Source organism: Dama dama, chromosome 13 (assembly GCF_033118175.1).
Source record: "Dama dama isolate Ldn47 chromosome 13, ASM3311817v1, whole genome shotgun sequence".
NCBI classification, from domain to species: Eukaryota; Metazoa; Chordata; class Mammalia; order Artiodactyla; family Cervidae; genus Dama; species Dama dama.
The window spans coordinates 63,605,718-64,181,781 of record NC_083693.1 but is presented as its reverse complement, the minus strand read 5'-3'; the positions used below and the strand labels follow the sequence as shown (position 1 = coordinate 64,181,781).

The window sequence follows — 576,064 nt, the reverse complement described above, 5'->3', positions numbered from 1 at the left end:
GGCATGGCAACCCACTCCAGTATTCTTGCCTGGAGAATCCCATGAATGGAGGGGCCTGGTGGGTTACAGTCCATAGGGTCTCAAATAGTCAGACACAACTGAAGTGACTTAGCACACACAAAATGTGGGAAAACGTGCTTCTTGGAATCGATGAAATATGATATAATCCTCATTTAATAGATTAAAAAATCAGGACCTTGATTGGTTATGCATTCAAGATCACATGGAAAATGAGGACGTGTGGTTTTCAAACAGATCCTACTTGTTTCCGATCCACTACGTGACCCACCTCCCCGAGAGGTCGTGGAAGGAGAGAAAGTGAGAGGACCAGCCCTGCGGAGAGAGACGCACATGGATCAGCGTCAGATTGCTTATGGGATCGAACTTAGCCTCATGCCCCTTAGGGATGCTCTCACTGCAGTGAACGCAGGAGGTCACGGGAAGGTCTGTCCCTGTGCAGAGCGCAGGGCAGGGAAGGGACACTGAAAGGGCAAGGTAAGCCCCAGCGAGGGGAGCGAAGAACGATGGTGGAGACCCCCGAATTTCAGCCCGCCTGCTCATCACCTGGGTGGTTGCTGCCCTGAACCCATTAACAGAAAAGGAAACCATTTCTGAGGCAGATTGTCAACAAAATAGGTGTTGAATAACAATCGCACTTGGAAAATTGTGAAGCACTCTATGAATTGAATTTCCTAATACTACAAGTCAAAATACATACACCCAGGCTGCTGGGCAGTCTCATCTTAGCGTCCCTTCAAAAGAAACCTCAGTAGGAACTGGAAAGCAATTTAAATCTTCATTTATGCTAGTCCCTGGTAAAATTCTGAAAAGAGATTCAATGTCTCTCTTGCTTATTCTGTGTGATACAATGTGAATCTCTTATAGCATCACCTTAGTAGCTGCCTGGAAACGGAATTCAGGCTTCAAATTCAGTCTGTCTTCCTCCCTCCCTTTTTCCTCTTTATGAATTCCCAAAACAAAGGGGATGGAGAGAGGCGTGGGGAGAAGGGGACAGAGAGAGAGAAATCCTAGCCCACAATAGCCTTTCTCTTTTCTTCAATTCCTCCTATTTCAGTGGTGGTGGTTTAGTCGCTAAGTCGTGTCCATCTCTTGCGACCCCATGGACTATATCCTGCCAGGCTCCTCTGTCCATGGGATTCTCCAGGCAAGAATACTGGAGTGGGTTGCCATTTCCTTCTCCAGGGGATCTTTCTGACCCAGGAATCGAACCCAGGTCTCCTGCATTGCAAAGAGATTCTTTACCAACTGAGCTACAAGGGAAGCCCCATATTTCAGTATCTACCCCTTTTCTCTTGTATGCCTGTTTGGAAATAACTCAGTCTACATTTTCTTTGCCCTTCAAAATTCTGCACCCCATCGTCATTAGCACACCAACTCCCCCAGACCCAGAAGCTGCCCATATAGCGAAGGATGGGTTCCTCTTGTGGGTGAGTGTATAAGGAGCATGGTAATATTTTTTCTATCTTATAAATAACTATCAATGACCTCTTTGGAGCTTCCATGGTGGCTCAGCGGTACAGAATCCGCCTGCAATGCAGGAGCCTCAGGAGACATGGGTTCAATCCCTGATCCCTGGGTTAGGAACATCCGCTGGAGGAGGACATGACAACCCACTCCAATATTCTTGCCTGGGAGAATCCCATGGACAGAGGAGCCTGGTGGGCTACAGTCCATGGGGTCACAAAGAGTTAGACATGACTGCAGTGACGTGTGACCTCTTCACCTATCACATAGCAGCTATTGGATTCATGATTGGCAAGTAAATATAATGCAAAGGATAAGTTCTCCTGATGACTAAATATTACTATATACACACAAATATATGTCAAGATTCCCCCTCCCCTCAAAATTATCCCTCAAAAAAAGGAATTGCCTTAGGTCCTTACAAAATCTAGCATGTAACAGGAAGCTCTCTTCTTTAAAACATTAAAATACTGTTTTGAGAAGACATATTGGTCTGGAAAAATAAAAAATCAGTCAAAGCTAATTAGGGATGCTTCTAAAGATCCTGATAGAAACACCTTCTAATCACCTGATAGAAACAATAAAAAAAAGGAGACAGACCCTCAACACAGATTTGTACGGGGAAGGGCCTTACCGTTATGTGAAATGTGGTTCTTAAAAAAGCTTTTTAAAAACTGCTAAAGAGTAATGCATTTAGCAGGGCTGGGCACCAGCCAGGTCCCTACCAGTGTCAGGCATCCTGGATGCTCTCTGCATTCCTCTTGGGTTTTCACACCTAACTCAACATCGTGCTGGGGGAATGAGCTCACCCAGAGAGCCTCCCCTGAGGTCGTTTTTTTTTTTTTAAGATATTTTTGATGCGGACCATTTTTAAAGTCTATCTTAAATGTATTATTTCTTCTGTTTTATGTTTTGGTTTTTTGACCACTAGGCATGTAGGATCTTAGCTCTCTGACCAGGGATCGAACCTGCACCCTCAGCATTAGAAGGTGAAGTCTTAACCACTGGTCTGCTAGAGAAGTCCCATCCACTGACGTCTGGCAGTCTCTGCACTCCCTCTCTGGGGGGTGGGGGTGGACAGAACAACAGCTTTGAGATGTCCACCTCCTAATCCCCAGAATCTATAAATATGGTACCTGACATGGCAAAAGGGTCATTGCAGGTGTGATGAAGGGTTCTGAGATGGGGAGATTATCCAAGTGGACCCAATGTCATCATAAGGGGCCTTATAAGGGAGAGGCAGGAAGAGAAGAAGGGACAGCAAAACTGAGGTTGGTGTGATGCAACGTAGCTGTAGACCATGGGCCCAGAATGCAGCAACCTCTAGAAGCCGGGAAAGGCAAGGAAACAGACTTCCCCCCTCAAGCCTCTAGAAGGAATACAGCCCTGCCAGCTCCTTGACAGTGAGAGAGACCCTATCAAATTTTGACCTCTAGAACACTAAAATAATAAACTTGTTATTTAAAGGGGGGAAAAGGCAATGCATTTAGTACTTATGATGCAGAGGTTATGAATATGTGTCCACAGGAGGAATTGTCTCCTGTGTTTCCAATGACAGCATCACATATAGTTTCAAAAAAGGTTGCATCTCTACTGACATGGGCTGAGGTGGCAAACTGTCAGAGGACTCAAATGAATGAGGACAGAGATCCAGATGCCAACCAACCTCCAGCAGAGCTTGGATGAAATTGCTCCACGAAACATGGGAGTGGAAAAGAGCCAATTTCTAAATTAATACATCCTTTTATATAATGAGTGACTTTTAGATAGGAGGTTACATTAAAATATTGAATCTTATAAATACTCAACTATTTTATTTCTTTCTCTAAAAGTTTATATATTCAAGTTGGCCAAAAAGATTGGCCTTTGTTCATTTCTTTGGTTGGTTAATTGACTGGTTTTCTTTGAGGATGTTTTAAATATTTTCATTAGTAAAATGGGAAATTGCTTTCTATTTAGAGTTGCATATATGAATTGGGCATATATGGGCATAATAAGGAACAGAATGAATGAGCCTAGAGACTATATTTTAGTGTGAAGGGAACTAAACCTGCACTTACCTACAGTTTCAGGATAATGGCTCTGTATTTGTGACTTGAAGAGCAGTCGTTGAAACAGTTGAGACACACAAGGGCCAGGTGAGCCTCTTACCATTGTCAGTGGAAGCACGAGGCTGGGAATTCCTTCTATTTGCAAGACCTACAGAAGACTTTATTGGAGGGGGAGGGAAAGGTAAATTCAACTAGTGTTCTCTTTTCATCAGGTCTTTTTTTTAAAAATAAGAATGTTGTTATTGCTTAATACTTGGAAGAGTTCTAGGTATTTGCAGGTATTAGTAACCAAGACCCTTTTTAAAATTCTTATTGGAATAGAGTTGATTTACAACGTTGCGTTAGTTTCAGGTGTAGAGCAAAGTGAATCAGTTATACACACACGTATATCTACTCTTTTTTTAGATTCTTTTCCAATATAGGCCATTACAGAGTACTGAGTAGGGTTCCTTGGGCTATACAGTAGGTCCTTATTAGTTATCTATTTTATGTATAGTAGTATGTATGCATCAATCCCAATCTTCCAATTTATCCCTCCCCCACTTACACCTTGGTAACAATGGTTTGTTTTCTGTACCTGTAACTCCATTTCTGTTTTGCAGATGAGTTCATTTGTACTTGTATTTTAGATTTCACACATAAGCAGCATCTCTGATATTTGTCTTTCTCTGTCTGACTTACTTCACTCAGTCTGACAGTCTCTAGGTCCATCCATGTTGCTGCAGGTGGCATTATTTCACTCTTTTCTATGGCTGAGTAATAACTCCATTGTGTATATATGCTCTATCTTCTTTATCCATTCATCTGCTGATGGATATTTAGGTTGCGTCCACGTCTTGGCTATCATAAACAGTGCTGCAGTGAACATCAGGGTGCATGTATCTTTTCAGATATTAGGAGTAGGATTGTTGGATTGCTGGTTTGGTTTAGTTGCTGAGTCATGTTCAGCTCATGCAACTCCATGGACTGTAGCCCGAAGGTTCCTCTGTCCAGGGGATTTCCCAAGCAAGAATACTGGAGTGGATTGCATTTCCTTCTCCAGGGGATCTTTCCAAACCAGGGATCAAAACTGGGTCTCCTACGTTGCATGTGGTCTCCTGCATTGCAGGCAGATTCTTTACTGAATGAGCCACCAGAGAAACCAGGATTGTTGGATCATATGGGAGCTCTATTTTTTGTTTTCCAGGGAACCGCCATACTGTTCTCCATGATGGCTGTACCCGTGTACGTTCCCACCAACAATGTAGCAGGGTTCCCTCATCAGAGATTGATTCTAAAAAGAAAATGTCCCAGCTGTGACATGAAAGCCCTGGCTTTCCCAGAGTTCCTTAGAGAAGAGTGGGACAGAGCAGAAAGTAGAGAGTAATGACCCCCTCCAGTGGAGGCCTGAGTTCCCCGTTTGCCTTCAAAGATGTAACCAATGACCATTTACCCCTTTCAGTTCAATGTCTAAAGAATTTTTCAGATCAAGCATCAGCAAATTCTAATCCAAGCTACCCCTTACCTCTTTCCAGCAATTCATCATTTTTTCCTTATCATTAAGGAACTTTTAGAAATCTAAACCCAACTTGCTTTCCTCTCCACAGGGACTGGTTAGTGCTTCTCTGGATGACAAGAAGCAAAAAAGAAAAAAAATTTGAAGGGAATTTGTGGTCCTGTTTTGAAAAACTAAAATAAGAAAAATTAAGGAAAATCTCAGATTTAGCAACATTTCCACTCAGAATTCCCTAAAGAATCTTGATTCAAGGGAAGGGTTGACTAAAAATTATTTAGAGGCACAGTTGTGTAGTGTTGTGATTTTCTTTGATCCCCCAGCAACCCTTCGAGGTAAGCAGGGCAAGTATTATCTCCAGTTTGGAGATCAGAGAAGATTTAGGTTTAGAGAAAAATGAGAACTAACAAGTATTCGTGCAGTTCTCACAGTCGTTCGGTCCTATGGGGTGTGCCCTCTTTAATCAAAACCCTTCTCATGCAAGTTGCAGAAAAACCAGCTCAAACCAGTTTAAACAAAGGAACAAAACCAAAAAAGGGAATTCATTGCTTCATATAAGAAGTTCAAGGGGTGAATTCATCTCTCTCCACCCCTACCCACACTTGAACCTGCTCAGACCCTGCGGTCTCTTTCCTCCATGTCCTCTGTCTGCCTTTTGTCTGTGGAAAAACTTTAGTCAAACAATAAGTTTAATCAGAGAAGTGAGAAAATGCAGAAATAAAGGAAAACAGTCAAATAAGCCCAAATATTATGATGATAGTTTAGTCATTAAAGCAAAGTAGGTCTAAGACATTCAGTTCCTCCTCAAAGGCTATAGATGATATTCTGAGCCACACCCTGTGAGCTGTCTTATAGATACTGAAACCCCCACCAGTGGAAGAAGTTAGCTACATGATGCCCAGACTATAGCCATGACACGTTCTATTGCTAAGTTGCGTCCAACTCTTTGAGCACGCCAGGCCTCCCTATCCTTCACTAATATCCATGACATAAGCTGTCACAATTCTAAGAACTGGCCTTGAAGAAACTGGAACAAACCAACCCTGGAACTAAAGGTTAACTCTACTTAAAATAATCAAGATAATGCTCACTAGCCCACCACGTGACTAATTTCAAGATGACCGTCAGAGCTGAATGTGTTCTTTCTGCATATAGCCTCCTCCCTCGGTCTATATAAAAGCTCTTGCCCACCAATTGTCAGTGGCGGGGAGTCGGCCTTTGGACAGGACACACACACACACACCAGGTTACTGGCCTCTGAAATAAAGCAAATTTTTCTTTCCACCAACCTTGCCTCTTTGTTGCCTTTAGAGCGGCCAGAAGCCAGAATCCATTTTTTGTTTCTCTCTCTCTCTCTCTCTCTCTCTCTCTCCCCCTCTCCAACCCCCTCACTCCTTCAGTTTCCAACTTTATCGTTCTTTTGTTATTGGTTTCATTTGCAGGCAGGCTGTTCCCCAAGGAGCAGAGATGACCACCCCCAGGGTCAGATGTTGCCAGTTTAGCAGTCCAGTGGAAAGTAAGGTCCTTTCCCATCACTATTTCAATAAAAGTCTGGTGCTGGACCTCTTCAGCCCGGCCAAGTCCCATTTCTAACCCTGAACCAATCACTAGGGCTCTGCCTTGCACCAGTTGCTCCTGGGGTGTGCTCATCCCCCTTCCAGTCACATGACAGGAGCCAAGGGGAGGATAAGTCTCTTACAGGCAAACCAGATGCTGTAACCAGCAGGAGGCGGGATGGTTGCTGGGTAGACAGAGCCTACAGAAGTCTATTCCATTCACCAGTCTCATCATTCGGTTGAGAAAACTCAAGTACAGAGGCATTGTTCTGACTTGTAGCCGGGTCCCAGACTCCAGATGCCACGACCTCTTTGCACATTGGTGGAGACAAATCCATCAACATGCCTTAAGTGGGTGAACTGATACTGGAGCCATCTGCTGTTTGGCTCAAAGCTCATGTTCACTGCCAGAAATACGAGCTTATATCCATCCTACTATGCTTCACGTTGCTAGCTCATCTTCTACCAGTCATTTAGAGAGAATATATTCTCAGGCCCAGACTAAGTTAATGGTCAAGCTTCCTCATGCTCTTCCCTTAGATCTGCTAGGAGACAACAGGAAAGCCAGCCAGGCCCCAGCCTCCATTTCATCCTGAAGTTGGCCCTGCTCCCCAGCTAGTAGGAGGAGCTCAGTGTTTATCCTGTCCTCCTGCTTATCTCCTTGTCTCCATCAGTCTGCTCGTGGGTGTCTAATCAATAAGTGTGTGTGCTAAGTTGCTTCAGTCATGACTCTTTGTGACCCTATGGATTGTAACCCACCAGGCAAGGGATTCTCCAGGTAAGAATACTGGAGTAGGTTGCTTTGCCCTCCTCCAGGGGATCTTCCTGACCCAGGGATCGAACCAGTATCTCTGATGTCTCTTCCATCAGCATGCAGGTGAGTTCTTTACCACTAGTGCCACCTGGGGAGCCCAGATCTATTCAATACATCTCTGATCTATTTAAGGGACTGTTGTGCATGTGGTCTTAAACATATAACCATTTAATGAGTGCCAGAGAATTGATGCTTTCAAATTGTGGTGCTGGAGAAGACTCTCGAGAGTCCCTTGGACTGCAAGATCAAACCAGTCAATCCTAAAGGAAATCAACCCTGAATATTCATTGGAAGGACTGATGCTGAAGGTGAAGCTCCAAAACTTTGGTTCTCCTAATGGGAAGAGCCAACTTGTTGGCAAAAGACCCTGATGCTGGGAAAGACAGAAGGCAAAAGGAGAAGGGGGCAGCAGAGGATGACATGATTGGATGGCATTACCGACCCAATGGACATGAATTTGAGCCAACTCCAGGAGACAGTGGAGGACAGGGAAGCCTGGTGTGCTGCAGTCCATGGGGTCACAAAGAGTTGGACACGACTTAGCAATGGAACAACAGCAATTTAATGACAGTGATGGCACCTTATTTCTTTCTTCCCCAGAGTGACTAGTTCAGCACCCTGCATGTGGTTGGCTTTTGATAAGTGATTCTGACTTGCACTAGCCCTACTTTGGGGGTATCTTAAGGATGAACAGTCAATAGACTAAGAGAAGAAGTAATGGTAGGCATTACTCATTTCTCTAAATTTTCTGACCACAGATTTTTCCAGAAGCCACAGATTGCTCCAGAGTGGATGGGAACAATTTCATAAGCATTATATGGGGTATGAATTGCTCTTAGGGTTATTTTTCTAATCAAAGCATCTTTCAGTTGCATTACAGTGTATTTTTTAGAAAATAATTTCTCCAAATCATGTCCTTTCTTAGTCTAATTCCTCCCAATAAAAAGCCCCTCTTTCATATTTCTTTCCATTCTTTGAGGTCCTCATTTTTTTCTATAGATAGATACAGATGAATTAAATATATTTCATTTCCCTCAAATTTTAATGTGTCTCCTTTAGATTCTATCCCCTAGTTCAGGCTGAGAATAGGAAGTTAGAATATCCAGAGCATTAAAGATTTATCACCTCCATCGTTCTTTATGGAACTTCTCTTATTTCTAAGGAATATCTCATTTGCTTAGGTTATTTTGCAAACGAAAAAGGAATTAATATTTTCTGAAGCTCTGCATGAGTTTTCAAAAATCTGTTGGATGGTGAGTTTTTAATAACTCCAACTAATTACCCTTTTTAAGATTAGATGTTAGGTAGAAGTTCTTAGGTTTCCCTCCATTGAAAACTACTAATAAAACCAATTTATTATGAACAAAATGTGGTTTCAATATGATCATACCTCCAGGGGACAGCCATTTGTACAAGATTTTCTGCAATTCAGATTTGAGGAGATCTACAGTAAATCCTTTCAACAAAGGGATGTCGGTTGGAAGTACTAAAATTACATGAGCAGTTTTCCCCTTTGCTGAGAGCAATGGGCTGAATTAATGTGATATTTGTTTTCTACCCACTGGGTTCTAATGGTAATGAGAATGAGTGGGGGATGGGGGGTCGGTGGAAGATGAGAGCTACAGGGATCAGAAAGGCTTCGTTTGCTTTTATTACCTCTTCCCCACAGTGCCCTGGATCTAAAAAAAAAAAAACCAGAATGTCACACCCTAAGCACCATACTATGCTTACTTGAGTGGTAAAATCATCATGTAGGCAGGGTCTTGTAAATTATCCTGACTAATCCCACCCCAGGTCCATTTTACAGATAAGTAAACTGAGGATCACAGAGGACCAGAGCCTTGGTCTGGGTCCCGGAGAAAGTGACAATGTCCATCTTTCCACATCTCTAGTCAGTGTTCTTCCTGTGCTGAGACTCGTTGGTCCTCACTCATCATGCTTTGTCATCCATTTTGGGTGGTCAAGCTGAGGACAAGACCCAAAATACTCAGACCAAACCAAATGTACCTGTTCTCAAACATAAGCCTGAAACCACACTTACCATCAGAACTAGTCCAGACTGTAGCATCGTTCAAGGGCAATGACTCATATGGTGGAAATGAGGTGGGCCTCGATGGATGGACAGGGGTCCATGCACTGCAAAAGGAGACAAAGGAAGGGCGATGAAAGCCAAGGGCAGTGATGTTTCAGGAGAAACGCTTGCATGCAGCCTTTCTCCTTCCTGCTCTTTCCTTCTCCTCCCCTCTCCCCGCTCACCTCCCCTACTGCCTCTGCAGCTCCGGTGTATAGCGCACAGAGGATTGCTGAGGAAAGGGGAGGTGGGGATTTTCCTGTGACATCTACAAAACTGTCCTTTCAGACTGAGTACTCACTGAGGCAAAGGAAACAAATTAGTGAAATTATAAGCTGAGAACTGGGAAATTTTTCATCTTCAGTGCAGACCGGGGATAAAATCTTCCCTCAGCCATCTGCATATATGGTTTCACAAAAATGTAGTCATATATTATTCTGAAACTTATTTTTGTCATTTTAATTAATGTGAACATCTTTCCAGATCAGTAGGTAATGTCATTATTGTTGTTCAGTCGCTAAGTCATGTCTGACTCTTTTCGACCCCATGGACTGCAGCATGCCAGGCTACTGTGTCCTTCACTATCTCCCGGAGTTTGCTCAAATTCATGTCCATTGAGTCCAACCATCTCATCCTCTGTCGCCCCTTTCTTCTCCTGCTTCTTCACTGATACATTGATATCAATGTATCAATCAGAATTATTTTTTTAAATGGCACTAAACATTCCCTGGTGGCTAAATGGTAAAGAATCCGCCTGCAATGTGGGAGACCTGGGTTTGATCCCTGGGTTGGGAAGATCCCCTGGAGAAGGGAACAGCTACCCACTCCAGTATTCTGGCCTGGAGAATTCCATGGACAGAGGAGTCTGGCAGGCTACACTCCGTGGGGTTGCAAAGAATGGGACACAACTGAGACACACACACACACACACACACACACCATTCCACAAGCTTCCCACTGGCTCTCTCAGCAGCCTGGAGATTTGGGAGGACACACACACACACACACACACACACACACACCATTCCACAAGCTTCCCTGGAGATTTTGGGAGGACACACACACACACACACACACACACACACACCATTCCACAAGCTTCCCTGGAGATTTTGGGAGGACACACACACACACACACACACACACACACACCATTCCACAAGCTTCCCTGGAGATTTTGGGAGGACACACACACACACACACACACACCATTCCACAAGCTTCCCTGGTGGTTCAGTGGTAAAGAACCTGCCTGCTAATGCAGGAGAGTCGGGTTTGATCCCTGGGTCAGGAAAGATCCTATGGAGCATGAAATGGCAACCCACTCCAGTATTATTGCCTGGAAAATCCCAGACAGAGGAACCTAATCAGCTACAGTCCATGGGGTTGCAAAAGAGTCAGACACAACTTGGCAACTAAGCAACAGCAAAAAAAAATATGCCATGGTGTGAGGACTTTCCTGGTGGTCCAGTGGTTAAGAAGGGGACGTGGGTTTGATTCCTGGTTGGGAACTAAGATTCCACAGGCCACGGGGCAGCTGAGCTCTTGCGCTGCAGCGGCTGAGCCTGTAGGTCCTGGAGCCGGTGCCACAACTAGAGAGTCTCTGAGCCACAACAAAAGATCCGGCATGACACAGCTAAGACCCCGTGTACTGAAACTAAGACTCAGTGCAGCCAAATAAATTTTTTTAAAAATTTCACAGTGTGGATACATGGGAATCAACTCAATCTCTCCCTTTTCATGGATGTTCAGTGTTAATCAGATTTGCTATTGCAAAACACAAAGAATGCAGTGATAGAGCGCTTAGGCTCGTGCCTGCGGTAGAGACACACCAAACGTCAGGCTCCCTGGATTCCGTGGCTGTTGGCGACTTCGTAACCGGAAATGGAATTAGAATGGGAGTCCAAGTTAACTACTCCAAAACCCACTCATCACTTTGTATAACTTTGCTTCCTGAGTTTGTGGGTATGTCTTCCTTTTGAATTTGCATTTTACACTAGTCCTTCCCCTAATTTATTTCAAAGGACATCTCAAAATGTTAAAGGGGTCAGGAACCACTCTAACAGCGGCAGAAAAATGCTTCAAAAGTGCTGTGGAAATACTTAGAACAGGGGGACCATCACGTGATCACGGATTAAATGTCAGGTTTAAGATGACCGCTGCTTCTATTGTGAAACAGTGGTGAGGAAAGACAGTTGAAGTCCTGGGAATAAATGGATCCTGAAGTTTCAACCCAAGGGACAGAGAAACATGGCGGTTTCTTTCTCTGAAAGACAAGACATACCCTTGCCTTGTTTCATTAGTATCTTCACATCCCTTCAGTCCGTACTACTCTTTCCTTCTTCTTTCACAAATACCTGTTTTTTGCCACATTGGGATAGGTCTACAATTGTAAGTCAACCTTTTGAAGCTCTAATCCTAAGTGTGGACTTTGGAATACTTAGAAAATATAGATCCATATCCTGGCTGCAGTTGTTTACTAGTGATTGACACCCGGGAAATTCTTACCCTGAGTCTTCACTTTATCATTTGCAAAGTGGGGATAACTTAGATCTGACACCGGCTGCTGCAAGAGTTAAGTAAAAGTAATGATGAGCAAGTGTGTGATACACAGTAAGAGTTAATAATAGTCCTCTTCATTCTGGGTCAGCAGCTCAATGGAAACACAGACTGTTTCTTTCGCTAGTGTATTAAACAGTGTACTATGTACTTTATTGTTATAGCTTGTAATTTATTTCTGTTGTCCATCAATTTGTAGGATTGTCAAAAGGAGTTAATCCTTTCTGAGCACTTGGGAGCTAAATACTTATATCAACCCCATTTTTCAGGAAACCAAAGTCATGAAATGAAGAACTCACCCAAGACTAAAGCATTGCTGCTTCTAGGAGTGGCTGCTAGAGGCTGATGTCTGTAGGCAAGTTTTGTACAATTGCTCATGTGCTTTTTCCCACTGTGAAACATATTTTTAATAATTATTAGTTTATAATAAGGTAATGAAGAGAATAAAAGTTCTAACAAATCTTTTAAAAAATTTGTTCTGTCTCCCCCAGCATGATCAAGGTCAAATGTGATCTATAAATTTTGAGAGAGAAACCTTTAGGGTGAAAAAAGCAGCAAGACAAGGAAAGACTGACAGATAATGACACAGAAGATGCTGGCACTGGCAGCAAATTTCTTGGAACAGTTCTGTTTGAGGGTTGGTGGTGGGTATATCACTGATGCGCTCACTTAGATGTTAAATGCTGAAGACTTATTTTGTTTCCCCAAAGAAAGAGAGCTGGATATAAAGCTACTCTTCTCCGGGCCTCATTCAGATATCAGTGTCTTTAAAAAGTGATACTTAGGCTGTTTGTGATTATGTGCTAGTATGAATATCACCATGAAGCATTACTTTATGAATAAATCTGTTTGCATTTCAGATTATAGAGAAAAATTGGAAACCATCCAAAAACTGGGAAGAGCTAAGTAAATAATGATACAGCCATATGATAGAATATTTGCAGCCATGAAAAGATGTTTACAAACACAGGAAATTTTTCTCTAAAGACAAATGCAAAATTGTACACATAATTACATAAACATTTTGTTGAGAAAGATGGAAAGGGGCCAAAATGATGTAAGTACTGCATTTAGTATGGGCCTTTTTCTTTACGCTTTTCTGTAATTTCCTATAACGTGCATTTATTACTTATTAGAGGAGAAAGTTTAAAAGGGGGGAGGGGGAAATGTTTACTGAACTTTAGGCAGGATTTCAGCAGTAGAATGACATACCAGGCCTATCAGAATCTTTATAGCTCAGCTGGTAAAGAATCCGCCCACCTGGGTTCGATCCCTGCATTGGGAAGATCCCCTGGAAAAGGGAACGGCTACCCACTCCAGTATGCTGGCATGGAGTATTCTATGGACTGTATAGTCCATGGAGTCGCAAAGAGTTGGACACAACTGAGCCACTTTCACTTCTTTCAAAGAGTGCTTAGTAATTAAAAAGTCCATGAGTCTATTAGTAGCATGGCCCTTAGCCATTACTTTTTCTGGCAGCTATCTTTACACTCAGCTTACTGTCCAGTGAAATGCTTTCTTATAAACCTAGCATTCTAGGCTAGGCTTTTTCTCTCCATTATATATTTGTGCCATTGGATTGGAAAGAGAGATGAAATTTCATTTTCTTAGATTCTACCATAGTCCAAACTTAGGATGCTTTTAGGTATCAATGTTGTCTTCTCATTCAAGAGCTATTTCTTCGGGTGGCAGGTCATTTACAATTGTCTTAACCTACTACCAATATCCTCAGCCAGAAAATTTATAACAATGTCATGTAAGGTAAGATGGGGATATGCATGAGTGCTTAGTCGATCAGTTGCACCTGACCCTTTGCGACCCCGCGGACTTTTTTTTGATCCGAGGCTCCTCTGCTCACGGAATTTTTCAGGCAAGAATACTGGAGTGGGTTGCCATTTCCTACTTCAGGGGATCTTCCCCACACAGGGATTGAACCGGTGCTTCTGGCATCTCCTACATTGACAGGTGGATTCTTTACCACTGTGCCACCTGGGAAGGCCATCTGGGAAGACGAGGACAGAGCCTGCCTATTCAGACCTCCATGTGTCCACCAACGGTCAGCCTTTAGAAATGACCTTGGACAAACCCAACTTGACTAAATCCTAACCCAACCCCCATCTCCGTCTTATCCATAAAGATCTTATGGGAAAGTGTTAGATGGCTTTTTGAAATCAGTATATAAGCATTTCTAGAAAAATATGTTCCAAGATTCTCAAGAAGCCTGTGAATTTTCTCATTTTGACCAAGAGAAGACTTTTCTGTAATTCTATGGGGAATAGCATAAAGCAGCAGTTAAAGACAAAAGATTCAGTATTTAGATTAATTCCTTATCACTTTGATCAAATCAGAAAATCTGCTGCATTTAAACTTCTTAGAAAATGTCTGAAGATAAAAATGTCTGTGTTCTACATTAGGTCATATGGTGAAAATTCCACTGTTATTTAAAGTAAACTGTAATACATTAGAAGTTACTTTAAAGGATCCTTATCTAGAAGCTAAAAGGATAAATATTAGAGCACTTTTTATAGATCAAGTGGTAAAAGCACCCAGTTCAGTATTGATCAGCCATGTGGCTTTGAATAAACCACTTAGATCCCCGAGAGTCAGTTTTGTGTGTGTGTGAAAATGAGGGAATACCTAGCCTTTAGGGTTGTAATAAAGGTTAAATTAGGTGATGGATGTAAAAGTGGCACTAAATAATTACGTAGTGAGGTGCTTACCATGTGCCAGACACTCCACGTGCTTTCAAGGTTCACATCATTTAATCTTCATGCAACCCTAGATGATGGTACTTTTACCATCCCCATATATTTGAAGTGCTAAGATTTAAAGGACAGCAAGGAGATCAAACCAGCCAATCCTAAAGGAAATCAACTCTGAATATTCATTAGAAGGACTGATGGCTGAAGCTGAAGCTCCAGTACTTTGGCCACCTGATGCAGAGAGCTGATTCACTGGAAAACATCCTGATGCTAGAAAAGATTGAGGGAAGGAGAAGGGGGCGACAAAGGATTAGATGGTTGGATGGCATCACCAACTCAATGAGCATGAGTTTGAGCAAATTCCAGGAGATAATGAAGGATAGGGAAGCCTGGTGTTCCAGTCTATGGGGTTTCAGAGTCAGAGACGACTTAGCAACTGAATAAGATGACTTAGCAACTGAATAAGATGACTTAGCAACTGAACAAGATTTAAAGGAACAGGCCCAATCCACACAAAGAGGTACCCCAAAACTAAAGAACTCTAATGATGTGTCAAAACTAGTATACACTATAATGCCTATCATGTGTGAGAATTGGGAGGCTGACAACAGGCCATAAGCTTTGGTTTCCACGTCTGTAAAATGGGGTTAATAACAGTATGTGTTCTGCCCATGATAATTAGGATTGAATGAGACAATGCATGCAAAGTAGTAGGTTGGCCAAAATGTTCATTTGGCTTTTCCTGTAACATCTTACGGCAAAACCCAAATGAACTTTTTGGCCAGCCCAATACTTGGTCCAGTACTTGGTACAAAGAAAATACCAAGTGTCAGCTATTAGTCAGGGGCTCAGTTATTACTTTTAGTGAAACAGCACTTGAGCAATGATTCCCATTAGGTGAACCAAAGCTCTAAAATGGAAACAATTATGGCCATAATCTCCATTTTCCATGGGTAGGATTAAGTTCTCATAAGAATTATACAGGTTCCCACCTTTGTTATGTAACTGGACTCCATCTTGAACTTACTAAGAAATCACTTGTCCAGGGGCATGATATTATTCCTCCCACTCCAAACTGTTAAGAAGGAAGAATAACTGATTGTTTAATAAAAGAACATCTCAGCACTCAAGAGAGTGAACTTGGTCCTGACACTCCTAAAGCTTAAGAGTTAAGGGGGTGGATGATCCAAATGATGAACTGACAGGCAAAGTTTTTGCAAGGACAGTTATAAAATAATATTAACGCAGAACTTAAGATCTTTAACAGCTCTGTTTAGATCAGACGGCACTTTGGAAGGTGATTGTCACTGTGTGTATCCTCCCGCCATACCTGTTATTCCCGAGACTGGGTTTCCACCTTCTTTGTTTTCATATTCTCCACTAACCCCACTCCACAGTGATCATTACTTTGATTTAACTCTAGCAAATAATGAGGAAAACATTGTAGCAAAATAACCAAGACAAATACCCAAGGACTATCCAGTTCTATTCAAAGTAGAAACCTTTGGAAACTGCCATTTCACCACTGCTGGACCATCATGTGAACTGGAACAGAATACCAGTTGAAGCACTGCCATCTGAGCCAATGGGGTTCAATTGGCAGGGGTTGCCACGGATTGAGGAATGGAAAGAATCCCTATCTTTGTGACAGCCGTGTGCAGGGGGCTTCAAGCAAAGCAGCCAGCTGTGTGGTCAAAAATTGATTAATCACAGGGAAGTGAACAAGTAAGTGACTGTGCTGAAGATCAGGGCTTCCCTGGTAGCTTAGCTGGTAAAGAATCCACCTGCAATGCAGGAGGCCCTGGTTTGATTGCCGAGTCGGGAAGATCCCCTGGAGAAGGGATAGGCTACCCACTCCAGTATTCTTGTACTTCCCTGGTGACTCAGATGATAAAGAATTCTGCAATGCGGGAGACCTGGGTTCGATCCCTGGGTCAGGAAGATCCTCTGGAGAAGGGAATGGCAACCCATTCCCTTGCCATTGGGAGAGTAATTCCAATATTCAAGAATAATTATTCAAGGATAATTCCAATATTCTTGCTTGGAGAATTCCATGGAGAGAGGAGCCTGGCAGGCTACAGTTCGTGGGGTCACAAAGAGTCAAACACAACCGAAGTGACTGAGCACAAAGGAGGCAGGAATACAGAGAGAGGGGAAGCTAGAATGCACCTTGAGGAGTAGAAGCGGAGCTGGATGTAGATCAGTGCAGACCTGCGGTTTTTAATACAGAGAGATGAATGATGAGGAAACAAGCAGAGAGCTAGGTATTTCCTAACTGGACACTGAGGGGACCCGGCAGCAGTGAGGGCACGGTGACAGTGCATACAACACAGCACCCAGATCTCGGTTCCAAATGACATTCTCCACCAGCGTGAACCAGGACTCCAGAAAAATGGCTGATCCCAGGACTGCAGTAACGGAAATTCAAGATGGAGCCTGAGACATCTTGTGGTGACTCAAGTAATAAAGTGCTCAAAGAACCATGGGGATGTGCAGCCATTAAGGAAGGAAGTATAGAAATTCCTCAAAAAATTAGAAACACGATTACCATATGACCCAGCAACCTCCCTGGATATGTATCCAAGACTTGAAAGAGGGATCTCAAAAGAGGTATCTGTACACCCATGTTCATGCCAGCATGATTCACAAGAAACAATGGTGGAAACAACCCAAATGTTCAAAGATAAATGAATGAATAAAGAACATGTGGTAAAGCCACACAATGAAATACTATGCAGCCTTTAAAAGGATGGAAGTCCTGTCACATGCTACAACATGGATGAACCTTGAGGACAGTATGCTGAGTCAAATAAGTCACTCACAAAAGGACAAATACTGGATGGCTCCACTCATTAAGTACCTAGAGCAATCAAAATGATAGAAACAGAAAGTATGGAAGTGATTACCAAAGGCTGGGGGATGGGAGGGGGTCGGCAGGAAATAAAATTAGTGTTCAGTGGGTACAGAGTTTCAGTGTTGCAGGATGAAAAAGGTCACTATCTGCTGCACAATCATGTGAATGTACTCAGCACTACTGAACCTGAACACTTAAAAAAGGTTAACATGGTAAATTTAATGTTTTTTCACAATTAAAAAAAAAAAAAAACGAACCTGAGACTATGTCAAAAGAGCACAGAAGCCATCTTGAAAATTAGAGAGAGCACTGTGTAGAATCAAAATGAATCACGATCGTTTATAGATTACAAAACAGAATCCATGTTCCACAATGACATAAACAAAGAATAAACAAATGGAGGTGTGGAGAAAGTGCTTACACTAGAATGCCAAGTAAACACAGAAGCCACAGTTTAATTAGAAAATCACCATTTTGGCAAGAACTTATTCAGATAAGAATCATCCATAGATGCTAAAGCTAGAGGATAAATATTTATAAAGAACAGGATATTGACATAGTCTCAAAGTAGCTCCCCACAAAATACTGACTGTGGAGAAACCTTGGAAACATAACCAACTGTGAAAAATTAACATCACCAGTAATGGGAAAAATTGACTCTTATGTACTTTCTTATATAATACAGAGAACACAGCCTCATTTATTTCTCTGGTATTCCTGTCAAAAACCTGTAACCTGAATCTAGCCATGAGGAATCATCAGACAAATTCAGTTCAGTCGCTCAGTCGTGTCCAACTCTGCGACCCCATGAATCGCAGCACGCCAGGCCTCCCTGTCCATCACCAACTCCCAGAGTTTACCCAAACTCATGCCCATTGAGTCAGTGATGCCATCCAGCCATCTCATCCCTTGTCGTCCCCTTCTCCTCCTGCCCCCAAATCCCTCCCAGCATCAGGGTCTTTTCAGATGAGTCACCTCTTCCCATGAGGTGGCCAAAGTATTGGAGTTTCAGCTTCAGCATCAGTCCTTCCAATGAACACCCAGGACTGATCTCCTTTAGGATGGACTGGTTGGATCTCCTTGCAGTCCAAGGGACTCTCAAGAGTCTTCTCCAACCCCACAGGTCAAAAGCATCAATTTTTCGGCGCTCAGCCGAATAGTTGAAATAAATGTGAAGGAAGCTTTTCTTAATGGGCAATAATGTAGATATAAGATTCTGCTTAATAGTTAAAAATGCACAATGTTCTGAATCTTTCAAATTGCCAACATCCTCTGGATCATTGAAAAAGCAAGAGAGTTCTAGAAAAACATCTATTTCTGCTTTATTGACTATGCCAAAAAGCCTTTGACTGTGTGGATCACAATAAACTGTGGAATATTCTGAGAGATGGGAATACCAGACCACTTGACCTGCCTCCTGAGAAATCTGTATGCAGGCCAGGAAGCAACAGTTAGAACTGGACATTGAACAACAGACTGGTTCCAAATAGGAAAAGGAGTACATCAAGGCTGTATATTGTCACTCTGCTTATTTAACTTATATGCAGAGTACATAATGAGAAACGGTGGGCTGGATGAAGCACAAGCTGGAATCAAGATTGCTGGAGAAATATCAATAACCTCAGATATGCAGATGATACCACCCTTATGGCAGAAATTGGAGAACTAAAGAGACTCTTGATGACAGTGAAAGAGGAGAGTGAAAAAGTTGGCTTAAAGTTCAACATTCAGAGAATAAAGTTCATGGTATCCGGTCCCATCACTTCACCGCAAATAGATAGGGAAACAGTGGAAACAGTGGCAGACTTTATTTTTCTGGGCTCCAAAATCACTGCAGATGGTGACTGCAGCCATGAAAATAAAAGATGCTTACTCTTTGGAAGGAACGTTAAGACCAACCTAGACAGCATATTAAAAAGCAGAGACATTCCTTTGCCAACAAAAGTCCATCTAGTCAAAGCTATGGTTTTTCCAGTAGTCATGTATGGATGTGAGAGTTGGACTATAAAGAAAGCTGAGCACCGAAGAATTGATGTTTTTGAACTGTGGTGTTGGAAAAGACTCTTGAGAGTCCCTTGGATTACAAGGAGATCCAACCAGTCCATCCTAAAGGAGATCAGTCCTGGGTGTGCATTGAAAGAACTGATGCTGAAGCTGAAACTCCAATACTTTGGCCACCTCATGGGAAGAGTTGACTCATCTGAAAAGACCCTGATGCTGGGAAAGATTGAGGGCGGGAGGAGAAGGGGATGACAGAGGATGAGATGGCTGGATGGCATCACTGACTCAATGGGCATGAGTTTGAGTAAACTCCAGGAGTCGGTGATGGACAGGGAGGCCTGGCCTCCTGCAGTCCATGGGGTCACAAAGAGTTGGGCACAACTGAGTGACTGAACTGAACTGAATCTTTCTCATTAGACATCTTTCTTCCTACAATATGTCTGTCTCCTTAAAAAAAAATTACATATGGGAGATATTGAAAAACCTTGAGAATTTAAATCCTGTACATCTAGGTTAAAGTAGTATTTTTCTTATAACAGGATTTCCATCAGAAACATACATCCTTTGATACTTAAGTATGAAATTTAACCCAAACTATGAGTATATTTATGATTTGTGGTATATTTCACTACTTTTATTTCAATTATAATTTGGTATTTAATAGATAACTCTTTAATACAAAAAATCTTCTATGATAGCAAATGTCTGTCTATAAAAGAAAAGTTTTTAAATATTTGCAGGGGCAGGGGGAATCCTTTAGAGTCAAATGGTAATGGTGTATGTTGGGCCAAGGCCACAATGTGTTTCTGAAATAAATTACATTTCTCATAAGCCTGGTACACGAATCTGAAGAGAAATGAGAGCTCCAAAAATAAACAAGAACAGCAGTAGCACACTTAGAATAAAAACAGCTTCCCAGAGAGATTTGTTTCAAGCCTTCACTAGTTTCCAATGAACAATTAATAGTGTCTTTTGCTAGTGGTAAAGAACCTGCCTGCCAAAGCAGGAGAGATGTAAGAGATGGCAGGTTCGATCCCTGGGTTGGGAAGATTCCCCTGGAGGAGGGCATGGCAACCTACTCTAGTATTCTTGCCTGGAGAATCCCATGGACAGAGGAGTCTGGTGGGCTACAATCCACGGGGTCCCAAAGAGTCGGACACAACTGAGTGACTTTCACTTTCAAAAAAAATTACAATTGTGTAAAGGGAGGAAAAAAGGAAATACATATGAAAAACTGGATACTGAACATTAAAAATAACTTCAGAAAGTGATGTTCATCACTGTCTAGATTCATCCTTATGAATCCTTTGTGTATTCTCCACTTGAAATTATCACTCAGTATCAAGTCTGAGTAGGATCCACGGAATCCAGTAACAGTGTCACAAAAGAAGCACATACACTTGAGGTTCTCTTCAACAATGAGGAAGAGATGCAAAACTCTCCAAACTTCTACTACTTTGCTCCTCAAAATCACGTTTTAACTTCAAGAACTAAAATGAAATGGACTTGAGTAATGAAGGAAAAAGCACCAAAAACTAGAGTTGTGAGGGTGTGTGTGTGGTGGGGGAGGTGGGCGTAGAGATGGATGGGAGAGAGAAACAAAGATACCCTCACTTTCAGCAAAGTCCTCCATTTTTATTTTGACAATCTGGGGTATTTTCTCATAAACATAATTAAGGTGATTAGAGTGAGAGAAAAAGCACAAGGAGGAGAAAAACCTTCCCTTGATCCTCACCCAGGCAGCAGATCTGAAGGTTCCTTCTCTAGTTCCACGTATCGTCACATATCCATCCACTCTGTTAGATGCCACATGGCTGGATAAACAAGGGGTTGGGGTGGTGGGGAGCAACCACCACCCAAACAAGCAAACAATTGACCTCTCAATCACCAACCACCACTTACACCCCTTAAGTGGTAATGAGTTCATCAATATTTAAAGGACAATAACCTTATTTTATCTAAACCTCTAGAACCTTAAAACCAAAGAAAAGTACAGGATGTGACACTCACCCTTCCCGTCCCCACCCTATCTGCCCCACCCCGCCCGGCCCACCTTTACTGGCCACCACATAGGGTGGAAGCAGTCCTCTCTTAGCAAACTATTGTTCACGCTGTCCTTACAGCAGATAAAGTGCACATATTCCCCCTAAGCAGAGTGAATATAACTAAGGAACCAGAGTAGTACAGCAGTGCAGGTAAAAAAAAAAGTAGTTGAAATTTACAGCTTAAAACCTCAGACTGCACAATTAATCTAGTTCAACATACTTATTTTAGTATTGAATTAGTGGACTCTAGAAGGGTTCTAGATTCATTTAGTATCAAATGAATGAACTCTATGACGGCTAGGTTCCAATTCCACCTCTGTCTCTGACCAGCTATCTGACTTAAGCAAATCCCTTCCCTTCCACAGGCCCATTCATTCAACATTGAAATAAGTGTGTCGAACTAGATGAATTCTACAGTCCCATTCAGCCTTAATGTTCTAAGATTTTAAGTTATAAATTCCAACTATTAAAAGTTTGGAGGGCTTATTTCCCTATTAAAAGTGAGAGGGCTTTTTTTTTTGCAGAGATTGATAAGCTAATTCTAAAATCCATATGAAAATGCTAGGGAACCAGAATAGCCTAAATAATCTTGAAAGAGAAAAAAGTTGGAGGATGTACACTTGCTGACTTAAAAACTTGATGCAGTTAGTATTCAAAACAATCTGGTACTGGCATACAGATAGATGTGTGATAGATATCCACAGATATCTGATATCCACAGATAGATGTGGATAGATCAGTGAAACAGAACTGAGACTCTAAGAAGAAAGTCATATATTCATAGGCAACTGATTTCCAACAAAAGTGGCAAGAAAATTTAATGAGGAAATAGTCTTTCAACAAATGATGCCAGCACTACTGGATATTCAAGTGCAAAAGAATGAAATCGGACCCTTACCTCACATCATATATAAAAGTTAACTCAAAATGAATCAAAGACTTAAATATAAGAACTATATTTAACCACAAAACTCTTAGGAAAGAAATAGGCATAAATTTTTGTGACAATGGATAAAGCAATGGGTTTCTAAGATACAACACCAATAGTACAAGGAACTAAAAAATAAAAGATAAGTTAGACTTCATCAAAATTTAAAAGTTTTGTGTTTCAAAGGACACCATCAAGAGAGGGAAAAAAATGTCTACAAATGTGAAAAAATATTTGCAAGTCACATATGTTAAGGATTTAGTATCCAGAGTACATTAAAAAAAAAAAAAAAAACCTCTTTAACTCAACGATAAAAACATAAATAACCCAATTTAAAAATAGGCAAAGGATCCGAACAGACACTTATCCGTAGAAGATACACAAACAGCCAATAAGTACAAGAAAGAAGCTCAAAATCATCTGTCATTAGAGAAATGGAAATCAAAACCACAATGAGATACCTCTTCATACACACTAAAATGGCTAAAGTAAGATGATGGTTCATCAGTGCTGCCAAGGTCATGGAGAAACGAATCCTCATACACTGCTGGGAGGAATGGAAAATGGTCTGGCAATTTTTCAAAAGGATACGCTGAGTTACCATATGATCCAGCCAGTCTACTTTTAGGTATATGCCACTCTAGTTTGAAAACATATGCCCATACGAGAACTTGAACACAAATATTCATTCAGAGCAGCATTATTCATTATAGCCAAAAAGTGGAAACAAACCAAATGCCTCTCAACCAATGAATGAACTAAACAAAATGTGGTGCATCCACACGGAGTATTATTCAGCCACAAAAAACCTACTGATCCGTGCTACACCACTGGTGAATCCTGAAAGTTATGCCAGGTGAAGAGTCAGACACAAAAAGCCACACACTGTATGGTTCCATTTTTTTTAACTATCCAGAATAGGTAAATTCATAAACACAGAAAACAGATTAATGGTTGCCCAGAGTTGAGAAGTAGGAATGGGGAGTGACTGCTAATGAGTATGATGTTTCTTTTTGGGGTGATGAAGTGTTCTGGAATTAGACAGTGGTAATGGTTGCACAACTTTGCAAATATACTAAAAAAACTCAATGAATGTTACTTTAAGAGAGTGAACTTTAAAGGTATGTGAATTGTATCTAAAAAAAATTTTTAAAGGCAAAGGCCCTCTTTAGAAAACTGATTTCCTCACTTCTGTTTCAGGCCACCTACTGGTTCATGAAAATAAAAAAAAATTTGTAATATTTGACATTTATAATCCCACTGACATGAATCTCAGAATAAAATTTCTTTTTAACCAAATTATTTACAGATATCAATTGATGGTCCATTGTATTTAGTTTGCTTCTGAAAAATGATAATCTGAAAGTTCTTCTGAGCTCATGATTTATCTCAGAATCCTTTTTAAAATTTACATTTTTCTTAAGCAACTGAGACTTAACAAATGTCTTCATTTTAGAAATTTTAGTAATATTGTCATCTAGAAACAGGTGAAAACATTGCTCCTGCATTGACATTAGTTAGCACAGCCATCTTCAAGCAGTACTTTAAAATTTAATCCCCGTTCATAGGACAATAAAAAGACAAAGCAAGAAATGATTTTTCAATATCAGTACTGCAATGTAATATGTATAATCTGATGCTTTAAGCCATCAAACAAGTGCAGACTTTCTTTTCTCTGGAATATAAATAGATTTCTAGGCTTACTCTATTCAGCAGTAAGAGTTGAAGTGATTTTTTTTCAAAGTTCTACCAAAAAAAAAATACCCTTTATCTTCATCACCTGTAACATTGTTTTGTATATCTGGTTTTCAGCACCAGAAGGCTGTAAACTTTGCATTAGCAATCTAACTCACAGTAAGAGCTCTGTAAGTATTTGAAACAATGAAATATTAATTCTTGTCTGATCTCACTGGGTTGTACTATGCATAGTTCCATATAAGTTAAACAAGACTGATTCTTCTAAAAATGCTCAAGTGTAGAGAGAGGAGGGTTAAATAATTAAGAAGTAAATATCAAGGTGTGTCATGATCACGCTACATTCTAAAAAAAGCACCAACAGATTACAACACGGTGACATGATTTTCATTTTTAAGTTCAATGCAAATTGCATGTACTGTTTTTACTCTTAAACACAAGTGGTTTACATTGTATCAAGGCTGCTGGCCCCAAGAAAGACATGAACATAGAAAGGATGGTCTTGTCCAACTTCAGTATTATTTTTGTAGCAACGTGTATAAAATTCAACCACTGTTTGGGCAACCTTAGGAGAAAGTGAGCCTAAGAGATGAACACATTTACACCTCTTAATTATACTGTTACCTTATAAAAATGTGAGGTTCAACATTTGTTCCCCTGAAAGCAAAGCACTGAACAGTCTCCAATACAGTAACCAAGCTGTGAGTTAAGATGTGTTTAAACATATGTAAGACCTTTAAGACTAGCTTTTTTTCAATTACATATATCCAAATGACAGTTATAATTCAAATTGAACAACAATAACAGGAACAAAATCTTTATAAAATAAGAAATGGGGGAAATAAAAACTGACTTCTAAACCAAATGTACCCTATTTCACGGAAATGAATCACTGGGAAACATGCCATGGAGAAGAGAGGCTCCACATGAAGAAAACTGCATATAGGAATTCAAGAGTTACAGCACATACTCTTGGTTTTTCTGTTTTTTAAATACATAGGCCTCAAAAAACTGTTTTATCAGTTTGTTTTTTTTATAGCACATCTTTTAAAAAGAAATTCCTACTTTTCATTCCAGAAAATATAAGAAACTGTTTGCAAGAATTCATGCAAACATGCTTCTCTAAGGCCATGAACAGGTTGCTAAGTTGCATTGTTTAATTCAAGTAAAAGCCCTTCTAAAATAAGGGGTCTGTAAAGGAAGCCAGTTACCTTCAACTCCAAGGCCTATGCACTTGTAAGGATCGCTGACACTCTGAAAGCCAAAAGGCAGCATGCTCACTTGAGCATTAGCAATATGGTTTCTATTTACATTTTTAAAAATCAAATGTATGTTAAGTTTTTCTGGCAGATTCTTTTTATATGTTACAAAACGAAAAAGCAAAAGCTTAGAATAAGAATCCTTTTTTCTTAGAAAGGTCAAACAGATACTTTTTGACATCATGTCCTTTACACAATGGCATACTGTTCATATAAAAGGTCTCTTATCCTATAAAAATCTTGACAAAGGCAGCCTTCTAATCCAATGCGTCCAGTTTCCGTCTAGAAACCAAGTGGAAAAAAAAAAAGTTCTTTAGTACATCTTCTATCCATTAATATGCAGACATGATAACCAAAACATATTAACTAGGTTACTTTATGATTGATTAGGAAGTGATTGTTCTGATTCACAGAATATGAACATAATATTCCAGTCATGAATTTTACATAGACATATAAATGTCAGAGGATTCAAATAATAAAATCTACAATAAAATTATATATCACATCTTTGACAGTCCCTTTTGAAAGTCTTCAAGGTCATCATTATAAATTTAACTTACTGATTTCCAGTTTATAAAATTAACTCAATCAAGAATTACAGAATTCAAAATAACAAAATACCAGAAGTATTTGTTCACTTAGCCCTTCCTTACTAAAAACACACTTACTCTACGGACTGCCACTTGATTGTTGCAAACGAGCACACCTCCTACGAATTCAGCTTGGATCCCCTCCCGTAAAAGAACTTGTTTGAAGTCCGACAGTCTTGGTTCATTCATAAAAACAGACTGATGTCCAGGAACCTGAGGTAACGTTAAAGGGGAAAGAAGAATTTCAAACAGAACACCATCACAGAGTTGTACTGAATAAAGAGAAGTAACACATGATCTTGAAGATATTTTCTATTATCCTCTGAATTCCTTTGACAGATCATTTCAAGTCTGTAAATCACATTCCTAGTTGTTATTCTGAGTTTTACCTCCTTATTTAACATTACAAAGCCCTTCACATTTTCCAAATGTTTCACAATCAAGTTTATTAGTCATGCCTCGTAATAACAGAAAGACGTTCGATAATGTTACGCTTTTCACTCACCCACTTGCCGAAGGGGGTCAACGAGAGGGCCAGTAGGCAGAATTGAACTGAAATTTCATTTTCCAGATCCCAGTCCTTTGTATATAGTTCAGAGGGTAATTCTCCCTGGTCCCACTTCCACTGTTCTCCCCCCCTCACTGTGAATGTGGTGGACACCGTGGGTTTTAGAATCAGAAAGGCAAGTGGTTCAACGTAATGCTGCTACTTTGAAGCTGTTTTGGAGAGTGCCAGCTTTGGCGCAGAGAACTTTGAAGCTGTTTTGGAGAGTGCCAGCTTTGGCGCAGAGAGAAAAGTTCCTAATTCCTTCCTGCAATTTCAAGAGTTGTTCTAGAAGGGGATCTGATGAAAGAAGCCATCTCTTCATTCCTTATTGCACAGAAGGGCTAAAGATATCACTGGACAGTCGTATAAGACTCTCATGATGTGCTTTTAATATTATCGTACGTTAAACTATCTTACAGCTCTGCCAGTTAACTAGATATCTTTTGAGAACACGTAAACAAAATACCAAACTAAAACTATCTCTCTACTAAATAAAACATTTCTAACTGTATCAAAAACAAAAGTGGTTCAACTGAATAGGCAACATAGAAAAATGGAATTATAAATCTCCTAACTATAACAGAAGTAGATAGGTGACCCTCCCAATCATCAAACTTAACATTTAAAAATCTATTCTGGAAAAAACAAATCATAAAATAATTACGTGTCTTAGAAGAAGATTTGCTAAAGGGTTCTCTACTATTGTTATTCTCTAGCCATATTGGACACACACGCACAAGCACAGGGACATTATCTTTAGTAATTTTTTTAAAACTTCAAAATGAGTCTACATATGACACATTTTAAATGGTTAAAAACATAGAAGGGAAATTCAAAGGGTAAATTAAGGGAGAGAGGAGAGCAGCACATGCTTTTTTACCTCATGAGGTGGTAAAGGTTCCAGAGTAGGAATGATCTCACTTTCTTCACCTGTTTCTTTCTCATCGTCTCCGAACAGACTTTTCATGGCCTTCTGCTGTGCTATGACACTAGAATCTGAAGGCGCATCCACCTGCATTTCGGAGTCTTCTCCATCATCCTTTAGTTCTCCTTCTTCTAAAATAACTCCTGTGTCCACTTTGGAAACTCTCATGTCTAAGACACCATCTATCCAAGCTAGTTCAGCATCTTTTGCCTTACAAAACTGAAGGGAGCTGACAAGTGAATCTTTTAATCTCACCTAGATATGATGCAAAGGGGAAAAAGAGAAATAAAGCCCACAGAGTATAACCTGACAATTAAATATGACCTATTATTATAATTTTCTAACTTTAGTATTGTGTATTAAAGTTTAAAAATCTTTCACTCATCTGATCTTCACTGTAACTGGTAATGACCCAATGACCCATAAGATCATTAGGGCCCCTGTCTACTTTCCGAAGTAAAGGTTATTAACTTCGACTGCACACCGGGACCACATGGCAAATTTTCTTTTCTACTGATGCCAGGGTCCCACCTCCAGTGATTCTAATGTAACTGGTGAGACTAAGGCCAAAACAGTGAAGCCCCTTGACTCCCCCAAAGCTCTCCTGATGTGGAGCTGAGGTTGGAAACCACCAATAATCTCACCCCCTAGGACTTGCTGCTTGAAGGCCAGCACGCTTACCTGGTAGATGTGAGTTTCACTAGTGGCATCGACTGTTTCATGCAGCTTTGGCATGTATACTTTAATATCTTTCCCACCAAATGCACGACAGCACTCTGCAAGATCCTGACTGGCTTCTGGTGGTCCATGGACAATGATTAACTGGCGTGGTTTCATCTGATTGATGATTTTTTTAATGGAATCCCCATCAGAGCGTCCTTCATAGTCTATGTAAGTAACCCTGGCTCTGTAATTAGATGATTATTCAAGTTTCCTTTTCTGCTAAGTTCATTCTAAAATTAGGTTTTTAATAGCTTTTATCATCAGGAAAGAAATGTATCAACATGTAGCATGAGGATTTGAGAATATACCTGTGTTATATTGTTAACATGTATTATTAAGCTCTTAGCTATACTCAAGAATGTATACTAAATGATACTACTAGACAAATAAGCCACTCTGCTCTCTAATAACTTTAAAAAAATATATTGCAAAACGATCATTTGCTGCTGTTAACTGCACTAAACAAAAAGGGGAAAAAAGGTTCACAAATGGTATTTTTAAGACACAGTGGTGTTTTTAAGATATTAGTGCCCTAGAGGTAATTGAGTCAAGGTGTTTATTTTACTAAACAAGCTCTTAGAAAAATTAAACTTGTGAATTACACAAATTCACCTGCTACTTGACTTACTAAAAACACCAGAAAGAATGTTTCTTCATATAAATGTACAATGTGAAGTTTAACCCCCTCCTTACCACCAATTCACTTTGGCATTTCAATATCATTAATAAAGGGAAAAACTCCCATATATCACAAGAAGAAAAAAAATTAAGCACAAACTTCCTAGTGAATATTCAGAAATATCCTCTGAAACAATGTCAATTATGTAATTCGAGTACTTGAAAATTTTACTTTGTAATCTATTTGCAAAATGCAACAAAAGCACTTACTTTATTTCAATAGATTCTGTTGTAGAAATACACTTAGTAGGAACATCAGATAAATCCTGATCCATGGGTTCATCTCCATTTGTCAGGCCAGACTCTAATTTGCTTTTTTCTTCTTCAGTAGCTTGAAGTTCTGGCACTAAGAAATCCTCTGGTCTAAATAATAAGCCTCTAATTAGAAGTAGTAACAAGCAAGCTAACATTATTTAATATATACAACTAATTAGTAGATGGCCTAATTTTTAGACTCCTCACATATCTCAAGATTCAAATATACATTTGATCCAAAGTCAATGCAACTTCACAATGTCAGTAATCAAATGACAGCATATATTAGGTTCTTTGTGACCATCAAGTACACTTTAAAACACACCATGTGAGGCGTGAAAAGGCCCTGTCCAAACAGGTCATTCAAAGACCTTAGTGGCTGCTACAAGTACTACTGCAACCTGGCCCTTCCTTTGTTCCAGTAATTCATTTTCTATTTCTGTGGTTTCTCTTGTCAATTTTCAATCTTACAAATCTCAGATCTCCTTTAGGTTCCCTAAGATGCCCCCCCACCCGTTATTCCTTCACTGCCTGACGAAAGCAGAGGACTCTCCATTTTTGCTTATTACAGAGAAGACCAAGATACAAACCATTAGCTCCCTCAAAAGCCTTCACTTTTATTTCAACGAACTACTAGCACATTTATTTTTGAGTATCAGAGAGAGTTCTATGTTAAAACTAAAAGGCAAACTTTTTTTTTAAAACATTCTCTCTAATCTCGGTATTTATCCTGCCCTAGCCCCAAACCCTCTGACACTCCTCTCTGACAATCCAGGCCTCTGCCACCAGCACCTAGACCACCGCAGGAGCCCAGTATCTCTGACTGTAATCCATATTACACTGCAGCACATGGCCAGCTGTAATCCACGTAACGATGGCAAGCAGCAACCACTTAATGTGCATTCACTGCGAGTCAGGTGCTATGCTGAGTGCCGTAAAAGCACAACCTATTTTATTCTTACCTCCATTTTTAAGATAAGAAAATTGAAGCTAAGGAGCCCTGTCCATATGCTAAACAGACTGGCACTAATTAAGTGAAGCGGTAAGCAAACTCTCCAACACTGTTTAGATTGTTAGCTTTTTTCCCTACTACTTTAAAGGGCCAAATAAACAGTAGAATTTTCCTAATTAAACCCAAGGATGACCTAAGACCATATGCTCAAGACATCATTAAAGGAGAACAAAGAAGGTACAGGAGAGGGAGCTAGCTGTGTTGGGGTGGCGGGGGAGAAAAGGGAAACTTTCCAGGAGTTTGTAAGGCCAGACTCAGCAGCCTGAAAGCCTGGGGTAGGAAGGTGGAACAAGGCTGAAGGAAAGAAATGTGTAAACACATGACATGAAAAAGCTGAGTAGCTGTGAGGACCAAGATGGGTGGGGTTGAGGGGCAGTCAGAGGGAGGCCAGGAGGGAGGGGATACATGTATACATGTAGCAGACTCGCTTCATTGTACTGCAGAAACTAACAGAACATTGTAAAGCAATTATACTCCAATTAAGAAAAAGAGAAAAGGCTGAGCAGAAGGAAACTGAGAGAAGGCTGGTAGGAGAATGGAGAACACACACTAATGTAACAGAAATATAGAGAAATATAATAGGCAAGTAGGGAGAAACCAAACTATGAAAGACATCATGCACTATGCTAAGGCATCTGACATTTACTGATCTTTATTCAGGACAGTAGTGTTTTCAAGTCTGTGATTTGAACATATGATTTCAGTTGTTTCTCTAATAGTGGGTGTAGATAGATTTTCCACGGTTCCACTCATGGTATCTCATATTCCTCTTGAAACTAAAACACGTGTGCAATACTACCTGAAACATAACCCATTTCCCCAACTTAACATAACTCTAGCTGTCAAAAGTTCTTCATATCATACACCTTTTTCCAATGCATGTCCCTTGTGCACATGCTAAGTCACTTCAGTCGTGTCTGACTCTGCTACCCTGTGGATCACAGCTTGACAGGCTCCTCTGTCCATAGGACTCTCCAGGCAAGAATACTGCGGTGAGTTGCCATGCCCTCCTCCAGGGGATCCTTCCACCCAGGGATCGAACCCATGTCTCCTCTATCTCCTGCGTTGGCGTTCTTTGCCACTAGCGCCACCTGGGAAGCCCTGCATGTCCCTCACCTCTCTTTTTAAGTGGGGAGAGGGGAAAGAGTAGTGATCATCTTTTTAAAACATTGCACATACCTAAGTAATAAAACTATCAGTTCTCCTTTAATATTAGCTTTCTAGATGTTCCTCAACCTTTCTATTTTAACATTTTAAATTAAAAGTTTTCTGTATCTTTCAAGCTGAGATACTCAAAAACTACATACATGATAACCAGAAAGACAAAATTCACTGAGCTCAAGCGACAACACAGTTACTACCTCCAATCTAGAAGCAAGAAAAGCTTGTTTTGCTCACGTACTTGATAATTTCTCCATATTCATCCCATTTAATTCTTTCTTCTGGGGCAGGAAACATAGGATAAGACTTTTTAGCCTGCTTGAAGAAACTTCCTTTACGACTGCCTTCACCTTTCATCATCAGGTCATGCTTGGTCTTATGCGCTGAGGGCTGGTCAATATCTTCCTCAGCGTCACTTTCATCACTGGAATCTATGTCTGCCCTAAGGGAGTTTGTGAAAAGGTACAGATCAGCAAGTCCCCAAATGATTTTTAGTTAATATTTATAAAATTAATCTTAAATTAACAGTCAATATTAATTCAGTGATAATGATAGTATTATTGGACTACTATTTTGTGAAATACAGTGTAAACTGCCAATTAATAACAGGCCAATTAATAAATACATGTTAACATTAGCACTGAAAAGAATTTAGAATTCTAGCACCACTGGAAAGATGTATTGAAAGCAATAAAGTCAAAAGAAAATTTAAATATTTTCAATTAAACACTTTTGTGTAGAAACAAGTTCTCAAATTATATAAACTTCCAATCTGCCTGAAAACGACTTACTCTTTTGACTGCTCGAGCTTTTTAGCAGCTTCTTTCTTTAGTTTCTCTTTTTCCAAGTATTCTTCAAGTTCTTTCCCTTCAAGTTTCACACGTTTCCTCAACTACAGAAAAATAGCAGATAAAAGGAAGTATTAGTACTAGAAGGTAAGGCAGTGGGGTGTGAGAAATACATTACATCTCTAAATTGATTCATCATCTTTAAACTAAATTTTCCTCTGAAATATTCAAGTTTCTATTACGTGCAATCACAGGTCCTATTTAGATTAGTACTAAAATTGAGCTGTCACATTTCCAAGATGGGTTTAATTTAAATCAAACTGGTTAAAAATCACCAATCAGGCAAAGAAAATACAGAAAAGTATTTTTATAACTTGGTGTAGGTGAGATCTACAAATGACACAAAACCGAAAAGAAAAGGTGAATAAATATGGTAACGAGGGGAAAAAACTCTGATATTTTAATCTCATGAAATGAAAAGAAACTGAGAAAATTATCTGCAGCACTATTTGACTATCAGAAGCTACTTTTTCCTAAGAGCTCTTGCAAATATGTTAAGAAAAAGATGGTCCACACATCAAAACAGGACAAAATGATATACAAGCACTTTATAAAAATAAGAAACATGATTAATAGCCATGAAAACATATCCAATTTTACTAATAATTTTTGTTGTTGTTGTTTAGTCATTAAGTCATGTCTGACTCTTTGCAACCCATGGACTGGAGCCCACCAGGATCCTCTGGCCATGGGATTTTCCAAGCAAGAATACTGCTTGGGTTTCCAATACAGTGGGTTTCCATTTCCTTCTCCAGGGGATCTTCCTGACCCAGGGATCAAACCTGCATCTCCTGCATTGGCAGGTGGATTCTCTACCACTTGACCCAAATGATATTTGAAAAATACAAAAAATTTTAATGTAAAACCATCTTTTAATTTATGAAATTGGCTACAATAATTACTAATAGGGAAAGGTTACTTTCATCCACTATGGGAAAATTAGGACGACTATGTTAGAAAGCAATTTGTCAACATCTAAAACTAAAGATGTACCTATCCTTTTAACACAGCACTTCTAGGAAGTTATCTACTGAAACAATCACACACATGTGAGGGGAAAAAAAAGGACATGGCAGCAATGTTTACAAGAGTGAAAAACTGGACACAACTTTAAAATCCATCAGCATGGAATGATCTAATCAGTAGTTCTCAAATTTTCTGATCTCGTTTTTTTTTTCTCTTTGGCCACAGACCTTATTATTTGAATATCTGGAACAATCATTCTATACATCGGCTTCCCTGGTGGCTCAGAGGGTAAAGAATCCACGTGCAATGTGGGAGACCTGGGGTCAATCCCTGGGTTGGGAAGATCTCCTGGAGGGGGGTATGGCAACCCACTCCAGCACTCTTGCCTGGAGAACCCCAATGGACAGAGGAGCCTGCTGGGCTACAGTCAGTGGGGCCGCAAAGAGTCAGACACACCTGAGCAACTGAGCACAGCATCACACATTCTACTCCTATTTTATTTCTTACAAAACTCCACATTCCATACTGCTAAGTCGTCTCCCTCTCCGCTTTATGCCACATTTCCATCAAGAGGTATTTCCCCAAATCACCAATCTACCTGACTGTGTGTTGCTGCTGCTGTTGTTGCTAAGTTGTGTCTGACTCTTTGCCACCCCCTGGACTGTAGCCCACTAGGCTCCTCTGACCGTGAGATTTCCCAGGCAAGAACACTGGAGTAGGCTGCCATTTCCTTCTCCACTTATCTCTTTTTAAACTCCTAAAAATCACTGAGAACCCTGAAGAACTTTTGCTTTTTGTAGGTTATATTTATTCGTATTTACCATATCAGAAATTAAAATTGAGAGATTTTAAAAAATTTATCTGTTCATTAAAAGTAAAATCACTCATATCATGTTAACATCATTTTTCACAAAAGATTATAGTTTCCAAAGCAAAAAAAAAAAAAATAGCAAAAAGTATGGCATTATTTTACATTTTTGCAAGTCTCTTTAATATCTAGCTCAATAGAAGACAGTTGGATTCTCACATTCTGCTTCTTGCCATACATCATTTTGGTTAAAGTATATTTAGAAAATCCAGCCTCACGCAGAAGAATAGCTGGAAAAATTTTTAAATAGCCTTTTCATGAATATTCTTCTTTGATATTACATTAAAACTCAAACTGGTAGTTTCTTAAAGGCTAGTTGTAATGTGGAATCTTTAATCATACCCACAACTTCTGTGAAGTGAAGTCGCTCAGTCGCTCAGTCGTGTCCGACTCTTTGCGACCCTGTGGACTGTATGTAGCCCACCAGGCTCCTCCGTCCATGGGATTCTCCAGACAAGAATACTAGAGTGGGTTGCCATTTCCTTCTCATTAAAATTTACTGATTGATCTTACATTTTGACTGGATTTTTTACTTGTACATTACTTTGCAACTTCATCCATTAGATATTTGGAAAATATTAGTTCATTAAGTTATACAGATTAGTTCATTAAGTCACACAGTTAAGTTCATTAACTTATGAATATTAGTTCATAAATTATACAATATTACACAAATTTGACAATACTTTAAAAAAATCAACATTTGCAAATAACACCACCATCTCACCAGAAAAGTCATGTTGTCAATCTGACAGTAACAGGCTAAGTTTTCCAAAATGCTAATTTTCAGTTGAAAGTTTCAGTTTTATCAGATTGAGGCAAGAAATGCTGTCAATTGTTTTCCTTAGAGTCACAAGCTCAATTATTCTTTTTTGGGAAAATATTTGCCAAATACACAAGTCTGAATAACCATGTCATTTCAAGCAAAACTGGTGTTCCAGGAAATAAAGTAACTAGTTTAACTCAACAACTCAAACCATTACCCAAGTGATTTCTTCAAGACAAACATCGTATTGGGTTGGCCGAAAAAAGTCATTTGGGTTTTCTGTAAGATGTTAGGGAAAAACTCAAATAAACTTCTTGGCCAACCTAGTATGCAACACAAGTGCTTCTGTATACTTCCCGTCTTGACTCCGAGATTATTTTAAAAAGTTCTTTTTAAAAGGATTTAATAAGGTTATAACTTTATTAAAGTTTAATAAAACTTTGTAAGTTTAATAAAAGTAAATAACTTTTACTGCTTCATCAAGGATATGCTTAACTGCAACTTTATTTGAACGACAAGTGTATGGTGATGAAAAATGCAGTGATTAACCTAGCTTAGTGCCACAGACTTGATTTATGCTAAGGCACCAGCACTTTATCCACCACTGCTTTCACTTGTCAATATTGTAGGCACAGTAAAAGACAAATAACATCTTAGTATCACCATGAAAAACAATTGGTGGACTCCATAAAAGGGTCTCAGGTAGCCCCCAGGGGTCCTTGCACCATGCTTTTAGGAACCACTGGATTAAATAATCAAAGTACGTATACATAATGTATTATTAAAGAATCACTAGAAATAATTCAATCACTTATTCAAAAACATTTTAAAGTTTATTATACCAAGTATTGAATATGGTAAATCGGTAGCTTTCGTTAATAATATATTTCATCAATAATAATTTTCATTATTCAAAAATATATGGATAATTTGGTCCCATTTCTTTTAAAAAAATCATATAGATATTTGTATGTGAATAGAAAAAAAAATCTAGAACATACATGCTTCAAAAATATCAAATCTTGACAACAAATGCAATGTGTCTTCCTGGATGGGATTCCAAACAAAAAGGAAAGGCCATTGTTGGAGCAATCACCAGGAGTCAAGTGGAGTCAATGGATGAAATAGTATTAATATCAACAGTATGATATCAGTGCTTATTTCCTGATTTCAACTGATGTATCATAAATATACAGTCTTGCAGGAGCATGTTCTCATTTCTAGGTGATGCATACTGCTGTGTCTAGAGGTAATGATGGAATATCTGCGGCTTACTTTCAAGACAATATCTCACACTGTGTCTATATGTGTATGAAGAAGTTATAAGGCAAAGCCAATAAAATGCTGACAATTGGGAAATCTGGGTATACTATTTTTAACAACTTTTCTGTTAACTTTTAAATTATTTTACAATAAAAAGTAACAAAAAAAATTAAACCAAAATCAAGTGATTCTATTATGTAGAATGAAAGAGTGATTTACATGTTATCTCTGGCATCCCACATTTGCCTAGTAGTATACTTGAATATAAGTTCAATTTAGAAAAGTACCATTATTTTTCTGTAGTACACAGTTGGCAATTTATACAGTTGTCTGTCTTAACCACAAATAAACTTGAACAAAACATTTACCCCATGATTTAGCTTATGCCAATTGCTATAATAAATTTTACTTTCCATCTTATTTCACATAAGATAGCTAAAATTAATGGCTAAATTCAAAAGCAGATTTCTAGGATAATCAACCCTAAGATTGTTTCTTCCTAGTTCTTCACTGCATTGTCTCCAAGTTATTCCTTTTTCTTAATCAAATCTACTCAAATCCGTTAATCCTTATTCATTTACTGTTTTTGCTCTTTCTAAATGCATAAAATTTGACTCTAGAGAAGGATAAATGTAGATGAAAAAAACCATACATAGTAAACTCTTATCTAACATGATCAGAAGTCAGGTTTATTACATATTCACTCATCTGGTGTTTCATGAATTTAACCTACACATTTATTGCGGACCTTCCATGTATTAGTGGATACAAAAATACAAGATCCCTTTCTCATGAAAAAATAACCAATAGTAATGACAGCTAGGGAAAACAATGTGGTGGGTTTGCAACTGAGTAGTAGACTGGTAGTCAGAGAAGGCCTACCTGAGGAGGTGACCTTTCAACCGAGACTTGAGTAAAGGAGTAAACAGGTGCAAAGCTGTGAAGGAACATGAGAGGCAGAAGGAGCCCCTGACGCAGTGAAGCAGTGTGGAGCAGAAAGAAAGCAGAATGAGATACGGTCAGAAAAGTGGATGGAGATCAGGTCAGTGGGACCTTAAAACCCTGGGAAAGGAGTCTGAATTTTTTTCAAAGAGAAGGAAGTCTCCAGAGGGTTCAAGCAAGGGAGTGACATGAAATGATAAATTTTTAAAAGATGCCTTTGGGGGTTGTTCAATGATTACAGAGCTTGGGTTTTACAAGTTGAAAAGTTTTAGGGGTCTGTTGCACACCAGTATTCACACAGTTAACATTGCTGTGCTGGACTCTTAAAAATAGTTCAGATGGTAAATTTCATGTTATATGGTCTTAAAACAATAAAACAAGAGAGACAGAGACAGAGAGAAAGGAAAAGACATGTCTTTGGGTGCTACAAGAATAAAGCACTGCTGCTGCTAAGACGCTTCAGTCATGTCCAACTCTGTGCAACTCCATAGACGGCAGCCCACCAGGCTCCGCCGTCCCTGGGATTCTCCAGGCAAGAACAGTGGAGTGGGTTGCCATTTCCTTCTGCAATGCAGAAAAGTGAAAAGTGAAAGTGAAGTCACTCAGTCGTGTCCGACTCTTCGCAACCCCATGGACTGCAGCCTACCAGGCTCCTCCGTCCATGCAATTTTCCAGGCAAAAGTACTGGAGTGGGGTGCCATTGCCTTCTCCAGAGCATTAAGCGAGCATAAAAGTAAAAACAGTGAAATCAATTAGGAAGCCACTGCACAGCGCAGGCAAGACCCTTACCATGGGCCAGGATGACAGGAGTGGAGCTGGAGAAAAGCAGACAGATTTAGGATATATCTGGAAGTCAAGTCAATAGGAATTGCTCCTGGATTGGATATGGGTAATGAGAGAAAATTCCCAGGTGGCGCCAGCGGTAAAGAAACTGCCTGCCAATGCAGGAGACTCAAGAAACACAGGTTCCACCCTTGGGTCGAGAAGATCTATTGGAGGAGGAAATGACAACCCACTCCAGTATTCTTGCCTGGAAAATTTCATAAACAGAGGAGCCTGGCAGGCTACAGTCTAACGGGTCGCAAAGAGTCAGACACCACGAAGCACACACACATACAAACACAGTGACTAACACACACACAAGGAGAGAAAAGTAAGGAAATGAAAATAAATTTTAATAGTCTGTGCACTGGAAGTCTGAAAAGTGGTCACCCTTGGAAAGATAGGGAGGATAAGGAAGGGGGCATCTGGGAGAATTAGTAATAGTTTACTTCTGTTCTGAGTATAAGCTAGAGAGGTGTGTTCAATCTGTGAAAATTTATCATGCTGTTTGCTTACAATATACAAACTGTATATTATATGTATGTATTACATGTATGTATTATATGTCAATGTATGTTTTAAAATTATCTATACTTAGAGCTTGAGTAGGTATGTGGAAAGTGCTGCTATTCCATGAGATGAGGAAGACTCAGAAAAGAACAAGTTTGGGGGACAAGGAACAGTAAAAATTACTTTGGATGTGACAAAGGAAAGAGGTGATAGATAACGGAGAGAAAAGGATAACCACAGAAGAAATATCCCTAACAAGGTGAGAGGGCAAAGACCCTAGACCTAAGTATTACTTACCAAAATATTAAAAACCTAAAACATTTTCAGCTCAGAATGTCATTTTCTTTTTCAAACTTAAATCACTTTTCATAGTCTTTTATTAATTCCTCAAATGGCATACCAGTCTTCATTGTATTTCCAGTAATTCATATTTTCAAATTTAGTATTTTGTATCTGATGAAACTGTTTCAAGTTTTGAACTTCGTATTTTAACTTTATATTTCTAAGCTATTAAATAGCTCAAACGATAGTATGCATTTTACTTTGATATGCCTGCTCTAAATCTTCCCTCAACAATCCTGTTTTTATAGTGAACATATATCAGGTTTTAGTTACTATTTATGATTTTTTTAAGCAGAGTTAGGGACACAACTGAAGCAACTTAGCACACATGGGCTAAGCAGCGTTAAAGACTAAGATACCCTTACCATTTAGCTTTTCACAAACTAAACATTCCTTAAAATCACTGCTATGAAGACAAAATAAAAAGTAATCATCTAAAAGTATGCACAAGAATGGCAGCTATTAACTATTCAATATCAATTCACTTCAGTCATGTCCAACTCTTTATGGCCCCATGGACTATAGCCCACCAGGGTCCTCTGTCCATGGAATTTTCCAGGCAAGAATACTGGAGTGGGTTGTCATTTCCTTCTCCAGGAATCAAATCAGCATCTCTTGCATCTCCTGCATTGGTAAGCGGATTCTTTACCACTAGAGCTACTTGGGAAGCCCAACAAATGATACTGGTTTTGAAAAATTGGCAGACTTGATGTGTTGGTTACTAAGCAAAATGATCTCTTGGCTTCTGGATCATTTGACTAAATGTTGCTCCCGTACCAGGAGATAAGGCCGCAATGTGGATGCAAGACAGATTAGGCTATTTAGTGATGAGAAGGTAAGAGAATTCCTCCCTGACTGCTTCTACTTCTCAGTTAAGTTTGAAACAAGGTCAGGTATTTGTGGAGAAAGCAGGTACTGTCTTCCTGAAGAATGGGAAAAGCACTATCCCACAGAATGTGGAGTGCTGGTGTTGGGTGCCTGTCTGAAATGTGAGGTCAATAATGTGAAGGGAAATCTGTCCACACAGTGTATTTAACTCAAGTAATATCAGACTGCTTGTGTACAGGCACGAACTAAGCAAATGGTTTAACTAGAGTCTGCTAGGCAAGTACAATAAACAGAAAGAAGGGTAAAAGAGTTAAATATCTTGTAACAATATCTGTCTGAACATCTTGTAACAATCTATAATGGAAAACAATCTGAGAAAAAAAAATATGTATACATATGTAAAACTGAATCACTTTGAATCATTCATTGTAAATCACACTATACTTCAAATAAATAAATAAAAAGGTGTCTGCAAAATAATGCTGGACCATTGACCAGAAGATACAGCAGTGATGATTAAGTAGAAGTGATGAGGTTCATGAATTCAAAGTCCCCACAGGACCAAAGCATTGTTGGCATGGGAGTAGCAGAGAAAATCGGCTATGAAACCAGAGTGGTTTGCTTGATGGAGAGATCTGAAGATCATAACAAGGTTAAAGGTATGCCCATGGGAGTGGACAGCACGATCGTGGGAAGGGATGGCTGACATGGAGTAGAAGAAAAAAAATTAAGAAATAAAGTGTTGGGGCTTCCCAGGTGGCTCAGTGGTAAAGAATCCGTCCACTAATGTAGGAGACAGAGGAGATGTGGGTTCAATCCCTGGGTCAGGAAGATCCCCTGGAGGAGGAAATGGCAATCCACTCTAGTGTTCTTGCCTGGGAAATCCCATAGAGAGAGGAGCCTGGCGGGCTAGTCCATAGGATCACAAAGATATAAATAATAAACTGTTCAGTTCAGTTCAGTCGCTCAGTCGTGTCCAGCTCTTTGCAACCCCATGAATCGCAGCACGCCAGGCCCCCCTGTCCATCACCAACTCCCAGAGTTTACTCAAACTCATGTCCATCGAGTCAGTGATGCCATCCAACCATCTCATCCTCTGTCATCCCCTTCTCCTCCTGCCCCCAATCCCTAAACTGTTACTAATTTTAAAAAGAAAAGAAATAAAATGTCAAGGAACTGAGAGGGCCAAGGAACTGGGTAAATCATACATATGGATGCTAAAGTCATCACGAATGAAGTCCTGAGTATGAGTGGACAGGAAGGCTGTGAACCAGGGTCTAAAGTCACCAATGAATGACAGAGAATGACTAAGACAATAGTAAGTGTCTGAAACAAGAAGAGGTCAGCTTATTTTCAAGTCTGATGGCATGAACTACAGAGGGAAGAGAAATAGCTTGAAAGCTACAATGCAGAACAAAGACACCTATGCCACTCAAATACACAAAGCATGAAAGAGAAGGCTACTGGAAAAAGAAATCTTAGGAAATAGCCAGATTTCAATCATGGGGAAAATGTGAAAGGAATTTTTCAAAGAGTGAATGAGAATACAGTATATATGCATACTCTCTGTGTATGGTTCCAGAGGGTACCATGGAAGGGTTCGATACTGAGAACTTCCAATTAAGGAGCTCTGAAACGTGTGCTGTTAAAGCCCCTCTACTATCAGCCTGATAAAAATCCTGAAACAACTTGAAGTTTTATTTTTGGTCACTGACTGTTATAAACATCATGCATAACATATCCCCCAAACAATTTCAAGATAAGGTTCACACACAAGCACTTACCTCTATTTCTGTAACTTTTTCAGAAGGATTATCAATTAGGAAACGTGCTAAAGTCCCAGGAGTAGTTCTGTAAGTTAGAATGATCGAGTTTTTAGGGTCCTGGCACCACTGAATAAAGAGATCCCTTGAAAATCCACATTCCAGGTCAGGTTGGCTGGCAAGTACAACTTTAGGGCTAGGTACTCGAGCCAAGTCAGAAAGACCATGACATAGAGAGAGATGACGAAACTGAAATGGATTATTTCTTTTGTCTTCAAAACACCTCATCAACTTATCACTCATCCATTCTACCTAATAATGGGGGGAAAAGATGGCAATAATTAGAAAATACTGCATTATAAATTGAATGTATTCTACAATAGTTCAGGAGTTCAAGCTCCATCTTAAGTCTTTTTTCCACCAATGGTTGCTTAAATTTGTAACATGCTGACAAGTAGCTTATTTTCTGTTTCTATTCCCCAACAAATCTTCTCAGTCAAATGTTCATCCCTAAAAATCTATAATTTTACATCACGTTTCAGTTATGTCACCTTAAATCTTATTCAGAAGGTAGTATATAAGTCCTAAATGAATATCTTACCCCAGACATGGCTATTTCAAGAAAATGAGCTTATTCAAAAGGAAGAGAAAAATGAATTCTAACATTTATATCCTAAGAGGTGGGTTCTATTTCTATCCCTATTTTACAGATTGTGATACTAAGCATTAGAGAAGCAACCTGCCCAATCTCTAAAAGGGGAACAAAAACAGAACCTACTTCATAGGATATTTAAGGATTAAGTGAAATAATACATGTAAAGAATACATAACAGTAAGTGGTTGATTTTTAGTTTATATCATCATCATGATTATTATCATCAACCTTGACAGAAAAAGAAAATTCAAAGAGCATTTAAGATACTGTTTTCCATAAGTCCAATTTCTGTAGCAAACTTCTTTATTACACATAACATGAAAACAAACCTGGGACTTAGAAAACTCCACCACATTATAACTGACATTATTGAGGAGTGCCAATGAATAAACACCCAATCCAGCATCTTTAGTTCTCCAAATCTGATCAAGGAGTTGAGCAAGTTCCAGAACTCTGCCTGCAGTGTCCACTGCTATTAATACATTTCCATCACCTCGAAGTGTTTCCAGGACATTTGCTAGAAAATAAGAATGTAAAATCCCAATAGAACATAACAATATCTTGCTATAAGATTAAAGATAACTTTTATCTTCATGTTTTCACTATTAAGACTATGGTTTATAACAATGCCATTAACTATTTTTTTAATTGAAAAATTATAAGTCATGGTTTCTAACCCTTTCCACCCATAGTACACACAGAAAATGACATTTGTATAATATATTGGGAAAATCGGGCTAACAAGCCAAACACAATCAGCTTTGTATTTCCAGGTCACTCTGGTCTCACCTGCCTCACCTCACCTCTCACTTCCATGAATTTCATTACAAAACATAATTCCCAAATTTATACACACACACTTATACTTTAATACATACATGCTTTATATGTATGTATGCCTATAGAATAAAAGATAAATTAACATTCCTTCTTACAATAAAAGACCTTCTAGATGAAAATCTGCTTGGAAATATTCAGTCAAATCAAACTCTAGCAAAAATAAACAACAACAAAAATCCAAGAATTGAAAATCATCTTAGAGTAACATAGTATATATGTCATACTTTTTAAGTAGATAAATGAAGGTGGTGGTTTCAAACATGTTGAAATTGGAATCTGATTTACCCTGTTGAATTCCAATGCAGCTTACAAAAACAGAATAAAAGATAAAAGGGCTCAAGCCAGAGCAGAAGCAACCAGGGATGGCCTGGATGCATCTCTTTAGAACCAAGACTACTATATTAGAGTATAAAACACCCAAACACCAAAGTCAGCAGACTATGCACACCCTCATTTATCTCCTTCATTTTTCTGAGTATAAATGTTTTTCTAGTATTTATATGAGATCTTTATATGCTGTGATGTTCGCTAGACATCAAAATATGTTGTCTGATGTTCAATGAGGCCAAGGAAAGCTAGCTATGTGCTGAATAACAGGAAGAAACCAACCTTTATACCTATTCCACAAAAGTTAAATTCAAACCAACAAAAGCATCTTTTTGTAAAAATATTGATAGTTACATAATATTCTTTTAAAAACACTAGAGTTAGCCAATCTCTTATGACAAGAAAAATGTCAAGCAATCATTCATACAACCATGCACCTCCACAGCTCTGTAGAAAGGACCATAAGCAATACATACTCAGAAGCTGCTCATCTCTTTGTTTTCTCCTGGGCTGCACATAGGTAGCATTAAATGAGTCTGTGATAAGTAAGGAGGGTCTGCTTAGCATTTCCAGGGAACATCCATTTAAGTGGCTATAAGGAAGTTGAAGAACAGGAATACTTTGTATCACTTCAAATAAACAACAGCTTTCCTTACCAAAAAAAAAAAAAAAAAAACCACAAAACCCTTCTTTTTATAAGGCTTTTTTCCTCTTCTAACTATAACAGTATACATGCTCACTGATGAGAAAATCTAGTAAATTCAAAAAAGGAAAACTAAGCTCTTCCAAAGTACCATCACCCAAAGATAATCACCATAGTATTTTGGTGTATATTCTTCTAAGTACATATTTCTCTATGCATATATCTGTGTATGTATTTTATTAAAGTGGTATCTCATGTAGATAATTATATACTCAGTTTATATCCTAGTTTTCTCCCATGACATTAAAATCATTTTCCAAATCTAATTTTTAACAATTATAAAAGCTTTCTGTGTATTTATACAATAAATATTTGGTCATTTCCCTTTATTGGTATTTAGGTTACTTTTTTTGTCATTATAAATAATCTCTCAAAGAAAACTTTTGCAAAAAGCTTCTGTTGCATTTCTAATTGTTTCTTTAGGACACATTCCTAGAAATGTTTTTACTAAAATATACAATATTGCTAAATGGCTTTCCAGAAAGGTTTGACCCTTTTGAGAAAGCTCTCCCTTTTCCAGAAAGGTTCAACCAGAAACAATGACCAACTCACTAAATAATTCCCAGAAGAACACTACCATTTAAAAGCAATTTTAATGGTATTTAATTTTAAAAAATCATTATCATTTAAATTTTCTCTTTTTTGACTTTATAACTTATGTCCATTTGCAACTGGTATCTTTCTGATTGATTAATACCTTGTCTTATACGTCTTTGATCAACTTTATGGAAATATTTTCCCTAGTTTATAGGTCTTTTAATTTACTTCTTTTTTAAATTTTTTATTTATTTATTTTTGGCTCTGCTGGGTCTTTACTGTTGCACGGGCTTTCTTCCTCTAGTTGCGGGGAGTGGGGGCTACTCTCTAATTGTGGTGCAGGGCTTCTCATTGCTATGACTTCTCTTTGCTGCGGAGCACGGGCTCTACGGCACATAAGCTCAGTAGTTGCGAGAAATGGGCTCAGTAGTTGCAGCTCCTGGGCTCTAGAGCACAGGCTCAATAGTTGTGGTGCACGGGCTTAGCTGCTCCGTGGCCTGTGGGATCTTCCCACATCAGGATTGAACCCATGTCTCCTAATTGGCAAGCGGATTCTTTACACTGAGCCACCAGGGAAGCCCTGACTTAGTTTATTGTTTCAGACATTTTGAACATATATGTAATCAAATGTAGCAGAGTCTTCCTTTATAATTTGGTCCATTTCCTTTCTGCTTACCAAAGTCTTTTCCAAATCAAGAGATCAGACTCACCAGTATTATTTCCTTTTCTATTTAATTCTAATCCACCTGAAATTTATCTTATTAAGTGATAAAAAAAGACATAAACTGAGGTTTTTCCAAAAATGTTCAAATATCATTCACTCAAATACCCATTTTCTCATTAACCTGTAATTACAAGAGCCTAAAATTCAACATATTAGTCTTAAATGTTTCTTAATATGATACAAAAGATCTTAAGGATACTTATAATCTAATATAAAATAGTTATGTACTTAATGTAAAAAAATTACAAAAGAAACCAAAACAATCTTATAGAAATGCTGTAAGTACAAAATGAAGTTTTAAAATGAAATTATTGTGTCCCCTTCCCTGATAGCTTAGTTGGTAAAGAATCTGCCTGCAATGCAGGAGACTCCAGTTCAATTCCTGGGTCAGGAAGATCCGCTGGAGAAGGGATATGCTACCCACTCTTCTAAAAGGAGGTTGACTTTAAATCATTATATTAGATAGTATTAATAAATTTTATCAAAAAAAAAAAAAAAAACCCACCTGCAAAGTTCCTCTAAATAGCAAGTCAAGAAAATATAAAATATAATTTGATGTATAAAAGTTAATCTCCTATGCAACATCTCCAGAGAGATACTTGTTTTATAGAGTAGATATATGCATGTAAATTTCAAAACAATATCTTTTATCTCATATTAAACTTTTTCCTTACAATGCAAATAATTTAAGTAACTTTGAAAACATTCACTATTTGGTACTTTTAAATTGCTCTAGATTTCTAGTTTAAAGAAAACTTTGTTTTTAAATTTCCCTCCAAACAATGAAGCAAGACCAGCTACATTTCCATTAGCTTTTATCTTGATATACCTACATCTCCCTCTTGTGGTTGAAGTCAACTGCATAAACAATTTCTTCTTCTCCATCTTTGACTATTTTCCATATTGTTCCACCTATCATATGACCAGCTGGCAGAGGTGTGATAGACAAGCCATGTCCTTTACCTAGGTCAACAAGATAATGACAATAATCAGATTTCTTATTACAAGTCTAAAGAAAGGTTATTTATTATTAGCTATTCTTTAATAAGTAACATGCAATGATACAAAATTCAAAACTAAAAAGGCATAAGGTGAAAAGCAAGTCTCACCCTCCAGTCCCCCAGCTAACTCATACCTTCATGGAGGCACTCTCATAATTTTATTATGCATCTGTGCATAATATTTGTGCTTGAAAAATAAAAGGCTAGAGCTTGCCACTACTATTCAATAACTTAGTATGAACTAACAAACTTTATTGTTCATATTGTGCACATAAATTATGAAGTGTTTCCATCTTCACTAACCTCTAAATTGACAATTCAAACCTCATTATAGTAAAGAATGTATCCTTTAGAAAACTAAGTACCAGCCAAACTGCTGAGACCATTGTTACTTCCTGGCTAAACTTCAGAGTCCATCTGTGCACCATTTTTTCATATTTATGGTTATCATATTTATGAAAATATGTAAATGGTTCTCTCTACAGAAGATAAATATATACTTAGCGACAAATATATATATATATATATGACTTCCTATCCTAATTAAATGACAAATTTTTTTCATGTTCAATTCTAGAATTCAGTCATGTTCTACTCTGTGCGGCCATAGCACTTCATTTACTTCCATTACTCCATTCAGTCATCTGAGCTACTTTTCCTCCTCAATCTCACTGTGAGCTCGTTGGAAGACAATCTGACTACGTTACCTTTGTGCATTACATATAGTAAACACTAAGTAAGTGTTCCTAAATTAAACCTGAAAAGGAGGCCTGAGTTGTTACATTTTATTAGAATTTAGCCTGAAATATTTTAAAATTCAGATGATTTGGGGGAAGTTCACGGTTCCCTATGGAATAATGCTAATGTTTTATTCTTCAGACAATAGTGCCTAGAATTTTTACTACAAATTTTCCTTGTACTTTTCAGTAGTTCAAACACCATTAGTACAATTATTTGCTACTGGAAACATGTTTTACCTTTCAAATTCACAATCTGAGAGAATTTTAACTGTTGTATCTTATCAAAGGCTGCATCCACATCATCTAGGGTAAAGAGTGTAAAATCTTCTGTATTGTGTCGGGACTTAAAAAAAAAATACAAATAAAAGGTTAAAAATTATCACTGCCAGGGTGTTAAAACAGTTTTTTCTTTAATTGCTTAAATTACCTGATAAAGGTCATACATGAACATCTGTCCCATTTTATAAACGGGAATGGTTGCATAGATGGCGCAGTTCAGACCCAACTTTCCAACAGCATAGGGGAGGGCACCAAGATGGAGGGGGTCGGGATGAGACAACAAGACCGCATCGATCTGGTGAACATGCCTAGAACACAAGCAAGATGACTATTACTGAGTCTTGTTCCTAAAGGAAAAGGCACTATACTCAAAATTAATTTGCCAGTTCTGATTTCTCTCAGTATTCTGAGCTGAAGACGATGAAGTATTCTGGGCTAAAAGAGAGAAAGTGAAAGTGAAATCACTCAGTCATGTCTGACTCTTTGTGACCCCATATGCAACTGAGAGCTAAAATTACATTACCTATGAATTTCAATTACTACTACCCCTGTCCTACATAGAGACCAAAACTGTGGTATGAGTTGCACATAAATACATAGCATCTAGACACATTTTTTTTAAAAAAAGGAAGGAAAACAGTAGACACCACACGTAAACTGATTTCAAGAGGCTATCTTATATACTAATTAAAGTTCAAGAACTCAGGATTTAAGAAATTGTTAAGAAAAGGACATGTAAAAGGCCGCATATTTATTATGGATTTTTGTCTCAGCTTTTTAGCATAATGACTGACAGCATATTCATGATAGTGTAACTTGAGTCAATGAATAATATATTCTAATAACAAAAGAAATAAGAAAAAAAATTTTTGCTATAAGTTCTAAGTTTTATTTAAGTTCTTGTTCATTCCATAATTAGTACAATACTGCTAACACAACTAAATTTTTCTTTGATGGATTAGATCCTTTTGAATCTCATGGTCTTTATTCTAAGCACCATTCTCAAATGTCTAAGCATCAAAAGATTAAAAGAAAATAAGCTAATTTGATCTGACTGTAGAACTTTTACAAGGACAGTTTTCCTCTCTTCAAATTCTTATAAACTTAATTTTGCTCTTTTCTAAAATTAGGGTGCAAAAATTTCTACTGAGATCCATCGATCAAGTAACAATTAACTTAAGATTTTGCTGACTTTCAATAAACACAGCTTACAAGTCGATCAAAACTACGCAAATAAAAAGTCATTATTTGGTTCTTCAGTTTAAATAAAATTGCTTTGCTATCAACTAAATTAGAGCAAAACAGCAAACACTGTGTAACATCAAAATAGCATTACAACATAGAAAAGAAAAGTTGATTTCCTAAAAGTGTAGAAATATTAACAGTAACTTACTTCCTCAGGGAATCTATAATATCCATAGAAAAGTGCTCATCCCAGCCACAGTCCAATAAAAATCTAAACTCGTCGACTTGGAGAAGATAGCAAAGAGCAGATTCTTCTTGGACCCCAGAAAGGGTGGTTAATTTGATAATAGATGTCATTTTTTCAGTCCAACAACAACAATCCAAAAGGCTCTTTCAACAGAAATAAAAACATAGTTAAACATAAAAGCACAGTCATTTTAAAGACCTATCTCCATCACTGCTAAGTGTGAAGGTACAAACATAATCTTACACCCTCCTGTTTATAGAGTTCTTCAGTGGCCCCCCCAATGTGGTTTGATGAAAAGTAGTAGATTTTGGAATCAGACTGACCTGTATTTGAATCTATGCTTATATGGTTCTGAGCAGGTTAGTTAAATTTCCCCTCACATATGTATCCTATAAAATATGAATATTAATATATGCATTAAAAGGATGTTGGAAGATTTCAAATAATGTATAAATTACCTAGAATGGAGACTACCAAGTTTCTCAATAAATAAATGTAGTGTACTAGTGAACTTATTCTTCAATAAGTTCTGCTTATTGAAGCAGAATCTGCTCCTCCTTTATTTTGTTCTAAGACAGCAGTGATTTCACTGCATTACACTGTTATTAGCTTATGTGTCTTTTTCTACTACTAAACCAGTGGTCCTTAAATAAAGGACCACTTGACAATGTGATAAAAAGCTGTGGATCTTTCCTGCTCCCCTCAGTCCTTAAAAAAACAAAAAGGTCCATATACATGTAGCAATTCACATATTTTTCAGGGAATTTTGTTAAGAAGCCTTGCACCAGAATGTGAGCAACTGAAAACAATTGTAGTGTCTTATAGTTTGCACTTCCTGAAGAGAATCTGACACATAGTAGGTGTTCAAAACATATCTGATGGAATACAGTTGGGATACTTACTACATATTTCAAGAAGATACAACATGAAAACATCTATTGGGATTTAGGACCTAGAATTGTGTGCTACTATATAAATGTTAAAAACTATATAGATATTAAAAACATTCATTAGCAAAGCACAATTCCACAGCAAGATTTCAGGTCTTAGGTTCTTAAAATAAATCTGCCTTTTCTGGTTAACTATGCAAGTAAGAGAATTATTCATTCACAGTTATTTATCCTTAGAGTGCTTAGAAGAAAAGGGGACATTGGAAAATTCAAAAGTTTTCTAAGTTTTTAGACCTCCCTCTAACTAATGCGCCTTTTCATTACTGTTAATGTTACTCTATAGCATCTATTATTAAAATTATTATTATGTGAAAAAGAGAGAGAGAAGGTCCTTGCACATCTGATGATCCTTCAACATCTGCCCAAGGTCACAACAACAAATTAAGGTAAACTGCCCAGCTTTCTTAACAGACTGTCACCACATCTCCCATCCCTGTTTACTTCAGTCACAGCCAAAGACCCAAGACTCTGAGGGTGTCCATCACCACTGAAGTCCACCTAGTGGGACCAATTCACTACCTCTTCTGCCTTCCAAATCCTTTCGGTATTCCCTCTGGAACCATTACACTCACTGAGAATTTCACCCTCTTCTCTGAAGGTTTTCCTCATCTGCAAATCTTCATAGAAACCTAGCTCTTCTCAAATGATACCGTTTCTCCTCCAGCCTTCTCAAGAGGCCTTTTTTCTCCTGTATTCCCTGACCTCAAACGCAGGAAGCATGTGCTCCCTATTCATCACTGCAGCCTCCAGCCCACGTCTTCTCCTTCCTCCTGGAAACACTCTAGTCCCGCTGAACTCATGCTGCCCAGCCAGCTCGCTGTGAGCCTTTCCTGTCCTTCCTCATTAATGGAGGACTTTAGTTCCTGACACAGTCTTCCTCTGAGTAGCTTCTTCATTACTGACCTCTTCTCCCCTTGACTTTCTCAACTCCAATAATCTTCCTTTCACTTCAGCCACCCGGCACCACAGTCATAACCATGACCTTATCACGACCAATAAGCTGCAGCACTTTCAAAATTTCACCTTCAACTATCTCCCCGTCTCACTCCCACCTTCACTACTCTAGAATTCCCACTGCAAAAACCCCTTAGCCTCACTGTATCATCTCTAATTCACTGACTACTTTCTCACTGTCCATGACCACCTCCTGTCTCCACTCATGTTATATGGATCCACAAGCCATCATGATTATTTTGCAAATACTCAAGTGTTTTGCAGCTCTAGTCCTTCTCTGTACAAGTCTGGCAAAATCCTAACCTTCACTAACTCCAATCATGCACCTTGTCTTTTCAAGCAGCTCAATGCTGCCAGAGCGGGGCAAAAAACCAATCATACAACTATGCTATTTGCTCTTTAAATTCATGGTCAAAGATCTCAAACAGGCACTATGTCCTACCTACCAATCTGATTTTTCTTAGCAGGTTGACTTTCCATCTGAGACCACCATTTCACATCTCTTCTGTGCTCAAGCATCACACACCCTTCCCTCCACCCTACTCTGTTGATAATCTCACCTCATTCCTCAATCAGAAGACAAAAGTAATCAGACAGTAACTCCACATTTTCCAAATACCATAGCTACTACGTTAACCTATCTGTACGAGCGCTGTTGTGTCTCCCATCACACAGAACAAGTAGTGCAGCTCTCATTCAAGGCCAATCCTGTGTGTGCGCTCTGAATTCCACTCCTGTTTATCTTCTACACAACTTCTCCAGTCATCCCCTCTTTCTCCTGCGTCATCAATGGATCACCGATGTACCATTCCCGTTAGCATACAAAGATACTCTAGAATTTCCCATCTTAAAAGAACCCTCTCTCAATCCTACAGTCCCCTGCAACTGCTTTATCACTTCCACGCTCTCCTTTCACAGCAAAATTTCTCAGAATTATTTGTCCACAGACGTGTCTCTACTTTCTCATCTCCCATTCAAACCACTGAATCTGATGTCTTTCTCCACCATATCACTAGAAGAGTTTTCATGAAGGTCACTGACAAACCTCTATACAACTGAAGCCAGTGGACATTTCTGTGGTCCCAACTTACTGGAAATTGTAGCAGCATTCAATGAAATTAATAGCTCCATCCTCCCAGAAGCACTTCCTCTGATCCTCTGGGTCAACCATCTCCTGATTTTCCTTATATCTAACTGGCCATTCCTCACTCTCCTCAATTAATTCCTTCTTCTCCCCCAACCTCTATATGAGGCAGTGCTCTTCTGCAGGACTTTCTCTTTTCTCTCGAGGTAATCTTACAATCCTCCAGCTTTAAGGTCATCTGGTCTCTGATGGCATCATCCTTGATCTTTTACTTGTTTTTCACATCTAACCCATCAGTAAATCCTTCCTTTTTACCTCTATTCTATTTCTCAATTATAATAATTTCTCATATATTTCCTTCTATCTCCACTGTCACCAAGATCTCTAACTAGTCTGAGTTATTGTTTTCCCTTCCTAAAATTCATTCTTTCAGAGACATTTTCTAACCACCCTAAAGTCCAGCCCACCTCAGTTATATCCTATAATGTGTATTTTCCTTCTATTTTCTTCAAAATACATAGTATCCACCTGTACTTGCTGCTTATTTGATCACTTTGTCCAACCCCTTATCTCCTTTTAACCCCTACACCAGAATAAGGACTCCATGAAAGTAGAGACTTTTGTCTCTTCTGATTATATTCTAGCACCCCTACAGTGCCTAACACATTGGTGGTCAATAAGTGCTTCTTAAATGAATAAATGAAGATGGCTAGTCTTAAATGAGCTTAGTGCTATTTCCAAATCATTAACAGCTACCTTTTCATACTGTTCACGGGGTTCTCAAGGCAGGAATACTGAAGTGGTTTGCCATTCCCTTCTCCAGTGGACCACGTTTTGTCAGAACTCTCCACCATGACCAGTCCATCTTGGGTGGCTCTACACGGCATGGCTCATAGTTTCATTGAGTCAGACAAGGCTGTGGTCCATGTGATCAGATTGGTTAGTTGTCTGTGATTGTGGTTTTCATTCTCTCTGCCCACTGATGGAGAAGGAAAAGAGGCTTATGGAAGCTTCCTGGTGGGGAGACTGACTGAGGGGGAAACGGGGGGAAACAGAGGATGAGATGGTTGGATGTTATCACTGACTCAGTGGACATGAGTTTGAGTAAGCTCTGGGAGTTGGTGATGGACAGGGAAGCCAGGCGTAATGGAATCCATGGGACTGTCAAGAGTTGGACACGACTGAGCAACTGAACTGAACTGCACTGAACAGCTACCTATTTATATGCACTTCCTTTGGTTTGGGAGAGCTCTCTGAATGCAGGACCAGGTCTGATCTATGTTTGTATCCTTACTATATGAGCACGTCTTATACAGTGGATGTTTAATAATCACTGTTGCTAAAACAAATAAACTGAAATTAAAAATACATTGACTTAGTGTGTTCCTATTTTTAAGGGATGAGAAATACACAGATACTAATTCTCTATTTGAAGAAACGTGTTTATACAGTTTAAAATAGGACTTGGATCTCCCTGTCAAAAAGCTCCATGTACCACAATTATAATAGTGGCCTAAGAGAAATTCTTTTCCAACTTAAATCTACTTTACTCTCCCACTTTCTTTATTTAGATTATGACATGAAAACACAAAGCGTCTTACAGATAGAACCGAATGAGCTCATTTATAACTTCTGCAGACAAACTCAGACTGCAACAGATGAAAAGGTATTTTTATTATAATTGCTTATAATATAATAAAGCTGTATCTTTATTAGACACTCTTTACTTACTGGTATCTCAGTTGTATTTGGGATGAAACACCATGAATTCAAAGGAAGACTTCTTTACATATCTAAAAAATAAAGAAATAAGAGTCTCATGAATGTGGTATAATGATTTACATCTGTTTTTAATTTTGGTGTTTAACTTCTATGTCTTATCCTAAGGTAACAGCAGCAAGTAGAACACTATATGATCCTATAAAAAAAAAATCTTGGAAATAAGATTTTTAAAACTGACATTAATTTATGTTATTGAGAATCATAAAAGAGGTGGGATCTTAAATTATTCATTAAGGACTGGTAGGCCATGGGTAAAAAGAGATAAAGAGAAAAGGTATTCAAAACAAGAGAAAAACATGATTAAAAGCACAAAATAAAAACTTATTAGAGTACCAGTAACAATACTAGCCTGCCACAATTTCATGGAAGCAAAAAAATGAAAACGTCTTAATGAACAGAAAAAGGACAGCTAATGAAAGGCCTTAGAAACTCTGGACCTAATTATAATTGCTAAACAGAGAAGAGGCAACAGAGACATTTTAAGGTCAATTATCAAGTAAGATGTCATGATACAGGTAGTTCTGTGTATTTTAAAAAACTAGGTGGTATACATGACTGATTAGATAAAGAAGGTAAGAGAATACAGGGAGATTAAAAAAAGAGAGAGAGTATTTAGCAGCCCACTTCCTCCTTTCAAACGTACTGGTTCTATTTTGAGACTAACTTTCTTTAGCCCCACATGTACCTTATAACTCTGACACAGAATTCACTAGTTGTTATTTAAGTAACCAAGACTTGAAACTCGACATGTTGGACTCCTTCCTTTACTTCTTGGGCTATTAGACTGTTAGCACCTCCTGATTATTTCCCGCTTAGAATGCTTTTGTACATTTATTATTCTCTTTCCATTCATATTGCAAGCACCCTTACCTTACACAGGGTCTCACTACCTCAGAGTTTCTCTTGGCCTGCAGCCTTTTCTTCCTGCATCTCAACACAAACCTTACTGCGGGATTAATTTTCCAAAACACCCCTGAATATGATCCCTGGCTGAAAAATCTCTGAAGGCTTCTGTTTAAAAAAACAAAACCTGAATGCCTTAGCAGGCAACGGAGGGCGCCAGCAAGCTGCCCTGAGATCACCACTACCATCATCTTAAGGCCCAGCTCAAATCTAACATCCTCACTAATCCCTGTATCATTAGTCGAGACTAGAACAGCTCTGTCCAACAAAAATATCATGCAAGCCACAAATGTAATTAAAATTGTTTCAGTCACACTGAAATTTTACATGTGAAATTAATTTTATTTTACTTAACCCAATATTTCCAAAATATTATCATTTCAACATGTAATCACTATTAAGACATTAATGAGTTTGGTACTAAATCATTGTATTTTATGATTACAACACATCTCAATTCAAACCAACCACAATTTCAAGTGCACAACAGCTACAGGTAGCTAGTGGCTACTGTAATAGCCCAAGTCTAGACTCTAAAATCAATGCTTTGGACTGGGTTTGCCACTCCTAAAGTGCAAGCTAGCATCATACTATTTTCACGTTCACGTCTTAGACTTGATTTTAATGGCGTCACCAACCACTTAATCTCCCAGACTAAAAATTAAGTCACCCTCTGACCACCAAATTGGCTTCCATCAGTTAAACCCTATTTGACATTTCAGAAGCCTTTCTGACATCCTTTACTCTCCTGCCTCAGTGGAGGCACCCATTACCTTACCTGAATGACTGTAATTTCCTCTCATCTAGTTTTTCTGTTTCAACAAAGCAATCAGACAGACCATCCTAAAAAACAAATATCCTCGCGCCCCTTTCTTGTGATTTCCAGCTAACTACTAGGTCTGAACACCTTCCTTGGAAAGCAAGGTCCTTCACAAGTTTACCTTAATCTCCCTCTTGCTTCACCAACCACCCTTGCACTGCACGCTCAAGCCTGCTTTCTCCTGCTCTCCCTAAGTAAGCCAAAACTTCTCCAGTCTTTGCATCTTTGTACTGTATCCAGGGATGACCTTTTCCTGATCTTAGTACTCTCCTTTTGACTCTTAATGACCCAGTTCAAATATTTACTCCTTTATAAAGCTATTTTGGTGTCTCCAGGCGATGTTTTTCATTTTTAGTTAACACAAGTGGGCACAAAGAATATATGTTGAATGGATGTTAAATGAATGGGGGAAGAGTAAAATGAATCTTTTTTATCTCCAGTGCCAAGCACAGGGCTCAAAGCAACACAAATATGTACTGAACGGAATGAATCCTCACCATATAAATTCCTTCTGAGCGGGGATTGCTGACCATTTCACCTCAATTATCTGTCACAGCCACTCGTTCTCAATCAGGGCTGCATATGCTGATGACAACTAAGGGGAACCATGCAAAATCTAAGGGAAAACCAAAGAGTCTGGGTTAGCCCTGGAGCTCGAGTGAGAAAAGTCTCCTCTTGATCAGTTCCGGGAGAGCACTAGTTTCATAAAAAGCTCTAAGGTTCTAAAAAAAAAAAAAAAAAAAAAAAAAATCAGAGCACGGGCAATTGATAACGCACGTTCGCCTGGTCACAGGAAGCCTGACCCACCGGAGTTAAAATTATTCTGACCTCCTGTTTACCGTTGAGCATGTACATAGAGTGTTGATGCTGGAAGCACGCAAAGGCGATGCCGGGGTCGGGGGAGGGTCCGGGAGGGGGGTTGCGGAGACTGTTTTCAAAAGCATGGTAACGTCTTCAAGGTATCTGGAGTCGATTAACTAAAAAGAACGCCTGTTTTGTGCCCAGTAGCCTCGTGGTCTTTCAGTACGAGATGACGGGAAGACCCAGAGGAAGGGGGCCGAGAACAAGTTAGCCAAAAGGCTAAGGAACCGAAGCTGGCGTCGGATTAACTCCTCCAGCATCGAGAGACTGAAAGGGAGGCGGAAAGCGGCAGAAAGGAGGGAAGGAGAGCTTGGGAGTGAATCGTAGGAACTGCCACGAAAGACCGGGAGCTTTAGATCCACGGAGAAGTCACTGTCTTTCCCTCGCTGAGTACTTCCGCCAGGGACAACCGGGACAGTCGCACCCGAAGCCCTGGGGGGCACGTCCCCACGCGGAGACCCGGGCGGAGTCGGAGCCCGGCTCTCCCCGAGGGCCGAGACGCCCCCTCCCCCATCCAAAGGCGCACAGCTTTCTTCCGCCCCCACTTGCCTCTCAGTCCTCCCCCAACGCGGTCCACTGCCCTTCCCAACCCCCTAATCGAATCCACGTTGAAGAGCGAGAAAAGCTGACGTTGGTTCAGCAGCGCCGGTGACAATCAGCCAGGAGAAGCCCCTCAATGGCCGCCGCCATTTTGAAACTGAAGGCGACCCCGCGGAGGCGGGGAGACACAGGGTGATACCATCTTCGGGGGTCGGGGGGGGGAACTGGAAGAAGGGGGTGGCGCTTACACCGAGTCTCATCACCTGGGGCCGAAGTTTCATTTCTCAAGGATTTCTAACGTGTTGAAGCAAAAATTAAATATGAGAAGAATCGAGCAGTCAAAGGAAGAAGAGGTATGATTTCCCGGAGCCACCCCTCTCATGGACCGGACGCGGCTAATGGTGGGTCCCGAGGCCGCAGCTTCCGCCGGCGCGAGTGACTGCGCTCGCCGCTGTCCTTTGTCGTGGGGTCGTTGTTGGCTCCGAGGCCGCAGGTGGGTTAGGGGCCCAGGGCGGTCGAAGCGGGGAGACTCGCCGTTGTGCAGGCGGGGAGGGGGCACCTCTAGGAAAGCGCGCGGCGGCGGCGTGTGCACCGGCGTTGGGCTGGTCTGGGCCTCCTCGGGGCTGGAACGGCTTCCTGAGGTTTCTGGGCGAAGGAGACCGAGAGAGGAAACGAGCCGACTCTCTGGTGGGCGGCTGCGCTCATGCTTCCCGCCTGGCGCTTTTGGGAAAGGGTATTCTGAGGTTGTCCTAACTGGAAAACATCTTTAGATGTTATGGGACCGAAGGGGAAACCGGCCGGAATCAAAGCTCCCAGACTGAGGGATCACAGCTTTCTGGCTATATAGACAGCCTGGAAGGGGCAGCCTCTCCGCGAGCGTTTCCGATTCGCCCACGTTTCAGAGTTGTGTCTTCCTCTTTCTTCAGGATTGGAAACTAACCTTACTCTCTTTAAAGTCTTAAACCCTCCTGAGCCGCCAAGCCCCAAAATACACACTAAGTAATATTTGTTTTGATTTCTAGAGTGTACATGTCATTCAGTCGAGGTTCCGGTCCTCAAAGAGTTCAGTTTCTCCTTGCATCCAGAACTGATTTTTTTATATGTTAAGTCGACACTTTGGATCAATACACATAAATTGCTGTAAGGACTAATGTCTAACCATCTATGTTTTTCCGGTGTGAATTTAGGAGGACTCAACAAAAAGTCACACCATATACAATTTTCTTTATAGATGTTAAGCGGGAAAAACTGGGTTGAAGGAAAGGTAATAAGGCAAATGTTCTATCATGCTGCACAGATAATGCACTTTTTACGAACTGAAGGTGGGTGGCAACCTTTTATATGCACTGGGAAACCAAAAAATTCTCGTGACTCACTTTATCTCTATATTCGCTTTATTGCAGTGGTCTGGAATGAAACTTGTAATATCTCCAGTTATGCTTTCAGTAGGAAATATGAGGTAAAGCTAAGAGTAAGATTAATATACATGCTAACCTTTATACTTACTGTAAAAGACAGAAAAGCATGAATAAAGAGCACAGACCAAGGAGCCAGACTGCCCGGGTATTAATCCCAGTTCTGGCACTTACTGCTTCTGTGACCTTAGACAACTTGATTGTCCCTGGATTTCCTCGTCTGAAAAAAGTATACCGGCTTCACTGGGGTCATGGCATTAGTTAATACATGTATAGTAATGTAAGGATTACATGAATTGGAAATTATGGAAAGCAGTTAAGAACCATGCCTGACAGAGAGTGCTCTAAGAGTCAGCTCTTTCTAAAAGTAGGGAGAAAATTTTGGATCATTTTGGTATCAGAGGATACATGATCAGTTACTCAATTCCCTGAGTTCAGAAGATTAAAACCATTTATTTATTTATTTATTTATTTATTTTTTCAGGAATACCATAGCTATTCTCAGTTCTGAAGTAGAAGCAAAATTTTTCTTGAGAGTCTTCATATAAAGAAGACACTAATAATATGTACAGTGCCCTTGAGGGCACCCATGTGGATGTTACTCTTCATCCAAACCTAGACTTGTCTCATTAGAGACTGTCCCAGATGCTCGCTGCCCTCCGTCCATCAAATAGAGCCATCTTATGGTCTTGGGCCTATGACCACGAACCTGTCTACACTTCTCCTCCTATCCCTTCTCAAGGGGATCATTCTAGCTCACTTTCTTTAAAAAAAAGTTTATTTGTTAACGAAGGATAATTACTTTACAGAATTATGTTGGTTTCTAGCAAACACCTAGCTCACTTTTTATGTTCATCAATCATTGTCTTTCCAGGTCATCCACTTGCAGTGGCATATGCAGGACAAATTTTATGTTCAGTGTCACTGGTCCCAAAGCCCACTAAGTAGTAGACCATGCAATAGTAATATGAAATGCCTCTGGGACTAAGATTTGCCATTTATCTCTCGGGGATGGAAATCGCTTCCATCATGTTGAAAGTAAAAGTCTCTCAGTCATGTCCGACTCTTCAACCCCAGGGACTTTACAGTCCATGGAATTCTCCAGAATACTGGAGTGGGTAGCCTTTCCCTTCTCCAGGGGATCTTCCCAACCCAGGGATCAAACTCAGGTCTCCCGCATTGCAGATGGATTCTTACCAGCTGAGCCACAAGGGAAGTCCAAGAATACTAGAGTGGGTAGCCTATCCCTGCTCCAGTGGATCTTCCCAAGCCAGGAATCAAACCGGGGTCTCCTACATTGCAGGCGGATTCTTTACCAACTGAGCTGTCAGGGAAGTCCATCATGGTGATTGACTCCCACTCCGGGTTCTAAATGTACAGAATCCTTTTATCTGTCACTCCCACTGCCTTATCTGTAGAGTCTCTTTGAGAACTTGTATTAAGCAAGAGCCCATGAGGCAAGGTTCATCTTTTCTGGTCAGAGTAAAGACAGACAGAAATGCCTGCTGGCCCTGTTAGGGGAGTTCAAACAGTAATGGCTTATTAGCCCACAGCTGGCCACGGGCTAACGTCTTGGACCGAGAGTCAGCAATTACTTTTTTTATTGGTTCAGTGTTGTGTTGTTCTTCAGTCGCTAAGTCCGTGTCTGACTCTTTCCAACCCCCTGGGCTGCAGCACACGAGGGTTCCCTGTCCTTCACTATCTCCTGGTTGTTGAGTCACTCAGTCGTGTCTGACTCTTTGTGACGCCATGGCCTGCAACCCACCAGGCTTCCCTGTCCGTTACCAACTCCCGGAGCTTGCTCAAACCCACGTCCATTGAGTCGGTGATGCCATCCAACCATCTGATCCTCTGTTGTCCCCTTCTCCCACCTCAATCTTTCCCACCATCAGGGTCTTTTCCAGTTAGTCAGTTCTTCACATCAGGTGGCCAAAGTATTAGAGTTTCAGCTTCAGCAGGAGTCCTTCCATTGAATATTCAGGACTGATTTCCTTTAGGATTGACTGGTTGGATCTTCTTGCTGTCCAAGAGACTCTCAAGAGTCCTCTCCAACACCACAGTTCAAAAGTATCAATTCTTAGGTGTTCAGCCTTCTTTATGGTCCAACTCTCACAGCCATACATGACTGCTGGAAAATCATAGCTTTGTTAGACTTTTGTCAGCAAAGTAATGTCTCTGCCTTTTAATATGCTCTCTAGGTTTGTCATAGCTTTTCTTCCAAGGAGCAAGCATCTTTTAATTTCATGGCTGCAGTCACCATTTGTGGTGATTTTGGAGCCGCCAAAAATAAAGTCTGTCACTGTTGCCATTGTTTCCCCATCTATTTGCCATGAAGTGATGAGACCAGGTGCCATGATCTAAGTTTTTTGAATGCTGAGTTTTAAGCCAACTTTTTCACTCTCCTCTTTGACTTTCATTAAGAGGCTCTTTAGCTCCTCTTCACTTTACCTTCTCCAGGAGATCTTCCCAACCCAGGGATCGAACCCAGGTCTCTCACGCTGTAGGCAGATTCTTTACCATCTGAGCCACAAGGGAAGCCACTAACTCTTGGAGTTTGCTCAAATTCATATCTGTCCAGTCAGTGATGGTATGGTTAAATAACAGTCAGCTGTGCTGAGGGTTAAAATTGACACCTCTTAAGAAACTTACGACTGGTTGGAGAATAGATGACCCCTGGACTTCTCTAGAGATCTATATTGTCTAGTATTTTGTAGGTTAGTGCTTTCCAGGTTACATAATTTGGTTAAGGCACACATTGTTATTCCCATACTTGACTGGCTCAACTTTATAAAAAACAAGCAGCTAACTTGATCAGAATCACAAAAAGTTCCTGAGTGTTTTATTAAATAGGTCTTAAAGATCTGAATGCAAATAATGTTACTTAGGGGAGGTACAATGCGACGAAAACCACCGCCTTCTAGGAATAAGGTAATGTTGCTTACATTTATATGTCTAAGAACGATTTGCAGCAAACCACCTGGGGAATTTATTTCAAACATCTCATTTATTTACATCATAGTTTTCTAGATCTCTGATATTCAGACTGGAATCTGCTGTGTGTAATATTATACTCTATGAAAGCAGTGTATAATAGTTGTGTGACTTTTAACTTTGTGTCTGTTTCCTAACCCAGTGCCTCTAGTGAGTAAACTTTGAGAATTAGAATGTGTGTGATAACCAGTTTCTTAGGAGAGGCAGGAATCCAGTCTACATAATCCTTGCACAGTTGAGTGCTAAGATTAGAAACAGCTTCTTCCCAAACACAGCTACGCCCTTTTATTAGCAGTAATGTACTCTCTTTCTGGGATGTTGCCATGTCTTCTCAGATATTATATAGAATTTATTCATTATAGATTCATGTGCATACATATGTATTTCATCTTTAGATCCAAATTTTTACAGAAAATTGATGATTCAGCTGTGTTTCCATTGAATTAGTGCAGGTTCATTTTCCATTTGATGACTTCTAGTTCTATAAAGACGTCATCCTTTTCTGCCTTTTGGAAACTCTTTAAACACTATTTTTTAAACTGGGTCTTTGTTGTGCATGTGGGCCTTCTCTAGTTGTGCAAGCAGAGGCTACTCTTCATTGCGGTATACAGGCTGCTCCTTGTGGCTTCTTGTTACAGAGCACAGGCTCTTGGCACACAGGCTTCAGTAGTTGCAACACATGGGCTCAGTAGTTAGGTACACAGACTTAGTCGCTCTGCAGCATGTGGGATTTTCCCAAACCAGAGATCGAACCCGTGTACCCTGCATTGGCAAGCAGATTCTTAACTACTAGACCACGAGGGAAGCCCTGGAAACTTAAAAACTTAATAAGTCTTAAGTACCATAAATGTCAATGTCAATTTGGGGAAGGGTCTCTATGAGAGGCATTTCAATATAATAGAAAGATCTGGGCCTTTGGTATGAACCCGTGTTTGAATTCCAGCTTTATATGTAATACCTATTTGGTTTAAACTGTTTTCTTATCTGTAAAATAAGAGTAATAATTTTTCATGTTATATATTGGGCTGTGTGATGGCTCTGGTACCTAGTAGGCATTCTACAAGAGTAAGTTCCCTTCTCTCCATATCTTTTGTAGAGTCATTTAATTGATAGTCAGATCTACTGTGACATTATTCAGTATGGTTCTTAAAAAAATTTCTCATGTTTTCATTTCCTTTCTAAATTAGTTTTAAAAAATAGTTTTCAATAATTATAGCTTTAAAGAATTCTGCTTCTGACAATATTATTGTTATATTAGTTTTAACATTGTGAGCTGTGCTAAATCTAAAAATATTTTACATGTGTAAAAAGTTCTAAATCAATACTAGGAGGGTGAAAATGCTCAGCTTTTGCAGGTAGAATTAATACTGTCTCCATTCCTGTGATATATCAGATCACTGGTGGAACTTGAAGTAAAATTAATAAATTGACTTTAGTGCAATGTAATTTTCATACTCATCATTGTCATCTATGTAATCTTCATTAAGTAGATTTTAAGTAATATACTACATTCTGATGACAAATTTTAAAGAGGCTTATTATGCTTTTAAGATCTATCTCTTATATTTAGAGCTATCTTCCTGTTTCCGGTGTGATTTGAAAGATATTTCAAAAGTGGCTATATTTCAGGGGTTTTTTTTTTGTGTTTTTTTTTTTTATATAGCATTCATGATGAACTTACTTCAGGTTGTGCGTGACCACTGGGTACATGTACTTGTCCCTATGGGATTTGTCTTTGGATATTATCTAGACAGGAAGAATGATGAAAAGCTAACTGCCTTCCGGAACAAGAGTCTGTTATATAAAAGGTTGGTTTTTGTATTTTTTTAAACCAACAGTCAGCTTTTGGAAGTGTTCTTAATATCATTTGTGCCAAAAATAAAGAGAAGGGGTAATTCCCACTCCTCCAAGGATTTAGTGATACTATTTTGTAGTCTTGTTTGTTGTTCAGCCCTTACATAAAGCAGTATGATTACTTTTGCAGTGTAAACAAGTCTTTAGTTTCTGAACAGGCTATTTCAGATCTTTGAAAGTCTTTTATTTCAAGGTACATTTTAATGTAGAAACAGTTTTATACCATCTGATCAAAGCCTATTCTGTATGCAGCTTTAAAATATGTTACCATATACTGTCTTACTTAGTCCATGATGTAGCTGAAACCAACAGCACTAATGGCTTGAGGCGCTGGTCTCAACCAACACTCCTCAAGAGCTTTAGGCAGGATGGTTGGGTGATCAAATAGCAACTGGCAGCCACCTTGTCCCATTGTGTCTCTGGGGGTGGCTTATTTGGCAGCAGAGTTAGAGTTAGCATGGCAGGGTATCTGCCACTGGCGGTGATGCTGGGAAGGAGGAAGCTCACGGACAAGAGAATCGAGCAGCAGCCACAGGAGGTGTGTAGAGGAGGTTCATAGTTGGGGATTTCGAGAAAGATAAAATGAGCTAGAAAGAGTCTAAAACATTAAATGAACTCACTGAGAGGATAATTGCTTTCATATAGACTAATGAGAAATTACAGTTGTTAAAAAAAAAATTACAGTTGTTTAATCTGGAAAAATGAAATTGAAGAGGTGGTAAAAGGTTTAAAATCACAATAGAATGAATATTCTCAATCTAATAAAAATTTTTGAATGGGTCAGTTTAATACAATATAAAACACCAAATTCATATTCTCCTGACTTTCCCTTTTATTCTTTCATAAAAGTTTTCTTTACACTTTTGCTTCTCCTTTTTTTTTCTTTCTTTGCAGGGAATTGAAACCTAATGAAGAAGTCACCTGGAAATAATGGCTACAGCTGAATTACAGAATGTTCACATTTTTTAAATTATAAGAGAAATAAAGACACTCATTATTTAATCTGAAGAATTTAAAGTGTGCTCCTTTGTGTGCTGAAATAATCTCTCCTATTTCAATAACAGACATAGTGATTAAAAAATAGTCACCTAATCATAGCCCAACGTTTCAGAAATTTTTTCAAACCTTGTGCTTCAGAGGATCTCTAAAAAGATGGTAGGATTTTATTTGCTAAAAATCAATAAGCAAAAATATTAGTGACCTTGGGGTTAGCAAAGATTTCTTAAATATATGTAAAGCATGAGCCAGTTTTTAAAACCAAGACATACTTTATCAAAATTGAAAACTTTTGCTCTTTAAAAGACACTATTCAGGGACTTTCCTAGCAGTTCAGTGGTTAAGATTCTGTGATTCAAATGCAGGAGACATGGGTTCAATGCCTAGTCAGGGAACTAGGACCCCACATGCCATGCAGTGTGGCAAAATTTTTTTTAAAAAGACACTTAGGGGGAGAAGGGAGGTATGGAGATAGTAACATGGAAACATACATTACCTTATGTAAAATTCCTGAATTTTACATAATTTGCTGTGTGACTCGGGACTCAAGCCGGGGCTCAGTAACCACTAGAGAGGTGTGGAAGGGATGTTCAGGCGGGAGGCAACATGAGTGAACCTGTGGCTGATTCATGTTGATGTTTAGTAGAAACTAATGCAATACTGCAAAGTAATTATTCTTTAATTGAAAAAAAACACAAGATAGTGAAAATACAGTCACAGATTGGGAGAAACTTTGCAAAACATATACACAACAAAGAACTTATATCTAGAATAGGTAAAGAACTCATAAGAACCAAATTTTTAAAAAGCAAAAGATTTTTAACAGGTACTTCACTGAAAAAGGGATATGAGAATGGCAGATATGCATGTGAAAAGATGCTCAAAATCGGTAGTCATTAGGGAAGCACAAATAAAAACCACAGCAAGAAATCACTGCACATCTATCAGAATGGTTAAAATTAAGGAGACTGATCATACCAGGTGTGGAGCAACTGAACTCACTGCTGGTAGGAATGGAAAATATAGCTGCTAGGAGTTATGCCACTTTAGAAAACAGTTGAGCAGTTTCAAGATAAACATAAACCTACCATCTGACCCAGCCATTCTTTTCTGAGGTATTTACCCAGAAGAAATGCATACCTGCCAAAAGAAAACCTATATCCACACAAAGATGTCTACACGAATGTTCATAGCAGCTCTATTTGTAAAAGCCAAAAGTTACAGAGAACCCAAATGCCCATCAACCAAGGGATAAATTATGTTAATGGAATACTCTGCAATAAAAAGGGATGGTCTATTGATACAATATAGATGAATTTCTGAATGAAAAAGCTGACCAAAAGCACACACTTATACATAATGTTAGAAACTGCAGACTAATCTAGACAAAGCAGGTCAGCGGCTGCCAGGGAGTGGGCTCCAGGAAAGAGCTGGACAGGAGGATTATGTATGGGCATGAGGAAGTGGGTACAGTATGTTCATAGTCTTGATTGTGCTCATGGATTCTCTGTATACACACATGTCATCTGTTATATCCAGCTACCTCTTTTTGGAAAGCAAATTTTGTTTTTTGGTAAAATTGGATTTAGGGGAAGTGAAATAACAATGAAATGATAGTCTCTTGTCACTTATTCTTTTCAGAACTCAGGACATTTATGCTGACACATTTTAAAATGTCACACATTAGAAATTCTGTTAAACTATTTGGTTTGGGGTAACAAGATATAGGTCAGTTTTAAAAAGTCAGTGTTCAAGAGGATTTATCCATATGCAGTCTCGCTTGTTAACATGATTTCAAAGAAGTCGATTTAGAGAAAAGTTGAGCTGTCCAAGGTGACAGATGTTTCCTGGAAGAGCGTCTATCCCATCTCCTCTGTCTCCAGGAACTCTTTCTTGTTTTAACTCAGTAACCTCTCCCTCTACTACTGAGCTCTTCTAATACTTTGTACCCCCCAAAATGCTTGCATTTATTCACTACTTGGCACCAACCCTGATAAAAAGAGTAAGACTCCTCTGACCTTCAAAAGATGATCGTTCAGGAGCATATAACTTAGTCCTGTATATTGTAATGAGAGTTTTAAAGCAGGCAGGTGCCAGGTACAGTGGTGGCCTGCCAATGCAAGGAGATGCAGGAGATCCGGGTTCAATCCCTGGGTGGGGAAGATCCCCTGGAGAAGGAAATGGCAATCCACTCCAGTATTCTTGCCTGGAGAATCCCATAGACAGAGAATCCTGGTAGGCTACAGGCCATAGGGTTGCAAAGAGTCAGACATAACTGAGCATGCAATGCACCTGCCATTTACAGAATATTAGTGAAAACATATGGTCAAACCAACTATTATGATACTGTATAAAAGGTACCACATAGGATATAGGCACACACAAGAGCTCAGAACAGGGACAGGGAATTCTTCATTAGTTGAAGAGGAGGGAACACTTCCTGGAGAGTGTGTGTGATCTCTCAATTTTGATGAACAATGTGAGTTATCTTATGAAGGTCAAATTTGGGATATGCCAAATATTGAGTAGAGTTATCAGACAGGAAATGTAACAAATCTAATATCCAAATCACACAAGGCTTTAGTGGCAAAGCCAACCCCACAACTTGAATTCTGACTTCCAGGCACTGATCTTTTCATTTTATGCTGCTTGCTATTAATCACATGCTCAATATGTAGGGAAAGCCTAACGAAATAATTATTAGTAATTCAGCATTACTAAATATTGCCAGGTACTGTTCTATATGCTAAGGATTTGAACAAATCTATACAGTCATTTGGGAAAGTTTATTAATACATTCCAGTAAGGAATTAATCTGGCTTCCCAGGTGGTGCTAGTGGTAAAGAAACCTCCCAATGCAGGAGACATAAGAAACGTGGGTTTGATCCCTGGGTTGGGAAGATCCCCTGGAGGAGAGCATGGCAACCCACTCCAGTATTCTTGCCTGGAGAATCCCATGGACAGGCTACAGTCCATAGGGTCGCAGAGTCAGATATGACTGAAAAGGACTGAGCACACACACACAAGCAATTCATTCCGGAAGAGTTGAATCATGATCCTCCAAAACTCAAATCCATCCAGAACCAAAGACATTATTTGGAAATAGAGTCGTTGCCAATATATTTAGTTAAGGATATCTACTCGAAATTACCTTGGATTAGAGGGGAACCTAAATTCAATGATCAGTGTTTTATAAGAGGAGAGGTCACAAAGAGACACAGAAAGAAGAAGGCCATGTAAAGACAGAGGCAGAAATTGGAGTTAGGTTGTCAGAAGCTAAGGAACACCAGGAGCTTCCAGGCGCTGAAACAAGCAAGAAAGGACTTGTCATTAGAGGCTTCAGAAAGAGCAGGGCCCTGCTGACACCTTGGGTTCAGCTTTCTGGCCACAAGGACAAAGAGAATAAATTTTTGTTTTAAGTCACCAAGTTTGTGGTAATTTGCTACAAAATAGGAAATGAACACAACTACATATTTTTCTGAATTAGTAATACATTAATTAACTCAAAAATCAAGACTAGGAACTTCCCTAGTGGTCCAGCAGCTAAGACTCTGTGCTCCTAATGCAGGGGGCCCAGGTTTGATCCCTGGTCTAGGAATTAGATCCCACAGGCCACAACTGAATGTCCCACAGGCCACAACCAAGACCAGGTACAGTCAAGTAAACAAATATTTTAAAAAATCAAGACCAAAATTGCATACAATAAAATACAGTTGTATACAATACAATACATCCCACTCTTACCACCATTTGCCTAGACCCTTTCGCACTCAAACATGTAACCTCTGAGTTTTCTGTATATTCTTCCAGAGTTCTATAATGCATATACATGAAAAAATAAAAACAAAACATGTTTCTCTACACAGACATACATTTTCTTTAAAAAAAAAAAAAAAACAGAAAAACCTGTTTGCATATTCTTTTTCACCATGATTTGTTTCCCCAGCTAGGCTACAATTTCTAAAGAACACTATTTCCAATACAAGACTGTGGACTGTACATGCAGAGACACTTGACAAATGATAACCAAATCCTTCACTTGAGCACCTGGTCCTCAAGAGGAGTTTCATTTCCTTCCCTCCCATTGCCCCTTGGACATGGACTCACCAAGGTCACCAATGGTCTCTGTAGCAACACAATTTAGTGGGCTCTTATAAGTTCCTATGCTGCTGGACTTCTGGACAGCAAATGACACTAACTGCTCTTTGAAACATTTCCTTTCTAGGTCTTCCATAACATTACACCCTCCTGCTTTCCTCCCTCCTTAGCTATTCCTTTTCTACCCTTAGGGCTCTGCTAAATCCGCTTCCCAGTTTCTTCCTTTCCCCCAAGATGATTATATTCACTTTTGTGGTTTCAGTTCCCTTTTTTTATGCCAACAACTCCCCATTCTACAGCCAAACAACATATCTATCCATCCATCCACCTCAACACTGAATATCTCATAGATATTTCACATTCAACCAATATCTGCAAAGCATAAATTCTTTGTCTTTTTCTCTTCCCCAAAGATTCTCCTCCCAATTATTCCCCACCTCAGTGAATATCCTTCCTGCCACAGTGGCTACCTAGGGCAGAAACCCAGAAGTCTGACACTAACACTTCTCTCTCTCTCATTCCCCACTCTCCCACCAAGTTTGGTTGAGTCTCCCTACTTGGTGGCTTAGATGGTAAAGAATTTGCCTACAATACTGGAGACATGGGGTTCAAGTCCTGGGTCTAGAAGATCCCCTGAAGAAGGGAATGGCTACCCATGCCAATAGTCTTGCCTGGAGGATTCCATGGACAGAGGAGCCTGACAGGCTACAGTGCATGGGTTACAAAGGGTGGGACACTTTCATATTTTCAGTCTCACTTGCTAATTATCTCTCAAAATGGTCTCTCTCTATCACTAAGTTATGATGCTAGTCCAAACACTGTCACCTCTCCCAGGATTCCTCTGACAGTAATGGCTCTCTGCTTTGGCCAAACTGGATCATTCTAAAACACAAATCTGAGTCTGTCTCACCTCCTTGTAAAATCTTTTTATAGCTCCCCATTGACTGTAAAAAGCATACCTTCCTAGGGCTTCCTTGGTGGTCTAGTGGTTAAGACTCCATGCTTCCAATGTAGGGGACTTGGGTTCAATCCCTCACCTGGGAACCAAGGTCCTACATGCCTGTGATGCCAAGGAGAAGATTAAAAAAAAAAAGCACACCTTCCTTAACCTGGTTTCAGGGTACAAGACCTGCTCTTATCCTGCTCCTTCAGCTTCCCCCACCACTATATTGGGCTTTTCACCTCCCTCAATTTTATGCTTCCACTTCAGGGCCAGAACACTTACATCTAGTAACAAGGTGTCTGGACTTTCTAGTTGTGCTGTACTTTCTTCATGACTCACTTTCCCCGTGTGTAAAATAGGGATAATAATGCCTACATCAAACTTTGCTGTATTAAATTTCTTAACATATGCAAAGCACTTCGAAGAGTGCCCACCTGGCAGTAAGTCCTATGTAAATAATAACTCTCATTTTCACACACGTGGTCGGTATTGAGAGATGCAATGAGAATTTCTGTGGGGGAGGAGAAAGACATTAAATTACCGTAAGCAAATATGATAAAAAGACAATACAAATACAAAGTAAAAGTAGAAAACAAAAAGAACATAGAACCTCAGTGATCCTTATTCAAAACAAATCCCCAGAAGCTTAAGAATCCATCACAATGAGTGGGAAGGGGAGATGATCCTCCATACGGCAGGCGGCGCTGCAGCACTCCCCAGCTTGCGGGGATAACCCAGGGATGCTAGGATGCGCTACGAAGGTCACGTGCCCCTCATTTACCGCCCAGCGTTCACGCCTCGTCGCTCCACGTGACTCGCATTCTCGTGGATGATTGGTCTACGTGAGGCACGTGGGCAGGGCGGACCGTGGTGGGGCGGGGCGGGGCGGGGGCGGAGAGGTGGGGCCGGGGGCGGAGCTGGAGGGGGGTGGTTCGGCGCGGGGGCCGTTGGCTCCAGACAAATAAACATGGAGTCCATCTTCCACGAAAAAGTGAGTGTCCACGTTCGGTGGGGAGCTGTCCGCGGCGTGGTGGCGGGCGTGGGGCGCGGCAACACCGCCTCCAGGGGAGCTGGGTGGGGCCCGAGAGGCCCCCATCCAGATCTCGCCGGCGGGAGGAGCTCCCCCACGAGGGGAGCTTCACCGATGTCCCCATTGCACCCCAAGGCCCGTGCCCGAGGATCCGGAGGAGACCCGGTCCGGGGATATTTAGGAAGCCGGGAGGGGATAAGGGCCGGGCCGGGGGCGCCTCCGGGCACGAGAGAGGGGATGGCTTCAGCGCTTCCCCTCCACTTTCCGTGGGATTTCTTCTCCTGTCTCCCTCTCTCCGTCTCCCCGCATCCTAGCTAATCACCTCTTGGACATTTCCCTCTATCCTTCCCAACTTCACCCGACTCTGCCAGTCCTGGTCCTTGGAAGAATTAACTTTTCCTTCTCTGGTCTCCTCAGTTCTATATTGGAATCTCCCATACCCTTAGATCCTTGTCCTGCACTGGGTCCGTAAGCCTCCCGAGGCTGGGACCTTGGCTCGTCCCATGGAGGGCGTGACACTTCAGCGAAGTGAAGTAGGAAACCCGGCGCGCCTCTGCACTGGGAAGTCGTCACAGGAGTTTCTGTTACGAGATGTTTGGGTTTCGTTTCTTTCGGTAGTGGCATCTTTCCGGATCAGGAGGCCAGCTTTCTTGTTAGGTATTGAGGATGGGCAGGAATAATGTTGTTGTTGTCTGCCTAGCCCATTGTGCTTTGATTCTTCCATGACTATGCACTTGAAGATTAATGTTTGTGGCATGTGGATAAACTCGTCTTTTTTCGCATACAATTACCATTTCATTTGAGTGTGAATGAAACCTTCCTCAGGTCGGCTTAAACAGGTATCTTATTTCATAGTAGTTTCATGTTTGGAACGAGTTGCTGCTGAGGCTGTTATTTAGTAGGAGCAAAGAGGTTTTGTTTTGTTAAATACTTATATATCCATTTTAAAATGCACACACAGCAATCAAAGCAATAAGAGACAAAGGAAGTGCAGTATAAATTCAAACAAATTGTTATGGAATGCTTTTCTTTATAGAAAACATTTCAGAAAGTTTTTGTTTTGTTTTGGTGGATGAGGAAGGACTCAGTGTTTGGTTATCACTAATCTTTTCAGTTGACTGATGTATATGAATCTTGGACAAGAAATTTAATTTCTTGGCTAAGGAGATTGGATGAAAAGAACCTTGAGTGGACATATTTTTATGACTAATTTCAGAAGCTTTGGTGTAGAACCAGATGTTTCCCACTGAAAACTTAAAATTTTTCCACATCACTTTTTGAGGACCATGCAGTGTTTTTTTGTTTGTTTTTTTTTTTAAAACAATATTGATTGGTACCTCGTCTGGTTAGATTGCAGTGGAGGTAACTGCTTAATTATGATATCAGAAGAAGTTGGACACTAGCCTAATGATAATCCACTAAACTTAGAGAAGTCACCCTGAATTATCAGCCTGAATATAGGCTTAAAGACTCTTCAAGAACACATTTACCCTCATCACCTTACATGTACTTAGCAAATGAAGACTCTTCAAGTTCTTCAGGCATAGTTCAGAGGTAGGGAAAGCACCTATAACTATAGGACCTGTTGCCCATCTTCTACAGAGGCCATTTTGGGGATGTTTGAGCTCAATATGACATTTTCCAGAGCACTCCCTTCCCCTGCTCCTCATATAGAGCCAGAGAACCAACTGTGGCCGATAGGAATCTGTGCATGTAGGGATGTCTACCTGCAGAGAACTTTGTAGTCACTTCCTCTTGGAATTCTGATTTCCCCATTTTCAGAGTTGTCACTTTGAGTGCCCTTTAGTAAGTTGAAATGTAGACTCAAGAGTTGTTTATTGATATGTTCCCAGTATCTGGCACATAGTAGGTGCTCAATAAAAATCTAAATGAATCAAGAGTGTTCCTTGAGCATCTAAGATGATATGGTGCTGTTTATCTAAACAGTTTTTCTTTCTTTCTTTCTTTCTTTTTTTTAATTTATTCATTTGGCTGTGTAGGGTCTTGCAGCACATGGGCTCTTTTTTGTTGCTCCTCATAGTACATGGACTTCCTTGCCCTGGGGCATGTAGGATCTTACTTCCCCAACCAGGGATTGAACCCACATCCTCTGCATTGCAAGGCAGATTCTTAACCACTGGGCCACCAGGGAAGTCCTAAACAGTTTTTCTGTAAATATTTTAGACTTTCCAAGTCATTTATGTTCTCACATATTCGTGTGTGTGTGTGTGTATCTGTATGCTTTCCCAACCATCTAAAAATGTGAAAATCATTTCTTAGCTACTGGTGCAGAGTGAATATGGCCCAAGGGTTAGAGTTTGCCAGTTCCTAACTTAAACCCTAATGCTACATGGCCACCTAGTACTGGTTTTTTGTTGTTGTTTGGAATTTTTTTTGGCCGGGGGGGTGGTGTCTGGTACCTGCTTTCTGTCTTTATCACTTCTATTGCTGACTGCTCTCGGTGAGGTTATTTTTGTGCCATCTGAATTGATACTTTTATGCATTTACAACTGAGAATGATAACCGAACTTGTTGGGATTGCATTTAAAATTAGTGAAAATACTGGAAAGATGCTGAGCTTTGACTTTATGACATTCATGATGTTTTTGTTGTGTGTGTGAGAGACTGCTCTTTCCTAACCATCTTCAGGCTATTTGAGGTTTAAGAATCACCAAGTTCCAAATAAGTGGCTTAAGGAAGTGTTAATAGTACAAACTCTGCCTGGGTTTGAATACCACCTCTGCTGTTTGTAGTATCTGGTCAGTGAATTAGGTAGCTCTTGAAGTGAAATAGCATATCTTAATAGAGACTTTTTTGTTATTTGAATTTTTTATTAAGGATAACACATGTAGGAGCACAGCTCAATGAATTCTCATGAAGTGGACACGTGTGTAAATAATATTTACATCAAGTAATAGAACATTTACCTGCATCCTGTAAGCCCCCTATGTCCTCTTCCAGGATACCAAGGCTCCCTCCACCCCTGCAAGGGTAACCTCTACCCTGATTTATAACATCATTGGTTAATCAGTTTTGTCTGTTTTGAGATTTTGTAAATGGAATCATATAGAGTATACTCTTTTGAGTCAGTCTGGTGTTTAACACTGATTGAGTTACCCATTTTTTTGCAGGTAGTTGTGGTTAACTCATTGTTATATCATATTGTTATGTAGTTAACTCCTTGTTATATAGTATGTTGTTATATAGTATTTCTTTGTGGCTATAACATAATTTAGCCATTCTCCTGGGAGGAGCCTTTGAGTAATTTGCAGTTTGGTAGCCAATATAATAGGGCTTCCTTGATGGCTCAGATGGTAAGGAATCTGCCTGCAATGCAGGTAGACCCAGGTTCCATCCCTGGGTCAGGAAGATCCCCTGGAACCAACCCACTCCAGTATTCTTGCCTGGAGAGTTCCACAGACTGAGGAGTCTCGGAGGCTACAATCCATGGGCTTACAAAGAATCCGGTTGTAACTGAGCAACTCACTGTTACACAGTATGTTGTTGTATAGTATTTCTTTGTGAATATAGCACATTTTAGCCATTCTACTGTGAGGAGCATTTGCATTTGGGTAGTTGTCTTTTGATGTACATCTGTATGCATTTCTGTTGCTTATGGTATGTACCTAATGGTGGAATTGCTAGATCATAGGGTTGGTAGATGTTAAGTTGTAGTAGATACTCCAGATAGTTTTCCAAAGTGGTTATACTAATTTATACTTTTGTCAGTAGTATGGAACAGTTTTGATGTCTCTAATCCTCTCCAACATTTTAGTCATTCTGGAGTGTGTAGTAATAACATACTGTTAACGTTAATATGCATTCCTCTCATAGTTAAAATGAAGGTGAGCCCCCTTTTGTGTTTTTTAATCCATTGGCTATCCTCTTGTGAGTACTTGCTTGTCTTGCCCATTTTTCAGTAGAATATAAGTAGGACATCTGTTCAGTTCAGTTCAGTCACTCAGTTGTGTCCGACTCTTTGTGACCCCATGGACTGCAGCACACCAGGCCTCCCTGTCCATCATCAACTCCCGGAGCTCGCTCAAACTCATGTCCATTGAGTCAGTGATGCCATCCAACCATATCATCCTCTGTCGTCCCCTTCTCCTCCCGTCTTCAATCTTTCCTAGCATCAGGTCTTTCCCTCCAACCTACATGTTATTCGGTGGGAGGTGCTTTCTAGTAGTAGAAATACAGTAGAAGAAAAAAGAGGTGCAGACAAGTCCTCTCTCACCATCGTAGCTATGATTTGAGGGGTAGATAGTGCCTTCTTTAAGTTCAAGCTGTTTATTCAGTACCAAAATAAGAAGATAAACTTGTCTCAGCCACCTAGCTCACACTCAGACTGTCTCAATGCTGCATTCCTGAATTTTGTTCCCAGAAAACTAAATCAGGAAAAAGATGTGTCTTGCATGGTGTTGGTCTTTGGGGTCAGATCTGTTGTGTGACATAGCTCAGAATAAATTGCAGGATGTCAGACAGGCTGGGTTAAAGAATAGACTTTTCTAGGGAAATGGATAACTTAGAGCATCAGGGTTTTTAGCAGGAGAAGGTATTCTCCCAACTGTCATTATCCCTTGGAGTCCAACCTGGCGCTGGGTGCACGGGGAAGGACCGCATCCACCCATGAGTCTCCCTTCTTATAGGGAAACAGGAGAGCAGCATTGTTGAGGGGAGAAGGGTGATACTCAGGCTACTTAGTTGAGGGTAGCCTGGGTTTAGGTTTGGGTGCCAGTTGTGTGAGAAAGCCAGTTGCCAGTGCCCGAAGACCCTGGGGCTTGTGGAAATTTGAATTCTTCCCACCCCCATAACAGGAAGCCAGTGATCCCATGGAGACCTGAGCTTGGATGCAGTCTCGTTGCTGCCTTGTCTAGAAGTGAGCTCCAAGCATGATTTTCTGAGCAAGGGATTTTCTGAGCAGTGTGTGCCTTATCTTTCTTTAAGAGAACCTCATTTTTTTGTAGCTACAAGTCTCCATAAACATGGGACAGAATTTGTCTTACTGTGTCAGTTCTTGAGATTCATCTGTTCATGGATTTGAAATTCCATGAATGAACATTTAAATGTACTCATTAAATGAAGTACATAAACATCCCATGAACGAACATTTAAATCTTATTGAAAGAACAAATGTTCTAGGGATTAAATGTTCTTTTCAGCATTAGTAATTTACCATGGAATCTCCAAAAGTGAATTTATTTTAGCTACTGAAAGTGAGGGAGGCTAAATGTTTATTGTAATTTTTAGTAAAATATAAGATTTGATATAGATGATGTTTGTTTAATATAAATCATTGTTTTTGACCATATAATTGATCATATAATTGTAGTTACATTAGTGGTAGAGTTATAAAATAAATGTTGGCAAGTGGAAATGCCCATACCTGGGTTATTCATGGTTTCTAAAGCTAAAACTGTTTGGTTTGGCTGTGTTAAGAAGTTAATGATTACATATCTCTTTGGAGAAGATATTGTACAAATCTGTTTTACAAATCACATTTGAATTTTTTCTTTTGGAAATATTAGCAAGAAGGCTCACTTTGTGCTCAACATTGCTTGAATAACCTACTGCAAGGAGAATACTTCAGCCCTGTGGAATTATCTTCAATTGCACATCAGCTAGATGAGGAAGAGAGGATGAGAATGGCAGAAGGAGGAGTTACTAGTGAAGACTATCGCACATTTTTGCAGGTACCGATTTTAAACTCACTAAATCATGCTTCTTAAAAAATGTGGGTACTGTTTAGAAAGGGATGAGCTTCTCTTCCAATGGGGATCTGACTTGTTAATTATAACTCAGCTCTCGGCTTTGTAGATGGGAATGCACAAGATGTTATTTTAAATACACACACTAATGACACTTTACTCTTCTCTCCCGACCCTTAATGCCCGCCCCAACCACCTCTCCAAATTCAACAGCAGCCTTCTGGAAATATGGATGACAGTGGCTTTTTCTCTATTCAAGTAAGTAGTCACAAGCATGTGCTAAGTGTTGTTTATATCCCAGGCTCTGAGTTCAGGGTGTGCTTTTCACAGACTTTCATAGTCACTTTATTGATGTGACCGTCAGAAGTTCCTCCAGTACATTGAGTATAAGAGTATACGATTATCCTTTAGAATACTAGTTTTCTATATAGATAAACATGAAAATTAGGACAGTAGATTCTTCATTTTAGAGAAGGCCTTCCTTTTTCAAAGGAGGTTGGTAATTTGAATCTGTGAGCTAATAATTGTAATTCCAGTAAGTCACAGTATTTCAAAGGCTTCCCTCATGGATCAGCAGCAGAGAATCTGCCTGCCAATGAAGGAGACGCAGGTTTGCTCCCTGGGTCAGGAAGATCTCCTGGAGAAGGAAATGACAACCCACTCCAGTATTCTTGCCTGGGAAATCCCATGGACAGAGGGGAACCCTTTGCTAACCTTGCATTTAAATCAGCCTACCAGGATTGGATTCCTTCATTATGGTCTGTGGCTTTCGTCTTTTCCCTTTTTTGGAACTTATCGCTCCCCTTGAATTCTGTGGGTGAATATATATATGATACTCGCGAGACTGATTCTTTCATGTGTGGATCTTTCATTCCATTCCTAATACCTGTGAGGTGTATCCAGAGTTCTTTAGAACCTCTCTTGGGGGACCTGCAGATATCTCTGTATGTGTTCCCCTGTTCCGTCCTCCTGGACTCCTCGGTCACCAGCATTTCCAGCCAGGGCTTCACTGTGGATGGTTACAGGTAACAGCTGCTATTACCTGCTGTTACAGGTAACGGGCCCAGAGCAGGGGCCTGAATGGGCTCAGCGCTTGCCATTTCCTGTTTGTGCAGTGGGCACAGATCATTCACTTTTTGTCTATACTCATGCCTGCTTCACTTGCTGCTTTGTTGGATACCTTGGAGGGTAGGTGGTGAATTTTCAAAAATTTTCCTTTTTTTTCCTCCTCAGTTTGAAATAATCAGGTGTATCTTTTGGTTTCCTACAAATCACAAACCCACGATAAAAGAAGTTTAGACTTGATGAAAACTTCAGTTTAAATCCTCAGAAATAACTCATTTTAATAGATGTAAAATTATCATTATTCCGTATAGTAAGTTGACTGTCAGTTTGCTAAAGCAGGACTCATAGTAGCCAAATGAATGCAATGGACTTGCTTTAAGAGTAGCACTAACTGGATGGAATATACATCTAGATTTTGGAGGCAGTTCTATCTAGGAAATGTATGGTTCTCATACAATTCCAGAAACTTGGTGTAAAAGGTACTCTTTTAAATGTTATGTCTATATTGTTATATATGGATATTTGATGTATATAGTGATATATCCACATGCACACACACACACACATACACACATGCATGTGCACTTTAAAACCTGTAGCCTACTGGGGAAATTTATCTATGAACTAAAATTGTTTCTACAACTAACATGCCTTAACACTACTTATTTGGAATTTAAAAAAAACAAATTTTTTTTTTTTTTACAGGTTATAAGCAATGCCTTGAAAGTTTGGGGTTTAGAGCTAATCCTGTTTAACAGTCCAGAGTACCAGAGGCTCAGGATTGATCCCATGTAAGATTATTTTGCTTTTCCTATATTTGATTTTTAAATTTATACTTTCTTAAAGGGGAAAAATAAGTCTGGCCTGCTTTTGTTGTGATAGTCCCCATTTTATCCCCTCAGGTGTTCCTGGTTTGCCTTTCGGGGCTGTCTGTGAACATCTGTCCCCGAGCCTCCCTGACCCCTCCACGTGTGGCAGCGCAGAGCTGATCCTTGAATGGGGTGTGGTGCTGTTGTTTTTGTATGGCATCACCGATCTCCAGAGATTTATACTGTTTTGTAATTCTTAAAAAATCAGTGATTCTTAAAACTGTAAATATAATCCTAAGTCATCATAGGTCTTGTATAGTATTTTCTAATTGACAAACTAAATGAATATGATTCTAATATTTCAGCTTAATATTGCATATGTGCTTTTTCCTGTTTCTAGAAATGAAAGATCATTTATATGCAACTATAAAGAACACTGGTTTACAGTTAGAAAATTAGGAAAACAGGTAACTCTTCCCCTCCTTGCCTGTCTTTTTTCTCATTCTGTACCTCATTTGCAACTAAAGTGTAAGGGATTGGTGCCTTAAAGATGAAGAAACTCACCAGTAATGTGTATTTGTGGCCTGGTTACAATCTAGATAGATAGGACATAAGTAAAATTTCTATTTAAGACAAGACAGCCATATTTAGACATAAGTTTTTATGTGACAAAGATGTTCTGTCAGCTAACTTCTATTTTTCTTAGGTTTGTGTTAAGCATAGCAGTGTCACAAAGCCCGAAATAGTGTCCAGTATGAATAAAAATTTTCAGCCATGTTTGTTTTAGCTTAACAAGGTTATTCACATTCCAAAATGCCATGTAATACATGTGTCTACATAAATCATTTCTATTAAAAAAAAAATGGAATGTGTCTTGAGCAAGGTTTTTATAAGATCAAGAAAAGTACCAAAAGTGTTATTTTTAAAAATAATTACCAGTGGTCTTTGTATACCCAATACCATTTTTGAGACAATTTTTAATGTCCTTTTTCTCAGAATTTTGACTCTTTGAAAGAGGGTTACTGAAAACAGATGAATGTAATGAAAAAGAATGAATTATTGATACATGCAACAGCATGGATGAATCTCAAATTAATTATGCTGAGTGAAAGAAACTAGACACAAAGTACTATATACCATAGAAAAGAAAAGAAGAAAGTGAAGTTGCTCAGTTGTATCCGATTCTTTGCGACCCCATGGACTGTAGCCTGCCAAGTTCCTCCCTCCATGAGATTCTCCATGCAAGAATACTGGAGTGGGTTGCAGTTTCCTTCTCCAGGGGATCTCCCAACACAAGGATCAAACCTGAGTCTCCCACACTGCAGGCAGACTCTTTAATGTCTGAGCCACCAGGGGCTCATTATAGTGTTCCGTTTACATAAAAGCATAGAAAATGTAAACTGATCTATAATGACAGTGATTGCCTGGATGAGGGAGGCAAGGAGCAATGGATAAGGAGGATTACAAGGGGCACGGGAAACTTGGCAGTGACAAAAATGTTCACTTTCTTGGTGGTGGTGATGGTTTCATGGGTATATACATATGTTAAAACTTCAAATTGTACACTTAATATATGTGCAGTCTATTACATTTCAAGTACACTTAAATAGAGCTGTTGTTTGTTTGTTTGTTTGTTTTTTTAAATAAGCCAGTATGAAACAGAAAAGGAACTTAGGAAAGAGTACATTGAGTTAAATCAATACAAGATAATTCTGAAACAAAAGCCCTACTATTTTAAGTTTGCTGCTTAGAAGCAGCTTCATCTTAAATGGTCTCTCCTGGGTGGCAAAGAGCAAGTAAGTAAGTGTGGTTTGGTGCAGGAGAGACCCACCCAGGTAGGAATCAACCCTGGGAAAAACCAAGGCAGGACTCTCCCAAGTGTGTTTAACCTAGGGGTTTTATTTAAATATATAAAAATATGATCAGCTGTTCTTCACTTTCAAGATCTGAAGTCTTAGAGTCTGGAATTCCTTTGTATTGATTTGCATGTAAACTTACATTATTATTTTGAGAAATTTTATAAATGTTAGTTCTTCAAAATTGAATTTACACATTTCACATTATCTTTGACAAACTCAGCTTCCCTGGTAGCTCAGATGGTAAAGAATCTACCTGCCATGCAAGAGACCTGGGTTCGATCCCTGGGTTGGGAACTGCTGGAGAAGGGAATGGCAGTGCTGGAAATGTCAAATTATGGCTTATCATCTTTGGTTCTAATTTATATTTTTGATTAAAATTGTATTTTTCACTATAGACTCTTGTCTGAGGCCCCTGTGTAAAGAAAAAGATGAGAAAAATAATTATCATCTCTGGTAAAATTCACAAAAAGCATTTGGTGATGGTGCTGACAATAACTTCTGAAACTGCTCTATCTTGTGGGTTAAATTAGGATGCCCCTGAAATAGTGAACAAACGATGTTAATTACATGCAGTAGTCGTTCAGTGATCTCTTAAAAATGAGTTGGTGATTAAAAATTCTCTTCCTGGAATGTCTAGCCTTCTCACAATTAAAATATTCTGACCAAAAGTATCAGCAGTGGGAAAACTTCATAGTTGTCATTTTCCTTCCACATCAATATAATGTGATCAGGGTTTTGTTGGACTGTTCCTTTGAAAAAGATTTCATTATGGCTACAATAAGGATACTTTAAAATACTATCAGTTTCTTTTCTTTTTTGAAGGGGGGATTTAAAGTTTATGACTTAAAGCAGACTTTTAAAACATTTAATAGTGATAAAATTGCAACATTTTATTTCAGTTTTTAAAAATTGTATGATTTGGAGAAGGAAATGGCAACCCACTCCAGTGTTCTTGCCTGGAGAATCCCAGGGACGGGGGAGCCTGGTGGGCTGCCGACTCTGGGGGCGCACAGAGTCGGACACGACTGAGGCGACTTAGCAGCAGCAGCAGCATGATTTAATTACTTTTAAAAAATCTTAATTTGACATGTTTCAGTGTTTAAACAGTCTTACTAAGTTTAGATGGGTTATATCAATTCATAACATGTGAAACTTATTACTTACAATGTGCATTAACTTAAATATTGACAATTTGTTTTCCAGTGGTTCAACTTGAATTCTCTTTTGACGGGTCCAGAATTAATATCAGACACATACCTTGCACTTTTCTTGGCTCAGTTACAACAGGAAGGTAAGTAAAGACTGAACACTTTTTATTATCTTTTGAAGTAGCTAAATGAAACTGTCTCACTAGAAGTGAGTACAGCAACTGTGTAGCAACTGTCTCAATAGAAGTGAGTGTGGCTAAATAAAACCTTCTCTTTAGATGTAAGCCTAGCTAAATAAAACCATCTCTTTAGAAGTAAGTGTAACAATAGTTCTTTTGTGACAGAGGCAGGAAAATAATCTTTGTTTTACATGGTGAGCTTTAGGCTGTGATTTGAATCATCCTGCTCTTTCACTTTTCACTTTCATGCATTGGAGAAGGAAATGGCAACCCATTCCAGTGTTCTTGCCTAGACAATCCCAGGGACGGGGGAGCCTGGTGGTCTGCCATCTATGGGGTTGCACAGAGTCAGACACCACTGAAGCGACTTAGCAGCAGCAGCTCTCTTGGCATTCTTGCTGACACCTGGCCCTCCCCTGATGAGGCTGATTCCTTTGCAGACCTTCTATGTTATGGCTTTTTTGTCTTCCAGACCCCACATACCACAGAGCCAAGTGGAAGCTTAGGTATTCTTGTTCATCCTTACCCCTTTTGGGTCACTCTTCTTCCCTAAAAACTGCAGCTCCTTTGAAATACATATCACTAGAGTAAAGTCTGCCCCTTGCTCTTTTGCAGTCTTTTGAAGTCTGATCTTCCTTCTTTTCCACTGAAGATTTAAGATCTGACTCACTATCATGGCTCTACTTCAGCTCTTTTCATCATTCTTGGTGATTTCTACATCAAAAATCAGTCCAATCCAATCTCTTGCTTTTTATTTTCAAAGATCATTTTTTTCACTCTTGCTTGCCATTACTAATAACTGTACCACCTTCAAAATCTAATTATAAGCATCCTATTCTTAGACTATTGTCTCCTATCTTTATACCATATTCTCTCTGGTTTTTTCCTTTGTAACAATTCTTTAAACCATATTACAAGCCTAAACATTCCCCTTAGGTCCTTACTTCCTATATTACCCCACCTGTTTTCTGTAATCATCATTATAATTCATTATCATTCAGTGATTATCGCTATAACACACTGTTGCGCTTCTCAGCTCCTTTCTCTTTTGCCCTCCATTATACTTTTATGACAAAAATCCCAACCCTGGTTAAAATCCAGTCTTGGACTTGTCCAGTCCTTTCCCATCAGAACAGTTGAGCATGGTTAAAGATACAATATAAAATATGATCAATTTTGCTTTAAGTTTAGGATCACAAATTTCTAATGAGCCTTCAGTGCTACTTGATATCCCTACCACATTCTTGCAGTAAGCTCACCTACCACTTCCCAGGATGATGATTGCACAGCTTCTCCCTTCAGACCTCTCACCATCCCCTCCCGCTTCCTGACTCCTAGCTTATGGCCATCCTTTATATTCTACTATGGAAACAGGAGCAATTGAAAGAGAACATCCTCATTCTTCTATCAGCAGATCATCACCCTGCTTCTCTCTCTCCTGTGCTTTCAGCTACAAGAGCAGGTGAGCTGTTCCTCTGGGAACACTCTGGGGCTAGATCTCAGCTCCTCCCACGTACTCAGGATCTTTACTCCTGCTTTTGTTGCCCTACTCTCCTATGTGGTTTCCCGCTTTTATCTTATTTTCCCTACTGTAGAGAAATAAACTCTTTCTCTCCATTGATTAAAAAGAAAAAGCTTCTTTTAATGCCAGGAAACTCCAGCTGTCTCCCATTTTTACTTTCTCCTTAGAATCATCTCTAGTGTATTGTCTCCTATGCACGAACTCATTCCAGTTACATTGTGATAACCAACCTGTCACTGAAAACCCTCTTCCCAGTGTCTCCAATGATCTCCAATTTGCCAGTGCCAGTATTCAGTTCTCAGTCTTGCTTTGACATCATCTTTTTTGAGAGTATAGTTTAGTATACCCTCCTTTAAAGAGAATGAAACAAAATTTTGTTATCAAAAGTTTCAAACAAGTATAAAAGTATAGAAAACAATGTGATGGACCCTCATGTACCTTTTGCCAAACCTCAGCAAATATCTCATGGCCAGTCTTATTTTACCTATACCCTACCCACTTCTGTTTCCAGTTTATTCTAAGCAAATACTCATCATCTTAGCATCTTTGTAGATTTTTTAAATTAAAATCTTTAAAAGCAAAGACTCTTTAAAAATATACATGTAGCCACTATACTCTAATGACATATAAACATTTAATTACAATTCTTTAACAGCACCAACTAGTCAACTCAAATCTCTCACTGCCTGTTTTTGTTTTTGTTTTGTTTTTTTAAGAGCAGTGATAGCTTAGGTGAACAGTATGTTCCATTTTTTATCTCCAAAGAAGAGAATTCAGCATCAGGACTAGAGACGATGCTTCAGGCACTCAGAGCTTCCTATGGCAAAAGTTTTATGACAGTGGAAAAGGGTTAGGGAAAGCCTCTGACATGAACAGCAGAAGAGGGCAGAGAGTGCCCCACTCACGAGTCTTCAGTTAGCTCAGTCGCTCAGTCGTGACCGACTCTGCGGCCCCATGGACTGCAGCACGCCAGGCTTCCCTGTCCATCACCAACTCTCGGAACTTGCTCAAACTCATGTCCATCGAGTCAGTGATGCCATCCAACCATCTCATCCTCTGTTGTCCCCTTCTCCTCCTGCCTTCAATCTTTCCCAGCATCAGAGTCTTTTCCAATCAGTCATTCACATCAGGTGGCCAAAGTATTGGAGTTTCAGCTTCAGCATCAGTCTTTTCAATGAATATTCAGGACTGCTTTCCTTTAGGATTGACTGGTTGGATCTCTTTGCAGTCCAAGGGACTCTCAAGAGTCTTCTCCAACACCACAGTTCAAAAGCATCAATTCTTTGGTGCTTAGTTTTCTTTATAGTCCAACTCTCACATTCATTCATGACTACTGGAAACACTGTAGCTTTGACTAGATGGACCTTTGTTGGCAAAGGAATGTCTCTGCCTTTTAATATGCTGTCTAGGTTGGTCATAGCTTTTCTTCCAAGGAGCAAGCGTCTTTTAATTTCATGGCTTCAGTCACCATCTGCAGTGATTTTGGAGCCCCCCAAAATAAAGACTGTCACTGTTTCCACTGTTCTCCATCTATTTGCCATGAAGTGATGGGACTGGATGCCATGACCTTGGTTTTTTGAATGCTGTTTTAAGTCAGCTTTTTCACTTTCCTCTTTCACTTTCGTCAAGAGGCTCTTTTGTTCCTCTTCACTTTCTGCCATAAGAGTGGTGTCATCTGCATATCTGAGGTTATTGATATTTCTCCCAGCAATCTTGATTCCAGCTTGTGCTTCATCCAGCCCAGCTTTTCACGTGATGTACTCTGTATATAAGTTAAATAAGCAGGGTGACAATATACAGCCTTGACGTACTCCTTTCCCGATTTGGAACCAGTCTGTTGTCCCATGTCCACTTCTAACTGTTGCTTCTTACTTGCATACAGATTTCTTAGGAATCTGAGAAACCTTGCATACAAGTCAGGTGGTCTGGTATTCCCATCTCTTTAAGAATTTCCCACAGTTTGTTGTGATCCACACAGTCAAAGGCTTTGGCATAGTCAATAAAGCACAAGTAGATGTTTTTCTGGAACTCTCTTGCTTTTTCAATGATCCAATGGATGTTGGCAATTTGATCTTTGGTTCCTCTGCCTTTTCTAAATCCAGTTTGAACATCTGGAAGTTCACGATTCACATACTGTTGAAACCTGGCTTGGAGAATTTTGAACATTACCTTGCTAGCATGTGAGACGAGTGCAAATGAAACCAAACAAAGTTAGTCTTAGGCAAAATAGAGTGTCATAACAACTCAGCGTTTAAGGGGGGGGGAAAGTGTTATGTGACTAAGACAAAGCAACATAGGAAAAAACGTTTGTCCCTTTCTCCTCCTCAAGTGCCCCATACCCCTTTCTCCTCCTTGGGAGGAGATTCCTTGTCATCCTACCTAAGAATTAAATTCCTCAGTAGTCTTTTAAAATTTATTAGTATTTTATTTTTGGATGTGCTGGGTCTTCACTGCTACTTATGGGCTTTTGCTGGTTGTGGCGAGTGGGGGGCTGCTCTCTAGTTACAGTGCACGCCATTCTCATTGCATGGCTTCCCTTGTTGCAGAGCACAGGCCCCAGGGCACGTGGGCACAGTAGTGGTGGCGCACAGGCTCAGTCGCCCCATGGCGTGTGGAATCTTCCTGGACCAGAGACTGAACCCGTGTCCCCTGCATTGACAGGTGAATTCTTTAGTACTGGGCCACCAGGGAAGTCCTCTAATCTCCTTTTTGATTCTTCTTCTCTTTTTTTTTTAGTATAGTTAAACCAGGTTGAAATAAGGGTCATTGATTGCATTGGATTGCTGTGTCTCTAAAACCTATCTAATGGTTTCTTCTCTTTATTTTTTTTTCCTTATTCTTTTGAAGAAAATGGGTCATTTGTTCTGTTTCTCAAATTCTAGATTTTACTTGTTGCATCCTTTTTTTTTCCTCTGAGCCCTTGATGAGCAACAGACTGGTCCTTAGATCTAGAGACTTGGTCAGATTTAAGTTGATTTTGGGAGGACAGAAGACTCTTCATGGATGGTGTGGCACTAATGTCCAGTTGTCTCTCTTTTTGTGATTTGGGTAGCTGCTAATAATAAATGCCTAGTCTGTTGTTTCATTAATCAGATTTCCATCATTTCTTCATTTATTAGCTGGAGGACTTCTATACAAATAGACTTTCCTTTATCAACTATTTGGTTATCTTGAAGTATATAATTCATATAGAAAAAGCAGGATAAATATTTCTTGCCTTTTATCAGTTTTAAATATTTGCTCATAGTATCTTGTCTCCAAAGGTAACCAGTTGGTTTGTTTCTGTACTCTCATTGTAAACTAATCTATTAAAATCATAGTTCAGGGTTCCCCTTGGTGGCTCAGTGGTAAAGAATCTACGGGCCAGTGCAGGAGACACGGGTTCCATCCCTGGTCCAGGAAGGTCCCACATGCCGTGGCGTAACTAAGCCTGTGTACCCCCACTCCAGTACTCTTGCCTGGAGAATCCCATGGACAGAGGAGCCTGGCTGGCTACAGTCCATGGGGTTGCAAAGAGTTGGACACGACTGAGCCACTCACCTTGTTCTTCTTCACCACAACTCTTGAGTCTATGGTCTAGACTTGGAACCACAACTTCTGAGCCCATGAGCTACAACTACTATAGCCCATGCTCTAGAGCTGGTTCTCCACAACAAAAGAAACCAGTGCAATGAGAAGTGTACACACCACAACTAGAGAGTAGCCTCTGCTCCCCAAAACCAGAGAAAAGCCCAAGCAGCAACAAAGACCCAGCACAGCCAGAATAAATAAACCATAGTTCATATGTTTTAGTCTGTTGTAATTGCTGTTGATACTCAATATTGTTACATCCTGGATGAGTGGGAACCTTTTGAACTTGACTCTCAAGCTTTTGAAATGACCACTCTAGCCTTTTGAAGCCCTTTTTAGGCCATATAATAAGAATTTTCAGTCTTGTGTATTTCCTTCCCTTTTAGTAATGGTGATGCAAGATCACAGTCTGTGCACTGGTGTGCTTACTGCTACTAGGTTGGTTGTCATGTAGGTCTCTCCGGTTTACATGTAGGATCATTATGTTGTAACGTCTTTGATTTTATATACTTTTATCTCTTTTCTTTTATGCCTAAAACCTTTGTTCCTAACTATATCTTCCCTTTTTGAAATATTGTCTATACTACTCTTCCAAGCCACTATGCTCTAGTTTACTTCATATCATATTGGCTGCTTCTTTCAGATGCCTTTTGTGGATCTCTATCTAATGAAGTGACCAAGAGTCAGTCTTGGACAACTTCTTGACTGTGTGCCATCCCATTATTTTAAATATCATCTCTAAATAAAGTCTATCTGCCAGTAATTCCTTAGACTTTTATCTTTTGCCGAGACATCTACCCTAAACACCAAACTCCTAACTTTCTCATCTCCACTCAGAAGTCCAGAAAGCATTTCAATCTGAATAGGTTTACAAAAGACTCATTTTTTTTTCTCCCCATACTTGCTGTCCCTCAGACTTTCCATTTTCATAAGCCCCACTCTTCTTGCACATTGGTTCCTATATATTACATTGAGAAGGCAGCCTAGAGTAGTCTTTTTAAAATATAATGCACATTGTGGTATACTTGTACTCTTCAACCCTTCAGTGGCTTCCTAGCACACTTAGAATGAAATCTAATCTTGAATAAAACTCAAGATCCTCACAATGTCACCTCTGTAAAAAGCAGTTTCTGCCCTTCATGATGCTGTTCATGGAATAGCATGGGGAGCTAACATAGTGTCTCCACAACCTAGACAACAGTTTTACTGGCATAAAACCTGTTCAACCATCTGAACTCTGAGTATACTTGTCCTTGTGAAAAAAAGTGTTAAGTGTGTTATGATTTACTCTTGAGTTTTTCCATTAGTAGGCCGTTTAATCTTTTTTTAATTTCATTTTCTGTTAATGCTCATAAAGAATATCTATAATAAGCACCAAAGTTGAAGAAAATTCATGGTAGAAAAACTAAAATTGATCAAAATGACTTAAGTATAGCCCACCCTTATTCGGCTATTGTATGGAGTAGCCAGCTGAGAAAACCTTGGCTTTCCAGAATTGTATTAATTAAAAAATTACATTGGATGAATGTAATTTTTTCAAAACATGAACCACATCTTCAGCACCTTGACTAGAATTTCCAGGTCCTGTTTTCAGTTAGAAAGGGTGTGTGTCAGGGTCAGCTATTACACAGATGACTCATTTTACCTGTATTGCAGATTTTTACACACATCCTCTGATTGTATCCTCAAAGAGCGCTCTGTGGAAGGTACAGCATAATCTGTTTAACAGTTGAAGAAATCAAGACGTAGAGGGTAAAGTGATCAAGAGAGGCAGTTAGGCAACAGAAGCACCAGGGCACTAAAACCCGGGCTGTCTGAGTGCACACTCCTTGCTCTTCCTCAGTCCTTTCGTTGCCTTCCTGTTGTCCCTTATGGAGTGAGCTACTTGGTCAAGCACTGTTTTAGTATGTTTTAAGTATATTTCCATGAAAAGTGAATGTAAAGTTGCTCAGTCGTGTCCAACTCTTTGCAACCCCGTAGAGTCCATGGAATTCTCCAGGCCAGAATACTGGAGTAGGTAGTCGTTCCCTTCTCCAGGGGATCTTCCCAACCCGGGGATCGAACCCAGGTTTCCCACATTGCAGGCAGATTCTTTACCAGCTGAGCCACCAGGGAAGCCTCTTAATTATTGCCCCAGTCAGATTCTGCACAAATTACTAAGCACAAATTAGGTATGTTTCCATGTTCTTACTTAATTAGAGCCCTTTTCAGATTCAAATACTTCTCATAGTCACTCTGTGAGATGGCTATTCCCATTTTACAGGTGAAGAGGCTTAGAGGGACTTCCTTGGTTGTCCAGTGGTTAAGAATTTGCCTTGCAATGAAGGGGACATGGGTTTGATTCCTGGTTGGGAAACTATTAATAAGATCCCACACGCAACCGAGCAGCTAAGCCCACATGCCACAATGAAAGATCCAACTAAGACCAATTGAAGAAATCTATATATATGGAAGTGAGGCTTAAAGACCTTAAGTAATTTGTCATAGGCCACCCCACTGGTAAGTGTAAGAACCGTTATTTGGACCCAGGTCTTCCTCCCTCCTTGGTCTGCGGGCTTCCTGCTGTTGTGCTGCCTCTCTATCTGCTGTCATTTTCAATCAGTTTTGAATCGCTTGCTAGCTGTTGTAGATAATTTTTGCCTTTTTTTTTTAGGTTATTCTATATTTGTTGTTAAGGGTGATCTGCCAGATTGCGAAGCTGACCAACTTCTACAGATGATCAGGGTCCAACAGATGCATCGACCAAAACTTATTGGAGAAGAATTAGCACAACTTAAAGAACAGAGGTAAAGCTGGGCTTGTAGTGTTGGGTATATGATAGTATTTCATTACAAGAATTAAGTTTACATACTTACATTGAAGATGTGGTCCTTTTATTGTTGGTGGGGTTTTTTTAGACCTTTCTGTTTAAGTGTAGCTTATTGGTTTAACTTTGGATCAGTTCTCTGAATTATTTAAGTGTACTTCCCAACACAAATTCATATCACAAAAGGACCTTTGTATGATTAGACATTATCTGCAAAAAAAAAGTGTATGCTTTCAACTTACATAAACATCTTTGGTTTATAAATGCCTCTATAGCTAAAATAGAAGAACGGTCTGCAGTTATTTGTGCTTTTATTCTTTAGAGTCCAGAAAACAGATCTAGAACGCGTCTTAGAAGTAAATGATGGGACAGGAATGTTAGATGAGGATGAGGAGGACTTCCAGAGGGCTCTGGCACTAAGTCGCCAAGAAATTGACATGGAAGATGAAGAAGCCGATCTCCGCAGGGCCATTCAGCTCAGTATGCAAGGTATGGACATTCCAGCACTTACTTTATTTGTTGTTGAAGCAGTTGATTTAGATCAGTTTTAGTTCTTCTGGAAATTAATATACTATTGGTAGTTCTTTGACAGTCACTGCAGAAGCAGTAGCTATGTATAATCAGTTATTTTTTTTTAGATATTATTTAATACAAATAACTTTTGGATATTATTTAATACATGTAACTTTTTATGACTTGTGTTATATTAGGACTAGTTATATTTTTATTTCTGGCCATTCAGTTTGGTTATAATATTGTGCAAACAGTACTAAACGGAACTAATCATTGTGAGGTTAGTGGGCCCTTGCCCAGACCAGCTGTTTAAATGCATTCTAGTGGCTGTGAAGGAAGGTCTGGACAGAGACTATAAATTGATTTTACAAAACTCTGAAACTTACTGGCAGTGGAACTTTTAGCTTAAGCTCACTTTGGTGGGCTCACTCTTTTAGCTCACCACACCTCTTCCCCAACCCACTCACATCCCTCTCCCACCCCAGGGAATCCAAGTGGAGGGAAATGTCTGGGACGCTGCTCAAAGGGGCTTACTTAAAAAGTGTGACGGGTTTTCTTTTTGGGGGGAGTTGTTTTGTTTCTGTCTAATGTGAATTTGCCTTTTACTTTCTAATGAAATTACTCATCAATTGAATTCCTTAAGGATCTAAATAAAATTGGGTTTCTGTTAATATGAAGATTATCCTTTTTATGCTATATTTTATCCTGAACTGCTCATGCCTCCTGGCCACGTCTGAGTACCCTGTATGGTGCACAGGCCCATTTTGGATTAGCAGAGTCCTGCTAGGTTAGCCCAGTGGTGGACAGACACCAGCCTTATTAGTTTTAGATATTTTTGTGTACTTTACTCTTCTTCCCATGTCATTTCACAATTTGTGCAGAATCTGATTGGAGCAGTAATTTAGTAAGAACACAGAAACATACTTAAGTTGTGTCAGTACCCAAATGTTTGAAGATAGAGGAATACACAGAATGGGTTTATTTTACAATCATCCACTTTAAGTTACTTCTAGGAATTCTGTGCCTTCAAAAGTGTAGATTGATTTCTGGGACTTCCCTGGTGTGGTACATTGGATAAGAATCCTCTTTGCAATGCAGGGGACACGGGTTTAATCCTTGGTCAAGGAACTGAAATCCCACATGTCTCAGAGCAACTAAGCCCACAAGTGCTACAACTAGGGGGTCTGTGTGCCTCAAGCAAAGATTCCCCATGGTGCAAGGAAGATCCCACGTGCCATAGCTGACTCAATGCAGCCAAATAAATAAATTAATTAATTTTTAAAAAGTGTAGATTCATTTCTAATAAGAGCAAGCAAGTGTGGTGCTAGTTATTTCTCCTACCAGATGGTCGTTGAGCTTACCTCATGTCCACTGTGTCACAAATGGTAGTAGGTGTGGTTGCAGTGGGCACAGGTTAGATTGAACTACCTTATTCTGATTTTCCCTGAACCTTTCAGAGACTTTCTTACATTTACAGAATGGTACAGAATAGTTTTGAGAAGAAAACTTTTTGAAACCTCCTTCACCTAAGTATAAACACGTCATGACTTGGTAAATAAAACTGTTTTTTGTTGTGTTTTATTTGGTTTTCAGGTACTTCCAGAAATAGATGTCAAGATATCCCACAGACATCAGGTTCACATCCTACTTCAGAAGAGCTACGGAAGAAAAGAGAAGCCTACTTTGAAAAGTAAAGTAGTTGGCACCATATTAAAATTGCATATTTTCTATTTATCTTGGCTATTTTGTCTATTTGTAGACATATAGCTTTGACCTAACCATTTATTTTATTTAGAATTCTCTCCTCTTTAAAAAGACTGACTAGTGACTGACCCTATGAACATTTGAATGTAGTTTTTAAAAATTTATAGCTAATAAACTGAAATCAAATATAGTTTTAGGAGAAAACTTTGCCTCAGTACTAATTAAATTTTCATGAAATAGGGTGAAGGAAGTCTTGTAAAATTTCAGTCATCAAAAGAGAAATGGAATTGGATCAAGGCAAAAACAAAGCCCTGTGGTCCTTTGAATATACTTCTTGGTTACCTGACCAACCCTACAAAGTTCTCCTGTCAATTAATAGGAAAAACACCATTTGTCATAGGAGAACACACTCTCAAATAGCGCTGGTGCTTAGCCGCTCTGCTCGTTACCACACTGGGGGGTGCCACAGGCCCATCAGCATCGGGGGCGTGAGAGGAACTGTAACTCTCAACCATCAGCTCCTAGGACCTAACTTTGTGCCGAGCTATATAAGTGCTCTCAAAATAGAAATTTCACCCATATCATTATCCTTGCCAGTAACCGTCATTCACAGGTCTTCATCCCCTTTTCTCTTTTTTAAAGATAAAACTCCATCTTAGCATCACAAGATCTCTAATAGATGTTCACATCCTCTGATCCCAGCTCAGAGAACTAAGGCAGTGGCTGAGTCTGGCCTGTTATTTACTATATTTTCTCAATTCTAAGATGCACATATTTTCACATTTCAACATCTCTGCAATGCGGAAGACTCTTACACATCATATTTGGTAGTACTTTAGCTGTATCTAAAATGTTGGCGCATTTTACATTAGATGGTGTAATGAAGATAATATTTACCTTGTTTTCTGTTTTTTTTTTTAAGTCACAACTCAGAAGTATATGAAGGAAAGTTCTGATCAACTGACATCCTCTTAATGTGAGATATTTCTAGTCTTTATTCAGTGATAGATTAATGGATTTAATTCTGTATAAAAATCTCAAAATAGTGCTTATTAGTGCTTGTCACTCCCTTTACAATTTTAAAATTAACTTTTTTATTTTTGAAATATGATAAACTTCAAATTTATGTGCAAGTAGAGAAGCTAGCATAAAGAACCCTGATTTATCTGTTGCCCACATTTAACATACCAGCACACTGGCCATCTTGGTTTTTATGCCCCTGTCTCCCGTGCTGTTTACTCTTGTACCACCACCCCCCCACCCCAGGGTGGGGTTATTTTGTAATAAATCTAAATCATAATATTTCATCTGTATTGATTTTCATGTCTGTCTCTAAAATACATGGTTTTTTCTTAATATCACCAAATGCTTTTGTCACAAAATAATGGAATAAAGATCACATGATAATTATTAATGGTAGTTCTATAATATCATCAACTAACTAGTCAGTGCTAAAAACAGCTTTCAGTGTTTAACTAGATAAAAAATAATATTTTGGAAAATTTATCTTACAAGATATCTAAATCTAAAAAACCACAATCCTACCTTTAATAACTAATGATAGTGTTTTGACAGTCACACACTTGTAGTCACACAAATGCACGTATATTGTATATCACATGTTCCCATGATTGTGAATATTCTTTGCAAGAGGCTATGTTGTAGTTCATAAAATGTATGTATCACAATTTATGAACCTATTGATTTTTGCTGTTATAATTAATAATGCAGTGAGCAATCCTTGCATTGACTTTATGCCTCAAATCTCTCATCATTTCTTCTAATTATCCTGAAAATTTCAGATTACTAAGTTAAAGCGCAGGAACATTTTTAAAGCCTTGGTAAAGATTTCTAAACTGCTCTCCAGAACAGTTTCCAAGTGATACCTCTACCATGCTTTTCTGAGACTTTAGTTTTTTCCAGAATAAACATAGACATACTTTATAGAGAAACTGTTACATTCACAAGTACATCCAAGAAAAGGAAACCATCTTTAAAGTATAAAAACAAATCCCTCTTTTGTTAAAAAAAGTTTTTAAGATTTTTTGGATTAAAAATGTAGAACTTCCAGTAAATTAGATTTTTTATAGCACAAAGGATAATGCAGTAACTAACATTTCATAATGACTAAGTAAGTTATAACAAGCACAATGCTAGCTATAACTAATGCATATGTTCTATTCAATGTTGTGACCTTTTAAAAATGTCTGAGTCTCCTTTCTTATTGGGGGTAGTTGATTAGGTAAGAAAGTACAGTGATGGTTCCAGCTTCAGCTTCCTATTCCCTACCTCCTAGTTTGACTTTGGCAATACTAGTGGTAACTTGAGTAGACCTAGAGAATGTTTTACACAGTTGTTGCTGAGAAGAGTTAAGACCTAACTTCTTGGGGTTGCTTTTTAACTTTGGTTAGTGTTCAGAATCCTGTAGGACTCATGATTGAAGGAGCTGAGAAACTAATTTTTGCCTTTCACAGAATTCCTGATTACTAAACCTAGATGGGTCCTTGTCACAATAGCTTGTATTGTGGAGAACTTGGCTGTAAGGCTGTGGAGTCATTTCTTACTTCTGATCTTTTCCAAACTTACCCTGGTGCTAATTTGTTATTCATTGAAATTTATAGGTTGTTTTTTTTTTTTTCCTGTAGAGTATTTGAAGCTTCATACTTAATGTAGTAGCCACAGTTTAGCCACAGTGTTCATGGATTAAGCATGAAAATACTGTTGAAAGTCTACCTGTTAACAAATTTATATTTTATGAGTAGGCATTGCTAGCTGATACTTTCATAGCTGTGATATTTTTGCCCAGTGGTAATCTCCAAATCCATGGTACATATAGAACCCTGAGCAAAACTCTATTTTATCAGCTATATCATTGTGAAACCTTAATTCCCATGTTATGAACATCAAATGAGGCAGTGTATGTAAAACTGTTTTGTAAACTGTGAAGTAGCCTACGGATACACTTAGCATTATTGTCTTCTCCAGATGTAACTCTGATATGATGCTGATTCTTTCTTTCTGTCACTTAAAAGAGTGGTTCTTAACCAGGAGAGAAACAAGGGAGCCATTCCCTTCTCCAGGGGATCTTCTTGACCTAGGGATTGAACCCGGATCTCCTGCATTGCAGGCAGATTCTTTACCATCTGAGCCACCAGGAAAACCCAGTGTTTTCATAGTCATGGGTTACTGTGATTTTCTGATTACCTAATACTTGAACTACCACTTCAGTGGTGTGATGTAGTTTATCAGAGTCCAGCTTAAAAAACAGAAACTCCTTAGAGATTTTTTAAAATGTTTAACTGGAGGGTAATTGCTTTACACTGTTGTGTTGGTTTCTGCTGTACAACAGTGTGAATCGGCCATAAATATACATCTATCCCCTCCCTCCCTCTCAAGCCTCCTTCGGACAAAGCGGGCTCAGGATATCGAGTTTAAGAACACACTGCTTTAGCTGTGACCCTAGGACCAGGAAGCTGCCACCACAGTTGCCTAGACATGGGAACCTGCAGTCTGGCCCCCGCTGCTGCTGCCAGGAAGCAGGATTGTGGAACTGGCATCTCCGTGACCTTACTTGCCAGCAGAGACCCACCAAAGCTGCAGGAAGATGACTGTACCTCCTCTGCCGTGTATGTCTCAGGCGTGTGTTTAACTGGTAGCCAGACTGCTAACTTGAAAGCAGTCTAAGATGTGTAGTTTTCAGTTTTCCAGCCTTTCTCATGCTGAAGGCATGTTAGAAGGCACAGGGGGAAAGGATACTGATTTACTATTTGAATGTGTTCCATCTTACAGTGTCCCCACATAGGAAAGGTGTCAAAATACTCCAAGGCTGCCCGTTGATTTACTTCTCACTTTGAAGTAGAATGAAGGTTATCTCTCTAAAGGCACTGTCTCACCTATCACTCCCTTGCATTCTGAAATACTTTCTTGAATGGAGGAGGAGGAGGGCCTGGAATGTGCCTGACAGGATGTGCCAGGAATTCCTCGTACCTCACAGCCTGTCTTTTTCGTGGGACATTCCAGAATCAGAGTATGCTCGTGGGAGCCCACTGCCGCTGTGTCCCTTGTTAGCCAGGCTCACCAGCACCTGTGCATACATCAGTGTCTGGCTCAGAGGCCAGCAGGGAAAAACTGCAAGTGCCACTGGCTGAATTTGCCTCGTTGCTCATATTTAAAGCACAAGATTAAGAGGGGCCCTAGAAAAAAGTGTGCTATTCTATTCTGTTTTATAGTGTTGTATGTGTTAGTTGCTCAGTCATGTCTGACTCTTTGTGACCCCATGGATTGTAGCCCACCAGGCTCTCCTGTCCATGGGATTCTCCAAGTAAGAATACTGGAGTGGGTAGCCTTTCCCTTCTCCAGGGGATCTTCCCAACCCAGGGATTGAACCCAGGTCTCCTGCATTGCAGGCAGATGCTGTACCATCTGAGCTACAAGGGAAGCCCTATTGTGTTATTGGTCATTTAAAAATGCTGCTTCTTCCTGACTTCAGATTATACTAAAAAGCTACAGTCATCAAGACAGTATGGTACTGGCACAAAAACAGAAATATAGACCAATGGGACAAGATAGAAAGCCCGGAAATAAACTCATGTGCCTATGGGTACCTTATTTTTGACAAAGGAGGCAAGAATATACAATGGGTCAAAGACAGCCTCTTCAATAAATGGTGCTGGAAAAACTGGACAGCTACATATAAAAGAATGAAATTAAAATACTTCCTAACACCATACACAAAGATAAACTCAAAATGGATTAAAGACCTAAATGTAAGACCAGAAACTATAGAACTCTTGGAGGAAGACACAGGCAGAACACTGGATGACATAAATCAAAGCAAGATCCTCTATGACCCACCTCCTAGAGTAATGGAAATAAAAACAAAAGTAAAGAAGTGGGACCTGATTAAACTTAAAAGCTTTTGCACAGCAAAGAAAACTGTAAGCAAAGTGAAAAGACAACCCTCAAAATGAGAGAAAATAATAGGAAATGAAACAACTGACAAAGGATTAATTTCCAAAATATATAAGCAGCTCATACAACTCAATACCAGAAAAACAACGCAATCAAAAAGTGGGAAAGAGACCTAAACAGACATTTCTCCAAAGAAGACATACAGATGGCTAACAAACACAAGAAAAGATGCTCAACATCACTCATTATTAGAGAAATGCAAATCAAAACCAAGAGATACCACCTTACATTGGTCAAAATGGCCATCATCAAAAAGTCTACAAACAATAAATGCTGGAGAGGGTGTGGAGAAAAGGGAACGCTCTTGCACTGTTGGTGGGAATGTAAATTGATACAGCCACGATGGAAGACGGTATGGAGCATTCCTTAAAAAAACTAGGAATAAAACCACCATATGACCCAGCAATCCCACTCCTAGGCATATACCCTGAGGAAACCAGGGTTGAGAAAGACACATGTATTTCACTGTTCATTGCAGCGCTATTTACAACAGCTAGAACATGGAAGCAACCTAGATGCCCATCGACAGATGAATGAATAAAGAAGTTGTACATATACACAATGGAATATTATTCAGACATAAAAAGGAGTGCATTTGAGTCAGTTCTGATGAGGTGGATGAACCTAGAACTTATTATACAGAGTGAAGTGAGTCAGAAAGAAAGATAAATATCGTATTCTAACGCACGTATATGGAATCTAGAAAAATGATTCTGAGTAATGTATTTACAGGGCAGCAGTGGAGAAACAGACATAGAGAACAGACTTATGGACACGGGGAGAGGGGAGCAGAGGGTGAGATGTATGGGGAGAGTAACATGGAAACTTACATTGCCATATGTAAAATAAGTAGCCAATGAGAATTTGCTTTATGGCTCAGGAAACTCAACTAGGGGTTCTGTATCAACCTAGAGGGGTGGGATGGGGAGGGAGATGGGAGGGAGGTTCAAAAGGGAGGGGATATATGTACACCTATGGCTGATTCATGTTGAGGTTTGACAGAAAACAACAAAATTCTGTAAGGCAATTAACTTTCAAGAAAAAAATAAATTTAAAAAAACAGTAAAAAAAAAAAAAAAAAGAAATACCTTAGAGGGTGAGGTTGATAAAAAACAGAAAGTATCATTCATTAACCCATTAAAGAATTTTGTATTCATAAAAAAAAAATCTGCTTCCTTTAAAGATCCTTTTATGCATTTTTTTGAAAGCTATAGCTTCTTGCTTAGATTGTCAGCTGTTTATAAGTTTTGTTTTTTGAAAATTTTTAGCATATACATATGTATGTATATGAAGTAATTGTAAATTGATGTAAAAGCAGAAATAGTTCAGAGTTCCTTATCCTCTCCACCTAGATTTCCCAATTGTTGATATTTCTGAACCACTTTAGAATAACTTACAAACACAATTTTCCATTATATTTCTCAAAACTTAAGTACAAACACAATTTTCCATCATATTTCTCAAAACTTAAGTGTGTATTTTCTGAGTATAAGGACACTCTCCTACCTATTTACATCATAAACATCATGTTTAAATGTTTTAATGTGTGAATTGTTATGACATGGATTTTCCTTTTGAAAAAATACAGGGAGAACTTACTTTAATGCAGCAGGTATTACTGAAACTTGATAATGCAGGTTAAATAGCTGTTTTCATTTCTTTCATTCATAAAGTACTTGGTGACAAGCACAGGTTTAGGTGCTGGAGAAACAAGCAGGATAAGCTTTGTGCTGTCATAGTTTATGATTGTACAGATGGAGACAGGCAAAGGAATATCAGATGATGATAGTTTATACTGAAAATTAAATGAAAGTGTGAGAAAGGCAGGTGACTGCTTTAGCTCAAACAGTCAGGAAATACCCTGTGTCCATGGGGTTCACAAGGCAAGAATACTGGAATGGGTTGCCGTTTCCTCCTTCAAGGGATCTTCCTGACCCGGGGATCAAATCTGGGTCTCCTGCATTGGCAGGCAGATTCTTCACCATCAAAGCCACCAGCGAAGCCTCTGAGGAGATACTGAAGCCTAGATATGAATGACAGGGAGGAGCCAGCCATGGAAGGATCATTTTAATCTGCCCATAATTTGAGATGCTTTATCTTTTCAAAGGTGCTTATTTTCAGTGACTTCCAACAATATTAAGGACCTGTAAACCAACACATTTGCATAAAAATAGTGACTCCATTGGTACAGTGTGTTATCTTTATGGTGAAAGTACCTATCTGTTAATTTGTCTGATAAATGTGAATTTTCTATCTAGGTTTCCTGGGATCAGCAAGCACTGTGATGCTTTTCAGTAACTTATGTCAGACTGATTGCTCTTTCTTTTAAAAATTGAAGTGTAGTTGATTTATAATGTGTTAATTTCAGGTGGACAGCAAAATTATTGAGATATATATATATACATATATATACTTTTTCAGATTCTTTTCTGTTATAGGTTATTATAAGATATTGAATATAATTCACTATGCTATACAGTAGGACCTTGTTACATAGTTTATATATAGTAGTATATATCTATTAATCCCAAACTCCTCATTTATCCCCCCCTTTACCCTTTGGTAATCATAAGTTTTTTCCATCAGCATGATTGCTTTTGCCTTCTTTTGGGGTGTTCAAGCCAGTGATGCTTTTGTTTTGTGGAATCATTTATTTTCCATGGGAATGGTTTTTCTCATGGCATATTTATTCTTAGGTTTTGTTTTTTTAAATGTGCATTCACTCTTGAATGTTTCAGGCAGCAGCAGCAACAACAAGCTCCACCAGGACAGCTTACGCATCTGTGTGAAAAGTCGAGCACAAGTTCTGAAGCACCAGACAGTGATCTAGGTATGCCTCCTGACCATACATCACGTCTGTTACCTGCATGCTCTCTTTGACACACAGGCTTCATGTGATTTTTGGCTTTATAGGCTTTTTTCCTCCTCTCTTTCATTATACTGAAAAGCGTGAATGAATTTGTGATCTACTAAACTTTCTTGGATTAAGGAGCAGGCTGACTCCTTAATATACTTGTGTCTTTAAAACACTCAATGAATGATTTGCTTTAAAATTATAAGTAGTACTTGCAATGTCATAGTAATTAGTACATTTTCCAAAAGTTTCTCAAAGATAATGAATAATAGTAGGTGGAAAATAAGTTCATTTTACTACTTGGAAAACTGAAAACACTTGAGTGTAGTCTTCATTACAACATAGAAGTCTAGAATTACTTATTAGACCTTGGTTTAATAAATAGGTCTTGAACGTTAGCCAGTTATTGGTAGTAGAAATTGAGTGAAAAAAAAGCTGTATCCAACAAAGAACTTGTAAGTAGGACATAAAAAGAACTCTCAAAACTAAGAAAATAACTCAAAAAGATAGGCAAAGGATTTGAACACTTTACCAGGTATATGGATGAAAATTGGGCATGAAAATATACTCAATATCACTAGTCATTAGGGAAATGCAAGCTAAACTCACAATGAGATGCCGTTACACACTTATAAGAAAGACTTAAGAAAATAATTAAATTGACAATACCAAATGCAGGCAAGAATCAAAGCAACTGGGACTGTCATACATTGTTAGTATGAGTGTAAAATGGTACAAATCTGGAAAAATGCAAACTTAAATGTACACTTAACCATGGGATCCAGTAGTCCGACTCCTAGTATCTAACCAAGAGAAAAGAAAATTAGATTCACACAAAAACTTTCTGTGAATGCTTTAGCAGATTTTTTCATAATAGCCCCAAACAGGAAGCTACTTAAAGGTTGTCCTTCAGATGGTGAATAGACATAAACTGCTACATCCAAACAATGGACTGCTATTAGCAATAAAAAGGAATGAGCTGGTACGTTTTCTTACACATTCTGCTAAGTACAGCTAACAACCCTGGGCTTTTGCATAAAGCAAATATAAGCAGAATCTGAAAGGCAGAGAGAAGACAAACTGGCTGGGAAGCTCAGGACCAGAGAAAGACAGAGTAGTTAGTAGCCTCGATTTTCTTTTTGCCCCAAGAAAAGCCTACTCTGTGGAGTCATTGATCATAGAGAAAGCAAGGAAATTACAGAAAAACATCTGCTTGATTGACTATGCTAAAGTCTGGCTGTGTGGATCACAGCAAATTGTGGGAAAGTATTAAAAAGATGGGGATACAAGATCACATTACCTGTCTCCTGAGAAACCTATATGTGAGTCAAGAAGCTACAGGTAGAAACAGACAAGGAACAATGGACTGGTTCCAAATTGGAAAGGAGTATATCAAGGCTGTTTATTGTCACCCTGCTTATTTAACTTATGTGCAGAGTATCATGTAAAATACTGGGCTAGATGAATCACAAGCTGGAGTCAAGAGAAATATCAACAACCTCAGATATACAGATGATGCCACTCTAATGTCAGAAAGAGAAGAGGAACTAAAAAGCCTCTTGATGAGGGTGAAAGAGGGGAGTGAAAAAGCTGGCTTAAAACTCAGCATTCAAAAAACTAAGATCATGGCATCTGGTCCCATTACCTCATGGCAAATAGATAGGGGAAAAGTGCAAACAGTGACAGATTTGCTTTTCTTGAGCTGCAAAATCACTGCAGATGGTGACTGCAGCCATGAAATTAAAAGATACTTGCTCCTTGGAAGAAAAACTATGATAAACCTAGACAAACCTCTGGTGTCAGTGGTCACAGGGAGCCTGGACTTCTACCCAGAAAGAAGGAGGCATCCCTCTGGCTTCTTGCCTGGTTGATATCAGAAGAGGTCTATTGGAGAATCAAGTCTGTCACTGATTCGAGGCAGTAATGAGGCCATTCCCACAGTGTCAATGAGAAGCAGAAATGAGGCATTGCTATCCCTCCCAGTCAACGGTATTAGCTGGAAGCCAGAATTCTCACAAGTGTTCAGTGGTAGTAGTCACACCCCATATTTCCCACATCCAGCAGCACTCTTTTTCCTCCACTGATGCTCAGGTCACAGGAAGCCTGCTGAAAGAGGAGATTGAAATAAGATTCACATTCTTGAAATGTAATACCCAAAATATCCAGGGTTCACTTGAAAATCATTTGTCATATCAAGAGCCTGGAAAATTTCAAGTTGAATAAGAAAAGACAATCAGTAGATACCATCACCAAAATGACACTGATGTTAGAATTATCCAACAGGATTTTAAATTAAAAGCCATTATAAAAAATGCTACAGTGAACAGTGAACATGCTTGAACAAGTGAAAAAAATAGAAAGCCTTAGGAGAGAAACTGAAGATATAAAGAAGAATCAAATGAAAATTCTAGCACTGAAAAATAACAACTGAAATTTTGAAACTCAGTAAACAGATTCAATGAATGAAGGGACAGAGGGAGGAAGAATTAGTGAACTTGAAGACAGAGTAGTAGATATTACCCATTTCTGAGCAACAGAGACAATTAGACTGGAAAAAGTTAACAGAGCCTGAGACCTGTGGGGAAAATTTATTATATTTGTGTCATGGGAATTTCAGAAGGAGATGAGAAAGAAGATGAAACTGAAAAAGTGCTTATGGAAATAATCACTGAAAATCCCCCCAATTTGGCAAAAGATACCAGTTTGTAGATTCTAGAAGCTGAGCAAGTCTCAAACAATAAATCCAGAGAAATCCATGCCAAGATATGTCATAATCGTAACTTCTGAAAACTGAAGACAAAAAAGTAATATTACAACCAGCTAGAAGGACTTCCCTGGTGGTCCAGTGGCTAAGACTCTGAGCCTGGTTGACAACAAACTGTGGAAATTCTTAAAGAGATAGGAATACCAGACCACCTTACCTGCCTCCTGTGAAACCTGTATGCAGGTCAAGAAGCAACAGTTAGAATCGGACAGGGAACAATGGACAGGTTTAAAATTGGGAAAGGAATACATCAAGGCTGTGTATTGTCACCCTGCTTATTTAACTTATATGCAGAGTTCATCATGCGAAATCCTGGGCTGGATGAACCACAAGGTGGAATCTGGATTGCAGGGAGAAATATTAATAATCTCAGATATGCAGGTGACAGCACCATTATGGCAGAAAGTGAAGAGGAACTAAAGAACCTCCTGATGAAAGTGAAAGAGGAGAGTGAAAAAGTTGGCTTAAAACTCAACGTTTAAAAAACTAAGATCATTCGCATCCGGTCCCATCACCTCATGACAAATAAATGGGGAAACAATGGAAACAGTGACAGACTTTCTTTTCTTGGGGTCCAAAATCACCACAGATGGTGACTGCAGCTATGAAATTAAAAGATGCTTGCTCCTTGAAAGAAAAGCTATGACCAACCTAGACAGCCTATTAAAAAGCAGAGACATCATTTTGCCGACAAAGGTCCGTCTGGTCAAAGCTATGGTTTTTCCAGTGGTCGTGTATGAACTCTGTCTCCAGAGAGAAGAGATCTAGCTCCACCCACCAGACACCAGTTCCCCCAACCAGGAAACCTTGACAAGCCACTGGTCCAACTCCACCCACAGGGAGCAGACTCCACAATTAAGAAAAACCACAAACTTCCAGCCTGCAGAAGGGGAACCCCAAACACAGCAATCTAAACAAAATGAAGAGGCAGAGAAATATTTAGCAGGTGAAGGAAGATGGTAAAATCCCACCAAACCAAACAAAGGAGGAGATAAGGAGTCTACCTGATAAAGAATTCAGAATAATGATAGTAAAGATGATCCAAAATCTTGGGGGGGAAATGGATTTACAGGTAAATAGACTAGAGACAAGGATTGAGAAGATGCAAGAAATGTTTAACAAGGACCTAGAAGAAATAAAGAAGAGTCAGTCAATAATGAACAATGCAGTAACTAAGATTAAAAGAACTCTGGATGGAACCAACAGTAGAATAACTGAGGCAGAAGAGAGGATAAGTGAGGTGGAAGATAGAATGGTGGAAATAAGTGAAGCAGAAAGGAAAAAAGAAAAAAGAATTAAAAGAAATGAGGACAACCTCAGAGTCCTCTGGACAATGTTAAACACCCCAACATTTGAACAATAGGTGTCCCAGAAGAAGACAAAAAGAAAGGGCATGAGAAAATACTTGAGGAGATAATCGTCAAAAACTTCCCTTAAATGGGGGAGGAAATAACCACCCAAGGCCAAGAAACCTAGAGAGTCCCAAACAGGATAAACCCAAGGCAAAACACCCCAAGACACATATTAATCAAACTAACAAAGATCAAACACAAAAAGCAAATATTAAAAGCAGCAAAGGAAAAGCAACAAATAACACAGGGGATCCCCATAAGGATGACAGCTGATCTTTCAATAGAAACTTCGGGCCAGAAGGGAATGGGAGGACATACTTCAAGTGATGAAAGAGAAAAACCTACAACCAAGATTACTCTACCCAACAAGGATCTCATTCAGATATGAAGGAGAAATCAAAAGCTTTATGGAAAGGCAAAAGTTGAGAGAATTCAGTACCACCAAACCAGCTCTTCCACAAATGCTAAAGGATCTTCTCTAGATGAGAAACACAGAAAAGATTTATAAAAACAAACCAAAAACAACAAAGTAAATGGTAATGGGATTATACTTACCCATAATTACCTTAAATGTAAATGGTTAAATGCTCCAACCAAAAAACAAAGACTGGCCAAATGGATGCATTACAAAAACAAGACCCCTATATGTGCTGTCTACAAGAGACCCACCTCAAACCTAGGCACGGACACAGACTGAAAGTGCGGGCCTGGAAAAAGATATTTCACGCAAATGGATACCAAAAGAAAGCAGGAGTAGCAATATGCATATCAGATAAAATAGAATTTGAAATAAAGACCATGATAAGAGACAAATAAGGACACTGTATAATCAAAGGATCAATCCAAGAAGAAGATATAACAATTACAAATATAAATGCAGGAACGTAGGAGCACCTCAATATGTAAGGCAGATTCTAACAAATATGAAAAAGGAAATTAACAGTAACACAATAATAGTGGGGGACTTTAATACCCCACTCACACCTATGGCTAGATCAACCAAACAGAAAATTGGCAAGGAAATACAAGTTTTAAATGCTAACGATGAAATAAATAAATAAAATAAAAATAATAACAAAAAAATAAATGCTAATAATGGACCAGTTAGACCTAATTGATGCAGGGCATTTCACCCCAGAACAATGGATTTCATCTTTTTCTCAAGGAAAATTTTCCAGGATAGATCACATCCTGGGTCATAAATCTAGCCTTGGTAAATATTTTAAAAATTGAAATCATTTCAAGCATCTTTTCTGATCACAGTGCAGTAAGATTAGACATCAACTGCAGGAAAAAAGCTGTAAAAAACACAAACATGGAGGCCAAATAACACGCTTCTGAATAACCAGCAGATCATGGAAGAAATCAAAAAGGAAATCAAAATATTCACAGCAACAAATGAAAATAAAAACACAACAATCCAAAACCTATGGGATTCAGTAAAAGCTGTGCTAAGCAGGAGGTTCATAGCAATACAAGCCTACCTAAAGAAACAAGAGAAACATCAAGTAAACAACCTAGCTTTAAACCTAGAGAAACTAGAAAAAGAAGAACAGAGAACCCCAAAGTTAGTAGAAGGAAGTTCAGTTCAGTGGCTCAGTCGTGTCTCACTCTGCAACACCATGGACTGCAGCATGCCCTGGTTTCCCTGTCCATCACTAACTTCTGGAGCCTACACAAACTCATGTCCGTCACATTGGTGATGGTGCTATAGAAGGAAAGGAATTATCAAAATCAGAGCAGACAAATGAAAAAGAAATGAAGGAGATTATAGCAAAGATTTGCAAAACTAAAAGCTGGTTCTTTAAAAAGATAAATAAGCAAACCTTTAGCCAGACTCATAAGAAAAAAGGGGAGAAGAGTCAAATCAATAAAATTAGAAATGAAAATGGAGAAATCACAACAGACAACAAAGAAATACAAAAGATCATGAGACTACTATGAGCAACTATGCCAAAAAAATGAACACTTGGAAGAAATAGACAAATTCTTAGAAAAGTATAACCTTACAAAACTGAACCAGGAAGAAATAGAAAATCTTAACAGACCTGTCACAAGCAAGGAAATGAAAACTGTAATCAAAACCCTTCCAACAAACAAAAGCCAAGGACCAGATGGCTTCACAGCTGAATTCTACCAAAAATTTAGAGAAGAACTAACAGCTATCCTCCTCAAACTCTTCCAGAAAATTGCAGAGGAAGATTAACTCCCAAAGTCATTCTATGAGGCCACCATCACCCTAAACAAAACCAAACAAAAATGCCACAAAAAAGAAAACTACAGGCGTATATCACTGATGAACATAGATGCAAAAATCCTCAACAAAATTCTAGAAACAGAATCCAACAACATATTAAAAAGACTACATCATGACCAAATAGGCTTTATCCCAATGATGCAAGGATTCTTCAATATTTGCAAATCAATCAATGTGATACACCACAGTAACAAATTGAAAGATAAGAACCATATGATTATCTCAATAGATGCACAGAAAGTTTTTGACAAAATTCAATACCCATTTATGCTAAAAACTCCAGAAAGCAGACATAGAAGGAACATACCTCAACATGATAAAAGCCATATATGACAAACTCACAGCAAACATTATCTTCAGTAGTAAAAAAAGCTGAAAGCATTTCCTCTGAAAATCAGGAATAAGAAAAGGGTGCCCACTCTCACCACTACTATTCAACATAATTTTGGAAGTCCTAGCCACAGCATTCAGAGAAGGAAAAGAAATAAAAGGAATCCAGATTGGAAAAGAAGAAGTAAAACTCTTGCTGTTTGCAGATGACATGATCCGCTATGTAGAAAATCCTAAAGATATCAACCCTAACGATACCAACAGAAAATTACTAAAGCTAATCAATGAATATAGTAAAGTTGCAGGATATAAAATTAACAAACAGAAATCCCTTGCATTCCTATACACTAACAATGAAAAAACAGAAAGAGAAATTAAGGAAACAATCCCATTCACCATTACAATGGAAAGAATAAAATACTTAGGAATAAATTAGCGTCTGCCTACAATGCGGGAGACCTGGGTTCGATCCCTGGGTCGGGAAGATTCCCCCTGGAGAAGGAAATGGCAACCCACTCCAGTACTCTTGCCTGGAGAATCCCATGGGTGGAGGAGCCTGGTGGGCTACAGTTCATGGGATCGCAAAGAGTCAGACACGACTGAGCGACTTCACTACTACTACTACTAAAGAAACAAAAGACCTTTATATAGAAAACTATAAAACAGTGATGAAAGAAATCAAAGATGACACAAATAGATGGAGAAACATACCGTGTTCATGGATTGGAAGAATCTGTATAGTGAAAATGAACATACTACCCAAAGCAAGCTATAGATTCAGTGTAATTCCTGTTAAGCTACCAATGGTATTTTTCACAGAACTAGAACAAATAATTTCGCAATTTGTATGGAAATACAAAAAAACCTCGAACAGCCAAAGCAGAGAAAGAAGAGTGGAACTGGAGGAATCAACCTTCCTGACTTCAGACTATACTACAAAACTACAGTCATCAACACAGTATGGTACTGGCACAAAGACAGAAATATAGATCAATGGAACAAAATAGAAAGCCCAGAGATCAATCCATGCACCTTTGGACACCTTATCTTTGATGAAGGAGGCAAAAATATACAATGGAGAAAAGACAGTCTCTTTAACAAGTGGTGCTGGGAAAACTGGTCAACCACCTGTGAAAGAATGAAACTAGAACACTTTCTAACACCATACACAAAAATAAACTCTAAATGGATTAAAGATCTAAATGTAAGACCAGAAACTATAAAACTCTTATAGGGAAACATAGGCAGAACACTATCTGACACAGAATACTCTGTGATCTTTAAATCACAGCAAAATCCTCTATGACCCACCTTCCAGAGGAATGGACATAAAAACAAACATAAATGGGACCTAATTAAACTTAAAGCTTCTCCACAACTAAGGAAACTATAAGCAAGGTGAAAAGGGGGCCTTCAGAATGGGACAAAATAATAGCAAACAAAACAACTGACAATTAATCTCAAAAATATACAAGCAGCTCATGCAGCTCAATACCAGAAAAATAAATGACCCAATCAAAAAGTGGGCCAAAGAACTAAACAGACATTTCTCCAAAGAAGACATACAGAGGGCTAAAATACACATGAAAAGATGCTCAATATCATTCATCAGAGAAATGCAAATCAAAACCACAATGTACCATCTCACGCCAGTCAGAATGGCTGCCATTAAAAAGTCTACAAACAATAAATGCTGAGGAGGTTGTGGAGAAAAGGGAACCCTTTTACACTGTTGGTGGGAATGCTAACTGGTACACCTACTATGGAGAACAGTATGGATATTCCTTAAAAAACTGGAAATAGAACTGCCATATGACCCAGCAATCCCTCTGCTAGGCATACACAATGAGGAAACCAGAATTGAAAGAGACCCATAAACCCCAGTGTTCATTGCAGCACTGTTTACAATAGCTAGAAGATGGAAGCAACCTAGATGTCCATTGGCAGACAAATGGATAAGAAAGTTGAGGTACATAAACACAATGGGATATTACTCAGCTATAAAAAAAGAATGCATTTGAGTCAGTTCTAATGAGGTGGATGAACCTGGAGCCTATTATACAGAGTGAAGTAAGTCAGAAAGAGAAACACCAGTACAGTATATTAATGCATATATATAGAATTTAGAAAGACAGTAATGACAGTCCTCTATACAAACCAGTGAAAGATACACATGTAAAGAACAGACTTTTGGACTATGTGGGAGAAGGTGAGAGTGGGGTGATTTTGAGAGAACAGCAGTGAAGCATGTATATTACCATAGGTAAAAATAGATGACCAGTGCAAGTTCGATGCATGAAGCAGGGCACTCAAAACTGGTGCTCTGGGACAACCCAGAGGGATGGGACAGGGAGGGAGTTCAGAGGAGGGTTCAGGATGAGGGAACACATGTACACCCATCCCTGATTCATGTCGATGTATGGCAAAAACCACCACAATATTGTAAAGTAATTATCCTCCAACTAAAATAAATTAATTTTTAAAAAAACCCTAGACAGTGTATTAAAAAGTAGAGATATTACTTTGCTTACAAAGGTCTGTATAGTCAAAGCTATGATTTTTCCAGTAGTCATGTACAGATGTGAGAACTGGACAATAAAAAAGGCTGAGCACCGAAGAATTGATGCCTTCAAACTGTGGTGTTGGAGAAGACTCTTGAGAGTCCCTTGCACAACAAGGAGATCAAACCAGTCAATCCTAAAGGAAATCAACCGTGAATATGCTTTGGAAGGATGGATGCTGAAGCTTCAGTAGCGAAGAGCTGACTCACTGGAGAAGACCATGGTGCTGAGAAAGATTGAAAGCAGAAAGAATAGAGGATGACAGAGAATGAGATGGTTGGATGGCCTCCCTGACTCACTGGGCATGAGTTTGACTGGACTCCAGGAGATGGTGAAGGACAGAGAAGCCTGCTGTGCTGAAGTCCATGGGGTGGCAGAATCGGACACAACTGAATGTCTGAAGAACAATGGGGAACTGGATCCCACATGCCACAACTAAGAGTTTCCATGCTGCAAGTAAAAGATAGCCCCTGTGCCACTAAAAAAAAAAAAGATCCTGCATGCTGCAACTAAAAGCATAGCCAAATAAATAAATACTTAAAAAGAACAGTAGGAGGAATAAAAATATGTGTAAACACAATAGACTTGCCTCTCCTCAGTTTTCTAAATTATATTTGATGATTGCAGGAAGAATTATAACTGATTTGGTTTTTACTGTAAAATATAGGAAATACTTAAGGCAATTATAATCAGTGGAAAGTAAAGGGAAGTTAAAATTTTTAACTTTCATTTGAACTGGTACAGCCACTCTGGAAAATAATTTGGTAATTTATTTGGTAATTTAATTTCTGTAAAACCTGAACATACAGTGACAATAGAGCCATCAGTTATATTCCCATTTAATCCTAGAGAAATTAAAACTTCTATCCATGCAAAAACCTGTACTTCAATGTTCATAGCATCTTTGTCATGATAAAAACTAGAAAAAAGCAAGTGACCTACAGAAGGTGAATGGTTAAACCAACTGTGGTACATCCACCCCATGGATACGTCTCAGCATTAAAAAGAAACCAGGAACTTCCCTGCTGGTTCAGTGGTTAAGACTTCTGTGCTTCCACTCCTGGGGGCACAGGTTAGATCATTAGTCAGGGAACTGAGATCCTGCATGGCATGTGGTGGGGCCAAAAGAATTAAAAAAATTTTTTTTAACTTTTTAAGAAAAAGAAACCAGTTGTGGATACATGCAGCAGCTTAGATGCATCTCAAGGGCATTATGCTGAGTACAAAAAAATAAATCTCAAAATCTCATACTGTAGGATTCTAAGTGTGTAGCATTCTAAAAATGACAAATTGATAGAGTTGGAAAGCAATTTAGCAGTTGCCTGCAGTTAAGGGATGTAGTGGGGGCAGGGAAGAGAAGTGTGTGTGGATAGAAAGGGATGGCAGGAGGGAGATTTTGGTGGTACCGTAACAGTTCTCAGTCTGGATTGTGGTGGTGGTGGTGGTTATACAGATCTTCACATACAAGAAAAGACCATAGAACTATGCACAACTTTGTAAATACCAATGTCAGTATTCAGATTTAGGTTTGAGCTGTAGTTATGTAAGATTTAATTATTAGGTGGAATTTAGCCAGTGTACACAGGACCTCTTTCAACTATCTTTGCACCTTCCTGTGCATAAATAATTATTTGTTAAAACAAACTTTTCAGTAACATATGTATCATTGACAGACACAGTTAAATTTTCTTTCCCTTAGCATAATGCTTTTGTTTAAGATGCCATATTCAAAGGTTGCATACACAATTCATGATTTCATTTGTGTTGACATGCAGGAAAAGGCAGAACTGTAGGGCAGACCTAGGGATTGGGAACTGACTACAAAGACAGCTTAAGGGAATATTTTTGGTGCATGGAATGGCTCTGTCTGTATCTGAGTGGTGGTGATGGTTATACCACTTGGCATTTGTCAAAACTTGAGGAACTGTCAAAGAGTGGATGTTACCGTCTATAAGCTTTCAGAATCAACAAAGGAAACTATAGCAGTCAAGTAAACAGTTTCTGAGAGCTTACCTTTTGATGACTTTGGAAAATTTCCAGAACTTTCTAAGAAATATGTGTTTTATCCCCAACAGGTGATTCTATGAGTGAAGAAGACATGCTTCAGGCAGCTGTGACCATGTCTTTAGAAACTGTTAGAAGTAATCTCAAAACAGAAGGAAAAAAGTAATACCTTTCACAAATCATTTAGATATTCAATCTTTCCAATATTGTCCTGTGTGATTACAGCATAGGGTCCATTTTGGTAATGTGTCAAAGAGAACAATTTTCAACAGAGGAAAAAAGACTTAGGTGGTTTGCAAACAAAACAATGAGAGGGTGGAAAAATACATCAGTTGTAGGACTAAAAAATGATCCTGCAAACACTAGCCAAAGAGGCATTCAGCAATTAAAGAAATTTGAAATAGTTTTCTAAATGTTCTTTTTTCTTTTTTGAGTGTGCAATATCTAACATATCTAAAATTAGGGCATTTTTCTTGGATCTTTTTGCAGACCAACTAATTATAACTAGCTCTGGCCACAGAACTTTCCCCACACACTTTGTCGTCTTTTCCTCCCTTCTGCATAGGGAATCTGGCTCACTTTTATCATCTAATAGTTGCTCTTATTTCTCTTTAACCAAATTAACCTTGTAGGACAGTGTCTTCTCTGTATTGATAATAGTAGCGGTCCCAGGATAAGCTGTTTTCCTTCTGACTATGTATGGTGCACTTGGGTGGTTTCTCATCTTATTTTCTCTGATCACAGTTTCTCTGTGATTTTTCATTATTTTCTACAACTCTGTTGAAAGACGGTAATGTTTCTTGAGGTTTTTAAGCCCTCTGAGAAGGGATCATTATTTCACGACTCCAGTGCATTCCTGTACTCTGAAATCAGCTCTACACAAGTATTTGAGAGTAAAAGAATTCTGTCATGTGTGAGCACATGCATTCCCAGATGCTTTGTGGCTCTCTCCTCAGTTATGTCGGAACTTTAAGGTGTGTTGTAACCCTCTTTCCTGCACCCTGTTATTTCCTTTTCTTTTGAAATTGAGAAAAATAGGAGGAGCATAGTGCACACGTTTCCTTCTGTTACAAAACACCATACAGTGCCCACCGTGAATGTATGATAGATGAAATTTGGCCTTCAATTTTAGTAGCAGTTTCATTTTATTTTTCCTCTTGTGACTGGAGCTGTCCTGTTTACAGTTGAGTTATGAAGTGTGGATGTCTGCTTCTGCTGTACATCTTTTAGTAGGTATAGCTTGCCAGAGATAACCATCTAGAACATGAAAATAATTTACCAACAAAACTGCATTGAAATTTCTACTGTGACTTGATACTTGCATCATGTTTAAATAGCTTCGAATTACAGAAGTCACAGTTCTTAATAGATTTGTAAATAAGAAAGTCTTTAGTTTTGATAAACCTTCTTTAATTGGGATGCAGAGTTTCTTGCTGGGTCATTGCAGTGGGATGATTTTGGTGAAAGCTAACCATGTCTCTCTGAAATGGGCCTTTTAGATTCTCCCCTTCCCTCATTCTCCATCCTCCTTTGAAGCCCTTTTGAATGTTGAATTGCTCATTAGCTAAAATTTAAGAAGAAATTTCAGCTGACAACTTAGAAAATTAAAGTATGATATATTGCCATACCCTGTGTATGGCTATACACATTTTATCAGGGAATTTTTTGATGTAGGATTTATTGCTAACTGAAAAGAGATGAGAAAATACCTTTTATTTATGATTATAAAATAGCTTTTACTTAGAGACAGACTTTTTTTAAGTCATTATTTTGTGCCAAGTTTTATGAAGTTCCCCTTACATAAAATTAGACAGTTTTATTTTAAAATCTAAAGTTTTCTTTTGACAATTGAAAATGTTTCAGAAGAATTATAAACTTGTAGAAGTGCAAGGGATGTTGGAGTTTGGTACTACTCCCTAAGATTTACAAACCAAAATATTTTAAGACTGGACATTTCTATAGTTAACCCAAGTATGTTAGTCATATTTTCCATGGATATTTGACCTGTATCTTTTCTCATTGAAAAAAAAAATACGTTAAACTTTTCTTATTTGAATTGATGAACTACCTGATACAAAAATGAGAAAGCAAATATACATTGAAAAGTTTTAATCTTGAGAGTTTATAAAGTTCTTATATTACACACCCTTGCTAAAGCACTTAAAGGAATACAGAATGTTGACCTTCTTTTGTTAGGGTTTTTTTTAAAGCAGGGCTGAGCACACACTGGATATATTTGAATGTGTTTATTTAGTTGTGAAATGTTACATTTGGCAGGCAGATTCAGAATCACTAGTAAACTGCCATCTTGTGTGGATTGGCATAAATATTATTGAACATTTAGATTCCATTTCCTAATTGATTGGCCAGTATGTTAAGATGCCAATGCTCATAACCACAGTAAGAAAATTTTTAAGTTACACAAAGCTATAGTTTACACATTAGGTAGTACGGTTTACTTTAAACCACCTGCAAGTCAGAAACATTGAAATTCACCACAACTGTCCTGCCAAGAACTTTATTTATAGAAAGATTTCCATTCTGTTTTACCAATTGGGAACACCTTAATGTTTAATATTTAAACTATTGGTATCATTTTTCTAATGTATAATTTGTATTACTGGGATAAAATACGTACCATGGCAATGCTAGTGTTATAAGTGAAGTTTAAACAAGCTTTGGAAATAACACTTTCACACTGATAGATGTCATGGATTTAATAAGTAGTTATATATGTTTCAAAAATTCAGAGTAGTTAACATCTAATCTAAACCATCATTAAACATTTTTACAGTAATTAACATATGAATATTTCAATAATGCAAGTAGTTTGAAAAGGTTGCTGCAGGTAAACTGTATTTCACCTCTAGGATCTTGGCCAAATAATTTGCAATTCACAGAATATTTAAGATGCTTTCTTTCTTTAAAACTTAATTTTTCTTAATTAAGGCTTTATTCATGCCATAGTTAATGAAGAAAAACTCCAAACTAGTTGAGGAGCAAAACTACCCATACTCTACATTGTTTCATTTAATGTTAAGTCAAATAAAGTAAATTTTATGCCAGTAAGAGCCTAAGACATTTTCAATGTCTGCATGTTTGATACTGTTTTTAAATAGTATCACACTAGTGCCAAGATTTACTAAATGTCTTAAAATTGGCCCATTTGGAGGTGTGCAAATACAAAAAAGATTGATTCTCAGTGCACAAGCAAAAATGTAATGATAATAATTGAAATTGCCTAGATTGAAAAATAAATCTTAATGTTTTAAATTCTTAAGAGGATTCAATTATTAATATTGATGACTTCCTATTAGAAACTTTATCTGCAATTGGAGCCACCAATGGCCACTACTTTGAAAATTAATTGTTGCAGCTGGGCCCTGACAAGTATGGAGATATTACAGATGTGATCTTAATTAAGAAAAATCAGACTGGATTAATTATTTCAGCAGTATAAGTAATTTTTCATATTTTCAAAATAAAAACTGCTTCATTTCTGGTCCCTTTGTAACCAGCATCTTTTTTTTAAAGAAATGAATGAACTTACATTGTTTTTTAAATACACAAAATATTTTTGTTTCATTTTGCTTTCATGAATGAAAATATTATTGACATGGCTGTTTAATTCTTGAATTTTGATTTTCTTTTTGTTCAAGAAAACGTCTGCTATTTTAATTTTTTTTACAAAATGGTCTGGCATTTTTAAAAAGTAATGCTACTAACCACATCTAAATTATTGCAGTTGGCATGTTTAATTATCATAGTGTGTCAATAAATGTTTTAAGACTATGGATTCATAAGACAGGGAGTAGAAAGCGCTTGTGAAACATATTTGGAAATTCCTGATTTGTTTAGGAAGCACTTCACTTGTCTCTTGCTTAGTTCAAAAGTGAATATTGTCAGGAATTTTTTAAAGAGGAAAACATACATTTGAATGTGATTATCTAATTTCTACAACACTGGATGAGTAGGAATGCATTTTTGAAAATTACTGTTCTGTATAAGTAGCCTTTGAAATTCCAATAAAGAATTAAAAGCATCCTTCTGGCCACGACACAGGTGCACTGTGGCAGTGCCGTTTGCTCAGGACCAGCTCTGCAGCCCTTGTGCGTGCTCTCCTCTCTGAGTCGTTCTGCCGTGAATACACACACAGTCCTTCCTGTCTGGTCCTTAGAAAAGCCGGGCTTCCAAAGCACTGTTGAACACTGAGGATACTGTTGTTAATGTGGATGTTTGATGAGTTGTATTTTAAATATCAAAGATTATTAAATAAAGATATTGTTTGCTTTTTTTTACTTCTGTTTATATTTATCGTTAAGTTCATAGCTTTGCCTTCAAAGTGTGGTTGGAGCATTTACACCACTGAGCGCTTTTCAGAAATGCTAAGTTTCAGGCCACACTCCCACCTACAGAAACAGAACCTGCATCTTTAACAAGATCCCCGGGAGATTGCCACACAGAGTGAATGTGAGAAGCACTGTTTTATGGACATGGTGATAAATGAAGCTGGCTAGGGGAGCCCACTGATAACTCCATTCCAGCTAACTGCTGCCAGAGGGACCATTGTTACTGGATCCCCTGATCTTTTCTGAGAGGCTAAGAATTCCATATTTTTATTGGAAATCTGATTTTTAAATGTTAGCTTGATTTTTTTTTCCCCCCACCCTGAGAGCCAAACAACGCACACTAGTAACAGTTTTGAACAGTGCTGTTTTTCCTCACTGAACTCCGGACACCAGACTCTAACATTTGGCATCCACCTGATTCAGGGTCAAGGATCCTCAGGTTTTATGATGACGACTATTGATTTTAACTTTAATTAGGGCTGGGCACAAATCTTGAAACAAAAATTTCCACTTGGTGGCATGCGACCATCTTTTTAGTGTAACTCGATAGCCAAATGGCTCTGATCTCATCAACATCACCTATGGGCCCTGTGAAACTTGCTAGTTGATTTGAAGGCCCAATTTATGTCAGCTAAAAGCTTTTCGAAGATTAGGGACATTTGGGGTTGTCCTTATTCTGAAGATTTGCATATTTGGGGATCCTTTTAACCATTATGTGCCTGCCAAGCTCAATGCTCATCATTTTATAGGTAATTTGAGCCCCGCTGACCTTTTCAGCCTATACTCTTGACAGTTCCCCTTAAGGCACAGTGGAGCTAGCAGGCCTCATTTTAGGTCTTCAAAGAAACCAAATTCTTTCTCACCCCCAGGCATCCTAACACTCCCCTTGCTCTTTCACCTTTGCCCTTTTCATGTCCTTGTCCTTCAAGGTCATTGGCCACCCTCTGCTATGAGGGTGCTTTCTCTTTCAATTGACCACCACTCTTCGCTGGACCTTGTTCTCTCAAGATTGTTCCCGTTCTCCCTGGATCAGAAACCCACCCCACCCCACCCCCCAAAAAAAAAAACCAACAAAACCCTATGTCTCATGAACTATAAGAGAAAAACAATTCTGTGTCATTCATTCACTCACTCAAGAAGACCTGTGTGCATTCCTGGCATGATTCTGGGTTCTTGGAACAGAGCCATGAATCAGACACTCTGCTCCGCTGCTGCTTGCATTCTGATTGGCCCTGAGGCAGAGGAAGCATTTAAATTACTGACCACAACTTCATAACACGTTAAGGGCTATGCTTGCTCTGTGAGATACGAAGACAAAACAAGATGATGTGATAGCGTGTGACTGGGATGGAGGGCCTTTTCAGACTGGGTTCAAGGAAGGCCTCTGTAGAGGTGCCTTTCAGACACCAGGAAAACCAGGAGGCAGCCATGCAAAGGTGTGGTGCCTCTATACCTACCTGAGGAAACTGCAAGCGCAGTGACTGGGGTGGGGGTGGCTGCTTGTCTCTGAGGAACACAGAAGGCTGGAGAGACAGGCAGGTAAGTGAACAAAAGCTGGAGTATGTAGCATGTTAAGAGAAGTCTAGAAAGTGTAGCCAGATTGTTTGGTGTAGTAAAATGTAAACACAATCCAAACTTATCTTTGTAAAGCTGTACATAAGATTTTTGTTATGTACAAAAGCCAGCCCTCCCTCCCAGTCGCACATTATCATATCATCCTGTTTTGTCTTCGTATCTCACAGAGCAAGCATAGCCCTTAACGTGTTATGAAGTCGTGGTCAGTAATTTAAATGCTTCCTCTGCCTCAGGGCCAATCAGAATGCAAGCAGCAGCGGAACAGAGTGTCTGATTCATGGCTCTGTTCCAAGAACCCAGAATCATGCCAGGACTGCACTCAGGTCTTCTTGAGTGAGTGAACGAATGATACACAATTCTTTTTCTCTCATAGTTCATGAGACAAAGGCTTTATTTTTGGTGGGAGGGGGAACACTCTGACCCAGGGAGAACAGGAACGTACTCTAGCTTTTGTACGTAACAAAAATCTTATGTACAGCTTGACAAAGTAATTTTGGATTGTATTTACATTTTATTACACCAAATAGTCTGGCTCCACTTTCTACACTTTTGTAAAATATTCCAAGCCTCTTTAAAAAAAATTTTTTTAAAAGACCATTAACTACATCTTTGACTAAAGAACATTCCATGCCAGTGTCCACCTTGTTGTCATTGCTGTTCATTTGCTAAGTTGTGTCCAGCTCTGTGGGACCCCATGGACTGCAACACGCCAGGCTCCTCTCTCCTTCACTATCTCCTGGGGTTTCTTCAAATTCATGTCCATTGAGTCAGTGATGCTATCTAACCATCTCATCCTCTGCTGCCCCCTTCTTTTGCTTTCAATCTTCCCCAGCATCAGGGTCTTTTCCAATGAGTCAGCTTTTCATGTTGGGTGGCCAAAGTATTGGAGCTTCAGCATCAGTCCGTCAAATGAGGATTGACTGATTGGCTCTCCTTGCGGTCCAAGGGACTCTCAAGAGCCTTCTCCAGCACAATTTGAAAGCATCCATTCTTTGGCACTCAGCCTTCTTTATCCAACTCTCACATCTGTACATGACTACTGGAAAAACCATATTTTTTATTATATGAACCTTTGTAGGCAAAGTGGTGTCTCTGCTTTTTAATACACTGTCTAGGTTTGTCATAGCTTTCCTTCCAAGTGTCCACCTTAAGCAACCCAAAAAACTGAATTTTTAATACTCTAAGTATACTATCTCAGATCAGAATTTCTGGCAAGGCTCCCATTTACCACTTGTGCATTTTGTATTTCTTCGCATCTTACATTTATGCAATATTTGTCATCAATATCAGAAACTACAGTTTAGAAAACTTAGCACCATATTTTGTTTGTGAATCCACATTGTCAGTTGTAGTTATTCATATCTGAGTCGTTCCTTTTTGTCTTTCTCAGCCACTTACTTCTAGTCCAGGACACCATCATATCACGTATAACATGTGCCATAACATTGGACCTGCTCACCTGGCCTTTGGCCGCTCTGATTTGGAGCCAGTCTTCCCAAAGCTGCTTAGTTCTGTCACTCCAATTACCTTTAAGTGAGCCTTCATTAATTTCTGTCAACATGTTGTAGGGAATGATGATGTGTAAATATTGGAAAGGATGATGCCTAATTATTTGCTGATATGACTGTATGCCTAGAGAACACAAGGAAATTAACTGAAAAGCTATTGGAAATGATGAAGGATGTCAATAAGTCAACAAAAACCAGTAGCTTGCTTGTATACCAGCAATAGCATGTTAGAAAACAAGATGCAGAAGTACCAAGCTTAACGATGTCTAATCCTTGGAACATCAGATGAGTCACAGGTTCCAAGCTAAGGTAAGTGGAATGGCCCTTTTTTCAGCTCTCAGCAAATACTGTCACACAGGCTCTGGACAGCTCTGCTGGGGACCAGAGTCCTGCTGAGTCTCTCAGAAAATAGATCAGAGGGATTTGATCCCATGTTGTCACTGTCTCCGTTGCATTCCTGCCCTCTCAAAATAAGATAGTTTCTCCAAAAGCTGTATTTCTATTCTGCACAGGGAGAGCTCTGTCTCCAATATGGACACCTTCTCAGGGCCAAGGCAGATTTGGCTTTTTTTTTTACCAACCATCTCAAACGTCTTCCAGGGCTTCCACTTAAGTACAGAGGATTTCTGTGTGATTCCACATATATGAAGTACTTAGACTGATCAAATCCACAGAGACAGGAAATAGGATGGTGGCTGCCAGGGGCTGGGTGGAGCAATAAGGAATAAGGACTTACTGTTTAATGGGTACAGAGTTTCAATTTAGGAAGATGAAAAGAGTCCTGGAGATGGATGGTGATGTCTGCCTAACAATGTGCATGAACTTAATGCAACCAAATTGTATACTTTAAGATGGTAAATTTTATGTATATTTTATCACAAACAAAAAATACATAGGATGGACTTCCCTGATGGTGCAGTGGGTAAGTATCTGCCTGCCGATGCAGGGGACAGAGGCTCCATCCCTGGTCTGGGAAGATTCCCCATGCAGCAGAGCAACAAAGTCCATACACAACTACTGAGCCCACAGGCTGCACCTACCAAAGCCTGCGCACCTCTAGCCTGTGCTCTGCAACAAAAGAAGCCAGAGCAATGAGAAGCCCAAGTGCCATAATGAAGAGCAGCCGCCAGTCCCAGAACTAGAGAAAGCCCTTGCAAAGCAGTGAAGATCCAGTGCAGCCAAAAAATGAAAAAAAATTACATGGGATTGATTACTGTATTTACTTCCTTCCAAAATCCCACCTAAATTAAAGAAGAAAAAAAAAACAAACCCTCAGGTACAGAGAGACCAGCAGAAGAGATGAATTCATTGAATTAGATTTACCCATCATAGAAAAACCAAATATAACAATGACTTTGCATGCTACAAGTCTTCAGGAAATGCAGACATTGCCAATCCAGGGGTAACAGGGTCACACCATGTCAGGAATCTGTTTTCTGTATTCTGATGTTACTTACATGGCTAATGTATGTAACATCCTTTGCTATGTCAACTTACGGATCCAAGACAGCTGCTGTGGTGCCCATGATTACTTCTGCATCTCAGCAATCAAGATGCAAAAGGAGGGTGGAAAAGGGCCACGTGCCCTGTCTTTAAGGTTACCTCCTTGAAGTTGCACACACCACTTCCACTTCTTCAACATGGGCCAGAAGTGAATCACAAGACCACTCCTAGCAACAAGGTGGTTTTCATTCTGGGTAGTCATGAGTCTTAGCTTGGGCACCCTTGAGACAGACCTTGAGATAAGGGAAAACTATTTTTCAAAAAGTGCTCTCAGGAAAAAAAAAAATGTTCTCAGGAAGGAATGGAACAGGTGTAGGGGAGTGGGAAAGTGAGACAAGAAAAGGAGGTCAGGCAAGCGTGTAAGAGTAAACAGAGCCTCAGTCCTGCAGACAGGTCCAGAGGCAGTGTAGCCCCATCTTAGAGATGCTCCTCGGTGGGCATGGGAGTTGTGCCATTTTAACATGCTACATGAACAAGGTTATGTTTCAGCACTCTTGGGCAGAAGCAACGTGGTCTCTGGCAGTTCAAAGGCGGCCCTCTGCCAAAGAGAAACAGGTGCTGAGTTTTGGGAGTAAAAGTACCCCAGGAACAGGTCGTGCACAAAACTGGTAGAGGGATGATGGGATCAGGAGGAAAACTGGCATCTTCTGTTGTGCCACAGGTCCAGGTAAAAAGTGAGGATTCAAAAAAAAAAAAAATGAGGATTCATGCAGTGTGCACAAAGGGGAGAACAGACTTTGGGGAACAATTTGCAGTCACTGTCATTTGAGGTGGGGGCTCCCCAGTGGCTCAGACAGTAAAGAATCTGCCTGCAACGCAGGAGACATGGGTTTGATCCCTGGGTCGGGAAGATCCCCTGGAGAAGGGAATGGCTACCCACTCCAGTATTCTTGCCTGGAGAATCCCATGGACAGGGGAACCTGGGGGGACCCAGTCCATGGAGTCGCAAAGAGTCAGACAGGACTGAAGGACTAACACTTTCACTTTCTTTCACTGTTTGAGGTGATAGGAGATGTTAACTTTTTCTTTTTCTTTTTTTTTTTTTAATATGGAAAGTTGATACTGGAATGAGCAGAACTGAGGGAGCTGCATAGTAAGTATTAAACAGAAGGATGTCCCACAGAACACAGGACAGGCAGCAACAACTGTCTTGGAAGGTAGGGGTGAGATGTGGCCTGAAATCAGGAGGATTGGTTAAAAATACCTGAAAAACAGCTGTTTCCCTAGAGAGGGGACATTCATCAATTAAAAAAATTTTAAATAATTTGCAGAACTGAAAGACATGGTTTTAAAAAGGGTTTGCTAAGTGCCCAGCACAATGAGTGAAATGACAAACAAACCCACCCAGGGCACATCCTTATTAACTTCAGAGCATCATAGACAATAAGAGCCTACAGCTTCCAGAAGGAAAAACAAGGCCCAGAGAACAGGTCAGAGGAGAGGGAAACAGAGGAGAGGGAAACAGAGGACTCTGGGTAGAAGAAATGAGTCTAAGCAAATAATAGAATTCTTGATGCCTTCTTGAAAACAGAATTAGGAGTATGTTTTACAATTCTGTTGCTAACTTTTAGAAGGATTGGTGATTCTGTAATAAACAGAAAAGGGCTTCCCAGGTGGTGCTAGTGGTAAAGAACCTGCCTGCTAATGCAGGAGACATAAGAGATATGGGTTTCATCCCTGGGTGGGGAAGAGCCCCTGAAGGAGGGCATGGCTACCCACTCCAGTATTCTTGCCTGGAGAATCCCATGGACAGAGGAGCCCAGTGGGCTATAGTCCATGGGGTCACAAAGAGTTGGACATGACTGAAGCGACTTAGCACACATGCGGTAACAGAAAATTATGCAGCTCTAAAAGATGGAATTTGTTAATTTCAGGAAGAACAGGTTGAAAAATAAAGGAAATGTACACCATGTGTACACCATGTGTACACCATGTGACTCAGCCAATGAACAACACTTACGTAGGCATATAAGGTAAACTTCAATTTGAATTTTTAACTGGTAAATTAAAATTTTAATTTTACCAATAATTATGATGTCATTCTACTGGGAGCTCAGAAGGAAGAGAAATAGACACAGGTGGTAATACAAGAGTTCTAATCTTTTATTTTCTGTAACTGAGAGTAGGTAGATAATGTCAAAAATTATGAGAAAATAATGAGAAAATGGCAATATAAGGATAATATTTAGAAATTGAGAGGGAAAGATCAGACTAATATTTTTAAATTCTACTCTAAAAAGTCATTTTTTTTTTTCATTTATTTTTATTAGTTGGAGGCTAGTTACTTTTCAATATTGCAGTGGTTTTTGCCATACATTGACATGAATCAGCCATGGATTTACATGTGTTCCCCATCCCGATCCCCCCGTCCCGCCTCCCTCCCCATCCCATCCCTCTGGGCCTTCCCAGTGCACCAGGCCCAAGCACTTGTTGCATGCATCCAACCTGGGCTGGTGATCTGTTTCACCCTTGATAGTATACTTGCTTCATGCTATTCTCTCAGAACATCCCACCCTCACCTTCTCCCACAGAGGCTAAAAGTCTGTTCTGTATATCTGGGTCTCTTTTTCTGTTTTGCATATAGGGTTATCATTACCATCTTTTTAAATTCCATATATATGTGTTAGTATACTGTAATGTTCTTTATCTTTCTGGCTTACTTCACTCTGTATAATGGGCTTCAGTTTCATCCATCTCATTAGAACTGATTCAAACGGTTTTTTCTTTAACTAAACATTAAAAAAAAATTGGTTCTTTTCTTTTTGTATAAATAAACCTGTTTGGATGGTTTCTTCAGAACAAAGAGACTGCTCTCCCTAGGGAAGTATTGATGATGCTGCCTCTTGAGAAATGGAAACCAGTTTGCAGTTGGTAGCATTTTTTGGTTAGTTGTATTTTTGTTTTCTTTTTTTTAAAGAATCTTCTGTCTGTTGAGGTTACAAAAATCTTAAGTTCAGAATTTCAACTGGGCAGCCTAGCCCCCACCACAGGGAGTCATTCAGGTTCCTGGGCTGTGTCTGGTGTGTCTGCTGTGGCTGGGCTTGTTTTGTTACTCATTAAGTGGTGATGAATGGCCTTATTCCCTACAGGGGATTTTGGTAGGAAAAGGAGAGGTGTCATCAGCCCAAGCTTCATCAAATTTGTATGACTTTTGTACAGTAAAAAAATGTCAAATGTATGCAAAAATAAATGACTCCCCTGTGTATCCATCAGAGGATAAGATGGCATCACTGATGCAATGGGCATGAACTTGGGGAGACTTTGGGAAATGGTGAGGGACAGGGAGGCCTGGCATGCTACAGTCCATGGGGTTGCAAAGAGTTGGACACGACTGGGTGACTCAACAGCAACAAGAACAACAACATGTACTTACCCATCACCCAGCATCAATAATGACCCAGTCCTGACAATTCTTGATTCATCCACCCTGTCCCCATTTTTTGAAGCACATCCCAAACATCACATCATGCTACATGTGTGTGTGTATTAGTCCCTCAGTCATGTATGACTCTTTGCGACCGTGTGGACTATAGCCTGTCAGGCTCCTCTGTCTATGAAATTCTCCAGGCAAGAATACTGGAGTGGGTAACCATTCTCTTCTCCAGAGGATCTTCCTGACCCAGGGATCGAAGCTGGGTCACCTGCATTGCAGGCAGATTTTTTAGCATCTGAGCCACCAGGGAAGTCCATCATGCTAAATATATCAGAATCATACTTTAAGTTTTTTGGACCCTAGTCCATCACACTGAAAACAATCCTCAATAAAGAGGATTTTAGACATAGCTTCTATGTTAATACCTTAATAAATAATATAAAGGCATGTATTTTGTTTTCTGTATTAACTGCAATATCTTTATGGCATGACATGAATAAATGACACTCCAGAGAATTTACACCTCTAGGAAATAAGAGCTTGATTTACACCAAACTTTTCACTGTTATACAGGAACCCATTGAGGTCCTAAGTTCTTGTGACTCCTTTTCTCTAAACAATTCTTCATTCTACTCTGAGTAAAAGCTAGAGTTCTTATACTCGATTATCAGGCCCTATGTGACCTGTCCTCCCCTATTTGAACTTCTTGGTCCTCACTGCTTATCTCCTTTCTCCAGCCCACTCTGCTCCAGCCATCCTTGCCTTTTTGCTAATCCTCTAACCTGGCAAGAATTCTCCTGCCTCAGGACCTTTGCATCAGCTGTTTCTTTTGCCTGGACTGCTCTTTCCCAGATACTTGTCTCACTCTCTTACTTCCTTCAAGTGTCTGTTCAAATATCACCTTGCCAGTGAGGCCTGACCACTTTCGACGACATTTACAAGCGCACTCTCTCCCCTACATCCCTTCCATACCATTCTTACCCTGTTTAATATTGTTATTTCCCCCACAGCAGTCATCATCATGTAATACTAAATACATTTTCTCACCAGTTCCTTCCCAGTAGAATGCAAGCTCCATGAGATCAGCGACTTTGTGTTTTTTCTCCTGCTGTATCCCCAGTGCTCAGAATAATTTATTGTTGTTCAGTCATTCAGTCATGTCCAACTCTTTGCGACCCCATGGAATATAGCAAGCCAGGCTCCTCTGTCTTCTACTATCATCTGGAGTTTGCTGAAATTCATGTCCATGGAGTCAGTGATGCTATTAACCAATTCATCATCTACCTATGAATAACTTGCAGGTCACCTTTATGTCATACTTTTAAAACTTTACACTTAAAATAGAACTCACCATGTACAGGCACTGTTCCAAGCACTTAAAGATACTACTTTATTTAATCCTCAAAAAAATCCCAACCCTGTAGGCAGTACTATTTATCATTCCCCAACTTACAAATGGGAAACTGGTACACACAGAAGCCTACCCAAGGTCACACAGCTAATAAATCAAAGATCTAGGCAGTCAGACCCCAGTGTCTGCACATCTAACCCCTGGGCAATGATGCCCTTTAAAAAATATATACAGAAAACATTTAATAAACACTTCTAGTACAAGATACAAATTTTATTCTAAAAGCATTCAGATTTCAGGGAGGGCTACTATTCCTTGGACATGAACTTGGCAAACTCTGGGAGGTGGTGAGGGGCAGGGAAGCCTGACATACTGCATGCAGTCCATGGGGTTGCAATAAAGTCAGACATGACTCAGTGACCGAATAACAACACTATTCCTTGGTGCCATCATGTTTCAAACACTGGAGGCATTTCTAATGTTCCATTCACAAATAATGAAATCTGCGGTGTCCCCTGCTGTGAACAAAATCAAGGAGAAAGGTGCCAGTATATTAGGTTCTATGCTTAAAAGACCTGCAGACCTATCCTATTCTTTTCAAAGTCAAAAATGTGGCCCTCTCTCTGGCCAGGTAGTGTGGGTCCACGTAGCACTGCAGTAAATGCCTATAAGTCACGTGACCTTTTTTCCTCTAGGGAGGAAAGCAACCAAGTCAGGACACAGGCGTGTGCACCAACTCTGTAACAGGACCCTGGGAGGGGTGGGCCCTTGCAGGGCCAGTGTCACAGTACCGAACGAGAGCGTTCACATTAGAAGAGCATTTCTTCTGCATCAAGTTGCCCTGCTGTCCTCCGCAGAGTTATTTTGAAACAGGTAGTCTGTATTTTTAACTTCATAGGTTACAAAGCTGGACAGGCAGCAGAGAAAATTTCCACTATGAAGGTAATCAACACAAGTATGTTTGCTGCCTGGACACTTGAATTTGCAACCCATCCTTTCTGTGTAACTTTGGTTCCTACCGTAGTCCCCAGTACACAGTGGCCCTTGTCAGGGTGTAGAATAACCTCTAAAATCCACTTCTGATCCGGTGGAGGATCCCCGCCCAGTCTCCTCGCACCGCTGCCTTCGCGAGGGTAATCAGAATTAATACACTCGGGTTTCCCCAAGAATAAGAATCCACAGGGCTCCCAGGCTACGCCGACTTCGGGGGGCACCCACTGAGGGTCTGCTCTGCCTGAAACCCAGCTGCAGCTGGCGAGAGCGCCACGTCGCCGCGAGTACCGGTCGGTATTCCACCTGCGGCCAAAGCGGGCGGGCTACGTGGAAGTTGACCTTGCCCTGGGGCTGGAGGCTGCGGCCACAGCGGCCGCACTCGGTCCTCCGCGATCCCATGTTACCCTGCACCCAGGACACGTCCGGCGGCTCTGCAGGGCCTTTCTACCCTATCACGGCGCCTCTCTATGATCCATAGACGCGTTCCTAGTGGGTGTCATGGCGGCCGGCGTCGAGTTGGCAGGAGTTGCCCACGGAATTGGGGAAAGTCACTAAAGCAGCAGCAGAAGTGGCTTAATCCGGATGGTGGGAAGTCGTGAGAATGAGTGGAAGCCCACGGGGGTGACTGTGTCATTGGAGGCAGGCCCCTGGTAAAGTCTGAGGCCAGGCCTTTGCTTTTCTAATCAGAGCCCGGCGGTTGGTGGGAGCCCCCGAAACCGGCGTGGACTGGGAACCATTCCCCCTGTCGTGTTATCGATTCCTGAGTGTTGTGATTTGGACAGTCCTGCGGAAGCAGCGGTTCGAGGACATTTGGCAGAGTAGTCCGACGACGCTGGCCGCTTTTCTCGGAGCAGAGCGGACCTTCTCTAACCCGCAGCGATGTCGTCCTGGCTTGGGGGCCTCGGCTCCGGCTTGGGCCAGTCCCTGGGTCAGGTCGGGGGCAGCCTGGCTTCCCTCACTGGCCAGATTTCAAACTTTACGAAGGATATGCTGATGGAGGGCACGGAGGAAGTGGAAGGTAACAGCTGGGGCGATGGAGGGAGGGGTTTATTGGGACCCTGGGAGCGTCCGTTTGGTCCCCAAGTCCATCTGTCATGAGACGCAGACAGGTCTAGAGAAGTGTCCTAGAAGTGTCCGCCCTTTTTTCTTTACATTTCTCCTTTTGCCTCTTAAGTGATTTTCTCTAATGAGAGACCACTAGGGTTGGGGGAAAGAGTTAGGGTGTTTCTCCTTTGAGTACCCGGGATAGCTCACAGCAGAGTGAAACCGCCCTTATATCGCGTAGAGTTTATTTTTCTTTGGCTCATCCACACCCACCGCTTACTTTGGCCTTAACTTGGAGGCAGAACTGATTTTGATCCTCTTCCTTTATATCGACATGGTTTAAAGAATTATTTGTATTATGACACGTAGTCACTTTTTTTGGCGGGAGGGGGTTTCTTCGATTTTCGTAGCGTAATAAAATATTTAGTGGCTCTTACCCTTTTTTATTTAAATATATGTTAGTGAAACGTGGGTATGGTTTTCCTATTATATTTTTGCTTATTCTGATGGCACATTACAGCGTCTCAGCTAAGAGTGTATTTTCATGCCTAATTGCCTAATGCCTCCCATATGCTCAGGAGAGCAAGGAAGGTAATCCTGTTCTTCAGGTCCCTTTAGCAACCTTCACTCATTTTTGAAGTCCTCATTTTGTTTTACTAATTATAGTGACCAGGAGTTACATGGTAATTGATGATTAAGTTAATTGCTGTTTTGATTTCTTGATACTTCTTTCATCAAGTAATATTTAGATCAAAAGAATTCTTTAATTTCAATCTACGTCTGCCTCCAGAGAGGGTGGTCTTTTGGACGAGAGCAGTTCCTTTGCTAGTTTTTTTTTGTTGTAAATAAATTAGCATTCTGGTTTTATTTTTTAATACTGATTTAATTGAGTATGCATGTTTATTTGGTTGAAGTAGAGAAAGATAGTTTGATTTAGAAAGATAGTATCTATATTTAGGATTTCTGTGGGGTCTAAGAAGGGAAGAAGATTGGGTAGCTGCTATTAAATGAGTGTTGGTATCATTTAACTGCTTGGGGTACCCCTGGGGTGGGGGGTACATCAGGTGGGACAGATTGGGGTGGGAGTTAAAGGGATTCTTCCTGTGTTCAGGAAATGATCATGTGACATTGAGGGCTGTCAGAAGCAGAAAAGAGCTGGCTAACCTGGGGAATGCCTAGTCTCTCTTTGTTTCCTAGATAGGGGAAAACAGGTGACTATTGACCCTAAGCCAGAACCTGCGCACTTACCCCTCCAACTTGGATGTCCTACAGGCTTAAGGTGGGATTCATTTTGTTTTTCCCACCAAATGTGCTCCTGTATTCTCACTTTTAATGGTTTCATCATCTACCCATTCTCCTAAACTTAGAAATCTTTGTCACATTGTTTTGCCTCTTTTTTCTCCTACTTTGAATTGGTCACCTGATCTTGTTCATCTGGTGCCTGAAGTGTTTCTTACATTCGTCCTTTCCTTTCTTATTCCTCCTTCTTTAGTTCCCATCCCCGTTTTTGCTCCCACACATTATTTCTCTTTCATGTCCTGTCACTTGTTTTTTCCTCCTTTATTCCATATTCTGTTGTGTTACCAGTTACTTTTCTAAAAACAAATGTGTTTTAAAAATCTCTTGACTCTGTACTTAACGGGATAGAACTCAAATGTCTTAACTTGGGGAGACCAAAAACCTATCCTATCTGGGTTCAACCTACCTCTTTCAATCTTATCTCTTGTTCCCTCCCCCTTCTCTCTCAATAGCCACATAGATGCACATTCATATACACAAGCATGCTTGCACCCAGGGCTTCTGTACAGGGAACTTGGTGAGGTGCTGACAGAACTCCAAGCCCTGCATGGAAAGCCCTTCCTTTTTACCTCGTCCTCTACCCTCTTTGGGGCTTCCCTGGTGGCTCAGACGGTGAATCGTCTGCCTACAATGCGGGAGACCCAGGTTCGATCCCTGGGTCGGGAAGATCCCCTGGAGAAGGAAATGGCAACCCACTCCGATATTCTTGCCTGGAAAATCCCATGGACTGAGGTTCCTGGTAGGCTACAGTTCATGGGGTTGCAAAGAGTCTGACACGACTGAGCAACTTCACTTTCACTTTTCACTTTCTACCCTTCTTTGCCTGGAAAACAATTTTTCCTGCACGACCCTGCTGACATGTCAGGTACCTGGTGAAACCGTTGTCAGTCCGTGGCAGGTTGAGTCGCTTGTGTCTAACAGAACTTTGTGGATCTCTCTCTGACAGCTCTATTTTATTTATCCTTGTATTACTAGTATGTGTGGTACCTTCTTGGTGCACAGTACATGCTTAGTAAAAATTTTGCTAAGTGATTAAAAATCTGCTTTTATTGTTTTCTCTTTGTATTAAAATAGGACTTGCTTAACATCCAGTTTATTGATTTTATAAGTCATTTAAAAATAGGGTCAGAATGCAGTTCATTTATTCATTCAACAAATGTTTATTGAGTGTCTACCCTGTGCCGGCAATGAACAAGATAACAGTTTAGAATAGCACTATTGATACAACTTGAAAATTATCTGTAGTTACAATATCAGAAGGTTGCTATTCTACCAAGCACTATACTAATTTAGGAGCTTGGACTTGGACTTTTAAATCAGACATGGATTGAAATTCCACATCCATGGGTTACAGATTGTGGGGTCTTCAGCAAATTATTAAATACTTATCATTTAAAAAGCAAAGTTTTCTTATCTGTTAAAAAGAGATACCTATCATGAATTTGGGAGGATTAAATGAAAACATGAATGTAACATGCCTAACCTAACACTGTGCCTAGCAAATAGTAAGCATTAATAAATGATGGTTGTTATTTTTGTTTTCCCTCATTGAGGAAAACTTTTTTGGTCTGCATAACATCTCCACCTTATCCTTAAAAAGGCCATGTTCTGGGGAGAGGGATATGGAGGGAGGTCTTCGTGACCTTGTTTTTCTTTAATCTCTCTTTGAAACAGTTGCGGCTTCTAACAGTGACCTTCCTAAACAGATTAGATTATAATTTGTTCTCTTCTGAGTAGCAATTAGACAGTCTTGTCAGAGTTTCAAGCAATTTGTATAAACAACCACACAAGCATCCCCACCTAGTGATTTTCAAAACAAGAAGAGCGAGTTTGTCATTATTATTTATTGGATGCCACTTGTATTTTCTTTTGATTTAAACTGTAATTCAGAGAAGTTATTTTTATAGTATTAAAGGGCTGAGAGTAATGAAAAATATTAATACTTAGAAATCTAACTGTGTGGAGGTTGATTATCTGGCAGCATCAACGGCCATTTTGGTCCTCTAACTTTCCTTTTAAACAAAACAAGGCTGAGTTCATGCTCATTTTCAGTAACTTGTGTCCATGTTACTTGAAATAAGTTTTCTTTTACTGCATTTTTATTCTTTGTTTAAGAGGTCACTGATTTTTTTGGTAGTATTGGAAGCAGAAAAAGTTAATAAGACCTTAAACCCCAGTTGCATAAGAAGTTAGAAATATGTCATTGGGAATTCCCTTGGCAGTCCAGTGGTTAGGACTTGATGCTTTCATTGCTGAGGGCCCAAATTAAATCCTTGGTTGGGGAACTAAGACCCCACTGTGTGGCCAAAAAAAAAAAAAAAAAAAAAATTTTTTTTTCATCCTGTTTGCATACCTTTCATCAAAAATTATACTAATCAAACAGATTAATTTTCCATTACAAAATTTTAATGAATACTTCCAAGGGGTAAAGGTAGATGCTCTTGAATATAGAAGATAGGCAAAGTGACTTATATGACAGTAGACATCTGTAACAGTAGAGAGTAGTGATAACAATCAAATGATGTTTGTCTTCTGAATCTGTCCTCAGATCAACATACCATTCTGTTTAAAGCTCAGTGAAATTTATTTTCCTAAAGATGCCTGTTTACTTCACATGATGTTGACCATATATTCAGTATATACCATTTCTTTTGTAGCAGATTTACCTAATGCTAGGAGAAAGGAAGTTGAAGCCATTCATACAATCTTAAGATCAGAGGTAAGGAAACTTAAAGATTTAGATTTTTCTTTTTTGAAATCATGAGTTATTCACACTTTATTTCAGTCCTCTCTTTTTAATGCACTTTTCCTCTTTCCCTTTATCTTAGTTTTCTTCTCTTTTTTGAAGCTCTGTCATGTTCCTTTGATGAAGATACAGTTACTTGTTACTGTTCTTTTCTGTTAAATATTCCCACCTCTGCTTCTGAATGGTGGAAGAAGGAAATCTGCCAAATATAGAAACAATAGTTGGCAACAATTAATCATTTCAAGGATTTACAATGTTTTAATAGTGTGCTAAAACTGCAGTTGTACATTTAAGTGTAATGTGAAGAATGCATTTCTGTTTAATGTAGAGTTTTTAATTCCCTAACATTAAAAAGGTGTGATATTTGTATGCAGAGAATGTAGAATGTAAGAATAGCAAATTAATTTTACCATTTTTTTTCGTTATTAGTCAGTGCCTTGTGGTAACTAGCTCTGGTCATTGTACTTAATAGGGATGACAAAAACTTGAAAAGAGTTCAAAGGTAAGCCATAAAAAAAAATGAAAGGTTTTAAAATGGCATCTATTGTAAAGTACTAAAGACATCTAACCATTGGGTTGGCCAGAAAGTTTTTTAGATGGTATGGAAAGCCCTGAACGAACTTTTTGGCCAGTGCAATATTTAGCCTTTGGATAAGAATGGTGAGGGAACATGTAATAGTATTTCAGCCAACAACATTCTTAGAGGACTGTGGTAAGCATGTTTTCCCTTGCCAAGCCCATAAAAAAAGAAAATGAAATTTAAATATAAGAAAATACTTCTGACAACAAGCATCATTGAACTCTGGTCTCTATTACCAAGGGTTTCCCCGATGACCCAGCAGGTAAAGAATCCATGTGCAATGCAGGAGACACAGGAAATGCGGGTTCGATCCCTGTATATCAGGAATACCCAGGGAGGATATTGGGTCCTCCAGTATCCCCTGGAGGAGGAAATGGCGACCACTGTAGTATTCTTGCGTGAAAAACCCCATGGGCAGAGGAGTCTGGTCCGCTACAGTCCAGTGGGTCACAAAGAGTTGGACATGACTGAGCAACTGAGCGCACACACGTTAGATTACCAACGTAAGATTGTAAATTTGAAAGTGGAAGGATCTCTCAAGAGGGACTACTGAAGTTTTCTGCCTCAGTGTGTGAGTGTGCGTGCGTGCGTGCGTGTGTGCATGCGTGCGCTCAGTCATGTCCAACTCTGTCATGGACTGTAGTCTGCTAGACTCCTCTGTCCCTGGAGTTTTTCACTGGAGCAGATTGGCATTTCCTGCTCTAGGGGATCTTCCTGACCCAGGGATCGAACCTACATCTCTTGTGTCTCCTGCATTGGCAGGCGGATTCTTTACCACCACACCACTTGGGAAGCCCCATTCTGCCTCAGTAGAAGGTGGCAGTTTGGTGGCACTTAAGAGACCTTAGCTGTAATTACCTTGTTAGTAGGTGTTTTTGTGACATATGAACTTAATAGCTTCTTTCTTTGTAAGACTGAGATAGGAAATAGTTCCTATAGTCTCTAAAGAAATCCTTGAAAGAGTACTCACTGTGGGCTTTCCCAGAAAAATTAGATGGCAGAGATGTGTGCAGTGGCATTAATTAAGCTAAATTTGCCAGTATATGTTTGGAGTGGGGAATGGGGGTAGTAAATGGATTAACCTGCTGAATGAATGACTGCTCTGTATTGAACTTAAGGCGGAAGATAGAAATGTTCTGTCCCTCTGTTGATTTCAACTCTAGTCTCTGTCCTAGTGTTGTCCTTGGACAGTAGCAGGTATGATTCTAGTGTTCACAAGTATTTATTTTTGGTATAACATATCCCTAGTGATAGCCAAATTCCTTGTCTGGTGCTTATTCAGAGTACTGTGAGCTTACTCGAATACTAGAGGATAACAGACTGTTGAACTTCTCAAGAGCTTTATTTTCCAAGGTGATATTGACTGTACGTGACTCCTGCCTTCTCTCAGCACATAAACACTTCATAAAGGTAACACCTTATATGACTGTAAAAAGAAGGTGAACATATGATTAAAACCAGTAGGAAATTAAAACCAATAGAAAATTCTGTTTATTTAGAAAGCTTCAGTATAGACAGAGGGCAGTATATTTTGTAGAGGAAATTAGATTTGCTTACAGATGTTAATATTTGATATTGATTAAATTAGTTAGGCTTCCTGAGTTGCAAGTAATAGCAACCAACCTAAGCTAATTTAACCATCTTTGCCAAGAAAAATAGTCTTACCATTTACCATATGGATCCAATGGACTCTTAATTTTCCTGTTAAATTATTTTATAAGTAATTTACAGAAGAATAAAGTGATAGTGAAAAACTTCATCAGAAATTACAGTGAGCACTTAACAACAATTTAAATTTTTATTCCCTATGTTTCTGCTTTTAAAATCATGTGTGTGTGTGTGTGTGTGTGTGTGTGTGTGTGTGTATACACACATATGCATACATATAGTTTCCCAGGTAGCTCAGTGGTTAAAGAATCCTCCTGCCAATGCAGGAGCTTCAAGAGATTCAGGTTCGATCCCTGGGTGGGGACTATCCCCTGGAGGAGGAAATGGCAACCCACTCCAGTATTCCTGCCAGGATAATCCCATGGACAGAGGAGCCTGGTGGGTTACAGTCCATGGGGTTGCAAAGACTCAGACGCAACTCAAGTGACTGAGCATGCATGCATATAAACTTACATATGTTTATTAACTTACATATGTTTATTAACTTTTTTAGTGAAATGGACTGTTTCTTGTAAATACTGACTCCAGATTTCAGTTACATCTCTGATAGATTTAGATCTTCTAGTTCTTTTTCCTGACTTAGGTCATTTAAACCAATACTTATGAAAACTTTGATGACTTAGGATTTTGTTAAAAACATGACTGCTGCATAAATACAAAGTGCTTTAATTGTTAAATTTATAAATACCGATTAGAGTTATCAATCCACTGAGTTTTTTCAATTTTTGTCATTTGTTTCCTCCTGGTCACCTATGTATACATGTGTCTTCAGCATTTGTCCACACAGGGACTGTATCAAGTAACTGTTGTTGTATAAATATCATAATGAAATAATACTGTTATATGTCCATTTAACAAAATGGGATGGATGGCTCAGGTTTTTTTCACAAAATATTGTGAGATAAAATCTTATTGAATGATTATTTCATGAGAACATCATATTTCCTTTTTGTTCTTGGAAATACATTGTTCATTCCTCAGTTCTGAGTTTAAGAAATTCATGTAGGATATTGTTTTTCAAAGACTTGTCTGAGATTTTGCTTCTACAATCATTTTCACCATAACCATTAAACTGCAGAGTGCTCTTTTCTGTCTCTCAGCATTTATGTTCTTAGTTGTCTAATTGTGGAATATTTTCCTCAGTTTTCTTCTCTGTTGAAAAGTGAGAATGAATTTCCAACTATGTGAAATGAAAGTGGAAAAAAAAACCCCAAAACACTCAAAACAAAAAAACACTGCAAAGATAGTGTCTCCATTGGTTTTTCCTTTTTAAAAGATGATGTAGTACTTGGTTATTTCACTGTTATTTTATCATTCTCCTAGATGATTCCATCAGTCTCCATTTTCTCTTTTTTTAACATAGTTGTAAACAATTGATGAGTAATGATTAGTTCTTGTTGTTTAGTCGCTAAGTCATGTCTGACTTTTGCAACCCAATGGGCTGTAGTCTACCAGGCTCCTCTGTCCATGGGATTTCCCAGGCAAGAAAATTGGAGTGGGTGGCCATTTTCTTCTCCACATCTTTCCAGTTCAGGGATCGAACTCACGCCTCCTGCATTGTAGGTGGATTCTTCACCACTGAACCACCTGGGAAACCCTGATAGGATGATAATAATAGCAAAATGTTTCAAGGTACAGAAAAAACAAGATCATTATGACCTTGTGATTATTCTTAGATTTATAAGGGTGCCCAGTGTACCCCTATGGTAATTACAAAATAGAATCTTTTTGTTTGTTTTCTAAGTATATTGTTTTCTTTTTTTTGGAAGCTACTAAGAAAGAATGTTATAAATATCAGTCCTTAGGACTGCTCAAAAAACGAAACTCAAAAACTAGAATTGGTTTTAGTAGACCTTGATAATATAAGAAGGCTTAAGCATAATGGGATAATTAAGGATAGAAGTATGAATCTTATGGATTCCAAGGGCAGAAATTTTAGCCAGTCTTTTAGGAAATGGCTTCAACCAGAACTGAACGCGATCAAGAATCTTTCTCATTTTTATTCCTCTCTCTTCCTAAGTGAACAATGCAAAGAAATAGAGGAAAACAGTAGAATGGGAAAGACTAGAGATCACTTCAAGAAAATCAGGGATACCAAGGGAACATTTCATGGAAAGATGGGCACAATAAAGGACAGAAACAGTATGGACCTCACAGAAGGAGAAGATATTAAGAAGAGGTGGCAAAAATACATAAAGGAACTCTACATAAAAGATCTTAATAACCCAGATAACCATGATTGTGTGATCACTCACCTAGAGCCAGACATCCTGGAATGTGAAGTCAAGTGGGCCTTAAGAAGGATCACTATGAACAGAGCTAGTGGAGGTGATGGAATTCCAGCTGAGCTATTTCACATCCTAAATCAAATGCTATTGAAGTGCTGCACTCAATATGCCAGCAAATTTGGAAAACTCAGCAGTGGCCACAGGCCTGGAAAAGTCAGTTTTCATTCCAATTCCAAAGAAAGGCAATGCCAAAGAATGCTTAAACTACCATACAGCTGTACTCATCTCACATGCTAGCAAAGTAATGCTCAAAATTGTCCAAGCCAGGCTTCAATAGTTAGTGAACCAAGAACTTCAGATGTTCAAGCTATATTTAGAAAAGGCAAAGGAACTAGAGATCAAATTGCCAATATCCGTTGGATCATCAAAAAAGCAAGAGAGTTCCAGAGAAACATCTACTTCTGCTTTATTGACTACGCCAAAGCCTTTGACTATGTGGATCACAACAAACTGGAAAATTCTTCAAGAGATGGAAATACCAGACCACCTTACCTGCCTCCTGAGAAGTCTGTATGCAGGTCAAGAAGCAACAGTTAGAACCGGACATGGAACAATAGACTGTTTCCAAATTGGGAAAGGAGTACATCAAGGCTATATGTTGTCACCCTGCTTATTTAACTTCTGTGCAGAGTACACCATTCAAAAAGCTGGACTGGATAAAGCACAAGCTGGAATCAAGGCTGTCAGGAGAAGTGTCAATAACCTCAAATACGCAGGTGATACCACCCTTAGGGCAGAAAGCGAAGAGGAACTGAAGAACCTCTTGACAACAGTGAAGGAGAGTGAAAAAGTTGGCTTAAAACTCAAATTTAGAAAACTAAGATCATGGCATCCGGTCCCATCACTTCATGGCAAATAGATGGGGAAACAGTGAAAGACTTAATTTTGGGGGGCTCCAAAATCACTGCAGATGGTGACTGCAGCCATGAAATTAAAAGACGCTTGCTCCTTGGAAGAAAAACTTATGACCAACCTAGACAGCATATTTTTCCAACAGAGGTCTATCTAGTCAAAGCTATGGTTTTTCCAGTAGTCATGTATGAATGTGAGAGCTGGACCATAAAGCTGAGCGCTGAAGAATTGATAACTTTTGAACTGTGGTATTAGAGAAGACTCTTGCAAGTCCCTTGGACTGCAAAGAGATCCAGCCAGTCCATCCTAAAGGAAATCAGTCCTGAATATTCATTGGAAGGACTGATACTAAAAGCTGAAACTCTGATACTTTGGCCACCTGGTCTGAATAACTGACTCATTGGAAAAGACCCTGATGCTGGGAAAGATTGAAGGCGGGAGGAGAAGGGGATGACAGAGTGTGAGATTGTTGGATGGCATCACTGACTCAATGGACATGAGTTGGAGCAAGCTTCGGGAGTTGATGAAGGACAGGAAAGCCTGGCAAGCTGCAGTTCATGGGGTCGCAAAGTCAGACACGACTGAGCAACTGAATTGAACTGAACCTAAAATTTAAGTAATTTCTTCCATATTTTCCAATATCTTAAAAGATTGTGATATCTAAATTTATTGAATTATATTTTGAATATTTTCTGTACTTTTAAGTGTAGTTTTTCAAACAGTTCTACTAGTGGTTTTTAAAATGAATTTTTTAGAGATGCCTTGCTCAGGAGGCTGGGGTTCAGTCAGACAAGTAATGGGAGGCTTTGGCCTCCTACCTATATTTCAACCATAAGTCTTTTTATAAAGAGTTTCTTTGAAAAACTTGTACTGATGAAAAAAACAAAAAACAAAAAACTTGTACCTGTTCAGGGAAAACACAAAAGTTGAAACATGTAATCTAGGTCACTTATTTACCAGACATTTATTGCCTACAGTATGTTAGACACTGGGTGTACAGAGATGGGGAAAACACTGATCAGTGACTTTCTCTTAGCAGAAAATCAAGCTGAGCAGGGTTTTTTAAAAACAATTATGCATAATCTATTAACATGCTTATTGTACGTGTAACTTTAATTGGCATTGTGTTTTAAAAACCAAAATTCTGAGACCTACTATAGTACATCTTTTTTGTGCATGAAAGAATATGTTTTTTATAATGTCCTGCACATAACTGTTACTAACATGTTTTACTTTTAGTCTTTTTGTTGAAAACACTTTTTTCTTTGCTTCTAGAATGAGAGACTCAAAAAACTTTGTGCTGATCTGGAAGAGAAGCATGAGGCATCAGAGCTTCAGATAAAGCAGCAATCCATGAATTACCGACATCAGCTACAACAGAAAGAGGTAAAGGTTATAACAGACTTCATACTTACTTCACTACAGTGTATTTAGGATGGTTTCTAAGAGTTATACATCAAGCTGTATTTAGATCTGTGAAAATATCAAAAGGGTGTTGAAGTTAATAATTCCCAACTCAGTGTGATATCACTTAATTTAACAAGGACTCTGTAAGCTTTTATGTTTATATTACATAAACTAACCTTTCTGGAGTTTAATTTCTACTTTCCAGCAGAATAAAAGTCTTTGTGTAAAATATCTTCAGGCGTCTGTTGTTTATAATTTGCAATTTTATGAAACTTATTTCTCACCTATTTATCTAAATTGTTTTAAATCAGTGTGATTGCTAATAACATTTCTTTTTTAAAGAAAATGATTTTAACTACAAATGTTAACATATGCTTATTCATGTTTACTTGATTTTCCATGGAAAAACAGAAGATTAGGTATTTTATAGTTGACTTACCTTGTTCTGTATATTTTTTCCTCTTTAGTTTGATAGAAATGGTTATTTTGGAGGTAGGTTATCTTGCCTTTGCAGTGCCAATAGTATTATATAATTTAACCAATGTTACTATGAATCCTTAAAATAGAGACTGTGTACCTAGGTTTTGTACCTATGTACCTAGGTCATTGAATTCTCTTTAGTTTTAGTACATAAGTGGAATTCAGTAAATGCTTCTATTGAGCCATTTCTTGTTTAATTATTCAGATCATTGGGGTGTTGTTCAGTTTGTTGATTAAATGTTCATTTCTACAATCACTTTATATTTGGGTTTTAAAAATTTAGATGCATTGATTTCTAGTTCTTTTAGTGACATACTAAGATGAAAAAGTAAACCACATTAAAGATTAATATTTAAAGAACTTAAATCTGTTTGGAATTGGTTTCATAAAATACAATAAAAATGACAATACAATAAAACTACAATACAATACAATAAGATACAATATTACTACAAGATAAAATGAGTGTAAAAAGCAAATTTCTAAGTTCAAGTTAAAGTGAAAAGTCCTTTTTTTTTTTTAAGATTCAGCAGATATAAAATTACTCTGTCAAACTACTTTAAAAGTTTTTAAACCTTATTCTTTTAGTTTTCTGTACTTGTCATGGACTGGAGCAAACATTCATGACTCTGGTCCACAGACATACTTTGAGCGGCACTGACTTATACTCCGGTAGAGCGGTAGCTCCCACCTAGGGGTTTATAGCTGAATCATGAAAAATACACATTGTTAGATCTTCTTGGAGATTCTGATTTAGTGTACTGGGAAGGAACCCTGGCACTGGAATTTTTCAAAAATCCCATAGCTGATTCTGATGCTTACATCCTAGTTCAGAAAACTGTGGAAAATTTTGATGTTTTATTTTTTACTTGGATGCTGTTATCAGAGGGCAAATGAAAAATTCACGTTTAGGAATACATCTTTTTAAGTAGAGTTCGTACTTTTTACCTCTACAACTTGATGTAACTGTCTATTGTATGATGAGAACTTCCTTTGCATTATAGCTACATTTGAAAAGAACTGTTGATTTCATTACTTCTTACTAGAATCAAAGATAATACATACTTTAGATCTGCTGTTTTCTTTTTTTTTTTTCCCCTTTATTAGTTGGAGGCTAATTACTTCACAACATTGCAGTGGGTTTTGTCATACATTGACATGAATCAGCCATGGAGTTACATGTATTCCCCATCCCAATCCCCCCTCCCACCTCCCTTTCCACCTGATTCCTCTGGGTCTTCCCAGTGCACCAGGCCCGAGCACTTGTCTCATGCATCCCACCTGGGCTGGTGATCTGTTTCACCATAGATAGTATACATGCTATTCTCTCGAAACATCCCACCCTCACCTTCTCCCACAGAGTCCAAAAGTCTGTTCTGTACATCTGTGTCTCTTTTTCTGTTTTGCATATAGGGTTATCATTACCATCCTTCTAAATTCCATATATATGTGTTAGTATGCTGTAATGTTCTTTATCTTTCTGGCTTACTTCACTCTGTATGGGCTCCAGTTTCATCCATCTCATTAGAACTGATTCAAATGAATTCTTTTTAACGGCTGAGTAATATTCCATGGTGTATATGTACCACAGCTTCCTTATCCATTCGTCTGCTGATGGGCATCTAGGTTGCTAGATCTGCTGTTTTCTGAATGTTTGTTGCCTTCATTGTGATGTTCAGAATGCCCAAAGATGCAGATTGCTTCATATCATTTATGGGAAAATAAGATTTGCACATTTCTATAAACCTCAACTAGAGAAGGGGCTTTGATACGAAAAAGTGTCTGTTTACTATGACATCTGACATATTTGTATTTGGCTTTTCTTTGTCTAATTGCTTGACATTATACCTGTAGCAATAATGTTACTCATTGGCTGTCTCCTCAGGTCAGATTTTCCTTAGTTGTGGCAGGATATCTTTTGGACTAGCTTGAGTATTTTACAGAAAGCTTATTTTAGTTTTCTCTAGCTCACTCACTTTCATGTTTTGTGTAATCTCTCATTTGGAATGGATATGGCATTATGCTAAGTCCTGTGTTTGTAACTTCTTTTGGATGTTGACTTAGTATTGCCAGCCTTCAGTCAAAACTCCATTTGGCATATCACAAGTTTTATACAGTTCTCTTCCTGAATAGAGTTAGAAGATTTTCACTGGCTTCTCTTTGCCAAAGCTAAAACCAAGGCCTCTTTGAATACATGATTTCCTTCTGAGACTAATGGGCTAATTAATAATCTACAAGGCTTACTGTGAAGATCAGATTAATAAATCAAAGGTTTCTTTCAGCTGTTTTGTGTAGACCAGTACAAGTTATCTGACTCATGGTGCATTAGCCCAAATCCAACCATACACAATCAGGTTCAAAAGATTCTTCCAACAGGTGTTCTAAGGAAACTCAACAGTGCATAGACTGCCGAAGCTTTTATTTTCTCATCTCTTGAGGCTTGATAATCACAAACAGAGCCCGAAGAAATTGCCTATGCCAAACTACCTGATAATGTAGTATCTCCTGATGGTAAACTGATGTTTAACTGAGCATTTTGTTGCTTTAGTTGATGTATGAGTGGAATTCTTTTCCTCATACTAATCAAAACATTATCTCTGCTTTAACTGTGGTAATCATGTTTGTTTTTGAAATAAAAGTGTTATGTTGGGAAAAAAAAAAAGTGTTAACGTTGGGATGTTATAGACAACTTGGATTCAGTTGGTAGAGTACAACCATTGGTAATTATAAAATATTATAACTTTTAACATTATGAATATATTAAAGGGTCAGTATGATTATTTCACAGTGCTTTCTCTAAAATACGGATTATAAATATAGGTAGAAATCAGCCATCTTAAAGCAAGACAGATTGCGCTACAGGATCAGTTGCTGAAGCTGCAGTCCGCTGCTCAGTCAGTGAATTCAGGAGCTGGTGGTGTACCAGCAACTACTGCATCTTCGTCATTTGGTTATGGTTTAAGTCATCATGCTTCAGGTTTCCATGATGATGACATGGATTTTGGCGACATCATTTCATCACAACGAGAAATAAATAGATTGTCAAATGAAGTTTCAAGACTTGAGTCTGAAGTTGGCCATTGGAGGCATATTGCTCAGGTAGGTAGAATTTTAATGAATTTCTGAAAACTGAGTGAGTGAAAATGTTCCTGCTCTATATAGACGTTTTGGTATCAGAAAGAACCCTGGACTAGGAAATCAGAAAACCTGTATTCTATTTCTAATTCTACCAGTGACTTTTTTAATTGGTTTTAGTCAGGTCATCATTCTCTGAGCCTTAGTTTCCCCTTCTGTGCAATATTTGAAAGAAATTTTTTTTTTTAATTTAAAGCAAGAGAACTTTAAAGGTAAAAGTTACAGGTTCAGCCCTTAAAAGAGATAAAAACAGAGTTGCTGTGGTTGAACTTGCACCTTTTTCCCTGGAGTCCCTGAGACTTCCCTGGTGGAACTCGGAGCTCCAAGGCACCAGATTTGAAACTGTTCGCGTAGATGGTGATGTGAGGTTCTTGTTTGCATTGCTGTTAGTCGCTCAGTCATGTCTGACTCTTTGCGACCCAATGGACTCTAGCCCACCAGGTTCCTCTGTCCATGGGATTTCCCAGGCAATGATACTGGAGTGGGTAGCCATTCCCTCCTCCAGAGGATCTTCCTGACCCAGGGATCAAACTTGGGTCTCCTGCATTGCAGGCAGATTCTTTGCCATCTCAGCCACCATTAGTTATACATTAAATGAAAAAAATCTGATAATAGATTGGTATTACAAGACACAAAATATTTTGTGTTTTTTTTTCTCAAATATTAGAATAGATATTAAGTCCTTTGTATTTTGGACTGTAAACTTTCTTCCAAGAATCCATTTTTTGTCTTGTATATCAGATTTTATGTATTACTGAGGTAGCCATTGTACTCGAGACCTGAAATAAACTGAAATATTGCTCATACGGACTTTATTTTATCATTGTGGAGAAAAATAAAGTATTATAAGAGATTATTTTCTATCTTTTTGTCAGTGTAATCTTGTTATGTAAAGGAGAAAGCTTCCCAATTAAAATGATCTCCTTGCTTCCCAAGTTGCTGGGTATTCCTAGTACCCAAGATAAACCTTAGAGAGGATGATCTGTTAGTCCATCTTATTCCTAAAAGATGATAGTTCCTAAACTTTATATGTGTAAGAATAACCTGAGAAATTTGGCGATATTGTAGCTCCACTGTTACGAACCAGAGTTTCAAGGTTAGTATTTTGTAGGCTGTTTTAGGGTGATGGAAAATATAGTCAAGTAAGTACTCAGGTGATACTGATGATCTGAGGAACACATTCTAAGAAACATTGCCAAGGTAAGAGTTCATGTGGAAAAGATGGATTTTTGGTATATTTACTTCAGCATATCTTGAATGCCTTCTCTAAGACAGACCTGTACTGGGGTATTATGGTGAAAAAAGCATAATTGGGTCCATTTCAGGGGGCTTAATTTTCTAGTAAGGCATAATAAAAAAATAATGTTTGTATCATACTTTAATTTTTATGTTTCCCTATATACTAATCCAATACACTGTCTTTAATAACTATGTGAGGTATTTGTTACCTTTGTTTTGCAGATGAGCAAAGTAAAGGTTTAAGTAATACACTCACTGTCACAGTGATTTAAATTGTGCTTTAAACATGAATCTTTCAGCTCTAAGCCCTGTATTCTTCTTAATGTATTGTGTTCCTTCTTTTAATCAGAGAGCAACTTTTGGTTCCTTAGCATGCTGTGGTAAATGTTAATAAAGATAAAGGAGCAATACACAGCTTTGAATGAAAAGAAAATCATCCAAAAGCCAATACATTAATATTAGCATTGTTAGTAGTATTAATATTAGCATTAATATTAGGTAACATTCCATTTTAGAAATTACATTTTAGGAAACTGCTTGATTATCATCAAATTTAAATTTTGTTAAGTGAAGAAAAATATTCTGCGTTGTTTTTTTCTTATTTTGTAAAGGTATTGTCTTCCTCAATTAGTTAACAGACTCTTGAATAGTATCATTTATTTACTGTGTATTATTACTCACTGTCTGACTAGGTTCTTTAGAAGGTGCTTGGCAGTCTTTAATAAGAATTTGTCTGAGAAATGCCCCCCCATTTTTTCTTTTTTTTTTTTTTCCCCATTTTTTCTTACTTACGTTTCTTTTTCTATTTTTACTGAAGTGTAGTTGGTTTACAGTATATTAGTTTCAGGTGTACAACATAGTGATTCAGTATTTTTATAGATTATACTCCTTTTAAAGTTACTATAAAATATTGGCTGTATTCCCTGTGCAAATGCCCCTTTTTTTAAAAAAAGGTATCTTTTATTAAAGTTAGTTTTTGGCATTCTCTTTTATAAGAAAATCAGAACAGTTACTTTCTAATTCTGTTTTTCTGATCTAGACTTCTAAAGCACAAGGATCAGATAGTGCTGATCAAAGTGAAATTTGCAAACTGCAAAATATCATTAAGGTAAGGTGGATTGTTGAAACAATGGCTGTTATACATCTAAAATTTGCTTATTAAAAGTATAAGCCTAAATTAATAAAAGACTCATTTATAAAAGTATTTTATAGATTATGATATTCTCTTTGGGTTTTTTTTTGCTGTTTTTATATCTTCTCTTCTTTATGACACTTTTTTTTTAATGATGCTTTTAAGAATATAAAAATATATCTTTCCAAAGTCATTTCGTTTTGGACATTTATTTATTAGGTAGTTTATGTTTCATAAGTCTGTTTACTGTGTATCTTGTAAAACTGTTTATTGAAACAGTTCCAGGGTTACTGAAATTTCAAGGATTAGGGTTAAAGAACACTGATAGAATATAATGTTAATGTTATTTATTGTAAATAGTTATTTTCCCTTCATGGTGGAACTTTACTAGTTTGTATCAGTCATTTCCAGCTGTCCTGCCTTGGTCAAATTACTTAACCTTTACAAGCTTCTGATTTATCATCAGTAAAGTAGATATTATCATAATACCTCCCTTGAAGGATTGTATTTGAAGTTTAAGTGTAAAGTTCCTTGTCAGGTACTGGCACATAAGTAAGTGCGAAAGACTAAAAAATAGCTTCACTTGTCTTCTCAGGAAATTGAGGTTAATTTACAGGTTAAGATTCTTGGCTACAAGCAAAAAAAACCCTGTCTCTAGCTAAGTAAAGCATAAGAGAATTTATTGGAAGAAGTCAGGAATAGTCATTCCACAGGATTGAAGGGAAAATGGAGCATGTTAGTCTCAGGGAGGATAGAAATAGGGCCAGCATGAGAAATCTAGGTAGTGGGACACAGTGGACAGGCTCTCCAGGGTGCGGCTGTTATAATGCTTCTGGTCTAATCGGTTTCCTCCTTTGAAAGATGCTTCTTAAGATTCAGTTTCCTAGGGGAGAGAGAATGGTATCAACTAGGGTAGCGAGACATCTTGGTTGACAGTTTAGGGGTCCCGTCAAGACTGAGAGAAGGAAAGGCTGAGCAAAAAAACAGCTGTACTAGGGCAACAACAGGAACAGATTGGCCAGAGGTGGACACTGATGTCGGTGGACTGTGTCATTAGCAGGAGAGATTCATGGTCACAGATACTAATGAAAAAAAGATGCTGCTTGCTTTTTGTTTCAGTTGTTTCTTCCTGGTGCTCCCTCATTAAAAGTAGAAAAACCTCTTAAGGCCCAAGAAAGGGAAGGGTGGAGTCTTTTAGAATTATCCAGATTTGAAGCCTGTGTTTAAACTTTTTTCAGCCTTAGCATGTTTAGAGAATTATTTTTAATAATATGGATTTTTGCACAGCAGTGAAATAGCTTAAATTTATTTATTATAAATAAATGTGGTTAACTTTGTTCAATTTTTTTTTAAGGAACTTAAACAGAATCGAAGTCAGGAAATTGATAACCATCAACATGAAATGTCAGTATTGCAGAATGCACATCAGCAGAAGTTGGCAGAAATAACTCGTCGGCATCGAGAAGAATTAAGTGACTATGAAGATCGGATTGAAGAACTGGAAAATCTATTACAACAAGGTTATTAATTTTGTTATTTTAATGTATTAAATGACAAACCTAGCTGATATAAATTTGGTCTAAATTCTAAAGAATGAATAAATGACTAGTTCTCATTTGCTGGAAATTTGCAGTAGTACCACTATTGTTAAGATTCTGCAAAAATGAAAAAGTCCTTTGCCTTTGTGGTAAATAGTTATAACAGAGATTTCTTTGGATTGTTTGGTGTGTTTTCACTTTTTTTCAGACTCAGATACAAAGGCTTTTAGTATTTGATTTCAAATAACATTTTTCCTGGGGCTTCCCTGGTAGCTCAGCTGGTAAAGTATCCGCCTGAAGTGTCGGAGACCCCAGTTTGATTCCTGGGTTTGGAAGTTCCCCTGGAGAAGGGATAGGCTACCCACTCCAGTATTCTTGGGCTTCCCTGGTGGCTCAGCTGGTAAAGAATCTGCCTGCAGTGCCAGAGACCTGGGTTCGATCCCTGGCATGGGAAGATCTCCTGGAGGAAGTCTTGGCAACCTGCTCCAATATTCTTACCTGGAGAATACCCATGGACAGAGGAGCCTGATGGGCTACAGTCCATGGGCTTTCAAAGAGTTGGATACTACTGAGCTACTAAGCATAGCACAATATCTTTCCTCTATTTAAAAATGCTTTATTTATTATAGTAACTTAACTTTTTTTTTAAGGACTCTATTTTTTTAGAGCAGTTTTAAGTTTATAACAAAACTGAGGAGGTACAGAGATCTTGGTTATACCCCATCCCCCCACATGCACGGCCTCTCCCACTATCTACGTTACTCATCAGAGTAGTACATTTTTTACCAAGGCACATCATAGTCACCCACAGTCCATATTTATCTTAGGATTTACATTTGGTGGTGTACATCCTATGGATTTGGACAAATGTATATCATTGTATCTTACAGAGTATTTTCACTGCTCTAAAAATCCTCTGCTCTGCCTGCTCATTCCCCTGTCCCAGCCTTACAGCCATTCTTCTTTTCATTTTCTTCATTGTTTCTCTTTTCCAGAATTATCACAAAGTTGGAACCATATAAAAGGTAGCCTTTTCAGATGGACTTCATTCACGTAGTAATATACATTTAAATTTCCTCCATGTTTCTTAAAATAATTTTTTATTGAAGTATAGTTGACGTACTATTGTATTATAAACTTCAGGTGTATGTTTCCTTTATGTTTTTGTGTTTGTCTTTCCTTTATGTTTATGTGTATGTTTCCTTTATGATTTTCTGGCTTGATAGTTCATTTCTCTTTAGCACTGAATGATATTCTGTTGGTTGGATATGCCACAGATCTAAGTTCACCTACTGAACAGCTGAGTCGACTTAGCTTGCACGCATGAACAGTATCTTGGTGGTTTTCAAGTTACGACTAAAGCTGCTGTAAACATTGCTGTTCAGGTTTTTGTGTGGAAATAAGTTTTCAACCCCTTTGGGTGAATATGAAGGAGTATGATGGCTGGATCATATGAGAAGAATATTGTATTTCTTAGTTTTGTAAGAAATCATTAAGCTCCTCCAGGCTGGCTATACCATTTTGCATTCCCACACAAGCCGTAAATGAGAGTCCCTGTGGCTCCGCATACTTAAGAGCATTTGCTGGTGTTATTCTTCTAATTTTGGCCGTTCTAATAGGAGTAGTATTACCTCACTGTTTTTTTAACTTTTCATTTTAAGATCTTCAAGTTCTGAAGTCTATTGAATCTTTAGTTGTATATAGCAGGCTATTTGTCTCTTGGTACTTGATATTTAATGTGTCCCTGATTTTATATTTATGTCCTAGGTGGCCCAGGAGTTGCAGTAACTGATCACTCTAAAACCCAAGAGATGCAAAAAACTGTTCAAGTTCTACAGGCTGAAAAAGTAGAGTCTACAAAAAAAATTGAAGAACTTGAGAATAAAATAAAAGACATAAGTAAAAAACTATCTTCTGCAGAAAATGACAGAGATGTTTTGAGGAGGGAACAAGAAAGACTAAATGTGGAAAACAGACAAATACTTGAAGAATGTGAAAGTTTGAAACTGGAATGTAGTAAATTGCAGCCTTATTCTGCAAAGCAGAGTGACACGATGACAGAAAAGGAAAGAATGCCACAGAGTTTATCAGTAGAAGAAGTGTTCAGACTGCAACAAGCACTGTCTGGTATAAAATGTTTGGAACTTATTTCTGATTGGCGTTTCACTTCATACTAGTTGTTTTTAGAGGCAAACATTTGAATGATCAAACACTTCATGGAAATTAAGTATTAATGGAAATGACTGTGAAATTAAAATAGAGTTGTTTGTGTTGGATTCAGTGCTGGGTAATTAATAGATCACAAATAGAATATTTCTACTTAAAAGGGTTAAGAATTGGCTAGGTTTCTTGCCTTCCTCATCTTTTAAGTTTTTACGTGGAACTCGTTGACTTAGGGAGCTTCCTAGGTGGTGTAGTGATAAAGAATCTGCCTGCCAGTGCAGGAGACGCTAGAAATGCAGGTTCGATCCCTGGGTTGGGATGATCCCCTGAAGTAGTAAATGGCAACCCACTCTAGTATTCTTTTCTGGAAAATTCCATGCAGAGGAGCCTGGTGGGCTACAGTCCATGGAGTGGCAAAGAGTTGGACAGGACTGAGCGCACACACACCATTGACTTTGGAGCCCATGTAGATTTCTGAGAAATGTTTATATAGATACTTGTTGGGAGGACGTTACCAAACACTTCCTATAACTCATCAGGATCCAGACCCTCCAGTTAGAGAATGCAGTCTACCTTCTTCAGAAGTCTGTGTTACCTTTCAAAATGATCTGTGTCTAAGCAGACCTTAGAATTATAAGAGCCGTTGGTCTTCCACCACTTACCATGCTCATGATTATATTTAGTTATATGCCAGTGTTCTGGATTTCCCTGGTGCTCAGATGGTAAAGAATATTCCTGGAATGCCAGAGACTCAGGTTCTGTCCCTGGATCAGGAAAACTGCCTGGAGAAAGGAATGGCTACCCACTCCGGTATTCTTGCCTGTAGAACTCCATGGATAGAGGAGCCTATCAGGCTACAGTCCATGGGGTTTCAAAGAGTCGGACATGACTGAGTGACTAACACACACACACCCCACCCCCGCCACCAGTGTTCTAGGTTACAAAAAGTAAATATGAATGAAATAGGCCAAACACCTGTATTTGTTTATGCCAGAAAACATAATGGGAGGTCTTCCACTCAAAAGATACATTTTGTTTTTCACTCTCCTCACAAAATGAGCTGTCAGTTTATAAATTCATTCCTTCCTGCTCTGGTGGTTTCTAGCCCTTGTTTGCTTACAACCCTCTCCTCCCACCCCCCCCCCCCACCTGCTGTGCCCCTTCTGTATTCCTTATTTTGTTGTTTATCATGAGCTCCTGACCTGGAGTAAATTCAAGGTTATGCTTAAAAGTAAAGTGACCCTCCTCCCATCTTCCTTTCCCTACTTCGATAGGTAGCAGTTTCTCCCGAAAGAGAAAACTCAAAATCATCACCATGCAAGTCCTGAAGGTTCTCTTTCTTTTAGTTCCCTCTGCTGAATGCTCTTTCAGGATTGTGTCCCAGAGAAGCTCTAGGGTTTCTCATAGGTGCCTCAGTCTCGGGACAGCGGGAAGGCTGTGTGGTGGGGTCCTGGACTTCATTCGCCTTTGACTTCAAAGTAGCTCTGTTCTCAAAATTTATTTTTTAATATATTGGGTGACGTATATGGGTTTTTTTGCTTTAAAAACTTAACTGCTGTAGTCTTTCCCCTTTTTTACATTTCCACTGCCAGTGAATAACTTCAGCCAATCACACTTTCTTTTTGCCTTTTTAACCATAGCAGTCTCTCGTGCTCAGTCACTTAGTCATGTCCAACTCTTTGCAACCCCAGGGACTGTAGCCCGCCAGACTCCTCTGTCCATGGGGTTTTTCAGGCAAGAATAATGGAGCAGGTTGCCATTTCCTACTCCAGAGGATCTTTCCCATCCAGGGATTGAACCCACATCTCCTGTGTCTCCTGCATTGACAGGTGGGTTCTTTATGACTGCACCACCTGGGAGGCAGTCTCGGTGGAGCAGAATAACATAGTGGTTAAGAACATGACTGGGTTGGAATCCAGCTCCTTCACTAACTAACTGACCTTGGGCAAGTTAATTTACATCCCTATACTTTGTTTTATTTATCTATATGGTTGGGATAATCCTATTGCATTCATGGTGGTGGTGGTAGGATTTTGAGTTACTAGGTGTAAAGTTCTCTCTAGAACAGTGTCTAGCCCATAATAAGCATTATAAACGTGTTATCTGTTATTCTGTGGTTTCCATGATCCTTCTTCAATATATATTTTTCTGCTCCCAGAATGATTTTTCAGAAATGTAAAGTAGGTCACTCCCCTGATTTCGGTATTTTGTGGCTCCCTGTGAACTTCACTGTACAGTCTAAACATCTTAGTTGGACATACTATGTCTTTCATGATCTGGTCTCTGTCTGCCTCTGCAGTTTGAACTGTTTCCATTCTAACATTCTGAGTTTTAGCTGTGTTGAACTTTGTGTATTGCTCCATAAGCCAGTAATGTTATGTTTGAACTCTGTTGCCTTTGCCTGTGTTGCTTTTTCTGCGTGGAGTGTCTCCATTTCTTTTCAATAACTCTTTGTTGTTGTTGTTCAGCCCCTCAGTCATGTCCAGCTCTCCATGACACCCGGTACTGAAGCACGCCAGGCTTCCCTGTCTTTCGCTATCTACCAGCATTTGCACAAAGCTCATGTCCATTGAGTCGGTGATGCCATCCAACCATCTCAACCTCTGTCACCCCCTTCTCCTCCTGCCTTCAGTCTTTCCCAGCATCAGGGTCTTAGCCAGTGAGTCAGTTCTTCGCATCAAGTGGCCAAAGTATTGGTGCATCAGTTTCAGCATCAGTCCTTCCAATGAATAATCAGGACTGATTTCCTTTAGGACTGACTGGTTGGATCTCCTTGCCGTCCAAGGAACTTTCAAGAGTCTTCTCCAGCACATTTCAAAAGCATCAGTTTTTCAGTGCTCAGCCTTCCTTATGGTCCAACTCTCACGTCCATACATGACTTGGAAAAACCATAGCTTTTACTATACATGCCTTTGTCAGCAAAGTGATGTCTCTGCTTTTTAACATGCTGTCTAGGTTTGTCACAACTTCTCTTCCAAAAAGCAAGCGTCTTTTAATATTCTGGCTGCAGTTACTGTCCACAGTGATTTTGGAGTCTAGGAAAATTCTAATCTTAGTTCTTATACTATATTCCTGCTGCACAGGCTAATCAATTCATTGTGAAATGTAGTTAATGTTTTTAATCAAGGCAGTAACTTATGACTTATTCAGAATACAATTATAATTCTTTCTTATACTATTCTGTAAAATTGTCTTTTAACATAATTTTGGACTGGCATTTATTTTATGACTTCTTTGGTACAGTCAGAAACACAAAATAACAAAACTACGTTTCATTGTTGGGCTTGCTCATTATGCTTATAAATAATATTTTAATTGGATTCATTCTGAGTTTAATATAGGATATAATTATTAAGTTATTTCCAAGAATTTTAATGTCAGATTTGTTGTTTTTTACAGATGCTGAAAATGAAATAAAGAGACTGAGTAATTTAAACCAGGTAAACTCATTTTTAAGAGAGAAAGCTTTTGTCTCTGGTTTACCAAGAGAAAGTATTTTGATTATAATTACTTATTTTGTATTTTTTACAAATTCATGTGAACTTATCCTTGGAACTTTCATCTTATAATTTTATGTTTGCTGATTAGTAATGGAAACCTTTTACATCATAAATTGACATAACTTTAAAAGTTACATAATTGAAAAATGCAAGTATATCTCTTAGAAGATTAATTTGACAGATGTTATGTGTGTATAGACAGTGGTAGTAGATTTTGATTTCCCCTAAAGAATTCAAGGAGTTTTTTTTTTTAATGATTACGAGTTATTTTGTAAATGTATTGACATATTTTTTCAAATTAATAAAAGAAATCCTCTTTAAGAATGTCTATAAAATGATTGGATTCAGATGGACCAATGTTGTATGCTTATAATTTTTATATATTGCCAGAGAGTAGAAATGCACAGTTGTATCACTTGCCTGCTTTTTTGTAAACTTGAAATTTCTTATTTGAAAACATACTGTTTTAACGTTCTTCTAGGATAATAATCTCGCTGAAGACAATCTGAAACTTAAAATGCATGTCCAGGTTTTAGAAAAAGAGAATTCATTATTAAATCAAGAAAAGGTGGGTACAATAAAAATGGGGACAGAATTAAAATTGTAGATCATAACCAAGGGCCAGTTTTTAATCAGAATGGCATATTCAGTTCTCAGGAGTCCTGAGGTTAAAGCTGATCTCACTGATGCTTTCAAACCAGGATGAAGTACTTGGGCAAGGTTCAGAATATGAGAGGCTTTTCAGAGTTTATGTTTAGAGATAAGCCAGTAGGCACACAGATACAGTAGGCAGAAAAGATAGGTAAAGGCTCTGTGTTGGTTTTACATGAGTCTTGACAGCAGCAATATACACATGTGGGTTTAGAGTCTAGAGTGGCATACTATATTGTCTGTATACTACTTGTATGTCCAGAATGTGTCTGGTGTGGTTGACAGAAGTTTCTTCGTGGTGAGGGGCAAAGGGAAACATTCTCACTGGTAGAAATAAGTATACTGGTGGCAAGGATGGAATAAGATTCTGTAATGCAGTGTTGGGAATGGGGAAAGGTAACATTTTAATGCTTATACCACATGGGTGGTAAGTCTTTGGTTAAGGTAGCTTCTTAAATATAGAACAGTTGTAGGCTGGTATTATTTATTATTCTTTTAGGCCAGTGTCTCAACTCAATTTAAAATGTTAATTTTAAAATAGTAACACTTATTTTCTGATACATGTATTCAGCATAATACATCCTAAAAAACTGCAGACAGTAAAACAGGAGTATCCTTCACACTTCTGTTGACTGGCCTCTTCATCCGAGCCGTTCTTTTTCTATCAGTTTTTCTTGTATATCCCTCCAGACTGTGTCTTTGCATATATGGTTTTTATATATAAATATGGATAGGCCTCCCAGCTGGGGCTGGTGGTAAACAATCCACCTGCCAGTGTAGGAGATTCAAGAGATGTGAATTTGATCCCTGAATCAGGAAGATCCCCTGGAGAAATGGCATCATACTCTAGTATTCTTGCTTGGAAAATTCCATGGACAGAGGAGCTTGGTGAACTACAGTCCATATGGTTGCAAACAGTCAAACGCAGCTGAATATACACATCGTTTTTTAAAGCCCAGATATGCTAATATGCTAATATTATATACTGTTCATGCATACCTTCATGTTGTATTTTCACTGTCCTTGCACACGTAGTGTAATATATAGACAGTGTTTCTCAAAGGGGCGCTGTTGCCACTCAGGTGGGAGCGTTAGTTGTGGGCACTGTCCTGTGACGTGTAGGCTCCTTGCACCCACTTTTCTACCCACTAAATGCCAACAGTGTCTTCCATTCATTTTTAATTATTGCTTATGTTTCCTCTGTTCTTCTCGTCTTCCACTGCATTCTACTCATTCAATTATTCTTTTCTGTAACTGGTGGCCTAGGTGTATTTTGTAGTTTTCATATCTCTTACATGCGTTTGATAGGGCCTGTAACCTTCTTGTGATAATTTTGGATTCTATAAATAACTATTCCTGATAGCTGTTTCTCCTTTCTTTTAATGTTACATGATCCATTGCCAGTTTTGATTGAATTGTGTCTGCTGTGGGTCAAGGCTGTATATTGTCACCCTGCTTATTTAACCCATATGCAGAGTACATCATGCCAAATGCCAGGATGGATGAAGCACAAGCTGGAATTAAGATTACAGGGAGAAATATCAATAACCTCAGATATGCAGATGATACCACACTTAGGACAGAAAGCAAAGAGGAACTAAAGAGCCTCTTCATGCAGGTGAAAGAGAAGAGTGAAAAAGTTGCCTTAAAATTCAACATTCAAAAACTAAGATCGTGGCATCTGGTCACTTCATGGCAAATAGATGGGGAAACAATGGAAACAATGACAGACTTTCTTTTCTTGGACTCCAGAATCAATGCAGATGGTGACTGCAGTCATGAAGTGAAAAGACGCTTGCTCCTTTGAAGAAAAGCTGTGACAAACCTAGACAGCATATTAAAAAGCTGAGATTATTACTTTGCCAACAAAAGTCCATCTAATCAAAGCTATGGGTTTTCCATTAGTCATGTATGGATGTGAGAGTTGGACCATAAAGAAGGCTGAGCACCAAAGAATTGCTGTTTTTGAACTGTGGTGTTGGAGAAGGCTCTTGAGAGTTCCTTGGACTGCAAGGAGATCAAACCAGTCCATCCTAAAGGAAATCAACCCTGAATGTTCACTGGAAGGACTGAAGCTCCAGCTCCAGTACTTTGGCCACCTGATACGAAGAGCTGACTCATTGGAAAAGACCCAGATGCTGTGAAAGATTGAAGGCAGGAGAAGGGGATGACATGACAAGATGGATGGCATCACCGACTCAATGGACATGAGTTGGAGTAGGCTCTGGAAGATGATGAAAGACAGAGAAGCCTGGAGTGCTGCAGTCCATGGGGTGGCAAAGAGAGACGTCTGAGCGACTGAACAACAACAGTGGGTCTGCTCGCTGGTTAAGAACGCCAAGAATACCTGCAAAGTCATTACATTTTTAAGATGCACATGACAAAACATTTTACGGTTCTCATCTTAGAATTTTTTTTTTCTTGGCTGCACCACATGGCCTATGTGATCTTAGTTCCCCAACCAGGGATTGAACCCATGCCCTCTTCAATGGGTGTGCTGAGTCTTAACCACTGGACTGCCAGGGGCGTTCTTTTTGTTGTTCTTCTAATTGAACAGATAACTTTAGAAAGGCATAAGAATGCTGTTTCCATCTTTCAGTTGTAGTTCAGGAGAAACTTTGAATTGGAGGAGAATGAAATGGTAAGGCAAATGTTTCTAATATAGTTTTCATCGGTCTCTTTTGTAAGATATATATTAGACTATAGGAATTTGAGATTCTTATTTACTTTAAAAAGGATTCCATAGAAGTTTGCTTTCAGAAATCTCTGTCAGGGCTTCCCTGGTGGCTTAGTGGTAAAGAATCGCCTGCCAATGCAAGAGACATGGGTTCGATCCCTGATAAAGGACTATCCCATGTGCCTCAGAGCAGCTGAGCCCATGCACCACTATTAAGCTTGTATTCTAGAGCCTGGGAGCTGCAGCTACGAGTCTACACACTGCAACTGCTGAAGGCTCAGCGCCCCAGAACTCTTCCTGCCCAACAAGAGAGCCACCACGATGAGAATCCTGCACCCGGCAGTGAAGAGCTGCCCCCACGTGGCATAACTAAAGAAGAGCCCGTGCAGCAGTGAATGCCCACTACAGCCAAAAATAAACAAAATTGTGAACAAAAACAATTTCTGTCAATGAAAGACATCTTCACGGTGATAGTTTGTGACAGCATCATATTCAGTGATTGAAATAATGTTGAAGCATAGGGAACTGTCCCATGTCGGGGATTTTTGAGGAGAAGCATTAAATACAAATAGGACAGAACAGAAAATATACTTTAAAAGATCATACACGGGTTTATCTTTAGGAGTGTTAGGTTTGAGAGTGGGGAACCTAGTCTGTGCTTAGGTGAGGTGGTAGAGGAAGGAGAAGAGGGTTCTTTCTTGGGTCAAGAGAAGATTTTATGTTCTGACAGAAGCCAAGAATAAGGGAAACTACTTTTATGAGGGAAAAGAAGCCTTTTGTTTTCTAATTAGAGAGGACAAACTTTAGTGATTGAGTTTTGATATTTCCTGTTTTTGTTTGTGGCTGTTGGTGGTGATGTTAGGGAATGGAAGGGAGGAGAGCTAGAAGGCTTGGGACATTTTGGAAAGTATGTGTGTTGTGGGAGGAAAGGAGGAGACAGAAGGGAAGGGGCTGTGGAGTGGGATTGGGAATCCTCTCAGAAGGGAAGATTTCTGTGTAAAGGAGTTGGAGCTAGAGTACAAACTTACAGTTACTGTATCTTGTCTGGGATTATAGAAATGGTTTGGTTGAAGCCGAAAATAGTAAATGAATGAAGGCTGTGGCTTGTTGAATTTCATGTATTACTACTGAGATACTATTCAGTAATGTTTCTAACAGAGAACATCTAAAAATAGATTCCCAAGCTTTGCTTATATATGTATATTTTTAATCTTTTGGTGTCTCTTCTTCCAATTGACAGTATGTGGTATTTTTTTTTCTTTTATCATTGAAGGAAGAACTTCACATGTCACTTTCAAAACTGAATAATGAGTATGAAGTAGTTAAAAGTACAGCTGCAAGGGATGTGGATTTGGATTCAGAATTATGTGATTTAAGACGAAATTTGGAGGCAAAGGAACAAGAACTCAATCAGATCATTACTGAAAAGGAAATACTAATAGCTGAGTTAGAAGAATTGGATAAACAGAACCAAGAGGCTACAAAGGTAACTATATTAAATATGTTTTATCTTAAAGACAGTGAAGGAGTAAATTCTACTCAGTAGACTGAACACTGGGTTAATAAGCAATACTGATGTGATTTAATTTCTGTTATTTAACAGTATTTTAGTGATGCTCTAGTTCCAGAGGTGGTCACACTTCCTGTAAACTTTAGGTAGTGAGTATCTGACTCTGTATGCCATGTAGTCTCACCTGCAGCTACTCAGCTCTGCTGTTGTCATATGTAATGAACGAGCCTGGCTTTGTTCCATTAAAGCCTTGTTTACAAAAACATGCAGGTGTTGATTTGGCCTGTGGGCTATAGTTTGTTGTCTCCCTGCTTCCCTGTTTGAGTTGAAAATCACCAACGTATATCATCTATCTTCTTTGCTTTCAAGTTCTAACCTCTACAAAAATAGATTTGCTATAAGATAATTAGTAAATAACTTTGTTAGGAATTTTTAAAAAGTTGCTTTAAGAAGGATTAGAAATGTTTAAGGATTATTTTCCTATTATGTATGACATTTTTTAAAGTTTTCTTTAAGTATTAAAATGAGAGAATATTTAAAGTTACTCTCTAAATTACTTTTTGTTTCAGCACATGATTTTGATCAAAGATCAGCTATCAAAACAACAAAACGAGGGAGATAATATCATCAGTAAACTGAAAAAAGATCTAAATGATGAAAAAACAAGAGTTCATCAGCTTGAAGATGATAAAATGGACCTTACTAGAGAATTAGATGTGCAAAAAGAAAAGTTAATTCAAAGTGAACTGGTACTAAATGATTTACATTTAAGCAAGCAGAAGCTTGAGGATAAAGTAGATGATTTAGTAGACCAGCTAAATAAATCACACACACAAAATTTAAGTATCCAGAAGGAGAACTTTGAACTTCAGGAACATATTAAACAAAAGGAGGAGGAGCTTTCTAGAGTCAGGGATGAGTTAACGCAGTCTCTTAATCAAGACTCTGACATTAATTTTAAGGATAACTTACTTAAAGAAAGGGAAGCTGAAGTCAGAAACTTAAAGCAAAATCTTTCAGAAATAGAACGCCTCAATGAAAATTTAAAGAAAGTTGCTTTTGATCTCAAAGTGGAAAATGAAAAGTTGAATTTAGCATGTGAAGATGTTAGACATCAGTTGGAAGAGTCTCTTGCAGGTAACAGTCTGATTGCTGTGGAAAAAAATGCCATTGTGGAGGCTCTAAAACTGGAGAAAGAACAGTTAGAAGCAGAATTGCGTCAGGCTGAAAAGAGGTTGTTGGAAGAAGCAAGCAAGTATGAGCAAACCATTGAAGAACTGTCCCATGCACGCCATTTGAGCACCTCTGCGTTACAGTTAGACCATGAACGTTTAATTAAACTCAATCAAGAGAAGGACTTTGAAATAACAGAACTCAAAAAGAATATTGAGCAGATGGCAACTGATCATAAGGAAACTAAGAAAATTTTGTCATCTAGTTTAGAAGAGCAGAAGCAATTGACCCAACTTGTAAATGAGAAAGAAAGTTTTATTGAAAAGCTTAAAGAAAGAAGTTCAGAGCTTCAGGAGGAATTAAATAAATATACTCAGGCCCTAAGAAAAAATGAAATTTTAAGGCAAACCATAGAGGAAAAAGACAGAAGTCTTGGCTCCATGAAAGAAGAAAACAGTCATCTCAAAGAAGAGCTGGAACGACTGAGGGAACAGCAGAGCCGAGCTGCACCTGCGGCTGAGCCTAAAACCCTTGATAGTGTTAGAGAGCTGGGGCCCGAGGTGAGTCAGCTGAGTGTGGTAAAGGGTAATCTTGAAGAGGAGATAAAGCAGCATCGAAAGGTAATTGAAGACCAAAACCAGAGTAAAATACAGCTGCTTCAGTCTTTACAGGAGCAGAAGAAAGAAATGGATGAGTTTAGACACCAGCATGAGCAAATGAACACCACACACACTCAGCTCTTTTTAGAGAAGGATGAGCAAATTAAGAATTTGCAAAAGACAATTGAACAAATCAAAACCCAGTTGCACGAAGAAAGATCAGACATTCAAACAGAGAATTCTGATATTTTTCAAGAAACAAAAGTTCGAGGCCTTAATATAGAAAATGGAAGTGAGAAGCATGATTTATCTAAAGCTGAAACTGAAAGATTAGTGAAAGGAATAAAAGAACGAGAGTTGGAGATTAAACTTCTAAATGAAAAGAATATATTTCTAACTAAACAGATTGATCAGCTGTCCAAAGATGAGGTTGGTAAACTAACTCAGATTATCCAGCAGAAAGATTTGGAGATACAAGCTCTTCATGCTCGGATTTCTTCCACTTCCTACCCCCAGGATGTCGTTTACCTTCAACAGCAGCTGCAGGCCTATGCTATGGAGCGAGAGCAGGTGCTGGCTGTTTTGAGTGAGAAGACAAGGGAGAATAGCCATCTCAAAACAGAATACCACAAGATGATGGATATAGTGGCGGCCAAGGAAGCAGCCCTTAATAAGCTGCAAGATGAAAATAAAAAACTGTTTACAAGATTTGAAAGTAGTGGCCAAGATATGTTTAGAGAAACGATTCAGAATTTATCCCGTATCATTCGAGAAAAAGACATTGAAATCGATGCATTAAGTCAAAAATGTCAGACCTTATTGACAGTTTTACAAGCATCCAACAGTGGAAATGAGGTTGGAGGTGTTAATAGTAATCAGTTTGAGGAGCTCCTACAGGAACGAGATAAGCTAAAACAACAGGTCAAGAAAATGGAAGAGTGGAAACAGCAGGTAATGACCACAGTACAGAATATGCAGCACGAGTCTGCCCAGCTCCAGGAGGAGCTTCATCAGCTTCAGGCACAAGTTTTGGTGGACAGCAATAACAGCTCTAAGTTACAAGTGGACTACACTGGCCTGATCCAAAGCTATGAGCAGAATGAAACCAAGCTCAAAAATTTTGGTCAGGAATTAGCACAAGTTCAGCACAGCATAGGGCAGCTTTGCAATACCAAAGATCTTCTTTTAGGAAAACTTGATATTATTTCACCACAGCTCTCCCCTGAATCATCGACTGCTTCTCAGACAGCAGAATCTGTTAGAATAATTAAGTCTGATGTGTCGAGTGAGTCTTCTAAACAAGAAATAGAAGAGCTGAGAAGATCCCTGCAGGAAAAAGATGCGACAATTAGAACTCTCCAGGAAAATAATCACAGATTGTCTGATTCGATTGCTGCTTCCTCAGAGCTAGAAAGAAAAGAGCATGAACAGACTGATTCAGAAATTAAGCTGCTGAAGGAGAAACAAGAGAGCTTACAAAAGTCACTGAAGGAAAAAGACCTCTTGATCAAAGCCAAAAGTGATCAGTTACTTTCTTTGAATGAAAATTTCACTAACAAAGTGAATGAAAATGAACTTTTGAGGCAAGCAGTAACGAACCTGAAGGAGAGAACCTTAATTTTAGAAATGGACATTTGTAAACTAAAGGGGGAAAATGAAAAAATAATAGAAACATCCAGGGGAAAGGAAACAGAGTATCAAGCATTACAGGAGACTAATATGAAGTTTTCTATGATGCTGAGAGAAAAAGAATTTGAGTGCCATTCATTGAAGGAGAAGGCCCTAGCTTTTGAGCAGCTACTGAAAGAAAAAGAGCAGGTATGTTCTGGATGGTGTGTTGTGGAAGGAAGTTTGGGAGTGGAGGAGAGATTTTAGTGTGCTACTTTATTGATGTTATCTTTAAAGGGGAAGGTGAATTTGTTCATTTAGAAATATGTACTTCAAAGCATTGTGCTTCATTCTAAATAAATTTTCCTCAGAGGCATCTGAGGAAAAGTTTTTCCCCAGATTACTAGTTAGTTCCAATGATTTGTAGTGCTAGATTAATTTTTTTATGGTCTAAGTAGAAAAGAAGAGTTTAGAAACTGTTTTTCATTAAAAAATAGAAATATGTTACTGCAGTTTAATCACATTTTAGGCATATTTCAGTAACTACTGGCTTTAGAGCTTCTTGTATATTAAAGGAAGTTCTGTGGAATACATGCTACATCTTTGACAATGATCTGCAGTAAGAAATACATTTTACATTGTGACACAGTAAGCGTGTGTGTGTGGAACACTGAAGCAAAAGCTTCAGGAATTACTCTCATTACATGTGATGCTCTGTTAAAAACAAGTTCTGTATGACCCATTACATTGACTTTTATGAATTATTCACAGCCTGGTATTTGAAAAGCATTAGCCATGAATAGTACTTTTCACATAGTGAATTCAGTAATTATTCTAATCCTAGCTGTGTCACTGATGTGACTTTGGGTGTATTTTGTCTTTATTGGTTTGTTTATTCAACCATAAAATGAAAGGTTTTATATCGGTTAAGGTGTCAGCAGTTTTTGATACATTTAAATTTTTACATGCAGTTGATGTTAGATTTTGATAAGAATGTTGAAGACCTAGTACATCTTACTGTGATCAAAGCTATCAGTTCTTTTGGTGTAAGGCCTTTTTACTCTTGATTTCTATACTTAGTAGTAGAAATTTGGAAAAGAAATGAGGCAGAACAATGGAATATTCAAAACGTGCTTCTTGAGTGTTTACATGCTACCAGGCGCAACAAAATAATTTAACTTCTTTTGCCAATTAAATTCTCTTTTAAGAATCTCAGATTAAAGCTTGGGAATGCTTGATGTAGTTTTCACTTAATAAGAAAAGTCTTAATGTCATCTTCCCCTTCTTTGTCATCTAATTAAGTAAGTACACTGATGTGTTGAGGTGTGTTCCTCCTTTCAGGAGTAGCTTGTTAGCTTTTATGGTACTGGTCTGTAATCCATATTAAAAAGACTGTCAGGGTAGAAGCTTTCTATTGCTCATGAGCCAAATTTGTGTGTAATGATTAAGAGCTTGTAAGAGTATAATAGAGGAATGGAGGACAGTAGGTATTCATTTTTCATGTGTTTTTCCTATTGTATGATAGTTTTAGCATCTCATACAATTTATTTCATTGCCTTTTATAGATCCAAAGTTTGCAGATTTAATTAAGGTTCACCTGTCTTTCAGGAAGCTTTCCTAAGTCAGTTAAGTTGTACTTAAGTACGTATTGTATTGAAGTTAATTAGCATAAACTAATTTCTTATAATACCCTATATAATTGAAGAGTACCTTTATTATATATATTTTTGGGGGGGGGGGAGCAAATAATTTTTATTTTTTTAAATACACCAAAGAATCATGCAATGCTGCCAGCATTGTATGCAATCCTGGGCCACAAGTCTGCACATTCCTTTGCAACTGGTCCTGTGATGGCAGAACCTTTCATCTCGCCTTTATTGTTTACTATGACCCCTGCATTATCTTCAAAATAAAGAAACACACCATCTTTTCTCTGGTATGACTTTCGTTGTCTAATTACCACCGCTGGGTATGTCTTCTTTCTGAGCTCTTTCTGAGCCTTTCTTGACTGTGGCCATCACCGTGTCACCCACACCAGCAGCAGGAAGTCTATTCAGTCGTCCCTGACCCCTTCACAGAGATGATACACGGATTTTTGGCTCCTGTGTCGTCAGCACAGTTGATCACGGCTCCAACCGGAAGGACCAAGGAAATCCGGAATTTCGCACCAGAGGACCCACCACGTCCTCGCTTGAAGGCCGGAAAGGGACAAAAAGCCCTTTGTTATGTTTTTTAACGATTAAATAGCATTAAATAGCATTTTTCTTTAGGGAGAAAGCTGTGTTCTCAGCAGGAGATCTTCAGCTCTTTAATTTTCAAGCATTTTTACTTTTTCTAGTATGAAAAAAAATTTAACTGAAAAACTATTTGGAAAATATTGGCTCCCTTTTCCAGGAGGGGGTGTTGAGATAAAAGGAACAGATGGTTTTATGTTTTGGTTTTGATGATTTGCCTTGAGGGACGTGTAATTTATTCTTAAAGAAATGGAAAGTTTACATGGAAATGTAAAAATAATACCAATCTATTAATAGATTCAGACAATATGCATATTTCATACAGAGAAAAGAATGGGCTGTAAACAGGCTGACACTTCTTTGTGCTTTTTAGAATTCCAGCTATCATCTTAAATTCATGGCCCTGCTTTTGCAATGAAAGTCTTTAATATATTGTGCTTGTAAGGAATGCATTCAGGAATAAATTTTCACAGCAGTCTAGCAAGATATCATTCCTGAGTTGCTTTCATTAAACTGTTGCCAAAATGTTCTTTTAAAATAGACTGTGCATGTGAAATGACTTCCCTTTTTTCTCCTCTGCCAACAGCTTGGCACTGCTACTTCCCTAACAACAGTTGTGTATGCTTGATAAATGCTGGCATACACATGTGCGTGTGCGCACACACACACTCGTGGGCAGTTTGCGGGTTTGTGTGCACTTTGTTGTGTAGGATAGATTTGAGGAGATTGTGTCCTTTGAGTCCTTCTTTAAAGCATTTAAAACTCTTTCTTTAAGAATAGTTTTAGATTATTAAAAATGAATCAGGATTCGAGCTCTAAGATGAGACAGAAAATGAAAGCATGTTGTTTGCCAGGACACTGTGGGTTTATATAGATGTGTAACAAGTTGATTTGGAACACTGGAATTTCATTCTTTTCTCTTTTTTTGTAAAGGCAATTAACTAGCCCCATAAAATTTTGTTTTATGAAATGTCATGGCTCCATTCATAATTTTGTCTTGTTCCAGTCGGTATATACAACTTTCAGAGCTCTTGGATTTGGAAAGCTGGAAGGGCCCAGACTTTGAAATAGTGTCTTGTTTTCACTGTTTTTGTTTCGTTTTTGTTTCTTTTTCTTTTTTTTTTTTTAAACTAAAGCTATATAAAGCTTGTGGATTAAACAGAATAAATTTCTAAATTAAAAAAAAAAAGTTGGGGAGATAGTAGAGCCTTCCCGTAATACCTCACACTCAGGATGCCTTATTTTTAACATCATACGTTACTGTGGTACCTTGACTACAAATAATGAACCTATTTAGATACATTAATACTTTATTTGAAGTTTCTCAGTTTTTTAGCAGATATCCTTTTCTTATTCCAGGGTCCCATCCAGGGTCCCATCCAGAATACATTGTATTGAGTTATCATGTTTCCTTAGGCTCCTTTGGACTGTAATGGTTTCTCAGACTTTCCTTGTTTTTGATGATGTTGACATAGTTAACTGAATTTTTAAATTATTTAATGAAGAAATGTCTTTTTGAAATGTATTTTTCTTTAAAGCTAAAATTGTTTCTTTCCAAAAGGGCAAGACTGGGGAGTTAAATCAGCTTTTAAATGCAGTTAAGTCAATGCAGGAAAAGACAGTTATGTTTCAACAAGAGAGAGACCAAGTCATGTTGGCCCTGAAACAGAAACAAATGGAAAACACTGCTGTACAGAATGAGGTATATTTTCACTTTAAAGAAGCAAAATCTTAAAAACTGCTAAGTAAGAAAACTAAAAATTATCAAGTAAAATGAATTTCTCTATTAGCTGATTTTTATCTCAGTCTTACTCTGATGTGCTTTTGTAGGATTTTGATCTCCCAAAGTGTGTTGTTTCAGTTTTCAAGCAAAAACCATGATCTAATCATTATGTTGTATACGTAAAATTAAATTATACCTCAAGAAAAGAATAAGATTGCATATCGTGGATATAAAAAAAAATTTCCTGCCTGTAAAGTATAAAAAAAATATTTACTGAAAAAAATGGCCTGTCACAAAAAGCTTAGTACTTTGTAGTTTTATGTTTTAGTATAGCCAACATTGGGAATGAGATCTTACAAAGTAAACCTTCCATATTCAAGATGAGGAGAGAATTCCTCCTCATCCTCCTCCTCATTCAGGAGAATTTTTTTCCTAGCACAAATGTGTCTTGCAATATGAGAAATTAGTATGCAATTAATACACTTCAGTAATGGAGAAAAGATTTAAAAAACAAAGTGGCTTGTAGGAAGGAAAGGGGAGAGCTTTTAATGGAGGAAAAATAAATGAAATGTCCTCTCCCTAGGTTCAACATTTACGTGACAAAGAATTACGCTTAAACCAGGAGCTAGAGAGATTGCGTAACCATCTTTTAGAATCAGAAGATTCTTATACCCGTGAAGCTTTGGCTGCAGAAGACAGAGAGGCGAAACTAAGAAAGAAAGTCACAATATTAGAGGAAAAGCTAGTTTCATCCTCCAGTGCAATGGAAAATGCAAGGTAACTTTTTCATTTTTTTTTTTTAATGTTAACATTAACTGAACACGTCCTGAGTGTCAGACTCAGTAAGAATTTTTCATATTTTACCTCATTTTATTCTCACAGAATTCATTAGCTCTGTTTTACAGACTAAGAAAGTAAGGGTAAAGAGATTTAGTAACCTTCCCAATATCAGGGACATAAAGTACATGTGTAGTTCTCACACTTGGGTTTGTAACCCTTACCCATTTGGCATTCAAACTAAAGCTTCTCTGAATCTTAATTGTTATCCTGTATAATTCCTTCTCATCATTTTAGGAGGCTAGGCCTAAATTCTGACCAATTTAATTAGCTTTCCCAAGTTTTCCAATAACTAATTTATGTGATTTAATACCACCCCCTGCCCCAGGCCATGCACTGCAGCTTGCAAGGTCTCAATTCCTGGGATTGAACCTGGCCCCGGAAGAGAAAGCCTGGAATCCTAACCGCGAGGTCACCAGGGAACTCCGTGATTTAATTTTTAATCAAGTGATCTAAAGTTGGACCGAGTTTGGATGTTAGAATAAAAGATGTAACCTGTGAAGGCCTAGGTCAGTGTGAATTAACTCCAGGCTTACTAGAATTTTTGAGTGACCAGGTCCCTGCGTACATATTTTTCAGTTTTATTTCTCTCAATAAAAGTGGTTTTTTTTTTTCCTTTTTACAAAAAACATATTTTCCACTTCAAGAAAATCACATAAACCAAAAACAGTTAGAGCCACAGTCTCATTTATCCAGAAACACAGTGGGTTTTTTTGTGCCTTTGAATGCTTCTGTATATGTGTATATATATATTGTATATTATTTTCTTAAAGCAAAATGGTTGAGATCATACTGTTTATACTGTTTTGTAACCTGCTTCTGTCAGTTAATAATATGAATATCAGTACACATTAAGCTATGTGTTTCTGCAGTATCATTTATGGCTACATAGTATACCATTATTGTATTTGCCGTAATATCTTTAAGGCACTCATTTATTATTGATCCTTTAGAATGTTCCAACTTTTCAGAATTACTAAGAGTGCTGCTTTGATAACCCAAAATAGGCATTTTTGTGTTGATGATAGATTATTTCCTTAGTGTAAATTTTGAAAAATGGAAATTCTGGTTTGAGGGGTGTTTTTAAAGCATTTGAAATATACTGCCAAATAATCTTCCAGAAATATCGTGTCTGCATTTCTGTTAGTTGTATGTGCATCTTTTAATCTTTTTACTGTATATGATGCTGAGGGAAATACAAGGATATGGTAGATATTATCTCTGTCTGCAAAGACATTATAGGGTAATACTTCTGAGGGCAAACTCCTTACCTCTTTTGTTGGATATGTTATTGTACCTTCAGACTCAGAAGAACTTGTTTAAGAATGAAAACAGTGAGTGAACATTTGTGTATGTTTTTCACATTGGCAGAAAAAAACATCCTCAACCTGTAAAATTGGTCATCTTTCAATTTCAGGCCGTTATTTTCACTAATTAAAAGTAGCTAGTTTCTAAAAAAAGAAAAAAAAAGTTGCTAGTTTCTGCCTGTTTTCGTTTACCATTCATAATAACTGTCAAAATAGTCTTCCTTAGGTAGACCTGTGATCTTGTTGCTCCTTTTTCAGAACCACGGTAGTTTCTTCATGATTTGGGCCCAGGCTATCTACCTCCTTAGCCTTATTTCTCACTATGATCTGCATCCAACCAAACTGTATTACTTTTTCAGATAGAGCTATTTTCCTACTTTTTGTTACTTACTCTTTCTTTATAAAAAGAGTGGGCCTGATCCCTAACCGTTTTTTTGTTAATCTTGCTTGTTCTTCAAATAGCACTTCCTTCATAAAGAATTCTTTGGTTAGGCCCCCACACCTCAAGTCTAAAATCAAACCCTAGTGTGATGTTTGAGTCTCGGATAGAGCACTTGTATTTTACTTAGGAGTATAGGTAATTGTTGACCTGCTTTACACTTTCACCCACCCAGTGAAGTGTAAAGTTCCTGGGGGTAGAAATGATGCCATTTATTTTACACCCTTCCCACAGTGTACATTCTTACACATAGTTTCATAGATGTCCAGTAAATATTTGGTGTATAAGTAACTCAAATCTATAAGATAAGGTTGTGGTGTTTTGAACCCTTAACAATAGTAATATCTTGTATTTGTTAACATTTTGAATGATATCACAGTTCATTTCATCCTTACAATTGAGTGATTTGCTAACAGGCAAAGTTGCATAAAGTCCAGGGACAGAAGAGGGGATTTAAGTTAAGTCCTCTGCTTTTTCCACAAGAGGGTGCTGTTGGGTAAAGTTTCTTCAAAGTGAGCTGCTCTTAATTGGCTTTATTGGGCTGCTCTGAATAAGAATTTAACTGGCTGGGTATTGAAAACCTAGGAAAGGCTATCACAGTATTTTGTATGTAATAATTATATATTAAAGAAGTATCTCAGTGACATAAGCCTATAGGTGTTCTGTAAATCTCTTAGGGATCTCTTGATTTATTATTTGGAACAAGTGTAGGGATTATTTAATATAAACAGAAAGACGATAGTAAAAGTTAATTAACTCATAATTAGGGCAGTTAATCAATGGGATAGCCTTTGGAAATTTGTTAGTTCACTAGGATTGCGAGTACTAAAAACAAGAGTGTATCATAGAATCCATTGCTTGTTAGGTTGGGCTGGACAAAATGACTTCCAAAATCACTTATAACTTACCGGTAGAAGTTTATGATAAATTACACCTAAGGGTTTTAGCCTGGAAACAAAAGTTGCAGGCTATTTGTGAATTTTTCTTAGGTTGACATTTCTTGATCAGCACAATTCTGTTTAAAATGACTGCTGCTTGTTCAAAGTCACCTTCACATGAAGGATGACTAATTTAACAAAAGCAGAGAGAACAAAGATCAGCGGAACTCTTCAAGTTTGTTTGAAAGCTAACTTAAATTTAATGCAATGAAATGTAGGGAAGGTCAGATTCATAGAGATAGAAAGTAGAATGGTAGTGCCCAGGGGGGAGGGGAAGTTATTGTTTAATGGCCGTGGGGTTTCTGCTTAGGAAGAGGGAAAGCATTCTAGAAATGGTTGGTCGTGATTGTTACACAGCCATGTGAATGTACTTAGGACTATTGAACTATACACTAATAAGTGGTCAAAATGGTAAATGTTATGTATATTTTACAACACACAAAAAACATAGGGAAGAGGTTTCATCTTGTTAAAGTATCTGAATACTTTGACTATAACTTGCATTTAGTGCAGTAGTATGTAGGGAGGATATTTCATTTTGTTAAAATGTCCAGACAGTTAGAAACGGTTTTACTTTTATTCTTTCTGTTCAAAGCCATCAGGCCAATTTACAGGTAGAATCGTTGCAGGAACAGTTGAATGTGGTATCCAAGCAGAGGGATGAAACCGCGCTGCAGCTTTCCCTGTCTCAGGAACAAGTGAAGCAGTATGCGCTGTCACTCTCCAACCTCCAGATGGTCCTGGAGCACTTCCAGCAAGGTCAGTTGTATGGCCAGTCTTCCAGTGAAGAAAGTCATTGTACGGTTGACCCTTGAACAATGCATGGTTGCTGACCCCCCCACGCAATTGAAAATCCACACACAACTTGAGTCCCCCCAAACTTAACTCCGCTTTTTTTTTTTTTGGCTGCTGGTTGGCATTCGGGCATCTTAGTTCCCCGACCAGGGATTGAACCTGTGCCCCCTGCAATGGAAGCGTGGAGTCCTAACCCTGGACTGCCAGGGAATCCCCTAGCCGCCACACTTAACTCCTAATAGCCTACTGTTGACCAGAAGCCTTACTGATATCGTAAATAGTCAATTAACACATTTTTATATGTTGTGTATATTATATACTGTATTCTTACCATAAAGGAAGCTAGAGAAAAAATGTTATCAAAAAAGTCATAAGGAAGAGAGAATACATTTACTGTACTGTATTTATTGATACCATAAGTTATGTTACCTGTTTACAAGATGAATTGTTTGCCTGTTAGTGCCTACATCAGTATTCTCTTGTATGATAAGAAAAACACTGTAGATGTTATATATACTACTAACACTAGACATCAAAAATGAAATGTGTGAAAAAGAAATTCATATTTATAGGTATAATGATTCATGATTGATAATGAAGAAGCAGTGTTATTGCTTTATGATAGCCTAGCCTTTACACTAATAAATGGTTATAAAGTTTTTATGATATATAACAATATGGTCATAATCATAATATAGTACTGGAAACAGTGTTACGTTTAAAAAAAAAACACTTGTGAGGATAGCCTGATAGGCAGTTTTTCCAATACCTTATGGTATTGTGATTCTTTGGAAGCAAAGTTACAGAACACTAAGAACACTAACACATTAAATTTATATTAATTATCACTCACCTGCTGCCTGTGTTATGATAGATCTTCCTAACCTAGGGATTAGTCGTGTCTGGCTCTGTGACCCCATAGACTGCAGCACATGAAGCTTCCCTATCCTTTATTATCTCCTGGAGTTGATTCAAACTCATGTCCATTGAGTTGGTGATGCCATCCAACCATCTCATCCTCTGTCGCCCCCTTCTCCTGCCTTCAGTCTTTCCCAGCCTCAGGGTCTTTTCCAGTGAGTTGGCTGTTTGCATCAGTGGCCAAAATATTGGAGCTTCAGCATCAGTCCTTCCAATGAATATTCAGGGTTGATTTCCTTTAGGATTGACTGTTTTGATTTCCTTCGTGTCCAAGGGACTCTCAGGAGTCTTCTCCAGCACCACAGTTCTAAAGCATCAATTCTTTGGCATTCAACCTTCTTTATGGTCCTCCTCTCACATCTGTACGTGACTACTGGAAAAACCATAGCTTTGATTATACAGTCCTTTGTCAGTTGGGGGGGGTGAATCCACTTTGAAGAGTTAATCATCAATAATTACTGTCCTTTGAAATATTGGTTAATTTGTTCTTAGCTGTTCATCTATACTTTAACTGCATTTTCTCATTTGGGTGGAAAATACTTTTCTAGGCACTAATAATAGGACCTGGTACTGTGAATGGTACCCTGATAACCAAACACACTTTTTCCCATCTACTTCCCATCCTTAGATTTACCCCCTTTAGATCATTCACCCATCCATTTGTTAGTTCATACATTCAGTAATTACTGAGAATGAATGAACTGCTAGTAGGGAGGAGGTGGTTAGAGGATATGATGCTACTGAAGTAACGAAAGTCATAGTTTTGTGACTGAGCAAACTTTTACGTTTGTACATATGTACATATCAGGGTTACTCCTGTGGTTGAAATTTTGAATTTTAAATGCAAGAGTTCTGTAGGTCTGCTCTGTATAATACTAGAGTGGACATGTGTACAAGATAGTGTGATAGTGGCTGAGGCCATAGAGAAAGCTTTCCTAAAGAGGAAATACTGATATTTGAGTAGAGTTCTGAAGGAAAGGAAAGTTTGCAAGATCTGGAGAAAGATTTAAGCAGAGGAAACTGACCTCATTAATTTAATTCCGGTTAACATCACTACTAAGGCATATATAACTTTCTTGTTGAGACATTTGAGCTATTAATATTTTTGTTGTAATATTAAAGTTTCAAGTGGCTTAAAATTATAATTTTATCACACAGTTATAAAATGCTAATGTAACTTTTTTCTCCTCTTTAGAGGAAAAAGCTATGTATTCTGCTGAACTAGAAAAGCATAAACAGCTTGTTGCTGAATGGAAGAAAAAAGCAGAAAATCTGGAAGGAAAACTTGTGTCGTTACAGGTTGGTTAAAATAATTTACTCTTGTGAATTTTATTATTCACACAACAATTACTTGTACAATTTTTGCCTTGGAAATAATCTCCTGAACAATTAATTTAGTAAATGTTGTTGCTGGGACATAGCAGTGAACAGGATATTAAGAATTTCCCTCGTGTGACTTACAGTTTAGAATAGACACAGCAAACATGAGACTTCCATTTTCAGCACAGGTGGGCACCTTAGAGATCATTTTTTAAAAAATAGTGTATCATTTTGACTTTATAATTTTCTCTTTTCAACAAAATATATTGGGTACTTTATTTCACATGGATTAAAACAATGTATATTATCCCATTAGATTTTTTTCTTTTGCAAACTAATTCTTTAAAATATTTTTCTCTTTATTATTATTGCTGTATTTCATACATAAAAAATTATAAGAAGTAAAATGAACCTTCATGAAGAGATATGATACCAAGGTGACTTGCTTTTAGATGTAGGATAAACCCTTCCAAGTTGTAAGTAGACTCTGGTGATAGCTGGTGGAAAATAATAAAGTTTTATTTATGTGTCATGGTGAATATGCAGTTTGGGCTTATTAATCTTCTAAATATCCTTTAATGTTCTGAAATTTTTACTAAATGTTGAGTGACTGCAAAACAGTATTTACTCATTACTTTTTTCAACTTGAGTTTTATTATCAAAATGTCATGTTGATCTTCCAGAAAATGATCAGCATAGAGGTTGCAAATTCATCTGAAATTTTCACATAAATAGTATTGTAGTCTAGGTTTTTCTTATTATAAACTTACTCATATAATATCTAGCATCTTATTTTCATTAAAATATTCTAGTGTTAGGGCTTCTCTGGTGTCTCAGATGGTAAAGAATCTGCCCACAGTGCAGAAGACCTGGGTTCTTTCCCTGGGTTGGAAAGATCCCCTGATGAAGGAGGAAAATGGCAACCCACTCCAGTATTCTTGCTTGGAAAATCCCATGGACAGAGGACCCTGGTGGGCTACAGTCCCTAGGGTTGCAAAGAGTCGGACATGACTGTAGTGACTTAGCACACACACTAGGTTTGTGTTTTTTTTTTTAATAAACTTACTCTAGCATCTTATTTTCATTAAAATTTTCTGGTATTAAATAACTTCTATTTGAGTCATGTTTTATGATCATGTCTTTGAGATTGGGGATAACATTAATTTAGAGGATTGTGCAAAACAATATTTAGATAATATAGGAATAGCAATATAGCAAATACTCACATGCTCACCATCTTGTATAAGAAATAGAATTTCACCCATTGAAGTTCTGTAAGCATCCCTCCACATCTCCTCCTCTCCTTAGCACCTTTTATTCTTTTCATCCCTTTGTTTTCCTTTATGGTTTTATCGAATATATCTGTGTCTTTTTATAATACATTGTTTGGATATATTATAAAATATTTTCAAACTGTATGAATGGAATTCTAAACTGTATGTGAATTGAATTTTTCTGAGACTTGCATTTTTTTTTTGCCTAGTGTTATTTTCATAAATTTCAGTCATATAACATATGTTGGAAGTTTCATTATTTTCACTGCTGTATTCGTTGCATGAACATATAATTTATTTACCTATTTTACTGATAAAGGACATTTCCATTATCTGCTATACAAACAATGTGGTTATGAATTTTTCGACTCATTGGAAAAGACCCTGATGCTGGGAAAGATTGAGGGCAGGAGGAGAAGGGACGACAGAGGATGAGATGGTTGGATGATGTCACTGATTCAGTGGACATGAGCTTGAGCAAAGTCCAGGAGATAGTGAAGGACAGGGAAGCGTGGCATGCTGCAGTTCATGGGGTCACAAAGAGTTGGACACACACATGCAAAAAAAATGAAGAGTCGAACACAACTTAGTGACTAAACAGCAATGTCGTCTGGTGCACATATAAGAGTTTCAGGTGTGTATCTTGATTGGAATTGCTGGGTCATGGGATATATATGGGCAATTTCAACTTTACTAGATTTGGTGGCAAATTGTTTTCTAAAACATTTGTGATGATTTTTCTCCTGCCGGTAGTACTGTGTGTTCTTGTTCTATTAATACACCTCTGGCAACACTACTATTACCAGAATTTTTAAAGTTTTCGCCAACGTGGTTGGTTGTTGTTCGCTAAGTCGTGTCTGACTCTTTGTGACCCCATGGACTGCAGCTTGCCACGCTTCCCTGTCCTTCACTGTCTCCTGGATTTGCTCAAACTCGTCCGTTGCATTGGTGGTATCATCTAACCATCTCATCCTCCTGCCCTCAGTCTTTCCCAGCTTCTTCCTTAGAGAAGGGAATGGCAAACTACTTCAGTATTCTTGCCTGGAGAACCCCATGAGCAGTATGAAAAAGCAGTGTGGTTGGTGAGAAGGGCTATCTATCTTAAGGTTTTAATTTGCATTTCTAGTAGTGAGGTCTAGCATCTTTTAAAATGTTTATTCACCATTGGTGTTTACTTTCTGATCAGCTCTTTAACACATTAAAAATTTATTTCATCTGATGCTTTTAATTGTTTTCAGTGGGTCTAAAACATCTAGTCTGTTACTGTTATAAGTCCAGATCTTCTTTTTAAACTAATTTTATTTTTAAAAATTTAAAATGTAATATATATTTAGAAAAATAACAAATCAGAAGAAACTGAGAGGGAATTAGTAAAGATAAAAGTTGAAATTAATGAAATAAAAACCCAAAAAATGGTGAAATGAGTAGTGGAATCTATAATTTCTTAAAAAAATTATATTTATATTTTCTTAACTGTAAATGCTGTGAGGTTAACAAATTCATTTGAAAGATTAAATTTATACTAAATTTAATCTTGTAGATTTCAAATGTTAGGTTTTTTAATTTAAAATTTTTTGTGTCAGTCTCTTTGTGTATCAGTCAAGCTTCAGCCTGAGAAGCAGAACCAGTAGGATGTGTATGTGTTTACACATATGCACACACACACACACATACATACATACACATACATTGATGTATATACTCTATACAGGTTCACACATATGAGATTTATTATGTGAAATTGGTGATATGATTGTGGGGTCTGGCTAAATAAGTTGGAAATTTGCAGGTTTGATAGTATGGAAAGATCACATCATAGGCAGGCTGGAACTCAGGTGTGGGCCAAAGTCGTTGTCCACAGTTGGTCAAGAATGTAAATCACAAACAGGATGAACTGAAGTGGGCATGGGCTGAAGCAGCTGTCCACAGATAGAATTTGCTTCTCTTTAGTAGAGAAAACCCAGTTCTAGTTTCAAGACATTTCAACTGGTTCAGTCAGGCCCACCCTGATTATTCAGAATAATATGCCTTCCTTAAATTCAGCAGATTAGGAGCTTCTATTACTTTTACAGAATATCTTCATAGCAACATCTACATTACATTTGGATAACTGGGGACTAGCTTATCCAAGATGATACTACAAATGAAAAAGCTATCACACCCTGATTCAAGATGATGAGACTGTGATCTCACATTTTTGTGGGTGAATCCTTAGAATAACCAAGAAAATTGTGTAAAAGAACAATAGTGAGGAGGGACTTGCCTACTAAATGTCAGAATAGAGCCGTAAATCAATACCATATTGACTAGATATAGTAGAACAGAAGGAGAATCCAGAAATGGAGCCCAAGTAACATTTGAGAATTTAAAACTAAATCCTAAACTACTTTTAATTTAATGGGGGAAAGAGTAGATTAACTAATAAACAGTGTTGGCACAACTGGCTATTTATACTGAAGAAAATAAAATTGGACCCTATCTTATACTATATACAAAAATAAATTCCAGTTGTATCCAAGCAAGGATTTCTTAACTGTGAGGGGTGCTGGAAGTCTGGAGGTGTTCTTGGCTGTTACAGTGACTGGGTGGATCCTCTGGCAAGTGGGTAGGGGCCAGGAATATCAAGAGCACTTCTACTGAGAAATACTGTTTTAAAAGTGGTTGTTGTTCAGTCGCTAATTTGTGTCTGACTCTGCCACCCCATGGACACGCAGCACGCCAGGCTTCCCTGTCCTTCACTATTCTCCCAGAGTTTGCTCACGCTCATGTCCATTGAGTCAGTGATGCCATCCAACCATCTCATCCTCTGTCACTTATATCTTTAACTTTCATATTTTAAAAATATAAATGTTAAAAAAGAAAAATACTTTGCAAGAAAATCTAGAAGACCACATGTCCAGAGGCAGGGAGGAGCCTAACCTCAACTAAAACTCAAGAAGCAAAGTCGGACATGTTTGACTGTATTTGTAACACTGATGACAGAGTGTTCATATCTGCTATACAAGGTGCTCTTACAAACTAGCTTATAAAAGAAGGACTTCTCAATGGAAAAATGGGCAAGGTATGTGAAGATTTTTCCATGAGGGTAGTTCCAGCTGTCCTATAAACATGAAAAATGCTCAAATCCACTGGTATGTAGTTAGAGAAATAAAAGTTAAAGTAATAAAGAAACATCACTTTTATACCCATCAGACTTGCAAAATTAGAAAGAACATTTGTTGCTGTATTTCTTGACTTTTTTATCTTTTTCATAGTTTTTTCTCTTATTATTGTCACCTTTAAAATTTTTGTCACCATGTTGTCTTTTAATAGCATTCTCTCTCTTTTTATATATATATATATATATAATTCCTCTGAAAGAGACATAATGATGTTGTGAAGTGTGAGTTTTATCTTTCATACTTACCAGTATCAAATGAACTTGCCCAGGGTCAGAGAAATATAGCTTCATCAGCTGAAAGGGATTGACTGACTTTAAGCTGTCTTCCAGCTCTATAGTTTGTGAAGTAGGTTTTGCATGCTGCTTTTTAATGAACTTTTCTTTCTCAGGAACGTTTGGATGAAGCAAATGCTGCATTAGACTCAGCATCAAGACTTACAGAACAGTTAGATTTAAAGGAAGAACAAATTGAAGAACTTAAGAAACAAAGTAGGTTTTTTTCCTTTTTCTTTTTTCCCCTGCAATACCAGTGATGAATCAGGTGTAGTTTCCTGCCATGTGTTGGTGCAGTCGAGTGAGAACAACTTCTGTTAGAATGTGACTTCCATTTCTGTTCCCCATGATGAGTTTACTTTGATTTGAACACGGTTCCTAGAGAAACCAGTCGTTAGTTCTTCTGAACAGTGGGCTGTCCAGTTGTGCTTTCTGTCACCTTGTTGACCACCTGAGGGATAGATTTGACTGAGTCAGCTTGTCACAGTGTGACTTTTCCCTGTTCAGTCCATGTTCATCCTGCCTAAAGCTGTCTGCTATGTTAAAGGAGGCAGTGTTCTTAGTTAAAAGAGTAACTTTTTGTGGAATGAATGTCTGCCTATAAGTAGCGAGTTAGATTGCAGATGATGCTCTACATGCAGGCACTCATGTGTGTTTTTATGCTTGTGAGTTACCTCACAGGCCCTGTCAGTCCCCTGGGCTGAGTCCTGTGTTTAGGGTCATCAGTTGGGCCTCAGATAGCCAGGTGGTCATGGGGCTTTGTAAACTCTGGCTGCTGACAGAGATGGCATGTCCTCATTTAACCTCTGAGTTAATGGTCCCCAGGAAGTGGAAGCTATTCTGCGGCTGCATGTAGTAGCTAATGATTAAAGGTTATCGGAAGGGTGATGAGAACCTAGAAATGTATCAGCTTCCGGGAATGGGTTAGGAGCAGTAGTACCAAGGCATGTAATTAAGGAATTAAGAAGCACCTCTTAACATGAGGTAGAAATAGGCAAAAGTAGGAGATGGCACAGCCCCAACACTGGCAGACAACAGGAAGCGGTGACTTGGACATTAAGGAGGCAAGCAGAGAAATCACTGCATTGTGGACACCAAAGGACAAGCCAGATAGGTGGCCTTAAACAAGCAGGAGACAGGAGATGAGAGATTGTTGGGAATAAAAAAAATACTAAGATAGAGAATGTGAAGTAGTATCCTCAAGGTCACTAATCTGAGGCAGATTAGTGCCCAGCTAAACATCCTCTGTTTACTTTGTAAGATTTGGCCAGCCTTGGAACTCTCAGTGTAATCGAGGGGCTGGAAATGGACAAGGAAACAGTTATATATTGGGTCTACATGAGCATTTTATATAAATGTACTGTATTCTTTAGTCTTCCCATATTTTATTTACCCTTCACAAGAAACTAAAGTAGGCAGTATTAGTTAAGTTTATAAGTTAAAGACACTGAGATTTAAACTCTGCTCTTTTATCCTTGACCAAAGTTCATAATCCTTCCATGTTGCTCTATTTCTTGTCAGGAAAACAATTGTTTATAGGCTAACTTGTATTCTGTTCTATGTATATCTCCTTTGAAGATAGAATAGTATCCTCTGAGTTGTACCCTAAATATTGAAATGGTTGCCCTTACCCAGAGGCAGTGTTTATTTGGAAAACAGTCTAGTTAGGTTGAAGGCCAGTGTAACTGCAGCTTTACCTGGAAGACATATGGCAACCTGGAGGAAACACACTGAGCAGCCAAGGGATTAGCCAAAGAACTGATGTCTTCAGGTGGGGCTGGACTAATGCAGGCAAGAGAGCAGTATTCTGAACCAACTCCTTGGTCTGTGACAGTTCAGCTGTATGTCATGCTACTGTAATATTTAAGTTCACCTCCCCTTTTAGACAACTACCTGTGTTTTTCCCAGTAGATGATAAGATAGAAAAAAATGCTGTGACTTATTGTAGTCACAAATATTTTCAGAGTCCCTGCACTACTTAGTAATTTGTTCAGGCACCCATTTAAATCTTCAGTAGTAAAATATTTTTAGATTTTGATTGTAAGTGACAAGGCTTAGGTGGCCTAGGTCCCTATTCATGTAAAAAGTTACAAGTAATAATCATTGAAAATATACAGGACTCTGGGCTCATTTTGTGAGGCTAATATTAACCACAGAAAAAGTTCTAATTATGCTTATACAACTGCTATTTGAAAGGGCAGGCAAGAGGCCAGTGTTGCACAGACAGGAAGGGGGAGGGGGGCTAAAGGGACAGTTAGTTCTGTTATGTCTTTAAGTCATTCTTGTCATTTAAGCTCTTCTTAACAGTCTGTTTTCTTTTATTACCTAAGTGCTTAATATTACTTTTTTAGAGCTCTAAACACAAATGTGATTTTATTTTCTCAAAGCTGCACTTTTGATTTGATAATATAAATAAAACTTTGATTGGCTTGGTTGTTGCAAAAGAATCATTGTATATTTTCTTTCATAGATCATTAAGTACTTTAAATGTTGATTGATGTTGTAATACTGTACTTTATTTTTAACGCAAAACTTGGCCAGACAGCAAAAATATTTGCCAGGAGAAACAATTTTGAAAAAGACAGATTGGCTTTTGTTGCAAGAAAGTACATAGAGGCTTGAATTGTAGAGTCAGAGTGTTCTTTTATTTCTAAGCATCTGTGGACTGTCAATGATTAGTTGATATGCAGTTTCAACATTTAAACAATATTAGGAAACTCATTTTAAAAAGCAGTATTTTATTTGAAATGCTTATGTCACTGCTACCAGAGATGAGATAATTCATTCTGGTCAAACATATGAAAAGGGAGCTGTTGCTTATAACACCAGTATTAAAACAGATTGTTGATGGTTTCAGTCATTCTTAGAGGAGATAATTGTTAGTGCTGTGTATGTGCAATTGTGGTTATGAGTTCCGAGTTTTTACAGGCTTTGTGTGAAAAGTATGAAGATGCCTTAATTAGGTGTTAAATACTTAATGTGAACCAACTACTTGGCTTCATATTAGATGCTGTGTGAGATACTAGCTAGGATCCCCCCCTTCTCTTTTTTATAGGAACTTAGTTAAGGAAGTAACACCTGGCATAGATACACACCCATAGGTTCATAGTTTAAGACAGTGGTTCTCAGCTCTGGTCAGAAAGTGCATATTTACTTCTCCAAGAATCCCATTAAGGGTTAGGGACATTCCATGGAGAAAAGAAACCTGAGTAGACAGAGCTCTAGTAGTAAGATTTTACTCCCAAAATGTAAGTTCTTTGTCTTTCCCCCTCTCACCCCCAGCCCCACACACCGTGGGAACGTAACAATGAAAAGAAACCCTCAGATCCTGTAGGTGCTGTAATTTAATAGGTAATGTTGGCTGGTAGAAGAATTACTGCTTTCTTTCCTTTTAGGAATTTTTCTTTTAGCATTTTTTCTGAAAGTGTTCTTTTTCAGTGTAGGTCCAAAGACTTATTTCACATGGCATCCTAGATTTTTTAAAATTTTTTTTCAAACTTAAGACATTAGTCTTCTGTGAAGCAGATAGGATAATGTCTTTCATGAACTATTCTGAGTTGATCAGAGTTCAGAATTTCTATGGAATTGTCATTCATGGGAGAATGTACACCTGTGGAAACCTAGACTACAGCTGTACCATTAAAAGATATGTTACACTGCTATGTTCATGGACAAATTTAGCATTTTCTTTCTTTTGCTTATTGTTCTCTATCGTCATCCTTGAGATAAATTCCTGCTTAAAGTGAAAATGGTTGGATACAATTGAAATAGGAAGCACAAAAGAATTACTGTTTTGATAACTGTTATTCAAAAGGGTGGTGAATTTATGGTACACCAAGAAAAATAAGTTTTCATAAGCAGTGCAAGTTTAGATTCCAGCACCGGGGAAGGTGCCAGTTCTATAGCCGTATCTTAAAGGGCCCCATCACTGATTTTTTTTTTAAGGTTTTGTTACTGCTTTTTAAAAAAGTCTTCTATAGAAGAGTTGAGAATGGAAAATTTCCTTAGAGTGTTTTTTTAAAGAAAATCTAGAAGAATGTGTAAAATGAGCCCCAGTAAACCAACTGTAATACGAAGCATAAAAACATTTTAAAACTACAAATCTAAAAAGTTTAAACTGTTTTTCATGGAGCCACCTTTATGGTGCTGGAAGGTAGATTTTTTATTTTAAATAAAGACATTCCGTTTTCCAGGACATGATTTATACAAGAAAACATATAATGTCCTGTTGAACATAGGCCAGATACATTCCCAGACGCTTTGTTACCCAAACCTTTTGAGGGATTTCTTTATAGATGTTTTTGGCAGAAGTTGTGATTTTAGAGGAAACATATAAGAAATACCAGATGCAGTTTTCTGAGTTGCCATAAATAGTTAAAAAATTGTGATGATATAAACATCTGGGTGTACTAGAAAACGTCAAAATTTTTAATTAAGAAAAAAGTTTATGTCAATTAGGTAAATAATTAGGCCCTTTTCAACTTAATGGTTTTATTTCTTTTTAACTTTTTAATGGTTATATTTTTTAAATGTATGTCTCATTAGTTCTTCTAAGTATAAAGGGAAAAGCAAATTATGTAACTTTGAGAATTTTTGACTTAATGTGTTTTGTGTCTTTATATAGATGAGTAATTTGTAAGATAAATCATTTATTCTTTTTGTCCTGTGTTACATTCTCAGATAGTCTCCCTTCCCAGAGAAAAAGCAGTCATTCTTTTATTTATCACAGATTCATCGTTTTCTGCTGTGTACCAAGCACTAAAATAAGTGCCCAAGATGCAAAGATAGGGGACAAGAGCTCTACCTTTAGGAGGATAGTCACATACTTGCAACAAGCTATTTGAAAAGAAAGACAATCTATTCTACCTCATGATGGTGGTGTGGAAGGGTAGAAAAGGCTAGTGAAAGGTTTACTTGCCCTCACTTGAATGGCAAATACGTCCAGTGAAGCAGGCAGAGAGCTGGGAAGGAACATTCTAGACAGAGGGAGGAATTCATATGAAACAGCATCAGATCCGAAAACTGGCTGAAGATCTAGTGGACTAATTGTGTGTGTGTGCTGCACTGGTGTGGAGTGTGGAGAAGGCAGAGGTGGGAGTAAGCTGTTGGATCATGAACCCAAGTTTTAAACTGGGGCTAAAATATATTATAATTTAGTATAGTATAGCAAATAGGACTAAGTAGAGACAGGGGAATTGGAGAGCTGCTTATACGGGGCACAAGTTCTTTTCATCCAACTGTTGCCATGCAGGAAAATGGGTACAGGGTTGCTAAATCTTCAGATCTTTCAGAAGACAGACACCAGAAATGTAGACTTTGATATGACTTGTAATTTAAGTTAAAAAAAAAAAAATACCCTGTGGGCTTAACACACATTTCTTTATATCAGATTTAGTCCATGCTGATATTCCAACAGTGAGCTTTCAGAAATGGGTCTTGGTTTAGTCTGTAGCCTTCTAGAAAGCCATTTGTCATTAATATAAATCAGTACATATTAGTATACATTGATGGTGATATTCAGTAAGTGGCAAAATTATTATTATGACTTGACTGGTTACTGACCCAATTGAGGCCCTTTCTTTTGCAATATGATAGGTCTGTGTCATATTTAAAATTTTTTAAATTTAAAAATTAAATATATAACTTGATTCACAATAGTCAGTCTTTTAAAAAATTGTCAGTTTGTTTTGATATGGAAGAATGCATTACAAATTATCTGAATTTTAATTTAAATGGTTGAGAGAGGAAGGTGGAGAGGGAAAATAAATTTTTTTTTCTTTTTTTTAATTTCTTCAGAGTATTTTATTTCTTTTTTTTTTTTTTTTTAATTAGTTGGAGGCTAATTACTTCACAACATTTCAGTGGGTTTTGTCATACATTGATATGAATCAGCCATAGATTTACATGTATTCCCCATCCCAATCCCCCCTCCCACCTCCCTCTCTACCTGATTCCTCTGGGTCTTCCCAGTGCACCAGGCCGGAGCACTTGTCTCATGCATCCCACCTGGGCTGGTGATCTGTTTCACCATAGATAGTATACATGCTGTTCTTTTGAAATATCCCACCCTCACATTCTCCCACAGAGTTCAAAAGTCTGTTCTGTATTTCTGTGTCTCTTTTTCTGTTTTGCATATAGGGTTATCGTTACCATCTTTCTAAATTCCATATATATGTGTTAGTATGCTGTAATGTTCTTTATCTTTCTGGCTTACTTCACTCTGTATAAGGGGCTCCAGCTTCATCCATCTCATTAGGACTGGTTCAAATGAATTCTTTTTAACGGCTGAGTAATATTCCATGGTGTATATGTACCACAGCTTCCTTATCCATTCGTCTGCTGATGGGCATCTAGGTTGCTTCCATGTCCTGGCTATTATAAACAGTGCCGCGATGAACATTGGGGTGCACGTGTCTCTTTCAGATCTGGTTTCCTCAGTGTGTATGCCCAGAAGTGGGATTGCTGGGTCATATGGCAGTTCTATTTCCAGTTTTTTAAGAAATCTCCACACTGTTTTCCATAGCGGCTGTACTAGTTTGCATTCCCACCAACAGTGTAAGAGGGTTCCCTTTTCTCCACACCCTCTCCAGCATTTATTGCTTGTAGACTTTTGGATAGCAGCCATCCTGACTGGCGTGTAATGGTACCTCATTGTGGTTTTGATTTGCATTTCTCTAATAATGAGTGATGTTGAGCATCTTTTCATGTGTTTGTTAGCCATCTGTATGTCTTCTTTGGAGAAATGTCTGTTTAGTTCTTTGGCCCATTTTTTGATTGGGTCATTTATTTTTCTGGAATTGAGCTGCAGGAGTTGCTTGTATATTTTTGAGATTAATCCTTTGTCTGTTTCCTCATTTGCTATTATTTTCTCCCAGTCTGAGGGCTGTCTTTTCACCTTACTTATAGTTTGCTTTGTAGTGCAAAAGCTTTTAAGTTTCATTAGGTCCCATTTGTTTAGTTTTGCTTTTATTTCCAATATTCTGGGAGGTGGGTCATAGAGGATCTTGCTGTGATTTATGTCGGAGAGTGTTTTGCCTATGTTCTCCTCTAGGAGTTTTATAGTTTCTGGTCTTACATTTAGATCTTTAATCCATTTTGAGTTTATTTTTGTGTATGGTGTTAGAAAGTGTTCTAGTTTCATTCTTTTACAAGTGGTTGACCAGTTTTCCCAGCACCACTTGTTAAAGAGGTTGTCTTTTTTCCATTGTATATCCTTGCCTCCTTTGTCAAAGATAAGGTGTCCATAGGTTCGTGGATTTATCTCTGGGCTTTCTATTCTGTTCCATTGATCTATATTTCTGTCTTTGTGCCAGTACCATACTGTCTTGATGACTGTGGCTTTGTAGTAGAGTCTGAAGTCAGGCAGGTTGATTCCTCCAGTTCCATTCTTCTTTCTCAAGATTACTTTGGCTATTCGAGGTTTTTTGTATTTTCATACAAATTGTGAAATTCTTTGGTCTAGTTCTGTGAAAAATACTGTTGGTAGCTTGATAGGGATTGCATTGAATCTATAGATTGCTTTGGGTAGAACAGCCATTTTGACAATATTGATTCTTCCAATCCATGAACACGGTATGTTTCTCCATCTGTTTGTGTCCTCTTTGATTTCTTTCATCAGTGTTTTATAGTTTTCTGTGTATAGGTCTTTTGTTTCTTTAGGTAGATATACTCCTAAGTATTTTATTCTTTTTGTTGCAATGGTGAATGGTATTGTTTCCTTAATTTCTCTTTCTGTTTTTTTCATTGTTAGTATATAGGAATGCAAGGGATTTCTGTGTGTTAATTTTATATCCTGCAACTTTACTATATTCATTGATTAGCTCTAGTGGTAAAATAAATTTGATCTGATTACATTAAAAATATTTACATAAAGTCTCTTTCACATACACGTAGTAATTCTAACTTAACTGTACAAATAATCCAGTAGACTTCAGCATTGATAATTTTAATCATATTCCAGTCTATTAAAACTCAAGTTAATGAGAGTATACTGTATTCATAAAATTTTTTTGTGAGTTCTTTGCTAGGAAATGGAGTTTCAAAAATTACTTTTCATTCTGCAATTAATAATTATGGAACAAGAAAGCATTCACCATATACTCTCGACCTTAAAATTCTGTTGAAATGGTTGAAAAGAATTGAGTTATAAGACAAAGCATATGGTAATATGTCTTCAAATGTAAAGATATACAAGGTGCCTTTATATTTAAAAAATAAAATTTGCTGTTATAGTGAAAGTGATCTTGTATAAGTTGAAATTCTGTTAAGAAGACCATCAAATTTCTAGCTTTTGCTTTGATTATATTTAATTGACCAAAGAGGTTAAATCTCCTTATATTAAATTTATTATATCAGATTTAAATTTATTTTTTAGGTAACCTGTCCAAGTAAGACACCAGACCCAGCTTATTTACTGACATATCTGTGTGCTGTGCTTAGTCGCTTAGTCATGTCTGACTCTTTGTGACCCCATGGACTGTAGCCCGCCAAGCTCCTCCATACATGGGGATTCTCTAGGCAAAAATACTGAAGTGGGTTTCCATGCCCTCTTCCAGCAGATCTTCCCAACCCAGGGATCGAACCCAGGTCTCCCACATTGCAGGCGGATTCTTTACCATCTGTGCCATCAGGGAAGCCCAAGAATACTGGAGTGGGTGGTCTGTTCCTTCACCAGGGGATCTTCCTGACCCAGGAATCAAACCGGGGTCTCCTGCATTGCAGGCAGGTTCTTTATCAGCTGAGCTTCCAGAGAAGCCCCCCCAATTAACTAGATACTTGTAAGTATGAGCTCTGTATGTATTACACATGAATCTTGCTGGAGTGTTAGTCAGAGGTTCGCTTTCTGACACCCCTTTGTTTCAGTTTTTGAGATTCTGTTACCCATTTTAAGTTGAATTTGTCAGGGATAAAAATCACATGTGAAATTGTGTAGTGGGCCTGTGTCTTAACTCCTCCAGGAGTCACCCCACAGTTGTTTCAGCCCATCTTAAGAGTCTTGGATTCTGCCTCTGGCAATCAAAGACTACTGTGGCTGCTCAAGTCGCTGAATGGCCATCTCTTATGTGCAACCCCCAGAGAAGCAAGTATTTTAATTTAATGAGTGGGTTTCCCTATGGGACCACTGCACAGTATGAGGACTAGGCTCCGCCACTCCCCTAGATTTCTCAGTCACCTGAGAAAACCGTAATCGGCAAGGAGCAGTCTTGTCCCTTTATTCCTGGAGCAAAGCTCTCATATATTCTCCTCATCTTTATCCTGAAAAAGCTATATCTATAGACATACCTATAATAAAATCATATTTCTAACATTCTTTTCTTCCTTGTGTTGACTTATTGCCTTAGTTTGTAAAGATGACAAGGCAAAATGGAGGAAAAGTTATCAATGTTAGTGTTAACCAAAGTGATACATGTTATTGATGATAGTTACGCAGGGTTGAAAGAAGGTATTTTAAGAAATCATATGAATGAGTTCTAGTACTTTATATAGCACTTTACTATTTAGAAAAGTCATATTTAATCACTCAGTAGATTCTCTCAAAATCTCTTGAGATAAGCAAGCTCATTTTGCAAAATAGACAGTGAAGTCTGGCACTGGTGACAGGACCATGATTCATATTCCAGGTCTTGTGACAGGAGCATGGTTTCATGCAGGTCTGACTCTCAAGTCCTGCTCCAGCCACCTTTCTTTTCTCAGTGTGTGTTATTAGTCCTTCAGTTGTGTCTGACTCTCTGTGACCTCATGGACTGTAGCGTACCAGGCTCCTCCTTCCATGGTATTCTCCAGTCCAGAATATCAGAATTGGTTGCTATTCCCTTCTCCAGGGGATCTTCCCAACCCAGGGATTGAACCCAAGTCTCACACATTGCAGGCAGATTCTTTACTGTCTGAACCATCAGAGAAACCCTTTCTTGGTCAGGTGGCTGTTAAATAAACTTGAGTCTTGTCCAAGGGAGCTTAGTCATAAAATAGCCAGTGACTTTGTAAGGAGTGTGACCTAATTTTACAATGCTTTCTAAAGACAGTATTATAGTACAGTGTTACTAACTGCAAATAAAATGGAAAATTGTGATGTACTGATTTGTTGTAGTCACTCACATTTTTTTTTTTTTTTTTAGTCACTCACATTTTATGTTTACTTTTGATTTTAAATCAAGTGATGAAGACCCTGGCACCATCTCTCGGTATTACAAAGAGGCTCTGATATGGTTTTAGGATGTCAGATATTCAGAGTAACTCTTACCCTAAACCAGACCAATCCCAGTTACTTTGTTGCTCAACTTTATGAAGTGTACCCTGTCCCTGCCCTTTTTTCCCCTTCTAATTTCTAAAGGATTATTTTGGCATGTTTTTAGGTTATTTCACAGGGATACTGTGTTTGGCTATATACTCACTTCTGAATAACTGTATTTTGCCTGCCCATATGAATACAATTCTGATTTCAAATTGTGGTTTGAGTTAGTGTGCAGTTTTTGCGGAGAAGCATTGAGAATCTGATGGGAGGAGAATAGGTGTGCCTGGAGAAAAGAGCACATCTCTAGGGACCTTTGAGGTCAGTATTCAACTTTCTTTTCTAAATCTTTCCTAGTTAATACCACCCTTCCAACCCTTTCCCCTAAAGTCCAAGGTGGTTTTCTAGACTCAAGTATCAGTATCCACTTAAACTACTACTTGAATTTTAAATAGCCCTCTGCATGTTTTCAAGGATAGTCACACTCTCAGTTCTCTTTCTCACTAGCTCAGGACTAGCTTGTATTATGATAATGAAATTTTTAAGAAATTTGTACCCTCTTATCTTGGCCTTAAGGATGTTTTGAGGGCTTCCCAGGTGGTGCTAGTGGTAAAGAACCCACCTGCCAATGCAGGAGATGTAAGAGACGTGGATTCAATTACTTGGTTAGAAAGATTCCCTGGAGGAGGGCATGGAAACCCACTCCTGTATTCTTGCTGGAGAATCCCATGGACAGAGGAGCCTGGCGGGCTACAGTCCATGAGGTCACAAAGAATCAGACATGACTGAAGTGACTTAGCACACGTGCACGTGAGGATGTTTTGCTTATATATTTCAGAACACAGACCTTTCAATAAAAATTTTACCAGTATTAACTAATTTTCATCAAGGAATTTTACTACTTGAACTTTATTAAGATGGATTTCTTGATCAATTTTTCATAGAGCGAAGTTTAATTTTTCTAATTTATTTTACTGAAGTCATTTTTATCAGAAGCAAGGCTGTGAATTTTACTCTGAAGATGTCTAGTTATCATTCAATTTTCAGTTCAGTTCAGTTGCTCAGTCATGTACGACTCTTTGCGACCCCATGGACTGCAGCACGCCAGGCCTTCCTGTTCATCACCAACGCCTTGAGTTTACACAGACTCATGTCGGTTGAGTTGGTGATGCCATCCAACCATTCAGTTTTATCTTTTCGTTTTTAATGAGACAGTATAGTATAATGGTTATATTTTGGTTATACTCCAAAGTAGTGTTATCCATTAAAAAAAATACAATGTAAGCCAAAGTTAGAATTAAAAGCATTTTAGTAGCCTCATTTAAAAAGTAAAAGGATACTGTGAGATTAACTTTAATAATATATTTTATATAACCTGATGTATCTGGAATTAATCATTTTGAAATGTAATCAATATGAAAATCATTAGTTTTTAGAAGAAAGTAGATAGGAGAAGGGGAGTCTCAGAGAAAGGGAAGATGGGGGTCGGATAATTTGACCTTCTCTTCTGCCACCTTTCCATAGCCTGGGGGAGAAGTGGAGGAGGATGAAAGAGAAGACTGTGCTCCTCTGGCTCTTACTTTAGTTGAGGAATGGGATGGTTAATTCAGATCATGAACAAGAGGTTAACTTACTTGCTGTTCTTCCTCTGAATAGAGGACTAGAAAAGGCCCCTTCACTAGTAAAGGCCCACTTGACACCCTGATTTGTAGTGTATATGTGTCCATTAAGAATCTACGATGTCTTTTTCTTACCCAGACTTAAATAATAGTCTTGTTCTCTCTGTCTCTGTGTGTCTGTCTGTCTCTTAGTGTCCAAGCTTAAATTCTTCCCTGGAAACACAGGAAAGGAAACGTTTGTAGTAGATTTTCCAAACACAAACCTTGCTTTTATAATATGGTTATGACAACCATCTCTGTTTTGGTAAAAGTTAGCCTGTTATATTTTGCAGTTCAGATTTTGGCAATTTGGAAAAGCCACAGTCATTGCAAACAGTTAAACTGGACATTTTGTATATACATTTAGTACTGTAAATCAGAATTTTAGGCATTGTACAGACAGAATGAAAACATAAAGCAGATGAATCTGGCTTAACATGTAAGATTCAGAGAAAACTTCTTTGAGGAAGGGACTTGGGCACTGAGATGTGAAGGGTAAAGAGTTAGTGGGCAGTGCCAATGGAAAAGAGCTTTCCAGGCTGAAGGAAAAACATTTGCAGAGGTCTGCAGTGGGAATTGAGAGTTCAGAAATAAACCATACATTTCTGGTCAATTGATTTTCAACAAAGATTCCAAGAGGATAGTTTTTTCAACACTTTGCTACTGGAACAACTAGGTATCTGCACATATAGGAACCTTGGACTCTTACCTCACACCATTCAGAAAAAGTAACTCAAAGTGGATCATGGACCTACATTTTAGAGTTAAAGCAGTGAAACTCCTAAAAGAAAGCATAGGAAAATCTTCATGATACTGAGTTTAAGCAGTGGCTTCTTAGGGCAAGAAACATAATAAAAAATAAATTAGGCTCATCAAAATTAAAACTTTTGTGCTTCAAAGGGTACTGTCAAGAAAGTGAAATGACTGCCCACAGAGTAGAAGAAAATATTTGCAAGTCATATAGTGGATAAGGAAGCTTGTATCCTGCTACTACTAGGAAAATACTGCGTAACTCAAAGAGTAGGTTTGTAGAAAGAGGTCAAAGTCTAGTGTTCGGATGTGAATATTTCTTGATTTGAAAAGTTGAGCTCTACTGCAAGACATTCTCCTTTCATTTCTTTCAGAATGAAATTTGTAATCTAGCTTGATGTTAATAAGCATCTCTGTTGGCTCAAACTATCCATTTCTGAGGAAACAGGTGTAGACTCCGTGGGTCTGCTGAGAGTTCCTTAGTCTAGGAATCCATGGCTCCATGGCATGGTTGATTATGAACAGGGTCTCTCCCTGTTGTAATTTTAGACTTTGCTTTTAATACTGTTTAGATTCCAAGTGTTCTGCCAAGACTTTACACATTTTGCTTCCTTTTCAAATAACTAAGAATTTAAAAATAAAATAGTCCAAACAGCTTTCTAAATCAGTCAGAAGCTATATAGTACCTTGCCTAATCTGTTAGAACCAGTAATCTGAATTTTTTTGCAGTTTACCTAAGGATACTTTGCCCTGGCAGCTGCCTCCTGAGCCATGGTCTTGATTGTGTTAACTGCTTTTCTTCGTCAGCTCACCAAAAAAGAGTCCAGCCAGGAAAATGGAAAAAGGAAAATCTAAAATTGTCCTTTCCGTTTTTTCCTGTTAAAAAGTGGCTCTAGAAATGTTTCATGCAAGGAGGCAGCGGTGAAAAATCTCTTGTTTGCACTTAAGCTTCTGAAGAGAATGAAAACCTTTGGTTTCTAAATTTTCTGTTAAAGAATTAATTATTTTATTGGGGGTAAACAGTGTGAATTAATGCATACTCTGGCTTCTAGGTAATTTCTATACCAGAGAGCTTAATTCCCTGAGCCAAAGAAGAGATGGACGTAATTTAATATTCCTAATTAGAATAAGTACATATATTCAAAATTCAATAAAGATGTCGTAAATCTCATTTTATATTCGTACAGATAATTTTAATCAGTTAATGACTATCTTTATTCATGTATTTTAAAACAGATGAGCTCCAACAAGAAATGCTGGATGATGTACAAAAGAAATTGATGAATTTAGTAAATAGCACAGAAGGAAAAGTGGACAAGTATGCTTTGCCTTTTACTTTTATGTATTTTATGGGGATCTCTTTTATGGTAAAAACAATTTCTATATGTAAATGTGTGTGATTAAGTTTTAAAAAACCTTTTGTTTTTCTTATATAGTGATGAGTTGCAGGTAGTTTTAATGAGGGGTCAATAACTTGCCCTCTCTTGGTTTTTAAATAGATTTTTCCAGCTTAAGATTCTTTTTCTTAAGACCACATGGAAGAGATCACCGCAGAACGAAGTACTTCGAAATATGAAGTTTATTCTTACCATTCTTTTTTGTTCTCTTTACTGCCCTTAAATGGACTTATCTTGCTCAAATGCTTTAGGTGTGAAACCTAAGTATATATGTAGTATGTATCTTTAGCATTTTAAAGATTTAGATATTATTAGCAAATTTTTAATAAATGTGAATGAATGGGGAAATATAAGCATAACCATTAAGCACAAGAACTGCTGCTGCTAAGTCGCTTCAGTCATGTCCAACTCTGCGCGACCCCATAGACGGCAGCCCACCAGGCTCCGCCGTCCCTGGGATTCTCCAGGCAAGAACACTGGAGTGGGTTGCCATTTCCTTCTCCAATGCATGAAAGTGAAAAGTGAAAGTGAAGTCGCTCAGTCGTGTCCGACTCTTCGCTACCCCATGGACTGTAGCCCACCAGGCTCCTCTGCCCATGGGATTTTCCAGGCAAGAGTACTGGAGTGGGTTGTCATTGCCTTCTCCGAGCACAAGAACTATCCATCACCATTTAGGATAGGGAGGAAAAGAGAAATCTGAAATGTCTCCTTATGATATCAACCTGAGCAGGCACTGAGAATTACTAATGAAGCACCAATCTCAGTTGATTATTTGATTGAAGAAAGTGGGTGGCTTGTTAAGTGATGTTTTTAAAGGGGCACATTTTGAGTTGTTTGTTGTGTTCCTTAAGTGGACTTGTCAAGATTTTGTTAAAGCTACTTTAAAAGATTTTACTGTTTAGTGTTCTTTATAATTGAGTGCTGTTTAAGTATAATTAAATATTTGTACGTTCATTATTTATTGTTTGGGTACACTGGATAGTGAGACAACTGGCAAGTTAGCCTGCGCTGTTTCTGCCTTCATTTTCTTTCTTTTTTCTTTTATTACCCTTTTTTTCCCCCACTTATTTTTATTAGTTGGAGGCTAATTACTTTACAATATTGTAGTAGTTTTTGCCATACATTGGCATGAATCAGCCATGGATCTGCCTTCATTTTTACAGAGTCCTGATGAGAAACCTCTTCACTGGACACTTCCACACACCAAAACATCAGCGTCATGAAGTGTTACGATTGATGGGAAGCATTCTAGGTATCAAAAAGGAGGAAATGGATCAGGTAACTGAACATTTAGTGCCATTCTGACTATAACTGGAATACTTGACATTATATAAAAGAATCTCAATATATTTATAACTAAAATACTTGGCATCATATAAATTTTTTTTTCCTGTGTTTTATATAACTTTTGTTGAATACAATAATGTAGAAATGGAATCATTTTATACTACAGAGAAGATTTGTGCAGTTTGTATAATATTAGCGTAAATGTTTCATAACTTATAAGTCACCATTCATATCAGAATGCTGAAAGTTTGAGAGATGACAGTCCTTAGGTTTTATTTGAGATAGTGCTTGGGATGACATTTCAGTGTATATATAGCTTCCATCAGTAGGAAACTGGGAAATGGACTTGAAAAGCTTGAGTTACTGCCATCTGAAATCATGTAAAAATGCTTCTGTTTTCTTTTCTTGTATTGATCATATTTTTCTGTTTTAAAATAATCTTTCAGTTGTTGACTGAAGACCAGGGTGGTGTTACCAGGTGGATGACTGGGTGGCTTGGAGGAGGATCGAAGAGTGTTCCCAGCACACCTCTAAGACCAAGTCAGCAGTCTCTACTTAATAGTGTAAGGGTCGGCTTCGTTCTTGCTGAATAGGAATAGTGAGATCATTGTGCATCACATTCGTTTGCAAAGATTCTTTTTCAGGTTATTCTATACAGTCCTGTTATTTTGGAGTTGTGGAAACTGAGATGCAAAAAGGTGATTAGCTTATGGATAGTAAGCCAGCTTTAATAGTTTTATTGCATATAGGTTTTATTTTAACATTTTGTTTACATGATACTTTTATTTTTTGAAATAATAACTGTTCCTTCCATTGTTTTTGATCATACTGCTGTCAGCACATAATCATTTGTCTCTGACTACTAAATTATTAGATTCTCAAAGACAGAGGCTCTGTTTTATGCCTGTGTGTATCTTTGTAGTCATTGAGCCAGTTGAATGCTTATTGAGCACCTGCTGTGTGTCAGCCCGTTCTGAGCATGGAGAATGCAAGCTACACACCATATAGATGAAGTGCTTTTCTTCAAAAAAACTGACATTCTGGTAGGAGGTCACAGTTAATTAACATGAAAACATGATCCCTGGTATACAGGAGGCTTAAAATGAGTATTAATTGAATTGAGTACCACTGTGAGTTAGAATGTGGAGTTTACTTCTTCATTTTATTTATTTATTTATTTAAACTAAAGAGGAAACTAAGGATAGGTGACTTACCTAAAGCTGGTGAAAGATAGAACTCTTAAATTGAGTGGCATAAAATTTAAAGGAAAGTTCTACAGTACATTCTTTTAATCTGATAATAATATTACTGGTGACCTTTTACTGTACTCATTGATTGGGTGCTACTGTAGAAAAACGTGATTATTTGATGCTTGTTTTCTGTCGATACCTGTGTATCAGTTAGAATAGTAACACTTTTAATTGTTCATAAGGCTTGTTTATAAAGAAATGATTCAGATAGCATGACTAGTTTTTAATATGAATTAGGATAGCTGGTACAGTTTCTTAGTTGTGGTGAATATAATTTTATTATCTGCCTAATATATCCAAAATATTTCTTCTTAGTCTTTTTCAGAACTTTTTGTTAAATTTCTAGAAACAGAATCTCATCCATCTGTTCCACCACCCAAGCTTTCTGTTCATGATATGAAACCTCTAGATTCACCAGGAAGGAGAAAACTAGATACAAGTACACCAGAAAGTTTTAAAGGTAAAATCTTACTTTCTTTTCTACAATTTAAAAAGTTGATGATTTATGATTATGTTTTACAGTGATACCAACTGAAGTTTTAGTGTTTTTGAAATTGTGCAATGACTTCTTCCAAAATTCCAGTAAGGCATTAGATTTTGGCTTCATATATATATTCTTATAGCAATCTAATTTAGCTTAGGTTAATTTAAGCAATATGAAATATTTTCCCTTTCAATTCAGTTCAGTCGCTCAGTCGTGTCCAACTCTTTGCGACCCCATGAATCGCAGCACACCAGCCCTCCCTGTCCATCACCAACTCCTGGAGTTTACTCAGACTCATGTCCATCGAGTCGGTGATGCCATTCAGCCGTCTCATCCTCTGTCGTCCCCTTCTCCTCCTGTCTCCAATCCCTCCCAGTATCAGGGTCTTTTCCAATGAGTCAACTCTTCACATGAGTATTGGAATAATCCTCTCTCTGCATAAGCCATCTTGAATTATTCTTGGGAGTGCTTGGTGGAACTGGTAAACCTTTGTTCACCCATTTTCCTTTCTCACTAATAGTGCTTATTGCTAGTCAGAGTTAGAATTGTAGTTTATATAGTTAGAGATTTTTTTCCATGTGATAATCTTGAGTATTACACTCAGTAACTAAAGTTGGTATGTTAATAATATTTACAAGAGCAGTTTAGTAAACTAGCTTAGACATCCAAGAATATTATGAAACATGTTGAAAGGCCTGCCTGGAAGCAAATGGTTTGGTGGTTCTACAATATGTGGATGTAGTTCTCTATGCTACTTGGTTGTAAGGATCTTATTTATGCTATTCACATCCCCTGTATTGGCATGCAGTAAAGTTTCTTAAGTTCAAATTGAAGTATAATCCATTAGACTCTCTGTTCATGTGCATGTGCGTGTTCAGTCGCTCAGTTGTGTCTGACTCTTTGCGAGCCAGTGGACTGTAGCCCTTCAGGCTCCTCTGTCCGTGGGATTTCTCAGGCAAGGATACAGGAGTGGTTTACCATTCCCATCTCCAGGGAATGTTCCCAACCCAGGGATCAAACCCGGGTCTACTGCATTGCAGGTGAATTCTTTACAGTCTGAGTCACTAGGAAAGCCCATTAGACTCTGTACAGATTCTTTATTGGAAGGGTTATATCTTTTATCTGAAATCTTCATATTTTAATAGACTAATATGTTTGCTAGCTGGACTGTAAAGGTACATATTATATACTCTCAAGTTTATGTCACTTGCTCGGTACTTAAATTTGGATAAAATACTGAATTTATATTCTGAAATTTTAAGAACTTCTTTAGTCCTTCTCTCAGCTCTCAGAAGTTGCTCAGTCATGTCCAACTCTTTGTGACCCCAAGATTGTAGCCTACCAGGCTCCTCCATCCATGGGATTTTCTAGGCGAGAGTACTGAAGTGGGCTGCCATTTCCTTCTCCAGGGGATCTTCTCAACCCAGGCATCGAACCTGGGTCTCCTGCGTTGCAGACAGACGCTTTACCATCTGAGCCACCAGGGAAGCCTGCTTTAGTCCTTACTTAGATGAATATTTCTATTTTCCTGAACTTTTATAGAAAGTGAAAGTAGTAAAATTATTTTAGGTAAAAGATTTGTCTACTAAATTTAGGCTTTAGAAAAGTCTTAACTTTAATGTGTAGACTATACTAAAAACAGTTTTTTCTTGTTATACTAGATTTTAGCTTTTTTTTCCCCTTTAATTAATTAATTTTTGGCTGTGCCGTGTCTTCATTGCCGTGCAGGCTTGTCTCTAGCTGCAGCAAGCAGGGGCTACTCTTTGTTGCCACGCATGGGCTTCTCACTGCAGTGGCTTCTTTTATGGTGGAGCACAGGCTCAGTAGTTGTGGCACGTGGACTTAGTTGCTCCAAGGCATGTGGGATCTTTCCGGGCCAGAGATCTCCCCCTTCTTTCCTCTCCTTTCCTTTTGTACACCTCCCTACTTCAGTCAGTTATCAGGTCACATGCCAGCTTGATTTGTGTTGCTCAGAGACAAAAGCCAGAGCTTACCATGTAGCTATTTCAGAGTTTGGAAAATTGTCATTCACAGGAGAAAGTACAGCTTATGGACCCAAGGGTGCTCAGTGATAAGCAGATTTGATACATTTGTCTCAATGCTTCCTTTGTTTTAGAGGCCTCTTTTATTTGAGTTTCCCATTGCTGAAGAGGGTGTCTTTGAGGGGTTGCTTGTCTCTGAACAAAGAAGTTGTTAATGGCCTTGGGTAAAGCAGAATTCTGTCCACTAAGACTTTAGGGCATAAACTAAGTGCTGTTCCAGTAAAAACTTAATTGTTCAGCCTGACTTCACAGAAAAATAATCTAATGAGAATTGTTTTCAAACCTTTGAATGTCTAAAAGATGACCGTTTAATGTAGTGCATATATTGCTTTTTGTTTTGGTAAATTAATATTAAATCTGATTGTTATTATAATATGGATGCCAGTTTTTTTCATGACCATTTAAATTATTTGGGCAAAACAAGTTCTCAAGTCCTCCCTTCTTTCAAGTGGTTAGATAGAATTTGCCTGGTAACATAGGAAACACGTTTTAGAAAACTGTTGTTACAGTAAATGACATTAATCCCCAGAACTGGGAAGCTCCGTCTGTGGTTCAGATGGCTTACTCCGCAGAGTACCTTTGCCTGTGTCATCCCCTTCCTCTTCCTTGTCCCCGCCAGGTGCACAGGTCTCTGCCTGCCTGCATCTCTCCTCCCCTGCCTCATTCCGTATAGATAGCAATTCCCTGGCGGCTCCGATGGTGAGGAACCTGCCTGCAGTGCAGACACCTGGGCTCGATCCTTGGGTCTAGAAGGTCCCCTGGAGAAGGGAATGGCAACCCACTCTGGTGTTCTTGCCTCAAGAGTCCGTGGACAGAGGTGCCTGAAGGGCTAAGTCTGTGGGATCACAAAGAGTCAGACACAGCTGAGCAACTAACACTTTCAGCACACAATACAGCACACACAACTGGTGTTAAGTATAAGACCGCAGTATTAATGTGTTTAAGTATATTAGCTCTGCATACGAATATTTCTCTCTCCCATTCCTTTCTCTTATTTATTGCTTCTTTCACCTTCTCTGTTTCATAGATCCCGCTTATCAGACCCAAAACCTAGCAGCATATAAGTTAAATTTATTTGGGGGCCAAATATCAGAACCTAAAACACATGTATACCAGTGACCAGATAATATGTGGGAGACTAAATCATCCTTGTTTGTCATTTAGATACAGCGGAATCCAGGGCTGGTAGAAGAACAGATGTGAATCCATTCCTGGCTCCCCGCTCTGCAGCTGTGCCTCTCATTAACCCAGCTGGACTTGGACCTGGCGGGCCTGGGCATCTCCTTTTGAAACCCATCTCAGACGTTCTGCCCACATTTACGCCTTTGCCAGTGTCGCCTGACAACAGTGCCGGAGTTGTGCTGAAAGACCTTTTAAAGCAATAGATTATTCTCAAGCCAGAGATGACATATATAGCACTTTAAAGAAAAAAAAACCATGAACACTATGTGTACATACTTTATCACAAAGTGGCCTTTTGGAAAAAGTCATGTATTTGTTTGCAGTTATACTTTCTCTAAATTTAATACTAATATTCTTAATGCTTTTAGAAATCGCAAGAGTTAAAGGAGGAAGTGTTTGCTATCTTATCTCCTTTTCTTCCCCTGTCTCATTTGACCTAACTTAAGCTAGAAACATTCTTTTTAATTTTAATTTATAAAAGTAAGAAAAAGAAAGACAAAAATACTAGTACCTATAAGTTCTTTCCTTTTCAAGCTCATTTAAACTAGAGATGTATAGTTTTTTTTTTTTTTATCTTTTAAAGATAATCACTAGATTTACCAAAAAAAAAGGGGGGGGGGATAGTAGTGACTTATCCACATAGTGTAAAAGTTGATCTAAAGCATGTTATTTATCTTCAGGCCAAGAACAAGGTTGTCCCTGGAGGTGACAGGTGTCCTGAGGTAGAAGGCGTGTTGTCTGGCTCTTTGCAGTTTCATCGTGTGTGTGGATTCATGTGACCACAGCACAGAGACAGCACAGTTTGATCCAGGATCCCCTTCTGCTCCCCTTTCACAGTCATAGCCACCTTCTCCCCTCTCAGCTCCTTACCTTCTGGCACCCCTCACGACGCTCCTCTAAAATGTTGTCATTTTAAGAGTGCCCATTCACTGGAATCGTGTAGTGTAACCTTTTGAGATGGCCTTTTTCCACTCACCGTAATTCCCTTGAAGCAACCTATCAGATGCTTCTTCCTTTTCACTGTTAAGTACATATTGTCACTGTATGGTTTCGCTTTAAGAGCTAAAGTGTCTCTTTAAAGATACTATCTTAAAATGTTTCCACACCCCTACTCACAACTTTGATCTAAGTGTTAAATTGTACAGCTGCATTTACAGAACTATAATCAGCAATATCCCTAGATACACCTCCTCCTGCCTCTGTCTGAGGTGTTGACGTGAGAGGGACGGCCACCCAGGGGTCGTCCGTTATCTTCACAGTCACGAGGGCAGTGAGATCACTTGGGCAGCAGCGGCACCAGGTGTTTGGAACTTAATGGTAAGGGAGTATCCCTTTAATTCTTTTATAAACCCCTCATAAAAATCCTGACTTGGAGTTTAATTATATCAGGATGTTCATGTTTGTATTAGTTGTTGAAGTTGTACATTTAAAGACATTTCTTTGCAAATTTTGTAAATTTCAATATGCCTTTAAAATAGAAACATCTGTATAATAAGGAAAGATGAAAATGATACTAATCCAAATATGTAAATAGGCCTGGCTCTGGCCAGGGCTAAATTTGGTCGTTTGTAAATTTTGCTGTGATTAACTGTATACTTTGTACTGTATTTAGAGGATTGGAAGTCATTACGTGTTGCTAGATAAAGCTTGTTTTTCTGGAAAATCTAGTAACTTAGACATTGCTGCTTCAAAGCGTCCCCTGTCTCCTTGGCTAACTTATTTATATTGCCATTCTTTGTTTAGTATACTTTAAAGGGAGTTGTCATACCAGTTCTATATTAGAACTATCAAACTGCCTCTTGTCTGTTTTGTCCACTATTGTTTCTCTATGAAATGATTACTCTTAGGTTTTATAAGGTCCTTTCAAAGATACTTTTACTTTCACTGACTATCCTAAATTATTTGCTGCTTGCCATTGAATTTTCATTTCAGTGTGGAGCATCTGAAATAAAAGTTTCTCAGTTTAAAAAAAAATTAGACAACCTGATCCTTTATTTTGAAGGAATATAATAACAGAAAAAAATGTTCTCTTTTAATTTGGAAAGGAGATGCATGGTGGGTATAAGTATCATGTCATCATATTTTAAATGCCTTTTATGATATTTTCAGTATTTCCTTTCCTGCTTCCAAACAGCCTATCCCCCCTCACCCCATAGTTTAACAGAAGTTGGAAAGCTGTTATGGGTGGATTGCATATCTAAACATCCCACCATGACCTTACATGGCTGCTATTTTTAAAAGTATGTGACCTTGTCCTAACGCTGTAGTACCTAATGTTTCAATTGTATAATCATCGAAACTATAGCTCACTGGTATGCATACTAAGTGTTTGTTGATCTAAACCAGACATAACTCATCTACTTTTCTGAATTAAGTTGTGTCAGAGATGAACCATCTGCTCAAGGAATCTTCTTAGTAATCATATAGTGATGAAGCATATAATTCTGATGTTAGCAGTTGGACATTGCTAATGCTAATTTTATTGCAGTACTTTAACTACAGTAATTTTACTGTTTATTCCTCTAGAAACTTACTAAAATTTGTGGTGGAATTTTATCATCGCTGCCACAGTTTTCCACAACATTCCTAATGGTTTTCAACTGCTTTATTGTAGTAGAAAATTCATCCAGCCATTGGATTTGATTTTAGCATAATACTGTATTTCATGGTTATTTTTTAGTTCCTGCCATTATTGAGTTAAAAACTAAACAACAAAAACATGGGGGGAAAGGATTGACTTTCTTAAAACCATCCAATTAAATATTAAATATCCCCCTCAAATAAAGCCTCAAGTTTATTTTAACCTTTTAATAGAAAGTTGAAAGGAGGGAAAAGTCAAAGTACTTTTCCAATCAGGAGATGGGAAACAAAACAGTACTGCTTCAGGAACAAGAGAGAAATAAGAATTATTGATAAAGCACTATTATGTGTCATACTTAAGGCATATTAATTTTATTTTTAAGGCTAATGAAGTTTTTCATATATCAAAGTATTTAAAACATCTTCCATTAATAAAAATGTATCTTTAATTTTGTAAACATCAAGTATAACATTTATATATTCCTATGGAAAAAATTTTCACTTTTGTGGAAAAAATAATGGTACTTTTAATGATCTGACATTTGTGATTTGCCAGTCTTTACTTTCTAACTTATTAAGGTTTCTCTAGTTAAAACTGATAAGTTGTCTTTTGACTTTTAGGGAAATATCTTATGGAATATTTACAGTCCAACCTTAATACTGGGTTGTATTTTATGGAACTAAGGTCAGTGCATTTCTGAATTTCTCAGGAGCACTGCAAGGCAGAAAAACTAGTCCAAATAAAAATGATATATGTAAACTGGCAATGTCTTCATCCACAATAAAAAAAAAAACTTTTTTAGCAAACAGCTGCTGACTTTTTCTTTAGAAGGGGGAGAAATGACTTACACATGTTGTTTATAGCAGCAGTTGATGAACTACTGAAGATAATATCTTCAAGTGTTCACCGGATGTCTGCTGTTAGACAGTGTTTGAGCTTTGGAAATGTTAAATATGAACAATTTAGTAGATGCTCAAGGTTATGTGTGCAAAGAGGATCTGAGAGGTTTTAGCCAGGCCTTTTTTCCCCAGAGGTGATGGTATGCATCAGTGGGCTCTTGGTTTTTCTGCAAAATAATCGTCTATGTACTCAGTTTTTCTTAGATGTGGAACTTGTTTTTTTGGTTTGTTTGGTTTTTTGGCCACACTTTTAACATGCAGGATCCTAGTTCCTTGACCAGGGATTGAACCCCTGCCCCCTATATTGGCAGCTCAGACTCTTAACCATTAGACCACCAGGGAAGTCCCAAAACTTGTATATTTTTTACTATTCATGTGGTAGGATTGGAAGGAACATGAGTTTTAAAGTTGAGAGATGGATTGGAGTACAGATTTTGAACCTTTCTGTGTGACCTTTAACAAAATACTTTCACCGTGTAACTGATTTTTCTTGTCTCTAAAATAATGCCCACCTATTAAACTTAAGGGGTTGTAAGGATCAAATGACTCGTTCATTCATTTCTTCTTGTTCAGTCACCAAGTCATGTCTGACTCTGCGACCCCATAGACCTACAGTACACCGGGTTCCTGTGTCCTTCACTCTCTCTCAGAGCTTGCTTAAATTCACACCCATTGAGTTGGTGATGTTATTTAACAAACTCATCTCCTGCCTCCCCCTCCTCCTTTTGCCTTCAATCTTTCCCAGCATCAGAGTCTTTTCCAATGAGTTGACTCTTGGCATCAGGAGGCCAAAGTATTTGAGGTTCAGCAATAGTCCTTCTAATGAATATTCTGGCTTGATTTTCCTTTAGGATTGACTGGTCTGATCTCTTTCTAGTCCAAGGAACTCTCAAGAGTCTTCTCCAGCACCACAATTTGAAAGCATCAATTCTTTGGAGCTCAGCCGTCTTTATAGTTCAATTCTCACATCTGTACATGACTACTGAAAGAAACCATAGCTTTGACTATACAGATCTTTGTTGGCAAAGTGATGTCTGTGCCTTTCAATATGATGCCTAGGTTTTGTCATAGCTTTTCTTCCAAGGAGGAGGCATCTTAATTTCATGGCTTCAGTTACCATCCACTGTGATTTTGGAGCCCGAGAAAAGAAAATATGTCACTGCTTCCACTTTTTCCCCTTCTATTTACCATGAAGTGACAGGACCAGATGCTATGATCTTAGTTTTTTTTTCTTTATGTTGAGTTTCAAACCAGCTTTTTCACTCTCCTCTTTCACCCTTATCAAGAGGTTCTTTAGTTCCTCTTCACTTTCTGCCATTAGGGTGGTATCATCAGCATATCTGATTTGTTGATATTTCTCCCAGTAATCTTGATTCCAGCTTGTGATTCATCCAGCCTGGCATTTCGCATGATGTACTGTGCATATAAGTTAAGGAGGGTGGAATATACAGCCTTGTCATACTCCTTTCCCAGTTGGAAACGAGTTATTCTATGCCTCATTCTACCTGTTGCTTGTTGACCTGTGTACAGATTTCTCAGGAGACAGCTAAGGTGGTCTGGTATTCCCATCTCTTTAAAAATTCTCCAGTTTATTGTGATCCATACACTAAAGTCAAAGGCTTCAGTGTAGTCAATAAAGCAGACATAGATGTTTCTCTGGAATTCCCTTGCTTTTTCTCTGATCCAATGGATGTTCACAATTTGATTTCTGGTTCCTCTGCCTCTTTGAAACCCAGCTTGTACATCTGGAAGTTCTCCCTTCATTTACTGCTGAAGCCTAGTTTGAAGGATTTTGAGCATAACTTTGCTAGCATGTGGAATGAGCCCAATTGTATGGTAGTTTGAATATTCTTTGGTATTGCCCTTCTCTGGGATTGGAATGAAAACTGACCTTTTCCAGTCCTATGGCCACTGCTGAGTTTTCCAAATTTGCTGGCATATTGAGTGCAGCACTTTCACAGCATCATCTTCTTAGGATGTGAAATAGCTCAGCTGGAATTCCATCACCTCCACTAGTTTTCATAGTGATGCTTCCTAAGGCCCACTTGACTTCACACTCTAGGATGTCTGGCTCTAGGTGAGTGATCACACCATCGTGGTTGCTTGGGTCATTTAAGACTTGTTTTGTGTAGTTCTATGTATTCCTGCCACCTCTTTTTAATTTCTTCTGCTTCTGTTACATCCTTACCATTTCTGTCTTTTATCCTACCCATCCTTGCATGAAATGCTCCCTTGATATTGAAAGGTTGTTGTAGACCCACGAAAAGACGCTGGGATTCTTGGCCTCCGGAGGAGAAGAGTTCAGTCGGGGCCAGAGATGAGGCTTGATCGCTCAGAGCTTTTGTGTAATAAAGTTTTATTAAAGTATAAAGGAGATAGAGAAAGCTTCTGACATAGGCATCAGAAGGGGGCAGAAAGAGTACCCCCTGCTAGTCTTCAGCTGGATGTTATATAGTCACTAGCAGTCTGTTAATGAAGGAAAGGAATGTCTTAAAACTCAGAATGGCACCAGGCCCCTCATCCATAAGATGTATTTTGGGATAATCTTGGCACCAGACGCCATAAAACAATTGACTTGAATCTTGTAGAAGGGCAGATTACCATACAAATAGTTTCGTTTACATAGACTAGGGGGAAAATGTCTGAGTATAACATAATGGTTTGTCAAGTAGGTTCTGAGCCATTAGGCATAACTGACTGGAAGCCAGAGTCTGGGGTAAATGCATAGTATATTAACAAAGTTTAAGACAAACATTTCCATAAGGAAAATGCATTGGTTAACTCAAGGTTTGAGAATAGTTAACTTCACCTGATGGGCTGCCGTTGCACAGAGGTCGCACAGAGTCGGACACGACTGAAGTGACTTAGCAGCAGCAGCAACTTCAGGTAAAACCAGGTGTCACTATGGCAACACAGTATTTTAAGAGAAACCTCCTTTTAAATTTGTATAGAGAAGGAAAAAAGTATTGCTAGCTTGTTTCCTCCTGCCGCTTAAGAGAGAGAAAAATGTCTGACGCTTGCAGCCAATTTCCTCTGGAGACCCCTGGCCTTCTTGCCTGTTACGCTCTCAATATCTCCCATTGAAGAGATCTCTAGTCTTTTCCATTCTATTGTTTTCCTCTATTTCTTTGCATTGTTCATTTAAGAAGGGTTTCTTATTTCCCCTCGCTATTCTTTGGAAGTTGGCATTCAGTTTGGCATCTTTCCCTTTCTTCCTTGCCTTTCACCTCTCTTTTCTCAGCTATTTGTAAGGCCTCCTTAGACAACCACTTTGCCTTCTTACATTTCTTTTTCTTTGGAATGGTGAGGTCACCGCCTCCTGTAAAGTGTTACGAATCTCTGTAGTTCTTCAGGCACTCTGTCTACCAGATCTAATCCCTTGAATCTATTCATCACCTCTACTGTATAATCAAAAGGGATTTGATTTAGGCCATACCTAAATGGCCTAGTGGTTTTCCCTACTTTCTTCAATTTAAGTCTGAATTTTGCACTAAGGAGGTCATGATCTGAGCCACAATCAACTCCAGGTCTTGTTTTTGCTGACTCTGTAGAACTTCTTCACCCTTGGCTACAAAGAATATAATCAGTCTAATTTTGGTGTTGACCATCTGGTGATGTATACGTGTAGAGTCGTGTTGTTGGAAGAGGGTGTTTGCTGTGACCAGTGGGTTTTCTTTTGACAAAACTCTGTTAGCCTTTGCCCTGGTTCATTTTATACTCCCAAGGCCAATCTTGCCTGTTACTCCAGGTATCTTGACTTCCCACTTTTGTATTCCATCCCCTGTGAGGAAAAGGACATCTTTTTTTGGTGTTAGGTCTAGAAGGTCTTATAGGTCTTCATAGAACTGGTCAACTTCAGCTTCTTCAGCATCAGTGGTTGGGGCATAGACTTGGACTACTGTGATGTTGAGTGGTTTGCCTTGGAAACAAACTGAGATGCTATATTTCACAAAATTACAGTACTTTAACAGCTTCATCTTTTAAGATTTTAAATAGCTCAACAGGAATTCTGTCACCTCCACCAGCTTTGTTCATAGTAATGCTTCCTAAGGCCCACTTGACTTCACAATCCAGGATGTTCATTCATAATATTTATTAAATGAATAAATGTACCACTAGTGGAAATGCCGACTAAAGTCTGTAGTTCTACACAGATGTTAGAAGTTGTGATAATCACTGCCAAAAAGTGGATAAGAATGTCAGGGATAGGGTGTTACTAAATCCAAGTGTTGTTTCTAGACGGGAAGGAGAGGTGAAAAGCATGAAGTGCTTGTTGCTCTGATGGGATACGTTGTAGGAAGAATCTCTTAGATTTAGGAACGGGCTCAGGAAGTTGTTGGTTTTGACTTAGAGAAGGGATGGTGGAGTGGTGGGGACAAAAGCCATGTTCAGTAGGTTGGTATGTGCTGAGCAAGTGAGGATGGTGCTTATAGGCAACTCTTCTGAGAAATCAGGTTAGGAAAGGGGATAATGGGAGAGGAAAGTAGGGCGGAGGGAGTTGTTAGCTGGGAGATTTGAACATCTGTCAGTGCTTTTGGGAAGGACACAGATAAGAAACAGTTCTTGCCCAAACCCATTCTATTGGAATACCAATTATTACTAACTTGAACCTTGTTTTCCTGTCCTTGGGATTTAGGTCATGTGAATATATATCATATATCTGAGAGTTTTATGGCATGTTATTATTATAATTTAATACATCCAGTAAATTATTAGTCCATTATAATTACAACAATATTTGTTTTGGAGATAGAGAAAAATTCAAGAATGTTCATAAATGCATCCCCCTTAAGGCAAATATTTGAACCCTTAGTTGGTTTTCTGCCTTGGCTATTGCTGTGTATCTTCCTTCTAGCCCTTCTTGGGTTGAGAAATTAATACTTTGCACTATAATGATATTTTGACTGTGATCATTTTCAGCTGTGACTTTTTTTTTAAACAAGTGTACTCTCTTTACCTCTGATATTCTTAGACTTCAGTGAACTGTTTTTGACCCTCAAGAATTAAATCTCAAAAAAAAAAAAAAGAATTAAATCTCAGTGATTGAAAATACTTGTGAACTTAATGTAGCTTAAGGGTTTGGTAAAGTTGTTTTCTAGATATACTTGGACTGTTAAAAATGTAAGACACGTTATTTTATTTTGTAAATTATGAGGCATTTTAGATGTTGAAGAACATTATATTGTGAGAAGTTTCCCTCCAACAACGGTAAATCAGCCTCTAGCCCTCTGGACCCATGGGTAAATGGATATGTATTTAAAGGGCATTCATGTCCCAGAGCAAGGATCATCCCAGGTATTGCAGGGAAATATGATTTCATTTAAAGAAAAGAGTTGGGGGTCTTCCTAGGTGGTCCACTGGCTAAGACTCCACACTCCCAATGCAGGCGGCCCGGGTTTGATCCCTGGTCAGGGAACTAGATCCCACATGCCACAACCAGGAGTTTGTATGCCTCGACTAAAAAAGATCCCATATGCCAAACTAAAGGAGCTCACTGGTGCAGCCAAATACATAAAGTAAATATTGAAAAAAGAAAGAAAAAAGTTGGAAAGACAGTAACAAGTTTGCTCGGGTTTCCTATGCAGCTCCTTCCGTTTAGTTGTATTTAAAGAACCACCGTGTCATCTAGGAGTTAGCACATTAATCCCTTTACAAAAGGATTTTCAGGCACTCTCTTCGAATAAAAAGGGGACAGTGGTGATAAAGTTACAAGTTGCAGACTAATGAGGTAATTTTTTATTTTTGAAAACTCATATGGAATGTATAGTCTTTGAAAAATGTTGGAAGCATTTCAAAGTCATTTCTCTAAGGCATTTGCAGGGCCTCATGCAGATTTACTACTAGAATAGTCTGGATATAGGCATTCAAACTGTGTTGTTCCCTTTAGGACCGCACTTGCCAACTGTAGCTCCTGTGTTGAAAAATATTGATGATGGTAAACATCAATTCTCCACAGAATTGCTACTTGAAGAAATTAATACTTCCATTTTTAGAAGTCTTTTCACTTTTGGTTTTTTCCCTTCAGACATTAGTTTTACATGGTGAAAAGTAATTTTACCCGTGCTGTCATCCTTTAATTTGTATCTGTGTATGTGTGAAATACTCTAAACATTTAAGAAGGGACAACAAGGATATTAGGAGGGATGTCTGGGCAGGGCAGTGTGAAGGTGTCATCCAATACTCCCTACAAAAACAAGTATAAAACTAAAATGGTCACAAGCAGCCATCTGGGGGCTCTGGTAATTGACCAACAGCAGGCAAGAAATTGAAAAATATTGATATTTGAAAAACCTCTAGAGCTGCAGGTTAAGAACCACTGACATCTGTAGCTTTGCTGCCTGCAGCTTCCCCACTCACCAGACCTCCCAGTGTCTCTAGTACCAATCAGCCTTGGAAACCAGTGGCCCGAGGGGCTGAACTCAATGATGGGGGCCGGAGGGGCGGGGGTGGAGGCTGCAAAAACACATGACTTTGTCACTCACTGGTGGTGAACTGGGAAGGACACTCGGTGGAAACCCAGGGTTGCTGGCCTGAGGTTTCCCTTCACATAGGGCAAAGTGGCCCACCAGTAGGAATTTAATGGGGAGTCCCTGCAACTGAGGAAGCCATGGAAGGGCCTTCACTGGGAAGGGGACCAAGAGAGCCTGGTGGGAAGAAAAGCCTTAAGCCACCGTGAGACTGGCCTTTGAGAGTTCTCAGTCCACACGCAGATCCACTGCAATGGCCGGAAACAATTTGGGCTTGAGGAGTTTAACGAGCACAGTCTCTACTGACCACTAAGCCATGCAGGAACACCCTCTGGGAAGCCAGAGTAAAAAAGATGAAAATAGCAGTGCTTTTTTTGGGTGCCATGCTCTGTGGCATGTGGGATCTTAGTTCCCCTATCAGGAATTGAACCCTTGCCCCCTACATTGGGAGCACAGAGTCTTAACCACTGGGTCACCAGGGAAGCTCCCCCAAAAGATAAAAATAATATAAAAACAGCAGAACCGTCAGCAGTTGCAGTCTCTCCTGAGGGACACAGATTTCTCAGCTTAAATCCAATCAAGTTTTTAAAAATCAGAAAAATATCAGAATCAATAGCACTATAAGTATAATCTAAATTGTCCAGATTTCAGCCAAAAATTAGGAGTGAAGCAAAGAAGAAAGTGTGACCCATATATAGGAAAAAAGCAGTTAGGAGAAACTGCATGGGTCTAAGTGTTGAATTTAGCCAACAAAAACTTCAAAGCAATGATTGTAAATGCAAAAATTAAAGGAAAGTGTGTTTAAAGGATACAGAATAAATACTTGCATGCTCACTACCTAGCTTTATCAGATCTTAACATAATGCCGTATTTTCTAAAGAACTTTAAACTAACATTTTAGATGTAGACACAAAAGTAAAGAGAGAGGCACAATGAACCCATTAACTATCACCAGCTTCAATGATTATCAACTCAAGATTGACTTTCAACTCTCATTTCACTTACTTCCCTTTTTTAGTTTGAAAGCATTTTCACATAGCATGTCTTAAAACTGTAATAACTGAAGAGCCAGTCTTGTTCCTTTTAGTAGAACAATAGAAATGGTCAAATAATGTATGCCTCTTCTGTTTCAGAATTCTCTGGGAGTGTTGTTAAAATTTGACATCCCATCTGCATCCATAGAGAAGTTTCTACAGTCTCTCCTAATTTTGGTGTTAAAAGCCCATTCTTTTGTGTAACATGGTGACATGATATATGATAGTTGTACACATTTTTTATTTTATTTAGCAATTAAAAGCTGATAGCATAATAATATTCTCTCTAATTTGTGAAGGGGTTGATTTTTACTGCTCTGGTAAATTCAAGAATCTGAGAGTCACTTGTTTTGTGTAGACCATAAATAAGAAATGAGGTAATTTGGATATCATTCTATTATAAAGTTATATTTAAAATATTAAGTTTGCCCCAAACTTCAATCCATTATGTGTCAGGAAGCAAACAGGCCCAAAGGAAATAGAGATGACAAATTAGCAGAATGCCATTAGCTATATTTTTTGCGTGTTGCTCTGGTGGGGCCCCATGGCAAAGAGTGTGCTTACCTAAAATCTTTTTGTAAAGATCTCATATTTTATACTTGGTTATATGTTAAAACCACAATCAGTTAAAACAATCCATGAGAAAAGTCCAAGTATTTTCATGATTTGCTGAATTTCCTGAGAATTCCAAGTATGTGCAAAAAATCCTGACATCCTCGAAAAGTTGGTTACATTAAAGAACACATGAGACCACACGTATCAGGAGAAGAAATCTTGGAGCAAAAGTTCAGAAACCTGTGTTCCAGTCCCTATTCTGCCCCTAATGATATGAACTTGGGTAAAATTGGATCAATTCATCTCTCTGGGCCTTAGTTTTCACATTTTTAAAATTAGGGGGTTACAGTAAATGAGTTATAAGGTTCAGGACTCGGTCACCTCCTCGAGGCAATGTTCTTTTTTAACATTCTCAAGACTGGTGGGGGTCAATACTTGCACTGTTGACCATTCAGTGCCTCATGGGAAAGAGAAAGAGGGAGAGAGGAGAGAGAGAAAGAGCTAACCTTTTCTGAGGGCCTACTGTGCCTCAGCATCTGCTAGGTGCTTTATGAACACTATCTCCTTTACAATACTGTGATATATTTTTGCTCCCCGCCCCCCTTTTTGTTCATTGCCCTGTGAGGCATGTGGGATCTGAGTTCATGACCAGGGATCACCCGTGCCCCCTGCTTTGGAAGTGTTGGATCTTACCACTGGACCCATTTTACAGCTGACAACTTGAAGCTCAGCAAGGTTAAAAACTTTAGCTTGGAGTCCTGCATTTGTCCAGCTTCTCCAGAGAAACAGAACCAATACTTTTAAAGGTCACTGTATGTTTAACATAAGCGTGACAAAGGAGAGCAGAAATCATGAAGGACGGGATGAAGTCATCTAAATACTTAAAAATTCAAAATGTACGTGTTTCCAAAAATATCATAAAGAAGATTAAAAGGCAAAAGACAAACTGAGGAAAATATTTGCACTACAAATGACAATAGAGAAATATCTTCACTATGGAATAAAGATGGGAAAAGAAAGTAGAGAAACTGAGCATTAAGTTGATGCTCCTAATGGTTTCTAGCAGAGGCTGCTATTGTTGTTCAGTTGCTAAGGCATGTCCGACTCTTTGTGACCCGGTGGACTGCAGCATGCCAGCCTTCCCTGTCCTCCACTATCTCCCAGAATTTTCTCAAATTCATGTGCATTGAATCAGCAATGCTATCTAACCATCTCATCCTCTGCCACGCCTTTCTCCTTTTGCCTTCCATCTTTCCCAGCATCAGGATCTTTTCCAATGAGTTGGCTCTTCACATCAGGTGGCCGAAGTATTGGAGCTTCAGCTTCAGCATCAGTCCTTCCAATGAATATTCGGAGTTGATTTCCTTTAGGATTGACTGGTTTGATCTTGTTGCAGTCCAAGGGACTTTCAAAAGTCTTCTCCAGCACCACAGTTTGAAAACATCAGTTCTTCAGTGCTCAGCCTTCTTTATGGTTCTCTCACATTCATACCTGTCTACTGGAAATACCATAGCTTTACCTAAATGGACCTTTGTCGGCAAAGTGATGTCTTTGCTTTTTAATACTCTGTCTGAAAAAAAGTGACAGTGTTAGTCACTCAGTCATGTCTGACTCTGCAACCCATGGACTGTAACCTGCCAGGCTCCTCTGTCCATGGAATTTTCCAGGCAAGAATACTGGAGTGGGTAGCCATTCCCTTCTCTAGGGGACCTTCCTGGCCCAGGTCTCCTGCATTATAGGCTATCTAGGTTTGTCATAGCTTTCCTTTCAAGAAGCAGAGGTTGCTACTTGTCCTCTCATATCCATGCTCTGCTTTCACAGTAGGAGAACTCCAGATTTTTAGGTAAGTAGTTTGTGATCTTTCAGAACACAGACGACCTCTCCCAGTGTCCCTTCCCATGAAGTGTGACTATCAATTTCTATCCTGCTTCCTGAATTGTGGGTGTGGTTGTAATGTGTCATATCGGACAAGGTAGAGGAACGTCTAGAGAATGCCAAGCAATAAGATGAAAGGAGCTTGAATCTCTGGTACCTTAAAGATAGAGCTTCCATACTAGTTAGCCCTAGACTACCAACTTATAGAGCATAATATGAGAACATGTGTCACTTTACCAGCAAATATTGAGCTATTTCTATTAAAAATATTGAGCTATTTCTATTAAAAAAGAAAAGAAACCACAAAGCACCACCCTTCAAAGTGAAGCGAAGTGAAAGTTGTTCAGTCATGTCCGACTCTTTGCGACCCCATGGACTATACAGTCCATGGAATTTTCCAGGCCAGAATGCTGGAGTGGGTAGCCATTCCCCCCAAACCAAAAACCACCACTAGGGTGGAATCATTTTGATTTTTTTATTAGTTCATGGGAATAAACTAATACATGTCTGATAAGATAGGAGACGTGTCCAGTAAGTCAGGAGAAGAAATGGATTGGGGGAAATACTCCATAAGTTTTAGTTGAACATTTGGGTCTGCAGAGCAAGAGACAAGTCAGGGATGTGAGAGGTATTTATTTCAGTGTTGTGTGTAAAATGCTGACAGTTTATGAGACTGATGTCCTATAATAACTATGGGACCAGTGATCCCAGGACAAGAAGGTAGTACCAAAGAGTAGAAAGGCTGGATCTAACTTTGTGGAACTCTTTGCTTATTAGGGAGGAGGAGATAAAAGGGGCTGTGTCTGGAGAAAGCGTAGTCAGGGTCACATGAGGAAAACCAGGGTAACTTAGAGTCATGGACACAAGAGAGAAGATGGGTCATCAATGGTCAAACACTTCAAAGTGAGACAGGAAAGGGGCACATCCTTTAAAAGAATGACATAGCCCAAGGACATGACATAAACTGATTAAAGCCAACTAGGTTCAAGATGGTGGGCGAGTTGTCTTTCACTAGACCTTGAGCCTCAGTACACGCTCACTGTAACACATCAGCGTGCTCCATGATACACCAACAGGCACTCTGACCATAGAGGTCAAAAAGTTCACTCCCATGAACAATAAAATTCCTGGAAATCCCCACCCCATCCCTCAAAACGTGACAACCCCATACCCTGGTGCCACGCTTACCCTCTGAGATGCCCCACACTCTGTTTATAGAGTGTGTTTCCTCCCTGAATAGACCTTCTTTTGCTTTACTGTGGCTCTTTCTTGAACTATTTCCTGCAAGAAGCCAAGAGCCTATACTTGGCAGTCCCAGGGACTCAGACGTAACCTGGGAAGTGACCATTCTCTCACGCCCCCTTCTCTGTTCTGCAACAAAACAGACAAAGGAATAGTCAGCACAGAGTAAAGGTCACTGTTTTGGCCATGAGATCACTAGGAAACTTAGGGAGCACCATTTGGGAGGACTGGTGGGACATGGTGAGATTTCAGAGGGTTAAGTCGGACTAGCTGGTGAGGAGGCAATGGACTGAGACATCTGCTGGAGGGAGGAGGAGAGCAGAAGCCACTGGGGGATCAGGACAATAACGTCCCGCCTCCCCAGGGTAGGAGGACCTGTGGAGTGGGGCTGCTGCCCAATGCCATTCTTCAACACTGGCTGTCATTTTAGTTTTCGTGTTGTTTGGGGCCAAGTTTGGACAATATGAGAAGCAAAGGAAATAGAAAGAGATGGTAATGATAGAAGAGCCCAGGGAGTTCCGGGGTGTTCCTGAGCAGCGAGGGTGAAGAGGAACCAGCTGAATAAGAGCAAAGTCAGGGGAAGCAAGGCTTGGTCAGCTGGAGGCAATGTTGATTCTAGAACCATCTGGCTTGATCTTGGCTTTAATCTGGACTCTTTACTGTCTGTGTGGCTCTAATCTCTCTGGGTTTGTTTTTCTTTCTGGAAAAAGAAGAGTTTTCCTATTTGACAGAGTTATTGTGGGGGGTCAAAGGAAAGGATGTGTGGAGAGCCCAGCACAACTGTGGACATTTAATATTGCCCCCTTCCCCATTTTACTTTTTTCCTAGAAAGACATTGCAATGTGGTTATTTTTTTGACAATGAAAAAATAAACAATTTAGTATTAATCATCAAAATCTATCATTGAATGTCTAATTTTGTGAATCCCCTGCCACCAATTTTAAGCATTATCTTAAAAAAAAAAAGACAACTTTTTTTTGGTGTGGACTGTTTTTAAAGTCTATATTGTATTTGTTACAATATATTGTTTCTGTTTTACGTTTTGTGACCATGAAGCATGTGGGATCTTATCTCCCTGACCAAGGATCAAACCTGCACCCCCTGCATTGGAAGGTGAAGTTTTAACCACTGCCAGGAAAGTCCGAAAGTATTATCTTTAAAAAAAAAAAAAAAAGTCCATCTGTCTTCCAACCTGTGGCCTTGTGAACAAATTAAGCTCCACTGGAGCCAGGAAAGTTCCATTCAGCAGGTGATAACCATTTACATTTATACTACAATTTACATGTTGTTTGCTGTTTTGTAGTTGTGATGTATTTGATTCTGATGATGGGAGGTGGGGCAGAGGTTTAGATCTTTATTTTGTAATGAAAAACCAAAAACAAACAAAGAACTCTTAGGAAAGGAAGTTCTGAGAAACCAACCACAATCACTTGGCGGTTCATGCTCAACAAATCTCATTTTCTTTTTTAAAATAGAATTGCTAAAAATAAAAATAAAATACAATTGCTAAATCAGGAAATGTGATTTTTTTTTAAAAAGTGCATTTTGATGTTAGCAGGACATCTGACAAAGTCTCTCACCCAGTCTTTGTGGACAGGTTGCAGAAATGTAAGCTGAGTGAGAGGAGTTGGTGGCACCCCAAATTAGACAATCAGCAGTGGCCCCAAAATGTTGACAAAATAAGTGGATCTGTGCCAACCTGGACTGAGGGCTTCACTCCAGCACCTGTCCCAGTAAATTTTTTATTGATAACTCTGATAAAGTCACGACAGTCAAGATCAACATATCTGTCGTTGTTAAAGCTGAGAGTGATACTTAATACTTTGGACAGGAGAAGTCATCTTGAAAAATGATCCTCAACAATGGATGAAAATTTAATAGAGATGCGTGCAGACCTTGTCTTCCTTAAAAAAAATTAGCAACCCAAGCGTGGGATGGAGGAGACAGTGTTGAACAGTCTGTGGACCGCAGGTTGTTCCACTGGTGCAAGTTCAGTGCAAACCAAGAGGAGATGCAGCTCAGGGAGGAGACAGACTCAGCTGCTGCAGGGTCATGTGATCTGCAGGGGTTGGTGGGGAGGGTGTTGTTAAGCCTGGGGAAGAGGATTCCAGTAGGGGCAAGGGGTGGAACTGTTTTGACGAAAAGGAAGTTGGTTACATAGAAGAGGGAATAGCCCATGGCTGCAGAGGGGGGAATTATTAATAGAAACCATGGAAGATAGTAACCCATTGCTGTTGTTCAGGCTCTCGACTCTTTGCAACCCTGAACTACAGCACGCCAGGCTTCCCTGTCCTTCACTATCTCCTAGAGTTTGCTCAAACTCATGTCCATTGAGTTGGTGATGTCATCCAACCATCTCGTCCTCTGTCGCCCCCTTTTCTTCCTGCCCTCAGTCTTTCCCAGCATCAGGGTCTTTTCCAATTTGGATTCCATGCAAGACAGAACTTTCTAGCCATTTGACCTGCTCAATAGTGAGTGGGGCTGTTTCGGCCATGGAAGTGGATAATTTGCTAGTTATTAAAGATATTTTGGGGAGCAGTGTGTATGGGTGGGAATTTATATACAGTGACCATCATGAGGGTAAAGGGCTTCCCTCGTCACTTAGTCCATAAAGAATCTGCCTGCAGTGAAGGAGACCCAGGTTCAATCCCTGGGTTGGGAAGATCACCTGGAGAAGGAAATGGCAACCCACTCCAGTATTCTTGCTTGGAAAATCCCATGGACAGAGGAGCCTGGTGGGCTGCAGTCCATGGGGTCACAAAGAATAGGGCACAATTGAGTGACTAACACTTTTTTTCATTCCCACAGCCACCCTGAGACATAAATAGTATCTCCATTTTACAGATGAGGAAACTGAGATGCTTAAAGATTTAAGTGACTTGTCCAAGGTCACCCATCAGATAATCGGCAAAAATCAAGACTCAGACTTTTATTGGAATGCTTATTCTCTCTCCTCTTCCAATCCTACAGTTTGAAGGCAGGAATGATCTCTGGTCCAAGATGGATCTCTGGGCAGTTTTGTCTTCGAGACTCCTTCTGCTCATGTAGAAAACAGTCATATTGGTTTCCCCTCTCTCCTTATCCTTCAGAAGGGTTGACAATATAACTGAGGTAATAGACTAAGTCATTTAAACCTCTTTCTACCCTGCCAAAGAGCTCTACACAAATACAGTATACTATTAAATTAGTCTCATATTTTAAATAGATACAAAATACGGTAAATGGTACACAATTCAAATTCTAGCAAAAGGTGAGCAGGAAAGGGCTAATTCTCTTATATCTCCTTCCCAGCTGCCTACACAATTTCCTTCCTAGGGGACAAAAAACGCTAACAGTTCTTGCTCTATCCTTCTAGAGTAGTCTTTTCTATACATATACAAGCAAGAACTTATGTATATACATTTTTCTCAAATGGTGGCATGCTTTACACATGGTTCTACAATGTATTGATACACTTATTAAGATATTAGTTTGATCTATGTGAAATTACTGATATTCTACCATTTTGATCTACAAAGTTTATTGGAAATCTTTCATTATAAGTCCATAAGGAACTGCTTCAGTCTTTTTCTTTTTTAAAATAAAGTGCAACATAAGACTTCACAAATCTTTTTTTAATATTAATGAGCTTTACAAATCAAAGACTTCACAAATCTTAAGTGTACCCACTCCTGTGGAGCCAGCATCTAGACAACTAATTAGAATATTACCAGCATGCATTAGTTCCCTTGTGCCCCCTCCCAGTTACTACCTCATTTTGAATTCCATGTTAAAGTTCTCATCCAGTATGTACTCTTATATGTTCACTTTTTTCTATTGGTTGCACATTACTTTATTTAGCCCTATTAATACTGAATTGATTGATGATATGTCTCTTTATACTCTTTTTGCTATTCCAAGCAATGAGAGCAATGAATAACCTTGTAAATATATTTTAAAAATACTTTACTATGGGAAATGTCCAACATATATCAAGTAAATAGAATAGTATAATGGACACTCAGCTTCAACAGCTATCAACATTTTGCCTTTCTTGTCAAATGTATTTTCATGAGGAGGACTCTATTTACTAACAACAACAACAAAAAATGCCCTTTAAAAAGGCTAAAAATGCAGTCTTTGGACTTTCAGTGGTATCAATAGCTGTGTTATCATGGGGAAGTAAACTAACCTCTCTTAACCCCCTGCAAGACAGTGGAGATAATAGATTCTATGCACAGACTTATAAAGAGAAAAAAGGACCTCATCAGTGCTTTCTCAGCTGGAGGTAGGGCTGTGTGGAGGGGCCCAAGGGAAGATGCAGGTGGGGAAGGAAGGGCTTGGACTACTACCAATCCATTTTCATCTTTTAAAGAATAGAGACTGAGACTTCCCTGGTGGTCCAGTGGTTGAGACTCCATGCTACCAATGCAGGGGATTCAAATTCTATCCCTGATTGGGGAACTAAGATCCCACATGCCATGTGGTGCAGCCAAAAGAAAGAAAAGAAAAGAATCGGATTTGATAAAAAAAAAGGATCTAATGCTTAAAAAGGAATTCCCAGGTGGCATAGTTGGTAAAGAACCCGCCTGCCAATGCAGGAGACGTAAGACATGCGGTTCGATCCCTGGGTCATGAAGATCTCCTGGAGGAGGAAATGGCAACCCACTCCAGTATTCTTGCCTGGGAAATCTCATGGACAGAGAAGCCTAGCAGGCTACCGTCCATGGGGTTGAGAAAGAGTCGGACACAACTGCGGGCACGCATACACAGACAATGCTTAAAAAACAAAAGAAAAGAAAGAAAAAGAAGTGGTATGAAACCACCAATGTACCAAACATAAAGGACTCACAGGAGCGCTTTTAGTATTACTATTAGCCATCATTCTGCTTTACCCTTTCTCTTCAAATCACCTGGTTACTTGTTAAAATCACTTTCAAGCCAAGGGACACCTTTTTTCAATTAAAAATGTTTTCACAGACTTATTGAAATGTAATTGACATATAACACTGTGTCCCTTTAAGGTGTACAGATCATTGATTTGGTACAGGGGCAAATTTTGATTCAAGCAAGAACATGGCCCTGAGAATCCCAGGATGAGGCCGGGCCAGAGCGTGTCCTCTCCGAGGTCTGCATTGCACAAGCTGACGTCTGGAGTTAGTGTCAGCCAGTTTCCCTCCTCCTCCTCTCTCCCACTCCCTCAGGCTCCCCACCCCTTCTTCTGGAAAATCGCTGAGTCTCGCGCCGCTTACCCCAAGCCTCTGCTTCGCTGGGTCTGGTTTCCCAATAAATCAAAAGACTCTAGTCCCTGTCGCTGTTTGTCACGAGTTCGAGGTCGTCCTCTCCCCGGGTGGGAGTCACTTTCCCGGGTGTCCCAAGTTGCTGATGCTCCGGATCCCCGCCCCCGCCTCGGCCCACGACCGCCCAGCCCCGGGGACCTCCTCCCCGGGTGGGAAGTAAAGGGTCAACGGGCCCGTCCAGCCACCCGCCCACCCACCCCGGGTGCACCCCACCCTCCTGCACTTGCCCGCCAATCGCCTCCATAGAGATGCTGGAGCCCGAGCGAGGGCGACTGCTGCGCCGGGAAAGGGCTCTCCTCCCAGCGCTGAGCACTTGGTCCTGGCAGACGCCCCAAGATTGTTGTGAGGAGTCTAGCCAGTTGGTGAGCGCTGTAATCTGAACCAGCTGTGTCCAGACTGAGGCCCCATTTGCATTGTTTAACATACTTAGAAAATGAAGTGTTCATTTTTAACATTCCTCCTCCAATTGGTTTAATGCTGAATTACTGAAGAGGGCTAAGCAAAACCAGGTGCTTTCTCAGGACCCAGGCTCTCCCCTTCTTCCTCTCCACGCCTCGGCTCGGCCCCCCTGGAATAAAAGTCTCGGAGAGCCCCACAGGCCCAGAGGAGGCCGAAGTTCAGGAACTGCTCCTCCGGGGGTCCCGCGGGCGCTGAGAGCTCTTCCTCTTTTTTCCCCCACCAGCTGCTTCTCCTGCCCACGCATCTTGGACATGCCAGGATTCAAAAGGTACGTTCTCTGCTCCGGACTTTTTTTTTTTTTTCCTCCAGGGTCTGGAAACCTTACTCAAAACCCGATGGGTGGAAAATGGCTATGGCCGTGATTCAGGCTGTGTCAGGATATTGGAAAAGGCATTAGCTAGTGATGCAATGATATTGTTAATTATAAAAAGCTGCGCCTCTGTAATTTCCATCTTGAAGTCTTCTTTTGGGAGTGGGTATTTTATAAGACAGTTTCAGAAGCCAGCATCCGACAGAGGACGGCAAAAATCTCAGAGCTTGGTTTTCCCCTTGCTTTTCCGAAAGGGCCGCAGATTTGTGTGCCACATTTTTCTTTTCTTTTTTTAATTTAAAAAAAGAAAAAAATTTTTTTCTTAATTTGAGAGATCCGTTACTAGTTCTCTAGCAATTATTTTGCTGCATCGGCTGTTGGACCAGCGAACAAGCTAGCTGCACCTCCTGGGGCTGGATTTGCTCTATGTCTGTGTGGGATTCACAAAGGGCATGCGACCCAGAAGTCTCGAGCCAATGAAAACTGGGGACTGCAGACAGAAACGCATGTAAGCAAACATTTTGATATTCTTTAAGGAAATTGCAGTTCCAGTCAAGTGATCCTTCAACCTTGAAGAACTTTATCTAGATTACATCTGCAGTTTTTATCCAGGGAACTCTTGAGAACATAACTGCTTAGACAGATTTTGTGTGTGTGTGTGTGTGTGTGTGTGCTGAAAATGGAGCTGTAATCCTGTCATCCTGGATCGGAGACCAGAACTTCTCTGACAGACAGCCCTGAGATTTGAGATTCGGTTGGTCCCTCTTGGTTTTCCTCCCAGTTGAGGATGGAACACAAAATAGGTGGACCCACCTGTGTTTGAAAGTCCCGAGGACCAGTTATGAGCATCAGAGGATCCCCAGGGTTCCTGTAGTTAATTTATCTTGGAGTTTTCTGGAGTTTTTCATGACAAATGTAACTGTTTGTGACACTGTCAGAGCAGGGATGCTTGGATGTTATTTCATTTTTGAAAACTGTCTCAATTAGCCTGGAGCTTACTTGGCCCCCAGGGCCCAGCTGGGGCTCTTCCAGGAGGCTGGGCTTGAGGCGGGATCTCTCAGGGGAGACCTGTCCTGGGACTGCCCTCTGGCCAAAGGGAACGGGGGAGTCAGGGGTAGGGGGAGACATGGGGTTAGCATGCCTTTCCCACTAGGTCTTGAAGTCCACTATGTTCAGTCAGACTGTTCTGTCTCCAACAAAAACGAGACAGGGTTTTATAACCAACTGAAAGGAAACTTCATGTGAAGAAACAGGAAAACATTGAAATTCATAATATACAGCCTGGAAAATAAATTTGTTATTGTTCTTTCATTCCTTCCAGATATAAATCTGGCCTTTGCAAATATCAAAAAGCCCTGGGATTTGGCTTTGCACTTTATAAGGTCAGAGCTGTCTCTGGCGTTCTAGAACCTGTCTCGTGCAGGCGCTCAGATGAAACGAAAACTTTTGGACTCTTATGGTCGTTATTCTTTGGATCGAGGACTAGACGAAGGGAGTGGGCTTGCTTCTCCTAGCACCACATCAGGGTCCTGTTTCCTCTGAACGGCACCTTAATTCTGGGGCTCTCCAAGTAGCCCAGCGTTGCTGGTTCCTATGAGCCTTGTGTCATAGATTGAGTAAGCTTTGTAGTCTTTTGAACTCTCTTTTTCTAAAGGGAGCAATTGTAAAGTGAAGGTGTACATTGATAGTAACAGGTCACTAAATTCAAGCAGGTCCCAGGTCCATTGCTTTACTGAAGAAACCTTTGAGGTCACCTCCAGGAAGTCTTCCCTGATCTTCTCTACCCCCAGCCTGGCTCTCCTGGTGCTCATTGGGTATTTCTATCCATGCCTTAACCAAAGTGTCTAGACATTATTGGTCCAGGTGGCCCCTCAACCTGCTCTCCAGAGCAGCGTCTGTGTCATAGTTTTGTAGTTTTTCTGCCTGCAAGTAGTAGTTGCTCAGATAAACCCTCTATTGAACTCAATAATAATAGCACCAAAAAAAAAAGCACCAAATAAAATTCTGTATTTGCATAGATTATTTTTAAAACCATTTAAACGATTTTTAAGTGTCCAGTTCGATAGTGTTAAGTACATTCAAGTACATTCTCCAGAACTCTTTCCATCTTGCAAAACTGAAATTCTATACCCACAAACAACAACTCCCTAATTCCTCCTCCCTCCAGCCCCTGCCGCCCACCATTCTGCTTTCTGTCTATGATTTTGATTGCTTTTGGTCCCTCATATAAATGGAATCAAACAGTATTTGTCTTTCTGTGACTGGCTTGTTTCACCTAGCATAAGATCCTTGAGATTCATCCATATTGTAGCACTTGTCAGAATTTCTTTCCTTTTTAAGGCTGATAATATTCCTTTTATGTATGCAACACATTGTTTATTCATCTAGTGATGGACACTTGGGTTGCTTCCACCTTTTGGCTATTGTGAATAATGCTGCTGTGAACATGGGTGTACAACAGTCTCTTTGAGATTCTGTTTTCAGTTCTTTTGTATGAATGTCCAGATGTGGGATTGCTGGATCATATGGTGTTCCATTTTTAACTTTTTGAAGAACCTCTAGACTGCTTTCCATAGTGGTTGCATCAGCATACCTTGCCAGCAACAGTTCACAAGTGCTCTGGTTTCTCCACAGCCTTACTAGCTTTGAACTTTTTTGGTTATAGCCACCTGAAGGATATAAAGTGGATACACAGTTTCTTGGCACCTCTTTCTAAGTGTCCACTGTGTTCCTTTTTCTTGGGGCTGCCTGGGTCCCCATGTCCGGTCCTCCCTCTGGGTCTGCGTGAGTGCACTCTGGGAGCATGTGTGTTCCCTGTGACACCTCAATTGGGTGGAACTCACATGCTTCACGTTTGTACTTTCATCATCCAGGGGCACAATGGCTCCTTCACACAGTAGTCATTTCAGAGTGAAGATGTTCAAAACTCAGGCAAGTCCCCTTGGGTCAGGAGTGAAGGTCAAGCAGTGGTGAATACATTATTAATACCACAGTGGTGGGTGTTAGATTTGTTCTTTGAAGCAGTAAAACTGTTTATTTTTAAAGTGAAGTGACAGTCAACTCAGTTGTGTGCAACTCTTTGTGACCCCATGGACTATGTAGTCCATGGAATTCAAGAATACTGGAGCGGGTAGCCTATTCCTTCTCCAGCAGATCTTCCCAACCCAGGTATCAAACCAGGGTCTCCTGCATTGCAGGCGAATTCTTTCCCAACTGAGCTATCAGGGAAGCCCTGATTTTTTTTTTTTTTTAATGCCACTTGAAGTCATACACGTGGCAAATAAAGAAACAAACCCAAGGTCCTAGTGTATAACACAAGGAGCTATATTCATTATCTGGTGATAAACCATAATTGAAAAGAATATGAAAAAGAACATATATAGGTATAATTGAATCACTTTGCTATACAGCAGAAATTAACACAATGTTGTAAATCAATCATGTCATTAAAATTTTTTTCAATTATTTAAAAAATGCCACCTAACACATTATGCAACATATGAAACCGGTGGAAGGAGCGCAGTTCTCTTCGGGATGTTTGGGACATCTGGCATGTCCCCGGCTGCTCTGGAGCCTGCCCCTCCCTCCAAACACAAGCACAAGGTAAAGTCACCATTGTAAACTCACAGGCAGCAGGAGATGCATATATAACCCCAGACCTGGGTGCTGGACGTGTCTCGGGCATTTACGTCAGCTTCTTACTTCCCGCAGGATACTCACCGTGACCATACTGGCTCTCTGTCTTCCAAGTCCCGGGAATGCACAGGTAAGATTTTTATTTTGTTACTTGTCAGGAAGTATGTTAAAAAACAGGCTGAGGGTGTCCAGCCACACATTTTAGAATCCTAGGATCGTGTCGTTGACCTGAACTGAGCTCTTCACTGTACAGAGGTTAAGGCTGAGTCTCAGGGAAGCTGAGACTTGCCCCAGATGGTGCAGTTTATAAGTGGCAGGGCTGGGACCTTGGTGTCCTGATTTGCCATCCAAGACTCTTATAATCAGATCATGCTGCCTCATTTGTGTTAGTTGGGGGGGTCTTGAGTTATTGTAAGTGCTAAAAAGTCAAGCATGTTCTAGTATTTCTGAGCATTGGTGCCTCTCTGTTCTCCCTGTGTTGCCCGTGTGTGTGTATGTGTCCTTCCTGGAGGAGGTAGGCAGAGGAAGGGTGACTCAGCTCCCAACCCGTGAAGACCCAGCTTGGCCCAGACCCTGGGAGGAGTGTGAAGGGGGATCTTAAGCTCCTCAGGGTCTATGTGGAGAAGCCTGCAGCATCCCTGACTTTACAAAGTGATGTTTGTGTCAGCCCTTGAGAAATATGGGCAGATCCCTCCTGAGGAGCTCAGGGCAGCCTTTCTGCATCTCCAGCTCAGAAATGAGAGAAGCCCCACCTCTGAGCAGGGCTGACGGGCCACATAGTCAAGTGGAAATGCACATGCATGTGCATGAACATATAGAAGACATGACAAAATCACCAACACAGCCCCTCTGTTGGTTACAGCTATGTACACCAGAGCCCTGAAATGGGACCAAGCAAATTCTCACTGAGTAGACAGATGCTCTCCCAAACTTTCAGGGTCTGGGAAGGAGATCTTACAATTTCAATTCACATTTGTTTTGATCACACCCTTTAAATGTTTTTTTCCCTTCATATTAAGAATTTTGAAATAGATTTCTTTGGTGGTGGAAAGAATCTTGAGAAAAGTAGCAAAGATTTAATTTTTTTAATGTGGGCCATTTTTTTTAAAGTCTTTATTGGATTTGTTATAGTATTGTTTCTGTTTTATGTTTCATTTTTTTGGCCACAAGGCGTATGGGATCTTGGCTCCCTGACCAGGAAATAAACCCACATCACCTGCATTGGAAGGCAAAGCCCCAACCACTGGACCACCAGGGAAGTCCCACCAAAGACTTTTAGGCCTTGGAAAGGCCTTAGCATTCTCCAGTATAGCTCAGTGGTGACAGTTGACATCTACATTTAGAGAGGGCCGTGTTTATAATATAGTGTTTATTGCACTATAGGCACTTTAGGCACATTAACAATTTAGTCCTTACAACCACTCAGATGTAAGTACTATAATCCCCATTTTACAGATGAGAAAACTGAGGCATAGAAAATTATGCAGTGAGTAGGGGCTGAAGTGAGACTTGGAAGCCAGTCAGTAGACTTGAACCCACACCTGCACTTAGCAAATGAGGGTTGAGGCTTACCACATCTCCTGGTTTTCTGAACTTTATGGCACAGCCTCCTGGCTCATTCATTCCATTTTGTTTGCCCCCAGGCCCTAAGACACCTGAACCCACTCCCAGGAATGCAGCTGAATCTATTATCTCCACATATCAACCCATAGCTCAGGGAAGTTTAACTCCCCTCAAACCATAGGGAAGGCCAGGGAAGAAGCCCTCATAGGCAAAACCGCACCTTCTTGACTTATTCCTGTAACATGTCAGCTCTAGAGGGTGATTGTTGAGCCCATGAGATTTTTCTAAATGCATGAAGTTATAACTCAAGTTGTATGTGAAGCCTGCAACCCTCAGGGGCTGTTGAGACCTGGCTATCTCTGGAAGCATCTTTGTGTAATTGTCTTCCTGAGATTAAAATGAAAGAATTTCCCCAATTCTGTTTCTCTTAGAAAACTGACTACATCACTGTACAGATTTATTTTATACACAGACCCTGTAATCGGGTACAAGATTTCAGAGGGACCAAAGAACTCATGCTGGGCACTGGAAAGGAGTTAAATAACCTTCAAAGAAAGAGAGTAGTTGCCCTTAAGGCAATGATATTCTCTCCCAGGAAGGGGTGAGCACAGGGCAAGCCTCGCTGGGCACATCAGATGTGATTAGTATTGCTCTTCATAACTAGAGCAGGAAAAAGCCCCAATAACAATTTGCTAAAAACGGGCATTTTGAAACAATGACCCTGGAACTTAAAAACTGATGCTAGGTGTAAAATGATTGTTAAAAAAAAATACCTAAAAGGGGACAAAAAGGGGTTATAACAGATGTTGGCATTACAAATGCCTTGTTTCTTTGCCCATTTTCTGTACTTTCTGTGATGTGGTTAGTTAGAATACTTCTATAGTGTTAAAAAAAAAAAAAGTACGTAAAATGACCTCTCCTCTTTCTCTTCCTTCTTGCAGCAACAATGTACTAATGGCTTTGACCTGGACCGCTCATCAGGACAGTGTTTAGGTATGAGGCCCTGAAGGTCCTTCGCTGGGTGGGGGTGTAGTCACAGCTCCATTGCAGGGCCATTTCTCTTTTAGCTGTTGTTCAGTATTGTCAAGTCTGTATCAGCCTTGCCCACAGAAATGGGCAAAAACAGTGCCACGGGATGGCTGAAATCAATGACACTCTTCCATTGGTCACCTTCTTTGTGCCCAGCACTGGGCAAGCCCTGAGACAGAGTGAAGATGAGGAAGAATTGATTGCCATCCTCAAGGAGCTCCCCATCTATATCAGTTTCCCAGGACTGCCTTTACAAATTGCCACAAACTTAGGGGCTTACACAATACAACTATATGATCTTACAGATGTACAGGCCAAAAGCCTGATGGGGGGTTCTACCAGGCTAACACTGAGGTGTTGGCAGGGCCTTGTTCCTTCCTGGAGGCTTGAGGGAAGAATCCATTTTGTTGCTCATGCATGGTGCTGGCAGAGTTCAGTTTCTTTTTTCTTTTATTTTGATTGTGATATAATCAACATACATCAGTGTCTAAGTTTAAGGTGTACAGTGTGTTGACTCGATACACTTATGTATTCCAATGTGATGACCATCATAGCTTAGAGCTCACACCTCCCTCCCGCCACATTATTACCATTTCTTTTTTGTGGTGAGAACATTCAGGATTTATTTTCAGCAATATGGTATTGTTCATAGTACTCACTGTGCATTAGTTCCTTAGAACTTATCTTCTAGCTGGAAGTTTGTACCATTTACATCTCCTCATTTCTCCCACCCCCAAGCCCCTGATGACAACCATTCTACTCTCTGTTTCTGTAAGTTTGGCTTTTCTGGACTCTACATGTAAGTGATATCTTGTAGCATTTGTCTTCTCTGTTTGCCTGATTTCATGTAGCATAATGCCCTCAAGGTCCATCCATGTTGTTGCAAATGGCAGCTTTTCCTTCTTCCTCATGACTGAATACTATTCATATGATTATTATTAATATTCTATTATTCATATGATGATAATATTCATTGATAATAATATTACATCTATCTATTATGAACTTTATCCATTGATATGCATTTTGGGTGTTTCCATAATTTGGCTATCCTGAATAAATTCTTCAATCAACATAGCAGTACAGATAACTCTTTAAGATTCTATTTTCATTTCCTTTGGCTATATACCCCAAATTGGAATTGCTGGATTGTATGGTATTTCTAGTTCTAAGTTTTGGAGGGACCTCCACACTGTATTCCACAGTGGCTGCACTGATTTACATTCCACAGAATTCAGTTTCTTGCGGTTGGAGGACTGATGGCCCTGTTTGCTTGCTGGCTGTTAACTGAAGGCCTTTCTCAGTTTCTAGAGGCCACCTTCTTCCTTGGCCTCTTCCGTGGTCTTCCCCCTGCAGAGCCAACAAGTTAAGTCCGTCACATGTTTCTAATCACATCTTTTTCTGTGACCAATCCTTCTGCCTCTTCTTCCACTTTTAAGGATTTGTATGATTTCCCTGGGCCCACCCAGATAATCCCAGATAATCCTCTCATCTCAAGGTCTTCTGATTAGCTCTAAATCCATTCTGTGAGTACATGCATGCTCAGTCACTCAGTTGTGTCTGACTTCTTGGAATTACAGTTCTGTGGACTGTAGCCCTCCAGGCTCCTCTGTCCATGGAATTTTCCAGGCAAGAATACTGGAGTGGATTGCCATTTCCTCCTCCAGGGGATCCTTACAACTCAGGGATTGAACCCACATCTTCTGCATCTCCTGTATTAACAGGCAGATTCTTTTACCATTGAGCCACCTGGGAAACCCTTAAATTCACTCCATCCATGCCTAATTCCTCAGGTTCCAAGTGAGTGAGTGAAAGTCGCTCAGTTGTGTCTGACTGTTTGCAACCCCATGGACCATACAGGCCATGGAATTCTCTAGACCAGAATACTGGAGTGGGTAGCTTTTCCCTTTTCCAGGTTATCTTCCCAACCAAGAGATCAAACCCAGGTCTCCCGCATTGCAGGCAGATTCTTTTTTTTTTTTCATTTATTTTTATTAGTTGTAGGCTAATTACTTTACAATATTGTAGTGGTTTTTGCAGGCAGATTCTTTACCAGCTGAGCCACCGGGGAAGCAGGTTCCAAGGAGGAGGACAATTTAGGGCTCTTTTCCTAGCACGCCATCTAGTGGGGGTGGTAGATCTAGGCGGAGTGAAATGAACAGAGAGGAATAAAGTCATTGCCAAGATGAGGTGATCTCCCCTACAAAAGTAGGGGAGAGAGTGATGCCTTCTGTCTGAGGTCAATAAAGAAAGCCTTCATGGAGGTCACATTTGAGTCGGGTGTTGAAGGATGAATAAGATCCTGAGAAACAGCATCCTAAGTGGTAGAAACAGCATCAGCAAAGATCAGGGAGACAGAATATAGAATAGTGTGCTGTGGACGAAGCATAGAGTATAGAAAAAGAATACGGCTCCCACCTTGGGAGTATATTTTCTTTTTAAATTGTATTTGATTTAGGCCAAATCATTTGTAATCTCTGAGCTTAGGGTTGAAAAGAATGACAGTTGGTGAGGAAGAAAACCATGACAAAACCAAGCTCCAGGCTCCCACTTTGACTTAAGGTGAAGGGGCGTGAGGATGCCCCAATGGAAGCAGAGAAGGTGACAGCTGTCTTCCCTGGCCCCCCAGTTTTAATGATGACGTCAGGCTTACAGCTAGATAATGGAGCTCCACGCTTCCCTTTCCTGGCGGGGGAGTTGGCATGAGTCTCTCAGAGGAGGTGGCAGGGGTGAGCTATTAGGAATCAGTGCCCTCCCCCCCTCACCGGTCCCACGGAGAACAGACCCCCCAAGGTTGGTGAGAAGCCCCAGTGTGTGGGGTCAGGTCAGCTGCTCCTGCTGGCAGCCCAGTCCAGGCCTCCTCTGTCCCTGGCCCAGCAAGGCTGATTTTCTAGAGAACCCACCCCCACCCCAACTCTAGACACAACAGAGCACCAGCCTGGCCGGAAACAGGCCCTGTTTGTTGGCACCGTGTGAGCTGACTCTCAAGTAAGTCTCCACTTTCCTAACAAGTAACTCACTCTTGGCCAAGCCTTGTCTTTCCGGATGCAAGGGACTCATTCTCCCTGCCCAGCTGTTATTTGGAGTAGAATTGAGTACAATGATGAGGTCCATCCCAGTGTTTCCTGAGTGTCGTATGGACACACAAGAGTACCTGAGATGCTTTTGGGTGATATATCCACAGATAAACACTCTTTAATAGTTTTATGTTTTATTTTTACTCTTACCTTCTATTTTTCATAATTGATAGTGTTTTTTACATTTGCTGTCATCATGTAAGATGAAAAAAATATGCTTACTTGGGTTTCCAGGGTGGATTCGTTTAGAGAAACGTGTTAAGCATATGGGGCTTCCCTGATGAGTCAGTCAGTAAGGAATCTGCCTGCAGTGCAGAAGATGCAGGAGACGTGGGTTCGATCCCTGGGTCGGGAAGATCCCCTGGAGGAGGAAATGGCAACCCACTCTGGTATTCTTGCCTGGGACATCCCAAGGATGGAGGAGCCTGGTGGTATACAATCCATGCGGTTGCAAAGAGTTGCACGGGACTGAACACGTGATGGATTGGTTAATTGGATTGGTTACTTGGATCAAGCATGTGACAGTACAGGCTGTGGTAGCTACAGCCCAGACATCGTGAAGGGGGTATTTGATGACCTGTCAATTTGATTTAATTTGGCTAATATTTGGGTAGTACCTGATGGTGATGAGCCAGGCACTGCCCCACATATTTGAGAGCAGATGCTGGTAAATCATGGTTGGGGTCCTTCCTGGCGCTGTCAGTACAGAGCTCCGCTTCAGTTTGCACCATGTGGCCGAGGGGCTGCTAACACCTGTGTCCTTTCTGTGGCCTTGCAGATGTTGATGAGTGCCGGACCATCCCTGAGGCCTGCCGAGGAGACATGATGTGTGTCAACCAAAACGGCGGGTATTTGTGCATCCCCCGAACGAACCCTGTGTACCGAGGGCCCTACTCCAACCCCTACTCGAACCCCTACTCAGGTTCTTACCCAGCAGCTGCACCCCCGCTGTCAGCTCCAAACTACCCCACCATCTCCAGGCCTCTCATATGCCGCTTTGGATACCAGATGGATGAAAGCAACCAGTGTGTGGGTGAGTAGCCCAGAGTCCTAGGCTTCCTCTACACTGGCAAAGCCACGTTCCTGTCCAGCAGGTCCAGCCCAAGGTCGTCTCCAGAAAGCTACTTTGTCTTTGCTTATTTTCATCTATGTATTCATCTATCTATCTTACCTATCATCTACGTATTTATTATCTACCTACCTATCTTTTAATTGTATCTATCATTTATCTATTTGAAGACCAAGCTCATGTTTTTTCTCTGTTCCATAACAAATATATTGTCAAATATACTAAGTGAATCAGAGAGAGGATCTAAAGATCTAAAAAGGACCAGCTTTCTAGAGCCTTCAGCATCACACACCCTTGGATGGAATGTTTGCTCCTGAGAGAAAAGAAGCCTTGAGGGACAAGGCCAATTGTTCTGGAAAGAAAGTGTGTTCCTTGGGTGGGGACCAGTCTTTTGACCAAGCAGAACCTTGCAGATGGGAACTCAGAGCGTGAGTGGACCTCAGGGAAGAAGGAGATGCCATATACCATGAGGTCCCCAGGCTGTTGGCAAGTGTTGTGATGGTGCCTGGGGGAGTGCTGAAGCTCTGTGGGCCAGTGTGGCTTTCATGGGGGGTTACCCAGTATCCTCCCTCATCGCTTTGGCTTTGGTTGGACCAAAACTTTGCAACTGTTCCCAGCATTGGAAGGTGGGTCTAGAGTGATGATCACTCCAAAGTTTTTTGATCATATCCTCCATCTGCAAAATCCTTCTGAACCTGGACCCTTATTACATGCATGCTTATAAATTATATACATATCCTGTTAGTCTCATATGGTTTGAGGAGTGTAAAGCATATGTGAGACGTAGAAAATTTTAAAGGATGTGATCAAAATAAAACATGAATTGAAATTCTAATATTTCCTTCCTGTGCCCTGAAAGTTTGCGAGACCATCAGGGTACTTAATAAGACTGATGTTGGTCCCATTCCAGGGCTCTGAAGGTGGCGTTGTAGCCTCCTGCTGGGGAGGTTGTGTTGGTGATTTTGTCATGTCTTCTATATGACCATGCAAATGAGTGTGCATTTTCATTTGATTACATGGAAATAATATGCAAACAAAGTGTCTTTCAGAGCAAAAGGGAAAATTGGCTATGCCTTGTCTAAACTTCTCTTTTCTTACTGATCTCAAGAGGTGTGTGTGTGTGTGTGAGAGAGAGAGAGAGAGAGAGACAAGGAGCTGACTATATGTGACAAGCTGATGGTCACATTGACTATAGATGAGTGTTCAAGGAAAAAGAATACAGGACCCAATCAAGTCACAGACTGAAGTGCTGGTGGGGTAAAGAGTAATGTACTTCCTTATGGCCCCTAGGACAATAGACCATTGTAACTGAAAGGGACTTTAACAATCTTTAACCACAGCCTCTTCATTCTATAAAAAAGGGGATGTGGACTCCACCAAGAGAGGTAATTACAGAGGTAGGATGGGGGTCCTGCTCTCCTGACAGCCAGCCTACATTTTCCTCACTCGCCCACGTGACTGCTCTCATTTGGTAGAAAAGGAATGATCTGGAAGAAAAGGCAGAGAAAGAGAGTTGGGGGTGGGGGGGTAGGAGCTGCTCTTCACGATGTCCTATGGGGCTGGAGAAGCCGAGCGACCAAATGCACATCTTGAAGTGAGGAAGGGGTTGTCAGGACCCTGCGAGCCGCTCCAGGATTTCGGGGGGCGGGGGCGGGCCTCAGGTGGCCGTGGGGTGGTCCCGCAGACTCCTTCTCGGGAACAGCTGGGAACTCCAATGAGACCCCTCCCGTCACAGCCCTCTTCCCAGGATCCCAGCGCTGGAGAATAAGCACGGGGCTGGGAACCCTATTCATCTCCTGGTCCCTGTGACGTCAGGCACTTTTACGGCCTCCAACCTGTCTCACGGGAGATGCGGAGCCTCATAATGGCGCTTTTGTAAGGAGAATACAATCCCGGAACCCTGGCGAGGGCTGGCACCGGGCCAGTCCACTTCCAAAAAGTTCAGCCTTCTGTATTCATAAGTCCCGGGTTCCTCCCCGCCTCCCTTCACCCCACCCCACCTTTCCTGGTTTACACTGGTTCTTCTGGGCATTGTGAGAGCAGACGTCAGAGGGAGGAGGCCCGGGGAGGGAGTGGGGATGAGAGAGGCGGGGCCTGGGAACAGGCCCGGGGAAGCAAGGCTGGGGGGTGGGTGCGGGGAGGAGGGGAAAGGGGAGGAAACGAAGGAACCCAGGGTGGGTATTATTGGGAAAAGAGGAGGTGAGGGGGTGAACGTAGGTCTGATCCTGTGGAGGAAGCTAGAGTGAGTGGCATATGATGTGGAGAATTGGAAAGCGTCTCTGAAACTTGGGTTTTCTTTTTTTTTTTTTTTTTTTTTAATGTATGTATTTATTTGGCCTAGTGGAGTCTTAATTGCAGCAAGCGGGAACTTTTAGTTGTGGCATGCAAACTCTTAGTTGCAGCATGTGGCATCTAGTTCCTTGACCAGGAATGGAACTTGGTCCCCCTACCTTGGGAGCAGAGTCTTAGCCACTGGACCACCAAGGAATCCCTCTTTTTTTTTTTTTTTTTTTTAAAGCTTTTATATTGGATCGAAGTTGATTAACCATGTTGTGATAGTTTCAGGTGTACAGCAGAGTGATTTTGTTGTATATATGCATGTATCTGTTCTTTTCAAACCTGGATGTTGTGGGAGTGGAGGGCCACTTCTCCAAGGGGCCATCTCCTTCCCCTTCTCAACACAGAAGATGCTCAAATAACAGTAACAGCAGCAGCGGTTGTAATAATAGCAAGCACACGATGCTGTGTGCTAGGATCCTTACCTGAATGAACATGTTGAATCCAAACCACAACCCTATACAGCAGGACTGTTGTTATTCTCGTTGGCCCTGAAGCACAGAGAGGTTAAGAATCCGTCTGATAAGGTCACACAGCAAGTGGGGGCTGCCCCAGGGTTTGAACCCATTCAGGCTCTGGATGAGGAAACTGAGGCTGAACAAGGTCAAGGTTCAGGCCTCACAGGAGTCAGTCCTGGAGCCCTGATGAAAAACTAGGGCTTTCTCTTGCTTTTTTTTTTGGTAAATAAATTTTTGTTCTGTAAAACTTTGAACCTAGACAGAAGCAGAGAAAATGTAGTGAACACTTACCTACTTGTCACCCAGTTTGGTAATTGTCAATATAGACCCACTCTTGTTTCTTCTTTACCCTGACCCAGTGGATCAATTTAAAGCAAATATCAGGTATCAAATCGTTCTATCCTTAAATACTTCAGAATGTATCTATCTCTAAGAGATAAAGCTTCTTTAAAAAATAATAGCCACAATACTATTATCACACCTACAAAAATTAACAATAATTCCTTTTTATCATTTAATATCCAGATAGAGTTCATATTTCTGTGATTCTTTCATAAATGTCCTTTTTTCCTTTTTTTTTTTTTTTTAGAATCAGATCCAAGTAAGGTCTACAGATTGCATTTGATTAACAAGTCTCTTAATGGCTTCTTAATATTTTTTGTCTCTTTCGCAATTATTTGTTGAAGAGGCTGAGTTGTCTGTCCTGTAGAATTTCCTACATTTGAGATCTTGCTTGTTGTGTTCTTGGAGTGGTATGTAACATATTTCTTCATCCTATCTATTTTTTCTGTAAACTGGTAATAGTTAGACCTAGAGACTTGATCCAGTTTAAGTTTAAATTTTGGGCCAGTTGTTTTCTAGGCAGTGTCCTTGCTCTTTTCTTCTTTCCATGTCCAGGTTTCTGCACATAAACTGTAAGTAAGTCTGGCTTAAAGAAGCAAGTGGACACTTTCACAGAGGTTTGCTCTTTCTGGGTTTTGGACCCACTTCTAAGACAGCAATTTCCTTCCTTGTCCTCTGTCTCTGGAGGCTGGGCAGGGCCAGACTCGGAGCCCAGGTCCCCTGAGCCTCTGAGCTGCTTTCTTGACCTCTCTTGTTTTCAGTTCTACTTGGGAGATCCCTAGACCCTGCTCTTTCTGGAACAAAGTTTGGCCTCAGATTTGAGTCCAGCAAGCCCCTAGATGTAAACCTGGATCACTCAGGACCTTTGCAGGCTGAGTGAACAGTGACAGAAGAATTACCGCCCATGAACCAAGGATGTGTCATCAAGAAAACCGGCATCTTGGCTGGGGAAGGTTCAGCACCAGGGCAACCTCTATGAGGGTAGTGGGACCCGTGGCTGGTTAGAGTGTGTCCCTTGGATCCTGGCCACTTGGGAGAGCTGATGGTCAGCATCTCAGAGACTGGAGAACCAGATGGACTTGGTTAATCGGCAAGGAGGAAGGAACTGGTGCATGACAGGCAGGATGCTGTGGGGCTAACAGGGTTGATGCTGAGGACTCAGGGAAGGGTGAGCTAAGCTGAGTGGTTGGGGCACCCAGAATATGAACCCCTACTAAGGAACCTTTCTAGCATCTTGCTGCCTCTGAGAACAGGACTTTTGGCTAAGGTCCCTCATGTTGATGCCACTCTTTTAGGCGTGTCTTTCCTTTATGGCTTAACTTGTCACCTCTCTGGGTGGACATTCTTCATTCTGGCTTTGCTAATCAATTTGGCTCTGTGGCCAAACTAGGGACTCCACCAATAACTAATGCTTGTGAGACGTTTCACAATTGAGAAAGCAGCCTTTTACTAGGGCCACATTGCCCCAGGGACTACAGGAATTCCTCTGGTCATTTGTGAAGTTACAAGCAATATCTTTATTCTCCCTTCTGGCCCAGGGTTTTCTCATTGATCAAAGCGCCTGAGCAGGCAGAGAGGAACACATATGGATCCTTTTGGAAGATGAATGGCATTGGCCTGAAGCATTCTCTTGAGTTATTTTTCCTGAAAGTCAGCCAGCATGTAGTCAATCCCTGTTTATAGAGCACCTCTTTGGTGCCAGGCTCTGGCTTAGGCGCTGAGGGGGGCAGGGAGTCTGGGCACAGCCATGGGACTGTCTTCAGAGCTTACCGTCAAGGAAGGGAGATTAGTCACAGAACAAGCAGCTGAAAGACTTGGCAGCCTCTGATAGGTTCCTGAGATTTTTCAAAGAGAAGGCAGAGACAGGAAAAGGCTCTGTTTCCTGGAGTGGAGAGGGCTGGGACTTGGAAGCCAGTTAGGCCTTGATGCTCACCTTGGTTTGGCCACTTCCTAGTTTTGAGACTGGGGACTCAGTTTCCTCATCTGTAAAATGGGTACAGCAATGCCTATTTCACAGATGACATGTGAAAATATCTCACCCAGTGTCTGCATAGCGTATCATGGTAAATGTTAATTGAGAAAAGAAAGATTCTCAGGTCTTGAGATAATAACTTATGGAGAGTCATCAAGTCTGAAAATGTATTAAATGCCTAATTGTTTTTTTAAAAATTGATATCTGGTCTTTTTTTTTTTCCTTTTGCAAGGAAGCTTTAATCTTTATAACTTAATTTATTTAATGTCTTAGGCCAGGCTGTGTGTGGCATGCAGGATCTTAGTTCCCCGACCAGGGATTGAACCTGTACTCAGTGGTTAAGGGAAAAGTTTTATCCACTGGACCACCAGGGAAGACCCAAGGCCTTAATTCTCAAAAACCTTTAAAATGACCTAAAACTGAGCTTGGTACTCACCCACCTTGCAGACCTTGTTGGGCTTTGCCCAGTTCAGCGCTTTATGAGACTTCAGTCAGATTGTGCTTTGAGATGCTGGTGAAGCCAGAGGTTATTTAATTGTGAAACGAAACAAATTAAACTACCCAGCTGATAAGACAAGGGCAGCAGCTTGGATGGGGCAGCTCCTGCAGGCTTTTCTTCATATTTTTTAAAATACAGGTTTGAAACCAAGTCCTCAGAATGAGACCAGGAGGGAAGCACAGGAAACTGAGACCACTGGGCTCTTTAGCTGCTGAAGGCATTGGGACCAGACCGGGCCTGCCCAGGGAGGAGGGGACCCAGATGGAGGCAGGATACAGATTTGCTCAGATGTCCCTGTGAACTGGGCCTTAGGAAGCCTGTTCATGTGCAGCCCCCACACTCAGGTTATCCCAGCTTGCTTCAGATCTTTCCTAGTCACTGGCTGGGATAGTGAGCAAGCATTTTCACCTCTCTGAACCTCAGTTTTTCCATCTGTAAGCCGGGATGACAGTATCAATTATTAGTATAGGATATTTGTGAGATTTCACTGAGATAGTTCACATAACTTGTCTAGCATGGGGGCTGGCTTTCTGAAAGGGTTAATAACAGTTGTTGTTATACCATTTTAGGTGTGTCAAATCTTATCATTCTGTGATGAATTCTGCTACTCCATACTCCTAGTCTTGTTATTCTGCTATTGTTTATTCTTTCCTCTGGGAGTTAGACTTAAGAGCAGGAATAGAGATGCCAATGTAGAGAATGGACATGTGAACAGGAGGGGAAGGAAAGGGTGGGATGAATTGGGAGAGTAGCATTGATATATATACCCTACCATGCATAAAATACATAGCTCATGGGGAGCTGCTTTATAGCAGTGGAAGGTCAGCTCGGGGCTCTGTGATGACCTAGAGGTGTGAGATGGGGGAAGTGGTGGTGGAAGGGAGGCTCAAGAGGGAAGGGACATGTGTATACGCAGAGCGGATTCACTTGGTTATGCAGCAGAAACAGCAACAAGAAAAGAGTACTTTTAGAGCATTGGGGGTTGAATTCTTGCCACTTTTGGTGGCAGGAATTGGCATTACTTGTGCTTCCAAGGGGAACTCAGCAGAGAAGGGACTCCAGGAGGGTGTCCAGGACAGCTCTTCTCGCATACAAATGTGCCCCAGAGTCACCTGTGGGGAAGATCTGACTTGGCAGGTCTGCTGTGGGGCCTGAGGCTCCACATTTTGCAGAAGCTCCTGGATGATGTGATGCTGCTGGTCCAGGAAAGCTATCATCCATCTGTCCACCCTTAGATAGGCCTGCATTTGAAGAAAGGTAGAAACTTTATTTTTAATGTAATTCCCATATTGTTTGAATTTGTTAGAAGAATGTTTTATTTTTGTTGAGAAACAAAAACAAAAAGCCCCAAAGAAATGTTTTTAAAGTCTAAATTGAAGCATCATGCTGTAGTGGTAAAGTTAGGACATCAGTAAGAAATGTTCTCTGATCCCAGATTAGCTATTTATTAGCTGTGTGATATTAAGAAAGTCACTTGGCTTATCTGGCCTAAGGTTTATTATCTGTAAAAAGCAGGGACTAGGGGTCTTAATATGGGATCTGTAGACAGATTTTAGCAGATTGGTTTTCATCTTTTTTCCCCTACTAACTTCTAATGAAATTTAACATTATCCACCTTTATATAGGCAATAAAGTGCCACAGGACACTTAGCAATACCTGTGGCAGTATTGACAAGAGAAACACAGATATTTATACATCACATTAGAGCTGTACAGTTATTCTGACATACTTTGAAGATCTTGATGTATTTTGAAATAGTCCCACTTGCCATCACTGCACAATTGTGGGAGATACTAGACCTACTGCCCAAACTTGTCATTTCTAAGATATATTGTACATTTGTTTAAAAAATATTTTGAAAACTTTCAGTATTATTGGTTTCTTTCATAATCCTATGAATATAATTTATGCAATTAAAATCATTACTCTGAGAAATGGGTCCGTGGCTTCGTTGGTCTGCAAAACACATACCGTAGACCAGATGATTTCTTCAATCCCTGGTCCTAAGGGAAGATGATGGTTGTGTCCAGACAGCCTGGGTTTTCTGTTAACTCGTTCCCACCTGGATTGCTTGTAACGTGGTCCGTCTCTACTTGTGTGTTTCAACCAGCCCACGTGCTCGGTGAAATCTGCTGGGACCATGCCAGTCCTCCATTTGTGAGGAAGCCCGACCTACCCACAGCTGGACCTGGCTGCAGGGGTTGGCCTAGGCCCGCGGTGAGGTCAGGGCACTGGCGGGCCTTGGGGCTGGACGGGAACTCTCCGGGCCTTTGTGTGTGTGGTAGGCACTTCCCTGCTGCTTCGCATGGCCATTTTCTCAATGAACCACAACTTTTTCTTGGCTCTCACCTTATGTTCCTTGGTCTGGTCATGTTTCTTTTCATCATGTTCCATTCCGGGATTAGCCAGTTGTGTGTGAAGAGCAAGTGGTATTGCAGGAGGATGGAGAAACGTGGACTCTGAGCCGCGGCAGCTCCAACCCTGCTGTGGATGGTTCTGGCAAAAGCAAATGTAAGGCCAGGTCTCCAGAGAGCCCTGCTGCAGGGCAGGAAGGCACAAGGTTACAGTCACCTTCTGGGGCCAGGGCCAAGAGGACCGTTGCAGCCTGTTTAGCCACATGTGTTTGAAATTAGTGGGAGGTGCCTGGTAACTGTGGTTCTCAAAGAAGTTCCGTGGTTCCCAACATGTAGGAAGACGATTGTACCTCCTCTTTCGTCATCGAGGCAGGTGGTAGATTTCTTTTCAAAGATCCCTCTGATGAAGTGGGGTGAGCACACCACTGGACACCCGGGAGCAGAGCTGCTCGCAGAGGTTCTCTGCCTGCCTCGCAGCTTCTGCCCCAGCTCCCTGTGGCTCTGATCTGCGTGTGTAGGCGGGGTCCACAGGGGCATATGCGTGGCTCCTACACCCAGTGTGATGCAAGAAACTGTGATCTGGGAACTCTTTGTGCTCTTAGATGAAATTAGATGAAATAAGTAAAAATGCCATATGAAAGCAAAGTGTTAGTGCTGCGGAGAGTGCGTGCATGCCTACAAGGAAACTGATCCAAGCCATAAATGAGGAATCACGTTTAATGCTGCCGACAACAACACCCTCGCGTAAATACCGTCTGATAGGCCTGAGTTATATCTGCTGTTATGCCAAGAAAGGGGATCTTTGTGTTCTCAAAGGCCTGGAGGGACTGGGTGACAGGCCAGGGAGTGGTGGAGGGTGTGTGATGTGTGGGGAAGGCATGGGCTTGCGATTCAGAGATGCTGGAGTTCAAATGCCACCCCCAGCACAGGTGCCTGGCTCCGAGCTATAAACCCTTTGAGAGACCTCTCTTCCAGATGGGATGGTAGTGCTTACCCTGTGGAGTTGGTTTTAGCAAAGGATGTGCTGTCTACACCCCACAAACAATCGCTGCTGTCTGTCACTCCCACCACCCTCTCCACAGAGGAGCAGCCCCTCTGTCGCATCACATCTAACCAATCCCTGCCCAGCACAGGGGGAGACAAGTGGCAGCTGCTCACTGGTGGCTTATCCCAGGTGGGCAGCTGTCAGGAGGGAAAGGGAGGGGAACCGCCTTTGCATTTGTAACCATGTGTTGATGCTTCTTCCCTGCTCCACTTTGATCCCTGCTCAACCAAAGGGGCTGCCTTTGAGTCATTCTCTGGGGCTCTCTTGCCTCTGGGGGTGCCAAGGGGCCAGATGGGTATACTCGTTCTTTCTTCAGCTGCCAGCCTCTCTGGACATGCGGACATGCCGATAGAAAGACAGACTCCAGACCACACTGCCCCAGGAGGCAGTGACTAGGAAGTGCTGGTGGGCTGGGCTGACCCATCATTTAGAGACACCTGGGTCAGATGATCTTCGAGCAGGCTGGGTGGTTTCCTGCTCGAGGGCAGAAAGGCTAGGCTTCCTGGAAGCCTCCAGGTATGTGACAGAGGGCAGGCAGGAGTCCACGTGCTCTCACCAGGACATGGGTGTTGGGAGTTGAGACAGTGTTGGGGCTTCCTTGGATGCAGCCGCTGCACCAGCATCCACTGTTTACCCTCAGCATCTGGCGGCGTGAATTCTCAACAAGCTGTGCTGTGCTTAGTCATGCAGTCATGTCTGACCCTTTGCGACCTCATGGACTGTAGCCTGCCAGGCTCTTCTGTCCATGGGGATTCTCCAGGCAAGAACACTGGAATGGGTTGCCATGCCCTCCTCTCTCAACAAGCTATTGGCAACTAATGAATGGATGAGTGACGGGATGAATAGAAGGAAAGCGTGGGCACCGTTCAACCCAGGTGACTGGGGGGAGACCTTCACTCACTTCCACATTTGGTCTCTCATCACCCCCTCAAAGCACACCCCCTGAATGACTCCCACTGTGCTGGACGCCAAAGGGGGACCATGATGACCAAGCGTCTCTTTGTCCCTTGAGTGCCAGGGCTGTGCTCATGGTGTGCGCCTGCACCCAGCATGCTTCATTGGACCACTGGCACTTAGCAAGCATTGAACTGAATTGAATTTACACTGTAGCTGAGGGGCTGATAGGAAAAGAGGCTTGTGAAGAATCATCTGCTCAGATTGACTTACCGAGAGACCTTACCTCCACCATCCTTTCTGCCCTGGGCTGTGCTAGGGGAAATCTGTGATAAGCTGTGCTCTCCTTGGAACCAGGGCTTTGTTTCTCTGCCCTGGGAGGGACTGGCTCTCAAGGATCCACCTCCAGCCAGGGTCAGCTCCTTGCACAACTCCAAGGGGCGCCATTCAGCCCTGCCATTGGCATCCTCTGGAACCCAACAAGCAGCGGGAGGCTCCTATTTGTCTTGGAAACAGAGGTGCATGCTTGGGGAAGGGTCCCTGGGCCATCTCCTTGGGGCCTGGCAGGGAAAGGACATTCACAGGATTCCTTCCCTCCAGAGGGCCTCAGACATCAGACTGGATGCTAAGGACTGACCTCCCATTCCCCTCGGCTTGTCGGACCTGGGCCAGAGGGGAGATGGGGACAGCCAGTGCTGGGCCCTGCCCCAGGCAGCCAGCATCGATGGACTCCAGGGGACGGTGGGCGGGTCGAGGATGGGAGGCGGTGAGGCATGGGGGACTTGTCAGTGTGAAATGACTTTCCTTCAAACTAAAACGTTTGCAGAAACCCAGCCAGAGTTGATTTATGAGCCCCACATATTTCACGGGTCTTAACACATCCCCCAGGAATCAATGAGGTCAGACAGAACAGACTTTGCATCCGGAATCAGTATGAAATTGGCATCTTCAACAGTTCCCGTGGGAAGCAGAGGATAATAATTTAAGGGAGGTTATATTAATAATGCAAAGGCACAAAAATCCCGGACTCAGCTTCATTCCCATTGGGGAGAAAGACAAGTCATCTGTTTTCTGCATCTGAGCTGGGTGAGGGGTGGCCACCTCTGCCGGGGCCACTGTGAGCAAAGTGAAGCAAGATGGGATGCTGGCGCCACGGCAGACGATGAACTCCAGAGCCAACAGCAGTGACCACAGCGTCCCACACTGTGTCTGGTGCATGCTCCATAACTGTGATAAATAGACATTTGTGATTATGTATTTAACATCTCTATGTCCAGCAGGAACTTTCTGTCCTGTTCACCATTGTATTTTTAGTGCTTGATAAATATTTGCTTAAAACTCAACATTCAAAAAACTAAGATTGTGGTGTCTGGTCCCATCACTTCATGGCAAATAGAAGGGGAAAAAGTAGAAGCAGTGACTGATTTTGTTTTCTTAGGCTCCAAAATCACTGCGGAATGGTGACTACAGTCATGAAATTAAAAGACGCTTGCTCCTTGGAAGGAAAGCTGTGACAAATCTAGATAACGTATTAAAAAGCAAAAGCATCACATTGCTTACAAAGGTCCATGTAGTCAAAACTATGGTTTTTCTGGTAATCATGTGTAGATTTGAGAGTTGGACCATAAGGAAGACTGAGCCCCGAGGAACTGATGCTTTTGAATTGTGATGCTGGAGAAGACTCTTAAGAGTTTCTTGGACTGCAAGGAGATCAAACCAGTCAATCCTAAAGGAGATCAATGCTGAATATTCATTGGAAGGACTGATGCTGAAGCCAAAGCTGCAATACTTGGCCACCTGATGCAAAGAGCCAACTCATTGGAAAAGACCCTGATGCTGGGAAAGATTGAAGGCAAAAGGAGAAGAGGATGCCAGAGGATGAGATGGTTAGATAGCATCACAACTCAATGAATATAAATTTGAGCAAATTCCAGGAGATAGTGAAGGACAGAGGAACCTGGCATGCTGCAGTCCATGGGGTCTCAAAGAGTCAGACACGACTTAGTGATTGAACAACAGCAACAAAATATTTGTTTAATAAGCTGAATTATATGTATAGAGGTGAATTGTATTTATAGAGTTAAATGATCCAGAGAAATTGATTACTTCTCAATAAATAATAAATTAACCACATGGGTTAACTAATTATCATTAATGGACTTTATTCCTGTATCATTTCTGTGCTGGGATCTGTGCTATGCACAGAAAGGTAAATCAGGCATCATCACCACTCTGGAGAGTTCTGTCTTCTTGCCAGGAGTTGGGGTAGGTTAGTAGGAGGTAGGGAACCCAACACATACACAGTTACAGCTCAAGGAAATGGGATAGCAGCCAAAGCAGGTATGAGATTCTCTGTTGGCCCTGGGTGGAGTGGTTGCAGAGTTCTTCCACAAGGACAGGTGTTACACATCTGTGCATTCATTTAATTAACCAGGTATTTCACTGAGTATGTCTCTGTGTTAGATATTGCCAAGTTCTGGGAGGGGATCTAAAGATGAATAAGACTCAGTCCCTGCCATCAGAATCTCACAGCTGAGCAGATGTGAGTGTGGGTTGGGGAGAGGTGGATACACATAACTCATCAGAGTCTTTCTGTGAACTTGAGTGTGAGAGGTGGTGAGAGCAGTATGGCCAGGTGCTGTAGGAGCGCGCACAGGAGTAGGGATTCTGCTCTGGCAATGGGTTGTTGTTGTGTAGTCACTAAGTCATGTCCAACTCTTCTGTGATCCCATGGAGTGTAGCCCGCCAGGCTCCTCTGTCCATGGGAGTCTCCAGGCAAGAATACAGACACTTTACCATCTGAGCCACCAGGGAATCCCAAGAATACTGGAGTGAGTGCCATTACCTTCTCCAGGCTATCTTCCCAACCAAGGAACTGAACCCATATCTCCTGCTTGGCAGGCGGATTCTTTATTACTGAGCCACCTGGGAAGCCCCTGGCAATGGGTATGATGGTCTTTGAGTCAATCTTTGGAGGCTTGAGTAGGATTTTCATATGGAGATGGGGAAGGTCTTTCTGAGTTGAGGGAACAGCCTGATCAAAGACATGGAGGCAAGAAACTTCATGACATGTTGAAGAATGCTGGTGAGGGCCAGCCTCGGTCATGAGCCCATTGGTCACTTGCCCATTTATGATACCCAGTGCATGGCTGCTGCATGGAAATGAGGTGGGGCAGGGGAGCAGGCATAGAGTGACAGATGAGGCTAAGAAATTTGGCAGGAACTATCATGTATGCCATGATAATGTCTTGGGCTTTGTTCTGTGAACACTGGTTTTTAAGTAGAGGAGTAGTATCTTAATATCTGTTTGAAGAAGATTCCTGGCTTAGGAGCCCAGTGGACTGGGGTCTTGATTTAATCTCATCACTGCACAAGCTTGGGGTAGAAGGTGTCATGGCTCCTGAATCTTCTCTTTCTGGGCTCCATTTCCCTGTCTACGCAATGGAGCTGGACCACGGTCTCCAAGGCTCCCTCCAGCCCTGACTGCTTGGGATGTGGACATGATTGTGACAACTAAGTGGAGACTAGCTTCTGGAGGTAGACTTAGAGGTGGTATCTTTTCACTGGAGGCGTGATTTTGCAGTGAGTCTAAACTTTGGGGGTTAATTATCAGACCACCTCCAATGATATCACCTCCATGCTCCACAGAGTCCTGGTTGGAGCCTACTTTTTTAAAAAATTAATTTATTTTAATTGGAGGCTAACTACTTTACAATATTGTAGTGGTTTTTGCCATACATTAACATGAATCAGCCATGGGTGTACATGTGTCCCCCATCCTGAACCCCCCTCCCACCTTCCTCCCCATCCCACCCCTCAGGGTTGTCCCAGTGCATCGGCTTTTTTTTTTGTTTGTTTGTTTTTTGTTGTTTTTTTTTTATTAGTTGGAGGCTAATTACTTCACAACATTGCAGTGGGTTTTGTCATACATTGATATGAATCAGCCATGGATTTACACGTATTCCCCATCCCAATTCCCCCTCCCACCTCCCTCTCCACCTGATTCCTCTGGGTCTTCCCAGTGCACCAGGCCCGAGCAGTTGTCTCATGCATCCCACCTGGGCTGGTGATCTGTTTCACCATAGATAGTATACATGCTGTTCTTTTGAAACATCCCACCCTCACATTCTCCCACAGAGTTCAAAAGTCTGTTCTGTATTTCTGTGTCTCTTTTTCTGTTTTGCATATAGGGTTATCGTTACCATCTTTCTAAATTCCATATATATGTGTTAGTATGCTGTAATGTTCTTTATCTTTCTGGCTTACTTCACTCTGTATAAGGGGCTCCAGTTTCATCCATCTCATTAGGACTGGTTCAAATGAATTCTTTTTAACGGCTGAGTAATATTCCATGGTGTATATGTACCACAGCTTCCTTATCCATTCATCTGCTGATGGGCATCTAGGTTGCTTCCATGTCCTGGCTATTAAAAACAGTGCTGCGATGAACATTGGGGTGCACGTGTCTCTTTCAGATCTGGTTTCCTCAGTGTGTATGCCCAGAAGTGGGATTGCTGGGTCATATGGCAGTTCTATTTCCAGTTTTTTAAGAAATCTCCACACTGTTTTCCATAGCGGCTGTACTAGTTTGCATTCCCACCAACAGTGTAAGAGGGTTCCCTTTTCTCCACACCCTCTCCAGCATTTATTGCTTGTAGACTTTTGGATAGCAGCCATCCTGACTGGCGTGTAATGGTACCTCATTGTGGTTTTGATTTGCATTTCTCTGATAATGAGTGATGTTGAGCATCTTTTCATGTGTTTGTTAGCCATCTGTATGTCTTCTTTGGAGAAATGTCTGTTTAGTTCTTTGGCCCATTTTTTGATTGGGTCATTTATTTTTCTGGAATTGAGCTGCAGGAGTTGCTTGTATATTTTTGAGATTAGTCCGCTGTCTGTTTCTTCATTTGCTATTATTTTCTCCCAATCTGAGGGCTGTCTTTTCACCTTACTTATAGTTTCCTTTGTAGTGCAAAAGCTTTTAAGTTTCATTAGGTCCCATTTGTTTAGTTTTGCTTTTATTTCCAATATTCTGGGAGGTGGGTCATAGAGGATCTTGCTGTGATTTATGTCGGAGAGTGTTTTGCCTATGTTCTCCTCTAGAGTGCATCGGCTTTGAGTGTCCTGTTTCATGAATCGAACTTGGGCTGGTGATCTACTTCACATATACTTCATATATGTTTCAATGCTATTCTCTCAAATCATCCCTCCCTCGCCTTTTCCCACAGAGTCCAAAAGTCTGTTCTTTATATCTGTGTCTCTTTTGCTGTCTCACATATAGGGTCATTGTTACCATCTTTCTAAATTCCATATACATGCATTAATATACTATATTGGTCTTTTTCTTTCTGACTTACTTCACTCTGTATGATAGGCTCCAGTTTCATCCACCTCATTAGAACTGATTCAAATGCATTCTTTTTAATAGCTGAGTAATATTCCATTGTGTATATGTACCACAGCTTTCTTATCCATTCATCTCCCAATGGACATCTAGGTTACTTCCATGTCCTAGCTATTATAAACAGTGCTGTGATGAACATTGGAGTACATGTGTCTCTTTCAATTCTGGTTTCCTCAGTGTGTATGCCCAGCAATGGGATTGCTGGGTTGTATGGCAGTTCTATTTCCAGTTTCCTCCACACTGTACTCCATAGTGGGTGTACTAGTTTGCACTCCTACTGACAGTGTAAGAAGGTTCCCTTTTCTCTGCACCCTGTCCAGCATTTACTGTTTGTAGACTTTTTGATAGCAGCCATTCTGACCAGCATGAGATTGTACTTCATTGTGGTTTTGATTTGCATTTCTCTGATAATGAGTGATGTTGAGCATCTTTTCATGTGTTTGTTAGTCATCTGTATGTCTTCTTTGGAGAAATATCTGTTTAGTTCTTTGGCCCATTTTTTGATTGGGTTTTTTTATTTTTCTGGTATTGAGCTGCATGAGCTGCTGATATATTTTTGAGATTAATTGTTTGTCAATTGCTTTGTTTGCTATTATTTTCTCTCATTCTGAAGGCTGTCTTTTCACTTTGCTTATAGTTTCTTTCATTGTGAAAAAGCTTTTAAGTTTAATTAGGTCCCATTTTTTAATTTTTGCTTTTATTTCCATTCCTCTGGGAGGTGGGTCATAGAGGATCCTGCTGTGATTTATGTTGGAGAATGTTTTGCCTATGTTTTCCTCTAGGAGTTTTATAGTTTCTGGTCTTATGTTTAGATGTTTAATCCATTTTGAGTTTATTTTTGTGTATGGTGTTAGAAAGTGTTCTAGTTTCATCCTTTTACAGTTGGTTGACCAGTTTTCCCAGCACCACTTGTTAAGGAGATTATCTTTTCTCTGTTGTTTATTTTTGCCTCCTTTGCCAAAGATAAGGTGTCCATAGGTGTGTGAATTTATCTTTGGGCTTTCTGTTTTGTTCCATTGATCTATATTTCTGTCTTTGTGCCAGTACCATACTGTCTTGATGACTGTAGCTTTGTAATATAGTCTGAAGTCAGACAAGTTGATTTTTCCAGTTCCATTCTTCTTTCTTAGGATGGCTTTGGCTATTTGAGGTTTTTTGTATTTCCACACAAATTGTGAAATTATTTGTTCTAGTTCTGTAAAAAAATACCATTGTTAGCTAGATAGGGATTGCATTGAATCTATTGATTGCTTTGGGTATATACTCATTTTCACTATACTGATTCTTCTGATCCATGAACATGGTATATTTCTCCATCTATTTTTGTCATCTTTTATTTCTTTCATCAATGTTTTCTAATTTTATATATATAGGTCTTTTGTTTCTTTAGGTAGATTCATTCCTAGGTGTTTTATTCTTTTCACCACAATGGTGAATGGAATTGTTTCCTTAATTTCTCTTTCTGTTTTCTCATTGTTAGCGTGTAGGGATGCAAGGGATTTCTGTTTTTTAATTTTACATCCTGCAACTTTACTATATTCATTGATTAGCTCTAGTAATTTTCTGGTGGTGTCTTTAGGGTTTACTGTGTAGAGGATCATGTCATCTGCAAACAGTGAGAGTTTGACTTCTTCTTTTCCAATATGGATTCCTTTTATTTCTTTTTCTTCTCTGATTTCTGTGGCTAAAACTTCCAAAACTCTGCTGAATAGTAGTAGTGAGAGTGGGCACTCTTGTCTTTTTCCTGACTTTAGGGGAAATGCTTTCAATTTTTCACCATTGAGGATAATGTTTGCTTTGGGTTTATCATATATGGCTTTTATTATGTTGAGGTATGTTCCTTCTATGCCTACTTTCTGGAGGGTTTTTATCATAGATGGATGTTAAATTTTGTCAAAGGCTTTCTCTGCATCTATTGAGATAATCAGATGGTTTTTATCTTTCAATGTGGTGTATCACATTGATTGATTTGTGGATACTGAAGAATCCTTGCATCCCTGGGATAAAGCCCACTTGGTCATGATGTATGATCTTTTTAATATGTTGTTTCATTCTGTATGCTAGAATTTTGTTGAGGATTTTTGCATCTATGTTCATCAGTGATATTGTGGAGCCTTCTTTTAAGCTTGAGGCAGAGACGAGTCCTTTTTGAGTACCTCCAAGAAAGGGTCATCAGTGGATGGTGATGAAATTGGCTTTGACTGTGATGATAGCACATGGCCTGGTTCTGTAAGAAATCTGGCATTGCCTTTGTAACACCTGGGGAGAGTCTGCAAGCAGCTGGAGCAAAACACAGTTTCCTTACAGAGCCAAGACTCTTCTGAGATTGACCAATGGGCTAAGAATGTAAGAGTTCTACAATCACGCCTTTCAGGGAAATTCCCTTCATCAGTTCTTCTAAACAGATCCTTTTAAAGGATCATCTCAATCTTATTCAGCTGCAGAGAGCAGGAGTTGGCCAGGGACCAGGTGGTGCTGGCTTGTGGTCTGATGGCCACTCACTGTGGGAAGCTCGATCCTGTGGTTACATCCTTAAGTGACTCCCTTCATTGTAGTAATTCCCACTTGAACACTGCCTCTCCATTTTCCAAGTGCTTTCACACCCACTAACTCACTGAATTCTCAAACAGACCAGTAGGCAGGCTCAGAATCGTTTCCCCATTTCAGAAGGATGACTTTGAAGGGCTGCGTGACTGTCACAACATCTCACAATTTGTCCATGGGAGAGGCCAACCAGAGTGTAGACTAGCTGATCTTCAACCCAGCTCCTCCCGTAAGATGTGTGCTGACCAGGTTGGCCTCCTTTGTCTTCTCAAACAAAGCAGGCTCTTTCCTACCTCAGGGCCTTTACACTTGCAAATCCTTCTGTTTGGAACTCTCCCTAGCTCATTCCCACTTTTCAGGCTTCAGCTCAGTAGACACCCAGGACTGATCTCCTTTAGAATGGACTGGTTGGATCTTCTTGCAGTCCAAGGGACTCTCAAGAGTCTTCTCCAGCACTGCAGTTCAAAAGCATCAATTCTTCAGTGCTCAGCCTTTTTTATTGTCCAGCTCTCACATCCATACATGACTACTGGAAAAACCAGAGCTTTGACTATACAGACCTTTGTAGGCAAAGTAATATCTCTGCTTTTTAATATGCCATCTAGGTCTGTCATAGCTTTTCTTCCAAGGAGCAAGCGTCTTTTAATTTCATGGTTGCAATCACTGTCCTCATGATTTTGGAGCCCAAGAAAACAAAGTCTCTCACTGTTTCCACTGTTTTTCCATCTACTTGCCATGAAGTGATAAGACTGGATGCCATGATCTTCATTTTTTGAATGTTGAGTTTTAAGCCAGCTTTTTCACTCTCCTCTTTCACCTTCATCAAGAGGCCCTTTAATTCTTCTTCACTTTTTGCCATAGGGGTGGTGTCTTCTGCATATCTGAGGTTATTTATATTTCTCTTGGCAATCTTGATTCCAGCCCAGCATTTCGCATGATGTGCTCTGCATATCAGTTAAATAAGCAGGGTGACAACATGCAGCCTTGTCATACTCCTTTCCCAATTAGAAACCAGTTGTTCCATGTCCAGTTCTAACTGTTGCTTCTTGAACTGAAACTGATTACTCAGAGGCAGGTAAGGTAGTCTGGTATTCCCATCTCTTTAAAAATTTTCCACACTTTATTGTGATCCATACATTTAGCATAGTCAATGAAGCAGATGTTTTTCTGGAATTCTCTTGCTTTTTCCTTGATCCAGTGAATGTTTGCAATTTGATCTCTAGTTTCTCTACACGTTCTAAATGCAGCTTGTACATCTGGAAGTTCTTGGTTCACATACTGTTGAAGCGTGGCTTGAAGAATTTTGAGCATCACTTTGCTAGCATGTAAAATGAGTGCAATTGCGCAGTAGTTTGAATATTCTTTGGCATTGCCCTTCTTTGCGACTGGAATGAAAACTGACCTTTTCCAGTTCTGTGACCACTGCTGAGTTTTCCAAATTTGCTGACATATTAAGTGCAGCACTTTAACAACATCATCTTTTAGGATTTGAAATAGCTCAGCTGGAATTCCATCACCCCCACTAGCTTTGTTTATAGTGATGCTTCCTAAGGCCCACTTGATTTCACACTCCAGGATGTCTGGTTCTAGGTGAGTGATCATAGCATTGTGGTTATCTGGGTCATTAAGATCTTTTTTGTATAGTTCTTTTGTGTATTCTTGTCATCTCTTCTTAATATCTTCTGCTTCTGTTAGGTCCATGCTGTTTGTCCTGAAATGGAGCAGGTTTAAAATCATCTGGAGGATTTCAAGCACAGTTTCAAAATATATTGTATTCCTACAGTGAATCTAGTTTACATCCATCACCACACACAATTAAAAAAAATTTTTTTTTCTTATGATGAGGACTTTTAAGATATACACTCAACAACTTTCAAACATGCAATACAGTATTATTAACTCTAGTCACCATATTACATATTACATCCCTATGACTTATTTGTTTTATAACAGGGTATTTGTACATTTGACTCCCTTCACCCATTTTGTCCACCCTCCCAATGCTGTCTCTGGCAACCACCAGTCTATTCTTGTATACAGGAGCTTTTTCCCCTTGATTCCATGTGTAAGTGAGATCTAAGGAATTTGTCTTTAACTTATAATGCCTTCATGGTCCTTCCATGTTGTAGCAAGCAGCAAGATTTCCCTTTTTATGGCTGATTTCCTTATCCATTCATCCACTGATGGACATGTGAGTTGGTTCCATATCTTGGCAGTAGTTTGTTTATTGTCTGTTCAATCTCTTATCTTGTTTCTGCCATATCCTTGTTTATGCCTGGTCCATCATTGGTGCCTGGCAAGTATTTGTCAAATGAGTGTTGACTGAAGACTCAGATGAACTCTTATTTTATTGTCATCCCACACCTAAGAAGGAAGGTCGAACATTGACAGAAACATGGAGTTATTTGGTCTGATCTCTTCTCCCTGTTACCTTTTTCTTTCACTTTTTCACTCCTAAGCGTTTTCTGAGGGTTATTATCACTATTATTGAATTACAGATGATGTACAAAAATATATGTTTTATGTGTACCACATAGTGATTCACCATTTGAATGGTTATATTCCATTTGTAGCTATTACAAAATATTGGCTATATTCCCTGTGCTGTGCATTATATCCTTATAGCTTATTTTATACACAATAGTTTGTACCTCTTGGTCCCCTATCTCTATCTTGCCCCTCCCCACTTCCTCTCCCCACTGGTAACCACTATTTCACTCTCTGTATCTGTGAGCCTACTTCTTTTTGTTGTTGAATTCACTAGTTTGTTGTTCTAAGGGTTATTATTAAATTGGTGTATAGTTTTCATGGACAATTTTCATGAAATTCCAGATGAGTGAATGAGGCTATCTGGGTTGAAGGAGGGCTGTCCAAAGTCCAACCAGGATATCCAGCCAAGTGTGGTTCCCTGAGTCTGCCACGTCTCTGTGCTGTACTTAAACTTTCATACTCACCTCACCTCACCTGACAGTAGGTGGGAAGAGCACACACATTCTCACTCTTCCCACTTGGGACAAATTACCGGCAAGCCAGCTGTGGTTGTGATGGATTGGGGACATGCAGGCTGTGACCATGGCTCAGGGTTTTCCTCTGTGATGAGCAGATTGACATTACAGGAAGAAACCTTCATCTTGGGCTTGTCAGCATTTTGTTCAAATAAACTACGACCCAGCCCAGATATCACAGCTCTAAACCTCTTGGGAACTTTCTGGGTGAGTGAATTAGAATTTTAGGACTGGCTTGCATGGGACACTTCTAATTCCCAGAGTGGTACTTCCAGAAACTCAAGTGTCTGAGGTCTCTCCTACCCTGTGGTTTCAAGAGAAAAAAGTTGAGATTTTGCCAGACCGGAATTGGGTTTTAAAGGTAAAATTTGATTTTCCTGGTCAAAGGGGAGTTGAAGATGAGGTCTGAGGTGTTTATCGAGTGCTGGGAACTGGCGCTGGGGCCAAGATGGCCCACGCTTCATCTTCTAGTTGTGGGCAGGACTCCTTGAAGGATCCATGGGAAATGGAGAGAGTGGGTGTATGTACGTGTGCACATACACGTGCCCTCACCCAAGAAAGGATGGGTTTGCAAACCACATGGCTGCTCTGGAATACATATTACAGGAGGAACTACCTCTGCCCAAGAGAGTCAAGAAATCTACCCAGAGAAGGGACAGGCATAGTTTAGATGGGAACCTGGAGACCAGGGGTGAGACATAATTTGCCCAAAGTCACCTTACCTGTCATTTGCAGAGGTGGGATAGAGCCTAAAGTCACTGGATTCCTGATTCCACAAAACCATGTGGTGCTGTGGAAAGAGACCGGATTTGAAGTTGAGTGACCTTGAACAAGTCCCTTCTTGTCTGTGGGCCTCACAGAGGACTGTGATCTATAGGGTTAATTTAGGCTCTCACTCACTGTAGGGATGAGAGATGAACATCATACGATCTCAGATGGACAGACTGGGGAGCTCTGGTCCTGGCACCGGTGTTAACTTTTATATTCTAAGCAGTTTGGGCAGGCTAGTGTTTGTCAGGATAAGGTGAGTCAGGGCATAAACACAACTGTCTTTCTAAAGCAGACTCATTACATTGGCTACAGTTGCTTTCACTAGAGTCTGGTTTCACGGGAATTCTGCCCCAACCCAGCTGCATGAACAGCCCAAGCCGAATCTTCTTTGTGAGTCAAACAGTTCTGTTCTTTCCATGTTCGAGCTCCATAAACAGTTATAAATGGGAGACTTCCCTGATGGGTCCAGTAGTCAAGGCTCTATGCTGCCAATGCAGGGGGCGTGGGTTCGATCCCTGATCGGGGAACTAACATCCCACAAGCAGAAGAGCATGAACAACAACAACAAAAACCAAATAAGCACTTTAAAAAAATCCAATTTGGAAAAGAGTGTTGTAAATGGAATAAATCTGACTGTTAGCAGGCTCTCCCTCTGAAGATGAAAAAAAAGAAAATGAAAAAGGTGGCAGGAGACCCTGGTACTTCAGAAGCAAACGAGTCACAAAAGAGTTAACAAAATAGAAAGTGATTATAAGACAGCAGGAGATAGTGTGACTTGGCTTTTAGCTCTCATGAGGAGGGCAGGCTTGCCAGGACCGCATTCCAGGGCAGCCTACTGACCTTGAGGAAGAGTGTGTGGGGTTCGAGTCGAGTCCAGTGAGCCACATGCACACTAAGAACCCTGAGATAGGGCGGAGGAGAGGGGAGGGCGAACCGTCATGTCCCTCTGGGAGTCTGGGGACAGTCTCCAGGGCGGGAGGTGTTTGGGGCCAGGAGGAAGCGCACAGAAAGTCCGAGGGCACTCGGGCTGCTGTAACAAGTACCACAGCCTAGAGGGCTAGGACAACATTTGTTTTCTCACAGTTTTGAAGGCTGAAGTCCAAGGTCAAGGTTCCAGCAGAGCCGGATTCCTCTGAGCGCCTGAAGGGAGGAGTCTGTTGTAGACTTCTCTCCTTGGCTTGCAAAAAGTCATCTTCACATTGTCTTCCTTCCGTGTGCACCTCTGGGTCTAAATTCCCCCGTCTTACGAGGACTCCAGTCACATTGGACTAAGATCCACCCTAATGACCTTATTTTAATTAATCCCTTCTTTAAAAACCCTATCTTCAAATACAGTCACATTCTGAGGTCCCGGGGCTTAGAACTTCAACAAACGAATTTTAAGAGGCACAATTTGACTTCAACATATGAATTCTGGGGGGAGCACAATTCAGCCCGAAACACAGGACACAGTCCTTTTCCTCCAGGGTTTGGCAGGGGGCACACTTGTGACATCAAGGGCCACTGGGAAAGCCAGTTTTTGGTCTTATCCTTAATGACCCAGCTGTTAGGTGATTTCCCCCAGGAAGCCTTTTTAGATCTTTACTGCTCCGTCCCAAGCCCATTGGATTCCCTCCCCACCACCCCTTGAGTTCCTCAGACACTTAGCTGGTACTCTGTTGAGCCATTTATAATCATCTCCCTTAGACTTTATTAGAAATGTGTCTGTGCTCCTGATTTACTGAAGCCTCATGTCTTAGGCATCTTTGTGTCTCTCTCATAGCCCACCGCCTCCTGTCTTGCATATGGAGCAGGTTTGGTAATATTTGTTGGCTTGTTGATGGGCTGGCTGTCCAAGGAAGTTGGGTAATAAGTGCCGGATAAACAGGAAGATGCAGCTATTAATAAAACAGCCACAGCAACATGCCTTTCCTCAGAGTCTTTGCACTCATGGACAAAGTTGAGCTCCTGGGTTTATCAAAAGAAGCTCCTTCCACCCTTCTATCCTTGTTTGACCACAAGGGGTCAACAGAGAAGTCTGCCATCTGGGTTCTCAGCATTCTTAAACCCCCAGAGTTCAAAGAGAATGACTCCTCTGGCCGGTCTTGAAGAAGTACTTCAATCATGGCTTGAATAATGGCATTCATTTGGCCAGGCTCTGTGGATGCTCCTCCCTCCGCCCCCAGTCCTGTGACCTTCTGTCCCCTTGTTTCTTGGCTGAGCATCTGGGTCTGCTGTGGAGAGCAGAGGCAGTTTTGGGAGACTGAGGGTCCTTCCCACGGACCCAGAGCCACACAGCCCAGAAAGCCTGACTGTGCAGAAACAGCTGGGTTTTGGCAGGCTGATTCTGAAAAACAATGTTGATAATTTAAAATCACTATTTCAGAATGGTGTACAGAGGATGAGGAATGTACTATTAGATAAGGGAGGTCACCCGTCTTGTTAAGAGAAGACTCCTTGGAGGACTTGATCTGAAACACGTTCCCTCCCCTCCTACCTCTCCTTTCTTCTAGAGTAAAGCTTTCTACCTGGTTCCCAGAGGGTAGGTGTACTTGGATATCGGTCCCTTCAGCTTCTGGGATGGTTGCCAGTGCTTTGGGATGCTTGAGTCCTTGGACCAATTGCCTTGGTGCTCTCCATTGTGCCTTATACACTTTTAGAATTTTCTATGTATGCCCCCAAATGGAAAAGGTTGGTGAGGACTCCTTTAGACTGATGTGTTCTGCAGAGATGTCTAGGATCACTGAGCAGGTTTTTCAGTATTTACCTTTTAAAATGAAACACATTCACTTATTACTTTTGGTGCTCTGACTTTGGACAAAGTGAAAGCCAACATTAGGACTCTATGGTTCACTAAAGTTGTAGGGCAATTTGATTACATTCAGTGTATTAATGTACAAAAAGGTCTTAATGACCTGGATAACCACAATGGTGTGGTCACTCACCTAGAGCCAGGCATCCTGGAGTGTGAAGTCAAATGGGTCTTAGGTAGCATTACTGTGAACAAACTAGTGGAGGTCATGGAGCTCCAGATGAGCTATTTCAAATTCTAAAAGATGATGCTGTTAAAGTGCTGCACTCAATACGTCAGTAAATTTGGAAAACTCAGCAGTGGCCACAGGACTGGAAAAGGTCAGTTTTCATTCCAATCCCAAGGAAGGGCAATGCCAAAGAAAGTTCAAACTATTGTACAATTGTGCTAATTTCACATGCTATTAATAACAAGGTTATGCTCAGAATCCTTTGAGCTAGGCTTCAGCGGTACATGAATGGAGAACTTCCAGTTATACAAACTGAATTTTGAAGAGGCAGAGGAACCAGAGATCAAATTGCCAACATTTGTTGGATAATGGAGAAAACAAGGGAGTTCCAGAAAAGCCATATACTTCTGCTTCATTGACTATGCTAAAGCCTTTCACTGTGTGGATCACAACAAATTGTGGAAAATTCTTAAAATGATGGGAATACCAGACCGCCTCACCTGTCTCCTGAGAAACCTGTATGCAGGTCAAGAAGCAACAGTTAGAACTGGAAGTGGAACAATGGACTGGCTCAAAACTGGGAAAGGAGTATAACAAGGCTGTATATATTGTCAATGTACTTATTTAACTTATATGCAGAGTACATCATGGGAAATGCCAAGTTGGATGAATCACAAGCTGGAATCAAGATTGCTGGGAGAGATATCAACAATCTCAGACATACAGATGGTACCACCCCAATGGCAGAACATGAAGAGGAACTAAAGAGGTTGTTGATGAGTGTGAAAGAGGAGAGTGAAAAAGTTGGCTTGAAACTCAGTATAAAAAAACCAAGATCATGGTATCTGGTCCCATCAGTAGAAGGTGAAAAAGTAGAAGCAGTCACAGATATTATTTTCCTGGGCTCCAAAATCACTGTGAACAGTGACTGCAGCCATGAAATTAAAAGACGCTTGCTCCATGGAAGGAAAGCTACGGCAAACCTAGACAGTGTGTTAGAAAGCAGAGATAGCACTTTGCCAACAAAGGTCTGTATAATCAAGGCTATGGTTTTTCATAACTGAGAAGTCCACGAGCAGAATTAGCCCCAGAGGTGGCTAGATCCAAGGGCTCATGTGGTATCATATGGACTTGGTTTTTTTCTCTCCCAGTCTCCTGTCTCCAATACAAAGCCTTCTTCATTCTTGGGGCAAGCTCTCTCAAGAAGTAGCACCTAGCAGCTGCAGGCTTTTCTCTTACTGGATTAGCAACATGAGAGATTGCTTCCATCTTTAGAACTCTGGTGAAGGGATGTAGTGGGATTTTGTTAGCTAGTTTGGGTCACATGCCCAGTCCTAAGCCCATCACCGTGACCAGCAACAATTTGGGCTGTTGATTTACTGAGCCTACACCACCAGCCCAATGCTGGAGCCAGTACTGGGTTGTAAAGCTGTCTGGAACACTAAAGGTGAGTAAAGATGGTTTCTCAAAGGAAATTTAGAATACTGGTACCTTGTGAAAGGAGTCTGGATGTTGAGTGGGCAAGAGCTGTACCTGGAATCTCCTGTCTCCACTACAAAGGCTTCTTGATTTTTAGGGCAGACTCTGTCTTCCAGATGGAAATAGAGGAAACAGAAGGACCATAGTTTGTTCCGAGTCAACAGTGATAGATAAAGGAGAATGTGCTCCCCAGATGATTCATTGTTCATTGTACATACACCTTCTGTGACATGGAGAGATGGTCACCAGTAAAGAAAGAAGGGGCCTGGAACTGTCCAGATACTACCCATCTGTCCTCATGTAGCTGGGTATCCACACTGCCCCTCGAAGACAATTAACACTCTTAGTCATTAAAAACTGCCAGGGAGATAATAACATGAATCCTCTTTATAGAAATACCAGAATGTTATAATTTTCTGAGTCAAGGAGAAATGCCTGTTGCCTTTCTCAAATCATTTGTGTTGCTCTTACTTATCCTGCGCTTAAGAAAAAAAAATAAAAACCAAAGTATGGCAGATTGTATAGAGTATAACCATTATCATCATCATCACACATCAAGGCGCCTATGTGTCTCTGATTCCATTTTTATTTTAATGGTGGTGATACATTAATTCTGGGCTTCCCAGGTGGCACTAGCAGTAAAGAATCCACCTGCCAATGCAGGAGACCCAAGAGACATGGTTCGATCCCTGATTCGGGAAGATACCCTTGAAGAAGGGCATGGCAACCCACTCCAGTGTTCTTGCTTGGAGAATCCCATGGACAGAGGAGCCTGGTGAGCTACAGTCCATAGGGTCACAAAGAGTTGGACATGGCTGAAGGGACTTAGCACTCACTAGCACTGATAGGTTAATTATTTGTATACATTAACTGCCTTTACTCACATAGAGTTTTTGATCCTGCTTTATCTCCTGGCCCCTTATCATAGTAAATCTTGGGAATGGCCTTCGTTTTCTTATCTGTAAAATAAGGATAATGCCTATCTCATGTTCTTCTGTGAGAATTAAAAGAATGTATACAAAGTATATGATGTTAGAATAAGTAAGAAGTGTAGCTTTATGTAGCAGTGTATTTCCTAAGACTTGTTTCATTAGAGTAATTAACTTCTGCCCTTAAAGAAAAGCCCCATTGATCACTTACAGAGTGAGGATAGCTTCTAAGAACTTTTGAACTGGAATGATGGTTCAGGGATACACCACTGCCCCATGACTAAGAAAGAAAATCCGAAGTAATTGAATACTGCTTTTCTGGAAAAGGACCTGAGTTATGCTCAGGGCATGGTACTGAGATGTCAGAAGTAGACTAGAATATCCCCTCCAAGTATTTAATGGAGAAGCATCTATAGGAAGACCTTAGAGCCAGGGCCAGGATATCTGGGCCTGACCCCAGATCTGCCCCTCACTAGCTGTGTGACCTTGAATATGTGTCTTAAGACACATATCCAAGAAGATATGGAAATTTCAATTTTACAAAACAATGCTTTATTGTTTTCTAAGATAGTTATACCAGGTTACATACTAATTAGCAGTGATTAAGATTTTCTATTGATCTTCAATCTCACCAACCCTTGGTATGATATACTTCCTAAATTTTTACCACTCTAGTAGTTGTAAAATGGTATTTTTTGTGTTCTAAATTGCATTTCCTAGGTTGCTAATGAGGTTAATCATATTTAATATATTTATTGGCCATTTGTATTTCTTCTTTTGTGTAATTGTCTGATCGTATATTTTGCCTATCTTCCTATTGGATTTTCTTTCCTTTTTGTACTTGCGATTTGTATGAATCTATATATCTAGATACTTATCCTTTTCTAATTGTATGAGTTGCAATTGACTTCTTCCAACTTATGGCTTATCTTTTCAGTATCTTCATTGAGTTTTTGAAGAACAGACATTCCCAGTTTTTTTTTTTTTTTTTTTTTTTTACATTCCCAGTTTTAATGTAGTCAAATGTTTTTGTGGAGGCTTGCCTGAAAAATCTTTCCCAACCCTAAGATCATAAATATGTTTTCTTATATTGTCTTTTGAAAGTTTTAAAGCTTTATTTTTCACATATAAATCTTAAATCCATTTGGAATTTATTAGTGTATATGGTGAAAAGTATAGATCCAGTTTCACTTTCCTCCACATGGACAATCACTAAGTACCCCAACGCCTGTTACTGAGCAGCCCCTCCGTCCCCGTTGCTCTGTGATGTCCCCTCACTCACCTATCAAATATCCACACTTGTGCTGTTTCTGCGTTGTCGTCACTCTCGTCTGTTGTCAGTGTTTGCACCAGTACCTCTCAGTGTTAGTCATTATAGCTCATAATAAGTCTTACTATCTAATAAGGCAGGCTCCTTTTTCAGGAGCATCTTGGGTCTTCTTAGGTCAAGTGCCTTAAAAAAAACTTTTTGAGATTTTGGTTGTAATTCAGTGAGTGTCTAGATGCATTTGAAGACAAATGATATCTTCATTTTACTATATCTCTTTATCTGTATACATTAAATCTCTTCCGTTTTTGCACATCTTTGCCTAGATTGATTTCTTGGAAGTGTATATATATGTTAGTATATATAATACACATTTTTGTTGTTATATTTATGATATCTTAAAAATTCAGTGTTTCTTTTGTTGCTAGTGTATAGAAACAGTTTATTTTAAAATATTGATCTTATATCTAGATAGCTTGTGAAATTCTCATATTCTTTCCAATACTTTGTAGAATCTTTTGGGTGATTTTGACAAATGCGCTATCTATGAAAAATGAGAATTTTGTTTCTTCTCTAATTTTTAATACCTTTGTTTTTTATGTCTTATAGTACTGGCTGGTACCTTTAGAATAATATTGGACATAGGTGTTGACAGTAGAATTCTTGTGCCTTTCTGGTGGTAAAAGGACTGTGTCTATTGTTTTTCCTCATTAAGAATGTTTTCTTTTCTTTTAAATAATTAATGGTTATTGAATTTTATCAATGCTTTTTCTACAACTATGAGATAATTATATGCTTTTTAAATCTGCTTTTGTGGGGAATTGCAATGACACATTTTCTTATTAATCCACCTTTCATTCATTCTTAGTACAACCAACTTTTTCATGATACAGTATAATTTGTTTCAAATAAACTGCTGAATTTGTTTGGCTCATATTTTGTCTAGAATTTTTTCATTACTGTCTATATATTAAAATGACTTATATTTCTTTTAAAAAATTACTCTTGCTGGGTTTGATATCTTGATAGCGTGACATTCTCTCTTTTCTATTCTCTGGAAGGCTAGAATGATTCATGGAAAGTTTATTGGGATTTTTCTATAAGATCATTGAGGTCTGATTTTATATGTGTGTGTGAAGATTTTTAGCTACTGATATAATTTCTTGAACAGTTATGGGACTTTTGGACTTTTATTCTTTCTTAAGTCAGTTTTGCAAAGTTATGTTTTTCTAAGAATTTGTCTATTTTAAGTTTTCAAATTAATTTGCATAAGCTTTTGCATAGCATTCTTTCTATTTTCTTTTAAATCTCTGCTGAATCTGTTGCTATTCTGCAGTTCTGTTGCTATTTTTCATTCCCAGGATTTTAGTGATCTTTTAAAAATATGCTAAAGTCATATCTGTTTTATTAGTCATTTTCAAAGAACCAGTTTTTGGCTTTGTGGATTTTTTTTTTTAACTTTTGCTTTTTATTTCATTATTTTTCTGCTCTTATCTTTAGTATCTTCTTTCTAATTTTTAAAAAATTTCTTTGTTCCCTTTCTAATTTCTTTTGCTGGATACTTAGCTCATTAATTTTAAACCTTCCTTCTTTCCTAATATTTAAGACTATATATTTTTCTTTGTGTTGTACAAATTTGGATATGTAGTATTTTCATTGCCATTAAGTTCTAGGGATTTTCTGATTTATTGTGACTACTTCTTGTGGTCTATGATTTATTTAGTGATGAGTTTTTAAATTTTACGTATTTATGGGGGTTATCTTTTTTGTTCTTGATTTCGACTTAATTGCACTGTCATCAGGGAATATGATTTGTGTGATACTGTGAGATTTGCTTGGAACATGATTTATTCATTTTGTATCCACAGTGCCTAGCATAATGCCAAGAATGTGGAAGTTGTTTGGTAAATGTTTTCTGATCTAATGAATGACAGATGAATGAATGTCTAGTGACCAGGCATTAGAGGAATTAGCTCTTTCTACTCAGCCAAGTTTTCCAATCCTGCCAGCTACATCTTATTCCAAAATACCCTTGCAGACGCGCACTAGGAATATAATGGCCCGCCAAAGCTGTCTCCTCTCCTGCTCACACCCTTCCTCTTTTGGCCTGGGAAATAGACAATGAGTGGGTGGGTGAGAGGTTGCTTGCCAAACTGATAGTGTGAGACCATCAGACCCAGTCTTCAATGTGATAGAATTAGATAGTTGCTTTACACTTATTTCTGGAGAAAAATATTTCTTCTATAATGGTAATCGTCTCTAAATATGTGTGAGTTGGCATTTCTTCAAAAGGAAACTTGTATTTCACTGAATCCCTGAAAGTAGCTAGGCATGATATACCCATTTAAAAAACAGAAACACTGACATAAACCTAGGGAGTGTGAAGCTGGAATATAAAGGATAAACTAATTAATTAGAAGCTTCTCTGTCTTTTCCTAAGCCCCTGAGAAGGGCCTTCTGAAGATGCCTATTCAACAGGTCTTAAAAGAGTTCTAGAGGGAAATATGAGACCATTCTTTCAGAGTGTATCTCAGGGAAGAGGGCAATGTTTATACATTAAAACAGCACTCATATATTGTAACAACACTTGCATCATATTATGATAATGTTCATATACTGTAACAATGGTCATACCTGATAACAATGTTTATATATTGTAATAGACACTTGACATGGGGCCAACCGGAAAGTAGAAGTTAACTTGGTTGTGCTCCCGAAGAGCATCAGATAAGAAGCCCTTCCCCATTTAGGTCTCTCTCTTATCCTATGTCTACTCCCTACCTTGTAATAGTCTGTTCACGAGATCACGTCCTTATTTTGTATGCAGGGTCAAATTGTGCGCCTCCAGCCACGTTTGTGTCTTTTGCTCTTGTGTCCTCTAGAGGGCCTCCTTAGCCCTGCATAGGTAAGAGGTGTACCGTGAGGGATGAGAGTAGGGAACTCCTCTGGAACAGAGAGGATTCAGATGTATCAAACTTTGCAGATGAAGGAGACCCCAGGCCTCGTTTTTCAGAGGAGGAAACAGGCTGGGGAAGACTTGCCTGGGGCCACCATTGAGCCAGTGGAAGGTTCTGGACTCGGATCTGGCTTTCAGTCCCTTGTTTTTTCTCTTCTTTTAGAAGGTGAGCTCCCCTCCTCCCATCCTTTTCTTCCCCTTCTTCCTCCTACTTTTTGACATGAAGCTGGAATAAGTCAGCCTTGGCTGAGGGCCATTTCTGTGTTGGGCACTGATTTACAGGCTTTACGTATATGGAATCTTCACAAAACACCAGGAGTTGTGTATCATCACCAACTCCTTTTACAAATGAGGAAAACCAAGGCTTTTAGGGGCTAAAACAAATCAGCAAAATACAAGAAAACAAGAAAAATCACATAGCCACAGGATTTGAAACAGGTCTGACTCCAAAGCCCATATTCCCACCGACCTCCGTTGTCCTTTGAACCTAGTGCACAGAAGTATGAGATGCCCCATGCCCTAGTGCAGACCTCTTTGTTTCTGTTCCACTCCCCTCCCTTCTATGCCTTCATCATTCTCCCCTGCATCTTTGTTCTCCTGATTCTCTGCTCCCATCCAAGGATACTCAAGTCTTGATTCCTTTGTGGAGAAGGGAGCTGTGAAGGAGATATGGGCTGATAGGCAGAGAGGTAAGCTCGTCAGAAGCACAGGATGCTACTACTGTCTGGCTCTTCTCTGGGATTTTATTTCAGACCACAGGTCATTTATGTCTTCCAGTAGGAACAATTGATAAAATTGAGAGTTGAAGTCAATGAATATGTTTTGATTTACAGATACTAACTTTATTGGGGGTAAAAACACATAACATGAAATTTGCCACCTTGACCATTTTTAAGAGTAGAGTTGAATACTGTTAAGGACATTCACATTGTTGTGAAATAGATCTCCAGAACTTTCTCATCTTGCAAATCTAGAACTCTGTACCCATTGCAGAGTCACTCCCTTTTTACCCTTCCCCTCATCCCCTAGTAACCACCATTCTACCTTATGTTTTCTATGAATTTGGCTACTTTTAGATACTTCATATAAATAGAATCATTAATTTTGTCTTTTTGTGACTTGTTTATATCACTTAGTATAATGTATAAGTGGGTTCTTTCATGCTGATGCACGTCAGAAATTCCTTTCTTTTAAATGCTGAATAATATTCCACTGTATATATAGACCACACTTTGTTTATTCATTCATCCATCGATGGATAGTAGGGTTGCTTCCATCTCTTGGCTATTGTGATTAATGCTGTAACAATCCACCCGTACTGATTACCCATAATATGTCCTGACCCACCCGTACTGACTACCAGCGTACCCTTAGGAGAGAACCCAGACCAGAGAAAGGTGGGATCGTGAAAGTCTAATGAAGAAAGTCTTGAAAGAAGAAAGGAAAGGATGACTGTGCCAAATGGTAAAGGGAAGTAGTGAAGGATAAAGACTAAATCTTTGATCTGATCTTGTGAAAATAATTCTTGACCTTGTGAAAATCGTTTGTGACCTTGACGAGAGAGGCTATAGTAAAATAAAAAAGATGGAAGTCTGATTGTATCAGGTTAGAGAGAGTGGGAGGTGGGAAGGCAGAGCAGTGACTGTAGACAATTACTTCCAGGAAGATTGTGGCAGAGGGACCCAGAGAAATTCGGTGGTCACAGTGGAGTTACCTTGGATCATGTGTTTTTATTAGCATTTCCTTCACTACTGCTACTATTAATCAAAACAGCATTTATTACGAACTCAATTGAGCATGCTCTTAACCCAACCATTCAGAATCAGTAACTACATTTTGGAGGGTTCATCTTACTGTGGTATTTAAAAAATACATAAGTCAAAATTTTCTGATTGAAGCTAACTCAGACAGCTCATTAAAACATGAAGCTTAATGCTAATTGTTGCAGAACTACAAAGGGCTAGGACTTTTGTGGTGTTAACTGAGAACTAATACAAGTTCCCACATGCAGGAAAGGATGACTGTGGCTTTTTTTATCCTTTCTCTCACTCCTCCTTTGCCCTCCTCATCATCTTTTCATTTTTTCTTTATTTTCCCCTTTCCTGTTCTTTCTGCTCATCTTCTCTTCCTCCTTCTCCAGCATCCTTAGCTTGGTATACAATCATTTTCAAATGGGCTCCTATCTTCTCTTCCATCCCCTGCACTCACCCACACGTGTCTGTTTGTGTTAGCTGCTCTTGGCTGTCTAGATGTTCTGTGCGTCTTATGCCTCCATGCCTTTGCACATGCCATTCTTTTGGCTGGCTCCTGTTCATCTGTATTGAGAAACAAGTTAAGTTACAATAACAGAGACTTTCAACACACTGATTTAGATAGGAGAGAATTAAAATTCTCTCTCATGGTACAGCCCAGAGGCATGCAGTTCAGGGCTGGAAGGCTGGCTAGACCAAGCTCAACGTGTGACTTTCACCTCTGGATCCAAAATAGCTGCTCCAGCACTTACCATCACACCTGCATCCCAGCCAGAGGGAGGAGAGAAGTGACAAGGGAACCACACATTCGTTCTTTTAAAGCATGACCCGGAAGTTGTTACATGTTATTTTTACTTATATCCCTCTGGCCAGAGTTTCATCACATAGCCACATATCACTGTGAAGGAAAATGAAAAATGCAGTCTTTAGTTGGGAGAATGGGTATCGGAGGACTGTGTCCTATTGGGGTAGCCCCTGCCACATCATCCATCGAGATTCACCCCAATGTCCTATTCCAGGAATCCATCCCCTTTCCAAGAAGTCTCTTCCTCCCGGAAGTGCCCATATTCTTTTCTCCAGCATGACACTTACCATACAGAATTGGGATTATCTGGTCTCTTATCCGTTGCCTGCTAGACTGTAAACAGACATGGCCCACGTGTCATTTATCTTTGACTCCCTAGTACCTACAACAGTGTTGGCTCACGGTGAATGTCTGTTGCATAAATGAATCCTGAATGGCTGTATTACCGGCCCTGGGTCTTTGGTGCTGTGCTTCTGATGGTGGCAGGGAGGGATAGACTAGTTGGCAGGTCACCTACTTGATTGCCCTCAAATACTGCTCCTTCACCTCCCTGCCTTCCGAAGAAGAGAAATCCAGACATCTGCTAGTGACCCCAGAGGGGGGATGGAAGAGAGCAGCCCCTACTCCATCAGTTAGGTAAACACACAATCCTGGGAAGTGTTTAATCAGTTCAAATATTTATTTTAGGTTTAAGTGATACAATCCAAGGCTTACCAAGTCCAAAGGGTTGTGTGGAGCAGGTGTGGCTGTTGCAGTCCTGTGCCGTTTGGGGTGGGGCTTTCCCTTCCAGACTCTCAGGACATGCAACCCCTCAGTCACCAGACAGTATCCCTCAGACTCTCTCTTTTTCTGGCATCCTCTCCCCTAACCTCAGAGTCCCTGTGTGCCTTTGACCTCTTCCTCCCATCCTATGGGGTTTCACCTCCTCTTGAGTTGTAGCCTCCACAGTTATTCTCTGATGTGCTGAGGTCATCGGCTGGAGATGAGGAACAGGGAGCTTTGGATCAAAAGCAGAGTAGAAAGGTGGGGAGCAGGAGAGACCAGCAGAGGGGGTGATCTCAGGATGAAAGAAAAGTGAAAGTGTAAGTCCCTCAGTCATGTCCAACTCTTTATGTTACCCCATGGACTATAGCCTGCCAGGCTCTTCTATCCATGGAATTCTCCAGGCAAGAATACTGGAGTGGGTTACCATGCCCTCCTCCAGGGGATCTTCTAGACCCAGGGACTGAACCCAGGTCTCCCACATTGCAGGCAGATTCTTTACCATCTGAATCACCAGGGAAGTCTCAGGATGGAATATCTCTATCCTTAATCACCTACTGGCCTGCTGCTTGTAACTTGTGTCGAAAGAGCCATCTGTCTCTCCCCTCCCTTGTCTTAGGGTTCCAGGAATGGGTGTATATGGAGGAAGTGTTCCCCTATGTCAACGTCCAGGGTCAAAGCCTGCCCTCACCTCCCAGATGTGGGACACTCACTTTTATGTGTTCCCACAGCCTTTCTCAGTGCCCCCCTCATTTCTGTTCACCACCTGTCTTCCCCACTAGCCTGCAAGTCCTTGGAGGCCCCATTTCAGAGACAGGGAAGCACAGGCAGGCCAATGGCATGCACACGGGTGGGCTGCTTAGTTAGTGATGGTGTAAGAGGTGGTAGCAGAGTTTCTGATCCCCTGTGTGGGGAGGCATGTGCAGATTCCTTTCTCGTGCTCTGGGAGGGATTGGCAGGGAGTGTTTGATCCTGACAACAGGATGATTGATTTCTTGGGGTGAATTTGCACACCTGGGTATTCTCACAGCCAGCACCAGACTGAGGGTCTGCAAAGTGGATTGGGTTTCCTGGTTGTGACCTACAAGTTCCTGTTGGTGCCCATTTTCAGGCCAGGAAAAGGTGTATCTTTTCTCTCCTCTGATGTCCCTCCCTCCTGTGAATGTTGCGAATAAACTTTTTGCTTGTCTAGGTTGTCCGGCTCTCTAGAAGGAAAGTGGAACTATAACTCACTCCATCAAGCCAAGCACGTGGTGTGTCAAAGCCTCCGGAGGTTGGTTGTTCGGTCGCTTTCATGTCCGACTCTTTGCGACTCCATGAACTGCAGCATTCCAGGCTTCCCTGTCCTTCAGTGTCTCCTAGAGTTTGCTCAAACTCATGTCCATCGAGTTGGTGATGCCATGCAACCATCTCATCCTCTGTCAACCCCCTCTCCTCCTGCCTTCAGTCTTTCCCAGCAACAGGGTCTTTCCCAGTGAGTCAGCTCTTTGCATCAGCTGACCAAATTATTGGAATTTCTGCATCAGTCCTTCCAATGAGTGTTCAGGGTTGATTTCCTTTGGGATTGACTGGTTTGATCTCCTTGAAGTCCAAGGGACTCTCAAGAGTCTTCTCCAGCACCAGAATTTGAAAGTAGACACTTTCAAATCAGCCCTCGGCGAAGACTGAACAGGGGTGAGGACCCATCTCAGGCAGAGGCCTGAGGTCTGCTGGGCAAGGGCAGTCCCCAGATGTCCTCCGTCTGCTTAGGACACAAATGTGAATAAGACTCACGTTTTGTTTTCAAGAAACTCACAGTTTAGTGGAAGGAGATGGAGCCCTGCACAGCTAATTATGTAATACTGCGTGAGATGCTGTAAAACCTGATGTGCTTAATTAGCACATCTGGGGATAAAAGTAGGCTAGGTGTGCTCTAGCATATCACATCACATCTTGTGCTTTGCCGAGATGTAAAAAGAAAGCTGTGAGGTTTCTAAGGAGGGGATGTATGGTGTTGAGTAGTAGGGGCCACACATTCCGTGTCTTAGATGGTTCTGGAGGTTGTGTTTCACTTGCTTTCAGGGGGAGAGGCTGGAGGCCAGCAGACTAGTATGGAGTTATTCCAGTCATTCAGAGAAAAGACAGTGAGGCCTTGGAATTTTAGGGTGTAAGGGATGGTAAGAAAGAATTTGCAAGATTTCCAGAAGAACTGTATGAGAGTCGTGGGTGGGGGAAAGGATTTAAGGAAGTCTGAGCTTTTAAGCCTAGGGTTCTGCAAAACAGAGAGGAGGGTGTGGGGATCAGGGACAAGGAGATCCCAGCCTGGGGCACTGTGGATGACGTGGAGCTGAGGGTGTGGGGGAGGAATAGCTCAGAGGAAACTGGGGGATGGAGCCTATGGGAGATGCGGTGGAGATGACACAGTTTAAGAGCTAAAGTATTTATAGACTGTGTTCCTGAACAAGGGATAGTCTGCACTGAAGGAAAAACCCTGTCTTTTCTCTGAATTGGAATCTTTTGCACTTTTTGTCATCACTTTGGGGGCAGTATTTCTAAGAACTTAGTTAAGATTCAGGGAACTGAGTTAACTCTTAGGAAATCAAAACACCACCAGGAAATTGAAAGGAGGAAAACCTATTGTAGGTACACAGTGCTCACAACCACTGTAGGTGGATGTGAGTAATAGCTGTTGTTTGGACCCCCAGGAAAGCATTTTTAGACTGTGGTTTTGATTGTGTTGAGAACTTCTTGAATAAGGCTCTAAAAATCACAATACTGTTATAACTAACAGGTTTGATCTTAGAGAAGAATCTGGCTAGGGATTGCCAGTTTGATTTTTGAACATTTAATTCCCTCCCAGACTCTTTTGAACAGCTTCTTAAACTCTGAGCAGGTTGCGTGGATACAGAACCAAACACCACTCTCAATAATCCAGCACCTTGCCTCGTGGAGTGAGGTCCTGGAGCCAGCAGCATTGGCATCACCTGGGAGCTTATTAGAAATGCAGAGTCGACCAAATTGGAGCCTGCATTTCAACAAGATCCTCACTGATTCATGTGCACATTAAAATTTAAGAAGTTTTAGTCTGGCATGGCAAACTCCAGATATGGTTTTACACTGGAATCATTTAGGTCACTTTAAGCAGTTTTTCAAGCCTCCACCCCAGACTTTCTGTGTTAGCCTGGCAATTCTCCTGGGCAGCTAGGTTTGCGAACCACTGACTTGTATAGTTGCAAAAATCCTTCTCAGTTGATGGACAAATGGCAAGAATTTTGGCAAATGGAAATCTAGTTTGAGCTCCACGTTTGTTTGCTTTATAATCACAATAACAGCTAAAGTCTCGTGCCCTTTTGAAAAATACCATTGTCTACGTTGTCAATAAGCAGCCTTGTCCCCTTACTCTCAGGACAACTTTTTTTTTTTTTTTTTTTGTCTAGTAAAATAAATTTATTCACATTATTTGGTATAATGTGCTCCCAAGCATGCAATATTTTTCATTGCTGTAATTTATAATTTTTTTAAATCCTCAGGAAGTTAATGATTTGGGGAATACCTAAATTCTTAGAGAACGTATATCTGAAGAATGCTAATGATAATGTTAGCATAAAGAATCTTACAGTATATTTCTACAAAATACTTTAAAGTCATTATTAATAAATACATTAAGTAATTAACTCTGCAGTGAAGAGACCTCTCAGAACTATTGGTGCATGATACTCAAGAAGGAACATATGAAAAAAAAAAAAAAGAAGGAACATATGTGTCCCTCCCTCACTCCCACCCCCACATCTGAACCTGTAGTGATCATTCACACGTTGTCAAAACTTGAATGAGATTAGCCAGTTCACTGCTCAGTTTGAGAGCAGCTAAAGTCAGCTGATGTTTACCAAGCACTCTGGTTGAAAAAAATTAGCCAAGAACCAAACAATGTGATCCCCATTAGTTGCATAGTTTGTTCCTGTAGAAGGTCAGAGCTAGAAGGGCCTTTCAGAGCTCTCCTCCAAGCTCTTGCGTTATGGATAGAAAAATAGAATCCATGGAGAAGTTGGAGGCTGCAGCCCAGCTGGTTTCATCCGAGAGGATTTTTTGTTGTTTGGAAAATGGACCACATATTTGTTGCTTAATTAGAGGCACGAAATGAGCAGGCTTTGTGCTCTAAGCTTAATATCAAGCATTGGGAAAAGTGCTATAAACATAGAAAGAGCTGGCTTCTGACGACTGCCCCAGACCCATAAGACACATGGAATGCAGATGTCCTGGGAATTCAACAAGAGAGTTCTCAAACGCTGAGATCTTTAATTAAGCAGGTGTTTGGGAAGTCGGTCCTGTGTAGCTTCCAGCCTTGGCTGAGCTCGTCTCGCTGAAAAATGGCCCCGATCCAGCCCAGCAGCAGGACTGAAATTGGCTTCAATTGGAGGCGTTGGAATGTGCCATTTTTATTTTCTTCTTTCTTATCAAGCCCCATTAGCTTGAGCAAGGAAGGAACAAAAACGGGCTGGGAAAACATGTTGTTTCACTGGGTAAAAATTTACTACCAAGGAAATGATTTGGCCGTGTCCAAAAAAGGACTCGTGGAGGCCTTTGGAAAGGTGCAGTCTTCCAAAGGCTTTGGACACTTTCTCCCAGTGTCACCCACTGAGAATGTTTCCCTTTGGCTGATGGCCATTCTCACACAAGAGCCGAGACGCTCAGCCGAGGGTGTGTCCACAGGCTCACAAAGTCAGCCCTGCCTTAATCACAGTATTGGAGAGGAGAAAACACAGGAAGAGGGAAGAATCATGGTGTTAAGGTATTTGGCTGTGGACTTCAGCAAGACACACGCACCCTTAGGCTTTCGGACATCCTCAGTTACAGAATCATGGACGATTGGCGACTGTGGTTGATTGAACCACAAGCTAACTGTCTCACAGCCCACTGAGTGCTGTCATCATCGTGTCTTCTGAATCCCAGGACAAAGCCTGCGGCTGGCAGAAACCAAGCTTCCCCCATCTTTCACAACTCTTAGAAACAGCCGCTCTCTAAAGAAGGAAACTAAAACTTCCCAAGTACTTCCTGTGCGCCAGGAAGTGGCAATGGCACCTGCAAACACAATTATTTGTGAACTCTCCTAGCAGCTGAGGAGGCAGGCTGTTGCGGCGCTGTTTTACAGAGCATCTGAGCATCCCTCAGATTAATCAACTTGTCGGTAATATTCAGTTCTTAAGTGCAAGAACTGGATTCACACCCAGCTCTGCCTGCCCTCAACATTCTTTTCTTTTTTAACCCAGAAGCCCTTTCTGGGGAGGTCTCAGACCTTTGGTCTCTTTTTCCTCTTAAGCTTTGGTACAGGCAGCATGACAGGAAATCTTTTCCCTGTGGGCATGGGGGAACCGTTAGTTTTTGTTTGGGTTTGCTTTGTTTTACGGTTTTTAAGGGACATTTATTTCAATGAGAATTTGTGTTGTGAGAACAGGTTAACTATTTTCCCTTGAACTTTTAGGAATAAATGCTGAAATGTAAATGCATGTGGGTATATAATATGGACATTCAAATATAATAAATACCTGGCTTATGTATGCATATTATTTGTATTCAAACATGTTTATGCATGGGCTTCCCTGGTGGCTCAGATAGTAAAGAATCTGCCTGCAATACAGGAGACACAGGTTTGATCCCTGGGTCGGGAAGATCCCCTGGAGGAGGAAATGGCAACCCACTCCAGTATTCTTGCCTGGAGAACCCCATGGACAGAGAAGCCTGGTGGGCTACAGTCCATGGAGCTGCAAAAAGTTGGACACAACTGAGCAACTAAGCACGGATACGTTTATGCATATTTATAGGGGGATGTTGTCCGTTTTACCTGCCTGTAGAGATTTTTATATAATAAACTGTGAGTTAACCCTGAGATTATGCTTGGAACCATTAGTTTTATAGGGAATGGGAAAGTGGGTTGTATGCTGAGAACTCACTCACTCCCAGGGAAGGCCGTATAAGAGGCATAAAGCAACAACATGATAGTCACTATGCCCTTTGAGAACTCCATCTGACAAGAGGGGGAGGGGACCTGTCTATTGCTACTTGCTTCTATCACAGACTCCTGCTCCAAGGGCTAAGCCTTCCAGCAGCTTTGCAGACTGTGGCCTTTTCCCATGCTGTCCCTTGGGTCAGCTTGGAAGATTCTAATTTTACATTTTTTATTGAAGTATAGTTGATCTACAGTGTTGTGCCAATCTCTGCTATACTGCCAAGTGACTCAGCTATGCACATATAGACATTCTTTATTAATGTCCTTTTCTGTTATGGTTTATCACGGGATATTGGGCATAGTTTCCTGTGATGTAGAGTAGAACCTTGTTGTTCATCCATTCTATATATAATAGTTTACATCTGCTAACCCCAACCTCCCACTCCATCACTCCCCCATTTCCCATCCGCCTTGGCAACCACCAGTCTGTTCTCTATGTCCTTGATTTTCTTTTTATTTCATAGATAAGATCATTTGTGTCATAATTTAGATTCCACACATAAGTGATATCATATGGTATTTGTCTTTCTCTTTCTGAACTTACTTTGCTTAGTATTAAATATGATAATCTTTAGGTCCATCCATGTTACTGCAAATGGCATTATTTCATTCTTTTTATGGCCAAGTAGTATTCCATTGTATATATGTATCACATCTTCTTTATCCGTTCATCTGTCAGTGGACATTTACATTGTTTCCATGTCTTCGCTATTGTGAAAAGTGCTGCTATGAACTAGGGGTGCATGATCTTTTCAAATTATAGTTTTGTCCAGGTATGTGCTGAGGAGTGAGATTGCTGGATTATATAGTAATCCTAATTTTAGTTTTCTGAGGAACTCCGCACTGTTTTCCATAATGACTTCACCAACTTACATTCCCACCAGCAGTGTAGGAGGGTTCCTTTTTTTCCACACCCTCTCCAGCATTTATTTGTAGGCTTTTTAGTGATGGCCATTCTGATTGGTATGAGGTGGTACCTCATTGCAGTTTTAATTTTCATTTCTCTAATAATTGTGATGTTGACCATCTCTTCATGTGCCTAATGGCCACTTGTATGTTCTCTTCAGAGAAATGTTTATTAAGGTCTCAGCCTGGAAGATTCTGTTCCTTTTGTTGTCCTGGTTTGTTGGGCAGATGTATTCTGATGTCTTGAGGCCAGTTTCTCCATCTGGTGCCCCTGTGAGATCTTTCTGCCTTAGTGCATCAGCTGGGAACATGGGACACAGCTATGGATGCGACCTCCTGAATGAGTATGTCTGACATGTGGGCCTCTGTACCAAGGCTGGGAGCTTACTTCTGCCTCCTGGAAGTGGGTCAAGGAGATGAGGTTGACTGCTTTGAGAACTTTTCTAAGTGAGTAAGTTTTGTTTGAGATTGCTATACTTTTAAAATCATTTTTATGTGCATTTATTTGGGGGCTTCCTAGGTGCTACTAGTGGTAAAGAACCTGTCTGCCAATGCAGGAGGCGTAAGTGACACGGGTTCAAATCCTGGGTCAGGAAGGTCCCCTGGAGGAGGGCATGGCAACCCACTCCAGTGTCCTTGCCTTTAGAATCCCATGGACAGAGGATCCTGGCGGGGGCAGGGGGTGGGCTATGGACGATAGGGTCGCAAAGAATCAGACACGGCTGAAGTGACTTAACATGCATGCACGTGTATTTATTTATTTTATTATTTATTGGGTGCCAGGTCTTAGTTGCGACATGGAGTCGCATCTTCAGTCTTTGCTGAGGCATAAAATTTTCTTTTTAGTTGCCGCATGTGAGATCTTTTAGTCGTGGCATGTGGATTCTTAGCTGCAGCATGCGGGATCTAGTTTCCTGGCTAGGGATCGAACCCGGGCCCCCTATATTGGGAGTGCAGAGTCTTAGCCACTGGACCATCAGGGAAGTCCCGAGAATGCTGTAAGTGAAGGCCACCCTGGGGAGGTCTGCAGGAAAGGGCGACAGCTCAGAGCTGCACCAGGCAGCAGGGCTGTGCTCCTCAACATGGAGAATGATTTCTTCCTGGGCGGGTGCAGTGCTGGGCTGTGATCTGGTTCTGGAGGTGTCAGGGAGCTCTGTCCTCCAACTACCAGGGTCCTGGTTGCCTGGACAGCAGGTAGATGTCGTTCTGGTGGAGGAGAGATGAACCACAGCTGCTGTGCTGGAGTCCTTGAAGGGCCCAGACAGCTGCCCAGGGCTACAGCCCCAGGAGAGACACTGTGGGGGTCACATGGTTGGAGGGACTGTGCTCCCCACTGGCTCTCTCAGCAGCCTGGAGATTTGGGAGGGGACACACACACACACACACACACACACAGAGCCAGAGTAGAACACAAAGAATTAATAGATGAGTGAGGGCATGAATGATTGAATGAACCCAGCATCCTCTTCTCTTGAGGGACGATTCCTAAACATTACACAGAAAAGGAAAGGAGTAACCAGCACAATTTGCATCCGAGATTAATGGCACTTACTTAGGTTGTCCTAACTTGTACTTTTCCACTGGTGCAGAAAAGGCCGCTTTGCCAAAGAATGTCCTTGGGAGTGGTTCGACGTATTTTTTCCTTTCTGTTATTTAAGTCAAAGGTATTTAATGTAAGCTATTCAGCTGTGAGCTGGAATGTGTGATGAGTCTTTTCACCTCGTGCGGAACCCAAGGCATGAACGTTCTCAGTTTCAGCCCCTCAGGTGTGCAAGCTGATGGGGGTTTTTGGTGGGGGTGGTTGTTTTTAAAGTCTACACACTTGTCAGCAAGTTGGCTGGAAAAACTTGTCTGGGGACTCAGAGGCCTTAATGTGTGTTGCCCATGTGTTCATTGATTCATTCATTAAACATTTACTATGGACCCAAGGTGGGGACTTTCCAGGTGGCTTAAGTGGTAAAGAACCCTCCTGCCAAGGCAGGAGATGCAAGCAGGAGACATGGGTTCCATCCTGTGGGAAGATCCCTCTGAGAAGGAAGATCCCCTGGAGGGAAGATCCCTTGGAGGAGGAAATGGCAACCCACTCCAGTATTCTTGCCTGGAAAACCAGTGGACAAGAGGAGCCTGGTGGGCTACAGTCTGTGGGGTCACAAAGAATCAGACATGATTTAACACATGCATGGACTCAAGTTAAACCAGGTATATTTTGAGGATATAAAGATGGGACATATTTCCTCCAGAGACTCCCAGACTTATTGAGTTCTCAGAACATATTTAGATTGACCATCCATTCAACGTCAATCAATTGACAATGAATTCAACCCGTTCAGGTCATCCAATCAGTCAATTCAAGTAGTTTTTTGAATGTCCATCAACAGATATGCAGTATAACTGAGTTAGTTCTTTATCTGAGTAAAAATGGTGGATTTAAAAAAAAATAAACCTTAGAGATTTTGTTTCTGGATGATTTGGATAGTTTGCACGTGCCTACACATTGAGGCCTCCCACGCTCTTCTGAGCCCAGTCTGGGCCTATCCCAGTTTGGTGGCTCTCTGTCAGGCTAGTGGGGGCATGTTGTCTCCATGCAAGTTACACAAGCACAGAGCCCTGGGAACTTGCTGTCATCAGGGCTTCTGACTGCTCTGCTGTTCCTTCAGCCTCCATTCCCCTCGAAGCAGGATAAAGAGCACACATTCCTAAGGCAGTGTTGTTCCCAGGGTACAATTGTCATCCATCACTTCCCGCCGGAAAAATGTAAATATGTGCTGGCCGATAGTGGCATTATTTATTATCCTGGGCTTCGATACCGATTTGAGCAGGAGCGGCTGCCGGCCAAGCATTATTTGCTGGTTCCCCTGGGAGCCTCTGCTGGGTGGGCAGAGCTGGGGCTGGAGGTGATGCCCAGGGCAAAGGCAGGAACTCTTGCAGCTGAGAAGGCCCTGGGTCTTTGCCATTAAGGCTCTACATCATTGGGGCGCAGCAGAGGTGGCTGCCACCCTGGAAGTAGGTTCTTGGAGGTTGTCCATGTTGAGAAGGCTGGAGCCTAGTTCCATGGGATGTCCAGACTTTGGTCATTGGGGCTGGGGTGGGAACTGACAAGCATCCTTGGTGTTGACTGATGAGGCACATGGTGGTGGATTGTGGTTGGTGGTGTCTTTAGACCCAGGAGACCATCACTTACCTGGCTGAATATTTGTTTCACTGGATCAGTTGTGCTCATTTCCTGAGTGCACACCTGTGCTACTGATGGAGCTAACACTTTGGAATCCTCGGGGCCCCCAGCACTGCCCTCCTGCCCCCAGTCTGCCGTCTACAATGTCAAGAGGCAGACAATTTTCCAGGTGGGGCAGGAAAAGGCAGCAAAAGCTCAACCCTGTCTCCTCTGCTTCACCTGCCGGGGCCCGGCAGCCTGAGCCCTGTCATCTCTGCGCAGAGGGGGCTGTGGGGCAGGGAGGCCTGAACTTTTCTCTGGCCTTGATGCTATAGCATGTTCAGCACTATTTTCCCATCTGTGAAATGGGAATCACCAGCCCACTGCATGGGGCGACTGTGAGAGGAGAATGAGGAATCGGGCGCACTGCTCAGTCTCCGGGAAGTGCAGCTTTTAATGCTACTGGGTTGGCCAAAATGTTTGTTTGGGTTTTTCGGAAGCTGTTATAGCAAAACCCTAACAAACTTTTTCTCAACTTGATATTTCTGATGGTGTGATGGTCCATTCTGGAGGGGTAGGGTGTAGATGAGCAAACCCTGATGAGAGGGCAGAAGGCAGGAGCCCTACTAAGGATGAAGGCAGGTGAGGGTGGGAGTAAAGAGGAGAGGCAGGGCCAGGCCAGATGAGTTAAGGGCGCTGGGTGAATCCCTGTGGAGTTTTGTCAAAGTGAGGGTGTGGTGTCAGGAGCACCCATTACAGGACTCCCTAAGGTGCAGTGTGGGGAGAAAAGAAAGTAGGATTCGTTTCAGCGGAAACAGTTTTGAGTACTGTGTACACCACATGAGAAAAGGGGCCATAATACAGCTTGGTCTCCACGCTTTGACGGTTCCAATGAAGAAGAAGAGACTGACTTGGACACAAGTACCTGCCCGGCAGCAGACAGGTGGGCATGTGTACCAACAGCGTGGGGAAACGCAATCTGAGCAGAGGGCAGCAGGAGGTGAGCCCCAGAGCTCTGGGGTGGAGGAGGGAAGGCTGGAGGGCTCCTAGAAGCTTCCTGAAGGAGCAGTGGCCCTAACGTAAAAGATTTTCATGCATGGATGCAGTCAAGTGACTTGCAAGCTTCCGCTAGCGAGGGATGTTTCTCTTCCTCCCGTTATTGTTCTCAGAGGTGTTTATCATGGCTCTGTGCACCCAGAAGGTACCAACAGACCTGTTTATATGTGAATGGATAAGCCTAATACAAAATACATTTCTAAGTCAAGTAATGGTTGTTATCAAGGTGAACCTGCTCTCAGAGAATGTTGGACAGGATGGCAAAACAGTGCTTAAGGATATTTTCTTTTTGGCCATTTCCCTTGTAGATTTCCAGGGAGCAGATTGGCTCTGCCCTCTCCAGAAAGGCCAGGGTCTCCTAGTGGTACCTATTAGGAAGGTGATGTAACCCAGGGACATAATCAACTGCCCCCCAGCCAGACAAGCAAGCAGCTAGCACCTCTGGTGGCTCCAGGGCTCTAAACAGATATAGGTGACATTCTTTGGAATATGTCGTGTTACAGATGTGGATGAGTGTGCAACGGATTCCCACCAGTGCAACCCTACCCAGATTTGCATCAACACCGAAGGAGGCTACACCTGTTCCTGCACGGATGGCTACTGGCTACTCGAAGGCCAGTGCTTAGGTAATACAGACACTCTTGAAAGTGAATGATTGCCTCAGGGTATTGTGAATTGTGGTCACGGCTGGGTGGTCTAAGGGCAATGTGCTTTTCTTTGGGGTTGGGGGTGGCAGAAGACTGTTGAGCTTACATGGAGCACCACCCTTTAAGATCACTTGTCACCATCACCACATCACGGCATGTCATCACCAGAGATTTTTTTTTCCCCCACCTGCTTATTTTTGGGCTTCTCTGATTGCTCAGTTGGTAAAGATCTGCCTGCAATGCAGGAGACTCTGGTTTGATTCCTGGGTCAGGAAGATCTATTGGAGAAGGGATAGGCTACCCACTCCAGTATTCTTGGATCTACCCAATCCAGTATTCCCTCATGGCTCAGCTGGTCAAAAATCTGCCTGCAATGCAGGAGACCTGGGTTTGATCCCTGGCTTGGGAAGGTCCCCTAGAGAAGGGAATGGCTACCCACTCCAGTATTCTGGCCTGTATAATCCATGGTGTTGCAAAGAGTCGAACATGACTGAGCCACTTTCACTCTCTCTTATTTTTATTATGACAGTGATGGTGGTTTACTCACTAAGTTGTGTCTCTTGCAACCTGATGGACCATGGCCTTCTAGGTTCCTCTGTTCATGGGATTTCCCAGGCAAGAATATTGGAGTGGGTTGCCATTTCCTTCTCCAGGGGATCTTCCCAACCCACAGATGGAATCTGCATCTCCTGCATTGCGGGTAGATTCTTTATCACTGAACCACCAAAACATGTTTTTGTCCAGTGCCAAATGTAGACAAGATTACGGCAGCCTGGCTCCCTGCTGTTGACAACTGGGATCGATCCATCATGGCTGCAGCCTCTTACCCTGCTTTTCGGGCCCTGAACCTTGCTGTCTTCCTCCCTTTCACTGTCCTGTTTATATAGAGTCCAATAAAGACTCTGCCAGGATAGGAAGGTGCTTTTCAGGCCTTCGTCACTGCCTCTCCATCATCAGAATTTTTTAATGTAACTTAAATGTTCATATTTGGTTTTACCTAGACCTTCTTTCTGCCTTTGGAAATTTATAACAGAGGCAGGAAGTGATAGAGGTGAGGGTTATTCTGTCTCTAATTAGCTGCTGCTGCTGCTAAGTCACTTCAGTCATGTCCAACTCTGTGCGACCCCATAGACGGCAGCCCACCAGGCTCCCCCATCCCTGAGATTCTCTAAGAACACTGGAGTGGGTTGCCATTTCCTTCTCCAATTCATGAAAATGAAAAGTGAAAGTGAAGTCGCTCAGTCATGTCTGACTCTTAGCGACCCCATGGGTCCCTAATTAGAAATCCTACCAAAAGAAGGGAATGCTTGCTTTGTCACAGAAATGTCCCAGGTCTCAAATGTGAATCAGGGGATTCAGATCTAACATCATCTCCTTCCAATACCCCACCATAGCCCCCACCCCCCGCCCACCCCTCTAGCTCTGGTCTTTTTTAAGAAGTCAGTCAGCACCTATTGAGAATTTTGTCCCTTGCAGTTGGCATCAGCTGTATGATCCCTCTGTTTATTTTTACTAGAGGGCTATTTTCCTTTCTTCCCCTCTAGTCTTTGGCTTAGCCAAGTGAATGCATTCATAGCAATCTCTAGTTGTCATTTCAATTTCTCTTTCTAGGGTGTGATTTCTTTGCTGTTTTCTTGGAAAAGCCCTTCTAGTTTAAAGTCTCAAGACACTGTTCTGTTGCCTGAAAGTCAGTCCTGGAGGTGCTAAGAAATAAATCCAAACAACATCATGGAAACAAACAGACAAAAAGATTCTTTTTCCTGTTTTCTCTTGATTGAGACTGAGTTGAGGTCTCCTCTAGAGCCCTGCCCAAAGGGGCCTGACCAGCCAGCCTGGACCTCACTTGGTTCTCCTTTCCAGGCACCGAAGAGCTGGCTGCATATGGGCATATGTGAATATGATGATTGCCTTGCATTTTAACCAACCTCAGCTATTATGGAAAATTTGAGGCCACTGATTTGAACATAAGCAGATCAGTGTGAGTTATTTGTATGGGAACTCAATATGTAGCATTTCAGAGCTGGAAGGGATGTTATATATTATGTCACCCACCTTTTATAGAGTTGGAAACTGAGACTCAGAGGAGGAACATGTTGGACAAAGAATTAGTTGGGTCTAAAATCTGTGTTCTGTTTTTCAGTCCAGTTTTTTTTCCCCCACAAGGAGGTGCTAGAGAAGACCAGGTGACCGGGACATGCAGGCCAGATTGCAGAGACCTTGGGGCCAGGAAACCCCTCCCCATCTGAGTGGGGACAGTAACTGGGACATTCCTCTTCCAGGAGGGTTGCTCTTATCCACAGAGCATGAAACTTTAGGAAGGATGCTCCTGAAGGCCTAATGGTGCTGCACACACAGTCTGCTTACACTTGACATCCAAAGTGAGGACCATTCCCCAATATGGCTAAACTTGTGCCTTTTCCTGGCCAAACTCTTCTTTTGCTTTCAAGGTGCAAGTTCCATAGCCATCTACCACCCTTTCTGCATGACTTTGGAGGCGTTGCCTTTGCAGAAAAAGAAGGACTAGGGGATTGCCTTTCCTCCAAGCTACCCCTAAGGCCAAAGATGCCCTCTTTTCCCCCTGCTGCCTCTCTGGGCTTGGGGATGCACCCAACTGCACCCACATAAAAGTCAGGACCAGCAACTGCATAAGTCAGTGTGCTTTCCACGTGGGAGCTGAGTGCCACTCAATAGGCAGTGGGGTGAGCCGAGTTAAAAGTAGCTGCCAGTCAGAGATAAAACAGATTGACAAGGGCAGGGCACAGCTTCTGAGGGGGGCTGAACAATGAGTAATGTGGAGGTGGGGTCCCTTCTGGCAGTTGTTCAGTCATTCAGTCTTGTCCAGTTCTTTGCAACCCTATGGACTGCAGCTCACCAGGCTTTCTTGTCCTTCACTCTCTCCTAGAGTTTGCTCAAACTTATGTCAATTGAGTCAATGCCATCCAACCATCTCATCATCTGTCTCCCCCTTCTCTTCCTGCCCTCAATCTTTCCCAGCATCAGAGTCTTTTCTGATGAGTCAGCTCCTCTCATCAGCATCAAAGTATTGGAGCTTCAGCATCAGTCCTTCCAATGAAGACTATTGCTTTCTGGCAGTAGGTGGTAGAAGCCAGGCACAGAGACAAGTTCTAAGCTGATCTTCAAAACCCTGGATGGACCCTGGTTCCAAAGGAACTGGGATACCAGAGGGGGAACATTTAGGAGGAGTTGAGGATGAAATAGGGACCTGTTATAGCTATAAGTGAGGTGAGAGCTTAGTCCCCACCTGGAGGCTTCATTCAAAACATCCTGTCTTGCAGGAGCAATTTCTCCAGCCCATCAGCCTGGGGTGTTGGAAAGTGCTTTCCCATACTCAGACTCCCCATTGACTGGTACATGTCAGCCTGGCTCTGCTAAAAGGAACCATTCACCCACATAGCTGCTTGCTCAAGAAAGGCTGGTTGTAGTTTGAAAAAGGTGTGTTTATCCAGAGTTTTATGGCCACTCTGCTACAAGGAGGAGATTCAAGGTGAACTCCAGAATCCTTATGCTCCTGGGTTCACAGGTCTCCAGACTGCAGTGCTCCCCACCTTGGCCTAGCCGGTACTCAGTCTTGTTCCCAACAGCCAGACATATTCATTATTTATTATTATTTTTAAAGAAATAATTATTTATTTGGCTGTGTCAGGCCTTAGTTGCATCATGTGGGATCTTTCGTTGAAGCGGGCAGGCCCTCTAGTTGTGGTGAGTGGCGGCTTCTCTAGTTGTGGTATATGCATTGAATTGCCCCATGACATTTGGGATCTTAGTTCCCTAATCAGGGATTAAAGTCGTATCCCCTGCATTATCAAGTAGATTCTTAACCACTGGATCACCAGGGAAGTCCCCATATTCATTATTAGTGGAGCTGGCAAAGAGCCTATAGGAACCAGGCTATGGAATCCTCTTACACTTTAACTTGTCCCTTCCCAGGGCAGTGACATGTTTCTGTAGAATCTGAGAGTGACTGTCAGGGTTGGATTCATCTTAGTGTTAAGTCTTAGATTTAGATGAAATCCTCGAGGTCACCTTGACCAACATTCCTCTCTAAGCAAAAATTTTTTTTTCTGCAACTTTCAAGATAGGTTCAGGTGTTTCACAAGACTGAGACAGGTCATGGAGGATGGTGGGGAGATTGAACCCAGAATCCAGAGGGTTGTCACCCTCCCTGTGGCTTAGTCGGTGCTGTCTTTGTATCAGTTCCCCTTCGCTTCCTTTTGTTATCCTGTTCCAGAAGAGATGGGCAGTAATGATGCTGGGGGTGGCATTGGTGATGGAGAAGAAATATCTTACCTTGCTTGCAATTCTGTTTGCAGACATTGATGAATGTCGTTATGGCTACTGCCAGCAGCTGTGCGCGAATGTTCCCGGATCTTATTCCTGTACATGCAACCCTGGTTTTACCCTCAACGAGGATGGAAGGTCTTGCCAAGGTATGTGATGTGAATGATAACTTGAACACAGTTGAAACCCTAGATGCTGTCTTCTTCAAAGTCTGACAGCTTATGTTGGTGAGAAACACCATTGTTAAAGTGTATTTCCACTCACTGCCTGCTCATGCCATTGCTTACAGAAACCTGAGATCCTCACTGAGCTTATGTGAAACATGTCAGGATGTGCTCTGCGCATTTACTGAGATTAGAACCACATCATCCACCAGCTGGGAGCTTACGATTTCATGGATTTGCTTCTCTTTATGTATCCGCTGTCCACAAGTAGCCTTGCCAACATTTTTGATCAGTCAGAAGCTTTCTCACATGTCCTCTAGCCTGACTGAGTTCAATTCCCGAGGCCCAAAGAGGGATGAAGAGAGAGGGCTTGGATGAAGAGAGAGGGCTTCTGATTCCTGCTGAATTGTGAGATACTCACTTTATGCAAGGGTTTCACAGGCAACTTTAAAAAAAAAAATTTTATTTATTTTACTTTTGGCTGTGCAGGGTCTTCATTGCTGCATGGGCTTTTGCTAGTTCCAGCAAGCAGGAGCTCCTCTCTAGTTGTGGTGCGTGGGCTTCTCATCATGGTGGCCTCTCTTGTTGCAGAGGGCGTGCTCTAGGACTTGGGAGTTTCAGTAATTGTGGCACACGGGCTGAGTTGCTTAGTGCTGTGAGGGATCTTCCTGGGTCAGGGATGGAACCCTTGTCTCCTGCATTGGCAGGCAGATTCTTTACCCTGGAGTCACCAGGGGAAGCCCCACAGGCAACTTCGATGCCTGTCATTATGCCTGTTAGCTTTCCCTTGTCCGTGCTAGGAGGGCCTGTTATTTAGCCAGGAGTCCAGTGGTGCTGGTGGTGGTAACTTCCCTTACAACCCGACATTCCCTGCAGTAACACAATGAAACAAGGGCATTTTCTGACTTTCACATGATGGCATCACATATTGATAAGTAAGAAAAACAAGTTCCAGGCTTATGGCAGTTTCCAGCGGAAGGTATCTTCTGCTCAGGAAGTGAACAGGGGACTTAAGACCCAAGGAATTAGTGCAAGTCCTGCCTGGCCCCCGGCTCCCCACCCCCAGCCTGCAGCCTGGGGCCTCCACTCCCTGGCAGCTGCCCCATCCAGGGTGGAGACAGCGCCAGAGACTCAGAATGAGGTCTTTGTTTGGAGCCCGCCACCAGCTTTTGCAGGATCCATTTCCTTGTCACAGCACTCGAGGTCTGGCTGGCAGGCTCCTGGCCAGCTAGTTGGAGGATATTATGTCTCCATTAGTTTAATCATATCTAAATCATTGAGTAAACAGGAAGGCATCAGCGTTAAAGAGCTGGATCCTGGATTCTTTGTCAGTCTCTCTTCCAAAGCTGGTTCTGCTGATTGTTCCAAGAAGTCTCGACTATGTTCCTCTCGCCAGGAGAGGTCATTTTATTCTGAGAGCAGAGGCTGGCCTGGGAGGTTGAGGGAGCTGATTGCACAGAGGAGCAGGCGCCTGGCTCCTTTGCTGCCGTGATAAGTGGCTGAGTCCAGATGCAGGCTTCTCCGGGCCAGGGCTGGAGGTTCGAGATGCCAGCCCCTCCTAAGGCACGGCCACTCACAGAGAAGCCGAAAGGCCATTGTGTCCCATGGAAACTGTCCTTTGACAAGGAGCAGTTAACATACCTGGCGATGCCAGGTCCAGCAGTGTGATGAAGTGGCAGACACAGCACCCAGGCCTGGACTTGGGCACTCGGCCACTGGGATATTGCATCAGCAGGGCCTGCAGAGACACAGGATGTGACAAACTCCAGCGAGCTTTTGTATTCCTAACACCTCAAGCAAGGAAGACAGCTTTGCCCTCGTCAAAGCATTGTCACATTTGTTCATCTCACGGAGCCCCAACAATAGCCTTGTGAGGTAGACAGGGCAGATGAGGAAATCAGGCTTCAAAGAGGTTAAGCAACTTGGCCAGAGTCTGGCAGCTAGGTGGTGGCAGAAAGGAGCGTAAAGCCCGAGTCCAGTCTTCCTGTCCAGCAGGTTGGAGTGGGGAGCGGGTCTGCTCCCACAGGATTCAGAAGGGCCCTTGGGCGTGTGTGGAGGGCAGGGCTGGCCGGAGAGGGCCGCCAGGGCCCTGGGGGCAGAAGTGCAAGTAGCTGAAAGCTGCGAGAGGGCAGGTCTTGAGCTTGCTCTCCTTGTACATCCAGCCTCTGGCTGGAAGCTGAGGACTTGAGCCCTCCTCCTCGGTGCCGTCCTGCCTGGATAGCCTGGCATCATGACATTTTTCCTGGCCTCCTGGGTGGACAGCCTCTAGACTCCCTTTGCACCGGAGGAGACTGGCATCTCCCTGGACTCGCCCTGTATGGCCATCTATTTTTTTCTGCCCCTCTGAAAGTTTCAAAGATGCCAGGAAGTGGGAGCTATGTGGATATGGGCTTGCCCTCTTCTGTAAGAAAAACTTCTTAAGCCACTTCCCTTTTTATTCTGAAAGCATTCAAATCTCTATTAAGAGTCTGAAGAGGTTTGCCTGGACTTTGAAAGGGATAGAAATTTTCTCAGCTGGCACTTTGGTCATTGTCATATGGAGAAGCAGGGAGAGGAGCTTAAAATGGGTCAGCCAGTGCCATTGTACCAATGGCTCCCTCCTTGCCTCCCCTTCTCTGAGCTGTGCAGAATGAATCCTGTGTATTGTGGAAAGACCCCTGACTCACATCCCATTTTCAACTGTGCCCTTGCTAGCTTGGGGACTTGGGCACATCTCTCAACTTCAAAACCGGGATAAACATCTTTCTTGATGTATAATTGACATAAGATGAACTGCACTGTTAAAGGCACATGATTTCATGCACTTTGACATACATATATCCCCCGAAACCATTGCCAACTCAAGATAGGCACTTCAGTCGTGTCCGACTTTTTGCAACCCTATGGACTGAAGCCTGTCAGGCTCCTCTGTCCCCGGGATTCTCTAGGGAAAAATACTGGAGTGGGTTGCCATGCCCTCCTCCAGGGGATCTTCCAGATCCTGGGATTGAACCCTCATCTCTCATGTCTCCTGCATTGGCAGGTGAATTCTTTACAATTAGTGCCACCTGGGAAGCCCAATGACTATCCTATGACTCCTTAAAGTTTCCTTGTGCCCTTTTGTGGTTCTCTCCTTAACCTACTGAACTTGTAACATGGGTTGATGGTTCTGAGCTCAGGCAATAAGGATTTGGTGAGTACGAGATCCTTCTGTAATAATCAGTGACATTATTTATGTCCATCTATCTTAGTTGGCTCAGGCTGCCATGACAAAATATTATACCATAGACTGTGGTGGCTTAGACAACAGAAATTTACTTTCTCACAGTTGAGGAGGCTGAAAGTCCAATGTGAAGTTACCAGCATGATTGGGTGCTTGGGTGCTTCTTGGCTTGTAGGTGGCCGCCTTCTCCCAGTGTCCTCACACAACAGAAAGAGCAAGAGCAAGAGCTCCAGTGCTTCTTTTCATAAGGGCCCCACCTTTATGAGTTCATTTAACCTTAATTACCTCCCAATGGCCCCATCTCCAAATGTGGGGATTTGGGGCCTTCATCGCATGTGGGGATGCGGGATTCAACATGTGAATTTTGGAAGGGACACAGTTCAGTCCACAGCCATAGTGAATAGTTATTTTTTTGTAAATTATCATGCTTATTTACCCCTTTATCTGAAACTTCAAAGTCAGTGAGGGTGAGGTAAGAGCCAACTGGGGATGGGAAGAAGCAGATGTAGCCTAGAAATTCCTATTGGTGAGCCTTGGAGAGTGGACTTCCTTGCAGGTGTAAACGTGTACATGTCTATACATGTATATGATATGTATACACACCATTTCCACCCTTCCTAACTTGCAACCCCAGAGGGGATGTATAGATGGAGCCCATGGTTCTTCAGTGAACACGCTGGGGTCTGAGCTCTCCATCTGACAGATCTTAGATGGAGATCCTTGGTATCTGTGGATCTGGTCTCCTGATGGTAGTGGATTTTATTGTTGGTGCATTCTTCTGCTGAGTTAATACAAACATTCTCTTGTGGGAATGGTCAGTGATATGCTTTGGTTTTCCACAGATGTGAATGAGTGTGCAACTGAGAATCCCTGCGTGCAAACCTGCGTCAACACCTATGGCTCTTTCATCTGCCGCTGCGACCCAGGATATGAACTTGAGGATGATGGCGTTCATTGCAGTGGTAATGAGCTTGGCTTTGGAGACTTCCACTTGTCCTAGGGGCACTGGGGCAGGGGTTTCTTCACAGGTGTTTCCTCTTGTTTCCCAGGCAGATTTCCAGTTTGGGACATTTTCCAGTGCAGCGGGGTTACAACCACACAAAATAGAGATGAGTCACAACCACACAAAATAAAGATGAGTCACTTCCCAAAGGTGCCATGCAACTAATGTCCCTTGTTATTTGACCCTTAATGCAAAAATCAATGGAGCTAACTTTTAGGATCTGACATGGGGTTGAAGAGGAAGAGGAATTGCCTAATTTTGCATGCTGGTTTGAGTTATCTGTCTTCACCCAGCACTGAGTCAAGTCACGGGAATAGGGCAGATAATACTAATAGAATAATAGCAGGAATAAAAGCGAGTCTCACAGGGTAGGGTTGGGAGGGGGAGAGTTGAATGAATGAGATTATGTATGTAAACTATTAAAATCTCTATAATCAGTGTCTAACTTAAGACCTGGCACACCATGAACATGCAGTAACTAGTTTTCAAATTAACTAATGAATGATTGGATGTTGAATGAATAAAATCTTAATTTGTTGTGAGAACACAGATGGTTCAGTTGACCTTTTGTAAATTCCTTCCAAGCCCAGGAAGCTATGACTCTCTGCTCATGCTAGTCTGCGGATTCTATCATAATTATCTTAGAAACTCTGGTAAACTCCTTGAGACTAGGAGTAGCTTCTTGCCCCTATCTGTTCCTGTAGCATTCTGCAGAGGGCCGTGTATAGTTCATTCTTTGCTTCGTTTTTCCTTCTCTTGTTTCTTTTCCTGTTTTTTGTAAATGTTGACTTAAACTCCATTCTATTCCGTTTTAGCATCATCAGCAATTGTAAAGGAGCACAGTCCAAATTAATGATGCTTCACTGTATTTTTCAAAACAAGTGGGCCATATCCTAGAGTGAAAATCTTTTCGTCCTCCAGAATAGAAAATTTCCTAATCCTGGATTTCATTGTAACAGGAACTGACCCAGGCCATGAATGGAACTTGTGTGTAGCTTTAGGTAGGACTAGAGTGTTTTGGGGACAGAATTCTCTGAAACAAACGAGCCCTTCTCCCCAGGGCCAGGAAAGACACAGCCACAAGTATGCAGTTACAGAGAGCCTTAGGCCGATTAAATGTTAGTCCCAGAAATAGCTGTAAAATACCCTTAGGCATAAAAAGCTACTTTCTTCCTAGGTTTCAATCCTGGTCTCTCCCCACCTCCTGTGGCACTCCTTTGGGGGGAATCTGGGCTAAGGAACTAAGAGGTGAAAAGTTTAGCATTATGGGATGGGGTCATTCATTTTTGGAGAATTGTCTGCACATCCACAGATGTGGCCACCTGCAGAGAAGGTGTGAGAGAGTGACCGTGGAGTCAGAGCCATTTTCAGATTCTAGCTCTCCCGTTCAGTACTTTCCTGGCCAAGTCACTTCCTGAGCCTCAGTTTCTCATTTGTTAAAAAACAAACCAACCAACAAACACCTTCACAGGGGCAGTCATCAAGATGAAATGAGCTGGGGGACTTAAGTGTCATTTGTGTTCATTTAACTTTCTCTAAGCCTAAGTGTAAGACACTTTTGGTTTTTCAAGAAGCCATCCTTGGTGTTTTGGCAAAGATTTTCAGTTGACTCACTTTAACCAAAATGGTCATCTTTTTTCCCATATCCATCATGATGCACACTTTCTGAAATCTTCAGGTAACCCCTGTCCACTGTGGGCCTGGGCTTCCCTGATGGCTCAGCAGGTGAAGAATCTGCCTGCAATGCACGAGACACAGGAGATGCAGGTTTGATCCCTGGGGCAGGAAGATCCTCTGGAGGAGGAAAATGGCAGCCCACTCAAATATTCTTACCTGAAAAATCCCATGGACAGGAGAAATCTCCCCTCTGTGGAGGAGCCTGGCGGGCTACAGTCCATGGGGTCACAGAGAGTCAGACAGGATTCGCGGGGATGTTTGCTGGGAGCTTGTTGTCCGTCCCTTCCCACTCACTCCCTTGTTGTGCTGCTGGTTTCCCGGCTGGGAACTGTGACCTTCACGGTGTTGTTCCAGCTAAGTGATCTGACCCAGGAAACCACGATAGATTCTCATGTGACTGCTTGAAACTGTGCTCCCTGCCAGAAACTGGCCTGTATTTATTTTTTTATTCCTGCTTCAATCTTTAATAGTCATTTTTATTGGAGTCTAGTTGCTTTACAATGTTGTGTTCATTTCTGCCATATGGCAAAGTGAACCAGCTATATGTATACACATATCCCCTCTTTTTTGGATTTCCTTTCCATTTAGGTCACTGCAGAGCACTGGGTAGAGTTCCCTGTGCTCTACAGTCTGTTCTCCTAAGTTATTTATTTTATACTTAGTAGTTCTTGCCTGGAGAATCCCAGGAATGGGGGAGCCTAGTGGGCTGCCATCTATGGGGTCGCACAGAGTCAGACACGACTGAAGTGACTTAGCAGCAGCAGCAGCAGTGTGGATACATTAATCCCAGTCTCCCAGTTCTTCCCATCCCTATCTTCCTCCCTTGGTATCCATACATTTGTTCTCTATGTCTGTGTCTCCATTTCTGCTCTCCAAATAAGATCATTTATACCATTTTTCTAGATTCCACATATATGCATTAATATATGATATTTCTTTCTGACTTACTTTTTCTGACTTACTTCACTTACTTATCTATTGTGTTGTTCAGTTGCTCAGTAGTGTCCGACTCTGAGAACCCATGGACTATATATAGCCCACCAGGCTTCCCTGTCCTTCACTATCTCCCAGAGTTTGCTCAAACTCATGTCTATTGAGTCAGTAACCTCTGTGAGCCTCAATCTCCCCTCTGTTGAGTTTGGTTAGTAATAGCACCTCTTTCTAGGGCTGAGGTGAGGATTGAATGTCATTTACTCATCTCGTTCTCTGTTGTCCCTGTCTCCTGCCCTCAATCTTTCCCAGCATCAGGGTCTTTCCCAAAGAGTTGGCTCTTCACATCACATCACATCACATCACATCACATCACATCACGTGGCCAAAGTACTGGAGCTTCAGCTTCAGCATCAGTCCTTCCAATGAATATTCAGGACTGATTTCCTTTAGGATGGACTGGTTTGATCTCCTTGCAGTCCAAGGGACTCTCAAGCATCTTCTGCAGCACTACAGTTCAAAAGCATCAATTCTTCAGTGCTCAGCCTTCTTTATAGTCCAACTGTCACATCCATACAACTACTGGAAAAACCATTGCTTTGACTAGATGGAACTTTGTTGGCAAAGTGATGTCTCTGCTTTTTAATATGCAGTCTAGGTTTGTCATAATGTTTTTTCTGTAGGTCCATTGTATTTCTGCTTATGAAGGATGGAGCCACAATCCTTAGTAAAGTCTGGGGATTGTGACTCTAACATAAGCAGAGTGGTCTGTTAGGTGGAGGTGGTTGCTCTCTCTCCATCTGCAGTGGGGCAAGCCCCAGCCAGGGAACTTCCCAAGCCCAGGACTCCCCAGATCCACCAGTTTGGAGTCCGATTCAGGCAGGATTTACTCAGGGAGACATTATGGCATTGTGTTGATGAGTATAGAATCCAGAGTCTGGCTAGCCAGGTTCAAATCCCAGCTTTGCTGCTTACTCGTTATCTGTAAATTTAGTCAAGGTCCCTAAACTTGGGACTCCCCTGGTGGTGGGGTGATTAAGACTCTGTGCTTCCAATGCAGGGGGCAGATTGATCCCTTGTTGGGGAACTAAGATCCCACATGCTGCATGACATGGCCAAAAAGTAAAAAAAAAAAAAGTTACCTAATCTCTGTGAGCCTCAATCTCCCCTCTGTCAAGTATGGTTAGTAATAGCACCCCTTTCTAGGGCTGAGGTGAGGATCAAATAAGATGAGGCATGTAGCACATGTAACCTAGGGCTTGGTACAAGCAAGCTCTCAGGAAATGACAGGTTTTACCACTGCCTTCTACTAAAGGTATGAATGGAATCTACATGCTTAACAGAAATAAACAGGACACTCTGTTAGGACGGCTGGGACCAAGACCAGACTCTACGAGGCTCCCCAGGGAGCGGGAGTGGGCAGGATAGAGCAGATCTGACTTGCTGAGTGTGCTTTAACTTTAATGTGCTTTAACAAAGCAGCATCTCATTTCTGCTGGCTCGTAACCCATCACCTGGAGGCCTCTGGGAGAAAAGGAAAGGAGTTTTTCCTTCTCGAATGTGAGAGACAGCAGGCATGTAACAGGAATTATCGCATGGTGGAGGAGCAGCCTCCCATGTGCTGACATCCTCGCTGGGTGATTCCAGAGAGCAATCCGAGGACATGTCACATGGGGAAGCCAGTGAAAGCAAGTTTTCGGGAACACAACAAATGAAAGAAAAACATGTTTTCTTTGGCGTGCTTATCGCGTGAGGCTCAAATGGGGGTTCTCTTGCCAAACGCTGTGTGTGATGAAGAGTTGGCTTTTCTGGAGCGCCTGCTTTTGTATCCCTGGCCACAGTCTACAAGTTCAATGGCTCCCTCTTCAGGTCCCCACCTCTGTGGCTGGAGAGTGGCCCAGCCCCAGGTCCCACATCCCAGGGACCACCCGAGGCAGGCGGGCCACCCCATGCCACACAGAGCTTTCCCTTTCAAGGAAGTTTTTAAAATATTTATTTATTTATTTGGCTGTGCCAGGGCTTAGTTGCAACACACAGACTCTTTGATCTTCATTGTAGCATGTGAAATCTAGTTGCAACATGTGACATCTAGTTCCTGGACCAGGGATGGAACCTGGGCCTCCTGTATTGGGAGGACAGAATCTTAGCCACTGGACCACCAGAGAAGTCCCTCAGGGAGGTTTTTGGACCCAATGAAGTTTTAATAAAATTCACACCCCCTGGCCTTCTGGAGATGTCCCTTTTAGTTGTGATTTCAGGAATAATATTTTTTCTCAACTTGTGGGTGACTAGAGGGGAGTTAGCACTGGTAACTGGGGCTTTCCAGGTAGTGCTAGTGGTAAAGAACCTGTCTGCCAATGCAGGAGACATAAGAGACGTGGGTTTGATCCCTGGGTCAGGAAAATCCCCTAGAGGAAGGCATGGCAACCCACTCCGGTATTCTTGCCTAGAGAATCCCACGGACAGAGGAGCCTGGCGTGCTGCAGTCCATAGGGCTGCAGAGTCAGACATGACTTAGTGACTAAATAACAAGGCATTGGTAAAGTTGCCCTTTCAGAAAACTAGGTCCAGTGAATGTTTTTTAGGTCTGGGGAAGAGCTTTGCACCCAGAAAACTCCAGCAGACAAACAAATCTCACCTCTAGATGTAGAGGGTAGATTCACCTACAGGGCAAAATGAGACAGTGATGAATAGATGATGTAGCTGAGCCAGAGTCAAACAGTGTTGGAAGCTTGATGGAGACAGACTTCAGCTCCATGAAGGAGAGAATTTTCTACCAATTAGAGCTGTCCAATTATCAATGGGCTTCCTTGGTAGGTAGTGAGCTCCCCACCACCAGAAGTGTTCAAAAATGAATTGGAAACTTCTTGGCAGAGAAGCTATCCTATGTGTCAGGAGAGTGTGGTTACTATTATTCAGTTGCTAAGTCACGTCTGACTCTTTGCGACCCCATGGACTGCAGCACGCCAGATTTTCCCTGTCCTTCCCATCTCTCTTCGTCATGCTCAGACTCATGTCCTTTGAGTCAGTGATGCCATCCAACCATTTCATCCTCTGTCATCCTCTTCTCCTGCCTTCAGTCTTTCCCAGCATCAGGGTCTTTTCCAGTGAGTTGGCTCTTTGCATCAGGTGGCCAAAGTATTGGAGCTTCAGCTTCAGCGTCTGTCCTTCCAATGACTATTCAGGGTTGATTTCCTTTAGGATTGACTGATTTGATCTCCTTGCTAACCAAGGAGAGTGTGCAGGCTTGTTTAAATAAAGCTAGAATAGCACTAAGTTCCCATGACCAGGTAGTTTATGATTATAAATGGTGTGTGTAACTTGTCTCCCCCAGATATGGATGAATGCAGCTTCTCTGAATTCCTCTGCCAACATGAGTGTGTGAACCAGCCGGGCACGTACTTCTGCTCCTGCCCAGCCGGCTACATCCTGCTGGACGACAACAGGAGCTGCCAGGGTGAGGCTGCTAGAGGGACCCAGCTGGGGGAGGTGTGAGATGGGGCTGGCTCAGGGGGCCACCTGGATGTCTTTGCCTGGGGAAGGTGGCCGGGGTGAGGGTGTGAATGGGTGCTGGTGACTCCCAGTGCGGCAGGCTCTGGGCAGGATGCCTGGGCTGGTACCTTCCTGCCCTGCAAGCCCATCCTTTGGCTTCAGAAAGGACAAGGTCACTCTCCTGGAATGCCCTCTGCTGGAATGCCCTCTGCAGATACACGCAGCTGGTCCTGCCTCCCCAGGCAGGTCTCTGCGGCCCCTCTGAGGAAGGCTCCAGACCCCACCAGGACCTCTGATGGCCGGCTCGTGGTCCATGAGCCAGTTTTCTCATGCTCCCTGGAGAGCAGCCTGGTCAGCCTTTCTCTACCAACTTCCTAGAGAATGGACGCAGGTGGGGGACACCTGCATCCTCTGACTGCTGCGTGCCTCAAAGGGTCGTGACCCCCGGCTGTGAAGGGGGAGGGGTCTCCCCAAGATTGGCTGCTCAAGATGCTTTCCAGCCCATGCTCACCTACTGGGGCAGATGGAGGAGGCTGGTAGCTGGGCAACAGATTCATTTTCAGCTCCTTGGACCTGCCTTATCCCAACACCAAGCAAGAATTCTCCACACAACAGTGCCAAGCAGTAGAAATATATTGTGAGCTATAAATGTGAGCCACATATGTAATTTAAAATGTCCTAGTAGTCACATTAATACAATAGAAAGAAACAGGTAAAATTAATTTTAGAGCATATTTTATTTTGGGCTGTATATCTAAAATATTACCTTTCTACTGTGTACTCAATATAAAAATTGTTGATGTTTTACATTCTTTGACTTTACTAAGTCGTCGGAATCTGATCTGTATTTTCCACTTACAGCACATCTCAGTTTAGACTAGTCACGTTTCAGGTGCTCGGTGGTCATGTGTGGCCGGTGGCTGCCATCCTGGATAGTTAGTGTAGCTCTATAGAAAGACCCAGGCAGCCTCCACCCCCACTCCCACCCATCTGGCCCCGGGTCCATCACCTTGGAAGTGCTGCCAGGCTTCAGCCTCTTGTCTATCATGTGTTTCAGACATCAACGAGTGTGAGCACAGAAACCACACGTGCATCCTGCAGCAGACCTGCTACAATCTGCAAGGGGGCTTCAAGTGCATCGACCCCATCCGCTGTGAGGAGCCTTATCTGCGGATCAGTGATAAGTAAGTCATGGCTTCCCCTGGGGCGATGGGAATGTGGATGAGGAGCCTGTTTCAGAAATCTGCCGGTGTGGTGTCAAGGAGAGAGTACCTGCCAGGGTAATGGGAGGTGTGGTCTACTGTCTCCTACGCAATAAGGGAAGCCTGGCGTGCTCCAGTCCATGGGGTAGCAAAGAGTCAGACACCACTGAGCGACTGAACTGAACACAACACGTGTGTGCCCTCCCTCCCCCGCCACACTGTTCTCTACCATTCTCCAACTCATGCCAGAGCTATATGAAGATTCTCTAGACTACTAATCAAGAGGAGAGGCGGGGCTCATGAGTCTCCTTTTCCCTTTAATGACTTTGTTCTGGATGTTGTTGCTGTTTTGGTGGATATACGGGGTCTTTAGATAGAGCTGGGCTTCTCAAAGATCACGTGCATAGAAACCACCCAGGGATCTTGTTAATGGCCCAATTCTGATTTCATGGGCCTGATTTGGTGTGAGACTCAACCTTGCAGACTAGCCCCCAGGTGAAATGGATGCTTCTAGTCTTCCTGGACCTTGTAGGGAGTAGCAAGGGCCTGGACAGGTCGCTAGAGAGTTCTCATTAACCGAGGGTAATTAGCTTGCTCTAATCAAGTTTTTGATGTCACAATAGTGATTAAATGAAATCACCAGATGGCAAATATTTAGTTGAGGTGAGAACTGAAGTGAAGACAACCTCTACAGAGTGAATACACTAGATCAGTGGTTTTCTGCCCCTGTGTACTAGAAATTCCTTTTCCTACTGTTCAGTTCCTATTTATCTGTCTCAGTTCCACAGCAGCCTACATGCATTACAACAGGCACGTGCATGCACACACACACACACACACACATGGATGTCTTCTGCCCTCCTCCCTTCTAGTCACCTGTTTACTACCCCTGAAGCTCCCAGCCCTCCCAACTGGGATACACGGATGGAACAAACACGTCCATCGTGCATGGCCTCTAAGGACACAGCTCCTAAGAGGAATGCATACCTTACCAGTGTGCTTCCTGCTCTGATCAAAAGCTGGCAGAAGAGGACAAAGCCAGGAACAGACAGGTCCTAAAGGAGTCTTTGCTGGCTGCTAAGAGCTGTGCTTCTAAGTAACCCTGTGGAACAGCATTCTTTGATTTCTGGTTCCAAGGCCCTTTGTGGCAGAGCAGAACTCTGCCCTCACTGACTCCCATTCCTGGTTGTCCCTGGTTTCTCCAGGTCTCAGTTGTCTCTGGTGGGGACCCTCCCTGAGCTGGTGTTACTGGTGGGGCCTGACAAGCCGCTGAGAGCCCTGGAAGACTCCTGCACCCTGCCTCCAGGCCCCATTCCAGTTTCACTCCAGCCGCCCTTGTCCAGCTCATTTCCTTGTTCAGGTGTCCTGTATTCCTGCCAACCCGAGCATGACCTGCTCTCACCTTCACCCACACCCCGGAATGTCCCGCCTCCCGGCTTCTGTGCACACGTTTTCTGCACATGGAAGGCGTTCCTGCCATTGCCACAGGGACAGACCTGCCCCATCTTTCAGATCTGGGTGCCAATGCCACCTCCCAGCTGCTTGCAGTCCTCTTCAGCTGGGAGCCATCTCTCCCTCCTCCAAATCTCTTTTAGAAAGCAATTAGTTTCTGTGTGACACATGACATTTTAATGTGGCTATTTTGGCACCCGGAACATCTTGACTTGGCTGTTTTGATGGAGCCTTAAAAAAACAAAACTTTAAATATTCCGTCTTAAAAAGTCATTTTATTTGTTTATTTATTTTTGGCTGTACTGGGTCTTCATTGCTTCTCTCCTCAGGCTCTTCTTTAGTTGCAGTGAGCAGGGGCTACTCTTTAGTTGCAGTACGAGGAGGTGGCTTCTGGTATTGCAGAGCACAGACTCTAGGCGCATGGGCTTCAGTAGTTTCAGAGTGAAGGCTCCACAGTTGTAGTTTCCAGGCACAGGCTCAATAGTTGTGGCACATAATTGCTCTCTGGCATATGGGATCTTCCCGGACCAGGGATAGAACCCGTACCTCCTGCATGTGGATCCAACCTCTCCTGCAAGCAGATTCTTTACCCCTGAGCCACCAGGGAAGGCACTAAAAATTCTTTTTACACCCTCACTTATTAAGTGTTAGTCAGACTCCTGGTCTGTGCCCAGTGCCAGCTGCTGTGATATTTGTTCTTATGCTGGTGGAGGAGAAAGACAATGAACAAATGGTCACATAATGAATCCATGATCCTCGATGGTAGTAGGGGCTGAGAACAGGAAGAACAGAAATTTACAAAGTGAAAGAGTAGGCTGGACTTGGTCTAGTCTGGGGAGTCTAAAAGCCCCTCTGAGTGAATGACCCTTGAGCTGGAATGGAAAGGCGAGTCAATGTTAACAGAGTAGAATAGCAGAGGGAACCGAGTGTTTAAGACTATGAGACGAGAGTAAGCTTAATGTCTTCAGGGACGGGAAGAAGCTGCAGCTTCATGAATGACATGGACAGTGACCTGTGAGGAAGTTAGGGAAACTAACAGAGACCAGACCCCATGAGGTTTTAGAGGTTAGAGTACGAGTTTAGTTTTTATCCAAGTCACAATGGGTGCCACTGTAGAACCTTTGAAGCAGGATACAGACATAATCTGATTTATGTTTGAAGAAGGGCACTCTGCCTGTGGTGTAATAGGTTGGAGTGGGAGAGCCTTCTGTTCCATCAAGGAGGCTGTCACACGGTCCAGGTGAGACAGCAAGGCGGTGCACTGATGGTGGAGATGGAGTAGCTGGATTTGGACTACATTTTAGAAGTAGAACAGATAGATTTTGAAGACGGACTGGCAGTCAGGGGAGAGTGACAGAAACAGCAAAGCGTAATCCCAGTTTTGGCCACCAAGGCCTAGATCAACAGATATCCTCATCCTGTTATGCACTCTGACCTCTAGGGGGAATCTCAGGGATGAGAGGAGAGATGGAGGCGATTCGGGATAAATCCAGGGGTGTCTGTAAAACACATACCTTGGTAATAAGTCAACTTTATACTATGATAATGCTATTACTAGTTTTCAAGTGAGATGCTTTGTATCAGAGATATTTGTGTCTATGATTTATTTATATTAAAGAGTAAATTTAAGATCATTAAATTTATCATTGCAGTAAACGTCCTAACATCTGAAAGTCCTATCCTAACATTTTATCTTATACATAGTGAGTTCTGATGTTTTTTTAGAGAAAGAAAATACCCAATTCTATTCCACACAGACTGGAGTAAGTACAATAGAAAATATAAAAAATACCACTCAAGACCCGTCAATCTATTGTAATTTTACACTTTTAAAGCTTCTCAATGAGTATGGATGGTTGGGAAGTGAAGAGCTATGAAGCACACTTTTGCCAACTAAATATGTGACCATCATGAAGTACATTACAGGATGTCCCAGTGTTCTGAAAACCAGACAACTCAGGTTTATGCTTTAGTAACAGAACTATCTGATTGGCCAGAACAGGCTGTTCTCTAGGAACCAGAGGGCTTACTTACATGCTGGAAGTTTTTAGACCAGAGACAGAAGTAGAGGACCTCTGCAGTCACAGCATTTGTATGGTAGAAATGGGGTGTCCTCCTTTTCCATGTTTCAAACACAGAGGTAGGTACAACCAGCATCTGGAAAGGATCTGCCGCTTTCTCACATGATTTCCCCTCCCGACAGCCGCTGTATGTGTCCCGCTGAGAATCCTGGCTGCAGAGACCAGCCCTTCACCATCTTGTACCGGGATATGGACGTGGTGTCAGGACGCTCTGTTCCCGCTGACATCTTCCAAATGCAAGCAACCACCCGCTACCCTGGGGCTTATTACATTTTCCAGATCAAGTCTGGGAATGAGGGCAGAGAATTCTATATGCGGGTAAGAGGGGGTGCTGAGTGGTGGTCACCATCTTCCCCAAGGTGTTCTCTTGTCTAGCCTGGAGTGTGCTTCTAGAAACAGGCCAGTGGGCAGCCCAGAGGAGTGGGTGTGGAGGCGGGAGGGGAAAGTGGATGGGAGTCAGGACTCCACTGTCCTGGTTCCTCTCACTTTCTGAGTGGCCTGGAGAAAGTTGCTTCTCCTCTGTGAGCCTCAGGATCCTCATCTGTGCAATGAGAAATTAGGCCAAGATGCAATCGTAGGTCTCTTTCTTCCTGCAGTTCTTTTTTTTTTTTTTTAACCATTTTTTAAAACTTGAAGTGTAGACAATTTACAATGTTGTCTTAGTTCCAGGTGTACGGCAAAGTGATTCCGTTATATTTACAGATATAGACATATCTATATCTATGTATCTATATCTATGTACGTATATTCTCTCAAGTCCCTGGGCTTCCCTGGTGACTCAGTGGTAAAGGAACTGTCTACTAATGCAGGAGCTGTAGGAGACACAGGTTCAGTCCCTGGGACAGGAAGATCCCCTGGAGGAGGAAATCCACACCAGTATTCTTGTCTGGAAAATTCCATGGACAGAGGACCCTGGCAGGCTACAGTCCATGGGGTCACAAAAGAGTCCAACACAGCTGAAGCAACTGAGCACTCATACACGCATCAAGTCCCTACTGTTTGCTTCTAGAAACTGACTACAGAAGTGGACAAAATGGTCCCGATCCCTGCCTTCATGGCACTTACATAGCAGTGAACTTAAAGGCATTCCTCAAAGAAGTGGGCTCTACCTGTGTTGTCCAACACAGTAGCCATTTGGTTCTTTAAATTTAAACTAATGAAAATGAAGTAAAATAAATAAAATTAAAGATTAGGCTCTATCGTTGCACTAACTACATTCCAAGGGCTCAGTAGCAACATGAGGCTGCTGTATTAGCTTGGACATAGAACATTTCTATCACTGGAGAAAGTTTGGCTGGCTAGCATCGATTGAGCCATATCAGGATAAATTGATGTGGATTTATCAGGAACAAATTTTAGAGCACACATCCTAAATGTGTTTGATTATTTGTAAATTACACACATGTGATACTGTACCATTTCTATCATTGAGCTTCATTTCCCTCAACCTCTGGAGGGATCACGTGTCTTTGGAGCCCACTGTCTTACAGAGATGTTTTTCACATTTCAGTGTGAATTTGGATGCTTGTTGAAAAAGTGAATTCCAGAACTTCCTCTCTAGAGAATTTATTTCAGAAGATGGTGGAAAAAAAAAAAAAAAAAAGAAGATGGTGGCTAAGACCTAGTGTATCGGTTTCTGTTGTCTGCTGTAACAAATTGTCACCAGCTTGGGTGGCTTAGGACAACAGGAATTTATTCTGGAAGCCAGAAGTCTAAAATCATTGTCACTGTGTTGGAATCTACCCACTGCTCTGGGCTTCCCAGGTCGTGCTAGTGGTAAAGAACCTACCTGCCACTGCAGGAGATGTAACAGATGAGGGTTTCATCCCTGTCTCAGGAAGATCCCCTGAAGGAGGGCATGGCAACCCACTCCAGTATTTTTGCCTAGAGAATCCCATGGACGGAGCAGTCTGGCAGGCTACAGTCCATGTGGTCACAAAGATTCAGACACAACTGAAGTGACTTAGCACACTCAATGCACACACTGAAATCAAGATGTCAGCAGGGTCAAGCTGCCTCCAGAGGTTACAGGGGAGAATCCCTTCCTTGTCTCTTCCAGCTTCTGGTGCTGCCAGTCTTTCTTGATTTGTGACCACACCACTCCAATCTCTGCATCCTTGTCACATTCCCTCCTCCTCTTCTGTGTGTATCAAATCTCCCCCCTCTCTTAGAATGTCACTTGTGATTGTATTTAGGGCCTACCCAGATAATCCAGGATAATCCCCCTGTGTTAAGATCCTTAACTTAATCCCATCTGCAAAGATCCCCTTTCCATATAAGGTAATATTTATAGGGCCCGGGGATTAGGACTTGATACCCTTGGGGGCCATGATTCACCTTAGGAATCTGCATTTCTTTCTTTTTTTAAAAAAATTAATTAATTAATTAATTTTACTTTACAACATTGTATTGGTTTTGCCATATATTGGCTTGAATCTGCCATGGGTGTACATGTGTTCCCCATCCTGAACCCCCCTCACACCTCCCTCCCCATCCCATCCCTCTGGGTCATCCCAGTGCACCAGCCCCAAGCATCCTGTATCATGCATCGAACCTGGACTGGCAGGGAATCTGCATTTTTAATGAACACAGTATGTGGTCCTCCAGGGTCAGTGTGGGGCACTCGACTCAGAAGTTCACAGCTTTGACAGGGATAGCATGTGGGCTGGTGAAAGAACCGTGTGTCTGAGCTCTCTTCCCACCCTCTCCCAAGCCCCTGTCTTCCAGTCTTTGCCTCTGGGGCTGGGACCATCTGAAAAGAGAGAGGTTTCAGAAGCAGGATTAGAACAGATTAGAAAAGGCCTCAGGAGCTAGTATCATGCCTGTTTCCTCACTAATATGTTTTGGACAAGACTCAAACAGGGCCAGGTCACATGTGATAATGCACTTGTGGACCCAGCATCTGTAGAACAGTGTAGTGGGGTCACGGGCTTTGTAAGAAGATGGAATGAGTTGAGGGTAGAGGAACTTCTCAAGATGAAAAAGATGGGGCTGTGTCTCTGTCAGTCCTTCCTGCGTTCCCATCAGCCATGGCTATCCAGTGGAACCCACCTCTGCCCGCCTCTGTGGGCTTGCTGCCCCCTTGAGCATAAGCCCAGCCCACCAGCATTCTCCCATCTGGCCTCTGTCATCTGTACAGACACAGCAGGTCCCAATCATAGGGTACAAAAATGCCCCTCTTGGGGATTTAAAATACCATCACCTGTATCAGCTGCTTTAGGGTTTCCCCCCAGCAGAATAGAAGCTCTAGGAAGTGGCCTTGTCTTGGCCAGGTCACCACCTACTAAAATCCCCTTGATCCAAATGTTCCCTGTGTATCTGACTTGTAAGAGCTGCCCCATGATGGTGGGGGAGAGACCGTCTTCTGCAGGCAAGTGACCAGGAGGGGGGCCCCTTCCTGCGAGCTTCCTCTAGTGCCTGGATTGTTACGGTGACGAGGGGACCCTTGAAACTCACAAAACTTTGAGCCGTATGTGGTTTGCTCGCTGTCTCTGGAGGACTTTGAGAAGGGCCCTAATTGGTTAGCATTTATTCAACTGAGGATGCCATGACACAGAGGGGATGAGGGCACATAGACCCACCCCAGGAATGGCTGAAGGAACTTAGGGATGGGAAGCTGGATCCTGACTGGAAAGGTCCTAAAAGCTGCTCTTGGGAAGAGAAGACAGGCCCGGTGTAGGGGCCCTGTGAAGCCAGGTAGCCTCCCTGCAGGAGGAGGTAATGTTTCCATCCCCACACTGTGCAAAGCAGCAGTGCCCTCCTCAGGAGGCCACGCAGTCGTGGGCTGTGGAGCCAGGCTAACCCACCTCATTTCCTTCCACAACTCACCAACCCTATGGCCTTGGACACACACTCTAATCTCTCTGAGCCTCAGTTTCCTCATCTGTGCATGCTAAATCACTTCAGTCGTGTCCGACTCTTTGCAACCCTATGGACTGTAGTCCGCCAGGCTCCTCTGATCATGGGATTCTCCAGGCAAGAATACTGGAGTGGGTTGCCATTTCCTTCTCCAGGGGATCTTCCAAACCCAGGGATCAAACACGCATCTCTTATGTCTCCTGCATTGGCAGACAGGTCCTGTACCCCTAGTGCCACCTGGGAAGCCATCCTTATCTGTATAGAGGGGATAATGATAGTATCTACTCTGGGACTGGATGAGATCATCTACTTAGCACAGTGCTTGGAGCACAGAGCAGCTGTTTTTTATCAAACAAGCAGGATGAAACTTTCAGTAACTTTCTTTTTCTCCTCTGGCTATCTTGAATCTGCACACACCTGGGTGAGTCTCAGGCGGAGCCCATTGGATTCACAGATGCTCTCAGTTACTATCAAATTGTCTTTCTCCCCCATGTCAGAAGTCCCAGCTGCTTTAGGTAGAAGCCAACCACGAGTCTATCAGTGTAAAGTCCCCGCCTCCCCCAGCCCTCCCTGCCAGCTTGAATCTCTGTCCTGCCTTCCTCTTCCCCTTTCCTCACTGATTGTGCTGACCTGGCTCCTCCTTTGGGGTTTTGGGGGTACAGATGGTGGAAGGGAAGTGGTGAGGGGGGCCAGGGTCTTACTCCCTTGTTGCCATTGTAGGCAGGACCTGGTGCTCTCTTCTGGGGCCCAAATGCTCTTGCTTTCATGGGATGCTTTGTCGGTTCTTTGGAGACTTCCCTGAGGACTTTGCACTGACCATTCCCAGGTGTGGGCGAGGGCCTCTGGTTGGCTGCTTGCCACCCCAAACCGCTCTCTCAGAAAGTTTGCATGTGTGGGTGTTGCCTCACCCTGGCGGGCAGACCTTGCACTGGGCCTTCAGGACACCAGTAGCCAGCTCCCCCACAGCCCCCTGTCCCCCGCGTGGTGCACAGCATCTCTGGGCTTTCTTCTCCAGGAGAGTCCAGTGCACTCTCTGCATCCTTAAGTTCATAGGGCCCACACTGAAAGCCCCTCTTGCTTGATTTGGGGGCTGGTAAGTGTGTCTGATACACTTATACAGGCTGGAGGCGACAGAGTAAGAGATCTGGCGCTGGGCCATGGCCTTCAAGTCCTGTATGACAACAGCAGGAGAAATTACACAAATGGCAGTCGCAGCTGATCCTGTATGGTGCGGGACATATGTCAAGTATTTCCCATGTATCACTGCTCTCATCTTCATCACAGCCCTGTCCTCTAGGGCAGGGGTCCCCAACCTCCGGGATCTATTGCCTGATGGTCTGAGGTGGAGCTGATGTAATCATAGTAGAAATAAAGTGCACAATAAATGTAATGCACTCGAATCATCCTTAAACCATCCCCCGCCTTCCGGTCTTCCACAAAACCAGTCTCTGGTGCCCAGAAGGTTGGGCACCGCTGCTAGAGCTTGCTTGCCCTCCCTGACTTTACAGATGAGAGCCCTGAGACACCGAGAGGTGAAGGAACCTGCCCCAGATCTCACAGCTTAGAAAACCCCAGTGCAGGATTAGAACCCAGACAGTGTGCCCCTAGTATCTGTACATACTCTCACATTTCTCTTTAGGATGTGGGGTACTTGTCTAGCTTTGGGGTCTCAGCCAAAATTGAGATGACAAAAAAGTCTCCTTTAATGTCTAATCACAATAGAAAGTGTCCAATAAGCACTGGTTATGATTGTATTGGTAGAGTCATTTCTGCGGCTTCTGCTACTGTGGTTAGGAGGTTGTGGGCTGTGGGGCCCTGGCGAGGTTGGAGATGTTGGAGATGCCCAAGGGACTGCAGCATCTTGTCGGGGGTGGGTGTTGATGACTGTTCAGACTCTGCCACCCTGAGTGTCACTGATGGTGTTACAGTCTCCTGGGAATAGCTTTATTTCACACAGCAGGCAAGCCACACACATACATACCCACAAATATACACACATGCCTGTACATACACACACACACACACAGTCGCTCATGTGCACAGGTAGATGCTGCTGCTGCTGCTGCTAAGCCACTTCTATTGTGTCCGACTCTGTGCGACCCCATAGACGGCAGCCCACCAGGCTCCCCCGTCCCTGGGATTCTCCAGGCAAGAACACTGGAGTGGGTTGCCATTTCCTTCTCCAATGCATGAAGGTGAAAAGTGAAAGCCAAGTCGTTCAGTCGTGTCCGACTCTTCACAACCCCATGGACCGCAGCCTACCAGGCTCCTCCGTCCACGGGATTCTCCAGGCAAGAGCACTGGAGTGGGGTGCCATTGCCTTCTTCAGCACAGGTACATACACACATGCAAATACTCACATGCATACACACAGGGACACACACACACACACGTACACACACATCCCTTTCATGAGCCCCCATTGGCACTCTGCCTCCCCCTGAGTCCTGGACAGACAGCTGGTGACTGGCTTTGGCCAGGTGACTTAGGGACAGTTAGGACGGGAAGGAGGAGTCCGGGTACAGGGTACAAACTGCGCCAAAGGGCATGGAGATCAGGTGACAGGGCCAGGGAAAGCTGACTTGCTGTGGCCTGGCTGCTTGCCCTGTGTCAGACAATGCCTTCTCGCTGGTTGACTCAGGACAAACCTGAGCCTGTGTGGGGGCAGGCCCAAGAAGACAGACGGTCAGGTGGGCTGTTTGCAAGCTACTACCCTGCGGGCCCCTTCACCGGCATCACAACTCGCTCCGCCTTCTGTCACTGACGTTAATTCAGCTCCACTACATATGCAGCTCTGAGAGTTTAGGAACACGTGGCTTCTGCCCTGAGGATTCCACACTATGAGGGGAGGGAAAAACAACCCAGCAAACATTTACAATTCAAAGGAGTGATTCTCAAGTAGACTAAGTGCCTGGGATGGTCTGGAAATGGAGAGATACTGAGAACTTATCTGAGTTTAGTGGCTAGAAGCTTGATTTTTGGAGTCAGATGCTTTAGTACCATGTGCTACATTACTTTGTAGGGTTATAAAGATTAAAGGAGATGTATGCAAAAGAAAGGGAAAGTGTCAGTCGCTCAGTCATGTCTGACTCTTTGCCACCCCATGGACTGTAGCTCATCAGGCTCCTCTGTCCAGGGGATTCTCCAGGCAAGAATACTGAAATGGGTAGCCCTTCCCCTCTCCAAGGAATCTTCCTGACCCAGAGATCGAACCTGAGTCTCCCACATTGCAGGCAGTCTTTACCATCTGAGCCACCAGGGAAGCCCAAGTCATAGCCAAATGCTGAGTATCAGCCATGACCACCATCACCATCATCATTTTGTACTAAGTGATCACCAAGTTCACTAATGACCAGAGCCTCTCAGGGGGGCCTATTTCATTAATGCCCCGGGTCTGCCCTAAAAGCCTAGTGAGGAGGGGAGATATCTGTCCTCAGCAAACTTGGCAGGCACTTGAGTCCTCCATGTGCTTGTGGGCGGGCCTTTCTCAGGCTGCTGCAGATCTGACCCTGCTGGGGATCAGACTGGTTGACCTCTAAGACTACTTCCAAATAGAAGAGGCAGTGATGCTCTCACACTCTGGAGACATTTACAAGGACAGCCCAAAGGAACAACTGGGAAGTTTCCAGCTGTTCCACTCCCTGTCCCAGGCTCTGCAACTCTCCCACCCACAGCTTGCCCACAGCTTGCCCAAGCCTGCCCACAGCTCAGGGTCCTCAACCCCTGGCCTTTGTTTGTGCAAACAGTAAGAGCTGGTGAGATAATAGACCTGTAAATGCCCTGGGCATTTCCCTGTATGGCTGTACCCTCTGAAGTCCTAGCCCAGGGCTCCAAGGTTTTGCAAGAGTTTACAAGGAAGTCGGAGCGATCCTCTGTATGAGAGGGTGCCAATTGCACAGATGCTGATGGGAACAGAGGGAGCTGATGCCAAGAGGAAGTTGTGTAGTGTCAGGCTGCTGATAGCCCAGAGGACAGGGGAGGTCCCCCTACTGGGGTGGGATCTGTCTGCCTGCCCTGCCCTTGTCATACCTGTGGCAGCTCTTGGGGATGTCCAGAACTTTATGGGGAGCTCTCCCTTCATGGAGACAGATAAAATGTCTGGTGTGGCTTTAAACAAGCCAAGTTTCTTGATTTTGCAGAGCTTGTTGCTTTGTTTCTGGACACAGTGCTGGGCGCTGCAACTTGTAGGAAGGGATTGTCCAGCATGTCCTGTTCCCTTGTGCTATTTACTTTCCAGGGACCTACTTTCTTGTTGTTGCCCTGGCCCTCTGAGTATTTGTCCTTCAGGTCAGTGCTAGGGAGAAATAAAACACGTATCAGTCTTTTCTGATAATTGTGCAGTGAAAGAGGCCCGAAGTTTGTGGTCAAAAGCACTGGAATGGAACCCCATTTCCCTGCCCATAAGTGGTCTAGTGACCCTAAGCAGTGACTTAACTTATGGAGACTCAGTTCACAACAGGAACAACAGAACACGGGGATAACAAGACATACCTTTAGTATGGCAGCTAGGGTCCCCAGACTGGGTCCTGTGCTTTTAGATGAGCACCCCTTAATTGTTGATGTGCCCATGAATCACCTGCAGATTGTATTAAGCTACAGCTTCTGGCTTAGTATGCCTTAGGCTGGTGCTGAGGTCTTTCATTACTCATAAGTGCCCTGGTGATGCTGATACTGCTGGTCCAAGGACCACACTTTGAGTAGCCAGGCCTTTCAGAGCTTTTACAAGGATTAAATAAGAATATGTACGTAAAAGTGGCCAGAAGAGTGCTTCACACATAGCAGAAGCTAAGTTATGTCAGTCCTCTCTCCTCACCACCTTGAAAACTTTAGGAAAAGATTCAGTGGAGGAAAAAAACTCAGATGAAGTTATCAGGACCACAGAGATAGATTCACAGGGTGACGAAGCTGCAGGGCAGGGGGTGCGGTGTGTCCAGCCAGAAGCTCCAGCAGAGGCTGCACTCGGAACCACCTGGAGGCTGGTAAACAAGTCACACTTCCCCAGGCATCATCAAAAAAAATCCACTGCAGCAGAAAATCTTGGAATGGGCCCCTGGAATTATTAGTTTAAAATGTGTCCCAGGTGCTATGGAGCTGTTTACTTGGCAACTGCTGATCTGGTACAAACTCTCTTTTTAGAGAGGAGTGTCAGAGAAGTGAAGCAACAGTCTGGAGTCACACAGTTTAGGCAACTGTTTGTTCTTTTATTCAAGACACAGTCACTGAACATTTACCATGTGCCAGGCATCATTCTGGGTTCTGGAGGGCTTGGGGTGGAAAACCCACCCCCAGTCCTCGCTCTTAAAGAGTTCATAGCCTACTGTGGACCTAGACATCAGACGTGGACCTGGTGAATAGCATGGATGATGACACGTGATAATGAATACTTTTCTTCCTCGGTAAAGTAGGGGGTGCACTGGCAGAAGGTCACAGGGACCTGAATTAAATTGGAAAATGCAGAGAAGCTCCTCTGAGGAGGTGATGTTTCAGTGAGACCTGAAGGGGCAGCAGGGAGAAGCCAGGGGAACATGAAGCAAAGTCAGGGAGGAGGGCATCAAGGGATGCCAGTCTGCTGGCAGTGGGCAAGGGGGAGCACCCCGATTGGGGCTACTGAGGCTGGCTGCGACCAGACCACTTGACCTTTGGCTTTGGTGACTGTCCCAGAGGCCATGTCACCTGAAGGACAGCTTTCCTCACCCTCTCTACCACTGTTTGTTTTCTTTTTCTAAAAAGTTTATTATTGGAGTATAATTGCTTTACAATGTGTTAGTTTCTGCTGTACAACATGAATCAGCTTTATGTATACATACATCCCCTCCCTCTGGAGCCTCCCTCCCACCACCCTCATCCCACCCTTGTAGGTCATCACAGAGCCCCGAGCTGAGTACCCTGAGCTATACGGTAGCCTCTCTCTCTCGGTTTTACACATGATACTGTATATATGTCAATACTTCTCCCAGTTGGTCCCAAGCTCCCTTCCCCGCTCTGTGTCCACACGTCTGTTCTCTCCATCTGCGTCTCTATTCCTGTTCCTGCAAACAGGCTCATCTGTACCATTTGCTGCTGTGTGACAGCTTCCAGAGTCAAGCTTACCCTTGGCTCCGTCAGCCGGTCAGACCTTCTCTAACTAGTATACCCGGTTCCGTCCACAGCAAACGGGCCCCATCAGTGCCACCCTGGTGATGACTCGCCCCATCAAAGGGCCCCGGGACATACAACTGGACTTGGAAATGATCACGGTCAACACCGTCATCAACTTCAGAGGCAGCTCTGTGATCCGACTGCGGATATATGTGTCCCAGTACCCGTTCTGAGCGCCAGGCTGCAGCCTCTGACACTGCCTCCAACTGCACCAAGGGACAGAGAAGCGGAGAAACCAGAGAGGGCCCGAGAATGAGACAGACGTGAGGCCTTTTCGGCTGAACGTCTCCTGAGGAGTCAGTATGAGTCCCAACCACGCCTCTATTCTTATAGACCCATCACTTTGAAGGACATACTTCCCCAGTTTCTACGACGCAGTTATCGAAAAGCATTATCACTGGCACCCTGACCTGAGATCGACGGTGATTTTTCAAGGCCTTCAGTTTATTTCCATAGTTTTCAAAGAAAATAGGTTTGCGGGGGTCTGAGTCCACGTTCAAAAACTGTGAACCACTTCCTCTCACCTCCTCCAGGCCTTCTCTCTATCTCTCGCTGATTGCTTCTTTGCCAAGGCCCCCAAAAGCTCCCGGGGACGCTGGGTATAGCTAGCTTGCTTCTTGCATGTACAGAAGGCTATAGAAAGAAACCACAGAATGATCTAAAGGTTTTTAAAAAGTCTATTTCAAAGCCATGTCTGGTATTTTCAGCCATAAGAGAAGTTTTAGTTGTCCTTAAATTTGTATAACTGTTTAATCCTTTCTTGTTCATTTTGATGATGATTATTATTTTTAATCCATGGTAGAATGCCTTCAAAAGGTCATAAGGCACATGTTATATTCTGTCTTCCCAAACCCAGTCTCCTCTCCATTTTATCCCAGTGTTTTCTTTGAAGACCCCTTCATCATGCTTTCTTTTGACTTTTTACCCAACTGGGTTGGAAGGCAGAGGTCTCCAAACTGATTAAATATTTGAAGAGATCTTGTGTTTGGTTCATTTTGACATGGGAGATGATTCAGCCTTTGGGGTTGGTTCTAGTTCTCTTTAGTTTATTGGGTACTGGCTTGAAAATCTCTCCAGAGAGCATGATCATCATTAAAAACATAATGGGAGTGAGGGAGAGGAGAGCATCAACCCCAAATCATTAGAAGACAATGACCAAACCCTCTGTGATGTGGATTATTTCCAGGTACTTTTCCAGAATAGGAAAGTATTCAAGTTGCTTTAAATCAGTGGCCCTCACCCCTGATGGTGTAGTAGGATAACCAGTGGAGTTTTCAAGACAAAAACTTGACTTCCTGGGCCTTACACCCAGAGATTCTGATTTACTTGTTCTTAGGTAGGACCTAAGAATTTTTAAAAGTTCATGAGTAGGTGGAGTTGAGAGTGCATTGTATAAAGAGAGGGAGACAATTGGGACCAAGCCCTGGCCACTTTATCTTCAACATCGTTTCAGTTACTTGTACAGTTCATTGTCCTTTTCCTAGTCAGTGACCTGGATTCCTTTCAGTCTTGGAACCCCAGGCAAGGATAAAGGGGGTCAACAGAGCAGGTCACAGATGGGAGAACAGACCGGGGCAGCTGCCTTTGTGTCTCATGTCAGGAGTCAACCCTGTTACGAGTCCAAGATCATACTGCTGGCCTCACTACAGGTCAATGAATTGAGACACCAATTGTTGGGGCAAAGAATGATGACTTTGTTCAAAAGTCTGCAGACCGAGACTTTTGACGCACATCCCAAAAAGCCATCTTGCCTGAGTTAGACTTCAGGCTTCTTTTATACTAAAAGGAGAGGAAGCAAAGTCAAACATTTCCTGGTTCTGGTCAGCCGCCAGAGGGGATATGTTAATTTCTTCCTCCCTAAAAGGAACCCTTTCCAAACTATTTCCCACTGTGCCTCCTCTGTCAGGTTCAAGTGACGGTTAACAGTAACACCAGCAACAAATCAACAACTGAACAGCCCAGTTTCACAGCTCAGATAAAAAGAGCAATTTCCTACAGACTTGCCAGGGTGCAGGCCCAGCTCCACAGAGCAAAGAGAAGAGGTGGCTCTGGGCCTGGGGCTCCCCTTGCATGTTGGAGTCCTAGGTGTCAGGAATGGGTGTGGAGTTAGAATGCTCAAGGCTTATGTGAGCTCTGCGCCGAGCTGCTCTGAATGACTGATTCAGGCTCGTAACACCATGAAGGTAAGGTTTCCTTTAACTTCTGAAAAAGTAGGAGGGGCAGCCTTGTCTTGGTGATTTGAGGACCTTTGGGTTTCAGAGGGGCCACCTTTGGAACCAGACCTGAGTCTCGAGGGCTTGCATTCTATTCGTCCATGTCAAGACATGGCTTCCTGTTTCTAAGAAAAAAGGCACATAAAAACAGTCTCAAAGGGCTTCTTGGCCTTTGGATTGCTCTTTCCAAACATAGCCTGATGAGTTCAGTGTAAATGAATCAGAGGCATGTGGGATCAATTTACCTTAAAATACACTGGGGCCTAAAAATTAAGGGAAAGATGCCTTGGGGCAAAGCGTGTATGTATTGTAGGGCCAAACCCCAAACATTTGGGAAACAGTTTCAGAGGCTCCCAGAACCCGAAAAGCTGTTGGTTTCCGCCACCCTTTGAGAATAGTCGGGTGTTACTGTTTTCATAAGACCGGGAATAAGTCTGCTCTTTGAATCTCAGCACTGTGCCCCCTCTGCTCCAGTTTGCTGGGACTGGCTGTTCCCTTGGACCCTGAGGTATCAGGCCTTTCCATGCCTGTCCCTCCCACCCCCCACCCCATCAGCTCTACCCCATCTCTGAGCTGGCTGGGAGCTTGTCACATGAACTCTGCTTTGTTCTGCTCCGTCAGAGGAATGAAGGGTTATGTGGTGGAAGAAATGCCAGATTAAGAACTGGGACACCTGCAAAAGTTCTTGTGTTACCACCTAATCTTCTGGGTTCAATATGGATGAAAACTTCCATTCAGCTGCCTTCAATTCTAAAGTTCTGCGATTCCTTGAAATGTACTTTGGGAATGACAGCCAGCGTTTCCATTAAACTGCAGTTTTAGAGCTTTACAGCGGTTTGCCAATCATAACACTTTCTAATTGGCATGGAATCCACCTACCTGTTGCCTCTCAGGCCTGAGTAACATACTTAGAAATTTTCTTAGGTAACTGTCTTGGCACTTGGGGTGTTATTTTCCCAGATGGTGAAAATTTTTCAGCTGGTCTGATTACTTCATTTATTTGGTGGTTTCAATGTATTTTCGTGGACTGATTGTTTACTGTAATGTGTACAAACTTCATCTGGGTAACCCAAGAGGGTGATCTGAGGGTCCCCCAGAGAGAGATGACATGACCGAAGAGCAGCTATTCTTTTTTCCCCTCTCAACACGTGAAATCTTGTTTGTAAAAAGTTTTCATTGTAAGAGGAGAACACAGTTTGGTTAAGCATCCACCCAGTCCACTTGGGTTGGGCCAGTTTCTGGATTCAGAGAGATGAACAAGACAGATAGAGGTCCCGATAAGAAATTTATGAATATCTAAGGATTGATGCAGCCTCTGAGACAAAACTAACTGAAATACATCATGGTGGATGCAGTTTAGCAGTGTGAACAAAATGATTTGGGTTAGATTCTCATAATTATTAAGACATACCCATTTCATACAACAAAAATTCTAATGAACATCCTCAGGCATGTGTTTAAAATTTAGATTAAGATGCTTCTGCTTAGGAGTTACTAAAAACACTGCAAGGAGACACAAAATCAATGTTAGCCGAAATTTTTCTCTCTCTAGGATACTGTGGGTATGTACTTTGAAATGCAATGTTTTCATCTCCAGGGGAAAAAAAGCAGACTTTTAGTAAAGCTCTTCATTGTTTTGAAATTGGCGAATGCCCATCACCTATCACAGATATACAGATGGTTCCTTCTTGTTGATGTTTTTGTTCTCAAATTTCTTAGTGCCTTTACTTAACAGATCACTGATGCTTCATAGAATCCCTGACATAAATAACTAAAAGACATTTTGTAAAAAAAATATAATAATAACCAAGAAGCTTCAGGACAGAAGGGAGTGCACTGAGGCAAGATTTATTACTTTGGCGGCATTTGTTTTGGCCCTGGGTGGGAGAATGACAGCATCTAGTTAGAATCTTTGATTTGCTAATGATTCCTGGTGAGGAATCTTCGCCAGCATCCATCAGTGAAATCGACCGTTAGGGTGAGAAAATAGGTGTCAACACAGGAATGATCTATTATATTGTTGTTGGTGTCCTCTCAAAGGAGGAAAGACATGTTGACAGGCGGTAACTAGCAACCCTTTTTTTCCAGGAATTTGGAATATTCTTGAGCAATAATGTAAAGTGAATGTAGGAGTAAATTGTGCATAGATGCAAATATTAAGATCTTTATGATATCTATCTAGATTTAAGTTGGTAATTTATCAATCTGATTTAAGGCTACCAGAGAGTCACTGGATTGCTGAATGCCATTTTAAAGTAATTTTTGTTTGGGGAGGGTTGTTTTGGTTTCAACAGAGCCTTTTTTCTAATTCTTGCTCTCCTACTTTCTACTGAGAATACATTTGATGTTGCAGAACTGGCTTCTATCACAAGATAGCTACTATACTTTCAAACACATGCCTTGAGTTCTGAGCTTTAGTGTACAAACCATTTATAACTTACCCTATTTTTGATTGCCCCTTTCTTTTTTTAAGTTTAGTTTTAACTGGAGGATAATTGCTTTATACTGTTGTATTGGTTTCTGCTGTACAACAATGCAAATCAGTCATAACTATGTGTATATCCCCGCCCCTGTGAGCCTCCCTCCTGCCGCACCCGCATCCCACCCCTCTAGGTTGTCACAGAGCACCGCCCCAGGTTGAACTCCCTGTGTTACAGAGGAGCACAGATTGCTCTTATAGTCTTCGTTCTCTGCTCTTAAAAATTTTTACCAAGAAAGTACCCAACATTTAAACCAAGCTATGGCATTTGCAAATAAATTAGCTCTTTACAGTGATCCTGTAGCCTTACATTTTTTCTGTTGTCTTACTTCGTTTTGTTTCCTTCTAGTTCCACATTGAAAGAGACCCCACAGAAGTGTCCACCCCAAGCTTGGCATTTCCATAGAGCATCCTCCCAGTCTTTCTGAAAAGCAGAGCTGTGGGCCAGTAACACTGCTGCAAAGGCAGTGTTTTTATGTGCAAAGGCACTATTGAAATCATAATTGGCGTTTTTCAGTAAAACCACAGTTAGTCCAGAGGATCCTTTCAGCTCAGAATCTAGCCAGAGTTGGGGAGAGCTAGCCCCTCTTGCTTCCTGCTTTTTTCCTGTTGGAACTTTGGAATGTATAACCTTCTCAGAGCCCTCAGTACCACTTTTAAAGACTCATGGCATCATTTTCCATCATAAAAACCCAGGACTTTTCTCAAGTAAGCAGTGAAGAGCTTGCAGGTGTGCTGCAAGAATTTTGTGGCCATAAAGGCACGTGGAAAAGGGGCGGTTTGCTCATCTGGAGCAGCTGGAGAGATGGGGCAGGCTCTGGAAGGGAAGGAAGTTCCTTCTTCCAGCTAATCCTGAGCCAGCACGCTGCTAACACTCGGCTAATAAAGACTCTGCTCCTCATACTCACTCCCTCCAGCTGCAAGCTTCCATCTTGGGAGACTGCCTCAAGGCTGCTCTAGTTTTTAACTTTAACCAGATTTCACTCAGCTCTGCTCCACTCCTTTGTTGATTCCTCAACAACCTGCTGAAGGCTGAGAGATGGGATGACGAGGGCAAGGATGGAGACAAGGATGGGGCTTCTCTTGTTCCTCCTCCCAAATAAGAACTCCATTTCCTCGTTTTAGTTCTGAGTAAGGTTGTGGGCTTGGGATTGGGAGTATCCTTCATTCCCCTCCTCTTCCTCCTCTCATTTCTTCTCTTTATGCTCTTCCCTCTGTTCTTTCTTTTTCCGCACTGCCCCCTAACTCCCACGCCCTGATCTCCATCCCAAAGTTGGAAGTTGGTGGTAGGGTCCTGTCCAGTGGAAGCAGGGCTGGGTCCGAGTGGCAAAGTATAAAATGATGGATATAGTTTGACGTCTTCTCTCTCCACCTCCCTTCCTCTTCTCTCCCAAGCACACAGAACCTCTCTCCGGTCTGTGGAACATCCTTTCCTCGTTTTTCTCCTGTCTTCCCTGCTCAAAATAGAAAGAATCTTTATCCAGTGATTTGATTCTGGGTCTTCCCTGTGGATGTTCTTCATGAGGAGTCATTCTCAGGATCTTTTCTGACCTCCAATTTCTCCCTTCCAGGCTTGACTTCCTTCATTCCAACAACACCCCTTGGTCAGGAGCCAGGCTACCCCTACTCATTCCCAGAAATGCACTTTAAAAAATCTTTCCAGCACTCTCTTTGTCCCTAGTCCATCTTGTCATAGTGCCTGTATTCTTCGTGTCGTCAGGAGCAGAGGCTGGGAAAAACTGGAGTCCGTTTAAACACGGGCAATGCACTATCTCTAAAGACCAGAGTTTCTTTGCCCATAAAAAATAACTCAACGTTCTTTGTAAAATGTAGTCTAGCACTTTTCATAGATTCACAATTTATAGAATTATTCATCCAAACTATTCTCATAAAGAACATACTGCAGTTTTATGGACACTAGCCTTTACTCAAATCCACCTATATCTTAGCAAACTTTGCCCATACACCCCCTTTTCACAGTGGAGTTGAGACTTAGCTGCGACTTAAAGGAGGACCCCCTTCATGGATCACAGCCTTGTCACGGTGAAGGGGCTTGTGTAACTCAATGAAGCTATGAGCCATGCCATGCAGGGCCACCCAAGATGGATGGGTCATAGTGAAGAGTTCTGACAAATTGTGGTCCACTGGAAGAGGAAATGGCAACACACTCCAGTATTCTTGCTGTGAGAACCCCATGAAGAGTATGAAAAGGCAAAAAGATATGAAGCTGAAAGATGAGCCCCCTAGAATGAAGGTGTCCAGTATGTTACTGAGTATGAGCAGGGGGCAATTACTAATAGCTCCAGAAAGAATGAAGCATCCGGGTCAAAGTGGAAACAACTCTCAGCTGTGGATGTATGTCTGGTGGTAAAAGTAAACTCCAGTGCTATAAAGAACAATATTGCATAGGAACTAAGAACGTTGGGTCCATGAATCAAGGTAAATTCGATATGGTCAACCAGGAGATGGCAAGAGTGAACACGGACATCTTAGGAATCAGTAAACTAAACTAGAAGGGAATGGATGAATTTAATTCAGATGACCATTATATCTACTACTGAGGGCAAGAATCCCTTGGAAGAAATGGAGTAACCCTCATAGTCAACAAAAGAGTCTGAAATGCAGTACTTGGTGCAACCTCAAAAATGACAAAATGATCTCAGCTTGCTTCCAAGGCAAACCATTCAACATCACAGTAATCCAAGTCTACACCCAAGCCACTGATGCCAAAGAAGACTGGTTCTGTGAAGACCTACAGGACTTCTTTAATGGCTCAGGTGGTGAAGAATCTGCCTGCAATGCAAGAGACCCAGGTTCAATCCCTGGGTTGGGAAGATCCCCTGGAGAAGGGACTGGGTACTCATTCCAGTATTCTTGCCTGGAGAATTCCATGAACAGAGGAGCCTGATGAGCAACAGTCCATGGGGTTGCAAAGAGTCAGACATGACTGAGTGATGAACACACACACACACATGAAGACCCACAACACCTTCTAGAACTAACACCAACAAAAGATGTCCTTTTCATCATAGAGGATTGGAATGCAAAAATAGGAAGTCAAGAGATACCCAGAATAACAAGCAAATTTGGCCTTGGTGTACAAAATGGAGAGTTTTATTGAGAAAACATAGTGGTCATAGCAAATACCCTTTCCCAACAATCCAAGAGACCACTCTACACATGGACATCAGTTCAGTTCAGTCGTTCAGTCATGTCCGACTCTTTGCGACCCCATGAATCGCAGCACTCCAGGCCTCCCTATCCGTCACCAACTCCTGGAGTTTACCCAAACTCATGTCCATCGAGTTGGTGATGCCATCCAGCCACCTCATCCTCTGTCATCCCCTTCTCCTCCCACCCTCAATCCTTCCCAGCATCAGGGTCTTTTCCAATGAGTCAACTCTTCGCATGAGGTGGCCAAAAGTATTGGAGTTTCAGCTTCAGCATCAGTCCTTCCAATGAACACCCAGGACTGATCTCTTTAGGATGGACTGGTTGGATCTCCTTGCTGTCCAAGGGACTCTCAAGAGTCTTCTCCAACACCACAGTTCAAAAGCATCAATTCTTCAGTGCTCAGTTTTCTTCACAGTTCAACTCTCACAACCATACATGACCACTGGAAAAACCATAGCCTTGACTAGACGGACCTTTGTTGGCACCAGATGGTCAATACCAAAATCATATTCATTATGTTCTTTGCAACTGAAGATGGAGAAGCTCTATACAGTCAGCAAAAACAAGACCGGAAGCTGACTTTGGCTCAGATCATGAACTCCTTATTGCAAAATTCAGGCTTAAGTTGAAGAAAGTAGGGAAAACCACTATGCTATTCAGGTATGACTGAAATCAAATCCCTTATGATTATACAGTGAAAGTGACAAATAGATTCAAGGGATTAGATCTGATAGAGTGCTGGAAGAACTATGGATGGAAGTTTGTAACATTGTACAGGAGGCAGTAACCAAAACCATCCCAAAGAAAAAGAAATGCAAGAAGGAAAAATGGCTGTCTGAAGAGGCTTTACAAACAACTGAGTAAAGAAGAGAAGCAAAAAGCAAGGGAGAAAGGGAAAGATATATCCAACTGAATGCAGAGTTCTGGAGAATGGCAAGAAGAGATAAGAAGGCCTTGTTAAATGAACAGTGCAAAGAAATAGAGGAAAACAGAATGGGAAAGGCTAGAGATCTCTTCAAGAAAACTGGAGATATCAAGGGAACATTTCATGCAAGGATGTGCACAATAAAAGACAGAAACATCAAGGACCAGCAGAAGCAGAAGAGAATAAGGTGGCAGGAATACATAGATGAACTATGCAAAAAAAATCTTAATGACCTGGATAACCATGATAGTGTGGTCACTCTCCTAGAGCCAGACTTTAGGAAGCATTACTATGAACAAAGCTAGTGGAGGTGACAGAATTCCATCTGAGCTATTTCAAATCCTAAAAGATGATGCTGTTCAAGTGTTGCACTCAAGGTGTTGGCAAATTTGGAAAACTCGGCAGTGGCCACAGAACTGGAAAAGGTTGGCTTTTCATTCCAGTCCCAAAGAAGGGCAATGCCAAAGAATGTTCAAACCGCCATCCAGTTGCACTCATTTTACATGCTAGCAAGGTTATGCTCAAAATCCTTCAAGCTAGGCTTCAGCAGCACATAAACCAAGAACTTCCAGATGTACAAACTGGGTTTAGAAAAGGCAGAGGAACCAGAGATCAAATTGCCAATATTCATTGTATCATAGAGAAAGCAAAGGAAATTCCAAAAAAGCATCTGCTTCATTGACTGTGCTAAAGCCTTTGACTATGTGGATCACAACAAACTGTGGAAAAGTCTTAAAAGAGATGGGAGTACCAGATTACTTTACTGTCTCCTGAGAAACTTGCATGCAGGTCGAGAAGCAACAGTTAGAACTAGTCCGGGCATGGAACAACAGACTGCTTCAAAATTGGGAAAGAAGTACGTCAAGGCTGAATGTTGTCACTTGCTTATTTAACTTCTATACCGAGTACATCATGTGAAATGCTGGGCTGGATGAATCATGAGCTAGAATTAAGATTTCTGGGAGAAATACCAACAATCTCAGACGTGCAGATAATACCACTCTAATGGCAGAAAGTGAAGAGGAACTAAAGAGCCTCTTGATTAGCGTGAATGAGGAGAGTGAAAAAGCTGGCTTGAAATTCAAGTTAAAAAAACTAAGATCACGGCGTCTGGTCCCATCACTTCATGGTAAATAGAAGGGGGAAAAGTAGAAGCAGTGACAGATTTTCTTTTCTTAGGTTCCAAAATCACTGTGGATGGTGACTGCAGTCATGAAATTGAAAGACGCTTACTCCTTGCAAGGAAAGCTCTGACAAACATTGACAACATATTAAAAAGCAGAGACATCACTTTGTTGACAAAGGTCTGTATAATCAAAGCTATAATTTTTCCAGCAGTCATATATGGATGTGAGAGTTGTACCCTAAAGAAGACTGAGTGCTGAAGAATTGATGTTTACAAATTGTGGTGCTGGAAAAGACTCTTGAGAATCCCTTGGACTACAAGGGGATCAAACCAGTCAGTCCTAAAGGAAATCAACCCTGAATATTCATTGGAAGGACTAATGCTGAAGTTGAAGCTTCAATACTTTGGCCGTCTCATGCAAAGATCTGACTCATTGGAAAAGACCTTAATGCTAGGAAAGATTGAAGGCGAAAGGAGAAGGGAGCAGCAGAGGATGAGATGGTTAGATAGCATCACTGACTCAATCAACATGAATTTGAGCAAACTCCAGGAGATTGTTGAGGACAGAGGAGTCTGGCATGTTGTGGTTTATGGGGTTGCAAAGAGTCAGACATGACTCAGTGACTGAACAACAGCATAAAGGATGACTAAGAAATCCTCAAGCATAAGGAAGCAAAGGACGCTGAGAAGACCAATGTGGCTGGGGCTGAGGATTCAGGGGTGTCAATATGGCAGACAGCAATGAAATTTTTTACATCATTGATGGCCTTGCTCATCTAAATGAGTTTGGACTTTATGTAGAGGCCAGAATTTCACAGAACACCAGTCCATGGAGATGCCAATAGTGCTCCAAGACAGAAGAGATCACTTGCTTAATAGATTTGGGAATCTGAACTCGGAATCCCTTTTAGAAAGATTCACAATCAACACTTGAAAATTAAAGCCTCTGAGAAGCCCTACAATGAAAAGGACAACTATTTAATTTTTGTATAAAAGTGAATGAAACTTATTTCCAAGGGAATTGTGTTTTTTCCCCAGAACATCAACATCTGCGGGGATAATTTTCCTTAGAGTTTGGGAATTGCTGCTGTCTGCTATGGGAAGTTATGGTAGGATTTTTAGTTTACTTTCTTTTGCTTTTTAATTAGGGAAGGGACATGGTCTTATTTTTAGGAAGATCACTTTGGAAATGGTCTATGGAGATGAGAGAAATGGGCATCAAGAAAAATACTGAGTTGTTCAGAAAAGAGATCATTATCTCTAAATTGATCTTTCTAGAGAGAAGGCTGTTTAGTCCATTGCTTAAAAGTCTTTACTGACCACCCTTTTGCCATAGAATAAAGTTCAAACTCTTCAATGTAATTGACAAAGCTTTCCAATGATCTGGTTCCTGCCCACTTGTTGGGCTCCATCTCCTATCACTTACCTCTCCTTTATAACAAATTCCCAATGCCCCGACCCCTCTAGCCAACCTGAAAGGCTTAAATGTTCCCTCCAGCTGTTCTTGCTAGAGCTCTTCTCAATGGCAGTGCTTCTCTTTGTCTACTTGCTGGATCCTTATTCATCTCTCAGTTTTCTCCTAAGAGGTCAGCTCCTCTCTGAGTTTTCCAGACCCATCCCTGAAACCCTAGAACTGTACTGCTCACTCCGACCCCTACTCCTTTGTAAGATGAAATGCTCCTTCTGTGTTATCTGTGTTTCTATGGTTGTGATTCCCACATGGAGTTCTAAAAATGCAAACTCCTTCAAGACACCATATGCATGTTGCTCATCACTTTAGACATAAGGGCTAGCATAGTGTCTGTCTGGCACAAAGTTGGGGTCAGGGTCATTCAGGTGAATATGATGATGGGAATTGACAAGAGAAAATGGAGAGGAGGGGAAAGAGTATAGAGAACTGTAGTGAAGTGAAGTGAAAGTTGCTCAGTTGTGTCCAACTCTTTGCAACCCCATGGACTATACCGTCCATGGAATTCTCCAAGCCAGAATACTGTTGTGGGTAGCCTTTCCCTTCTCCAGGGGATGGTCCCAATCCAGGAATCGAACCCAGGTCTCCCGCATTGCAGGCAGATTCTTTACCAGCTGAGCCACAAGGGAAGCCTTGTTCTCTGTAGTAGATGGAATCAATAGGTCTTGGTGACTTACTGGGTGTGGAGGCTTACGAAACTAAGGCACACCCTGACCCAAGTCAAGGAATACCTCAGGAGGAGGAGTTTGGGAAGTAGGGGAAGACGAACTCCATTTTAAACTTGCTTCTTTGCTTTTATTTCTCTGTGGCATATAATTTACATACAGGGAAGTACCTATATCTTAATTCCACAGTTAGACACCCTTGGACAGGTAGAGTCTGCTGAATTTGAGGTGACCATGACACATTCGGGTGGAGGCTCTGAAGATGGTCAGAAGTGTGTGTTGGACAAGAGAGTTTCATATTAGAGATTGAGTTCTGGGGGTCCTTTGAGATGTGGTCTTGGGGATGCAGATGAAGTGGCTCATTAGAGATGAGAAACTCTGAAGAACTTCCCCCCCCCGACCCGCCCCCGCTTTTTTGACTTTGGCTAGTGGCATGTGGAATCTTAGTTCCCTGACCAGGGGTCGAACCCGCACCCCCTGCAGTGAAAGTGCAGTCAACCACCTGACAAGCAAAATCCCCCAAGGACCCATTTTTTGACTTAAATGACAAAACACACTCATGAAAACAGTCATCCACTCACTGCAAGTCTGTGAGTTACTTCCTGAGTGAGTGACGGGCTCCTATTCCCAGTAATTATGGTCAGTACATACCACACCTGAGGAAAAAACACTAAGACAAAACAAAGATGACTCATAGCCCATATCAAAACTGAAAATTATACTAACCATGCCATCTTTAGCTTCTGAAACATTTTCTTATTAACCCATTAGGCAAGTAAATATTCTTGATTGGAGGTTAGCATTCATTTCCTCCTAAAGTATAGTGTATTTAATTAAATGTGTAAGAAAAATTCTATTGGCCTTAGGAATTATGGTGATATGGTAGGTATATCGCTAGTCTGGAAGTCTAGACATCTTTGGTTCCTTTCTCAGCTCTCTCTGGAAAAAGAGAGAACTTTTCTAGGTCTCTTGACCTATGGCAAGACACTTGGCCTCTCTGAATCTCAGATTTTTCTTGTAACCTGCAAAAAAGGTTAACTCTGAACTCGGTATTCACTTAACTCAACAAATATTTTTCAAGTTTCTACTCTGTTCTTGGCTTTGACCTGCTAGCCATCACTCTCAATTTGAAAGCATGCTTATGTTCTTTATGCTAGAGGATGAAAAAGGGAGATATGCACCCCTCAGGTTCTTTATAGGAATTTTTTTTTTTTTTGGCTCAGACAACTGGGTGTAATAGCATCCATCTGGGAAGGCAGAGGGAACACTGGGATTGGAGTTGAATGGACCTGGATTTGGGTCCTATTCTGTCACTTACTAGTTTGTAACCTGGAATAAGTTGCCTAGGTTCTTTGAGTCTTAGTTTCCTCATCTATGAAATGGAGATAATGACACCTCCTTGTTTTGAGAAACAAGATGACGTGTGTGGAAATTCTTGCTGATTTTCTTCTCTATTGTCCTAGCAGAAAAGCAATTGCCCCTTGACTTCCTTTACCTCATATATTCCAAATATCCAAGTCATTTACCCAAGTGATAACTCAGTTTATAAACAGTTCCTGGAACTTGAAGGACCGAAGTGCCCTCACTTCCCTCAGCATATGCTCAGCAGTTTCCTTCTCATTCCATTGCATTTCATGTCACTCCATGACTTGAAATCAGGTCCCTTTCATCTTCACTTTCTACAAGTGGGAATGTGGTTTCTAGCAACATTTTCATTCTCCCAATACACCATGGATGTCCTAGGGAGGTCATTTTAATTGAAATTTATTAATAATCCCTCTACATAGACCATGACAGCCAAAAGGATCTAGAAACCATGCCATGACATCAATGAGGAATCCAAGGCTCGGAATAGGGGATTTACTTGCTTCAGGTAACCTCGTGGTATGTTGGCATAGAGGTCTCCTGATTCTGGGTCTAATAGTTTTCTTTCCCCTAAATCACAGAATCTTTGCTGTCCTGAACTATTTCAACCGTGTTTCAAGTGATCTGAAAGCTATTTGCTTAATCCTCAAGGGTTCTCCTTGTCCTTCTGTGCTGAAGGACATTCACTAATTTAGACCATTGTCATACTCTTGCCTGGAAAATCCCATGGACGGAGGAGCCTGGTAGGCTGCAGTCCATGGGGTCACTGGGAGTTGGACACGACTGAGCGACTTCACTTTCACTTTTCACTTTCATGCATTAAGGAAATGGCAACCCACTCCAGTGTTCTTGCCTGGGGAATCCCAGGGACGGGGGAACCTGGTGGGTTGCCGTCTATGGGGTCGCACAGAGTCGGACACGACTGAAGCGACTTAGCAGCAGCAGCAGTGGCATGTCCTTTCATGAATTCGGTAAGGTATTCAGTAAGGTAAACTCTGGCACAGTGAGGGACAGCAAAAACCACAAAGATACCAGAAGTATGCGGTAACTCAAACTAGAGTTGAAATAGAATGTACATCATCAGAAAAGAAAAAATGTCAGGGGCCTTGGATGGAAAATGGACTTTGGCCTCTTTAGTCCACAGAACACTGATACAGAGAGAGAAGCAACTAGGGTTTCCACATGTCATTCTGGTCTTTGAAACTGATCAAGGTCATGAGCACATCACCACAGTATGGACAGCTCTGGGTGACTGTGGAGGCAATTTTTGGTGACATTACATAAGGAACGAGATAGGCTACCCACTCCACGAGGAATGGGATAGGTTACGCACACACCTCTCCCTCCCTCTCTTTCTTTCTTCTTCTCTTTCTTCCTTAAACTTCTCTTGAGCACTTTAAATATACTAGGTCTTGCCTTAGATTCTTTTTTTCTAAAAATTAATTAATTGGTTTTTTTGCCTTAGATTCTTAACACTGCTTTCTTTTCCCTTGGTCTCCCTTTAAAAACTCATATGTCTTTCTTATTCATCTCCTCAACTTTTTCCTTTTGTTCTTCCTTCTTTACCTCTCTGTCTTCCCCTGCTCCAGACCTTTTTATTTTATTGATAACCCAGAGGGTTTCCCTGGTAGCTCAGCTGGTAAAGAATCCACCTGTAATGCACAGGAGCCTGGTTTGATTCCTGGGTTGGGGATCCGCTGGAGAAGGGATAGGCTACCTACTCCAGTATTCTTGGGCTTTCCTGGTGGCTCAGATGGTAAAGAATCCGCCTGCAATGCAGGAGACCTGAGTTTGATCTCCAGGTTGGGAAGGTCCCAGGAGGGGTGCATGGCAACCCATTCCAGGATTGTTGCCAGAGAAACCCCATGAACAGGGGAGCCTGGTGGGCTACAGTCCATGGGGTCACAAAGAGTTGGACATGACTGAATGACTAAAGCACAGAAGTCAGCTGTGGTCTCCTGGCCCATGAGATCTAGGTAATACTGGTTTGAACTCCTCATTTCATGCCCTGTAGAATTCCAGTCTTTCTAGATTTCTGAATGTTCTTGTGGGAGGTGGTCACCTCCAACTTCAAACTCTAAACTTTTCTGAATTAATTCACTTGGTGCATAGGCCATTTGACCACCAACATGCCCACTCCCCACCCCCAGTCCCTTGCCAGTTGATTCTGACATGAAACTGCCTTGCACCTGATTTTCACACACAAAAAAAGATGAAACAACATGGTAGTGGATTGAATAGTGCCCCCCCCCCCAATTCATATCTGCCCAGAACATCTGCGTTGACCTTATTTGGAAATAGGGTCTTGGCACATATAATCAATCAAGTTGAGATCATACTAATCCAGGAGCCTCCAGAAGCTGGGTGAGGGCAAGGAAGGCTACTTCCCTAGAGCCTCAGAGGGCTCATGGTCCTGCTGACACCTTGATTTGGGGATTCTAGCCTGCAGAATGGGAGAGAAAAAATTTCTGTTGTTTTAAGCCACCCAGTTTGCGGTACTGGGTAGGTAGTCAACTTTACTGAGGATTTGAGAATAGAGAGTGGGACAGAGAGTAATTTACATTTCAGTTCCCCATTTCTGCTGTTTCACTAGCTCCTCTGCCACCCCCATCCCCACCCCACCAGCCCTGCATTCTTTCTCTTCTGTTCAACTTTTTCCTTGTCCCTCCTTCCCAAGAAGTCCATGAATTCCAAATTCACCTTGCTCTAAGATATAGAATACCTACTCTCAAGCTCAGTTTCCAGCCCACCATTCAGGCCAAAACCCCTCCAAATGCTCAGCTGCACAAAACACTTTGTAGGGACTACTGGCCCCTCTTAGAAGAAAAAAGTGGATTTTGAAAATGATTTCTGTCTCCCTTAAAGAAGACATGTTTCTTCTTTACTTCCTGTCCTTCAGCCTCTTAGACCTAGTGGTTAAGCCTGTCAGCCTTAACCCTCACCCCACCCTTTAGAATGCTCAGAGTATGGACTATGAAAGTTGAGAGGGATGGTTACATCTGTCATCAGTGGATGCTGCCCTTGGCACTTCGCGCTAAGTCGCTCAGTCGTGTCCAACTCTTTGCGATCCCATGGACTGTAGCCTGCCAGGCTCCTCTGTCCATGGGATTCTCCAGGCAAGAATACTGGAGTGGGTTGCCATGCCCTTCTCCAGGGGATCTTTCCAACCCAGAAATCGAACCCAGATCTCCCGCATTGCAGGCGGATTCTTTACTGTCTGAGCCACCAGGAAAATGCTAAAAGAATGCAAGCCCACCCTGAAGAATAACCGGGAAGACCACGCTAGGCTTTTCTTCTTTAAAAGTTTTGTTCAACTTGTTCGATCTCTCCCATCTTCTAATAATAGTCTCTTGCATTCTATTTCTTCCTCCTCTCTCTATGTATTTCCTCTTCTCCCATGTTTCTATAGGAATAGTGCTTTTACATGTTCTGTCGCCCTCATTATTCTATTTCTTTAAAAGCTTGTAAATTTCTAAGACCCGTGGGCTGGTTGTTCTCTTTATTTTTTATAGGATATAAGGAAAATCAAGCCTAGAAGTAAAGTAAATTGCCTAAGATCATCTGTGTTTAAGTGACAGAACTTGCCCAAAACCACAGACCAAGTGCCCTTCCTGCCAATGTCATGGCCTTTCTTCAAGTGGTTGTGAACTGGAGCCTTAGCCTGGAAAATTCCACCTAATTTAGACTGTGTATGTGTTAGTCGCTCAGTCGTGTCTGACTCTTTGCAACTCCATGGACTGAAGCCTGCCAGTCTCCTCTGTCCATGAAATTCTCCAGGCAAGAATACTAAAGTGGGTTGCCATGCCCTTTTTCAGGGGATCTTCCTGACCCAGGGAACGAACCTAAGTCTCCTGCATTGCAGGCAGATTCTTTACCATTTGAGCCACTAGGGAAGCCCTAGCCATTTTCTTGTTGGAATGAGAGGTCTGGGTATGACAGTTTGATTCCTTTTAGACACTGCTCTGTGTTTTTAAGACCAGATTTCTAGTCTGATTTTAAATTAAGCTCATTAATTGGTCTAAAGAAATCTGTATTTTGACTTGAGCTTCAGAGAAGTAATCTTACTAGGTTACACGAATATTTTGAAACTCAGTCGTTACTTTTTTTTAATTCAATAAAACTTTGCACAAACAAAGCATCCCACAGGAGAAACTTGTGCCAGGTCCCAGATGTTTAACACGTTTGCTTCAGATATTGGAGTTCATGGCCTCTTGTGCTTGTTAAACCAAAAAATGTAAGATTATGGAAAGGATTTTTAATATCTAGGAGTGCTGCAAGGTCAGGCTGGATTCTGGGCAATGGCAACAATTCAACAACCATTTTAAACACAGATTGTGTGTGTGTGTGTGTGTGTGTGTAATTTTTAAAAGAAATCCAATTAGATACTTCAATAAGGGGGAGAGTGAACTCTTCAGGCTTGATTCAATTCCAGTTCATTTTGGTTAATCTATGCAAAAATGCTTTTAAAAAAGTTTGTTTTCTAATCGTGACATTGATTCTCTAATTTGTAATCACTCACTCTGTTATTTCCACATTCTGTCATTTCCACAGTACTCTCTTGGTCAATTAGTCACTATGGTTACCCTCAATACAGGGAGAGGACATGGATCCCAACCTTGATGAGAGGAATTTCAAAGAATTACGAACATGATTTAAGCCATGACATCAGCCAATACATTTCCTGAAGTTTATGACTGTTCAAATTAGGTTTTCTGTTATTAATAGCAGAAAACATTCTTATTGCTAGAATTAGTGTCATCTCAGCTGTGTGTGTCGGTGGGGGGGGGGGGCTTCCCACGTGGTGCTAGTGGTAAAGAGCCCACCTGCTAATGAAGTAGATACAAGAGATGGGGGTTCAATCCCTGGGTAGGGAAGATACCCTGGAGGAGGGCATAGCAACCCACTGTAGTATTCTTGACTGGAGAATCCTATGGATAGAGGAGCCTGGTGGGCTATGGTCCATAGAGTTGCAAAGAGTCGGACTTCACTGAAGCAATTTGGCATGCATGCATGCACAGCCGTGGACAGGAGAATGTCTTATATTAATCACTCTCAATCACAATACCAATTGTAAAATGTTTACTAGTAATTAGTTACTAGTAATTTAATACCTAGGTTTTGAAACTGTTTTTTCTTTTGCAAGTCAGAGAATAATCAACCTTACCACTATAATAGTGTAAGAGGTCCATATAGTTAAAGATATGGTTTTTCCAGTAGTCATGTACAGATGTGAGCGTTGGCCCGGCAGAGCATTGAAGAACTGGTGCTTTTGAACTGTGTTGCTGGAGAAGACTCTTGAGAGTCCCTTGGACTGCAAGGAGATCAAACCAGTCAATCCTAAAGGAAATCAGTCCTGAATATTCATTGGAAGGACTGATGCTGAAGCTTCAATTATTTGGCCACCTGATGCAAAGAGCCAACTCATTGGAAAAGACCCTGATGCTGGGAAAGATTGAGGGAAAGAGAAGGGAGAGGCAAAGGTTAAGATGGTTGGATGGCATCATTGACTCAATGGACATGAGTTTGAGCAAACTCTGGGAGATAGTGAAGGACCAGGAAGCCTGGCAAGCTGAAGTTCATGAGGTCGCAGAGAGTCAGACACGACAGCAACTGAACAACAACAGGCTTCTCTGAATGGATGCTAAGAGGATGGAATCAGAGCAAGAAAATGGTTCATGGGAGCATTACTCAAGGTTGAAATCTATCGGCCTGGATGCCACTTTTAGCAAGATTTGGAAGAGATTTGGAGTTTGTATACTAAAAGTTAAAATTTATTTCCTTCTCTGCATACGCAACAGCTAAACTAGTGAGAGTAAAGACTTGCGATCACATTTCATACTCTCTTTTGAATTCTAATGGTCTTTTTGTGGGCAAAGAGGGAATAAAAAAATTCTTCTTGATCATCTGCATTGTTCTGCCCCACAGTGGACTGTAATAAAACAAATCACTTCTAAGTGTTCACTGTGTTCTTAGCACTCTGCTAGGTGTTGCAGACAAAATGATGATAAGATATGGTTCTCTAGAAACCTAGAAAATTAATAGAGGGCAAAAGAAGGCAATTGGAGAGCATTATCAGGCTACTTAAAATTAAGTGCTAAGCCAGGTGCATAAACCAGCCTTAGAAAGAAAGTGAGTGAAGACGAGCCAAGCATTTTCTGGACTTCAGGGTGCCTCCCTACCCAGAAGGCACAGCCCCAGGTCTTTGATCCCCGCACCCCAGCCACCTCTCACTGGGCCAGGGTGGCCCAGGGGTGCTGAACAAGAGACCAGCCAACAACCTGTGCCTTGTGTGGAGACTGGCTGGAAAATACATGCTGAAGCCCATCAGATTCCTCTCCCAGGAATCCAGAAAAGAAGAAGCAGTTACTTGTCTGAGGTGGTAGACCCTGAGCTCAAAGACCTAGTAGATTTGCCATCAAGGAAGTCATTGTGGAATTGTATGCAGACTGCAACTCTGAGGGGCTGGAGACTCAGAGAAGCCGGAAAGGATGTGTGAGAGACAAGCTGTCTCCTTGAGGTGAGGGGCTAATGGTAGTTGGGCTGCTCAGGTCTTATCCTTTCTGAGTTCCACTTTTTCAGATCTTAAGTTCCTCCATGTTCCCATTGTTCCCTTACCAGCATAGGACTGGGACTAGGATTCCATTCTCTTTCACTTGAATAAATCTGGGTGGGTTTCTGTTACTTGTAACCATCAAGAGCTTTGTCTAGAACAGGTCAAAAATTTACAGATGAGATGGCAATATCCCTGGGCCTTGAGGAATGACTTAGGTTTATGTATTAAAACAACTCCTACGTTTAGGTTTCACAGTTTATCAACCAAGCCTGTGATTTCATAAAACAAGCCTGGCTTTTGGCGTCACACACAACCTTGGTTTAAAATCCTGGCTCCTTGATCTCTTCTTTGTAATCTTGGGAAGGTTACTTATCTGTAAAGCTAAGATATCTCCTCTGCAGGGTTTTTGCAAGAATTAAAATAAGTGTATGGATATGAACCGTTAACACCATGATTTTTTATGGTTGTCAATGAAGAATGGTAGCTGTTAGCATTCCAAACATATCTGGATGGGAGAAGGGTAGTAATTTTCAACCTTGTTTCCAGTAACATAAAGTGGTATTGATTGAGGCAGTTTGTATTTCTCAACATTTAAAAAATATATATATTTTCCTGGTCACACCACACAACATGTGGGACCTTAGTTCCCCAGCCAGGGATTGAATCCACACTCCCTGCATTGAAAGTGTGGAGACTTAACCACTGGACTGTCAGGGAAGTCCCTCAACATTTTTAAAGGGAGGGTGTGTGCCTGTGTGCACACACACATTTTTTTTCCTTTGGCGAGGGCATTGTTTATCTCCTGTGGCCCTCTTTCCTATTGAAGTTGTAGTCACTCTGTTCTTGGACTAGTTATTGTTATTAATCAGACAGGCAGTATGAGATGAACAGGGGTGATGAATTGCTCCCACTACCAAGCAAGTTCATGTTTTGCAGGAAACGCCAAGTTGTTTCCTGAGGGGATGTTTTTCAGGAATGGAAGGGCATGCTTCACTGGCCTTCACAGACCCCATCCCGTCCCCTGAGTGATGTCACCTCGCGGGGTGATAGAATAGCTGTTTAAAAGCCAGTGCATGGAGCTGTTATCCAGCTGTCCTGGAAGTGTGTTTGCATTGTTTTTGTTGTTGTTTCTTCTTCTGGTAAATGAAACCCACACCAAGTAGGAAATGAATTGCAGACCTCCCACATTTCTTCAAAAAATATCCCAACATTTTCAGTCCGTTTATAAACTAGCAGGGTGGGGGAGGCTAGTGAAAGGCAGGGAGTGGAGGGGAAAGAAGGAATGTCTGAAAAAAAATGGGACTGGAAAGTGTTTTGAGACCCCCACACTGCTACGCTTCTAATTCATATAAAGACCAATGCATGTTTTAAACTAACAAATGAAGATGCAATTGTCATAAAAATATGTCTTTGCATTTTTAGTTCCTCCGCCAACCACATTTATTCATGAATTCTCCTTATGGACTTGGAGCAGATTTAAAAGAGAGGGGAAGAACGTCTTGGCATCCTAAGCTGTCTGGGGATTTTTGCTGGGCGTATGAGTTTTCCTAAAACTCTGGTGAAAGCACAAATTACAAGTGATCGGATTTCAGTTTTATTTCAAATAATGATTTTGAGTTGCATTTGTAAACAACCATTAATATTCAGAAGTAGCCTTTGGAAGAGCTTAAAAATCTCTCTCCTCCATGGTGACACATGTTTAGATTTTACATCTAACCAAAAGGACAGGAAAAAAAAAAATCAAACAGGGTTTTACTGAAGATGGGAAGCTGAATCCCCTGACTTATTATTTGTTCAAGGTGACCTCTTGTGATTTGGAAGGGGAATCCTGGGCACATTTGTCTGGAACTCTGCGGCCACAATGGGGTAAGAGCACCTTCTCCACCCCAACACAGAAAATCATGATTGAAGAGTATGTCAGGTAATTACTGCTGTGTGACAGATAGTACCCAAATGCCATGATTTAAAAAGACAATCTGCTGGTCAGTTCTGATTAGTCCCTCTCATCTGGACTTGTCTAGGATGATCTATGTCCTTCATCCTTCTTGGACCAGCTGGCTGGCCCAGGCAAAATTTTCTCATGGGAATGGCAAAACACAAGTGGGCAAACAGAAGCATATGAAATCTCCTCAGGTCTAGCCTCAGAACTTGAACACTGTTACTTCCTTCTTGTTCTATTGGCCAAAGTAAGCACAAGGCTAAACCCAAAATCAAGAGGTGGGGAAATATATTCCACTTGATGAGTGGAAGGAACTTCAAAGTCATGACAAAGGGTGGGATTCAATGAGGGTTCGAGCCAGTACTGTGATCTACTAAGAAGAAGAAGGCCTATGACTCTGTATACTTCATAATGGAATCACACAGCTTATCTGTGGTATTGATGATAGCAATTATAAGTTCATGCTATTCATCAATCAATATTCCTCCCAACTCTTCTAATTTTAGTTCCCCATCCCTCCCCAGACAACCTTCTGATTTTCATTTAGCTTCTTATAAGGCTATTTCTGCAGGATGTAGTGTTTTCACCTTAAGATACAAATGTCTGGGACCTGCAATAATTATATTTCTTATTTTATTTTAATAGATGGCCCTATTAATATTAACAGGCCCTATTGTCTAGTTAAACCTCTAATGGCCTGACCAAGTCTTCTAATTTAACAGAGTTTAACTTAGTAAGCTACAGGGGGAGAGAAACAAGTTTCTGAGCTAGAAAAGCTGAAAGTCAGTTTCCATACTATGATAGATTCACACCGGGAAACCAGTGGGCAACTAACCCACTTTTGGGGAGACCTCTACCATAGTATAATTTTTTTACCCAGATTTCTGTAGTTCCTATATATAAACCCCAGCACACTGCATTTAATAATGGAAGGGAAGAAAGTGCAATTCACATAATCTTCCTGTTGGGCAGTCAAGCTCATGCATGGTGAACCAGAAGGCTTCAATCAAGGCACAGAACCACTAGATATTAGTGATATATGAATAAGTTCTCACAGATTTGTGGGAGAAGCAGGGGAAGTAAAGGTCTGTAGTGTGGGACTGAAGGATCAGTGAAAAGTCACTAATCAGCCCCCATGCAGCCCTGGTGCAGGTTGACCTGAAGGGCCAGAACTTGCAATGAATCCAGGAAGCCAGGCACATGTAACTGCAGGAGTAGTATCCAAAAGGAGTGCCATGAGAAAGTCTGTGGACTTCTGTGAACTCTGCTGGTCTTCAGCCAAGGCCTGGAGGTGGGCCTGGGACTCTGGTGGTCAATAGGGCCTGTAGTTAGGGGGAGAAGCTTAGACCTGGGGAGCAAGGACAAGCTAGAACCTGCCAGCATCTCTGTGTTTGTCTGCCCCTGTCTATTATCATGATGATCTTCAGAGAGTAAGAGCTCTTTTGCTTCTAGTTTCCAAATTCTACCCCCATTCTTCTTTTTGGTCAATCTAGCAGAGAATAACAGAGGGAAAGAGATATTGGGCAAAGCAGCTTTGGCTTAAACAAACTGACACAGTTTAAATCATTGCGCAGAGAGTTTGGAAGAATGCAGTCGTTAACTTGGGGTGTGAATCATTTCTTCCATTCCATACAGAATTCATAGGAAGTAGGGATTTAAATGTTTGTTTTATTCAGTGAGTCTGGGGGCCTTTGTTCTGGAATCCTGGGGCAATGTCACATGACGTGCTCCAAGCATCTCTCATCCTCTTTGGACCAGCATCTCAGCTTGGTCGGGCAAGTTGGTCTTGTGGTCAGTAGAAAGCCCTCTTTTTATTTTTCCTGGGCCCTCTCTTTTTTTTTTTTTCTTTCCTCCTTTATAATCATCCTTTGATTCTACCAGTGCAATTGCCTCCCATTTTAGGAGTTGAATATTTTTCATTTTGGCCTCAAATGAAACGATCAGCCTTTTGGTGCTATGAAGGTTCATTAACTAATGGGTTTGGAGGAGGGAAGGGTTGTGGGTGAGGGCACTGAGAAAGAGGCCCTCATCATGATTAGATTTCTTGGTGGAGCATCTGTGATTTTCTCACTGTTACCTTAGCTTTAAGTAAGTACCAGTTACCCAGGAAAGAAGACGATTGGCAAAGGAGAGGAAAAAAAAAAAAACAACAACTCATCCCACCACAAACAGTCCATAGTTTATTCAACTATATGTCCTATAGATTAATACACAATCTCCTTGGTAAGATATTCAAGAGCCTTCAGAGCCGATCATTGTATTCCTTTCCTCCATCACTCTTTAGTACATACTCTACTTTGAGTAGAACTGAACTTCCTGAGCTTCACAGGGAAACCCTTCAAAGTGCATGAAAGAGACTGACAAGGACTGATGGAGAGGATGGATATGATGTAATGGTGGTGCCGTGCTTCTTTTCAGGTCAAGATGTCAGCATTTGGATCAGGTGACCATCAGAGAGAGAGAGAAAAAAAGATCTGTATATCCATAAGGATGTTTCATCATCCATTTGGGACCATGCTTTCTTTGATCAATTTTCATGTTTCCCACACAAGGCCTTTTGGTGGCTCAGACAGGAAAGAATCTGCCTGCAATGCAGGAAACCTGGGTTCAGTCCCTGGGTTGGGAAGATCCTCCGGAGAAGGGAATGGCTACCCACTCTAGTATTCTTGCCTGGAGAATCCCATGAACAGAGGAGCCTGTCAGAATACAGTCCATGGAGTTGCAAAAAGTCGGACAGGACTGAGCGACTAACACTTTCACTTTCAATCAAGGCCTAGACTAGGATAAGACGTTTTCTAGTGTTTTATGTAATCTATATATTGTCATGTATGGCAATGTTAGTCAGGGTAGGTAAAGCTAGCTGGAGAAAGAATGCCTTAATATTAGTAGTTTACATTTAAAAAGTTTATTTTTCATTCATATCACAATCCAATCAAGATCAGCGAGAGGTGGGTGGAGCTTTGTTCCATGGAGCCAATCAGAAACCAGGACCTCTTCCATCTGGTTGCATTATTAGCTTTAGTGATGGTTGTTGCTATTCAGTTGCTCAGTCATGTCTGACTCTTTGCGGACATGGACTGCAGCACGCCAGGCTTCCCTGTCCTTCACTATCTCCTGGAGTTTGCTCAAACTCATGTCTGTTGAATCAGTGATGCCATGGTTAGTAATGGTTTAACAGGGGTCCAAGGTGGTCAAGGGATGGAAAGAAGGAGAGAGACTCCCAGTTTTTAATTGTGTAGGTCCAGAAGTGAAACTCCAAATTCCATTGATGAGGACTGGTCATATGACTTTATCTAGATGCAAGGGGAATGGACAATGAAGTTTAGCTCTGAGGCCACAAGAAGGAATTAAGGTTTGATGACCATCTGTGACTCTGTTGAAATGCCACTTTCTGCCTGCAGCAAATGTTAGGGTTGTACTTGATATACTTCAAGCATTCAAGAAAGTTTGTTGAACAAGTGAATAAATGAAAGAATGAATATGTATAGGTTTCTGCTGTTATGTTTTTCTAAGGCAGAACATGAGAAGGAAATAATTTGGAGGGAAGCAGAAATCTGTGTGCCATCCTCACTGTGTTCCTATGACCATTTATATTTGTGAAACTATTTTACAAGTACTCTAGGAATTCACATTCTTTTAAAGATTTGTTTTTCATTCACTCAATGAATATTTGAGTGCTGCTATGTGAGGAGCTATGGGTATGTGCTCAAGAAGGAGGTGGGTTATAATTCCTGTTTATTGGTAACTCACATAGAATGAGTTTGATAGGAAAAAAGGGGGAAAGCCAATAATCACAGTTATTGTGTAGGTGCCATGATACTGATATGAATGGATGATGAAGGAAATGTTGAGGAAGGGCACCTAATTCACTCTCAGATGGGTTTTGTGGAGTTTCATCTTCCAGAAGAAGTGATACTGAATGAACATGAACTTACTAGTTGATACACAAAAAATGGAAGTAAAGAGAACAGTAGTGCAAAGTTGGCACCTTAGGGAATTTCAATTAATTCAGAAGGTCAGAAATGTGTGCTGGGGTTAGTTTTAGGGGTGACTGGCAATGTAGGGCTGGACTGAGTCATAAAGCATTTATAAACTGCACTAAATGAAGGAAGAATGAAGGAGGATTAGGACAGGGATTAAGTGATTTGTCTCTATCAAATGAAATAATACGCATAGCAAAGTCTAGGCAGCTGTGTTATCCACATCAACCTAAATCTGTTTCTCCTTATATCTGCCTCAAATAAAAGGACATTAAACATTAAAAGCATTAATGTTTAACATTAAAAAAAAAAACAAACAGTAAACAAAAAAACCCCACTCAGAATGTTGCAAACACCATCATTCTATGGGAAGAGGGAACACAAGGTCACAGAGAAGGGTGTACCATATCCTCCATTTGTACATTATCAATGCAGCGTTGCCTCTGAAAGCAGAACAGGAAGGGGGAACATTTCAAAGAAAGGAACTGGTTTTGTTGTTTTCAACAAACTATATCTGTCAGGCGAGTAAGTTCTTCTAATAAGCCTTTTTAGATGGAAGAAAATTAGGAGCAATTTGGGGAGCTCTTGTTTGGGGATTTCTGCATCAGTGAGGAGGTTGCTAAGGTTGGTCATCAGAGAACCAAGCATCCCATCCAGTTCAGGAAGGATTATTGTGCATTCATTCACCATTCACTCTTTTTTTTTTTTTTTTTTTTTAAGGATTATATTGATTGCTTATTTATTTGGCTGCATCCAGTCTTAGTTGAGGCACACAGGCCCTTCATTGCATCACACAGGATCTTTTATTGCAGTGCACAGATTCTCTAGTTCTGACTCTTGGGGTTCAGTAGTTGTGGCACATGGGCTCAGTAGTTGCAGCACACAGGCTTAGTTGCTCTGTGGCATGTGGGAGCATCACCTGCATTACAGAGTGAATTCTTAAACATCAGTACTAAAGGAAATCAGTCCTGAATATTCATTGGAAGGACTGATGCTGAAGTTGAAGCTCCAATACTTTGGCCACCTGATGCAAAGAACTGACTCATTGGAAAAGACCCTGATGCTGGGAAAGATTGAATGCAGGAGGAGAAGGGGATGACAGAAGATGGGATGGTTGGATGGCATCACTGACTGACTCAATGGACATGGGTTGGACCAAGTTCCGAGATTTGGTGATGGATAGGGAAGCCTGACATGTTGCAGTCCATGGGGTCACAAAGAGTCAGACACAACTGAGCGAATGAACTGAAACGAACTGGACCATCAGGGAAGTACCCACCAGTCATTCATTGTTCATCCAGCACATTTAAGTGATACTTCTGTGCCCTACACTATGATGTCAGGTGCTGCAGGAAGTTAGAGCTAGGTAAAGGTCCTTGCCCTGGAAAAGTAACACATGAATCCAGAGATTTCCAACCAAAGAAGTGCTCTACTTAAGGGTCAAATGAGAGAGAAAGTGTGTGTGTGTGTGTGTGTGTGTGTGTGTGTGAAGTCACATACACACAGAATCATTTGATCCTTAAATAGAGCACATTACCGACACACTTTATATAATACATATTTTTAAAGCCTCGGAGTCTGAAGTCCAGAGTCAATCTAGACTCTATAATTGAGTAACTACTGTTTGTTTGACCCTCAATATTTTCAGCTGTAAAACTAGGATAATAACAGTTACATCACAACTGTGAGGCTTAAATGAGATGACTCATGTGAAAGCTTTGTGTAAAGAGTACAGAACTCTGCAAACATTTGTAATAGAATGAAAAATTACTGAAGTGAATATTCCAGGACTTTTAAGCAGTGTTTGTCAAAGTATGTTTGCTGAGACATTGAGGCCCCAGGATGCTAACCGGCATTTCTCACAAAGAGAGTTGTGTGGTCTGGAGGGAAGGCAAAACTTTACACTCAGGGTTTCTACCTGGAACGGAGAATTAAATTGACACAGATAAACAGGAGCAAAGCACACTGATTTTTTTTTTTACATGTTCATGGGCGCACCCACAGAAAAATGAAGACCCAAAGAAGCAGTTAGGGCCAAACACTTAGTTATATACTAAATTGGACACAGAGTAGTAAGGAGCAAAAAATGGGGGGCAACAAAGGGACTTGAGCCAGGGCAGTTAGTAGTGGAGAAGTGAATATAAAGATAAAGGTTACTTTAAAAAGTTTCTTTGTGTAGACTTCCCCCTTCCTTGACTCTCAGCTCTGGTGATAAGCCTTTTTCTTTCCTCATGGTATAGGGAGGACATTGTTCACTTGGGAGTTCCATTTCCTGCTTTCAGAAAGAAAAAGGAAGTTCAGAGTACCCTTCTTCCAACTGCTGATTTTCAGGTGCCTCAAAATAATCTTTATGCCAAAGTATGCCAATATTTTGGGGTGGCATATTCTGCCACTCCTCAAATCAAATAAACTTGAGAAATACAGGATGATACAAAGTAAAGCACAGTTCTTAGGCCTTGAAAGCCCTGTCAACTCAAGGAGAGGAGGTATATTCTCTCTTCCCCCAGATTAATTTGTTTTCAGCATCAAGGCATCCTCTTCCCCACCCCCACACCACCCTAACTCCCACTCTAGCATCTAGATCCTGGAAATGAACAGAACCCATTTTTAGAAAGACTACTCTCCAGAAAGAAAATGATTACCTTTATTGAATGCTTTTGAACTGTGGTGTTGGAGAAGACTCTTGAAAGTCACTTGGACTGCAAGGAGATCCAACCAGTCAATCCTGAAGGAAATCAGTCTTGAATATTCATTGGAAGGACTGATGCTGAAGCTGAAACTCCAATACTTTGGCCACCTGATGCAAAGAACTGACTCATTGGAAAAGACCCTGATGCTGGGAAAGATTGCAGGCAGAAGGAGAAGGGGATGACAGAAGATGGGATGGTTGGATGGCATTACTGACTTGATGGACATGAGTTTGAGCAAGCTCTGGGAACTGGTGATGGACAGGAAAGCCTGGTGTGTTACAGTCCATGGGGTCGCAAAGAGTCAGACAAAACTGAGTGACTGAACTGAACTGAACTTCAATTTACAATCCATCAGCCTCTCAAAACTTAGCCATTCATCAACAGAAAATCTAGGAAATCATTCAACAACTTTCCAAGAACAGAGATTCCCAGAAAGGCAGGCAAAAAAGAAAAGGGCCAGCCACTGTGCCAAATATGCCAGATGGGATTCCAGCATAGAATGGGGCAGGACAAGTAGGGGATACCTCTGGGATTCCTTCTAAGGTACCTGCTGCTGGTAAAGCAGTGTATGCATGCTCAGTCATGCCTGACTCTTTTCAACCCCATGGACTGTAGCCTGCTGGGCTTCTCTGTCCATGGGATTTCCCAGGCAAGAATACAGGAGTGGGTTGCCACTTCCTTCTCCAGGGGATCTTTCCAACCCAGGGATGGAACACTTGTCTTCTGTATTGCAGGCAGATTCTTTACCACTGAGCCACCAGGTAAAGCAGTAGGAAACGTAAAGTCATGAAAGTGAAGAGTTGTGAGCTGATTCTCAAGACATTAAATAGGATATAAACACTAAAGACCAGTAACACAAACAAAAGTTTCTTGGCTTCCAAGAAGTTTCTCTACTTGCGAAGTATCTTCAAGCAAGAGAATTTGCTCCTTCCTTCCCTATTCAGGGGGGTTCATCAGGCGAGTGGCATTCCCACTAAACACCCCTGTCTTTTACCTCCCTTCTGTTCTCTCAACACACTCCAAACCCTGCCTGGCTTCATGTTTTGTTTTGTTTTGTTTTCATTTATTTTTATTAGTTGGAGGCTAGTTACTTTACAATATTGTAGTGGTTTTTGCCATACATTGACATGAATCAGCCATGAATTTACATGTGTTCCCCATCCCGATCCCCCCTCCCACGTCCTTCCCCATCCCATCCCTCTGGGTCTTCCCAGTGCACCAGCCCTGAGTGCTTGTCTCATGCATCCAACCTGGGCTGGTGGTCTGTTTCACCCTTGATAGTATATTTGTTTCAATGCTGTTCTCTCAGAGCATCCCACCCTCACCTTCTCCCACAGAGTCCCAAAGTCTGTTCTGTACATCTGTGTCTCTTTTTCTGTTTTGCATATAGGGTTATCGTTACCATCTTTCTAAATTCCATATATATGTGTTAGTATGCTGTATTGGCCTTTATCTTTCTGGCTTACTTCACTCTGTATAATGGGCTCCAGTTTCATCCATCTCATTAGAACTGATTCAAATGAATTCTTTTTAATGGCTGAGTAATATTCCATTGTGTGTATGTACCATAGCTTCCTTATCTATTCGTCTGCTGATGGGCATCTAGGTTGCTTCCATGTCCTGGCAATTATAAATAGTGCTGCGATGAACACTGGCATGCATGTGTCTCTTTCAGATCTGGTTTCCTCGGTGTGTATGCCCAGGAGTGGGATTGCTGGGTCATATGGCAGTTCCATTTCCACTTTTTTAAGGAATCTCCACACTGTTCTCCATAGTGGCTGTACTAGTTTGCATTCCCACCAACAGTGTAAGAGGGTTCCCTTTTCTCCACACCCTCTCCAGCATTTATTGCTTGTAGACTTTTGGATAGCAGGCATCCTGACTGGCCTCTAATGGTACCTCATTGTGGTTTTGATTTGCATTTCTCTGATAATGAGTGATGTTGAGCTTCATCTTAGATCCTTCCAGAGGGTGCATCTGAGAACTGTGCTGGGAGAGGCGAGAGGAGGAGCCGAGGGCGCAGGCCCAGGGCGCTCAGGTGCAGGGACGGACGGCCACGCCCCATGCCGCGCTGTCGGCGCGCACCTCCGGTCGGGTGGGGCGGACCTGAGGGGGCGGGGCGGACCTGGAGAGAGGGCGGGGCGGTCTTCAGGGGACGGGGGCGGGGCCTCGGGGCGCGGCCGAGCGAGGTGACCCGAATCAACGTTCCCGCGGGTGGCGACGCCAGAGCGCCCGCTACCTCGAGCAGGTAACCGGCCGCGGCCGCGCGGCACTGCCTCAGCGGCGTGTGAAGCGGGGACTCCCCGAGAGCGAAGCGTGGAGACCCCGGGGACGCGGCGGGGAAGGGAGCCAGGGGCTCAGGTGTGGGGTCGCGGGCTCTTCCCCGGGTGAGCTGTGTGACTTCGAGCGGCCGTTGCTGGGCCCCCCCGGGGGGACTCGCCGGCCGCTGAACAGCCCCCTCAGCCGCAGCCTCTGGAGGCTGTGTGTGGAGCTATTATTTTGTAGGGTTTGGTCGCCTTTAACTTAAAAAAAAAAAAGTCGCACTATTTCGGGGCTTGGGGGATTGTACCTGAGTCTCCTCAGCGACGCCTGCTCTCCTCAGGCCTGAGGGAAGTTTCCTCGACAACGGGGATCTCTGAGGCCTGGAAGGCAGGGACTCGCCCGGTGGAGCACTGGGGGCTGTGGGTCCGCTGGTTTCACGTGTCTCCTCGTTGGGACCCCCGGGCCGGACGGAGGGGAGACCCCAGATATGGCGGAGCCAGCCGCGTGCCCCACTCCCTGCCCTGGGCGCGCGCTTCCGACCTCCGGCTCTGGGAGCAGGGGCTGGGGAGGGGTGGGGTGGCCTCTGGGTTAAGAGAGAAGAGAAGGCTTTTCTTTTACCTGGAGAAAACTGATGAGAACTGGTTAGAGAACTGTTTCTATCTGTGATGTTTCTGAAACTTTTTGAATCCGCGGAGGGGTGGTAAATATCACTTTGCTTTGCATTTTGGAAAATGTGAATTATCTACCTAGCTAGATTTTAGATTTGGCTTCTATCTCCTCCAGTTTTTTCTTCTTGTTTCTTTACTGTGGTTTTCTTTAGATCAGGAAAATACTACGCATGAATGGTAGCTATATGGCACACAGATGGTAGGTGATGCCAAGCCAAAAAAACGCTAATTAATTCCTTTAGAACAGGTGTCTCCCCACCTCTGAGATTTAATGCCTGATGATCTGAGGTCGAGCTGATGTAATAATAATAGAAATAAAGTGCACAATAAAATGCTTAAATCATTCCAAAACCACCCCGGGTACCCCCCTGGCTCCCTGCCTCCCCTCCCCCCACACACACTACCTCCATGAAAAAATTCTCTTCCATCAAACTGGTCACTAGTGCCAAGAAGTGCCAAAAAGTTCGGGACCGCTGCTTTAAAATACAGCATGTAAAAGAATTGCTTTCATTTTTAAAATATACTGATTCTTCCTCCAAGTAGGCTGTTTATGAGGTGTTTTCCCTGATTAATACTGTTATAAAAAAAAATACTGTTATAAGTAGCCTGGAAACATTAACAGTTAACAGTAACAACACTCCCTACTTACCAGTTCAATATTTTGATATGTGACTTTTTCAAGGTTAAAAATTGCTCTTTCTGGAAGAAACTATTAATATTGATTGCCTTTGAGAACGGGGATTTGAGATATTTTAATCATATATTTTGTAGCTTTTGCTAATGACTTTGAGTCTGGAGGGGAAAAGGCTTCATAAAAATTTTCTCTTTTTTAAAAAGTTCTTTGAGAAACAAAAATTTTAAGTTCCTCTTGTATTTTATTGGCTCCACTTGAATTACAATTGTGTATTCACAAATAAAACTAACAAACTGAGGGACTGATTCAGGTTGAGAAAAAATGAACTTGTGATTCTTGTTGGACCTTTGGCAGAGCTGTCTAGTTGGCAGTTAGGTATATTGGTACTGGGATTTTCTAAAGTCAGGATCAGAGTTGTGAATGTTGAAAAACACCCATGGATTTGTGATACTTAATCTTGTGAGAGTGGAAGAAATGATTCAAGTAAGTAGAATTTAAAAAAAAGAGGAAGACCAAGGATGGAAAATACCAATACTTAAGTGATGGGTAGAGACAGCCAAGGAGACCAAGGAGGCAAGTTCAGGAAAGAAGGAAGCAAATTAACAGACAGTGGTGTCATAAAAGCCAGGAGAGGGAAGAGTTTTAATAAAGGATAGAAATCTATTTGAGAGTCAAATGAGATAGAGGAATCAGGAAGATAGGAACTGGTAAAGTGCCTGTTGCCTTTGGTAGTTAGAAGGCTGTCATTGAACTCAACAAGCATAGTTTAAATATTGGGTTGGTCAAAAATTTTGAGATTTTCCACATCTTACAGGAAAACCTGAAGGACCGTTTTGGCCAATCCAATAAAAAGATAAGGATGGAAGCCAAATTTGAATGACTTTGAGGAGTAAATAGAAGATGAAGAAATAAAGATAGTCATTGTAGAATCCTTATTTTGATACACAAAGATTTGAAGAAGTGATAGGGTAGTGGAGTATAGGGGATTGGAAAGAATAATAAGGCCAATAGGATTTATATTTATATTAAATATATATTTATGTTAAAGAGCATCTCCCAGCATGGTTCCTGTCTGCTGGTTAAGTAGTAGCTGAGAGCAAGTATCTGAGCATATTGAATAGAAAATATTTAAGCCCCCCAATTCAAATTATGAACACTATTTTAGTGGTATTTTGATCTGTTGTGTTCAGATGTTGTCAGTGTTAAAGTCACACTTGAACAAACTGTTGAATTGTATTTCACCTGAGTTCCAGTATTTAGATGCTCCCAACTTAGCATATTAAAAAAAGCAGAGACATTACTTTGCCAACAAAGATTCATATAGTCAAAGCTATGGTTTTTCCAGTAGTCATGTATGGATGTGAGAGTTGGACCATAAAGAAGGCTGAGCACCAAAGAATTGATGCTTTTGAACTGTGGTGTTAGAGAAGACTCTTGAGAGCCCCTTGTTCCTTGGAACCACTTTAGCATTCTTGCCTTGAGAACCCCATGAATAGTATAAAGGAAATCAACCCCGACTATTCATTGGAAGTACTGATTCTGAAGCTGAACCTCCAGTACTTTGGCCACCTGATGTGAAGAGCTGACTTGTTAGAGAAGACCCAGATGCTGGGAAAGATTGAAGGCAGGAGAAGGAGACAACAGAGGATGAGATGGTTGAATAGCATCACCAACTCAATGGACATGAGTTTGAGTAAGCTCTGGGAAATGGTGATGGACAGGGAAGCCTGGCTTGCTGCAGTCCATGGGACTCACAAAGAGTCAGACACAACTGAGTGACTGAACAATAACTTTTAAGTCGTGATTTTTCAAGTGTGTATCTCAATGACTCTTCTAAAAATCTTATGTAGGTATCAGACATTTTGGCTGAATCAGAATCCATGAGGCATACACCAGTTAGGGCCTTTGCTTCAGTTATTATCATCCATTTAAGGGAAAATGCTCTTAGATGAAAATTTCTGAGTTTAACTTCAGTCTTCATTGAGAATTTAATTTTTTTGTTCAGGCAGTAATTTTATGTGTATTTTTCTTACGGTATGGAAAAAATGGCTAAAAATGGAAAAGGCAAACAAGTGTTGATAATGTGGAACAACTGGAACTCTTGTACTCGGCTGGTAGAAGTGTAAATTGGTGGCAATATCTACGAAAGTGAAGCATATGAATAAGTTACGCCCAAACTATACCTGACAAAACTCTAGAAATGACAAACTAAAGTAATAGAAAACAGATCAATGGTTACTTGAGGGTAGGGGGCAGCAAGGGAACAAAAAGAGGATGGATGTAAAGGGGGTAACTTTCAGGGATGGTGAATTAATTCATCAGTCACTTCAGTTCAGTTGCTCAGTTATGTTCGACTCTTTGTAACCCTTGAACTGCAGCACTCCAGGCTTCTCTGTCCCATGAATGTATTCGTGGGTATGTTCATTTTCTTGATTATAAAGATGTTTCCACTTCTGTATACATATGTCTGACTCATGTAATTGTACATTTTAAATATGTGCAATTCACTTAAGTCAGTACCTCAATAGAACTGTTTAAAAAAAAGAGCAAAAATAGTAGAATGGGAATTCCCTGGTGATCCACGGGCTAGGACTTCGTGCTTCCACACTAGGGGGCATGGGTTTGATCCCTGGTCGAAGAACTAGGACCCTGTAAGCTGCAGGGCCAAGACCAAAGCCAAAACAAAACAAACTAGAGAGGAGAAGAAAACACATCACTTAAGTATGTTTATTTAAGTATTGTCGTTATCTCAGGATGATGAGGTTATTGTTACTTTTTATTTTCTTCATATAGTTTTATATATTTTCATAATTTATACCACAGCCATGTGCTTGCTTAATTTTTAAATGAAAATTATTTCATATGTGCAAAATGGTACTTTTGATAAATCTACATATTTAGAGACTACAGATAAAATACATGCCCTGTACCTATATCATGCTATAGACTAATACATATTTTTTTAACCATAGTTGTATCTTTCTCCTTGATCATGTCTTTCTCTTGCTATGCTCCTTGAGTTTTTGTATAGTTTTACTACATAAGTAAAACTTATAGACTTTCCTGGTTGCTTGGATGGTAAAGCGTCTGCTTACAACGCAGGTGACCCAGGTTCAATCCCTGCATTGGGAAGATCTCCTGGAGAAGGAAGTGGCAACCCACTCGAGTATTCTTGCCTGGAAAATCCCATGGACGGAGGAGCTTATTAGGCTGCAGTCCATGGGGTTGCAAAGAGTTGGACACAACTGAGCGACTTCACTTCACTTCACTACATAAATAGGTATTCATAAGTAATGTACTGTTCAGTTTCGTGTTTTGGGGGAGCACAAAATTGTATTTATGAGATTCATCTATGTTGTGTTATAGTTCCTTTTTTTACTGCATAGCACTCCACTATATGAGTTTACAACTGTTTATCCATCCTCCTGTTGGTGGATATTTAGGGTGTTTTCAGCCTTCATATTAAAATCTGATTTTGCTTTTTCCCATTAAAAGCTGTTTTGTTATTACTGTTAAACCTGTTCGTGTTTCTCTGTGTCCATGCGTAAGAATTTCCTGTGCTTTTTTGCCTCAGAGTAGAGTTGTAGATCTTCAGATTTGCTGGATAATACTGAATTGCTTTATAACAGTTCATACTCTCACAAGCAATGTGTTAAGTGTTCACTTTGTTCTCTTTCTCAACAACATTTGAGACATTTGTACATTTGTAATAATATGAATTTTTTCTTTTCAACCATCTGGTAGGTGAGAAATGGTGGGGTTTAATTTACATTTCCTTAATTATGGATGTATGGAATAGCTGTTTATGTTTTTTGCCTGTTTTTAATTTTTTGTCTTTTAAAAGTTGATTTTTGCCTGTTTTTAATTTTTTGTCTTTTAAAAGTTGATTTTTGCCTGTTTTTAATTTTTTGTCTTTTAAAAGTTGATTTCTGGATACTAATCCCTTATCAGTTATGCTTGTGGCAAATATCTTTTTTCTAGTAAGTAGCTTGTCTTTTACTTTCTTTATAGTGGTTTTTGACAGACACATTCATTTTGTAGTTTAACGTGGTTGAATATGGCAAGCTTTTCCTTATGGTTTACTCTTTTGACATCTTGTTTAACAAATCTTTCCTTTCCCTGAGGTCATAGTCTGATATTTTCTTCTAAAAGCTTTAAAATGTTGCCTTTCATAGTTGTGTCCTTGGTCCATGTGGAATTGATTTTTGTGTGGTGTGAAGTAGGAATCCAGTTTCATTTTTTTTCCGTATGGGTAATCTGCTCTTCCCAGCATCGTTTACTGAATATTCTGTTTTTCCTTTCAATAATCTATAAGTGTCATATGTCAACATTCCATACATAGGTTCACATGTTTCTGGGCTATCCTTTTGTTGCTTTCTTTGTGTATCCTTGCTGCAACCTTACTTTTACTTAGTTGTGTAAAGAACCTCCATACCTAAAAGACAAGTACCTACCCATGCTTCTTTTAGGACTCAAATTAATGTTTAATGGTTTTTCTAAAGTAAACTTTTCATCAGAGTATATAGAAATATGTTATTTAAGTCTTAAATATCTGCTATAGTCACCCAAGGTCACAAGTACTTCCGAAGCTACTTTATTGTGGATTATATCAGGCTGTCTTTAGTTTTTGCAAATCCTGTCCTAACTCACTGGAGTTAACTTTAACTTGAAAAGTAAATATTGGATTTTCACTTTTGGAATATAGTTAAGGCATTTGGAAAAACCTTCACACTGAAAATAGCTAAGAATAGCTGTATTAAAAATTACTTACAATTTTATATGCCAAAATCTAAGAGAAAGCTGGAAATCTAAGACTGTAGGAGCCCTTGAGCTTTATTTACTTTGGGGGTATTTTCTATTTTCTAAACTGGGGGAACTTGATTAGATTTGAATAAGAATTTGGTATATTTGTAGGGTTGAAGGCATAGTTAGAAGTCAGTCCAGGGCTCATTCACGGTTAGCTAACAAGAGACTTCTGCCCGTAATTCTGGGATCCCAAAGGTCTGTGATGTCATGGAAAGGATGAAACTTCCTTCAGGGATCTGCAAGGAAAGTTGCCTCGATGCCAAGTGAAACAGAAGTGGGAAAAAAACCTGTCCTTGGGCAGTCAAAACTACCAGATCATGGGGGAAGTACACATCACTTTGGTGGTCTAAAAAAATTTCAATATGTGAATTTTTAAAAATCTTCTTTTCTTTATATATATATATATATATATATATATATATATGCCATAAAATTCACCCTTGAGAGTGTATAATTCAGTGGGTTTTCATATATCCACAAAGTTGTACAACCATCATCAGTATCTTAATTCCAGAATACTTTTATTACCCCCAGGAAAAAACCTAATACCATTGATAGTCATTCCCCATATCCTTCTTTTCCCCAAACTCTTGGCAACTTCTAATCTACTTTTGTCTCTGTGATTTGCTTATTCTGGGTATTTGATATGAATGAAATCATATAATATGCCTTTTGTTTCTTATTTCACTTAGCATACTTGTTTCAAGGATTATTCATGTTTACCATGAATTAGTACTTTACTCTTTTTAATGGCTGACTGATATTCCATTGTATGGATGATACCACACTTGGTTTTCCCATTCCTTTGTTGATGGTTATCTCCACTTCTTGGCTCTTATGAATATTTGCATACAAGTTTTTGTATGGAAATATGTTTTCCATTGTCATAGGATATATATTTTCATTCTCCACTTACCTACAAGTATGAATTGCTGGGGCACGTGGTAATTCTGTATTTGTTTTAAGGACCTGCGAAACTGTTTTCCAAAGCAGCTACGCCTACCAACAACATATGAGGGTTCTAGTTTCTCCGCATCCTCACCAACACTTACTTTTCTCTGTCTTTTTGGTTATAGCTATCTTAGTGTGTGTAAAGTGGTATCTCATTGAGGTTTTGATTTGCATTTCCCTAATAACTGATGATGTTGAGCACCTTTCCGTGTGTTTATTAGCAGTGTCCTTTGCTTATTTTAAAATCAAGTTGTATGTTAAGGCATGAATTTAAAATGATATACAAATGCAAATTCTCTGTAGTAGTATACTTTCATCTTTGGCTTAAAAAAGTTCTACCAGTTAAAATTTGAGGTCAGTGGATAATCTGTAAAAGATAACCAAGTGAAAATAAGACAACCTGAGCAAGAATCAGCAAAAACAGTGGACAATTAGAGGAAAACTTGCAAATGCTTATGTATTGTAATTACTAGTTATTGATTATTAAACTAACCATGATGGGCTCTATTTAAGTGAATAAAAATCACAATTGAAAATATATGCTGGGAGCAGGAATCTGAAAAGGTACCAAACTGGTTGAAAAAGGAACTGAGTGTAATTTCTATTAATGAAAAATGCAGTAATAAAAACTCAAAACTCATTTGTTAAGTTTAACCACAGATTAGGCAATTATGCAAACCCCAAGAGAGAAAGAATGAACTGGAATATAGATCGGAGTAAATCATTCAGAATACAGCTCAAAGATAGAGAAATGGAAGATATGAAAGAGATTAAGATACATGAAAATGAGAATAATGAGAAGGAGAAGTTAACAAAGTTTAGTGAATGGAGTTCCTGAAAGAAAAGAAATAGAGAATGGGCAAAAACCATATTTAAAGAGATAATGAGAATTTAGTACTGGAAAGTCTACCAGTACAGGTGGAAAGACACCAATCCACAGATTAGTTATTCAGGTATACCCAATTGTTTATGCATCTGTTGATGGATATTTGATAATTTCTATGTTTTGGCTATTCAAATAGAGCTTCTGTGAACACTAATGTATCAGTCTTTGTATGGATATAAAATTTCTTTTTTCTTGAGTAAATAAATACCCAGGAAAGAAATGTCTGGATCATATGGTAGCTGTATGTTTAACTTAAACTGCCAAACCATTTTACCGTCCCACCAGTTGAAAATGAGAGTTCTATTTGTTCCACATGCTTGGAATGGTCAGTCTTTGCAATTTCATTATCTCTAACAAATGTGTAGTATTATCTCATTGTACTTTAACTTGCATTTCCTTAATGAATTATGGTGTTGAACATGTTTTTAATGTACTTTTTTGGCCATTTGTATATTTTTTGTGGAGATGTGTCTGTCCAAATCCTTTTTAAATTGGGTTACTTTTCTTTTTATTATTGAGTTATAATAGTTTTAAAAAATATTTTGTATATAAGCCTTTTATTGAATGTATGATGCCATTTTAATACGTGCCTCGGCATAATTTTCTTCATGGTTTCTAAGCTTAGTGTTTGTTGAGTTTCTTAGACCTGAGCTTTGTAGGTCTCATATTTGGAAAATTTTAGTATTATTTCTTAAAAAATTTTTTTCTGCCTCCCCATTACTATCATGAATTTCAATACATGTATATTAGGCTTCTTAAAATTGTTTCATGGGTCTGACATATGCTTTTCATTTTGTTTTCATTCTTTTTTTTCCCCTCTTTGTATTTCATTTGGGGTCTCGTTGTGCTTATTGTTTCTTTTGCAGTGTCTAATCTGCTGTATTAATGCCATTAGTATTTTTTCCATCTCAGACATTATAGTTTTCATCTTTAGAAGTTGGTTTGTGTATTTTTTTGATTCTTCCAAGTTTCTACTTAACTTTTTGCACATATAGAATCACTTATACCTGTTTTGAAGTCCTTAACTGTTCACTTCATTTCTGTATTGGTTCCAATTGATGGATTTTTCTCTGCATTATTTTTTTCCCCTTCTTTGTATGTCTAGTAATTTTTTATTGGTTGTTACCAGAGATTGTTGGAGTTGGAGAAGACTCTTGAGAGTCCCTTGGACAGCAAGGAGATCCAACCAGTCCATCCTAAAGGAGATCAGTCCTGGGTGTTCATTGGAAGGACTGATGCTGAAGCTGAAACTCCAATACTTTGGCCACCTCATGCGAAGAGTTGACTCATTGGAAAAGACCCTGATGCTTGGGAAGGATTGAGGGTGGGAGGAGAAGGGGATGACAGAGGATGAGATGGCTGGATGGCATCACCGACTTGATGGGCATGGGTTTGGGTAGATTCCGGGAGTTGGTGATGGACAGGGAGGCCTAGCATGCTGCGATTCATGGGGTTTCAAAGAGTCGGACACGACTGAGCAACTGAACTGAACCGAACCAGAGATTGTAAATTTTACCTTGTGTGATATATATATTTAGATTTCTATAATTATTTTCTGCTTTGGAACATAGTTAAGTTTCTTGGAAATAGTTTGATCCTTTTGAGACTTGCTGTTAAGATTTGTTAGGTCAGACTAGTCTTTAATATAGAGCTATTTATTCCCCACCTCTGAGGCAAAGCGTCTTCTCTGAGTCCTCTACTCAGCATTCTGTGAGGTCTTTCCACTTTGGCTGGTGGGGACAGGCATTATTTCTGACCTTAGTAAAGGTTGTTACGGTCTTTGTAATGTTTTCTGGTGGTCTTCCTTCAGTCTTGTGCAGTTTCTCTACATGCATGCTCTGATCCGTACTGTACTGAATACTTACGTAGGACCTTCCACTGATGTTTGTACTTCTTTCTGTGTACGCGTCTCTGCTCTCCAGTAGTCTGTCATACAAACTGTAGCTCCATTATTCTTATTTATATAAGAATCCCTCTCTCCTCCAGTTCATTTTGGGTGGTTCAAAACTGTGTCGACTTTGAAAACTCTTCTCCCAGAAGCAGTAATCATTTTTAACTCTCACATTCCCCTCATAATTAATGTAAAGTATTTGCAAGTTGACAAGTCCAGAAATGTGGTTTTATGAGCATGTTAGGAGTTTTAAATATGGTGTTAGTTGCTCTGTCTTGTCTGACTCTTTGTGGTCTCGCAGACTGTAACCTGCTAGGCTTCTCTGTCCATGGAATTCTCCAGGCAAGAATACTGGAGTGGGTTGCCATTTCCTCCTCAAGGGGATCTTCCCAACCCAGTTTTTATATAACTTAGTTATTATACATTGTTTCATTGTCTATCAACTACATATTTGCTGAGTTCCTGCTGTATTCCCAGCATCATACAAGGTTCTGAGTGTTAAGTTAAAAAGTGAGTGCAATATTGTTTCAGGAAAGTTTTTATTCTAGCAGGGGAGATAGAACAGTTGTCATGAAATGTCATGAAAAATGTAAAACTTAAAAAAAATTCACTAGATGTTTAAAGATGAGAAAAATTAGTATGATATGGCTTGTCAGGGGATGCGTCCTCTAAACTGAGACTGAGAAGGGCCTTTGAAAAAATGTATAAATTAAAAAAAATAAATAAATTACAAGATATAATGGAAGAAAAGGTGCCATTTAGCCAAATAAATTTCATGGGCATACACTTAACAGAAGTTCAAAACTCATGAGGAAAACTATGAAAAATCCCAAAGATACAAACATAAACTTGAACAGATAATTTGAATTAGAAGACTCTACATCCTAAAAATGTCAGTTTTTTCCTAAAATAATATGTAAATATAACATGATCTCAATAAAAATATCAGACTTTTAATTCCTAGGTCTGGACAAATTATAAAGTTTATTTGTAAGAACAGACAAGCAAGCATAACTAGGAAAATTTTGAAATTGAAGACCAGTAAGAATAGAAGGCTAACTCTACTGGATATTGAAACATAAGCCATTATAATTTTTTGGGGGGTGGGCTGTGCCGTGTCTTTGTTGTGGCATGCAGGCTTTCTCTAGTTGCAGCTGAGGGCTTTTCTTGTTGCAGAGCATGGGCTTTAGGGCACATGGACTCAGTAGTTGCAGCACATGGGCTTAGTTACCTCACAACATGTGGGATCTTAGTTCCCCAACCAGGGATCAAACCTGCGTTCCCTGCATTGGAAGGCAAATTCTTAACCACTGGACCACAAGGGAAGTCCCATAATTTTTAAAATGTGGTATTGGTTCAGGAATACAAATCAATTGAATACAAACTATAAAACCCAAACCCAAGGCATGTGGTAATTTAGTCTGTAATAAAAGCAGCATCCTAAAATGAGTGTAGAAAATATGGAATTTTTAATAAGTGGTGTTTGTGATACTAGGATAATCAATTGAGAGAAGATAGGAGTGGATTCCTTTCACACACTACTGAGATGTACAGTATTCATACACCTGTATATGTATGTATGTTTGTATATATGCCTGTTTATATATACACATACACACACTCCCACTCCTGTTTTTTGCATAGCAGAAAACATCATCATCAAATTGAAAAGACAATGACAGACTGGAAGAATGTTTACCACTTACATTATGGATATTGCATTAGTCTCTCGAATATTTAACTATCCTCTGAAACTGAGGAAGAAAAGGACTGGTAATTGTATAGAAAAATGAACAAAACATGAATAGTGCGATGAAGTAAGATTTGCCACAAGTTGATCGTTGTTTAGTCCAGGTGGCAGGGGTTTTGTTATACTATTTTGTCTCCTCTTGTATACATTTGAAGTTTCCCATGAAAAATTTTGGTTAAAGTAGGTGTAAATGAGGAGAATGCATTTGGAACAAAGTCACTGAAGCCAAGGTGGGCAATTGGCTTCATATACCATTTTATGTTTCTGGTAAATTTAAAACAGACTCTCTTTATTTCCAATATATCTTATTTGTGGTTCAGTTAGCGCACGTGTACTTGTGTATGTGTGTATATGTGTATGTGGGGGTGTGTGTGTGAGAGAGAGAATATGGGTTAGTGTATGTTTAAGATAGATTTTTCTGTTAGTGTACTTCTCTGCATTAAACTAACTCATAATGTATGAAGTTGTTTATTAGCCCTCTTAGGACTTTTGGATTACCAACGGAATTGATTTGGAAGAAGTGAAATTTTTCTCACACTTTTTATGAATGCCATATATTCTTGCAAATTTTATTTGGACATTGATTTAGTTGTATCAGCTGAAAGAGAAAATTGAGAGTGGAATTTTTTTCCAGATCTAGCATTGAAATTGTTCATTTAGAAATTTTTAAGCATGTTATTTTAATAACTTAGAAGGAACCTAAATTATATATAATTACGTAAAAGAACAAAAAATCTATCTTCCTCTAAACAATTTTTTTGCTTTGGAGCCCTCATTATGCTTTAGAAAGATAGATAATATGATTTATTTAATGATACCTAGTGACATTACACATGATCATATTGTTTTCTATTCTTCCAACAGATTAATATTAAAATCGGAAGTTTGTATCTTTTGCTGGGTATTGGAGATTGACTGTAATGGCAACGGAATTTATAAAGAGTTGTTGTAGAGGATGTTTCTATGGTGGAAGAGAAAAACACAACTGTGAGTTTCGCTTCTTTTTGATTTCAGCATTTATTTAATGTCTTTATTTGTGGCGTTTTGTGATATAAATGTAAATGAGATATATTTTTTAACTTCACAAGGAAGTCAGAAACATAAATGTGAGACACACTAGCTAGTATGAAAGTACCTTGGAGCATAGGGGAGAGAAAGATGAGTTCAACATAAGAGACACTCTAGGACATTACCACAAGAAGATGGCCTGTGGTATGGGAGTTTGAAGAGGATTTTAGCAAGCCAAGTGGGAAGAAGGAAGTAAGAGAAAGTGAGGATTAGACATGAATGTTACAGGTTGATGAAATAGTGTGAGCAAAAGTAGGGAGAGAAGTATTTAGGGAATAACATACTCTGGCAAATGTTTTAATTTAAATACAGACAATTTCCAGTTTATGAACAATGCTTTAAAATGTGCCTTCCATGAATGAATGAATGACCAATAGAGAAGAAGCCTGTAACAAGAGCCACACTTATCCAGGACTCCTGGAGATTTCCCTTGCTATTGCATGGGTTTTCTCAGCCCTTCAAGGTTATGACTGGAACTTTATTTGTCTTGGTTCTTTCTTATATTTCTTAGTCTAAAGCATAGCTTTCTAGTATATTTGAGTATGAAGGCTTCTTTTTCGCAAAAAAACATTTCATAAATTCCATCAGAGTAGTACTTGCGCTTTCATTCTGTCTATAGACAGTATTAATTATACATAAAGATTAGCTCTAGATGTTTCTTACTTCTTCATCCTAAGTCACACAGCCTAGGAATCACATATCTTTCAAGGTAATAAACAAAAGAGGTCACAGAAGCTAGCACAGGGGAGTTGATATTATACTAGGCTTAAAGTAAATTTTATTTTGTGGTTTAGTAAAGATTTTTTTGTAGATGTGGAGACCTTTAGCTTCTTTTCAAAGTAGCTTTTATTTAAGGCTGAAATTAACCATTAGGTTAGAATTGTTTTGTTGACAGTATTTTTATTTAAATGACTAGATTAGTATTTATTTGAAAGCACTGTGAAATTAATTACAAAATTAACTTGCTTTCCGTCTATGAACTCTTTTGTGGAAATGAGATTCTTTAGAAACTGCTTTTACCATTATGATAAGTTAATACACTTTGGTAGTAGTATATTAACTTCTCAAATATTGGCTAGGCAGAATTAATGTAGATTCCAGAGTGCTTGATAAGACCCAAAAGTAGTTTATGTGTCAACAGTTTCTTTTAAAATGGTTAAATAAGTACCAAAGCACATTAGGTTTAGATTGTTATATGCATAAATCTCCATGCATATTTGTGATTTTTTTTCTCTTTTCTCTTCTTTTCTATGCAGTATCTGTGGAAAGAGACTTCAAAGCAGCAGTATCACACAGTCAAAATACTACTATCTCTATACCCCCATTGACTTCTGTTTCTGTAAAGCCTCAGGTTGGCTGTTCTGAGGATTATTTACTTTCCAAGTTACCATCTGATGGCAAAGAAGTACCATTTGTGGTGCCCAGGTTTAAGTTATCTTATATTCAGCCCAGGACTCAAGGAACTCCTTCACAGTTGGAAGAACTAGAAGGTAAACAATAAAATGGGAGGATTTAAAAATCAACATGTAGCATTTAAATGTTGTTATTGCTGTTATTTAACTTGCTCTTTTATATATACATATATAAAGATATAAAATATCTTTGTGTACACATTTGACATTTCATTTTTTAAAATGTCTTGCGTCTTCTGTAGAGGAATTCAGTGCACAGTGTTTTTGAAAAGTCCCATTATGATATCTGACACCAGTCAACACATTTGTATGTAGAATTGGCCTTTTTTAGGGCTTTGCAGGTGACACTAGGGGTAAAGAACCCACCTGACAATGCAGGAGATGGGGGTTTGATCCTTGGGTTGGGAAGATTCTCTGGAGGAGGATATGACAACCCACTCTAGTATTCTTGTTTAAAGGAGTAATATAATTGTAGTATGTCAGTTATCCTTCACACATTTAGAAAGAAGAAAATGGAGAAATTATTCTGGTTTTGGTCAGTAAATATAGGAAATATTATTTTCTAAATTTTAGTGTAAAGAGAAATAAGGAAGCAATGAAGTAGTCTTTCTCCCTTCCCTTCTTTTTCATTATTATACTTCTCAGTCTAAATACGCTTCCCAGTCTAAACAGCCACTTGAATGAGGTATATTCATTGGCTGAATTTTGGCTGATATTCTAGAGGCCAGTGGACTAAGGAAGATAAAAGGAAGCAACCTGTATCTTATATTTTAGAAATTGTTTTAGTTCATTGAAACAGTCACAATGGTTTATTTCCCTCAAAATTTTATTATGGAAAATTTCAAACATATGGAATAATTGAAAGAACTTAATGGTGAATGCCTGTATATCTACCATATAGATTCTGTCATTAACACTTTTACTATATATACTTTATCACATATCTATCTATCCATTTCCTTAACCATTAGTAATTCTTTTGAGAGTAAGGGGAGAATGCATTTCAGAGTAAATTGTAGACATCAGTATGTTTCTCTCTAAATATTTAAGTTTATATATCATTTACTAGAGTTCATTTGTTTATAGTTTCCTTCTTTTGACATAAACTTTAAACAAAATGAATTGCCCAAGTTGTAAGTGTATGTTTGTTGAGTTTTGACAAATGTATATACCAGTGTGATCCAACCTCCCACCAAGATCTATAGTATTTCTCTAAGTACTATTTCTGCCCCATCCTTTCTCTCTTTTTATGGGATACCAATTACACATATGTTGGACCTCGTGATATTGTCTTGTCTATGAAGCTTATTTTTTTTTCCCTCCTCTCTATTCTTTTTTAAAAATGTAAAACATTTATTGTTCTTTTGTGGCACTTTGATACATCATCAGTGTATTACAACTGAACCACTAATCTTATAGTTTCATCAACATTAGCTGGTTTGCTTTCATGACACTGCTGAGGAATCACCTATTTCTGCAGAGGTTCAAGTGAAAAGTTTTAAGAAGTGTGCAAGTTCCTTTTGTATGTCTCTGAAGGTTTATTCACTCTGTTAGCTTTTTCATCATTCACAGTGTTTATCTTGTTAAGATTAGTGGTAGCTGGTTTTGCTTTATTTTTAATCTTAAAGCTTTTTTGGCTGGCTATTTGGAATATGTTCCTGGACTTCTGCCCTCTTAGTTTGTTCTTGGCCATCATCTCTGGTAGCCTCGTGCAGCTGTTCAAATTCCAGGTGACGCCATATGTTCGCATCTCCTCTGTATTCTTAAGGTTTGGTAATATTGACCTATTTTCAAGTTCACTGTCTTTCTCCTCCGTTATTTCCATTCAGCCATTAAGCCTATCCAGTGAGTTTTTAATTTTAGATATATTTTTCAGTTGTTATATTTACATCTGGTTCTTCTTTTCATAGTTTCTATTTTTCTGTGGTTTCTGCCCCCACCCCCAATAATCATGAACCTATTTTCTTTTATTTCTTTGAAGTTTAACATCTTTGTGTACTATTCTAACATCTGGGTCTTCCAGATTTGGATTCTGTGGATTGTCTTTTTTTGAGAATGAGTCACATTTTCCCATTTCTTTGTATGTGGAGTGATTTTGGATTGTATTCTGGACATTGGATGTCATGTTGTGGAGACTCTGGAATCTGTTATATTACTCTTGACAGTTATTTTTCCCCTTCCTTCCCTTCCTCCCTTCCTCCTTTCCTTCCTCCTTCCTTAACTTTAGCAGGCAATTAACCTGGTTGTACTGTGTGGCAGATTCTGTGCCTTTGGTGGCAGCTGCTATCTGAGCTTAGTATTTTTTTTTTAATCCTTATTGGGAGTCTGTACACACATGTGTGGTTCAGGGATCAGCCAGATATTTGAGCAGACTTTTAATCACAGAATTTGGGGTTTTCTCCTTTCCAAGATTCCCACCTTATTTCTAGCAGCTGTGGTTGCTCTGTACTCTGCCCTATGTTCTTCAGGCCAGAAAGACTGGATTTTCTACTGGAATTTTATCTGCCCCCCCCATATAGTGCCAGTTTTGGTCTGCCCAAAAGCTAAAAGTCATTAAATACAGGTGGCCATTCCCCTTTGTCCTAAAGTACTGTTCAGAATCCTTACTACTTTTTTTTCACTCTCTAGTGCCTTCAGGGTATTTTGTTTGTTTTTTTCGTTGGTTATTATAGTTATCTACAGTGCATCTGGTCCCATCACTTCATGGGAAAGAGATGGGGAAACAGTGGAAACAGTGTCAGACTTTATTTTGGGGGGCTCCAAAATCACTGCAGATGGTGATTGCAGCCATGAAATTAAAAGACACTTACTCCTTGGAAGGAAAGTTATGACCAACCTAAATAGCATATTAAAATGAAGAGACATTACTTTGCCAACAAAGGTCCGTCTAGTCAAGGCTATGGTTTTTCCAGTGGTCATGTCTGGATGTGAGAGTTGGACTGTGAAGAAAGCTGAGCACCAAAAAATTGATGCTTTTGAACTGTGGTGTTGGAGAAGACTCTTGAGAGAGTCCCTTGGACTGCAGGGAGATCCAACCAGTCCATCCTAAAGGAGATCAGTCCTGGATGTTCATTGGCAGGACTGATGCTGAAGCTGAAACTCCAATACTTTGGCCACCTGATGCAAAGAGCTGACTCATTGGAAAAGACCCTGATGCTGGGAGGGATCGGGGGCAGGAGGAGAAGGGGACGACAGAGGATGAGATGGCTGGATGGCATCACCGACTCGATGCACATGAGTTTGAGTAAACTCTGGGAGTTGGTGATGGACAGGGAGGCCTGGTGTGCTGTGATTCATGGGGTCGCAAAGAGTCGGACATGACTGAGCGACTGAACTGAACTGAACAGGAGAGTTGGACTTCCCAGGTGGTGTTAGTGGTCAAGAACCTGACTGCCTAATGCAGGTGACCTAAGAGACGCAGGTTTGATCCCTGAGTTGGGAAAATGCCCTGGAGGAGAGCATGACAACCCACTCCAGTATTCTTGCCTGGAGAATCCCATGGACGGAGGAACTTGGCGGGCTACAGTCCATAGGGTCACAAAGTTCTGAACATGACTGAAGCGACTTAGCACCATGCATACACAGGAGAGTTGGGTCTGGCAGAAGTGATAATTTTTTAAAAAGAAGCAAGGAAAGATGAACCTTGAGCCTGGCTTAGCACATATCAGCTTTAATACCCTGCTTTGCACATATCAGCAGTGTCTCTCCAAAACAGTTTCTAAAAGTTCTGATTCACAGTATACCCTGATCAATTGATCTTTCTCTTGTACTTGTTAACAGCATTGGGAGTAAACCATATAAATGGCCTTGTAGTCTGTTTTATTTGTATCATATATCATGAAAATTTTAATGGCTCAATAGTAAAGGATAAATCATATTGAAGTACTATAAACTTTATTTAATAAATTCTCTATTCTTAGACATATAGGATATTTTATGTATTATTTTCATTATCAGAAGCTAAGTAAGAAATAACTGCCTGACAGTATGTGATAGTTTTTCTTTTGTGTTTTTTTTTTCTTTGTATCACTAGAAAACATTACTTTTTTTTTTTTTTTTTGAAAACATTACTTTTTGAGTTGGATGAGTGAGAAATTGGTTTATACTGAAATTATAGGCTCAATGAAGATGTGATAAATCCATCTGATTTTTAGCATATTGGAGAGAAAATTACTTTATTTAATGAGTCAATAAAGCATTTTTGGTGCCTAATTATAGAAATCAAATACGTATCTCTTGTACGTATGTATGAATGTGTGAGTGATGGACTGATACAGAGATTTTGAGAAGATAGGGTGCACCACTATCAATAATGACTAAAATCATGTTTCAGATATTTGACATTTGTTATATTGCATTGCATACTTGCTGTTGGATCTGATTTTAACTGCAGCTTACTGCTTGGATAACAGAGATTGATTATTAATATTTTACTATATTTGCTTTATGACATGTCTATCTACCTATCCATTAAGAGAATGCATTTGAATAAATTCTGAAATTTTTAATTGGGCTTTTGAGAGGTATAAGCAGTTGTGCTACTTTACATTTAGTTCTATAGCACTGTGGTTCTGTAAATTGAGAGTTATTAATCTTGAACTTTAAATATATCTTTTTAAGAGGAAAATTGAAATTCTTCATTGACTTACTTATAAAGGAAAAATGAAATAAGAATATTCATTTTTAGGGATAGAGTATAAAGGTAGAGAGTCATCTTTATGCTACTCCTGTTGACAGTGCTGCTCTTGATACCATAAAAAGACTTTTGTAGTAGTGCTTATGTGCTGAATGATTTAACTGCTGGCTTATAAGATTTACAGGCTTCTTATAAGGCTCTCTGAGATCACACCTCCCTCTTGGCACCCCTCTGTCTATGTATAGCGCTTGAATTGTACACAGTTATTTGAACCAGAGTACGAGGATAAGATCTCACTTCAAAACCAAATATGTTATTTTTCTTTTCTGAACTCAGTGTGAAGCCACCTGTTTCATTGTTCAGCTTAATTCAGAAAATATTTGTTTATACTGTGGTTTCTATTTTAGATAGGATAAAAATAATTAAAAGATGGTGATTTAAACATTTAAAAATTTTATGTCTCTATATTAATTCTAATGTGAGTCTTAACTTTGAAAGGAATTTGATCTATTGTTTTACCCTTTTAAAATTGTGAGATATAATATACATAGACAAAAGGAACAAAACAAATGATTTGTGATTTATTATAAAGTAAAATAGATGTATCTAAAATATAAAAGTAAAATGGATGTATGGTCACCACTCAAGCAAAGAAAGAGAGTATTACCAGCAAAGCAAAAGCTTCCATCTTCCCCCTTTTCAGTCACTTTAATCAAAATATCAGTTGTTACAATCATACTTTCTTGTTGTTTTTACTTTTTACCACCTAAGCACATATCCCTAAATATTGTAGCTTAGTTTTTTTCTGCTTCTGACCTTTATATCAAGTGAAATTACATATTGTATGTATATTGTTTTGTTATAGGTTAGTAAGTTTTTTTCCCCTTTGCCTTGGGTGCACCAGTTGTTAGCTAATAATTCCAAGAAAAGGATGTTGTAAAATTTTAGAAACACTTGCTTTCAGGATCTGCCAGAGCATCTTTTGGAGATAGAAAGGCAGAACTTTCCAGTTCAGCCCAGCATGGACCCAGCTATGATGTATATAACCCATTCTATAAGTACCAGCATGTGTCACCTGATTTGAGTCGGCGCTTTCCTCCTCGTTCTGAAGCAACAAGACTATATGGATCAGGTATGAAAAATATTTTGTTTTTCCTCTTTAACAAATGTAGAAATCTAATTAAATCTAAGATTCTGAAAGAAATGATTAATCTTACGATGAAAAACAATTTAATGAATGAAATGAAATGAAAAACAATTTAAAAATAAAGAGAAAAGCTGGCTTCAGAAGTGATATGATTAAATCACATCATAACTTCTCTATGGTTTATATCTAATGTAAAAATTGAAAGACTAATGAGTTCTGTATATTGGTAGTTCTAAGTTCCATTTTGTTTGTCCTATTTTTAAAGAAATTTTTAGATTTTGTACATATTTTATATAACATCTGTCTGTTCATATCTACAACAAGAATTTACTAACTGTATTTATTTCCTGTTCTACTCAGTGAAAATGAGAAATTGGAAACTAATGATGAGATTAGAAATGTAAACAAAAAAATAAAAAATGCCTAAGTGATTACCAGACTTTTTAGTTTAATATTTGAGACTGTATCAATTATGGACTATCTTATACATATCCGATTCACAAAATTTTCACTGTTTTTCAAAAAAAACTATATAGCTCTCTCAACCACTAAATTCAGGGTGAGGTACTGAAAATAAAGTAGAAGTATTTATTTAGATGTTTATTTTAGCACTGTGCTAGGCTATACCATTATTATTCAGAGTTTCATTCTTCAAGGATCTTATAGTTTAGAAAGGACACTAGAAATACAGACTAGAAATATAACAGTACATGGAATTCAATATTGATATTTTTAATATAATAAGTGCTCATTAAATAGTTGAATTGCTTTTAGTACAGATGACTTACATCCTGGTTGATATTTGATGTGGTTGTGAAAATGTGTTGTTTGATTTGTGTTGGTTTCTGTTTCAAACAAAAGTGAAATAATTGAAAAACAACTTTTTTATCTTCATTGGAAGGCTTTGTCTCTTAAGTAGATTTGCGTATATTATGCTTGCCTCGTGGCTCAGCGTTAAAGAATCTGTCTGCATGCAGGAGACGCGGGTTTGGGTTTGATTCCTGGGTTGGGAAGATCCCCTGGAGAAGAAGGAAGTGGCAGTCCACTCCAGTATTCTTGCCTGGGAAATCCCGTGGACAGAGGAGCCTGGTGGGCTACAATCCATGGCGTCACAGGTGTCAGACATGACCTAGCAACTACACCATCACATATTTATGCTATTTTTTCTGTAGAGATTTAGTTCATGGTAATTAAGTAGACTGCCAGTGTTTCTTCTTCTTTACTATAAAAATAAGTAATTTTCTTATGTCCCTTTGTAGTTTGTGACTTAAGGACCAACAGACTTCCCAGTCCCCCTGGGCTAAGCAAGTCTATGTTTGATCTTACAAGTTCATCTCAGCGGTTCATTCAGGTAAATAATTTATATAAATTTAATTATAAGCAGTCATTTATTTTCATGGTAAAATTCATATATGTTTCATTAGGAACAACATGTTATGTATCTTTTGTAGACATTTCTATTCTAATATTTAAAGAATAAATACTTGGCATTTCCCACGTGTATTATTTCAGGAAGCTTTCAGTTGAATACTAAAAGACAGTAGTTTTTCTCTCTTTTTTAAAAAAATAGAATTTTCCTTCTCTCATGGTATGCACTGAGGCGGTCTTGAGGCAGTTGGAATTTAAAATGGTATACTTAAAAATGCTTATTATTTAATTTTCCTTGTTGAATATAACTACCTAGTTGTAAATATTAGTATTTCTGTTGAGATATAGAACTTTATTAATATTAACACTGTTCTATTTTTGAAATAGAATTGAGAATTTTGAAAATACATACTTGTGGGCCTTTTTCTGTGTGAATGTATATGCATATGTTAAAATGGAAATATATTCTTAATCATCCTCAATTGAGTTAATTTTTTGCAGAATTAATTCTTGATAGCACCAGTTTGTTTTTAATGTGCATCAGAATTGTTAGAAGAACTTGTTAAAATACAGATTGCCAAGCCTCACCACCAGAAGTTTTGATTCAATAGCTCTGCACTGGGGCCTGAGTTTGTATTTCTACCAGGTTCCCAGGTGATGCGGATAACTGCTGGCCCAGGGGACTGTGCTTTGATAACTACTGCTTTATAGGTTTTTTGGTAATAGGGCACTTCCTGTTATTAATATATTCTGACTTTTATTAGTACTTCCAAGTATGAAATAGAAACAGTAATCTCTTCCTCTTTATTACAAAACCAAACCAAAAACAGCAAAGCCTTTGCCATGTATTACCTAGTAAGGGATTTAAGATTTTCCTGATTAACACATATAGAGAAAACTTTTTCCCTCTTTCCTGTCTAAAAGTGGAAAATTCTGAGCGGTAACACTGTCAGAATGGTTAGCACTCAGTTTGATACTAGAGTGGGTGCTAAGGCATAAGTTTCAGAATCCTTAACATCTGATATGCAATATCTAACTAAAAATGAATTTTATCTTTAGAGACATGATTCGTTGTCCAGTGTGCCTAGTAGCTCTTCTTCGAGGAAAAATTCTCAGGGGAGTAACAGAAGCCTGGGTAAGGAATAAATCATTCTACTTTATATCCTTAAGGGAATTATTTCTACCCAATAGTAATTTGAATATATTTATGATAAGGTTTTAAGAAAAGTTTAGATGATTTTATCCATATTGACAGTGTTATCTGCATATGAATATTCAGATCAGATGATGTATTTTTTAATGTTCAGGCATAAAGGCATTTTAAAAAGTAAATATCATTTGTTTGTTTTAAAGTATATTAGTGAGGGAATTTCTAGAAGCATACAGTTTTAAAACCGTATCAAGTGTTATTTGGGAAAGACTTCTTAGTTTTAACTTAAATTCTTCGGGTTATAATTGGGTTTAGATTTTAAGCCAGTTATTTTTTTTATAGTATGTCTTCTACTAGCACTTCAGTAAAGGCATTGAAGTATGATTTTTATCTTAGTAAACTGACAACTTAAAAAAATAATTATAGCATTTTTCAGTTGTGCTCTTAAAATTGGATTGTATCAAAGTTCAGTTGGGCTTCCCAGGTAACACAGTAGTAAAGAATCTGCCTGCCAGTGCAGGAGATGCGAGAGAGGCAGGTTCGATCCCTGGGTCAGGAAGATCCCCTGGAGGAGGAAACGGCAACCCACTCCAGTATTCTTGGCTGGAAAATCTCATGGACAGTAGATCCTGGAGGGCTACAGTCCCGGGGGTCCCAAAGAGTTGGACATGACTGGGTGACTGAACACAGTACAAAGCTCAGTTGGATTGGAAGGATTGCATAGTAATTGAAACCTTTTTGTCCATTTACAATTCAGACACAATTACTCTATCAGGAGATGAAAGAGACTGGGGGAGATTAAATGTGAAAGTGTTTTATAATTCTTCAGTAGAACAGATCTGGATCACAGTTTTACAGGTAAGTTAGTGTAGCTAATATCAACTTTTCTTACAAAATTGAATAATTAGGGGTGTAAATTATAAGCATCTACTGTTGCTATCTTCAGGAGAATGGGTCAATATCTTCTTTGGAATTTAGGGTTCTATAGTATTTTGCAGAAAATAGTATTTAATAAAGAATCTAAAGAAAATAAATCTTTAGATATGATTAGAACATATTTTCCTCAAGAGGAAAATTGATATGGTGTGTAGAACATTGTCAGATTATTTTAATGGAGATGAAACAAAAGATCTCAGTAGATTAAAGTTTACTTTTATAGTTTTATTTGTCATTAACTCAAAAACTGTATCAAATATTTATATTGTCAGGGTCCTTTGTAAAACTCAAACTGTATATTTTTTTTTTAGTGCAGAGATTTAAGTTGGCCCTCTAGGTATGGAGATACTCCTACTATTTCTGTAAAAGGAATACTAACATTGCCCAAACCAGTGCATTTCAAATCTTCAGTCAAGGAAGGCTCTAATGTAAGTGTTTGTGTTTCAGTATCTTTTTATGTTTTCCTCATGTTTGTCACTTTAACCTATGTAAAGAATTATAATATGAAAATGTTTTATTTTGGGGAAACTACAGATTATGTATGCCTTGCTTTTTTAAAGAATTTTGAGCCTCAGAAATACTTAATATTTCATTGTCCAATATAAGATGCACTTTAAAAAGAAAATCTTAATCACTAAAATATTTTAGAGTAATATCTGATGAGAATATTTACTTTTCTTGTATGTAAGGAAAGTAAGTATCTTATTCTCATCCTCTGTTCCCCCTATCCCAGTTGACTTTGATAAATAATTGCATGATTGTGGTTAATTTCTTTTAAATACTTTCCATGATCATAACTGGAAGACTTATGATCCTGAATTTGTTTTATAATCCTAGGTTTCAATTTAAATATATCTGTATTTCTGTCTTGTAATATGGATTGAAAGGTTACTGTTTTTCCATACAAATGAAACTTCTCTTCTATAAGAATATGTCATTTAAAAATAAAGTAATTCAGATGACTAATAAGCATGAAGAAATTTACACTCACTAATATTCATACATATACAAATTAAATTACATATTGCTTTCTCTTTACTTTTTTTGCTTATTAAAATTAGGAAAGTTTCATGAGCACTCTAGCCTATAAAATTATTTTGGCAATTATTTTGACAATATACATTAAAACCTTAAAATAAGGTTATACTAAGTGAAATAAGTCAGAGAGATAAATATCATATCACTCATATGTGGTACCTAAAATACATTACAAATGTACTCACTTACAAAGCAGAAACAGACTCACAGACAGAAAACAAATTTTTGATTACCAAAGGGAAAACGGGTTGGGGATGAATTAGGAGTTTGGGGTTAGCAGGCTCAGTGGTAAAGAATCTGCCTGCCAGTTCAGGAGACACAAGAGAGGCAGGTTTGATCTCTGGGTCAGGAAGATGCTCAGGAGGAGGAAATGGCAACCCACTCCAGTATTTCTGCCTGGAAAATTCCATGGACAGAGGAGCCTGGCAGGCTATAGTCCATGGGGTTGCAAAAGAGTTGGAAATGACTTAGCAACTAAACAACAACAACAGCTACAAACACTATATATAAAATAGATAAACAAGAAGGTCTTGTTGTATAGCATAGGGACCTATATTCAATATTTTATAATGAACCATAATGGAAAAGAATATGAAAAAGAATATATATATATAACTGAATCACTTTGCTGTACATCAGAAACTAGCACAACATTGTAAATCAACTGTACCTCAACAAACAATTTTTTTAAAGGAAAAAAACTTTCAAATATCTACAGGTTTTAACATAGTGTTTCTACTTGGATGCAAACAAAATATATATAAAGTATTCCTGGCAGTTTTGTTCATAGGCTGAAAGCTAGAGACTATCTAAATGTTTGCCATAGGAGAATGACTGAGAAAACTCATGGTATACCATGTATATTAGTTTCCTATGGTTGGTGACATTATACAGGAGACAGGAATCAAGACCATCCCCAAGAAAAAGAAATGCAAAAAAGCAAATTGGCTGTCTGAGAAGGCCTTACAAATAGCTGTGAAAGGAAGGGAAGTGAAAAGCAAAGGAGAAAAGGAAAGATATACCCATTTGAATGCAGAGTTCCAAAGAATAGCAAGGAGAGATAAGAAAGCCTTCCTCAGCGATCAATGCAAATAAATAGAGGAAAACAATTGAATGGAAAAGACTAGAGATCTCTTCAAGAAAATTAGAGATACCAAGGGAACATTTCATGCAAAGATGGGCTCAGTAAAGGACAGAAATGGTAGGGACCTAATAAAAGTAGAAGATATTAAGAAGAGGTGGCAAGAATACACAGAAGAACTGACAAAAAAGATCTTCATGACCCAGATAATCACGATGGATGATCACTCACACTCACCTAGAGCCAGACATCCTGGAATATGAAGTCAAGTGGGCCTTAGGAAGCATCACTATGAACAAACCTAGTGGAGGTGATGGAATTCCAGTTGAGCTATTTCAAATCCTGAAAGATGATGCTGTGAAAGTGCTGCACTCAATATGCCAGCAAATTTGGAAAACTCAGCAGTGGCCACAGGGCTGGAAAGGGTCAGTTTTCATTCCAATCCCAAAGAAAGGCAATGCCAAAGAATGCTCAAACTACCGCACAATTGCACTTAGCTCACACGCTAGTAAAGTGATGCTCAAAATTCTCCAAGCCAGGCTTCAGCAATACGTGAACCGTGAACTTCCAGATATTCAAGCTGGTTTTAGAAAAGGCAGAGGAACCAGAGATCAAATTGCCAACATCTGCTGGATCATCGAAAAAGCAAGAGAGTTTCAGAAAAACATCTATTTCTGCTTTATTGACTATGCCAAAGCCTTTAACTGTGTGGATCAAAATAAATTGTGGAAAATTCTGAAAGAGATGGGAATACCAGACCACCTGACCTGCCTCTTGAGAAACCTGTTTGCAGGTCAGGAAGCAACAGTTAGAACTGGACATGGACCAACAGACGGGTTCCAAATAGGAAAAGGAGTACATCAAGGCTGTATATTGTCACCCTGCTTATTTAACTTATATGCAGAGTACATCATGAGAAATGCTGGGCTGGAGGAAGCACAAGCTGGAATCAAGATTTCTGGGAGAAATATCAATAACCTCAGATATGCAGATGACACCACCCTTATGGCAGAAAGTGAAGAAGAACTAAAGAGCCTCTTGATGAAAGTGAAGGAGAGTGAAAAAGTTGGCTTAAAATAGAAAACTAAGATGATGGCATCCAGTCCCATCACTTCATGGCAAATAGATGGGGAAAGATTGGAAACAGTGGTTGACTTTATTTTTCTAGGCTCCAAAATCACTGCAGATGGTGATTGCAGCCATGAAATTAAAAGACACTTACTCCTTGGAAGGAAAGTTAAGACAATCTAGACAGCATATTAAAAAGCAGAGATATTACTTTGTCAACAAAGGTCCATCTAGTCAAGACTATGGTTTTTCCAATAGTCATGTATGGATGTGAGAGTTGGACTATAAAGAAAGCTTAGCACTGAAGAATTGATGCTTTTGAACTGTGGTGTTGGAGAAGACTCTTGAGAATCCCTTGGACTGCAAGGAGATCCAACCAGTCCATCCTAAAGGAAATCAGTCCTGGGTGTTCATTGGAAGAACTGATGCTGAAGCTGAAACTCCAATACTTTGGCCACCTGATGCAAAGAGCTGACTCATTTGAAAAGACCCTGATGCTGGGAAAGATTGAGGTCAGGAGGAAAAGGGGATGACAGAGGATGAGATGGTTGAATGGCATACCAACTCAATGGACACAGGTTTAGGTGGACTCCGGGAGTTGCTGGTGGACAGGGAGGCCTGGTGTGCTGTGGTTCATGGGGTCACAAAGAGTCAGACACAACTGAGTGACTGAACTGAACTGATGGTTGGTGTATTACAAACCAGGTAGCTTAGAACAACAAATATTTCTCTCTCACAGTTTTGGAGGAAGTCTGAAGTCAAAGTGCCAGCAATGTTGGTTGCTTCTCTGAAGGAGAATCTGTTCCATCTCTAACATGCCTCTCTCCTAGCTTGTGGTGATGACCAACAATCCCTGTCATTCCTTGGCTTCATTCTAATCATTGGCTTTCATTTTCACCTAGCTTGTGACTTTCACCTCCATGTGTCTCTATGTGTTCACATGGCTATCTTCTTACAAGGATGCCTGTTATATTGGATTAGGGGTCCACCTATCCATTGTAACCTTAACTTCACAAATTACATTTTCAATGACCCTATTTCCAAATAAGGCCACATTCTGAGTTACTGAAGGTTAGGACTTCAACATAACTTTTAGCAGGGGGACACTATTCACACCATAACAGCATGTGATAGAATATTAGGCAGCCATGAAAATAATGCTTAGGAAGAGTTTTTAAGGACATGGGAAAATGTTCTTAATAAGTGAAAAGGCAGTAACCAAAATTTATGTGTTATATTAGGATCTTACTTTATTAAAATATGCATTGTATAAAGTCTAGATGGAAATAAATCTTAACTCTAGTTTTAATCCTGACACTCACAGATGAATATTTCCCAAATTAAACTTTTTGATTTTCAAATGAAACTAAGCCAACTTGGGAAAAGTTAGGGGGAAATGTTCTCATATTAAAACTTGCATGGAATATTTTAAAATTTATTATTTATCAAGTTGTTTAGGAGTCCTCTATTATGACAGAATGCAAACCAGCACACTTCATTTATAAGCTCATTGCATATGAATTTAAAAATTAAACATTTTAAGTATACTGTGTTATTGATGTGATCTATGGTTTGAGACTGAAAGAAAACGATAGCTCAGGTAGTTGGGAGACTCTCAGAAACACAATTCTGTACACAGATATAAGTGATTGTAATAAAAGTGAACACTTGGGCACAGTATCTAAAACATTGATGTTAGTTGCCCAGATATCTAAAGGCAAAAAAAACCTCCCCTTCAAAAAGATTCACTAAAGATGGAAAGAAGGAAGTTTACAATCAAAAAGCAGTCTAGTGTCAAGAAGATGTTAGTTCACAGTAAGCCAAGGTTTTAAAAAATAAAAAGAACATCTGAAAATAGTCTGCGCATGGAAAACACTTGCTGCCTGGAGTGGAAGATTATTGGAGAAGGTAGAACTTGAAACTCATATTTTGCCTTGTCTTCTCTATCAAGGAGATCAATTCTCATTTTGGAAAGAGTAAAGATAAATTGAATCCCAAATTAGATGGGAAGAGCATTAGACAGACTAGGTCCTTTAAAGAAGTAATTCAAGTCTCTTAATGTGAACAAGTTAGATTTTGCATACAGAGAGAGCTTGCATGAGAGTCTTGAAGTACTGTCATTAACTGTTGAAGAACTGTGGTGAACAGCTGGAATGATGCTCCAGAACCAAAGATGGAGAACAACCTCATTTTCAAAAAGGAAAAAAGCTGTATTCTGGTGAACTTGGTGTTAATACTGACTAAATTCCTAAGTAATTAGAAGGATTTGTGAAACTAAGACGAATAGTATCTCGAATAAATTTTGGAAAAACAAGTCATGGCCATTCTCATTTTCATTTAAAAATTTTTTATTATAAAAATATTAAATTTGCCTTTCCTAGGTTATAAAATGTTATTTTTACTTATATTGTGTTGGCATATGACCCTTTTTAAAATATGCTATTTACATGTTTTATATTTTTATTTTAGAATATTGAATTTATGGAAACTTTTGTATTTTCTATTAAACTCCAAAGTCTACAAACTGTGAGACTTGTATTTAAGATTCAAACCCAAACTCCCAGGAAGAAAACCATTGGAGAATGCTCACTGTCACTCAGAACTCTTAGCACACAGGAAATGGATTACTCTCTGGACATATCACCACCTTCAAAAGTTTCTGTAAGTGATATAATATGTAATGTCAAAGTATTTCACATTTTTAGAATTATTTACTGGATGAATTTTTGGGGGAGTATAATTTGAGCACGAGAATATACTGAAGGATTAGGAAGGCTCTCAAACAATAACAACATAAATGTAATGTAAAAAAGTAATAATTATGTCATTATTTAACTTTTTTGAAATTGATAAAATGTTAACAGAGCTGCTTTTCTTTCTCCATTGAAAAGTAACAGTAGGCTTACCTTCTCCTAATACCTGTTTTATATATGTTTTATACTTCAAAATAATGGGCTTTCCCAGTGGCTCAGTGGTAAAGAAGCCACATGTAACACAGGAGACACAGGTTTGTTTGATCCCTGGGTCAGGAAGATCCACTGGAGGAGGGCATGGCAACCCACCAGTATTCTTGTCTAGAGAATCCTGTGGAGAGAGGAGCCTGGTGGGCTGAGGTCCGTGGGGTTGCATAGTTGGACACGACTGAAGTGACCAAGCACAGCAGGGCACTTCAACATAATAACCCTAAAAGTGAATAATTTTAAAAAATTATTTTTTGTTTTTTTTTATGTAGCTGACAACATAGGAAAAGCAAGAAAGAATTATAAACTCCAAACTCAATGAGAGATTGCCTTGAAATAGATTAGGAAAGTTTTAGTCATGAGTAGGTACTGTATCTGTCCATAAATTGAGTAGAATGGAGGATCTTCCAGCTGGTATTTTTTTGTAAAGGACGTGATTATCTATAGTGCTGATTGATTTTTTGAGGCCCAATAGTTGCTTCTTTCAGTTAACCAGCTGAACACTCTTTAAGTTGCCTAGAAATTCCTAATGATTTAATTATGTAGCTTCTGTGTCAGGATAACATATATAGAAATCAGTCATAACCCTTTTTAAAGTCAAACTTACATGTGATTTTAAGTTTACTTAGGAGTTATATTTTACCTGTTTTCAAAATTATTTAAGGTGACTTGAAGTGGTTCTTAAGCTGGCTGCACATTAGAACCACATGGGGAGCTGTTAAACATGCCTACACTTAAACTGTTAAATCAGAATTTGGGGAGGAGTGAGCCAGAGGTATTTGTAATTTTCAAGCTACTCAGGTGATTCTCATGTGTAGCTTTGCTTAAGAACCACTGAATTGAAGTGAAATTAGGGATTAAAAATAAAGAACGAAAGATTACCATAATCAAGAAGAGTTGAAAAATCTTGTTATTCCTGATCTTTTATTTTCTATTTTCATACCAAATCTGTTTTCTTTATAGCATTTACTATAATTTAGGCTTCCCTGGTAGCTCAGTTGGTAAAGAATCCACCTCAATGCAGGACACGCCAGTTTGATTCCTGGGTTGGGAAGATGCCCTGGAGAAGGGATAGGCTACCTACCCATTCCAGTAGTCTGACCTGGAGAATTCTGTGGACTGTATAGTCCATGGGGTTGCAAAGAGTCAGACACGACTGAGCAACTTTCACTCACTTTCAGAATTATTTAAGTTACTATTTTAAAAAGAAAATAAAGACCTGAACTTCCATCTTTTTCCTTCATATTTTACTGTACCCTTAGCCTGTCATATTCTTGGCATTGAATATTTGTATGTAGGTTGATAGGAAAGAACAAATGATGAATGAAGGCATGCTAAATTAGATTACTATTTTCTGTTAAAGTATAGCAAATTTGTTTTGTCACTGTAACAGGAGTTTATCACTTAACTAGATTAGTAGACAATAACCTGCAACCATATTTTATAGAAGGCACATATTACTATTTAAATGGATAATTGATGGATTAAATCTTTAAAGACTAGTAGAGTGTATCAGGGAGAAGGCAATGACACCCCACTCCAGTACTTTTGCCTGGAAAATCCCATGGACAGAGGAGTCTGGTAGGCTGCAGTCCATGGGGTTGCGAAGAGGCGGACGCGACTGAGCCACTTCACTTTCACTTTTCACTTTCATGCATTGGAGAAGGAAATGGCAACCCACTCTAGTGTTCTTGCCTGGAGAATCCCAGGGACAGGAGAGCCTGGTGGGCTGCCGTCTGTGGGGTCGCACAGAGTCGGACACGACTGAAGCGACTTAGCAGCAGCAGAAGAGTGTGTCAGAAGATAATACAGCAAATGTATTTTCTGGGGAATTGAGACATTATAATCTGAATCTGCCTTGGAGAATCAGAATGAATGATTATGGCACAGTTTCTACAATTATATTTTGCATATCAGAGATCTTTTATAAACTTTTTTTTTAATAAATATTTTGTATGCCATGTGCTAGGGATGCAAAGATTGATGGCTTGAAGGAAGGGCTTTTGGGCTATCTTGGATCAGTAAATTTATATTACTGTTCATATTATTGACTAAAAACAAGAATAATATGCTTCATTTCCTGTGTTGAAGAAGAAAATTGATATTCTAATTGTGACATTGAAAGAGACACACTTAGATATCTGTCCTTCACAGTGACATCATGAACAGCAGAACTTCCATGTAGAGCTATTAATTTCTTCACCACAGAGCTTTTGACCTTAACAAATAGTTGACAACTGAAATTTTGTGTTGAATAGTGTGCAAGAGACAAGGTTTCTCTGAAGAATTATTTAATATCTGACGTTTGAAGAAACTTCTCATATAACTAACTTGGTCCTAAGTGATTTAATGCTCACAATGAACTTAGTGAGCTTGCTGCTCTTGTTACCCCTATTGTGGAGACCAAGACCTTGAAGCATTTGCCTGAGTTTATATAGCTTTTTGTTGGGGAATCAGGATTTGAATGGAGGCATTCTGATTCCAGAGCCAGCTCTCTTAATTTTACCACATTGATGAAAAAATCAATAAACAATCTGTGATAGAAATGAGTGTTATTTGAGCCAAACTGAGGACTATAGCCTGGAAGACAGCCTCTCAGATAACTGAGGTATTGCTCAGAAGAAGCATGGTTTTCAGCACTGTTTTAACATCTTATCAGAATAGAGAACGTCAAACAAGTCAGGGATACATTCCTTTAGGGTTTGAAAAAAAGAAAAAAGAGCATGTGCACAGTAAGTCCATACGGCCTTGGCTCCTGGGAAGGGAGTCGTATCATTGAAGGAGGACCAACAGTGACATCCCAGGAAAGGAGGGATTTAATCTTTATTTTTAACATGGCTATTCTTTACTTGTGATCAGTGCACCCTTTGCTTTAATAATTAAATCTGATATACAATATATACTTGATAGGACACAAATGGACTATTTTAATCAGTATAAAAGTCAAGTTAATTCATATATAAACCAGAATGACTTCTCTATATACCTCAATATGTGAACATATCTTTCATCAACACTGTATTGTCCCCCTAAGGAGATGTTCTAAAAAATCACCAGATAAGGGGTTTCTCTAATTATGCTGAACTTTTCACTTTCAACAGCCGTTCCAGGAAGGACAAAAAAGGTTTTCTTTTCTTTTAAAAAATGATACATTATTCAGGAATGGAGATCATTAAAAATGCTTTTAATATATACCTACTAATTGATTAGAATTTTAAGTTTTTGGTTATTGTCAGGTTGAAAACCACTTTGAATAGTTTTTCATGATCTGAATTAATATCTTGGAGTGTAAATTGAATTTGTGAAATAACCATGGTAAGTAAGAAATGGTAAACCCACTGCTGAATGCTGCTGTGTTTTGTGAGAATGAACTCTACCAGTGTGTAACTGTAAGAGAAGTTTTGCCATCTTTCAGTATTTTCATCTGTTATATTAAGGGTACAAAACCATAATGAAAAAAAATGAATGAAAAAATGTTATCCTGGTTTCCTTTGTGTTTTGTAAACAATAAATAACTTTTAAATAGACAGTAGCATTTGTTCTTTTAATCAGCAAAGGTATTTTATATATGGCTACTGAATTAGTCCACCTAAAAAGATTAATCCATTCTTATTAAGAGCAAGAGCAATACATTCACTTTTATTTATTAGAATTCGGCAATTATTGCCAAATAGACAACTTTTATCATCATTTTAGATTTTTCAAGAAGGAGTGACCTCAACAGTTGATTTTAAACTTTTAAATGATTCACTTTGTATCTTTTGATTTCTTAAGGCATGAGCAATTTTGGCCATTTTGACAATTACAGAATATCATGTTTAGAAACTATCCAAGATTCAGTCAATGGCATGTACATAAAAAGGTTCTTTTTTTTTTACTGATCCATGTGTCAGTTACTGGGGAATACTGGGTTATTATCAAATATAAACCACTTGATGCAGTATCCATCAGCTGTTCTGTAGCTTTGTTGGAATCAACACTAGCCAAGACTTTTGTGTTTATCTATGCTGACCCTAGTGAGATCTGTTAACATTATGTTCTTTCTTTAATCTTATATTTACTCTTTTCAACATGTGAACAGTAATGTTTTTGTGTTGGCTGACTATGTTTCTTTTATTTTTTACTCCAAGCACCCCGGAATCCACGTAAATAGGTTTGCTTGTGTAATGCAGATTACTCTCTTTCTTCTGCTCTTAGTCAGCAATACTGAAGAGCACATTTTAGCTTCTACCCCTTTCTGAGTTTCCTTCATTTTATTGTTTGCCTCAGATTTTCTTTGACCTTTTCCTTATTATTTATTGCCTCACCACTTTCACTAGCTTCCTTCTTGCCAATTTTCGTCATTGGCTTACTTCTATTTAGCATAGTAATTCAACTTTTAATCCACAAATCTGTTCATTGTAGTAATCCTTTGTCTTCTGATTTTGATAGCACTGCCTCTGATTTCTACAACTGGAAAAGCAAATGATGTGTTTCATGTATAACATTTTTATCATATTTCATATATTCATATATCATATTATCATATTTCAGTCATTTGAAAAGATTATTCCAATGACTACATTTAAGTCTTTTGAAAATCTGCTCTTGTGGTGTTTATTTCTCTGACATTTTCTCTACTTAAACTGCTTAGGAATTTAATTTTTTTAAATTTGCATGTCTTTGGTCTCCCTGATTTTGAAGGTTCAGTATATATGTGAAACTTACATTATTAGAATTTATGAAAGTCAGTAAGTACTTTATATTGACAGACTCCATGACATTTAGCATTCTCTTTTAACACTTAGCTTTGTATGACAGTAAAGAGCATGTGTGCATGCTGAGTCATTTCAGTCGTGTCCAACTCTGTGTGACCCTATGGACTATAGCCCACCAGGCTCCTCTATCAAGGGGATTCTCCAGGCAAGAATACTGGAGTGGGTTGCTATCCCTTCCTCCAGGGGATCTTCCAACCCAGGGATTGAACCCGCATTTCTAGATTGGCAGGCAGGTTCTTTACCACTAGCGCCACCTGGGAATGTCTAGCTTTAGCTCTTTGTTTTTGAATTTTGAAATATCCCCAAACTTTATTCTTAATTGCCAAATAACACTTTTTTAATATGCAGGTTTGCCATGCAGAACTTGAACTGGGGACTTGTTTTCAAGCAGTGAATAGCAGAATTCAGTTACAAATTCTTGAGGCACAGTACCTTCCAAGTTCATCAACACCCCTAACTTTGAGTAAGTATGTCAAAGTGGTTTAAAGTGAAATCTTCAGAAACTATTTATAACAGATAGATTTTTTCCTACATTTCTTATAGTGAAGATTATAATCTTAGTTACATTTATTATTTAACTTATATACTTACTTTCAACTTAAAATTACTTTATTGGATTTCAAATTTTAGCCATTGTGTTTACCCACTGCTCTGTTGATTCTTATCCAGTTGTGACCTTCTTGCATTTGATGCTATTCTTTATTTATCTCGTTAGTTAATATAGGTTGTGTGTCCAGAGGACTGTCAGATATGTTTCACCAGCCTAGATGGTGTATTCTCTCTCTACGTCTATGCCCTTTTTTGGATATTCTGCTAACTCGAAACTTAATTTTAAAAAACTAACTCACACCTTGAAAATCTTGAAAAAAACACAAACCTTAAAACACTTTCTCACCTTGTGCCTTTGAGTATATTCAGAGGTTCTGATATTTTGGTTGTCTAGCCCTGGTTCACATGACTGCTCCTAGAGTGGGAGGTTTGAGGTCAGTCCTACCTAAAGGGCTAAGAGTGGGGGTAAAAGTGTTCCTTATTCCTAGTAGAAGAAAAGAAAATATCTGGAGGTAGGCAGAAGCAATCATGCCCACTGTAACTATAAAGAATGAAAATTAATACAGTTGAACACAATTCAAGAAACTAGGAAAACAACAGCAAACACAAAGGAAAGTAGAAATAGAAATTACAGCTAAAGTTGGAGTTGATAAATATGGAGACAACAAAAACCCCACAAAATTAATAAAACCAAAAGATTGTTCTTTTGGAAAGAATATTAAAATAAACCTATAGAAGGCTGGATCAAGCAAAAAATAAAAGAAAACATGAACACGGAAGAGGATATAATTTCAAGTTCATAAGAGATTCAAAAATAAGACAACACCATTTATAATGATACCAGTTCATTTGAATAGCTGTATAAAATAAATGATTTTCTAAGAAAAAAAATGTTGGGATTCACTTCAGAAGAGGGAAGAAACTGAGTAGAACAATACTGTAACCATGTAAAAGCAGTTAAAGAGCTACCTCTAACAAAAGCAGAGGCCAAGATGATTTTACTGGTAGATTCTACTAAACTTTCAAGAAACATATAATTCCTTTTCTATATGAGCTGTTCCACAGCATGAAAAAAAGATGGAAAAAGAAGGTTTATGAGGTTAGCATACTCTTGATATCAAAACAGAAAGGATAGTGTACACAAAGAATAGCTATAGACTACCATTATTTATGTAGGTAAATGGAAAAATCATAAAAAATAAGTGAAGTCCAACTTGGCATTAAAAGAATAAGTTAAATTACCAGGACTATATAAGGTTAAGTCTAGGAAACAAGGAAAAAACAATGCAGTTTATTACATGAACATGTGTCTTCCTTTAGTAAAAACGGCTAATGGCAATCAGGATTACCAGTGATCTCCATTTTATAAATATTGGTCAGCCTCAGGTCTCACTTTGTGGCTGCCTCCTTTCTGGAAACTCTTCACTTTCTTGTTGTCTAGCAGCTCCATCTCTATACCATCACTTCTCAAATTAGTCAGACTGCACTTTCTGCTTGAGCTGTAAGCACTGTGTGTCAGATTGGGGGGCAGGCTTAGGTGAACGCTGTATAAACCCAAATTTTACTTAGTGTGCTTCCCATCTTTTAAGAGGTGACACCACTGTAGTTTCTTTCTGTTTCTGGTCTGTGTTTAGTGTCTTGAACAATTGTTTTTAATATTTTCCCCCAGTTTATAATCATCTGTGAGAGGTTAGTTTGTATAAGCTATTTTACCATTACTGGAGGCTCTACATCTCAAATTTACTTAAAGAATAGATTTCCTCTAGTGGGCAGGTGTTTAACTTCTGGAGTCTCAAGCAAATAATTTTACTTATATAAATTGGTGAAATAATTCCTTTAGCTCTCCAAAGAGTTGGCACTTCTCTTTTGTATAATCCTTTTCAGTGTGTACTCTTTTACTGCTGATTGTTATTTATGCCGACAATTCCAGTCTTTAATGGCACTAGAGGAAGATTAGATTCATTTAAGGTGACAGTAGTTATTTGTAAATTACAATACTAATTGTAAAGTTTACTAGAGAAGTTTTCTCTTATGGCAGTAATTCATCAGATCTTTAAAAGTACTTGTTATTTTATGACAAATATGTGGATTATATCTCTATATATTTAAAATTTTATTTATCAAAATTTCTTATTCTTTAGGTTTTTTTGTGAAAGTGGCAATGTTTAGCTCAGGAGAGTTGATTTATAAGAAGAAGACACGCTTACTGAAGGCCTCCAATGGAAGAGTAAAGTGGGGAGAGACTATGATTTTTCCACTTATACAGAGTGAAAAAGAAATTATTTTTCTCATTAAGCTTTATAGTCGAAGCTCTGTAGGAAGAAGACACTTTGTGGGACAGGTTAGTAGTCAGTTTTATCTCATATTCTTTCCTTGCACTTTTGTAGCATTTAAACAGTTGGTTAACAAAGGGAATACAGGATAAAACTGAGGCTGAATAGAGTGAAATTCTTCATCAAAATTTAAATTCAATGCAAAACTAAAAAAAAAAGTTACTGTGAAAAAGTTTGCAGGAAAAAAAATTTAATACAAAAATCAAATCTTGTCAGACTTTCGGCTTTAATACAAAAGTAGTTTTAATTTGTGAGCAACCAGGATTTTTAAAATGAGTTTTTTTCCCTGAGATTTTCAACTTTAAAAATGGTAGGAAAGATCAGTTTTTCAATACTCTCCTTGACCCATTCCTTGTGAAAGAGGAAACTCTTAAGTATTTGAATCAGATTTCTTAAGGCTTCCTTTATTGTGTCATGTTCATTTTAATGTTTGTATGCTATTAGCTCCATTGTGGTAAGTCTGAATTCCTAGAAAACATTGATCTTAAGAGTGGTTGTGATATTATTTAGTCAATATTGTTATCTGGATTAACCTATTTTAAAATTCTTAGTAATTTTTATAAGACTGCATAACACTTGCTTACTTGCCAATCCTATGGAACTTGTTTCCTTTTGTAGTTCTTTCTTTACTCTTATTGGGTACATTATATTAGCCATATATTATTTTTTATCTTAATTACAGTTGGTTGACTCTCATTTAAATTCCAAAATCTGTATTATTAGTTTTAAAAGCTTCTATTTGACAGCAAGATGTTATTAGCACTTTATATGAATCATCAAATTATATGTGAATTTTCAAAGATTGATATTAACTAACTTCATATATTCTACCTAAAATGTTTGTGAAAAATATTGCATTTTTGTTGTTCTTCATTTATTCTTATTTGGAAAAGAGTTGGAACTGAAGAATTAGTATAACTAGCCTACTTTTCAAAGTCATGGGACCTGTAAAGTTTTCCTGTATCATTAAGTCTCAACTACCATGTATGAATGGAATAGGAGATTTACCTGACAAATAATTTTCAGAATAATGTTTTTGGTGATTCCACTTTCTCAGTTGAGAGTGTAATTAAGAATAACTGTGGAAAGGTTCCTGATGGTTATCTATTCCCTCTGGCGCCTTGGGGAGCCACCCTGGTCTGGTAGCCACATGTGGAATCAAGATCTCCCACTCGTCTATCAGCCAAAGCACTTTCCTGTTATCTGTTTTATATATTGGGATTCTTTATATGATTTTATTTGAAGGAAAGTTCTTCAGGCCAAGAAATTAAAAGAGAAAAGTTTGAAAAACAAACCTTTTGGAGTGACCTGCTCCAATTTATCTTAAATTTATTTAAGATTTATCTTAAAATTTATTTAAAAGAATTAGAAACCGAGTTTCAAAGAAGTTAACTCCAAAGTAACGTCATTTGTTAGTGCTATAGCTGAGTTGAGAATTCAAGTTTGTTTCCTTGTTCACCTTGCCTCCATGGTACATAACATATAATGTGATAGCTTATATTTGCATAATGCTTTACAGTTTTCCCAAGTTCACTCACATATGTTATCTAAAGTTACATAAGTGATAGGTTCGTTGAAAGTTTTTAGTGTGAATCAAGAATGATTTCATTTAGATTTATTAGATTTCAATTAAAATTACTGTTTTGTTTAATATAAAGGTACTTAAAATACACATTCCTTACCAATCAATTTGCAGCTTCCCAGGTGGCACTACTGGTGAAGAAGCTGCCTGCCAGTGCAGGAGATGTCAGAGATGTTGGTTCAATCTCTGTATCAGGAAGATACCCTGGAGAAGGGCATGGCAACCCACTCCAGTGTTCTTGCCTGGAAAATCCCACAGACAGAAGAGCCTGGTGGGCTACAATCCATAGGGTTGCAAAGAGTTGGATATGAGTGAAGCGACTTAGCACACACCAATCAATTTAAATTATAATTAGCCTGAATTAGTATTTACAAAAATGTTTTTAAGTGGTTGGGATCAGTCTTAAGTTGAGCTTCTAGGTTAATTGCCTAAGAAAGGACACTAAAAACTGTTTTGGAGGAAATGATTCTGTAATACCTCACATTGAATTTTTAAATTGAATTGAGTCATATAAAATAGTCTTCAGTGACTAGGTTAAGTGTTTTAAAATTTAAGTTTCAAAGAGACAAACTTTTGGAAAAATGGAAATATGTTTAGTTGAAAATAGGTAACCCAAACTTCCAGTTGTCTTTCATTAGTGAGAATAATCAGTTGTATGAACTCAGTTACTATTATTGTGTTAAGTTAAATAACTGTACTATTCCTTTACAGATTTGGATAAGTGAAGATAGTAATAACACTGAAGCAGTGAGCCAGTGGAAAGAGACAGTCACACATCCAGAAAAGGTTGTTATTAAGTGGCACAAATTAAATCCATCTTGAAGATGCCGCACATTAATTTGGTGACGAACTTGACATTCTTTTCGAAGACATGATTTTAATTTGCTACCAATTTAAAGAGACAAATCAGTACATTTGTTAATTTATTTATGAATTACATTATTAATTACATATTATAGTAATATAATGGATCTAATAGAAAAATTAAACTTGGTAAAAAATGGGATGAATTGTATCAGATATCCAAAGTAAAGGAAATGTTTTAGACAGTAGGGCAACTAAATAAATTATAAAGTCAGTAGGAATATCAGTCATAGATAGTTACTGCTATATAATGGTTATGAGTATTTTAAAGCTTTACATAGATATTAAAAATCCAGTATATCAAGTCTCTGTTAGTACAAGTGGACATATAGAAGACTGCCACTGTTTCAGTGTTAGTCATTATTGATTATATCTTAACTCTACTGTTTTAACTCCTTGCTACATATTTTCCCTCAGAAAGCAAAAATGAATTGAACCACTTCAACTCTTCTTATTTGGGGAAAGTTTGTGGCCTATGTTTACCATTATTTACCCATAAGTTGTCACATTGCGACTTTATAAGCTATTTATCTCTAAGAAATCTCAGATATAGAAAACTACATTTTGGCAAGAGTAGAATAAACGAAAACACTAGAAGGTTGAAGTTTAATTGGAAATTCAGTGTACACACATTTTTCTGTAAGGTTATCATCCATATAGCCCATCCTAATTAGCAGAATTAAATGAGCTTAAATAACAAATTCAATATTTTATGATAATCACTTATTTGTTTTTAGTTTTTTAAATATAAATTACTATAATCCACAACATTAGAATATTTTCCTATGCTTTAAAACTGACCATACATGGTAACATTATGTAGCAAACACATATTTTCTGTTACAGTTTTTCTCAGGTACTCACTACAACTCAATATGTAGGGATAATTTCAGTTTAGTTGGTCAGACAAGCTGTGATCAAATAAACACAGTCATTTGGAGAAATCAGTAACACCATTCCTGATCTTGGAAAATATGACTTTATTTTTGCTAATGGGTAGTCTAAGTGATTCATCTTCCATTTTTTTTTCCTCTTACCTTGTCCACACATGCCAAAGATAAATAGTGATATTTTAGGTCAGAAGTATACTTTGCTGTAACTTAAGTATGCCCTTTTTATTCTGATTCTTGGTCTGTGTATCTCATTCAGTTCAGTTCAGTTGCTCAGTTGTGTCCGACTCTTTGCGACCCCGTGGACTGCAGCAGGCCAGGCCTCCCTGTCCATCACCAACTCCCGGAGTTTACCCAAACTCATGTCCATTGAGTCGGTGATGCTATCCAACCATCTCATCCTCTGTCGTCCCCTTCTCCCACCTTCAATCTTTCCCGGCATCAGTTAAGATTTCCCAAATAAACACTAATTCCCCTTTTCCTGAGTACCACCTGCTCAAGCTACAAAACATGCAGAGTTGACATGCCCTTTGCTTCTGCTTCTAGAGTTACGGTATATTGGAGGTGTTGACAGGTACTCTCTGACACTCTGAGTTTTGAAATAATTTTTTTTAGATTTGTGAAAAATGGCATATTGGTGAGTACTCATATGAACTTTCAAGAGAAATCACCTTGAGTGGAGGTATTTTGTGTCTTTGAGACAGATGGCAGTCATTTAAAACAACTTTTATTTTTTTTATTATTTTTTTTTGTGTGTGTGTAATAAAGTTTTATTAAAGTATAAAGGAGATAGAGAAAGCTTCTGACATAGGCATCAGAAGGGGGCAAAAGAGTACCCCCTTTGCTAGTGTTAGCAATGGAGTTACATACTCTCCAGTGAATCCAAAGAATGTCTGGAGGTTGTAAAGACCTCACCAGACCTACTCCCATAATTTACATTTTAAGATAACAGAGTTGGCCAGAAGGTTTAATCCAAAGATTGTCCTCAGGCAGGATACATCCTTGTAAAGACCAGACCTACTCCCATAATTTATGTTTTAAGATAACAGAATTAGCCAGAGGGTTTAATCCAAACTGTCCTCAGGCAGGATACATTATTGTTATATAATCCTAAGGAATGTAGAGGAAAAAAAGGAAAAAAGTTTGTCCTTTCTTCCTCCTTGAATATCCCAGACCTCTCTCTCCTTGGGGACCCCTAGACTTCTTATCAACCTGCCTAGGAAATGACTCTCTCATTCCCCCCTTTTCTTTTAGGAGAATTATGTTGCCTAGGGAAAAGGGGCGTCGTTCTCATTCCATAACTGCTTCCAAGCTGACAAGGGGCATTGTCCCTAAACTGGTGAGGCAACATATTCTCCTAATCCTCATAGTGAGGATGTCTGATCCAGGGGCTCCAAGTAATAGTTGGAGGAGGCTGTGGCACTCATAGGAGCTCGGACAACTATTTGTAAATTAAAAGCTTTTAGACAGTTAGAAAACCCCATTATACAGTTACAGATGTAAGGCAAAATAGTCATTAAACCAAGTTAAAATCAAAATGAAAAGTCACATTATGTCCATAGTTACATCAGTCCGTCTTAAGGTTGTAAAACAACTTTTAGAAAATAGACTTTATTTTTTTAGAGCAGTTTTAGATTCACAGCAAAATTGAGAGGAAGGTACAGAGAGTTCTCATATACCCTCTACCCCCACATTTACACAGCCTTCCTTGCTACCAACACCTTGCTCTGTAGTGGTATATTTGTTAAAATCACTGAACCTTCATTGACATGTCATCACCCAAAGTCCATAGTTTATTTTAGGGTTCACTCTTTATGTTGTACATTCTATGAGTTTGACAAATACACAAATGACATGTATCCACCACTCTAATGTCACACAGAGTAGTGTCACTGCCCTAAAAATTCTCTGCAAATACAACCATTTGAATAGTTAAGAATGAAGTAAATATATCATTGTCTTTTAGATAAGTAAGAGACTTTCTTGTTTTTAAAAAATCTAGAATTTTATTTTAGCAATTTTTTTGTGCTCTAGTAATGCTTTCAATTCCTAAATTTATTACAAGTAGTCATGTATTTAATGAAACTTCTAATTATTTTATTTAATTTTCAATAATTTTAATATGTGTGTAGTGTATAATTTGAAGGAAAGGTATACTTCTTGGTTTCTTGTGTGTCTTAGAATCCTAGGTAAATAAAATAAAATTTAAAAAATCTTTTTATTTTAAGGACTTCAGTTAGAGAAGTGTTTGACACAACTAAGATCCCAAATATTTTAATTAGTGTTTACTTAAGCCTTTTTCAAATGAAGTAGTACTGAATAGGAGATGTTCTTACTGTTTCCTTGAAGCTTTACCTAGAAATATAAAAAGAAACACACTGTTCTATTAATAGCTACTCATGAGAAAAAACATTAGAAACTGGTAATAAAAAATTAAATACTATGCAAAAAATTACTTCTCTTTGTACTTACTTGGCATTTTTTTTACCTTTACCCACTTATAAATGAGACAGAACTAAAATGATGCTGGGCAACCAGAGAAAAGCAGGGAGGGTTCACACTGATAGCTAACAGCTTGCACAGTGCTAATCTCTAACAGTGTATTTATTTATAAGTCTTCAGATTAATACAATTAAATAGCTGCAGTCCATGTCAAAATATAACTTCATTGTTTGGCTCTTGTTTGGTTTTCTATGATTTTTTTTAGCAGAACTAGAGAACTTACCACTGAAGTATATCAGTTCAGAGGGAACCAGTGGTATTTTAAACGTAGGTTATATAGTCATGGTCTGAAAATAACCTAAATTGATCTTTTGTTTGAATACAGTTATGTGAATTTCTCTGATACTAATGTACAAAAAGTATATTTCCCAACAAAAATTTCCACTGTTTGTTTAATCAAATAATGGTTTGTTTATGAAGGATTTCAGAAATTTACAATAAATATCAACTTTTTATATTATGGCAGTAATGGTTATTTCAAAATTATATATTTACTTTTGGTATTTGGTAGGTTGTATTGAGGGAAGTTCCAGATAAAAGTCTGTATTTACATTAGTTGTGAGAATGTTTACAGTTGACCCTTGAACAACACAGGGATTAAGAGTATCCCAGTGCAGTTGAAAATCTGAGTATAACTTTACATTTGTCCCTCTGTGGTTCTGAATTCACAGGTTCAACTAACCTTGCATTATATTATACTGTGCATGTATGTTGAGCTGCTTCAGTGGTGTCCGACTCTTTGTGACCCTAAGGACTATAGTCTGCCAGGTTTCTGTGTCCTTGGGATTCTCCAGGCAAGAATACTGGAGTAGGTTGCCATGCCCTCCAGGGAATCTTCCTGATTCCCAGGGATCAGGTCTCTTTTATCTCCTGCATTAGCAGGTGGGTTCTTTACCACCAGCACCACCTGGGAAGCCCAGTTATCTAGTTAGTAAATATCAAAACTGGGACTTAGGTTAAGGAAAACCACAGCAGTGTCAACTCCAGGGGGAGAGAATTCTTCATCTCAGATTTAGTTTAAAGAAACTGAACAATGTTTATCTTTTTAAAAATTTGGTGGAGTATCATTTTGGATATGGACAATGGATACAGGGAGTTAAGAGATGCTGTTTTCATTTGGAACCTGGCCACATCTCTGCTTGTCTTGGCATTGTGTCCAGGAAAGGTACGAAATCTTGTGATGAGAGGTTGTGCATCTCAATGAGGTTCATGCTCAGATGACTCAAGCCCAGCCTCAGTGGACCTGGTAAGCTCTGAGCCCATCCACTGGCCTCAGGCAGAACTTGTCTACCTATGTACTTACTGAAAAAAATCCACATATAAATGGACTTACGCAGTTCAAACCTGTGTTGTTCAAGAGTCAGCTATATTAGGGTTCCAGAGAAATGGAATCAGTAGGAGATAGATAAGAAGGGAGGGAGATACAAATTTTCTTTTAATTATGATGAATTCCCATACATTTATGGAAACTGAGAAATCCCACAATCTGCCCAAGCTGGAGACCCAGGAAAACCAATGGTCTAATTCAGTCTGAGTTCAAAAGCTTGAAAACCAGAGGCACCAATAGTATAAATCTCAGTCTGAAGTCAAGAGAAGATGAGATAAGAACAGCTCAGTGGGGCGGGGGGCGGGGCGGGGGGGGGGGGGGAGGCAAATTCATCTTTCCTCTGCCTTTTGTTCTTTTCAGGCACTCAACAGATTAAAAGATGCCCACCCACACTGATACAAGTACTAATCTCATCTAGAAATGCCCTCACAGACACACCCAGAAATGATATTTAATCTGGAACCCTGGCCAGTCAAGCTGACACATAAAATTAACTATGGCAGGTATCTACTAGTGTTCTTTTAGTGCATTAGTTGTAATTCTTGTTCAAAAATAAATATCAAATGCTTGAACTGTTGTCTGAAACATCAAGAAAATAATTATGAAAAGGATATATATGAAGTACCTGTCCATTTTGAAATACAGATTTAAGATTTAACAAAGTGTTAAAGAGTGTTGACCTGAAATAAATACACTGTGCTGACTGAAAAGAAGAAAAAAAAAAAAAACGCACAGCCTGAAAGTTGAGAATTTTGCTTTATTCAGCAGTTTTCTGAGGACTTCAAGCCTAGAAGACAGCCTCTCAGATCACTCTGAGGTACTGCTCTGAAGAGGTAAGGGAGGAGCGAGGATATATAGGGGTTCTTAAAGGTAGTGGGAACATCAAAAGATGAATTAAAGAAAACTGGATATCTTAAGGAATTTAGCACTTTTCTATGTATGGGAAGATCCAAGAGCCAGGGCTCACTGAAAATCATTTCTTTGATGTGCACCTTAGCTATCGAGAGCCAGTGTCCTGGCTTTCCCATCCTTAGTTCCCTCAGGGTGCACTGTTGTGGGTGGTTGCAGCCACTGAGGGGCTTGCCAGCAGGGGCAGCCCCATTTGTCTCCATCCTGACTTCCCTCAAGGTTCACTGTCAGGGGCAGCTTGATGGCAACATCCTTTGTTTACCCATACAACAGGCAACATTTTTCATTCAAAACTGTCAGATATTTCTCTAGAAAAGATGGATTTATTTGGGAACAGCAGAAGATTGCAATTTGTGGCCAGCTACCATGGAGAGTCAAGTCTAAGTCCCGCCTGTCAGTGAAGGAGAACACTTTATATTATAGAGAGGAAAAGGAAGTTGAGAGAGCTACAGTAAACAGAGTCCATGGCTTTTCATTGGTTGAGTTCTTGCCAGGAAAGAAGAGTCTGCTTTCTGTTGGGCTTTGGTCACATTGCAGGGCATGGGAGCTCCCCCTTCTGGTCTCCCAGTTCTATCTTATTGAGGTTTCTGTTTATTTACAAGAGTTAATGTAGCCCTGGGCTTTCCAGGTGATGCAGTGGTAAAGAATCTGCCTGCCAATGCAGGAGATACACGCAAGAGACATGGGTTTGATCCCTGGGTTGGGAAGATCCCTTGGAGAAGGAAAAGGCAACCCACTCCAGTATTCTTGCCTGGGAAATCCCACGGACAGAGCACCCTGTCAGGCTACAGTCCAGGGGATCGCAGAGTCAGACACAACCGAGCAAACACATATGCACACACACAAAATGTAGCCCTATGAAATTTTGTTACTGTTTAGTTGCTAAGCCCTGTATAAAATTAGATTATATTTTATGGGTGATAGATTATCTGAAGATGAATGCTGCCTATATTTTCAGTGATTTCCTAGTGGAAAAAATTTTAATTTAGGATTTACAGATTTTTTTAACTTTCATGTATAAAAATCCGATATCTAAAATAATGATATTTTATTAAAATTGATAACTAACTTCAATCATATAACTATATTAAAACATAGGGCTCTGATAATAGCAGTGAAAGAAAGTAAAAGTGAAGTCGCTCAGTCATGTCCAACTCTTTGTGACCCCGTGGACTGTAGCCTACCAGGCTCCTCAGTCCATGGAATTTTCCAGGCAAGAGTACTGGAGTGGGTTGCCATTTCCTTCTCCAGGGGATCTTCCCAACCCAGGGATTGAACCCAGGTCTCCTGCATTGCAGGCAGACACTTTATCATTGGAGCCAGCAGGGAAGCAGTAGTAGCAGTAGATGTCTAGAAAGAAAGGTCTGTATGTCCTCTCAAACAGTTAAAAAAGATATCTGATTCCATGCTGGGATAAATCTATGACTGAGATATGTCTTTTAGAATATGATGATTTTCATTTTTTCATGCTGTGTAATTTTTTTTCTGGGTCACCATTCTTTAGTTTCTGAGGCAGGAGGATAAAATATACTTGTCCTTAATCATAGAACTAGATTGATTTTAACAGATAAATTTGATTGACTGTGGTTTTAAGTTGTCTTTTAATTTAATTTCTAGATTGTTAATCTTTCTTGATTATACAATACATGGATTAAAATTAAAAACTAAATTTTAAAATAAGCCATTTAATATATTTCATAATTCACTACAAAAATATCTATATGGCACTTTATGCAAAGAACTGTTCTAAGTCCTTTCAGGGATAAAAAAATGAATAGTCCATCACTCTTTACTCCAGGGTTTAATATTTCAGTAGGGAAATAAAACAGTATAAAGCAGAATTTTAATAAGCAGGATTTAAATATGGACGAAATGTTTAGAGGCTTAAATAAAGAATTGAGAAAGTAGCATTGACATATATACAATACCATGTGTAACATAGATGCCTAGTGGAAAGCTGCTATAAAACACAGGGAGCCCAGCCTGGCACGCTGTAATGACTGGGATGGAGCGGGGAGGAGGGAGGCTCAACAGGGAGGGGATATGCGTGTAGTTATGGCTGACTGGTAGTGCTGTACGGCAGAACAACACAACGCTTTAAAGACATTTTCCTCAAAAAAAAAAAAAAAAAAGAAAAAGTTTAAAGTTTAAAAAAAGAATTAATTAAATACAGCTGAAGAAATTAGGAAAGGCTTGGTAAATCTTTGATCTGAAACACACAAAACCAGGCAGATTGGCAGCAATGTGAATTCGTGATCACTGACTCTGCCAAACTAGCAATCTTAGTTCATTTGTTTTATCAGCTGGCTCACTTTGAAAAACAGTTTATACTTGCTTCCACCGTCTTCTAATCTTCAACTCACCTGCTCCTTTCTTTACTCTTAGTAGTAGAAGATCTTGTTTCATACTTCACAGGCATTCCTTCACTATCCCATTGTCACATCCACAAACTTATTTTTAGTCATATCTATTCTCATTATCTTAGAAAGTCAATTCTTTCTTATGAATTCTGAATCCAACCCTCTGCTTCTCAGGGATCTCATTTCTTTTACTATGCCTATTCTCTTCTATTCCTTGAGCCTCTCTACTGGATAACTCCTATGATTCTTCAGGGCTCCTTGGTGCATGCTTGACTACGGAGGTCAAGATTCTGTTCTGATGAAGGAACCTATGGAGACAATATATAAAGCAAGGACAGTGCGACATACTCCTGGTGTAGATCTGTCTTCCCAGGTCTGCTTTGTTCGCCTCAGGGCATACTACTGTGAATGAGTCTACTTGGGGCCCATGACGATCCCCAGAAGCTCAGTTTTCATTATCACAGGAATTTTTATTTTTCTTCACTTTCCTTCTCTCACGTGGCTATTCATTCCCAACCATAACCTTCATTTCTGCTTGCTTAACAAGTATTGTAACTGGTGGAAAACAATCCCAACAAATTCCCGAGCAATTGTTAAGAACTTAAGTGTAGTTAATGAGTACAAGCATTAGTTTCTCAACATAGTATGTTAGATCACCTACACTTCAGGCCTCTCTGAAGTGGCCTATTTCCTTCTTTTAAGAAATTCTTTATATATTATACATTTAATATTATATATGTAATTTTATTTGTTTTTGGCTGTGCTGGGTCTTCATTGCTACTTGGGCTTTTTCTAGCTGCGGTGAGCAGGAACTACTCTCTAGTTGCAGTGAGCGTGCTTCTCATGGTGGTGGCTTCTGTTGTTGCGGAGCACAGGCTCTAGGGCATGTGGGCTTCAGTAGTTGTGGCACGTGGGCTCAGTACTTGCCGGGCTCTAGAGCACAGGCTCAATATTTGTGGCACACGGTCGTAGTTGCTCTGCGGCATATGGACTCTTCCCGGACCAGGGATGGAACCCGTGTCTCTTGCACTGGCAGGCAGATTCTTTACCACTAAGCCACCAGGGAAGCCCTAAGAAACACCAGAAGGCAGAGTGTTATTTTTAACATGTAAATATGGCTGTCATTCCTTAGTTCCTACTGCTCTTGATGTGAAGCCCCAAATCCTACAAGGTCATGCATAGTCCAAACTCTGCTTTGTATTCCAGCCTCATCTTAAACTGTTCGCGTGGATCCATTTCTGTTCCTGGAAGACAATACATGCCTAGCTTCCTCAGTATCTTTGCACATGTTGTCTCATCCCTGTGGCATAGTTTTACTCTTTACTCTTCCCTTTGCCAAATTCTGTTGTTTTTCAGGTGCTAGCTTAAATGTCTATTCCTCAGAAAAGTCTTTTATTATATCTTAGGCAATGTTAGATCCTATTTTCTTATATAATTTTCCTTTATAGCTTTCATTGTAGTTATGGTTAAAAGTTCTGAAGTTTTTGCTTAAGATCTCTTCTACACTGCAACTTCATGAAAGCAGGGTCCTGTTTATTGTTTCATTCCTGAGGCTAGCGCAGTACCTGGCACATGATGAATATACAGTAAATATTGTTTATTCATTCATTTCACTGATAGGCAGCATTTTGGATTCCAGGGATATAGCAGTGAATAAACAGAAAAAGATGAATGAACACACTGAGTCATATTATATTGCTCATAAATGGTAGCTGAAGGCCAGTATCTTCTTCCTGAAGGAAATAATGTTGGATTATACATTATTTGTACATTTACTTTTAAGATTTGTTGATGTATTTCTTAATTATAGAAAAAAGAAACATACCTTCACACTGAGTTACAGCTTAGGAAAAATAGGTCTGGAAAAAAATTTTCTGAAATTCTGACCAGTATTTATAACGTTGTTGTTCCATTGCTAAGTCATGTCTGTTTATTTGCAACCCCATGGACTGCAGCATGCCATAATTGATGCTAAATTTCATGGTTTGCTGAGTATTTATCAGATTTTACTTTATTGTTGCATGTTAACAGCTTACTGTGTGTCATTACGAAGCACAAATATTCTACTAGTTTATTTAAAACTTTTATTTTTTTTGCAGGGAAGCTGTTAAGTTTGGTTCCTGAATGAAATAGGAAGGATACTTAGATTGTGTCCAGCTTTGAAATTTTCCTGTTAGATGTAAATAACCTCTTTATTTGCCAGTCTAAAAAGGATTCATAAAACTTTAGTAGAAAAGATGAGTAGAGGATTGTTTGGGTAACAGGTCTAATACTGGAAAGACAGAACGAGAAGTTTGGAGACCTTTTCTGGTAGAATTTAAGAAAGGAATTCAGAGAAGAGGCTTTAAGAGAAGTAAACCTAACCCTATGTACATCTCACAACAAAGGACTCATCCTCACAGATATTCATTCTGGGGACAAGGAAGATGAATAAGATTTTCTTACTATGATGTAGTTGCACAGTGATCTCTTAGCAAAGTGCCTAATACTGTATTCTTCCCAATACTTTACACTTTTTACATAAAACATCTTGTCATAATTTAGACTTCCTTCAGAAAAATGTGTGTAAAATTCTTACACTACCCCTCCCTCTTCTCCTTTCCTTCATCTTTCCTTCCTCCCTCCTTCTCTTCTGCATCTCTGCTGTTTACCAAAACTCATGCTCAGTTTTTGCTTTCTTCATAGAAAATATGAAAACTGATTTGGTCAGTGATAATAAAATTGACTATTATGTCTAGAAAAGACCTGAAGGGTCCTCTAGAGTAAATTCCCACTGTTGGGTAACTATGTTGTACCATTCATTTTTAGATGCTGGGAATATACCTAATAAATAAAAACTGCCCTCATAAAATTTATAGTGAGTATATCAGAGCACACAGAATATTTCTGAGTAAAATCTGATGAATTTCAATGAATGAATGAGCAAATACAAGATCAGAAAATCTGTTCCTGATCTTCCTTCCTTATGACTCTTTCAAATACTAATTGTCCTTGTTTAATTTCCTTCTGTTTTAGGTTACTTCAAATACTCATGTTCATAATATATTGATATTCTAAGAATTTTTTTCAAAAGAGGTACATTTTTAAAGTATTATTTTCTTTATTTTTTTGTTTTTTTTTTTTAAAGTATTATTTTCCTTGAACTACTTTGACTTTAGCCAAAAAGTACAATGGACATCTTTGTACTGTAAGAGATTATAGTGACTGGGAAGGCCAAAGAGAAAGTATTTAAGTTTTCTGCATTTCCTTTCTCTTTCTGTGTGTATATGAATGTACTTGTACTCTCCCTGATGTAGTCACATAGGTTAATTATTTTCTGTCTTTTAAGATTGGAAAATGAAGGAAAGGAAAAAGGCATCAGAAACATTTTCTTAAAATGTTAAAACCAGATTATTTATTAACTAAGCACAGTTTTTTTGGAACATAGAAAAAGTAGTTGAGTCTTTTCTAAAAACATTTTCCTTATTCTTAAAGAGATTTTTACTCTTTTGAAGCATATGGGCAAGACAAAAGGAAGAGTGGGCTTAAGTTAGTGGGGTTTTTCAGGAAAATGGTGCTATCAAGTGTCAAGAAAGTCACAATAAGTGGTAGGGTTTGTCTTAAAGTGTGTGTGTGTGCGTGTGCATGTGTCCATGCATGCAACACACATGTCCTTTATCTTGTAGAATTAGAAAAATGACATCTGTTGGGAATTAATGATTCCAACGGAGTTGGAAGAATGATGGAAACATTATGACAGATTTGATCACAATCAAGTTTATTTCTTTTCCCAATCCAGAAAAACACTAAGCTTAAGAAATAATAAAGGGGAAAAGGCTTCCTCTTTCCTAGTCCAGAAGAAAGTAAGTTGCAGAAACAACAAAACAGGAAAATGTTTGGAATAATGTCATTGTTTTTTGGGCTTAGGGTATGCAGTTCCCTGGGTCTAGCATTCTATCTCTGCAGTGGATGATAAATAATAAATGCTCTAGGAGTTCATATTCCTGGTTCCTTTCTGAAAGCTGAAAGAGTTAAAAATTTTTTTCATTGTGGTATTACCTGGGTATATGAAACAAAATAATAGTTTTTCACTTATTTTCTTCCCTAGAATACCTGAGGTGTGTGACACACTTCATGACTAACAGGGAGTCTTGGCAGCAATAATTTGCATCCAGGTTATGAGTCTTGGGGTGTGTTTGGGGAACTCTGGATGATTTTGTTATACCTGTTATAGAATTATTGAAGTAGGTAGATCATAGTGAAATTCATACACATACCTGAGCTATGTAGTTTGTGGGTTTTTTTCATTTTTTATAATTATGGTAAAATAGATATAAAATTTACCATCTTAACCATTTTTAAGTGTATACTTCAGGAGTATATTCATAATGTTCTGCAGCCATCACCACCATCCATCTCCATAACTCCATCTTGGAAAATCCAAACTCTATGTCTATTAAAATCTTAACTCCCCATTCCTTCCTCCCCCAGCCTCTGGAAACCACCATTGTACTTTATGTTCCTATGATTTTTGACTGCTTCAGGTCTCTCATGTAAGTGGAATCACACAACATTTGTCTTTTTGTGACTGACTTATTTCACTTACGGAGGATGAAATGGCAACCCACTCCAGTATTCTTGCCTGGAAAATATCATGGACAGAGGAGCCTGTCAGGCTACAGTCTATGGGGTCGTAAAGAGTTGGACACGACTGAGAACGCACACATCATTTCTTCTAGTCCTCAAGGTTCATCCATGTGGTAGAATATGTCAGAATTTCTTTCCTTATTAAGGCTGAATAATAGTTCATTGAATGTATATGTGATATTTTGTTTGTTTTTTCATCCAAAAATGGACACTTGGGTTCTTCTGTATTTTAGCTATTTTGAACAATGTTGCTACAAAGATGAGTGTGCAAATTCTCTTTGAAACTCAGCTTTCTTTTTTGTATATACTCAGAAGTGGAATCACAGTATCATATGGTAATTCTGTTTTAAATTTTTTTAGTAACTACCATACTGTTTTCCAATAGCTGCTATACCACTTTACATCCCATCAACAGAGTAAAAACAGCAAGTGTTCCAATTTCTCCACCTCCTCACAAATACTCATTATTTTCTGTTTTATTGTTTGTTTTGTTTTTTTTTTTCTGTTTTGGGTGTGTGTGTATTTGTTTTTTGTTTGTCTGTTTGTTTTGATGATAACTGTCCTAATCACTGTGAGGTAGTGTCTCATTCTATTGTTGATTTGCATTTCCCTAATGACTAGTAGAACTTCCCTGGTAGCTCAGATGGTAAAGAGTCTGTCTGCAATGCAGGAAACTTGGGTTTGATTAGTAATGATTATTAATTTTGAGCATCTTTTCATGTCCTTATTGGCTATTTGTATACCTTTGGAGACATGTCTATTCAAGTCCTTTGTCCTTGTTTGAGTTGGGTTTTTTTGTTTTTGTTGAGTTTTAGGAGTTCTCCATATATTCCGGATATCAACACCAGGATCAGATAGATGATTTGTAAATAAATCCTCCCACTCTGTGGGCTGTCTTTTCACTCTGTTGATATTGTCTTTTGCTGCACAAAATTAAGTAATTTTTGTGAAGTCCATTTTGCCTATTTTTACTTTTGTTGCCTGTGCCTTTGTTGTCATACCCAAGAAACAATGCCAAATCCTAGGCCATGTAGTTTTATCTTAAAGCAAGTCACACATTAAAATGTAATTTATCCTTTTTAATTTCTCAAGTGTTTGTTCCTCATTAATATTGGGTTGACCAGAAAGCTCCTTTGATTTTAAGTAAAAATAAAAGACATTTTTCATTTTCACCAAGAGCTTTATTGAACAATGTAGTCACTGTTTTGTTCCACTACCTTCTGCCATTTTCAGGAAATGTCATAATTCTGGCTTCCCCAAACTTTCTATCTGTTTGAGCAAAGAACTGTTCCAGGTGCCTTTTATATTCTTCCAGGGAATTGAGTTTTTTCCATTAAGAGAATTTTGTAAAGTCTGAAATAAATGGAAATCCAATGGTGAATACAGCAGATTAATCAGAACTTCCCAGCTAAGCTGTAACAGCTTTAGCCTCCTGGTCATCAAAGCAATATGTGGGGCTTCACAGGTGGTGCAATGGTAAAGAATCCACCTGCCAATGCAGGATACCCACGTAATAGACATGGGTTTGATCCCTGGGCTAGGAAGATCCCCTGGAATAGGAAATGGCAACTCACTCCAGTATTCTTGCCTTGAAAATTCCATAGACAGAGGAGCCTGATGGGTTACAGTCCATGGGGTTGCAAAGAGTCAGACACGACTAACCACGTACACACACAAAGAAACATGTAGTCATGCATCATCCTGATGGAAGATTATGCATTTTTTGTTGACCAATTCTGGTGCTTTTCATCAAGTGCTGATTTCAGTTGGTCTAACTGGGAGCAGTACTTGTTGGAATTAATCATTTGGTTTTCAGGAAAGAAAGAGCTCATAATAGAGTACTCCCTTGCAGTCTCACCATATGCACAACATCACCTTCATTGGATGAAGACCAGCCTTTGATGTGGCTGCGGTAGTTCATTTTGCTTGCCCCACGGTCTCTTCCATTCCTATTTATTTTATAGTATCAACTTTTTATCACCTGTTACATTTTTTTTTTAACGGAACATTTTCTTTACATTTAAGTAGAGAACCTCAGGCGGAAACAGTCAACAAGGTTTTTTTTCACTTAACTTATGTGGAATCCAAACTTCAAAGCAATGAACCTAACCAAGCTGGTGCAAATGATTTTCATTTGGATATTTTGAGTATGTCGGCTGTCTCACACATGGTATAATGTTACTTGTTCTCAGTTAATGTCTTGATTTGATTGCTATCAACTTCAACTGGTCTACCTGACTGTGGAGCATCTCCAGCAAGAAGATGCTGTGGAGCAAGAAATCTCCAGCATAAAACTTTGCTTTTGACATGTTTTGATCAGTCACAGCACCTTCTCCATACACTGCACAAATCTTTTTTTTTGCGTTTCAGTTGTGTTTTTGCTTTTCTTGAAATGATAAAGCATAATATGCTGAAAATATTGCTTTTTTCCTTCTATCTTCAGTATTAAAATGGCTACACAAAAATTCAACAATTTTGATAAATTTTTAAAAAATGTACACTGATATAACAGCTGTCATAATACAATCTAACAAAATTGTTTTGAATGAAGTTAAAGACAACTAGGCACTACTCAAGCCATCTTACAGAAAAACCGAACTTTTTGGCCAACCCTAAATATTGTTTAAGTATTTTTCATAACCTAGGAATGAGACAAATAAAGTACACATATTTTATTTTATTTTATTTTTTCCCACATATTTTATTTTAAAATGTTTTTAAAATATGTTTTACAATATATTTTTAGGAAAATATTTGTTGTTCAATGTGTCCGACTCTTTGCAAGCCCATGCACTGCAGCACACCAGGCTTCTCTGTCCTTAACTATCTCCCAGAGTTTGCTCAAACTCATGTCCATTGAGTCAGTGATGCCATCCAACCATCTCCTCTCTCATCCCTCCTCCTCCTGCCTTCAATTTTTTCCAGCTTCAGGGTCTTTTCTAATGAGTCGGCTCTTCCCATCAGGTGGCCAAAGTGTTGGAGCTTCAGCATCAGCCCTTCCAATGAATATTACGGATTGATTCCCTTTAGGATTGACTGGTTTGATCTCTTTCCTGTCCAAGGGACTCTCCAGAGTCTTCTCTAGCTCCACAGTTCAAAGACATAAATTCTTTGGCACTCAGCCTTTTTTATTGTCCAGCTCTCACATCCATACATGACTACTGGGAAAACCATAGGTTTGACTACATGCACCTTTGTAGGCAAAGTAATGGCTCTGCTTTTTAATATGCTGTCTAGGTTGGTCATAGCTTTTCTTCCAAGAAGCAAGCGTCTTTTAAAAATTTCATGGCTGCAGTCACCATCCGCATGATTTTGGAACCCAAGAAAATAAAAGTCTGTTACTGTTTTTATTGTTTCCCCATATATTTGCCATGAAGTGATGGGACTGGATGCTGTGATCTTTGTTTTTTGAATGTTGAGTTTTAAGCCAGCATTTTCACTCTCCTCTTTCATTTTCATCAAGAGGCTCTTTAATTCCTCTTCACTTTCTGCCCTAAGGATGGTGTCATCTGCATATCTGAGATTATTGATATTTCTCCTGGCATTCTTGATTCTGGGTTGTGCTTCATGCAGCCTGGCATTTCACATGATGTACTATGCATGTAAATAAACAGGGTGACAATATACAGCCTTGACGTACAACCTTTCCCAATTTGGAACCAGTCGTTGTTCCATGTCCAGTTCTGACTGTTGCTTCTTGACCTGCATGCATACAGGTTTCTCAGGAGGCAATATACCTCTGTCTACAATCTGCTTCCCTTTGCTTTGATTTCATGCTCTCCAAGCAATTATCTGTCTCCTAAAATTCAATTTTCTGGGTGCCCTGACACAAAACAGAGGTTGACTGTGAAAGCAGACATAAATATTTCTGTTACTGGAAGGACTATCCTCACTTAGTAAATTAATAAATGTACTACAGTTGTACGTCAGACATTGGAAAGTTTTGTTAGCCAAACCAACTCCTCTAATTTATTAGTGTTCTGATAAAATGAAAATTTGAGCCTCACAAAAGATAATACCTTCCAAGACTATGCTAAAACCTTTGACTGTGTAGATCACAACACACTGTGGAAAATTTTTAAAGAGATGGGAATAACCAGACCGCTACTTGCCTCCTGAGAAACCTGTATGCATGCAGGTCAAGAAGCAACAGTCAGAACTGGACATGGAACAACGATGACGTTTCAGCTTGCTAAGTTATAATCACATTATGATGTCTCCCAGATTATCCACATTTTAGAAATTCCCCACACTCTTTGATAATATGTAAATATGTGTTTGGTAATATATAAATGAAGTCTCTAGGTTTGCAGTTTTTATTCTATCAATAGCATTTGACATAGTTAATTGCCTCCTCCTTTTAAAAACACTCTTCTTCATTTTTAAGAAACTTCTTTTTTTCCTTAGCTGGAATAGCTTTAAGCACTAAATGAAATATGGAGGAAAATATGGCACTATCATTTAGAAGGCAAGGAAACTAGACAAGGTTTATGTTGTACTTTGTTGGGAGGCTTCATAGCACAAGGAAGGTAAGAGAAATATATCAGTGCAGAATTCTTCTTCAGCTAGTCAAAGAATATCTCAGGTCATCATGTGAATCTCACGTGAATCTGCATCCCAACGATATGTCAGTTTGGGATTTAGATGACTGGAACCCAGAGTTTTCAAATAATGATATGTTTTCCAAAGATACGGGGAAATGTTATAAAACAGCTGTCTCTGTCTTTATGTGTCTCACATTCTCTAGCAAGATCTCTATTTTTATTGCAGGGTTGTTTGAAAGTGTGAAAAGTGTATTTTGATACTTTCTGGCATCTTAGTTTACTTATCTGAAAGTGTTCTATCATTTTTCTCCCTTAGGAAGAAAATAATGAGAAACAACTTTTTCATGCCAAGTATGGTGTAGAGTTAAAGAAATGTAGTCTTGCATTGATATTATGTTTTAAAGATTTGCTGAGACTCCCTGTTTTCTACAAGTTTCAGAAGTAGAGTTCCTTGAGACTATTAGTTCATAACATTACCTAGGTTTTTTTTTTTTTTTTGGCTGTGTCACATGGCGTGTGGGATCTTAGTTCCCTGACCAGGGATTGAACCTGTGCCCCCTGCCCTGGAAGCACAGAGTCTTAACCACTGGACCACCAGAGAAATGCCCATAATGTTACCTAAATTTTAAAGAGCAATTCCTTTACTCAGTGCTGACTTTACCCCTTTTGTGGGATGCAAGTTACCTGAAAGCGCTTTATCATCCACATTATTAACCAACACAGCAGGGTGATCATCACCAGTTTAGCATATATAGCAGAGGATTTACTTAATCTGAGATTAACTTTTCTGCTTACTGTCTTTGGGATATGGTCATAATTACAGAAACCATCAATAAAAATTTTTGGAAGGAGGAGAGTTGTGATAGTATACTTATAAAAAACATCTGGAAGTTTATTACATTTATTGAAAAGGCTTTATCTGCTACAATTCCAAATAATTTTGTCATAGAGGTGGAGTGATAATGAGGAAAAAAGTACATAAAAAGATCTTGTTTCCAAAAATGGAGAAAAAACTAGGAATAAAACATCACTTAACCATCACCAAGCCAATTGGTCATAAGTATAATCATTCCCATTTGAAGAAGTTCATATTCATACCTAAAGAAAATTATAAGCACATGAGAAATGTTTTATCTTATGTAGATAAATGACTTAAAAGGAATTCAGGTAAATGTAGCTTTCAATCAATTATATGCACAGGATATCAATTATATATGGGTTCCAGAGAAAACTGTATTTCTATTTTTTCTTTTTTATAATTAAATCTGTGTGCCAGTCATTAAAATTTTTAACTCTTAATTTTTTCAACGTGTATTTATATACTGCCTCACATGCATGTCTATGAGAAAGTGGTAGGAAGAAGTGCTCTACTGACTTTTGTGTAACAGAATGACCATTAATGATTGGTTATCTTCCAGATTGATTCAAGTTAAATAACAAGAGTTAACATTAACTAACAGAGATTAATTACATGTCAGAAGTCTCTTGAAATAGTCCTGAGAAAAAGGGAAGTAATTTGATGATATGTAAACCCAAGTTCCTTGGGAATAGTTATTTCTCATTTTCTCAGGATACAGAATAAGAGAAAGACTGATAAAATCTCAATACCCAGTATCATTAGCATAGGTCTTGGGGTTTGTATATGGGTGTCATGTACTTTCTTACCCTTTGGAGCTATGCTGATATTGTTTTCCTTTGCCTGAAACACTTTAGTCAGTGCCTTCCTCTTTCCTACCTCACCTGTCTAATTTCTATGTATTGTAAGCGTCTCAGCTTAGACTCATTTTCTCAGGAAATTTTCTGTTTTAGGGTTCTCTAGAGAAAAAGAACCAATAAGATATGGATATATAAAATACATATTCATAATAATTTATATAAATTAATATGATTTATAATATATAATAATATATTTAATAATGTGTATTCATTCATACATATATACATATGCACACACAAATAAATTGTAAGGAATTGGCTCTCATGATTTTGAAGGCTGGGAAACCCAAAATCTGCAGTGTGGGCAGACAGGCTCAAGCCCCAAGAGAGTAGACCATGCAGTTCTACTCCAAAGGCCAGCAGACAAGGGCCAGATGAGGTCTGAAGTCAGACTGCTGGAGAATTCCCTCTTGCCCAGAGAGCTTGGTCTCCTCATTCTATTCAGACCTTCAATATATTAGTGAAGCACACCCACATTAAGGAGGGCAATCTGCTTTACCCAAAGTTGGCCAATTTAAATGTTAATCTTATCCACAAATACCTTCCAAGCTGACACATAAAGTTCACCATCATACCTTGCCTCTTTTTTTTTTTTTATTTTTTTATTAGTTGGAGGCCAGTCACTTCGCAACATTTCAGTGGGTTTTGTCATACATTGATATGAATCAGCCATGGATTTACACGTCTTCCCCATCCCAATCCCCGCTCCCACCTCCCTCTCCACCCGATTCCTCTGGGTCTTCCCAGTGCACCAGGCCAGAGCACTTTTCTCATGCATCCCACCTGGGCTGGTGATCTGTTTCACCATAGATAGTATACATGCTGTTCTTTTGAAATATCCCACCCTCACATTCTCCCACAGAGTTCAAAAGTCTGTTCTGTATTTCTGTGTCTCTTTTTCTGTTTTGCATATAGGGTTATCGTTACCATCTTTCTAAATTCCATATATATGTGTTAGTATGCTGTAATGTTCTTTATCTTTCTGGCTTACTTCACTCTGTATAAGGGGCTCCAGCTTCATCCATCTCATTAGGACTGGTTCAAATGAATTCTTTTTAACGGCTGAGTAATATTCCATGGTGTATATGTACCACAGCTTCCTTATCCATTCATCTGCTGATGGGCATCTAGGTTGCTTCCATGTCCTGGCTATTATAAACAGTGCTGCGATGAACATTGGGGTGCACGTGTCTCTTTCAGATCTGGTTTCCTCAGTGTCATACCTTGCCTCTTTTAACCCTAATCCAAGTTTGGATTTAGAGCCCTGGATGCCTGAATTAATATTCAGTGCAGTGTAACTTTTTTTTGGAGAAAGCTCAGAAATAATTTATTTTATAAAATTAAGAAATTGCAGCATTTCTGGTTTGCAGTTACACTAAACATTCTAGATGTGATCTGACCACCATTTGCAAAAAGATTATTCTCTTCTGTGGTCTAGCTGCTATACTTCTGTTCGTGTGACCCAGGATTTCATTTATTTTACTCTATTAAAAAAATATAGACTCCCTTAGAAGAAATGGAGTAGCCCTCATAGTCAAGAAAACAGTCCAAAATGCAGTACTTGGATACAATCTCATAAACGACAGAATGGTCTTAGTTCATTTCCAGAGCAAACCATTCAACATCACAGTAATCCAAGTCCATGCCCCAACCACTAATGTCAAAAAAAGCTGAAGGTGAATGGTTCTATAAAGACCTACAAGACCTTCTAGAACTAACACCAAAAAAGGATGTCCTTTTCATCGTAGGGGACTGGCTTGCAAAAGAAGAGAGTCAAGAGATAACCTGTAGTAACAGGCAAGTTTGGCCTTGGAGTACAAAATGAAGCAGGACAAATGCTAACAGAGTTTTGCTAAGAGAATGCCACTAGTCATGCAGACATCCTCTACCAACAACACGAGGCAACTCTACACATGGACATCACCAGATGATTAATGCTGAAATCAGATATTATATTCTTTGCAGCCAAAGATGGAGAAGCTCTATACAGTCAGCAAAAACAAAACCTGGAGCTGACTGTAACTCAGATCATGAACTTCTTATTGCAAAATTCAGGCTTAAAGAAGGTAGGGAAAACTACGAGGCCATTCAGTTATGATCTAAATCAAATCCTTTAATGTTATGCACTGGAAGTGACAAGTAGATTCAAGGGATTAGCTCTGGTAAAGTCCCTGAAGAACTATGGATGAAGGTTTATAACATTGTACAGGAGGCAGTGATCAAAACCACCTCCAAGAAAAAGAAATGCAAGAATGCAAAGTGGTTGTCTGAGGAGGCCTCACAAATAGCTGAGAAAAGAAGAGAAGCAGAAGGCAAAGGAGAAGGGGAAATACATACTCAACTGAATGCAAAATTTCAGAGAAGGAGAGATAAGAAAACCTTAAGTGAACAATGCAAAGAAATAAAGGGAAACAATAGAATGAGAAAGATTAGAGATATCTTCAAGAAAATTGAAGATACCAAGGGAACATTTCATGCAAAGATGGGCTCAATAAAGGACAGTAATGGCAATGACCTAACAGAAGCAGAAGATATTAAGAAGAGGTGACAAGAATACTCAGAAGAACTGTACAAAAAAGATCTTAATGACCCAGATAACCATGATGGTGTGATCACTCACCTAGAGTCAGACAACCTGGAGTGTGAAGTCAAATAGGCCTTAGGAAGCATTACTACAAACAAAGCTAGTGAAGGTGATGGAATTCCAGCTGAGCTCTTTAAAATCTTAAAAGATGCTGCTGTTAAAGTGCTGCACTCAATATGTCAGCAAATTTGGAGAACTCAGCAGCAGCCACAGGACTGGGAAAGGTCAATTTTCATTCCAGTCCCAAAGAAGGACAATGCCAAAGCATGGTCAAATTATTATACAATTGCACTCATTTCACATGCTAGCAAGATTATGCTCAAAATTCTCCAAGCTAGACTTTAGTCCGTGAACTGAGAACTTCCAGATGTATAAGCTGGATTTAGAAAATGAAGAGGAACCAGAGATCAAACTGCCAACATCCACTGGATCAAAGGCAATGCAAGGGAATTCCAAAAAAAAATCTGTTTCATTGACTACACTAAAGCCTTTGACCATGTGGATCACAACAAACTCTGCAAGATTCTTAAAGAGATGGGATTAGCAGACCACCTTACCCGTCTCCTGAGAAACCTGTATGCAGGACTAGAAGCAACAGAACCAGACATGAAACAACAGACTGGTTCAAAATTGGGAAAGAGTGTATCAAGGCTGTATATTGTCACCCTGCTTATTAACTTATATGCAGAGTACGTCATGCGAAATGCTGGGCTGGATGACTCACAATCTGGAATCAAGATTGCTGAGAGAAATATCAATAACCTCAGACATGCAGGTAACATCACTCTAATAACACAAACCAAAGAGGAACTAAAGAGCCTCTTGATGAAGATGAAAGAGGAAAGTGAAAAAGCTGGCTTAAAACTCAACATTTAAAAAACTAAGATCATGGCATTCAGTCGCATCACTTCATGGCAAATAGAAGGGGGAAAAGTGGAAGCAGTGACAGATTTTATTTTCTTGGGATCCAAAATCACTCTGAACAATGACTGCAGCCATGAAATTAAAAGACGCTTGATCCTTGGAAGAAAAGCTATGACAAACCTAGACAGCATATTAAAAATCAGAGCCATCACTTTGCCAACCAAGGTCTTTATAGTCAAAGCTATCGTTTTTTCCAGTAGTCATGTACAGATCTGAGAGTAGGACCATAAAGAAGGCTGAGTGCCAAAGAATTAATGTTTTCCAACTGGGGTGCTAGAGAAGACTCTTGAACATCCCTTGGACTGCAAAGATATCAAACCAGTCAATCCTAAAAGAAATCAACCTTGATTGTTCATTGGAAGGACTGATGCTGAAGCTGAAGCTCCAGTACTCTGGCCACCTGATGTGAATAGCTGACTCATTGGAAAAGACCCTGACGCTAGAAAAGACAAGAGGGCAAGAGGTGAAGAGGGCAACTGAGGATTGGATGGTTAGATGGCATCACTGACTCAATGGACATGAGTTTGAGCAAACTCCGGGAAATAGTGAAGGACAAGGAAGCCTGGCTTGCTGCAGTTCATGGGGTCACAAAGAATCAGACGTGACTGAGCAACTGGACAACCTTATTTTTTATCACTCTTTGGATTCGTTATAAAACCGCTAAATCTTAGGCCAGTTTACTTCCTCCTCTTCTGATCCTATTTTTTTTTTATATAAAATGCATATGCCACATTTTATTTATCCATTCACCAAGTGATGAACACTTGGGGTGTTAACACCTTTTGGCTAATATAAAACATGCTGCTAATAAACATTTATACACAAGTTTTTGTATGGCCATTATGTTTTCAGTTCTCTTGGGTGTATACCTAGGAGTGGAATTGCTGGATCATATGATAACTTTATGTTTATATTTTGAGGAAATCTCAAACTTTTCCAAAGTGACTGCACCATTTTACATTCTCAGCAACAGCATATAAGGCTCTAATTTCTTCCCAATCTCATTAACAGCTGTTATTGTCTTCTCTATTTTTGTCATCCGAGTAGGGGAGAAGTGGTATCTCATTGTGATTCTGAAGACTACTGATGAGCATCTTCTCACATGCTTATTGGCCATTTGAACATCTTCTTTGGAGAAATGTCTGTTCAAATCCTTTACCCATTTTTAAATTGGGTTATTTGCCTTTTTACTGTTGAGTTGTGAGAGTTCTTTATATTTTCTATTGATTCCTTCTAGTGTATCACTCATCTCTGTTCATTTATTCTTTAGTTCTTGTAGATCTTTGGTAAACATCTCTTGCATCTTCTCAATCTTTGCTTCCTCTTTTTCCTGAGATCCTGGATCATCTTCACTATCGTTATTCTGAGTTATTTTTCTGGAGGATTGCCTATCTCCACTTTATTTAGTTGTTTTTCTGGGTTTATCTTGTCCCTTCATCTGGAACATAACTTTCTGCTTTTTCATTGTGATTAACTTTCTGTAATATGGTTTTTGTGCGACTGTGCTTCTTGCTTCTTCTGTCTGCCCTCTGATGGGTGAGGCTAAGAGGCTTGTGGAAGCTTCTTTTGTGTGTGTGTGTGTGAAATAACAACTTTAATCCAAAGATGATGGTTTGGTGGCGGTTTAGTTGTTAAGTCTTGTCCGACTCTTGCAACCCCATGAACTGTAGCCTGCCAGGCTCCTCTATCCATGGGATTCTTGAGGCAGGAATACTGGAGTGGGTTGCCATTTCCTTCTCCATTCTGATCCTATTTTATAGTAATTGATAGCTTTTAACATAAAGTGTGTATTTTCAGATTATAATTTCTGGCTTAATATGTTAATAGCTGTTTAGTCCATCTGATTGATCTTAGAATCATAAACCTGAGAGGAAAAGTAAACATTTCATAACTGAAGCCTGGAATCTAAAATAAATGTTATAGAGATTTATCAGATCAGCTAATTTGTGTCAGAACTAGGTCAAGCATTCATGTTTCCTGATGTCTAGTCTAGTGATCTTTGGCTCAAGAGACAACAAGTACTTGTTACATCTCCAGGTAGTGTGTTAGAAGCCATATTTTGGCTAAAATTATTTTAGAATATATAATAACTTTATAACATGTTACTGCCCATTTTAGTTATAGAAGAAAAAAGATTGAGATATCAGATACTATCCAAATAATAAGCCTATGTCTTTGTATAATTCAAAATTTAATAGTTTTGTTACATCTTTGTACCTTATTATTGGTAAAGCAGCTAAAGGTAGAGATATTGCTTGACTGTCTACCACTAGGAGCTGTTTGTTCCTCTAATATTCATGTTTGAGTTATCATTGATTTAACCATTATCTAACCAATTGTAGATTTACCTAATTGAATTACTTTCATTCCCTTCCCTGTCCCTTCTTTTTTAGTAATGAAGTGGAGTTATTTTAATGTGAGCAGAAAGGAAACATAACTTACTATAAACTTGTCCTTTGCCTTGACTTTTTGTTGTTTTTACATCAAATATTGACAAGTCAAACTGTGAAGAAATAAGGAGAATCTAGTTGTTACATTTATTATTATTTCTTAAATACCCCAAATGGCAGTAAAATAACTTTCATTTGAATCAGTACCCTCAGTTGCCTCTCCCACCTTCCAGAATAAGTGCATTTTGCTAAAACATATTGGAAGACTCAGAGTTGAATCTCAGCAAATGTTCATTCCATTCTCTTTGATACTATACAGTGTCCCCATGATATTAAATGTTATGGTGAAAAATGAAAGTGTTAGTCGCTCAGTCATGTCCAATTCTTTGTGACTCCATGGACCATAGCCTGCCAAGCTCCTCTGTCCATGGAATTCTCCAGGCAAGAATATTGGAGTGGGTTGCCATTTCCTTCTCCAGAAAGTTATGATAATTTTGATTAAAAGAAAATCAGTGTTAGTTTTTTTTTTAATTTGCATTTAATAACTGTAAACAGCATGAATCACAGCTTAAAGTGTTTGCTTTGCTGCTGACTAATACCTGGGCGGTTGTAGTATTGAAAGTTAACACTCACCTTTGAGACCTTGGATCTGAAAAGTCAAAACTGCCTTTCTGTTAAACATGTTTTGGTTCAGCCATTGACAGCAGATAATCAAATGCTTTGTGGTGGTGGTATGGCAGATGGAATTTAGACCCTACCCCTAAGCCGGGGGTGGGGGGAGGGACAGTGGAAGGGAAAGGGTTGATCGGTATGCCTCTCTTTGCCTGATTCCTGATAAACAAGACTTATATGAAGAGGAAGGTGCCAGCCATCCACCTTCAGAACCAAATGAAAACTTTGGGCCCCATCTCAACTCAGCCTTGCAATTGACAGCAGCTAAAGACTAGCTTTGTCTTTAAAAACCTGGGCTTCCCAGGTGGTGCAGTGGTGAAGAATCTGCCTGCCAATGAGGGAGACACACACAAGAGACCTGGGTTCAGTCCCTGAGTTGGAAAGATCCCCTGGAGTAGGAAATGTCAACCCACTCCAGTATTCTTGCCTGCAAAATTCCATGGATAGAGGAGCCTGGCGGGCTACAGTCCAAGAGGTCGGAAAGAATCAGACACGGGGCATACACACACAATCTTTCAAAAGTTTAAGCACCTTAGGAGATTTTCTAATGCATGTTTCAACATATTATTTCAAAGGTTAAGAAGAATTCATTATGTCATACCTGCTAATAACCTAGAAGGGTGGGAATGGCAGGAGGTGTGAGGGAGATTCAAGAGGGAGGGGATATATGTACACCTATGGTTAATTAATGTTGATGAATGACAAAAATCAAACCAATACTGTAAAGCCATCATCAATCAATTAAAGAAAATAAACATTTTGAAAAATTGTAAGTTTGTTCCTTAAATCACTTTCAAGGAAATAAACAAACCAGGAATGAATGTTTTCACTGTGGCCTACCTATTGTGGTGACTGGAACAGGGCACCTATCTGATAATGAAACTGGGAAACCCCTTTCATTTCTGGAATTTCCTGTTGGCAGTGTGGAGTTTTGTGAGCATTTTGTAACATTAGTTACTTACGCAGTATGTTGGATTTTACTGCCAGCTCTTTGTTTAAAAAGGGTGTGAGAGGTTTGAGCTAACAGGAATTTGAAGTCAAAGTTAAATATGGCGTCATTGTACCACCTGTCACATGAATAGACCCGGATTCAAAAGCAAATATGTTGTACTCTTAAATTTTTATCAACTCAGATAAGCCAGCTGTAAAATAATTAGTTTTCTCTCTTACTTTCATATGATTTGGGGAAACTGTTTTTTTTCACTGTAGGAAAATGTTTAGAGGAGAAAGCTCAGCTCCCAAAGTTGTATCCACAAGGTAATAGACATTTGAGGGAAGATTCTTTGGTCATTACAGGAGAGAGGGGTGCATAATCACAGAATATTTAAATCTCAGTACATGACTGAGTTGATTCTTCAGAACAGTGTCCAGCTTGCTGATATTCAGGCCCCAGATCTCCTCTGTCTAGTTTCTTGATAGGTGTTTAGTTGTGCCACAGAACGTTTCAAGATCTGTTTTGAATAAGTCCATCCAAATCTTATACAGAAAAGCATCTATAGTCAATGTCATTTTAAAGGATGTATTTAGTTACTACGCTATACTTTCCTTCAGTAATATGTTTCCTCATATAAAGATCAGGAAAGCCTTAAGTTAACTTATAATCTATATAAAATCGGATTTCTCAGCCTGGGTACTGTTGACATTTTGAGCCTGACAGTTTTTTGTTGGCAGGGTGTGAGTGGGAGGGGATTGAAATTGGTGGACTTGCCTGTACATTGTAGATGGTTTAGCAATATCCCTGGCCTCTATTCACTAGATGCCAGTAGCTCCCCTGCCACCACGTGTGACAGCCAGAAATGTCTCCAGACAATGCCAAGTGTCCCCCAAGGCAAAACTGCCCCTGGTTGAGTACCATTGCCCTAAGCCAAAGTAGAATTGTTAGAGAAAAGACTTTAGCAATTATCCAGCTTTGTATTTCCTCCTTTTCCAAGCAGCCGTGAATTACTGAAGATCTCATGACTCCTTAGTCACCGAGATGACTCAGGTTTCCTAACTTCTCAGTTTCTTTTCCTACCATGCCATGCTTTCCTAGTTTGGCTTTAACATACTCTGATTCTCTACTTCTGGGCTTGTCCAACTATATGGCTTTGGTTAGGGCAGAGCCGACCGTTTAGTAACTTACTTCATACTGTGTACATAAAATCTGTAGTGATCCTTAAGTATTCACTTATACATATTGTTTTGGGTGGTTTTCCCAAAGTAACCCTGAGGTGAAGATTTATGTAAATGGTTTATCAGGAAATGTTCCCTGGGAAAGTCTGTAGGGCAGTGGGGACATGGACAGGGAAGAGAAGGAAACCAAACAGGGATAAAATCGCAAACTACCAAGGAGGTAATTTTTAAGAAAATATTTGTTTGGAGTATAGTTGATTTACAATGTTGTATTAGTTTCGGATGTACAGCAAAGTGATTCAGTTACTCATATATTCATTCTTTTTTAAGATTCTTCTCACATATAGGTTAGCACAGAATATTGGGTAGAGTTCCCGGTTGTCTATCGTAGGTTTAGTAGTGTGCCTGTATTCATCCCAAGCTCCTGATTTATTCCTCCCTGCCATGTTTCCCCTCTGGTAGCCTTAAGTTTGTTTTTTATAAGCCCAAGGAGGTAGTTTGTTCAGTCTCACAGAGAGCTCTGGAGATAGCATAGATCATATCTCAGAAATATCCAAATCAGGTCCAAGAGAGGAGTATTTGTACTTCCTGGCCAATCAATCATTGCTTAAGGCATTTAACCTTGGGCACTATTGACATTTGGGGGGTAGTTCTTTTTTCGTTGTTGCAGTGATCTGTCCTGTGCAGTGTAGGGTGTCCAGCAGCATCCCTAGCTTCTACCTGCTAGGGACTAGTAACATTCCAACCCCCTTCCCTACCCAGTGATGACACCAAAAACTGCCTCTAGACAGTTTGACCCCCTGGAGGTCAACATTTCCCCCAGCTGAGGACCACTGGTTTAAAGGTTGCCCCTGAGGAGCTGTGAATTCCTAAAAACTTCAGCTATCAGGCGAAGTGGTCTTTGGCAGCCTGAGAGCAGCACTCAGACAGAGACACAGGTGCTGGTTCTGGAAAGTGAAAGCCCCCTAAGAACCAGTGTGCAGGAAAGGTTAATGAATCCCAGTGGGTAGGGGGACAGTGCTGACATCACCCACTACATGTATACAAACTTATTAAATGTCTACTTTTTGGCTGTGTGAGCAGTAGGAGGCAATATAAAGGCTGAGTTTTTCTTGTGCTGTGTTGATTCAACCAAGTATGACATGTTATAATCAGCACCCATGCAGCAGTAATCAAGTCACTCTACCATTGCCACCATATACCAGACCTACTTCTCCAGCAGGGTTCCTCTTAATCTCTATATAGAATTGGTTTGATCAGAAATCTGATTTGAGAAAGTGTTTAATACCTTGGAACCATTCCTACAAAGCTAGAGTTTCTGGTTTTTGTTTTGTAGTACCTTAGAAAATTACTGTTTTTCTAATCTTGGACCTGTTCTCTGCCTGCCCCCCGCCCCCTCCCCGCCCCTGCCCCGGCCCCGGTCTGCCCTCCTATCCATCCTTTCATTTACTCAACAAGTGTTTATTGAGTGCCTAGTATTTGTCCTAGCATTTTGATAGGTGCTAGGAGTATAAACGGAGACAAAAGAGATTTGGTCCCTGCATTCATGGAGCTTTCGGTCTTGTAGGGGAGAAAGATAAGAAATAAGGTGTGCACCCCAATGTTCATCGCAGCATTGTTTATAATAGCCAGGACATGGAAGCAACCTAGATGTCCATCAGCAGACGAATGGATAAGGAAGCTGTGGTACATATACACCATGGAATATTACTCAGCCTTTAAAAAGAATTCATTTGAATCAGTTCTAAATGAGATGGATGAAACTGGAGCCCACTATCCAGAGTGAAGTAAGCCAGAAAGATAAAGACCAATACAGTATTCTAACACATATATATGGAATTTAGAAAGATGGTAATGATAACCCTATATGCAAAACAGAAAAAGAGACACAGAAGTACAGAACAGACTTTTGGACTCTGGGAGAAGGCGAGGGTGGGATGTTTCGAGAGAACAGCATCGAAACATGTATATTATCAAGGGTGAAATAGATCACCAGCCCAGGCTGGATGCATGAGACAAGTGCTCGGGCCTGGTGCACTGGGAAGACCCAGAGGGATCGGGTGGAGAGGGAGGTGGGAGGGGGGATCGGGATGGGGAATACGTGTAAATCCATGGCTGATTCATGTCAGTGTATGGCAAAAACCACTACAATATTGTAAAGTAATTAGCCTCCAACTAATAAAAATAAATGGGGGGGAAAAAAAGAAATAAGGTGTGTTCAAGGAACAAAATTGTCTGAAAATGGCCAGAATTCTCACCCTGGGTTTCCTGAACAATGAGAAACCGAGGGGCTCCTTTTCCCCTCTGTAAGAATAGCTGTGCCTAGTTCTTATGGACTGGTGGCTTTGTCTTCTTAGTAGAGGTGATTACAACTCACAGGAAAGCTGGAATTCTTAGACAACTCCAGTAAGCAGCCTGCCAGCTGCCAAAGTCAGGCCACCAGGTGGTTTGCGCATTTCTCTTAAGTTAAGGCTCCATAAACAGGGACAATAGCAGGGGGCTCATTGTCTTTCTGGGCTTCCCATGTGGCTCAGTGGTAAAGCATCCTCCTGCCAAGCAGGAGACGCAGGTTCTATCCCTGGGTTGGGAAGATCCCCTAGAGAAAAAAATGGTAACCCACTCCAGTATTCTTGCCTGGGAAAGCCCATGGACAAAGGAGTCTGGTGGGCTACAGTCAATATAGTCACAAAGAGTCAGACAGGACTTAGGACTTAGCGACCAAACAATAACAAAGTTGTCTTTCTAACTAGAGTCAAAGCCCAGGAGTACAGTGGTTTCTGTAGGGGGAGGGTGGGATGCTATATATTTTCTTCTCTTATTAGTCTTGGCCTTTTACCTCTAAGTTTTCTCTTTCCCCAATAAAGCCCATCTTTAACCCATGCTGTCTAATGTAGAATATATTTTAGAACTGACAAACCTTAATCTGTTATAAAGTAAAACAGTAGATTTAAGAGAGATGCTGTATATGTTGGATTGTTAGAATGATTGAGAGGGCTATTTTAGAAAGTGACATTTAAGCTGAGAGTTGGACACTGAGAAAGTAATCCTATGAGGACCTAGGGGAGGAGCCTCTAGGTGGAAGCAGAATAAGGAAAGTGCCAGAAATTAAGAGCTCCATGTGTTTGAGGAATTGAAAGAAAGTTAATTTGAATATGTAGAGCATGATGATTGAGGTAAGGGAGAGTGAGTATATTGTGAAAGGAATTTGGAGAAATACAGTAGGGCCAGATCATAATAAATGGCCTCTTTGGCTGTAGTTAGGAATCCACATTTTATGGGAAACTACTGACTTAGGTTTTTAAAAGACAGCTGTTGTTCCCATATGAAGAATGGTTTAGAATAGGAGCAGTGAAATCAGGAAACCAAGGTAGCAGTGTGTTTGAGAGATGGTGAGAGCTTTGGGATACGGTGACAGCATTATAAGTGGAAAGGAGTAGAGGGAACTGAGGTCAATTTTGGAGGCACATCTGCTGGTCAAGGCAGCCAGCCAACTGGAGGAGTGATAGAGAAAAGCAAGGATGACTCCCAAGTTTTTGACTTTATGACTGGGTGGGTGATGATTTAGGGCTTCTCTGGTGGCTCAGATGATAAAGAATCTGCCTGCAATGAGGGAGACCAGGATTTGATTCCTTGGCAGGGAAGATCCCCTGGAGAAGGGAATGGCAACCTACTCTAGTATTCTTGCCTGGAGAATTCCATGGGCAGAGGAGCCTGGCAGACTACACAGTCTATGGAGTTGCAAAGAGTTGGACACGACTGAGCTACTAATGCACACACACATGTGTGTACATGCACACACACACACACACAGACACAGGTATGATTTAGGGATGGTTGGAAGAAGGTTAGTTGGGGTGAGAGGACAGGATGAAGATTTCCATTTGATCATGTTAAGTTTGAAATGTGGGCCATCCAAATAGAGATTCAAGACAGCAGCTTATTACTAGTTAGAAGGTCAGAGACAGGGTCTAGGCTGGAAATGTTAATTTTTGGAGTCATTGGCATACATGTATAAAGCTAAGAGCCTGAATAGGCTTGCCAAGGAATGGGTCTAGACAGAGAGAGTACCAGGGGACTGAGCACTGAAATTCTCCAACACAAAGAGTTTAGAGAGGTGAAGAGGAACTAGGAAAACATACTCAGATAATGAACAAAGTCCAGTGTTTTGGTAAATAAAAGTCAAAACTGGGGTTTGGGAAGGGAAAGGAATAGTGTTAATTTTTGTTTCTATTCAGGCTTGATACTGTAAGGAAATTTCAAACAAAGATCATGAACACATACTTGAGCAGTGGAGCTGAATGGCAGTGCTCAGTTATCTAGAGTCATCCAAATGATACAGAAAGTGATTTTTTTAATTTTTCAAGATTTTCACAGAAAAGAAAACACAAAAATCTGAGAATTCTCAGAAGCCTTCATGATGCCAAGAATATAGTTTCACATTTCTCCTATATACTCTTATACACATCCTTATTGTAACTGCACTGATACTGAATCATGTGACAGGAAGAATCATTAGAGCTTACATGCTGCCCTCTCTGCCCTTTATACTGCTGCTGCTGCTGCTAAGTCGCTTCAGTCGTGTCCGACTCTGTGCGACCCCATAGACGGCAGCCCACCAGATTCCGCCGTCCATGGGATTCTCCAGGCAAGAACACTGGAATGGGTTGCCTTTGCCTTCTCCAGCCCTTTATACTAGCCCCCTTTATACTCAACCCCGTAGGTACATAACTCTTCACAAGAAGGCCTTCTTCCAACTTTTAGTTTAGGTGTCATCTCAAAGAGGCATTCCTTCAATAGTACATACCCCTTACCCCCATATTCTTTATCATAGCACCATACTACTCATGATCTCTTACTAATCTTTTCAATCATTTACTCATTTTTGGCTTTATACCTCACTGGATTATAAATGCAAGGACATGTCAGTATTTCATTCCAACCTACACATATTTAACATTTTTTAATGAATGAGTAAATCAAGTAATTATTAAATTTTTTGAAAATTAACACAAAGAGTTCTTTTTTCTATCTCTCTTTATAAAAATGTCAGTGTCTTACCATAAATGATTTCATGATTACTTTTCAGTGTTATGTGCTAGTGCTTGCCTCACATCCAACTTTTCTCAATTTCTGTTTATTTCTTTGGTGTTATACTGCACCTGCCTACTCTTCAGTGCATTGCCATACCTTGCTTTTCACTACCTATAGTTCTGTGCTCCCCCCTCACCTTTTAAAGCAATCTTGGTCTGCCCAAGGGACTTTTCAGGAGTCTTTTCCAACACCACAGTTCAAAGGCGCCAATTCTTTGGCATTCTGCCTTCTTTACAGTCCAACTCTCACAACCATATGTGACCACTGGGAAGACCACAGCCTTGACTATATGGACCTTTGTTGGCAGAGTAATATTTCTGCTTTTCAACACACTGTCTAGGTTTGTCATAGCTTTCCTGCCAAGAAGCAATCGTCTTCTGATTTCATGGCTGCAGTCACCATCCACAGAGATTTTAGAGCCCAAGAAGAGGAAATCTGTCACTGCTTTCACCTTTTCCACTTCTATTTACCATGAAGTAATGGGGCCAGATGCCATGATGTTAGTTTATTTAATATTTAGTTTTAAGCCAGCTCTGTCACTTTCCTCCTTCACCTCCTCAAGAGACTCTTTAGTTCCTCTTTGCTTTCTGCCATTAGAGTGACATCATCCACATATCTGAGGTTGTTGATGTTTCTCCTGCCTATGTTGATTCCAGCTTGTAACTCATCCAGCCTGCCATTTCTCATGATGTGCTCAACATATAGGTTAAACAAATAGGGTTACAGCTGACAGACCTGTTGTACTCCTTTCTCAATCTTGAACCAATCAGTTGTTCCACGTAGGGAGGCATAATACTTTGGCACAAACAAAGGGATTTTCCCTGGAACTTCTCCACTTTCTGGATATCTGCCTGGGGTTTTCCACTTTCTAGGGTTTTTCAGCTGTGATTTTTCCAGTAAAATATTTTATTTGAATTATGTCTCTCACTCTGATCACAACAGTCTTAAGTTATTTTAAAAATCTTAGCTAAAACATTCTGCCTTAGTTATGGTTTTGTCCTAGTGGTTTTATTTTTTATGACAATGGTCTGATCTGAATTTAAAATTTTCTACCTGTAGTGGACATTGTCAGATGTGTTGGGCTGCTCAGCACCTCCCTATTCCAGTGTTTAGGACATTATTACATAGAAGTCTTTTTGTGAAATGTAACCCAAAATGCCATATAGTTGCAATTTTGTTCTTGTTTAGTTGCTAAATTGTGTCAAAGTCTTTTGCAACCCACCCTCCTCTGTCCCTGGGATTTTCCAGGAAAGGATACTAAACTGTGTTGCCATTTCCTTCTCCAGGGGATCTTCCTGACCCAGGGATCAAACCTGCATCTCCTGCATTGGCAGGTGGATTCTTTACCACTGAGCCACCAAGAAAGACCTTAGTTTTACTGGGTGTGAGACTGAGATCCTCTTTGGGAACTCTTGTTTTGTTTGTTTTGTTTTATTTTTAGTTGCTAAGTCATGTCTGACTCTTTTTGGACCCCATGGACTGTAGCCCACCAGGCTCCTCTGTCCATGGGATTTCCCAGGCAAGAATACTGGAGTGGGTTGCCATTTCCTTCTCTGGAAGATCTTCCTGATCCAGGGATTGAACGTGTTTCTTCGGAATTGGCAGGTGGATTCTTTACCACTGAGCCACACTTCCCAGGCATATGACCTAGGTTTGATAAATCAGGGGTGCCCACACAGACTTTGATCCAGAGTTTATGACAAAAAGAAGCAGGAGCAGTAGATAATCCCAGCAACATCCTGTCTGCAGAGGTGGTATCTGGCATTTGGTCATTGGAGGTCATGTGGCGAGCTGTAGGCTTTCAGTGTTTTGGTTGCAGCAGCAAAATGTGCTCATGGACTGTACTATCATATAATACTTGGTTGTGGTCTTGGCTCCTGTGAGCCTTCCCAGCAATTGTGTGGGCCACACAATATCCTTTCAGATGACTCATAAATTCAAAATCAAAATTAGTTGCATTGAAAGTGAAAGAGGAGAGTGAAAAAGTTGGCTTAAAGCTCAACATTCAGAAAACTAAGATCATGGCATCTGGTCCCATCACTTCATGGAAAATAGATGGGGAGTCAGTGGAAACAGTGTCAGACTTTATTTTTTTCGGCTCCAAAATCACTGCAGATGGTGATTGCAGCCATGAAATTAAAAGACACTTACTCCTTGAAAGGAAAGTTATGACCAAACTAGATAGCTATTAAAAAGCAGAGACATTACTTTGACAACAAAGGTCCGTCTAGTCAAGGCTATGGTTTTTCCAGTGGTCATGTATGGATGTAAGAGTTGGACTGTGAAGAAAGCTGAGCACTGAAAAATTGATGCTTTTGAACTGTGGTGTTGGAGAAGACTCTTGAGAGTCCCTTGGGCTGCAAGGAGATCCAACCAGTCCATCCTAAAGGAGATCAGTCCTGGGTGTTCATTGGCAGGACTGATGCTGAAGCTGAAACTCCAATACTTTGGCCACCTCATGTGAAGAGTTGACTCATTGGAAAAGACCCTGATGCTGGGAGGGATTGGGGGCAGGAGGAGAAGAGGACGACAGATGGCTGGATGGCATCACCGACTCGATGGACATGAGTTTGAGTAAACTCCGGCAGTTTGTGATGGACAGGGAGGCATGGCATGCTGAGATTCATGGGGTTGCAAAGAGTCAGACATGACTGAGCAACTGAACTGAACTGAAGAACACTACCTTTTATTTTTGTTCGATGCATGATACAGGATGCTTGGGGCTGGTGCCCTGGGATGACCCAGAGGGATGGGATGGGGAGGGAGGTGGGAGGGGAGTTCAGGATTGGGAACACATGTACACCCATGGCAGATTCAAGTCAATGTATGGCAAAACCAATACAATGTTGTAAAGTAAAATAAATAAATAATTTTTTTAAAAAAATAAATAAAACAATACCAATATGATAACTTTTAAAAAAATTAAAAAAAATAAAAGAAGGAGATTAAAACAACATTTGCAGATCCAGAAATCAATTGAAAGATTAAGCGATAGAATACTTCAGTGAGGTCACTGAGACAAAAGGTACAGAAACAGAACTTCATATAGTCAATTAATAGCTAGTTAGAAGAAGTGATGAAGAAATTACCACTTTGCATAATTTAGAAAAAGATTAAAATAAAGGAATAGACTTAATATGAAACATGCAGAATTCACGTGAGGAAAATGGTAAAGCACTGTGAAAAAAGACCTAAAGAAATGTAAAAGTATTGCCACATTTAGATAGGAAAATTCAGTATCATCATCATGTTGATTCTCCTAAAGTTAACGTGACTGATCCGAGCAGCGTGTTTTTGTTGTTGTTGTTTGTTTGGAACTGGACAAGTTTATTCTAAAAAATAATGTGGAAAAATGAAGAAGTAACAATTACCAGGAAAGTTCTGAAAAGAGAAGATTAATGAAAGGGCATTAACTATACCAAATATAAAAACTTATCTGCAGTAATGAAAACAATGAGATACTGGTACTTTTGTGAATCAACAATCCAAAGGAAACCCAGAAATGGACCCAAAATAGACACAACAGTTAAATGAAGGTCTTATTTCAAAACAGTGGAGAAGAAAAGGGTTATTCAGTAGATAGTGCTGGGACAACTGAGTAACCATCTAAAAAAAATTGGATCTCTACTTCACAGATTGCACCAAAATAACTTCCAGATGAATCAAAGAAGTCACGTTAAAAAATGAAACCATAAATTACCACAGAATGATAGAGAAAATCCTTTTATTTTAAAAATCATGTTACCATAAAAAAGTCAAAAGACAAAGGACAGATAGAGGAAATTCTTTATCATTCACTCATAGACAAAGAGCTCATTTCTTTCACATATAAGAATGCTTCAAATCAATAAGAAAGATCAACATTCAAGATAAATGGGCAAAACCTCTAAAAAAAAAGAGGGTATATACTATAAGCAATGCAAATACTGTGACAATATGATATTTTCCATGACATAATAGCTTCAGTAGGTGAGGATGTGGAGACACTGGCCCTCACATGCTCTTGGTAACAGTGTGCCTTAATTTCCACATCGTCAGTGATGGGAGATTTGGTAATAGTAAAATTTTAAAAGCACTTTTTCTTTAAGCCAACAATTTCATTCCCAGAAATTTATCTTATATTTACAAATGTGTGAAATGACATGTTGATGAGAATATTCTTTATAACAGAAAAAGATTGGAAACAACAGCAATGTCTGTCCTAGGTTATATAAATTATGGTTATATAAGTTATAGCACATAATTGTATATAAATTATGGCTGGTTGTATAAATTATGGTACATCCACACAATGGGATAAGAGGCAACCACTAACAAGGAATGGGGCAGCTATAAGGAAAAAGCTTTAAGAGGCATAGTTAGATTCAAAAGTATAGAACATAACAGCATGTAAAGTAAGCTACTTTAAAAGGAAAAGCAGAAGTGTATATGAACACACACTCATATAATGTGTAAGATAAATAGTATTATTACCCCTATTTTTCAGAGATGGAAACTGAGGGCTAGCGGGATAAGTAACCCTTTCAAAATAGCACAGTTAACAAAGACTATAGGATTAAGAGTCCAGGAAATCTAACTGCAGAGTCCTTGCTCCAATCTATATTGTCTCCACTGGGGAGGAAAATTGTATATATAGATATGTATGTGTGTGTTTATGTGTATTTATTTTAATACATTATACATTACCTTCTTTTATTTGAAGATATACAAATATGTAGTAACAAAGTAGCACCAAAGAAATAATGATGAAAAGCTATAGTTTCAGGTTCCATTCAGTTTTTACCTTAGTCCCCTTCTCCAGAGACATCTTTCCTAAAGGATTCTGTGTTCTTCCAGTGATTGCCCCCATAGCTTTATAAAATATGATGATTCCTCTATTTTTGATTTGTAAACCTATGCTTTTTCAATAAGTTCAGTTTAAATGTCAGAAACCAGTCAGTGACATTTATTATTATTGTATCAGAGTTCAGCCCAAGAAGCAAAACCAGAAGATTATCTGTCTGTCTATGTATCTAGCTATGTATATATATAGAGAGACATATATCTGAATATGTGCACACACATACTAGTTTATTATGAGGAAGTGATTTATGCAATGTGGGGGCTGGCCAAGCAAGCCTGAAGTCTGTAGGGCAGGCGATCACAAAGAGATCACAAGCAGCTTGGAACCCGGGAGCACCAGCTGAAACTTGAAGCCTCTGAATTGCTTTGTCAATCCAGGATATTCTCCTGTTTTGTTAGTCAGCTGGTTAGGGTCTTTGACTGCCCCTGCAAAATCCCTTTACAGCAGTACCTAGATTAGTGGTTGATTGGATAACTGGAAGAAGGTACATGGATTTTACAAAATGGCTGCTGCTTTTCATTTGTCCTGCAGCTCATGAGAAAATAGCCCTTGCAGTCCAACCTAACTAGAAACATGCTAGAAAGAGAATTCTGGGGAATGTAGCCAAGTTGACACACCACAAAAGCATCACAGTCCTTGTCAACTTGGCTGTCATACATATCTGCTTAAATCATACTTAATGTCCAAATAAATACAGTAAAGCAGTCACATTTCTGCCTTACATGCTACAGTTCTGCCCTGCGCAATTGAAATAGGCTAACCTTTTCCCCAGAAGATGGCAAAGTCCTTCAGTGATAGTACTCTTTTCCTTTGCTATCCTGTAATTTAAATACTGACATGTAAATTTAACTATAATTAATCACATGCTAGATGATAAGGGGATGAGAGAGGGAAAGCCACAAAAATATTTGGATATATCCAAATAGTATATATATGAAAGTAAAGTTGCTTAGTCATGTCTGACTCTTTGGGACCCCATGGACTATACAGTCCATGGAATTCTCCAGGCCAGAATACTGGAGTGGGTAGCTGTTCCCTTCTCCAGGGGATCTTCCCAACCCAGGGACTGAACCCAGGTCTCCCACACTGCAAACAGATTCTTTACCAGCTGAGCCACCAGGGCAACCCATATGTATGAATATACACATGTTTATAGTAGAATTAGGAGGAAATACTCATGACTATTATTGTTTTTATTTATTTAACTAGTCATATGGTCGTTGTTGATATTTGTAACTGTCTTCTACTCATTCCTTATTCCTTATTTCCTTTGCCCTTAGAAGCATCTTAGCTGACTATGGTTTTTTGCCTTGTGGGGTGACCCCATCTTCATTCCTCAAGGATCTGGCCCATTAGCTGTCCTGCCTGAATTGGGTTGTTGCAGGTTTCCATTGACTCTAATTACAGACACGATAGTGTTAAAAGATGCCCTGAAGGAGTCTCCTGTAAGCCACACACACCCCTGCTTACTCACCTTTTGTAGGACCAAACTGCTTTCTGCTTGGTAGTCAAGATCAATCACCCTGACCTGTAGAATAACATCCTTCTTAATCTGTTGATTCAGAGGCAGAATAGCCTAGAGTGGCGGGGTAATAGTCTCTATTTGCAGGTCAATGAAATCCTTGTTGTGACCTGTACTAACTCCCCACTTCTGTGTAGCAAAGCACCACAGACTTAGTGGCCTAAAACAACACACATTTATTACTTCACAGTTTTCAGTGGGTGAGGAGCCCAAACACAAGTTAACTGGTTTTTTGTTTAGAATCTCAGGACTTCAATCAAGGTGTTGGCTGGGCTGATGTTTCATCTGGAGACTCAACTGGGAAAGAATTCACGTCTTAGCTCAGATTGTTGGCAGAATGTATCTCCTTATGGCTGTATAATTGAGGGCCCTTGCTTCTGACTACCTGGGACCACCCTTAGCTCCTAGGGAATGCCTGCAGTTCCCTGCTGCATGGCCCAACTCCATAAGCAACTCCCAACATGACCATTTACTCCTTTAAAGCCAGAAGGAGGATCCCTTCAGCAAAATCAGTCTTCTTATGTGTAATATAATGAACCATCGTCACAGGAGTGACCTACCATTACCTGTGTTATAAGATATAACCTAATCAGAGCAGCAGCATCTCATCGCCTTTGCCATATCCTGTGGGTTAGAAGCAAGTCACAGATCCTACCTACACTCAGGGAGAGGGGATTATACAAAAACATGAATCTCTGTGGGTCACCTTAGGTTATGTCAGTCACAATGGTTGTGCAAATACTATTCATTTCCAAGGGCCTGGGTTCAGTGGGTCTAATGTCATAATCTCTAGACCATCAAAAACAATGGATGGATGTTAACTAAACTTATTGTGGTGGTCATTCCCCCACACATTATACACAAATATCAAATTATTGTCTTGTACACCTGAAACTAATATAATGTTATATGTCAATTATATCTAAATTTTAATAAAGAATGTACCTAGTATCAAAAGCAAGTTTTTTTTTTTGTTTTTTTTTTTGTTTTTTTTTGCTACCTTCCATCAATTGACAGAATGAAAACCACAATCACAGAAAACTAACCAAACTAATCACATGGACCACAGCCCTATCTAACTCAATGAAACTACAAGCCATGCCATGCAGGGCCACACAAGATGGACAGGTCATGGTGGAGAGTTCTAACAAAATGTGGTCCACTGGAGAAGGGAATGGCAAACACTTCAGTATTCTTGCCTTGAGAATCCCATGAACAGTATGAAAAGGCAAAAATAATAATAATAATAACATTGAAAGATGAACTCCCCCGGCCGGTAGGTGCCCAATATGCTACTGGAGAAGAGCAAAGAAATAGCTCCAGAATGAATGAAGACGCTGAGCCAAAATGGAAACGACTCCCAGTTGTGGATTTATCTGGTGGTGAAAGTAAAGTCTGATACTGTAAAGAACAATATTGCATAGGAACCTGGAAAGTTAGGTCCATGAATCAAGGTATATTGAAAGTAGTCAAACAGGAGATGGCAAGAGTGAACACTGACATTTTAGGAGTCAGTGAACTAAAATGGACTGGAATGGGTGAATTTAACTCAGATGACCATTATAGCTACTACTGTGGGCAAGAATCCCTTAGAAGAAATGGAGTAGCCCTCATAGTCAAGAAAACAGTCAAAAATTCAGGACTTGGATGCAATCTCAAAAACAACAGAATGATCTCTTTATATCCATGGCAAAACATTCAATATCAAAGTAATCCAAGTCTGCCCAACCACTAGTGCCAAAGTAGCTGAAGTTGAACCATTCTATGAAGACCTACAAGACCTTCTAGAACTAACACCAAAAAAAGATGTCCTTTTCATCATAGGGGACTGGAATGCAAAAGTGGGAAGTCAAGAGATAACCTGGAGGAACAGGCAAGTTTGGCCTGGAGTACAAAATGAAGCAGGGCAAAAGCTAACAGAGTTTTGACAAGAGAATGCACTGGTCATAGCAAATACCCTCTTCCAACAACACAAGGAATGACTCTACACATAGACATCACCAGATGGTCAATACTGAAATCAGATTGATTATATTCTTTCAGCTGAAGATGGAAAAGCTCTATACAGTCAGCAAAAACAAGACTGGAAGCTGGCTGTGACTCAGATCATGAACTCTTTATTGCAAAATTCAGACTTAAATTGAAGAAAGTGGGGAAAACCACTAGACCATTCAGATATGACCTAAATCGAATCCCTTAAGACTATACAGTGGAAGTGACAAATTGATCAAATAGATTCAAGGGATTAGATCTGATAGAGTGCCTGAAGAACAATGGATGGAGGATTGTAACATTGTACAGGCAGTGGTGATCATCTCCATGAAAAAGAAATGCAGAAAAGACAAAATGGCCATCTGAGGCGGCCTTACAAATAGCTGAGAAAAGAAGAGAAGGAAAAGGCAAAGGAGAAAAGAAAAGATATACGCATCTGAATGCAGAATTCCAAATAATAGCAAAGAGAGATAAGAAAGTCTTCCTAAGTGAGCAATGCAAAGAAATAGAGGAAAACAATAGAATGGGGAAGACTAGAGATCGCTTCAAGAAAATTAGAGATACCGAGGGAACAGATCACGCAAAGATGGGCACAGTCAAGGACAGAAATGGTATGGACTTAATAGAAGCAGAAGATATTAAGAAGAGGTGGGATAAATACACAGAAGAACTAGACAAAAAAGATCTTAATAACCTAGATAACCACGATGGTGTGATCACTCACCTAGAGTCAGACTTCTTCGAGTGCAAAGTCAAGTGGGCCTTAGATAGCATCACTATAAACAAAGCTAGTGGAGGTGATGGAATTCCAGCTGGATCATATAAAAAGAGAATTCCAGGAAAACATCTGCTTCTGCTTCATTGACTACACTAAAGCCTTTGACTGTGTGGATCACAACAGACTGTGGGAAATTCTTAAAGAAATGGGAATACCAGATCACCTTACCTGTCTCCTGCAAAACTTGTATGCAGGTCAAGAAGCAACAGCTAGAACCAGACATGGAACAATGGAGTGGTTCCAAATTGGGAAAGGAGTACATCAAGACTGTATATTGTACCCTGCTGATTTGACTTACATGCAGAATACATCATGTGAAATGCTGGGCTGGATGAAGCACAAGCTAGAATCAAGAGGGAGAAATATCAATAACCTCAGATATGCAGATGACACCACCCTTATGGCAGAAAACAAAGAGGAGCTAAAGAGCCTCTTGGTGGAGGTGAAAGAGGAGAGTGAAAAAGCTGGCTTAAAACTCAACATTCAGAGATCAAACATCATGGTATCTGATCCCATCACTTCATGGCAAATAGATGGGGAAACAATAGAAACAGTGACAGACTGTTTTCTCCAGCTTCAGAATCACTGCAGATGGTGACTGCAGCCATGAAATTAAAAGGCGCTTGTTCCTTGGAAGAAAAGCAGTGACAAACCTAGACAGCACATTGAAAAGCAGAGACACTGCATGCTGACAAAGGTCTGTATACTCAAAGCTATGGTTTTTTCCAGTAGTCTTGTATGGATGTGACAGCTGGACCCTAAAGGTGGCTAAGTGTCAAAGAATTGATGTTTTTGAATTGTGGTGTTGGAGAAGACTCTTGAGAGTCCCTTGGACTGCAGGGGGATCAAGGCAGTCAATCCTAAAGGAAATCAGTCCTGAAGATTCTTTAGAAGGACTGATGATGAAGCTGAAGCTCCAATACTTTGGCCACCTGATGTGAAGAGTTGATTCATTAGAAAAGACCCTGATTCTGGGAAAGATTGATGGCAGGAGAAGGGGACAACAGAGGACCGGATGGTTGGATGGCATCACTGACTCAATGGACATGAGTTCGGGAAAGCTGCGGTAGATAGTGAAGGACAGGGAAGCATGGCATGCCGCAGTCCATGGGGTCACAAGAGTTGGACTTGACTGAGTGACTGAACAACAACAAGGATGTCAATTCTTTAAATCTGTGGTACATTTAGGATTTCTGTTTATTGATTTTGAATAAACATATGTACTCTAACGCCTACCAAACTAACACTGAAAGGATCTCTAAACTGGCCTAAATCCATAGGGACAGAGAGAACTGGAGATGTGACAATGGGAACAAAATTTAGCAAGCAGGAAAGCAGATGGATAAATGATAACCGAATTAGCAGACCTAGGAAAGCTAAATCCTAAACTGAAGTTGAGCAAGAGTGGAAGCAATGGAGTTTGTACTGCAGAACCCCCTAAGGGTTCTGGAACAAATATGTCCTAAAGTGGAAATCAACGTGGGACTAAAAGTAGGATTGTTTGAATACCCATGGAAGAAGCTTTTAGATCCTCAATATTGTGCAGTCTGGCAGCTGCCCTTCCCCACCCAGAGAGTAGCTGGAGGTTTATTCTTGGGAGGGGGTAAAGCAGAGAGTTGCTGGACTAATCAAAATCAAACATATGTGAAAAAAGAGGCACTGTACTGAAAACAGGTGGAGATGAATGCTTAAATACTAAATACTGATGCCTCAGAGTGCTAGCAGCCTGTCAGGCCTATACTCTTTGGAAAGGAGATGGAAAGACCAGGTGAAATTTGAGACGCCAAAGAGAAAAGAGTTAAAAACATTGAGACTGTTTCCAAAGGAAATAAGTGCTCCAGAACGTGCTACTCTTCCTTATCACTTTTCATGGCTGATAGACCATTCTCTTGGATGGTTCATCCAATGATGAACTTCAAGTAAACTTCATAGTTGTGTGCTTAGTCACTCAGTCATGTCTGACTCTTTGCAACCCGGACTGTAGCCCACCCGGCTCCTCTGTCCGAGGAGATTCTCCAGACAAGAATGCTGAAACGGGTTGCCATGCCCTCCTCCAGGGGATCTTCCCAACCCAGGGGTTGAACCCAGGTCTCCCGCATTGCAGGTGGATTCTTTATCGTCTGAGCCACTGGGAAAGCCCAAACTTCATAGTACCTGCTTTTAAATATGAGAAAACTACCAAGGATCATGAAGGATGCTTGGAAAGTCTCGAAACTGAAAGAGTGAAACCAGAAAAAAATTAAAAGGAAAAAATGATTTTGAGGAATCTATGTAAAGAGGTTAAATAAAAACACCCTACCGTTAATATATTGTCTCAGAATAGAGAGCATCAAATAAGAATAGAATCTATGGAAAGGAAAAGTCTTTGGAAGACAAAATTGAGAAAATTCTTAGAAAAGTAAGCAAAAAGACAAGGTGATGGGAAATAGGAGTGGAAAGAAAGTTGTATAAACAGATCAAAAGATTGTTGGATAATAGAGGAATAGAAAGGGTTCACATGTGTTGGGAGAATGGAAGAGAGACAGATGTGAAAAGTCAATCAATAATGCCTAAAACTAACACAAAACTACAGGAGATTGAAAGTGATTGTCTCTGGATGGGTGGAAGATACAAGGAATGGTTGTGTTTTTGCAACCAGACTTGTAGAACTATTTGGCTGTTTAAACTATGTGAATGTATAACTTTGGTTTAAAAAATAAAACAGAAAAGTGAAGCACCCTGGCTTTAAGAAGTGTCATCTTCTATCACGATTTGAAACGGTGCTTTATCGTAGAGCATTTTGTTTTCCTAGAGTTCCTTATCCCTTGTCATTTTGCTGTTGTTTTTGTTAACAAGAGAATAATGTGCTTTGAATATCTTCAAGTTTTCTTTCTGAGCCCTAGTTGTTATCAGATCCTACAGTATACATAGACTTATGACTTAGTCAAGAAGTTTGAAGGAAAATGGGGTGCTCACTTACTCAAAGGATGATAAACTAGGGTAAGGAAAGATAAAGATTAGACAGCTCCAGAGAGGATTATGCTGAAAGCACTTACCAATGTAGTTTGGAACCTGCCTCAAGAATGGACTCCCACCATCAGCTATCTTTTTGTTGTTCTGTTCATGACTCCTGGTTCAGGAAAGGAGAATCTGCTTGTGCTGGCTTGAGGCACGTGCATGTGCTTGCTAAGAGGTTTGATTTAATTATTCCAGATGGCTATTGAAAGACAAGATTTTTTTTTTGTTTTTACTTTTTAAAAAAATTGGAGTATAATCACCTTCCAATGTTGTGTTAATTTCAGGTATGTGGCAAAGTGATTCAGTTATATATATATATATATATATTCTTTTTCAGTTTCTTTTCCCTTATAGGTTATTACAAAATATTACATATAATTCCCAGGGCTATACAGTAGGTCCTTGTTGGTTGTCTATTTTATATTTAGTAGTATGTATATGTTAATCCCCACATTCTTAATTTATCTTTCCCCCATCTTTTCCTTTTGGTAACTGTGAATTTGTTTTCTACATCAAGGCAAGGACTCTTGATTAGCAGTCCCACCAGACTACAGAGAGAGGGTAAGTTCCTCAAAGTAAAGAACTATTATTATCAATAGATGTTTTAATTTTTTTTTGGTTGAAATAATATTTGATATATGACTTTGTATAAACTGAAGGTGTGCAACATGTTGGTTGGATCACTACGTTTACATGTAGTGATATGATGGCCATTGTAGTGTAATTAGCATCACCATCAAGTCACATTATTGTCATTTCTTTTCAGTGACTGAAATAATTAAGATCTAGTCTCTTAGGAAGTTTGATGATTATAGTACAATATTGTCTAAGGACTTCCCAGGTGGTCCAGTGGTTAACTGGAACTCTGCACTTCCACTGCAGGAGGTACGCTTTCAGTTCCTGGTCAGGGAATTGAGATCCTGCATGCTGTGCATTGAGGCCAAAAGCCAAAAAACAAAATAGTGTCTATATTTACCATTCTGTGCATTAGATCTCTAGGGCTCATTTACTCTCATAGCAAGTTTGTACCTTAACATCTTTCCTCTCCTACCCCTCTTTCCATTCCCTGGTAATCACCATTTTACTGTTTTTATGAGTTTTTGACTTTTTTAGATTCCACATGTATATGATATCATACAGTATTTGTCTTTTTCTGTCTCAATGATTTCACTTAGCATAATGTCCTCAAGGTCCATCCATGTTGTTGCAAATAGCAGGATATCCTTATTTCTCATAGCTGAATAATATTGCATTGTGTATGTGTGTGGGTATATATATGTATATACCATGCCTCCTTTTTTTTATTTTTTATTTTATACCATGCCTCCTTTATCCATTCATTATTTCAAGAGTGCTGTACAACCTTGAAGGCATAGCTTGATTTTCTTCCATTATCCAGTATTGCTCATAGGACTTATGCTAATCTGATTCTTGTCTCTTTAGTGGGAATTTCTCTGTCTGGAAATTTCATAAGCTATGTCCAGATATGAGCCTGTTTTCATTTTTTGTGCTGGCATTCTGTGATTTTTTTTCAGTATATATATTTATGTCTTTCTTTTGCTCTGAGAAGATGTTAGATTTCCTTTGCCCATTGCCTATATTTATTACTTTTCCTCCAATACTCTTACCATTTCCTTTATTTCATTTTGTGCTCCTGATAGTTTTCATTTCTCTTCTCTATGACCCTTACTATATTCTGGTCAAAACTATTTTCCCTTGGGCCTCTTGAAATATAATCTTTAATTTCTGAGATTATTTTGTCTTTTTCTTCCATTTCCTGCATTTGGTTAACTCTCATTTCACATCTTACTTTTTCTCTGTTTCTAGCTTGATTTATTTTGAACTTATTATTTAAGGTAATTTTTGTTTTCATGTACAAATCCTTGTTTTAACATTTTAATTCAGGTTAGAGTGTTATGTTACAGTTTTTTTTTTTTTTTTTTTTTTCCTGTTAATTTTCTGTGTTGGGCAGGGAGAATAGTCTCTCTCTCTCTCTCTTTTTTTTATTTTCCCTTTTTGGCTGTGAGGCATGCAGGATCTTAGTTCTCTGATCAGGGATCAAACTTGCTCCTCCTGCATTAGAAATCTTGATGAAGTCCTAACCACTGGACCACCAGGGAAATCTCAGGGAGAATATTCTCATCTGCTGAAATATTTCCATTTATACTTCTATCTTCCAATAGCTTTGCTTGGATGTTTCCTGCTATTTTGTGTTCATTTTGAAATGTCATATATTTTTTGGACAAGACTGCGGGTAGAGGGCAAGATTTGAGTATCTATGCCTCTCTATTTTTTCTGGACAATGTAATTCTTAATTTTATTTTTTTCAAATTTTTAGAAAAAAATTTAGAGCAGTTTTCTGTTTACAGCAAAATTCAGAGGAAAGTATAGAAGTTTCCCATATACTTCCTGCCCTGACACATGCATAGCGTCCCCTGTTATCAAAATCCTCCACCAAGGTCATACATGTGTTACAACTGATGAATTTCCTACATTGACGTATAATCATCCAAAGTCCATAGTTTGCCTTAGGGTTCATTCTTGGTAATGTGCATTCAATAGGTTTGGACAAATGAAAAATGAAATGTATTCATGATTATCACAACATACAGAGTATTTTCACTATTGCCAAAATCCTCTGTACTCTGCCTATTCACCACTTCCTCCCTACTACAAACTCCTGTCAACTACCAATATTATTATTGTCTCTGTAGTTTTGCCTTTTCCAGGATGTCATATATTAATAGTTGGAATTGTAGAATAACTAGCCTTTTCAGATTACCTTTTTTCACCAAGCAATATGCATTTAAGTTTCCTCCTTGTGAAAAGCTCATTTCTTTTTAGTGTTGAATAACATTCTATTGTCTAGATATACCTCGGTTTGTTTATTCATTCACCAACTGAAAGACATCTTGGTTGCTTCCAAGTTTTTGGCAATTATGAATAAAACTGCTAGTAGAAACATCTGTTTACGTGAATTTAAGTTTTCAACGCTTTAGGCTAAATACCAAGGAGTGCAATTACTGGATTATGTGGTAAAAGAGTATGTTTAGTTTTATTTTTAAAAACTCACCAAACTGTTTTCCCAGTAGCTGTAACATTTTGCATTCCAACCAGCAATGAATGAGAGCAGCTTTTGCTCCACATATTCTCCAGCACTGGTGTTGTCAGCGTTCCAAATTTTGGCATACTAATAAATGTGTAATGGTATCATGTGCAATGGTATTGTTCAGAGTTGCATTTCCCTGATGACATATGATATGGAGCATGTTTTCATATACTTATCTGCCATCTGTATATTTTCTTTCATGAGGTTTCTGTTAAGATCTTTGGCCCATTTTTTTAATTGGATTTTTTTTTTATAGAATTTTAAGAGTTCCTTGTATGTTTTAGATAACAGTCCTTTATCACTTATGCCTTTTGCAAATATTTTCTCCCATTTATGTTTTTTTATTCTCTTGACAGTGCATTTCACACAGCAGGAAACTTTACTTTTAATGAAATTTAATTTCTCAATTCTTTCTTTTTAAAAAGTTTTATTTTAAAAATGTTTTCATAATGACATTTATTGGCTTTCTTTCTGATTTTACAAGCCATACATGCTCATTGTGGACAACTAGAAGTATATAAAAGAAATCAACATAAAGTAAACATCAACAATCACCTATAACTCACCCCCCAGAGATAGCCATCATCAGCATTTTAATGCACTGTTTCAGTGTACACATATTTTTTAATTGAAGTATAATTGACTCACAATATTGTGTTAGTTCCAGGTGCACAACACAGTAATTCAATATTTCTATGTGTTACAAATGATCCATCATGATATGTCCAGTTACCATCTGTCACCACACAAAGATATTACAGTATAATTGACTATATTTCCTATACTGTGCCTTTCATCCCTGTGACTCAATTTTTTGTAACTGGAAGCTTGTACCTCTTAATCTCTCACCTAATTTACTTACTCCACCACTCCTCTCCCTCAAGCAACCACCAATTTGTTCTCTTTATCTATGACTCTATTTTGTTTTGTTATATAGTCCATTTGTTTTTGATATTTCACGTAGAAGTGACAGATAGTCCTCATCTTTCTCTGTCTGACTTATGTCACTTATCATAATGTCCTCTAGGTCCATTTGTGTTGTTGCACATAGAAAGATTTCACTCTTTTTATGACTGAGTAATATTCCATTGCGTATATATAATACATCTTCTTTATTCAGTCATCAGTTCATAGACACTTAGGTTGCTTCCATATCTTAGCTATTGTAAATTGGGCTTCAATGAACATAGGAGTAAAAATATCTTTTTAAATGAGTTCTCTAAATTTTCTTCAAATAAATATCCAGAAATGGAATTATTGGATTGTTGTTGTCCTTATTCTTGTTCACTAAGTCATGTCTGAATCTTTGCTATTCCCATGGACTGCAGCACATCATGCTTCCCTGTCCTGCCTATCTCCCAGAGTTTGCTCAGATTCATGTGCATTGAGTCAGTGATGCCATCTAACCATCTCATCCTCTGCCACCCCATTCTCCTTTTGCCTTCAATCTTACCCAGCCCCAGAATTTTTACCAAAGAGTCAACACTTTGGAACAGGTAGTCAAAGTATTGGAGCTTCAGCTTTAGCATCAGTCCTTCCAATGGATATTCAGGGTTGATTTCCTTTAGGATGGATTGGTTTGATCTCCTTACAGTCCAAGGAATTCTCAAGAATCTTCTCCAGCATCACAATTCAAAAGCATCAGTTCTTTGGCTCTCAGCCTTCTTTATGTTCCAACTCTCAGATCTGTACTTGACTACTGGAAAAACCATAGCTTTAATTATACAAACCTCTGTCAGCAAAGTGATGTCTACTTTTTAATATGCTGTTTAGATTTGTCATAGCTTTCCTTCCAAGAAGCAAGCATCTTTTAAGTTCATGGCTGCAGTCACCATCTGCAGTGATTTTGGAGCCCAAGAAAAGAAAATCAGTCACTGCTTCCCCCGTTTCCCCTTCTATTTGCCATGAAGTAATGGGACCAAATGCCATGATTTTAGTTTTTTTGAATTTTGAATTTCAAGCCAGCTTTTTCATTCTCCTCTTTCACCCTCATCAAGAAGCTCTTTAGTTCCTCTTCATTTTCTGCCATTAGAATGGTATCATCTGCTTATCAGAAGTTATTGATATTTCAGCAATCTTGATTCTAGCCTGTGATTCATCGAGCTCAGCATTTTGCATGATGTACTCTGTATAGAAGTTAAATAAGCTCAGCATTTTGCATAATGTACTCTGTATAGAAGTTAACTTCTGTATAGAAATTAAATAAGCAGGGTGACAATAATTAGCCTTGCCTTACTCATTTCCCAAATTTGAACCAGTCAATTGTTCCATCTACGGTTCTATCGCTTCTTGACTAGCATACAGGTTTCCCAGGAAGCAGGTAAGGTGATCTGGTATTCCCATCTCTTTAAGAATTTTCTATAGTTTATTGTGATACACATAGTCAAGGCTTTAGTATAGTCAATAAAGAGGAATTATCTTCTCCAATTCAGTAGGCAGACTTTTCCTTTTGTTGATAGTTTCCTTTGCTGTCCAAAAATTATTTTGATGTAGTCCCATTTGTTTATTTTTGTTTTTGTTTCCCTTGCATGAGGAGACAGATCGAAAAATTATTGCCAAGACCAACATCGAGAAAGCATACTGCCTATATTGTCTTCTAGGAGATTGGTTGTTTCAGGTTTTACATTTAAGTCTTTAATCCATTTGAGGGCTTTTTAAATGTGGTATGAGAGTATAGTCCAGTTTCATTCTTTTGCATGTAGCTGTCTAATTTTCCCAATACAAATTATTGGACAGGCTGTCTTTTTCCTCATTATATATTCTTACCTCCTTTGTTGTAGATTGATTGACCATATAAATGTGAGTTTATTTCTGGGCTCTCTATTCTGTTCCATTGATTCATCTGTCTGTTCTGTGCCAATACTACACTGTTTTGATTAATGTAGCTTTGTAGTGTAGTGTAAAATCAGAGTACATGATACCTGTAGTTTTGTTCTTCTTTCTCAAGATTGTTTTGGTGATTCACGGTCTTTTGTGATTTCATACAGATTTTAGAATCATTTGTTCTAATTCTGTGAAAAAAATGCCATTAGTTCTATCTAGGTTGCTTAATTCAAAAGCATCCTCTTCTGTTGTTAAAGAGAAGTTCATTTTTTGAATGAATGGATGAAAACTTTGGGGGGGGGGGGTCAGCATGTTTCCTGATTTTTGTGGTTCTTTTTTGTTTCTGTAAGACCTTTAATTTCCATTGTTTGCTTTCTTTTTTCTTTTACTATCAAACATCTGAGAAATTCCTCCTCATTCAAAGGTACCTACCTCTTCTTCTGAATGGTGCCTTCTTAAAATTGCAAGGAAATTTTGAAACCAGTGTTGTAATTTTGTTGCTGTTGTTCAGTCACTCAGTTGTGTCCAACTCTTTGCCACCCCATGGGCTGCAGCACGCCAGGGTTCCCTGTCCTTCACCATCTCCTGGAGCTGGCTCAAATTCCTGTCCATTGAGATTACAACTGTTATGATCTACCAGTTATCAAACCTGTTCTCAGTATTCCTTCTCTCAGGTAGAATTCTATTGCAGAGAAATCCACCTATATCCAAACACTGCTTCACTCCTGTGAAGATCTGTTCTTTCCCACACGATCTCTGCTCCACTTTGCTCTGATGTAGACTCTGGATTTGGTCCTGCTGGGTTTCAATATTTATTTTTCTATTTTTATGTAAACTGAAGTTGTTAGTAATCTCTGTGCAGTGGTTGCTCTAGGTTTGTTTTACTAATTCTCTTTATGTATGTGATTTTTTGGTGACTATGTGGAGAAATTCAGTTTTAAGTAGATACAATGTATCTCCATAAAGTTTTACATCTTTAATTTTTTAAAGACTAGCCTACCTCAGATTATGGTTTCTAAATACCATTTTCCAGTAAAAGGAATTGGAATTACATACAGAAATGACTGACTCTATGTTTGGAATGGAAATGTATAGAGTGAGCCTGAAGCATTTTGTCCTAGAAGAAAGGAGGAAAGCAAGCAAGCAAAGACTCTAGTAGAGTCATGCCGAAAGGAATCTTTAAGAAGACCATACCTGCTAAACATTGGACATTTTGAACATCAATAAGGATAATAACTATAATGAATAGAAACACTCAAATATATTTAAATAGAAATCTGTGAGTTCATAATGATATTTAAAAATAAATCTTATTGGTTGCTTCTACGAGGATGCTAGGGAATCAATGCCAGAGAATCAAAACTAGTAAGTGAAGGAAAAGAATGAAGCATTTATTTTGCCTTTGCTGGGTATCCAAATAGTGAAGGAAATTTTGTCTTTATAGAAGTATTCCAATGAATTAATAAAAAAAACTAATGATAAAATATCACCATCTTGCCACCTCCAGTGAATTTAACAGATCTAGGCAATAAATGGGGGCTTCCCTTGTGGCTCAGCTGGTAAAGAATCCACCTGCAGTGCAGGAGACCTGGATTCAATCCCTGAGTTGGGAAGATCCCCCTGAGAAGGGAAAGACTACCCACTCCAGTATTCTAGCCTGTACAGAATACTATACAGAATATAGTCCTGTATATTCTGTATAGTCCTTGCAGTCACAAAGAGTCGGACATGACTGAGCACTTTCCCTAGGCAATACATAGTTGTTGATGTATCATGGAAAGAGAGAACCGGACATTATGTGCCGCTTGTTAGAAATACTCAACTCCACGTATGAAGTGTCTCTGCCAAAAAAATTAACCTGAATCTAATCAAGCCTTTAAATCTACTTACCAATTTACAGGACAAATGAAATAAATATATGGTGTAAAAAAAAATGATGATGATACAATTAGCAAATTCCAGAATGTGAGAAAAACATTAGAATAAACTATTTCTTCAGCTAATAAGTTGCAAGGAAAAAAAGAGAGAAAAAATAATTTGGGATAAGAAGGGGAGTTTCATATTAAGTATCTTTTTCAACCACAATGCTATAAGATTAGAAATAAATTACAGGACAAAACCTATAAAAATTACACAAACAGGTGGAGACTTTGAATAATGTGTTATTAACAAACAATGGATCATCAAAGGATTGAAAGAGGAAATAAAAAAATACCTAGATACAAATGACAATGAAAACACTATAATCCAAAGCCTATGGAAGGCAATGCCAAAAAATATTCAAACTATCACACAACTGCATTCATTTCACACGCTAGCAAGATTATGCTCAAAATCCTTCAAGCTAGGCTTTAGCAGTACATGAACCAAGAACTTCCAGATGTACAAGCTGGGTTTCAAAGAAGCAGAGGAACTTGAGATCAAATTGCCAACATTCGTTGGATCATAGACAAAGCAAGGGAATTCCAGAAAAACATCTACTTCTGCTTCACTGACTATGCTAAAGCCTTTTACTGCATGGATCACAACAAATTGTGGAGAATTCCTGAAGAGTTGAAAATACCAGACCACCTTACCTATCTCCTGAGAAACCTATATGCAAGTCAACAGATTTAAAACTGGACATGGAACAGCTGACTGGTTCAAAATTGGGAAATGAGTAAGGCAAGGCTATATATTGTCACCCTGCTTATTTAACTTCTAACCAGAGTACATCATGCAAAATGCTGGGTTGGATGAATCACAGGCTAGAATCAAGATTGCCAGGAGAATTATCAACAACTTCAGCTATGCAGATGATACCACTCTAATGGCAGAAAGGGAAGAGGAAGTAAGGAGCCTCTTGATGAGAGTGAAAGAGGAGAATGAAAAAGCTGGCTTGAAACTCAAAATTCAAACAACTAAAATCATGGCCTTTGGTCCCATCACTTCATGGCAAACAGAAGGGGAAAAAGTAAAAGCAGTGACCGATTTTCTTTTCTTGGCTCCAAAATCACTGCAGATGCTGACTGCAGCCATATAAGTAAAAGATGCTTGCTCCTTGGAAGGAAAGCGATGGCAAGCCTAGATAGCATACTAGAAAGCAGAGACATTACTTTTCTGACAAAGGTTCACATAGTCAGTTCAGTTCAGTTCAGTCGCTCACTTGTGTCTGACTCTTTGCAACCCCATGAACCGCAGCACGCCAGGCCTCCCTGTCCATCACCAACTCCCGGAGTTTACCCAAACCCATGTCCATTGAGTCGGTAATGCCATCCTACCATCTCATCCTCTGCTGTCCCCTTCTCCTGCCCTCAATCTTTCCCAGCATCAGGGTCTTTTCAAATGAGTCAGCTCTTGGCATCAGGTGGCCAAAGTATTGGAGTTTCAGCTTCAACATCAGTCCTTCCAATGAACACCCAGGACTGATCTCCTTTGGGATGGGCTAAGGGACTCTCAAGAGTCTTCTCCAACACCACAGTTCAAAAGCATCAATTCTTCTGCACTCAGCTTTCTTTATAGTCCAACTCTCACATCCATACATGACTACTGGAAAAACCATAGCCTTGACTAGGCGGGCCTTTGTTGACAAAGTAATATCTCTGCTTTTTAATATGCTGTCTAGGTTGATCATAACTTTCCTTCCAAGGAGTAAGCATCTTTTAATCTCAGGGCTGCGGTCACCATCTGCAGTGATTTTGGAGCCCCCCAAAATAAAGTCTGACACTGTTTCCACTGTTTCCCCATCTATTTTCCATGAAGTGATGGGACCAGATGCCATGATCTTAGTTTTCTGAATGTTGAGCTTTAAGCCAACTTTTTCACTCTCCTCTTTCACTTTCATCAAGAGGCTCTTTAGTTCTTCTTCACTTTCTGCCATAAGGGTGGTGTCATCTGCATATCTGAGGTTATTGATACTTCTCCTGGCAATGTTGATTCCAGCTTGTGCTTTCTCCAGCTCAGCATTTCTCATGATGTACTCTGCATATAAGTTAAATAAGCAGGGTGACAATATACAGCCTTGACGTACTCCTTTTCCTATTTGGAACCAGTCTGTTGTTCCATGTCCAGTTCTCGCTGTTGCTTCCTGACCCGCATACAGGTTTCTCAAGAGGCAGGTCAGGTGGTCTGGTATTCCCATCTCCTTCAGAATTTTCCACAGTTTATTGTGGTCCACATAGTCAAAGGCTTTGGCATAGTCAATAAAGCAGAAATAGATGTTATTCTGGAACTCTCTTGCTTTTTCGATGATCCAGCAGATGTTGGCAATTTATCTTACTGATTCTCAAACACAACTCATTGCTATCTTTCTGCTCTGTATATTCACTTTTCTGTTTACTGTGTTGGGTTGGTTTATTTCTCTTTGTCGGTTCTTATCTTGTCACAACTAAACCTTAAAGCAATGGACCAAAAGGTGTAGAACAACAGACAAGTTACAACTCATTCAGGTCTAGCATACAGATCTTTTATTAGTCCAACTAATAAAAGGAGTTCTCCTCATCCTTCCTGGCAAACCCTCTTGGCTTCCCTTTTTATACTTCCAGTCTCCTCCTCTTGGTTATGTCTGGTTCAAAGTAGGGCTTGTACCCACCACCAATCAATGAAAGGGAATACAAATGGGCATATGCTCAAGGCTGATTGACAATTAAAAGTTGTATAATAGAAGCTGTGTTGTTTATATCTTCCCATAATTCCATCTGTTATAATTCAGTGTAGAATATTCATGAGCCCTTAATGGGCTTCTAACTGCCTAACTGCCTAAGGTTTCTTGGAGAAGCCCCTGTGGTCTTTTGTATCCACTGTGTGCCTAGGACACATGTGCAAGAGTTGAAAGTCTCTATAGTTATTTTGTAGCGTATCTGTGAGCTCTGCTGTGTGTGTCTGGGATGAAGTTTAGCCATAAGTTTGCATCCCTTTCAGCCAGGCCTCCCCTTGTTGCTCATGTCTAACTTCCTACTTAGCAACCCTAATCAATAAGGTCTCCCTATTAAGTCCGATTCTTCTTTCTGGACACAGTTATGAAGCTCCCTTTGGCAGACTGTCTTCACTTAAACCTCATTGTAGGTAGCTGGTATAACCTTTTATCATTTTTGTTTCTCCTCAGGCACTCAATCCCATGATGATTGAAGTATTTTGTAGATAGTCACTTGTAGGTTTCTGAACCTTCCTATATGGATGTTGTATAAAAGATGATCGGTTTGAACAAACTCCATGTCTTGAAGATTTTTAAAGAAAATGATCTCTGGTGCTCTTTGAAAGAGACAGTTAATTGGAAATTCTAACTGCCTGTCCTTTAGGTATTTCTAAGCATGCTTCTGTACTTCATAGCAGCTGATTGGCTGTTACCACAGTTAAGTGAACTACTAAACCAGTAAGCTGTGAAAACTCAGCTCCCAATTTGAGTTCTTCTTTGTCAACTTATATGGAAGAAAGCTTGGGAAAATATAAAAAAGAAAAGTGCAACTGATTAGGCATCCCAGTAAGAGGAAATTATAGTAAGAAATAAAGGCCCTACTATAGCATGAATTTATAGTGTAATCACTCTTCCATGATAATAGAGTAACTATAAATACCAGATGGTGAGGGAGGGAGGTTCCTTCTCTGGGACAATTCCCAATATTTATTTGGTGCTGGAGAATAGAAATGCCCAGATATGTGCCCTATATCTGACCATTACATGAAATTTGTAAGCATTAAATGTGAATAAGTGGAGGTAATTTGACTGTTAAAGATGAGTAGGAGAGTGTGATATGATAAGGATAAAGAGGTTGCTTCAATGTATAAAAATATGGATTCAAAGCTAATATTTATCAAGTGCTTATTCTGTGTAAAGTAGCTGTTGGATGTGTTAGTATATTATTCAGTTCTTTTTACAACAACCCTCTGAAGTGTTATCCCTATTTGACTGAAAAGAAAATGAACCTGAACCTGAAGAAGTTAAGTCACTTTCCAGTGGTCAAACATCTTAGTGGAGGAACTAAAAGTCCTCTGACTTTGCTATCTGATTAATCTTTTGTTTAAATCATTACCTGTTTCCTGACCCAACAGTTTGTTGTTTTTTTTTTTTTCATGATCACACTTTCCTGATCTTTAACTCTTGAGCCAGCCTTTAGAGACTCAGGAGAAACCTGCAAACTTCAGGAGAAACCTCTTCTACTTCAAAAAGTGGGAGGCACGTAGGGTCCCAAACAAAGCAAGAAGGTCCCAAAGAGTCCTGTTTAGTTTCAAGATCAAAGTGTTAGCAGAGTTGGTTCCCTTTGAGAGCCACAAAGAAGGAACTGCTCCAGGCCTCTCACCTTGGCTTGTGGATGGCTGCCTTCTCCCTGTGTCTTCACATCATCTTCCCTCTGTATGACCGTGTGTCCAAAATTTTCCCTTCTTATAAAGACACCAGTCATGTTGGATTAGAACCTACCCTAATGATGAGTATTTCATTAGAGCCTACCCTAATGATTTCATTTTAGCTAAATTACTTCTGTAAAAACACCCATCTCCAAATATGACCACATTCTGATATATTTGGGATTTGGGACTTCAGCGTATGAATTTGGTGGGTGGGAAACAGTTTGGCCCATAACAGATACTTGCTAACACACACAGTGGTATGTATTACAGAGGAACACCAAGTCTGGGAGATTCTTCATGGAAACAAGCCTGTGCTTGTCCAGGGAAGATGTTACCTCATCCTTCAAGGTTGTTTGCTGCAAACACAACCCAGAGAAAAGGGCCTTGCATTCTTGGTACCCAGCAAGGATGTGCAGGGATGCTTAGGAGTCACATGGGTTGTCTCTTTCAAGAGCATTGCAGTCAGAATCTTAGATCAAGGTACAACCGTATCATCCCCACAGTCTTTAGCAAGTCAGGCTGTGTTTCATACAGCTGTAGAATTAATCATGCCTCTCTAACAGTTACATGGATTGCAGAAAAACCCGAGCCACAGCTCTTTGGTTTTCAATAATTATATTTATAAATGTCTTTCTTACCAACTAAGGAGTAAGTGTAGACTTTAGTCCATTGTTTCCTGCTTTTATCACATAGTGAGAAATATTTTTAATTCAAAAGAGAGATGTTTTTTTTACTATGCTGTTGTTTATAGCAAAAGAAACTAAAAAGTATGTTCAGAGTAAATGAATGGAAACAATTCTTGTTTCTTCTAACAGATGGAATTGCCACATTTATATGTTCTGATTTTACTTTTGAACGTGTTTGACTTTTCATCAGGAATAACATATAATAAAGGTAGGTTTCAGACTCTTACTCTGTAAAATAGAGAAAATATCCTCAGGAGTTCCCCTTTATATCCTTTCCTCACTAACACTAACACTTTTTTCTTTTAGCACTTCTTCTTTACCTTATTTCCAGTTTTTCCTGGGTACTATCTATTGCAGTAGAGGTTTTGAATAATATCATTGTGCACATTGTGCACTTTTCTTTAGCTATAATATTTCATTACTTGTAAGTCATACAATATTTAAATTTTAAGGAGCATTTCATATTTACAAAGCTTGAATTATTTGGATAGATCTTTTTGATTTTTCCTCTCTGAATGGTTACATGTAAGATGAATTGTAAACTGAATTATAGTCTAATAATCTGAGAATTTTCTGAAATTAATACATGGATCAAATTGAAAAATAGGATTTTCATGGTGTAAAACTTTATAAAAGGAATAAGACAAATCCACCTCTATTTGTGCAGATTGTATAGCTTCTGCAGTATCCAAAACTAGATCTACCAGAACATAGTAAATGTTCAAAAAAATTGTTGACTGAGTGGATGGAGAGACTCCAGGCTCTCTTCTACACATGGATGTGTTGCAGAATTGGATGAGTTGTGGAGTGAATCAGTTCTATTTCCTATATCTACTAGAGACTATATTACATAATATGGATATAAACTAAGATTGCAAAGTCACTGGCAAACTTATGAGACTTCAGAGAAGAGAGAGTATATACTTCCAACTGAGCACAGGATGGAGTCAGAGAAAACATTGCAGGAAAAATAGCAATATATATGGGTCCCCCAAATGTCTATGCAGGCATGTGGAAGAGTATCCCACAAAGACAGCACAAGGATAAGTGATTTTTCAATCCCATCTTTCTTTTTTTTAATTTAAATTATTTATTTATTTTACTTTATAACATTGTATTGGTTTTGCCATACACTGACTTGAATCCACCATGGATGTACGTGTGTTTCCCATCCTGAACCCCACTCCCAACTCCCTCCCTATCCCATCCCTCTGGGTCATCCCAGTGCACCAGCCCCGAGCATCCTGTATCATGCATCAAACCTGGACTGGCCATCTTTCAACTTCGTAAAGGTTTTTATTGAAAAAATTTTAGCAAGCTTACATCTTTCTGTGCATCAGATTTTTTGCATTTAAATAGTTTCAAACTTTATTGAAATTTCATTTGAAATATTTAAATTAAGTAAAAATTCCATTTTCAAATTTTCTAGAGTATTATATGTGACATTAATTATAGGTGATATATTTATGAGATTTCCTGCAACAAAAATCACATAATAAGGTAAATATTTCCTACTACCTATATTCAAAATGCCCTCTCCACAGCATGCACTTTTAAAGGTATTTGATTTCATGTTCCTTGTTCAAATAAATGAACCTTTAGTTTGAAAGGACATATTGAGTCCTGATTTACTTTTTTGAAACTATCAACATATTCCTGACAGCCATTTTTCATTTCAAAAAGATCAGAAAATTTAAAACACTTTTTCAAAAATTATTTTAAAAATTCCTATCATCTTTAAATTAAACAGTCTTTTAAAAAGTGTTTTGCCTTTGAGAGAACAGCATCAAAACATGTATATTATCAAGGGTGAAACAGATCACCAGCCCAGGTTGGATGCATGAGACAAGTGCTCGGGGCTGGTGCACTGGGAAGACCCAGAGGGATGGGATGGGGAGAGAGGTGGGAGGGGGGATTGGGATGGGGAATATATGTAAATCCATGGCTGATTTATGTCAATGTATGGCAAAAACTGCTACAATATTGTAAAGTAATTAGCCTCCAACTAATAAAAATAAATGGAAAAAAAAATTTTTTTTAATAAAAAGTAAAAAAGTAAATAAATAAAAAGTATTTTGCCATTGTATACCACCAAAACCCATGCTTATTATAAAAGATGTTTATAGTCACTCTTAATCTAGGCTTACCTCTGATGGGCTTCAGTACTTTGCTGCATCTGGCTTTAACTTCATTCTGCCAAAGAAAACCAGAGCTGAACAGTATTTAAAGCTGTGATACCACAATTTATTCAGGGACTATTGCAATTGAGGAAAAAATATCTCAGTATAAAACTAGTCTCAGTTCCAAACACAGCATAGACAAGTGGCTTAAAACTCAACATTAAAAAAACTAAGATCATGGCATCTGGGCCCATCACTTCATGGCAAATAGAAGGGGAAAATGTGGAAACAGTGACAGACTTTATTTTCCTGGGCTCCAAAATCACTGCTGATGGTCACTGCGGCCATGAAATTAAAAGATGCTTGCTCCTTGGAAGGAAAGCCATGACAAAGCTAGACAGCCTATTAAAAAGCAGAAACATCTCTTTGTCGGCAAGGTTCTGATTTTTCCAGTATCACACGTGGATATGAAAGTTGGTCCATAAATAGGAGGCTGAGCGCCTAAAAATTGATGCTTTTGAAATTAGTTTTCGAAATTAGCTTTCGAAATTAGCTTTAACATTTTAGGGCTGGAGAAAACCCTTGGGGAGTCCCTTGGACTGCAAGGAGATCAAACTAGTCAATCCTAAAGGAAATCAACCCTGAATATTCATTGGAAGGACTGATGCTGAAGCTGAAGCTCCAATACTTTGACCACCTGATGCACAGAGCCGACTCATTGGAAAAGACCCTGATGCGGGAAAGATTGAGGGAAGGAGGAGAAGGGGGTGACAGAGGATGAGATGCTTGGATGGCACCACTGACTGAGTAGACATGAGTTTGAGCAAACTCAGGTAGATAGTGAAGGACAGGGAAGCGTGGCATGCTGCAGTCAAAGGGGTCACGATGAATTGAACATGATTTAGCACCTGAAAAACAACAGCAATTGTATCTTTAAAATGAAAAAATGGGAGAACTTAATTTTATCTAGATTGATGTGAATTTAAAATATACAATTATAATTTTTGTTCTTTTAAAAATATGTTTTTTAGTGGAAATTCTTCATTAGTGACCTAAAATATACATATATGTGTTTGTATTATTTAGGTGATACAGAGTCACACTTTGCTTGTGATAGTAAAGGGATTCCCCCAAAGGATGAAATGATCAAATTGTATCTTTCCTCTGATGACTTGGTAAGGTCCATTATTAATAGCATGTGTTTTACAATCCCTTGTACTCCTTTTAAGTCAAAATGTGAAACCAGTGGCATTGTACTCTTTTCAAGTATCTTCTACTATTTTCAGACTTCAGGGGGTGAAATTAGATGTAAATAATTATCCTTTCTATTTCATTTCCCTTGGATCAAGTGAAATATTTCATTTAGCCATTGAACACCCTGGGTAGTTTGCTTTTTTTTTTTTTTTTTAAGATGCCTCCTTTGTCTTTTTTTAAAAAGATTGGCTGTAATGATCTTCATTTTTTATGAATCTGATTTGTTCATTTGAAGTTTGACAGATGTAGCCTTTTAGAGAAAGAACATTACCTCTCATGAACTTGGGAAAGAATCTTTTCCTTTCATAACAAGTACCACATTGCAGTTGTCATTTTGGGTAAGGGTTATTTGATTCCTTTGATTCAGATAATGGCAAAGTTTAAAAAACACAGCAAAATAAAATGTTGTTAAGATAGTCATGAAACAAATGCTAACAAAAACATAAGTTAATGAAAGTTGCACAGATTGTATAAAAATCCATGATAAATACAACAAAATAAAGAAAAATGCTCCATAAGGACAAATACATTTCTCCTAAAGTCTGCTTTGACTTAGTTCCTCATTCCTTCTTGATATGCCAAACATATATTTAATTTTTTATTTACAGCTCTTATGAAGTTCATGCCCTTTGAGTCACACATGTCTTTCCTGTTTGTGATTAAATATTATGGGAAGTGAAGAAGGAAATGGCAACTCACTCCAGTATTCTTGCCTGGGAAAGCCCATGGACAGAAGAGCCTGGTGGGCTACAGTTCATGGGGTTGCAAAGAGTCAGACATGACTGAGTCTCTGAGTACATATTTTAGAAAAGAAATGGGCTCTAGAGAAAGTGAGACTTACAGAACTGGGGTCAAATTTTGGTTCTACCATACATGGGCTGTGTGGCCTAGGGCAGGTTACCTAACCTCTCTAATCTTCAGTTTTGTCCTTTGTGAAGGTGAATTATAACCTAGTTTTTGGATAGTTGTAATGTGCTAGTTCTAGAAGGGGCTTCCCTCATGGCTCAGCCAGTAAAGAATCCACCTCAATGTGGGAGACCTGAGTCGAATCCCTGGGTTGTGAAGATCCTCTGGAGGAGGGCATGGCAACCCACTCCAGTATTCTTGCCTGGAGAATTCCATGGACAGAGGAGCCTGGTGGGCTACAGTCCATGGGGTCAAGAAGAGTCGGATATGACTGAGAGATTAAGTACATCACAGCACAATTCTAGAAGAGGAATTAGTAGAAATAATAGTTAACATTTACAAAGTATTTATGTGTTTCAGGCATTTTTCTAAGCATTTTCATGTTCATTATAACATTTAATCTTCTTTAAGATAAGTACTATAGGGAAGCATTGAACCTCCCCTCTTAGGTTCTGTGGCTGGGGCCTGTAAAATAAGATGTCAGAAGACAGATTAAGCAGGAGATAAATATGAACTTTGGGAATTCCCTGGCAGCCCAGTGGTTAGGACTCAGCACTTTTACTGCCATGGCCTGGGCTCAAACCCTGTTTGGGGAACTAAGATCCTGCAAGCTGCAGGGCACAGCCAAAAATAGAGAAAAGTTTATGTATGCATGCAATGCACATACCCATAGGAGAACTCAGTAATGAGTAACTCAAAGGGGTGCTTAGAATGTGGAGCTCATGTACCATCTTAACAAACAGCAATAAATTGTGGAGAAGTGATAACACCTTTGTATTTGGGTTTATCTCCCGGTTAATCCCCTTAGTATACAAATTCCATTTTTTGCCTGTTTTGTTCACTTCTGTTTCCCCAGCACCTATAACACTGCCTGCTTCGTGGTAAGGGCTCAGTAAATATCCCTGGAATGAACGTTTCATCATTTTATAGATAGGGAAACTGAAATTCAGATAGGTAACTTGCCCAAAGTGATCTCTACTAGGAGAACTAAATGAGATGAAGCTCATCTTATCTGTATTGATTTTCAAGAAAATCCACCATTTATGGTCACTACCTTTTCATTTACCTTCTCACAACTGGGAAATATTCAATAAAAATGCAGTGACATGATTTTGCTTCTTTTTTATTTAGACACAAAATGATGTTAATAAAATACAAATTTCTACATGTGATAGCATTAAGCTTTTATTCTATGTTTATTAAATATAATAACTTTATGACCATTTCTATGGCAGAAAATATTATTATAGGATGTATTGAAATCTGTTATGACACTAGTATAATAGCTTACTGACTTTTGAAAAGTGTACTTTTCAAAATAGATTTTTTTTGAAGTTAAAGACTAGAATTACTAGAGATAGCAATCTTTAGCAGCATCTACTTTTCATAGATTTCTCATCATTTTTAAATTAATGTAAAAAATGCTTCCCTTCATCAAATTGTCACTACTTGTTTTTGTTTTTCTCTTTCCCAAAGAAAATCGAGTGTTTTTTCCAATCTGAAGTTGAGTTTACTACAAAGGAGTTTCTCAGTGTATTCACATCAGCAGGACTTGCTCCCAGCCTGGAAATCATAAATAGTACATACACAGGGATCTTCCACTTTAATTTAACTTTGGTAATTACATTTTACTTTATTCTGTGATATATTATTAACAAGAATACTGTTCCTTTTAGCATGTGTTTTTAAAAACAGCTGATCTGGCAATATGGTTTATATATATTCTTTTAAGAAATTAAGAGAAGAAAAGAAAAAGATTCATATTTTTTATTCACATATTCATTATTTCCACTGCTTTTCATTCTTTTCTGTAAGTATAAGTTGCCATCTGGTGTCATATTCCTTCAACAATGAAGAACTTTTAGCATTTCTTACAGAGTAGGTCTATAGGCAATTAATTCCCTGGATGTTTTTTGCCTTTGAAAATGTCTTTATTTCATTTTGGGAGGGAGGAAGGGTAGCAACTTTATTAAGATATAATTTATATGCCATACAATTTGCCTAAAGGGTACAATTAAATGGTTTTTAGTATATTCACAGAGTGCAACCATCACTACTATCTAATATTAGAACACTTTCACCTCTTCCAAAAGACAGCCCATACCAATTGACAGTCACTCCCCATTACACCTTCTACTCCCCAGTATTAAGCAACCACTAATGTACTTTCTGTCTCTCTGGATTTGCTTCTTTGAACATTTCATATAAATGAAACTGTATAATATGCAGTATTTTGTGAATGGCTTCCTTCAGTTATCATAATATTTTCCAGGTTCATCACGTGAGAGCATATATCAGTACATAATCCTTTTTAATGACAAATTATATTATGATCTCCTTCATGGATCACAGTCTTGTCGTGGCAAAGAGGCTTGCATAACTTGATGAAGCTATGAGCCATGATCTGCAGGGCCACCCAAGACAGGTTATAGTGAAGAGTTCTGACAAAATGTGGTGTACTGGAACAGAAAATGCCAAACCACTCCATATTCTTGCCACAAGAACTCCATGAGCAGTACGAAAAGGCAAAAAGATATGACACCAGAAGATAAGCCCCCTAGGTTGGAAGGTGTCCAATATCCTACTGGGGAAGAGCAGAGGGCAATTATGAATTGCTCCAGAAAGAATGAAGTGGCTGGGCCAAAGCGGAAATGACACTCAGTTGTGGGTTTGTCTGGTGGGGAAAGAAAGTCTGATGCTGTAAAGAACAATATTGCATTGGAACTTGAAAGTTAGGCCCATTAATCAAGGTAAATTGGATGTGGTCAAGCAGTGAACATTGTGTTCACAGGCAAGCTGAGATGACAAGAGTGAACATCTTAGGAGTCAGTGAACTAAAATGGACGGAAATGGGCAAATTTAATTCAGATGATCATTATATTTACTACTGTGGGCAAAAATCCCTTAGAAGAAATGGAGTAACCCTCATAGTCAACAAAAGAGCCTGAAATGCAGTAGTTGGGTGCAATCTCAAAAATGACAGAATGATCTCACTTCATTTCCAAGGCAAACCACTCAACATCACAGCAATTTAAGTCCAGGCCCAACCACTGATGTCAAAGAGGCTGAAGTTAACTGGTCATACAAAGACCTAAAACTACATCTAAAACTAACACCAAAAAAAAAAAGTCCTTTTCATCATAGGGGATTTAAATGCAAAAGTAGGAAGTCAAGAGATACCTGGAGCAGCAGGAAAGATTGGGCCTGGAGTACAAAACGTAGCAGGGGAGAGGCTAACAGAGTTTAGTCAAGAATATACACTGGCCATAGCAAACACCTTTTTCCAATAACCCAAGTGATGACTCTACACATGGACATCACCAGATGGTCAATACTGAAATCAGACTGATTATGTTCTTTGCACCCAAAGAGAGAGAAGCTCTAGACAGTCAGCAAAAACAAGACCTGGAGCTAACTGTGACTTAGATCATAAGCTCCTTATTGCCAAATTCAGACGTAAATTGAAGAAAGTAGGGAAAACCACTAAGCTATTCAGGTATGACCTAAATCAAAGCCCTTATGATTATATAGTGGAGGTGATGAATGGATTCAAGGGATTAGATCTGATAGAGTGCCTGAAGAACTATGGATGGAGGTTTGTAACACTGTAAAGGAGGCAGTGACCAGAATCATCCCCAAAACAGAAATCTAAGAAGGCAAACTGGTTGTCTGAGGAGGCTTTACAAATACACGAGAAAAGAAGAGAAGTGAAAGACAATGGCGAAAGGGAAAGATACACCCAACTGGGGCATCCCTGGCAGTTCAGTTGGTAAAGAGACGGCCTGCAATGGGAGTCCCAGGTTCCATCCCTGGGTCAGGGATATCCCCTGGAGAAAGAAATGGCAACCCACTCCAGTATTCTTGCTTAGGAAACACCAATGGACAGAGGAGCCTGGCAGGTCGCAGTCCTTGGGGTTGCAAGCGTCGGGCATGACTTAGCAACTAAACCGAAACCACCACTATACACAACTGAATGCAGCATTCCAGAGAATAGCAAGGAGAGATAAGAAGGCCTTCTTAAATGAACAGTGCAAAGAAATAGAGGAAAACAGTAGAATGGGAAAGACCAGAGACTGCTTCAAGAAAATCGGAAGGACTTCTTTGGTGGCCTAGTGGTTAACAGTCTGCCTGCCAATGCAGGGGACCCTGGTTTAATCCTCGGTTCAGAAAGATCCCACATGCTGCAGGCCAACTAAGCCCACATCTATTTAGCCTGTGCTCTAGACCCCTCGGAGAAGGCAATGGCAACCCACTCCAGTGTTCTTGCCTGGAGAACCCCAGGGACGGGGGAGCCTGGTGGGCTGCAGGTCATGGGGTCGCCACGCATCAGACACGACTGAAGCAACTTAGCAGCAACAGCAGCAGCTAGACCCCTAAAGTCGCCCCTGCTGAAGCCCATGGGCCCTAGAGCCCGTGCTCCATAAGAAGAGAAGCCACCACAATGAGAACCCGAGGCACCACATCTAGAGAGTGGGCCCTGCTTGTCACAACTACAGAAAGCCTGTGTGCAGCAACAAAGACAGAGCTCAACCAAAAGTTAAAACATAAATAAATGAAAATTTTGAGAAATAAAATGAAAATTGGAGACATCAAGGGGACATTTCATACAAGCATGGGCATGATAAAGGACAGAAATGACAAGGACCTAACTGAAACAGAAGAGATTAAGAAGAGATGGCAAGAATACACAGAAGAACTATACAAAAAAGGTTTTAATGACCCAAATAACCACGATGATGTGGTCACTCACTTAGAGCCAGACATCTTGGAGTGTGAAGTCCAGTGAACCTTAAAAAGCAATATTACAAACAAAAGTAGTGGAGGTGATGGAATTCCAGCTGAGCTATTTCAAATCCTAAAAGGTGATGCTGTTAAAGTGTTGCACTTAATATGTCAGCAAACTTGGAAAACTCAGCAGTGGCCACAGGACTGGAAAAGGTCAGTTTTCATTCCAGTCCCAAAGAATAGCAATGCCAAAGAATATTCAAACCACCACACAGTTGCATTCATTTCACATCCTAGCAAGGTAATGCTCAAAATCCTTCAAGTTAGACTTCAACATTATATGAACCAAGAACTTCCAGATGAACAAGCTGGATTCTTTCCATTTATTTAGGTTTTCTTGAATTTCTTTCAACAATGTTTTGTTGTTTTCAGAGTATAAGTTTTGCACTTCTTTTGTTAAATTTACTTCTAATATTTCATCTTTTTGATGCTGTTGTAAAGAGAATTGCTTTCTTATTCTCATTTCCAGATTGTTCTTTGCAAGTATATAAAAAATACAATTAATTGTAGTATCTGATATCCTGAAAACATACTGAACTCACTTATAAATTCTAGTAGCTTTTTAGTGGTCACTCTAATTTTTGAAAGATTATTTCATAAGATGTAGAATTTCTGAGTGATTTCATTTGCTTTAAGCATTTTGAATATTTCATTCTGCATTTTGAATATGTCACCTGACATCATTTATCCTGAATGAGAAGTCAACTGTTAATTTTGTTATTGTCCCTTGTATGTAATGTGGCATTTTCCTGTTAGTGCTTTTAAGATGTTCTCTTTGTATTTACTCTAATTGAGATTCTCTAGGCTATTCGGATTGTAAGTTTACCAAATTTCCAAAGTTTTCAGCCCCTACTTCTCCAAAGAAATGTTCTGCCCCTTTCTCTCTTTTCTTGCCTGGGACTCCAAATGGGCATTTTTTTTTTTTTTTCACAATAGTAAAAGATGTTTATCAGTTTTCACAATCAACAACCAGACAAAAAATAAAAGATTATTCCAATTGCAAGCCATAATGGGAACATGGTTAACTTAACAATATAAAATAATTATGTACAATCTGGGGGTTGTCAAGTAGAATGATGTGGTAAGTGGACGTGCATACATGCGCATGTTTTCATCCACCCAGCCAGTCTATGTCTTTTGGTCGGTGCATATAATCCATTTACATTTAAGGTAATTATCAATATGTATGATCCTATTACTGTTTTCTTAATTGTTTTGGGTTTATTTTCTGTAGATCTTTTCCTTCTCTTGTATTTCCTGCCTCGAGAAGCTTCTTTAGCATTTGTTGTAAAGCTGGTTTGGTGGTCCTGAATTCTCTTAACTTTTGCTTATCTGGAAAACTTTTGATTTCTCGATCAAGTCTGAAGGAGAGTCTTGCTGGGTAGAGTATTTGTGGTTGTAGGTTCTTCCCTTTCATCACTTTAAATTTATCTTCCAGCTTGTAGAGTTTATGTTGAGAAATCAGCTGATAACCTGATGGGAGTTCCCTTGTATATTATTTGTCACTTTTTCCTTGTTGCTTTTAATATTTTATCTCTGTATTTAATTTTTGTCAGTCTGATTACTATGTGTTTCGGTTTGTTCCTCCTTGGGTTTATCCTTGCTGGGACTCTCTGTGTTTCCTGGGCTTGGTTGACTATTTCCTTTCCCATGTTAGGGAAGTTTTCAGGTATTATCTCTTCAGATATTTTCTCAGGTCCTTTCTCTCTCTTCTCCTTGTGGGAGCCCTATAATGCAAATGTTGGTGCATTTAATGTTAACAGAGGTCTCTTAGGCTGTTTTCATTCTTTTTTCTATATTTTGTTCCATGGCAGTGATTTCCACCATTTTGTCCTTCAGGTCATTTATCCATTCTTCTGCCTCAGTTATTGTGCTATGGATTCTTTCTAATGTATTATTCACTTCTGTTTGTCTGTCCTTTAGTTCTTTCAGGTCTTTGGTAAACATTTCTTGCATCTTCTCGAACTTTGCCTCCATTCTTTTCCCAAGATCCTGGATCATTTTCACTATCATTATTCTGAATTCTTTTTCTGGAAGGTTGCCTATCTCTATTTCATTTAGTTGTTTTTCTGGGATTTTATCTTATCCCTTCATCTGCAACAAAACTTTCTGCTTTGTCATAGTGATTAACTTTCTGTGATATGGTTTTTGTTTCAGCCAGTGTGAGACTATGCTTCTTTGGCTTCTTCTGTAGGCCCTCTAATGGATGAGGCTAAGAGGCTTGTGTAAGCTTCTTAATGGGAGGGACTGGGAAAAACTGGGTCTTGCTCTGGTGGGCAGGGCCTTGCTCAGTAGTTTTAATCCAATTATCTGCTAATAGGTGGGGTTGCACTTCCTCCCTGATAGTTGTTTGGCCTGAGGTGACCCAGCCCCGGGGTTTATAGGCTCTTTGGTAGGGTTAATGGTGAACTCCAAGAGGGTTTATGCCAAGGGAGACCTTTCAGTGCCCCCCTCCCTGTGGTGAGCCCTGCTGACCCAGGCCCCTACAGGAGGCCCTCCAACACCAGCAAGTAGTTTTGGTTCAGTCTCCTATGGGTTACTTCTCCGCTCCTCTGGGTCTTGCTGCACCAAAATTTTGTTTGTGCCCTCAAAGACTTGAATCTCTGCTTCCCCTAGTCCTCTGGAAGGCCTGTAATCAAACCCCACTGGCCCTCAAGGCCAGATTTCTGGGGGTTCCCTGTCCCTTTGTCAGATTGTCAGGCTTCCCAGCCTACACGATAGTGGGGTTCAGAACCTTCACGATAGTGCGAGAATTTCTTTAATATTATTGTTCTTCAGTCTGTGGATCACCCACCTGGTGTGTGTGGGATTTGATTTTATCATGATTGCACACCTCCTACCATCTTGCTGCAGCTTCTTTTTCTTTGGGCATGGGGTATGTTTTTTGGTGGGTTCCAATGTCCGCCTGTTGATGGTTATTCAATAGCTAGGTGCAATTTTGATGCTCTCACAGGAGGAGATGAGGACATACCCTTCTACTCCACCATCTTGAACCAAAAGCTCAATTTGGCACATTTTGGAAAATGTTTTATCAACCCACAGTATAGCTTCATCTATTTCCTTTAATCATTTTACTCCTATTTTAGACTGAATAATCTCAGTTGTTATATATTTAAGTTCACTTATTCTTTCTTTTGCCATTTCCAACCACACCTTTCCTCCTGCTCCCCCATCCACAGCCCTTGACCCTGCCCAGGCTCCCCCCAACACAGGCCACCAGGAGGGCTCCTGAGACCCTCCCCCATGGCAAAAGTCTTCTTGCATGCAACTCATTCCACTGAGAGTAGGAGGGTGTAGGCTAGACCATGGACTGCCAAATAGAGGCCCAGGGTGGGGGGAGGTCAGTGTACCTCAGTTTCCTCCTCAACAACAACTGAATTTTTATAGTATCTGAAAATTGACAGGACTTCCCTGGTGACTCAGATGGTAAAGAATCTGCCTGCAATGCAGGAGACCAGGTTTGATCCCTGGGTTGGCAAGATCCCCTGGAGAAGGGAATGGCTACCCACTCCAATACTCTTTCCTAGAAAATCCACTGGACAGAAGAGCCTGGTGGTCTACAGTCCATGGGGTTGCAAAGTGTCAGACACGACTGAGCGACTAACACACACACAGTTAATACTTCATCTGTTACAGTTTTCAGCCTCATTATTTCCACTTGGTTTTATGATTTTATTTTTCATTTTGGTACTGGATTTCCTATCCATTCCCTCATTAACAAATTTTCCTTAAATCTCTTCACATATTTGTAATAGCTTCTTTGAAGTCTTCGTCTGTATCTGAACTCAATCTGCGTCAAGTTTATGGTTTTTCTTTTTTTATCTGAGTATTAGTTACATGTTTCTGTTTCTTTTCATATCCTGTTATTTTTGGTAGAAAACTGACATTGACAATAGTAAGCTGTAGCAACTCTGGATTCTGCTGTGTTCTTATAAGAATTTGCTGTTGTTTTTGTTGTTGGTGGTCTAAAATGCTATTAATTGTCCTTGCACAGATTGAAAATGGTCTTAACTATGGTTTCAGCAGCTAATATGTCTACTTAGTTCTTTTAGTTTCCACTGTTGACTTTTTTTTTTTAACATGGCCTTCTGAGGATCTCCCCTGCACTTGTGTTGCTCAAGAATTTGTAAAGAATTTATATTTAACTCTTGTTGTTGTTCAGTTGCTTAGTCATGTCCTACTCTTTGCGACACCATGTGCAGCATGCCAGGCTTCTCTGTCCTTCACCATCTCCCAGAGTTTGCTCAAACTCATGTCCATTGAGTCAGTGATGCCATCCAACCATTTCATTCTCTGTCACTCCCTTTTCCTTTTGCCCCCAGTCTTTCCCAGCATCTGTATATTTTCCAATGAGTCAGTTCTTCCCATTAGGTGGCCAAAATATTGGAGCTTCAGCTTCAGCACCAGTCCTTCCAATGAATATTCAGGGTTGATTTTCTTTTGGATTGACTGTTTTGATCTCCTTGCTGTCCAACCGACTCTCAAGAGTCTTCTGCAGCATCACAGTTTGAAAGCATCAATTCTTCTGTGCTTAGCCTTCTTTATGGTCAAACTCTCACATTTGTATTTAACTTTTAGATCAATATTTTGCAGTTCCCTTGCTCGTGGTATTTTTCTCTTAAATTCCTAAATTTTTTGTCAGCAGCAGGCTCTGTCCTCTGACACATAAGCCAGTAATGCTTCAGCTTTATGCTACCTGAGTTTGGCTGTATCATGTTCCATTTTGTGACTGTATTCTTACATATAACTTTATGTAATGAATATTTTAGTTACTTTTTAGTTATTTTCAATCTTCTAATACTATCAAAACTAATGATGAAAATATCTGTGAACACATTTCACACATATGTGAATATAAGTAGGCTAAATTCCCAGGAGTGAAATTTCTGGGTAAAGGATATTTGCATTGGATGTTTTTGTTTAATTTTAGTTTTTAAATATGGGGTAGATTATGCCGAAATAAGTGTTGCTATCAACATTGTAAGACATTGTTTTCTCACATCTTTATTCAAGTACAGTGATCGGGTTTACTGGTTGATTGATATTCCCAGAGAAAACATTACAAAAAATACAGGTAAGAGTGATCTAAATTAATTATTTTACTCATAGGTATAGATTGCCATATTTATAAAATAAAAACCATTTATCATGTTAAAAATTATGCTATCTCATGTTAATGTCTCCTGGAATATTTGTGACATACATCTTACTAAAAGTTATTTAGTGATTCACCTGAAACTCAAATTTAACTGAGCTTCCTGTGTTTTATCTGGCAATTTATTATAGATGAATGGTTCTGATATACATAGCTTATATTATTCTTTATTTAAAGTAGACTCATTTTCTAGAACTTAAAATCTAGAGTATTGAGAAATTCTGGTACCAATTAATTTTAATGAAATGGAATCATTAACTTTAAAATATATTATTTCACTGTTGGCTCTATTATTAAGTGCTATGTGATAGCCTAGTTTATATGCTACTGTAAATACCTAAAGGAAAGGAGGAAAATAAAATTCCAGAAGGTGTGAATATTGAGCTAGTGGACTGGGCTAGTAGATCTTCAGGCATGAGATACAGACCCATTGTTTAAAAATGATAAAGTGTATTAGAATAAAAAATTATTCTAATTTGGTAGGTGCAAGAAACAGAAACCATCTTGACCTCACTAAAGGAAAAATACTAAATTTCTTTTTGTCGTGAAACCCAAAGACAAAAATGAAGGCAAACTATAGCAAGGAATTAGAAGTAAGAAATGGAGAGCCATCAAGAACCCAGGGAACATTTTCACCCTGTTTTTCTTATCTATATTTTCTATACCTCTCTATTTATTTTTCCATTTTGCAGACAAGTGTTCTAAAGCTGATTCACTACTGTCAATTTTTTATTTATATTTCCTAGGGGCCAGCCCAATTCAAAATTCCAAGAAAAGTGTCTTCAACTGCCCTAGAATTGATTGGGCACCCTCTTGTGTGCCAGTCAAATGTAGCAGGTGATGAGGAATTGGGGGAATCATACAGGTCAACCCTTCTATGGAAGAAGTTAAAGGATGAACCAAATTATGTGTCCTACAGAGTAAAAGACAGGGGAGAAGTGATAGTAAGCAGAAAGAATGGAAAAGACTCCATATAAGGAAACATTGAAAATAAAAGATTGAAAAAGAGGCCCCCATGTTATAACAGCTAACTTAGATTATATCACTGTTTTTATCCTTCATTCATCTCAATTTTTTCAAATTAATCTATTGGAAATTTTTGCGATTTTTGTTTCAAATAATTCATCCTGAAAATTCTACTCCATTAAAAGAGGAGCAAGGGAGTACAGTCTAATGATGGATTGTTCTGGTTGCTTGGCCTAATATTGACATTAGTTTGACAATTAAAGAAGAGATCACTTGTTATTTTCACTTCTCCTATTTACAAACTTTAATTTCATAAATCATTTATTTCTAAGATCACCTAGGGAGGAACAAAGGTGATCTGAAATTGTAAGTATTTTACAGAAAGAGACCAAATAATATCTGCCTATCTTGACACAACTTCTGGATTGAGTAAATAGAGATATATTTGAGCTCATAATGTAATGGGCTTCCCTTGTGGCCCAGCTGGTAAGGAATCCTCCTACAATGTGAGAGACCTGGGTTCGATCCCTGGATTGGGAAGATCCCCTGGAGAAGGGAAAGGCTGCCCACTCCAGTATTCTGGCCTGTACAGTCCATGGGGTCTCAAAGAGTGGGACACGACTGAGTGACTTTTACTTCACTTCACTTCATAATGTAATAGAAGAGGATGATATTAGTAATATGCTAGAAATCAGGAAAGAAATATTCAGGGGGAAGGAGACCATATTTGCCCATTCACTTTTTCCTCAATCATTTGTCATTTGCTGCCATGACGTGAATTTAAGCAGTGAAAGTGAAAGTTGCTCAGTCGTGCCCGACTCTGTAATCCGACTCTATACAGTCCATGGAATTCTCCAGGCCAGAACACTGGAGTAGGTAGCCTTTCCCTTCTCCAGGAGATCGTCCCAACCCAGGGATCAAACCCAGGTCTCTCGCATTGCAGGAGGATTCTTTACCAGCTGGGCCACAAGGTGTACATGTAAAATCTTGGAAAGGGTAGTTTATGTAGCATCAATAACAAAGATAGCAAAATAACCTTCTTGATAGTAGTAGAACCAGCAGGGAGCATTTACTAAATTCTTATATGTACAGCGTGACTCTAAACACTGTATCTATCTTAATTCATTTATTACTCATTAGGTGTTATGTAGGCTTCCCTGGTGGCACTAGTGGTAAAGAACCTGCCTGCTACATGGGATTGATCCCTGGGTCAGGAAGATACCCTGGATGAGGAAATGGCAATCCACTTCAGTATTCTTGTCTGGAGAATCCCATGGACAGAGAGGAGCCTGGCAGGCTACAGTCCATTGGGTTGCAAAGAGTTGGACATGACTGAAGTGACTTAGAAGGCAGGCATGTGTTAGGTTCTATTATTAGCTCCATTTTTGAATGATTTAACAGGCCTATGGATCTATATGGCGATTTGGTGATAACTGGAAAATGGGGAAGACAGTAAAAGTAAAAAGAGTCTCTCCATTTATACTTCACAGTTTGTTCCTTTTTTTCACCTTGAAATAAGGTATACTTTACATTCAGTAAAATATACCCTTTTTAGTGCCTAGCTCTATGCTGTTGCTGCTGCTAAGTCACTTCAGTCGTGTCCGACTCTGTGCGACCCCATTGATGGAAGCCCACCAGGCTCCCCCATCCCTGGGATTCTCCAGGCAAGAACACTGGAGTGGGTTGCCATTTCCTTCTCTAACTCATGAAAGCGAAAAGTGAAAGTGAAGTCGCTCAGTCATGCCTGACTCTTAGCGACCCCATGGACTGCAGCTCACCAGGCTCCTCCATCCATGGGATTTTCCAGCTCTATTAATTTTCACAATTGGGTAATCACAAATCAAGATTTAGAACTGTTCCATCATCCAATAAGATTATCCCACCAGTAGTCAACTCTTGTCTCCTGGGCCCTGGGAACCACAGATCTGTTCTCTGTTCCTATCGTTTTGTTTATTCCAGAGCATACATGGAATCATCGAATATGTAGCCTTTTGAGCCTGGCTACTTTCACTTAGCGTAATTCATTTGAGATTTATCTGTTATAGTTTCTTTCATTTTCTTACTGGCTATTATTCCACTGTATAGATGTACCTTAGTTTATTTTTTTGCAGGGCATTTAGAATTTTTTCAGTTTTTGGCAATTATGAATAAAGTACTATAGGCATTCTCATATAGATTCTTGTGTGAATACAAATTTTTGTTGCATTTGGCTATTACCAGATAGTAGGATTACTGTATTATATGATAAGTTTAACTTTATAAGAAATTATCAAACTATTTTGAAAAGTAGTTATATAATTTTTTACTTTCACCATCCGGTTATCAGATCCATGCCAGCACTTAGTGTATATAAGTGTATTTGAACACATGTATAAATATGTGTCAGAGAAGGCAATGGCACCCCACTCCAGTACTCTTGCCTGGAAAATCCCATGGACGGATGAGCCTGGTAGGCTGTGGTCCACCGGGTCGCTAAGAGCCAGACACAACTGAGCGACTTCACTTTCACTTTTCACTTTCATGCATTGGAGAAGGAAATGTCAACCCACTCCAGTGTTCTTGCCTGGAGAACCTCAGGGACGGGGGAGTCTGGTAAGCTGCCGTCTATGGGGTTGCACAGAGTTGGACACGACTGAAGTGACTTAGCAGTAGCAGCATTCATATGTGTGCATGCACGCTCAGTCACTTCAGTTGTGTCTGACTCTTTGCAACACCGTAGACTGTAGCTACCAGGATCCTCTGTCCATGGAATTTTCCTGGCAAGAATACTGAGTGGGTTGCCATGCTCTCCTCCAGCGGATCTTCCCCACCCAGGGATCTAACTCGAGTCTCCTGCATCTCCTGCATTGCCGGCAGATTCTTTACCACTGAGTCACCAGGGAAACCCATACATATGTGTATATTTATATAGTATGTATATATATTTATATATATTTTTAAATACATATCAATACATATGTATTTTGCTTTAGCCATTCTAATAGGTGTATAGTGATATTCAATTATGTATTTAATCTGCATGTGCCAAATAACTAATGAATTGAACATATTTTGGGGGGCTTATTTGCCATTTGGTGAGTTAACCAAATTTTTTCAAGTTCTTCATATGTTCTGATATAACTCTTTTATCAGATATACAGTTTACAAATATTTTCTTTCAGGCTTGTATTTTTAATCTCTTAAGAATGCTCTTTGTAGATCAGAGATTTAATTTTGATGAAGTCTAATTTATCAGTTTTTTTTTCCTATGGATTTTACTTTTGGCATCATAGCTAAGAAATCTTTGCCTGCCCCACATAAAAGCTCTCCTACATTTACCTCTAGAAGTTTATGGTTCTAGGTTTTGTATTTAGGCCTAAGACTGAATTTAAGTTAATTTTTGCACATTATATGGACTGAGGTAAATATGGGGGAAATATGGATATCCATTAACTCCTATACCCTTGTCATAAAAACTATTTTGTCTCCACTGAGTTGCTATTTCTATCCTTTACCAAAGCACACTTAATTACTTTAGCTTTATAAATAATAAGCTTATGAAAGTGAAAGTGAGGTCGCTCAGTCATGTCCGACTCTTTGTGACCCCATGGACTGTAGTCTACCATGATCCTCTGTCCATGGGATTTTCCAGTCAAGATTACTGGAGTGGGTTGCCATTTCCTTCTCCAGAAGATCTTCCTGACCCAGGGATTGAACCCAGGTCTACCCACATTGTAGGCAGACGCTTTACTGTCTGAGCTACCAGGGAACTAATAATAAGCTTACAGTGAGTAATATTATACCTTCAATGTTTTCCAATCTTTTTCTTTTGTTCCTTTAGTTCTTTTATCTCTCCATTGTAAATTTTACCATCAACTTGTTTAGTTCTGCAAACAATTCTGCAAAAAAAATTTTTTTTAATCAGAATTGCATTGAATTTATATATTTGTTAGGGAGAATTGACATCTTAACAATATTCAGCCTTCCAATCCATGGACTCTGTATATCTCTCCATTTATTTATATCTCCACTAATTTATTTCATCAGGGTTTTGTGGTTTTCAGTATAGAAATAGTGTGTATACTTTTTAAAAATTTATATCTAAGTATCTAAGTATTTCATGGGTTTGGTATTACTTCAAATGGTTATTTTTAGTATCTTAATATCCAATTGTTATTCATTGGATAGTTGAAAAAGCAAGAGAGTTCCAGATAAACATCTATTTCTGCTTTATTGACTATGCCAAAGCCTTTGATTATGTGGATCACAACAAACTATGGCAAATTCTTAAAGAGATGGGAATATCAGACCACCTGACCTGCCTCTTGAGAAATCTGTATGCAGGTCAGGAAGCAACAGTTAGAACTGGACATGGAACAACACACTGGTTCCAAATAGGAAAAGGAGTATGTCAAGGCTGTATATTGTCACCCTGCTTATTTAACTTATATGCAGAATACATCATGAGAAACACTGGGCTGGCTGAAGCACAAGCTGGAATCAAGATTTCTGGGAGAAATATCAATAACCTCAGATATGCAGATGACACCACCCTTATGGTAGAAAGTGAAAAACTAAAGAGCCTCTTGATGAAAGTGAAAGAGGAGAGTGAAAAGTTGGCTTAAAACTCAACATTCAGAAAACTAAGATCATGGCATCTGGTCTCATCACTTCATGGCAAATAGATGGGGAAACAATGGAAACAGTGGCTGACTTTATTCTGGGGGGCTCCAAAATCACTGCAGATGGTTATTGCAGCCATGAAATTAAAAGTCACTTGTTCCTTGGAAGAAAAATTATAACCAACCTAGACAGCATATTAAAAAGCAGAGACATTACTTTGTCAACAAAGGTCCGTCTAGTCAAGGCTATGGTTTTTCCAGTATGTATGGATGTGAGAGTTTTACTATAAAGAAAACTGAGTGCCAAAGAACTGATGCTTTTCAACTGCGATGCTGGAGAAGACCTTGAGAGTCCCTTGGACTGCAAGGAGATCCAACCAGTCCATCCTAAAGGAAATCAGTTGTGAATATTCACTGGAAGGACTGATGCTGAAGCTGAAACTCCAATACTGTGGCCACCTGATTTGAAGAACTGACTCACTGAAAAGACCCTGATACTGGGAAAGATTGAAGACTAGAGGAGAAGGGGATGACAGAGGATGAGATCGTTGGGTGGCATCACCAACTCAATGGACATGAGTTTGAGTAAACTCTGGGAATTGGTGATGGACAGGGAAGCCTGTCATGCTGCAGTCCATGGGGTCTCAAAGAGTTGGACACGACTGAGCAACTGAACTGATTGATAATATATAAATATATAAATGATTTTTGTAATGTGACCTTATAGTTTGCAAACTTTGCTAAATTTACTTATTAATTCAAGTAGCCTTTTGTATGGGGCTTCCCAGGTGGTGCTAGTGGTAAAGAGCCCACCTGCCAATGCAGGAGACAAGAGACACTGGTTCAATCCCTGAATTGGGAAGATCCCCTGGAGGAGGGCACAGGAACCCACTCCAGTATTCTTGCCTGGAGAATCCCATGGACAGAGGATCCTGATGGTCCATTGTGTTGCAAAAATCAGACACAACTGAAGTGACTTAGCACACATGCACAGCCTTTTATACTCTTTGGGATTTTCTACATGGATAATCATCCATCTAGAAATAGAGATAACTTCATTTCTTCCATTCTAATATGTATCCATTTTATTTATTTACATATTTATTTTCTAATGTACTTACTTCTTTATTTTTGCCTTATTGTACTGATGGGAACTCCAGCACAATGTTAAGTAGGAATGGTGAGAGAGGACATCCCTGCCTTGCTTTCAACTTTGGGAGAGAATATTCAACCTTTCCTCATTAGGTTAAGATGTTGTTATCTGTAGGTATTTTGTAGATGCTAAGGAAGTTTTTTATTAGGCTTTATTGGGCTAAGGAAGTTCCCTTCTATTCCTAATTTGCTGAGTTCATGAATTGGTGTTGACTTTTGTTAAATGCTCTTTCTGCATCTTTTGAGGTGATTATAAGGATTTTTTTCTTTCATCTCTTGATATGAAGGATTCCACTGATTTATGTTGAATTCTGAACCAGCCTTGAAATACTAAGATAAACAACTCTTAGTTATGATACATTATCCTTTTTGTGTATTGCTGGACTCATTTGGCTAGTGGGTTCTTGGAATTATCAGTCTGGAGTTTTATTTTCTTGTAATATTTTTATTTTGTTTTGGTATCTGGTAATGCTTTTTCACATGAGTTGCTCAGCTGTTTAGGATGCTGGGGCTGATGAACATTGGGGGCGGTGCTCAGCTTTAAGTTGAAAACCAAGGGTGCACAGAACTTTGGGAGAGGTCAAGGAAACCCAGCGCAGGTGATACCAGCCTTGAGTTCTTACTGAGCTTTAGGAACTTTAGAATCTTCATCGCCTTGGGGAAAGTTGCATGAGTCCCACAGGATCCTGTTGGCTCTTGAACCCCAGATATGGAAGCCAGAACACACGGGCTTAGACACCAAATCTCCAATCCTCTGTTCCCGATGACTTCAAGAATGTTTTTGACCAGAAAGCTGGTGACCCTACCAGAAAACCCAAGCTCTTGGTGAGTAGGAAAATATTCGCCAAGGTACACATGGTTTCCCAGCCACATACTTCTTTCGTTTCAAAGGTATTTTCACTTGGATTTCGAAATTGAAATGTTGTCTACTAAGGAGTTTCAGGAGGGCTTGTGTAAGAGACTGATAATATTGCATTCCTCTAGACAAAAGGCCTTATCTAGATCATTTTTATCATATTGGAATCTGTCTTCTAGGAAGCTTTTACTAGAAACTTGTTTCCACTTCTTGATTTTCTTTTTAATAATCATCTTTTGGTCTGAAGTACAAAGTTAAAAAAAATTTTTTTATCCAGAAACCTGTGCAGAAAGATGGGCTTCTAAGTTTTATGGTAGCCTCTTTGTTGGACAGTGTTTATGAGTAAGGAGTAATTTTATTGTTTCTGGGCTTGACAGCAGTTCTGGAACCAGCAAGGAACTCTTTGTCCATATTACTCCCTGGTAGGATTTGGCTCTGCTTGCCAGGTGGGGTCGTCTCCAGGACTTTAAGGGTAAAATATAACTGATTCCTAAAGAAGATATTTGGCAGATGCTGACAAGGGTGTTACGAGAAATTTTACCTTGCCTTGAAACATTCTGTTAAATAAAGGAGTTTGGGGGGTCATTAATTGTACAATTGCTAGAATGAAAATGATTTATGTGGTGATATTGGGACTGAGTTCTTGGTTTTGGGGTCTGCTTTACAAGTGGGTGAGTTCAAGTGGAAAAACAATGAACCTCATTCTAGAAAATACAGTATAGTGTTTTGCACAGAAGCTTCTTTGAAAGGGAGTCCTGGTTTAATTGCCAAAATGAAACACAGGAGGGCGCTGCCCAGAATCTCACAGGTGTTTGATTTGCTTGTTGTGATTTTTGAAATCCTGACTGGTAAGTATCTGGTCAGAAAGTAAATTTGCAAGCTTTCTAAAAAGGGAAATACATAAATAAATATGAGTTAAGCAGACTTCCCCCCTATATTATGTAAGAATTTTTATATGAAAGTGAAAGTCACTCAGTTGTGTCTGACTCTTTGTGATCCCATGGACTGTAGCCTGCCAGGCTCCTCTGTCTGTGGAATTCTCCAGGCAGGAATACTGGAGTTGGTTGCCGTTCCCTTCTCCGGGGGATCTTCCCAGCCCAGAGTTTGAACCCAGGTCTCTCCCATTGCCAGCAGGTTCTTTACCATCTGAGCTACCATGGAAGCCCATTAAATGTTTGGGATTCACCACCAGTGGAGATTTCTGGGTGTGGAGTTTTCTTTGTGTGGAGATTTTAACTACAAATTCAATTTCCTTAATAGATATGAAACTACTCAAAGTTTCTATTTATTCTGAAGTGAGTTTCAGCAGTTTGTATCTTTTAAGAAACCTGTTCATTTCATCTAAGTTGTTGAATTTATAACATAAAAGTTTTTGTGATGTTCTTTCATTAACCATGAAGAGTCTGTAGTGATGTGCCATATATCATCTCTAATATGAGTAATTTGCATCTTTTTTTCCTTCTTGATTAGTGTGGTATAAATTCATCAATTTTATTGATCCTTTCAAAGAAGCATCTTTAGATTTCATTGATTATGGCTATTGTTTTTCTATTCTTCATTTCATTGATTTTACTCTTTATATCATCCTTCTACTTCCTTGAGGTTCTATTTGCTATTTTTTTTCCATAGTTTCTTAAGTTGGGAATCTTTACATCAGGGGTTGACAAACTACAGTTTCCAGGCCAAATCTGGTCTGCTGCCTGCTTTGTAAATTAGCTTTATTGGAACACAGCCATGCTCATTTATTTATGTTTTCTATAGCTGCTTGTGTGTTACCATGGCAGAGTTGAAGTGTTGAGACAGAGACCATATGGCCCACAAAGACCTAAATATTTACTCTTTGACACTTTATAAGGCTGTTACTACTGCTTCAGATAACTGATTTGAGATCTTTCTTTTTTAATATAAATATTTTACTACTATATTTCTCTTCAGTACTGCTTTATCTGCATCTCATAAATTTTTGTATGTTGTGTTTTCATTTTCTTTCAGTTCAAAATATTTTCTAATTCCCCATGTCACTTTCCCTTTGACATGTTGTTATTTAGAAATCTGTTGTACAATGTCCATATATCTGTGAATGTTCCAAATATCTTTCTGTTACTGATTCTTCTTGGTTGACTCTATTATATTCTGAGAATATATTTTGTATCATCATTTGGTGAATCTTCCCTGTGCATTTGGAAAAAAAAGTACTTTGCTGGAGTGTTCTATTAAAGTTGATTGGATCAGTTGGTTGATAGTGTTATTCAGCTTTCTATATCCTCACTGATTTTGTCAGTTACTTAAAGAGGAGTGTTGAAGGAACCAGCTAAAGTTGTGTGGATTTATTTCTCCTTTCAATTTTATTAACTTTTTTTTGCCCAACCAGAGATTGAACTCAACTGGTGCCCTCAGCAGTGAAAGAGTCCTATCCACTGGACAACCAGGGAACTTCTGATATTCTAAATATTTTAATTAACCATGGTCTGCTTTCAAAAAGCATTACACAACTTCACTTGAAGTATTGCAATTTGCTTCTTACCAAGTTACAACAGCTCTCAAGAAAAATTATAATCTAAAATATTTTTCTCTGGGTTCATTACTCTGTTGATAAGATCACTTCATAATTCTTCTGTCCTTATTTTATCATCAAAATGTTTATAGTAAAACATATATAAGTGCAATCAAAATGATAGGGAAATAAAAGGTAATTGTTGTTAGTAATGTTCATATGGGTCTTCCCTGGTGGCTCAGATGGTAAAGAATCTGCCTGTAATGCAGGAGATCCAGGTTCGAATAGTCTTAAATGTCACCAACATGACGTACAAAAAAACCTAATTGCTTGCCTTTTGTTTTCAGATATTGCAACTGTAGAAGAATGGTTAGTAAGAATCACTTTACAATATGGATTAAATATTTATACCACTGAAGGAACACTACTGGATACTGTTCGAGGTAAATGCCAGTAGGTAAAAGTAAAGCAAAAGTGGTATTATTCTTTCAACAAATCTTGTAAACTATAATATGCTATACTCTGTGCTAAGTGCTAGAGATAGTTAAGAGATAATCATGACTCCAAGGGCTCACAATCTGATGAGGCAAAGATTTCAGTATACATGGGTAATTTTTAATAAAGTTCTGCAAAGTGTGCTTGCCATGCCCACCTCCAGGGGATCTTCCCAACCCAGGCATTGAACCCGCATCTCCCACATTGCAGGCAGATTCTTTACCATCTAAGTCATCAGGGAAGCCCAAGAATACTGGAATGGATAGTTTATCTCTTCTCCAGGGGATCTTCCCAACCCAGGAATCAAACTGGGGTCTCATGCATTGTAGGCAGATTCTTTACCATCTGAGCTACCAGGGAAGCCAATCCCAAAGAAGGGCAATGCCAAATAATGTTCAAACTACCACACAATTGTATTCATTTCACATGCTAGCAAAGAACTGCTCAAAATCCTTCAAGCTAGGCTTCAGCAGTATGTGAACTGAGAAGTTCCAGATGTACAAACTGGATTTAGAAAAGGCAGAGGAACCAGAGATCAAATTGCCAACATCTATTGGATCATAGAAAAAGCTAGAGAATTCCAGAAAAAAAACATCTACTTCTGCTTCATTGACTCTGCTAAAGCCTTTGACTGTGTAGATTGTGACAAACTGTGGAAAATTCTTCAAGAGATAGGAATACCAGACCACCTTACCTGCCTCCTGAAAAATCTGTATGCAGGTCAAGAAGCAACAGTTAGGACCAGACATGGAACAACAGAGTGGTTCCAAATTGGGAAAAGAGTGTGTCAAGGCTGTATATTGTCACCCTGCTTATTTAACTTAAATGCAGAGTGCATCATGAGAAATGCCAGATTGGATGAATCACAAACTAGAATCAAGATTTCCAGGAGAAATATCAATAACCTCAGATATACAGATGACACCACTCTTATGGCAGAAAGTGAAGAAGAACTAAAGAGCCTCTTGATGAAAGTGAAAGAGGAGAGTGAAAAAATTGGTTTAAAGCTCAACATTCAGAAAAGTAAGATCATGGCATCCGGTCCCATCACTTCATGGCAAATAGATGGGGAAAGAGTGGAAACAGAGTGGCTGACTTTATTTTTCTGGGCTCCAAAATCACTGCAAATGGTTACTGCAGCTATGAAATTAAAAGATGCTTGCTCCTTGGAAGAAAAGCAATGGCAAACCTAGACAGCATATTAAAAAGCAGAGACATTACTTTGCCAACAAAAGTCCATCTAGTCAAAGCTATGGTTTTTCCAATAGTCATGCATGGATGTGAGAGTTGGACTATAAAGAAAGCTGAGTGCCAAAGAACTGATGCTTTTGAACTGTGGTGTTGGAGAAGACTCTTGAGAGTCCCTTGGACTTCAGGGAGATCCAGCCAGTCAATCCTAAAGGAAATCAGTTGTGAATATTTATTGGAAGGACTGAAGCTGAAGCTGAAACTCCAATACTTTGGCAAAGAACCGACTTATTGGAAAAGACCCTGACGCTGGGAAAGATTGAAGGCAGGAGGAGAAGGAAATGATAGACAATGAGATGGTTGGATGGCATCACCAACACAACAGACATGAGTCTGAGTGGGCTCCGGGAGTTGGTTATGGACAGGGAGGCCTGGCGTGCTACAGTCCATGGGGTCTCAAAGAGTCTGAAACAACTGAGTGACTGAACTGAACTGATAGTGCTATTGTTGTTCAGTCACTAAGTCATGTCTGTCTCTTGGTAACTCTATTGTATACAGGAAAAAACCTCAGTCTTGGATTTTGTATTTATCCTCGTTTTCCTCACCTTCCCTTTTCATGTTTATTCTTTTGCTCCCACTTTGATACAGTGCTATGTAGAATGCAGAATGACAGTGAAAGTGTTAGTTGCTCAATTGTTTCTGACTCTTTGTGACCCTGTGGACTGTAGCCCACCAGGCTCCTCTGTCCATGGAATTCTCCAGGCAAAAATACTGGAGTGGGTTGCTATTTCCTACTCCAGGGGATCTTCTTGACCTAGGGATTGAACACAGGTCTCCTGCATTGTAGGCAGATTCTTTACCCTCTGAGCCACCAGGGAAGCCCAGAGTAAAAGTAAATAAATATTTCATCTTATGGAAAGAGTCACCTGGGTAGCTTTAAGAAAAGTAATGATGATTCGGGGCCAAGATGAAGCAGGAAGACCCTGAGCTCACCTCCTCCCATAGGCACACCAAAATTACAACTACTTACAGAGTAACTATCTATGGAATGAACAGAAGGCTAGCAGAAAAGATTTCCCACAAGTAAACATTTAAAGAAGGAACCACAACAAGATGAGTAGGAGCGGGGGTAGAGTCACTATAGAGCCAAAATGTGGGCAACCCACAAATGGAAGGATAATCACAATTGCAGAGGTCTTCCCTAAGGAGCAAGGTGTCCAAACCCCACATTGGGCTCCCTAGACTGATGTACAGAGAAGACAAGCTCCCAGAACATCTGGCTTTGAAGCCCAGGGCAGCTCGTGTGCGGGAGAGCCAGAGGATTGTAGGAAACAGAGACTCTGCTCTTAAAGGACACACACCAAACTCACATGCTCCCAGTCCCAATGCAGAGGCAGTAACCAGGAAAGAACCTCTGTCAGACCTACTTGAGCTATCATCAAAGTTAAGAGATTATCAACTTTAAATAATCATGTATGAGCAAAGTGGTAATAAATACATACCTATCAATAATTTTACTCTAAATGGACTAAATACTCCAATCAAAAGACAAGTGGCTGAATGGATTAAAAAAAAACAAGAATTAAAATTGCTAAAATGACCATGCCACCCAAAGCAATTTACAGATTCAATGCAATCACTGTCAAAATACCAATGGCATTCTTCACAGAACTAGAACAAATCATTTAGAAATTTGTAAGGAAACACAGAAGACCCTAAATAGCCAAAACAATCCTGAGAAAGAAGAGCAAAGCTAAAGGTATAACGCTCCTTGATTTTAAATTGTACTACAAAGCTATAGTAACTAAAACTCTGGTACTGGCACAAAAATCAGACACATAGGTCAGTGGAAAGGAAGAGAGCCCAAAAATGAACCCACACTTCTATGGTGAATGAATCTATGACAAAGGAGGCAAGAAGTACAGTGCAGGGAAAGAAAACTTCTTCAGTAATTAGTTTTGGCAAAACTGGAAAGCTACAGGCAGAAGAATCAAACTGGACTACTTTCTCACACCATATTCAAAAGTAATTAAAAAATGGACTGAAGACTTAATGTGAGACCTTGAACTATAAAACTCCTAGAGGAAAATGGAGGCAGTACACTCTTGGGTATCAGCTTACAAAATATTTATTTTGATCTTCCTCTTCACACAAAGGAAACAAATAACAAATGGGACTTCATCAAACTAAAAGGCTTTTGCAGGGTTAAGGAAATTATCAACAAAACAAAAAGGCCACCTACTGAGTGGGAGAGGATATATGCAAACAATATATCAGATAAGAGGCTAACATCCAAAATATACAAAGAACCCATATAAAAACAACCTTATTTTTAAAATGGGCAGAAAAACTAAACAGACATTTTTCCATTGAAGACAGGCAGATGGCTGACACGCACTTGAAAAGATGCTCAGCATCACTAATCATCAGGGAATGCAAATAAAAAGCACAATGAGCTACTCCCTCACCTGTCAGAACGACTGTTATCAAAAAGTCAACAAATAACAAGTGTTGGTGAGGATGTGGAGAAAAGGACTCTTGTGCCCTCTCGGTGGGAATGTAAACTGGTGCAGCCACTGTGGAAAATTAAAAGTTCTTAAAGTTTCCAGTTACAGAAAGGAGATTCATCTGTTTGAGGAACTGAGAGGAAGCCAGTGTTGTGGGAGCACAGTAGATGACAGAGTGGTGTGTAATGAGCTTAGACAGATGGGCAGAGGTCACAGTAAAGTGTGGATTTTATTCTTATCATAATGAAAAGCCACTGAAGTGTTTTAAGCAGGAGAGTGATACTGATTTGTTCTTTTTAAAAGTATCACTTTAGCTGCCACGTAGAGAACTGACTCTTGAGGGCAGATGGCAAGAATGGAATGAAGGAAATTGGTGGACAGCTGTTGCCACTTTCCACACAGGAGATGGTCTGGAGTACTTGGGATGAGCAGTGGAGACAGTCAGAAATCACAGTGTTCAGGATCCAGTTTGAAAGTAGAGCTGATATGACCTCCAGGTGGAATGGGGATGAAGGAAACAGATACTAAGGATGAATCCTAGATTTCTTACTTGAGCAATCAAGTAGATGACAGTATCATTTACTGAGATGCTGAAGATGTGGGGAGAAAACACTGGGAAGTGGCAGTAAGTATTAAGGCTATAGTTACAGCTGGGAATCTTTATTCATTACTAAATTCAAAAGCGATGTTGAAAAGTATTATCTTTACTTCCTAGTCTTTGATTCACAGCTCAGACCACTTCACTAAAATTGCTGTTAATCCCAATCACCAGTCACCTTCACATCAGTCACTTTTCTCTTTCCTTTATAGCTTTTCACCAGTCAAGGCTTTTAATCACGCCTTCATTCCTAAAACACTTAAAATACAGTACATCAGTAAAGAGGCATTTTCAAGTCAATGGAGTCATGTTCCAGATGCAAGTTCAAATCTCCCTGCCCTCTGAGATATGGTCATTAATTGTCTGTACACACATGCTACAACCTAGAAAGTCAGCCGCCTTGCCCCAGATTTCTTTGAATTTCAGAATGAATTAATTTGGTTATAAATTGAGTCTCTTTTCCTTCTTGCTACACTATGTCAGCCTAGATGGAAACTTAGTTCCTTTTCTTACTTTGCCCAAACTGAAATATATACTAAGTTTTTGGTTTTATAGCAGACTTTACTGAAAATTTGATGAGGAGATTCATGTTGCAGAAATATAAACAGCTATGCAGTGACAGTATCTCTGTTCTTAAAAGTCCTTTGACTATTTTTGAAATTCAGACAGCAGTACTCTGTCAAACTGTCCTGGCTTACTTTTTATATTCTCTCTTTTTTTTTTTTTTCAGAAAAATAAATTCTCCCATTTCTCATGCTTTAAACTTTGACTTTGTCCAGCTCCAACCCTTTGTATATCTACAAATAGATTGCTGGATTGAAGGGCTGGAAATGTCTTGCCTCTGACTGGTTTTTGCTGTTAGTCTGTCCCTGACTCCTTGGTATCTTCCAGAAATCCCTCTAAGTGTCTTGGCCACTGATGACAACTTTCCCCATTCTCTGTTGCTGTTCCAGATTTATTCTCATTTATATATATATCTCCTGCTGTCTCTATGGGATTGGGAAAGTGAACAGAAAGGAAATGTGGGGCCTTTCAAAGCAGAAGTTATTCTCTAAGTTATAAATGTGCAAACCCTGTGATCCAACAATTCCATTTCTAGGGATAGATCCTGTGGCCAATTGTATTTCCCAAAGATGTTCAAAACAGTATCTCCCACATCACATGCTCTTCTGCTGTATGACCTTGCCAGGCCCCCTTCAAGGAAATTAACCTTCATTCCTCAATGCTTTGGAAAATAAGAATCAACCTACTTTTAACTGATGAAAAATGAGGTGATACACCCGTTTTTTTAAACAATGGAATAGTTCCTTTACATGATTTCTTTAACCCCTTAAAAGAAAGAAATAATGAATTGTTTAAGAAATGGAAGTCAAAACTACAATAAGGTACCTTCTCATTGGTCAGAATGGTGTAGAGAGAATCCAAATTGCTCAGTCATGTCCAACTCTGTGACCACATGGACTATAGCCTGCCAGGCTCTTCTGTCCATGGAATTCTCCAGGCAAGAATACTGGAGTGGGTAGCCATTCCCTTCTCCAGGAGATCTTCCTGACCCAGGGATCGAACTCAGGTTTCCTGCATTGTAGGCAGATTCTTTACCATCTGAGCCACCAGGGAAGCCTCCTTGGTCAGAATGGCCATCATTAAAAAGGCTACAGGGACTTCCCTGGTGGTCCAGCGGCTAAGACTCCATGCCCCCAATGCAGGGGGCCCAGGTTCAGTCCCTGGTCAGGAAACTAGATTCCTCATGCCACAACAAAAATCAAAGATTAAGACCTAGCACAACCAAATAAATAAATGTATTTCTTTAAGTCTACATATAATAAATGCTGGAGAGGGTGTGGAGAAAAGAAACCTTCCTATACTGTTGGTGGAATCTTCCTACACAGTTGGTGGAAGACAGTATAGAGGTTCCTCAGAAAACTAACAATAGAATTACCAGTTATTAGCAATCCCACTCCTGGGCATGAATCCAGACAAAACTGTAATTCAAAAAGATATATGCACTCCTATGTTCATAGCAGCACTATTTACAATAACCAAAACATGGAAACAACTTAAATGTCAATCAACAGATAAATGGATAAAGAAGACACAGTACTAATATACAATGGAATATTCAGTTCAGTTCAGTCGCTCAGTCATGTCCAACTCTTTGCAACCCCATGACCTGCAGCACGCCAGGCCTCCCTGTCCATCACCAACTCCTGGAGTCCACCCAAACCCATGTCCACTGAGTTGGTGATGCCATCCAACCATCTCATCCACTGTCATCCCCTTCTCCTCCTGCCCTCAATCTTTTCCAGCATCAGGGTCTTTTCAAATGAGTCAGATCTTCACATCAGGTGGCCAAAATATTGGAGCTTCAGCTTCAACATCAGCCCTTCCAATGAACACCCAGGACTGATCTCCTTTAGGATGGGCTGGTTGGATCTCCTTGCTGTCCAAGGGACTCTCAAGAGTCTTCTCCAACACCACAGTTCAAAAGCATCAATTCTTCGGCACTCAGCTTTCTTTATAGTCCAACTCTCACATCCATACATGACTGCTGGAAAAACCATAGCCTTGACTAGACTGACCTTTGTTGACAAAGTAATGTCTCTGCTTTTTAATATGCTGTCTAGGTTGGTCATAACTTTCCTTCCAAGAAGTAAGCATCTTTTAATCTCAGGGCTGCAGTCACCATCTGAAGTAATCTTGGAGCCTAAAAAAATAAAGTCAGCCACTGTTTCCACTGTTTCCCCATCTATTTCCCATGAAGTGATGGGACAGGATGCCATGATCATAGTTTTCTGAATGTTGAGCTTTAAGCCAACTTTTTCACTCTCCTCTTTCACTTTCATCAAGAGGCTCTTTAGTTTTTCTTCACTTTCTGCCATAAGAAGGTGTCATCTGCATATCTGAGGTTATTGATACTTCTCCCGGCAATGTTGATTCCAGCTTGTGCTTTCTCCAGCCCAGCATTTCTCATGATGTACTCTGCATATAAGTTAAATAAGGAGGGTGACAATATACAGCCTTGACGTACTCCTTGTCCTATTTGGAATCAGTCTGTTGTTCCATATCCAGTTCTAGCTGTTGCTTCCTGACCTGCATACAGGTTTCTCAAGAGGCAGGTTGGGTGGTCTGGTATTCCCATCTCCTTCAGAACTTCCCACAGTTTAAAGGCTTTGGCATAGTCAATAAAGCAGAAATAGATGCTTTTCTGAAACTCTCTTGCTTTTTCAATGATCCAGCGGATGTTGGCAATTTGATCTCTGGTTCCTCTGCCTTTTCTAAAACCAGCTTGACCATCTGGAAGTTCACGGTTCACAGTATTGCTGAAGCCTGGCTTGGAGAATTTTGAGCATTACTTTACCAGCATGTGAGATGAGTGCAATTGTGCGGTCGTTTGAGCATTCTTTGGCATTGCCTTTCTTTGAGATTGGAATGAAAACTGACCTTTTCCGGTCCTGTGGCCACTGCTGAGTTTTCCAAATTTGCTGGCATATTGAGTGCAGCACTTTCACAGCATCATCTTTTAGGATTTGAAATAACTCAACTGGAATTCCATCACCTCCAGTAGCTTTGTTTGTAGAGATGCTTCCTAAGGCCCACTTGACTTAACGTTCCAGGATGTCTGGCTCTAGATGAGTGTGAGTGATCACACCATTGTGATTATCTGGGTTGTGAAGATCTTTTTTGTACAGTTCTTCTGTGTATTCTTGCCACCTCTTCTTAATATCTTCTGCTTCTGTTAGGTCCAAACCATTTCTATCCTTTATTGAGCCCATCTTTGCATGAAATGTTCCCTTCGTATCTCTAATTTTCTTGAAGAGATCTCTAGTCTTTCCCATTCTATTGTTTTCCTCTATTTCTTTGCATTGATCGCTGAGGAAGGCTTTCTTATCTCTCCTTGCTATTCTTTGGAACTCTGCATCCAAATGGGTATATCTTTCCTTTCCTCCTTTGCTTTTCACTTCTCTTCTTTTCACAGCTATTTGTAAGGCCTCCTCAGACAGCCATTTTGCTTTTTTGCATTTATTTTCCTTGGGGATGATCTTGATTACTGTCTCCTGTACAATGTCATGAACCTCCATCCATAGTTCATCTGGCACTCTGTCTATCAGATCTAGTCCCTTAAATCTTTTTCTCACTTCCACTGTATAGTTATAAGGGATTTGATTTAGGTCATACCTGAATGGTCTAGTGGTTTTCCCCACTTTCTTCAATTTAAGTCTGAATTTGGCAATAAGGAATTCATGATCTGAGCCACAGTCAGCTCCCGGTCTTGTTTTTGCTGACTGTATACAGCTTCTCCATCTTTGGCTCCAAGGAATATAATCAATCTGATTTTGGTGTTGAACATCTGGTGACGTCCATGTGTAGAGTCTTCTCTTGTGTTGTTGGAAGAGGATGTTTGCTATGACCAGTGTGTTCTCCTGGCAGAACTCTATTAGCCTTTGCCCTGCTTCATTCTGTACTCCTAGGCCAAATTTGCCTGTTACTCCAGGTGTTTCTTGACTTCCTACTTTTGCATTCCAGTTCCCTATAATGAAAAGGACATCTTTTGGGGGTGTTAGTTCTAGAAGGTCTTGTAGGTCTTCATAGACCTGTTCAACTTAAGCTTCTTCAGCATTATTGGTTGGGGCATAGACTTGGATTACCGTGATATTGAATGGTTTGCCTTGGAAATGAACAGAGATCATTCTGTCGTTTTGAGATTGCATCCAAGTACTGCATTTTGGGCTCTTTGTTGACCATGATGGCTACTCCATTTCTTCTAAGGGATTCCTGCCCACAGTAGTAGATATAATGGTCATCTGAGTTAAATTCACCCATTCCAGTCCATCTTAGTTCGCTGATTCCTAGAATGTCGATGTTCACTCTTGCCATCTCCTATTTGACCACTTCCAATTTGCCTTGATTCATGGACCTAACATTCCAGGTTCCTATGCAATATTGCTCTTTACAGCATTGGACCTTGCTTCTATCACCAGTCCCATCCACAACTGGGTGTTGTTTTTGCTTTGGCTCCATCCCTTCATTCTTTCTGGAGTTATTTCTCTACTGATCTCCAGTAGCATATTGGGCACCTGCTGACCTGGGGATTTCATCTTTCAGTATCCTATCTTTTTGCCTTTTCATACTGTTCATGGGGTTCTCAAGGCAAGAATACTGAAGTGGTTTGCCATTCCCTTCTCCAGTGGACCACATTTTGTCAGACCTCTCCACCATGACCCATCCGTCTTGGGTGGCCCCACACGGCATGGATTAGTTTCATTGAGTTAGACAAGGCTGTGGTCCATGTGATCAGATTGGTTAGTTGTCTGTGATTGTGGTTTCAGTCTGTCTGCCCTCTGATGCCCTCTCTCAGCGCCTACCATCTTACTTGGGTTTCTCTTACCTTGGACGTGGATTCTCTCTTCATGGCTGCTCCAGCAAAGCGCAGCCACTGCTCCTTACATTGGACATGGAGTATCTCCTTTCAGCCACTGCCCCTGACCTTGGACGTGGGGTAGTTCCTCTTGGCTGCTCCTGTGCTGGCGCAGCCACCACTCCTGTGCACAATGGAATATTACTCAGCCATAAAAAAATGAAATAATGCCATTTGCAGGAACATGGATGCAGAAACATGCATGTAGAAATTATCATACTAAGTGGAGTAAGTCAGAAAGATAAAGATAAATACCATATGATATCACTTATATGTGGAATCTAAAGTATGACACAAATGAACCTATCTATGAAACAGAAACAGAATCATGGACATAGACAACAGACTGATGGTTGCCAAAGGGAGAGGGTAGAAGGATGCATTGGGAGTTTGGGATTAACAAATGCAAACTTCTAATTCATATAGAATGGGTATCCATATAGACTGGATAAACAACAAGGTCCTATTGTATAGCACAGAGAACTACATTCAGTACCTTGTGATAAACCATAATGGAAAAGAATATGTAAAAGAGAATATGTATATGCACACATATATATGTTGGTAGGTATGTATAGCAGAATCATTTTGTAGTACAACAGCAATTAACACAACATTGTAAATCAACTATACTTCAATTAAAATTTTTTTTAATTTTTAAAAAAGACAGAAAAAAATAAAGCAGTAATGTTCTATTTTCAAGAGTGCTGCTGTAATTTAAACACTAAAACTTCATTTCCACAGAACCTATCCTTCACTGGAAACTTGGGACTATGATGAATAAAAGAACAATCCAGCGATTATATCCACATGTGGTAGATCTCAAAACGACAAAGTGTCCCTGTGCCAATGATGTGGCATTACTTGGCTTCGTTATGAACACAACATTTAATGGTGAGTTTGTGACTTCATTCAGAATTGGGGATGGCATTTTGTATTATATGACAGTTATGTTTAATTGGCAGTACAAGTTAAACATGAAGGCATAATGGAGTGGAAATTTTCCTAAAAATACCTAAGGACTTTGTCATTTTCCCTTGTCTGCTTGCTAGTGTGATAAACTTTTTCTTTGTGACATTTTGCCATGTTACTACTAACTTTAATGTCTCTCCAAATTTCCTTGATACTCTGGTGATTTATGTTTGGAAATACCCACTGCTTCTGTACAGCAGAGGATAAAAAGATTTATCAGAAAGTGAAATCACTCAGTCCTGTCTGACTCTTTGTGCCTACCAGGATCCTCCATCCATGGACTTTTCCAGGCAAGAATACTGGAGTGGGTTGCCATTTCCTTCTCCAGGGTATCTTCCCAACCCAGAGATCAAATCCGAGTCTCCCTCATTGCAGGCAGATGCTTTACCGTCTGAGCCACCAGGGAAGCCCCGCTTGATACTCTGTCCTCCACTAATATATTCTTTCTTCCCAGAGATAATTCATTGAAGTTCTAATCCTTCTTCTATTCCTGCCACACGTAAATAGGTTAAGTTGTTCTGAGGTGTCACATTATTTTGCTATGTGTTTTTCTATTATTATTATAATTAATAGCATCCTACACATTTCAATTACTAATTGTCTTATTCTAGATTGTTTTTCTTAGGTTATTGATGACTTCAGTGACCCCAAATCTGATATTTCTAAAGGAAAAAAAATAAAAGAACTAAAAGATAGGAAGCAAATTTTATTTCCCATAGATTATATGTTATCTATATAAGAATCCAAAAGAATCAACAGACAAACTATCAGAACAAGTAGTATGGGAATGCTATGGAATTGACAAACAGCAGTATATAAAAACCACTCCACTAAAGACTGACTAAAGATTATAAATTTAAAACTCCTATTCAGAAAGTGATAAAACCTAATAGGGACCTAGAAATAAACCAAAAAAGACTTGCAAGGCTTGTGTAGAAATTATAAAATTCTAATGAAGGCTATAAAAAGAGACTAAAAAAGATTTTATGTAAAAATGTTAGTTCTCTCAAAATTTATCAATCAATTCAATACAAATCCAAGAAAAATTACAGCTGTATTTTTGTGTATATGGAAATTGATAAGCCAATTCCAAAATTCATGTGGGAGACTAAAGCAACATGACTAACAAACATGATTTTAAAGAATAAAACAGCACAATAGGTTGCCCTACCATGATAAAGTAATAGATTCAAGTAATATACACTGGTATAGGGATATATAGATAGCCTTGCCCCAAATTTCTTTGAATTCCAATGTCTTGCAGTCTTAATTATCCTAGCTCCAGCCTGCTTGTGCAGAATTAGTTCAGTGAGAAACTGTGTCTCATTTTCCTCTCTCTCAACCAGATGGAAACTCAACTCCTTTTCTAGCTTTGTTCCATGGATGCAAGGCCAGGGCCCCCTCCTCTTTTGTCTGTCCAAACCTGCCATACTTTTGTGAGACACAGGAGAGAAACCAGTCTCTGCATCCTGCCACACCCCTGAGAATCATAGGAGAGAAGGCATGTCTCAGTTCCTCAGGGTCTCACTCACTCGATCACTTCAACATCTCGAGAAAAGAAAGTTTTGGAAATCTGTTTTTAGATGAACCCACTTTTTCCCTCAGCTGGCCACTGGTATGCTGAAGCAGAAAATAAGTTCCCACAGTATCAGTCTGCCACTGACCATTCCTTTGTGAGGCTTTGGTTCATCTGCCCTCCCTACACCAATGATGCTTCATCCCAAATGGAGTCAATGGTGAGAACAGGAATCCAGGAGCCTCATATGGTCCATATGTTCCAATCTGGACTTAAAACCCATCTTCTTCCTCTATGACTCTCCTAATACATCCATCATGCCTCTCACCCCAGTTTTATGTCACTATAGAAATCTAAGCCTCCAGGTCACTTAACGATTGTTCTATACCACATACTATTCTGAATTTCCTTTAATTTCACCCAAACAACATTCAGAAAACTAAGATCGTGGCATCTAGTCCCATCACTTCGTGGCAAATAGATGGGGTAACAATGGAAACAGTGACAGGCTTTATTCTGGGGGGCTCCAAAATCACTGCAGATGGTGACTGCAGCCATGAAATTAAAAAGACGTTATGATCAAACTAGACAGCATATTAAAAAGCAGAGACACTACTTTGCCAACAAAGGTCTGTGTAGTCAAAGCTATGGTTTTTCCAGTAGTCATGTATGGATGTGAGAGTTGGACCATAAAGACAGCTGAGCACTGAAGAATTGATACTTTTGAATTGGTGTTGGAGAAGACTCTTGAGAGTCCCTTGGACTGTCAGGAGATCCAACCAGTCAATCCTAAAGGAGATCAGTCCTGAATATTCATTGAAAGGACTGATGCTGAAGCTGAAGCTTCAATACTTTGGCCACCTGATGCGAAGAACTGACTCCTTGGAAAAGACCCTGATGCTGGGAAAGATTGAAGGCAGGAGGAGAAGGGGATGACAGAGGATGAGGTGGTTGGACGGCATCACCGACTCAATGGACATGAGTTTAAGTAAACTCCAGGAGCTGGCGATAGACAGGGAGACCTGGCATGCTGCAGTCATTGGGGTTGCAAAGAGTTGGACACAACTGAGCGACTGAACTGAACTGAAACTTCTGTCCATCTCCATTCACCCAAATCCATTCATTGGAATATGTGATCTGTTATCAGTAAATTCCCCCATACTACTAATCTTTTCTCTGAATGGTCTCCTCAGTTGCTGTAAAGAATAATCTGGCCAATCCCAGTTATCATTCTTTTCCCTGTAGCCATCTCGTGTGGCACATGTTTGAGTCTCAAGGGTCATTGTTCTTATTCCTTAAGGGCTACTTCTTAATAATTAACTCCTGTCTTCTTGAAAATGTTCAGTCCCTTTGAATTCAGATTTTACTCCCTCTAACTCTTCTTGACTGCCAGTCTATGACAACCTTCCCATCACTCACTTTCATTGATGAGTTTAGCATCTGGACCCCTGACTTTCTCTCCACCTTATTTTTGTTACCATTTTTGGTGATTTCATCACCCATATGGACCAATGCTTTCAAGGCCTGTTCTTCCCCAGTGATCTTTCCCCCATCTTACTTCTGTGGCCATTTTCTTGACCTTGCTGTCTCTGATATTGTTATTGCCTCCAAAATCTCCACTATAATCATCTCATGCTCTGCCCACTACCTTCTATACTTTCAGCCTACCCTAGTATTCACAGTCTGACATTTCTTGGATTTCTTGGAAACATCAATATGTTTTCTCCGCCACTTTTTTTCACTACTCAACATCGTTACTTTTTCACCATAATTGTCTCTCTTTATAAACACTTCTGTAACTTCTTTGCCCTTCTCTTTCTTCCTTGCCTGCATAATCCCAACTGTCATTAAAACCACCTCTACTCCATTGGCAGAGCAGAATATTACAAGACAAAAGTTGCACACCAGTCTGTCTTTAAATTTCCACCAGCTGGTCTCACCATAAATTCATGATTGCAAGTCTCAAGTGGGTACTCAGAATGACCCAGAAATCCCACCTCTCTTCCTTGGGATGTTTATTTTCCCATTCTGCAGAGTGACCAGGTCACACCTCTTCCCACTCCTCAAATGCTGTGCCTCATCTCCTTTCCCTCTCTGCTCTCAGCTGTGCCTTTATTACTTGACGTAGAAGGTCAAGACTGATCACAAGACATTCCATCATTGCTTCTGCACTCACCTGCCACCTTATCTGCCTTAGTACTTGCATGCTTTGCCTTCTTGCCTGTTGCATTGTGAGAAATGTCTCTGCTGTGCTGAAGGCTGCTCATCACCCTTGTGTCCTGCATCCCATTCTCTCCAATCACCTGGAGAACCTTGCTCCTGCATCTGTCCTGCAGTCCTCACCTTTCTCTCATACATCATCATTCTGTCCCTCCTCACTGGATTAGATGCATCAGTATACAGACACACCCTAATATCCTCCATCTTAGCCAGAATCTTCATTTATGTCACTTTATCACAATCCCTCATCCCTCTGTTCCCCTTCAAACAAAACGATTAGAAGAATTTATTGTAGATGGCATTACATTTTCCACCTTCCTATTTTATCTTCATTTCCCTGCAAATCAGGTTGTTCCTACCATTGTTCTGAAACAATTCATTCTAAGGTCACCCATGATCTCCATGTTGCCAATTCCAACAGTCAATTCTTTATCCTCATTTTACTCTCCCTCCCAGCAGAATTTGACACAGTTAACTGCTTTACTTCTCAACAGAACACTTTATTCTTTTGGCTTCCTTACACCACCTATAGTTACATTTATCTTGCCTCATTGGTCAATCCTTAGTTTTCTAAACCAGCTCATTTGTTATGACCCCTAACATGTCAATGAAATAAGGCTTTGTCCTCAACTCTACCAGATCCTCTCTGAGAAATGTAATCTAGTCCTTTGATAATAATGCCACTGTCAGGCTGATGATCCCTGAATTTGTATTTCTGGTGCTGACCACTTCCTTGAGACCAAACTCCCACACTTAATTGTCTGTTTTCCACTTCCTGTTGATATCTAATGAGCATCTCTGATATAACAAAGCTAAGCCAAAACTCTTGATTCATCTCCCTTTAAAATCTGTTCCTCTCTAGTACTTTTCATCCTAATGTATATCCAATTACTCAAATATAAAATTTAGCATAGACTCTTGACTATTCTTACTCTGATGACATTCCAGGATGAGGCCACATCCAGTGTCTATCCTCAACACAACCACTTCTCTCCTCTGGTAAAATCTTAGGCCAAGATAACAATGGTTTTCCATGAGATTAATTCACAGCCTCTTAAGTGGTCTCCCTGTTTCTAACGCTAGTACAACCCACCATCCAAACAGTCACCACAATGATCTCAAGTGTAAAACAAATCACACTACTTTCTGGCTTCAAACATTCCAGTGGCTTCCCTTTGCCCATTAGAATACAATCCAAAATCATTGCAATGGTCTATATCAGCTTCTGTAACCCTGAGATACAATTATGGCCAGTTTGTCACAGAGAATAGCCTGTAACTTAATTTCAGTCTAAAATATCAACCAGAATAAGCTTTTATTTTACTACTTACCTCTCTATTAAATATTTCTAGACTTTGCCAGAGTCTGGTCATGTGATATGCTTAGCTTTTGCCTTAGAAAAGCAAAGCTTGTCTTTAGCTTTCCTCTTTCTGGAAAAGTGGATAATGATAGCATTTTCTTCTATATCTTTCCCTACACAGAAAAGATCTAGGAGTTAAAACATACACTTCACAATCTGAGTGATCTTGCATTCATCTTTTAGAAACAAAGCAAATGCATTAGATTATTAACTCTCTTCAGGCTCCCTCTACCACCCGCATAGTTATATGCGTGTTGACTAGACTTCATATTAATGTTCCACATTTAAGACACAAAAGACGCTGAACTTTCCTACTATGGCCAAGGAAAGGTAAGATCAAGGAACAAAGTGGTTTCAGTATTTGCAACATGTTCAGTCTCTTTTTAATAAGTTCTCAAAGTTTGAATGAAGTAAAGTGTTAGTTGCTCAGTCATGTCTGACTCTTTGCGACCCTGTGGCCTGCAGCCCACCCTGCTCCTCTGTCCATGGAATTCTCCAGGCAAGAATACTAGTGAAAGTGAAAGTCACTCAGTCGTGTCTGACTCTTTGCAACCCCATGGGCTGTATAGTCCATGCAGTTCTCCAGGTCAGAATACTGGAGTGGGTAGCTTTTCCCTTTTCTCTAAGGGAAAGAATACTAGAGTAGGTAGCCATTCCCTTCCCAACCCAGTGATTGAACCGGGGTTTCCTGCATTACAGACAGATTCTTTACCATCTGAGCCACAAATAGATTCTCTTATTAACAATTTATTCTATTTTAAAAATCACAATAAAGCAAATCACTTTCAAAAAATAAAGTAAATCAAACACAATTTCTTCCCTCTTGAGTTTTGCATTTTAATCTTTTTCTTTGGAATTTTTGTATTGTTCACTATAATTGTATTCTTGAAATAGGAACATATTTTTGCTTAGAAGGATATTGTCAGGAAGGAAAAGTTCTTCCTGTATCCTAATAGGTTATGCCTGGGGGCCTCCAAATTAACCAAGACATTAGCAAGAGAAAAGGCATGTACTTTTTATTAATATTTATAATCATGGGAGTTCCCAGGAGAGAAATGAAACTCAAAGAACTAGTTAAACTTGGAGGCTTATATACCATCTTAACAAAGGAAAGGAGTCTAGACCTCAAGGGACAAGAAATTATGAAGTGATGAGGAAATTTGTGGGTGGACTAATGGAAGATAAGACTTAGTGAAGTCTGTTTATGCAGACTCATTTTGGAATCATCTCCCTGTCTCTGGTGAGATTGCTCTCTTCTCTTCCTGGTTTTATGGGCTTCCCTCATAGCTCAGTTGGTAAAGAATCTGCCTGTAATGCAGGAGACCCTGGTTTGATCCCTGGGTTGGGAAGATCTGCTGGAGAAGGGATAGGCTACCCACTCCAGGATTCTTGGGCTTCCCTGGTAGCTCAGCTGGTAAAGAATCCACCTGCAGTGTGGGAGACCTGGGTTCAATCCCTGTGTTGGGAAGATTCCCTGAAGAAGAATACTACCCACTCCAGTATTCTGGCTTGGAGAATTCCATGGACTGTATATTCCATGGGGTCATGAAGAGTCAGACACTACTGAGCAACTTTCACTTTCACTTCCTGATACAGGTGAAGTGGTTAGAAAATGCCCTGCTTTTTAGCAGGAAAAGGGAGGCAGAGAACTCTTCCTGCATCTCTTGATTCTCAGCTGCTCTCCAGCTCAAAACCGTGATGCCAAAGTGGCATATTTTAGGATGACATATTCTGATCTCCTTCAATATAAAACAAAATCCTTAATAATTTGATGGCGGCTAAACTCCTGTGGTATAACCCAAGTTACTTCATCTTTCCAATGCTTGGGGAAGTGACACTCAAACTTCACTTTGGGGGGTTGGGGCAAGGGTGGAGCATAGGCTGGAAGGTGGGGCAGATGCAGGCTCTCCTTCCTAGAACCTAGCACCTTAGGAGTCAGTTACTCACTTTGCAGTTATTTTACCTTAATTTCCCTTTTCTCTCATGGTAGGTGTTTACATAGGCCTCAGCTTTTCTGGATTTTGGGATTATGATGATACCCAATGGTACAACCTGACAGATATGATCTATTCCCAAGTTGGAGAAGGTAATTCCTCTAACAGTGACTTCATCTTCGGCATTTTCCTTTGCATCAACATTTGATGAATATTTATTTATAAAATGTCTTTGCTTTGCTGAAAACATCACTTTTCCCTTATCTTTTAACCCATTATATGATTTCTTCCTTTAGAACACAAACAGCTCTCAGTGGTGGATATGGTTTTAACAAATCATTTTTTAGTTATCCTTACCTCTTTGGGTCTTTTTATAAGTGGAGATCTTCGTTATCCATCATCCTCTGTCTTAATGGTAGGTGAATTGCTCTGTAACTAGAAGTTAACCTTAAATATCTTATGTGATATAAAGTAGAAATATTGGATACTTGAGTTATGAGTGGTATATCTTAAAATTGAAATGTAAAAGCATAATATCATGACTTTTTCCTTTGCCTTATAGTGTTGAATATATCATTTGGAAATGGTGCTAGTTTTGTTTCTATACAAATTTATGGGAAGTTTCACATACATACATGTAGAAAACATATGTGGTGTAATTTAAACTGCTATGTTTTATCATGCCTTCTGATTGCAAACAAAAATTTAAATTCCTTCTTTTCTTTCTTCTAGCTTTCAAGGGTAGACTTTTGCGGTTTCGAAAGGGTAAGAAACCTTCAATTTCCAAGGGTTTATTAGAAGATATGCATTTCCTTGGTGACCTAAGAGATGAAGTGCAAGACAAGAATTCATAATATAGATGATACCTGACACTGCAATATTATTTACAGTTTGAACTTAAAAATGTGTTTCCACTAACCATTAAGCAATGATCTCTTGTTCTGTTTCAAAGGAGGAAATGCACTCTTTGTTTTAGAGGCAGCCCTTACCCCTTCTTTATATGTTCTGTCCAGGATTGCTGTGGCTATTCAAAGTGTTCTGCACAAGAGCACCCAGTTGAAAAGATGGGCAGTCCAGTGATTCGGCAGTCCTATGGTTAAGACTTCACCTTCCAATTCAGCAGACATGGGTTCAATCCACGGTTGGGGAGCTAAGATCCCACATGCCTCAGGGCCAAAAAAGCAAAATATAGAACAGAAACAGTATTGTGACAGATTTAATAAAGACTTTCTTTAAAATGGTCCACATCAAAAAAAAAAAAAAAATCTTTAAAAAAAAAAAACAAAAAAGTAAAGAAAAGATAGTGAGAGATGAAATCTGGCTTAACACTTGACTCCTGTCTGCCTGCTCCTGACCCTCATGTGAGTCTGTGTCTACCGAGAGAAAGGGGCACTCCTTCTAATATGATACAAGCAACCACATAAACTCTGATTCTGACTTTTCGGGGTGTGATTTTGTTCCATCAATTATCTCCCCTCTCTGTTGTGAGGTCAGGTTTTGAGATTCAACTAAGTCATTGCCTCATTGCCATCAACATATAAGCACAACAAAATTATGAGTATTTGTAGCCTTTTGCCATGTCCCCTCCCATATAGGCCTGAGGGCACAGATGTACATGGGCACTAACATGCACATTCACTCACATTGACTAAAGGAAAGAGGCACTTACTTCTCAGGAAAGAAAAGGAACTGACTTCTTGCTTCACTGATTCCAAGAAAAGTGAAGCTGACAACTGGGAAGATCCGACAGGCAAAACTGATTTCCATTACAAAGAGCAAGGAGGAGAACTGTCAAGGACAGAATTCCAAACTGAGAAAAACTCTATCATTCAAGAGTGAGGGTGAAGAAAAGAAAGTTTCACAGATGAGGCATCAGGAGAGTTTATCGTCCAGAGATTTCCATGAAGAAGTGGGATGCCAGAAATAACGGTGGAACTAGAAATGTGAAACTTATCTGTGCTTTTCACCAGACCTGAGCCCACCCTTCTGTGTTTTTATAGCTGCATATATTCCATTGTGTGAACTTAACCAGAGTTTACTTAACCAGTCTCCTACGAGTGGATACTTGAGTCGTTTTTCTAATCTTTTGCTTTTATATTACAAACAGTGCTTCCATTAATAATTTGTATCCAGAAAGTTTGTACGTATCCAGCTATATCAGTACAATACATTCTTGGAACTTGGATGGACACATCAAGGAGTAAATGCTTGTACAATATTAAAAGACAATCACAAGTTGCCCTTCATAAATGTTTTTACTATTTACAAGGATATTAAAATAAATCCTCTTGAGCTGAAATATTTCAGCAAAAACTCAGGGACTTCTGGTAATGATGAGAGAGAGGAGAATTACAAGTGTTCCAAAAATAGTGAGGTCATGCGGCAGGGCAAAATGCAGGGGAAAGTGAACTTATTCTTAAAGGTATAGGGATTTACCTTTAGGAAAGGCCTCTTCTATTAATGACTGAAGAAAGGACAGTAAGAATGGGATGTGTGTGGCTATCCAGCCAAGAATTTGAAGGAGTTAATACTTAGTGACTTATTCATGCCCTTATTCATCCATTCAACAGAAGTTTGTTGAGCCAGGCTTGTTTAGACAAAGACACACAAGATAAAGTCCTGACTTTCCTGTAGTTGTCCATTCTCCTGAAGCAGCTAGACCATGAATAAGTACACAAACATATGCAGACTGTGGAGAGTAAAAAGGGCTTATTCAAATTAAAGCAGGAAAGAGAAACAGAGAGTGAAGAGAAGATAATATTGTATTTTAAGCCAGGTGATTATAGCAGGCCTCTCCAAGGAGGTGAAATTGAAGCAGAAATTCAAATGATTTGAAGGAATGATTTTGCCAAAATATGTCTAGACAGCGGTGCAAAGGCCCTCAATTGGGAACTTGACATGAGGCAAAATCTCTCTGCCAAAATCTGGTTAGTGGAGATAGCAGGCCTCTGGGGTCACTTCTTTAAGGCTAAAATCCAAGCTCTTGAGAGACTTACAGAATCCTTCATAGTCATAGCCTCTCGTGCCTTCCTCAGCCTTGTTGTGCCTGCTCCTCCCCCCAAGCAGCCCTTTCCAGGCACAGCAAACACACCCTGAAATGAGCCATCATTTCTTACACTTTGAATCAGTTGGACAAGACGTTTCATCTCCTTAGGGTGCATTCCCTCCCCTTCCCTTTCATTTCACTTAGAGCAAGGATCCCCAACCTTTTTGGCACCAGGGACCGGTTTCACGGAAGACAATTTTTCCACAGACCAGAGTGAGGGAGGATGGTTTTGGAATGATTCAAGCATATTACATTTATTGTGCAATTTATTTCTATTATTATTACATTAACTCCACCACAGATCATCAAGCGTTAGATCCTGGAGGTTAGGGACCCATGACTCAGAGAGTTCCTACCGCTTCTTCAATAACCCCTCTGTGACTACCGAGGGTGCCTTTCCTGTACAGTCTCAATGCTATCACCACTAATGGCTATCATTTGTCACCCTATTTTGTCTGTTGAGCCCTCTGACTTGCCTCACCAGATTTTAGGTTTCACGTCAAGAACTACCTTATTTCCTGGCGTATGCTAATAAGTTACCACCCTGTCTTGCACATAGGTCAATTCAAATAAATATTTGCAGAATCCATGAGTGAATAAATGAAGACAGACAGGAATCCAGTCTTGTAGGAAGTTAGTAGCCATGCAGCATGGAACTTTGGACAGTCATATACCTTTCTGGCCTCAATTTCTTCATCTTAAAATGTTCATAACATTATCTACCCCTTAGAGTTGAAGTGATTAAATAACATTATATTAAAACTTGACCTGGTTCATGAATCAAAGTAGAAACTTAAACAAACAAACAAAAACTATATTTTCTCTCCAAACAGATAGTCAGAACATTTTGAAAGCAAATGACAGAAACCAACTAAATCTGATTTTAGCAAAGGAGATGCTGTTGTTGGCTCATGTGAGCAGGGAATTCAAGGAATGAAGATTCTGGCTTTCAGACATGACTGGATTGTGTGCCTAACAAGTGTCCATCAAACTCTGTCTTCTCAGCATTTGAGTCTGCTTTCCTCTACATTAACCTCATTCTCAGTGGATCTGTTCCAATTGTCAGTAAGAACGGCCACCAAGTTTCCGTGCAAGCAATTTAGCAATCCCCGCAGGAATCAAATATCTCTTTCTGGTAGTTCCAAGTCTCAGGGCCGACTCATTAACCTGACTTGGATCGTGTGTTCATTCCTGACCCATCTTTGTGACTCTAAATCAGGCCTGAGGCATGAGCTCATCCTTGGAATAAAGTCAGCCTGTTCAGATTAAATTATCCCCAAGAATATTCACTGAAGTATTATCAGTTTTATTCCAGGTAGGGGGAAAAAAAGAAATCTAAAAAGCAAGAGAAAAAAAAAAAGGAATCTCAGGACCTGGTAGAGATTCTATATTAATTGCCCATATATAGTCATGATAATTACAATATTCTAAAACATTAAAGATTTATATGAGAACTCAACAGGTTCATTTGATATAATGCCTTAGATTGAAATTCAAATAAATTATTGTCTATTCCATTTTAAAAGGCTTTTTTGTTTGTTTAGCAGTTTTATTAAGATATAATTCACATAGCATAATATTTACCCACTTATAGTGTACAATTCAATGACCTTTAGTATATTCACAGTTGTGCAACCATCACCACAGTCTATTCTAAAATATTTTAAAGGCTTTTATTGTACAGATTATGCAGATTTTATTATTGGTCTTTAAAAATGTAAGAAGGTCTTCCTTTTGTCTCAACAATAATTTGAGAGTCAGAGTCTTCCTATGTTAAGTGAAAAGAATTACAGAATCTAAATGATGAGAGTTACATTTCATTCTGTGGACAAAACTGAGGACATAGTCCAGCAACACAGGACACAGCCTCTCAGATTGCTCTGAGAGACTGCTCCCAAGAGGGAAAAGGGAACCAGGACATATAAGGAGTTTTTGCGGCAAAGACCAGGTAGTTGGAACATCCAAAGTTTTCTTTAAAGAAAACCAGATATCTCAAGGAATTTAGTGCTTTTCTATGTATGGGAAGATGCAAGAGTCTGGGGTCCCTGAAATCATTCCTTTGATGTGCACCTCAGCTTTTTGGGACCAGTACCCTGTGCTTTCTCACCCTGAGTCTCCTCAGGGTGCATCTTTGGGGGCTGGCTGCAGTGACTGAGGGCCTGGCAGCAGGCAGGCAGCCCATCTGTCTCCATCCTGAGTTCCCTCGGGGTTCACAGTCGTGGTTGTAGTGGCTTGATGGCTGCAAATCCTTTGTTTACTGCAGGCAGGCAACATTTTTTCATAGATACCTATAAGAAAACCATCTCAAATTCTTGCATATAACTCATATCTAACATGTATAATCTTACCTTCTTGGAAGTTTCTCTCTTATGACCAATTTTTCAAAACCTGTATTTTTTTCTTATTGCTTTGTGCTGCTGTCAGGCTTCTGGGAAGACTCCTTAAACCAAGCTGCAGCTGAAGGAGAATAAAAGAAAGTATATGGCCTGTTTTAACTGTACTGAAAGATCAACATCTCCTGGGAGCCTCAGATAGACAATTCATAGATAGCAGCATCTTCATTAACATATGCTAATCAAGCAAAATTTTTTATTCCTTTTTTGTGTGTTGTTCAAAAAGCATATTCTTGTTTCCTGCCCTCTTTCTATGACCTTTTATTTGTTGGCATACAGTTTTTCTCTTTTTATTTGCCTCACATTTCTGAACTATCTAACTTTTAAATTTTCTGTTTTTCTATCTTACATGTTAAATCTATGTATTGTCTAAATGATACTTTTGTTTATTTATGCAGGTTGACTACATCAAAGGAAAACTGTGGTATAATGAAAGATGTTTTGCTAACAGAGAACACTTTGAAGGTGAATTTTAATAAGCTTTTCTCCATGTAGATAGCACATATAGATTAGATAAAATGAAATAAAAATAGAATTAAACATAAAGATAAATTTGTTTTGTATAAGTTAAGAGCCTAAAACTGGGCAGGGGGGTGGGAATTAATTTAAATATAAGGCAATAAGCATGCCCTGATGTAAATGCAAGAAAATTGTATTTGAGTATACTTAAGGATACACTTAAAAATATAGATGCTACTTATAATTTCTGTACCTTTATATTTTATAGTTGATTATGTTACTATCACCTTTGACAGAAACAGGACCTTAAGTGAGGTATGATATTCAATATTTTAAAAAGAAATTTTGCTGTGCATAATTTCACAGGTTGTTATTAATCTGAAGAATGGCAATTCTACAGGCTGAAAAGCTTAACAATCACTCTTTGCTCCCAGTGGTGCTTCTACTTGGGTTTAATGGTAATTATCTAACTGGAGAAGGAAAGGGCAATCCACTCCAGTATTCTTGCCTGGAGAATCCCATGGATGGAGGAGCCTGGTGGGCTACAGTCCATGGGGTCGCTAAGAGTGGGACATGACTGAGTGACTTCACTTTCACTTTTCACTTTCCTGCATTGGAGAAGGAAATGGCAACCCACTCCAGTATTCTTGCCTGGAGAATCCCAGGGACAGAGGACCCTGCTGGGCTGCTGTCTATGGGGTCACACAGAGTCGGACATGACTGAAGCGACTTAGCAGCAGCAGCAATTATCTAGCAGTTCATGCCAGAAAGGGATGTTTGGCCATGTTTTCTGGACTCTCTTCCCCCAGAAGATAACAACACAATGGTCCATTGGTTTATTTGCCTATAGGAGCTAATGAGGACTTTTAGAGTTCAATAATGTCATTAACTTTTCCTTTCTCTTTTTGTAGGCAAACTCTTGTTTTTACAGTAAAGAACCATTTCTTGAATGGTTACCTTGCTTACCCCCTGTTCCAAAAGGAACCAAAACTATTCTTTCAACTGTGATAACAGTTCTTGTTGACCAAGAGCAAAGTTCTGCAGTCTACCTCTTCCATAACCAGGTAGGCCTTAAAGCCCAGAGGGGATTGCTCTTGACCCCACAGTAATGAAAATGTACCTGACCAAAACTTATTTCTGAGTTCTTGTTTTCTTTGGCAGTGTAAGTTGATAAAAATTGGCTACAGTGAAATTATTTATGATAATTAATATACTTTGATACCTTATGGGCTTCCCTGATAGCTCAGTTGGTAAAGAATCTGCCTGCAATGTGGGAGACCCCAGTTTGATTCCTGGGTCGGGAAGATCCACTGGAGAAGGGATAGGCTACCCACTCCAGTATTCTTAGACTTCCCTTGTGGCCTAGCTGGTAAAGAATTCGCCTGGAATGCAGGAGACCTGGGTTTGATCCCTGGGTTGGGAAAATCCCCTGGAGAAGGAAAAGGTTACCTACTCCAGTATTCTGGCGTAGAGAATTCCAGGGATGTCTATGGGGTCACAAAGTGTTGAATGCAACTGAGTGACTTTCACTTTCACTTGATACCTTATAAATGTCTTGTCTCTGATTATCATTCAGTTTGATGAAAATACAAAATTCAATGCTGTTTGTATAATGATTCTGCTTTGCTTATTCTTCAGGGGAGTATAAACTGTATTTGGTCTGTATCTATTTAAGTTTCCATAAAATGGTTAGTTTAAATGAAGAAAAAGTGGAACAAGCCCTACCCGCATGATTTTAGGGGATAAAAATTTTTCCTCTACCCTTGACTCTTTGCAACCCTGTGGACTGTAGCCTACCAGGCTCCTCCATCCATGGGATTTTCCAGGCAAGAATACTAGAGTGGGTTGCCATTTCCTTCTCCAGGGGATCTTCCCGACCCAGGGATCGAACCCGGGTCTCCCGCATGGCAGGCAGACGCTTTAACCTCTGAGTCACCAGGGAAGTCCACCCTCTAATTAGGGCCCTGCAAATTAAACTGATAAAAGACAGATTAATAAAAGAAAAGAATATAATTATTTATGCATGCAATGCACACACAATCACAGAAAACTAATCAAACTGATCACATGGACCACAGCCGTGTCTAACTCAGTGAAACTATGAGCCATGCTGTGTAGGGCCACACAAGACGGATGAGTCATGGTGGAGAGTTCTGACAAAATGTGGTCCACTGGAGAAGGAAATGGCAAGCCACTTCAGCATTCTTTCCTTGAGAACCCCATGAACAGTATGAAAAGGCAAAAAGATATGACACTGAAAAATGAACTTCCCAGGTCAGTAGGTGCCCAATATGCTACTGAAAAAGAGTGGAGAAATAACTCCAGAAAGAATGAAGAGAGAAAGCCAAAGTGAAAACAACACCCAGTTGTAGATGAAACTGGTGAAAGTCTGATGCTGAAGAACTATACAAAAAAAATCTTCTGACCCAGATAACCATGATGGCGTGATCACTCACCTAGAGCCAGGCATCTTGGAATGTGAAGTCAAGTGGGCCTTAGGAAGCATCACTACCAACAAAGCTACTGGAGGTGATGGAATTCCAGTTGAGCTATTTCAAACCTAAAAGATGATGCTGTGAAAGTGCTGCACCCAATATGCCGGCAAATTTTGAAAACTCAGCAGTGGCCACAGGACTGGAAAAGGTCAGTTTTCATTCCAATCCCAAAGACAGGCAATGCCAAAGATTTTTCAAACTACCACACAATTGCACTCATCTCACAAGCTAGCAAAGTAATCTTCAAAATTCTCCAAGCCAGGCTTCAACAGTACATGAACCGTGAACTTCCAGATGTTCAAGGTGGATTTAGAAAAGGCAGAGGAACCAGCGATCAAATCACCAACATCCACTGAATCATCGAAAAAGCAAGAGAGTTCCAGAAAAACATCTACTTTATTGACTACACCAAAGCCTTTGACTGTGTGGATCACAACCATCTGTAGAAAATTCTTCAAGAGATGGGACTACCAGATCACCTTACCTGCCTCCAGAGAAATCCTTATGTAGATCAAGAAGCAACATTAGAACAGGACATGGAACAACAGACTGGTTCCAAATTGGGAAAGGAGTATGTCAAGGCTGTATATTGTCACCCTGCTTATTTAACTTATACGCAGAGTTCATCATGTGAAATGCTCTGCTGTATGAAGCACAGTTGGGATCAAGACTGCCAGGAGAAATATCAATAACCTCAGATATGCAGATGACACCACCCTTATGGCAGAAAGCAAAGAAGAACTAAAGAGTCTATTGATGAAAGTGAAAGAGGACAGTGAAAAAGTTGGCTTAAAACTCAACTTTCAAAAAATGAAGATCATGGCATCCAGTCCCATCACTTTATGGCAAATAGATGAGGAAATAATGGAAACAGTGACAGACTTTATTTTGGGGGGCTCCAAAATCACTGCAGATGGTGACTGCAGCCATGAAATTAAGATACTCGCTCCTTGGAAGAAAAGCTATGACCAACTTAGCATATTAAAAAGCAGAGACATTACTTTGCTGACAGAGGTCCGTCTAATCAAAGCTATGGTTTTTCCAGTAGTCATGTATTGGATGTGAGAGTTGGACTATAAAGAAACCTGAGCACCGAAGAATCAATGCTTTTGAACTGTGGTGTTGGAGAAGACTCTTGAGAGTCCCTTGGACTGCAAGGAGATCAAACCAGTCAATCCTAAAGGAAATCAAGACTGAAAATTCACTGGAAGGACTGAAGCTGAAACTACGATACTTTGGCCACCTGATGCGAAGAACTGACTCCTTGGACAAAACCGTGATGCTGGGAAAGATTGAAGGCAAGAGGAGAAAGGGACCCCAGAGGATGAGATGGTTGGATGGCATCGCCGACTCAATGGACATGAGTTTGAGCAAGTTCTGGGAGTTGGTGATGGACAGGGTAGCCAGGCATGCTGCAATCCATGGGGGTTGCAAAGAGTCAGACACAATTGACTGTGAACTGAATGCACACACATGTGGGTGAAAGTCAGTGATGAATAACTCAAAAGGTAGTTAAATTTTGGAGGTTATATACCATCTTAATAGTTTAAGGAATTGAGTGAGAAAGATACTTAAAAGAAAGCAAGTGAAAAGATAATGGGTTTACAGGGGAACAAATAGGAGTTAAGAAAGTCCGTGATAATATTTGTTTGAACAAGTTTGAGTGATTTTTCTGTCTCTTGTGGGCCTTAAAGCTCCCCTGAAGAAGGGATCTGGGGTAGGTTTTGTTCACATGCTGCATTCTGGGAGTAGATATCCTCGGAAGAAGGATTAATGGCAGCCTTATATCCCAGAAGGACTTGCCTCGTGGCTCAGATGGTAAAGCATCTGCCTACAATTCAGGAGACCTGGGTTCAATCCCTGGGTCAGGAAGATCTCCTGGAGAAGGAAATGGCAACCCACTCCGGTACTCTTGCCTGGAAAATCCCATGGACAGAGGAGCCTGGTAGGCTACAGTCCATGGGGTCACAAAGAGTCAGACATGACTGAGTGACTTCACTTTTCACTTATATCCTAGATGTTGCTGCTTTTAGTCAGATAAGGGAAGAAATTTTTTTCCTGCATTTTTTGAATCTAAAATATCAGTATAAAATAAACTTTATACCAAAGTGTCATACCTTGGGGTTCATATTCTGATCCCCATCAGAATCATGATCTGACAGAACTGTAGTGTGGCCTAGGTGTCCATATTTTAAAAAGTAATTTGACATTATGATTCTGGTGAATGGGCATTGGAGTCTGTCAAGTTCAGTAATGATTCTACAAACCCCCTCCCCTTTGACATTTATTATAGAACCTTGGACAAATAATTTAATCCTCTTATACTTCATGTTCAATATCTACAAGATGGACCTATACAGTAGGGGGAGGCAGAGTAAAGAGATACCAATAGTTGCTAATCCTTTCAATTCTATGCTGTTAAAGGTTTTATCCCTATCTTAATCAAAATCCAAGGAACAAGAAGCTCTAAAAATTGTAACATATACTTAGTACTGTTGGTGGAAAGAAATCTTACAATTTGCTCCTTCTTTGTTTATCTGTTTCTAGAAAAATACCATTGTCTCTGTGAGGATCCTAAAACACAACAAACCAGACTTAATACAAAGATTTCCATTTTTCTCTTTTCCTTCATCATTCTCTTCTCCTCTTGGAATGGTATTCCACCCACGAAGCCATTTTCTGTATGCTTACGGTAATCAGGTATGTATAGATTAAACTACACTCTAGTATAGATGTAAATTCTTCACTTACTCCATGCTGAGTGGTTATACATTAAGAATGGAGTTGTCTGATGGTCAGGGAGGTGGAAAGCCTAATGAGAGAATGAGAGGAAAGGAATTAGTGACAGTGAATACAAACAAATCTTTTGCAAAGTTTTGCTGAAAAGTGGAACAGGGAAATGTGACAGTATTTGAAAAAGGGAAGGTCAAAAGAGTTTTTTTTAAGATAGAAGGAATTATGATGTGTGCTTCCAGGAATTATTTGGTAGAGAGGGAAAAATTAATGATGCAGGAAAGAGAGCAAACTGCTGGAGAGACATTTCTGAAGAGGTGAGAGGAGATAATCTATATGAACTAGTAAAGAGATTGATCTTAGCACAGACAATAGTAAGTGGAGGGAGGGAGGGTTTTGGGGTTCAAAAGCAGATAGGTGGGGAGCTATGGTAATGGAGGATGTGGGAATTTATCTTCTATTTTCTCACAAAAAAAATCAAAATTATTTATGAGTGATGATGGAGGAGAAATGTAGGGAGGAGGGGGTTTGAGGAAAGAGACAACAGAATTAAATAGTTGCCTAGGAGGATGGGCAACCTAATTTTACACCTTAAGGAACTAAAGAAAGAAGAGCCACAAACTAAAAGCTAACAAACAGAAGGATATAATAAAGAATAGAGGAAAGATAAATGTAATAGGGAATAGAAAAAAAGCAGTTAAACTAAGACCTGGTTTATTGACAAAACTTAACTAGATAAACTAAGAAAAAGAAGATTCATCTAAAAATTGAAAGAGGGGATGTTGTGACTGATGCCGCAGAAACAAGGAGGATGTGAGAATATTGTGAATAGTTGTATGCTAACAAACTGGATAACCCAGAACAAATGGGTAAATTCCCAGAAACCTACAGCCTACTAATTCTTAAATCATGAAGAAATAGGAAATCTGAGCAGACCAATAACTAGGAAATTGAATCGGTAATCAAACCTCCCAACAAAGAAAAGTCCAAGGCCATATGGCTTCATTGGTGAATTGGTCCAAATGTTTAAAGAAGAATTAACACTAAACCTCTTCAAACTCTTACCAAAGGGAAGAAAAAAATGAAGAGGAATGAATATTTCCAAGGTCATTCTTTGAAACCACCATTAACCTATCAAAGCCAGACAAGAATACTACAAGAGAACTATAAATCAAATCCCTAGACAACATTGATACAAAAATTCTCAACAAAATACTAGGAAACTGAATTTGGCAATGGGATTAAAAAGATTATACATACTACGACCAAGTGGGATTTGTTCCTGTAACACAGAGATGGTTCAACATATGAAAATTGAACAATGTAATACACCACATTAACAGAACGAAGGGGGAAAACAATCACAACATAATCTCAGTTGATACAAAAGAGCATTTGATAAAATTCAACATACTTTCATGATAAAAACATGTAGTAGACTAGAAATAAAAGAAAACTACCTAAACATGGTGAAAACCATATACAAGAAACACACAATGAACGTTATACTCAACAGTGAAAGACTTATAGCTTTTCCTCTAAGATAAGGAATAAGGCACGGAAGCACACTCTCACCACTTCTATTCAATACAGTACTGGAAGTTCTGACCAGAGCTACTAGACAAGAAAAAGAAATTTTAAAGTATCTGCATATAAAAGGAAGAAGCAAAATTATCTGTGTTCACAGGTGATATGATCCTATATGTAGAAAACTCTGAAGATACTGCAAAAAACAAACAAACAAAAACCTTTTAGAATAGAGGAATTCAGCACAAAAGTCTCATTTTAATATGGGTAAGCACTCTCCTCTATATAGCAATTCATCCAACCCTTCATCCTTTTATGGACAAGGAGGACCCAGTTGAGAGATGATGAAATAACTTTGTTCTTTTATGCCTCTTTTATAAAACTGAAGATTGCCACATGCACTGTTGCACAAACTCTAGGAAGGGAATAGAGGGTTGACCAAGTAGGTAAGGAGTCATTACACTTGTGTGTGTGTGTGAGGGGGGATGAATGCATGATGGATGTGGGAGTATGGTTATGCTGAATGACTTTTCTTATGTAGGAAGATTAGGTAATTGCTGGCTGTTACATAATAGCTGTTCAGTGAGGTATTGTCTTTCTATTCCCTTAGGTATGGCTTTCAATTGATGGAGGCAACACCTTTGATTTAATAGCTGACTTTCATGATGATATCATAAAGAATACTTACCATAGTTTTTATACTTCAGATATTACTCTTGTTTCCCAAAGTGGAAAGGTTTACTTGACAAAAGCAGGTGAGGAATTCACTTTTATTGGTATAAGCACTACCTGTGAGCCAAGGGTTAGAAGATGTATTTTTAAATCTGCCATATTAATGAACTAATCCTAAGGTCTCAGACATATTAGGGGTTTTAGATGGATTTTTTAAAATGTTTTACAGTAATAAAAAATAAACGTTACAAAATTTAACATCTTAACCATTCTAAGTATATAGTTCAGTGTTATTGGATACGTGCTCAGTCACTTCACTTGTGCCCAATTCTTTACAACCCTATGGACTTACCCCGCCAGGCTCCTCTGTCCATGGGATTCTCCAGGCAAGAATACTGGAGTGGGTTACAATACCCTCCTCTAGGGGATCTTCCCGACCCAGGGATCAAACCTGCATCTCTTACATCTCTTGCATTGGCAGGCGGGTTCTTTACCACGAGCACCACCTCGGAAGCCCTCAGTGGTATTAAATACATGCAAATATTCTGCAACCATCACCAACATCCATCTCATTAACTCTCTTCATCTTAAAACTTTATACCTTTTAAAAATAAATCCCCACACCCCTCTTCCCCACAGCTTCTCACGACTACCATTCTATTTTCTGTTTCTATGATTTTGATTACTCTGGTGCCTCATATAAGTGGAATCATACAATATTTGTCCTTTTGTGATTAGATTATTTCCACTTAGCATAATGGCCTTAAGATTCATACATATAATAGCTTGTATCAAGGTTTTCTTCATGATTAAGACTGAATAATAATTGTACCGTATAGATGACATTTAGCTTGTCCATTCATCTATCAGTGGACACTTTGGTTGCTTCCATGTTTATCTATTGCTAATAGTGTTGCTACGAACACAGGTATACAGATACATATTTAAGACTTGCTTTTATCTCTTTTGGGTATATACTCAGAAGTGGCATTGCTGAATCATATGATAATTCTACTTTTAATTTTTTGAGAATCTGCAATACTATTTTACACAGCACTGTACTATTTTACATTCTGACTTCCAGTGTAAAATGGTTCCTGTTTCTCCACAACATTGCCAACACTTGTTATTTTCTGGTCTTTTGATAGCAATAATCCTGCTGGATGTGAAGAGGTTGTTATTATTGTTGATCAACCACTAGTCACATCAACTATTGTGACCACATGGACTGTAGCACGCCAGGTTTCCAGTCCATCACCAACTCCTGGACCTTGCTAAAACTCATGTCCACTGAGTCAGTGATGCCATCCAACCATCTCATCCTCTGTTGCCCCCTTCTCCTCCTGCCTTCAATTTTTCCCAGCATCAGGGTCTTTTCCATTGAGTCGGTTCATCACATCAGGTGGCCAAAGTATGGGAGCTTCAGCTTTAGCATCAGTCCTTCCAATGAACACTCAGGACTGATTTCCTTTAGGATTGAGTGGGTTAATTTCCTTGCTGTCCAAGGGACTCTCAAGAGTCTTCTCCAACACCACAGTTCAAAAGCATCAGTTCTTTGGCGCTCAACTTTCTTTATGGTCCAACTCTCACATCTGTACATGACTACTGAAAAAACCATAGCTTTGACTAGATGGACCTTTGTTGGCAAAGCAATGTCTCTGCTTTTTAGTATGCTGTCTAGGTTGGTCATAGCTTTTCTTCCAAGGAGGAAGTATCTTTTAATTTCATGTCTGTAGTATCATCTGCAGTGATTTTGGAGCCCCCCAAAACAAAGTCTGTCACTGTTTCCGTTGTTTCCCCATCTATTTGCCATAAAGTGATGGGACCGGATACCATGATCTTAGTTTTCTGAGTGTTGAGTTTTAAGCCAGCTCTTCCACTCTCCTCTTTTACTTTCATCAAGAGGCTCTTTAGTTCTTCACTTTCTGCCATAAGGGTGGTATCATCTGCATAACTGAAGTTATTAATATTTCTTCCCAGGATCTTGATTCCAGCTTGTGCTTCATCCAGCCCAGCATTTCACATGATGTACTCTGCATATAAGTTAAATAAACAGGGTGACAATATATAGCTTTGTCGTACTCCTTTCCCAATTTTTTGAACCAGTCATTTGTTCCATGTCCGGTTCTAGCAGTTGCTTCTTGACTGACATACAGGTCTCTCAGGAGACAGATAATGTATCTGGCATTCCCATCTTTTTCAGAATTTTCCACAGTTTGTTGTGATCCACAGTCAAAGTCTTTAGTGGAGTCAATGAAGCTGAAATAGATGTTTTTCTGGAAGTATCTTGCTTTTTCTATGACCCAGTAAATGTTGGCAATTTGATCTCTGGTTCCTCTGCCTTTTCTAAATTCATCTTGTACATCTGGGAGTTCTCAGTTCACATACTGTTGAAGCCTAGCTTGAAGGATTTGACCATAACCTTACTATGTGAAAGGAGAGCAACTATATGGTAGTTTGAACATTCTTTGACATTGTCATTCTTGGGGATTGGAATGAAAACTGACCTTTTCCAGTTCTGTGGCCACTACTGAGTTTTCCAAATTTGCTGACATATTGAATGCAGCACTTTAACAGCATTATCTTTTAGGATTTTAAATATTTCTGCTGGAATTCCATTATGCCCCACTAGCTTTGCTGTAGTAATACTTTCTCAGACCCACTTGACTTTGTACTCCAGGATGTCTGGCTCTAGGTGAGTGACCATACCATCACGATTATCCAGGTCTTTAAGGCCATTTTTGTATAGTTCTTCTATGTATTCTTGCCATCACTTCTTAATATCTTCTGTTTCTTCTAGGTGCATACCATTTCTGTCCTTTATTGTGCCCATCCTTGCATGAAATGGACCCCTCAATATCTCTAATTTTCTTGAAGAGATTTCTAGTCATTCCCATTGTATTGTTTTCCTCTATTATTTGCATTGCTCATTTAAGAAAACCTTCTTATCTCTACTTGCTGTTCTCTGGAACTCTGCATTTATTTGGTTTTATCTTTCCTTTTCTCCCTTGCCCTTCTCTTCTCTTCTCTTCTTGGCTCTTTGTAAAGCCTCCTCAGACGGCCGCTTAGCTTCTTGCCTTTCTTTTCCTTTGGGATGACTTTGGTCTCTGCCCCCTGTACAGTGTTGTTGTCACTGTTGTTCGGTAGCTCAGGGGTGTCCAACTGTCTGTGACCCCATGGGCTGCAGCACGCCAGGCTTCCCTGTCCTTCACCATCGCCTGGAGTTTACTCAAATTCATATTCATTGAGTCGGTGATGACATCCAACCATCTCATCCTCTCTCATCCCTTCTCCTCCTGCCCTCAATCTTTCCCAGCATCAGGGTCTTTTCCAGTGAGTCAGTTCTTCACAGTAGGTGGCCAAAGTACTGAAGCTTCAGCCTCAGCATCAGTCCTTCCAGTGAATGTTCAGTCTTGATTTCCTTTAGGATTGACTGGTTTATCTGCTTGCTGCCCAAGGGATACTCAAGAGTCTTCTCCAACACCATAGTTCAAAAGCATCAGTTCTTCAGTGCTCAGCTTTCTTTATAGTCCAATTCTCACATCCATACATGACTACTGGAAAAACCATAGCTTTGCCTAGATGGACCTTTGTTGGGAAAGTAATGTCTCTGCTTTTTAATATGCTGTCTAGGTTAGTCATAACTTTTCTTCCAAGGAGTATGCGTCTTTTAATTTCATGGCTGCAGTCACCATCTGCAGTGATTTTGGAGCCCCCCAAAATAAAGTCCGTCGCTGTTTCCACTGTTTCCCCATCTATTTGCCATGAAGTGATGGGACTAGATGCCACGATCTTCGTTTTTTGAAAGTTGAGTTTTAAGTCAGCTTTTTCACTGTCCTCTTTCATGAACTTCATCAAGAGGCTCTTTAGTTCTTCTCCCATAAGGATGGTGTCATCTGCATATCTGAAGTTATTGATATTTCTCCCGGCAATCTTGATTCCAACTTGTGCTTCATCCAGCCCAGCATTTTGCGTGATGTACTCTGCATGTAAGTTGAATAGACAGGGTGACAATATACAGCCTTGACATACTCCTTTCCCAATTTGGAACCAGTCTGTTGTTCCATGTGCAGTTCTAACTTGCTTCTTGACCTGCATACAGATTTCTCCGGAGGCAGGTAAGGTGGTCTGGTATTCTGATCTTTTGAAGAATTTTCCACTGTTGTGATCCAAACAGTCAAAGGCTTTGGCATAGTCAATAAAGTAGAAGTAGATATTTTTCTGGAACTCTCTTGCTTTTTCGATGATTCAGTGGATGTTGGTGATTTGATCGCTGGTTCCTCTGCCTTTTTTAAATCCACCTTGAACATCTGGAAGTTCACGGTTCATGTACTGTTGAGGCCTGGCTTGGAGAATTTTGAAGATTACTTTGCTAGCTTGTGAGATGAGTGCAATTGTGTGGTAGTTTGAGCATTCTTTGGCATTGCCTTTCTTTGGGATTGAAATGAAAACTGACCTTTTCCAGTGCTGTGGCCACTGCTGAGTTTTCCAAATTTGCTGACATGTTGAGTGCAGCACTTTCACAGCATCGTCTTTTAGGATTTGAAATAGCTCAACTGGAATTCCATCACCTCCAGTAGCTTTGTTTGTAGAGATGCTTCCTAAGGCCCACTTGACTTTGCATTCCAAGATGTCTGGCTCTAGGTGAGTGATCAAGCCATTGTGGTTATCTGGGTCATGTCCTTGCCACCTCGTCTTAATATCTTCTGCTGCTTTTAGGTCCATACCATTTCTGTCCTTTATCGAGCTCATCTTTGCATGAAATGTTCCCTTGGTATCTCTAATTTTCTTGAAGAGATCTCTAGTCTTTCCCATTCTATTGTTTTCCTCTATTTCTTTGCATTCATCAGTGATCAGATCAGTGCATTATGTAATCTGGGAAACCAAAAAATTCATGTGACTCACTTTATTGCAATATTTGCTTTATTAGAAACAAAGTTGCAGCATCTTCAAGATATTCCTATTCATCTCCATGACTTATTCATTTTATAATTGAAATTTTGTAGTCTTTGATTCCCTTCACTCAGTCACTCCTTTTTTTTATTTTTAAAAAACGCGTTTATTTTTAATTGAAGGATAATTCCTTTACAACATTATGTTGGTTTATGTCATACATCAGTGTGAATCAGCCATCAGTATACCTCTGTCCCCTGACTCTTGAGCCTCCCTACCACCTCCTGTCTCATCCCACCTCTCCAGGGTTGTTACGGAGCCCCAGTTTGAGTTCCCTGGGCCATACAGCAAATTCCCATTGACTGTCTGTTTTACAGATGGTAGCGTATTTGGTTCCATGTTACTCTCTCCATTCATCCCACTCTCTCCTTCCTCCCCTCACTGCTGTGTCCACAAGTCTCTTCTCTACGTCTGCGGTCTCCAGTGCTGCCCTGCAAGCAGGTTCACCAGTACTAGCTTTCTAGATTCCATACATATATGTTAATATACGATATTTGTTTTTCTCTTTCTGACTTACTTCACTCCATATAATAGGCTCTTGTTTCTTCCTTATTTTTAATGTAAATATTTATAGTAATAAATTTTTCCCATAGTACCACTTTCGCTTCATCCCGTGAGTTTTGGCATATTGTAGTTTCATTTTCATTTGCCTCTAAGTATTTCACAGTTTCCCTTGCGATTTCTTCTTTGGTAGTTGCTAGTTTTAATGTGCTTTATTTAGTTCCCGCAATTTTGAAATTTTACAGTTTCTTTGTTAATGACTTTTTTACATCATCTCCTTGTGGTCAGAGGAGATACTTTATGTGATACTGAGTTTTTTATAGGTTCAATATATAAATGAGGTCCTGTAGTACTTTCTCTGACTGATTTCATTTAGCATAATGCCCTCAAGTTTCCTCCATTGTTGCATATGGCAGGGTTCCCTTCTTTTAGTGGCCAAATAATATTCTTTTGTGTATATGCACCACATTTTCTTTATCGGTTCATCTGTTGACAAACATTTAGGTTGTTTCCATGTTTCAGTTATTCTGAACAATGCTTTAATGAAAATGGGGATGCAACTATCTATTCAAGATAGTGATTTCATTTCCTTTGGATATATACCCAAAAGTTGAATTGCTGGATCATATGGTATTTTCAGTCTTAATTTTTTATTGTGTCTTCACACTGTTTTTCACAGTGGCTGCACCAATTGACATTCCCACCAACAGTGTACACGTGTTCTCTTTTCTCTAAACCTTAACTAACATTTGTTATCTTTAGTCTTTTTGATAATAACTCAGATGTCTAGTCTTTAATGTCTGGTTCTAAAAAGGGGAAAAAGGGAGAAATTAAGGAGCAAATAAGGCCTAAGCCCTTTAAATTCCCTGGAAGTCATTTCAGCCAGGGGAGAGTGGGACTTGCAACACTGAGAGATGTGCAAAATAATGGCCACCCTCCTTTTTGTCTGCATTTGTGTGGTAAGAAACCACAATCAGCAAACAGAACACGGATCCACAATATTTGGAGGACAAAGTTCTTTTTGCCCACCCTGGTTCCTGCAAACTGTGTGCAACTGCCCCAGAAACATATGCATAACTGTTTGCCATGAGACTGAAAATGGAGGATGGGTAGCTTCTACTGTGTTAAGAGCTGAAATTAACCACAATTTACTATCCAAGTCTTCCTCTGAACCTTGCGAGCCTTCAATAGACTCCAGAGTTCCCAAAGAGTTACATCAGATAGATTCTTCCAGTGCAATTGTTGTCCACATGGGGAGAGAGATTCCTAGTGCAACCTACTCTACCATCTTCCCAGAATCCTCTGGCAGGGATGGGGTGGTGGTGGTAGATCTTTAGGATCTACAGAAGTAGGATCCTATGAACAACCCTAAAGCAGGGAAACTCTGAAACATTATGCCTTATTCTCATTTATAATGTCATACCCAAAGACAAATAATATTAATAGCTCCCACACACTGAGCTACTGCAGTTGTGTTCAGAGTGTTACAAGTATCATCTCATTTAATATTCACAACAACCAAGGTGAAGTGGGTAATGTTAGATTACTTTTACAAATTAGACTGATATGATTAAAGCCACACAGCTTGTAAGAGGTAGAGTTGGGTAAATGATACATGGCTCTCCATTTACTTGGTTTGGCAATCAGAAACTTGCTAGAAACAGAGAACAAGTAGCTCCAATACTTTGGCCTGATGTGAAGAGCTGACTCTTTGGAAAGGATCTTGATGCTAGGAAAGATTGAGGGAAATAAGAGAAGGTAACAGAGGGTGAGATGGTCGGATGGCATCACTGACTCACTGGAAATGAGTTTGAGTAAACTCAGAGAAATAGTGAAGGACAGGGAAGCCTGGATGTTCATGGGGTCACAAAGAGTCAGACACAACTTAGCGGCTGAACATCAACAGATTGAAATTCACAGGGATGAGCCTTTCGGTGCACCAAACAAGGAAGAGAATCAGAGAATGGATCCAGGGGAATAGTCAAATAGAGAATAAACACATATTAGAAATAAAAGTCAAGATAGACTAAGCAAGATTACTTTGGAAATAGTAAAAATAATCAACACTTAAGAAAACTAACTTGACAATATAAACTATTAAAAATCATAGATATAAACTATAGAAACATATCTACATATAGAATGAATAAGTAAGTAGAATTTCAGATGACAAATATTGATGCTAAAGATTAAGAACTTATAAGCAGTGGGGATTTTCTGTGATGAACAGAGGTGGTGGTTGTGTATTTCTCTTCCTGGCACATTGTAGCTCTCTAATATGAATGAATGAATCAATACTGAAAATAGTAAAAATAAAGGAAACAAAAGTTGATAAGACATTAAATTTTTAACTAAAAGCAAAACCAAAAATAAAAGCGAAAACACTTCTGGATTATTTGAAGTAGAAAATGTAAATCAATGTTAAAGGCACAAAAGAATCAAGCCAACCTTGGTTTTTTCTCTGCTGCAACAAATAATATCACATATTCTTTTAGAGAAACTTTGGAGAAAAAGATTACCTAAGAATCTGGAGTCAATTCAACCCAGGTGGCTCAGTGGTAAAAACTCAGCCTGCCAAAGCAGGAAACGCAGGAGACGCGGGTTTGATCCCTGGGTCAGGAAGATCTCCTGGTGGAGGAAATGACAACCCAGTCCAGTATTCTTGCCTGGAAAATCCCATGGACAGAGGAGCCTGGCGGACTACAGTCCGTGGGGTCACAAGGAGTCTGACACGACTGAGCAACTGCTCATGCACAACTAGTTGTTCATATGCAAAACCAACAGAAGAATGTTATAAACATATTTCATCAAATGTAAGCTTTATTAAGTGTAAGATACACTTGGTTCTATTCACACAAAGAAAGGAAAAACTCTTCCAGTTAAACTTTAACACAGTGTTTTAACAATGGTCATGGGTGATGCATGGATTATGCTGACATTATTTCCCCAGCGTGGTGTGTGATAAGGCAATAAATTCATGTGTATCTTCACAGTAAAACATGTAATTTCATCTACTTATAGGCTTCTTTCCTCTTAGGTCATGTGAAATAGTTGGTGATTGTTCTACAAGAAAATGTGGTCGTGTGGTCTTTCTTCAGTGCCATTTGCTTTTTTTGATGAATATAGGCCATGCTTGGTTTTCCTCTCTTGCTGAACCCACAATAATTTTGTTTCAATACCAAATTATATTGTAATATTTTAAAGCATTTTAAGCAGCATTATAACTCAACATGTGTTATACCAGTGATCCGGGGAAGTAATGACAATATAAAGAACGAAGACAAAGTATTGCTATAAGCCCCTGTAGCTGATTGACTACTATGGCATGAGTGCCACCTAGTGGACGATGATTATAAGACATCAATTATAAAACGTCCATTTCCATGATGTTAAAATATGAAAAAAGTCTACCTTATGTTTACAGATGAAATACGGCATATTGAACCTTAGTAATTGTAGTGGTTAATTTCATGTGTTGACTTGACTGAGCCAGTGAAAGTCACTCAGTCGTGTCCCACTCTTTCTGACCCTATGGATTGTAGCCCACCAGGCTTCCTATGTCCATGGAATTCTCCAGGCAAGAATACTGGAGTGGGTTGCCATGCCCTCCTCCAGGGCATCTTCCCAATCCAGGGATCCGACCCAGGTCTCCCACATTGCAGGCAGATTCTTTATCGTCTGAACTACCAAGGGGTGCCCAAATTAAACATATTTCTGCACGTGTCTGTGTGGCTGTTTCTGGACCAGATTAACATTTGAATCTATAGACTGCCCTGCCCAGTATGGGTGGGTATCATCCAGTCTGCAGAAGACCTAAATAGAACAAAAAGGTGGAGGAGGGAGGAATTCACCCCTTCTGCTTCTTGTGCACCTGCTCAAGTTGGGACATCTGTTTTCTGCTCTCCCACCCAACAACCCAGTTCTCAGCCTTTGGGCTCCAACTAGGAGTCACACCACCAACTCCCCTGGTGCTTGGACCTCTTCTCTACCTTGCAGACAGCAGATCATAGAACTTCTCAGCCTCCATAATTGCATGAGGTAATTCCTCATTAATTTCTTAATAAATAAATACATATATTGGCTTGTCCAGGGTGATTCTGGTGAGAGAAGCTAGGAGATATATATATATATATATATATATGTACATATATATATATATATACACACACACACATGCATACACCTTGAGGCTAAAGTCAGTAGGATTTCCTGATGGATTGGATACAGGGTGTGACAGAAAGTGAGGTGTTAAGAATAGCACCATGGATTCTGGACTGAGCAGCTAGAATAATGCAGTTGCCCTTATTGGAGATGAGGAAGACTTCCCTAGTGGCTCAGATGGTAAAGAATCTTCCTGCAATGCGGAGACCATGGTTCGATCTCTGGGTTGAGAAGATCCCCAGAGAAGGGAATGGCTACCCACTCCCATATTCTTGCTGGAGAATTCCATGGACAGAGGAGCCTGGTGAGCTACAGTCCATGGGGTCACAAAGAGTCAGACACGACTGAGTGAGTAACAAGGCTGAACATGGAGGAAGTTTGTGTGACGGTGAGGAGTGCAGTATGGGATTAGTTCTGTGGGAGATACTTGGCTGACATGCATATGGAGATGTCATTAGACAGTTATAGGTAAGTCTAGAGTTCAGGAAGGAGAAGGCAATGGCACCCCACTCCAGTACTCTTGCCTGGAAAATCCCATGGACGGAGGAGCCTGGTAGGCTGCAGTCCATGGGGTCGCTGGGAGTTGGACACGGCTTTCACTTTTCACTTCCATGCATTGGAGAAGGAAATGGCAACTCACTCCAGTGTTCTTGCCTGGAGAATCCCAGGGACAGAGGAGCCTGGTGGGCTGTCGTCTGTGGGGTCGCACAGAGTCGGACACGACTGAAGCGACTTAGCAGCAGCAGCAGAGTTCAGGAAAGAGTGAGATGGGAGGTTTCAATTTGGGAATCATCCACATAAAGATGTATTTAAAAACCTGAAACTGGACCAGATATCTTGAGAGAGTAAGAGAAGAGATCTAAGAACTGAATCCTGGGTCACTCCAGTATTTAGGGGTTAGGACAGGAGAATGAGCCAGGAGACCCTGGCCAAACTGGGAAGATGAGCGGGCTTGGTGGCTGGGGCTTGGACATCAGCCTTTCTCACACTGAGACGTGAGCGTTCATCGTCCATCCAGGAGAGGGCGCACTCGCTCTCAGTGGGTCAATGTCTGGGCTAGTGAATGCTGCTGCACCACCAGATTACTGGCAGGACACAGGAGCAACAGGAGATAACCAAGTCTGGTTCAACATATTAATCCTAGTATAGCTAATGACCCAGTGGTCTCTACTGATAATTCCCCTTGCCCTGAGGGTTATTTTCTCACTGCCTTCCACCTACTGGGAAGTCTGAGTTCAGTGTTATGAAGAGAAGCCACCGCCAGGGGGAGCTAGCCTTCTTTCCTCCAGACATCTGCTCACTGTCCTTCACCAGCTTCAAACAGGTTCGGTAATGAAATGGAGCTTGAAAAAAAAAAAAAACTTTCCATAGACTTAACAAAAACTAACATGAATTTGCTAATTATGGAGCGCTTCTCTCACCTCTTAGGTTAAATAGAGTTTTATAAGGTAGAGTTTTAAAAGTTCTCTAGTTGTATCATCCAATACTTTGGCCACCTGATGCGAAGAACTGATTCACTGGAAAAGACCCTGATGCTGGGAAAGATTGAAGGCAGGAGGAGAAGGGGACTACAGAGGACGAGATGGTTGGATAGCATCACTGACTCAATGGACGTGAATTTGAGCAGGCTCCTGGAGTTGGTGATGGACAGGGAAGCCTGACGTCCTGCAGTCCATGGGGTTGCAAAGAGTTGGACACAACTGAGCGACTGAACTCAACTGAAGTGTATCATACCAATATCAAGCGATATCCATTTCTTTCCTAACAGGGTTAGAAAAATATAGTTATATTGGATCTATTTCTGATAAAATTTTCACTTTATACTATGACCACATGGGATTCATACATAAACTGACTCCAGACCACTTTGAAGCTGGTGGATCACTTGCTGCCTTTGGAAATTCTAAAGGTATTTTTGGACAGGTCAGTGATCTAATGTGTTGAAACAGTTTGCCTTATTTTAATAGATGTCATATTCTATATACAGAGAAATAGGGAAACAGGAAAGTGTTTTCCTTGGGACAAACACTCTTAATACTCTTTGCTATTTTTAACTAAAGGAAAAACCTTCATATATCAGGGAACATCTCCAAAACCTTTCAAGTTCCATACAGAGCCTTATAGATTTACACACACCTGGAATATTTTCATATAAATGTTTCCACAGCAAACCACCAGATATTCTAAACTAGATCCAACCCAAGTTTACCATGAGTTTGACTCTCTCAAGGTTGACCTTAAAGAAACATAAGTTCTGGTTTTTCCCACTCTTGACTTTTTTCTTTCTTATTAACCCTTCCCACTTGTTTCTTCCTTTTCTAATGCTAACAGAGAAAGGAATAATCATCTGCATCACAGATGATACTTCATGCAGATTTTTCTAATAATTTTAATGTATAATGGGCCACTTATAAAGATATTTGAACCTAAAAACTCATCACGGAACACATAATCATAATAATGAATTCCCATCAATATATCAGCAAATAAACAGATTTTTTAACTGGGATCTAATAAAATCTGCACTTTAACTTAAAGGATATAGAATAAAGGGTGACTCTAGTTTTAATAGATCACTCAAAATTACCAGGCCAAGACTGCGGTTCAGAACGCAGTGCTTTAACTTCCCTGTCTTCTGAGATACTGGCAGAGAAAAAAGTGGAACTTCCTAGTGACAGTAAGATGCCATCATGTGACTCCCTGTGTGATTTATTCACCAGTCTGTTGTGTGGTGCTACATAGAAACAAATCAAATCCTGCGATCAGCAGGGTAGCCCTAACCGAAAAAGCAGTTACTGCAATTTTCACTAACTTCACAATTTGTAGAAAATGTTCTCTTACGTGAAAGTTTAAATTATTAAAATCAAAAAGCCAAAATGGGTTTTTATACTCAGGGTGAGTGCATTCAAGGAATTTGCACTCAGTATTATCACCTCCCTCTCCCAAAACAAACTATATCTGTATCCTCTCTGAATACACATGATCCATAAACCTTTTTTGGCTCTGAGTAGTTGCCAAACACTGTCGTGAACACTTAATCTTTATAACAATTACTTATCCTCATTTTACCCACAAGGAAAGTGAGGCACAGGGAGGGTAAATAATAATTCGCCCCAAATTATATACACCACTGGCTAGTTCCTGGAATCAGGCATCAAATCAGTTTGGGGCAACAGGTTCAGGACCTGTGCGTTTAGTCACTATGCTGTCTTTCCCAGGACTTGCACATTCTTTCATGGGATATTCTTGCCACTCCCAGTCTCGAATGTTACACAGAACTCTTAAAGCCTTGTCAGCAGTCTTCAAGAGTCCTTAAGCCATCTGTTCAATACAGTGCAATACATGTTCAGTCCCATGTGCATTCTCCTGGCGTCTGTTTCCCATTCTCTCCCCTTCTCGGTGAGTTCCCAAATTTCAGAGACCAGAGGAAAAGGCATGACAGAATGTGGGTCTGAACGGCACTGCTTGATGGTGGCTGCTCCATCATACTGCAGCATCTACCCCTCCGTCCTCATGTGACAGCAACCAGGCAACTCCAGCATCCCCTTGGGACTGGTCCCCACCTGTCTTCTCACTCCTACAATTTCCCAAAGCTGGGCAAGATCAGCATCAGAGAAGGGTATGTTGGAAAGATGACTTGCAGATCAGAAATTTGGTCCAAAGTTGTCTGTGTTGAGTGAGAGAAGTCTTGTGAACCACCAGCCTCGAGGACTCAGCAGCAGCAGTACAGAGTTACCAGCATGACGGGGGCGTAGCTCTCAAGAGTCAGGAGGTGCTTCTCAGCCCCTTGCTTACAGAATACTCCAAACAGGAGCCAAGTTCTAGAACCTGCACTTCTAAGCTCTTCCCCCACATATGAGACAAGACACTCCGGTCTGCTGTTGCAGCCTTCTATACAGGAATGTTAAACTGAACTTCACTATTCAGAATTTCTCCTCCTCCTCAATAGAAAAGTGTGTTTTCCCTCCCATCTGCATGGATATTCAGCGATATTCCTTCTATTTATAAGAAAAGCAATATTGTTTTGATGTGAAATGGAAGCGAATCCATTATTTGCATTTTGTCATAATGGAATTATGCTGTTGTTGTTCAGTCACTAAATTGTGTCCAACTCTTTGCAACCCCATGGACTGTGGCACGCCAGGCTTCCCTGTCCCTTCACTATCTCCTGGAGTTTGCTCCAACTCATGTCCACTGAGTTGGTGATGCCATCCACCCATCTCATCATCTGTAGCCCTCTTCTCCACCTGCCCTCAATCTTTCCCAGCATCAGAATCTTTTCCAATGAATCAGCTCTTCACATCTGGTGGCCAAAATATTGGAGCTTCAGCTTCAGCATCAGTCCTTCTAATGAATATTCAGGATTAATTTCTTTTGGGATTGACAGTTTGTTCTCCTTGCAGTCCAAATAAATTCATTATTTTCTCTTTTCATGTTCCAGGCTTTTGACATGGGCTTTGACACTGCCCTTGCTCCACAGTATCTCACCTTAAATGAAATGATATTTTATGCATATGTACCCAAGAATGAACCAAAGGATAGAGTATACACCAAGAGGTTCTATGACATTCACTTTGGAAAATTGATACACTCCAGGTAGGTACTGATTAGCTTCACAGATTGTACACTGGTATCTAAATTCTAAATTTTGAGCCTAGCTTTTGGAGTAATTTTCTTAGTCAAGGAGAGACAGTGTTTTTGAACACCTTGCAAGATCAAATACATTTGTAGACTTCAAGGTGCTTTGCACAGTGCCCCAGTGTTAGGAACATGGGGCCAGGTATATCGGCACCATCAGGCCAACCTAAAGAAATGTGTGCTTGTTGTCCTGAGTTTCAAAAATGTCTGGGCTACGCTGGGCACTGCTTATCCTCAGAGCTCACTCCCATGGCAGTTGTCATATGTCCTATGACAAACAAATCTAACATAGAGGAGACCATCCTGCATGAAATACTGCCTGACAGGGTATGCAGCGTTCTCAGGAATGCTTTCTTCAAGGATATTAGCAAGAGCCAATGACCCCAAAAGCTGCCTTTAAGGCCTGAAATCTTTGAAAAACAATATGAATTCTGCAAGTACCCCCTCCCACACACACACATCTAACAACCAGAAAAGGAACAGTCTCAGATTACCAGAAACTCACCTGTTCCCAAACTGGTGAGCCCTGTTCCACCAGGTTGAAATCTCTCTATTATACACCCATTGGTCTATCAACTAGATAATGTCCCATAGCCAACAGCTCCTGGAGAAGGAAATGGCAACCCACTCCAGTACTCTTGCCTGGAAAATCCCATGGATGGAGGAGCCTGGTAGTCTGCGGTCCATGGGGTTGCTAAGAGTCATACACGACTGAGCGACTTCACTTTCACTTTTCACTTCCATGCATTGGAGAAAGAAATGGCAGCCCACTCCAGTGTTCTTGCCTGGAGAATCACAGGGACAGGGGAGCCTGGTGGGCTGCCGTCTATGGGGTCGCACAGAGTCGGACACGACTGAAGTGACTTAGCAGCCTCAGCCAACAGCTCCATGCTCCACCCAACACCTCCCTCAGAGGTAGATTGTACAGACAGAAAGCAAACGTAATATAGCAGATGTTGGCATCAGGTTTTATTCCACAATGATTGTAGAATCTTCTGTCTCTAAGAAAAGTATCCGTGATCATCAAGAACTATTTGTTTTGGATGGTTTCGTATGTGTGATATTACAAATCCATTAGTGCCTGTTTATATAGGTATGTCTTTGTAAGAAACATAATCACTCTTTAAAATTAACATATGATCAGTATCATCTCAATGTTAATATCAATTTTTATCCTAATTATTTTGAAAGCATATGATAATTCTCTAAAAGATCAGAATGTTTAAAAAGCAGCATAGCATGTTCTATATTCAGTCAGTAACTTTGCTCACTTGCACAGAAACTAGAGAATGGGCATTTCTGAGGAAGGACATGGTAGCAAAGAGCTAGGATCTGGAAACTGGAGGCAGGTGGGACTTCAACCAGAAAGGTCAAGGATTTGGGAGCCGGAGTCATGAGGTCAGCTGTAGGCCAAAGGAAGATGTCTAGGTGGTCAGGGGTGAAGCAGGATGAGCCCTATATTTTCCTCTTCCACAAAGAGTTTTTCATTACTGTATTTGACCTTCCCTAGGTCACGCTGACAAATTTTCTCTGACCAGGTAACTTGAGTGAATAGCACCCTGTCTTGGATCTTCTTGGCCTTTGTTCTTGCACTTAAATGTTAGATTCAGCTAGTCAAGTTCCATTAAGGAAAAAAAAGCACAACAACCTGTTAATAAAAATTACTTCTTGCAACCAAATTCTGCTTTATAGCTGCAGTTAGATCCTGGGTGGAGAGTTCTGACTCTTCTTGCAATAGGATACTCAATTTGTGCTCCTAGAAGTTTAGGCCCAAGACAACTTCCTGACTCTCCATAAGGATAGAGGATTATTATTTTAGTCTTCCCTCACTCATAATGTGTCTTTGCCTGTGCCCCAGTGACGAATAGCTTTGCTTCCTCTCTCTCCATAGTTTAAAGCTTCTGCTGTGTAGAGGAGAGAGGGGAGGTGGGAGGGAAGGGGAGGGAGCCTGGGCTTCAGTGCCAACACCCTCCAGGCCCTCCTCCCCAGCCAGGATCACCTCTTTTGAGGCCCGTGTTTAACTGTTTAATGCCCAGCCAAGGCTTTTGCTTCTTATGAAAGAAGTTTCAGGGAAGTGAATGAGACTTCCTCCCAGTTTCCTCCCACCCTCTCCAGCCTCCCTATAATGACCTTGCCCCTCACTCCCTTGCCTGCACCACCAGCAGGGACTTTCTCTGGTCCACTCTCTGCCCCAGTCTTTCTTCTGAGGCCCATGGGAAGGAGCTTGCAAGTGAGTGCAGCTCCCTTTTGAAAGGTGCCCCAGAATTTCCAGACTCACATACCAGCACATCTTGGTCTTTGACAGTTTTTTGTTTGTTTTTTTATTTTTAGACATTTCTTATTTATTTCTTTTGTGGCCAGTACCATGTTTCTCCCTTCTATGCTCTTCCACAAGTGAGACTGTTCCTGTGTTCAGACTCTCTTTGGGATGGCTTATTCCCTTGGATTTCTGGTTAGTTCTTGGATGGCTTAAGGAAAGTGACAACTTTGTGATTTATCCATTTTGTTTCATTGCTTGTTGGGCTGCTGCTTTCTTCATCAAAAGCCAAAGCAGAATGCCTTATAATTGACTTTTGTGTAGCAATCTCAGGTGTTTCAAATTTGCTAAACTCATTTGCTGATTCTAGTACTTTTTCTATATATTCTTTTGGATTTTTGGAGTAGGGGTAAATATTTTTCTAAGCAGATAATCACATCACCTGCAGATAATTTGTTTATTTTAACATCTTTTAGCATATTATACATTTCTTTCTGTTACAGTATCTAGGAGCTTATTAAATATAAATGAAGCTAATGGGTGTCATTCTGTTCAGGCCGCTCTAATCAAACACAAAAAAACTGGCTGGCTTATGTGTGTGTGCTAAGTCACTCAGTCCTGTCCAACTCTCTGTGACCCCATGGGCTAGAGCCCACCAGGCTCCTCTGCCCACGGGGATTCTCCAGACAGATGGCTTATAAACAAATGTATTTCTCACAGTTATGAAGACCAGAAGCCTAAGATTAAGGTGCCAGTGTGGTGAGTTTCTGGTGCAGGCTCTCTCCTGGGTATAGATTGCCAACTTCTCGCTGTGTACTGTCATGATTGAAAGGGGCAGGGTGCTAAACTGATTCACAAATGCTTCACCTGCATGACCTGAATCGCTTCCCAAAAGCTTCATCTCCAAATACCACCACTTTGGGCATTATGTTTTCAACACAGGAATTTTGGAGGGATACAAACATTCAGACCATTAGCGGTGGGCTTCCTCGTTCCTGACTTTTAAAAAAATATTTTAAACATTTCACCATCACATACTATCCTTTCCATACATTTTTATAAACTGTTTTTCATTTACAGTTATTTTTTTTTTCAGTTTAAGAAGTGTTTTCTTTTTGTTTTTAACTTAAATGTTTCTCCTGTATCTATTGAACTTATCTATATAATTTTTTCCTTTGAACTTTTACTTGATGCTGTGAATTATATTATAGATTGAATGTTGAATCAGACTGAAAGTCATGAAATAAACCTATCTAGGTCATTGTGTACTATCTATGTTTATACATTTCATACACTGTTGCATGCAGTGTTAGAATTCACTTGTTAGATTAATCTTGTTAATTGTGATTTTCCAATTTTCTTTATCCTTAACTGATTTTTTTTCTTTTGCGATCTATCAATTATTGAATTATGTTAAAATTTTCTGATGTGATATTGAATTTTTCAATTCTTCATTGTAGTTCTGTCAATTTTGCCTTATATATGTGTGAGGCTGTTTTTAGATATGTATAAGTTTAAAATTGTTACATCTTCTCAGACTTGCTTATGATGTTGATTTCATGGGTATATACTTATCCTTAAAATCATCAAGTTGTTTATGTTAAGTATGTAAGGCCTTTTATGTGTCAATCATAACTCAATAAAGTAGTTTAAAATAAGACAACTATTTGCAGTGTTACAAAAAAGAATTGTTACATCTTCTTGATGAGTTGAACATTTTATTGGTATTTAATGACTACATTTATATTTATAATGCTTTTTTGCATTACAGCCTAGAGGGTATAACAAAATATGCATAACATAAAATTTACCATTTTAGCCATTTTTAAGAGTGCAGTTCTGTGGCATTAAGTATATTCACATGGTTGTGCAACCATCACCACTGTCCATCTCCAGAACTATTTCTTTCTTTTTTTTTAGAACTTTTTTTAATTGGAGAGCTTAGTCCAATTACACTTGGACTGCTTGTGTGGATAGTGCAGAGTGAGATGGTGTGTTGGAAGGTCAGTGAGAAGGTAGGGAAGTATCAGATCATATAGGGAACTGTAGGCTGCATAGGGGTTTACATTTTATTCTTGGTGCCAGGGGAAGCCATTGGAAAGTTTTATATAGAATAGTGAAATAATTTATATTTTTTAAAAGATCATTTGCTGTGAAAAGACTAGGACAGGGTGAGAGTCAAAGTCTCCAAGCTCCTTGGAAAGCTACTGAAATAATACAGGTGAGAAAAGAAGATGGTCGAAACAGTGCACTTGAGAAGAGACAGGATTTGGTGGTGGATTGCCTGTTGTGGGAATGAGCAAGAGAGCCATCAAGAATTTGTTGGGTTTTAGTTTGTAGCTAGGTAGAAGATGCTGTAATTTTCTGAGATTTGGAGTGCACGGTTAGGCAGGGTGAGTGAGACTTGCATATTGGAAATATTAAGTGTGAAATACCTATTAGGTACCTAGGTAAAGATGTGAAGTTGACAGTTGCCTGGATATATGAATGCATACTGCAAAAATAGCAGAAGCTCTGCATTTGGTAGTTGTTCCAATATAAATGGATGTATGTAGAGAAGAAAAGGCCTGGGGCCCTCCGGGAAGAGAGATTAGGCAGAAGAGGAGGCCCTAGCCAAGAAAACAAAAAAGGAATAGCCAGTAAAATAGAAAGAAAAAAAAACAGGGTAAAGTGGGAACGTGTAAGCCAAGGGAGGCCGATGTTTTGGAAAGTATGGAGTAAACCACTGTGACCCATGTGACTGAGAGACTGAGTCACATGAGAACCAAGAAGTGCAGTGACCTTTGGATGTGGCAACCTTCCAGGCTGTAGTAACCGTGATTAAAGCAGCTTCATTGGCTTGGGATGAGGGCAGTGGGCTGGAGAAGCAGCACAGGTACTGGAATTGGAGTTTAGCAGGTATAGGTAGTTACATTTGATGGCAACTGCCTTTGTGTAGTGTTTTCCCCACTCAACAGATATTCCTCTCCACCTCGGAACTTCCTGACTCCTAATTTTAAGCCCATCCTTCATTGCCCAAACCCTCTTCTCTCCTTTAAAAGCTGAATTCTTATGTCTCCTGTAAGAGTGGAGCTTGATTGCCCCCCAGGAGCCATCCTGGACACTTGAATACAGGAGACTCATTTACTTCTCCAGTGGTGGGACAAGTGGGATGGCAGGGTCAGTAATTAAAGTGTCTGCCTGGCTATTGGTCAGTGACTCCAGATGCAAAGAGGTTAATAGTTTTTTAAAATTATGGTAATAAGCTTTATTTTTTAAGAGCAGAGTTAGGAGCAAGCAACATGGATCAGAAAGTACAGAGAGTTCCCATGTGCCTCATCTCCACACATATCTCCCTCACTTTGTATCTGACACTACAGTGGTTTATTTGTTCCAATCCATGAACCTATACTGACATATCATCAATCACCTGAAGTCCATAGTTTACATTAGGATTCACTCTTGGTGTTGTACATTCTATGGATTTTGGCAATTCTATAGTGATACGTATACATCTTATGTTATCATACAGAATAGGTTCATTGCCCTGAAAGTCCTGTCTGCTCTTCCTATTCATCCCTCCACCCTACTAACCCCTGACATCCATATTGTCTCTATTTTGCTGTTGTTGTTCAGTTGCCAAGTTGTGTCCAACTTTTTGCGACCCCATGGACTGCAGCAAGCCAGGCTCCCCTGTCCTTCACAATCTCCTGGAGTTTGTTCAGATTCACACCCATTGAGTTAATGATGCCATCCAACCATCTCATCCTCTGTCGCCCCCCTTCTCCTCCTGCCTTCAATCTTTCCCAGCATCAGGGTCTTTCCCAATGAGTCAGTTCTTTGCATCAGGTGGCCAAAGTTTTAGAGCTTCAGCTTCAGCAAGGGTCCTTCCAATGAATATTCAGGGTTGATTTCCTTTAGGATGGACTGGTTTGATCTCCTTGGCATCCAAGGGACTCCCAAGAGTCTTCTTCAGCACCACAATTAGAAACCGTCAGTTCTTCGGTGTTCAGCCTTCTTTGATGGCTCAGTGGGTAAAGAATCCACCTGCAACGCAGGAGACACAGGAGACGTGAGTTTGATTCCTGGATCAGGAAGATCCCCTGGAGAAGGAAATGACAACCCACTCCAGTATTCTTGCCTGGGCAGTCCCATGGTCAGAGAAGCCTGGTAAGCTACGGTCCATGGGGTCGCAAAGAGTTGGACATGACTGAGCACATAAGCTCAACAACAGTCTGGCCACTTAACCACTGTGTGTTCTCTTTCAGATTGCTTACAGCTCAATAATTGCAGTCTTCTTTATGGTTCAACTCTCACATCCGTACATGACTACTGGAACAATCATAGCTTTGATTATATGGACCTTTGTTGGCAAAGTGATATCCCTGCTTTTTAAAATGCTGTCTAGGTTTGCAATAGCTTTCCTTTCAAGAGAAGGTGTCTTTTAATTTTATTGCTGCAGTCACTATCCATGGTGATTTTGGAGCCCAAGAACATAAAATCTGTCACGGTTTCCACTTTTTCCCCTAATGTTTGCATGAAGTGATGGGACCAGATGCCATGATACTAGTTTTCTGCATGTTGAGTTTCAAGCCAGCTTTTTTACTCTCTTCTTTCACCTTCATCAAAAGGCTCTTTAGTTCCTCTTCACTTTCTGCCATGAGAGTGGTATCATCTGCATATCTAAAGTTATTGATATTTCTCCTAGCAATCTTGACTTCCGCTTGTGGTTCATCCAGCCCAGCATTTTGCATGATGTACTCTGCATAGAAGTTAAATAAGCAGGGTGACAATATACAGCCCTGTCATACTCCTTTCCCAATTTTGAACCAGTCTGTTGTTCCATGTCTGGTTCTAACTGTTGCTTCTTGACCTGCATACAGGTTTCTCAGGAGATGGGTAAGGTATTCCCATCTGTTTAAGAATTCTCCACAGTTTATTGTGATCCACACAGTCAAAGGCTTTAGCATAGTCAGTGAAGCAGAAGTAGATGCTGTCTGTATAGTTTTACCTTTTTCAGAATGTCATGTAGTTGGAATCACACAGGGTGTTGCTTTTCATATTGGCTTCTTTCACTTAGTAGTATCCATTTAAGCTTCCTTCATGTCTTTTCTTTTCTTTTTTTTTTTTTTCCTTCATGTCTTTTCATGACTTGATAATTCATTTCTCTTTACCACTGAATAACATTCCATTGTCTGGATATACCTCAGTGTTTTAATCCATTCACATACTGATTAAGCAATCTTGGTTGCTTCCAAGTTTTTGGCTACTTTGAATAATGGTGCCATGAACATTCTTGTTCAGGTTTTGTGTTTAACTCATTTGAATAAATACCAAGGAATTTGTTTGCTGGATCATATGATAAATGGCTTTCAAAGTGGCTATACCATTTTACGTTTCCACCAGCAATAAACAAGAGTTCTTGTTGCTCTGTATCCTCACCAGTATTTGGCATTGTAGGTATTTTGGACTATTGCCATTGTAATAAGTATGTAGTGGTATCTCATGGTTGTTTTAATTTTCATTTCCTGATGATATATGATGCATATAATCATCCTTTCATATGCTTATTTGCCATCTGCATTTCTTCTTCAGTGAGGTGTCTGTTTAGACCCTTTGCCCACTTTTCACTGGGCTATTTGTTTTCTTACTGTTGAATTTTAGGAGTTCTTTCTATTTTAGGGGTCAGCATCTGTCAATCCAAAATATGATATTTTGGCTTAAGGATTACTTTTAGTCAAAGGCAATTAAGAAAAAGCAGACATATAGAAAGGCAGGATGATTCTTAACCATCAGAGACAACTGGAGACTTCTACCAGTCTAGAGACATTGAGAGAATTCTTTATAAGCACTATTAAAACCAACCCTTCTCTTACAATAGTTTCTCCCATGTATTTACTTTTTCAGTTTGCCACCCTTAGAAGTCTTATCCCCTTTTTCTGTCTCTTGTCACTTCCCCACAAACATATTATTCTTTATTAAGATGCTAGATAAGCCCCAGGTTCTAAACATCCCTTTGAATTACTCATCACTGAAGCTTCTCCCTGTGTAAGGATGACACACATTAATAAATTGTAAATTTTTTATTGTTAATCTGGCTTTTGTCAGTTTAATTTCTAGGGTCCGAGGCACAGAACCTAGGAAGGTATAGGAAAAAGAGATTCTATTCTTCCCCAATAGTTTATTTTGGGTAACAGTCCTTTGTCAGATATGTTTTTCATAACTATTTTCTCCCAGCCCACATCTGTATTGTAATTCTTTTGACAGTGTCTCTCATAAGTATTTAATTTAACAAAGTATGGCTTGTTGATTTTTTTCGTTCATTGTGAAAGGACACTCTAAGGATTGTGTCCTTAAAGTTGTATCTAAAAAGTCATCACCATACCCAAGTTCTTCTAGATTTTCTCCCATGTTCTCTTTTAGAAGTTCTACATTTTATGTTTAAGTCTGTAATTCATTTTGAGTTAAATTTTTGTGAAGGGTGTAAGATCTGTGTGTAGATTTATTTTTTCTTGATATGGATATCTTAGCTTAGGGCTTCCCAGGTGGCTCAGTGGTAAAGAATCTGGCTGCCAATACAGAAGACGCAGGAGACACAGGTTTAATCCCTGGGTAGGGAAGATCTCCTGGAGTAGGAAATGGCAACCCATTTCCTGCCTGGTGGGTTACAGTCCATGGGGTTGCAAAGAGTCAACACGACTGAGTGACTTAACACACACACATCTTAGCTTAACATTTGAAGGTTGTTTTTCTTGCTTGTAAAGCACATGCTCATTGCAGAAATTTCCTAAAAGGCAAGTATAAAGAAGACAAAATCATGACTGTTAACACTTTGATGAATTACTGATTAGTCCTTTTCAACATTCATTTCAACATTTTTCACTATACTTCTTTATTTTAGACATTGTAATGTGACCACTTTCCTTAGGTAATGAAAACCTCTTTGTAAGAATCATCTTAATAGACGCTTTTTTTCTAGGTAGATCAGGTATTATCATTTACTTAACTTTCCTATTGTTGGCATTTTTCTTTCTAACTTTTATCATAATGCTGTGATGAACATCTTTGTGTGGAGAACTTTTCTTCCCCTCTGTGTTTCAAGTTATGTCCTTAAGATAGAGACCTATCAGTAGATTTATGGAATCAGAGGGGGAAAAAAAATATTAGAACTCAATGCATAGTTTCAAACTGCTTTCTAGGAGTAGTGTATCATTTTACCATTTCATCAGTGTCAATCTCTCTCAGTTCTTATCACTATCAAACCCCGTCTTTTAAAAACTTCCTTAATTTGCTAGGTGAAAAGTCACATCCCATTGCTGTAACTGACATTTCATCAGTTACTAATGAAATTGAACAAATGTTACTCAAATATTTATTTGTTAACCGTTTATGGTATTTTTTATTTATTATTTATATGTTTATGAACTTGCTAATTTAAGTCACTGTTTTATCCAAATTGCTTGATATTTGTTGGTTTGTTTTTAGGAAAACTGGAACAGCTTACATAAGAAAGGTATTTCAACATAACACTCCTGAAGGATTTTTGTCCTCAGTTATTGCAGAACTGATAGACCCTTTTGGAACAGAGGAAGTAAATGAGAGCTCTTGTTTGTCTAGTTCCCTTTCCATTAGTGAAGCTGGAAATTACTCCTATAAACTTAGTCTTCAATTACAAAGTAAGTGTAATAATATTTCTGATGGCTGGGAAAAATGAAGAATTATCTTTTGGGATGAGTGTTTATGCTCTCTTATAGAACAATAGATTTCAAAATTTAAACCAATTGATAATCTACAGAACTCTACATATACTTAAATTCCTAGAGGAATTCTTTATTTTTAATATAATAAAACCTGATTTCTCCACTGGGATGAATAACAGGCATCTTACATTTAATATGTTCTCTTACTTGATCATTGCAATAGTCTCTCTCTCTCTCTCTCTCTCTCTTTTTTTTTTTTTGGTTCAGGTTTATTAAGGTACAACTTACATACAGTAAAATTCACTCTTTTCAGTGTATGTCTATGGATTTTGATAAATCTATTCATTCAATGATGGAGCCACCATTGTGATCAGTCCCATAAAACTCTCTCCTAATTCTTTGCTCTCCCAGTGCTGGCCCCTGGCAACCAAATCTGATTTCTGTTCCCCAAATTCTCTCCTTTCCAGAATGTTACATAAATGGAATCATACAATAGACAGAATTTTGACTCTACCTTAAGTATTTGTGTTCAGGTTTTTGTATATACATATGTTTTCACTTCTCTGGAATAAATGCCAAGGAGTGCAACTGCTGGGCTGAAGAGTAATTGCATATTTATTGAGTTGGCCAAAAAGTCCGTTTGGGTTTTTCATAACATCTTACAGGAGAACCTGAACAAACTTTTTGGCCATCTCAATAGTTTTCAAGGAAGCTGATTTCTCTGCTTTCCTTCTTGCCCTTTCTCTGTCACATGCCCAGTCTGTTCTCAACAGAGGAGCTTAAGTGATCTTTCTAAAACATAAGTTCAATCATGCCCCTTGTTGATTTTCTGTCTGTATGACCTATCCATTGATGAAAGTAAGATATTAAAATCCTCTACTATTTTTGTATTGCTATCTATTTCTCCTCAGATCTATGAATATTTGCTTTATTATTTAGGTGCTCATTTGTTAAGTGCATAAATATTTACAAATTATATCTTTTTGTTTGACTCTTATTATATAATAACCTTCTTTAGCCTTTGTCTTAAGGTCTATTTTCTCTCATATAAGTATTGGTATCCCAGACTTCTTTTGATTTCCACTTGCTTAGAATATCTTTTTTCATCCCTTCACTTTCAGTCTGCATGTCTCCTTACATCTGAGGTGAGTCCCTTGTAGGCACCATATAGCATATCTTGTTTTGGTTTCTAAATCAACTCAACCACTTTATATCTTTTGATTGAAGGATTTGGGTCATTTACATTTAAGTAGTTATGGATAGGTAAGCATTGATTGCCACTTTGTTAAATTTTTTTTTTTTTGGTGTTTTATACTAAAAGAATACCAAAATACCACATCATGTTGTACACCTGAAACTAATATTATGTATCAATTATATCTCAAAAAGTCAAAGGTGGAGGGGAAAGTGAGTGACCAGCATCACACATGTGTGCTCAGTCACTCAGTCACGTCCAGCTCTTTGCAACGCCATGGCCTGTAGCCCGCCAAGCTCCTCGCCTATGGGATTTCCCAGGCAAGAATACTGGAGCGGTTTGCCATTCCCTCCTGAAGGGATCTTCCCAACCCAGAGAGCAAGCCCACATCTCCAGCATCTCCTGCATTGGCAGGTGAATTCTTTACTACTGAGCCACCTGGGAAGCCCAGTGGTCAGTATATATGATAGTTAATGCTGCTAGATTAGATGAGATCACCAGGAAAGCAGGTGTAGAGAGAGAAAGGAAAAAGTTTGAGAGCCAATCTCCAGTATTCCAACATCTAGTGGTCAGAGAGATGGGAAAGACTGGATGATCTACTAGGAGAAGAGACTATGTCTCAGAAACCAAGTGAAGAAGTTACTTCAAGAAGAAAGGAGTGATGCTGTGCTACATGCTGCCAAGAGGTGGGTTTAGAAAAGAGGTCGGGAGAGAAAACTGCCCGATGGATCTGTGGCAAAGTCACTGGTAAAGTTGACAAAAACTGTTGTTGGGTGGAATCATGTAGACAAAAATGACATGTAGTCATTGGGTTAGGGTCAAAAAATTACAAGAGGCAGGGAACTGAAGATAGTGCATAAGGCTATCCTTTTGGGGAATCTCACAGTGAAGGGGAAGAGAGAAATGAGATGGTAGTTGAAGGGAATGTAGAAAAGGGTTTTTTGTTGGTTTGTTGAAATGGGAAAAATTAGAACATGTGTTTATAACAAAGGAATTATGAGGGTCTCTTCAGACTACTACTATTTTTTTTTTTTTTTCAGAACAAGGTGAGTATCATTGTTGATGTGTTTCAAAAACATTTTAAAATAATGACTTCCCTCTCCTTCAAACAGCCATTTGTTGACTTCTCTCATATCCACTATGATGGATTTCCTCCAATCTCTAGGTTATTAAGGCTCTTACTAGTTCTATAGAAAAGAAATCAGCTTTCTTACAATTACTTAACCCTATGTGGGTTGTTTTTTGCTGATAATTTTATAGAACTAGTTTCACAGTAGAAGTTGTGTTTGGCATATTTGTGATACACTTTCTACAAAGTAATTTGAATTATGACCTGAAATCTGACAAATATGTTCTCTAGTTAAAACCATAGTTTAAAAACTCAAATAATGTATTCCTCAGTTATGTCTACCAGTATTTCTTGGAGAACATTGGCTGTTCTATTTTATACCAAATCACTCTTGTTTTAGCTCCAGGTGTTATCTCCTCATTTCAAGATTCAGATATAGAAAAGACTGTGGTGATTCCCGGTTATAGCAGCCTCCTGATCACAACGATTTTAGATAATGAGAATGCTTTAGCTGTTGCTACCATGCCTGAAATAGTCCCCCATAACATGACCTTTCAAAAAGACTCCTGGTTCTTATACAACTTTGGAAGAAGGAATGGACAAACGTGGAACATATATGCAAACCCATGTAATTACTGGTTTCAACAACATGATGATTCACTATCCCTCAGTGTCCTGAAATACATTGATCTGGGGAAATCTCACACTTTAAAAATGAAGGTCATACCTAATACAAAAGGTAAGTTTATTTTTATTGGGAAATATCAAGAGGAGATATTATTGCTTTTCTTGCATGTAAAATACACTCTTTGATATTTCCTTTATCTTTGGTTTCATTAGTAGGTGACATTCTATCACTAACAGTATAAGCTTCCAATTATTGAGCACTCATGCAAAACTCTGTATTAAATGTTTTTATATATTTATAATTTATGGTTTATGACTATCCTAATGGGCTAGATTATAATCCTTATTTTATAAATGAGAAAAATGAGGTTATATTACCAGCCCAAATTTACAGAGGATTTTAGTTTAAATTTTAGCTGCCCTCTGAAAAGAAAACCTTTTAATTACCTTGTTATTGTTATAACCATTTCAAGTATTTATTTTAAGCCAAAAAAAAAAAGACTTTTAAATAGAATTCTATACTTTGCTCCATTTTCCAAGTATTTATTTATTTAAAAATATAAAACTTACTAAAGATGATGGTAAATAGCATATTGGGAAAAAGTGAAACAAAAAACTTTAGTAAATAACTTAGCTAGAAACTGAGGAAAGAAAGATGAAAGAGAGGAGAGCGAAAAAGGAGAATCTTGACACTAGAAATGAAGACGTTAGCAAAGTATTGCTCAAAATTCTCCAGGCTAGGCTTCAACAGTAATGTGAACTTCCAGATATTCAAACTGGATTTGGAAAAGGTCGAGGAATCAGATATCCACTGGATCATAGAAAAAGCAAAAGAATTCCAGAAAAACATCTGCTTCATTGACTACACTAAAGCCTTTGACGTGTGGATCACAACAAATTGTAGAAAATTCTTAAAGAGATGGGAATACCAGACCACCTTCCTTGCATCCTGAGAAACCTGTATGCGGGTAAAAAAGCAACAGAACTGAACATGGAACAATAGACTGGTTCCAAGTTGGAAAATGAGTAACTCAAGGCTGTATATTGCCACCCTGCTTATTTAACTTACATGCAGAGTGTATCATGCAAAATGCCAGGATGGATGAAGCACAAGCTGAAATCAAGACTGCTAGGAGAAATACCAATAACCTCAGACATGCAGATGACACCACCCTTATGGCAAAAAGTGAAGAGGAACTAAAGAGCTTCTTGATGAAAGTGAAAGAGGACAGTGAAAAAGCTGACTTAAAACTCAACTTTCAAAAAACGAAGATCGTGGCATCCAGTCCCATCATTTCATGGCAAATAGATGGGAAAACAATGGAAACAGTGACAGACTTTATTTTCTTGGGCTCCAAAATCACTTCAGATGGCAACTGCAGCCATGAAATTAAAAGATGCTTGCTCCTTGGAAGAAAAGCTATGAAAAACCTAGATAGCTTATTAAGGAGCAGAGACATTACTTTGCCAACAAAGGTCCATCTGGTCAAAGATAAGGTTTTTCTGGTAGTCATGTATGGATGTGAGCATTGGACCATAAAGAAGGCTGAGTGCCAAAGAATTGCTGCTTTTGAACTGTGATGTTGGAGAAGACCTTGACAGTCCCTTGGACTTCAAGGAGATCAAACCAGTCAATCCTAAAGGAAATCAATCCTGAATATTCATTCAGAAGGGATGACAGAGGACAATATGGTTGGATGGCATCACCAACTCATTGGACGTGAGTTTGAGCAAACTCTGAGAGTTGGTGAAAGACAGGGAAGCCTGGTGTGCTGCAGTCCATGGGGTCGCAAAGAGTCAGACACCACTGAGCAACTGAGCAACAACAAGAAATGAAGAGGGAACTCAAAGTCGAAAGAGTTAGCTAATGTGTAGCTCCTACAAGATTATGAGGCTCAGATGTCGATCACTTAGACAGTGGGATGTGTTTTAATGCCCAGCCATTGGTCTGAAGATGTAGACCTTTAGACATTTCTACCTTGTGGTATGAAGTTGGAACTGAGAGCTGGAACCATCAGATTGTGGAGAGGTGAAGAGGCAATAAGAACAATGCTACCCAACAACCCAAAGAAGGAGATAGGGGGGCTGTGATCTCCATGGGACTCACAAAGAATTTCTTATTAAAAAAAAAAAAAAAACCCAAACCTCTAGACTGTGTAACACCCAGAGACTACACACCAGATACAAGAATCCCAAACTGAGAAATCATTACAATTCCTGGGCCCCAGCTTAAGGAAGCACAAAACCACCTGTATGAATACTTTCATAAACCCGGTAACATGGACTTGCACACACAAAAAAAGAAAGTCAATCTTTCTGACTTACTTCACTCTGTGAATGTGTTTGGAATCTAGAAAGATGGTACTGATGAACCTATTTGCCAGGCAGCAATGAAGACACAGATATAGAGAGACTTGTGAACACAGTGGGGAAAGGAGAGGGTGGGATGAGTTGAAAGAATAGCATGGAAACTTATACATCACCATATGTAAAATAGATAGCAAGTGGGAATTTGTTGTGTGACACAGGGAGCTCAACCCAGTGTTCTGTGAACCTAGAAGGGTGAGATGGGGTGGGAGATGGGAGGTGGGTTCATAAGAGAGGGGATATATGTATACCTGTGGATAATTCATGCTGATGAATGGCAGAGGCCAACACAATATTGTAAAGCAATTATCCTCCAATTAAAAAAATACCTATCTACATTGACCATGTATTGAGAAAAATAATTTTAAAGCCATGTAAGGAAATGATCCAACATAAGGAAAAGTCAACAAGCATAGGAAACAAAATTTCAATCTTGAGTTGATGGAATAATCAGAAAGACATTATAAAAATGACTGTATAATATATATAAAACTCTTAGATAAAAGGGCTTTCCTGATAGCTCAGTTAGTAAAGAATCTGCCTGCAATGCAGGAGACCCTGGTTCGATTCCTGGGTCTGGAAGATCCGCTGGAGAAGGTATAGGTTACCCACGCCAGTATTCTGGCCTGGAGAATTCCATGGGCTGTAGAGTCCATGGGGTTGCAAAGAGTTGGACACGACTGAGTAACTTTCACTTTCACTTTTTTAGATAAAAGAAGGCATATGAACCATAATGAAAAGGACAAAACACTGTTTTTTTTAGAAAGGCTTATTTGAAAAACATAAGACACTGCAATTTATAAAAATTATAGGCTTTGAAAAAATGACTAACAGGTACATGATAAGATGTTCAATATCACCAATCATCAGTTCAGTTCAGCTGCTCAGTCGTGTCCAACTCTTTGTGACCCCATGGACTGCAGCATGCCAGGGTTCCCTGTCCATCACCAACTCCCAGAGCTTGCTCAAACTCATGTCCATTGAGTCGGTGATGCCATCCAACCATCTCATCCTCTCTCATCTCCTTCTCCTCCCATCTTCAATTTTTCTCAGCATCAGGGTCTTTTCCAGTGAGTCAGTTCTTCCAGTCAGGTGGCCAAAGTATTGGAGCTTCAGCTTCAGCATCAGTCCTTCCAGTGAATATTCAGGGTTGATTCCCTTTAGGATGGACTGGTTGTATCTCCTTGCAGTCCAAGGGACTCTCAAGAGTCTTCAACACCACAGTTCAAAAGCATCAATTCTTTGGCACTCAGCCTTCTTTATGGTCCAACTCTCACATCCATATGTGACTACTGGAAAAATCATAGCTTTGACTAGATGGACCTTTGTCAGCAAAGTAATCATCAGTTCAGTTCAGTTCAGTCGCTCAGTCATGTCCGACTCTTTGCGACCCCATGAATCACAGCACACCAGGACTCCCTGTCCATCACCAACTCCCAGAGTTTACTCCAACTCATGTCCATCGAGTCGGTGATGCCATCCAGCCATCTCATCCTCTGTCGTCCCCTTCTCCTCCTGCTCCCAATCCCTCCAAGCATCATAGTCTTTTCCAATGAGTCAACTTTTCACATGAGGTGGCCAAAGTATTGGAGTTTCAGCTTCAGCATCAGTCCATCCAATGAACACCCAGGACTGATCTCCTTTAGGATGGACTGGTTGGATCTCCTTGCAGTCCAAGGGACTCTCAAGAGTCTTCTCCAACACCACAGTTCAAAAGCATCAATTCTTCTGCACTCAGCTTTCTTCACAGTCCAACTCTCACATCCAGACATGACCACTGGAAAAACCATAGCCTTGACCAGACAGACCTTTGTTGGTAAAGTAATGTCTCTGCTTTTTAATATGCTGTCTAGGTTGGTCATAACTTTCCTTCCAAGGAATAAGCATCTTTTAATTTCATGGCTGCAGTCACCATCCGCAGTGATTTTGGAGCCCAAAAAAATAAAGTCTGACACTGTTTCCACTATCTCCCCATCTATTTCCCATGAGGTGATGGGACCAGATGCCCTGATCTTAGTTTTCTGAATGTTAAGCTTTAAGCCAACTTTTTCACTCTCCCCTTTCACTTTCATCAAGAGGCTTTTCAGTTCCTCTTCACTCTCTGCCATAAGGGTGGTGTCATCTGCGTATCTGAGGTTATTGATATTTCTCCCGGCAATCTTGATTCCAGCTTGTGCTTCTTCCAGCCTAGCGTTTCTCATGATGTACTCTGCATATAAGTTAAATAAGGAGGGTGACAATATACAGCCTTGACGTCCTCCTTTTCCTATTTAGAACCAGTCTGTTGTTCCATGTCCAGTTCTAACTGTTGCTTCCTGACCTGCATATAGGTTTCTCAAGAGGCAGGTCAGGTGGTCTGGTATCCCCATCTCTTTCAGAATTTTCCACAGTTTATTGTGATCCACACAGTCGAAGGCTTTGGCGTAGTCAATAAAACAGAAATAGATGTTTTTCTGGAACTCTCTTGCTTTTTCGATGATCCAGCGGATATTGGCAATTTGATCTCTGGTTCCTCTGCCTTTTCTAAAACAAGCTTCTCGCTTCACGTATTGCTGAAGCCTGGCTTGGAGAATTTTGAGCATTACTTTACTAGCATGTGAGATGAGTGCAACTGTGCAGTCATTTGAGCATTCTTTGGCATTGCCTTTCTTTGAGATTGGAATGAAAACTGACCTTTTCCAGTCCTGTGGCCACTGCTGAGTTTTCCAAATTTGCTGGCATATTGAGTGCAGCACTTTCACAGCATCATCTTTCAGGATTTGAAATAGCTCAACTGGAATTCCATCACATCCACTAGCTTTGTTCATAGTGATGCTTTCTAAGGCCCATTTGACTTCACATTCTAGGATGTCTGGCTCTCGGTGAGTGATCACACCATTGTGATTATCTGGCTCATGAAGAACTTTTTTGTACAATTCTTCTGTGTATTCTTGCCGCCTCTTCTTAATATCTTCTGCTTCTGTTAGGTCCATACCATTTCCGTCCTTTATCGAACCCATCTTTGCCTGAAATGTTCCCTTGATATCTCTAATTTTCTTGAAGAGATCTCTAGTCTTTCCCATCCTGTTGTTTTCCTCTATTTCTTTGCATTGACTGCTGAGGAAGGCTTTCTTATCTCTCCTTGCTATTCTTTGGAACTCTGCATTCAAATGGGAATGTCTTTCCTTTTCTCCTTTGCTTTTCACTTCTCTTCTTTTCACAGCTATTTGTAAGGCCTCCTCATACAATCATCAGAAAAATGCAAATCAAAACTACAGTGAAATATCACCTCTAATACACCTGTTAGAATGGATGTTAACAAAAAGACAAGACATAGTAAGTGCTGTTGAGGACATAAAGTGAACATTTGTACACTGTTAGTAGGAATATAAATTGGTTCAGTCACATTAAAAACAGTGTGTAAGTTTCTCAAAAAGCTAAAAAGAGAACTACTGTATGATCTAGTAAGGAGTTCCCTGGTGGCTCAGACAGTAAAGAATCTTCCTGCAAAATGGAAGACCCAGCTTCAATCCCCAGGTTGTGAAGATTCCCTGGAGAAGGGCATGGCAACCCACTTCAGTATTCTTGCCTGGAGAATTCCATGGACAGAGGAGCCTGGTGGGCTACAGTCCATGGTGTTGCAAAGAGTCAGACACAACTGAGCAACTAACACTTTCATGATCTAGTAATCCCACTTCTGGGTATATATCTGAAGGAAACAAAATCAGAATTTGAGGAGGGAGGTATATGTACTCCCATTTTCATTGCAGCACTATTCACAGTAGCCTAGGTATGGAAACAACTTGTGTCCATCAACAGATGACTGGATAAAGAGAATGTGGTATATATACACAGTGAAATATTATACAGCCATAAAAAAGAAGGATGAACAACAAAAATTAATCTGGAAGATCATGAATGCATGCATTCTCAGTCATTTCAGTCATATGTAACCATGTGGACCTAAGCCTGCCAGGCTCCTCCATCCATGGGATTTTCCTGGCAAGAATACTGGAGTAGGTTGCCATGCCCTTCTCCAGGGGATCTTTCCCACCCAGGAACTGAACCCATGTCTCCTACATTTTCTGCATTGCAGGCAGATTCTTTCCCTGCTGAGCCATCATACAATTCTGAGCGCAATAAGCCAGACAGAGAAAGACAAGTAGTGTGTTGTCTCACTTATATGTGGAATCTTAAAAAAGAAAAAAAAGTCTACCTCATAGAAATAGAGAGTAGAATGCTGGTTACCAGGGACAGGGGGATGGAGAAAATGGGCAGATATTGGTCAAAGAGTACAAACTTCCAATTATAAAATAAATAAGTCTTAGGGAATATAATACATAGCATGATAAATATAGTTAATGGTACTGTATTGTATACTTGAAATTTGCCAACAGAGAAGATCTCAAGTGTTGCCACCACACACATACAACACATACATACAGACTATGTCAGGTGGTGACTGCATTAACTAATTTAATTGTGGTAATCATTTCACAATGTATATTGTTATTGTTGTTCAGTCACTCAGTTGTGTCTGACTCTTTGTGACCCCATGGACTGCAACACGCCAGGCTTCCCTGTCCTACACTATCTCCCAGAGTTTGCTCAAACTCATGTCTATTGAATCAGTGATGCCATCCAACTATCTCATCCTCTCTCATACCCTTGTCCTCCTGCCTTCAGTCTTTCCCAGCATCAGGGTCTTTTCCAATGAGTCAGTTCTTCACATCAGGTGGCCAAAATATTGGAGCTTCAGTTTCAGCATCAGTCCTTCCAATGAATATTCAGAGTTGATTTCCTTTAGGATTCTGGTTTGATCTCCTTGCAGTCCAAGGGACTCTCAAGAATCTTCTCCAGCACCACAGTTCAAAAGCATCAATTCTTCGGTGCTCAACCTCCTTTATGGTCCAACTCTCACATCTGTACATGACTACTGGAAAAATCATAGCTTTGACTATGCAAACCTTTAAGTACATCAAATCACCACATTATACACTTTAAAAATATACAATTTAATTTGTAAACATACCTCAATAAAGGTATGGAGGGGATTGGATATGGAATCTCAGCACCCTTCTCAGACCTGCTAAGTCAGAATTGGCATTCTAACAACATCTCCAGTTATAGTTTAGGAAGCACTGGCCAGGTCACTTTAGTTTAAGGGAAACTGCTACAGCTATAAGGGCTTCCCTGATAGCTCAGCTGGTAAAGAATCCACCTGCAATGTGGGAGACCTGGGTTCGATCCCTGGGTTGGGAAGATCCTCTGGAGGAGGGTATGGCAACCCACTCCAGTATTCTTGCCTGGAAAATCCCCATGGACAGAGGAGCCTGGTGGGCTGCAGAACATGGGGTCACAAAGAGTCAGACATGATTGAGCGAACTACAGCTGAGACTTAAGGCAACTTATTTACTACTTCTCAGCTCTGATTTACTAGTTAGTAAAGATGACAGTTAGATTACATAGTTTTTCAAATGTCTCTTTCCATTAAGTTTCTCAGTATGGAGAGGATGCAAACAGGGGCCCTACAGGCAGAAAAGTGGCCTGATGACATACTGTGTTAACTGCCTAGAATTTTTCTATTGGCAGCACCTGACTGACAGCCCTTTAAACTGAGCTGGTATTCTCAGTTTCCCTACTGAGTTATCCAACTCAATTTGACTGAGACTATCCAAGTGACCTTTATATGCGTTTGAGAACCTGGCTGAAGAATTAGGGGTAGAGGGGAGCAATATTTCTATGAAAAAAGAGGATAAAATAGTTGTGACATTAAATTTTTTCAAAGAAGTGCTTGTTTCAGCAGCACATATACTAAAAATTGGAACGATAAAAGAAGATTAGCATGGCCCCTGCACAAGGATGACACGCAAATTCGTGAAGCATTCCATATTTTTAGCCAGGACATGGAAGCAACCTAGATGCCCATCAGCAGATGGATGGATAAGAAAGCCGTGCGTGGTACATATACACAATGGAATATTACTCAGCCATTAAAAAGAATACATTTGAATCAGTTCTAATGAGGTGGATGAAACTGGAGCCTATTATACAGAGTGAAGTAGGTCAGAAAGAAAAACACCAACACAGTATACTAATGCATATATATGGAATTTAGAAAGATGGTAATGATAACCCTATATGTGAGACAGCAAAGGAGATACAGATGTATAGAACAGTCTTTTGGACTCTGTGGGAGAAGGCGAGGGTGGGGTGATCTGAGAGAATAGCATTGAAACATGTATATTATCGTATCTGAAACAGATCGCCAGCCCAGGTTGGATGCATGAGACAGGGTGCTCAGGGCTGGTGCACTGGAATGACCCTGAGGGATGGGATGGGGAGGGAGGTGGGAGGGGGGATCAGGATGGGGAAAACATGTAAGCCCATGGCTGATTCATGTCAATGTACAGCAAAAACCACTACAATATTGTAAAGTAATTAGCCTCCAATTAAAATAAATTTTTAAAAATAAAGAAATTAATATTTTCAAAGAAATATTAAAGTTCCCTAGCTATATTTGTGACCGTTATGCAGCCTTCATAATAGATTCTGTAGGTGTTCTAGAATTCTGATTGACCAATCATTATGAAACTGCTTATAATTTTCATGATTTCATGTTAACTCTGGGTTTTGTTTCCATAGTTCTTAGACTGCTTGAAATACCACTGCTGCAAGTAATTGTTGGAAACCCAAATTTGTTGGAAGTTAAAGTTGAAGGCTATTTTGATGAAAGTGATAGTTATATAATGGAAGTTTCTGCAGCTAGCAAAACTTTACACCAAGTAAATTTTCCTTTAATTATTTTACAAAATCTATTGATTATAGAAAATTTAGGCTATAAACCATGAAAAAGCAGGAAAAATTATGCATAATCCTACCTCTCAAGGATGATGAAACACTTTTAACATCTTGGGCATTACAAAAAGGCTGTATGTGATAGACATTAAAAAAAAACTGAGCTCTGGAAAAGACTGGGTTTTCACTGCTGCTACTGTTTTTATGGGCTTCCCGGATGGCACTCACTAGTGGTGAAGAACCCACCTGCCAATGCAGAAGACGCAAGAGAGATGGGTTTGATCCCTGGGTCGGAAGATCCCCTGGAGGAGGGCACAGCAACCAACTCCAGTATTCTTGCCTGGAGAATCCCGTGGACAGAGGAGCCTGGAGGGTTACAGTCCATAGTGTCCCAAAGAGTTGGACACGACTGAATCAACTTAGCACACAGGCAGGCAGTGTTTTTGTGAGCTTGAGAAACACACTGGGACCAAATTTCCTCATCTATAAAATGGAAGTGATAATAATAATACTTCATAGGATTGTTTTGATAATTAAATGTGATAATTCATATAGGCCATTTCAATAACTGTCTGGCACATAGAAAATGGTCAACAAGGAAATAAACACTAAGTATTCATTGGAAGGATGGGTGCTGAAGCTCCAATACTTTTGCCACCTGATGCGAAGAACTGACTCATTGGAAAAGACCCTGATGCTGGGAAGGATTGAAGGCAAGAGGAGAAGGGGGAGACAGAGGATGAGATGGTTGGATGGCATCACTGACTCACTGGACATGAGTTTGAGCAAGCTCCAGGAGGTAGTGAAGGACAGGGAAGCCTGGTGTGCTGCAGTTCATGGGATCACAGAGTCAGACACAGCTTAGTGACTGAACAACAATGAATTTTCCATTTTTTCTTTTTTTCCCTGAAACTAGGAGAGTATTACATATACACTTTTAAAAATTTGCTCCTTCTGAGAGGTTGATAATGGTCCAAGGCCCTCGAGGAGGAGAAAGGGACAAAATTTTTTTCTACATTCCTTCATCTTAGTCACATAAGATGTTTTTTCCTTACATTCTGAATTGTTATTGCAACAATCTATTTCTTCTAAAACTAACTTTCTTTAATCCCAGAGCTAATGATTACACAACAAAGCAACTCATTTGCTCAAGGATATGTTTTTCCTTAAACTCTATACTAATGATTATATAACAACAATACATCCTGCTCAAGGCCATGTTTCTCCTTAAGAACCTTCTGACTAATCCTGTTATCTTAAAATGTATGTTGTGGGAGCGGGTCTGGTAAAACCTTTCTATTGTTAGTAACCAATTGAAAAAGTATATAAAGTGAAGTCGCTCAGTTGTGTCCGACTCTTTGTGATCCCGTGGACCCACCACACTTCTCTGTCCATGGGATTTTCCAGGCAAGAGTACTGGAGTGGGTTGCCATTTCCTTCTCCAGAGGATCTTCCCAACCCAGGGATCAAATCCAGGTCTCCTGCATGGTAGGCAATCACTTTACCATCTGAGCCACTGGGGAAGTCATCAGGGGAAAAGTATATAAGGCCTTGATAAGATTATCAAGACTATCAAGGGGGTACTCTTCCCCTTCTGATGTCTATTTTAGAAGCTTTCTCTGTCTCTTTTTCACTGTAATAAAACTTCTGCCACATGAAGCTCTGACTGCCTGGAGCCTCTTCTCTGGTCCCGAAGCTAAATTCTCTTCTTCGGAAATCACAAATCTGACACCATTCACTGTAAGCTATTACTTCCACTTAATTTTATGGTATAATCCTTTTGTGTCAATAAATATTTTTGCATATTCTAAAATTTGTCTATCATGAAAATTTTCAGATTTAGACAAAAGATGAATTTCCATATACGTATTTCTCAAATTAAACAGTCAGGGTTTTGACTTTTTTATCATTCTAATTTTTTTTTTTGGTTTATATTCTGACCAATTATATTCAGAATTCATTTATATTCTGTTATATTATATTCTGTTAAATGAATAGCAAATTCGTGTCATTTCACTCCTATATGCTTCCATGTTGTTGTTCAGTTGCTAAGTCATGTCCAACTCTTTGCAAGCCCATGGACTATAGCATGCCAGGCTCCTCTGTCCTCCACTGTCTCCAGGAGTTTTCTCAAATTCATACATATATGCCATCATACACATCTTCAAAAATATGTGTATAATCTCTCACATAACAAAATGCCATTATCACCCTTGAAATGTTTTAAGCTAAATTTGTTTTGATATTCTGTAAGGCCCAATCCATAAGTAAATTCCCTGAATTTTCTCCAAAAAATTGTTCATGGTTGGTTGGTTTGAATTGGGATCCAAACAAGAGTCACATAGTCTGTGGTTATTTATTCATCTCTTTTCATCAAAAGTAGGCATTGCTCCATTATCTTCCCCTGCCATTGAACTGCTGCTCTTGAGTCAGTTATGTTACAGAGTCTCCAATATTCTGGATGTTTCTGTTTGCTTACTTATTTTTTATTGAACTTGGGCATCCCTGCTCCTCACATCCCAAATTTCCTTTAATAGTAGAACCATGCTTAGATTCTGATTTGATGTGTTTTGGCAGAAATTCATTAAAAGTTGTTATTTTTAATGGTTTACAGAGTATGGGGATAGGGACAAAACTACCAGAGTTACTATATCTCTACAATTATTAGTATCTCTACATTTTTTTAATTTCCAGAATTACTTGAGAATTTCAAACAGAATTTATCAAATTTTGTTGAATGTTTAATGTTGTGCAAGGTGAAAATATGTTTTCTGTACACAAATTTCTACTAAAAGCATATCTTTGTGAAATACAGTGATTGCTAAGTGAATATCTTCTTTTCAGAATGTATACCAATGGAAGTTATTTTATTCGTATTATCAAAGCAAATGTCCATAGGCTTATCAATGAATGAGGGAGGCCTTGCTATTCTAAGTTGGTTTCATATCCAACTACATGCAATTATAGTGTTTATTTAATAATAAACACTTGATCCTTGTTCATTTTCAAATGTCACCCACAGCCAATTAGATTGGGATGTATTTCTTCCTGGAAAAGAATATGTCTTCTGTTAAGATTTATTCAAAAACAGATCATTATGGTCAAATTTATGACTCTATTTTTGTCTTCTATTGTATTATCATTCTTTTTTATTTCTTTTCATTTTCTATATTCTTTTTTTTTTTTTTTTCATTTTCTATATTCTCTAGTTGATTACTGTCCTAGTTTGCCAGGGCTGCCATAACAAAATACAATGAACTGAGTGGCTTAAGCAACAGAAATTTATTTCCTCACCGTTCTGGAGGGTAAAAGTCAAGAGCAAGGCATTGGCAGGGTTGTTTTCTTCTAAGGTCTTTGTCCTTGGTTTTGCAGATGGCTGACTTCTCCCTGTGTCTTCATTTGGTCTTCCCCTGTGTGTGTCTGTGTTCAAATTTCCTATTGTTATGTGATGCCCATCATATTGGATTAGAGCCCACACTAATTATCTCATCTTAATTTAATTACCTATTTTAAAGCCTTAATTTAATTACCTCCTTTAAGGCCTTTGAACAAAGAATGTTCAAATTAAGCACAATTACACTCATTTCACACACTTGCAAAGTAATGCTCAAAATTCTCCAAGCTAGGCCTCAAGAGTATGTGAACTGAGAACTCCCAAATGTTCAAGCTGGTTGCCACATCTATTGCATCATAGAAAAAGCAAGAGAATTCCAGAAAAACATCTACTTCTGCTTCAGTGACTATGTTAAAGCCTTTGACTGTGTGGATCACAACAAACTGGAAAATTCTTAAAGAGATGGGAATACTAGACCACCTTACCTGCCTCCTGTGAAATGTATGCAGGTCAAGAAGCAAGAGTTAGAACCAGACATGGAACAATGGACTGGTTCCAAGTTGGAAAATTAGTAACTCAAGGCTGTATATTGTAACCCTGCTTATTTAACTTACATGCAGAGTACATCATACAAAATGCCAGACTGGATAAAGCACAAGCTGGAATCAAATTTGTGGGGAGAAATACCAATAACCTCAAATATGCAGATGACACCACCCTTATGGCAGAAAGCAAAGACGAACTAAAGAGCCTCTTGATGAAGAGACATTACTTGGTCAACAAAGGTCTGTCTAGTCAAGGCTATGTTTTTTCCAGTGGTCATGTATGGATGTGAGAGTTGGACTATAAAGAAAGCTGAGCACCGAAGAAATGATGCTTTTGAACTGTGGTGTTGGAGAAGACTCTTGAGATCCAACCAGTCCATCCTAAAGGAGATCAGTCCTGGGTGTTCATTGGAAGGACTGATGTTAAAGCTGAAACTCCAATACTTTGGCCACTTGATGCAAAGAACTGACTCCTTGGAAAAGACCCTGATGCTGGGGAAGATTGAAGGCAGGAGGAGAAGGGGACGACAGAGGATGAGATGGTTGGATGGCATTACCGATTTGATGAACATGAGTTTGAGCAAGCTCTGGGAGTTAGTGATGGACAGGGAGGCCTGGTGTGCTGAAGTTCATGGGGTCACAGAGAGTCGGACACAACTGAGTCACTGAACTGAACTGAACTGAACTGATGAAGATGAAAGAGGGAAAAGCTGGCTTAAGACTAAACTTTCAAAAAAACAAAGATCGTGGCATCCAGTCCCATCATTTCTTGGCAGATAGATGAGGAAACAATGGAAACAGTGACAGACTTTATTTTCTTGGGCTCCAAAATCACTTCAGGTGGCAACTGCAGCCATGAAATTAAAAGATGCTTGCTCCTTGGAAGAAAAGTTATGACCAACCTAGACAGCATGTTAAGAAGCAGAGACATTACTTTGCCAACAAAGATTCATCTAGTCAAAGCTACGGTTTTTCCAGTAGTCATTTTTGGATGTGAACATTGGACCATAAAGAAGACTGAGTGCCAAAGAACTGATGCTTTTGAACTGTGGTGTTGGAGAAGACTCTTGAGAGTCCCTTGGACTGCAAGATCAAACCAGTCAATCCTAAAGGAAATAAATCCTGAATATTCATTGGAAGGGCTAATGGTGAAGCTGAAGCTCCAATACTTTGGCCACCTGATATGAAGAGCTGACTCATTAGAAAAGACCCTGATACTGGGAAAGGTTGAAGGCAGGAGGAGAAGGGGACGACAAAGGTTGAGATGGTTGGATGGCATCACCGACTCAATGGACATGAGTTTGAGCAAGTTCTGGGAGTTGGTGATGGACAGGAAAGCCTGGTATGCTACAGTCCATGGGGTCTCCAAAGAGTCAGACACACAGTGTATGAACAATGACAACAAAAAGGATTTATCGCCAAATATAGTCCCAATCTGAGATACTGGAGGTCGGGAGGAGTTCAACATATGGTGTAGGCACAGTTCAGTCAATAACAGTTACTTTAATTAACCTTCATTTATTTGGATATTTCCAGGGTTCAACTTCACTAGAGTTTATTGTCTGGGGAGCATCGACTGAGTGTTATGTTACAACATTCGTGCCAATGTTGAAAAGCAGCTGTAGTTATCTCAAGTCCATGCATCACATTCCTAGTGAAATTATCCCCTTGGAAGACTGGATGAGTGGAGTTTACATAAACAGTCAGGGTTTTAATATGATCAAAGTTTTGCCGGTAAGAAACCTAAGCAGTTCCAGTAATGTGTTACTTTTGTGTGATTGGCTAGCCATTCAGTCTTAGCATTTCTTTCCTGAATTACTCAAACACTTCAGTTATTTCTCAATCTTTGTGTCATTTTGAGGATATGATGACTAAAATGTGAAAATGTTCTGAACTAATGAAAAACCATTAGTTTTTCTTAGTGTAATAGTCTCATCATTATTAATATTAAATTTTCTGCTATATTATGGTGGCATAATCTTGGGCTTTCACAGTATATATAGTTATTTGCCCTTAAGCTGACTCATACTTGTCCTGAGCTGATATATCTTACTGGTCCCATTTCAATGTAGTGACAATTTTAATTTTTGCCTCATCAGAATACATGACTCTTTTTAAAATATAAATTACTGCTCTTTGTTAACTGATTACTTATAATTTTCTTTGTAACAAAAAAAACCAAATTATTACCCAAATCTTCAATTATTTAGTAAATAATTGAATTATTTATTAAATATGTCACGAAAACTGTTAAGATTTTTAAACTTCGTTGCATGACTTCATGACAGCTACCTTAGTCTCTAAAACTTTTTTTACTTGTTTACAAGGTCCAAGTTGCATTAGCATGGTTGAAGGAGTGCTGGGGGAAGAGAAATTTACTTAAATACGTGGAGCTAAAAGTGAAATATCTGTTTTGAATGCTTTTCTGGAAAATCAAGATTTTTAAATTAAAGACTTAGTAAATAATAATGAAATTTACAGTATCTTTGTTTGATCATTTTCAGATAAACTACAGGCCTCCATCTAACATGGGAATTGCTATTCCGCTTACAGATAATTTTTATCATGCAGATCCTAGCAAACCCATACCGAGAAATCTATTTTACAAGTCGAAGGTAAATATTTTTCCTGCAGATAAACTAGTATTTATCTTAATTCAGGAAATCATTCAGTAAAATTACAGATGAACAGACCTAGCTGCAGAGATTAAATGAGAAGGTGCATTAAGCTTAATGTGCCTTATGCAGCGCCGCTTCTTCTCCTTCCCCTCCCCCTCCTCTCCTCCTCCCTTATTATTACCACTGCTGTTACTGCTGCTATCCTTGTTCTTCCGGCTACTGCTTTAGCCCTTCTTCTCTTACTGCTATTCCTGGATTTGGTTTTGGAACCAAGGAACCTAAATGGACTCTTTCCCCTTGACCTCTCCCAAACTCCTACTTGAACTTCAAAGAGCATAAGGAGGATGAGAGCATTGGTTTTTCGTGTTTGTTTGGTGTTTTTTGTTGGTTTGTTTGTTTTTTTTAATGAAAGAGCCCCAAAGCATCTCATAGTTTGAGCCCTGTAAAAGGAACGATGTCCAAAAGGAGAGAAGAGTATTTGCTCCAACATAGACTCATTTCCTGCCTAGAAAATAACCAAACCCCAGCAGCACTCCGCCTGTCTCGAGTTTGAGTGAGCAAAGTAGAAAGAACAGAGAGAAGCCACTAGGTTCAAAAGGAAAGTGCATCATGGGGTGGCTGCCCAAGGGAACCTTATAGATACCTGTGAAATCTCCCTCCAGAAAAACACACCTAGTTGCATATACATATGGACATGCAGACATTCATATCCATTCTTGAACATACTTGCACACACAAAGACAGAAAATGGTTGTTCCTTTTGTTCAAAACTCTTCATCTCCCTGTCTCATTCAGAGTAAAAGCTTAATTCTTACAATGGCTTATAAGGTCCTCCATGGTTTAGCCTTGGATTTGCATCTGACCTGATTTCCCCCAGGTCAGTCTGTTCTGGCCATGTTGGCCTCCTTGCTATTCCTCAAATATACTAGATGTATTTTCATCTCAGAGTCTTTAAGCTTCAAAAATTTCCTCTGTCTGAAATGCAGTTCTGCCAGATATCACATGGCACATCTCATCACCGTCTTCAGGTTTTTGCTTAAATGTTGCCATCATTGTGAGGCCTTCCTTGACCACTCTATTTAAAACTGTACCATCCACCTCCACTGATACCAATCCTGCCCCTCTTCCCTGCCTTATTTTTCTTCATTGTACTTTTTACAATTTTATGTATTTTACCCATTTATTTATTATATTTCATTAAAAGGTAAGCTACATAAGACAGAGTTGTCATTGAGGATTTTTAATCAGTTTTATTCTCTCTGCTATCTTTAGTGTCCCTTGAAGGTGGCTCAGTGGTAAAGAACCTGCCTGCAAATGCAGGAGATGTAAGAGACATGGGTTCAATCCCTGCCTTGGGAAGATTCCCTGGAGGAGGGCATGGCAACCCACTCTAGTATTTTTGCCTGGAGAATCCCCATGGACAGAGGAGCCCGGCGGGCTACAGTCCATAGGGTCTCAGAGTAGGACACGACTGAAGCGATTTGGCATGCATGCATCTTTAGTACCCAAAAAAGTGCCAGACATAGGTAGTGCTTAAAAATTGTTCAACAAACCAATAATACACATTTACACACATCCTATTACACACACTCACACACACAAACACACACTTACATGGACAACACGAGACTGACTTGTTGAACCTTAGATTTCAGGGTAAAAAATTCTGTTCCAGGCAATGAGCAACTCAAATACTGAATTCTTCAATTCTAGTCTCTTCCAAAGATGAACGCTGTTATGTCACTAGAATCAAGCCTTCTCTATTGAAATATGAGTTTAATATATTTACATAGAAATCCTTAGTTTGGGTTTTCTTTTTTTTTCTTCTGGATTTTCTTGGGAGTTGAATAGGAAATTATCTAATTTACATATAAGTAAATAACAGATTTTGGTGGGTACCTTTTCTACATTCAACAAATGTTTATTTCATACTCCAGCATTTCCAGAGTTATCAGACACTGTACAGATATTTTCTAGAGAGACAACAGTGAACTAGATAAACATGACATCTTTGAGGATCTTTAATGGGGGAGAATAAGCTTTGAAAACTATACAGTCCATGGGGCCACAAAGAATGGCACATGACTGAGTGACAAACACTTTCACTTTTAAGTTTTGAAAGCTATACAAATTAAATAGCATCACCTAGTGGAGCAGACTAAAAATGTCTGTAATTCTGCCTCTGATCACCTCAGAATATACCCTCTGGGGGAAAAGTCCCTCTGGACCAAGGCTGTAACTTCCCACTACACTGACATCATCCCCTTACTAGGCAATCACGTGGAACATCATTGCAGATACACAGTTTGAAATTAGAGTCCCCAAGGATAAGCAGACAGTGCTTTCAAACTGTGGTGTTGGAGACTCTTGAGTCTCCTTGGACGGCAAGGAGATCAAACCAGTCAATCCTAAAGGAAATCAACTCTATATTCATTGGAAGGACTGATGCTGAAGCTAAAACCCCAATACTTTCACCACCTGATGAGAATAACTGACTCATTGGAAAAGACCCTGATGCTGGGAAAGATGGAGGACAGGAGGAGAAGGGAACAACAGAGGATGAGGTGGTTGTATGCCATCATCGACTCAATGGACATGACTTTGAGCAAACTCCAGGAGATGGTGAAGGACAGGGAAGCCTGGCATGCTGCAGTCCATGGGGTCACAAAGAGTCGGACATGACTGAGTGACTGAACAATGATGACCAACAACAAATATTTGAAAAAAACTTCCACAATAAGAAAGAAGCATAATCTGAACAATTTAAAAACCTGTGCCTCAGAAAACAGTATCATCAGTACAAGCAAACTTTAGAATAAGCATAGTAATTATTTCAGAACAATTCAAGGAACTATCGTAATGATGAAAAAAATGAAGACAGACATCACACACACACAAATGTCAAAAATTGAAAATATAATTGTGAAACCAAGAGTTCAAAAGATTCAAAGAACTTAATGAACCCAACTAAACAACAAATGAGTTCTGAAATGAAATAGTGGTAATGATTGAACAACATTGTGAATGTACTAAAGCCCACTGCACTGTACACTTGAAAATGATAAGTTTTATCTCAATACAAAGAAGGAAAAAAGAAGCAGTGAGGACAGGAATGGTAATCTTATAAAAAGAAAGAAGAATAACTTTTTTTAGAAATAGAGTTGATTATCAAAATCAAAAGCCAGTTCTTTGCCAAAATGAATAAACTAACCTCTAGCAAGAATGATCAAATGAAAAAATGAATAACACGTGGATGGCTGCAGTGGGGATTTTAACAGCCTTAGTGACTGTGATGAGGAGAGACAAGTACAAAATAATAAGTTTGAAGACTATCCATAGTCTGCAGCACATCATGTCAAGTCTGCTCCTTTAGGTCTCAGCTTCCATGCCAGTGATGGGAGCAGCCAAGGACAGGGAGGTGAGCATCCTAATTACTGCATTCAGAACCACACAGGCTGGACTTCCCTGGTGGTACAGTGGGTAGGAGTCTGCCTGCCAATGCAGGGGACACAGGGTCGACCCCGGGTCTGGGAGGATCCCACATGCCACGGAGCAGCTAAGCCTGTGTGCCACAGCTACTGAGCCCACACTCTAAAGCCCAGGAGCCACAACTGCTGAAGCCTCTGCACCCTAGATCCCGTGCTCCCTAACAAGAGAAACCACCACAATGAGAAGCCCAGGAACCTCAATGAAGAACAGCCCCCACTCACCACAACTAGAGGAAACCTGGGCACAGCAAGGAAGACTCAGAGCACCAAATATAAAATAAATGTTTTGTTGCTTTTTTTTAAGTGATACAAGCTTTCTGGTCCCCTGCATGTTGACTTTAGGGTAACCCTGAGGTAAGCGGCTAAGTGACACTTGGGTTCCTTACTAACCAAGGAGACAAAATTCAGAAATACTGTGCTTTTACCTTATTATTAATGGATTTTTCCCCTTTGACCTTCTCAAAGATTTTATTCATTCAGGGAACAAATATTTATTTCATATTTACTCAATCTGCAAAAATTCTGCCACCAAAAACAGCACATCGACCTATTTTAATTCTATTTGCAGAGATCTGGTAAATTCAAACAGTGTGCAAATGCAACTACTCGGAAGGAGTGTAATTGTACAAATGATCAGAAGTTTTCATATGCTGTTGCTTTCTCAGATTGTCGAGAAAAGGTAAGATAATCTTTAATTTCCTGAAGACAGGGTGCTTTCATATTAATAAAATTTTGAAATGGGCATTTTGGTTAAACATGAAAGCTAAGATGTAGAAATAATGTCTTATTGTGACATAGAATTAAAGATGACATCAAGCTAAAAAGATTATAATATAAATGTCCCCAGACATAGTAATTCTTGCAGTCACACACAACTGAGCGATTGAACTGAACTGAACTGAGACATAGTAATTAACCTCATCTGTAAAAGAGAATAAAACCTGCATTGTCCTATTCATTTCACAGGTTCTTATAAAGATACACACATGCATATATCTATATGATAGCAATTTATAACCTGTCAAAAGCTACACTAGATTGTGGTAAATATTGATTTATTCCAAAAAGTGTTGAGTATATAATATGTATCAGGCTCTGGAATATCAAACTTGAAGCTCAAGGTACTAGTGACAAACTAGAAGACAGTATAATATGCTGGTTAAGAGAGTGGGTTCTGTGTCAAATAGTTCCTTCTGTCAGTCTCCAAGCATTCAGACATGTATCAGGTTGGTGTTGGTGTCTGCATTAGCTGACTCAACCTGAGCACTTGGTATAACTTTCAAGTAAACCTATTTCAAAGTCCTTGTCAGACTACGTATGATGTTATTTTAAGTGATTTCATTGTTTTGTTTTTATATAAAAATAAAATTATGCACCATAATATTGGGCATAGAGTCAGCATTCAATAAATTACAAAGGTTGCTATTATATACCACCACAACTCCACACTTGCTGAATTCCACTATCTTGAGCATTCACTTCTACCATATACTGCTCTAAGGCTTCTCGGTGACTTGTCTCGTTTCACTGGAGGCACAGAGAAGCCTGGTAATTTGCTAAAGATCGCATCATTAATATGTGATGGAGCTAGATTTCAACTCTAGAGCCTGAGTTTAATGACTATGACAGAAAGATCATGACTGGCAGGGAGAGGGCTTTGGGAGGACCCAGTTCATACAGCTTTCCTTAAAGTTCAACTCTCACATCCATACATGACTACTGGAAAAACCATAGCCTTGACTAGATGGACCTTTGTTGGCAAAGTAATGTCTCTGCATTTTAGTATGCCATCTAGGTTGGTCATAACTTTTCTTCCAAGGAGTTCAGTTCAGTTCAGTTCAGTTGCTCAGTTGTGTCCGATTCTTTGCGACCCCATGAACCGCAGCACGCCAGGCCTCCCTGTACATCACAGTAAGCGTCTTTTAATTTCATGGCTGCAGTCATCACCTGCAGTGATTTTGGAGCCCCCAGAAATAAAGTCTGCCACTGTTTCCACTATTTCTCCATCCATTTGCCATGAGGTGATGGAACCAGATGCCATGATCTTTGTTTTCTGAATGTTGAGCTTTAAGCCAACTTTTTCACTCTCCTCATACAGTACCTTACAGTTCATACAGTACCTTAAGGGATATGGGTTAGTCAAAAAATCATCATAGCAAATTCCTATGGGGGAAAAAAAAGGTCAATAGAAAGATATGCATTTTGCTACTATAGTGTTTGCATATTAGTTTTGGAACTCACACTGATTCTGCTGTAAGACATTTTTTTTTCATGACCTGAGAAGGCAGAAATTCTCTCAGAAGCACACTTAATTTAGAATAGCCAAATTCTATTCATCCTTTTCCAGGAAATGAAATTAGTATTGAATTTTCCAAATTTATACTCATTCTTGGCATTTGCATCTTAGGTTCCTCGTTTTAAGTTTCCAGTTATACAATATCCAATTTCTTTGCAAGTTTACAGTGAAGATGGAAATTTCCCAGTGGAAACTCCATACCTGGTTACTGTGACTGAAGTGAATAACAGGGAAAACTGGAACCTAAGTAGGATTTGCTTTCTTCTACAATTGTTATAGCTATAAGTACCATGGTTATTGGGCTTCCCAGATTGTGCAGTGGTAAAGAATCCACTTGCCAATGCAGGAGATACAAGAGATGTGGGTTCAAGCCCTGGGTCAGGAAGATCCCTGGAATAGGAGATGGCAAGCCACTCCAGTATTCTTGCCTGGAAAATTCCATGGACAGCGGAGCCTGGCGGGGGACAGTCCATGGGGCTGCAAAGAGTCGGATACGACTGAGCACAGCACACACACTGTTGTCATTACCTAGAGAAGTGGTTTACAGAACCTTTTTACACAAAAGATAGCCAAGGGGTCTTTGGAAAAGAAGTTGAAGCAGTTATCATATCACTATTCATACTACTTCTATCATCTCACATTTATTTCTTTTTTTTAATACAGTGCAATGATTCAGTTATACACATATTTATATATTCTTTTTCAGGTCTTTACCCTTTATAAATTATTACAAAATATTGAGTAGATTTCCCTGTGCTGTATAATAGGTCCTTGATGGTGATCTATTTTGTAAACAGTGCTATATATATGTTAATCCCCACCTCCTAGTTTATCCCTTCTTCCCCTTTCCCCTTTGTTAACCATATTTGTTTTCTGTGTCTGTGTCTCACACTTACTTCATCATGACTTCAGTGACCTGGATTCAGAGCCATTATCTAGATTAGCAGCAAAAATGATTGACTGAGTTTGTGCCACATGTTGGTCTGGTGTCTCCTTTCATTGCTTATATGGAGGAAGATATAAAAGGTGTTTCCAGATTATCCATAGGATCTATCTTCTAATTATATAAGAAAAGTTTATTAAGTAGCTTATGGTAAAATAATTGAAATAATGCAGAAGTATTTCTAAATAAGTAAAATGAAATCTACCAAAATTCAATTTTACCTCAAATACATAAATTTTTGTTGCACATTTGTGTTTGTTCACAAATGTGTGCTTTTAAGGAGATTGATGGGTAGATAGATTGATAGATCAATAAATGGAGTTAAATGAAATTTCTAAATGTGACCAAATATCCAGACATTTCATATTCTGTGAGTCATACTCTGACCCACATATGAATTTTTGAAATGAAAAATTGAGCAAAGAGAATTAGTAAATATTTTGTTTTAACTAACATCCTCATTTGCTGTGGTTTGCTGAAGTCTGTTCTTTTCGAGCAGCAATTGTTAAATATTCAGGTATTTTGATACTGGTTGTTACACACTAGTTGCTTAAAATTAGTCATGAAGAGGATATCCATACCCTGTATGGAAAAAAGGGAACCCTCCTATGCTGTTGGTAGGAATGTAAATTGGTACAATTACTATGGAGAACAGTGTGGAGGTTTCTTAAAAAAACTAAAAATAGAACTGTTACATGACCCAGCAATCCCACTCCTGGGCATCTATCCCAACAAAACTATAATTCAAAAAGATATATGCACCCCTGTTCATAGCAGCATTATTTGCAATAGCCAAGACATGGAAGTAACATAAGTGCCCATGGACAGATGAATGGATAAAGAAGATGTGAGATATATATATATATATACACACACACACACACACACACACACATATATATAGATGGACTATTGCTCAGCTATAAAATGAATGAAAGAATGCCATTTGCAGCAATATAGATGGACCTAGTGCTTATCACCCTAAGCAAAGTAAGAAAGAAAAAGATAAATATCATATGATATCACATATATGTGGAATCTGAACTATGTTACAAATGAACTTATTTACAAAACAGAAGAAAACTCATCAACATAGTAAACAAATTTATGGTTACCAAAGGGGAAAAGGGGTGGGAGAAGGATAAATGAAGAGTTTGGGATTAGCAGATACAAACTACTATATATAAACTAAATAAATAAACAAGTCTTACTGTATAGCACAAGAAACTATATTCAACATCCTGTAATACCCTATAGTAGAAAAGAATATGAAAAAGAATATATATATATGCTGAATCACTTTGCTACATACTAGGAACTAACATAATATTTTTTTCTAACATAATATTTTAAATCAACTACACTTCAACTTAAATTTTTTTTAATTTAGAAAAGAATATTCACATCCTGAAAATTGGCAGATGCTGCAATCAGAGGATTTTTTTCCCCTTTAGATCCCATGTACTGTTACGTCACTGCAATTTCTAACCCCTACACTACATATCTAGTTTTAGGAAGAATTATAAGAAGACAGGAGTAAATGATCATTTCCTTTGGAAAAGATTTTAGTGATCTTATTGTGGAACTTCTCTGCTACCTTACTGGAAATCATTTACCAACTGAAGGTAGTCCTGAAATTATTTCATTGCCAAATATCCAAAATATAGGCAAATCAGGACTAGTCAAGAGCATAGGGCAGGAAAGGGGGCTGGGGGTGGGGGGGAAGCACAGGGCAGGAAAGAAAGGTCAGTCTGGATTAAGGTGGTCAGAGATCTTGTCCTTCTTGGTGATGCCCCTGAGAAGATACACTGTCATATGCTAAGGCTAATTTCCCATAAATATATTCTCCACCAAGTCAAGAAGAACTAAAACTGTGAAAGAATTTAGCCATGTTATAGAGTGGAATCTTTCATTGTACCTTAATGTATTTAAGAAACTTTATGCAGAATGAGAAAATAGCATACATGTGCTAAAAATACACTTGGTGTGATTTTAGGACACACTGTGCCAGAAAACGTTAAAAAAATGAAGAACTACTTAGAATCAATTCTTTCTGCTCCAGTGTATAATCCTTTAGGCCTCAACTTAAGTATAAAAGTAAGTTGACAACATTTGTATTTTCCCTATTTTGAGTTTAGATAAGATCTGTATGTCTTTGTTTTTAAAGTTTAGTTATCTATGAATGGTTATCTATAAAGTTTAGTTATCTATGAATAGCATCTGAGAAGTGTGTGGAGGCTTTCCTCCATTTCCCTTGATGCTATTATTTCTAAAGATAGCTTAATGTTGAATTTAACATTAACTTACCATTTTTTGAGCTGAAATACAAGACTAATGGATTATCAAGGTGGAACAGATAAGGTGTTTCCCAAAGTTAGTAGAAACAGACTCACGATTCTTCACCTTGACATACACAGATACATGTCTTCTGGGTCCAGCTGCCTCTAAGACCACAGCAGGTTGACATAATGCAGGTAATTGTGGTGAAAGTCAATAGAAGTTAGGGGACGTATTAAAACCACATATGTGGATTAGCCCAAAGTACTCCTCAAGGCCTTGTTAGACTTTATGTGTCTGTGAACCTGCTGGATAGTACAGGGAGCTCAGCTAGGTGCTCTGTGATGACCTTGATGGGTGGGCTGGATAGTGGGGGCAGAGAGGGAAGTACAAGAAGGAGGGGATATATATATATAGCTGATTCATTGTACAGCAGAGACTAACACAACATTGAAAAGAAATTATACTCAAATTTTAGAAAAATCTACCCAAAAACCCTAGCACATGTATACCTTAAATGTATATAATTTTTATTTGCCAGTTATACCTCAGTAGAGCTATAGGGAAAATAAATAAAATGGAATGAATATCTTTTCTTCAAAAAACGAAGAAAGAAAAAGTATCAGCTATCAAATCCCTCTGTTTCACACTCTTGTCCTTCTCCTTCCATTTTTATTTTGTTATAAATAAAGCTTATTTTGTTCTAAGCTTCTAAGCAAGAAGCTTAGAAAAGAGATGGGAATTTTTCTATGCAGCATCAGTAGGGAAAGTAACCCCAGTGTATATTTTTACTTAAAGGAACATACATGTCAATGTTGCTAATGCCTGGTGTATTTTTTCCACAGGGCTCTGAGCTCTTTCACTTCAGAGTGTCTGTTGTTCCGGGGGTCTCTTTCTGTAACTTAGTTGAAGAATTTCAGGTACAGTGAAGGCACAGGTATCCAGTGGTATCCAGTGGGGTGATGGCTGGGGAAGTAATATGACAGGCATCCGTCCAGGACACAATGAAGAGAAAAAAATGACAATGTATATGATGGACAAGGCTCAGAGATGGGGGGTCCTGGAGACTGGAGGTGACATCATCAGCAAGGGTGAAGTCAGGGCCCTCCATTGTCTCAGGACCAGTTGATGCTGGGAAAGTTGTAATAAGTGCCTGTGTTTGTTTTTGTTCCCTCTTCACCTTCCATATTTAGCTAGGTTTTCTGATCCCCCCCAACCATCTCCCCACAGAGACCTCTGCCTGTAACCTTTTAGTTCCCAGCATTATCCTCCCTTTGGTTATTTGCATTGTAACAATAGAGTCTTATATGTTCCCAAAGCCATCAAGATCCAAAAGAATTGGAAACCAAAGTCAGTCTCCTCAAATCACCCTCTGATGTTCAGTGACTCATTTTTGCTTATTCGCATAATGCTATCTGCTGCCTATGGGGGTGTGGAGGAATGAGGATTTGATTAAATTAGTTAATGGCTCATTCACTGTCAGATACCAATACAACATTATCAAAAACAAAAGCTCTCAACTCTCTCCTTTTTCTTTTTCTGTCCTGGCCCTGCCTCAGTAATGAGTCTGCACCAGATGGGTGGCCAAAGCAGCAGTGTAGACACTTAAGATCCTGAGAGAAAATCCATCCCACTAGAAAGAGGATCTAGAAAAAGAAGTACCTGTCATATGAGGAGCCCAAGAGAAAATCCTCATTATTTTTCTCTTTTTTCTCACCTCTTTGTCCCATGGTCAGCCCCAGTTTCATGGAAGAGCACAATATTACAGGGGGATAAAACTCTAATGAATTAGATTCCTGAATCCACAGAAGTAAGAAGAAACTTGTACAACATCCTTAATGTACTGAGGACAGTCATAATGTAGGGAGGAAGGACTGTCTACCCAGAATTCAATATCTAGTGAAAATATCCTTCAGGAATGAGAGGGAAATAAAGGTATTTTCAGGTGAAGGAAGAATAATCTACTGTAGGCAGAACTTCTCTAAAAAAAAATGCATAAGGAAGTTCTTCAGGCTAAGAAGGTGTGTCAACACAGACACAAAGTTTCAGGAATGAAGGAAGAATTACAAAAATGAATGAAAGAAAAATAGGAAGTGACTGCACAGCTAATAAAGGAAGAGAATCATTAAGAAACAATAGAAAAAGATAAAGTTTCTTAAATCATGCTTTTGAAAGTATCCTGAAACAATGGAATGCAAAACAAAATCTTGGCTCTTTTACTTACTATAAAGGACATTATTGAAATCACTGACAAAATTTGAGTAAGATCTGTAGATTAGAAAGTAGCATTGTCTCAGAGTTAATATCTTGGTTTGATAATTGCACTCTAATATGAGTGAATCTTTTCAATTTGTGTTAAAGAAGCACAAACTGAAGTATTTTGATGATAAAAACATATTGTGTCTAGAACATACTTTTCTGTGATTCTGGGGTTCGACCTTTTTTTTAAACATGTCATGGAATATTTAGATAATCATAGAAGATTGGAAGGGAAACATTTAAAGAAAAACTGTTTTCAAGAACTTTAGAGACAGAAGTTTAGCTGGAGAATACGTGATTCAGGGGCAATAGGGTTTCCACACTCAGAAATGTATAAAAGTGAAAGTGAAAGTCGCTCAGTGGTGTCCAATTCTTTGCGACCCCATGGACTGTACAGTCCGTGGAATTCTCTAGGCCAGAATACTGGAGTGGGTAGCCTTTCCCTTCTCCAGGGGATCTTCCCAAGCCAGGGATTGAAGCCAGGTCTCCTGCATTGCAGGCAGATTCTTTACCAGCTGAGCCACAAGGGAAGCCCTAGAAATGTATTAGATGGCTTAATTGAAGAAATGAAATTTTCATATTGTCCAGTCGGTAAAGTCACTAAAATTTTGTTTTAGGTAGAAATGGGTAAGGAAGGCATTCTGGGTGGAAAGAATGACAGCAGCAAAGACACAGATACAGCTAGGCATTAAGCAATCATTTCAGCAGTGGATCCATTTGGCTGGAATAGGAAGTTATGTATAAGAAAGTGGGTAGGTCAGGGTCCCATTGTGGGAGACCTCGAATGTCGGAATGAGAACTTTGGAAAATTCCTATCAGCAATGAGAAGCTATTAAACATTTTTGAAAAGGAGCGTTGAGGGATGAGCACACGATCTACAACTGTGCAATCCAGTGCTTTTGCTCAAAGTGCCGAGATGTGAGCTTGCTCTTTCTTTTTTTTTTTTATATGCATAACATAAAAAGAATTTATTCTCCCCCCCCCCCCGCCCCGGGGAACATGACTTTTTCTTTTCCCATTTATTTTTATTAGTTGGAGGCTAATTACTTTACAATATTGTAGTGGTTTTTGCCATACATTGACGTGAATCAGCCATGGATTTACATGTGTTCCCCATCCCGATCCCCCCTCCCACCTCCCTCCCCATCCCATCCCTCTGGGTCTTCCCAGTGCACCAGCCCCGAGCACTCATCTCATGCATCCAACCTGAACTTGCTCTTTCTTAATGACATTGAACAAGGAAGCTTGCAGCCTCAGGAGCTACTGTCAAGCCATAAGACTGTTGGGACTTTGGAGGGAGTTATCCGACACTGAGAAAGCAGAACAGAGAGACAGAAGAAGAAGAAAAAGATTACGATTACAATAGATTATTTCCTCTGGTCTTCCGAACTTTAGCATTTTCTTTAGAGAAAAGCAGACTCATTTTTGCAATTACATGCAGCACATAATTGTCTCCCTCACAGACCACAAACAGATTAGATCTTTAAATCTTACAAAGCTAATTATCCAACCTCCTCTGATGGGCCACCTTTAAAAGAAACACTTTTGTTGTCTTGGAGCACCATACCGAAAACCACAAGTAGTGTATCACATTCAATAGGTAATATTTTTCTATAAAAGTAAAGTAAAGTGAAGTGAAGTTGCTCAGTCGTGTCTGACTCTTCGTGACCCCATGGACTGTAGCCTGCCAGGCTCCTCCATCCATGGGATTTTCCAGGCAAGAGTACTGGAGTGGGTTGTCATTTCCTTCAATCCCCAATAATTCCTGAAGCACTGGGTATGTAGTCTGAGCCTCCAAGTACAATAGGACATGATTAAACCAGCTGGTCCATTACCACGAGGATAATTATCTTCTCATATTGGAAGCAGTTTCTCACTGCTTTCCACACCACTTGCCAGAGCCACCTTTTAAATTCTATTGCTTTCAACACCTCATTTTTGGTACCACTTCTAAACAGTCAAGACTTCCTCATAGCTCAGTTGGTAAAGAATCTGCCTGCTGTGCAGGAGACCCCATTTCAATTCTTGGGTTGGGAAGATCCACTGAAGAAGGGACAGGCTACCCACTCCAATATTCTTGGGCTTCCCTGTGGCTCAGCTGGTAAAGAATCCACCTGTAATGCAGGAGAGCTGGGTTCGATCCCTGGGTTGGGAAGATCCCCTGGAGAAAGGGATAGGCTACCCACTCCAGTATTCTGGCCTGGAAAATTTCATGGACTGTATAGTCCAAAGAGTCAGACATAACTGAGCGACTTTTACCTTCATCTAGATGGTCAAGATTCTTCTGGTCAAAAATAAAGCAGTCTCTCTTTGTTTAAACAAAAAAAAAAAAACAAGTTGTTTTATAGACAGACCAATGTTTTACAAAGATCAATCTGGCAATGTTATTATGTCAACATGAATTGACAACATGGAAAGGAGGCTATTTATACAAAGTAAGGTAATAAAACTCCGAATAGCAATATCAAAAGTTGAACAGAAAGAACCTGAAAAAAGTATTTTAAAAATGAATAGCTATAGGACTCCTTCTTAAAAAAAGCATATATACCCTTATATCACTGAAGGATGGTGATACCTTGAACTTGAGCTATACACTAAAGCAGCTTTTTAATCCTTTATCTTGTCCTGGCATTTTCCCACATCCTGTTTCTATTCATCTCTACTTTATTGTACCTCAAAAGATAGTCTTGCTTCTTACTTTACAGGGAAAACATAAGCTTGAACCATTTTACTCTCCATGTGCCCCCATTTCTACCTGTAGCATACAAGGCATCCATCCTTACCTCTGGTCTAAGAGGAAAAGATCCTTGCTTCTGTCAGTGATCCTGTCTCCCCTCTAGGAACTTGTTTTTATTAATTATCCTCTCAGGCAGAGGAAACATTTTGAATATACAGAAATTTCCCAGTGTTGGCACTCATACTGAGAATTTTCTGAAGAGATGGTAGTCTGGAAGAGCACATGCTTATTTCCTCTACCTTGAATGTACCTTCTCCTCCTCCTCTTATTCTCCAAGGCTCAGATCGGGAAGCACATTCTCTGGTTACTCCAAGCAGTCAGGCACTTCTCACCATGTTCCATGTTCCATGTTCCCTGATAGCTCAGTTGGTAAAGAATCAGCTTGCAATGCAGGACACCCCAGTTTGACCCCTGGGTTGGGAAGATCCCCTGGAGAAGGGAAAGGCTACCCACTCCAGTATTCTGGCCTGGAAAATTCCATGGACTGTATAGTCCATGGGGTCACAAAGAGTCAGACATGACTAAGCAATTTTCACTTTCACCATGTTCCAATGGCACTTTGCCTGTTCCTCTGTGACTGAACACAGAATATTTCCCTACTGTGTAAGTGTTCTGTCTAACCACCTCTGCCATTAAAGACAAACGATAAGGCTTCCCTGGTGGCTCAGTGGTAAAGAATCTGCCTGCCAATGCAGGAGACACAGGTTCAATCCCTGGTCCGGGAAGATCCCACATGCCACAGAGCAAGTAAGCCCGAGCATAGGAAAAAAGATTAAGAAGAAGAAAAAAGACAAAAGATAAAGATATAGGATATAAATCAAATTCTTATTCCCTGTGTAACATGTGCACATTGTTACCTGTCAGATTGCCAAGAGACTGTTTCTGAGGTTTGTGGAGGCTGAATATCTCTATCGGTCTGGACAGAATATTGCTATTTGAGTAGTAGTGTTTCCACCATTGTGTGAATCATGTCAAGTTCAATGTTTTGAATCGCTGAGCTCAGAAAACTTAAAGACTTTGCTTTTTCTGTTGCAGATTTATGTTGACGAAGTCCCTCTGCCATTTCCAGGACACACACTTATTGCTGTTGCAGCAGCTGTACTGCTGGGGGGATTAATTTTTATAGCATTTATGTTCCAGATACGTAACATCCACCCATGGGATACATTCAAAAAGCTGATTAGAAGAAACAATGTGAACCCCACAAATACCACTGCCAATTAGCTGGTTCATAGATGAAAATCTGAATAGTGAACAAATAATAATCATAATTTTCTCTGTATTTCCTAGTTCCATTAGATAATTCCTAGAAGAAAATGTATTTAAATGTTAATGTAAAAATTAGATAAAATACTACAGAATTAGCATTTTTAACTCAAATTACACTTTGTCAACATGTTTACCATTCCATTCTCTTATTTTGGATACATAGAAAATTTCTTATGTTAACACTTAGAAGATTTTCCTTGAGATTCTTAAGAAAATGAAAAATGATAACCATCTCTTGGGGGACGGGTTTTCTGTATTTATTCTTTAGTTTTTGTTGACTGGAGCCCATTCTGAGCCTTGTCCTTTTCAGATTAGAATGAGTAGAATCCAATCCTGCCAGGGAAAGACAGGTGATAAAGGAGGCTCATGTCCATGTGTGCTTTCAGAACCTCATGAGAATTACAGGTGAAGCCATTTGGGTTTTCTTGAGGCAACTTCAAAATCAGATTGTAACACCTAAAGAGGAGGAAATGTGACCCCATCATGGGGCTGAGTCTGGGGGAGGTACTGGGTTACAGAACTACATGTGACATGTAGAATTCCAAAAGATGCACCTGTGCTCTCAGAGCACCCGTTCCCAGGTCATCAGAAGATGGCCAGTACATTTGAAGATCAGAGAGTTACACCCTCCTGGAAAAGCCCAGAAGGAGCACAGACTGCTCTTGACAACATGGGGCAAGGCTAGGCATCCAGCCCAGGAGAGTCCAGTTCTGGGAACCGCAAACCATGGCCGTGCCTGTGTATCCTGAAAGTTCTTCTGAGAGAGAGGACAGTGGACAGGGTAGACCCAGCACTCAGATTCAGGAGCCAGACATTACAGGTGTGCCACTTCCTAGGTGTATGACCTGAGAAAATAATTTTAATTTCTTTGTGCCTGAGTGTTTTCACCTGTAAAATGGGGATAATATTAATACCTACCTAATAGGGCTGTTGTGAAGGCCAGATGAATTAATACATACAAAATAATTAGAACAGTGTGGGCTTTGTGAATACTTTTAAGTGTTAGCTGTTGCTGTTCCGTTGCAGGTAATAGAAATCCATCCTGTCTAACTGCAATGAAAGGGGAGTTTATTGAAAGGGTACTACAGGAAGCCAGAAAATCAAAGCAAAATCTGGACAAGCAGTGCTTGTCCATGGAGAGGAAGGAGACCCACTCTGGGCACCTAGGAGACAGGAGCTTGTGAGCTCCTCAGAGCATCACTTGGGCTAGGGCTCCAGAGATTAAACATGGCACAGAGGTTAAAAGTATAAACTACATGGAGTAGGAAATGGCAACCCACTCCAGTATCCTTGCCTAGAAAATTCCATGGACAGGGGAGCCTGGCAGGCTATAGTCCATGGGAAAGAGTTGGCCATAACTGAGCAACTGAACACACACTCATAAACATTCTATGAAAGCAGGAGAGCTTAACGCTAGATAAAATGTTCCCTCATTCATACTCTTAAATGTCCATTTGTATCCAGATTTGGCTTTCAGATCACCCAAAGACCTGAGGAAGGTTGAAGCCAGGTCCTTTTCCTGAGGATCTCCTTGCCCCAACTTGTAGTCCTTGGCAGGCACTGGAGAAATTAAGGCAGGATTCACTTTCAGAGACAGAACAGTGTATGTGATTCCCATGTTCTCTAGTGATCATTCTTCTTTCCTACTCAGTGACTGAGCTTTTGGGTTGCTGTTGTTTTGTCTTTTGTTTTGTTTAACTTCCTGAGACAAAATCTTCTTTTCATAGTCTTTCTTGCAGTTAGATGTGGTCATGAAGAAAAGTTCTGGCCAATAGGATATAAGCAGAATTGTGGGTGCAACTGCCATGAAGTGTCTTTAATAATAAAGGGCATATCCTTCTCAATCTGATCTTTTGCTGGATGGAAAGCAGGTGATGACCAGAGCTTCAGCGGCCTCTTAGATTATAAGAGGGATAGATTATAAGGCAACCTTGGAAATGCAGTACGCACTGTAATGCAATAATACAGCAGGTCCCTGACCCATGAAGCTCCAAACAGCCCTTACAAACTACCAAGTGCCTTCTGGAAAATGGAGGAGAAATAAAATTCTATCTTGTTAAAAAAAAAAAAAAAAAGTATAAACTACAGAGGCTGACAACCTGTGTTTCTTCTTTTAATAAATTTTTTTAAACTACTTTCACATTTACTGAAAAGTTATTATGGTGGTACAGAGGGTTCTCATATAACCCACACTCAGTTGCCCCTGATATTAACATCTTATAGCCTGGTTTTTATCTAGTTCCATCACCTACAAGCTTTGTGACCTCAGCAAAGTTATTTAACCTAAGAGTCTATCTCATGGTCTACACTTTGGCTGTTTGAGCTGTAGGATGCCATGTATGCATCTGTATTCCTGTGTGTTCAAAGATACCCCTGCTCAGCTAATTCATTCTTCATGTGACCACAAATTTATTCACCTCTTCCCTGAAAACAGTCCATCCAAAGTCGTAGCTGATGATGGGATTCCAGAGATAATGTCATAGAGGCACTGTTCTTGGAGTCCAGAATCTCTAGGTCCTATCAATTTCTCTTAATTTCTTGTCATAAAGGAGGAAAATGGTGATAATTATTACACTTTAGCAAAAGACAAAAAAAAAGTGACTTTTTTATGACCCTATAACTAACACTAAAGCTGGCTTAGTTTAGCTTAGGTTTCTCTCTCCACCACACATTCCGCGTGCTGCCTTGCCTCTGAACTATACCTCACTTGATTAGGATCCTTTGCCCAAAACAATGAAATGTCTTCATTCCTGAAGGATCTGAGGCTTTGGCAATCAGATGCCTATTACTCTGTAAGTTAGTTTCCATTGATTTTTTTTTTTTTCACTTTCTATGGATTTTTATCTTGGGGTATCCTTGATAGTAAAAGTGTGTGGCCTGGAAGCCACCCAATTAATATTGGTCCTCACTGTGTTACGGGCGTTCCTTGTGGCTCAGCTGGTAAAGAATCCGCCTGCAATGTGGGAGATATGGGTGCAATCCCTGGGTTGGGAAGATCCCCTGGAGAAGGGGAAGGCTACCCACTCCAGTATTCTGGCCTGGAGAATTCCTACAGTCCATGGTGTTACAAACAGTCGGACACAACTGAGAGACTTTCACTTTTCACTGTGTTAGAACATCTCTATTTTTTCTCAATAAGATTGATGATCCCCTCTTGTGCCTGTTTTCCTAACGCACCAGGAAACAAAAATGGCTACACGGCAGTCTTGGTGGGATCAGTGGGATCACTGTTGTGTTCACTGGTATTTTTATACTGGTTAGATAGGCCACTTGATTAACAGAGCTCAAAAGGCAGAACTGTTAGCAGTAGCTTATTAAGTGAAATCTAAAAATAACCACATTCACTCTCCACCCCTTATTTCCCAGATTATTGTGTTCTAGCTATCGCAAGCATCCCTGTATACTGGGGATCTCCAACACAGAACATACATTTCATCCAGCCAGAGAAACCACAGTGTCCCCAGGACCACTATGCATGAACTTTTGGTAGACTTCCTTATGTCATAAGACCATCCATATTTCTGGATGGCAGCGTAGCAATCATGCACCAGGGCTTCCCTGGTGGTCCAGAAGTTAAGGGGGTGCAGCTTCAGTTACTGGTTGGGAAACTAAGATCCCACATGCCTCATGGCCAAAACACCAAAACATAAGACAGAAACAAAATTTCGAAAAAGACTTAAAAAAAAAAATGCTATGAATCCCCAAAACATCCACCCGTTACCTCAGTTCTTTTTGTGATGTGAATGAGGATAGGGCCACAGGCAAATTGTGAGGGATTAAAATGTCTAAGTTTCCAGTGTGCTGAAAAGATTGTTGTGTCTCCCTATGGGTAATTAAAATTTTAAGTGTTTGATTATCATACAACACTTAAATGTACGTGGAAATTAAATTAACTTCTTTCCAGATTTTCTGATTGGAAAAATTCCAAATTCATCAGAGCCTTACTATTCTCATTTTTTATTACCTCATTTCCTGTGTTGGTACATAAAGTGACAGAAATGGAGGAACATGTGGTAGTGGATTAGACATGCAGAGCAAATGGGTACACATGCTTACTATATAATAAAGATAATTCATCTTTTTCTGGAGCAAAAGGCAGCACACTTACTGCCCATGATAAAAGATTCAGGTTCCGTAAGTTCAGGGTTCCTATCAAGTAATGAAACTCATCCTGTGTGCACATGTCATCTAGCCTGCCTTGTCTTACCCTAGGGCTCAGGTGCAAAGTGTGCTACAAAGATGCTGACACTCTGGCTACTGCTATTGTTGAAAATAATGAGCTTTCTGTTTTGTCCCAGCGTCTTCTGTCCTCACCAGCATCACCAGAACTACGTCGTTACTTAGCAAGTAGGATAATATCTCAGATCCTTCACAGTTCTTGATACAAACAAGGCTTAAATTTGTTCACGGGTCTACTGGGTCATGAGTGAAGAGTAACCAATTTGTACTGCAGCTGGAACTGGGCTAGATCCCACTCAAAGCGGTCCATTTTTTTTTTAACTGAAATTATTAGAGCAGAAATTCTAAATGGTATGTGGCATGTTCAGCCTCCCATTTCCAGGCATTGTTTGTCTTGGCGGTAGGGAACGTGCGGTTCTCTAGCTTGTTCTTTACTTTGGAATGGGAGATCGCTGTGGGATCCAGAATACTGAATTCATCCAAACTTTGCTCAAGCGTATTCTTATTAACTTCGATTTTCTATTTCATCACTGAATCTTACCAAGATATCTTAGAAAATTGTTTCTTTATGCTTTTTGGGTCCTGCTACATAGTGAGATGGTTGTCTTGCTCCCCACTAGACCAGGGCACAGAGTCACAGTGGCAGAAGAGTTACACTGTGCCACTAAATGGCCAGGGGAAGGCCCACGCTTGACATGGAAGCAACATGCCAGGCGCCAGGGCCCTCTAGGTACCATGGCCACGGTGCCCACTTGGCTGTCATTATAATGAGCACGGCGCCTCTCATTTCCATTAATATAAGGGATCCATATCTAAGTGCAGCACTACCTGCCTTCATCAGGTTCTACCAAGATGGCAGTTAAGAGCTTGGACTCCAGAGTAGGATCATCTATGTTGGAATGCTGTCTTTGCCACTTTCTAGCTGCATCATCTTGAGAAAGTGACTTAACTTCTCTGTGTCTCAGTTTTGTTGCCAATATAAAAATGACATTACTTGCCTCATTCGATTCCTTGGGAATTGAAGGAGTTAATATATGTCAAGTGCTTAGAACAGAGCCTGGCATCTAGAAAGTGCTGTTAGAAGTGTTAGCTATTGTACAGGGTGTGTCAGGGAGCACATTTTAAAAAACTCAGATGCTTCCCTTATCAATCTGCTCTTAATGATGAAAAAAGGGAGAGAGATTTCTGGGTGTTATCAGTCTTTGAATTCTTCTCTCTCCACTGTATCAGATTCTTTCTGGCCTTTCAGCATCACCTAACATAGTGCAGGTATTGGGACCAGTTTACATTAGTCAATCCAATCCCTTAGAACTCCAGCCAGCAGCCTTAGCTAGCATAATAAATACAGTATCACTATGAAAATAAATAAAAAATAATCACAAATTATGTTCTTCAATCTTTTATCAACCATTTCAAAATTCCTGGTCCATAAACATTTCCTCTGAGTTTTAACAATAAAATGAGCATACTCTATTATAATTTTCAGTTCTATGGTATAACTCTTTTCTATTATGATAGTGCTTAACACTCTCCTGTTTGAGTCAGAATCCACCATTTGGCAACGAGTAGGGAAAAGGAGGGATTTTTAGATTTAGTCTACAAGGGAAGCACAGCAGGAAGTGGCATAAGTTTCACTGAAGGAAGAATTTAGATCTAAGTAAAAATTTAGGTAATCTTTGCATCCCTGGGACCTCAAAGAGTCAGACACAACTGAGGGTCTGAACAGCAACAAAAAAACAACCAGCATTTCATTTTCTGAAGATGGTAGCCTGGGCTGGACTCAGCTGGGTGTTTGTGCTGGTCTTACCAATGACCCTTTTTAGCTGGGCACCTGATGTCTGAGCTTCTTTCTCACCCCATGTAGTAGTCTCTGGACCTATTTCATTTCTACCTGGCCCTTCTATGTGGCTTCTTTACCAGGTTAGTTGGACCTCTTACCTGGCAGCTCAGGTCTCCTAAAAATGCAAACAAGGAAGCTGCCACACTTGGGCCTAGTACTAGCATAACACCATCTACAGTCTATTGGCTAGAGCCAGTCACCAGCCTAGCCCAGATTTAAGGAAGGAGGACTATGCACAATCATAAGTATTGAGAGATGAGGTTCACTGAAGGCCACCAAATGCAGTAGACTTATCAGAAAGCACTGTCCTCCAAAGGAACAAGTTGAGGCTTGTGTGCCAGAGCTGGGATGCCCAAGATGGCTTCCTAACTCACACATCTGGCTCCTCAGCTGTGTTGACTGCAGCAGCTGGGTTCTGGCCAAGAGGCATCTGTCTCTCCATGTGGCCTCTTCATGAAGCTATTAATAGCTTTGGCTTACTCACAGACTTGTAGTGTCATAGTAATTGGACTTCTTACAGGGCAGTTGGCTTCCCCCAGAACACTAAAGGGGGAGCTGCCAGATTTTCTTTAACACTTGAGACTTCAAAGTCTCAGGGTATCACTTCTGCTTCATTCCACTGGTCAAGGTGGTCCCAGTGCCAGCCCAGGTTCAAAGGCAGGAGAAACAGACTCCACCTCTTCTGGGTGGCAAGGTGACATGGCAGAAGAGCCTGTGGGTAAGGAGGGATTATTTCAGTCATTTGTGGAAGTATAAAGGGCTCCCCAGGTGGCACCTGTGGGAAAGAACCCACCTGCCAATGCAGGAGATGCCGGAGACAAGGATTCAATCCCTGGGTTGGGAAGATCTGCTCCCTGGATGAGGGCATGGCAATCCACTCCAGTATTCTTTTTTTTTTTTTTTTTGACCTACAACTAAGTCATTTTTATTTATTTACTCTTTTTTCTGTCAAAGAGGATGGAATTTTTATTTTTATTTTTTTTATTTTTTTTGGGTTTTGTCATACATTGATATGAATCAGCCCCACTCCAGTATTCTTGCATGGAGAATTCCATGCACAGAGGAGACTGGCAGGCTACAGTCCATAGGGTCACAAGAGTCAGACACAACTGAAGTGCACACTTGGAAATATAATCTACCACTTTGATGTTCATTAACAATATCTACCTGGGTTGTGAATTCAACTGGAAGTGTACTTCAGAAATCCTCAAAATCAGTTCTGAACTGGGTTTTCATCATCTCAGCCTTGGGCTACAGCCATAAGAGCTTCATTCAGAAGGGTCACAAGACAGTTCCAAGGAAGGCTTTTTTGCTAGGTCAGTAACTGGGATTTGAGTCTCTCAGCACCATCAGAAGCAACCATTCTAAATTACAATATTCCTCTTTCAGTGCTCAACTAATATCTACCCCATCTTCCTGCCCATCCCCATCTCATGTCACAGCTAGGCAGTCCATGATCAACCCAAGTAGCTCAGGCAACAGTGTCAGGAGTTCCTGACCAACCTCACACTTTGCCATCAGGTAACTAAACTCCCTGCACATACACACAACTAGAATTTCCATCGTGGGGCTCCCAGTTCAGGTTAAAAGTCCTCAGCAGGAACCTGATTGGCTGAAAGATCAGATGGTTATTCCTAGATCAACCGGGTATGGTCAGGGACAGAGTCAAGCAACGCAGACCTCACCCTTCTGTTCACTGGCACCATTTCCAGAAAAGGAAAAACCATCATTTGTCTTGGCAATCCCTCTAACTGGTGAAGAACAAAAATTTGATGCAGCCTATGGAGAGCAGAGATGAGGATTGAGTGTGGTGAGTATCAATGACTGAATGTCAATGGCTGAGGGCTCTGGGCAAACCACAGTGCAATTCAGATGGAAGGGAAGGGGAAAGAGCTGGGATTGGTGGGTGACTGGACCAGACTGGAAAGGTCAGCAGACTGTCCTTCCACATCCAAGCAAGGATGTATGCTCCAAGCCCATTGACCCCCTCCTTGCCTTTGTTGATACGCCAGCCAATATCATTAGAATCTCTGCCTGCTTTGGAGTTGGAGCCCTCCCTGCTGCCCCCAGCTTGCCCCACAGAGCTTCCCAGTCAGCCTCCACCTCTCTGCCAGCGTCCTCCTTCTCTGCCAGTCTCCTTCTTTCTCACCCATGATCATTTGACCCATCATTCAAGGTCCAGATGACATGTCTGCTCTACTGAGAAATTCTCTCCCAGCTTTCTTTGATAATGAGTTTTTCTTTCCTTTGAGTAGCGTAGCATTGGGCACAGTTCTACATTATCACACCTCTTAGCCTGGTTCTGCTCTTTACATACTTGTCTCTCCTCTTCACCAGGTGTGGTGCTAATTTTCTATCACATTTCCTTTTAATGCCTGTCCAGTGTAGTGACTAACACATGGTTGATGTTCAATAAGTGAATGAGGAATAAAAAATATTTTATATCCAATTTGGGGATGAACAAGAGAACATAAATATGATATGAGAGCACCTTTCTATGAGAAATGTTCAGATGAAGTAGCACAATATGTAACATCCCACAGGCACAATAGGCACATCCCACAATTTTTTGAGTAGGCACTCAATAAATATTTGTTGAAAATGAATAAGCAGATGAATACAAGAAAAGGACTCAGAAGAAGAGGTCTTGAGGATCATTGTGATATGTATATAATTATAAGGGAGTGTTTCTTTTTCATCTGTCTTTGATTTTTTTAAGAGTAGTAATGGGGGAATTTAGAAAACAAAAGTATAAGGAAGAAAAATTAAAATCATACCACTTAAAATTTTGGTATCTTTTCTTAGTCTTCTGTGTTTTGTGTGTGCATATCTATGTGTGTGTGTCTGTGTGTGTGCATGTATAACCATACCTAATATAAAGTAATCCTCTTGGAAAAATGGTTTTGGGTGAGACTGTGGTTCGTCCTAACTCTGCTTTGGTCCCCAACCTAGATCAGTTTACAGGAGAATCTGTCATGTTAGATCCTGTCTCTGAATAAATTGGTTATATCTTGTGAACATTTCTTAGGGTCAAATTTAAAAAAGAGATCACTTTCTGATTTGCCATCGTACCATTCATAAATCTCAGAGATTCTGGTTGTGATAAAATTGATAATCATTCTGGTCAATTTTTTTTTCTGTTTTAATCATATTTTTAAGAACATGTAGTTTTCCTTTGGGACTTAGAAGAAAAAATTAACCCTCTGATAACAAATTGATCTATCTAAAATGAATTATTGCAAATTAACAGCAATCTTAGAAAAAAATCAATTTTGTTAATAGAGATGGAATTATCACAGTCTCATTCCTGGCAATGTATTCTTCTGAAACAGGAGCTTAAAATAATTCTCTCTTTACCAAGAATTTTTTATATTTCTTTTCCATCTTGTCTTTTCTTTCAGCAAATTATTTCCTATACGTAGTCATTACTAAGTACCTGTTGAATGAATTAAAAAAAGATACTTCAAATGTGTTTATCTCTAGCAGAATTAATCAGGGAAAGAGAATTAGATGTTAAAAATTGAAAACCAAAATAAAAAATACCAAGTTAAAGATTCTAAGTAATAGTAAACATTGTCAATGTGTGTGTATGCGTGGGACAGCCAGGTAGGAGGGACCATTTGAACTTAAAAAAAAAAATTCCTGTAAAGGAAAATGTTTGATCCATAGACCACTGTAAGAAGATGTAACTCATTTTGTGGTAGTAATTTAGGAAGAACGTCAGAAAAAACAAAGGTTGGTAATATAGAAATGATTGTCAGTGGAGAAGTTCTGTTCAGCGAGTTGGTCTTGGATCACACAATCCCCCTACAACTGGGGGAATCTAGACCTCATAACTTCCCTGAAGTTCCAGGACCCAAGTGACAAACTGCAGGAATATATAGGTTTTCTTATAAATCTAAGAGCTAGTTTCAGGGTCCTGCTGTAGCTTCCAAGATGGAACCTGATACGCCTGAGAGAATGAATGAAGAAAGGGGAGGGAACAGGAGCCCCAGAGCCTCCAGTGGAAGGAGAGAGGAAGGGGGAGGGTTGGGGGAGAGGAGCCTCAGGCTACACGCCATCCTAAAAAAAAGTCTCGTCCAGGGGTGAACCTAGCAACGGGATTGCTTTTAGAAGAGTTTCTGTCAAGCAGAAATGGCCAGTTCTAAGTCCCTCCTGGCGCAGGCCTCCCTTGGTTGAGAGCAGCCGAGGGAGGGCATTGCCCCCAGGGAACACTGCAGGGAAACAAGGTGGGCGAGCTGGAGGCTGTCTGCCGACCCCATTCTCAGCTGCAGGTTCTCTGGGGCAGAGACCTGAGCCGATACCTCCATGGCTACCGTTCCCCATGGGCACCTGGAAATCTGATTTCATGCTGGGTTACTTGTATGCTGCTAAGTCACTTCAGTCGTGTCCGACTCTGTGCGACCCCATAGACGGCAGCCCACCAGGCTCCCCGGTCCCTGGGATTCTCCAGGCAAGAACACTGGAGTGGGTTGCCATTTCCTTCTCCAATGCGTGGAAGTGAAAAGTGAAAGTGAAGTCGCTCAGTCATGTCCGACTCTTAGCGACGCCATGGACCACAGCCTACAAGGCTCCTCCATCCATGGGATTTTCCAGGCAAGAGTCCTGGAGTGGGGTGCCACTGCCTTCTCCAAGGACCCAACATAGGACCCAACATATCCCTGGTCGACTCTGCCTAGAAGCACAGGTGTTGCCAGTCACTCATTAGAGAGACTGAAAGCAGATTAGAGATGAGAAAAGCCTCCCACACCCCACCTCTCCTTTTGATGCAGACTGTGTGCAGGACGTTGTATTGTCGTTATTCCTTCCTTTATGTCCATTGGATTCTCCAGGCAAGGGTACTGGAGTGGGTTGCCATTTCCTCCTCCAGGGGATCTTCCTGACCGAAGAATCGAACCTGCATCTCCTGCACTGCAGTCAAATTCTTTACCATCTGAGCCACCAGGGAAGCCCTTTGGTGTTGGTTAAATACTTATCCCTTTGGTGTCAGTTAAATAAGACTTCAAACGTGTTTTCTGGAAGGAGGATGCCGAGCAGGAGGAGTCTAATGTTGGATAAATAAGACATAATTAGGTCCTTGGATACATGAATCTGAAAAGTTAGTAGTAGGTAGGTAAGTTCTTAAAGCATGATGAAAGTAATATGTGAGATACCAACTTGACTAGTGAGAAGAGGACAATTTGAAAAGGCAAGAGCAGGGACTTCCCTGGTGGTGCAGTGGCTAAGACTCTGCACTCCCAGTACAGGAGGTCCAGGTTCAATCCCTGGTCAGGGAATTAGATCCAACATGCCACAACTAGGACCTGGCACAGACGATAAATAAATAAAACAAATAAATATTTAAAAAAGAAAAGACAAACTATGAAAAATAGTTGTTAGGATGCTATTGTAGCAATCCTCTACTGAAGTAGTGAGGCCCCAACTTGCGGTGGTGACAGTAGAATCACAAGGAAAGGATGAATCAAAAACTACGACATTCATATGAAAATTGATTAAATGCAGGAGAAAAGAAAAACTGGGGAGAAGAAAGAAGTCTGAGGTAACATCAAGATTTTGTGTCTGGGAGAATGAGAAAATGGGAGAAGTGAAAGATGAGCTGGTTCCCTGGTGAATTACAGGTCTGCTGTGCTCAGTGAAAATCTATATTTTGTGTATGAATTAACAGTTTTTAAACATTTAATTGGGCTCAAAGGTAAAGAATCCGCCTGCCAATGCAGGAGAGGTGGGTTCGATCCCTGGGCTGGGAAGATCCCCTGGAGAAGGAAATGGCAACCCGCTCCAGCATTCTTGCCTGGGAAATCCCATGGACAGAGAAGCCTGGCAGGCTACAGTCCATTGGATCACAAAAGAGTTAGATACCACTAGCAACTACACAACAACAAAGATTTAATAGATTTAAATAATATCCTGGGCAAGATGGGTTGCAATATGAAAGTATATTATGATTCTTCTGTTTGAGTTGTATAATTTTTCCATTTGTTTGTTGTTATTTAAAAATGTATAACCAAAAACATGTGTTTTATATTATTTAGGAGAGAATAAGTTACACTTTTCCTGTTCCTCTCATGTTAAAACTATACAAGAATAACAGTCAAGTATTTTCTTACCTCCAGTAACATGGTGAGTTACAGATATGGGATATATTATGCATTGTCATTATAATATTTTTAATGCATGCGTGCTAGGTCACTTCAGTCGTGTCCAACTCTTTCTGACCCAATGGACTGTAGCCCACCAGGTCCTTTGTCCATGGGATTCTCCAGGCAAGAATCCTGGAGTGGGTTGCCATGCCCTCCTCCAGGGGATCTTCCCAACCTACGGACTGAACCTGAGTCTCCTGAGGCTCCTGCATTGCAGGCAGATTCTTGACTGATGAGCCACTCAGTTCAGTTCAGTTCAGTCGCTCAGTCGTGTCCGACTCTTTGCTGAGCCACTAGGGAAGCCCAATATTTTTAGTATTTACAATCAATAGAATGTGCTCTTTTCACTTATTGTCTATTATTTTCAGGATAGTGTCTAAAATAAACAAAGACTCACATTTCTCACACCCATGCTTTATACATTTTGTAGAGATTTAACTTTTCTTTTTAAAGAATTTGTCTTATCTATGCTCTACCAGAGTCTATATTATCTTCTTTATGATTTGAAGGTTTGTTTCCCTAAACAAAGAAATTTCACAATAGCTTATGAACAGCTTTTGAAAATATAACAGATCAACCTGTGTTAAATTTTATAATGTAAATGTAGATTTGCCATTATTAGGAGCAGAAATCTTATCATACAAGTAACTGAGTCTGTCTCCAGCATCTGGGTACCATTTACTGAGCTGACTTTGGGGGAGGCATAATTCAAATAAACTATAACTTTTTTCCTTTAAAAATATTTTTATAAACCTATAAAAAATAGCCCCTAGAGAAGGAAATGGCAACCCACTCCAGTATTGTTGCCTGGAAAATCCCATGGACAGAGGAGCCTGGCGGGCTACAGGTCATGGGGTTGCAGAGTCAGACATGACTAAGTGACTGAGAACACATAAAAATAGCTGATCATGTCATCAGTGAACTTGGTCAAAATGTATCTGACCTATACTGAAAAAACTAAATCTGCCTCTGATCAGTAGAAGCCTTATTTAAATGTTGAATGAGGTGAAATCAGTCTGGCAAAAGGTCAACAGGGGCTGAGATGTAAGCAGGGATATGGGGCAGACCAGCAGGGAAAGGTTTGTGAAAGAAAACTTCCTCAGGGAACTCTGTAAATAGCAGCACTTCTTAGACTGAGTCATTTTATGCTAAAGAGTTTGGAGATTTACTCAATTGGCCCCTGATTGGGGAGGGGCAGGGCGTTGTTCAACAGCCCCAAGATCTGCATCTGTGGTCCTCCTAGAGAACTTGTTTGCTTACAGACCCAGAATCTTTCACTGTTGGTATTTGAAGGGGAAGCCACATGCTCTGGCAAACTTGGATTGATTCCTGAGTAGGAGGATAAAACATAATAATCATAAAATATACAATTTAATGAATGCCTACTGTATTCTGGGACTGCAAGGAGATTAAACCAGTCAATCTTAAAGGATTCAATCCTGAGAATTCACTGGAAGGACAGATGCTGAAGCTCCAATACTTTGGCCACCTGATGTGAAGAGCCAACTCATTAGAAAAGACCCTGAAGCTGGGGAAGATTGAAGGCAGGAGGAGAAGGAGACAACAGAGGATGAGATGGTGGGATGGCATCACTGACTCGATGGACATGAGTTTGAGCGAGTTCTGGGAGACGGTGAAGGACAGGGAAGCCTGGCGTGCTGCAGTCCGTGGGTCACAAAGAGTCGGACAGAACTGAGCAACTGAACAAAAACAGTAACTGTATTCTAGGTACTTCCCTTGGCTCAGAGGGTAAAGCGTCTGCCTGCAATGTGGGAGGTCCGGGTTCGATCCCTGGGTTGGGAAGATCCCCTGGAGAAGGAAATGGCAACCCACTCCAGTATTCTCGCCTGGAAAACCCCATGGACGGAGGAACCTGGTAGGCTACAGTCCATGGGGTCGCAAAGAGTCGGTCACGACTGAGCGACTTCACTTCACTTACATACATGCTGTTGCTTAAAACAACCCTTTAAGGTAAGTAGACTTTTCATATTACCAATGGGAAAACTGAGGCTCAGAATAGTTGAGTATCTTGCTTACACAGTGAATGGCAGAGTGGAAATTTGAACTCACGTCACACCTGCTCAGAAGCACATGCTTTTTCCATCATTCACATCAACCTCTCTGGTTTGTGAGTGGAATTTGGAAGCAGTAGTGTCCTACTCCTATTTCTGCAATGGAAGAATTTGAATATGTCAAAAATCCATTTACAGCTTTAAGGACTTATTTAACCGTGGATGTCGTGGGAAGAATATTGGACTAAATGTCTAGAGATGGGTGTTCCGTGATGCCCTCAGGGCGGTCTTCTTAGGTTTATCTAAGGTATGGATTCTCAACGTTCAGAGTCACAAGACCCCCTAGTCTGGTGAGAGGATGTAGGACAGGATCCCCCTCTTCCCAGGCAACAGCGTCAGGCGTGGCTCCTCAGAGGGGCTTCTGGTAGCTGTCCACACAGCCCTGCAGGCCTGGTTCTCTTCCACCCCCAGGAGAGGGCTCAGTTCAAGGACAGGAGACTCACATCATGGGGAGGGGAGCTGCCCTACTTTAGAAGCCCCACTTCCTAGAGGGGTAAAATCGCTTGTGACAACTGTATAGGCATGTCTTCCAGGTGACTAGAGTCAGCACACTCAGGGAAGCCCAAGGGAGATCAAGTATTTATAGTTCTCACAGCTTCCCAATCAGGAATCATTTTTACCACAAGCAGTACTGCCTGGTAATACAGTCAACACACCTTATTGGTCAGGTTACCAAAGAAACAGAGTTAGAAAGTTAACAGGAGTTCAAACATTCATGCAGAAGTTTTTTGTTAACCTAATGAAAAGAATTTTGTTATCTCTTTATGCATTGGTTCTAATCTAGTTCTCTGCCAAGAACTAGGTATGTTTTGAGCAATCACTTTCTGGGTCTCTAGCCAATCGTCTATAAAATGAGGGCATTTTACTACCACTTCCATTCTTCCATTCTGAATCATATTGTGGTAGAGTGAAAGGAGTCCTATATTAAAAGTAGAAAATCTAGGTTCTAATTCCTTTAACTCCCTCTCCTACTTATTAGCTATCTAACCTGGGAATAATATTACCTGCTCACAATATTAGGATAAGGATAAAAGATTAGAACACACATGATAAGGCTTTGAAAACTACATGATATTATAAAATATAAATGAAGGCTAACATTTACTGTATACCACTTACGTTACAGACATGTAAGCTATTTTCAAAATAATATGTTAGCTTTAATCTTTACTATAATTAAGTTAACTATTTTTCCTGGGGTCCTCACCCTGAATGTTACAGAGCCCAAATTCCCACAAGATTGCCTTGTTCTAATAGCCCATGTCTTTTCACTGTTACCAGTTTTAGTAATATAATCTGTAATTCTGAAACTATAATTATAAAGATTATTTTTGTTAACTTGAATTAGGCATATTAATAGCAAAAACTGTCTCTTACTTATATATGCTTTAAAATCTCTCCCTTATTTAAGGATAAATATACGGTACCTTCCCTGGTGGCTCAAATGGTAAAGAATCTGCCTGAAATGCAGCAGACCTGGGTTCAATCCCTGAGTTGGCAAGATCCCCTGGAGAAGGGAATGGCAACCCAGTCCAGTATTTTTTTTTTAATTTATTATTTTTATTTGGCTTCGCCAGGTCTTAGTCAGAGAATATTGGATCTACTTCCCCAACCAGAGTTCGAACCAGGCACTTTGCATTAGGAGCGTGGCGTCTTAGCTACTGGACTACCAGGGAAGTCCTGACTCCAGTATTCTTGCCTAGAGAATTCCATGGACAGAAGAGCCTAGTGGGCTACAGTCCATGGGGTTGCAAAAAGTGGGACATGTCTGAGCAACTAACACTTTTACTTTTTTCCCTTTCAAGACATACTCTTCTCTAATTATTGGACTTTTCCTACCCTTCAGAAAAGTTTATTGTTATTTCTTAAGACAAGATACATTTCCAAAGGAAAAAGAGCAGCTTACAGCACTGTTTTACATCAAGAAGACTTCCTCTCAGTTTGAGATGGTGTATAGTACTTATTTTGATGTCTTCTATTTTTACTTGACTTTGGCAATTATTTTTCAAAAGCCTAATTCTCTGATAATTTATCTTTATCTATGAAGGTATTTTCTTGGCTGTAATATAAGGACACCTTTAATGGGAAATTTTTTATTTGTTCAACTTCTGAAGTGTTGGTTGTGCAACATGCAGTTGGGTGTCATCATGGAGACTTGGGCCCATTCTGTTGACCATTGCCAGTTGCAGACATAGCAGTTTTCTGTGTATCTCATCGATTCACTGAGCATACTTCTCAGATGTAATGGTTTTGCAGGGATTCAGAAAGTTGAAGTGGTTCAGACCAGCAGTAGACCACCAAACAGTGACCATGACTTTTTTTGGTGCAAGTTTGACTTTGGGAAGTGCTTTGGAGCTTCTTCTTGGTCCAGTCACTGAGGGTCTTTGCCAATGGTCATATAAAATCTACATTTCGTTGCACATCACAAGCTGATCAAGAAATGGTTGCCATTATCGCGTAGAAGACGATACTTCAAATGACAATTTTTTGGACTTGCGGACAGCTCATAAGGCACCCACTTATAGAACTTTTCACCTTTTCAATTTGCTTCAAATGTCAAATGACCATAGAATGGTCAACATTGAGTTCTTCAGCAACTTCTCTTGTAGTTTTAAGAGGATCAGCTTCGATGATGGCACTCATTTGGTAGCTGTCAACTTCCGATGGCTGGCTCATCTTCAAGGCTTTCCTCTCCTTTACAAAACTTCTAGAACCACAACTGCACTATATGTTCATTAGTAGTTCCTGGGCCAAATGTGTTGTTGATGTGGCAAGTTGTCTCCACTGCTTTATGACCCACCTTGAACTCAAATAAGAAAATCACTCAAATTTGCTTTTTGTCTAACATCATTTCCATAGTCTAATATAAACATAAAAAATGGCAAGTAAAAAAAATGTCATTAGCAAAAAAATAAAGTGAGAAATGTGTATTAAAATGATATATAACATAATCACATTTAAGAGTGTATTCTAGTCCAATATCAAAGGCAAATTTCAACAATGCAAAAGATACAATTACTTTTGCACCAACCTAAGAGTTAATTGGAGAAGGGAATGGCAACCCACTCCAGTATTCTTGCCCAGAGAATCCCGTGGACAGAGGAGCCTGGTGGGCTGCTGTCCATAGGGTCGCACAGAGTTGGACACGACTGAAGTGACTTAGCATGCATGCATGCATGCATTAGAGAAGGAAATGGCAACCCATTCCAGTATCCTTGCCTGGAGAATCCCAGGGACAGAGGAGCCTGGTGGGCTGCCATCTATGGGGTCGCACGGAGTTGGGCATGACTGAAGCGACTTAGCAGCAGCAGCAGCAGCAAGAGGTAATTATGCTGACTGTAGGACTCTTGGCATGTTGAAGTAAAGGTTTATTTTTCTGAAGATTTCTTTTCTGGCAGAGGAAAATTTATAACCAGTCTTTCTGCCTTGTAGACTTGTAATTTGACCTTACTTGAACCCTTCTTGCATTCCTTGATCACTAATACTGATAAGTCTGGCTAGTTAATATTTTATCCTAGATTTTCACAGCTATAAATGTAAGTGAAATGAACCTATTATTTTCTTTTCTGGTACTGTCCATATCTGGTTTTGACATATAGCAGTTCAGTCATAAAATGAGTTTGACAGCTTTTCCTTTATTATGGTGTGTTCATTTAAGGTATGAATTATCTATTCCATTAAGACTGTATAAAGTGAAAGTTGCTCAGTCATGTCTGACTCTTTGCAACTCCATGGACTGTAGCCTGCCAGGTTCCTCTGTCCATGGAATTCTCCAGGCCAGATTACTAGAGTGGTTAGCTATTCCCTTCTCCAGGAGATCTTCCCAACCCAGGGATTGAACCCAGGTCTCTGGTATTGTAGGTAGATTCCTTACCATCTGAGCCACCAGGGAAGCCTAGACTGTATAAGCTCACTAATAAAATATCAATGGCAGTTCTTATTAGGCATCACTCTTTTTTCTGCTTTACATAACTTCCTGGATGGATTGATTAATTTTTAATTTTACTAAGTATGCTATTTTTTTAATTCCCATTTTCTACCATAGTGCCTTCTAGCAAAGTTTCTTCTCTTGATCCCCCAGCTTACTGCTTTCTTCTTCAGCTATCAATTTGATCATTTATTCTCATATATTGCATTTCTTGTTTTGATATTATTCACTTGTTTGATAAATATTTATTATGTATCAGGCAGTGTTCTAGATACTGACTAATCTGTATTGACCTTTGTAAAGGCGCCAATAGATCTTTTTCCCTCAGTGACGGTAGGGACATTTTATTCCTTGATTGAGCCCATTTTATATTAGAACAGATATGTTTATTTGTGGTTTATTTGTGGTCTCTAAATTTATTTTTATTCCATACTAAAAGTACCTCTATTTTTTCTTAATACAGTAAGATACATTTCAGGTATTAGTGCTCATTTTTTTTTTCATTTTGGAGTTTAGAAATAGCATATATATTATGAAGTAACAAAACTTTTAGATTCTGATTACTTTAATTTTGTAAAATAATTGTTTTTTCATATACAATAAAATATGACTAATTATTAATATATATATTCCCAACAGTGTATATATACACTGTTGTATATATATGCATTTTATATTTTACATTTTTATTTACATGATGTAAACAAGATGCTGATGAGTATATTTTCGTAATGCTTGTTATGAACACTGATATTTTATTTTTTAATTAATTAATTAATTTATTTTACTTAACAATATTGTGTTGGTTTTGCCAAACATTGACTTGAATCCACCACGGGTGTACATATGTTCCCCATCCTGAACCCTCCTCCCAACTCCCTCCCCATCCCATCCCTCTAGGTCATTGCTTAATTTTCTAAAGTTCTGCTTGCAACTCTCTAAGTTGAATTTATCACTCAGTAATGATCTGCAAATCATTATCTAAAATCAGTTGTCCTTGCTGTAACCCCTAGTCAGTAATAGATTTTCAAATATCTCCTGGTCTGTCATCTCTTTGTTAATTTTGCCAAATGGGTACATTACTTATCAGAAATTTTTTGAGTTTGATGCACTCACATTTCTTCATTATGTGAGTCTTGGTTAGGAAATTTCTCTCCACTTCTAGTTCACATAGATATTCTCCTACATTTTATTCTATTAGATTTATAAATTTACTTTTTGAATTTAGGACTTCAGTCTGAGACCCATCTTTTTACTGGAATAAGGTAAGGATTCAACTTTGCTTTTCTCCATGAAAATGAAAGTGTTAGTTGCTCAGTCATGTCCAACTCTGTGACCCTATGGACTGTAGCCCAACAGGTTCTCCTGTCCTTGGGATATCCCAGGCAATTTGGCCAGTAGCATCAATTAAAAAAATTTTTTTTGTCATTCCTTGGTGGTACCTTGTTTATCCTACATGGAAATCCCTTGTAACATAGACTGATTTCTGTTTCTTGGTCCATTTGATTTTACACTCGTACTCTACTGTCTGGTCACTTTTACATCACACTAAAAGTGATCAGACAATAGAGTACTCGTGAGTCCCTTGGACTGCAAGGAGATCAAAGCAGTCAGTCCTAAAGGGAATCAACCCTGAATATTCACTGGAAAGACTGATGCTGAAGCTGAAGCTCCAATACTTTGGCCACCTGATTCACAGAACTGACTCACTGGAAAAGACCCTGATACTGGGAAAGATTGAAGGCAGAAGGAGAAGGGGATAACAGAGGATAAGATGTTTGAATGACATCCCTGACTCAATGGACATGAGCTCTGGAAGATGGTGAAGGATAGGGAAGCCTGCAGTTTTTGGGGTCGCAAAGAGTCGGACAAGACTGAGTGACTGAACAACAAATACCAAATGTAAGTCAGTCAGGTAAGGAGATAGGTTGTCCTCAGGCAATAGCGACAGCATCTAAGATACAATGATCAGAATGTCTCCGCAGGGTGATTCTGCCTTAGGGAGGAGTAAACAAGTTGTGGAGGGGGTGATTTATAGTTGGGTTTTTTTTTCCAGCAAGAAGTCACGTCAATTATGTGAACAGGAAATGTCTTTTTCTGTGGTTAGCTAGTTTCCAGGGGACAAAAAACTGTAATCTTAGTAAATCAGTCGTGAGATAGAGAAGAAGTGTTGGAGGGTCAGTATCTGGCCTCATCGCAGGTTCGGACAGAGGGGGAAAGGTCTGTATTTGGCCTTAATCAGTGTGTCCTCTTGTTGACTACAAACATCATCAGTCTTAGAACAATCTCATTAATTCCTGTGGGTTTTGGTCAAGGCTCAGTGAAATTGGCCATGGAGTCAGCAGTTTCTTGTTGGCTCCCCCTTTGGAGCATGGGCTTAATCATCTGTTGAGCTCTGATGGTGGTCTAAAGCTGAGAAAGGGTTCTGGAGAAAAGGTACTTAGTTAGAAGAACTCTTACAAAAGAAAGCAGAAAATTGTTTATCAGAGGCTGTAAAAAGGAGTAAAACTAAGACCCAAGGCCAGTGAGAACCAGTCTAGTGGATTCCAGGAAATTGATGTGGAGATCTTTCGAGGATGGGGTCAGGATTGTGACCCCGCTGTGGAGGCAATGCAGTGAATTTCTTGGTTAGCATTTCACATGTTCTTGCTTATGATGTAGGGGTCAGAGAAGTTGGGGGATGGGGCAAATGTGAAAAAAAAAGTGCACAACTGTAGATAAATGAGGAATAGAGAAGGAGGGCAGAAATGGAAAGGAATAGGAAAGACATGACTCAGGATGTTCTGAAACTAATGAAAAATAGAAAAATTAAAAAATGATGAAGATACAAAGGAGGAATATGAAGGGCATTGGAGACAGGAATCCTAGGCAATTGTGCTCCAAGATCATGGGTGAAAGTTGACCCCACTGTGGTGCCATCTGCTTTTTCTAAAATTCATGAGAAAGCAGTTTGTCTCGTGTCATCATCATCTGCTTCTGGGAGCTCTCAAGGAGCCTCAGTTTAAGGTCTGCTGCTCGGGTGATTTTCCCAACTTCAAAATGAGACTTTTGTTTTTTAAATACTGAGACAGGAAAAGATGTATTCCTTATAGTTCTGCTGCAGTACATGTGGTCAGAAAGACAGCAGAAGTTTCCTTGGGCTTCCCAGGTGGCTCGGCGGTAAAGAGTCTGTTCACCAATGCAGGGGATGAGGGTTCCATCCCTGGGTCAGGAAGACCCTATGGAGGAGGAAATGGCAACCCACTCCAGTATTCTGGCCTGGAGAATCCCATGGGACAGAGGAGCCTGGAGGGCTACAGTCCATATTGTCGCCAAGAGTCAGAGACCACCGAAGCGACTTAGCACAGCACAGCACAAGAGACTCAGGTTCGATCCCTGGGTCGGGAAGATCCCCTGGAGGAGGAAACAGCAACCCACTCCAGTATTCTTGCCTGGAGAATTCCACGGACAGAGGAGCCTATAGGTGGGCGGTGGTCCATGGGGCTGCAAAGAGTCAAACATAACTTAGTGACTAAACAACAGCAGATAAGGTTCCTTCCACTTGGCTTCAAGATTGCTCGTTTGATGGCATTTTTTTTTTTCCAGAAGACCAGGTCTTCAACATGAAGATCATATAAGTCCTGAGGTGGGATATCTCAAGGGAAAGTACTGAATGCATTTGAACTATCCGTAATAAGTATGAGTGTATTGGATAAGACCTTGGTAATATTTAAGAAAACCAAATTGGATCAGATTTGAACCTCCTATGGTCTAAGAGTAAGGGATCTTCATGGGCCTGCCAGTGATTATTTCTCAAAGTGAGAATCATTGTTGAGGGGAAAGTGAGGATTACAGGATCCTCAGGGCTAACAACAAGACAGGAGTTGAGTCAGGTTGAGTTCCTCAGCATTTGACTAACTTTTTCTTCCGGCCCATTCTAATTTTTGAGGATTAAGGATGGTAAGGACAGTGTGGTTTTTGTGGAGGTGGAAATACTTAGCAATGTAGTGAGTTCCTCCACCACTAGAGAGGAACAGAGGGATTCTCCAAGTGCAAAAAATTCCAGCGACTAACACTATGTTAAATAAAGTGTCTTTAAACAGAAACACACAAAAAACAAGGTCATGCCTTGGTCAGCTGTGACCAGAAGCTCACAGGAAACCATCCCTGTATTTCCCCTAGAAGTAAGAGTTCAATATTCACTAACACAGAGTCTGTGGCAACTTTATAGAACTTAACTACCACATGTAACAAGAATCGCTGTATTTAGTACATACTTTTAAAAAGATGAGGTAAGGGAGAGATTATCTTATTTTCCATGCTGAAATACTAGAGCATTATTAACAGCTACATTTGTCTGTTCACAGTCATTTTATTAAATCCTCTAATTCTGATAGTTTGCTAATTTATTTGGATTTAATACACAATGATGTCACATTTTGGCCTTATCATTTCCAACAGCTACTTCTTGTGTGTGTGTGTGTGTGTGTGTGTTTTCCCATCAATACTTTCTAAAGATAGGAAGAAATGGTGAAAATGAGTCTCCTTGTAATACGCCTGAACTGAAAAAGAATAACTGTGGAGCAGACGTCACAAACTCTTAATGCCTACGGGCCAGGCATGTTACTTAACCTAGTCAAGTGTTTCGGCAGCGCCCCCTTGTGGAAGCTGCGCTACAGCACCGTGATTTTCCAAGTTTGCAACTACTGCAATTCAAAATTTTTGAATACAATGTGTGAGACAGATATAGTAGTAGGGCTACTAGTTTATGGTCTCTGCTCTAGGATTTTGAGCATAACTTTGACTTTTTTAAAACATAGTTTTTCATTATCTTACCAGGTTAATGTAAATAGTTCTTGGTTCCACAGCAGTTGCGGATGTGTTGTTTGTAGCATTTATTTAAAATCTGAATGTGCTTAAAATGGAAATAAAAAATTATTGAGATAATACTTACAGCTACACATTGGAAATAATAGCTTCTAGTAAATGCCATCAGGCAACATGCCTGCTTGGTTCACTATTCAATATTTTAGAGTAATTATTATTAATCACTTTAGAAAGAAAAAATAGCCCTGGTAAAGTTTTTTTATTAATTTGGTTTAAGTCTTAGTTTCAGTTAAATTTTCTAATGTCTTTAGCAAAAGAAAAACAAATTAGATATATTGAGAGATAAATCAACTCATGAATGAGTTAAGGAACTTCAAAAGGGATATAAATCACATAACCTAGGAAATGTTTTTCAAGTCTGTTGAATCTTTGGTACTTAACTTTTTTTGCAGCTACACTAAAAACACACACACACAAACTCTCAAAAACTGTTCTGCTGACTCATCTATAACGTAGCCATCTGTCTCCTAGGAAGCAAGGCATTTACTGATCCCCTAAGAATAGTCAGAAACTTAATGGGCTTACAGGAGCCAGGAATCAATAAGGAAGCAAGAAAAGAGAAACCTGTAGCCAACTGGAGCCTGCAGGTCTTCTTCAAAGCTAGTTTCTACTGTGTATCACCAACACATTGTCCTGTGGGAAGGTAAGCAATGTGATTACATTTCCCAGTCCCTCAAGGGAATCGCAAATCAAGATTTTTATGTAAAATTTCCCAACTTTTAAACTATGCAGCCAAAGGTAATAGGTCAATCACCTGGATTTGATCCTCAAATTAGCAGTTTGCAACCTCAAATCAGAAGACAAAAAGTTCCTCCTGCTAAGGGACCTAAAGGGCTTCTCTGATAACTCAGTTGGTAAAGAATCTGCCAGCAATGCAGAAGACCCCGGTTGGATTCCTGGGTCAGGACGATCTGCTGGAGAAGGTAAAGGCTACCCACTCCAGCATTCTGACCTGGAGAATTCCATGGACTGATTAGTCCATGGGGTTGCAAAGAGTTGGACTGAACTGAGCTACTTTCACTTTCACGGGACCTAAGAGGCTAAATATGCAGAAATCAGAAGCATGTTGATTACTAGAAAGTTAACTGATACTAGCAGTCCAACACGATGAAATCTCTGTTCATTTGCCTTTTAAAATGTCTTTTGAAAATGCAGCTCTCAGCCAAGCATGCACACATGTAGTTTATCAAACGAGCCAACATTCATTTAGTGCTTGTTATATTATTTAGCGTTTTAAAACTCAAGAAGTGAAGGCCATTATGAATTTTCAGATTACACCACACCTAGGGCAGAAAGCGAAGGACTAAAGAGCCTTGTCATGAAAATGAAAGAGGAAAGTGAAAAAGTTGGTTTAAAACTCAACATTCAGAAAACTAAGATCATGGCATCTGGTCCCATCACTTCATGGCAAATAGATGGGAAAACAATGGAAACAATGACAGACTTTATTTTCTTAGGCTCCAAAATCACTGCAGATGGTGATGGCAACCATAAAATTAAAAGACGCTTGCTCTTTGGAAGAAAAGTTATGAGCAACCTAGATAGCATATTAAAAAGCAGAGATACTACTTTCCCAACAAAGGTCCATCTAGTCAAAGCTATGGTTTTTCCAGTAGTCATGTATGGATGTGAGCATTCAACCATAAAGGCTGAGCACCAAAGAATTGATGCTTTTGAACTGTGGTGTTGGAGAAGACTCTTGTGAGTCCCTTGGACAGTAACGAGATCCAACCAGTCCATCCTAAATGAAATCGGTCCTGAATATTCATTGGAAGGACTGATGCTGAAGCTGAAACTCCAGTACTTTGGCCACCTGATGCGAAGAACTGACTCACTGGAAAAGACCCTGATGCTGGGAAAGATTGAAGTCAGGAGGAGAAGGGGACGACAGAGGATGAGATGGTTGGATGGCATCACTGACTCGATGGACATGAGTTTGAGTAGGCTCCTGGAATTGGTGATGGACAGGGAGGCCTGGTGTGCTGCAGTCCATGGGGTCGCAAAGAGTTGGACACGACTGAGCGACTGAACTAAACTGAACTGACTCCCTAATTCCAGTAGAGGACATTGAACCTCCCAGGTCAGGATAGGAGAAGTGATTACTTCCCCTTCTGTCTCAGAAATGCAACAGAAAACAGTAGAGGGAAACACTTGTGCCAACGTATGAGTCGGACATGACTGAGTCAGCCCGCGCGCGCGCGCGCACACACACACACACACACACACACACACACACAAGGATTGAAGTCTTTTTGAAGTGACTAGAAAATTGGAATTTCAGTAGGTATCCATCTTGACTGACTGCATACATGAAGAGTTCTGAGGATGGATGCTTGCAATCTATTATGCAGGGGGGTCCACAATGTATTCTGAGTGCACAGCCAGTTCTTCCTTGAGCTATCATCGCTAACGTTTCAGAGTTAATAGGCCCAATATCTGTGCAGCTTTGGTTATTTCTGTATGGAAGACATAGTGCACAAGTAATCACTCTTTTTTAGGTGACTGGATGTGAGAAGATGTGACTGTCACAATTTAATTAAGAGAAACTGAGGGAAGGTGGAAAGCAAAGAAGATATAAAGAATGACCTGGACCCTTCAATTTGACCTAGAGCAGCCCTGATCACATCATACAAATTATCTCATGAATCTTTTAGCCACATGTTTCATTAGCTGTCAATTGCTATTAAAAAGACAGAGGATCAAGTAAAGGATATCCAAGTATTGTTCCATGCTTATAATCCTATGATTTTTTCCTCCAATTTTATAGAATATGTGCGAGGTTTTTAGCTTTTAATATAGCATGAGTAAAATCTACATATTAAACAGTTGGTAGATAGCAAAACTGTCATATTGGATCCTTATTCTGTTAACACGTAAATCTGTTGCTAAACTATATGGTTGGATAATACAAACTTTTAACTTTCAGAATAAAGATTGGACATTTGTACATCATGTTTACAAGCAGCAACAAACTATGTCTTTTTAAAACAAATTAACAGAATATACTTAGCACTATGTATTATAATATGCTGTTAATAATATGACTCCTATAGAATTATTGTATTCATTGTATTTGGGGGTGGGTGGGACTGCTTTGCAAATGTGATTAAGTTAAGGACTTTAGGATGGAGAGATTATCCTAGATTATGTGACTGAGCCCTAAATGCCACCCCAAGTGTCCTTATAAGAGAAATGCAGAGGGAGATGTGATAGAGACACAGAAGAGAAGACTCAGAAGAGAGGGAAGACACGTGACCATGAACGTTGACCATGAGGGAGACAGAAGTGAGGTGGCCATAAGCCAGGGACACCTGTGGCCACTAGAAGCTAGAAAAGTGAGGGACAGATTCTCTCCTTTAGAGCCTCTGGAGGGAGCACCGTCTTGTTGACATGTTGGTTCCACACTTCTGGCCTGGAGGGTAAGAGGTGGCTTTTGGTTGTTCTAAGCCACACAATTTATGGTAATTTGTTACGAAGCTCTAGGAAACTAATACAGTACCTTAGTTACACAACTTTCTGGTGTGTTTCTAGAACTTCTACTGTTTTTAAATTTCTTAGTCTTCCATTGATGCTTATATATATTTGTTCTATAGTAGAAACTCAAACAAGCACTCAAGAGAGGACTATCATATTTTGGAATTACAGAGGTTTTCATCTGTAATGAGAAATGACAATGCTTCCTGATCTTGGGAAAAGAGGTTTCTGTTTTTGTTTTGTTTTGGCTGTCTTAAGCTTTCATTGCTGTGTGCAGGTTTTCTCTTGTTGCAGCAAGTGGGGGCTACTCTATTATTGTGGAGCACGGACTCTAGACCATGCAGGGATTGAACCCACAGCCCCTGCGTTGGCAGGCAGATTCTTAACCACTGGACCACCAGAGAAGCCTGACAAATGAGGTTTTGATTGTGGATTTTTTCTTCAGATCACATTGCTTAACTATGTAGAACTTTGTAGCTATTAATAACTTTATATAACTGATAAAAGGAGATACCATATGTCATCCTGTCATTGAAGGCTAATTTACATGCTGAAAAATGACAAAAAAGTGGTGGGTAACACATTAAAAAAAATCTTAATAGCATTAAAAATTATAATACAGTAAGAAACTGTAAGCCCCAAAATGAAAACAAAACAAAACAAAAAACAGTTATCCAGAAGAGAAGGACAGAACCAAAGCCTAGGACAGTAGCAGGGACTCTAATAGGACAGAGCTACCCTGGAAGCTCAGCTTTTTAAGAATCTGCCTGCAATGCAGGAGACCCTGGTTCGATTCCTGGGTTGGGAAGATCCCCTGGAGGAGGGCATGGCAATCCACTCCAGTATTCTTGCCTGGAGAATCCCCATGGACAGAGGAGCCGGGTGAGCTACAATCCACAGGGGGCTCACAAAGAGTCGGACTCGACTGAACGACTTAACACAAAGCACGAATAGGACAGGAAGACCAAGAAGTGGAACAGCCCTCATGGAAACATGGCCAGTTTTCAAATCACCTGGGTTGACAAAGTTTAAACTTGCTTTAAAGTGACTCGGAATTAGCAGTAACCCCAAAACCTGGCAGAGGCAAACGCAACTCTTCTCTGAAGTGAGTTCAGCTCAGTCTCTTGGTCGTGTCCAACTCTTTGCGACCCCATGGACTGCAGCACGCAAGGTTTCCATGTCCATCACCAACTCCCGGAGCTTGCTCAAACTTACATCCATGAGTCAGTGATGACATCCAACCATTTCATCCTTTGCTGTCCCCTTCTTCTTGTCTCCTCCCCTTCTTTGCTGCCTTCAATCCTTCCCAGCATCAGGGTCTTTTCCAGTGAGTCAGTTCTTCACATCAGGTGGCCAAAGTATAGGAGCTTCAGCTTCAGCACCAGTCATTCCAATGAATATTCAGGACTGATCTCCTTTGGGATGGGCTGGTTGGATCTCCTTGCAGTCCAAGGGACTCTCAAGTCTTCTCCAACACCACAGTTCAAAAGCATCAATTCTTTGGCACTCAGCTTTCTTTGTGGTCCAACTCTCACACCCATACATAACTACTGAAAAAACCATAGCTTTGTCTAGATGGACCTTTGTAGGGAAAGTAAAGTCTCTGCTTTTTAATATGCAGTCTAGGTTGTTCATAGCTTTCCTTTCAAGGACCATAGCTTTTCTTCCAAGGTGCTTTACTTTTTCTGAAGTAAAGCACCTCAATTCTTGGCCTCAGGCCATTTCCACAAATAGTTTTTCAAGTACAATGTCCAAACCTCAGCTGAAGAATAACAGGATCCCTCCCTCAAAAAAAAAAAAAAAAAAAAATTGGACTCTATCAGCAAAACTAAGCAGAAATAACAAACCAAAACATACCCACAAAGTCTTCAGGCATTGGATTTATCAGATACACGCTATGTAACAGCTGTGCAAACTAATTTTAAGTGAATGAGGAACAAGAGTGACAATACTGCTAGGAAAAAAGGGTTAGGTAACTGGATTATAGGTTTGTTACAGCAAAGAAAGCCAGTAAGAAAACAAACAATGTCAGACTAGAAAGAGAAAACGATGGAAAACACAGAACATATGGCAGACTTAGATGAAGACGAAGCAATACAAAAATCTAAAATACAATTAGATGGAGTACCCCAAAGGGAGGATACGAGGGCAGAGGGCAATATTCAAAGAAATGATGGATAACGTCAAGCACATGATGAAAAACAGCCGTTCTGACTCCAGAAGCTCAACACATCCCAAGCAATACAAGTAAAAAGTGAAATAAATAGTGAAACTAAAGAAAATCAAAATATAAAGAATTAAAAAGCAGCCAGGGAAAATAAAATGTATCATTCTCAAAAAGGCAAACATTAGTAGCAATTAGAAATCATCTGATTTCTTCACAACAAAAGGAAGAAGACAATTGAAAATATCTTTAATATATTTAAAAGAAAATAACCACCAACCTAGAATTTTATAGCAACCAAAATTATCTATCAGAGATGAGGAAAAAAACAATTTTCAGACAAAAACTAAGAGAGTTTCGCCAAGTGCACAATCTCACTAAAGGACTATAAAAAGAAGTATCTTTCAGGCAAAAAGAAAATGATCCCAGATGGAAGGTCTGAGTCGGCAGAAAAATTAAAGGGTAAAAAGTTAACAGATTTTTGTTCAGTCACTCAGTCATGTCTGACTCTGAGACCCCATGGACTGCAGCACGCCAGGCTTCCCTGTCCTTCATCATCTCCCGGAGCTTGCTCAAACTCATGTCCATTGAGCAGTGATGCCATCCAATCATCTCATCCTCTGTCACCCCCTTCTCCTCCTGCCCTCAATCATCCCCAGCATCAGGGTCTTTCTAATGAGTCGGCTCTTCGAATCACGTGGCCAAAGTACTGGAGTTCACTTCAGCATCAGTCCTTCCAATGAACATTCAGGAACTGATTTCCTTTAGGACTTACTGGTTTGATCTCCTTGCAGTCCAAAAGGACTCTCGAGTCTTCTCTAACATCACAGTTAGAAAGTATCCATTCTTCGGCGCTCAGCTTCATTATGGTCCAACTCTCACATCCATACATGGTTACTGGAAAAACCATTGTTGTTCAGTCGCGTCCAACTCCTTGTGACTCCATGGACTGCAGCATGCCAGGCTTCCCTGTCCTTCACCATCTCCCAGAGCTTGCTCGAAGTCATGTCCAGTGAGTTAGAAAAACCACAGCACTGACTGTATGGACTTTGTTGGCAAAATGATGTCTCTGCTTTTTAATACACTGTCTAGGTTTGTCATAGCTTTTCTTCCAAGGAGCAAGCATCTTTTAACTTCATGACTGCAGTCACCATCCACGGTGATTTTGGAGCTTAAGAAAATCTGTCACTGCTTCCACTTGCTGTGAAGTGATGGGACAAGATGCAATGATCTTACTTTTTTGAATGTTGAGTTTTAAGCCAGGTTTTATGGTTAAAGTGTGGGATTGCTGATAAGGGTAGGGTGTGTGCAGGGTCTCCTTTAATCTGGCCTCAGATGGTCTCTGCAGTGAAGAATCCAACATCTTCCTTTTGTTGGGTGTATTAGTTACAGATGACAGTATGATCTCTTCATTTCCAAGGCAAACCATTCAATATCACGGTAATCCAAGTCTATGCCCCAACCAATAATGCTAAGCAAGCTGAAGTTGAATGGTTCTATAAAGACCTACAAGACCTTCTAGAATTAACACCCTAAAAAGATGTCCTTTTCATTATAGGGGACTGGAATGCAAAAGTAGGAAGTCAAGAAACACCTGGAGTAACAGGCAAATTTGGCCTTGGAGTACAGAATGAAGCAGAGCAAAGGATAATAGAGTTCTGCCAAGAGAATGCACTGGTCATAGCAAACACCCTCTTCCAACAACGCAAGAGAAGACTCTACACATGGACATCACCAGATGGTCAATACCAAAATCAGATTGACTATATTCTTTGCAGCCAAAGACGGAGAAGCTGTATACAGTCAGCAAAAACAAGACCGGGAGCTGACTGTGGCTCAGATCATGAACTCCTTATGCCAAATTCAGACTTAAATTGAAGAAAGTAGGGAAAACCACTAGACCATTTAGGTATGACCTACATCAAATCCCTAACAACATACAGTAGATGTGAGAAATAGATTTAAGGGACTAGGTCCGATAGAGTGCCTGATGAACTATGGACAGAGGTTCGCGACATTGCACGGGAGACAAGGAGCAAAACCATCCCCAAGGAAAAGAAATGCAAAAAAGCAAAATGGCTGTCTGAGGAGGTCTTACAAATAGCTGTGAAACGAAGAGAAGCGAAAAGCAAAGGAGAAAAGGAAAGATATACCCACTTGAATGCAGAGTTCCAAAGAATAGCAAGAAGAGATAAGAAAGCCTTCCTCAGTGATCAATGCAAAGAAATCGAGGAAAAAGAATAGAATGGGAAAGACTAGAGCTCTCTTCAAGAAAATTAGAGATACCAAGGGAACATTTCATGCAAAGATGGGCTCAATAAAGGACAGAAATGGTATGGACCTAACAGAAGCAGAAGATATTAAGAGGTGGCAAGAATACACAGAACTGTACAAAAAGATCTTCACAACTCAGATATCACAATGGTGTGATCACTCACCTAGAGCCAGACATCTTAGAGTGAGAAGTCAAGTGGGTCTTAGAAAGCATCACTATGAACAAAGCTAGTGGAGGTGATAGAATTCCAGTTGAGTTATTTCAAATCCTGAAAGATGATGCTGTCAGAGTGCTGCACTCAATATGCCAGCAAACTTGGAAAACTCAGCAGTGGCCACAGGACTGGAAAAGGTCAATTTTCATTCCAATCCCTAAGAAAGGCAATGCTCAAACAATCGCACAATTGCACTCATCTCACATGCCAGCAAAGTAATACTCAAAATTCTCCAAGCCAGGCTTTAGCAATACATGAACTGTGAACTTCCAGATGTTCAAGCTGGTTTTAGAAAAGGCAGAGGAACCCAAGATCAAATTGCCAACATCTGCTGGATCATCGAAAAAGCAAGAGAGTTCAAGAAAAACATCTATTTCTGCTTTATTGACTATGCCAAAGCCTTTGACTGTGTGGATCACAATAAACTGTAGACAATTCTGAAAGAGACAGGAATGCCAGACCACCTGACCTGTCTCTTGAGAAATCTGTATGCAGGTTAGGAAGCAATAGTTAGAACTGGACATGGAACAACAGACTGGTTCCAAATAGGAAAAGGAGTATGTCAAGGCTGTATATTGTCACCCTGCTTATTTAACTTATATGCAGAGTACATCATGAGAAATGCTGGGCTGGATGAAGCACAAGCTGGAGTCAAGATTTCTGGGAGAAATATCAATATCCTCAGGTATGCAGATGACAACACCCTCATGGTAGAAAGTGAAGAAAGAGCCTCTTGATGAAAGTGAAAGAGGAGAGTGAAAAAGTTGGCTTAAAACTTAACATTCAGAAAACTAAGATCATGGCATCCGGTCCCATCACTTCATGGCAAATAGATGGAGAAACAATGGAAACAGTGGCGGACTTTATTTTCTTGTGCTCCAAAATCACTGCAGATGGTGACTACAGCCATGAAATTAAAAGACACTTACTCCTTGGAAGGAAAGCTATGACCAACCTAGACAGCATAGTAAAAAGCAGAGACATTACTTTGTCAACAAAGGTCCGTCTAGTCAAGGCTGTGGTTTTTCCAGTAGTCGTGTATGGATGTGAGATTTGGACTGTGAAGAAAGCTGAGCACCGAAGAATTGATGCTTTTGAACTGTGGTGTTGGAGAAGACTCTTGAGATTCCCTTGGACTGCAAGATCAAACCAGTCCATCCTAAAGGAAATCAGTCCTGAATGTTCATTGGAAGGATTGATGTTGAAGCTGCAACTCCAATACTTTGGCCACCTGATGCGAAGAGCTGACTCATTTGAAAAGACCCTGATGCTGGGAAAGATTGAGGGCAGGAGGAGAAGGGGACGACAGAGGATGAGGTGGTTGGATGGCATCACCAACTCAATGGACATGAGTCTGGGTAAACTCTGGGAGTTGCTGATTGACAGGGAGGCCTGGCGTGCTGCAGTCCATGGGGTCGCCAAGAGTCGGACGTGACTGAGCGATTGAACTGAACTGAACTTAGTTACAGAAGGCGCTTAAAGAAATTTTGTGTATGCCTTGAGGCAACCCTGCCCCAGGGCTGCACTAATGCTTTCTTGGCTTTTTTTTTTTTTCCTGTCTCTGTATCCCCTCCCTTCCCTGATGAGCAACTGTTTCAATGTGCCCTTTATGACTCAGGGAAGGTGATGGAGGTTGGGATCTATTCCCTGAAAACAAGGCACAGGGGACACAGAAAGTCTTCTGTGCCCAGAAGCCCCACAGGGTCCTGCTGGTTTCAGAACTAGGCCTTGTAAATTTGGCTAATGGGACTGAAGAACTAAATTTTAAATCTTACTTAATTTTAATTAATTTGAACTGTGAATTTTAATTAATTTGAACTGTGGTGTTGGAGAAGACTCTTGAGTGTCCCTTGGACTGCAGGGAGATCCAACCAGTCAATCCTATGGGAAATCAGTCCTGAATATTCACTGGAAGGACTGATGCTGAAGTTGAAACTCCAATACCTTGGCCACCTGATGCGAATAACTAATTCATTGGAAAAGACCCCAATGCTGGGAAAGATTGAGGGTGAGAGGAGAAGGGGACGGCAGAGGATGAGCTGGTTGGATGGCATCACTGACTCAATGGACATGAGTCTGAGCAAGCTCCAGGAGTTGGTGATGGACAGGAAGGCCTGGCATGCTGCAGTCCATGGGGGTCACAGAGTCAGACAGGACTGATCTAAATTTTAATTAATTTTTAAATTTTAAAAATGATACTTGATTTTTGGGAAAAAAGTATATTTGACGTAACTTTAGTTTGTGAATCTACTTTTTCAGCTGTAAATTTAGTGAAACCTAAACCCACAGGGAGGAGGCCTCAAAGAGTTCGACACAACTGAGCGAATGAACTGAGCTGAAACCCACATCATACATTTCCAATGAAGATTCAGCATCCAAAGAGAAATTGACACTCAAGGTAAAGTTAATATCACTTTTTGAACTTAGCATGAAAATAATCATTCAAAATATCTCATTAATTTTATACTGAATATTTTGTATTCAACTGTCAGCTGAAAAAGACACCGTGTAAAAGTTGTGAGTTAAGTTCTATTCAGAGATCTTAACTGATGGCTATAGACCTTGCGACAGGCTCTTAGCGCTAAAGTACTGCTCCAAAGTTATAAGGGAGGTGCCAGGAATACATACAAACTTTTTGCTAGGAAAGGCATTCCTAGTGAAGCATAAAAAGATTACTGTAAATCACAAATAACAGACATCTTGAGTTAATGATTTTACCGCTTTTCTACTTTGGGGAGAAGATGTTAGAATCTAGTGGTCATAGAAATTTTTCCATAGATATGTATATCTTATTTTTCTTGGAGCCAGTGAATCCAAACCACAGAATACTTGCCGTTTTCCCCCATCCTGAATTCCCCTCAGGGTGCAGTCTTGGGGACACTGCAGTGGCTAATGCTTGGAATCTTGCAGAACTGGCATGGCAGGCATTTTTTTCTTAACACATTAAAAACACAAGTTTCAGC

General features: G+C 39.9%; 8 protein-coding genes, 2 long non-coding RNA genes and 1 other non-coding gene across 24 annotated transcripts; 6 read left to right on the top strand and 5 right to left on the bottom strand.

Annotated features, from left to right (window-relative positions):
- Positions 1-21,199: 21,199 nt before the first annotated feature.
- Positions 21,200-56,603, bottom strand: CPSF2 (cleavage and polyadenylation specific factor 2). Of its 2 annotated transcripts, XM_061159316.1 has the most exons (17): positions 55,884-56,437; positions 55,553-55,671; positions 53,282-53,343; positions 48,524-48,705; positions 47,279-47,438; positions 47,089-47,194; positions 45,944-46,073; positions 43,623-43,738; positions 42,309-42,496; positions 41,346-41,636; positions 32,198-32,298; positions 31,648-31,848; positions 29,189-29,341; positions 28,259-28,484; positions 27,533-27,832; positions 26,184-26,318; positions 21,200-25,794 (listed from the first exon to the last, which is right to left on the bottom strand). In XM_061159316.1, the coding sequence occupies exons 4-17, from the start codon at positions 48,670-48,672 to the stop codon at positions 25,702-25,704; spliced, it is 2,349 nt and encodes a 782-aa protein (XP_061015299.1). In that variant the 5' UTR covers positions 48,673-48,705; positions 53,282-53,343; positions 55,553-55,671; positions 55,884-56,437; the 3' UTR covers positions 21,200-25,701. The 2 variants fall into 2 exon arrangements, with proteins under 2 accessions (XP_061015299.1, XP_061015300.1); XM_061159317.1 differs by lacking the exons at positions 55,553-55,671; positions 55,884-56,437 and adding an exon at positions 56,466-56,603.
- A 13,059-nt stretch (positions 56,604-69,662) lies between these two features.
- Positions 69,663-114,054, top strand: ATXN3 (ataxin 3). 3 transcript variants are annotated; one of them, XM_061159313.1, is made up of 12 exons: positions 69,663-69,744; positions 75,309-75,473; positions 75,702-75,746; positions 77,259-77,344; positions 77,763-77,829; positions 80,425-80,512; positions 88,294-88,426; positions 88,769-88,935; positions 90,553-90,649; positions 98,373-98,464; positions 109,828-109,918; positions 113,819-114,054. In XM_061159313.1, exons 1-12 carry the CDS (start codon positions 69,721-69,723, stop codon positions 113,883-113,885), a joined length of 1,122 nt encoding a protein of 373 aa, XP_061015296.1. In that variant the 5' UTR covers positions 69,663-69,720; the 3' UTR covers positions 113,886-114,054. The 3 variants fall into 3 exon arrangements, with proteins under 3 accessions (XP_061015296.1, XP_061015297.1, XP_061015298.1); XM_061159314.1 differs by lacking the exons at positions 109,828-109,918; positions 113,819-114,054 and adding an exon at positions 91,586-91,639; XM_061159315.1 differs by lacking the exons at positions 88,294-88,426; positions 88,769-88,935; positions 90,553-90,649; ... (1 more) ...; positions 109,828-109,918; positions 113,819-114,054 and adding an exon at positions 84,617-84,723.
- A 10,819-nt stretch (positions 114,055-124,873) lies between these two features.
- Positions 124,874-194,360, top strand: TRIP11 (thyroid hormone receptor interactor 11). 3 transcript variants are annotated; one of them, XM_061159311.1, is made up of 21 exons: positions 124,874-125,426; positions 129,412-129,470; positions 136,161-136,271; positions 139,593-139,871; positions 142,186-142,254; positions 143,633-143,798; positions 145,584-145,943; positions 149,379-149,419; positions 149,961-150,047; positions 154,081-154,293; positions 154,887-157,907; positions 161,493-161,633; positions 162,238-162,431; positions 165,771-165,934; positions 168,084-168,187; positions 173,032-173,131; positions 186,788-186,869; positions 188,112-188,226; positions 188,682-188,798; positions 189,801-189,945; positions 193,176-194,360. In XM_061159311.1, exons 1-21 carry the CDS (start codon positions 125,288-125,290, stop codon positions 193,394-193,396), a joined length of 5,928 nt encoding a protein of 1,975 aa, XP_061015294.1. In that variant the 5' UTR covers positions 124,874-125,287; the 3' UTR covers positions 193,397-194,360. The 3 variants fall into 3 exon arrangements, with proteins under 3 accessions (XP_061015294.1, XP_061015293.1, XP_061015295.1); XM_061159310.1 differs by having other exon boundaries at positions 129,409-129,470; XM_061159312.1 differs by lacking the exon at positions 129,412-129,470 and having other exon boundaries at positions 125,287-125,426.
- On the bottom strand, positions 129,467-136,320 carry LOC133068180 (uncharacterized). Its single transcript, XR_009695462.1, has 3 exons — positions 136,301-136,320; positions 131,376-131,503; positions 129,467-129,696 (listed from the first exon to the last, which is right to left on the bottom strand). It is a non-coding gene; the product is annotated as an uncharacterized LOC133068180 (long non-coding RNA).
- A 10,134-nt stretch (positions 194,361-204,494) lies between the features above and the next one.
- Positions 204,495-213,231, bottom strand: LOC133068181 (uncharacterized). Its single transcript, XR_009695463.1, has 3 exons — positions 213,078-213,231; positions 207,793-207,975; positions 204,495-206,299 (listed from the first exon to the last, which is right to left on the bottom strand). It is a non-coding gene; the product is annotated as an uncharacterized LOC133068181 (long non-coding RNA).
- Positions 213,232-213,397: 166 nt separating this feature from the next.
- On the top strand, positions 213,398-301,021 carry FBLN5 (fibulin 5). 2 transcript variants are annotated; one of them, XM_061159308.1, is made up of 11 exons: positions 213,398-213,852; positions 217,606-217,660; positions 220,035-220,086; positions 223,978-224,232; positions 270,403-270,525; positions 274,878-274,994; positions 279,054-279,173; positions 285,156-285,278; positions 286,371-286,497; positions 290,171-290,366; positions 300,056-301,021. In XM_061159308.1, exons 1-11 carry the CDS (start codon positions 213,836-213,838, stop codon positions 300,215-300,217), a joined length of 1,347 nt encoding a protein of 448 aa, XP_061015291.1. In that variant the 5' UTR covers positions 213,398-213,835; the 3' UTR covers positions 300,218-301,021. The 2 variants fall into 2 exon arrangements, with proteins under 2 accessions (XP_061015291.1, XP_061015290.1); XM_061159307.1 differs by lacking the exon at positions 213,398-213,852 and adding an exon at positions 214,045-214,402.
- A 143-nt stretch (positions 301,022-301,164) lies between these two features.
- TC2N (tandem C2 domains, nuclear) lies at positions 301,165-374,270 on the top strand. 8 transcript variants are annotated; one of them, XM_061159301.1, is made up of 13 exons: positions 301,165-302,227; positions 335,288-335,465; positions 343,334-343,456; positions 344,794-345,027; positions 350,550-350,717; positions 351,992-352,083; positions 353,160-353,235; positions 354,008-354,108; positions 354,498-354,614; positions 359,843-360,034; positions 365,439-365,553; positions 367,781-367,980; positions 370,266-374,270. In XM_061159301.1, the coding sequence occupies exons 3-13, from the start codon at positions 343,390-343,392 to the stop codon at positions 370,374-370,376; spliced, it is 1,473 nt and encodes a 490-aa protein (XP_061015284.1). In that variant the 5' UTR covers positions 301,165-302,227; positions 335,288-335,465; positions 343,334-343,389; the 3' UTR covers positions 370,377-374,270. The 8 variants fall into 8 exon arrangements, with proteins under 8 accessions (XP_061015284.1, XP_061015287.1, XP_061015286.1 ...); XM_061159300.1 differs by lacking the exon at positions 301,165-302,227 and adding an exon at positions 330,795-330,869; XM_061159302.1 differs by lacking the exon at positions 301,165-302,227 and adding an exon at positions 330,963-330,982.
- On the bottom strand, positions 330,576-337,873 carry LOC133068052 (proline-rich protein 2-like). The gene is made up of 3 exons (XM_061159121.1): positions 337,775-337,873; positions 331,191-331,466; positions 330,576-331,100 (listed from the first exon to the last, which is right to left on the bottom strand). The coding sequence occupies exons 1-3, from the start codon at positions 337,871-337,873 to the stop codon at positions 330,576-330,578; spliced, it is 900 nt and encodes a 299-aa protein (XP_061015104.1).
- Positions 346,343-347,511, bottom strand: LOC133068469 (ribosomal biogenesis factor-like). Its single transcript, XM_061159686.1, has 2 exons — positions 346,520-347,511; positions 346,343-346,417 (listed from the first exon to the last, which is right to left on the bottom strand). The coding sequence occupies exons 1-2, from the start codon at positions 346,772-346,774 to the stop codon at positions 346,343-346,345; spliced, it is 330 nt and encodes a 109-aa protein (XP_061015669.1). The 5' UTR covers positions 346,775-347,511.
- Positions 374,271-428,268: 53,998 nt separating the features above from the next.
- Positions 428,269-544,033, top strand: CATSPERB (cation channel sperm associated auxiliary subunit beta). Its single transcript, XM_061159685.1, has 26 exons — positions 428,269-428,347; positions 431,346-431,434; positions 433,896-434,036; positions 442,218-442,278; positions 452,776-452,871; positions 463,377-463,526; positions 470,691-470,786; positions 470,931-471,049; positions 471,367-471,399; positions 476,472-476,538; positions 476,801-476,847; positions 477,444-477,608; positions 481,575-481,727; positions 483,898-484,042; positions 495,343-495,497; positions 498,016-498,170; positions 507,934-508,124; positions 510,819-511,151; positions 520,031-520,170; positions 525,599-525,796; positions 526,567-526,677; positions 530,737-530,847; positions 532,576-532,711; positions 535,404-535,504; positions 536,530-536,604; positions 541,716-544,033. The coding sequence occupies exons 1-26, from the start codon at positions 428,269-428,271 to the stop codon at positions 541,902-541,904; spliced, it is 3,336 nt and encodes a 1,111-aa protein (XP_061015668.1). The 3' UTR covers positions 541,905-544,033.
- On the top strand, positions 519,176-519,282 carry LOC133068547 (U6 spliceosomal RNA). Its single transcript, XR_009695526.1, has one exon. It is a non-coding gene; the product is annotated as a U6 spliceosomal RNA (small nuclear RNA).
- Positions 544,034-576,064: the final 32,031 nt, after the last annotated feature.

Coding starts and splice junctions, on each gene's coding strand:
- ATXN3 (XM_061159313.1), top strand. CDS start 69,721: ATGGAGTCCATCTTCCACGAAAAA. Junction 88,936..90,552: donor CATTCAGCTCAGTATGCAAG/GTATGGACATTC, acceptor TTTGGTTTTCAG/GTACTTCCAGAAATAGATGT. Junction 98,465..109,827: donor AGCACCAGACAGTGATCTAG/GTATGCCTCCTG, acceptor TATCCCCAACAG/GTGATTCTATGAGTGAAGAA.
- TRIP11 (XM_061159310.1), top strand. CDS start 125,288: ATGTCGTCCTGGCTTGGGGGCCTCGGCTCCGGCTTGGGCCAGTCCCTG. Junction 145,944..149,378: donor ACTGCAACAAGCACTGTCTG/GTATAAAATGTT, acceptor TGTTTTTTACAG/ATGCTGAAAATGAAATAAAG. Junction 188,799..189,800: donor AGCAGTCTCTACTTAATAGT/GTAAGGGTCGGC, acceptor ATTTCTTCTTAG/TCTTTTTCAGAACTTTTTGT.
- TC2N (XM_061159304.1), top strand. CDS start 343,390: ATGGCAACGGAATTTATAAAGAGTTGTTGTAGAGGATGTTTCTATGGT. Junction 352,084..353,159: donor CATCTCAGCGGTTCATTCAG/GTAAATAATTTA, acceptor TTTTATCTTTAG/AGACATGATTCGTTGTCCAG. Junction 367,981..370,265: donor GAAGACACTTTGTGGGACAG/GTTAGTAGTCAG, acceptor ATTCCTTTACAG/ATTTGGATAAGTGAAGATAG.
- LOC133068052 (XM_061159121.1), bottom strand. CDS start 337,873: ATGGAAAACATATTTCCATACAAAAACTTGTATGCAAATATTCATAAG. Junction 331,467..337,774: donor GAATGGGAAAACCAAGTGTG/GTATCATCCATA, acceptor CTCTTAACCCAG/AGGCCACCCCACCCCTCCCC. Junction 331,101..331,190: donor GCGTCGCTGAGGAGACTCAG/GTACAATCCCCC, acceptor CTCCACACACAG/CCTCCAGAGGCTGCGGCTGA.
- LOC133068469 (XM_061159686.1), bottom strand. CDS start 346,774: ATGGAAATAACGGAGGAGAAAGACAGTGAACTTGAAAATAGGTCAATA. Junction 346,418..346,519: donor ATCTTAACAAGATAAACACT/GTGAATGATGAA, acceptor CTGCAGAAATAG/GTGATTCCTCAGCAGTGTCA.
- CATSPERB (XM_061159685.1), top strand. CDS start 428,269: ATGGAATTGCCACATTTATATGTTCTGATTTTACTTTTGAACGTGTTT. Junction 452,872..463,376: donor ACTACTGGATACTGTTCGAG/GTAAATGCCAGT, acceptor TCATTTCCACAG/AACCTATCCTTCACTGGAAA. Junction 477,609..481,574: donor ATAACCAGGTAGGCCTTAAA/GCCCAGAGGGGA, acceptor ATCTGTTTCTAG/AAAAATACCATTGTCTCTGT.
- FBLN5 (XM_061159307.1), top strand. CDS start 214,347: ATGCGACCCAGAAGTCTCGAGCCAATGAAAACTGGGGACTGCAGACAG. Junction 224,233..270,402: donor TGAAAGCAACCAGTGTGTGG/GTGAGTAGCCCA, acceptor GTCGTGTTACAG/ATGTGGATGAGTGTGCAACG. Junction 274,995..279,053: donor GGATGGAAGGTCTTGCCAAG/GTATGTGATGTG, acceptor GGTTTTCCACAG/ATGTGAATGAGTGTGCAACT.
- CPSF2 (XM_061159317.1), bottom strand. CDS start 48,672: ATGACATCTATTATCAAATTAACCACCCTTTCTGGGGTCCAAGAAGAA. Junction 27,833..28,258: donor GTGAAACTCACATCTACCAG/GTAAGCGTGCTG, acceptor CATCATATCTAG/GTGAGATTAAAAGATTCACT. Junction 25,795..26,183: donor ATCAAGTGGCAGTCCGTAGA/GTAAGTGTGTTT, acceptor CTTGGTTTCTAG/ACGGAAACTGGACGCATTGG.